Source organism: Misgurnus anguillicaudatus, chromosome 4 (assembly GCF_027580225.2).
Source record: "Misgurnus anguillicaudatus chromosome 4, ASM2758022v2, whole genome shotgun sequence".
In the NCBI taxonomy this organism is placed as follows: domain Eukaryota; kingdom Metazoa; phylum Chordata; class Actinopteri; order Cypriniformes; family Cobitidae; genus Misgurnus; species Misgurnus anguillicaudatus.
Genome location: NC_073340.2, coordinates 8,057,359 through 8,634,074, shown reverse-complemented (window position 1 = coordinate 8,634,074; position 576,716 = coordinate 8,057,359). Strand labels below are relative to the sequence as shown.

The window sequence follows — 576,716 nt, the reverse complement described above, 5'->3', positions numbered from 1 at the left end:
AATATAAAGTAGAAACATATATGTACATATATGTACAACCATATATATGACACCTATTCGAAAATGGAACAATTTCATATATTGACATATATGTCTATCCCATACAAATATATGTCTATGTGTGCAAAAACCATACATAGACATATATGTCATCTATATAATTATTTATATATGTGACATACATGACTTCACATATATGGCTAATATATGTTGCATACATATACTTATCATATATCATAAAATAATTAAATTTGAACTGTGGTTTTTATCTACTTTTTGCATGTTTCAGACCACAGATAGGACATACAACCCATTCACACAACTTAACACACAAACTCAATTTATTATTTGAAATGTACCTGATGAGTCTAGTCGGGCCTCGAACCCGGGTCCTCACGTTGAAAGTCGCCTCCACTATCCACTGATCCACCCAGCCGTTGGATGGGAGGAGCTAACAACTTAAGCTATTTGTGTGTTACTGAAGTAGGCGCTGTTTAGCTTGTATTTTACAGTGTTCGTTTTATTATTCCTCCTGTTTTTATTTTATGCAGGGGTACACAGTGCAAATTTAACCCTTTGTGCATTGTTCAAATTTAATACATCCACTAAATTAAACATCTGTAAAAATGTATCAGATTATTTTTTCACTTTTTTGCATAAATTTGTTAGTCAGTACTGATCAAAACTATCAAATTTTTACAAATTTTACATGATTTTAACTCTTTAATTGCCAAGTTCATAAGTGGATTTGGGGAAAATCTAAATGACAAATTTTCAATACAAAAAGTGATTGTAGACTGGATTTTTTTAACCTTTTTCGCAGTCTTGGGCATGTCAAATATAAAGTAAAAACATTGGCTTTTGATTATTGTTTTCTTCCTCATTTATTGTTAGTGGCTGTTTTTGCCCCATTGACTTCCATTATAACCACATTTTTTGATTGCAGAGCAATGACACCTTGTTATCATGCATTTTTGAATGTTGGTGGTTTTTACTTTTGCAAAGAGGTCAAATTTGTCATTTTTACTGTTGATCACCATGTGGCACCATTAACCCTTTAGTAGACCTGTGCTGTGCAGAGCTTAATTTCTAGCTTGTACATTGAGTAATATGGGGGCTGTTTCCCGGACAGGGATTATCTTAATCCAGGAGGCCTTAGTTTAATTAGGAAATATAACTAGTTTTAACAAACATGCCTTACTAAAAACATTACCTGTATGCATTTTGAGGCAAAACAAAGGGCCCTGATGTATTTTAAGATATGTCAGTTTTAAGTTGTTTTCAGTTTGGACAGCTCTTAAAAATGTTTTAGTCTAGGACTAGTCTAATCCCTGTCCGGGAAACCGCCCCATGGAGTATAACTCCATAATAAAAGTATAGTATTGTGTGTGTATTTGTGTACATACGTGCATGTGAGTGTGTTTTAAAATCATCCTGATCCAGTAATAGGCTACTTTATGACTTTATGATCTGGTAAATTGACACAATCACATGAATTTTTGCAGTGTTTATCGCATATTAAGACAGAAAAGAGACTGCTTTCATCTCTAATGAATGTAACCATATAATAACCATGTTTTCTGCAGGTTGATTTAGCCTAAATATTATAACTAAAACTATAGTGCACAATAGTAGGCCAATGTAGTATAGTATGGTTAAAAATAAGTTTGAAAAGTTTAGCATACTATAGTATAAAGCATATAGTGGGGATTGTCAGTGGAATGTATACACACTCAGAAAAAAGTACAAATGCCACTGAGGTGGTTTTTAAAAAAGTAACTTACACCCTATTTGTGCGTGGTATTAGTATAATTAAATGTACATATTAGTACTATACCACATGAACCAACATGTATTCATATCTGTACCTAGTGACAGCTTTTCTTCTGAGACTGCAGTTTACTAAATAGTATTTTTTCACATGGTTTATTATATTTTGATTATAGTGAGACAATGATACATTTGTGGTTAATATGGTTTAACTACAAAACCCTGTGTATTCATAATCTGACATTTCACACTGTGCATTCCTAAACCCTACCCCTACGATCACTAACCATGGTTTTACTACAGTTAAAACCAAAAAACCATGGTTCCTGTATTAAAACCATGGTTCTCTCTAAACCCCACTTTTAACCCTAGGTTAAGGAGCATTTCACACTTGTAATTTAGAAGCAGGGTTATCCCTGAAATTAACCCAGGGTTATGAAACACTCCTCGGAAGCACGGTTAGCCCTGTTTTTGTGGGATTAACCCCGCATTGCAGTGGCAAATGCATGCAGTTTGAAACTAGGCAGGGTTATAGGGGCGGTTTCCCGGACAGGGATTAGACTAGTCCTAGACTTAAACACTTTTAAAAGCTGTCCAAACTGAAAACAACTTGCTCTGACATATCTTAAAATACACCAGTGCCCCTTGTTTTACCTCAAAATGCACAAAAGTAATGTTTTTAGTAAGGCATGTTTGTTAAAACTAGTTATATTTCCTAATTAAACTAAGGCCTAGTCTTGGATTAAGCTAATCCTGGTCCGGGAAACCACCCCATAATGTTATGACCCTAATAATTTTTAAACAATATATTTACAGACCTATATAGGCTATGTTGTTTTAGAAATCTAGACATAAAACATATTGATATCATATGGTTGGTGCATACAGTATCATGTAAAAATCCATCTTATATGGTTGTAAAATACAAACCCATATAAGAATTCATACATACATATTTTAAATATATGTATTTAAATACATTTTAATATGAGTATTCCATATAGGTTTAAAACATATATCTTCATATATCAAGAGTATCTATATATGTTATATTATTATATGTATTTATTAAAATGTATATATGAGTATTTCATATAGGTTTAAAACATATATCTCATATATCAAGAGTATTTATATATGTGATATTCATATATGTATTTATATACAATTTAATATGAGTATTTCATATAGGTTTAAAACATATTTCTTCATATATCAAGAGTATCTATATATGTGACATTAATATATGTATTTATATACATTTTAATATGAGTATTTCATATATGTTTTAAACCTATATATTCATATATCCAGAGGATCTATATATGTGATATTAATATATTGCATATATATGTAACATATATGCCAAGATCGGTTTTGATATAGGGACATATATGTCATATATTACATTTCCGTATGGGAACAGGTAAAGAGCTGTCGTTCAAACCACACAAGTTTGCGATGCAACTTGCGAATGTTCGTTTGAACTATGGTTTTGGGAAACACCAAATCGTTGAACTTTGTCAGTAACAACGAAACTTACGACAGTAGTTGGCTAACAATGCTTTTGGGAAATGCACCCCAGGACTAAACTGACTTTACTTGACTATGACAACGACTATAACAATGTCAACGACGACTATGATAACGACTATGATGACTATGACTATTCCGACTATAACTATGACTATGACGACTATGACTATGACGACTATGACTATGATGACTATTACTATGACTATGACGACTATGACTATGACCATGACTATGATAATGACTTAGACGACGACTATGATGACAACTATGACAACGACTATGACGATGACTATGACGACGACTTTGACTATGATGACTATAACTATGATGACTATGACTATGATGACTATTACTATGACTATGATGACTATAACTATGATGACTATGACTATGATGACTATTACTATGACGAATATGACTATGACCATGACTATGATAACGACTTAGACGACAACTATGATGACGACTATGACAACGACTATGACGATGACTATGACGACGACTTTGACTATGATGACTATAACTATGATGACTATGACTATGATGACTATGACTATGACGACTTTGACAATTATTACTACTATCAATACAATCAAACATAGCAAACAAACCAAAACGATTCAACACAGGACAAAACACACTTGGGTCTTAAATAGATAATAAACAAGTGTGACGAGCAGGGTATCACGAGTATCCCACTGAGGAGTCCAGAAGTAAAAATGTAGGAACGACAACGGTGGAGGACGAGCGAGGACCAGGCCTGGACATTGTTTTATAATGTGTTTGATGTTTTGTTTGAGATACGGCTCTTGACTGCCATGCTCGTCACAACAAGATAACGAGGGAAGGTAATAATGAATAATTAACACGGAAACAAGGGGGCGGGGCAGAGACAAGACACAGCAGCACGTTACCCAAACAAAATGCCACGTCCTACCACACAAAACATGGGTACCACCATGATCCTGCCACATGAACTATAAATTACTGTGACAGGCTGGCAGGATCATGACACAAACTGCCAAGTCAAAAAAAACCCACAATAACAAATCCAGTGACAAAATAACAGGTCAGAAAACAAATAACAAATCAGAAAACAAAATGACATATCTACAAACCAGTGAAGGTAGGAATTTTGTGCGAATGGAATGGTTCTGCTGATTGGACTGATTGTATTTTATTACAGGGAGCGCATTCAAAGGCAGCAATTATTCAGAGTATCAATAATGAAAGATTTATAATTATGTAAATGATATTCTGGCATTTATAATTGAATGAATGTGGGTATAATCAACAGGTTAACATGTGCACTTATCTTCTAGTTCCTTAATGCAAGCACACAAAAACAGTTTTCACATATAGTCATCATTCTGCAAGCTTACTTGTAAGGTGCATAACATTTGATTAAGGCATGGGGCACAGTGGACTATTCTTATATCTTAAACCATTTTAAATCCATGGGAGACCACAGACATAGGGACAGTGTCAAACAATTTTTAAAAGTATAATCCTCAGAATGCACAAACTGGATGAATCAACCAGACCGCAAAACCACACACGTAATGACTGTAGTTATGATTTCAAAGTGACACGATATCTCACAGAAATGCGAGATCAAACGTGACTTTAGAATAACATGTCCTGGTAGTTCTTGCATGACACATTATAAAAGCACTTGTACTGTTGCCAGCCTTAGATTGATCACAGATCATTCCACTGTATTAGACAAGTATTTTACAAGACGAATGAGAAAGCACACATCCACCATTAAAGCGTTAAAAGCACTTGCTTACTCTACAAAATCTCTTTTATAGCGCCAAGAGACACATTTCCACCCAGAGGCATTTGTCAGTGTGTGACATCTTTGATCAATCAATGGAAATTTCCCATCCATGCACCAGGGAAGAAATAAGGGACGACGTTTATGTTTAAAATCTGCTGGTGCGCTTAGAATCATCGTAGCGGAAAAGTGTGGGTTCGACCTTGTGTTTTGACCCCATTACTTTACAGACCTTCAAAATTATGGGTCTGACAGCAGGAGGCTCGTCTTCTCTGGGTTTCATACTGCTCTGTCCTACCAAGATATACTTGCAAAATTGATGGAAACTCCATCTATAAACTCCATCAATCTCTCTGCTGGACTTTTTGCACTTGAATGCTTCTCGAAATGCTTTAAAGTTAGGGGATACTTTAGATTTTCTAACTGAACCTATGAATCCAAATGAATATGTCTCCACTGTGAAGATTTGAAAAACAGTGTTGCATTTTAATCTTCTTAATAACTTTCTTTACACATGAATACCAACACAGGGAGGCTTTATTCTCCCGAACACAGAAAATAGAAAGCTATTCTCATCTCTGCATTTCCTGATACCTTTCTCATAGCTTGTGTCCCAGGTGTCTTATCAAAAGCATTGTGAAGGCGGCACTCAATCCCAGCAGTGGACAGTTGATGTAACAGGACAAGGCTGACACATTGAATTATTAATGCTCTTGAGCTGGTGTCTTATGGTAAGCCAGCAGAGAGAGTTTGGAGACCTGTAGTCTATACAGGTAACTCATAAGAAGACTGGACCAATGGATGACATTAGCATTCCATTGGCACATCAAGACTTTAGGCACGGTCTACACCAGAGGAATTTTCTCCTGTTTTTCCATTTACCTGCATGAAACATTTATTAGGATACTGATGCCTAAATCATGGCAACCAACAAACTGGAAATGTTGTCCTGAGGCCTTTGCTGAAGAATTTTGTTGAAAACACTAAAACGTATCTCTATAAACAAATCTGTGGTATTATCTCTCAGTAAAATTTTAGGAATATAGTGGACTGTAATAGAAAATGTCAAATCTTGTTGAACAGGTGTAAATAGATTGAACTGGGGCAGCTTAATTAATGGAGCGATCCTATGTGACATCTACAGTAATTGGTTTCTAGGACACACAATTGAATTACTCACCACAGGTCTGAATCTAATCCACATATATCCTTTAAAATCTTTATTTTACCCACATAATTTATCTAAAAAATATTTGGGGTCAAACTGTATCCAAAACCGGAACCGCATACTTTCCTAGGCGAGAAACAGCTACAGTATGAGACAAAAGAATTAGGCAGATTCCGAAACCGCATACTGCCATACTATATAGTATGCAAAAAACAGTAGGCGAACGAAAAGTATGTCCGAAACCTCAGTATACGTAAAATGGGTAGGCGAGAATTACCGGGATATTGGACTATTTGTCGCGGATTCAGAGAGACGTGTACTAAAATATTGTCCGAAACCGCTTACTGAAAATGTAGTAGGGGAAACAGTACGTGAACAGAGTAGTATGTCCGAATCCTCAGTATTCATAAAATCACTAGTAGAAAAATCCCCGGATGCCCTACTGAGTCTGCCCAGATTTTGAAGCAAGCATCGGATGGACACTTCTACCCCAGCTTCCCCATGATGCCACGGGAAAGCAAAGCAATAGACATATTGACCGGAGACCGGCCAATCAGGTGATTTCGATACGTTACACAGGGCTGTTCCTCAGCACCCTTCACGCACAGACCCAGGATATACCACAAAGTGCTCAGCTGATTTATTAGCTATATAGAATTGTCACAGCTGTGTTGAGATGGCAGTAAGTATGTGATAGTTTGTTAGAAAAATACATTTAAATAAAGTTTTGTTTCAAGTTACTGATGCAATCAGCTGTTAGTGCACGTGTCCCTCGCATACTAACGCATACGTTTTCACGCCTGTTATTCGGTTTGTTCGAGTTCATGCACCGCTGCAAGAACCAACAGGTGGATGACATCAAAGTACCGTGAGAGCAATTTCTGAAATTATATGGAGATTGTGGTGGTATTTTGTCTACTACGTTATAGGTCACATGATAACATCAACATGGCGGATGCTGTCCATACTAACGCAAACGTACATACTGTCTTAGCGCTCGTTAAGTAGGTACTCAGTGAAATTCAGTACATACTCAGTCAGTATGCAAAGAACCAATCTTTAGTCGATTGAAACTGTTGATTCTCTGGAGAGGGGTTATCTATAAAGTTTTGTGGGGCGCTTACCAAAAGCTGCGCATGTGCAGTAATTGAACCAACGTTAAAAATTTGTCTTTTAGTGCAATTTAAGCTTACAAAATAGTAGTAAGTAGATAGGACTTTAGTCTTGCATGACTGAAATAAGTTTTTTTTTTGCAGTTTGCAGTGCAACTCCTAAATACATTCTCATGACCCATCTAAAAAAAATGACTTTCTAACTTAGTATTTTTGTCTTGTTTCCGTAAAAATATCTAAAAATGTATGTATCTTCTTGATGAGCAAAATGACCTAAGAAAATAAGTCTAGTTTTTTGACAAAAATATAAACTTTTAAGTAAATTAATGCTTAAAACAATACAAAAAATCTGCCAATGGAATAAGAAAAATTGTCTTTTTATAAAATAAGTTTACTTTTTTTCATAAACACTTGATTCAATACATTTTTTCTTATTCCATTGGCAGATTTCTTTTGCTTGTTTTAAGCACAAATTTGCTACAATTTTATATTTTTGTCTAAAACCTAAACTTATTTTCCTAGGTCATTTCGCTCATCAAGAAAATACATCTTAATTTAAGAATTTAGATATTTTACTGAAAACAAGACAAAAATATTAAGTAAGAAGTCATTTTTCAAGTGCACAAACTCAAAATTTGCGTTTGGAGTGTCGTGTGTGGCTCGTCATGTCAAAATATGTGTTCAGTGCATTATATAAACCTATGTGTCATGGTCCTGTCAGACATCCGTGCTAGATGTAGGTCTGAGTGCATCTGACAGGACCGTGGCAGTATCATGTTCCGTGTGGGGACATGTGGGATCACATTCTGTGTGTGGCTGCCACATGTTCCCGGTGTCTTGTTGCTGTCGTGATCTTGCCAGACCTTAGTATAGATCAGGTCTATGTTCTGTGGGCAAGGTCAGGGCAGCAGTGTGTGTACGTGGGAACACGTGTGTTCACATCATATCTGTGTGACACGTGTTCCCAGTGTTTTGTGGCTGTCATGGTCTTGCCTGACCTTGGTTATTATCCAGGGGGCAGGACCAGGGCAGTATTGTTTTATGTGGGAATACGTGTTGTTTCACATCATGTATGTGTAACACGTGTTCCCAGTGTCTTGTCACTTTTACCCTACTCCCTTATGTAATCATGTCTTAAGTGATTAATTATGTTCACCTGTTCCCCATTGATGTGCTGTCTATATAAGGCCCTTGTGTTCCCTGTGTGGTGTGCGTGCGTTGTGGTAGATTCTGTGTTCATGTATCCTGTGACATGTTCATATATTCCCAGTTTATTTGTGTTTCATCACATTGTTGATTATTCCTTGTTTTACCCCATCGTGGGTGTTTTGTTTCTGTTTTGTAAATAAATAGTTATATTTTTGTACGTTGAGTCTGCGTTTGAGTTCTCCTTTTATTTTCTACTATCCGGTTTACACGTACCGTAACAGAACGCACGCACCAGAACTGAACTCAGCGGACCCGAGGATGCAATGTGCATCAGACCCGGAATGGTGGTCCTCCATTTCGGACCAGACGCTCTCCGGGGGTAGCCCCTTCCCACCACAGAGGGAACTCCCCCTCAGAGACTATGCTTTGGCGGTGGAGAAGAGTAGGGGGAGTTACCCGGAGTTTCTGGCCAGCGCCTACCTGGTGGCTGGCATGAGGGATCCTCCGCCAGTGCAGGAGAGAGGGAGTTTGTTGGGGCTGCCCTACTGGGAGTTGGTGGACTGTCTCGCGCTTCGGCAACGACCAGAGAGATCAGCGGAGTCTGCCGGAGTCCGCGCAGCTCCGTCCAGCCCGAGGGGTATTGGGACCGGGGCTGTCAGGATGGGAGGGTCGACTCTCGTTTCCTCGACGCTGGGGACTACTCACGCGACCAGTCGCTACCCTGATCTCCCTGTATCCGGACGAAGGAGGAGGAGAACAAGGAGAGTCTCGCAGCCGGCACAGCCGGGGACACGTCACCCGCCGGTGCAGCCGGAGACACGTCACCCGCCGGTGCAGCCGGAGACACGTCATCCGCCGGTGCAGCCGGAGACACGTCACCCGCCGGTGCAGCCGGAGACACGTCACCCGCCGGTGCAGCCGGAGACACGTCACCCGCCGGTGCAGCCGGAGACACGTCACCCGCCGGTGCAGCCGGAGACACGTCACCCGCCGGTGCAGCCGGAGACACGTCACCCGCCGGTGCAGCCGGAGACACGTCACTCGCCGGTGCAGCCGGAGACACGTCATCCGCCGGTGCAGCCGGAGACACGTCACCCGCCGGTGCAGCCGGAGACACGTCACCCGCCGGTGCAGCCGGAGACACGTCACCCGCCGGTGCAGCCGGAGACACGTCATCCGCCGGTGCAGCCGGAGACACGTCATCCGCCGGTGCAGCCGGAGACACGTCACCCGCCGGCGCAGCCGGAGACACGTCACCCGCCGACGCAGCCGGGGACAAGTCACCAGTCGGCTTCTCAGCCGCAGGACTTTATGACTCAGGTTCCCCATGGACATTTTGTTTCCCCTGTTTTTGCCCCACCACCCCTTCATCATATATTGTTTTTGTTACATCACCCCAACCCGTTTGTCACGTATGTCTGTTTACCTTTGTTGTTTGTTGTAATGTTGTCGTGGTTGTCTTCTGTTGTGCAGTCTTTCGTTCCTCGTGTTTAATGTTTTTGTTTGTTTTTGTTTGTGACGTCTTGTATCCGTCTTTTAAGTGGGGGGTACTGTCACGGTCCTGTCAGACATCCGTGCTAGATGTAGGTCTGAGTGCATCTGACAGGACCGTGGCAGCATCATGTTCCGTGTGGGGACATGTGGGACCACATTCTGTGTGTGGCTGCCACATGTTCCCGGTGTCTTGTTGCTGTCGTGATCTTGCCAGACCTTAGTATAGATCAGGTCTATGTTCTGTGGGCAAGGTCAGGGCAGCAGTGTGTGTACGTGGGAACACGTGTGTTCACATCATATCTGTGTGACACGTGTTCCCAGTGTTTTGTGGCTGTCATGGTCTTGCCTGACCTTGGTTATTATCCAGGGGGCAGGACCAGGGCAGTATTGTTTTATGTGGGAATACGTGTTGTTTCACATCATGTATGTGTAACACGTGTTCCCAGTGTCTTGTCACTTTTACCCTACTCCCTTATGTAATCATGTCTTAAGTGATTAATTATGTTCACCTGTTCCCCATTGATGTGCTGTCTATATAAGGCCCTTGTGTTCCCTGTGTGGTGTGCGTGCGTTGTGGTAGATTCTGTGTTCATGTATCCTGTGACATGTTCATATATTCCCAGTTTATTTGTGTTTCATCACATTGTTGATTATTCCTTGTTTTACCCCATCGTGGGTGTTTTGTTTCTGTTTTGTAAATAAATAGTTATATTTTTGTACGTTGAGTCTGCGTTTGAGTTCTCCTTTTATTTTCTACTATCCGGTTTACACGTACCGTAACACTATGTGCATCATGCGTTATGTCAAAATACGTGCCTGCTGCATATGCGTTGAAAGGGTTTATGTTAAAAGACACGATCACGTTCACAAAATACTCACAAGGCACTAACTTAACACCAAACTCTGGCAAACGTTAGCGTTGTATCATAAACTCCTTCGAAGTGTTTGCGGCAGGCACGTATTTTCACCCGACATAGGTTCACATATTGCGCCGAACACATATTTTGACATGACGAGCCACACATATGATGGGCTAAATACATGCATTCACAAGCTTTGCATTGTGCACCCTCCATAAAGAAGTCACTGGCCGCCATTCACTGTATCAATGATTTGTTTGTATCTGTCCGACATGATAAAAAAACTTGAAATACTGAATTCTACACTTTGAATTCCAATGTGATGTTGTATGGAGGCATCAAAATTGGGTCATTTTTTAAACATGTCTTTCTTCCAGCATCCCAGAAATGGCAAAATATTGATTTCTTGTTTTGGATTGTCTGTGGCACTTAGTACCCTGCTGTTATCCTCAATTTAAATCAGGCCCTGTCACGGCAAACAAAACCTTTGTGGAACAGTTGTAGTAAAAATGGTTTGGCTTGCAAACATGCTGTGCTGCTCACTTTTGACTTTCAGGAAAGGATGCGACTCTCTGCTAGGTCAGAAAATACATCAGAGAGCCCCTATGGATGATTAGCTCAGAAATTGGTTAACTCGCATCCTTTTGGTAAAAGATCAAGCTGGCAGTCTCTCTCATTAGCAGAGAAGCTGTGATGCAGCACACAGGCAGAGCAGGACCTCTCTAATCCTGATGTGACTTTGAGTTAATGTGGATGCTCAGAGCTCAGAGCTGTTTTTTCCATTATCATGCAGTTGTTCGTCATTAGTCAGACCTGTCTCGTGTTTGAAACCATCCCATTTATAGTTCAAACAACATGGGTGAATGCGCAGCTGTAGCTTGCCAGGATTAGAAATTTCATAAAGCAATTTTACACTGATGATGCTGTGATAGTGTTTATGTAATTCAGTGTTAGAAGCGTAAAAGGTTGTGTGTTCAATCCCAGGGAACACACATACTGATATAATGTATGCCTTGTAATGCCCTGTGTTGCTTTAGATTAAAGTGCTTTCCAAAATGGATGAATGCAATGAAATATAAAATAATAGAGAATAAAAGCTTATTCCTTGGAAATGTTTTCGTTCAGAGTAATTATTTAACATTTATACCACAGGTCTGATGAATGCTTTATTCTGATTAGCTTAGAAATGTGCCATGGGTGTTGATACTTTTCTGTAAAATGCACATCTAACCTGTCAAATGTCTTAAAAAATAACCACCAAAGCAATGTCTGTGGTAACTTTGGTATAAGAGGAATAATTGACTCCTTTTAATTATTTAAAATAAAGCTTCGCATCACCACCTTGGGTGTGCATTATTTTCGAATAACTCAACAGCCCGTCGTCAATTATTATTTATGAATATCAGCTGACGTCACTCACATCTCAAACTTGTCTTCCGCCATTTTGAGTACCTGAAGTTGTCGCAAAAGAACTAGAAGCTATGCCTTCAATATGTTGTGAGCATCAAAATCGCAATTTTTACAGCACTAAGAAGGCGCGACACAACATGATAGTTTGCTCGAAGCTTCACCTGTGTCTCTACACGTGAACTCGAGCATTGAGAACATTGTTTATGTACACAGAGTTTACTAAAAAGAAAGGTTTTAAGCTTTAAGACTTTGTCTGTTTTGGTGTCCACTCGCCGCCATCTTGTCAGTCAAGACGTATCGATCTCCGAATGTGACGTAAGGAGGAAGGAGAGTAAAGATGAATAGCTCATTAAGCATTGTTCCATATAAATGCACAGATAATTCGTTGTGAAAACAATATTGACCTTCTAGTTGAAAAAGGAGCCTTATATGAGATTCATTCATTCACATTCGGAATTCAATTCTTTATGTCTGGCAAAGATGGCGAGCGGACAACAAAACAGCCAAAGTCAGTTGTTCAAAACCTTCTTTTTAGTAAACTCTGTTTACACAAACAATGTTTTTAATGCTCACATTCATGTGTAGAAATCCAGGTGATACTTCGAACAAAGTTTAATGTTGTGTCGTGCATTCTTAGTGTTGTAAAAATAGTGGTAGTTCGGTAGCAGCGGACAACGGCTGAAAGAACGCATCAGGAATTGAGTAGGCATCACACCCTAAACAAGATATATTTTTAAAGTAGCGTTTCTTTTCATGACAGTCGAGGTGCGAAATGTTCTCTTTCGTAGCTATTTCTCGTATCCGTAAAAATCATAGACAGTAAAAGAAATCGGTAAATCATAGCCAATCTCAGAAAATGTCAATCACATAAAATGTCCACATAAATAATGTCTAGAGCAGTGGGAATCTTGCTTGTTCACTGTTGAACTGGAAGCTATAATGAAACTACTGCCAGAGAAAGAAACAGACAGACCTCTGGCTAACACTATTAGAAAATCAGCAGGGTCTTCAGTGTAATTCCCACAGTCAGGTAAGTTTGGATCTATGCTATATCCCAACTAAGTGGACTTTGTCTCGCCTCTCTAGTGGACTCAATCATCTCAATAGTGCTCTGATTGTGACCATTCCTCTATCTGCAGACCAGATGTGCGGCATGAACAATGTTACATTTAAACCAGAGAAATAAAGGCAGCTACTTTGCCCTGCTGAAAAAACCAGCATACCAGCAAGACCAGCATATGTTATGTTTTGGTGCTGGTTTGCTAGTGAACACCAGCTAAACCAGCATCAGCACCAGCATTAGCACCAGCTAAACCAGCACCAAACCAGCATTAGCACCAGCTAAAGCAGCACCAAATCAACATTAGCACCAGCATCCCATGCTGGTCATACAGTACCAGCAAGACCAGCATATGTTGTGTTTTGGTGCTGGTATGCTGGTGACCACCAGCTAAACCAGCATCAAACCAGCATAGACCAGCATAATTCCCATGCTGGTCCATGCTGTTTTTTTTCAGCAGGGTGTTTAAAAATGAGGCATACTGTTCCATACAGTTCAGTTCAGTGCAGCTTTGTGTGTATTGATTATGTAAATCTGACACCCAGTATCCTAAAAGTTTGGACGGGGTGGTGAAATTTTTTCCCTTACCGAGACCTAAAACCCCAAAGGGAGAAATGCTGGATGTGGATGAAGTATCAAGTGTGAAAAAACATCATTCACAACTTAATGTCGACAGTATTAACAAAACACCTACAATGCGTCCGAAACCACCTACTTCCATACTATTTAGTAGGCGAAGTAGTGCTTTTCGCCTATAGTATGGAAGTAAGCGGTTTCAGACGCAACGCTACGTTTGCTTAATGATAGCTAGCTAGCTAATTCATCATTGCACATCATTGTTTGGAAATAATAATGGTTCTTTGTTCATAATGCATATATTTGAACATAAAATATGATTAAAGGCCAGACGGATGCTGACTGACATACTTAAAAACTTGTTTTTAGCATTTTGTTAAGCATTGCGTAACCCAATCCGATCGCGGCTCTCCCGGAGTTAGTTCTGTAAGCGGGAGAATGTTATCATTGCAAAGGTGGTCAGGCTAATGTCATGTGTTTATGTAAGGAATAATTGACAACGGGCCGTTGAATTATTAGCAAATAATGTGCATTTTTTTCAAATAATTCAAAGGACCGGAGTCAATTATTCCACTTTTACCACAGTTACCACAAACATTGCTCTGGTGGTTATTTTAAGACATTTGACAGGTTAACGGTGCAGTTTACAGAAAAAAAATCAACAACCATGGAACATTTCTCAGCCAATCAGAATAAAGCATTCAACAAGTTGTTTGATGTAGTATTATTAGATTATTTTTTACAAATTTCACTTACCCCGCTATGTATGAACAAATCTGTTCCTCAATTGGTTTGTTTCCCATTTGGATGGTCAGCTTATGAGGCAAATGCTGGTTGCGCTGGGACCTATAAGCTTTAGCTTTAATTTTGATTAAATTATTTTCTAATCAGTTGCATATTATGTTGTGGATATATCCCTTGAATGCATACTGCATTCCCTTTTGTCTTGCTCTTTCAGATACTTCAGATGTTCGCTAAAAATTATGAATGATCTCCTTGGGAATGTAGGACACCGGTGCATATACTGAAATAGATTTACCAGCGGCGAAAGCTTGACAGGTGTATTAACAGTAACTAAGGAGGGCAGGGCTTAGCGAAGAGTCAATTCCATTTTTTATTTATTTAAGCTCAAAAATGGTATGGTATATTATATTATAATATTATAAGAAATGACCTTCTCAGCAATGTTCCGGATTCAGACATACAGGTACTTGATTAGTTTAAGTCTAAAGACTCATCTCTTTATCCAAGCATTCACCTAATTCAGCTCCTAAACATACTTATGCCGCAATAGCTAGCTTGACTGAAACCGAGCACACACACATCCAATATATTGTATGAATGTATGTCTTTAAGGTCACAATGAAATTTAAATTAAAACTTAATTTTTTATGGAATATTGTGGGATTTTTTATAAATGACTTATAGAATCTGTAAGCTTCATCATTTAAAAAAAAAATTATGTGCCCTCAAAATCTTTAATCAAAAATGCTAATCTCCTTCCCTTCTCAAAATAATATTTCTTTACTTCCGATCACAATGAATGGCGTATGCCCAGGACAAGATCACAGTGATTAGCAAGTAGCAACATGAACCAACTTCAAACGATCCAATCAGTTTCTCATTTCAGAAGCCATTTCACTCGGATATACGTCACAACAAGGAAAATAAGGCAGTCATTACTGGTAAATCCATGCCAACTTTAACATTACATGTAATTGGCCTCTACGCTAATAGCACCTTGTTTTTGTTTCCCTGTCTCGTCCTCAGTTTAGCGTGGACCTCTGAGACAGACAGGCTCAGTTCCAGTTCGATGTGATGCTGATCCCACTACCGATCCTCCTAAAGCCCACCCTCATGCTGCCAAATTTATGACTGCCCAGCGACTTAAAGGGCACGTATAATTGCGCGTCGTCTATGAAATGACACTCCGTATTTATGAAAAATCAAGCCTCACAGGAGCATATAGGTTTCATATAGCAGTTTATTTCTCTTTAACTGGTTGAAAAAGTATAATGATATAGTATTATCCTTTGTTAATGTTTCATCAAAAGGTGAACCAACATTCTTTTCATTTTCAAGATCTTTTACTATTGCAATCTGTTCGCTGTAATTACAATATGTTGTACTGCAGTACCGCAAGTATGATTAAAAATTTATATTAGTGAGCGATGGGCCACTTTTACATCCTTCACAAAAAGTCTATTCTCTCCCATTTATGAAAAACAATTTGTTGCACTCCAGGTATTCTGAATCTTTTCCTCTGCCAGCCGAAGTGTTTCAGAGGCAATTTTGCATTAGTTTTTGGTTTTCCACAGGATGCCTGTTGTATGATTCATTCATACCCCAAATCCAATGATTTTACATATTTGCAGTTTAAGATTCAGACATTGCAGACATGAATAATGGATAAAGACACATTTGCACTGGATAGACCAATGTTTAATATAATACCATGTAGCGTTTTGAAAAGACATCTTGACACAAGAGGCCCATCTTTTTTGTAACCATACTGTTGTGGTAGGTGTTTGTTTAAAGGCTTTTGAAAGTAAAGTGAGTTTTTGTTTATAAAAAAATCATATGAGGATGAAAAGAGGCAATATATGGATTGGAGTGTATAAACAGTGTGTGAAGATGAATTCAAATGCTGACATGAAGGCCTATTAATAATGTACTTCTCCAGGATGGACAAGAAAGGTATGTACTTTTCTGAGGTGTACAGTGTAAGAGAAAGTGTTAGATATAAATTATTGAGCAAGTTTGGAGTAGCCTCTCAAATAATCTCATAGCTGTGGGAGCATATTTTATAAGGAGGGTTTTGGGGGCGATGCCATGATGGGGATTTTAAACAACCTCGATTAAACAGACCAAACAATCAAAAATGAACATACATCACAATAATACATTATTATTTGTGCAAATTTAATTCCCATAAGATACCACCCACAGCACTTCTGGAGCACTCAGTGTCCGAATTCACTCACTCATTTAAGTTGACTATAGCCTATACCATTTAAACTTATGTCCCTTGTGAGTACTTGGACCTGAATACAACCTGAATGTGGCAGTCACATGCATAACAATGGCCCTTAATGTGTAGTTTAGTTTCTTCATTTTTACATTCTGTCTTTCATTATTTGCAACGTATCTTCAGTGATTTTGCAATTGTCTTGTCCAAAAAAATGTTTTCAGATTTTCCCACAAAAAGCTTGTATGCACTTAGAGGGTTTTGCAAAGAAAGACAGTCAAATTTGTTAAATAACAATGAAGTGACTAAAGTGACATTTAAGGCATTAATAAGGCATTTCAATTACTAACCTTTTCATTGCCACTAAAGTAAAATTACTGTACCTTAACATAAAAGCCTGTTACAAGAAACATATCAGACACACGTCCATCTTTTGGTGTCATTTTATGTATTTGGTTTCTCAAACATCCTTACCCAAACCCCAAGCGACAACAGTATTATTATTTAATACTTTTATGTTTGTATGTATGAGTATGTAGGCATTGTCTGTGAAGCACCACAAGAGCTTGAACTAACTGCCCCACAGGGATTAATAAAGCTCTAAAGCAGGGGTCGGCAAGTAACTTTGGCCGCGGGCCAATATTTTTTTTAGCCAGTAGATGGCGGGCCAACTGTTGTTGGCACACTTACGTCTTATTTTGAATTAGCCTAGTATAGGCTATCTGATCTTTTGTCAAGAAACATTGTCTTTATTTCCTATTTAAAAGACGAAAGACGGCATTAAAAATTGCTAAAAACATGGTAATGGGTCTGTGTATCATTCGTTCAATCGTTTTTTTTTTCAAATTAAAAACAAAAATGAAAAAATTAACCACCACGGGTTTTCTGATAGTGTGCTCAGATAAAAAAATTAATTACGGGATTAGACATTTTTTTATTTAACTCCTTTATAGGCATAATATATCAATGAAATCATTTTAAACAGATCAAGTACTATAGTGGTAATATTACAGGCATTTATGCTCTCATGAAATACTCTTACAGTCCGACTTTTGAACTATTCCTTTTTTTATTAATATTTATCCGGGACACACACATACACACCTAAGGTTTAAGGAGGTCTCCGCTGGACTGTTTTTTGTCCAGCTCCGACAAGGTTCTATTCATACATTCATACACTTTGTGTTCACCCGCTTTATTTCCCGACCTGACGGGTCTGCAAAACTTAACGTCACGTTTCGTTTCCAGAATCTCACATTCAAATGTCTCTAACGAAAAGAGACAGATAATTTTAAATGTTATACAAAAATTGTGTTCGTGCCAATAAAAATATTATTTTAACATTGTATTCATTGTATTTATAATGAAATATAAATAATAAATTAAATAGGACAAAGCCTCTCACTCAAATTTCTCACCATCATAAACCGAGTTGGTTGCGGAGTTGCTGTTCAAATTGCTGAACATCCTCCTTTGCCAAATTTATAACGTTTTAAACGGAGGTAAAGATCAAAGAACTATGCGTTAGGAAAATTAATAATGGCTTTATTTTAATAGACATGTAAAACCATATTTTGGCGGATTACTTTCATTTTTTTAACGAATTTACCTGCCCATTTAGTCTTAATAATTAACGGTAAACGAACTTGACTTGCTGTTTTCGAAGGCAGGTCGAACCTTAGGTCGGGCTCGAGCCCAAAGTTCAAGTAGCAGAAAACAACAGTATTCCTTTCAAATCTACTTTAAAAGTGTATTAGTTAAAATATTATTGCAGTAAAAGAGTTTATTTTTATCATATTTTGTAGTGGTTTCTAAAAGCCAGCAATTACTTTTCAGTAATTTGCAATGTCACGGAGTTTAACGTCTTCACGCGTGATGAATTGACATGATTTACGAGGTAAATTTGCAAATGATTCATGAAGTCATACGGTACCTCTGCAATTATTTGATCGATTGTGTTTTAGAAGTATGCTCAAACTCTAATGACAGTTATGATCGCGGATGCGCTGGTAGAGAAAGAGAACGAGAAAAAGCGGCCCGTTAAGATAGCTATTATACGCATTTTTTTCAGGACATTCTTGCTATTTGTCAGTGTAGCAATAAATAATAATAATACTAATAATATACGCGAATAAATAATAATGAAAAAAGTTCAAAAGTCGGACTGTAAGCGAATGAGACTTACAGGAAAGCTTGCTATTCAAACCCTTATTAAAACCCTTATTAAAATGTAATCTGTTAGTACCTGATCTGTTTAAATTTATTTCATTGGTATATGTCTGCTAAGGTGTTCAATTAAAATTTGTCCGAACCCGTTTTCATTCATTTTTTTATTTTTGATCTGAGCGCACATTCAGAAAACGAGTCGTTTGATTTTAGTTCAGGAAATAAATAATAGAAAAACAAGTCGTTTTTCTTTATTTTCTTTTTGGTTTTGATTTGAAAAAACGAATGAAGGAATGATACACGGGGACATTTTTGTAAACTGTTATTGTAAAATAAAAAAGTCTGATTAAAAAAAAATAAAAAACGGACTTCAAATTAATCCGGCGGGCCAGAAAATATTGCTGGCGGGCCACTTTTGGCCCGCGGGCCGCCAGTTGCCGACCCCTGCTCTAAAGAATGATTTAAAAAATAGAAAAAACTGAGAAATCAATACCTAAAATGACATCCCCAAATCTTACCCCAACCCCAAGGGACAATGGTTTAAAAAATAGGGAGGGGAATGAGAAACCAATTAATACTGTAAAATTACATTGTACAGTAACCCAAGCCCCATAACTAACCCCAACCCAAGCAACAATGGTTTGAAAAATAGGGAAAAAAATTGAGAAACCAATACATAAAATTACATAATAGTCCAAGCCCCAAATCTAACCCCAAGCAACAATGGTTTAAATAAAAATGTGAGAAAACAACACATAAAATGATATCATAGCCCAAGCCCCAAATCTAACCCCAACCCAAGCAACAATGGTTTAAAAAAAAGGGGGGGGGGGAAACGAGAAACAAATATACAAAATGACATTGCATTCCAAGCTCCAAATCTAACCCCAACCCAAGCAATAATGGGCAACAATGGTTTAAAAAATAGGGAAAAAATTGAGAAACAAATATATAAAATGACATCATAACCCAAGCCCCAAATCTAACCCCAACCCAAGCAACAATAGTTTAAAAAATACAGGAAAAAATTGAGAAACAAATATATAAAATGACATCATACCCCAAGCCCCAAATCTAACCCCATCCCCAAGCGACAATAGTTTAAAAAAATGTGAGAAACCAATACATAAAATGACATCATAGCCCAAGCCCCAAATCTAACCCTAACCCAAGCAACAATGGTTTAAAAAATAGGGAAAAAATCGAGAAACAAATATATAAAATGACATCATAACCCAAGCCCCAAATCTAACCCCAACCCAAGCAACAATAGTTTAAAAAATACAGGAAAAAATTGAGAAACAAATATATAAAATGACATCATACCCCAAGCCCCAAATCTAACCCCAAGCGACAATAGTTTAAAAAAAATGTGAGAAACCAATACATAAAATGACATCATAGCCCAAGCCCCAAATCTAACCCTAACCCAAGCAACAATGGTTTAAAAAATAGGGAAAAAATCGAGAAACAAATATGCAAAATGACATTGTATCCCAAGCCCCAAATCTAACCCCAACCCAAGCAACAATGGGCAACAATGGTTTAAAAAAAGGGGGAAAAAACGAGAAACAAATATTCAAAATGACATCGTATCCCAAGCCCCAAATCTAACCCCATCCCAAGCAACAATAGTTTAAAAAATACGGGAAAAAATTGAGAAACAAATATATAAAATGACATCATATCCCAAGCCCCAAATCTAACCCCAACCCCAAGTGACAATAGTTTAAAAAATAGGGAAAAAATCGAGAAACAAATATATAAAATGACATCATAACCCAAGCCCCAAATCTAACCCCAACCCAAGCAACAATGGTATAAAAAATAGGGAAAAAATCGAGAAACAAATATATAAAATGACATCAAGCCCCAAGCCCCAAATCTAACCCCAACCCCAAGTGACAATAGTTTAAAAAATAGGGAAAAAATCGAGAAACAAATATATAAAATGACATCATAACCCAAGCCCCAAATCTAACCCCAACCCAAGCAACAATGGTATAAAAAATAGGGAAAAAATCGAGAAACAAATATATAAAATGACATCATAACTCAAGCCCCAAATCTAACCCCAACCCAAGCAACAATGGTTTAAAAAATAGGGAAAAAATCGAGAAACAAATATGCAAAATGACATTGTATCCCAAGCCCCAAATCTAACCCCAACCCAAGCAACAATGGGCAACAATGGTTTAAAAAAAGGGGGAAAAAACGAGAAACAAATATTCAAAATGACATCGTATCCCAAGCCCCAAATCTAACCCCATCCCAAGCAACAATAGTTTAAAAAATACGGGAAAAAATTGAGAAACAAATATATAAAATGACATCATATCCCAAGCCCCAAATCTAACCCCAACCCCAAGTGACAATAGTTTAAAAAATAGGGAAAAAATCGAGAAACAAATATATAAAATGACATCATAACCCAAGCCCCAAATCTAACCCCAACCCAAGCAACAATGGTATAAAAAATAGGGAAAAAATCGAGAAACAAATATATAAAATGACATCAAGCCCCAAGCCCCAAATCTAACCCCAACCCCAAGTGACAATAGTTTAAAAAAAATGTGAGAAACCAATACATAAAATGACATCATAGCCCAAGCCCCAAATCTAACCCTAACCCAAGCAACAATGGTTTAAAAAATAGGGAAAAAATCGAGAAACAAATATATAAAATGACATCATAACCCAAGCCCCAAATCTAACCCCAACCCAAGCAACAATGGTTTAAAAAATAGGGAAAAAATCGAGAAACAAATATATAAAATGACATCAAGCCCCAAGCCCCAAATCTAACCCCAACCCCAAGTGACAATAGTTTAAAAAAAATATGAGAAACCAATACATAAAATGACATCATAGCCCAAGCCCCAAATCTAACCCTAACCCAAGCAACAATGGTTTAAAAAATAGGGAAAAAAATCGAGAAACAAATATATAAAATGACATCAAGCCCCTAATCCCTAGCCCCAAATCTAACGCCAACCCCAAGCGACATTGGTTTAAAAAATAGAAACAATTTTGAAACCAATAAATAAAATGACATCATAACCCAATCCCCAAATCTAATGCCAACCCCAAACGACAATGGTTTAAAAAATAGAAACAATTTTGAAACCAATAAATAAAATGACATTGTAACCCAAGCCCCATATCGAACCCCAACCCCATGCGACAATATATTTAAAATTGAAAATTTTTAACATATAGTTAATTTGCTGGGTATGCTGGGTTGTTTAAACTCATGGTTGGGTAAAATATGGACTAGGTTATTTTCTAGGTTAATTTAAACCAGCTGCTCGGTTTGTCCAAATTTCCCCTAACCATAGGTTGAAACCCAGCGTTTGTCAAATGTGCACTCACAGAAAAGTTTTTCTTCATTCTTCTTTCTTTCAGGACTAATATGAAGTTGAGAACTCTTGCTGTTTGCAAACATTGTAAAGTTATGCAGACCAAGTAAATAAATGTTGCTATATCAAAGGCAGCAATTAATTCTTAGTGAATTCCCCCTGTGTGTCTCAAATGGAGAATTTTAATAAGGACATAAACACGACCGTACAGGCCACCGGCAAGATAACACAACAACTCTGTCCGTTAATTAAACTGACCGCACATGCCTCACATATTTAAATGCTAGTTTTATGCTCTTTAGCTCATTTGCTTTGATGGTTTTCAGTCAGATTCTCACTGGGTCTGGTTCAGCACACCATTAGCACACAGAGAGGGGAAACTGAGCTGTTGTTTGTTAGCTGATGGCAGTTAATTGCTGGAATGTGAAAGTCTTGTTTTTATAGTGCTGCTATTGCTAAGCCCTCCGAGGATGTAGTCTACAGTAAAGTCTCTCTTTGATGTAAATGGAAAACATTAAAACTCGGGAAAACTGGCCAAAAAACTATCTAAACTCCCACGAGAGCATGTGAATGTCTGAAATTACAAAATCCTGGAATGAAAGGTTTATATGTGAAAGCACTGCACATCATTTGGCTTAATAGTGTATATCACTGTAAAAACATTACAGGACAAAATGTAAAATACGGTTATTAGTTTACTCAAAAGAGGCATTGACATATATATTTAAATTCTGCAATATATTTAACAAAACGTTACATTTACGGTAAAAAAAGGTTTTTGAAAGTAAAAGGTGTGAATTACCATGTTTCATTGTGAAAATCTCTACAATATTTAATGAGATTATACAGTACATTTTTATAGTAAAATATTGTTAAGATTATGTTTTTATTTTTTTTTTAAGTTAAAAAGTTATCAGAAAATTAATGGAAAACTGTACAAGAACAATAAAAGTTTCACAGTTTTCTGCATGACTCTTCACATCTGATAATATTTCATTTAATGTTTCCTTGGATCTGAATTGTAGCAGTCTTCCCCCATGCAGTGTGTACCAAGCAGACGGTAAAGCGGGTGGGAAGTGGGTGGGGAATTGTTCTGTATTAAAATATTTTGAGTTGGAGTACATGCATATATATGTGTATTTGTTTGAAGTACACCAGATGGTATGCTCGCATAGTGGGCTAACTTTGCTTGCAAGTGTGCATATTGTGTGAGTATGTATGCACAGTACTTTACTAGGCAGGACACATATACCTTATTTTGTTTTATATGTATGCATAAAGAAATATGGAGGATCTTTTTTTTTAAAGATTATCTGTATGGTTTATATTTCTCTCTCTCTCTCAAAAAAAAAATAATAATAATAATAATAATGTTTCCACTTAAATTTCTTACCAGTTACGTACATTATGGTGTTTATGTTAAAGTTTGTTTAATTAATGTTTATAGCTTTATTTGAATGTCACGTGTGTTACCATCATGATGTTTTGTGTTTATGTAATTGACAATGTGCACTGTGGTGTGTTGTTGCATTTGCAACAATCTATAGAAAAGCCACTTGTGGTAAAACTTTAATTCAGGATTCATTTTACCACCCATGGGGGTTAGCTGTATGTTATTAAGTACAAAGCAGATTTATATTAGCAAACATACAGTATATATCAGTTTATAAGATACAGTACATGGTTAAAAATTGTAAAGTATACAAAACTTTGCCATGAAAAAAACACGTATTGTTCACTCACTGTTTTTAATTGTCAAATCATGTTAAGTTTTTTACACACTCTAAGAAATAAAGGTACAAAAGTTGTTACGTGGATACTACCTTTTAATAAGGTCCTAAAATGTACAATTTTGGTACACATATGTACCTTTGAGGTAGCAGTATGCACCTTTTGGGTATAAAAGTGTACTATTTAAAAAGGTACCGCCCCACTTTTATAACTTCTTGTAGCTTTTTTTCTGAGAGTGCATGTTTCCTGTATTTTTTATGAAAGTTTTCTGGCAACCAATGCATTTTTTACAGTGTACTTTTGCTTTGATAAAACATATTTGTGCTATCTGAATTTTCATGTTAATCTCATTAAAGGTAGGGTAACAGATCTGATCCTGAAACATTTTTAGTTATGCTGGTTAAAAGTCTCCTCACATCCTGATAGCAATCACTGTGTTAAGTTATTTAAATGTATTTGTAGAAATTTATGTCATCTGTGAAAGGCGTAGGACCAAAAAATGTTCAACCAATCATAGATTTCAGTCCGAACGGACGTTTCCATTTTTGTCCCTCATACGTAAGCGTAATTTGAATGCCCACCGCGCAGCGAGTCCACGCAGACACCATACGTCATCGGCGCGTTCATGTGCGCTCACCTCCTGCCTGTAAACAGCGAGAACAGCAAACTTTTCTGCTGAATTGACAACCTACACAGGAGGCACAAAACGAAAGACATCTTTTATAACAACAACAGCAAAAACTGCCTGGATCAGCTAAGAGCAAAAACCCAAATTAACAACATTAACTAATTCTGATGTAAACCAGTTGTTTATGTTGTAAATGTTGTACTGCAAAGTTTTCTCACTGGTGAATGAGGCATGATATGTGACCGTCTGATCTATGCGAAAGAGGCGTAACTTTGGATGGCGATTTGACTGGAGGATGGGATTTCATTGCTAGGCGGCTACCATTAGCATTTTTCAAAATGTGAAACCCTACCTTTAAATCATTTGTCCCATCACGGTAATGATGGCAAAAAAAACATGATGCCTTTGATCCTCTACTGATAATTGAATGCATAATGTAAAAGCTTTTTGTTGGAAATGAGGAATCTTCACTTCTTTGAGTTTTAAAATCATATACGAAAAAAAGAAATGTTATTCTACAGTAACTGTGTGACCTCAATAAACTGTTTAATAGTGTCTCTGTGTTATATTTTTAGCTAACATCCTGGAAACAGTTATATTGCGCACTGTAAACCTAATCAAAGCTTCAAAAACACAGAAAGAACGGGACCTTTAAATAATCTGCTCCCATAAATGGGAAACTCCTAGAAATGCATATGCAATAAGGTCGGTCGCAAAAATAACTAGACCACACGTTTTCAGCACTAATGATCCACTGTGCATCTTTAGTAAATCCTGACAGTCGTTATTTAATGACAAAATGATACTTTGCGCACGCGCAAGCGGTTAGTAGATCTGGCCCAAAGTCTCTTTGATGGAGATGATAAAAAGTTATCTAAATAGTCAGGTAAAACAAGAAGCTTAAAGGAACATTTCAATTGCCGTTTTTTCTCAACATCTAACCTTCTTTGTCTAGCAGGTCAAAAACAAACAGTAATGACCCACAGTAAACATAAGAAATTGTAAGGACACTCAGCATTGCCAAAGAGGATCAGATGTATTATAATAGCCATTGTGTTGTACTTTGCTGAGATCTCTATGACAACTAAGCAACACTGTGTCCACAATAGAATAAAGAAATCAAAAAAAAAGATTTCATAATAATAAAAAGGATTGAATGAAATTAATCTATTAAATAACAAAACATTAAACATCTCATAAGTTAAGTACTTACAGTGTAGAATATCGATCAAGTTGTTTACCATGTTGCGTTTTTAATTAACAATGCAAAACGTACAAGAAGGAAAATCCGAGCTAGTCAATGGAACAGATATCTTAAGATGATAAATGAGCTGTCACGTCCAATTTTTCCAGATCCTCGCTCTCTGTGACATCCGCTGCATCTCTTGAGTGCTGTGCCAACCGGTATGGGGTGAGAGGTCATCTGAACATGGGTATTTGGGAGGGACAGCAAGTGAACTCTTGCCCAAGGTGTTAAACAAATGTCTGATTAATGTCATTTTGTTTCCAAATGTGTTTCTGATTGTATTCACTCGACCCTATCGCTTACCATCTGTTTTATCTGGTGTATATATCTATATGTCTATCTGTGCATCTGTCTGTCTATAAAAGAGAAAGGTTTGGATGTTAAGGGTTTTTTATGGAACCGTACAGCAAGATAATTCTTTTAGGGCATCAATAAGCATCCTTATTTTTAAGAATCAGCTCCACTGAGAATACAGCAGACCACATGCAGACTACGCAGATTCCAGACATTATCTTTTAATGCTTTGCTTTATTACCAAGGCTGTATATCACTTCTTCAAAGCTTGACATTAAAATCAAGTTATTCCACTGTTGTAAACAGTAAAGTAGAATCGATCCTGAAAAGATGCCACGGCTGGGGGATTTTGTGCTTAACAGGGAATTACAGAACATGGCTTTGTAACACATCGCTGGATAGAGCTGTGTCAGATAATCCTCACAAACCGGATTCAGAGCTCACATTTAATAGCACAAAATGTTTTGATACTCCTGGAAATAACTCTCGATTTGACATTTTTGATATTTCTTGACATGAATTTAAAGTTAGCTTTTTGCTTAAATCACCTTAACTGGTTTCTTGAACATGACAATAATTTCAATGTACTACAACGGTCTTCACAGTCAACAGATCACAATCCAGTACAGTAGAGCACCTTTGGGATGGAGTGGAATGGGAGATTTGCATCATGAATGTGCAGCTGACAAATCTGCAGCAACTGCGTGATGCTATCATGTCAATATTAACTCAAATCTATAAGGAATGTTTTCAGCACCTTTTTGAATGAAGAACTAAGGAAGTTCTGATGGCAAAGGGGGTCCAACTTGGTACTAGCAAGCAAGTTACTTTTAAAAGTAATGCATTACAATATTTTATACCACGGGTCTGTTGAATGCTGTATTCTGATTGGCTGAGAAATGTTCCGTGGGTGTGCATTATTTTTTGATAACCGCACACTTAACTTGTCAAATGTCTTAAAAATAGGCACCAGACCAATAGTTGTGGTAACCGTGGTATAAGAGGAATAATTGACTCCGGTCTTTTGAATTATTTGAAAATAATGCACACCCACGGTGTAACGGCACTCCGCTTCGTGTCATGCCGCATTGCACCTTGGGTGTGCATTATTTTCTTATAATTCAATGGCCCGTCGTCAATTATTCCTTACAAATTACTCCCTAAAAAAGTAAGTAATGCTTACGTTACTTTTAAGTTACTTTTCCATTATTTTTTCATACTTGGCTAAGGTTTTATCTCTTTCAGGCTTTGCAGGTGTTTTTTATGACAGAGAAGTTCTGCATTCAGAAATTGAATATTTCAGTCGCAAAAATGTCAAGTTCTGGCTTGTCTCGGGTCGGGTTTTATATATATAAAAAGATGATTTATGGACGTTGTGTTTTGGGAAAAAGTGATTTGGGTCATTTCTTCAGACCCGAGAAGACCTCTAGTACAAAGGTGTACTTTTTGAAAAGGTACTGCCCCAGTGACAGCTTTCATACTTTTTTTTAGGGTTTCGAGCACGAAGTGCTGAAAACCTATTGTATTTGTCTGTTTTATTATTATTATTTTTCCGCCTTAAAACGCATCGCCCAGCCCAAACCGTAAGTCGTAGAAACTTGCCACTTGGTCAACTGGTTGTATATTAGCAGGCTACTCAGATACAGTGAATCAGCCAAATCGGCCCATAGGTGGCGCTATATCAATGCCCGACGCGTTGGGCATCATAACTCCTAAACCGGACATCAGACACTCAAGTGTTTGGTATCATTGTAATCCCTGGCTCAAAACTTAAAAAATGTATATCTCCGATTTCATTTCCGGTATGCAAATTTTTTCGCTAATTTGCATAATATGCATTTCAAGCCAAAATGAACTAGTCCTAGGTTTTTCGCCCGATCGGAATCGTTCCAATGCAGGAGAAATCTGTGGAGTGAGTAGGTAAATAATTATCGAACAGAATTTGAAATTCCGCTTCAGGGTCACTAGGGGGCGCCAAAACTTAATACAGGAAGTAGCCTATCGTCACTGAAATGGTTATAACTCGTGAACGGTTTGAGATATCTTAACGAGGTTTGGTACACATATGTACCAGCTCACTCCGGGATAACAGTAAAAAAGATGCGGATTTTGGCCACTAGGTGGCGCTGTAACAGGCTTGAGATCGGGAATGGCTATTACTACACAACCGTTAGCCCGATACACCTAATATTTTGTATGGTATGTCTTTGTGCAATGTACCATGAGGGTCTAGAAGGACATTGGTGTATCTTCAAAAACATGGCCGTCGTCGGCTACTGAAGGTTGAGGACTGATTTGACAGGGTTAACAAAGGTCGATCGGAACGAAACGCACTGTGCTTCTTCGTGTACTGCTCCTGAAGGCCTGTAAGAATTTTGGTGTCATTTGGCCACTAGGGGGCGTAATACCTTATTTCGGTGCCTGTATCACGTGACGTTTGACGTACACAAACAAACATGACATCATATGATAGATCGGCTCATGATGAAAAACTTTGCCTCTGGAAGCGTTGCTGTCAATCAAATGGTTTTTGAGTTATTGGCGATAACGTTCAAACCTACTTTTGCGAACTAGTCCCTGGTTTTTCGCCCGATCTGAACCTAACCAAGGTTGATTGATTCTGTGGAGTGTGACTATAAATAATTATCAAAAAAATTTTGAAATTTACATTCAATCACGCAAGGAGTGGCCAAAAACCAAATTGGGCGGAGCTTAAAACATTTAAACGGCCATAACTCGAGAGTCGTTTGAGATATCATCACGGGGCTTGAATCATATTTGTAGGCCATCGGTCTTAGGCCGTGATATAAAAAGCTTGCCGATCGGACACTAGATGGCGCTATAACGGGGAAAATGGCACTAAATACTGTGCTTATGCAATGGTTACAACTTTCACGCCTATAATTTTATCTGTGGTCAAGAGATTTTCATGGGAGTTGTTTTTTTTATCATCCTGAATTGTTTCCAAGTCCTACGATACCAAACATACCAGGTTTTGCCTTACGGTTAGTTCTGCATTGCAAAAACTGTGCTTACAAAACATGCGTGAATAACACCGCGAGGGTTATTCCGATCGACTCGAAAACACCATAGGAAGAAATTTACTTTACCTTCTGAACAAAAAACTCTATTGGCGTTATGTTAAAATTTCCATCAGAAATGGCCGAAAATTGCAAAAAACAAAAAATTACATTCATTTTTTGTGTTTTCTACACATAAATGGTTATAACTCCGCTATGAAATTAAATTTTTTTACCAGATTTGTTATGCTGATGTTTGAGCAGAGTCTGAGGCAATACAAAAAAATTTGTTTACCACTAGTTGGCCTCATAATTGAACAAAACCTTTGACATTGAGTGAGCCCAATGGTCATACAATTGTTTCTTCACTAAACTAAAGTGAATAGCCGTGATTCTAGCTACATGTAACACAGTCATGACCCGAGGTTGCATGCACGAGTTTGTCATAGCCCCACCTAGTGGTTATTTGTTATTTTCACTTAAAAATACTGCAACCTTACATCTAAAATCATGGGTCATCATAGATTGTGCCTTTCATGGCTTTGAGTATAATCATTGGTGGATTGCATTTCACTCCCTAGCAACCAATGAGAATACCCTAGCAACCATTTAGCAAGAGCTGTATCTCTGTATCAGAACATCTTAGAGACATGGGTTCGGCTATTTTGACTCATTAACACTATTTTTACATTCTGTGACCCGAGTTTTGCCACTGCAAGCACCACAAACATATCCTTCAGTGTTCTGTTTGTCAATGTTCCGTGAGAAGAGAGGGAGTCATTTCACTGAATGATAGCACCTTTTTTTGCTGACAACTATGAACACGTGTGTCTGGTAGCTTACTTTTCATCATTTATTTTGTACAATGCAGCAAATCTACACAGGCATGCCCTTAAAGCTCTTAAGGTCCCAAATCGCTTGAACCCAAGCGAATGACTTCACATTAAGGACATAACATGTTTGTCCTATAGGTGCACGTGTGTTTAAGCATACATAGTCTATATGAACTGTTTCTGACCATCTCTTTCGTTTTTGTGGATGCTGGATCAGCCTGGTTGACGACGTCTGACATCTTTAATGTGCTGTCCACTGTAGGTCTTTGCGGTCTCCTGCGCTGCTGTTTGTGTCGTATATGCACGCCCGCAGCCTGTTTGAACCATTGATGACCATACTACGACTCAATGGCCTTTTAGTTAAATAAACACAGCCATTTCTGAATTTTATGTTTTCGTATAAATCTGAATAACTAATTCTCGTTAACAAATTATCCTCATAATGTCACATTAAGGACATTACGTGTTTGTCTCATATGTGCACATGTGTGTAAGCATAAATAGTCTGTATTATCCGTTTTTGACCATCTCTTTCGTTTTTCTGGAGCGAGGTGGTCTATCATTCATTGTGTCTGTATTCGGGTGCAACTCCTCAGCCTGGTAAGCGACGTCTGATGTTTTTGACGTGCTTTAATGCTCGAAACCCGGCAATTGCTGCTTGCAGCTATATTTTATATTTACTTTTGTCTACATATCTGCAGTACCTAAAATACTTTGCTCCAGGTACCCATCTCTGCATCTTTCGATGGAATGTCCACTACCGGTATTGGAAGACATTAACTAAATACCTAACAGTTGGTTGAATATTATATTACCCAACCATGTGTTAAACCAACCCAATGTTTATTGAGTATGTATATGCACAAATTGCTTGTTACTCTTTGGTTTGTTGTTATAGCACATGTTGTCTCCTGTTTGTCAAGAACGTTTACTGCTGCACGGCTGACATTTTTAAGGCGAGTGTTAGTGTTTTGGCTAATACATCATGGCTGACTCTGTGGATATTTGGCATGAATATAAACAAGCTGTCGCTCCTGCCTTTATGCTTATGAGCTTGGTTTGTCAGATGAAAGAGCTTAAAGATCGCCTCACTGATTTCCAGTCTTGTATTTGCCTAAGTCTTGAAAGCCTTCAGTCAATGAGATTATGTTCAGCATTTCCCCTATGTCCAGGGTTAATCCTTCTTCAATTTTTGGAAGTCGTTCCTGACTGGACAGATCCACACTCCAACATTCTTTGTTTATTTTCTTTAATTACAGCAACATTGATAAACGGTAATCATTTAGGTGATGGGCAAGTTGTATATTGACATATTTTATGTTTGTTTGTTTTTACATAGACTGTAAAAAAAGATGGACGATACGACGCAGCTTCCTTCCGTTGCAATGAGCTGAACGTAAAATGTCCGACGATGGGCGCTGTAGTGTTGTAGTTCTCGAGACCGGTCTCAGTCTCAAGACCGGTCTCAAGACCACTTTTTAAAGGTCTTGGTCCTGTCTTGGAATCGACCACATTTTTACTCAGACAAAGAGGACTCTGAATTTTATTTCAAGACCGGTCAAGACCACAACTGATGGCACATCACAAATTTATTTTTTATCATTAATTTTATGCAGTTTATTCAGGTTTGGCATATGATGTTAGCATTGTTTAAGCATTGTTTAAGTTTTTCCCAATGACAATTTTTTTTATATATATAATTTTATTACTAAAAACACCTGCATTGTGTTAAGTGGATGGCAAGCCATGGAAAGACAGTTCAGAATAAATGGTTAAGTGGATTTCAGCTCTTTAGTGTTTGTTCACTTTTATTTGCTTATAAACAAAGATAAATCCCCACATATCTGTAATGCCTTTGATTATTTTATCAACTTCTCTGATGGCACACACACACACACACGCGCACACAAAGACAAGAAGTGCACAATCATATGCATATTCCACATTTTATCATCAGTATTTTAATGCAGTGACTTGCACTGGTCTTGGTCTTGACTTGGTCTCGGCCTGTCTTGGTCTTGACTTGGTCTCGACCATTTAAAGTCTTGGTCTTGTCTCGGTCTCGGCCTGTCTTGGTCTTGGTCATGACTTGGTCTCGGTTTAGGTGGTCTTGACTACAACACTAGGGCGCTGACATGTTACGCAAAAAAACGTCAGTTCGGAGCCAGGGTATGCGCAGAAGAAATCGTCCGTGGAGCCCGGAGATGGAGCGGCGTTATCAAACTTCCGCCCAACTGCTCGCGCATCCAGCTCTGACAGTCGCTCAGAGAAGCTGTCAATCACAATGTCAATCATAATGACACACCACATCTCTATTGCATCAAATTACTAACTAAAATGAAACTTTTCACAAAAATAAACAATTGAACATATATCAGCATGATAACACCTTAAAGGACCAAAATCATCTTTACATTTGCTAATTAATGTTAACTTAAATTTTGGCCAAGAAAGAAAGAACAATGTTCTGTTTACGTATAGCGTGTTATACTTACAGACAGGAATGATGTTTACAGTGCATATAGACAATCACATAAAGTCATGGGTGACCTTTTTCACAACAACATCCACCCTTTGTGGGAGGAAATGTCCTTTGATATGTGAATAGAGACCCTGTTGACTTTTGCTGTATAATCAAAGGTTGAGCTCCATCGGCAAGCATTTCTAATCAAAATAACAGCCTACCTGGCAGTCTGATAAATTCAGACAGTCTCATCAGATTCGCAATGTTATAAAAAAATGGTGCGTCACGTCTGTCTCAGAGTGCTTGACAGAGAAACAGTGAGTTGAGTGCATCTCTCATACCGACTGGACAACACCTTTAACAGTAATGAGCCTGTGTAAATGCAAAGGTGTCCTATTGATCACACAGCACACATGTAATCTGTGTCTAAATTAAGCTGCTCTTAGTACTCACGTGACTACAGTATGAATGTGCATATGAATACATTTGCCTTCATACAACATACATCATGTTTGCATTGGGGCAGTCGTGCCCTTGAGCAAGGCTCTAAAGCTGCTCACTGCTCCAGGTGTGTGTTCACTACTCACTGGGATGGATTAAATGGAGAGGTTACATTATAGATGGGTTATCATACTTGACAATCTCGTCACTTTTACTGTCATTGTTCTGTAAACTACCTGCTCTTCAAAATTGCAAATAATAATAATAAAGATTGTTTAAAACAATGTTCTTTACTAAATTAAAAAGATAAACTTTTATGCATTGAAAGGCATCATTGCTTTTCTCAATGACTCCCAAAGAATCTCCTAAACCTGTACCATTAAATTGCTTGATAATTTTTGTGTTTTTCTTACTAAAAAGTGTGTGACAGTAGGATTTTGTTGGACCCTGTTTAACATTTTTGAGAAGCCTATTTATCTATTATATAGCTTACATGACAAAAATGTATATATTGTAAGTAGTCTGCATGCTCGTGCGTGTGTGCTGTTAAATTTAATTTTGCATAAAAGTATTTTTATGTAATTACACTTGACCCTAAACCTGACCCCATCCCATATTTTTTCTTATGCAATACAGTAAAAGGGACCTAATATAAAGTGGGACCAGGTTTTGTATTGGCAGGAAAACCACCCAGGTAAAAAAGTAGTATACTTTAGTGTATTAGAAACATGATTGAAGTAATTGAAGTATAAAACAAGTATGCTTCTACTTGTTGTGCTTTATTTAAAGAGTATTTTTCAAAGTATACTTTTAGTGTATGCACAAAATGTACTTAATCACAACTATAATTTGCCCTGAAATGCCTTTTTAAGTGTATTTCCATCAGAAGCGGACACTACTTGAGTATTTTAAGTAAATTTTTCAAGCATCTATGCTTTATCAGAGTGTTTGTGGGAAAAAAATACTTAACAAAATTTTTTTTACTACATTTTAAAGCATAGAATCATACTGTGTATTCCTTTTAAATTGCATATTAAATTTGATTTATACCTAATTACATAAAAATTGTGTACAAAAGTACTTTTTACTTAAAGAATATTCCATTTTCTTAAAAGAAAAATCCAGATAATTTACTCACCACCATGTCATCCAAAATGTTGATGTCTTTCTTTGTTCAGTCGAGAAGAAATTATGTTTTTTGAGGAAAACATTTCAGGATTTTTCTCATTTTAATGGACTTTAATAGAGCCCAACATTTAATACTTAACACTTTTTTCAGAGTTTCAAAGGACTATAAACAATCCCAAACGAGGCACAAGGGTCCCATCTAGCAAAACGACTGTCATTCCTGACAAGAAAAACAAAAAACATCCACCTTTAATGCACAACTTCTCGTCTAGATACAGTCCTGAAAGCGTCAGCGTGACCCCACTCAATACGTCATGACGTCAAGAGGTCACAGAGGACGAACGCGAAACTCCGCCCCAGTGTTTACAAGTTTTGATAAAGAGGACCGTTCCTACATTGCTGTATGTCAACTGATACTAATTAATGGCTTTGTGTCAGTTTATTGTTTACAATGGTCAGCAAATGTGCGTTTTATATATGTGACACGTGACCTCCCTACGTCACTACGCATTTACGTTAGGTCGCGCTGGACCGGACCTAGACAAAAAGTTGAGGTTTAAAAGAGCATATTTTCCATTTTTCTTGTCAAAAATGACAATCGTTTTGCTAGATAAGACCCTTATGCCTCGTTTGGGATTGTTTATAGACCTTTGAAACTCCGTTGAAAAAAACTGTTAAGTGTTGAGTTAAGTATTAAATGTTGGGCTCTATTAAAGTCCATTAAAATGAGAAAAGTCCAGCAATGTTTTCCTCAAAAAACATGATTTCTTCTCGACTGAACAAAGAAAGACATCAACATTTTGGATGACATGGTGGTGAGTAAATTATCTGGATTTTTCTTTTAAGAAAATTGACTAATCCTTTAAGTAAAAGTAAAAAATTTACTAGGTGTTTAATGTACTTAAATATTAAATATAAACCAAAAGCTTGAAATTATGTGGAGTGTAGTGGAGTAAAAATTATGATATATGCTTTGGAATGTATGTTTTCCAAAGAAAAACACTGATAAAATACAAATACTTGAAAATTTACTTTTATGTAGAAAGTAAAAATACTTAAAGGTGCAGTGTGTAATTTTTAGAAGGATCTTTTGACAGAAGTGCAAAATAATATACAAAACTATATTATCAGGGGTGTATAAAGACCTTTCATAATGAACCATTATGTGTTTATTACCTTAGAACGAGACCTTTTTATCTACATAGACAGAGGGTCCCCTTACATGGAAGTCGCCATTTTGTGCTGCCATGTTTCTACAGAAGCCCTTAAAGGACAATTTTTGACAAAGTTGTCTCCGACGATGACCTGTTTGTCCGGCGGTGGCTACCGTAGCTTCTCTGTGTGTTTCAAAAGCGAGGGGTGAGAAGTGGACTGAGCCGTTGGTTGCAATTTGCAACCTCACCACTAGATGCCACTAAAATTTACACACTGCATCTTTAAGTAGTGTCCGCTTCTGATTTCCATTAGAATGGTAATACAATGCAATTGTACTGTAAGTGTGCTTAATTGCTCATGAATCCTGATTTTCAGTAGTGTATTTTAGTGCACTTGAAGTTTAAAAAAGTTGTTCCATTTTAGTATGCCATTTACACTTGAAATGTAGTCAAATAGATGTTAAGTTCAGTTAAGACATAATTGAATACACTTAACTATACTTGGATTTGACGAAAATAGTGCAAAATGTAGAAAATATACTTAGTACACTTTTTTTAAAGTATATTTTTAATACAATTATTTTTCACCTGGGAACCAAATAACACAATGAATTACAAATGACAAAAAGAGTGCCAGTGAATGTAATTGGAAGTATTTTTTAGTTTTTTATTGACTTATGTCATTAGTAATGTCTTTACCTAAAGCAACCTTTTTCTGAAGTCTGCAGTTGAATCGTGACATTCTTACATTACGTCTTTTTCGATGAGGTTGAGAATGAGGTGTCAAAGCTAATGATTTGTTGTGTCCCTTGACTCTGGAGCATTAAGCGGGTCATGGCTTTTTGACCTCAGGTAATGCTTAATGATGTCTGGTAAACTCATGAAATGACTCATCTTTGGTGTACAACAAAATTTTTTTCTCCAATGTCCTCAGTAACCCAGCAAAACAAAAGTTAAGCAGTAATTAGCCTACTGGTTCAACCTAAACATCATGGAGCGTGCGGTGGATCAGTCCATGATGTGATGCTGAATCCCTGCAGCATGGCTGGAGGTTGGAGAGCGGCAAATTAAAGGTCTCAGGCAATCATCCACACACAGACAGAGCCCTCAGGAATCCATTCCATTCCAGTGATGGAGTAACCAGGAGCTCCGCTGTGTGCTGCCAGATAGCAAACTGTGATGAAGTGGGTTTCACCAGGCCAACTGTGACCGCTTTTGCCCTCAGAGGCGAGGGTTCATAGCGCTCCGTGCTCCCACTTGTTGCAGCGAGACTTGTGGTTGACAGTTTTAATGTATCATAAGTTGTTACAGTTTCAGTTCCTGTAAGATTAATGTGTTCAAAGTCTCCATGGTGTCTTTGACATCATGTATTTCTTTATCTGTCTGAAGACACTTGATCTTGACCCATATAAAATTCTTTTTTTTTTTTTACAACTTTTACATACATTTTTCTCTGAGTTCTCATTTGGTTCCAGCCAATTCAATATGTGATATAAATCTAAGAAATTAAGCAAGATCCTCACTGAGGTTTAATACAAGTCACGTGCATTTAAATAGTTTCTGTTAGAAGCACCAGATATCCCTACAAACACCCCTGGTGACAGTGTACACACACACGCATAAAAGAGAAACACATTAAATGTACAGTATGACACTGTATAAAATCTGCTGTATTTAACTTATTTCTATTATTATGTACACAGACATGTTCTCCTAAACAATTTTGCGGTCGACAGAAAATAAATACTTTAAAGGTGCAGTGTGTAAATTTTAGTGGCATCTAGTGGTGAGGTTGCGAATTGCAACCAACGGCTTAGTCCACTGCTCATCTCTCGCTTTTGAAACACACATAGAAGCTACGGTAGCTGCCACCGGACAAACATGTCATCGCTGGAGACAACTGAGTAAAAAGTTGTCCGTTAAGGGCTTCTGAAGAAAAATGGCGGCACAAAATGGCGACTTCCATGTAAGGGGACCCTCAGTGTATGTAGATAAAAAGATCTCGTTCTAAGTTAATAAACACATAACGGTTCATTATGAAAGGTCTTTATACACCCCTGATAATATAGTTTTGTATATTATTTTGCATTTCTGTCAAGAGATCCTTCTAAAAATTAAACACTGCACCTTTAACAGCATACATTACGACATTAGGGGGAGTAAATAATTACAGAATTTTAATTTCTGGCTAAATTTTATTTAATCTGTAACATTTTCTTCATTCACAGCCACTGCAGACATGCTTATCTGGTGATCAGTCAGCTCCATTCATCCAACACTGCAAACATGCATTATTTATTTGCTCTTCCCAGTCCTCAATCCAGGATGACTTACATAGAGTATACATTTGCCAAAGGCTGATACCAAGGGTTTAACCCCTATTATTCATGAGTGGGGTTGTCATGACGGCACATTGCTGAATGATGCTGCACAGAATAACAATTTCATTGTTTACTATCTAGAGAAATCGTAAAAAGGGAAGCTATAGCATAATAAATAATGCTATAAATAAGGTATAGGATTTAGCTAACTAAATTATAGCATCATTTTTTATTTGAAACAGATATCATTGATCATTGCATTAAGCCTTGTGTTATGTAAGTAATTAATTTTGATCTCATGTAGATCGGCTTTAGTGAAAAACTCTAAATGTTCTTTAAAACATTTATGGATGCAATAAATTGAAATTTTATTTGTTTTAATCAGAGCACGACTTAAGAGCAACCCGTCTCTTGGGGAAAACAATGCAATTCCAATTTACCTAAAACAAGACTTATTTTCATCTGCACTACAAACTTCAAGATGAGGTTAGCCTTTGTTTAATGTTATTAGCTGAAGTTAAATTACTGGGGCAGTTTCCCAGACAGGGTTTAGATTAATCCAGGACTAGGCTTTGGATTTATTAGGACATTTAATACGTTTTTACAAACATACCTTACACAAAATGTACTTAAAGTGGTCATTTCACAAGACTTTTTTAAGATGTGAAATAAATCTTTGGTGTCCCAGTACGTATATGAAGATTTAGCTTAAAATACCATATAGATTATTTATTATAACATGTTAAAATTGCCACTTTGTAGGTGTGTGCAAAAATGTTTGTGGTAATGTTTTTGTGTGTCCTTTACAATACAAATGATCTGATCTCTACATTAAATACCAGTGCGGTTGTTGGATAGTGCAGATAAAGGGGCGGTATTATTATAATAAGATCCCCTTCTGACATCACAAGGGGAGCCAATTTTCTTCTTCAGTATTTCCTAAGATGTTCTTAAGATTATTTAAGTGTACTTACTTCTGCTGTTTTAAGACACTATGAATATGAACTAAAATGCGCTTTTAACATAAAAATTTGCTGTAAATTTCCAGCTGGTTGCCAGTAACTTACTGTAGAAGATAAAGTCTGAAAATGTTTCATGTTCTTTTAACTTTGAACAAAATGTTGCCAGTAAATAACATAAATGTAAAATCTACAGTAAGTGTTCTTAGATGTTCTTAAGATTATCTTAAAAAGTACTAAAGAAGAATTTTTAGTATATTAAGTTCAAAATTAGTGTGCGAAAGTAGAGCACTAAGTACATTAATGGCGCTTTTCCATTGCACAGTACCCCACGGTTTGGTTTAGGTTGGGTCGGGTCTGCTTACTTTTGTGAGCTTTTCCACTGGGTGCAGTACGTTGTACCCAATACTTTTTTAGTATCACCTTGGTCGGGGTTTAAAGCGACCCGAGCTGATACCACAACGTGACGCGAAAACACTGTAGATCACTATAATGTAAAAGATAAGCTTTACCTTCATGCTAGCTTGCACTGTCTCGAGTAAACCTGTTGTCATCTGTGCTTCGCTGTAAGTTTCCGAACTCCCTTTTAGCGATGAAAAACATCCACAGGTTGTGAATCAGGAACACCATAACAGGTTTTTTCTAGACTTGCAGTTTGTGACGGCACAGTCGCGCACCACACGTCCGCATATATGCTTAAAGGCGCTCTAAGCAAATTGAAGCGTTTTGGACCATAAAACATTTTTTGTTACATATCGGAAACATCTCCTCACTATCTGCTTGCTGCCTGTCCGCTGATCAAACTGTAAAAAAACGTGATCTCTGTAGACAGCCCAGGCTTCACAAACGGCAATATCAACATAGTGGCCAAACCTAGCATCACAAAACAAAACAAAGTATTCCAGCCAATAAACGACAAAAAGGATTTGGGGGTGGGGGTTGGGCGCGTTAATGAAAGCACGGAAGGGAGGGGGAGGAGTTAGCTACGCTCCGTCTGTTTGAAAACAGTTCAAACGTCAACAATAACTAACGTCTCGCAGATTCGCTTAGAGAGCCTTTAAATGCAACTTAAATGAGGCTCTGTGGAGCGCGCCGATCGACGCACAAAAACCCAGTCAAGTGATACAGAGGTAGTGATAAACATGATATGCAAACATCTATTTGTGTTGGTCAATATTAATTTTGTGGCGGCCTGAGAAATAAATGAGTGTACGGGAATGTACAACGCTCTCAACGACGCTCTCACATGATGTCACAGCAGTAGGCAGCGCAAATATAACGACACGCCTATAATCCCTCCCACCGCGAAGTGATACTAAACTCAATAGAAAAGCTAACCAAACCAAAGCAAGCGTGCCACACAAGCCCTGAAAAGTGAATCCAAAACGTCTCAATCGCCCCCCCCCCCAGTGACTGGTCCCAGTATAGGTCATAAACCCCACCTACCCATGTTATTCAATGGGACTTGAGACCAACTAAACAATTTAATTACACTTCAATTATCTTTTTTCAAAGCTGCTTCTGTCATTTACTGTAGTTTATATCATGCTGATCTAAATTCAAGTATTTGTTTTTAAAATAGGTTTGTTTTTAGTTAGTTATTTAATGCTATAAAAACAGTGGTGTCACGTCATGATTGACAGCTGTGATATGCGCATTCTGTCATGGCTTTACTTCCTGCTCACTACTGTGCAGGACTGGTCCCGAAATCGCTACTGCGCAGGCTTCACTTTTCACCAATGGAAGAGAGCGAACGGGCGACGTCCATCTTTTTTTACAGTCTATGAGCCAAAGTGAGGTGAGCTGACCCGACCTGACCCAAGCCGTGGGGTACTATGCGATGGAAAAGCACCATAAGAAAATGCACTTCTATTTCACCTGTGTAAAGTCGGACACTAACAAAACCCCGCCTTAATGATCTTCTCACCAACATTAAGAAAAGAGAGAGATGAGCTGTCCAAGCTAGACAGAATGGTGGCTACCTACCCTTACGAAAAAGAAGTTTATTGAAGTGTGCTATAAGTATTCTTCTTTTAAACTTAAAATAAGAAAGTATACTTTCAGTTTACTTTTTATGTACTTCTCTAAAATGTACTTTAGGTACTTCTTAGAAATATACTTAAATTGTACTAAAGTATACTTGACCTATACTGACCGAAATGTCTAAGTATATTTGGCCTATACTTGTTTACTGACATATACTTAAAAGTATAAAGTAAAAATGCAACAACGAAAGCTACATCAAGAAAGCTGCAAAAAGCCATATGAATAGCCCTGGTGAAAAATAAATATACTTTATTGTATTTCAAGTATATTTAACTTTGCAATAGTACATTACAAATATACTTAGAAAGAAATGTACCATATTTGAATATATTGAAAGTACTATGTTTACAACATATTTGCTTACAATTAAACTTTTAACATATTTCAAAATAATTATAATTTAGTATATTTTCTAAAAGTATACTTTAAAAAATATACTTGGAGTTAAAGTTCTGTGCAATTTTTAAATTATACTAATTTGAACTTATTTTAAGTTTATTTTAGGTTTACTTTATCTGTTAAAGTTATCATTATAATAATGCACTGACAGCATATGTATAAAATACATTATTTAGCATCCTTTAGAAACAGTATATTTTATTTAAATTTTGAAAGTATATGTAGTGTACAAATGTATATTATCTTTATGGAGAATCATTAGTGTTAGTAAACTAGTAAGTTATTAATTGTGTGCTGCAGGTATACTTGCAAGTTTTCTTTTACTATACTTTTAGTTAACTAGTAGTTTACTACTCAACTTTACTTTAAGTGAACTTAACATCATACTATAAATATTAATAAATTGCACTTAAAGTACAATACAATGTGTATTAATTTTTTTACTTGTACCTTTTAATTTGTGCTTGCAAAAGCACACTTATTGTTCTTCTTAAGTTTTATTATTCTTATTATTATTCCCGGGTAGATTTTTTGTGTCAGCTCTAGCGACCAGACCGTTTGACGCAGAGACACCGTTCAAACTTTAAAATGTTCGGGCAGTACCGGTGTAAGTTGCTTGAGAGGATGAAGTCACAGATCCATGTCGTTCGGCCGCCATATTGGAAAGAACACAAAACCTTAAAAAAGTTTCACAGGTCACAAATTTTGTCCAAACTTCATGAAATTCCACGTACGCGATCCTTGGACCGAGCCTCACAAAAGTTACTAGAAGGATTTTTGATTTTCGGAAGCGTTTGCGCGCCACAGCCCAAACTAAATGTGCGTCAACGCCGCCAAAACAGGAAGTAGTTCAAATCTCAATATGTCTGTAACATTTATTAACCAAAAATTTTATATGAACTCTTTACTCCAATGTGAAGATGCCCAAGATAAAAAAACATTGCAGTAACATGTCTATATTATGTTATTTTCACTTTAAAATGTCCAATTAAAACCTGTGTAAAAAATAAAAAATGTCATTAGCCTTTACCAGTAGAGGGCAGCCTTTACGTTCAAACGTGTTTTTTAGACAGAATGTAAAGATAGCGGCAGCCATCTTTAGAAGCTAAGCTAACAGGCTATTGCTCCGTGGAAAAGTTTGAATAACAATGGCGGGATGTAGTTTTAAGGTTTAAATGGCAAAATGGAATAGAGAAGAGCTGTTGAGAGAATCGAGTGTTCCTTTAAGAGCCATAATACAGCGAAGAGCTGAGGAAGAGAAAGCAGAGAAGCCCGGGGAAGAGGCGACAGCCTCAGACTCTGCTGCGAGCCCATGGAGGACTCGGTAACCTCGGCTGCCACCCAAGCTTCGTATCGTATATGGACAGATTCCTGGATACATATTTTTAGAATCGTAAACTTCATCTTATTCACTATACAGTATGCGGTTTCGGACGCAAAACTGCAAATGGATTTTATATTCTGAATGCTTGAATCAACGAGAGATCTCTGGAGAACGTGCATTTTTACATACAGGTAGGAATTATATGATTCAGACATATTTTAATCCCTTTCTTTTATTTCAGTGATATATGGCACGACAAGTTTAATTCCCTTTTTCATCAATGTAATACATTGTAAACGTATTAGTTTGTAAAGACGTCAGTTTCGCGTCCTCGCGTAACGTTAGCAGTGATCGTTTTTCATCGGCTCTATAACAGCTGCATGGTTTAAATGATTGTGAATTGACGCGAAAAAGTGTCACTTTACCTTAAATCATGCATGTTATGCCAAGTGTATTTAACAGTCATGACTTTGAGAAATGTATGACACATTAAAACACAGCTTGCCACAGCTAGAAGACTGCGTATATTTACATAATCTTCAGATAAGAAAGTTATATATCTAAATCGTATGCTTGACTAACGGGAACACGATCGATTGCATTATGCTGTCAATCATTATGCTGTCAATCACTCAGCGAAGCATTGATTTCACATGGAAAGCAAGAGGACAGGGTCGCAATCTTGATGCGCGTGCATATGTTGCATGAGATGCAGAGCGCGAGTCACCCCTTCACGTGTATTCGCGCTTTGGTCTGCCCGCGTCAAGATGCGAAGACTGACAGTGGTGCGTTAAGAGAACACGGACTCTATGGCTGTTTTAACTTTCTTTATTGTATTTCCAGCTTACAACAACTCCTCTTCCGACAGTTGTTGTCTGATATGTCGGCTCAATGATCACAATGACATTAGATGTCTTAATAAAGGAAACGATTTTTGTGAACTGGATAAAAGATCCTGGCGTTTCTCCGAAGTTCAAAGCAGACAAAGGCTCAAATATTATGCGAGTCATCGTTCTCAAACAAGAATGCAATTTAAACGAGTAAGTCAATCGCCCATCGCTCACAGCCCAGCACCTGCACCACTGCATGCGTATCGCGCTGACAAACATACACCTGATTTTACTGCCCTGACGAAATCTAAAAGTATAATTTCTCTTATTAGAAGCTAGCCTTATGTTTGCCAGTTATTAAGATGGCGGTTGTAGTTTAAATAGAGGTCGTGAAATAATTAGCATTGCCAAAAAACTGCATAAAACAATGTTATGTTCCATATTATAAACTTTTGGTTATGTGTACTTAAGTGAGTAAATAAGTTAAATTCTCAATGAGTGTGATATGGCTCTTATTTACCCCTTTAAATGAAGAATAAAGCTTACTCGGGTATCTTACAATGCACTTATGTTGTTATGCAGTTTTAAAATACAAAATACGAACGTCTGGATGTAGATAAAGCCTACTTGGTCATATTACAATGCACAAGTTTTGTTGTATGCAGTTTGAAAATACATGTTTGTAGAAAAAGTATATTGTACAATGCACTGATTTTGTTGTTATGCAGTTTCAAAATACAACATGAGAATGCTTAAATGTATATGTAGTCATCATCACTGATGTATCTCTGGCCCCCATGACAAACTAATTGAATAGCCCTGTCGTAGACGCTCAACACACAATCATATTCATAAATAGTAAAGAAATGAAATGATATTAGGCTATCAGTGCTGCTGTCGCTCTTTCCTATCGCTTATTTTAAAAATGAGCTTATGATCAATAAAATGCAGCTTACATCTGCTGCTTTTGGTGACGTGAACTCTGGCCTACATTAAGTCTCATGTTTTTAAGATTATCTTAAGTACTAAAGAAGAATTTTTGGTATATTATGTACAAAACTAGTGTGTGAAAATAGGACACTTTAAAGGGATTGTTCACCCAAAAATTAAAATTATTTAAATTACAATTCTAAAAAAATTTAATAAGAAAACACTGAACATGTGCAGCATAGCTGTTATAGTTGGTTCTAGGCTAGCTAGAGCGGGTTATCTAGGCTTGTGATCCCTGTATTTACATAAAATGGTCTGTGCTAAACCCCGGATGTCCTTCAATGCTGGAAACACCCCTGGTTACAAGCCTGTATACATTTCTGTGTGTGTGCGTGTGTGTGCGTGTGTGCGTGCGTGCGTGTGTGTGTGTGTGTGTGTCAGGAATGCTTTCACGTAGAGGTCGACCGATATGGCTTTTTCTCTGGCCAATGCCGATATTTAGAAATCAGGGCAGCTGATGGCCGATATGTTAGGCCGATTTTCTATATGTACATAATTATCAAAATGTTCTCATCATTAGCAGATATTTTAAATGTAAAAATGTCACTATTTAAGTCAAAGTCTTTTAAAAAAATTATGACTGGTCTTTCTGAAGAGTTTTACAACCTCCTCTGCACCATGCATTTATCAGACACAGATATTACCTGACACTCTTCTGTCATCATCTTTGATCAGTTTTTTACCATGGCTTTTATTGCTTTGTAGGATAAAATCCTTATTTGGTAGACCTGATAAAATATTTATTCATCATAAAGTTAACATAGTAATAAATGTCTATGTTTTTTAGTTGAGACTGTTATTTAGGGCAAATCTTTCTAAACAGATTTACATTCTCCTTTCTGAGGCGCTATAAGTGACTGATTGTGCTGACAGTGACGTCTTGTGAGTTTAGTGTTGGGACAGATCTGTTGTTTCAACCGTTCATTCAAACGAATCCTTTCAAAGGAGTCAGTTCGCGAATCGGACGCATTGTGTTGTAATCCAGGCTGAGCAGCGCAAAACTGTAAACAAAGTGTTACTGTAACAACACGAAAAACATTTCCTCGGTGGATATGATTTGGTCTTCCGACCTTTCGCCATCGAGTCAGTTTTGTTTTGAGTAATAAAAGCAGGGAGACAGTTTAAAGACAGAACTGTCTCCCTGCTCTCCAGTAACGCATAACTTATGTTGTTATGCAGTTTTAAAATTCAAAATACGAACATGTCTGGATGTAGCATTTTTTTGTGGAGGGAGGTGCCCTTTTTTTTAGGTTAGAGCAACTGCCCCTTAAAATTCCTGTGCACGTCCCTGATGCTTAGTTACTGTTGAACGGGAACACGATTGATTGCATTATGCTGTCAATCACTGAGTGAAATATTTTTTTTTATGGTAAATTTTAGAGAAACAGTTGTTACAAGTCTGTATACATTTCTGTGTGTGTGTGTGTGTGTGTGTGTGTGTGTGTGTGTGTGTGTGTGTGTGTGTGTGTGTGTGTGTGTGTGTGTTTAAAATGTTCGGGCAGTTCCGGTGTAAGTTGCTTGAGAAGATGAAGTCACAGATCCATGTCGTTCGTCCGCCATATTGGAAACCTTAAAGTTTCACAGGTCACAAATTTTGTCCAAACTTCACGAAATTCCACGTACACGATCCTTGGACCAAGCCTCACAAAAGTTACTAGAAGGATTTTTGATTTTCGGAAGCGTTTGCCCGTCACAGGCCAAACTAAATGTGCGTGGACGCCGCCAAAACAGGAAGTAGTTTATATCTCAGGAATGATTTCACGTATTGAAACCAAACTTTGTACATGAATTTCGGTCTCCAATGTGAGGATGCACAACATCAAAAGAACAATTTTTTTTCTAAAATTTTACGCTGCCAAACAGGAAGTAGTTTATATCTCAGGAACGCTTTTACGTATTGAAACCAAACTTTGTACATGAACTTGGGACTCCAATGTGAGGATGCACAAACTAAATCGGCGGCACCAGAGCAAGCACACTTTTGCAGTTCGTCCCGAAATGCGTACTTTCAATTTAAAGCTAAATCTTTTGTATGCTATCAGTGAGCTAATCAAACAAAAATAATAAATACAAAAATTATATATATATAATATATAATGGGACACTACAGTGGGACACTGTAGAAATTGTAAAAAAGGAATGGAATAATTTACAAATCTCATAAACTTATATTTTATTCACAATAGAATATAGACTATCTCTGCCCATCTTGACTTCTGAGAGACACTGCCACACTTTTTATACCCAATCATGTTGCCAATTAAGTTGCAAATTGGTCCTTTAGTTGTTCCTTATATGTACATTTAACTTTTATACTCTTATTGCTACCTGTCCCAACTTTTTGGGAATGTGTAGCTCTCATAAAACCCAAATTGAGCCAATATTTGGCATGACATTTCAAAATGTCTCACTTTCAACATTTGATATGTTATTTATATTCTATTGTGAATAAAATATAAGTTTATGAGATTTGTAAATTATTCCATTCCTTTTTTTACTCACAGTTTCTACAGTGTCCCAACTTTTTCTGATTTGAGGTTGTATATATATATACTGTATCTATATATATGGCTGAACCCCCTGAATATTAACTTTTGTTCTGGACTCCATTTCCTATAATCCCGCATGCCTGGGCTGATTAGTCTGCCACCTGAAACTCATTGGACAGCCTATATAAATTCTCTGGAAACATTCAGTCAGTGCAAAGTCTTGATTTGTACCGGCTGTCATTGCTGACCCTTTTGCCTGTTTTATGACTACGAGATTTGCTTGCCCTACATTGCTGTGTTTGCTGTTGTTTGACCTTGCCTGTTGGAATGTGAGTGTGTTTAATAAAAACCTGCAGATGGATCCTCAGTGTCAAAGTGCTTTGTTACACAAGCAGTATACAATAAGTAACCTACTAGTTTACTAAGAGTACACTAACAAAACACTTGCATGTACACTTTCAGTATATGACTAGTAAACAATCGTGGGGGCGTATTGCACTGAAAATTTGTTTCGGTGTAATCATCCTGAAAGACCTCTTCTGAAGAGATTTGTTCAGGACCCGCAAATCCAAAATCGGTCGTAACCCGCCGCCTTTCTTGGGAACTATGAAATACGGGCTGTAAAAACCCGATCTCATCTCGGTAAGAGGGATCGGCTCGATCGCGTCCTTCGCCAACAGGACCTCGACCTCTGCACGCAGTACATGTGCATCGGACGCTTTCACCGTGGTGAAACGTACGCCCGCAAATTTGGGAGTGTGCCGATTGAATTGAATTTCGTAACCGAGGCGGATCGTGCGTAAAACCCAACGAGACGGGTTGGGAAGCTGAAGCCAAGCTCCCAAGCACCGTACGAGAGGAATTAGCGGCACAACCGGTGAACCCGCGGCGGGGCAGCGAGGCGGGACAGGCGGGACTGCTGGTGCGTCTGCCGTGACAGCATAAGCATCTACAGTGTGTGTGTGTGTGACACTGACCTGAGCCCGCTGAGAGAGACGGTCGTCCGGTCTCCTCAGCGGAGGACGCAGACTCCGAAGGGTATGCTGGTGGTCCGGTCTCCGCAGTGGAGAACTCGAACTCGCCAGAACACCCGCTGGCGATAGAGGAGAGGGAGGAAGAGCATCTGACTGCCCGCTCACATCTCTCTCGATCCTCTGGAGACCTGGAGAAGGAATAGGAATGCACTCTTTTTGTGGTTTTGTGGGTGCCGGCTGAGAAGCCGGCGGAACAGAAACAAAACGAAACCAAAGATTCTCCACCCGGCCCTCTACCGGTGGAAGGAGTGGTGCCATCACCGTCTCCCGTAGAGTGATCCCATCCAAATCCAGGTCGCCCGTCTCAGGGCCGCTTCGACCTCCGTTTACCACGGGAAGCGGGTGGGGCGGGCGGGGCGGGCTGCCGACGGCTGGTCCCCCTTCGTGGCCTGGAAGATGTTCTAGCGGGGGGGGCGGAGGCAGCCGCCGGAGGGCGCCCTCGGCGAGGAGCAGAGGGGGCCGCCGGCGCTGGAGGGCGAGATGCAGGTCGCTTGCGCCGGGGCATGATCTGAGCGATCGCCTCCGTCTGCTTCTGGGCGGCGGAGAACTGCTGGGCGAAAGACTCCACCGACTCGCCGAAAAGACCCGCCTGGGACACGGGGGCATCCAAGAACTTGTTCTTCTCTGCCTCAGACATGTCCGCCAGACAGAGCCATAGATGGCGTTCTTGGACCACCATCGTGGACATCGCACGACCGATCGCCTGCGCTGTGACTTTCGTAGCACGAAGGGCCAGATCCGTCGCGGCCCGGAGCTCCAAAAGCACAGGCGAGTCGTGTCCTCCCTCATGCAGATCTCTCAAAGCTTTCGCCTGATGTACCTGCAGCAACGCCATAGCGTGCAGGGCTGAAGCCGCCTCTCCGCATGCCTGGTGGGCAGCCCCCGTTAAACCGGAAGACTGTCTGCAAGCACGGGAGGGTAGGGTTGGGCGGTCCTTCCAGGAGGGAGCGGTGGCCGGACACAATTGCATCGCGACCGCACGCTCTACAGGGGGGATCCCCGTATAACCCTTAGCAGCTCCATCGGTGAGGGAGGTGAGGGGGGAGGGCTGAAAAGACCGTAATCTAGTAGAAAACGGTGACTTCCAGGTCCTAGTCAGCTCCTCGTGCACCTCGGGGAAGAATGGTACCGGCGGAGAGGGTTGTGAAACCCGGGCAGCTCCAAAGAACCAATCATCCAGGCGGGACGGTTCGGGCTGTGGGGGGTGAACCCACTCCAACCCTACGGTCTCCGCCGCTCGAGAGAGCACGGCCACCATCTCTGGATCGAAATCCGGCGTCACGACCCGTCCGGAAGGGGGGAGGACATCCGGATCCTCAGAGGGAGAGGGCCCACCCTCGGATGCTGCGGTCTCCGTGGACCCGGAGGGAGGCACGACAGATCCTGCAGACATCGCAGAACACGACTCTGCAGTCTCCATGGGCACATCAACCGGCTGTGGATGAGGAGGCTGAGAGCCGGAGGACGAATCCCCCGACCGGCTCAGCACAGTGATGCGGAGATCATCCTTTGAGAGCCTCACGGCCGCTCCGTGGCGGCGTTCGGAACTCGCTGGACGTGGGTTGCGTTTTTCCCGGAGGAAAGACAACCGTCTCCGCAAATCCACAAGGGACATGTTCTCGCAGTGAGAACACTTACCCCCAGCGAACGCTGCCTCTGCGTGCTCGATGCCCAAACACGAAAGACAACGCTCGTGACCGTCCTTCGGACCCATATACTTCCCGCATCCAAGATCACACGGACGAAAAGCCATCCTGAAAAGGACGCTAATCGCCGGATATACGAGAGAGTGGCTGCCTTTAACAAGGCACAAAGCTCTCTCGTATCACTCTTTTAGGGAAATTCACTCAGATGCTCAGTTGATGATGCGCACAGGGAAAGGCAACGCACACACTAAACTCAAAACAAAAAGATGCAGAGCCTGTGGAATGCTGCGAAGCGTCCGCTGTGGTACTGCCAGTCCAACCAACTTCCGCAATCGATCCCAACAGAGTAAAGTAGCTTCTCAGTAGCAGATACTGCCGGCTTTCGAAGCGATAAAAAGCTGATTTCCTCATTTGCACGTGCGCCTTATATACGCACCTGGCGGGGCGGCGCCAGCATTATGCAAATATCTCAATGCCAAGTTCATTGGCGTTTTTTGTAGTATTCGAAGCAGATTGGTCTCTCTAAGCGAGTTCCCAATTCGTCGGTCACGACGTGACGTCGTAGTGACCGACTGAAAGGGAACTACTAGTTAACAAAAAGTTTATAAAAAGAACACTTGGAAGTATACCTGCAGCACAAAATTAGTAACCTACTAGTTTACTAATAGTAATCTAACAGAACATTTGCATGTACACTTGAAGTATAAGTCTAGAAAACTACTAGCATACTCATGAGTTCACTTGCAGTACAAATGAAGTACTAATTGTGCACTAGTTGTACACTTAAAGTTGACTACTCTTACACTTAGAGTACACTTAGAAGTATACTTTTATATACTAAAAGTGGGCCAATTTAGTCCCAAGCGGTATTCAAGCAGTACACTTACAGGTTTACTACTAGAACATAAATGTTAGTACACTTACTACATAAAGTATACTTAAAACTATACTCCAACATTACTTAAGTATACTTAATATAATGAACTTGAAGTATACTTCTTTTTCGTAAGGGTAATAAAACTGTAAACCCGATATGTCAATCTTTTGGAATCAGTGGTCTCTTTAAAATATGTTCCTGACATGATTAAACTGGGATGTTTCTGAAGCCTACTTAAATAATAGTTGTATGTACTAGGCTAACCAATATGGAACAAGATAACATTAAATGTTTGTGTTTAAAGAAATCAGTCTAAAAAGTCAAAACATGTGGTTTTCATTAATAAATTTCATTTGTTTGTTTTTTCTGTTGTTTATCTGACACATGATCACACACACATTTTCTGACTTTCCCTGTGATTTTTATTACATTCAGCACTTCATTGCACTCTGAGATAGCAAACACTTTTCATTCCCACTGGGATAATATCTGCGAAGTGATTGGGAAGTCTGTTCAGCCACCTGTGGCCCACTGAAACGTAACGTTTTTATCTTCAGCCTCCTTTCAATAGAGACTCATCCATTCAGACCTTAGGGGAGATGCTTTTAAAAACAACCTTTATTAGTCTAATGGTTATCTGTTGTGAGTCATAAATCTCTGCGAAATTAGTCACCTTAAACCATTAAGCCCGTGTGATGACGCAATAATAGCGTTTCATATTCAGCTCGGATTCGCAGTGTTCTCCAAAGCCATCTGGTAATTGTAACTCGCCATTTCTAAAAGATTGATGAATGACATTTTATTATAATGAGGTTCTATAATAGCGGGGACATAATAATGAGATCCATGGCTTGCTGTGAAGGAGACACAAAATGTCTCCATTATTGTCAAAGTTAACGAGTAAATAATGCACGATTGCCTTTAGGGGACTCAGTTAATCAGAACCGGTGTGAGATGATATTGCGGCAGAAGCAATAACAGAATACAGACTTTTAGTAATTCACTCCAAAAGCAATTATTTTGTTCCCAAACTAATCCGAGTATGGTATTCGGTTGTGATTTATCCCATACTTCCCCATGGAGTTCAAAAAATGCCCCCTCTTACCCTTCTTGTGTCCTTGAGCTAAACCGTAAGTTTTCCATCAGTATTACAGGTGTGTTGCACCTGCAGGAAGAAACTGTAATCGTCTCTAGCGACTGGGGTGGAGGCAGAAAGATGGATATGCAGCATAAAGACTTTATGACCCATACAAAATCCACCAGTATCAGGGGCAGAATTATATGTTGGTGCTGCCCAACACAATCTCATGTGCCTATTTGGTGAGGTGGATAATTTGTATACAATCTCTTCTATACAGTACTTTTAAATCTAATCTCTGTTTGCCCTTTAGGGGTATGGCATAACATTTCATTTGTGCTTTTTTGGATGCAAGATGAAACACCAACTGAAGCCAATAATGTGTTCATAACAACGGCCAGACAACAACAAGATGCATATATAGATGCTTGTTAAACCTGTGTCTTTGTGTCTTGTTAGAACACATTGTTTTTGGCTGCATTCCCAAAAGCATTCAAGGGGGTTTTTGAGATTTAGAGAGTTGCTTACTTTTTGAGCCTGAATGTAATATGAAGAATAAAAGGAGAGCAAATTTTGTTATCTCACAAAATTCTTTAATGCAACCCTCAAATACCCCGAGCGGTTTTAAAACACACACACATACACAAGCTCACTATGAAGAATAAAGTTGAGGTAAACCAAAATAATAAATAATCAAGATATTCAGAATAAACATACAGCACAGTATACCTGCTGAAAAAACAGCATATCAGCAAGATCAGCACATGATGTGTTTTGGTGATGGTTTTCTGGTGACCACCGGCTAAACCAGCAACAAACCAGCACCTGCATCAGCTAAACCAGCATCAGCACCAGCATCCCATACTGGTCATACCGGCAAGACCAGCATATGTTGTGTTTTGGTGCTGGTTTTCTGGTGACCACCGGCTAAACCAGCAACAAACCAGCACCGGCACCTGCACCAGCTAAACCAGCACTGAACCAGCACCAAACCAGCATAAGCACCAGCATCCTATGCTGGTCATACCAGCGAGACCAGCATATGTTGTGTTTTGGTGCTGGTTGTCTGGTGACCACCGGCTAAACCAGCAACAAACAGCACCTGCACCAGCTAAACCATCCTGAACCAGCACCAATCCAGCATCAAACCAGCATCAGCACCAGCATCCCATGCTGGTCATACCAGCAAGACCAGCATATGCTGGTGACCACCAATCATGCTGGTCTATGCTGTTTTTTTCAGCAGGGTAGTCTATTGCATTTTGTGAAGACTAAATTCAGAGGACAAGGAGACTGGATCTAAGTGCAGACCAAACGTTTAATAAATCTGAACATACACCATGATTGAAACTTAATCAGTAAAAAAAAACATGATAGCTCCAAGACAACATATAGCTCCAAGTACCAAACAATCAACAACAAACAACAATGGCAACAAAAGGGCTCCCTGACAGTAGCTGACTCTGTGCTGGATTTGCACTGGTGCTGCCGACTTTCGGTGCGGGTATATTGTATATGCTGACACTAATCATGAAAAACAAGACACACCTGTGTCCGAAATAGCTCACTATACCCTTGAATAGTGCAGTATTTGTGAGGACATTTGGTGTCTGAAATCATAGTGGACTTTATTGAGTGCATTCATTCAACCACAATGCGCCACAATAATGTTGTCTACTGGTCTACTGAGACTCACACTTAATGAATTGATGGTATCTGAATTCACTCACTCGTTTTGATTCACTTATTTGAGTGAACTATACAGTGAACGTCTCGGTTACATATGTAATCCTCGTTCCCTGAAGGAAGGGAATGGAGACGTCACATCGTGACCGACGAGAAACTTCTAAAATGCCAATGAACTTGGCATGCAGGTATTTGCATCTGCCGGCGTCGCCTCGCCGCGTGAGTATTTAACGAGAGGCAGGTGCGAATATCAAATCACTATTTTCGCTGAGAAAGCTGAGCATCAGAGCCCGGCCGGCTATCAGCAGTGGAAAAGCAAACTGTGGCGACGGGACGTGACGTCTCCGTTCCCTTCCTTCAGGGAACGAGGGTTACATATGTAACCGAGACGTTCCCTTTCAGTCGGTCACTATGACGTCATGTCGTGACTGACGAATTGGGAATCCCTACCAAAGCACCACTGAAGCTGACCCTTCCAGTGCCTGCGTAAACCCTCTGACCCTCCTTTTTAGGGAGACAGAAATGGGGTTGGAGCAGAGGCCAGTCACTACTTGTTCCTTAACCCACGATAGTGAACTAGGCGAACTGGAAAGCGAACTCGTCAGGCGGGACTAAGATCGCTGCGGAAAGAGTACCCTCTAGGGGTCAACCACTAAGGTGATGGTTTAAAGACATGTCAAAACCGTTCTATTTCATCATAAACAATCTGAAAAAAAGGCCTTAAGTGTAAAATACAGAACTTGTCCTTTAAAGGAACAGTATGTAAGAAATGTATATCAATTAATCATAAAATGGCCCTGACATATCACTAGACATTAAGAAATCATTTTCATTTAAAAATCCTTATGTCACTCACAACAGTGGTCTGGCCAGGATATTGTCATTTAAAAAGTGGAGTTGCAGCTCTCAACTGATGTTATGTTGTCATTTTGTGTATTGGCCACCAGTTGTGTGATTGCAGTACCAGTTTTAGCCACAAGTTTTGTGATTGCAATATCAGTTTTGGCCACAATCTTACATACTGTTCCTTTAAAAAAATGCAGAATGAAATTGCAGAAACTTGTAAATACTGCGGGAACTTGCAAAAATGATGTCACTTTATAATGTTACCATGGCTACAGGGGATATGGCTGCACTTTTTTTACTTTTTTTACTTTCTGCTAAGATATATATGACTTTTTGCTACGAAAATGTGGGGATTATGAAATCATGCAAGTCCCGCATATTTTGTGCATGAAAATCTGCAATTTATGTAGCAAAAGTGCGGCGTATTTGAAAAAAATGCGGCCCCCGCATAAATATGTGGACTTTGGCTGATTAGGCATTGAATCATGCAATTACATAATCATGTTTTTCTCGAGGGACTGTATTATTATATTTTTTATATATTTTAACTTTTATATGTTTGCTTATTAATAAACTATATACAGAAATATTTGCTCACTTCAGATGGTCATTCCCACCTTATTAATGAAAACATTACTCTCAGTTAATCTTCATGGCTGTCATAGTAGTTGATTATCGAGCCTTTTGGCTGTAACAGTCTTGATTCTGGTCACATTTTAATGCTTTGTAAATCATCTGGCTTTATTATTATACTGCATACATTTTATATACCGTACTTATAAAACTTTATCACATGCATTACTCTATCCATAAAGACTTTTGAGGTGTCCTTGATGATTTCCCAAGGGTGCGATAAACAGTAATCTAACTCGAATATTCTTCTTCCTGATAGCATTTAGGCCATTCGTACTTTTTTGGCCTTTGCGTTTATCATTAGGCAGCAGATACATTAACTTAATGATGGAAAGTCTAAAACACAATTATTTTCCAGCAACACAAGCTGACATTTGTATTCTACATATGGCAAGCAATTTGCTCACCAGGTACAGTGACCTAAATTGTTGCAAAATCCATTATGCATTCACAAATCACAAGCTACTGTCTGCCCCAAACCTCCATTAGATTATAAACAACAAAAATTCAGAAATATACTAGTATGGCATATTTAATAATACAAATGACATTCATTTTTTAACATTACTGTAATTACCGCAGTGACCCCATGTGATGAGTGTACGATAACAGTTTGAGTTAGTGACGCATCTTGTATGCATTATTGTAAGATTCTTGTCCAAGGACAAGGTCCACAGACGTAATGCTGACGTTATTCTCTAGAGACCTTATGCGATGGAGGTTGTTTCACATTCTTCAACACATTGCCACTAATATTGATCACCTTGCCTGACATATCCAGCAGAAAGAAAGAAATTATGAAGTTAATGAAGCTGTTTGCTTTCACAGTATGGTGTTAACAATTAACAGAAAACATCATTATTGATAAACAAACAGCATTTATAGTAATCAGTTTAACTATGTACAGTACATTGCTCAAATGACATTCAGGTCACACATAGGCATTCATTTAAAGTTGCTGTCATGTTTGATCAGAGATGTTTACTTTCATAATCATTGTATCGTGATCAAATTAGCATGTAATCTATAATGCCTCTAATGGCCTATATCTCCAATGCCCTGTTAAAAGGCATAGCACAGTGGTCTCCAACATGGTGTCCGCATATAGAGTCTGTGAGTTGCCCACCAAAGCATATTCTATTAATACCTTCAATTATATTTTTTACATATTTTTATATTATTTTAGCTTCTTTCAATGTATGTTAACATTTTAAACAATAATAAAAAATATTAACACATAAAACTAAATAGAAGAAATAGTAAAAGAAAAAGGTTTTGAGTAGACTATATCAAAAAGTAGCCCTCCAGATTGTTTTATCCCTTGCTCACAAAAAGGTTGGAGACCCCTGGATAACAGATGAAGATGCAATAACAGCATCATGTTGGTATTTCCAAAAGAAGAAGAGTTCATGGTACTGTAAATGATAGTGTATAGTGAAAGTATTTCCACTAATGTGTTCAGTAATGCCAGTGCAGTACTGTAACAAGGTGCAGACTTCCTTGTTTTCTTATAAAAATATGAGTGAATTACAGTAAAATCTGTCATTTTCAGATTTAGGTAACTTAGAATAATTAAAACATAGTAAAATAGGTGTAACGTAGTGCTTCCTGTGTCCCTGTGTTCTGTGATTCTTGTGTTTTGTTATACTTGTGTTTTGGATTTATATTATGTCTCTGTGTACCTGTGTTTAACCTGTGTTCATGTATACCCTTGTTCCTAGTTGTATCTCCCAGTGTTAATTAGTGTCTCCGCCCCCTTGTTTGTTACCATGGATATTCATTGTGATCATGCTTCTCCCCTTGTGTGTTGTCATAGTTACTCATTGTTTCTGCTCTGTCATTGGTCATTGTCTTGCATTTATACCCTGCCTGTTCATTCTTGTTTTGTCGTTCGTTGTTAGATGTCGCCAGTCCCTAGTGTGTTCCCTTGCTCTTGTTTTTGCTTATTTACTTGTATTTATATTGGAATAAACTGCATTTGGATCCGTATTTCGCCTCATCTTGTCTTACCTGGTTCTCACCCGTGACAGAACGAACGACCACTTCAGGATCCAGCAGCAATTCCTCATTCCCCGTGATTTCCCGAGTTCCCGGGTGTTTTCCCTGTGTCCTTATGCTCCGTCTCAGCAGTGTCCGAGTGCACGTTTCACCCCCCACCACGGAGGAAGAATGGTGGAACGCACTCGCCGACCTGACTTCCCTCCGACAACAGGGGCAACCTGTTCGCAGTTTTGCGCAAACTTTCTGGTCACTTTCGCGTGGCCTGGACCTCAGTGACTCTGAACTGAAGAATTATTTAAATGAATGTCTCGACGAACCCGTGCCGCAGCAAGAGGTGGACGGACTGCGAATACTGGATTTCTGGGGTTTCGTCGGTTACCTGCACAACCGTAACCGATGGAATTTGTGGGAGTTCCCCGCCGAAAGACCAGCAGAGACTGTAAGATCACTCGAGCCAGTCATCATGAAGCCAGCGCATTGCTCACATCAACGGCGGCGAAGGAAGAGACCCAAGGCCGAGCAATCCGCTGTTAGCACGGACGCTGTTCTCACCAGTTCTGTTTCCCCTGTGTCAGCGCCCGCGCACAAAATGGCCGCCACTTCATCCCACTCCATACCTCAGTTCGCTACTGTTAATCCATCCCCAGTTTTCGAGTTTGCCACATCCATACCAGCTCCGATTTATCAGAAAGCCACCATCATCACTGTACCAGTTGTTAAAGGTGCAGTAGTTCCACCTGCACCCGTTTTCAAGATGGCTCCCATACCCGAACCGTCTCACATAATGACTGCCATACCCACTCCTCTTCTCCAAACTGATTTAACAAACTCTCCAGCACTGCCACGGTTTCAATGTTTAATCACCAGTCTGATGGACAAACCATTAGTATCTGTACGGGTGGCTGGGGTCCCTCGTCCTGTGGTCTCCAGCTTCATAACACCCACTGAGTCATCTGAGTCATCTGAGTCATCTGAGTCATCTGAGTCATCTGAGTCATCTGAGTCATCTGAGTCATCTGAGTCTACTGAATCTTCTGAGTTTCCCGAGTCCCCTGAGTCTTCTGCGTTTCCCGAGTCCCCTGAGACTTCTGATTCCCTTGAGTCCCCTGAGTCTTCTGAGTTTCCCGAGTCCCCTGAGTTTTCTGCGTTTCCCGAGTCCCCTGAGTCTTCCGATTCCCCAGAGTACTCTGAGCCGAGTGAATCTCCCGAGTCCTCTGAGCCGAGTGAATCTCCCGAGTCCTCTGAGCCGAGTGAATCTCCCGAGTCCTCTGAGCCGAGTGAATCTCCCGAGTCCTCTGAGCCGAGTGAATCTCCCGAGTCCTCTGAGCCGAGTGAATCTCCCGAGTCCTCTGAGCCGAGTGAATCTCCCGAGTCCTCTGAGCCGAGTGAATCTCCCGAGTCCTCTGAGCCGAGTGAATCTCCCGAGTCCTCTGAGCCGAGTGAATCTCCCGAGTCCTCCGAGCCGAGTGAATCTCCCGAGTCCTCCGAGCCGAGTGAATCTCCCGAGTCCTCCGAGCCAAGTGAATCTCCTGAGTTTCCCGATTCCCATGAGTCTTCTGAGTTCCCCGATTCCCATGAGTCTTCTGAGTTCCTCGATTCCCATGAATCTTTTAAGTCCCCCGAGTCCCCTAAGTCTTCTGATTCCCCTGAGTCTTCTGATTCCCCTGAGTCTTCTGATTCCCCTGAGCCGAGTGAGTCTTCTGATTCCCCTGAGTCTTCTGATTCACCTGAGTCTTCTGATTCACCTGAGCCGAGTGAGTCTTCTGATTCCCCTGAGCCGAGTGAGTCTGCTGATTCCCCTGAGCCGAGTGAGTCTGCTGATTCCCCTGAGCCGAGTGAGTCTTCTGATTCCCCTGAGCCGAGTGAGTCTTCTGATTCCCCTGAGCCGAGTGAGTCTTCTGATTCCCCTGAGCCGAGTGAGTCTTCTGATTCCCCTGAGCCGAGTGAGTCTTCTGATTCCCCTGAGCCGAGTGAGTCTTCTGATTCCCCTGAGCCGAGTGAGTCTTCTGATTCCCCTGAGCCGAGTGAGTCTTCTGATTCCCCTGAGCCTAGTGAGTCATCAGTGCCGTTTGAGTCCCCTGCGCCTCATTGGTATGCTAGTGTGGTCACCCCAAAGCTCCAAAGACTTTCTATGGTCACCAAAACCATGGCCAGTTCTGAACTCTCCGTCTGTACCAAGATGGCTGTCCCCAAGCTCCTTGCCCTCACTGTTTGGTCCATGATGACTGTTATTGTACTCACTGCCCCGTCTAACCAGGCCCAGAGGGCCTCTCTCTGTTCTCCTCTACCCAGGTTCCTGGTACCACCAGCACCACCCTGGTATCCAGTCCCTCTCTGGGCTCCGCCCTGGGTTCCTGCTCTGCCGGCTCCGCCCTGGGTTTCTGACCTGCCCAGGCTTCCTGCCCTGCCGGCTCCACCCTGGGTTCCTGACCTACCCAGGCTTCCTGCCCTGCCGGCTCCACCCTGGGTTCCTGCTCTGCCGGCTCCACCCTGGGTTCCTGCTCTGCCGGCTCCGCCCTGGGTTCCTGACCTGCCCAGGCTTCCTGCCCTGCCGGCTCCACCCTGGGTTCCTCCTCTGCCGGCTCCGCCCTGGTTTCCTGCTCTGCCGGCTCCGCCCTGGTTGCCAGTTCTGTCGGCTCCTCCCAGGTCCCATTCTTCCCCTTTGGCTCCGCCTGCGGCTCCTCCCTGGTCCCTGTCTCCGCCTACGGCTCCTCCCTGGTCCCTGTCTCCGCCTTCGGCTCCTCCTTGGTCCCTGTCTCTGCCTGCGGCTCCGCCTTGGTCCCTGTCTCCGCCTGCGGCTCCGCCTTGGTCCCTGTCTCCGCCTGCGGCTCCGCCGTGGTCCCTGTTTCCGCCTGCGGCGCCGCCTTGGTCCCTGTTTCCGCCTGCGGCTCCGCCCTGGCCCTTAGACTTTCATGGGCTTGGCCCACCATCCCGCCCCCGGGTCCACCTCCATACCACCGCCCACCTGGACTTTTGTACTTTGGGGTTCTTGTTTCTGGTGGGCGTCTGGAAGCCGCCCTTTTGAGGGGGGGCTATGTAACGTAGTGGTTCCTGTGTCCCTGTGTTTTGTAATACTTGTGTTTTGTTATACTTGTGTTTTGGATTTATATTATGTCTCTGTGTACCTGTGTTTAACCTGTGTTCATGTATACCCTTGGTCCTAGTTGTATTTCCCGGTGTTAATTAGTGTCTCCGCCCCCTTGTTTGTAACCATGGATATTCATTGTGATCATGCTTCTCCCCTTGTGTGTTGTCATAGTTACTCTTTGTTTCTGCTCTGTCATTGGTCATTGTCTTGCATTTATACCCTGCCTGTTCATTCTTGTTTTGTCGTTCGTTGTTAGATGTCGCCAGTCCCTAGTGTGTTCCCTTGCTCTTGTTTTTGCTTATTTACTTATATATATATTGGAATAAACTGCATTTGGATCCGTATTTCGCCTCATCTTGTCTTACCTGGTTCTCACCCGTGACAATAGGCCAGGTTTCATATCAGCTCCTGAGACCTCTTCCTCTCTCCCAGATGCCCACCACTGTTATGTGTCACTTTAACAAATTACAAATGTTCAGAAACACACTTTACAGTATACAGTAAAAATTTGCAGAACTGTAACAAAAAAACATGTTAAGTATGCTCAAAGCTGGAGATGGAGGGTCTTGAGTCCGGGAGTGAATTTTAATAGGGGTGGAGTTCCAGTTCAAAGGATTTCCATCTTTTATCATTGTAATAGCCTCCAACCTCTATGCAAATTTCACTCATAAATATTGTGGGATTTTATGCATCTATGGCATAAAAATATAAAATATATCCGCAACTAGCATCCTTCCAGCTATTTCTACCACTGGTTATGCAAATTTTTTGCAGTGCTGAAATTTAAATTACCTTTGTTTATATATCATATTAACCGTATCAACTATTACACTGAGCTAATGTTACTGTGTAAAATTAGCTAGAGGTCTTTTCCATACGGCAAAAAAATATCTTTTAAAATATACAAAAAATATATTTGCTAAAATACATTTTGGAATATGTTTACAAAAAATATGTTTTTCACAGATCTTTTGGCCATTTTTGTATATTTTGAAATATATTTTTAAAATAAATTTTAAAGCATAAAAAATATATTTATATTCAATCTAAGGAAATATATTCACGTTGCATTGGAAGAAAAAATTGTGTTACGAACCTGTAAACATAACAGTTTTAATAAAGGTTAAAGTTAAATATATTTTCAATTTCAAAATAAGACCGTTTCAGCAGTAACAACATAAACAAGCGGCTGTCGCGGTCTGCACGTAACTTCCGATAAACTCCGCTAATAATAAATAACAACAAAGTACTTTAAACCTAGTTTATTTATATAACAAGCAAAAAACAACAACACATAGATTACCTAGGAAACCAAAACATTTGTTATTTTCGACGGGGCATTTGTTCAAGAGATCAGTTTAGCAACTAGTCAGACCATTAAATAAAAGGAAACCGGAAGTAAGGTTTGGATACAGACGTGTATCACGTGCGTCCGATGAAACTGTATTTGTTTGTATAACTGTATTATAAAATGTACTTGTATTCAGGGTGCGATTTGCCGGGGGGGATGCGTGGGATTTCCCCCTTTCTGGTCAATGTATCCCTGCCTCTGCTTAATTATTTTTATCCCCGGTGGGGATAAATTTATCCCACCCTCAAAGTGATCAGTGCTACTACACTAGTGGCGAGACGGATCACAAAACTTATCACGGATCGTTTGATTAAAGTCAATTTTGTTTTAAAATGCGCTACTTTGGCTGGCTCTGATATAGCTGCCGCGCAGCCTCTCTGTATTCACTACTCTGCAGACTTGCTCAATGTCCCGCCCGCGGCGCTATCTGATTGGTTACAGACCCGGTTACACCTCACGAGTAATAGCCTATCAACACTTGCGAGATGGTTATGGAGCTGTGTGTCGAAACGATGAAATGCAGCATATTCAGCCGCATATTAATAAAGCGGGAATAAACATCACAATCTGATTATCTGTTTATGATGACAAGCGGAGTTAGTGTCCCAGTCACACCACTGAGAATGGCCGAAGTTACACATGATAAATGCAGATAAGGCGTTTAGCGAGGCGCGGGCGCGTCCAGTTTGCGCAAATGAGGCTAAGTGACTAACACATAATGCATCTGACTTTTCTATCATTTCACTGTAGCTCAGCATCGCGGTGTAAAGTTAATGTTATTACTTTAAAAGCAGCATTAAAACTGTTTCTACTGTAATGGTTTAACTTTGCAATCAATACATTGTTCATATTTATGTTTAAGTTGACACTACGTTGTGCCATATAGTTTTGCCATTCAAGATTTAATTCTTGCGTGTTTTTTCGTTGTGCATGATCACAGTTCATATGTGTGGGGAAATATAAGCTATTAGAGTAAAAATATTGCGTTAGGCTGCTTCATGAGTTAATAAGAAAAAAGATTTTACAATTCCTGCAAATGCAGGACTGAGTTCATGTTCTCATGATTTATTTTTATGAATTAAAATGTTTTGAAATGTGTTGTGGACAGAGACGCATTATGTCAAGAATTATAAAAAATCTTCAATAAGCTCATAATTTGTGCTAAAATAGTATAAATGTTTAGTTTTAAAACCATTTTGAAAAGCTGGTTATATTTTTATGTTTCTGCGCAAGTTCAGCAGACAGTGAGGTTCGGGTTTGTTCCGATCAGAGCTCGTGAGCGGAGGGCGCATTTCTGAATATTAGAAATATTGTAATTAGAAATATATATTAAAAATAATAATATTATAATGGAATTTTGTTAGGTCGGCCAATGATTACCAAATTTCTCATATTGCTCTTCATAACCACTGAAAACAAACAAGTTAAAACTAGTGGTGGGTACAAAATGACTCATGACGAAATATGGTGGGTACCCACCGTCGCCGAAATCGACGCCTATGAAAACATCCCCCCCTCTGTTTTTTTCACAAATCGCACCCTGCTTGTATTTATCATATATTTAAAATATATTTAGGCAAAAATAAATGTTTGCTATATGGGATGTAAAATTAGAAATATATTTGCTTGCCCTTGAAATACATTTTGAAATATATGTTGATATGTAAGGGTTAAAACTAAATACATTTCCAAATTCAAAAATATATTCAACTAAGCATAACATTCTACAAATATATTTTTGGTCAGAGAAATGTATTTTTTGCCGTATGTGTTGCCTGGCTGCCAAACCTCTCCACACAATTGTGATCCATGCTTGTCGTCTCTCATCGTCTTTAGCAAACCAAAGCATTTTATTTTTGACAAGGTATTTGTTTCAGAGATCAGACGATAAATAAAAACAGACCAGAAGATCAGTTCAGGTGCATAACCGCCTATGAAACCGTCTATACAAAAACGTCTATACACTGTCAAAAATAAGGGGGCAGAATCCTTTCAAAAAGTACCCCTTTGCACCTGATGAGTTCATATTAGGTACATATTGGATCCAAAGAGAGTATATTTAATATGGGTATTAAATGTAAACATACAGTATCTGTACCTAAACGGTTCATATTAAGATCTTCTTAAGGGTACGGCCACACTGACAGCTTGGGACCATTTTTTTGACAATTTTTATGACAGTGTAGCACATTTAGTCAATATGATTTAGAACCCTTTAGAAAGTCCTAGACAAACTGTTCACATGCCTTTCTGGCACAAACTTAAACAATGCATGCATACCCATATACTTACCCTGCTGAAAAATCCAGCAAAGACCAGCATAAGCTGGTAGCTGGTTTAAGCTGGTTTAAGGTGGCAGTAGCTGGTCTAAGCTGGTCCACCCAGCCTGGCAAAGCTGGTCAAGCTGGTGGGTTGTCCCGGAGTGACTGTGAAAGGGTGGAACCAAAGATTAGTTCCGCCTGGACCATGATTCGCAAACACCGCCCACTTCCGGGAACGCCGGCCAACCTAAATCGGCGCTTTATTGGAAACAGGTGCATTGCTGAGCGTGGCGATTGCTTATTGGGCAATTCGGTGAAGATGAGACACATAAATAGGGCATCAGAAACACAGGAAAGGGTGTGTTTTTCCAGCAGTTATTGTGGGTGCAACAGAGCGGAGGAGGAAGTTATGGCGCTTTTCCATTGCATAGTACCCCACGGTTTAGTTTAGTTTGGGTCGGGTCAGCTCACCTCACTTTGGCGTAGTAAGCTTTTCCATCGAGTTTAGTATCACTTCGCAGTGGGAGGGATTTTAGGCGTGTCATTATATTTGCGCTGCCCACAGCTGTGACATCATACAAGTGAGAGGAGAGCGTTGTTGTACATCCCCATACATTTATTTATTTCTCAGTCCGCCACAAATTTAAAATTGGCCACCACAAATAGATGTTTGCACATCGCGTTTATCACTACCTCTGTATCACATGACAGTTTCAAACACCCGCGTCGTCAGCCGACGGCGCTCCGCTGAGCCTCACTGAAGTTGCATTTAAGCATATAATGCTGACGTGCTCGTCGCGAATGTTCCGCCACAAACTGCAAGTCTGGAAAAAACTGTTATGGTGTCCCTGATTCTCAACATGTGGATGTTTTTCGTCGCTAAAAGGGTGTTTGGGAACTTATAGCAGAGCACAGATGACAACATGTTTGCTCGAGGCAGCGCAAGCTAGCCTAGCACAGGTAAAGCTAGCGATGACGCTGTTAGTGACGTTTCTTTCAGACCAATCAGTGATCTACAGTGTTTTCGTGTCACGTTTGGTATCAGCTCGGGTCGCTTGGAACCCCAACCGAGGTGGTACGAAAAAAAGTATCGGGTACCACGTACTGCACCCAATGGAAAAGCTCCCAAAAGTAAGCTGACCCGACCCAAACTAAACCAAACCGTGGGGTACTATGCAATGGAAAAGCGCCATTAGAGAGAGTGTATGGTGTACTGTGGAGCTTGGGCAAAGAGAGATACACACACAGGGCTGAGTATACGATAACCTTTATTGGAGTGTTGTGTTTACATGCATTGTGTTTTGGGAAGCTAACACACATTGAAGATCTGCTAGGATTGCAGTGAAGGAGATTGTGTTGCCAGCCGTGTCCGACATCATATATCTGGAAGAGAAGCGGAAAGATTCAGTGTTAACGAAATCGTGAGTACACAGAAGTATTCATCGTGTCAAAAGTTACTTTGAAAGTGTGGAATATCCGTATACCTCTTGTGAGTTGTGACCAGTGTGTAAGCGGCCCCACTGTAAAAGGATTGGTGTGTGAGCCGGGAACAGCAAGGAAGGAGTCTGTTGCCTCGTCGTGGCTGTGACGTTTCATCTGGCCATCCGCTGCATCGGTGCCCCCACCGTCCAGGAACTATTCCCCGGCCCTAGGTGGTTCTGACCTTAATTCACTGTGAGTGTGTGGAGTGCAGTGGGTGAGTCCTTTCCTTTTGCTGTGTGTACACTTGGAGTCTGCAGTGTCGTGCTGTGTAATGTTGTCAGAAATCACCCTCTAGGCTGGGAGAGAAACCCTGTGGAGAAGAACGTGCACTGGTGTTGCGAGACGACTGCTTTTCATATACATGCCCGCTGGTGGCTCTGGACCCCTACTCCGCCGGGTGGTGACGTGTCAACAATAGCAAGTAAGGAACAGTGTGCATATTGTGGGGGACGTCGACAGAGGGAAGTATTGGCTGCTATATGAAAATCCAACTGTATAGCCCTTGTGTATGAATACCTGTTTGTGGAGTGATTTCAGAGGTTCGCCCCTGTCTAGATCTCCGGACTGTTGTCTGGAAGAGAGGAGAGGGAAGCGTTTGAGTCATTCCTGAGGTACATACCCAGTGGCACAAACCTACCTGAAGTCACCCAGCATGGTGACGCTAGCTGAGGTCGTGGTAGGCCCAACGCGCAGCAACTTCAATCTGCACTTTCCATCTACCCTTGTTTAAATCTGAGAAGTGGTGTGTCTTTCCCCCATTTATGAACTAAAGCTGAGTAAATTTGCAAAGGAATTCTGTCTGTTGTTACCAGTTCTACAGGTCGGAGTGTAAAGCTCTGTGTCGTCGAGGGAGTGTTTTCACGGTTGGAGGTGACTGTGTGGAGTGTTGGCCCGAGAAGTTGACCCCGGCGAAGAAGACTACAGGTGTCACAACGAATATACCCTCTCCAGTCCCCCGAGCTCTAAAGGGCTAAAGCCTGTCGTCCACCTCTTCGAGAGTCCGTGAGTTGTATCCATTCCATAGCCCTTGTATACTTACCTGGATGCCCGAAGTCCAACTCCAGTTGCCCTTGCATGCCCTTCTGTACGCCCACCACTAAGAGCCAGCGTATAGCCCTTGTGAACCTACTTGTATGCCCTTCTGTACGCCCGCAGCTAAGAGCCAGCGTATAGCCCTTGTAAACCTACCTGTATGCCCGAAGTCCAACTCCCGTTGCCCTTGTACGCCTTTCTATACGTCCACAGCTAAGATCCAGCACATAGCCCTTGTATACTTACCTGTACGCCCAGAGTGAAGCCCCAATGGTCCTCCTGTATCTTTTATCTGTACGCCCCGAGTGCAGTACTAGTGTATTGTCCTTGAAGATCCACCTGTGAACCTCACCTGTAAGACTTACTTGGACGAGTGAAGTTGCGATTGTGTGTCTTCTTTTTCGCATACTTACCCACACACCGAAGGCCAATACATCTGTCTGCACACTCACTGGTCGCCCTGCACATACTTACCTGTGGATCGTCTAAGTGTCCCCAACACCGGGCCCCGGATCACGTGGCGAACAGCGTCAGGTACGCCCCACACCTACCCAACAGTTTACTTACCCTTTTTCCTTCTGTACGTGCAGGAACGAGAAGAGCCCCATCGCCAGTTTTTCCATGCAGGACAAACACAAGATACACTACAGTGAATAACCTGGTTAAGTTACGTGAGGGACAGGATACAAATGGTCTAAAGACTTGCCTGGGAGCCCCGTGACAGAGTCAGAAGCAACTCGGATTGCCACTATCTGAACCAGAGAGATAGATTTAAGACTTCCCTTCCCCTCCCCTGAATACCTTTTAAATAATTTAAATGAAGTTTGTTTTAATTATACTTACCTTCTCTCGTGTGTCTGGTCATTGGGGAGTTTTTGGGACCTCCTCGAGGTGGAAACTAGTGAGGGGTGAGACTCACGACATCTGTGACAGGGTCAGCTGGTCTTCCAGCATGACCAGCTAATTCCAGCAAGACCAGCTTAAAAAGTGACCAAAACACAGCTAGACCAGCTTAAAAAGTGACCAAAACACAGCTAGACCAGCTTGCTAGACCAGCAATACAGCTAAAACCAGCTCACCAGCTTATGCTGGTCTTAGCTGGATTTTTCAGTAGGGTACAAGGCTACTTATGTTATGTACATCCATTTGCATACAGTAAGAAGTCAGTATAGCATCAAGAGCTGTGGGGATTGATTAAGCATTGCCTTTTGGACTTCCAAGTATTGGCACCTGACTACTTGCATTTTATGAATCACCAAGAACTACAAATCTAACATCTATTTACTGTTCTACTATAGAAACAATGTCACATTTATCTTAGATGGCCAGAGAGTGAATAAATTATTGATTTTTTTTAAAGTCAAACCTTTATAATGCAACCCCAACGCAACGTCACAGGGGCAAAAATGTACGAATGTGGTCGAATTAGCCACCTCGTATAATACGTAATTGCCATGAAATATCCTCGCACACTCACGTGGCGATTCTGAATTTCTGAATAACAATTATGCACGGTCCTTTTCAAATTAATAGATCCACTATTTTTTTTACAAATTTGACTTAAAATCTTGGCCACTATGATCTTACATTCATTTTTTTCTGACATGACATGACAAATGAAGCGCTCATTGTAAGTGAGGGAGTGAGAGACGGAGGATGCGAGAGCACAGCACACACGCCGCACGCACGCACACACAGTACATTTACCTCACGATTAGCCTACTGCGCAGAACTCAGTCAGCGCACAAACCTGCAGGACCTTTAAATGACAAACACGCTGTACAGATGTGAAAGGATATACAAAACACAGCACCTGGATTTAAACGACGATATCATTTCGGTGTGCTCATTACAATGGGGATGGATCGGAGGCGGAGAGCATCCCTGGCGCTCACCTTGAACTTCCTCGCGCTGATACTCGCCATCTCCGCACTGACTACCAGCTACTGGTGTGACGGCTACAGAAAAGTTGTAAAACCCGTGTGTACCGGCCCGGTGAGAGGAAAACAAACACATTGCATTAGATACAACAGCTCAAACATCAACGACAGCAAGCTGGTACAGTATATATGGGAGACCGGTGAGGATAAGTTTGTACTTAGGAAGTTTCACACCGGTATTTGGTTTTCCTGTGAGCAGAACGTCGACCTTGTCGGTAAGAATGACGCTTTGCTTGTTTTACTTTCTAACATTGCTCTGTCTACTGTATAACCAATGCTATCTCATGGCAATTTGTACGTATACAGCATATTTTACGAGGTGGCTCATTGAGATATTATTTATTCGGTGTTTTTTAATTCTTGCTTTGCTTTCACTAAATAAATAGTCTAAGGTCTTTTATTCTGTATTTTTCTGTATTTTCTATCAGAATTATTAAGACATTTGGCAATGCTGTTGACAGTTCACGAATGCTATACATCATAGTATCTTGACGCACAAACCTACTGACCTAATTTCTATTTACATGATTCAACAAAAAAAAAAAGAAGGTAAAACTTGTTTTTAGTTGTTTTAGGAGATGTTATTCCCTTACATTTAATTTTCTATAGTAATTTTTTTATATTTTTAGACTTAATTATTTATCTTAAAGGGATAGTTCACCCAAAAATGAAAATTCTGTCATCACTCGTGTGACGCCTCACTCTTATCTTGTTACAAACCTGTATGAATTTCTTTGTTTTGATAAACACGATGAAAGATATTTTGAGGAATTTTTGTAACCAAAACAATCATACATTCACTTCCATAGTGGAGAAAATAATACAATGGAAGTGAATGGTTTGGTAACAAACATTCCTCAAATATCTTTCTTCGTGTTTATCAGAACAAAGAAATTGATACATGTTGAGGTTTGTAACAACATGAGAGTGACAGAATTTGTATTTTTGGGTGAACTATCCCTTTAATTCACTGTCAATTTTTTTTTACATTTGCAGCTTTTCTGTCGATGCCCAACTGGCATTTTAAAGTCAAGGCAAGGTTGAATCGTGGAATAACCTTTGGATTTTGCTAATGGAATCAACGTTACAAACAACTAACATTATTTCAACCGAATTTCAACAGTGATTTTTAAGCATTTTATTAACCATTTGCAACCGTTTAGCATCAACTGTTGTATCAATGTTGTTTCAATGTTGAAATAAGAACTGACATTATTTCAACCATATTTCAATGTTAAAGGTCAGTCATATGCCTGCTGGGTGGGCTGGTATCCTCAAAGCTATGAGGGTACAGCACCTTTTGGGGGTACAATATTATACCCTGCAATTTTGTACCAATTAAATTTTAGGGGTGCAAAACAGTTACATTTAAAGGTACATAATAGATCCTTAAGTACAGTAATGTACCCCAAAATGTACAACATTGCATTATGTTATGTTTAACTGTAAAGGTACAGGAAATGTGCAGTTTTAAACCTTTTTTAAACCCTTCTGACAGTATGCCCCTGATTTTAGTACAATAAAAACACAAACATTACGGGCATGTAGACCATAAGATAAAATTATGAAACCAACCAAGAAGAAAATGTTATTGCTCAGTGGTTGCTCTTTCATAGCTCGGGAGATTGAGTTCTTGCTTGTGTTTACTTTAAGAGATAAAAGGATAGTTCACTCAAAAATAATTAATGTTTTGTTTACCCACCCTCATGTTTTTTTTTAAATATGTTCAATAGATTATAGATGGCACGCACACAGTTGACTTCCTACAAAGGAAGAAAGTGGGTACCGTCAACTGTGGGGTTACCATCATTAATCAAAATATCTTCTTTTGTGTTCAACATAACAAAGAACTCATACAGGTTTTAAACAATTGATGCCAGATCTTTCATTTTTGGGTGAACTATCCTTTTAAGAAAAATGTCTTTCTCCTAAAACTGCTTCCAATAAAATAAAAACAAATGAGCCCACTGTAAAAATACATTAGGGAGTATGGAACTGTAAATCTATGTGGATTGTACTGGTAAAATAATATGGGTTAGAGTAAATGTAATAATAATTGTTGAGTTCATTTTGAAAAATGTAGTAATGTTTACTTTTGAGTTTACTTGGCAAATCTGTGCTCAGTTAGTGAAATTGTCGAGGAGAGTTTCTCACTGATGTCTAGGAAAAATAAAAGAGATCTCATCTGCAAGGTTTTAGTTCATTCAAAGCATGTGTGTATAACATTTTGTTCAAAGTCCTTTTCAATTCAATTTATATAGCGCTTTTCACAATTGTTCATTGTACCAAAGCAGCTTTGCATGAAATAAAACCAAAGAAATCACAGGAAAGCAAAGAACAACAAAGAATGGAGTTTTACTCCATAGTTTAGAAGGGAATATTTGAACACTGTAAAAAATTAGCTGTAATTATGCAGCTGGTTGCCAGTAACTTACTGTAGATGAAAAAGACAGAAAATGTTTCATGTTCATTTAACTTTGAACAAACTGTTGCCAATAAATAACATAAATGTAAAATCTACAGTAAGTTACTGGCAGCTAGTTGCCAGTAATACCCAGTAATACTGTAATTTCTACAGACATTTTTTACAGTGAAGTTACGTTGATTTATTTCTTATTCAAATAATGTTTCATAAATGCTTTTACTGTTGCAGGTGAGAAATGCAGAAGTTTCATAAATGTCGCCCCTCCCCATGAGCAAGGTAAGATCTGTCATTTTTAATAGAGACGTCTGGAGGATTTATATTCCCCATGACGTTTTTACCTACAGTGGGTCATTGATTAATGCAAATCTCCTGGTGTCTGCTGCATTAGATATTGTGATGCCTATCTGCTGTCTGGAGGTCCAGTCAGTTCTGATTAAGCAAGATTTTTATCTTTGCACAAGCCATTCACCATCCTTATTTTCATTCAGGCATGTAAACATGTCAATAAAATTTCATTCTCCCAACAAACTTCACCAGCCTCTTTAGCACAACCAAGGATAATTGATGACTGTGTGGCCTCTGTGTCAGGCAAAAGATTCATCAGTTATAATGATAGTTAATCATGACAATAAATCTAAGTGGCCACAGGGTTACAAGTCACTCGTTTTTAGATGTTATATTCCAGGAAATTAAACACATGTATCAGTGTAATGATATTCGTGAAGATTAAAGCCAGAGTTTCATTAATGTGTGGTCCACCATTACACATGGTGCAAAATCAGATCTCATCTTCTTGAATAATAGGCCAGGGTTCCTCAATTAGTTTTCACCATGGGGAAACAAACACAACGCACAATGTGAAGGGCCACTGACCACAATGCTTGCTCTGCTATTACTGCTATTGAGTGCTGCTCATCTCCACACTGGATCGAGAGTCACCATTTAATAGTGCTTCAATGGATCACAAAGTCACTGTTTGGGTCATATAATGTTTTTCGTCCCCCACACATTGTCGTAGACCCATGAAAAAGGACTCGATCAACTGGCTTATTAAGGAGAGGGCTGCTATGATGTTTAGAGATCGGGTGCAGGAGGGCGAAAAACCATCCAAAAAATCCCATAGACTTAACATTGCACCACACTTTGATGGGTCATACTGTAGCTCCAACTGAGGATTTTAGAGAAACGTGTTGGTTACTACATTTAAATAGGCTGGCAGGCTCTGTAAGAACATATCTCAAAATGGCAAGGAAGTTTTACCTCTGGGGAGCAAATGCTGTCCGAAATCGGCCAATAGAAATACATGGTGAAGGAAAGGAAAGCAATGTGCTTTTCCTACTTTGATATCTAGGACGTACACAGTGCTTTTTTATTGAACATTTCTGCATCACAGTTTTCCAGAGACAAGTGAGTGGGCTCATTTTACTCTGGCATCCAATCAGTCTCTCAGAGTCATCATGAAGGTATCAAGCCACGTCCTAGCAACTACCGTATTTTCCGTACTATAAGTCGCTACGGAGTATAAGTCGCATCAGTCAAAAATGCGTCTTGAAAAGGAAAAAAAACATATATAAGTTGCACTGGACTATACGTCATGTTTATTTAGAAAATGATTTCACAAAATCCAAGCCAAAGAACAGACATTTAATCTGGAAAGGCAAGTTATTCAACTAAACAATAGCAGACAGAACATCAGGCTGAAAAGGTGTCCGTACATGTTAAAGTTACATACAGTAAACAGTTATTTACATGATACACAATAGCATACAGAACATACCTGGGAGGCTGAATAGGCGAAATTAATGCGACGAGCAAAATTAAGTTTAAAAGGTCCCGCAGTCATTCCACATCACTGAATCCATTGAATTATATAAATACAGGAGCAGCACAGAGCGGACTCTCGCGGCTGTAGACGGTAATGGTTTATCTTTTTTTAAATGATTTTGACGTTTAAGTCGCACCTGAACTTAAGTGCGAGGACCCACCAAACTATGAAAAAAGTGTCACTTATTGTCCGAAAAATACGGTATTTTGGGCACTCTAGCAACCGGTCCCATAGACTTGCATTATAAAATGCCCGGATGGATATCTTTGCAGTACAGTATTATAAAAAGCAAAAAACCTCTGCATCTAAACGTTGTAGAGACATGAGCATTGGATCACTTTACTTGTGGATGGAGTATAATCACTGGTGGATGCCATTTCACTCCCTAGCAACCAAACAGAGGTACCCTGGCAACCGATTAACAAAAGCCTATATCTCTGTATCAAAACATCTTAGAGATATTGAGGTTAGATTTTTTCACTTGTGGTTTGGAGTATAATCACTGGTGAATGCCAATTCACTCCCTAGCAACCAAATAGAGGTGCCCTAGCAACCGTTTAGCCTAGACCTATATCTCCAGCAGAGGGCTTGTTCGAAACATGGTAACATTATTGTACCTGTTTGTTTTCCGAATTTTGTCACAACGAGCACCACTTGACATTTTCTAGTTGTAGTTATTATTCAGACATAGCCCACTGTTACTGTCCACTGTTTTTAAAGGAAAACACCACAGTTTTTCAATATTTTACTATGTTCTTACCTCAACTTATATGAATTAATACATACCTATCTTTTTTTAATGCGTCCACTTTTAATCTTTGTACAGCGCTTCTTGAATGTGTTAGCATTTAGCCTAGCCCCATTCATTCCTATGGCTCCAAACAAACGTTTTATTTTGTGCCACCATACTTACTTGTGTAACTACTCATGTAAAAGTCTTTAAATAGAAAAACATGGAAGTGTTTTGTGGCTTCTAAATTCATCTTTGTTTGGATCCTAAGGAATGAATGGGGCTAGGCTAAATGCTAACACATTCACAACGGGCTGTACAAAGATTAAAGGGAAACTTCACCCATTTGCATTAAGCTTTGTACCGTTAGAACCCCAGTCATGTTTTTGAATGGTCGTGCACCATTCCCTCAGTTTCCCCTGAGAGGGGAGAAATACTGATTTCAGTGAGGCACTTCCTTCTTTCAATGATGTAAAAATCGTCATTTTGCGTCATTGAAAGAAGGAAATCCTGTATCTCTATTGAGTGTGAAAGACTACAGACACTCATTCCTCATTTTTCCAAGGTGGGGGCTATGGGTGGGACCCACTCACGCTTCAGACCAATTACAGATAAGTGGGTGGGACTTACGAAAATATACGAACACAGACCGAAAAAAAACGATCAGCCGCCATCTTTATGCTAAGCTAAGCTAAACAGAAGTTGTGGAGCGAGCCGAATTCATGTTACAATAACAGTGGAAGTTAATCAATATTACATGGAAGAGGGTGATTTTACAAGCGTGATGCTCTAATCCGCTGTTCATTGCACCTTTATGAGCCACAATACTGCAAAGAGCTCAGGCAGATGTAGGAACAGAAGCCCGAGGAGTAGGCCGGAGCCTGGGCGTCGGCTGGGTAGAGGAGCCTGGTGAAGACGCAGAAACCATCGGCCTCTGCTGCGTAGAGAAGCTTGGACAGACTACTGCCTGTATTCCCGCTGTGTGCTTGCTTTATTACATTTCTGCATCAGATAAGGATATGGGCGTTTGTTTGGTGAGGGTTTCTATGCAAGAGAGGAACTTTGCGCGCGTTTGGAACGTTTATTTCACGGACATGTTTCGGTTTACGAGCAGACGCGCCGCGGAGTATATAAGCTTGGACGGACTCGCGCCGTTTGCTTTCGGTTTAACATTTCTGGATCAGATAAGGATGTGAACGTTTGTTTTGTGAATGTTTCTGGTCGCGTGCTTATTTCAAAGACGTGTTTCGGTTTACGAGCACAAGCTCCAAGAGCTGAGGCAGCGCGTCTGTGGAGATATTATGCAGGGGACGCGTTTGTGTGGAGGATGCAGGGATAAACGGACGTCTGACTAAAGTGAGTGTTTATATTTTCTTTGTTATACTAACGTGGCATTTATGTACACAATAGCATATCTGAGCGGTGTTTTATATGTCTATATTGTGAAAGCAGTGAGGCCAATAATAACACAAATGTAATTACAGTAAACAAGAGACAAAAAAAAAATTGGTAAAACTAAATAAACATTTAAAATGCATACCCTTTTTTAACTAATTGAAAAGACATTTGTACTGCGGATCTGAAACTGCACGTTACTGTTTGAATAAGACTTTGCTACACACTAGGCCAGAGTGTTATTGTGTGTACCACAATGTAACATCACGTTTAAAAGTAAATCATGATTGGTGTCAGTCAGACACAGTGGTGGTGGCTATTTTCTTTGTTTTACTAACGTGGCATTTATGTACATAATAGCATGTCTGAGCCGTGTTCCGATTAATGGGAGTGGCTTGCAGAGCTGTGCATTGTGGTGCATAGTGGCAGTTGTAGTTTTTCATACAAATGTGCTCTAAAGTCACATTTTGTCTTTTCTCTGTCAAATAGGCACAAAATTCTACATTTATGTTACATTTTGACTACAAATATGACTCACTTTCCATAAAGATTAATGTTCCTATGGGTGAAATGGCCCTTTAAGTGCGCGCATTGAAAAAAAGATAGGTATGTATTCATTTTTCTAAGTTGAGGTATGAACATAGTAAAATATTGAAAAACAGTGATGTTTTCCTTGAATGTATTTACATTAAAGCAACACTATGTAGTTTCCATGTAAAATTGACTTACGGCTCCCCCATGTGGTTGAAAAGTGCAACAGTGCCTGGTATCAGACACTCTTCTGCAGGTAGGGGGAGGGGCTGTGTGCTCTACCCTCCACCTCGACTTTCAGAGTGTGCTTGTAGCAGCTAGGAGGCTGCTCAGGTTGCAGCAGCAGTAGAATTTGTCCAGTTAAGAGTAGTTCTATCACTGAAATAATTTTAGAGACATTATTTAAAGGTAAAAAAAACTACATAGTGTTGCTTTAAATGACAAGCATAGTATTAGTGTAAACATGTTCATTGTTTCATTTTGTTTTTTTCATTGTTGGTTCGTGATGTAACTGATGCATCAACTAAAGGGGATCGCACACCGGCGCGCAGCTCAGTGCCGTGTCGAGTCGCGTCCAGGACAACTCGGAGGTATTGTAAACCAGAAGTGCACATTAAATAGCGCGAGCTTCGTCAGATAGCATCTACTTCAAAATGCAAAATATACGTTAGCAGCCAATGTTAATCGTTAATGATTTGGGACAAATATGATGTTATTTAATGTTAAACTATGTGAGTGGTGCTCTGTGTCGCGACAGGGATTTGAGCAACTTTCTGAGTGAGTCACAGCTGGGCGGCACGGACAGGCGCCACCTAGCGGCGCCGGTGTGCGTATACTCATAGAAAACAATGTGTTTGATTTTTTTTAGAATGGCGCGGTGCTGAACAGTGCGGCTTGACCGGTGTGCGATCCCCTTAATGGTAACAAATTCTGTACCACCTTATTTTAAAGTGTGACCAAATATTTTAGATACTGCCCATGAGCAGTCTGTTTAGGGTTGGAAGCCGATTTGAATGAGCCCGAGTGGATCTGTTTGGTTCAGAATTGTCAGTGTTTATAAGCATCTGTGGCACCATGTCATCTTAATCAGGGGCTGATTCCCGACTCCTCCATCCTAATTTCCTCAGAGACCTGTTCACTATACCCCTGATACACAGTCCTCTCTTTCTCTTGCTTAAATACACAGGTGTCTTATGGCTGTGCATTGTGGCTGAGTGTCTCTACATCTTACTGTTGGCCACTGGAGGAATTCTGATGTCCATCGAGGTCTGCCATTTTGGAAACGTCATTGATGGATTGAAACTGAACGCCTTTGCTGCCATATTCACAGTCTTGTCAGGTATCTGACTGTCTTCTGTACTACTTTTGTTGTCAATCTGAAATTGGTTTGCTTGTCCTGCAGATTTCTTGTTTAGAAAATTATCAGTTTGTGAAAAAAGAAACTTAGTCATCATTCCATTATTACTGATTGAACAATTAATGTAAAACATATAGATCAAAATGAAAAAAAAATTAAATTGATTCGTCACTGCCCTTCCTTGAGAAGGCAACATCTTGCAAACCAACAGCTGCATGTGCAACACTTTATAACATAACACAAAAACCTCAATAGTGACAACAAACAGCAAGTAAAAAGTTAAGCTTTTAATATCACCACATAAAAAAATGAAACAACTGGCAACCAATAAACACTAACAACATAAACACAACATAGACAATAAGAGCAAACTAATAATATCCACACAATAAATTCATGCAGGAGTCTGCAAAGCTTTCAACAACACAATCTCATCCCTATTTGTACATATTTGTTTGTAATTGGCTAATTCGTATAAATTCACACAACCAACATACATTTTTCTATGATTTGCCTTCCCCCTGTGACATTGGGTTTAGGGGCGGGATGTGGTATCATTATTGTTTTTTTCTGAATTTTAGTGGGTAGATCAATAATGTGGTTATAGATTTACAGTAAAGACACGAACGGTATTTGATACTGTGTGCTGAATAAAATATTATTTATTTTTGCATTGTGATTATAATGTGGTGAAGCCGTCCCTTCTCGATGTATTTTTCTTGGACCCCATAAAGGTCACCAAACTCATTGTGATTTGGATGTAGGCTATTACATCCAACCTTTCAAGACAAATTATGAATCGTACTGTGTGATTTTTTTTTTTTCAAATTTATAAACAGGTCAAGCAAACATCCCTTCAATCCCAGCTATTTTTTGTAAGCCCATTGAAACGGTCCTTAAAGCGGTGGCATTATTGAAAGTATCTAGAGAGAACAGATTTAGATTTCTCTCCACCTGCAGGCTGCCCTTTGCCTGTCCTTTGTGGCAAATGCCTTTGCATTTATGTGGTATCACAGAGCACAGCCTATTCTCTAGATACATACAAAACATCAGGCTCAGCAACCCTTGTAAGCCTTAGAGTATTGATAAGCCAGAATTCCTGAATGTCATCCAGACTAATTTTGCCCTTTTACATGATTTAAGGGCTTATGATGACACGTGTAGAAAATTAAATCTACTCTTTTTTTATTTCAGTGTAGCATTGACGTTGTATCCAGGGAGATTTACAGTATAGTGTGAAATCTTATATTTATGTCTTCAAGATTATGGGCCCTATTTTAACGATCTAAGTGCATTGTCTAAAGCGCACGGTCTAAATGGGCGTGTCCGATTCCACTTTTGGTAATTAAACGATAGAAAAAATGTTTTGTGCACTGAGCGCATGGTCGAAAAGTGTTGTTCGTATTCTCCTAATGAGTAATGGGTGTGTTTTGGGCGTAACGTGCAATAAACCAGTTAGAGTGTTATCTCTCATCCCCTTTAAAAGCCAGTTGCGCTGGCGCTATGTCTAATCCCTATTTAGATGACGGACTTTGTAAACTGAAAAACTAAGGAGAGGAAGAAACCCCCAGTTTAAAAAATAATGTAAAAAAAATGTGTTGTTTTCATTTTTATTGAAATTATAATTTTTTGGATTAAAACCTTTAAAAAAACGTTTTTTTCAGTCATAGAAGTACAAATATCAGGCTTTTAATAGCTGTAAATGTATTGATAGCATACATAATCATTGTAATCTCATAAAATAATTTGAAAATATGCAAGAAAAGGTTTGTACTCTAAAAATACAAACAAGAGATAAAGAATTTACCAACGTGCGGAGAGCCAAAGCGTTTCAGCCCTCGGACAGCGCCATGTTTTTTTTAAAAGCATTACTTAAAATGTTTCTCATCATATTCACAGGTACAGAGTCATCATGTACAATAAATCCGTGAGGTAGCATTTAAAAAACATTTAAAAATAGATGCATTTGTTTAAAGCAAAGCATTTTACTTACCAGGCTGCAGGTAAAGCAACTCTTTGCGCCTCTAACGTCTCATAATTAGTCCTCATTTATGTCCAAGAGACTCAATAATAATCTTTTACATTCAATCTTTCATATTTAAAAGTGTTTTTGTGCTGCTGCGCATTTATGTATGTGATAAGCAAACCCGCGTTGTCGTCTCGTTTATAGGTGCATATTACTAACGCGCTCTTTAAATAACAAAAAACATATTGCGCCATTGACTTTAGACTTTAGAGCAGGTTTTAGTTGGTCAATGGCGTAGTCTATTTTAGTTGCCTCAAAATAGCAACGCGCCAACAATGTGCCTGAACACACCTCGTTTTCAGACCAGAACGCCCATGGGCACAAAATTGGGCACAAATGCATTTGCTATTTAAACAATGTGGCGCTAAACGTGAAAATGATAATTGCGTCGCGCATTGTGCTGCATTGAGCTGGGTGTATGATAGAGCCCTATATATAATGTACCTATATACGGTACATTAGGCCATTATATTGCCAAATTCTATGAATTTAGTTAGTTTTACAGTTATATGTGTAAACTGATACATGTTTGATTACATTGCATTAACTTTACCCCCCAAAAAATCTAAAGCCCCATTAGCTGTGTTTGCACTATCACGCTTCAAGCGGGCGTCCCAGTGCCTGCCGAGGCCTCTCGTGTTTTCATTGTCACTTCCGGGGCATGATTGTGCTTCGCTGGTCCTTCGTTGGGGCTTAAGGCCCGGCTTTTCTGGCCCGCCAAATACCTTGGGCCAGAGCAGGCCTCTCGGGGCTAGGGGAGTGGTAAAGGTCAAAGGCGGAGTTTATCTGAGTCTCTGGCAAGATGCGCATTTTTAAATCTGCAGTTTAATCTGCAGACAGATGACTTAAAAATAATCAGGATCACCAATTTACTGTTTACCGGAAGATGGCTGCTATGTTTTTTACTTCGGACTTAAGAAAAAGATCTGCATCTTTAAAAACAAAGACGCGTTACAACGTTGAACTCGTCATGCTAAGAATCCGGCGCACACCGCTACCGGTTCGGGAGAAGTTTATAAAGTTTCGGGCACAGAAAAAAGTGTTTAAAGTGCAACAGTGCTGAGAAATTAAAGATGTGTGTTGGATCATCATTTCATCGTCCATGTATTAAAGAAACGATCACTCGAGTCACGATGGAATCTACAGTCGGTGAGTATACATAACGTTTGCATACAAAACACTTAAAATACAATACAAATAACGATTGCATAAGTGTCTAACATGGGTGTTTATTTTGTTTTTTGTTTTTTTTGTATATTGTCATATCTGTTGAATTTTTTTAGTCAGTCCTTAGAAAAAGTAACCATGGTTGTATTATATTAGTCATAGCCATGCTTTCTGGTATTTTGGAGATTAATTTAACTCTGATATGAATGTAGCAAACTTTATATATGGGTATACTGTATGTGTATTTACAAACCCTTTATACAAAACGTCAAAGATGTGCTGCTTTATTCTTTTGTGTCCGTTTTACAGAAAAAATGCCAAAGCAAAGCTTTCAGTTTGTCATCCAGGAGTTTTTATTTGTATATGAGAGATGACACAGCAACAGATGCAGGAGATGAAACGAAGATGAAGATGATGATGAGACAACAGAAGCCATGGATGTTGAAATCCGACGGGAGGAGATGTCTTTAAATAAACTGTTTGTGCACGGATATAAATTTTATATGTAAATAAAGTACCGCGCTATTATTACTACGGTTTTTTTTGTCAGTTTACTATTATTGCTTAGTAAGGATCACATCCTAATGAAACACAGAAATTCTAAGATACAACAAAATGGTAAAAATAATCATCATTAACCACTGTAACATAGCTTTTTAAATACTTCACACTTCTTAGACAAACGTACTTATTGATTGACACATTATTTGAAATAGCTATTAGACAGTTACCTTGTGTTTCATGTGATGCTCAACTATTTACATTTTCATGATTAAAGATATCACACCTCTTATAATGTGTAAGTATGTTTACATCGCCATAGAACTATAATTACAAACCTAACGTTACATATTTACAATAACATGTGCATACCTGTATTTTTAACATAAAAAATAAGATTATTATGTGTCGTTATGTTCTTTTAAATATTGTGTATATAGTATAGGTAGATGAACGCATTGTGTGTAATTACTTCGTAAAGTTTACTGCTTATTTATCTGATATTTTCTCGTCGTGAGATCGCTCGTGTGCAGCCAACATAAACTTCAAGAGTAACACAGCGGATGGAGCAAACATCTCTATCTTCTCATCTTGGCTTTCACCGTGCAAACAGCCGCCTCAGTTATTTTCAAAATGTTTGTTGTATGATGACGCAATCTAACTACCGTCTCCTGTCAAATTGAAGTGACTTCCTCATGGTAAAACAGGCGGAGTTGTGTGACGTTAGATCCAGGTAGGCATATTAAGGGCGGGGTTTTCAGAAGCACTGCCGCGCTATTGGCCTGACAATGGAGGTCGGAGGCTATTGGCTCCATGAGGCCCGTTTGAAGCCCTGGCTCGCACAGGCGCGATAGTGCAAAAGCGGCTATTGACTTCTATAGTACAATTAAAGGACAACTGTGGATGTCAATGGGGCTTCTGGTTTCTCAAAATATCTTCCTTGGTTTTCATTAAAACAAAGGCATTTATATAGGTTTATAACAACATGAGAGTGAGTAAATGATGACATCATTTTTGGGTGAACTGTCCCTTTAAATGAGGCTTTGCAAAGGATGGACCAACCAGCGTATCTGTCAAACTCCTTATCTCAGAGAGTGGCATTGCAGACCTACTGTGGTCACATTTATAATGGTTGAGGGGTAAACTTATGGCCTTCTGTCATTTAGCTTTATAAGAGCTTATTCTTGAACGTGGTGCATTATGGGAAGGAAGCCCCAACCTCAATTAGCTCCTGTCTGCTTTTAACAGAATCAACATAGGAGAGATCTCTGCTGTACACTTTAACATATGAGACCATCCATTGAAGTACTGACTAGAGGATGCTTTGACTATTCAAGTGTACAAATATATTATATATAAATATATTAAATAATGTTTGTTAGGGTTAAAGTGTGGGTTAGGGTAAGGTTATAATTATTTTTAAGTAGTGTGTGTGCTTATGTGTCTACATAAAGGCACCTCACTGTTGTCATGGAGACATATGTGATGCTATCTAGGTATAGAGGATGCATGAAGGTGAATCAAGAGAGATTTAGATGGACATGATAGTATGTAAACAGGACAGAGAGGATTTACGTGCAAACTGCCTTTCCTATGGTGTAACGAAATCTCTTTTTGGTTTGGTTTGATTTTGGAGTAGCTAAGATTCTTGGTCTTAGTTAAGTAGACTTTTCAACAGCTTATTGGGGTGTATATAATCTGTAATCTTCCTTTGCCCTTGTTTTTTTTTTTGCTATGGGGTGACATTGGTTTTCCTGACTCATAGGCTGACTTGTGTTGATTGTGTTGTTTGCCATTCTGGACTCCTCCTCATTTTCACATTGTGGCAATATTAAGCAATAACCCTGACCTGCACCGCTGCTTTACACCTTTATACCTCTCATTAATAACTTTGGAAACATTGTCCATGGATTAGCCAGGGCTTAGTATGGGTATTTCTTTGACATTCAAAAGCCAAGAAAGATTACACTGAATTGTGCATCTAAGCTGGGTTACAATACATTTCCAATTAACCTTAACTAATAAATGGCCACGCTTCTTAAAGGATTTGTCTGCTCCTAACATACAGTGAACTTGTGATTACTAAGTCATTTAGTCATTTGTGATCACTTGATTTTGGGTGGCACACTCTCACCTGTCATTTGCAGTATCATCCGAGATTTAAAAGCTTGCACTCTAAAAAATAGTGCTAAATAAAAGCTTGTAATCATAGGGGAACCATTTTTAGTTCCATAAAGCACCTATGAAGAACCATCCGGGGGTGATATAGCACCACTATAGCGCCAGATGAGATTCTATATAGCAGGTGCTATTGCTGTATGGCACTTAAAATGGTTCCCATATGAACCAGTGAACCACTTTTAGTGCTATATTTAGCACTGTTTGTCTTTAGAGTGTTGATGGAAAATAAATAAAATCTTAATAAAGTCTTAATCTGTTTACATTTTCAAGATGCTTTTTGCCAAGCGTCAAATGACATGAAGTACAGAAGTACAAACGTTACATTTGAAATCAAAAGAATGAGACTAGCTTTGGCACAAACGTTTTAAAGCTTTAATGTTTCATGATAAAATTATGATTCACATTTTATTACACGGCTTGCTGGAATGCTTGATTCTGATTGGCCAGTCGTGACATTTGCAGGTTTGTATTCCCAGATACACTGCAAAAAAAATGACTTTCTTAGTATTTTTGTCATTTTCAGTTGTATTTTCAGTACTAATCAGTGGCGTAGCGTCTGGGCATGCAGGGTGTGCACGTGCAAATGTGCTCTGCATGGGCGAGGCTAGCCCCTTTTTAGGGGTGCTTCAGCACCCCTAAAAAGGAGCTCAGCACCCCTAAAACTTGGGGCAAGAAATTTAATTATTCTAAAATGTTCGTTCGTCTTTGACCCGGTTAAATTATGTCCAAAACATACTCCGTAGTTTGTGGTTTAAAATATATAATAAGGTAGAAAATGAAAACCTCCCCGCTTAGCAAATGGTGTCATCCTGTTCTACTTCTCTGTACCTGCATCGTTAGCCCGTCCGTCATTCAGCGTGAAACACACGCAGAGTGAGAATCAGATAGTGTTGTGATGCAACTTTTTTTGTTCAAATCTTACAAAATGTTTACGTTATGTTTATAATGAGCGAGTACACCACGAATCAATCTTTCAAGTCGTGTTTTTGTCTTATAATGAATCACCATGGTACACGTATAATAAGTGTTTATTTTCGGATTATTTAAGTCCGGCGGGTACCCGCGCGCTGCGGAGTAGCACAGTACCTGGGTGACTCGTCCATAGACTTAAACGGAGAGAAGTAGCGCCGGTTACAATGTTCTTCCGCAAGACGCATGCAGTGCGTCTCAGTGGGTAGTTGCATACGTGTGTCTCCGTTGTTAAAATTTATTGTATGATTTATCGTTAATTTGAGACTTATTTTAACAATCGGGAATCATGTAAACGTGACGTCACGTGCGTCTTTTCTGGTCAGTCGTCATGAAAACATGGCGTTTGGAAGAGAGTGAAAACAAACTACATATCACTGTATACCACCAGTACCGGTAAGTTATGTGTGAAATCACTAACTGTCTGACTATCAAACTAGACAATACATTTTTTAGATGTAGATTAATATGAAGGGGATAACGTTTTTAACCCTTAGTGCAGGAGTCACAAGTGTTTTGTTTTAGACATATAGTAAAGGTAATGGTTCAATTAAAAGGACTGTTAAAAGAAAAGCTGCAAATTAACAAACTATTAATAAACCTACCATATGTTGTAGGCATAAAAGTTATAAATTAGGAGATCTGTCATTTCGACAAAGGCAAACAATACACTGTATATTCACATAAAGCCATACCCACACTGCTGGTGTAGCCCACCTTTTGTCCTGAGACTTTAATATGGCATTAATGGCAAAAATGTGCTAGCTCACCATTAATTAGAAATAAAAAGGTTGGCAAAAAATGCATCTGAAAACTCACCAGATTGATGCTTTAAAATATGTAATTTTAAAAAAATTCTAAGGGGGAGCATGCTCCCGGACCCTAGGGGTAATATTCTTCTCATCTTTTTCACCCTGACCCATTTTCATGCCTGAAAGGTCTCCAAAAAATCTTTATTTTGGAGTTAGTTGAACCAATGTTAAAATGAAAGCTATTTTACAATATACATATTATTGGTTTCTGTAGGAAAAAAGAGCGGGTGGTGGCAGCGGAGCTCATTGGGTGCTCAGCACCCCTAAAGCTCTAACCCTAGAATCGCCTCTGGTGCTCTGGCCAATAGGGGGTCCGGCCCTGGGCCCGCCCCAGCTTTTAATACATTTTTTTTTTTTTTTCAATTTAATTTTTATTTGTGGCCTCAATAAATATATTTTTGTATGCATATCATGTATCTCCGTAATGTTTAATTTCTCCGTCATTTCTTGTTTGCGTTTAGAATATTTTTGCACTCCACGGCTGCCGTAGACTAATATGTCATAATTTTTTTACATGACGCATCGCCGTGCCAAAAAAAAAAGGAAACACAGTGTGAGAGGTTACTATAGCGGCTATCTACATGAACATTAATGATGGACAAATATAAACGTAAAAGTGGGGCCTTAAAGAGAAAAGAGAAGGCGGAGAAGTTAGTCACGAGTCAAAAACTACCCAAAACATTTAGTTTTTCTTTATTTAAATCTACCCTTCAAAGTAAAAAAACTAAAGTAAAAATATTTGACTACCTTATTAAAGTATATGTTGTTAACAGACCTGTGCGCCACAGTTAACAGTGCCAATGGGCAAGGTTGGGGGGGGGGCTTAGGCTTAAGGGGGCCGTAATTTTTTTGCATATGGGCCCGGGACTGACTTGCTACGCCACTGGTACTAATATCTAAAAAAAATGCATTTCCTTGATAAGCAAAATCAAGAAAATAAGTATAGTTTTTAACAAAAAATATAAAATTTAAGTGAATTTGTGCTTAAAACTAGCAAAAATAACTGCCAATGTGGCAAGAAAATTTTTCTCGAAGTGTTTAAGTAAAAAATAAACTTATATTAAGATTTTTTTTCTCACCCCATTGGCAGATTTTTTTGCTTGTTTTAAGTCATTTAAATTTTTTATTTTTTGTCTAAAAACTAGACTTATATTTTAGGTAATTTTGCTCATCAAGAAAATGCACTATCCCATACATAGCATATGCTGTCACAGATTTCTCAGGTGCAGAAAAATGTATATAGTATTATAACTATAATAAATAACTAATAAATAGTCCTGTGGTCTGACCTTTAAAATTGGCAGATATTCCTATTATAGAAGAATTTAAAGAGCATATAGTACAGTACAGAATGGTGACACCTTAACATAATTGTTGATATCTGATGTTGCTGGTATATTATTTTGTGCATGAACAGCTTTGTTGTAGTTCATCGCTGCCTCCTTGTGGTGAAAAACAAAAGCATCTCTTGCAACTCTCTAAATTTCATGACAACAGCGCCCTCTACAGTTAATGAACAGATTCTTGTTCTGATGCACTTTATTCAATGTGCAATATCTATATGCACAATATAATTATTAAATAAACTTTCATTTTGTTTAAAGGTCTTCTTGGTATGGTAGCACACATGATGTTCACAACAGCTTTCCAGTTAACTGTGAGTCTGGGCCCTGAAGACTGGAAACCACAAAACTGGGACTACAGCTGGTCTTATATGTAAGTTTACGTGTTTAAATCAAGTTACTTTAATGGATTTTGCAGTAATTTTATTTTTTAATATGTTCTTATACCGTTTCCAAAAGTCTTCAAAGCATAAATTGTACAAAGTAAATGTTAATCTTTTTTTTTCTGCACATTTGACATGAGCAATGGTTTTAACATAATTAAAATAATTAAAGAGCAGTTTCCCGGACTGGGTTTAGATTAATCCAGGACTAGGACTTAGTTATATAAAGAAATTTTTACAAACGAACCTTCAAAAAAAATTATTGAAACAAAACAATGACACTGATATATGTTAAGATGTGTCAATAAGCTCAAATGTGCATTGTAGTCTGGGACTAGGCTAACCCCTGTCTCGGAAACCACCCCTATGTTTTGTGAATCAAGAAATGTTTTTCAAAGGAAACATTTGAAATAATTAAAATGTTTGTTTGATGTCCTTCAGCTTGGCTTGGAGTTCGTTCACCGCATGCATGGCATCATCCGTAACAACTATAAACAGATACACCAAGACTATCCTTGAGTTCAAACACAAGCGTAAGAACATTGAGAAGAACCTGAAAATCAAGCAGAAGTTACTGGACCTGGAATCTCCAGAGCAGGTGTGGGACATGTACATCAGCTCTGTGCCCAGTACGGCTGAAGAGTTTCTGGACCTGTCAAGTTCTGGACGCAAGCTGTCCACCAATTCTGTCTTCCTGGATATCAATGACCTGCCATCTCCACAAGGAGAGGAATACTGTTAAAGCCAATACAGTACAGGACTTAATATATTATAAAGCATAATCAACTTTGGCTTTGTACTTGTGTGTTTGTGTGTGTATTTGATAGATTGAAACCTTCATCCAAGGCTCTTTAAGAACATGCATTAAGTTTTCATACCTGTGCTCTTGGGATCATGTTTTGTTTGATGTACTATGTTGGTTGATGTTAGGTGATGCTGTATGTTTTAGTTTGTTGTTAATGGTCGTATATATTTTATGATATGGAATGGATAAAAAATATTTATTTGTGGATATTTATTTCAGAGAGTCAAATGTGACACATTTTGTAATGACATTACAAACTACTTTTAGTGACAATTTAATTTAAGGAGTAATTTACACATGACACAATTTATCTTCTGTATCCTTTTTATCAGTTTTATTGAGATGAAACATACACTCACCTAAAGGATTATTAGGAACACTTGTTTAATTTCTCATTAATGCAATTGTCTAATCAACCAATCACATGGCAGTTGCTTCAATGCATTTAGGGGTGTGGTCCTGGTCAAGACAATCTCCTGAACTCCAAACTGAATGTCAGAATGGATAAGAAAGGTGATTTGAGCAATGTAGAGTTTGGCATGGCTGTTGGTGCCAGATGGGATGGTCTGAGTATTTCATAATCTGCTCAGTTACTGGGATTTTCACGCACAACCATTTCTAGGGTTTACAAAAAATTGTGTGAAAAGGGAAAAACATCTAGTATGTGGCAGTCCTGTGGGTGAAAATGCCTTGTTGATGCTAGAGGTCAGAGGAGAATGAGCCGACTGATTCAAGTTGATAGAAGAGCAACTTTGACTGAAATAACCACTCGTTACAACTGAGGTATGCAGCAAAGCATTTGTGAAGCCACAACACGCATAACCTTGAGACGGATGGGCTACAACAGCAGAAGACCCCAGCGGGTACCACTCATCTCCACTACAAATCAAAAAAAGAGGCTACAATTTGCACGAGCTCACCAAAATTGGACAGTTGAAGACTGGAAAAATGTTGCCTGGTCTGATGAGTCTCGATTTCTGTTGAGACATTCAGATGGTAGAGTCAACATTTGGCGTAAACAGAATGAGAACATGGATCCATCATGCCTTGTTACCACTGTGCAGGCTGGTGGTGGTGGTGTAATGGTGTGGGGGATGTTTTCTTGGCACACTTTAGGCCCCTTAGTACCAATTGGGCATCGTTTAAATACCACGACGTACCTGAGCATTGTTTCTGACCATGTCCATCTCTTTATGACCACCATGTACACATCCTCTGATGGCTACTTCCAGCAGGATAATGCACCATGTCATAAAGCTTGAATCATTTCAAATTAGTTTCTTGAACATGACAATGAGTTCACTGTACTAAAATGACCCCCACAGTCACCAGATCTCAACCCAATAGAGCATCTTTGGGATGTGGTGGAACGGGAGCTTCGTGACCTGGATGTGCATCCCACAAATCTCCATCAACTGCAAGATGCTATCCTATCAATATGGGCCGACATTTCTAAAGAATGCTTTCAGCACCTTGTTGAATCAATGCCATGTAGAAATAAGGCAGTTCTGAAGGCGAAAGGGGGTCAAACACAGTATTAGTATGGTGTTCCTAATAATCCTTTAGGTGAGTGTACATTGCTGAGTGCCTTTGTTTGTGGTTTTGATCTTCAACCACAGTCATGAAATCTGTTTATTTTAAACAGTACGTCTGTTTGTTTATCCAGAGTTAAATCCCATAATAATCCCATTTCATATCCAATATTTAAGGATTTCTCCATTGCCAAACGAACTATAGAGCGTATGTGACATATATATGTTCCAATTTAAAAATAAAAAAGAATAAACTGATATATTTTTAATGAAAACTTTAGCTTACTCTTAAATGTGTAGTTTTAAATTGTATATGAATTTTTTACTACGCATCAATCAATAATATTGTATTTAATATATAATTCCTAGATCGGTGTCCCTGTGTAACAATGCTCAAGCTGCAATTTAAAGAAAATTAAGTTTCAAAACGTAAAAGTTTGAAATAAAAGTGTGAGAAAATTGCAGAACTACAGGGGATGACTATGAAGGGCTGTATTATAGAATAAAAAAAACTTTTAGTAGATTTAAGTTTAGTATCTTCATACTGTAGCCCCTAAATTGGTCTGTATACTTTACATCCTTACAGGAAATACATCAAACTATACACAACATATTTATCAATGTATTGATTCATTTATCAGCTGCGCTATGAGTCTTTGTACTGCCAAGATGAATTGTTTACATTTTATGTGCAATAATAAATATATGTTTTTTTTTCAGTAATAATGCATACAGTAAAATACACAACAACTCTTTGAAACAGTATTGTAGACTTATGGTGTAAAATGCATGTTGGTTATATCAAAATGTTCATCTTTTACTGTGTTGTCCCCCTCTAATTACTGTATTTCTTGTTTTTTTGTGTGTAATGATTAACTTTGTTTATAACCTTATTGAACAATAGAATATAATAAAAATCTATTGAAGAATGAAATATAATAAAAAACCTTTATAACCTGAAATAATCTTACAATTATTTGTTGCATATTATTAAGCTTGATTTGCATATTATTAAACTTCAACGTCCTTTATTATTTAGCCTGAAGGTGGCGCCAGAGACAACACTATAATTTACCAACATGGTCGTATTGTTTTCTCACTTTTGGCATCATCAGTACAACAAATTCATCTTTATATCTTAAATCTATCTTTATCACAAATATTTGTTCTCATACAACAACAAAATAATTTTAAGTAACATTATTTGAAGTAATTTAATAATTTGATTATATGAAATACTTTTTGGATTCATGTGGTATGACTTTATACAGAATGTTTGAACAAATTAACAAAAATAAACAAACACGACTACACAAGACTTTAATTTTAGTGCTGGGCAAAGATTAATCGCATACAAAATAAATTTTTTTTTTTTTGCATTATATATGAGTGTATGCTGTTTGTAATTATTATGTATAGACAGTTTCATCGGACGCACGTGCGCTGACGCCACGTCTGGATCCGAACCTTACTTCCGGTTTTGTTTTTTTAATGGTCTGACTAGTTGCTAAACTGAGGTCTTGAACAAATGCATCGTCGAAAATAACAAATGTTTTGGTTTCCTAGGTAATCTATGTGTTGTTTTTTGCTTGTTATATAAATAAACTACGTTTAAAGAACTTTGTTGTTATTTATTCTTAGCGGAGTTTACCGGAAGTTACGTGCGGACCACGACAGCCGCTTGTTTATGTTGTTACTGCTAAACCATCTATATATAAATACACACACACACACACACACACACACACACACACACACACACACACACACACACACACACACACACACACACACACACACACACACACACATTCATGTATGTATTTAAAAAACATTTACATGGGGTTATATATTTATTAATATTTTATATATTCTATATTATATTATCAATAAAAATGTATATATGAATAGAAATGTTCAGAAATGTATATATGTGTGTGTGTGTGTGTGTGTGTGTGTGTGTGTGTGTGTGTGTGTTAAAATATATATCATAATTACATACAGTACTCACAGATATATTAGGGAAAAAATGCACTTTTATTTTGTATTTGATTAATCGCGATTAATCTTTGCCCTGCCTTTTAACCAGACACATTTCATACTAGTGCAAATTCATTATAAAATTATGTGTTTTTTTATATTGTAAATCCAAACCAATATCAGAAGAAAAAATCAAAACCATCTTTGGATGTGAATTAGATTGTAGACGGCCTCCTATAATGTACACATATATTGATAGCTCAGTTATAAACTGTTTTTATACATCATCCTTCATGTTCAGCATAAAACTGCAACAATAATAGAGGGGTTTTGCTATACAGTTTATTTAAATTATAACAGTTTGATGTATGTAATAATCTTGATCAATCAAAATGAAAAATATCAAAACATAAAAAATGGAAATTGCAGTAAAGTGCTGCTTGCAACAATAAATTAATCTCACTAGTTAAGTACATAATGTCAACAGTTTACACAACCTGACACACAAACAAGGTATAAAAGAATATTTATGACCTCCTCAAAACTTATGATACATTGATCTGATTAGCAATGGAGCCATCGACAAATCTACTGTATATGATAACATCTAATGATATCAGTTTACTGTACCTTCCAGCTTTCCTACTGATCAACTCTAGACCAATCTAGACAAACACCATTAGTAATCAGTTATTGTAAACACACAGGTATCTACCAACACCCACTGATATGTTTCTTATTATACAGAAACACTCATTGCCATCCAAAGTCCATGCCTGCCATTTGATAAAACTTAAGATTGTGCGGCTGGTAAAATTCCCTAAGTTTCCGAATGACCTCTGGGTCAATTTTGGGATGAGTTCTTCCTTTGGTTTTCCCCAAACAGTGGGGTTTGCTACTGCCTTCTGGCTTTTTGAGGCATGGAAAGCCCTTGGTCTTGTTGAAATAAAAGTGTTTGTCTGTAATGATCCTCTGCAAACCGAGGAAGTCTTGCACGCGTCCTAGCTCGCCCGCGGGGTCGCTTATCAGCCTTTCGCCGTGGACGAAATGGATCTGGGCGAGTGGAAAGTAGGCCAACCACCGCTCCAAGTGCTTGGCGTAGAGTCCGATGTACAGCGGGCTCCAAAGGGAGTCTATCTGACCCGTGGTTCTGTTCTTAAAAGTCAGCCTTTCGAAACTAGGAATGTCGGGGGTCTTGGAAATGATCTGGGTGTAGTCCGAAATGGCGCGGGTGATGGGATCTCGCACCACCACGATTAGCTTGATGTCTCGTGACATGGCATGGATGCGGGCCGGCGTCTCCGGGGTGACAAAATATCGGGGCGTCTTCTCCATTACGATTTGCCCCTCGAGTGCTTTGGGCATCATGCTCCTGAGAGAGATGAAGAAAAGTTAGGAAACTTATCAAAGAACGTACACTTACTTTTACTTTAAGGCATTAAGCAGATGCTTTTATCCGAAAATGAGGAAAACAGCTAAGCAATTTGTCATAGGGAAGCAATAGTATGAACTTACAAAGTTTCATTCTTTGGAGACACAACCTGTTTAGGGAATGAAAAAGTACTATAGACGTGCTTTTATTCTGCAATCAATCTTTCTTTAGCTTTTCCCAAGAACTGTTTTACTTAAGACCTGGATTACGCTTGCAACACAGTATTGATTGTCCAACTTACATCACGCCCCCAGTCCCAGCATTAGATGAGCTACTTTAACACAGCAAAACTGAGCTAATGAGGTGATGGCTTTTGTCCTCAAGCAGATAAACCCAAGCCACACGGTCCACTGTGTCTCTTATTGGCTGTAAATGAGAAGTCAGGCAGCTCCCAGAGTGCTCTAAATGTGCATCGGTAATGCAGCTTATCGTGCAGATGTGAAACCAGCATCAATCACGGAGGGTTACCAACATACATCGAAAAACAAATGGAATTCATGCATCTCTTTCTTACCGCTGGCAGATGGGACTCATTTGTTTTAAGAGGCTCACGGGCCCACCAGGTTTAATGGTCCACCTGCACCCCACCTGCCTTTACAGCATGACCACATCCAACGTTTTATGAAAGACTACAAGTCACAATATCCAGCTTTGAGATGATAAATAAGTTCCTGCTTCTGAAAATAGCAACTGCGTGTGTCCTGATCTCACAGGAATTTGTACGTATTTTACGAGTTGGCAATTTAAAAAAATATTTGTTCAAAGCTACACTGTGTAGTTTTTTTTAGTTAATTCTTAGCAAAAACCCATGTTTTCTTTCAAAAGTATGTGCTCATTCATGTGTAATTACTTCCACCTACTAATCAAAGTGTTCTCGTAAGTGTAGAATCTGCTATTTAGAATACATACGGGCGAGTTGCTCGATTAGCTGAATCCATGTTGTGCCTCCATCTTTGAAATACATTTGCAGACGAGGGACATTCCTGAAATTCAAGATCCGCCTTACACTCACGCTGGCCGAGGTTGCATGTGTAGGCGGTATACCTCGTCAAGACAGTCTTATTTCAGAATATTAACAATTATAAAGCTGACAATTATTCTTAGTTAATTATAAAGTGATGTAATATGCTTATAACTTGCGAATGTAATGCTCAGTTAACTTAAACAAACCAGGCTTGATGACGTATGCAGCCTGCATATGTGACCTGCGTAGATTGAAAGCCTTCGGATTGAGAAACAGCCGCACACTGTGATGATCCCGCGATCTAATGCTTTGATTTGAAAGCCTGTTGAAGACCTATTCTCGAGGACATTAAAACGAGTCACCAAGGAAGCGAAAATGAGATTTAAAACGACAACGCGACAGGAAAAACAATAAGACCAAAGTCAATCTTGAAGTAACGTTAGTTTTCCAAGATCATGAGGCTCAAGGGATGCCGAAGTTGCCTGCTTTCTATCTTCTCCACAGGTAATTCAGCATATTCGTTTACATCTACAGTATACAGTCTATGTTGTAAACTTGAAGTTTTATAGTTCCTTGGCTAACTATAGCATGGTTATACATAACACTACGACTTGTTAGTGTAAACACGCATGTGGTTTAATGTGTTCGAACAGCCACACGCCGTCTCTCCGTCCATTTATGTAATCTGAGGTACTGAGATCAATGTTTAACATCTTTTCTGACCTCTAGCACAAACACACAATGTACAGCGCTATTTTAGCCTTTCATTAATAAAACTAAAGCGGTTGATCTGCGTGTCTTTCGTTTCATTTTACAAGCGTGTGAAAGTTGAGCGATCTTATTTCAGCAATATCAGAGAAAGCTCTTACATATACAAGGACATGTAACATGTTTACTTAAAACATAAGCATTGGACTCTGACATAATATTAGTTTCGAGTCCATTTAAACCCGTCATTACTCCATCTCATGATTAAATGACAGGAGATGGACTCGTCCACAGACCATCTCCTCAGTAATCTGAAGAAAAGCGGTCGAAAGTGGACAAAAAGAGACGGATTTAAATTCCAGGTGTAAACGTGATGTGTCTCTCGTCCACTTGTGATCGACGAAAATACATCTTAATACCAAGTGTAACAGCCCCTGTGATATTTTTCCTCGCGTCGATGAAAAAGAGCTACGTTTATGGTTGCTTTTTGTATGTGATTTAAAGCGGACATATCATGAAAATCAGACTTTTTCCATGTTAAACATAAATCTGTGTGCTATGAAGGATCACAGGGAAAGGACACTGTAAATTGTAGTCATTTTTCATTGCTTTTGCTTTGGAAGCCATGTTAACTCTGGCATGAAACGGCCACCGCAGGAGCTCTGAATGGGGGGGGCTAGAAAGTAATATTCAGTTGGTTGTTATATAGAATTTCACCGCTAGATGGGAGTAGATCCTACACAGTGTAGCTTTAAATTAAATTGATTATTAGAAGAACAAAACAATAGTGATACCCCAACCCAAAGATCCGCCCCAAACCAACTACACAGGGGCAAAAGCAAGTACAAATCAGGTCATACGAATTCATATGAATTCTAGTCACCTCGTAAACATGTACAAATTACCATGAGATTGTGTTGGAGCAGATGGCAGTTAAAGCGATACTCCGGCCAAATATTAAAATTACCCCATGATGTACTCACCCTCAAGCAATCTAGATTACAAATACTTTGTTAATTTACTTACGTAGATATTTTGATGTATATACTATACTTTACTGGAGTAATCATTTTTCGACTTTTAACTTCTACTCCTTACATTTTTATGCAACTATCTGTACTTTCTACAACTTACATTGTTACTCCTATTTCATTTCGCCCTGTCTTCTTTCCAAAAAAAAAACCCTATTCAGATAAATCGTGCCATCCGGATAGTACATTTGATTGTGGTTGGATGAGAAGTATAAACATGATACCATTCCAACAACCTATTGGTTTGTACGCTATCTATCCTTTAATGCTGAGTAGTACATATGTATTTGCATTGTACGAAAATGCATTTATTTTCAATGACCATATATGCGGCTTAAACTGGTAGCCTAGTGCATGCCAAAACATTAACATTTTAAAATAACATTATAGTCACTATGGTCTTTAGAAAATGTTTTTTTTTTTTTTGAGGAGATGAGGTGCACAATAGGCCCCTGTGGCACGGCCTAAGCTTTTGTCCTTAAAAGTATTTTTTCCTTACATATTTTTTACATTACTTTTACTTTACTTTTGTCACGACCGGGAAACTGGAATCAGGAGTGAGGACGCAAGTGCAAAGTTCTGGTTGAATAAATAACATTTAGTAAAAATAGACAAGAAACAAAACACGAGAAACAAACAACGGTAGGTGAGTAAACACAGGATCACTAAAACTGAGAACAGGTACACACAAGGAATCAGAGACAATGAACCGGCAGTGAGTATTGCACAAACACAGGTATAAATACACACAGACTAAATGACAAACAGGTGGAATGAATCAGGTGATTAATCAATGAATGTCCAGGTGCGACGATCAGAACAGAAACAAAACATGACATGACATAACCTCCCCCTCAAAGAGTGGCTTCCAGACACCACTCTTACAGACTTTTTATGTTTATGTTTGGGTGGTGTCTGGAAGCCACTCTTTGAGGGGGAGGGATGGAGGGCTTGGAGACCACGGCGGAGCCGGCAGAAGCCGGAGCGAAGCCGGCAGTGCAGGGAGCCGTAATGAAGCCAGCAGTGCAGGGAGCCGGAATAAAGCCGGCAGGGCAGGAAGCCGGGACGAACCCGACAGGGCTGGAAGTTGGGACGTACCCAGCAGTGCAGGGAGCCGGGGTGAAACCGGCAGGGCAGGAAGCCGGGATGAAGCCGGAAAAACCGGAGCGACCATCTAGGGAACCGAGGCAGACGCTCGACCCTCTTGGGAATCAACGGGGATCCGATCCCCCCGGAAGTCAACTCCCACCATCTCGGGGAAACGGGCTCGCACACGGTGGCGACCGCCCCAGGGAAACCATCGGGCGCGTGGCATCCGTTCCGAGCCCCAAATTGAGCACAGCGGTGGACCTCCCAGGAATCAGAGCAGACGACTCGACCAGCAAGGGAACCAACTGGAACGATTCAACCCTCGCAGGAATGAGCTTGGGCGTGGCGACTGCTCGCTTGAGCCAGTCCTGGAGTTCCGAGCGATCCCTCTTAGTCAGCTCCAAGGGACATCGGGGCTTAGCAACTTGCGGCACCCGATGTCCACTACTCCCCCTCAAAAAAATATTAGGGGAAGCACTCCATGAACTTGCTGCGTCCTTGAATGGCCGGTTCATTCTGTCACGACTGGGAACAGGAGTAAGGAATGAGGACGCAAGTGCAAAGTTCTGGTTGAATAAATAACATTTAGTAAAAATAGACAAGAAACAAAACAAGAGAAACAAACAACGGCAGGTAAGTAAACACAGGAACACTAAAACTGAGAACAGGTACACACAAGGAATCAGAGACAATGAACCGGCAGTGAGTATTGCACAAACACAGGTATAAATACACACAGACTAAATGACAAACAGGTGGAATGAATCAGGTGATTAATCAATGAATGTCCAGGTGACGACGATCAGCTAAACATGATACGGACTAACCGTGACAACTTTACTTACATTACTTTTACTTTTATACTTTAACTAGTTTTGAAATCAGTACTTTTAACTTTTAAAAAGCTTGAATTGATACTTCAACTTCTACAGAAGTATTCTACAGAAAACCCTTGTATCTATACTTCTACCTGAGTAATGAATGTGAATACTTTTGACACCAGTGTCTGAGATACATGTCATCTTTTAGATAAACAGATTTGTAGTTATTTTAATAAATGTTCTTGTTCTTTTAAGTTTAATAATGATAGAAAATAGAAACAACTTCTGACTTTAAACACCCAAAAAGTGCATTCATCCTTCACAGAGGTAAACCACATGGTTTCAACTGGTTAATAACCAGTCTTTCTGTAGGTAATTGAAAAGATATTGCAAAAATTTTAAACTTTATAAACTATAATAACCAGCTTCCGGTAATGACGCCATCTTGGATCGCGTGAGTCCAAGATGGCGTCATTACTGGAAGCTACACTCTTAAAATGGCTGGGTTATTTTTAACCAAAAATGGGCAAACACTGGACATAACACACCGCCGGGCCAAAATTGACCCAATGTTGGGTTGTTTTAACCCAATTGCTGGGTACCTATGGTTGCATTTGGTCAATTTCAACCCAGCACGTGCTTGGCCAACATCCGCCCATTATAGGTCAAAAATAACCCAGCCATTTCCAGAGTGCAGTTATTATAGTTTATAAAGGTTTAAATAAGGATGTTTTCTTACACAATTGCATCAATTACTCCCAGAAGAAATGTATTAACCCCCTGGAGCCATGTGGATTACCTCTGTGAGGGATGGATGCACTTTTGAATGTTTAAAGTCAGAAATTGTTCCCTGATCCCTGTTTTCTCCCATCATAAACTTGAAAGCGCAAAAACATTTACTAAAACAACTTCAAATGTGCCTGTCTGAAAGACAATAGACATGTATCTCGGATTGCTAGAAGGTGAGTACATCAGGAGGTAATTTTGATATGGAGTATCCCTTTAAGCACAATACATATTGTGATAATAATTAATAAAATAATAAAAGAAATAATAAAATAACAATGACTGTGTCAAAAAATAATACTCAATAAATAAAGGGGTTAATATTATGAGAAATCGAAGCAGGTTCATTATGTTCCAATCCCATCCTCTCTCTCTCTCTCTCTCTCTCTCTCTCTCTCTCTCTCTCTGTCACTCTCTCTCTCTCTCTCTCTCTCTCTCACACACACACACAGACACACACACAATATAAGTAACCTTGGAATCCCATTTTTCCTTCCCAACCAATCAGACTTAAGAGCTCTTTAAAGACTCATCAAGGATGCACTATTTAAATGTAGAGATCCAACAAATCTGACTGTACATCACCAAAAGAAATGACAAAGACTTATCGTTCATCATGCTGTTCAGATGGGTCATAGAGGACAGACCATATGATGCCTCCAGTGTCCTCTGGCAGGAGACGGACTCACATTGCTGTGCCAGCCGTCCCTGCGACGCGCAAGCTCCTATCGATACAGGAGCACACCGACCGACTATGCCAATCCCCAGACCGCCCTGCATTATCAATGACTTCATCTGAGAAAGCACTTAGCTTAAAGACTTCACTGTTTACCTTCGCCTATTATGGGGCCAGCAAGTCTATTAGATCTCACCATTAATTATTCACTCGCTTATACTGATGTGACTTGTAGTGGACACTTTGTGTCTCTTCGATTTTGTCCTCTAGCTAATGCAAGGTGCTTTGTGATGTCCGCTGATTACAGTTACCAACTACAGAGGATTGTGCACAGTATTTACTGTAGATTTATAAACTCTTTATTACATAACAAACACTATCTGCTTTGTTGGTTGTATGATGCTGTCGAATTACAGTTTTTACAAAGTAAAAATCTTATTAAAGAATGAACACTTTTAAGTTTGCAATGCAGAGGCAGGTCTGGTTTCTAGTGGTCCTGGGTTTAGGTACGTCTTTGTTCGCCAAATGTCTCAGAACATAAAGATCAATCTAAGAAATATGGATTCTCTGTGAGCTTTGAAGCTACTTCATTGTTTCCACATTGCTCAGTATTGTCCAATCCCGAGAGCCCATAGGAGCCAGTGGATAGGTCTCCCCTAATTGAGGCTGCATTTGGCCGGGCCTCTCGGAGGTATACTGAATAAACCAAATGGTGCCCTGGGTATTGATCATGATGGGGGTATGGTAATTTGGGTCTCAGCTGGTGCGGGCGGGGGTGGCAGGTGGAGTTTGTAGATGGGCTGCTCTATGGCCTCATCAGCAGCTTGCTGTGCACAAACAGATGTGAAGCAATTACTCCGTCTCATGTCCAGGCATCGACTACAGAAATGGATGTGATAAGAATGTTTTCATTCCAATGAATCTGTGTAATACGATTATCCTTTACTTTTACTTTTAGAAAGAATTTACTTGCGCTGGAAGATTTTTTGGATTTCACTATTTATTTCCTACAATAAAACAATATAATCAGACTTTTCCTGTGAAAGTGACAGAAAAGCAAAAAGTCAATGTTTTAGTGATTGGTGTCCATTTTGTCTGAGATCCTGGACTTTAATTCATTACTTTAAATGAATTTTCTCCAGTTGATGTAACAGTTTTACATTTACATTTGGTAGATGCTTTCATTCAAATTAACTTACTGTGATTCAAGGTAACCATTTGTTTCAGTGTGGGTGTGTTCAATGGAAATTGAACCCACAACCTTTTGCATTGCTAAGTCTTCACACTGTAAATAAAGATTTGTTGGTTCAACTTAAAAAAAGTTAATATTTCTGGTTGCCTTTAAAATTGTAAGTTGATTTGAAAATATTAGTTGTCCCCTGATATGTCCCCTTTAAAGCTACGTAATGCACCTGTGCAATTGTTGTGCATTAAGGTACAAAAATAATATAATGTTTTCAAAACATTCCCGCTGTGTTCCTCACACTAATGTAAATTAAGTAAGCATTTAGTATCCAGAAATATACTTTAAAATCACAAGCTGTAAGAAAACCGGCATGATGAAGTATGTTTATGTGTGTGTGTGATTGAGCCCAACCATCCGTTTCTTTGCATACAGAGGCCATTAAGAAGCCAGTCAGTTGTAACTGTGCCCTGTCCACTTCCCAGAAACATCCATCATAGAGGGGCTCAGACGCCCTATCCCCATCCCTGCTCCCCTGAGGCCCCTAATGAGAGCTGAATTACCAATGGAGCATCTAATCCTAAAGTACAGTATACTTATGCCAATACAGACACACACTACTCACATCATACTTCTACAATCTTTATTTTAAGCATAGTCTCGGTTCTGACTTTTGTTTTGGTCCGATTTACATTTTTCTACATAAAATCATCCTATATAATGTAAAGAACATACAGTAAACTGAATAAAGCCATGTCAATGACTGAAATCAAACTTTGATGCTCCTTATCTTATTATTAGATTATAAGACTTTAATCTGGATTGTCAAAATTTATTGTCACATTTTATAACTTAAAAAGTAACTTTCATCTATTATAATCCTGTTAATATTTTGATGTCCGCACTCAAAATCTCCTTGTGAAGTAGATGCAGTGCTCATATTGACAGACAGCATTAATAATGACTTAGCATACAGTATGAATTGTTATAAAGGTTTGTTTTATGTCTGCATAACAAAGACAATGCAATGACTACTACAAACATATGCACACTAAAAAAGTCATCTCCTGCCAAGCAAGGTTTGGCTCAAACCAGGGGTATGAATTTAAATGATTTTAATGAGCTCTCAATGAATTGCAAATGAATTCACATAATGTGACGACATCAGATCCAACAACAGCAAATCAAATTACAGCTCACTCACAATGAGTGACACAGGATTACTGTCATATACCAAGCGAACAATTCCTGTTTTGCCGAATCGTTCCTGGAAATCAGGCGAGCGGTTTTACGTTCGGCTATACCCTGTAGTTCTCGATCAATATATCGATGCTTTTCTGTCGACTTCAAATGTACATCTAAAGCTATCCACAGGATACAGCGGATGATCGCTAATGTTGTAATATCTGTCATTTTAACCTCAAATAGCCTCCCCCATACACCGCTGACAGTTCTCTATTGCATTTAAATGATCTATCTCAGGAGGTATTGAGGGTGACTTACACCAAATAGATTTCTTTCAGGGGAAAGTGACAGCGTATAGGCGCCTGAAACATGAACTTGGAGTCTATGTGGTGATTATGGCAGGATGAAGCCTCTTGCTAATTGTAACTGAATCCGCGAATCCGCCAAACCGGTTTAACACAAGCGTGAACTCAAGGTCAAACATTGAGTCCAGTCGATTGAAGAAACACTTTTAAGACGAAACAATAATCTATCACCTCTCACCCATGCTTTAGATCTTATACCCACCGTCATTTATTTTCTCTTTGTTAAAGATCTGAATTGAGATTGTGAAACCAACATCCCTTCCCCCCGCATACGCCTACGGATTTAATCTACCATTGATAACAAGATTAATGACCGGTCCATTCCATTAGACCTGTGCAAGAGATTTGTGATTGGCCAGATATCTATAGGTCCTGCGACCATATGAAGTCCCTGGCACACATCATTATGTTCGGTGGAAAAAGTGACTCGGGTTAAAGATCAATTGACAGGTCTCGCAATAATGTCAAGTGGCCTGTCATGCTGTGAGGTCCATCTGCTCCCAGCAAGATGACAATCTGCCTCCTCTCTGTTCAAAGACTTCCTCTGAGGGTTTATGTGCCAACATCACACCCATGCATGCATGCACACAAAGCAATATCAAAGTGATATCTTTACAGGCAAATACTTCACAATTTAAATATTTTCAAGGTACTGACTATTTCACGTAGCTATGGACTGATTATATGGACTAAGAAGCAAGCCAATTGAGAATTGACAAAACAATCAATCACACTGCTTTAGGGGTAAGTAATTGAGTTTTGTCAACTCTCCCAACAGTTCGAAGGCAGCGTGACAAACCATAAAATTGAACGGTGTGACTTTATTGAAGATACTGACAGAATCTGTGATGGGCTTGTTGATCAACCTGTCACGTTTTTTTCTAGACATACAAACGAATATAGTATTGATCTGGACCACAACACATTAATGTCTAGCTCATCCCTCAGTAACACAATGTTAAAAGATGCATTGCCTATAAACTAAAACTATCTGTTCATTTTGGTTCAACCATGCCAGGATGTTTGAATCAAGTTGAAATCACAGAAGACATGCACACATTTAAAAATTAAAGGCGGAGTGCACAATGTTTGAAAGCCAGTGTTGATATTTGAAATCACCTAAACAATCACGCCCATACCCCAACAGAATCTGGACCTTCTTTTGATAGACCCGCTGCACACATACGCAACCCAGGCAACGATGTTGGTTAGTAGACACGCCCCTTACTGCTGATTGGCTACGAGTGTGTTTTGGTAGTCGGCCCGACTCCCTTTTCCAAAGCGTTTTTTCAGAAATTGTGCACTCCGCCTTTAAGGTGCTGGACGATACCGTAGAAGAACTATTTTTACCTGTATGGTTCCATAAAGAACCTTTATCACCCGAAGAACCTTTGTTATTTTTGTACTAAAGAAAGCTTCTTTAGAAAGGCATGACAGAAACGCTTCTTCTAAGCCCTTATTACGCTGCTACCCAGTCTCACGAGGTTTCATGAGTCACGTAATTTTTTATTATTTTTCGTGATATTATCACAAATTTTCCGGGTTTTTCGTGATCGTATAACGAATTCCTGTTTTCGTGTGATTATCACGTATTGGTTACTCTACTGCTTTTTTCTATTTTTAACATTATGTGTTGTTGGGGCCATTATGTGTTGTTGGAGCCATTTTTGGCCATTTTTGATATTTTTTAGTCTTAAATTGGCCACAACTTTCTCTGTGTTTCAGCAAATGGAATGATTTTTGGTGACAAATCTTATATTTACACATATTTTAAGAAAATGCTTTGAAATTTTTTAAAAACTTAACAATATACTGTGGGCAAATTTACTACTCTTTCGTGTTGTTAATGGCCAAAAATGGCCACTAAATTAAACTGCTGTAAAAATGTATCGGATGAATTTTTTCCAATTCTTTGCATAAATCTGTTAATCAACCTCAGTACTGATTGAAACTACCAAATGTTTACATAAATTCCATGATTGTAACTCTTTAATTGCCAAGTTTAAAAGTGGTGTCACTGATTGGGAAAAAACACACAAAATGACCGATTTTCAATATAAAAGTGATTGTGGACTGGATTTGTCTTGGGCATGCCAAAGATTAGTAAAAACATTGGCTTTGATGCATTTTTAGTTTTTGTGCAGCATCAGATTTTATTTATTCTCCCTCATTTATTGTTTGTGGCCATTTTGCCCCTTTGACTTCCATTATAGCAACATTTTTTTAATTGCAGAGCCATGACACCTTATTATCATGCATTTTTTATTCTTTGTTGTTTTACCTTTTCCAAAAAGGTAAAATGTGTAATTTTTACCTTTGATCACCATATGGCAACATTAACCCTTTAGTAGGCCTGTGCAAAAAACAGAGCTTAAATTTTGGCTTGTACATAAAGTTATATTTGAAAAAGGTAAAAAAAATCCAGTCCACAATCACTTTTTATATTGAAAATCAGTGATTTTTTTTTTCAAATCAGTGGCATCACTTATGAGCTTGGCAATTAAAGAGTTAAAGAGTTGGAAACATTTGGTAGTTTTGATCAGTACTGAGGTTGATTAACAGATTTATGCAAAAAAAATTAAAAAATATTAATCTGATACATTTTTAGAGCCGTTTAATTTAGTGGCCATTTTTGGCCGATAACAACACGAAAGGGTAGTCAATTGAAACAAGGCACAAGGGTTAAACCATTGTCGCTTCTGTTTAGGGTTAGATTTGGTGATTGCATTAGAATGACACTTTATGTATTGGTTTATACTATTTTTTTTATTAAATTATTTTTTTTAAATCGCCTGGCGTTAGGGTTAGAGTTGGGTTTCGGTAGGGATGTCATTTTATGTAAATCTTACCCTAAACCGAAGCGAAAATAGTAAGAAAATAGGACAAAACAATTAAGTAACCAATACGTGATAATCACACGAAAACAGGAATTCGTTATACGATCACACAAAAAACGTGGAAATTTGTGATAATATGTAACGAAATTTCCTGAGACTGGGCTGCTACTACGTTGCTAAAAGAACGTTGTGTATTTGGTTTAATACAGTGTATTTGTGTGGTTTATGGTGCAACATCATTGATGCTTCTTTATGCCTCGACTTTCTGAAAAAAAGTTGATTTGTACAAAGCTCATCGTTCTGAAAAGCGCAGTGTGCTCTGATTGGGCAGCTATCCAATGCATTGTGATTGGTCGAATACCGAGTGAGGTAAATGTGATGCTCCTTACCATATTTGGAAGATCAACCAATGGGGCTGGTGGCTTCTCTTTCGAGGGTGCATGATGCGAAGCTCGTCAAAACATATATTTAGCCCATCAGTGTGTTCGGCGCATCATGTGAACCTATGTGCATCACGCGTCATGTCAAAATACATGCCTGCTGCAGAGGCTTCAAATGGGTTTGTATTTTGCGAGTATTTGTGAACGTGAGCGTCTCTTTTATCGTAAACCCTTGCGATGTGTGTGCAGCAGGCAGGTATTTTGACATGACGCATGATGCACATAGGTTCACGTGACGCAATAAACACATATTTTGACATGATGAGCCACACACAACACTCCGAACACATATTTTGAATTCCCGCCCCTCGGAAGAGAAGTCACCAGCTGGTCCATATATTGCATCGCTGTGAAGAACCTTTATTTTAAGAGTGTATGCATTACTTTGTAGCAGCTTTATTTTAAGTTTAAGCATTTTACTGTGGTGTCTCAGACAGGAACAGCTGGGACAACTGAGACATACAGTGAGTGTTCTTCTCAATATAAAGGAACATCTGGCAACAGCTCCAAAGGTGATTAACATTGTCAACATCTAGTCCCACTTCAGTGGATTACAATGGCCAGATGGCATTATTTCTCTTATTCAAAGCTGTATGAATATTGTGATATTCCCTGTGTTCTACTGCATACCATGTATCACAAAAAATATGCTTAAGGATATTTCTGTGATTTTTAATGATTGAATTGCACTGAGGTTACGCATTGGTAAATTTACGCATTTTAAGACAGTGGGCACTGTACACAACTGAGGACATGATGCACGACCATTCAAAAACATGACTGGGGTTCTAACTATACAAAGCTTAATGCAAATGGGTGAAGTGTCCCTTTAAGCTTTTGTGTTAATCAGTATGGTTTAATAAGGAACCTTTAACAGTTCTGTTTGTAGTGCAAAAGGTACTTCAGACAATATAAAGATAAGACACAAATGGGTCTCTGAGGAATCTGAAAGGGTTCTTTAATGGCATTGCAAAACACTTCTAGGCACTTTTATCTTTAATAGTGTACAAACTCTGACCCATCTCACTTTAAAAACAAACGGTGCTAAACAGCATTAAAAGTTGTCCCCTGCTCGTAATCATGGGGGAATCATTTTAAGTGCTATATAGTACCTGTGTTGAACCATATTGTGCTGCTATAGTGTTGCGATAGTGTTACTCTCGGATGGTTCTTCATATGTGCTTTATAGCTCTAAAACTGGTTCCCCTATTACGAGCTTTTAGTGCTTTCTACACTGTAAAAAAATTCTTTGGAAATTACAGTGTTACTTGCAGCTGGGTTGCCGGTAACTTACCATAGGTTTAAATTTATGTTATTTACTGGCAAGAGTTTGTTCAAAGTTAAATAAATGTTAAATATTAACAAGTCTTTATCTTTACAGAATAAAAGTATACAATAACAGCCTCATGCAAAGCATTCTGGGAATCAGAAATCATTATTAACCTTTTTCCGTTTTTTGCTTCAGATTTTGTTTCCCAGAATGTTTTGCTTGATGCTGTTATTTTAGTTTTACTCTGTAAAGACAAAAACTTGTAAATGTTTAATGTTCATTTAACTATGAACAAAATGTATTAAATGTTGGGCTCTATTAAAGTCCATTAAAATGAGAAAAATCCTGCAATGTTTTCCTCAAAAAACATAATTTCTTCTCGACTGAACAAAAAAAGACATCAACATTTTGGATGACATGGTGGTGAGTAAATTATCTGAATTTTTCTTTTAAGAAAATGGAATATTCCTTTAAATACGCATTTCAAAAGTTTGTAAGGAAGAAACATTGTTAAAATGCAGGTTCCTTAAAGGTTCTTTGTTGGGCAGTATGGTTCCCTAAAAATAACCTTTCTGTTGCAAAAATGCTCCTCGCACTCTCAGATGAAAGGTACATGAATGCACCAAAGCTGTCACTGGGGTGGTACTTTTTCAAAAAGTACACTTTTGTGCCTAAAAGGTACATATTGGTTCCTCTCAGGTACATGCTGATACCATACTGGTACCTCAAAGGTATATCTGTACCTAAATTATACATATTAGGACCTTTTTAAAAGGCACTGTCCCAGTAACAAATAGGTACAACTTTTGTACCTTTTTTCTGAGTGTGTAAAAACTAATGAAATAAATGGTTCATTTAGAACCTTAAAAGTACTTTGGGGAATCAAAAAAGGATTCACTTTCAAAATGTTTAAAACATATCTGTCACTGGTGCTGTACGCTTTTTCAAAGTACAGTTCTGCACCTAAAGAGTTTATATTAGTACACTGATGTACATATTGTTACCAAAGAGAACTTATTAGTATCTCATAGGCTGTACCAAATGTATATAAGGACCTTTTTGAAGCGCGGCTGATCGATCAGTGGCAGCTGGGGTACATCTTTTGAAAAAAATTTCTTACAGTGGAATTGCCTTCATTTTTAAAGAAACAAAAAAGTGGTGAAGTGCCTGTCCACTGTGCGTTTATTACATATTACCTGTACCAGTTGAGTCCACGCGTGTAGTGTCTGTCAAAGAAGTGCGGTTCGGACCCGAGAGCTCGGATGTCCGGGTGAAGTCTCAGAAACTCGAGCAGCGCTCGCGTCCCTCCCTTCTTAACTCCGATGATGAGAGCCTGAGGAAGCCGTCGGGTTGCGGTCCAGTCTTTCCCGGAGCTGTTTGCATCCACACTCTCCTCCAGCACGTAACCGGGCGACTTTAATATTTCTCTTAACAAGGTTTTGTTGTTGCCATCGCGGTACCATTCAGTTAAAGTCCACGGCTGTGCGTTTTTCGAGCTGTCCGACTCGCAGCATCCCAGCAAAAGGTAGAGAAGAGATACGCATATCGCGCCAAATGAAAACATGATCACAAGTTTTTGCAAGAGTCTCCGGATGTCCAAGAGAGGGTTGTTAAAAGTTGCCATCCCTCTGAAAACAGCCTGTAGTCGGCCATTATACTTAAGACTTTATTCGTTTAACTTTGATAAAAACATAAGGCGCCTGTCCTGAAGAAGAAATCGCGGTCCCCATCTCTGTCAGTTTAGGGTGCGGCATTCCTAAATTGCATAAAGCGGCCAAATGTCATAGTTTGGGGTGTTTCATCGTCACAGAGAGACTCTTTAACTCGTGTTCCCATGCTTTGGACGGACAGCAGAAAGATCCTGATTGTAATATCAGTGCGGTGAGGTGACTCTCGTCCCCGGAGGATTGTTGTCTTCATTCATGAAAGTGCGCTCCGCATCCTGGCGCGTTTAAACGGCCTTTGATTGGAGGGTCGCGAATGAAGGCGGGTTTACCTCACAGAGTGAAGACGCACAAGATGAGCTGGAGGTGTTGGTATGGGGTGAAATATGGCATGCATTATTTTTCCATTATTTGGACATGGTAATATTTTATGAGGTCTCAACAGGCCCTTGCATGGCTTTGTTCCGTTTGTAATAAAGGTTTAGTTCAGCCGAAAATGAAAATTCGGTCACCATCAATCATTTACTAAACCTATGTTGTTCCTCTATGAACACAAAACCTGCAAATGAACACAAAAACCTGCATGAATACAAAACTCGGAATATTTTACGCTGCCCTCGCAATGCAAGTAAATGGCAACAGATGCAGTCAGGCTCTAAACATATATTTTGAAGGGTTATGGTGCATTACAAATAATTTTCATTAGTATTCCTGGGTACTAACCTTTTGCGCTGCTAATGCAATGCTCAACCACTAAGCTACACAGGAGCACTGTTAAAACAATTACAGTATTACTGGCAGCTGGTTGCCAGTAACTTACTGTAGATTTAAAATGTTGTTATTTACTGGCAACAGTTAAATAAACACAACACTGTTAGACTTAACTGTAATTTCTACAGTTACTTAGCACAAAATGCCCAGTAAAATACCATAATTTTATTTTACAGTTCATTACTGTAATATGCATTGCATTATGGCTATTAACATTTAATTTACAGTGATTTACTGTATGTTTTGAATTTGCGGCAGACTGCTGTAAAACAACAGCAGTAGTTGAATAAAACAGTGTTATAAACAGGGGCGTCGGACTGGGGGTAAAACCAGTTCTGATTACCAGGGCCCCAAAGGAAGAGAGGGCCCTTGAAAAGTCTGGAATATATTATGGGGTTGGGACATGGGGGCCCCTCAGGACTGCCTATGTATAGGGCCCGAGATCTTGTGCAACGCCCCTGGTTATAAAAGCATATAAAATGGAAAAATAAAATATATCTATGAAATGAATACATTTTAGCAGTGAAGCCAATTTCAAAATGTGAATTGTTTTTCAGCAGTGTAAATAATTTATTGAGAAAGGTAGAAAGGGATTATGGATAAATGCTTGACCGTCAGATTTGGATTTGACCTCAAGACTTTAAAACACTAGTGACACAAAGATTTCGCTCCTCGGAGTGCCGGGAGAGTGACAGAAGAGGCTACTGGTGGAGTGTAGTGAATAACTTTTATCAAGTGACTCTGTGGCACTGTGGTAGTGTTACAGACCTACAACACAGGTGACCTGTGTTTGATTCCCCTTCAAGGCAGTATATTTTTTAAAACTAGGTAACAGTAAGGGTATTATACTGTAAAATGGAACTGCGGTAAATGCATCATACTGTAAAAAAACATGTACAGTTATGGTACTGTAATGGGGCAGTAGTTACAGTAAAGTGAGTTACCGCATACATACAATAAAAAGTCTAACAGTGAAGGCTTTATCTTTACATGTAAAACTAAAATAACAGCCTAATGCAAAGCTTTCTGGAACCAAAATCTCAACAAACTGTTGCCAGTAAATAACATATATTTAAATCTACAGTAAGTTACTGGCAAACAGCTGCATAACTACCGCACATTTTTTCATTGTTAAAGACCACGTTCTTCCTGATCCCATTTTTAAACAGCCTTCTACTTCCTATTTTAATGGCGTCACTAGAACAGTTTTTGACTAAACTCCGCCCACAGGAATATGTCAGTCACCAGCAAAGCTATCGAATCACAACACACTACACAAACTACACTGTAAAAAATCAGTAGAAACCACAGTGTTACTTGCAGCTGGTTGCTGGTAACTTACTGTAGATTTAAATGTATGTTATTTACTGGCAACATTTTGTTCAAAGTTAAATGAACATTAAACATTAAACACAAGTCTTTGTCTTTACAGAGTAAAATTAAAATAACAGCATCAAGCAAAGCATTCTGGGAAACAAAATCTGTAGCAAAAAAAAAACAGAAAAAGGTTGATGATGATTTCTGGTTCCCAAAATGCTTTGCATTATAGTATACTTTTATTCTGTAAAGATAAAGACTTGTTAATATTTAAAATGTATTTAACTTTGAACAAACTCTTGGCAGTGAATAACATAAATTTAAATATACGGTAAGTTACCGGCAACCAGCTGCAAGTAACAGTGTAATTTATACGGAATTTTTGTTACAGTGCCACAATCAGCACTCATTACGTATTTCTGAAGGAGGGACATCATAGAACAAAGAAGACATCAGCCTGTTTTAAGAAAAGTGAACACAGCGGTATGGAAGTAAATTGTGTAAAAAAAAAAAAAATTACACGTGAAACATGAACACGTGTTATATTGCGCACTGTAAACACAATCAAAGCTTCAAAAACACAGAAAGAACAGGACCTCAAACAATAAAACATAACAAACACTGATTTTTGCATGACCTCTCACTCTTGCATTTGAGTAAAGGCCAAATTTCCTGTCTGAGACACTATAACTGTATGTATAGTATGTAGGGTGTTCCTGATCTCGTAATTGGTTTGGCAAGTCCATTTATCAGATAAGCACACTAAACCCGGGTGTTCGCATTGCTCTACACAGGCAAATGAGGACAGTGTTTACTCTATATATTTAACACTTTATCACCTTTGGTGTGAGGCAGAATCCTCATTACACATAATCCTGTTACTTGTATTATATTATTACTGTTCAGCTTCATATTTTTTCTTTCACCCTTTGGGACCAAGCGGCAGACAAAGTGCTGGCTAGAGCAGATTTAAATGGGATTTTATTACCCCCCAAAGAAAACCTATGGTCAGACTCCAGTAATGCTACATCAAAAAACACAGAGTGTTTCATAGGTTTACGTTTCTGATATTTATTGCGTTATACCTAATGATCCTTTCGCATCATGGCAACATCAGCGTAAATGCATTACATGGCCATTTTGTGGTGATTTGTCTGGTTTGCGTTGTGATTTATTTATTCCATCTTCCATGTGCAGATGTGACCAGGGTCAAGAGGTTAAATGTGCCCTCTCGTAAGAAGAACCAAATCAGAAGAACCCTACTTAGTCATTCTCCAAATTACGTCGGGCAGTTTTTCAATACTAATACAATGCAATAAACTACAAAAAATATACAACGCTATCTTATAGCAATTCGTACACTGTAAAAAAAATCCGTAGAAATTGCAGCTGGGTTGCCGGTAACTTACCGTAGATTTAAATTTATGTTTTTAACTGGCCACATTTTGTTCAAAGTTAAATGAACATTAAACATTTACAAGTCTTTGTCTTTACAGAGTAAAACTAAAAAAACAGCATCAAGCAAAACATTCTGGAAAACAAAATCTGAAGCAAAAAACAGAAAAAGGTTGATGATGCTTTCTGGTTCCCAGAATGCTTTGCATGAAGCTGTTATTGTATAGTTTTATTCTTTAAAGATAAAGACTTGTTAATATTTAAAATTTATTTAACTTTGAACAAACTCTTGCCAGTAAATAACATAAATTTAAATCTACGGTAAATTACCGGCAACCCAGCTGCAATGACTTTGTAATTTCTACGGAATTTTTTTACAGTGTACGTATTTTACGAGAAATTTTTACGCTACATTCATCCATTTTTGTAAAATGTAATTTTTCCACTGTGACGTTGGTGTAAGGGGTAGGGTTAGGGGTTTGTTATTATTTTATGACAATTGTATGTTTTTGTACGATTCACTTTGTATAAATGGATACGATGTAAATACCATGAATTCGAAGCGTAAAATACGTACAAATTCTCGTGAGATCAGGCTGAAATATATGATACAATACAATAAAATATAAACTTTTTATTGCAGATTTGCAATTTTTGCATAATCAAAATATCTAAACATATTTACATGGTAAAAAATACAATTGACAGGATAAACGATCAAAAACAATGTTATGATAAGGTAGCGACACTCTTTCTCGTGACTTGACACTTGAATGCACTTGTAAGGGGCATGATAATATATTTGTCTGAATTTACCTGTTTTTTATCAATTCAACTTGTTTTCAAGGATCAGAGAAAAGGTCACCCATGTCAGTGCGAGCAGTTGCACATCTTCTTTGTGCAGTCCAAGAACAGATTGCCAGATGATGAAGTAGCCATCTATAAAAATGTGACCCTTGGGTCAGGGCCGGTGAGGAGGAAGGCTGATTTATTTCCTTCAGGGAAGAAAACCGTGTTTTCATGAAAGTCTAACGAGGATCTGTGCTTTATTAAGTGTGCTGAGCCATACCTGGGTTGCCATTCTTAAAATGTTCAAATAAGAAATAATTGCTTTGCTTGCTGGCTGAGTTTCATTTTATGGTGTGTGTAGGCAACGCACGCCCAACAAAAATCTGTATCCCGGGTTGTTTTCCATGAGATATATGCTGTTGTTCTCATCAAGAGGCAGGAAGATTAAACTGCAGACAAAATCTTTAAATCTTTATAAGTGCCTGCCATGACTGCAAAGAGACCAGACTAAAATACTATTAAAATCTTCTGTTTCAACATTAAGACTTCTCAGTTGACAATTCCCAGTCTATGTTGCTGATGAAGATATCTGAGCACGTCAATCCACATTTTGAGGATGTCACAATGAATAAAGTAGGGTAATACCAAAATCAAATTGTGTTGGAATTTCCAAAATGACAAGATTCCCACTTGTTTGTGTCAAACTTAAAATTCCAAGTTGGAATCTAAGAAATTCTTAAAAATCCAGACTTCAGAAACACAATAGCAGGTGTTTAATGGTTGAAGGTAGTTATATAAACCTTTAGATACATTTCTGTTTGATATAGCCAGTGAGGCAACTTTTGCACTCTCAATAAAAGGTACAAGAAGGTACAAAAGTTATCAATAGGGTGGTATCTTTTCAAAAAATACACTTTTGTACCTAAAAGGTGCATATTGGTACCTCAAAGGTGCATATCTGTACCAAAATTATATGTGTGATTCGAGCTTTGTGACATGGTGCATTATCCTGCTGGAAGTAGCCATCAGAGCATGGGTACATGGTGGTCATTAAGGGATGGACATGGTCAGAAACAATGCTCAGGTAGGCCGTGGCATTTAAACGATGCCCAATTGGCACCAAGCGGCCTAAAGTGTGCCAAGAAAACATCCCCCACACCATTACACCACCAGCCTGCACAGTGATAACAAGGCATGTTGGATCCATGTTCTCATTCTGTTTACGCCAAATTCGGACTCTACCATCTGAATGTCTCAACAGAAATCGAGACTCATCAGACCAGGCAACATTTTTCCAGTCTTCAACTGTCCAATTTTGGAGAGCTCTTGCAAATTGTAGCCTTTTTTTCCTATTTGTAGTGGAGATGAGTGGTACCCGGTGGGGTCTTCTGCAGTTGTAGCCCATTCACTTCAAGGTTGTGTGTGTTGTGGCATCACAAATGCTTTGCTGCATACCTCGGTTGTAACGAGTGGTTATTTCCGTCAAAATTGCTCTTCTATCAGCTTGAATCAGTCGGCTCAATCTCCTCTGACCTCTAGCATCAACAAGGCATTTTCACCCACAGGACTGCTGCATACTGGATGTTTTTCCCTTTTCACACCATTCTTTGTAAACCCTAGAAATGGTTGTGTGTGAAAATCCCAGTAACTGTGCAGATTGTGAAATATTCAGACCGGCCCGTCTGGCACCAACAACCATGCCACGCTCAAAATTGCTTAAATCACCTTTCTTTCCCATTGTGACATTCAGTTTGTAGTTCAGGAGATTTGACCAGGACCACATCCCTAAATACATTGAAGCAACTGCCATGTGATTGGTTGATTAGATAATTGCATTAATGAGAAATTGAACAGATGTTCCCAATAATCCTTTTTGTGAGTGTATACAAAAAAAATGTATTTAATTTGTGTCTATACATTTGCCTTGGAACAAAAAATATGGGTCAACTTGTCCCGCGAACATCAAAATTGTAAAAACGTCATTATGTGCGTTATGCGTGTTTTCCGACAGCTTAAAAATCAAAACGGGTCAAATTGACCCAGAACATAATACAAGGGTTAAACTTACGAGTCATTTGAACTTACTATTATTTATCTTGGCTAGAGATGAGTTATTATAACTTATAAAAAATTGAAATAAGTCAACTTTATTTTTTAAGTTGTAGCAACTCATGTCTTAAAATGACTTATAAAGCCGACCTGATTAAACAAAAAAATTGAGGCAGCAAAGAATTTTATTTATTTTACATATATTTTATTATAATTTAAAGTGGTTTTACAAACAAACTTGCAGTCCTAAACAATACTTGCAGCTAAAACATCAAAGTTTTACTTTGAACTTAGAATGCACAGACATTTTCCACTTAAGTTTTAATCACAAAGTCATCTGAGAGATTTCCCTGCGACTGAAGTAAAGACAAGTGTACCATGAATTAACAAACGCACTGGCATCTCAAACTGGGCAACATGAAATATAGAAAAGCAGAAAAAAGCCCGAGCCAACAGCTTGTGCTCAATGATGAGCGTCTTCTTATGCTCCAGCATTCATTTTTTAGAACGGAAAACTTTGGCATCATACATTACTGAAACAGTTGCCACAAACTTTGTAGTCCCTTGTTGTGGTCTGGCACTGTTGGATCTTAAAGATTTGTCCACACAGACAGATTGCCAGATGACTTAGTTTGCTGTAAGCTGGAGTAAAAGGTATGAGGCAGATTACTGAAGACACTTAGAGGAATAAACTGCTTTTGTAGCTTAGTACATGCAGAAGATATATATATATATATATATATATATATATATATATATATATATATATATATATATAGTGGGTGGACAGCAGACTGCATGACACTTTTATATCTTCTGCTCTTGAAAAGAGATTTGTAAAGTTTTTCTTTTTTATGGCTGTGACGATGCATCGTGCTCCCCATTAAAAAGACCTGTCTGAAATCGATTCTGAATTGTAAGGCTCCGATTCTGTGTTTTATGCACAGCTTGTGCATGTACTATGGCTGCGTAATCAGTAGGAAGTCCTTATGAATCTAAAATCACTATATGAGTCGTTTATAACGTGCATTTAAAAAAGCAACACTCGTCAATCACAATCATTCAAAAAATTCTATATTATCATGAAAATACCTGAAACAATCTGAAGAACAGCGATATAAATATGCCTCTAGATATTTCCTGGAATAGAGTGTATGCATTGACGTCACTTTTCCACATGACCACGCGAGAGCTCGCTCGGTCGAGTGGCAAAACGTGCAACAAAATGGCTGGTTTTCATAGCGGCTGCTGCAAAAATGCTGGTAAAACTGACTTTTATCAGCTTAAATTGAATGTAGTTGGACTTGATAGCAGAGGTGGACAACTTAGTTACATTAGTTACATTTTCCAAGCATCTGTGCTTTATTAGGTTGTTTGTATTTGAAAAAATGTTACTTCATCACATTCTAAAGCATATAATCATACTGTGTATTCTTTAATATTGCATATGAAAATTTATTAAATACCTAATTACATTAAAATTGTGTACTTTTACTTGAGTAAAAGTGCATTAATGAACTTAAATATTTAATGTAAAACAAACACGTGTATTTATGAAATGTAATAGAATAAAAATTATGATAATATTAGGTATGTTGCTAACGTTCAACGAAACGTCTCGGTTACGTATGTAACCCTCGTTCCCTGAAGGAAGGGAACGGAGACGTCACGTCGTGACCGACGAATTGGGAACCGCTTCGCGGGTGACCTATCTACTTCGAGAACTATCAAAAACGCCAATGAACTTGGCATGCAGGTATTTGCATAATGCTGGCGCCGCCCCGCCAGGTGCGTATATAAGGCACAGGTGCATAATACCAAATCGGCTGTATTATTGCTGAGAAGCCGAGCAACAGTGCCCGGCCTGAACAGCAATGGAACAGCAAACTGTGGCGACGGGACGTGACGTCTCCGTTCCCTTCCTTCAGGGAACGAGGGTTACATACGTAACCGAGACGTTCCCTTTCAGTCGGTCACTACGACGTCACGTCGTGACCGACGAATTGGGAATCCCTACCAAAACGCCACTGCAGCTGAACCCTTCCAGTGCCTGCAAAAGCCCTCCGCCCTCCACATAAAGGGGCGGAACCTAAGGCAAAATGCAGAAGGCCGGTCACTACCTGTTCCTTAACCCACGATAGTGAAGCAGCGAACTGGGAGAAGCGTCTAAACTGAGCGGAGCTAGAACACTGCGGAAGCCATCCCCTAAGAAGGTTAAGTGGATGACATAAAAATATATGAAACAACCGACAGGTTGCTCAAATAAAGTCTCTGAACAATACATGGTATGTTGAGAGATGCAGAGCAGGCTCTGCAAGGAAAAAACGTGGAGGATTAGAACCCCACGGACTATACACACAAATGAACCCCACGTAGGGGACAAATGTGGACGCCTAGCCTACACAGGTTTACAGAGAATACATCAGTGATAGGTTGACAGCGGATGCTCCGCAACACCAGCTATCAGGGCGGTGGAGGAGAGGCAAAAACATTTTTTTAGACGTTTTTGCCCCGATGGCCTTCCATAATGGTGCAAATGTGCAGCACCAAAATAGAGGCTCCAAGCCGACACACGAGCCGACCCTCGGCATTCTTAACTAGTTAGTAGAAAGAACCCGAGTGGAAACCGGTTCGACACGAACACTATAGAATCTTGTGAACGTTTTAGGTGTCGCCCAGCCTGCAGCTCTACAAATATCTGTTAGCGAGGAACCGCGAGCCTGTGCCCAAGATGATGCCACACTGCGAGTAGAGTGGGCACGTAAATTAAATGGACAAGGCACATTCTGCTTTTGATATGCAAGGGCTATAGTATCCACAATCCAATGGGACATCCTCTGCTTGGTGACAGCTTTTCCTTTCTGCTGACCACCGTAACAAACAAAGAGCTGATCTGAGGTCCTAAAACTTTGCGTCCTGTCTATATACACACGTAGTGCACGAACAGGACATAACAAAGCCATGACTGGTTCTGCCTCCTCCAAAGGCAGTGCTTGGAGATTCACCACTTGATCTCTAAAAGGAGTGGTGGGAACTTTGGGCACAAAGCCGGGCCGGGGTCTCAGTGTTACGCTGGATGCAGCCGGCCCGAACTGAAGGCACGATTCATCGACCGAAAATGCATGAATATCCCCTATCCTCTTAACAGAAGCCAAAGCAAGGAGAGTTAAAGTTTTCATTGTAAGAAACTTAACACTCACACTATGCAGAGGCTCGAATGGGGCTTCCTGGAGTGATTTCAGCACCAAGGACAGGTCCCAAGGAGGAATAGAGGGGGGACGCGAAGGATTCAGTCTTCGAGCGCCTCTGAGAAATCTAATGACTAGGTCGTGCTGACCCACTGTTCTACCGTTTACGGGTGAATGGTGAGCTGATATCGCAGCGATATCGACTTTAATAGTGGATGGTGACAGCCTATTCTCCAAGCGACGCTGGAGATATAAAAGCACAACACTAATCGGGCATTCTCGGGGATTTTCACTTCGGGAAGAACACCAGTCGACAAACAGGTTCCATTTAAGCGCGTAAGCCTGTCTCGTAGACGGCGCTCGCGCAGCAGCAATAGTGTTAGATACCTCTTGCGGTAAATCACTCATATCCTCCGTGCCCCGTCCAGAGACCACACATGGAGGTTCCACAGGTCGGGGCGCGGGTGCCATAATGTGCCCTCTTGTTGAGAAAGAAGGTCCTTCCTCAGGGGAATCTTCCACGGAGGGGCTATCGCGAGGAGAGAGAGTTCTGGAAACCAACTCCTGGTTGTCCAATACGGTGCCACCAACAGCACGCTCTCCTCGTCCTCCCGGATTTTGCATAGGGTTTGCGCAATGAGGCTCACCGGAGGGAACGCGTATTTGCGCATGCTTCGCGGCCAGCTGTGTGCCAATGCATCCACGCCGAGCGAGTCGTCGGCTAGTGAATAGAACAGGCGACAATGGGTCGTCTCTGGGGAAGCAAACAGATCTATCTGCGCTTTGCCGAAACGTCTCCAAATTTGCTGAACCGCAATGGGGTGGAGTCGCCATTCGCCGGGACGCGCAGCCCGAGAGAGCGCATCCGCCTCTACATTGAGCGTGCCCGGGATGTAAATGGCACGAAGAGACCTCAAATTCTTCTGACTCCATGTGAGGAGGTGACGGGCGAGATGCGACAGGTGACGCGAGCGTAAACCGCCTTGACGATTGATGTACGCCACGGTCGCAGTGTTGTCTGTTCGAACTAATACATCTTTGCCCCGTAACTCGTTGCTGAAACGGACGAGCGCAAGATATACAGCCCACATTTCCCGGCAGTTTATGTGCCAATGCAGCTGGGGTGTCGTCCAGACCCCCGAAGCCGCAAGCCCATCGTACGTGGCCCCCCACGCCGTGTCTGACGCATCTGTGCATACTATCGCGTGCCTGGAGACCTGTCTCAGAGGCACACCGGCTCGGAGAAACGCACGGTCTGACCACGGAGTGAAAGTGCGACGACACGCAGGTGTAATGATAACACGGTGAATGCCGCGCAGCCACGCTCTCCTCGGGACTCGATCGTGAAGCCAACGCTGAAGCGGTCGCATATGAAGCAGTCCGAGCGGAGTTACAGCTGCGGCTGCTGCCATATGCCCCAAAAGCTTCTGAAACTGTTTCAGCGGGACCGCGCTCTTGCTCTTGAATGTATCCAGGCAAGTCAGAATCGACTGTACACGCGCCTCTGTTAGACGAGCTGTCAAATCGATCGAGTCCAGTTCCATACCGAGAAAAGAGATTCTCTGCACGGGGCAAAGCTTGCTCTTTTCCCAGTTGACCCGAAGACCCAAACGAGCGAGGTGTTTTAAAGTTAAATCTCTGTGATCGCACAGCGTCTGACGTGTTTGAGCTATTATTAGCCAATCGTCCAGATACGCGAGAATGCGCACACCTCTCTCTCTCAGGGGTTTTAAAGCCCCCTCCACTACTTTGGTGAATACACGGGGCGACAGAGAGAGCCCGAATGGGAGGACTTTGTACTGGTATGCTCGCCCCTCGAACGCAAAGCGGAGAAACGGCCTGTGTCGGGGGAGAATCGATACGTGAAAGTACGCGTCCTTCAGGTCGATAGAGGCGAACCAATCGTTTGGACGAATGCATGGAAATATGCGTTTGGGCGTCAGCATTTCGAACGGCATTCTGTGAAGTGCACGGTTCAGCGAACGCAGGTCCAAGATCGGTCGCAAGCCGCCGCTTTTCTTGGGTACAATAAAGTAAGGGCTGTAAAACCCCGACCTCATCTCGGCTGGAGGGACCGGCTGGATCGCGTCTTTCGCCAATAAGACAGCGATCTCCGCACGGAGGACGTGCGCATCGGCAGCTCTCACCGTAGTGAAACGAACGCCGGAGAATTTGGGGGGACGCCGGGCAAATTGGATCGCATAGCCGAGACGAATCGTGCATAAAAGCCAACGCGACGGGCTGGGAAGCTTTTTCTACGCCCCCAGATACCGTGCGAGAGGAACTAAAGGCACGATCGGCGTACCCGCGGCGGGCGCAACGGAGGTGATCGCCGGTGTGTGCGTAACGGCCGCACCGACAGCAGTGTTGTGTGTGATAACACTCACCTGAGTCCGTTGCTGGGTGGTTGAGTAAGGGAGGCTCTGCTGAAGACACCTCACACCACTCGATGCACCCTCTGGCGAAGGAGGAGGGAGACAATGGGTTATGAGCCCGTAGCTGTCTCCTACCGGCTGAGAGCGCGGTGGGGTTATGAGCCCGTGCGTCGCTCTCGTTCTCCTCTGATGAGCCGGAGAACGAGGGGGGGTTATGAGCCCGCTCGTGTCTCCGGCGCTCATCTGAAGACCTAGAGATGGAAGTGGAATTCGCTCTTTTTGTGGATTTGTGGGTGCCGACTGAAAAGTCGGCGGAACAGAAAAATGAAACAAAAGATTCCCCAACCGGCCCTCCTCCGGTGGGGGGAGTGGTGCCTTCACCATCTCCCGAAGAGCGATCCCCTCCATCTCTAGGTCGCCCGTCTCAGGGCCGCTTTGATCTTCTTTGACCACCCTTTGCCGCGGGCTGAGCGGGCGGGGCGGGCTGCTGACGACCGGGTCCTCGCGTCTTAGAAGAGCCCCGGGGAGGAACGGAGGCGGCCGCCGCAGGACGCCCTCGGCGAGGAGCAGGCTGAGGCGTCGACGTGGATGGGGCAGGCGCAGGATGCTTCCGACGTGGCATGATCTGAGCGATGGCCTCAGTCTGCTTCTTGGCCGCGGAGAATTGCTGGGCAAACTCCTCGACCGTCTCGCCGAACAGGCCGGTCTGGGAAACCGGAGCATTCAGGAGCCGGGTTTTATCAGCGTCCTTCATGTCCGCCAGACACAGCCAGAGATGGCGTTCCTGGACTACCAGGGTAGACATCGCACGCCCGACGGCGCGTGCGGTGACCTTGGTCGCACGAAGCGCCAGATCTGTAGCCGCACGTAGTTCAGAGAACTCCGCCGAGTCGTGACCTCCCGCGTGCAGATCCCTCAGAGCCTTAGCCTGATGAACCTGCAGCAATGCCATGGCATGCAGGGCAGAGGCTGCCTCCCCACAAGCCTTGTAAGCAGCACCGGACAGCGCCGAAGACTGCTTACAGGCCCGTGAGGGGAGAGTAGGCTGGTCCCGCCAGGAGGAAGCGACACCGGCCGGACACAACTGCATCGCGACCGGGCGCTCCACTGACGGGATACCAGTGTACCCCTTGGCATCTCCACCCTCGAGAGAGGTGAGAGGTGAAGGCTGATACGGCCGGTTCCGGGCGGAAAACGGGGTTTTCCACGACCGCGTCAGCTCTTCATGCACCTCGGGGAAGAAAGGCACCGGGGGCGAGGACTGAGAAGCCCTGGCACCCCCGAAGAACCAATCATCGAGGCGGGACGGTTCAGGTGGGGGAGGTTTAGTCCACTCCAAGCCGACCGCCTCCGCCGCCCGAGCGAGCATGGCTGCCATCTCAGGGTCGAACGCAGAAGCCGCAACCTGGCCCGAAGGCGGGAGCGGATCCGGATCGACGTCTGAGGCTGACAACCCCCCCTCCGACGTTACGATGGATATCGCGTCAGGTGGAGGCTCGACAGAGCGCGAGGACACCGTAGAACACGGGCCGCTCGTCTCCATCGGGACCTCCGCTGGCAACGGATCAGGGCGCTGGGAGCTACTGGACGAACCAGCAGACCGACCCAGCACCGTTATACGGAGGTCATCCTTCGCAAGTCTGGTAGCTGCGCCCTTAGCAGCACCAGACTGGGAAGGCGGGGGCCGTTGCCGGAGGAACGACACCCGTCTCCGCAAATCCGCCATAGTCATACCCTCACAGATGGGGCATGAGCTATCACGCAACGCTGCCTCTGCGTGCTGGAGCCCCAGACACGAAAGACAACGCTTGTGGCCATCCTGGGGGGCGATAAACACACCGCATCCAGAAACGGAGCACGGACGGAAATCCATCTTTAAAAAGACGACCCCGACCGTGACACGAATGAGTGGCTGTCTTTAAAAAGACACAAAGCTCAAACGTGCTGCTCTTTCAGGGAAATCACTCTTTTGTGCGAGCTGGTGAAACACACAGGGAGAGGCAAACGCACTCACTCGAACTCAAGTCCTAAATTAAGAGACAGAGAGAGAGAGAAAGGGTGGAGAAAACACTGCGAGCCTCCGCTGAGGTGTCTTTGCCCAACCAACTTCAGCAAGCTGAGATTTTTTTCTTCCCACAGAACAGGATCTACGAAGATCAGTTTCAAAATAGCTTCTCGTGAGCAGATGTCTGCCGGCTTCGAAGCAATAAAGCTGATTTGGTATTATGCACCTGTGCCTTATATACGCACCTGGCGGGGCGGCGCCAGCATTATGCAAATACCTGCATGCCAAGTTCATTGGCGTTTTTGATAGTTCTCGAAGTAGATAGGTCACCCGCGAAGCGGTTCCCAATTCGTCGGTCACGACGTGACGTCGTAGTGACCGACTGAAAGGGAACTCAAGATTTCCTCAGGCGGCACGCGGTGATGTGGAAAATAAAGGCTCTGTTGGTTTGTTGATGGCGAAATTTCTGAGTTTTTATTGTTAACATCACCAGAAGAACCATAGGTACCTTTTCGTTTTTAGTCACCACCTTTCAAGTTTAACTACTGGCCGTGCGAGCTCGCCAAAGTCTGTTGTTTCTAAAATCATCGTTGTTTTTGCTGAAGTTGAGTAAAGACATTCTTGAAATTGTAAAGACATTTAGTTTAATTGCTAAACTACAAGTGAACGAAATTTCAATAAATTTGAACGACTACCACAGGTGGTTTTAGCTCTACCAAAATCTACTTGAATGGTAAAGAATGGGAAGCAGCCGTATAGCCATGTAGTAGATGTCTGTATATAGACTGAATAAAGAGTGTTATTTGGTGTAATTAGTGGTTTGTTTTATTATATATCTGACTTTTCACAAGTAGAGTATGTAGAGGATATATCAAACAGCTTTTCCTGAAAGATTCAGGTCAATATCTTAAAAATTTAAAAAGTAATAGCAAAAAACTTCATATTTTCATGATTCGGTCACACATTTTCTTGAATTTTAATGGAAAACATGGGACAAAATAAAGTGATGATTTTCGAGTTTCAAATGGCCAGTATGTTGTTATTCTTGAACCCATAATATGATCTTGGTCTCATTTAAAAGCTTTTTTCAAGCTCTTTCTATCTGATCAACTACTTTTAGCATTTAACCATTTTGAAAATTTTAGCAACATACCTAATAATATGCTTTGGAATGTATGTTTTTCAAAGAAAAACACGGATAAAATACAAATATTTGAAAAATACGTTTAAGTAGAAAGTAAAATCTCTGCTTGATAGTGACCCTAGCAACTTATCAACCCACCTGTGGTCTGTGGACGTTGGAATGAACGATCTATTTACTTCTCCTTTCTGTGTTTTTTGGCAGTGTGTAAAACGATAGATCCGAATTCTTGTTAATCTGTTAGTACAGTCTATCGCACAACAGCTTTTTCCCATTTCAACGCGTTTTCACCGTGTTTTCGCCGATGTCACGCTGTACTCAAATGCTGCCGCTCTGTCTTTTGCCATTCAGTGGGCGTAACCACAGTCTCTCTCTCCGACAGTGACGTCATGTGCATACCCTCTATAGCGTTTGTAATGGTTCTTCTTCTGTGGCACAAATGGAGTTTCTGCACGAAAGCGCCCTCTGGCTTTTGAATGTGGCGCCATTTCACCGTAATTAATTACATTTCATTCATTGCGAAAACGCGCATTTGCACGATTAATCGTCACAGCCCTACTTTTATTGTCTCATTATTGCAATTATGAAAATAAAAGGAAATCTTCTCAAACACACTTTTCTGTCCAGTCTGACAGAGCTGAGATCTCAATAGGGATTAGCGCTATAGAGAATATACAAAAAAACTTTGATCAACTTTATTTTAAAATCTTACAACATTACGCTTCTCAAATATGTCTTGTTTTGAAGATGTTCAGATATGTCATTTGTTTATTTCTTACGCATCTATTTGGCTCAGCTGGAGCTTGAACCAGGGACCTTTTTTTTTGTAAGGCAACAATGCTACCGGCATTTTTTTAATTTTTGTATTACTTGTTTACTATCAGAAAAATTTTCACTGGGGCAGTACCCTTTACAAGGGTCCTAATATGTACCATTTAGGTACAGATGTGTATACATTTTGCATCAATATTTGCCTTTGAGATATTAATATGAGCTTTTTAGGTGCAAAGTTGTATTTTTTAAAAGGGTACTGCTCCAGTGACAGGATTATATTTTTCTGTCAGTGTGTATAAAGCTGAATAAAACTGAATTTCTCAATTCATTTTGTTTGTGTCTCTCAGCTGGCTATCTTTCTACATGATGAATTATTGGGCACTGGCTCGTGGGCGCTGGAGGTCCAAGGGACAGACTGCAGGTTAATTGTTTAACCCAGGTTAATCAGCTGTAAATGTAGTTGTTGGACAAGCTTCTCATGACAGCACCAGTATTCAAAGTTAATCACTTTACTTATCCTGTGATGGACCAAACCCTCTTAAAGTAAATGCCAGATTAGAGACAGGCACTTTACTTCAGTACTGAAGTTGCTTAGTTTATGGTGTCAGGAGATTGAAAGGTGGATGCAATGATTGTCTCTTCGACACACAAGAACATACTTTTTCTTTTAGTTGCAGGTGTATTTAAAATGTCTTATCACAAGTTTGTCTAGGATCAAACCCATGATAATAGTTACCACAAGGTGAGTTTTAGAAAATAAAATGTATCTGATCCTCTTTCGTTGTGGATTTTATACTTTGTTTTAATGAATGATAAGTGATGGCATGTTTCCTGAGATACAGTAACAGTTGACAGGATTTGTACCCAGACAAATAGAAGCAAATAAAAATCAACAAGTCATTATGATGATGCCATTTTAACTGATGGCATTATTAATTAAAACATATGCAAGATCATTTGAGCGCTTGAAAGTAATGTTTTCAATATTTTTTTCTAAATTCCGGTGTCGACTCCCGACATGGAAATGCTCTACTGAAACCGGACCTCAAGATCAATACACATAAACTATTTATTTTTACAAAACAGATCATGTTACAGTAAAATATTTGAGCAAATCTGAATTAAGTCTGTTTCATATCTCACCCAATCAGCACAAAAATATACATACTGACTATATTTTATCATAATTAGATTATGATACATTTGTATTTATAGTGATACTGTTAAAATGGTCATGAAATGGTCCCAAGCTGTACTGTACCTGGGGAAGAATCATTTAAAATGTCCTAATATTTAGGTGCAGATATACATTTGGTACCTGTACCTCTGAGGTTGGCTACTAAAATGAACTCTTCAGGTGTACTTTTTGTAAGGTTACTGCCCCAGCGACTACTGGGGACCATTTTTGGGGACCTACATGAGTTATTGAATGTTATTCTTTATGTGTGTGACTACATGGGTGATTCTCACGAAACCATTGAAACACCACGGCACTAATGATTTTAGCTTTAAAATGTGTAATATAGTAACATTAAAAAGCATCAGAATTAACACAATACTGTGTTCTACCTTGCACAATGTGTGATTTCAACATAAGAATTTATAATTGGAAATTTTATCTCATTTTCTGCTGAAATTCTCATTACCGCAATGTGCCCGGCTGTGTTTGAACATGCGTTATGTTGAAATTTAATCAAATGAACACAAAAATATTAAGAAAAAAAATAAATGGATGTTTTGCTAGACTATTTTAGATGACAGAAAAAATATTTACTGAATATTCATGTATAATAATAGTGAAGAAAAATTTGGAAAATGATGTGTCCATGCCTGATGTTCTCATCCTCCGCAACACTTTTTGAGAACAGTTTAAGCACACATACAGAATTTTAATAAAGTTTGATTTTGAGTGACCAAGCACATGGACCAGTTACTTCAAGATGGCTACAAGATCATTTTTTTACAGTTAATTTGAAATATTGTCTTGTCAGAATGCTTACACGACATTTTGATTATCATTACCGCAACAGATGCTTATTAAATGTTAATTTAATTAATAGAAGCATAATACTTTGATTTTAAATGCATGTGCAGAATCTCCAAATTATGTTCTTTCAGGTTTGTCATGTCATTTTGAAAATATATCAGTGTTGATGTTTTCTGACTGTTGCGGTAATGAGATTTTTTAGGACTAATTTTTAAAATTATGTTACAAAAAGTGTTAAATGATAAGCAAAAGTTTTTAAATTAATGTTCCCATTTACTCCAGACTTTGTTTTTCAATGTCTGGTGGGAAAAAAAGTAAATTTAAGCAATTTTTACATTTTCATGCTTGACATTTTTAAAACCAAGTTTTCGTGAGAATCACCCACATGCACTACAGTATGACTGGAACAATGTTTTGAGGAGGACACATGAATATTTGAGATGGTTCACATTTCATCCAAAATCACAGGTTTGTTTAATTGTCTGTCTCTAAGGCAGAAGGATAGAGAGAGAAACAGAAAGAGATTACTACCTGCTGCATGTCTGACCTGATTCTCTTTGATCCAGAACACATCTGGTATCATTGTTTAGTAGTAGTGTTGTAAATAGTGAGGATTACAGATTACTTTAGAGTGGGGGTAAAACATCATGGCACAATTGCTGTTATCCCTTATAAATCTGTCTGTATTTGTTCCTGAAAACTCTACTGGATTAATGGGTATTGAGTTATGGGCCGGTAATCTGGTTCGCTTTGGCGTCATCTTTTGTCCGGTGCAGGACTTCCCTTAATATCCTATTCTAGACCTCTTCCTGTGGTGTCCCATTTGAGGTCTCATTAGATTAAGTATTTAAGTGCGTTATTATTTTTTAATTATTTAGGAAAAAAACATTAAAAATGTTGTTTTGTGTGCTTTAGGTCATTGGACTGAATTAAGTCTAATCTGTTTTACTGTACTTAAGAGAAGTATATTATGAAGATTAATTCCAGCCATGGAATGTGAAGTTCATTAGGGCACACATATTTCCAAGTATCTCTAAATTGAAATGTAACTATAATTTTAGCCCTTACTTAATGTGCAACTTTCTTCTTTTTATAAATGTTTTAATATCTTTATTTTTTTAATAAAAAAATTGATGGGAGGGGGGCCCCAAACAAATTCTGCTTAGGACCCTGAAGAGGCTCGGGCCAGCACTGCCCACTGCAAAATTGAAAAATTACTTTCTTACTTTCTATTTTTGTCTTGTTTTCAGTAAAAATATGAAAAAATTCTTAAATTAAGATGTATTTTCTTGATAAGCAAAATGACCTAGGAAAATAAGTCTAGTTTTTCAAAAATAAATATAAACTTTAAGTAAATTAGTGCTTAAAACAAGCAAAAAAATCTGCCAATGGAATAAGAAAAAATTATTGAAATAAGTTTACTTTTTTCATAAACACTTACATTTTTCTTATTCCATTGGCAGATTTTTTTGCTTGTTTTAGGCACACATTCGCTTAAATTAAATATGTTTTGTCTAAAAACATGAATTCTTTTCTAGGTCATTTTGCTCTTCAAGAGAATACATGTTTATTTAAGAATTTTTAGATATTTTTATTGAAAACAAGACAAAAATACTAAGTAAGAAAGTCATTTTTTGAAGTGCCCTTTTATAAACTCTGGATCTGGATTCAGATGGCACCACATGACCTTGCTGTTTGTCAAAAAACAGTATGTAATTCTGCCGGGAATTTTTACATGGGTGGTCGAAGAAAAACACATTCTTGATTCGGACAACAATAAAATCACTGACTACCCCCTGTAAATGACGAAAATACTTACGTCCCCACGAGAAACAATTACTGTCTGAATAGGTCACAAATATTTTCAATAAGGGATTCAGTGGGAGCAACAGAGTACTGGCGTAAACTTTTAAAACTGCTGCAGATAAGTAAAACAGAAATGGAGTGCAGATGGGTGCGGTGACACCGTCATTTGTCACCCCAAAAATGGCTGCTCTGGCCTACAGTGATGCAAGAAATATATTTATATTATCATTATTGCTTATAATAGATCAATATTGGTCATTTTCATATCTTTACTTCTACAACATTCAGGCTATCCTAAAAATGTCTGTAACCCTGCATTAACCCTCTAACTGATGATTACAGAGCAAACTCGGTCCTGGAGGGTCGGTGTCCTGCAGAGATAAGCTCCAATTTGCCTCAACACACCTGACAGGATGCTTCTAGTATTCATATAAGGCTTTAATTAGTGTGTTTGGTTAGGGTTGGAAAAAAAGAGAAAACCCTTACAGAAACATCTTCATTTACAGTTTTTTTGGAGTATTTTATGGCAAACATCTTTGTGTTGTAAGAAATCAATCTGTCATTCAGCTCAGAAACTATTAAATAAACAATCAATATGTGACAGGTCTCAATGACACAACTCAAGTCTCAAGCTCAAGAAGGTCATCACTCATAATGGTGATGTTTAATTGCAGCTCTCCTTCATTGACCCATGACAACAGCAAGTAGATGAGGACTGATGATCTTCGTTTGGTCAGTCCTACGGGGCTTCCTGCTCATTATTCCCACTAGGAACTGATCAACACCCTGTTGTAACGTTAAAGGGATAGTTCACCCAAAAATGAAAATTCTTTACCTACTCTTATGTTGTTACAAACCTGTATAAATGTCTTTGTTCTGATGAACACAAAGGAAGTGCCCATATAAGGACTTCCACTGTACTTCCTGCACGGCATATGCAACAGATTCAGCAGTCATAAAAAACTTTTCAGAAAAAACTACAAACCCTGACGAAGTGCATTCGGCATAAAAATACTCTGTCATACATCCAAATGTTTCTTTGAACCTTTGCTCATGTTTAGCATGATAAATCTTTAACTATGTTAATAAGTCAGAATGCAAATATTTGAATTTTTTTTTAAATCTACTTTCTTAAAAGTGAATTTTTTCCCTTTTAAAATCAAACTTGATTACAGTTGCAATTACTTCATGTGATGTCAGTTCAAAATTTAATACAAATTCATTCATTTTTTAAAGTCAAGGCTTTCTCAATTATATCTTAAATCACAGCAATCCTGCTGTAAAGAACTTATGCTTCTGTTTCTACAGAACATTTTAACAGTGAAATAATACATTCATTCATTCATTCATATTAAATTGATTCACTATTCACATTATATGTGATGTCACTGTTTACTCAGATCAAATAACTTGATGCAACTATTTGTGTCAATCACAACTGTATATTATGTACACTCATACATAAATTGTATCACATGTGACTCTTCAAGCATGCTTTGATCTTTACCATCCACTTTCTTCTCATATATCTCTTTCAATACGTTAAAAATATTCCTGTAGAGCCAAAAGCTAATTGTGATCAGTATGTCTCCACAGAAGTATGTGTCCCTATGGAGAGCAGATGTAGACAGAATCCCCTCGGAGATCACAAACCATCTGACTGAGCCTGGGCATATGCTCCCCAATCCTAATGGACGTTAGACTACTGCCCATTACCCAAACACTATTGATAAACGATCTAGCAGTTATCCGATCCTCCCTCTGTGTAAGGTGTTTGGATTTCACCTCAATAGAAAAAATTAACCAAATCATTTTTAACTGAGTGAGATAACAAACTAATTATCACTGATAAATTGAGTAATAAATCCCAAGAAATTCTCCCTTTCACATAATTTTTTTTAATTAGGTAAATACATGTTGGGTTATAAATAAACCTATGCTGGGTTGAAACAACCCATTGCATTAAAACAACCTTCACAGGTTTATTTATTAACCCAACATGGGTGATTCTCACGAAATTAGACTTATGAGGTGTCAAAAAACATTTTGATAAAAAAGTAAATGCAAAGTAAGAGTATCAAAATAAGAAGCATACAGTTACAAACATCTCTTCATGTACTATTTTGCACATGATTTCAAATGACATCATATAAAACAATTTTGTTGTTTTTTCCACATTTAAGGGGAAATTTTTCATTACCGCTACATGTCCATGACTGGATTTGGGTTCTTTGACATGGAAATATTTAAAATTAAAAAATCTAAAAAATAAAAAGCTTCAGTGCATGTTATACTATAAACATTTACAGTAAAGAAACATGTGGTATTTGGTGATCATTGGTAAATGTAGAGACAATAATAAATGTGTCCAAGAAAAAATTTCTCATCCTCCGCAGCAATTTTCAATCATTGTTTAAGCCCTCAATGAACTTACTTTTTTTTTAAATGTTGGAAGGGACATAATTGACTGTGACACTCAAGATGGCTACCAGGTAAGCAGTTCTTATTTTTTCTCTCCAGATAAAAGTTGAAATTTTGTTTGTTGTAGTACCCAGACAACGTTTTAGTACTCATTACCATAACATGCGTTTGTAAATGCATATATTTAATGTAATATCATGTTGCGGTAATGATAATTTTTGATAATGATAATCTAAAAAAATTAAATAATTCTATAGGAAATATTTTTTAAATCCTCTAAAAATAATGATTATAGTAAGTTCAGACCAAAATCTTATATGTGCAAAAAAATTGTCTCCAAGGCCTTTAAAAAAAAATGCTGGACACTTTCTAAGTCTGGATTTCATAAGAATCACCCACATGTGTTCTGTCCAATATTTACAGTGCCCAGAATTGGGTTAAAAATAGTGAGCATGAGTAAAAAAGTCTTCAATGTAACTTTTATGCAAATCTGTGGTCATGTTTGGTCTGGTTTGCTGGTTTTAAAGGATTGGTCAGTATTGGTGATTGGGTAAACAAACCAGCTAAACAGACATGAGACCACCAAATGATCTAAAACTGAAGAAATGACCCATTGGGTGAACATGATTTTTACCAAGTAGGGTGTGATCCTGGATCAACACCATTGTTGGTCCTGGATCAAATTTTTATTAACCAATCAGATTGCAGGATTAGGATTAGGGTGTGTGCAGCCATGATCTCACGAGGAAACGTACATATTTTACGAGTTGGCTAATTCCTATCAGGTCATACGAAGTTAATTGTGCAAAATCGTACAATTTTCATGATAAACCAACAATGAAACGGAACCCCTAACCCCGCACCTAACCTCAAGGTCACATGGGTCAAGACAAATCGTACCAAAACTTATGAATGTGGTCGTATGAAGTAATACGAATTAGCCAACTAATACAAAATCTCGTGAGATAGCGTTGGTGTATGTTAGATTTAGATAAAGGTTGGGTTAGGGACTTGTTTATGAATATTAAAGCAATCCAGCATTTTTTTGGGTGGAGGCTGATTTAAGCTAATTTGTTTTGTTCAACAGGCATCTACAGTACAGTACATGCAGTTATATTTATATAATATTGTTTAATTCCTTCTCAGCATGCTTAATGCAACATCCCATAATTTTAACCTCTTTTGTCAGTACGAGTGTTTCTATTCAGGCTGGCATTCTTTTTTTTCTGTCTGAGTACACTTTACCAGTATTAGTGAGAGATGACAGCTTGTGTGCTCAAGCCTTTAGCGTAAGCCATACATGAATCCACGGGGCTTTTTGTTCTCTCTCTCTATGCCCAAATCTCCTTTTTATTCAGCAGCCACTAACAGGTCTCGGATCAGTGATCTTTAAAAGAATGTGCAAGCAACTGCCGTGTTTTCATTGTCAGGGAGCGCAGTTTGATACGCCATGTTAGCTTATTTTTAACATTTGAATAAAGGTTTGGCATGGCTGGTGTGAAATCTGAATTTACATTTTTCTTTTTAATTGACAACGTAAATGCAAAGGAAATTAAAACTGTAGATTTTTACTGATACAGTACAGTGGGGTGCAAAAGTCCACATTAAAAAGTTTAAAGGTGCAGTGTGTAAATTCTAGCGCCATCTAGTGGTGAGGTTGCAAATTGCAACCAACAGCTCAGTTCACATCTCACCCCTTGCTTTTGAAACGCATAGAGAAGCTACGGTAGCCGCCAAAGGACAAACATGTCATCATTTGAGTCAACTAAGTAAAAAAGTTTGTCCATTTAGAGCTTCTGTAAAAACATGGCGGGCAAAATGGCGACTTCCATGTAAGGGGACCCTCGGGATGTAGATAAAACGTCTCATTCTAAGATAATAAAAACATAGCGGTTCATTATGAAAGGTCTTTATACACCACTGATAATATAGTTTTGTATATTATTTTGCATTTCTGTCAAGAGATCCTACTAAAAATTAAACACTGCACCTTTAATACAAAGAAACATGTATTAGGTTAAAAGTAATTTTTTCATCATCCCACAAATTTATTGTAGCTATGTAGGCAAAAATCTGATGTTATAAACAGTGGCGACAGGTGACTTCTTTTTTCGAGGGCGACGATGCAAAGTTCGTCACAACATGTATCTAGTCCGTCGTGTGTGTGGTTCGTAATTTCAAAATATGTGTTGGCGCGTCGAGTGATCCTATGCGCATCATGTGTCTTGTCAAAATAAGTGCCTGCTGCAGACGCGTCTAAAGGGTTTATGATAAAAGAGACGCTTGTGTTTGCCAGATACTCACATAATCTCATGTATAATCAGAGTTTAGTGTTAAGGGAGTGCCTTGCGTATATTTTGTGAATGTGAGCGTCTCTTTTATCATAAACGGTGGTTTACATGACGCAACAAACACATATTTTGAAACACACATGACACTCCGAACACATTTTTTGAATTTGCGCCCCTCGGAAGAGCCGCCACTGGTTATAAAAGATGGAGTGCTATTCACCATAAACCACCCAAACACATTGTATTACACCAAAATTAAGATGTAATATGGGCTCTTTAAATGCACTGTATACTAGGATCAGCTATGTAGCTATTTCCTATAATAGCTCATTCTGTCGGGGCAATATAGCCTAACAGGTGATGAAAAGGTAGCTGTTTTTTATGTTTTGGTCATTCAGAGAGAGCCATAATGATGATTTATTTGAGATCTGTGAAAGTTCTCCAATTTAATGTCTGCTGTCTCAAGCTTGAAAACGCGACAACTTCATCACCGGGTCTGTGACTGCTTTGCTCCATTGGTTAATGACACTTTTTATCTTTACCAGGGGGATCATAAATGTCTCCCCATAGATGTGGTGTTTTCACTGTGTAATTACCCACCATATGGGGGATAGGCTCAAGAGAATGATTAAAGCCAGATAAAGTATATATTTTTATGATTCTAGTTTATACGTTTACATTTAATCACCATGCAGAGACTTTAACCCAAAACGAATGAGAAAAATTTAATGTGATCACTTTAATTCATAAAACAGGATAGAGAATTTAGCAGTATCACAACAAACGATTGCAAAAATAAACCACAAAAGCTAAAGAAGTGTAAAAAAAATAGGTGAAGACTTCAAATAGCTAAATAAATCAATAAAAATAATTTTTTTTGAATCAACTTCTAAGTCAACAGTGCATCATGATTTTTCTTTTTTGTCTAAAATAAATCAAATTTGTAACCAATTTGTAAGGCCTGATAATCAGATTAAGAAACATTCATAACTTGGTATTATCTTACCAAAAAATAATAACAATATGTGTCTCCCTTTGAACTGTGCATCATGGTTTTCCAGTCTTCAGCACTGGGTCAATAAGTTTTTGAATGGAACTACTGGTCATAAGAGACTATGGGGTCATCCAGAGGTCATCAAGACAATCATTCTTTATGAAGTCAATCATAGCATCCAACACGTAGCGCATGTCTCTGTGGGCTTTAAAATCAAGTGACGAAATGAGTTTCTCTCGATTCTCTAAATCACATAAAAATTCCATGATCCAAGACTGCCATCATGAAAATTCGATTTCTACTAAGCAATATTTTCCTGGTCTGATGTGATGAAAGGCACCAGTTGTCATTGTTTCTGCTGGCAATAACCAAAAATGAAAAAGCAAGCCTAGGAAACAACAGCAAAAACAATTTGACCTGTATAAAGGGAAATCTTGAAGATGTTTGTATTATGGAAGTGCGGTTGTTCCTATGGATTATTCCAAATATGCCTCCATAGCTCTTCCTCAGCACATGCTCAAGCGCTCTTTGTTTTATTACCAGCTCCTCCCTTTAGACATTACCACACGTAATTTCGGCTCAGGCGGAATGATTAGCCAACTCCTTGACATTCCAGGAGTCAAATCCGTTTTTATGGCCCTAAACGGCAACAGACCCAATGACCCCCTTTAATTACACAGAGTCAATGTTGTTGCATTCTAATCTCATTCCAATTACAATCAATAGCTCACAGCTATAAATTCATTCTCTGACAATGCATTGAAAATGTTGGACCACAGTGTAACCATTTCTGTAATGGTTTTAAATAAATGCTTATGAATTAAAGAAAGATATCATGCAAATAAATGTGGTTGTTTTAAGCCTTTGTATGTGCAAGTAAAGAAATTATCTTTTTTGCACAGAAAAGCAGTTTTGTATCCAATGATTTATGACCTTCCACGGCTGGAAAATGATTGTCTAATAAAAAGTGTTGTATTGAAGTTGAAACACTGTTGCTATATGGCATAGAGAGAGCATACAGTTCAATGATTCATAATGAGTGAACCAGTCGATAGGAGAAGACTCTGACTTTATTAACGTCTTTAATTAGACAAGGATCAATATTTACTGTGACATTCTGACAATGAAGGGGATCTGACACAGTGACACACAATGGCAGACAATCATTTGGCAGAATGAATATGAGGAGGTCTGATAAGTGGGGTTGACATGTTTTCTTTTGATCAGGGTCTTGTGTTTAGGTTAATTTCACTTTAATGACAAAGGAAAGGTTATATGTCAGTTAATAAAATGCCATTTTTACTTAATGTAATTTCTTCGGTTTTTAACTAATTTAAATGTCTTTCGCTGCAAACCCCTCTAAGTGCATGCACGCCTTTTTTGGCAAAAACCTCCACTTATATAAAAGAATTACTTCTCTGGACAAAACAGAGTAAACAATTGTAAAATTACTAACGATGCAACTTGAAACATGCAAATGATGAAAGTCAGAATGTAAAAAAAAATGAACCACACATTATAAGGCGCTGTGATGCATGTAACTGGCACATTGGTGTTGTATTCAGGGCCAAGCACTCATAAGGACACAAGTTTGAATGTGATCCAGTGTCTTTTTGAACGCCGTCATTCATCTAGGTTGTCTTCTGTGCACTTAGAGGACTTTGCTGAGAAATTGACGTGGCGTTTAGCAAATTCTGCCAAAGTGGTATTTCTCAATTATTAGGCTGGGATTAAGAGATTTTGAAGCAAAGTTATTTAAAGAAGGTAACTACTGAGAGCATCTGATCGCACAAATTTCCGTGCGATAGTCATAGAATTTTTTGCTAATTTTTCTCACGGATTGCTTACTCAACTGTTTTGTCCTATTTTCTTACCATTGTCGCTTCGCTTTATCGATTTGCATAAAATGACATCCTTACCCAAACCCAACTCTAACCCCAACGCCAGGAGACAATTGTTTAAAGTTTAGAAAATATAAAACAATAAAGCAGAAAAAATTGTATAAACCAATACTTAATACTAGCGCAAACACAAAATCTAACCCTAAACCGAAGCGACAATGGTTTGAAAATAAGAAAAAGCATTTGAGTAACCAATCCGTGAGAATGCCACGGAAAAAGGAGCAAAAAATTCTGTGACTATCCCACAGAACTTTGTGAGATCAGGTTGCAACATATGCATCTGAGCTCCTTATATCATATTTTATGAAACAAAACTGAGGATGAATGCTTAATGTTTACACACACACACACACACACACACACACACACACACACACACACACACACACAAAAGCATTGAAACAACCCAGCATTAGGTATTTTTAACCCAGCAGTGTGTTCTGTCCAATATTTACCCAGCATGAGTTAAACAACCCAGCATATTAAAATTGCAGGTAAATAAAATGTTACCTAGTGAAGGCCGTGGCTTATTCCTTAAGAGCCTAACAGTTTGTTTTAAGTGGTCAACATTACAGTTTTTTATGTTTTTTTTTGTTTTGTTCGCAACATATTGGGTTTTTGGTTGTATTTGTCTGTTGTTTGTATACAACATGTTCTGAGTAGTCTTGTAAGCAACTACAAAGGACAAAAGTCCTTGCAGTTATACATCATCCTCTTCTGACCTGTCATAATCACAATCGGATTCAATGTGGTTTTGGATTAATGGAGTGAAACACAAAAGCAAATCTCTTTTAACATTCTATCATCGGATTAACAGAGAATAGCATGAAGTAGATCCTCTAGGGAACAAACATTTTTGTTCTCAGCATATTAAATACGGGCCTGTTCTTGTGGATTTTCTGTAGATATGCTTAATAAACACAACAAGTATTTAAATCCATCGTATTGTCCTGTTAGAACAACTCATAAACGAGAAAGATTTAACATTTTGAGTACTGGGATGAAACGAAATTTATGTGCAATAATGAAATATGTAAGTACTAAAAATCTAAAAAAAATTGGGCACATGATGTACAGAATTTATAAGAAAAAAAAATCTGTATTGTTTTCTAAGTTTGCATTGCGTGTGTTTAAGGGTTAAAGTATTCATAAAATTAACTATAAAATTAATTAATGTCTTGGCAGAAAATTGCAGTATATTTTCTGATATTTTACTACATTGTAAAGAATTGAAAGATAATGCAATATCTTTAGTTTTGTAACAGAATGTGTGTATAAAAAGGGACATTTCACAAGACTTTTTTAAGATGTCAAATAAATATTTGTTGTCCAGAGAGTACATATGTGAAGTTCTAGCTCAAAATATCATATAGATAATTTATTATAGCATGTTAAAATTGACACTTTGTAGGTGTTCAAAAATTTGCAGTTTGGTGTGTGTCCTTTTAATTGCAAATGAGCTGCTCTGCACTAAATGGCAGTGCCGTGGTTGGATAGTGCAGATTAACGGTACGTTCACACGGGACATAAGCGGTAACGCTTCCCATTCACTTTCAATGGGTGACGTCATGCGTTGCCGGACTAAATTGTGGATCCATCGGCGCTGCGTCAGTACCGTTGCTCACGGCAGAAATTGAAAATTTTTCAACTTTCAAGCCGCAACGCGTGCGTCAGCAAATCAGATCGCCTTATGCAAATAACCTAGGCAGAGCCAGCCAGTTACGTTTATGGAAGACCGGAGCATGTGTTGCGGCCACTGTGATTGGCCATTGGCCACGCTTCAGACAAGCCTTCCGTCAAGCGTTAAAGCTTTCACCCTGTGTGAATGTACCATAAGGGGCGGTATTATCCCCTTCTGACATCACAAGGGGAGCCAAATTTCAATGACCTGTTTTTTCCACATGCTTGCAGCGAATGGTTTACCAAAGTCACTGGGTTGATCTTTTTCACATTTTCTTGGTTGATACAAGCACTGGGGACCCAATTATAGCACTTAACTCTTTCCCCGCCATTGACGATTTATCTCATCAAATAAGAGAAAACATTTGCATAAAAAAGTGTTTCTGAAAATTTTTATGTTCATCTGCAATACTGCGATAATCCACTAGATTGCGCTTGCCCAATTTATTAAAATACTGAAGCCAAAACGTTATTTACTATTTTAAACTCTGTGTATGTTTTGATAATCGTTCTGAATCTGATCTCTAACAAAATTCCTTCACAAAAATGCAATTATTTCAGCTTTTGCTAAACATAAATTTATATTTGAAAGAAAAATACCCATATTTAAGAGTTTATAAGCAGAGAAGAAAATATAGATGGAATGAAACGTTTTTCCCCATTTTGTTTGTTTATTGTTTGTTTGAAAGCAAAGGGTCTGTTCTTTTATTTTATATATTTGTATGTTTATATATTTTTAGAAGAACATTTTTCTGGAAGGCATTTGGTGAAACTTTTGTGAAAATCACAAAAAAATGCTGGCAGGAAACTTTTCAAAAAATGGCTGGTGAGTAATGAGTTAAAAATTAAAAAAGTAATATTTTCATAAAATGTCCCCTTTACATTCTTAATAATAAAGGTTTTCAAAAATGGTCTTTGTCTGGCTGTCCCTTTGTGTCTTTAGATTTTCTTTCAAATTGCTTTAATCTCTCTTTAAGCCTATTATAGGGTTAAAGAGATTCTTCACGATGCCGCATAGAGGAACCATTTTTGGTTCCTTGGTGAACTATTAAGTTAAAGATTTTTACCTTTTTATAATCTTTTTCAGTAAAAAGAACCATGTTTTGTGAAACAGAAAGGTTAAAATATTCTTTATTAAACCATTCAAACAGTTCTTCTATGGCAGAGATTTTTAATCTTTTTCAGGCCAAAGACCCCTCAATGGATATAGAGGAAGAGCAGGGATCAAATGCAGATTGAATTTGCATACTCTGTTACGATGGTAACGTTACAAATATATTAAAATATTTTGGGGCATATACTACATAACATTGTAATTTAACTGAATATATTTTATTATTTTATTTGTAATTTTGTTTTATTTAGCGCCTGATAAATAAGATTAAAAACTGATGAAGATAATTAGATTCCGTTTATCTGGATGAAGTGATTTAGCTTTCTGCCATTTGTGTCATAATATCTGCCAATTAGTGTAATTAATGCCACTAATTAGTAAACCATCATTAATACAAGACTAATGACATGTACACGAGCAACAAAGACTTCATTTATAGCATCTGCTGTCAATTCCATAGGCAACAATGGCTTACATCCAGGCCCATTATAAACACTTGAAATCATCATACAAAATGGGGTATTCATGTATAATATCATTAATTTGGGCTCAGCTGTCAGCGAATAAAAGACTTAAGAATTTTGTAATTACTGGTGTCTCATGCCTTACAGCTAAATTAAACACAGCAAAGCTTTTCAAATCTAGCCAAGTATCCTTTGTAGGAGAGTTTAATAAAAGATCCAATAGATTAAATTCTAATCTGGGATAAACAAGAAAGAACGTCCACAAGTCATGCAAGTCAAAAAACAATTCCAAAAAAACTCCAAGGAGTCTTAAGATGGCTTCTCTCCAGCATGCAATTGAACTGCTATTAATGAAAACTTCAAGTACAACCTAGACAATCTGAGAGGAAATCATATTTTAATTCAATCCACTTGAGGCCGGTGTGCAATCAGACAGTACACTTGATTTAAAGAGCTGGAATTGGCCGTCACTGCAGAGGATTCATTATGCCGCTCCCCACATCACCCCCGTAAATCAACGAGCTGTCAATAAATGTAGCCTTTAAATATTAATAAGAGGGGCTCCTTCCTTTATAAAAAAGAGTCTCTGGTGAAAGAACACATCCCTCCGGCGGTAGTTTCTGTATTAGTCATTTCTGCACAGCCCGACGCAATCATCTACTCAGCGTTTTTTTAGTAGGCCATTTACCACCAGTAAAGAATGACAGATAATACAGAAAACCTTGTCTTTTTTTATTGATGCGTGTGCGTTAAAAACGTGATGCCCTGTAGATGATAACAAAAATTGTATTTGGTGTTGTAACAAAATGGAAAAAGCTTATTAAAATAATTTTTAATTAGAATCAATAATATTAGACATTATAAAATGTTATTCAAGAAAATAATTATGTTTCACAAAAGGTTCCTCAGATCATAAAAATGTAATATTGTAATGTAATATAAAATATACTCATTTTCCAGCTCCCCTAGAGTTAAACATTTGATTTTTACCGTTTTGGAATCCATTCAGCTGATCTCCGGGTCTGGCGCTAGCACTTTTAGCATAGTTTAGCACAATCCATTGAATCTGATTAGACCATTAGCATCACGCTCAAAAATAACCAAAGAGTTTCAATATTTTTCCTATTTAAAATTTGACTCCTCTGTAGTTACATCGTGTACTAAGACCGACAAAAAAGTAGCAATTTTCTAGGCAGATATGGCTAGGAACTATACTCTCATTCCGGAGTAATAATCAGTGACTTTGCTGCTGTAACATGGCTGCAGTAGGCGCAATGATATTACGCACCGCTAGACACCAAATCATTGAACTTTGTCAGTAACAGTGAAACTTACGACAGTAATTGGCTAACGATGCTTTTGAAAAACGCCACCAGAATGAGAGTATAGTTCCTAGCCATATCTGCATAAAAAAATTTCGGGTCTTATGCTGCGTTTACACCAGCCGCGGTAGAGGCGGCAAGCGTGGGTGATTTACATGTTAAGTCAATGCAAAGACGCAATTAGGCATCCTGCGGCGCGATAGGCGTGGCGCGAATGGCGCGGCACGTGTGACTTGAACGTTGCCGCGGGAAACGCGCAAGTTGAAAAATTTGAACTTCGGCAGATTTCCGCGGCGCGTTAACCAATCAGGACCTTGCTGTATTAGTGACGTGATTACAGGAAGCGAGCGGAATCTCAGCAGAGTCGCAGGTTCCCCTCCCATGACGCAAATTTCCGCGTAAATGTCTCGAAAGACTAGAATTTCACGCATGGCTTTTACGCGCAAATAAAGCGAGTAAACTCAAACGTTCAAGCGTCCAACTACTATAGCGCGTTTTTGCCACCTCTACCGCGACTGGTGTAAACGCAGGACTAGTACACGATGTAACCACAGAGGAGTCAAGTTTTAAATTGGAAAAATTTCGAAATTCTTTGGTATTTTTTTAGCGCGATGCTATGGTCTAATAAGATTCAATGGATTGTGCTAAACTATGCTAAAAGTGGTAGCGCCAGACACGGAGATCGTCTGAATGGATTCAAAAACGGTAAACTCAAATGTTTTACTCTAAGGAAGCTGGAAAATGTGCAAATTTATAAAAAAAATTGCTGATGGCCAGTTTAATTTAAATGTTATTTATTCTGGAGCCTTTGGACCACATAAGGAATTGGCCAACAGTTCATCTAATGATGAAGATTTTTTCGCTTCTTTGAAACTGACAACACATGAAGCTAAGGAAGCTGGAAAATAGCAAATTTATAAAAAAAGTGGAGTGTCCCTTTAAAAATCCTTTGACTGAATGGTTTTTCAAAGAACCAAAAATGGTTCTTCTTAACAAATGAAGTTAAATAACTTAAAATAGGTTTAATTGACTTGCAAAACTATGTTGTTTTAACTTCTAGCTGCATTTGTGGGGTGGTACCCTCAAAGGTTCATTTTTGTACTTGAATGAGTATTGAAATGTTGTACCTTTTAAGGAACAATATTATACCCTAAGGACCCTTTTGTGTTATTTAAGGAACAATTTTGCACCAATTAAATTTAAGAGGTATACAAAACAGTGAACTACACCTTTTAAGGTACACAAGATTCTTAAGGTACAGTAATCTACCCAAAAAGGTACAACATTGTATTATGTTAAGTCTAAACCTGTAAAGGTACAAATCGAAACCTCAGGGTTCCACCCCAGTGACAGAAAGTAGTTTTGACTAGGTTCCCCTATATGGTATCTCTGGAAAAAGAACCTCATTATAACCTTTTAAGAGTGTACATCTTGTACTGTGTCTAATGCAAATTTTTACATATAAGATGTTGGTGAATTAGCATTATTCATTTGGCTGTCAGTTTTCAGTCTCGACAGAGCTGATGTGAATGAAGGGTCAAATCCCTGTGGGTGTGAGTGACCTGTCGGATAAAGACTCGCGGAGGCCAGCTGGACTTTAACTTGGTGTCACGGACCCTTCTTATTGTTGAATTTACATAACAACGTAACAGACTGTATTCATTAGAATCAAGCAGCCATGTGAGTGATGTGTACGCTGTCGGGCATCTGAACCCGAGGTAGTACCTGACCCCTGAAAAGTGATACGCTGACTGATTACACGTATCACTCAATATTAATATTTTGGTATTGTGTTTTAAAAGCTGTTGTGTTATAATAAACTCAGGTGTATAAAAGTCATCTTTCTAGTTCACTGTTCTCTTTAAATTGAAATATGAATATTGAACCGAAACATTATACAAAACATTAGTAACCATTTATAACTAAAAACATTGAAGTATCACCATCATGTACATTTTTGTGGGGCAATCGATAAAGCTTGGGCTACATGCAAGCTCCAGAAAGATTTTTTATACAGTGAATACTATCTCACACTGTAAGAAAAAATACAAATGGTCCCAAGCTGTGACTTGGGCAGTACCCGTTTAAGAGGTCCTAATATGTGACCCTGGACCATAAAACCAGTCATAAGTAGCATATATTTGTAGCAATAGCATTGTATGGGTCAAAGTTATGGATTTTTTTATGTCAAAAATAAATAAATATATATATATATATATATATATATATATATATATATATATATATATATATATATATATATATATATATATATCATGTTCCACAAAGATATTTAGTACTACTGTAAATATATCAAAAATTTGTTGCTGACAACTTCATTTAAACAACTTTAAAGGGACATTCCACTTTTTTGAAAATATGCTTATTTTTCCAGCTCCTCTAGAGTTAAACATTTGATTTTTACCGTTTTGGAATCCATTCAGCTGATCTCTGGGTCTGGCGCTAGCACTTTTAGCATAGCTTAGCATAATCCATTGAATCTAATTAGACCAAGTTACATCGTGTACTAAGACCGACAGAAAATTAAAAGTTGTGATTTTCTAGGCAGATATGGATCTATACTCACATTCTGGCATAATAATCAAGGACTTTGCTGCCGTAACATGCCTGCAGAAGGCGCAACGACACCACCCAGTGCCTGAAAAAGTCTCCTTAGTAACTTTCAATAGCAGGGGACTATTTTCGGCTGCTGCGCAGCATCATTGCGCCTGCCGCAGCCACGGCACGGCGGCAAAATCCTTGATTATTACGCCGGAATGAGAGTATAGCTCCTAGCCATATCGTCCCAGAAAATAGCAGCTTTAAATTTTCTTAGTAGGCCTACACGATGTAACTACAGAAGAGTCAAGTATCAAAAAAATATCAAAACCCTTTGGTTATTTTTTAGCGCAATGCTAATGGTCTAATCCATAGACTGTAAAAAAAGATGGACGACGCGACGTCGCCTCCCACCATTGTAATGAATTGAAGCCAAAAATGTCCGACCACGGTCGCCGCCATGTTACGTAAAAACGTCAGTTTGGAGCCGAGGCATGCGCAGAAGAAATCGTCCGTGAAGCCAGAGGCGGAGCCGCGGTATCAAACTTCCGCCCAAACGCTCGCGCGGCCAATTCAACCACTCCAATCATAACAACACGCCCCGTTTCTATAGCATCAAATTACAAGCTAAAATGAAACTTATCACAAAAATGAACACTTGAACATATATCAGCGTGATAACAACTACTTGAAAGGACCAAAACCATCTTTCGAAAACTTTTATTGGAAGTGTAAATATTTTTTTATTTAGAGCACAGTCCCATTCATTTGAATGGAGAGGGCGGGGTTATAACTTGTACTGCAGCCAGCCACCAGGGGGCGATCAAAGAGCCAGAGGCTTCACTTTTCAAGGCTTATGAGGCACACCCGGTCTAATCAGATTCAATGGATTATGCCAAGCTATGCTAAAGTGCTAGCGCCAGACCCGGTAAAAATCAAATGTTTAACTCTAAGGGAGCTGGAAAATTAGCCCTTTTTTGAAATGGAGTGTCCCTTTAATGGTAATTTTCTCAATACTTCGATTCTTTTGCACTTTCAGATTTTCTAAAAGTATTGTCCTCGGCTAAAAAAATGTACCCTTATGACTGGTTTTGTGGTCAAGGGTCACAAATGTACCATTTAGGTAAAGATTTGGTACCAATATCTATATCTTTGAAGTACTAATATGCACTCTTTGGTGCCAATGTGTACCTCTGAGATACACATACTAATATGAGGTATACTTATGCAATTGGCAGAATTGCATAAAGGCCGGTATATTAAATAACTTAAAACAGGAATTAATAGAAAATAGCCTGAAATGTTCTTGACATATTTGTTCACATTATAATGCGTGCAATTAACTGTTTATAATACACATAATTCAATAATATCCCATTTAAACCCTGTTTTGGTTTTTAAACCATGTTCTTATCTCACTTATAATAAAAATTTATAGTATCTTATCTTAATCACATGGCTTATATCAGACATAAATTAAATGTACTATTAATATGATATAGTCATTAGAAAAATCATTAAAGGTATGTGTCAACAATAATGTTTGCATTTAATGTATTTCTGTGTATGTTTCTGTAGGAGCAGAATGTTTTAGGCTTGCAATTAGCGCCATCTACAGGCATAATATTGCTTTACAGTAGGCCTAATGCCTGTATTAATCATATGTGGCCTATAGGTGTTGTTACTGAGCCACGTCTGATACGGTACATTTAGGGAATTGTCTATGAGTAATATCATTATATCAGTATATCATTGGGGGTTAATTTGTTGTCCGAAGTCATTGTTTTTTTTTTTCAGCTTTTCAAATAGTTTTTTTTTTATATTAATTGTTTTTTAATTAATAAGTTGGTTCTAACTGTCATGGGTCACAATGTGTTAGAGAAAGAGAGAGAGAGAGAGAGAGAGAGAGAGAGAGAGAGAGAGAGAGAGAGAGAGAGAGAGAGAGAGAGAGAGAGAGAGAGAGAGAGAGAGGTGTCTTGTATTCACCTTATTTTTCACGACAACAAGGGCGGCGCCATTTCGCTCATTTTGTCAACGGTCTTCCGGCCGTATAGACGATGAGCAGCTGAGGCAGTGACTGAAGGCGACGCGTTAAGCTTAAAAAGCTCACTCGAGCGCCTTTATGTTTCTTTCTTACCAATTTTAAGCCAACTGAGGAACACCCTTATCCCAAGTAATGGTTCGACTACGATGTTCCGGTAACTTTAAACCACGCCGGGTGTTGAAAAGGTGGCCAGTTTCAGGTAAGCTATCTTTAGCTTACTTTGTGCTCGTTCGCCTAAAGTTAGATTTGTGAAGTCCGTTCTACAAATACACTTAAGATCAGTAACGTTAGTTTATAAAATGCAACTATTTGAATGGTTTTAATTGTCCACATATATTTTTATATTTACGATAGTACAACGAGATATTATAGTACATTGCATTCTTACAGTAGCCCACGTGATTCCTACAAGTTACTGAGATTTCAGATGCTAGAATGTCAGTTTATTTCTCATTCAGATATTGATAATGACCTATTAAACAACGTATTATTTAACACTGAAGTTAAAGGTTGTGTGTATAATGTTACTGTCTCTTTTTAATGCATCTCTCTCTTACACACTGTTCTGTTTAAGTATGGGTGCCATTTATATATTAATTCTCATGATGCAAGTTTATTTTAAATACTAACATAAAACCGTTTATGGTTATATTGTTTTCACAGATGCATTGATGTGTAGTGATGCAGTGGACAACTGTGAGGATGATACAATCAACATGTTCCTAAACTGTGATGCAGAAACACAACAGGGAGGATCCATCCGTCTCTGACCACAACTACACTTTAAAATCACAACTCAACCTGAAGCAACCTACATCTGATATGGGAAAACAATGGTGCGGTTTCCCTGACAGGGCTTATGCTGGTCCCAGGCTAAAATGCATATTTAAGCTACAATAATTTAAAAACACCTTTTACTGACATACTTCAACATATATGAGTGCCATTGTTTTGTCACAAGATGCGCACCAGTCTTGTTTTTTTTTTTTTTTTGTAGGGTTTGTTTGTAAAAACTAAAATGTCCTAATATAATTAAATCCTAGTCCTGTAAACCCTGTCCGAGAAACTGCTTCAATGTGTTAAGCTGGCACAAATGTACATATCTCTGCTGAGAAACAACCATCTTTGGTTCAGCTTTATACAGGGTTGATATTGCATCCATTACACAGTCACCAAGCACTTTACCAGTACATACACCAACAGCTTCCAGATAAACACTTGGGATCAGCTCCTGATGACTCCGATAAAGCTGTGTCTTAATTTATTGCAGGGTGGTCTTGCTTTACCTGTTGTAAAGTTACATTAAACCTTCATATGTGATCAGATGTCATGCAGTGATATTAAACATTTACAGTGTGATCAGATGTTGTGCATTTATATTAAACCTTTACAATGTAATCAGATGTTGTGCAATTATATTAAACCGTTACAATGTGATCAGATGTTGTGCAGTTATGTTAAACCTTTACTATGTGCAGCTGTTACCTGTCATGCAGTTATATTAAACCTTTACAATGTGATCAGATGTAACCTGCCATGCAGTTATATAAACCTTTACAGTGTGATCAGATATTATCTGTAAGGAATTTCTTAAACCATATGTGAGCTTTGTAGATTCCACTTAAAAGGATTTAAGTCTCCTGATTTGAAGGAATAAGTGTTGGCAAGTTTGCAAATGAATTATATCATGCTACATTACCACATAAAAACGAAATAGTTATTGGACTGGCTAAGGTGCACATTTGCTTTAAAAAAGACGAAATCATTGTGTAAATATTGGTAGACATACTTTTAATAATTTTCAATGCTGCTCCATCAACTCCTGACAGGACGAGGTAATTAAATATGCCAGGTTACTTGCCGCGGCTGCTTCATATCGTCTAACCACGAGACGATTGATGGGACAATATAAGACTATCCGAGCGTCGTATGAAGTTTTAACCGTGCTCCTAATTTAAAACATTTACAGCAGTAGCAATATTTGTCATTTCACTAAAGTTACAGTGAACTACAAACAATCTTCTAACCACCAAACTAACCACCGAATGCACTGTGCCATATTAGCAGCGGAAGTCAGTTGACAAAATGCGGAACAGCGAAGAATTAAAAAGGGGCGTGGCGGAATAAGGTGAATAGATCAACTTGTGTGGACTAACAAGTTCTCACTATGAATATAACCATAGATGCTGCTTTACGAATAGACAAACAAAAATGACAAAAATAATCACAATTACACATTTAAAATGGGACATGCAAAAGCTTTATTGTTAACAGATTTCTCTGTATGACTACATTACAAGAATGTCACATTCCAGTAACTTAATGAATGTCCAAAAATAAAATTATTTTTATATCAGAACAGACTGGAAAGAGGGTTCAAAGCTTGTGAATCAACTAAAGGCAAGGTCATTCTTTCACTGGATTTTCTCTCTTTCTCTCTGTCTCTCTATCTCTCTTTCTCCCTCTATTTATTTCAGTTGCTCATCCATGTGTCCATCCTTCACCCCAGCAGCAACCACAGCAAAGAAGAAACTGGGAATCAGTGAGCGGGTATAGAGGGCCACCCAGGGGATGGGGTGAGCGAGGAGCACCTCTCTTCTGTGCCAGTTCACCGTTCTTACTATTTCGTGGGCCAGGGCATTGGGGCTCACTCCGTGAGTTTTCAGCTTGCTAGAGATGTCTGGTGGTAATGTAACACGCATAAAAGTCAAGAGTTTGTGTCAGTGGCTCTGTACAAAAATCATTGAGCAGAGAGCGGCAAAGCATTGAGCAGAGACATAAAGTGCTTTACTAGACGGTTTTAGCAGCAACAACATAAACAAACGGCTTTTGTGGAAAAATCGCAACTTCCGATAAACTTCCACATGGAATCAATAATGTAGCATTTCCCGAGTGATTTACATGCTAATGCTGAGTTTACACCAACCGCGTTTCAGGCGTCAAAATCGCGTCTACTGCGCCTAGTTTGCCGCTTGAACAGTTTGAATGCATTTGCGCGTGTAGAGCGAAGTAGACGCGCGGAAAAAGCAAGCATTTGTCGCGTGTCAGAGGCAAAATCCGCTTCTTGTGGGAGGGGCAAGTGCTATGCGGTTGTCTGTTTGCAAGATGGCTGATGTTGATTGTGCATTTATCGAGGGAGTTACCAGTTTGTATTTGGTCACCTTATTATAGGGGGAAAATAAACGGCGCGGGTCGATAAACATCACATGACTCAAAAGTGAAGTGTGTATTGCCCAATGCCCTCACTGACACTCTTCCAAATGAGGTCCTTTTTATTCCTGTCTCTATAGAAATAAGAACTTGTGTCGTATAACTCCGGGTGACAGCTCACGGAAAATATCAAGCGTTGGTTGAATAAGTGACTCCGGGCGGGGCTGCCACCACAGCAGCAAGCAGGCTCCTGATTGGTTAACGCGGCGCGAAATTCCACCAAACTTCAACATTTTCAACTTGGGCGTCAGCTGCAAATTTGCGTGAACCACAAAATGCACAAAAAGCACCAATCGCGCGCACCGCGTGTACTGCGCACAACGCTCAATTCGTGCCTTACGCGTGAGCTAGACAAGCGAATGAGGCGGAAACGCGTCTTCCGCGCCAAACGCCTCTTCCACGCCGCAGGACCTCCAGACGCGCGTCAACGCGTCTTCACATTGACTTAACGTTAAAATCACTTGCGCTTCACGCCTCTACCGCGTTTGGTGTAAACACAGCATTAATCAATGCAAAGACATGAATAGACATCCTGCTGCGCGAAAAACGCGAATAGCGCGGAACGAATGACACGCGAATGATTCGCCTTTCGTGCGTTCCGCGTCATTGAGTGTTGCCGCTTGATCTGCGGGAGTTGAAAAATCTGAACTTTGGCGGATATTCGCGGTGCGTTAACCAATCAGGAGCTTGCTCAAGTAGTGACATGATTACAGGAAGCGAGCGGAGGCAAAAGAAGCACGTGAATGTCTCATATTACTACAATTTCATGTGCGGCTTTCACGCGTGAATGAAGCGAGTAAAATAAAAATGTTCAAGCATTTTTGCCGCCTCTTCCGGGGCTGGTGTGAACACTACATAACAACAGAGTCCTTTTGCAGTAGTTTATTTCTGACTGTGCGATCACACCAGAGGAGTATTCCGTGCCATTCGCGCTTACCGCATCACTGGATGCCTTTTCGCGTCTTTGCATTGACTTAACATGTAAATCACTCGCGCTACATGATAACAAGGAAAATTAATGAGAAGTAAATGACCTTTGTCTATATATCATATCTAAAGCAAATCAACTATTATACTAACCTAATGTTATTGTGTAAAATGAATGTATACTATATTAGCTACAGGTCCTTGAATTCTTGCCAATTCTTGTCTTAATTTTCGATAAGGTACCTGTTTCAGCAATCAGTTTAGCAACTAGCCAGACTGACAAATAAATACAGACCAGAAGTTCACTTTGGTTCAGGCGCATGCATCTAAAGAAACCGTCTATAGGTCAAGTGCTTCAAAACTGCACACAAATGACAAGACTCTTATAAGCATATATTTCATCTGACGCACGTGCGCTGACGCGATACACATCTGGATCCGAACTTTACTTCCGGTTTCATTTTTTTATGGTCTGACTAGTTGCTAAACTGATATCTTGAACAAATGCTTCGTCGAAAATAACAAATGTTTTGGTTTCCTAGGTAATCTATGTGTTGTTTTTTTGCTTGTTATACAAATAAACTACCTTTAAAGAACTTTGTTGTTATTTATTCTTAGCGGAGTTTACCAGAAGTTACGTGCGGACCACGATAGCCTCTTGTTTATGTTGTTACTGCTGAAACCGTCATAGATATATTGGGGAAAAACTACTTATTCATTAGAAATATACATGAAATATACAGTATAAAGTTGTCTGCCATCTTGAAAAAATACTTTTCCAAGTGCATTTTGTTATTGCTTCACTTCTAAGTAGGCAATTCTACCAAAAATGAGGTATATAAAAGGGCTTAAAAAAGGATGAGTCGAGTCAGTAATGGATCTATAATTACCTTAAAATGCCACCTGGATAATGATGTGATCAGTAAGTCCTGACAACATATTTTTTCCTTTAATTTAACTGGATTTTAATTTTGAATAGCAACTTGGAACAGAAATATAAGATAGTTTAATCCTTCACCTTTCCGAAGGTTTCCAAATAGAAGAAAGGTGATTTATTTACTGGTTATTTTCAGCAAGGTGCAAGCAACGCACATCAGAAAACAGATGTATCCAAGGGTGTATGTCGACATTTTTCTTAAAAGTTGTAAAAAATTCTAACCACTAACTTGGTTACTTATTACATGTTGCTACTGCTACATGACAGTTGTTTAGTGACTGAATGGTTACTCACATGCCCATAGGGGATTGGTGGGCTGGGTTTTGGAGGGAGTGGTGCTCTCTGTTACTGCATTAATGAAGGTGTGACTGATCGTACTGACAGAGATCCCGTACTCCTCCACCTCTGCTCTCAGACAGTCAAAAAATGCCTGGACAGCGTGCTTGGAGGCAGCATCTTTAAAGTAACCACATCAAGAACATAATACATCAAATAATCTATGCAAAAATATGTAAAGTTTTAGCCATAGATTCTCTATGGACCTGCATGTCAATCTATTCTACATTGTGATGATTCACTCTTACAAGAGGTACGAAATGGGAGAGCCAGTTTCCCCTGGATGCTGTTGACCAAAACAAATTGGCCTGCCCTCCTAGTTATCATCAATGGCAGGAGACCTGTAGAAAGAAAGCAATTTTAACATCCTTTCTTCCAATAAACGGATTTATATTACTTTGTTACTGTATTTTAATCTACAACCTTCTACCTTTGGCCAAAGTAACAGGCCCAAAGTAGTTGACATCCATTATAGTTTTGTCCATATCCAGAGAAAGATTCTGAACCGGTGCTTTGACCTTCATGCTGCTGTTGCATATCAGGACATCTACACAGCCATAGGACTCCTCAATCTCTGTGATCACTTCTGATATGTTCTCCATATCGCTGAAGTCCAGCAGAACAAGCTTGGGTGAAAAAGTCTTAAACAGGAAAGTACAGTAATAAACATCAGAGGATCGGAGACAAAATCCTTTAAAAAAGGCACTGCACACACTGCGGCCACATTTGCAATGCATCTGGAGAGAATTATTTTAGTAATACAAGATAAAGAGTCCCATTTTAATGATCTAAGCGCATGGTCTTAAGCACACAGTCTAACAGGGGCTGTTTCGCAAATCCAAGAACGCAAAGAACGGACTTGCGTTCTCGTGAAGATCGGTCTTGCCAGGCGACCTTGGAAGAACAAACTCAGAAGTTCGCGAGAACACAGAACCCACTTGAGATGTGTGCGATCTTCCTGTTGGTCACCTGACCTCTGTCATTGTTTTGCCGCAATGACTTCTGGGGCGTAAAGCGATTTCAGCACGCAAGTCTGCACTCGATGTATCCTTGATATCAAGAGCACATCCGGGTTTTTGCATGCGTTCTCTGTACTTGCGTTCTTGAGAATTGGAATTGAACTTCGACGGTTAATGATGACGTAGAGCGAGAACACAAGGACGCAAGATCGCTGAAGAACGCATATTGAGAAACAGCCAGGGTGTGTAAGAATCCACTTTTGCTAATTTAACAACGGGGAAAATGGTTTGTGCGCCTAGCGCAGAGTCTAAGGGCATACACCCACTGCAATGCAGTGCAAATTGCGACACAAGTGTTAAACCTTAAAAAAAATTCCGGGGAACAACATTATAAATGCAACACTTTTGTTTTTGCTCCCATTTTTCATGAGCTGAAGTCATCTAAAGATCTAAGACTTTTTCTATGTTTTTTGCTAATTTCAACCCGGCGAGATTATCATTTTCACGTTTAGCGCCACGTTGTTTAAATAGCAAATGCATTTGCGCCATTTTGCATGTTTTGGTCTGAAAACAAGGTGTGTTCAGGCGCATTGTTGGTGCGTTCCTATTTTGAGACAATTAAAATAGACTACGCCATTGACCAACATTGTATTTGCATTTATTTCTATTGTACATTGTATAACATGTATTTAAACAACATGACACTGACCCTGAAAATTAAACTGCGCCGTGCGGAAACTAGCAATAAACACTTGTGGCGCGCATTGCGCCAGGTGTATGATAGGGCCCAAGTGTTTTTTACCTTAATGAGGGACGACCAAAATATCTAAAATCAGATATGAGGTCAAAAAGAAAAGAAAAATTTCGACCAACAATTAAACCATAAAAAAATTCCGGGGAACAACATTATAAATGCAACACTTTTGTTTTTGCTCCCATTTTTCATGAGCTGAACTCATCTAAAGATCTAAGACTTTTTCTATGTACACAAAATGCCTATTTCTCTCAAAGATTGTTAGCAAATCTGTCTAAATCTGTGTTAGGGGCCAGTCACACCAAAAGCGTTTATGGCAGTTGCAGGCGCCTTTTTTGAATGATATTCTATGGGCAGGGCGCGTTTGTGCGCTGTTTATGCGCGCCGAGCGCCTTGCGTTTTTTTGCCGCCTGCCGTGCATGTGTTTTTGAAGGAGCGCTGAGAGCGGAGAAGCGCCCAACATCATTCGCGTCTTTGCATTGTCCAGTCGAATGAGGGGAGAAGCAGGCCTTACGTTGTGGTGAGGGAAGTTTACAGCTGCTTTGAAGAACCGGACTCCATTCGCTCACTTTCTCCCTCAAACAAGGTTAGAGCAAGCGCCCTCTTTTTAAAGTTTCTGCTAATATGACAGTTAACAGCAAAAGAGCGCTCACGCTTCAATATTTGATTGACAAGACAGCTGACTCGGTGGTTGCTTAGCAATATGAAAGGCCGCGTCGCACTGCTCTTTTTTAAAAAAGGCAGTGCGTCGCGCCTTGCGTTTGCAAGCGTTTGAGGCGCTTTTGGTGTGACTGGCCCCTTAGTGAGCACTTCTCTTTTTTTCTCCATCCACCTCACATGTGTGGCATATCAAGATGGTGATTAGACAGCATGATTATTGCACAGATGTGCCTTAGGCCTAGTCCACACGGACACAGGTTTTTATAACCGTGACTTTTTTACACGGTTCAGCCATTCGTCCACAAAAACGCTGTATCAAGGCACTGAAACCGAAAATTTTTGAAAACCCCTGCCAGGGTGAGGTTTATAAGTAAAGCTGGTTGCAGAGTTGTCGTGTAGACAGTAAAATCTGGGTTTTTGCATTTCGATGTCACTTTTGTTAGGCTTCTGATTGTCCAAGGTGGCTTTACGATTTGGGTTATATCGCCGCCTGCTGGTGTGGCATGCTTTTGACAGCACTTGATAGCGTGGTTTTGCTTTTTCATGAGGACAGAGATTACTTTTAAACCGAGCATCTGTGGACGAGATTTTTTGGAGGAAAAACTCTGGTTATATAAATACCCGTGTCCGTGTGGACTATGCCTTACCGTGGGTTCCCACCAGCCGCATTTGAGGCATCAAATTCGCGTCTAGTTTGCTGCTTGAACATTTTGAGTTTACTCGCTTCATTCACGCATGAAACGCGAACGTGCAATTCTAGTCATTGAGACATTCACCCGGAAATTCGCGTCATGGGAGGGGCTTCTGCGACTCTGCTCGCATCCTGTTATCAAGTTACTACTAGAGTTTAACGTGGTGCGTTTTTCCGGCAAAGTTCAAATTTTTCAACTCACACGTTTGCCGCGGCAACCCTCAATTCATGCCATTTGCGCGAACTAGACACGCAAATGAAGTGGAATTGCGTCTACCGCGCTGTGCTAAAGCCTCGTTTGTGCCGCGAGACCTCCAGACGCACATCAACGCGTCTTCACATTGACTTAACATTGAAATCACTAACGCTTGACACCTCTTCCGCAGCTGGTGTGAACGCAGCATTAGGCTGGGCACAATAAAAGGCTACTTTAAATGGCCACTTTTAATATGTCCAGAAACTAGTTAGTATCTGGTGAGAGCACCATTTATTTATTTATAATTATTTATACATATTTACATATATATATATACTTAAGCTCACATCTTTGTCACTTTTTTCACCTCTGATGATTTTGGATCCCTGTATATAGTTATCTTTATAGTTATCATCCTTGGTGTCGCAATGTAAATGCTGTTACAATGGTCTGTTTTCAGAAGAAAAATTAAATGCTCTTGTAATCCTCTTGCTGTCTAGTGTAAATAACTAATATTAAAGAGATATATTTTGTTATTTTTTAGTCCTATGGGATTCTGAAATGAGATCTAAAAGAGATCCATGGACATTCAGCTGTCAGAGAGGATATCCTGCCATTGTATATAACAGAGGAAAAAACAGAGATACAATTTGAACTGTACAATTCATAAAACAGGCTTGTTGACGGATTCCTTCTTATACTCACTGTACTGGGGTCTGATCCGCTGCACAGGGAGTCATACAGAGATTCAAGCTTGTCCCAGCTCGGCCCGCACAAAACCAACCTTGCCCCACCTTCATGAAACAGTCTGGCACACTCTGGAAAAAGTGAGAGAAATTAAGCCAGCAAAAGAATCAGAGGACAATAATATTAGAAGAATGCATAACATTACATTAGTGGAAAGAATGGACAACCATGTGATTAAATGCAGTCTATCCTTAGTAAAACATGATAAAGTTGTTATCTGTTCTTTCCTTTCAGAATTGAATAGCTGTAAAGTTTTCTGATGACCTAATCACAAAAATGAGTCTGATGTGTGAAAGCATACAGTTTGCTCTTTATCAGTCCACTGCTTTATTTTGTGTGGCTGCTCTCTGCTAATCTTAAACTACTTTGTTTTAGACCGATACTATTTGTCCTCTATACTTACTATACTGTACACTATACATTCAGTGTACAGTATAATGTTAAACACTTTATAATAACTTTCCTGTTAACACTTTGGTTGTATAGTTAATGCATTAACTAACATGAACTAACAGTACTTTTAGTATTAGTCGTAGGATATGGTAGTTTCGCATTACTAATACATTTAAAAAAAATGTATTAGTCATAGTTCATGGTAATTTCGCATTACTAATACATTTAAAAAAAAATTAAGCATTGCATTAACTAACACAGTGAAGATTAATGCCACGTACACACACCAAACACGGGGCATCGCGTTACTCGCTCTAGAATACTCGCGGGATTTAACTTCGTATCATGCAAATTTTTCGCTCGAGTTGAATATTTTCAACTTGGGCGAAGACGCGTGAGGCGAATAGTGCGTGTTTTAGTGGCAAACACCCCACCCCTATAGCGTCATCCGAATCGCCCCACGTGAGGACACGTCTGATCGTGTCTTCGCATTGACTTTTTCTGTACTCTGCTTGCGCAACTCGTTGAACTCGCTCGCATCTGGTGTGAACCCACAGTAATGCTACGCACACACCAAACGCGCGGCATCGCGTGACTCGCTCTAGATTACTTGCGGGATTTAACTTCGTATCATGCAATTTTTTGCTCAAGTTGAATATTTTCAACTTGGGCGAAGACGCGTTTGAGGCGAATAGCGCGTGTTATCAAGGCAAACGCGCCGCCCATATCGTGTCATTTTCATCGCCCCACGCGAGGACGCGCCTGATCGCGTCTTTGCATTGACTTTGTATGTAATCTGCTCAACATGATCTCACAAAGTTCCGTGGGATAGTCACGGAATTTTGTGCTCATTTTTCCGTGGCATTCTCACGGATCTCCGCATTTTTCCGTGGCCCTGCTACGGACTGTCTTTTTCCGTGGCATTCTCACGGATTGGTTACTCAACTGCTTTTTCCTATTTTCAAACCATTTTCGCTTCGGTTTAGGGTAAGATTTGGTGTTTGCGTTAGTATGTCACTTTAAATATTGGTTTATACTATTTTTTCTGATTTATTCTTTTATATTTTCTAAACTTTAAACAATTGTTGCCTGGCGTTGGGGTTAGAGTTGGGTTTGGGAAGGGATGTCATTTCATGTAAATCTAACCCTAAACCGAAGCGAAAATGGTAAGAAAATAGGACAAAACAGTTGAGTAACCAATCCGTGAGAATGCCACGGGAAAAGACAGTCCGTAGCAGGGCCACGGAAAAATGCGGAGATCCGTGAGAATGCCACGGAAAAATGAACACAAAATTCCGTGACTATGCCACGGAAATTCGTGATCTGCTCGTGCAAATCGTTAAACTCGCATATTGTGTGAACCCACAGTAATACATTTTTTTTAAAATCTATATTGCTTGTTAGTTCAATGCATTTACTAATGTTAACAAATATGACCTTAGTAAAGTGTTACCACTTTCTTTAATACACTGTATAATATTTGCTGCCTTAAATTTATTTGTTTAATCATCTCAGATTTACAAGTCATTTCAACTTACATTTTCTTGACTAGAGATCAGTTGTTATAACTTATAAAACATAGTTGTTGAAATATGCCAACTTCATATTTTATTTTACAGTGTAATATTAGTAACTAGAATGACTGTATTTTATATAATGCAACAGATATAATAGTGTATGTTCAAATGGTGTGTATTCAAAAGTCACTTTGATTCATAAGTATTCTTTTAATTTGAATAATTACATAGCTTAACATTAGCCCGTTGTGGACGAAAAGCTAGAGATCACTTTATATAACTACTATGTATTTATTTGTTGTGCGTTTGATGGTTTGGCGAAGAAGTCACTTATACATCAAGCATTACCGCTTCCCATTCCAGATGCAGCGTCTGTGATCACCACCACTTTGTTCCGGACCATGGACTTGGACATGAATCGCATGACCTCATTGTAAACATAGTAAACTCCAGCAAAAACCACTATCAGCATAGGCAGAATCATAACAGATGGGATAGCCATCTTCTGGAAACCAAGAAAAACAGTAGTTAATAGACTGCTCGTCTTGTGAGGTATAAAACACCACTGTGTGTGAGGTCACAATGAATGATCCTGAAATCATGTAAACTTTCTAATCCTATCCCATGCTGGTTAGCCTGGAGATTTATGAAAGGTGTGTCAAGCTGTGAAGAACAAAGGCTTTCCTGTTATCATTAAGTTCATATTTTTGTCCGGACTATATATAAGGTGAAGTATGCAGACCCAGACAACTCTGGGCTGAATCCGCATCAGATCCACGCCGAAGTCACCAGCTCCGTGCTGATCCTGTGCGGATCTGGACCGGAGTAGTCTGCTGTCTGGGGATGCAGTTGTAGGTTGATTTCCCTGAAAACCTTGACTATAATAAAACATTTATTTGTTTAAACATCCACACATCAACCAATCTACTATTCATGTACCTCAATTTGTAGACCATTGTGCCCATTAGTAGCCTATAGGTTGTGTGTTTTATTCTCAGTACTGATTAAAAATAACACCCTGTGAGTCACTTTGGATACAAGCACCTGCCAAATGAATAAATGTCAAGTCTAACCATAGCTTTAAATCTGGACTATTTGTATAGCTGACCAATAGAAGACAATGGAGGTCATTATTTTTTGCAATTCTGTTCACTGTCTCTATTTTTTCAACAGAGCATTGGGTCAAAAAGGTACAAACCCAACCCATTGGGTTGTAATTTAACGTATTAGGGTTGTTTCAACCCAAAATGCTGGGTTGTTTTAACCCATTGTTGGGTCAAATATAAACATTTTCGGGGTTAATGTAACCTAACAGCTGGGTTCGTTCCTTTTTAACCCAAGGCTGGATTGACGATAACCCAGCATTTTTAGTGTGTATTCTGAAGTAATTTACAGTATATATGTCTACGTTATAACTGCTTATAAGAGAGCTATATATGCACTCTTCGGCCTTCATCTTAGGTGATTTTTACAGAAGAAAAATGTCATAAGGTGTGAGAGTTAGCTAATTTTTATAACCATTTTCACTCATTTGTCAACACTGTGATTTGTTTATAATGGGCACACAGAAGAGTTAATGAGCTGATATAAATACCACAGTAATGGTTTTCATTCAGCAAGTACCTCTAAACCGGAAACACTTTAGTAAACACAGATTAGTCATTGAATCATCAGATGTGTAAAATAATTGGAAAAAAGGTAACAAATATGCCCGCAGAACAGTTGTTAAATTGTTCTTTGAGCTATCTGTACACTGAAATATATCAACAAGCAAATAAACAAATTTCATTTGTCCCTACAGTAACGTTTGTACAGTAACATTTGTCTGCTGTCATTACTTCCATAAAAGTGAAGCTGAGAGCAAGTTCTAAATATACACCGTTAAGCTACTGCCCCTTTTGCCAAGTCACCTCCATGACACTGACATTAGATATACAATAAGGACATATTAAGACATTCATAAAGTGAATAAATGAGCCGGTCACTGCTCTAGCCAATAAAAGTTTTTGTAATTTTAACAAAATATTCCAAAGTCCAACACAAGCAAGTATCACAGATAGATTAATCTCTGGCTAATACTGATATGGAGCCAAAGAAACACACACACGTTGCAAGCGTCTAATCTGCTGTATTTTCAGTGTACTTACAGTGTGTCTAAAGAGTTAATCCAGATTTTAGTGGAAATGTAGTTTGTTTCTGGTTAGTTAACCAGATTGAACCCTGTCAGTTTCCTTGTTCATTCAGACCGACTCCCAGTGCAGCCGACACAACTTCAGTTGTCAGGATCATGGATCTTTTAATAGCATGTGGCCGAGTTAGTGACATGTCTTGTATGTTGTGCATAGTTTCGAGGGCATGTGGAGAAACTGTCTTCAGTTGATCTCAAGTCACACACTGTAGAGGGGGTTCTTTCTATATTGTTGTAAAGTATTACTGCTTGAGCTAATAATCCAGATTGTTAAAATGTCATATTATGTTATTTTACAAAGAATATTTATTAAGGTTACATTGTATTATACATGTACTTGACTATAAAAACAATAAATAAAAAATCTATAAAGATTTTCTTACATGACTGGATAAACAAACCATCAAACACATGTGCAAAGATCTTAAATGATTTAGGATATTTGTGATAATTAATGAATATTAATATAGAAACAATAATAATATAGTTTTGATATTTTATATAATAATTGAAACTAATTTTCTTTGCTTTTTAATTTAGGCAAAAAACAATACTAATACATTTAATAATTCTTAATTTTTCACATTAATTTTGAAGACCCACATAAAATGTCAAAAGTACTATTTTTACAAATAAAAAAGATCTAAACATTATAGAAGATACAAGAAGAGAGGTGTACAATAAATGCTTCATGCCATGCATTAATTTAATTTTTTTATGTTTTTAAAATAATTATTGATGGATAATTGATTCTAGCAATAATTTGCAAATGTCTTAATTGATTTAACGATATTTGTGATAATTAATTAATTAATAATATAGTAACAATAATTTTGATATTGTATCTAATAATATTGAAACCAATTTGCTTTGATTTTTTTTAATTTAGGTCATTTCAATGTAATACAATATCGATATACACAAGCCAACATTTAATAATTCTTATTTTTCACAATCAAACTACAACAAAAATTTGTACTATTCACTACACACATCTAAGTACTATTTTAAAGATCTATAATTGAAGAGTTTCGTTGCAAAACGAGATAACCACCGTTTTTTTAATTGTTCGGAAATTTCGTTTTTAGGTTGTGCATTCCAATTAATTTCAATTTAACTGCAGTTGGTTTGTTTTGATTTAAACCTTTATAACTTAAAAAATACGGCTAAGTAGCACCATAAAACAAAATAATAACATGATAACATAATATTAAACATGTTTTGACAAAAATGTAAAAAAAATGTATTCATCTCATTTTGCAACAAAACTCTTCAATTGTAAAGATCAGGTGTACAAGAAGAGGTGTACAATAAATGTTTCGTGTATGCAATCCATTAATTGCATTTTTTGATGTATTAAAAATAATTATTGAGAGACAATATATTCAGACCAACTATTTAGTGTTTTGATTAATGATATCTATTTATAGAGGTTTATTTAATTCACAAAGAAAATATTAAATTATTAAAAAACTAATTTATATTTAATACATTTATATGTATTTATTTATTTTAAACATAGAACTGCCAAAACACTTAGGATGTAGCCTAGAATTATGAGAAAAACTTAAAACAAATTATTTTTATATTTATAATTTGCCAAATTTATGATAGGTTTATCCTTACATTTGTTTAAATCTGTATGACTTTTTTATTTTTATTCTAAAGATTTTTACATGTTATTGGTGCTTTCAAAAACTCTGTTAGATAACTTTTTGTAACTTAAAAAAAACTGCACAAAACATTTAATATATAGAAGAGGAGGATACATTACAGATCTTCTGATTTCTAAATATTTTCACAAAGTTTTCAGAATGCATTACTCTTTCTTGATCGATGTTTGTAGATCTGCAGCTATTTTCTGTACAAGCTAAAGCAGTTATTCTAAAGATTTACTGCATGTGGTTGTTAATATCTGAATAAAAATTCCAGACAGTGGCCACAGGGTGGATATCTTTTCTTCAGGACCGTTCTTCACGAGAGCGGTCAAACTCTCGCGAGATATAATAAAATTCCAGCAGCAAATCTGTGAGCTCGCGACCTCCCTCCATTGGGAAGATCGGACCCAATTGAGGGGAGAGAAAACAGCCCCTCTTTAGCGCTGGAAAACCTCTTAAATTACGCGATTACACGAACCCATGGAGTCATAACGCTCGAGTTAAGAAATGTGCGTTACAGGCGGAGGCTAAAATGTCAGCTTTAGTGAACATTGGGATTTTTAAAGCCTCAGTAAACGAGCCGAAGGAGAGGCTTCATTAGCCAGCTAACTGACGCTAGCACAGCGAAGTGACTGAAAACTTCAAGCCTGCGAACATTTGCGATTGGGACAGAAAACCAGAATACCTCCCACTCTCGTCGTATTTTTCCCTCAACATTTAGGTTTTCTGCATCACGTCGGGCCGGCTCCAGCTTCATTTGATCGGAGGAACACGTGAAATAATCGCTTTGTTTACCGCTTGCACAATTCCAGCATTGATTCTCGCAGAAATGAGATTAGAGAGTCGCTTTGTGAGGGCAGGCCATGAACTCAACCACACCAGGCAAAACACAGAGCAGGCCTGTTAACTAGAAATCTGTTTATATAAACTACTCAAATTCTGCACTTAAACCTTCTGCTGTTGGACTTCATTGGGGCTTAGGGAAGAAGATTTGGACCTGCTATGTTTTACATGGCGTAGACGGTGTCAAGAGTCGAATGAAAGAGTGTCGGGAGTAACGTTATTGTTATCGTCTTTACAATTGTGGAATTTAAAACACGCAAAAACAGAGGATTAAGATGTCTAGCGCAAAAGAAAACTCTTGTAGGAAATTTCAAGCGAACATTTTCAACAAAAGCAAATGTCAGAACTGCTTCAAGCCTCGAGAGCTGCATCTGTTGACGGATCAGGATCTCAATCAGGTATGAGAGGTGCATTTTACGACTTTGTGTGGCAGATGATATTCATGTAATATCTAACCTGTCCATGTAAACAGACGCAGTGTTGTGTAAATATGTCAGTCCAGTTTTGTTTGTAGTAACCAAGAAGGTTGTGGTCCTGACAATTGATTTTCATTAGCTAACAGCCCTTTATCGATTAGATTGCATGCAAAAGCTTCTCGAGTTTAGAAAGGTTTTGTTTACTTGTCTTATAAAATTATATCTTTTATACACATATCTTAATAAATATATAAACATACACATCTGCACTGTAGGAGAGAAATATGTTCATGGTTATAACATGATACATGTCAGCTTTGTTTTCAAACGTGAGAAGTGTATTAGAAATATACTAAAATGCTTAATTTTGTAGGTAAGTATATGAATTGAACGTTTGTGGTCTTAAAAATCACAAAATTTCTGTTCAAAAAGTCTGCTTCAATACAAATGCTATTCGCCATTAACAGTGTTTTTGTTTTTTTAAGATGTTATTGGTTGGAGCTGTTTTATGTTTGTCACTTTGTAATAGCATATATTTGTTGAGAGCTTCCAGTTGATCATTCGTAAGTTCTTGGAAAGCATTATTTTCCTGCTGGAGGGCTTTAAAGGAAGCCTTTGATTATGCCAAGGTTTGTTTTAACCAGAACGTTTTTTTAAAACCTCCTCAAGATTATAGGTACTTTATGACTTTGCTGCTGGATTTAAAAATTGGCCTTCTCATCATCACGCGTGTCTGGTTTTGAGTGGGTTTTTGAGGCGAGCTCATGTAATCCCGTTCTGACTTTTTCTTGAATTAACTTATTCCATGAGAAACCAAAAATGAGTTTTGGTTGTTTGAATGTAGCATTTCATATCTTAAAAAGGCAGAAATGACAGAAGTTACAAACCATAAAGGCCTTTATAATTGATCCCATACCCTCAACCCAATGGTTAACAGGCCTTTTAACCCATTGAGCTACGTCAGCATCCTCCAGCATGTGTGTGTTGTGGGTTGAGTGAGATTACCAACGGTTAACCCTTTATCTGCAAGAGTCATGAGTCATTTAATGGATTACATCACACTAATGGCGTGAACATGGCCCGGTGGTGATATTACCTCAAGCTTTTGTGCTCTTGGCTCCACCGGTGTTGTATCAATATTTTTCATAGGGGTTGGGTTTATTTTAATTTATGAAACATGTGCATAAGTATCCTGTTGTTTAATTGTTTGTTTTGGCACCATCATATCCAAGGTTCAGTTTAGCATTTGTTAGACCAAGCACATTCGATTTTTTTTTATTATTTGTATAGAAAATGTTAATTAAAGGAGTCGATCACTAGGGATGCTCCGATCAGGATTTTTGCAGGCCGCTTACGATCACCGATTTGTTGTCTTCGTGATCGGCCGATACCGATTTTTCAAGCTGATATTTGAGCTCTTTGATGACTGTAACTGTTAACATTTTTTCGAGATAAAGTAATAGCACAGATGTTGCCTTTGTTATATTACTTGCAGTAATTAGGTATATTACTGTTTTAATAGAGAATCAAATAAATTAGCACAACAAATATTTCTTCTGCAAAGAGAAATTTAATATGCCTTTAAAAAGTCTTATGTCTGTTAAAAGTAATGAAAATAAAACACTTCAAAGTCTTTTCATGAATTACATATACACACATTCGTATGAAGTATAACAGTTATTTAGTGAAGAGCAGAGAGTGATTTTATAGCGAGATGAAATAGGTTACTGTAGCTTTAAGACTTGACAGAGATCGCTCTGTTCACGTGCACTGATGACAGGCTTCTGTGTGTGCGCGCGCCGGATGTACGCGGACGAGAGCAGCTGTGAGGAAAATGAAACTTTAAACGCTCAAAACTTTAAAACGCATGCAAATAATAAACGTTCGGCATGAGGATGCAATTGTCCGCGATATATGTGTTGTATACGCTGTTTGATAGGAATGTGAAGATGCGTTGCACTGTTAGGAACTAACCTCATAGAAAATAAACATATCTCTGTAAAGGCAAAGAGAGAAATACAAATCGGCACATCGCACATGATGCTCGCACTGCGTAAAAATTGTCTCTAACTGCAGCTGCATTCAGGAGCCTTATGATGACAAAAGTAAACAGAAAGATCGGTTCATGCGATCGGCAAATTTAGCGAGGACCGATTGAGTCTTTTAATGCCGTTATCGGACGATACCAATCCGCGGCCGATCGATCGGAGCATCTCTATCGATCACTGTAAAGTGCACTTTTAGGGGCAATTTACGTGACAATGATTTCCACCACAAACGGGAAGGTTTTTATACCGTTTAAGACTGAAGCGTAGTTCTGTTTTGTGTGTACGAGGGTTAGCGGACAGGGTGCATGACACAAATTAAGGCTGCGTCAAAAAGCTCTAAAATGCCGCCTTTGGAGGCAGCATTCCAAGGCATGAAGGCATCAAGTCGTGTCCGAATCCAATGTTTGGTTTATGTTCCTGTCTCCTGAGATACCTTTATTGTCCTGGCCCACAATTCTTTGCACGGGCGTAGATTGGGAATGTAATTGGTCGAGCCTGGTCGAGTTCGAAAAAATAATATAGGGGCCAAGGAAGAGGCTGGAGCACAAATTTAATGTAAATAAAGTTATATTTTTACTTTTTACATGTAAAGGTTTTAAAATTTTCTTTGTTTTCAATTCTAGCAAGAAATTGGTATTGTAGTTTTCAAATATGGGATTATGACAAAGGAGCTCTTTCTTTCAAACAGAATTCCGTAATGCTGTCTATGAAGTCTGTCCAAATGCATTTCTCGGAGCTGCCCTTATGTCTTCGGAGTCTTTGCCTCATGAGACAGCAAGTCAGCTGCCTAAGCTTTCGGACGCAGCCTTTGTAATCAGAATAGTACTCTTTACCCATCTCGCCAGATTTTTGTAAATCATGCATGCACGAACAGGAGCATGTAGTATCTAGGCCATGAGGGAAATTGAAATTTGTCGCAATGCGCATGCTTCCAACGTTTGTGTACGTTTATAATTCAAATAAACTTTGCTTCGCAATGCTTTGCATTCAACCATGCGTACACATGAAAAACAAACTATCTTGTTTTGGGGTCCTAAAAATGAAAGATTTTCAAACCAAGAATATATTATGGTGACTTCATGCCCATGAGTTAATTAAGGCATGCACAAGTACAACAATGGTGGCATGTTTGTGCTATTCAAGATACAGAGTTATTAACGCTTTTCCAACTAATTTTAATAAATTTTTGCGCTCTATAGAATTTTTGCGAATTCAGTCATATTCATGAATCCATGGAAAGTGGATCATTTTGGCAGTGTCGTCAAAAATTTCAGTTTTTCACTACATCATTGTTGTGTAAACATAGCTTTCTGTTGTTTAATTGTTTGCTTTGGCACCATTATTGTCAAGGTTCAGTTAAGAGTGTTAGAGCAAGCAAATTATTCAAGTTACAGGGTTTTTTCTTTTTTTTTGTGTACACCTGCAGCTTTTTGTTGTCTTTCTTCCCAAATGTTTTACTGTTTTATAAGAAACAGCAGTTCTCGCTTTGTTTTAAATGCACGCAATAATAGGTTTATTATGGATTGCTTACGGCAACGCAACATGCAGTCTTTTTTGTGCAACGCTACTTTAACTTCATGGCTCGCTTTTGCAGCAGTTTAGGTTAAGACAGTGGTTTTCAAACTGGGGGCCGCGAGATGGTGCCAGGGGGGCCCCAGTTTTATGACATTTTATGAAATACATTAATTTATCATGAATTCTGTGTAATTAAACCTAGAAAAAATAAGGTTACTAACCAAAAGCACACATTTTTTTGTATAATTTAATGTATTTTTTTTTTAATTAAAAAGTTGAGTTTTAGAACAGTTTTTTGTCACAAATTTTCATTGGGGGGCTGCGAAGGAATGCACCGTACACAAGGGGGGCCACGCTGAAAAAGTTTGGGAACCACTGGGTTAAGATATCTGCGTAATAATGCACTTTCATACTAAACTCATTGAGAGGAAAGGGAGAGAGCATGCTCTTAGGAAAGTTTTTTTTTTTCCAATTTCTGATTTTTCTGTATGTGTGACCTGCCAATGCAGATTTCCGCCATTTACGTCAAACTATTATTGTCAAACTATAATTGACAGCATATAGGCTACAAACAAAAATCCACTTTTCTTTAATAAAAAACTTTATTTGCATTTATAAAATAAATTATTAAACATTGCACCTTCACCTAAACTGTTCAATTACATGATCTTCTTTCATTTGAAAAAAGAATCTCAAAATAAAGTGATCTCAAACTCAGTCAGGCTCACTGACATTGTTAGATGTCCAAATATCAGTTGGACAGTTGTGGTTAGAAACATAGTTCCAAGTTAGTATGACATAAAGAATTTGATTGATCTTGCTTTTAAACAAAATAAGCAAGCCAACATGCAGTGCATTCTGTATCCGTCATTCTAAATATATACAAAGTCCATTTCATGTTTTTAGTTTGTAAACAGAATTAAAGTGCTGTTTGAAAACTGTGCATGTGCGCAGATAGTTCACCCAAAAATGAAAACTCTGCCATCGTCTACTCACTCTCATGTTGTTACAAACCCGCACAAATGTATTTTTTCTGATAAACACGAAGAAAGATATTTTGAAGAATGTTTGTAACCAAACCGTTCATGGACCCCATTTACTTCCATAATAGGAAAAAAGAATACTATGGAAGTAAATGCGTTCCACGAACAGTTTGGTTACAAAAATTTATCAAAATATCTTCTTTGGTGTTCATTAGTACAACAAAATGTATCTAGGTTTGTAACAACATGAGAGTGAGTACATGATGACAAAATTTTCATTTTTGGCTGGACTATCCCTTTAAGACCCTGGGGAATCGCTGGGATGAGTGCTGTAGAAGGAAACTTGCAAATGAAGGAAATATCTTGTCTTTAGATGCAATGTACGTTATTTACAGCGATAATCTGACATTAAATTGATCGGAACTGATTAATTAGTGCTCCACCCCCTAATTGACGTCAACTATATTGGTTCAAACGACGGATGTGCGACAAAGCTACTATGTTTTTGGGAAACAGTCGTGACAAGCTATTTAGTTTGTCCAACTGTGCATCATCCTATGGCAGTTCAGAAGTGAGTAATGTCGTTGTTGGGGAAACGCACCCCTACGCAGAGTCCTGTACACGGGAGAGTGAACTGGTGGAATAATTTCAACGTGTCATTTGCAGATGCAGGGCAGGAATCAATTTAGACACGGCCGGACTGCATGGGCGATTCGGGTTGCGGTCTTTATGTAAAACAGATCACGTTTCCGGGGGCAGAATTAAATTAATACAGTTTTGGATAACCGGTCAAGAGCTGCTTCAACTGCACGTGTATGTGTTATGACTTTATTGCTTGCGCATCTGGCATCAAAAGGACCGTCTCGAAATCGAAATGTCTATCTAACTGGCCGGATTAGTGTTGGCCGATATGCCCCATTTTGAGAACGTTCATCGTCAGCCTGTGAGATCGCCGATACACGATAGTATCTGGGGGCGGGGCAGTAGTTTACTAATTTATTTATTTGTTCAATTTAGTGTTGGGCGATATGCCCTATTTTGAGATCGTCAGCCTGTGAGATCGACGATACACGATAGTATCGGGGGGGCGGGGCAGTAGTTTACTCATTTTTTTATTAGTTAATTTTTTACTCATTATAACAAGTCACTTGATGGGTGGACAAAAAAGAACAAGAGCAACACCGCCATGACAGCAACCTTCTTAAAACTGATGCCATTAATGCCAGCCCGTCATTAAAACCCTAACCATTATTACTTAATAACTGTAAAAACATGCATCTGCGCAAACACACACACACACACACACACACACACGTGCGCGCACATCCAAACAATTCAGTGCATTTGTTTAGTGCTGTTGCAGAAGACTACACGTGTCAAGCAGTGCTCTCAGAGGTGCTTTTTTAAACGCATTGGTCCAGCGGAACGCGATCATATTTTAAACACAATCATATATTAAACACGAGGGATGTATTGCTACAACTCATTGAAATGCATATCATAAACAGGATTAATACCTATAGATCTGACTTCGGACAGAGCGCAGCTCTCTGCACGTACGCGAGAGTGAGAAAGGTGCCAATATGCAGCGGGTCATATTTTAAACATAAAGTAAAGTTTGCCTCAGCTCGCATGAAACGCATTAAACTGAACAAAGACATAAGGATTACTACTTTAGTTTATGTTTAGACTTCGGACAGACGTGAGAGCGTGTGCACATGAGACAGAGAGAAGCGCAGCTGACGCGGCGCGCTGGATTTAGTGCTAGAAGGAGTCCAAGCCGCGCGCATTAAGCGCAGGTACGTGCAAGAAGGAATTCTCTCTTTACAAGCTCTTCGCGTAAAGTGAAACCCACAAACCCTAATGCGAGGAAAAGCATGCATTGTGGATGTTAATGTAAAAGTATGATGATAATAATAATAATAATAATAATAATAATAATAACCATTCGGCAACTATCGCCATGAAAGCTTGCCATTGGCGATATGTCTGAAGATCGTCGATACACGATACAACCCTAGTTCAATTAATACTCCTTTATGACAAATCACTCGATGAATGGACAAAAAAAGGAGGTAATTTACTCTAACTGTACGTACACACCGCCGCAGAGTTGAGCTTTCAAAGTTACCGGAAGTCATTCATTTACAATGGAAGCTGGCTTCTCTCAGCTGCAAGGAGCGTCAAATCCATCAGCATCACGTTTTGGCCATCTGGAGCGACCAGAGCATCAATCAGAAAGTTGAAAGAAGCTCAACTTTATGGTAATGAGCTATGACGTTGTTCAGCGGCAAAACGGCAGCAACTAATCGGAATATAGCCTAGACACACAGTCCAAGACATGGACTATTGCGTGCATGGATTACTTCTCGCAAGTTCTACAAGCTCCCTCGCGCAAATTGAAGCCCCCAAACACTCTCATGTGAGAAAAAGCATGCAGCGTGCATGTTTATGTGAAACTATGATGATAATTAAAATAACAATCACCAACTATTGTCATGAAAGCCCGCTATCGGCAATATGTCTGACGATCGCCGTTACACAATACTATTATCGGAACAAGCCTAAGCAGGATCATGCGTAAAATCGGCCAGTTCCGGTCTTTGGTCGGTTGAACGGTGTAGTATTTGAAGGCAAATATAAAGTATTAAAGAATAATAGTCTCTGTAGTCAGGGTACCTATTAAGTTGTTGTTTTTCTGTGCATGTTAGTGAGTGATTAAATTGGGATGTCAGGATCTTTGCAATATAAACATTGTGTTAATAGTCACCTTTTTAATGCTCACTATAATTTTGCCAAGTGAATTTTTCTTCGTCTTTTTATTTGTTTTACTGTTATCTGATCTTCTATATAACTTGAAGACTGAGTGCAGTGTTGCAATTTTTGATCCAAACAACCCTTTAAGTGGATGTTGGCAACACACAGTCATTTATTTAGCTTTCATTTATATAAGACTTTCAAACTAAAGTTTTCGCTTCCTTCAAGGAGGTTCTTTATTTCTCTAAGGGCCTTTCAGATGAGCTGTATGGAATTGAAAAAGATGACCAAAAATGGGATTTATCTTATTTTAGGATTGCAGAATCGAATCTTAAGGTTTTTACTGTTGAAAGCAAGAGCATTCAAATCTGTCATCCTCAACACCCATTAAAGATATACGGGTAGAATAGAAAGATACAATCTACTGCCTAGCCTACCAAAAGAAAACAACAGCAAATCATACAGTTTCTACATAATGCAATTGTATTTTAATTTGACTTCCAGCCCACATTTTCAAGATAGAAAGTTGCGTCACGTCTCGGTGCAATTCTCATGCAGAAGGAGGTCCGCTACGACACGGCACTCAAGGGACGGGGGCTTGTGAAAGGAAGTGCGTGTTGGGAAAGTGGAGCAGAGTTTCCCAAAGGTCGCTCCCACTTCAGAAGCTGTGGTTCAGCATGGAGAGGAGGGGGTTGTTTAGGTGGGGGTAGAAGTTCAGAGCGAGTGCATCCAGGGGTGAGGGGGATGCAGGAATAAAGTAGACCATTGGGACCTGCCCACCCTCTGGTTTCAGCCTGGGAGGAAATTGGAAGTTAAACCTGATGCGGACAGTAGGGCCGTAGGGTTAGGTGTGAAGCTGGAGAGAGGAAGCAGGCCTTCAGCGTGTAGAGGAAAACGCAGGGGTGTGCCGTTGCTTTTTTGGCTTCGTGGCCCATCAGAGTTAAATGCTTTACTCGCAGCTGTGTTTTGTTTTAAATCCCCCTTCCTGAAAGAAGAAAAAAGCTAAATATGGTCCCCAGGTAATTTCTGTTGTTTTAAAGAGATATTTATGGATATGATCTGTGTACATTAGGGTCTGGAAGGGCAAAGGTTTTGTGAAGATGTTTACCCTGATATCCCTTCTCAGTGTGTTAAATCAAGATCATTAACATGTCATCTTTAAATAAGAGGTCACATTTTTGATTGCAGGTGAGACGCATCTTGATATCACATTCGTACCCTTGAAGGCAAAACATCTGCTTGCGTACACCATAGAGAAGCTATATTTACATGCCTAGTCCTGCTCGGCTCCATCTTTTCACGAACCAGTAGCCTACATGTTCAAAGTAGTCAAGCTTGTTTCATAAAACGATCAAATTTTCCAACAAGTCTGTGGTTTGCGCCCTACTCTTTCAAGATGTTCATTTATTTTGAAAGATGGAAAACATCAACACAGTCAAACGAAAAGTTGTTTCCCTCTGACTTCCTTACACATGTGCCATTGTTTATGTGTGATTTAATATAATGTTTTGGTTTCATTGCAGGCCAAACCAATATATGGTGGATGGCTTTGTTTGGCTCCAGAGGGGACGGACTTTGACAATCCAATGCAGAGATCCAGGGTAAGAGACGAGGTGTTATGAAGTAATTTGGGGGAAGGGATACTGTTTGCCAACTGTTTGGTTTAGTATTTGTAGACAAATGTAGTTTTTGATACACCTGATCGTATTTCGAGTTGAAATGAACTAATGTTGTTGGTAATATGGTAGTATTTAGCATTGATAAATAGGCACTTTTTATAGTTCACTGAATATGAACATGACATAAATTATCTCTCATTTTAACACAGAAATGGCAACGGCGATTCTTCGTGCTTTATGAACATGGCTGCTTGCGCTTTGCATTGGATGAATCGGTAAGTTTTACATCGCACAATTGTACATCAACTCTCTGTGTAGATTGTTTACCTAATCTCTTGTGTGCGAATCAAATCACTCTGTAAGGAATTTTCTTCGACCAGACAAATAAAACCCACTAACCTCATTGGAATCCTTTTCAATCAAAGGAAAATATAACCATATCAGTACAAAAATAATCCATGAAAGGTTTGTTGCTTCGAGAAAAAGAATGAGCAAGGGATGTCAACCAGCAGAACATGGTCCTGTGGTGAGAGCCCAAGCCAGCCTGTTTATTTCACAGGAATGTGACATGGGTGACCAAATTAGCTGCCTGATCTTGACGGAGATTACTGAGTTTGTATGTAAACAGTTGGGCCCACACACATGCTCTTCACTAGGAAGAGAACGCTTGAGCCCTCAGTGTGGTGTCCCTAAAGACCCTGCACCCCTTTTGCTTATACTCCATTGGCTGTATCACTTCCTATAGGATTGTCCACTTAACGCAGTGCAATTTATCATTTATGTATGTAAAGGGAGGCAAAAGAAGATTTTTCAGGCTGGAATCACAGCATTTCGTTAGATGTCGGAGAGAGGACATTGTTTTTATTTTACTTATTGTATGAGTGGTGAAGACAAAAGATGCTAATTCAGGGTACTACAGAGTTTCCTGCCATTGTTATGCTTTGAAAATGTTGTCAGCTCTGTTGTCTATAGCCTTTTATCTTTGTGGGGAGGTTTCAGGAAGTGCTGTCAGGTTATGTCAAGAAAATAGCCACTTCAGGCTATCAACTGCTTTTAAAACTGAAATCCTTAACTTCTGAAGAAAAAAAACTGTTAAAAATAAACAAAAGGCAGTTATTGAGCAAAACTTATTACATTTAACTTATTACGTCAACTTGATTTTTAAAGGTAAGCTTAAAAACTAGGGGTGTAAGAAAACTTTGAAACATGCGAGTATCATAATATTTTGTTTGGCAAAACTGTATCGAAAAAAGGGAAAAGCAATATCAATATTTTAAAAATAAAAATGGTAGTTGTTTCATTTGGATCATATCCTGACCACTAGAAAGCACTCTTCTTTTCTCTGAACTTAAACAGTGGCAGGAAGTACTTGCATAGGGGTGCGCCACAAATATTTTTGCTAGGGTTTGCCTATGGTGGTGTGTTCTCAAGCTTTCCTAAAATAAAATAAAATCCTATTATATCCTAAAATAAGAAATATCCGTTTATATTGGCTCGCTTTACAGTATCGCAAACCCTGTATCGTGATCCATATCATAACGCGAGATTCTTTCTGTTGGGTACAATTTCGTGGAAAATTTCTGTTATTTGACTTTGATCTACATAAAAATTATTAAGTTACCTGCAATTTTAAGTTTCAAAAAGATATCAATCCTAATTAGGACTGTCACAATGATAAAATAATCATCTCATTGTGATTGTTTGACCTCATCGCGATGATTTCAGATCACCGCAATGATTGCACATCTCTCTAAAAAACACAAAGGGGAGCTGCAGCGCCTGTATAAACTCTCGTTTATGTGATGGCGCTCCTTAACTGACAGTGTAACGCGATAAATTGCAAAGCCATAAAGAACGTGGTATTTTTCACACAATTTACTCATCTCAGTAGCGCTGTTTTTACTGTCCTCAAAACGTGCTGATGTATTCCTTGTTCTGTGAAGTCCCTTCTTCAGAAATACGTAACGAGTTCTGATTGTGTAGTTTGTTTGGTGTGTTGTGATTCGACAGCAGCTTAGCTTGCCGTTAGCTTAGCTGGTGATTGATCTATTCATGTGGACTTTGATTTTGAACTTTGAGCTTTATCATTTTACAGGTGTTATTTATGCTATTATACCAACATTAGCCACACTAACTAGGGTTTAAAAAATGGAATAAGAAAGAACATGACCTTTATAGAAATGCTGCATTTTTTTGCAGCCACTACAGACATGTGGTCTAGTACTAATACGACCTTAGTAGGATTTGCTAAAATATTATTTAGTGATGCACCGATGTATCGGCCACCGATATTTATCGGCCGATTTTAGATGAATTTGAAACCATCGGCATATCGGCAATAGCACGAGAAAGGCCGATACCGATTGTTTATTAATTAACTGCATAAAGAAATCCATTATATGTAAAAAATGAGTTGATGTTGTTAATAAAAAAAATGCTGAATAGCAAAAACCACCTTGGAAGGTTGTCATGCTGTCTTATTATATTTGTTTTAGCTTAATTTGTGCCTCTCTTATTATGTTGGTCAGCTGAATGTTAATTAGATCCAATCCATGTTCAGTAAAAAATAATTTGATGCAGAAATAAACTAGCTAATAGACCAACTGTATAGTATTATATACAAGTGTTTGATATCGGCATCGGTCAGAAGTTGTCTGTTTAAATCGGAATCGGTATCGGCCAAAAAAAAATACTATCGGTTCATCCCTAATATTATTATTTAGGGTCTGTTCTGGTATAGTCAATTTATTTTGATTGCATTTTTATTTTCAGTAATTTTTCAGAGACTTGTGTTTATTTCTTATAAAGAATTTAAAGTTTTTGAAAGATATATTCATTGAATAATGACTCTTAAATATTTGTTATGTGTATTAATATTTACTGCCAGGTAAACCATGCGAAATATTTAATTTAAATATTCACAACAATGTGTGAAAAATTATTTCATGAACAAACAAAAACGAACTATGAGAATTAAATGTCAAAGCCCAAAAGGAGGCAATTAATCGCCATGATCGTTAAAGCCCTTAAAAGGCAATTAATCGTCATAATCGGCAAAGCTCTAAACAGGCAATTTATCTTCATAATCGTCACAATTTATGAGACGTCAGCCAAATTTCATAATCGTGACAGCCCTAATCCTAATCTTACTGATTGAAGCTGTTTTTATTGTTAAATTGTTATTCTTATTAATGTTGCATCTCCAGTAAAAGAGAACAAGTGGTTGCATTACAGCTGTCAGGTTTATAGTAAAGCACATGACATGCTGAGGCTAAATGGATTTTCATGAATGCTCTATTTGATTTTGTCTTCCTTTTAAAAATCTTCTCATAGCGTGGTGGTTGCTTTTTACAGCTATATTGTTAGAACTTGTCAGGTTTTAATCCAAAGTGACTTACAGTGCATTACAAGGTATACATTATTTATCAGTACGCGTGTTCCCTGGGTGGGAACCCATGAGCTTTTGCACTGCTGATGCAATGGTCTACCACTGAGCTATACTTTAATGGCTAAAGTTTTTTTATGTTTTTCCATGAACATAAGTTGATCTGAAACGCTCTCCAGACTTGTTTTTCACTCCAGAAAAAGCGTAGTAAGTTAATGTTACCGAATCTAGATGCTTAAAACTACATTATCTTACTAAGCCTTATAAGCATGTTTCCATCACTTGTCAGTTACGTTATAAGAGCTTGCCTGTAAGTAGCTATTCATGTACTTTCAGTGGTGAATTTTATAAACATGACTTGAGTTCATCGACTGTCAGATGTTCCGACTCTAGGTTTAGGATTGCATTTCCCCCCAATATGCCCTTATTTGGAGAAACTAAAGATGACTGCTAGTGACGCTGCTATACTTTGAGAATGTAATACCCCCCAAAACCACATTGAAATGTAAAATATGCTTTGAGACTTAAATCCCGCAAATAGAGCCCTGACACAGTACCTATTTAGACAACAAGACCCTGGGTTTAGAAAGACCAAAGAAAATCATCTCATGACAGCTTAAAGTGGGATGTCTTTGGGGTATTTTTCTGATTCTTTGAACTTTAGTATGTGATGTGGTACGGTCCAGTATTTCTCCACTGGTATTGCTTCAGGACACAGATCTTACACTGGGCATCAGTTAGTGACTCCAACACAGTGCCAACATTTTGTGGGACAATACAGTAATAAGCCACAAGAACCTGAACATTACACAGGATTTTCCCTGGCTAAAAATAAGGCGGATGTGGTGCTATCCTGATCATGTGCATGCATGTATGCCTACTGTACCTTTTAAAGGTCCCGTTCTTTCTGTGTTTTTTAAGCTTTGATTGTGTTTATAGTGTGCAATATTATGTGTGTTCATGTTTCACGTGTAAAAAAAATGCGGTATTTTTCACACAATTTACTGTATATCTGTATAGCGCTGTTTTCACTGTTCTCAAAATGGGCTGATGTCTTCCTTGTTCTATGAAGTTTCTCCTTCAGAAATACGTATCGAGTTCTGATTGTGTAGCTGGTTTAGTGTGTTGTGATTCGATAGCAGCTTAGCTTAGCAGAGCTGTTTGAGCCAAAGCTGGTGACTGACGTATTCCTGTGGGTGGAGTTTAGTCAACGAACCTTTTTACTGATGTCATTAGAGCAGGAAATAGAGGGCTGTAGTCCTAACCGGCTAAAAAATATGAATTATATTAGAGAAAATATATCGCCTGGCAATGAACTTTGAGCTTTATCATTTTACAGGTATTATTTACACACTATTACACACTAACTAGGTTTTTAACAAATGGGATCAGGAAGAACGTGACCTTTAAGTGTCTCAACGCTTAACAAGCAGCAATTTTTAAAAATTTGTAATAATGACTGAGGAAAATTAAAATTGTGAATTTATTTTATAAAACATAAAGGGGCGGTTTCCCGGACAGGGATTAGACTAGTCCTAGACTTAAACACTTTTAAGAGCTCTCCAAACTGAAAACAACTTTCACTTACAGATCTTAAAATACATCAGGGCCCTTTGTTTTACTTCAAGATGCACACAGGTAATGTTTTTAGTAAGGCATGTTGTTTAAAACTAGTTATATTTCCTAATTAAACTAAGGCCTAGTCCTGGATTAAGCTAATCCTGGTCCGGGAAACCGCCTCAAAATGTATTATTAAGTACAAGCAGTCAATGTGTTTGTTTACAATTAACAATCAAAAAAATTAATTGGCCACTTTTTGCAGTTTTTTGCTATCTTTGCAAAGAAAACTATTTTTTACATCTTATTGCTTATTAGAATTCACAGTTTTCCTGAATTTTAGGTGTTTTCACACCTAGTTCGTTTGAGCCCTCCAAATGCTCTCAGATCAGTTCAGGGTGTATATGTGAACAAACCAAGTGATCTCAGACCCCCCTAAAAGGATCCAGAAGTGAGCCGAACTCGGACCGCGTCGGGAGGTGGTCTGGGTGCGGTTCGCGTTTGGGTTCTTTTGTGGTTCGATTTCTTTTTGATGTGTGGGGTCGGTGAGGTCCCGGTCCGCTTTGCGTGTCTTTTGGACATTGTATCAAAATCAACTGCTGCACAGAAAGCTGGGATCTGAGTTCTTATGAAGTTGTGATGTGAACAAGAAAAGGTCTGAGATCACTTCAGTTCTGAAGAGGACCAAAAAAAGAACTGGGTCCTCTTTTGAGTCCACTATATTGTGAACACCAAAAGGACTGAGGTCACATTCAGCTGGTTCCTTTTCTGGTTCACTTTAAGTGAACTGGGTTTGGTTCTTTTAAAATGAACTATATGTGAAAACACCATCTGATTATGGATGGATGAATTAAAGGATTGATAGATGGATAGTTTAAAATGAAGTTTTTGTTTGAGTTTCTTTGGAGGAGAAACAGAAAAAAAGAAAGGTAAAGAGGAAGGATGACAGTGTGATGTGTACATTGAAAGAGGGGAAGTTTCATCAGGTTTCATCAGCTGAGATCATACTCATGTTTTCAGAGGCATACCCATAGACCCTTTTACAGCCAAGGTGATCAAATAGCCTGTGCGTGCATTTGGGCAACAGAAGTCATGTTATTCCCCGTTGGTTCTAACGTGTTAGCAACTCTGAAAGTTTATTAAAACGATTTCCCAGCATCAAAATGTCTGGTTGTTGTGTTTGGTTGCACTAATATAATATACGTACATATGTATCCGGCAACTTTATTTTTGGCCATCTGCTAACGTCTTTAATCCACTCCACTAAAGACAAGTTTACGCGCCAAATCGCGGGAGGCGCCATTACTCTACACATATGCATTTCATTTCCGCCGGAAGTGGTTTGCGCAGCGTCTGCCGGTGTAAACAAAGCGATTTGGGGACACGGTTCTACTACTTTGACTGGAGATTGCGTTACTCTCCCCCACCCGAATTCATTTTCTGAACTTGCAGGATAACATGACGATGTGGCCCAGCATAATATACAGCAAGATTTGCTCCTACCTTACTTCATGCAATCCATGGCAATAGATGGAAAAAGCAATGGACAATCTGAAATCCTTCGAGGCATGAACTGGATCTGATATCATCACGAACCGAACACTTGTTTATTAATAAACAATGAAAATGTCTCATTGAAATATTTTACATATTCATTACTTTTGCTGGTTCTTTGAGACAGCTTTTAGGTGCTGTTTATATGAATGTGTCAACACTGCATCAGCACAGAAAAAATTGAGATGGAGAGAATAAGATTTGTTTGACTTATCGCGCTTATTGCGGTTTGGAAAGAAACATTTTAAATATAGTGATTTTTCATGAAACGTTGATGGAGCAGCAAAATGACACGACAAAGTCATTTTTTTAAAATGGTGTTTATTGCGTTTTGGAAAAGAGCTCTTCATATATAAAATGAACACACACATATAGAACATATTCCAATTCCCAAGATATTACATAAGCAAATAAACAGAGGCGGACACTACTTGAGTATTTTTACTTTCTACAAAAAAGCTAATTTTCATGTATTTGTATTTTATCAGTGTTTTTCTTTGGAAAACATACATTCCAAATCATCTTTTACTTAAAAAATGTGTACTTTTACTTTCTTATGTAATTAGGTATTAAATCAATTTTAATATGCAATATAAAAGGAATACACAGTATGATTAACGTTATATGCTTTAGAATGTAGTGAACATTTATTAGTAAAGTAAAGTAAATTTTTTCCCAAGACAAACACTCTGATAAAGCATAGATGTTTGGAAAATGTACTTAAAGTACTCAAGTAGTGTCCGCCTCTGCAAATAAATAATAAACTGTTTTTACTATATCTCTCTAGGTCCGAGTCGGTATCAGGCTTGCGAAAAAATGTAAACAATTGAGCGCATGGACATTGCCTTTTCGTAGCTGGTTTGTGGTCGTAGCACTCACTGTCTAACCACTCGTTCGGGTGCTTTCTCGAGTGTTTGCAACCAACTACCGCACACATCATTCCCGAACCACCTTTCTTCATGTTGTAATTGTTATATCCTCTTTGTCACTGTGATATCAGTGCTTTGTCAGCACAACAGAGCTAGCTAGCAAAACAAACCCAGCCCGCTAGAACGGAAGTGGGTTGCATCGATGGGAGGAGTTTAAGACGTAGAGCGGAAATGGCTCAAAAACTTGTCTATAGTACACGGATCTGGTAGTTGTGTTGAAAAAGTTGATAAAGTCGATAAAGTTCTCAGTCTGTGTTCCTTCACTGCTAATTCTTGCCATACTTCCGTTGCCAAACTGCGCGTGCATACGTTGCGTCATTGCCACATCATCATTGTTTACAAACAGTAAAAGGGTCTATTCATGGATACTAAGAGAAAGACAGGCAGCATGTGAAAGACAAATTAGAGAGAGAAGAAATGACATTAGAGAGATTGAAGAAGAAAGGGAGACGCACAGTCAGAAAAAGGAACCAATGGTAGTTCAAGAGGCATCTCAACCTACTACTACGCCAGTCAATGAAACCGAACCATTGGCAAAACCAGTGAGGGTTAACAGTGCTCATCCAACCTCGACTTTACAAGCAGATGTGAACAGTCCCCTGCCTTTAGTGGAAGAGCCAACAAGAGTGTACAGGACCTCTCAAGACCCACGATGATGTCAGACCCATGACATCGGTGGGAGAACCAGTGATGGTTAACAAAGCTCCTCAAACCTCAACTATGCCAGCTGCTTTGATCGAAATAATCAAACATGATCAAAATGTAAAAAAAAATCGAATTCCCCCTGCCAAGTTCATGCATATGCTGATGTAAAGCTACAGCCAGCTACCTCTGTGTTTGAGGGCGCATTTGCACTATCCAAACCATGACACAGCATGATTGTTCGTGCTCCCTACTACCCCAGAAGCACTCAATCACACTGTACTTTTATTGATCCGGACCCGGGCACGCTTTCATCATTAGGATGCGAATGTTTTGAAGAAAGCAGAAAAGCAAAGTGCTCTCTTAAAACTGGAGCCCATCGTAATGTAATAGTATGTGTTTTTTATTCTGAGTTGTTTGATGCGCGATGACACACAGCCCTCTCACATGAAGCTCGGACATTCACATAACCCTGCTGCACACATTTTTACGGAGGCAGATGAAGGTGGGTGGTTGCGCAGTTGACGTTCTCCTTTTGAACCGAGCTATTGCGTGATTCCCAATCACATGAGCCCAAGTAAATCATGCTCGAGCCCACCTCTGCAAGCCGGCCAGGGCACGGATGTGGTACAAAGCAACCGCACTAGTCAAACAAACCAGGCTGTGAGGGTCAAACGTGCCCAGGCACGGTTTGGATAGTGTGTGCGGGCCCTGACTCGCTTCACTTGATGGGCATTGATGTCGAAAATGAGTATGTGGAGCATCATCAACTGCTGGAGGCTGCGATGAAGCCAGAAAAGTTGGAAAATGACAGCAAGGTCCCTCAGGTCCAGATGGTTGAGGGTTTAAGCCTATACTGATGATAATGACTCAGCAGAAGAATTTGAAGAGTCCAAGAGAAATACAGATAATGGTGCTCCAAAAGCAAACGTATGATTTTTCAAGATTGTTCAATGTAAACCTTACCTGTCATCCCATGACCACATGTTATAATATTTTAAAGGCCACGAGACCTGAAAGGAAAGGAAAGCTCTACTTGATCTCCTCAACTGGGATAAGAAAACGGTCAGGAAATAGGTGAAGGAATAAAAGAGAATGAGAAAGAAAACACCAAAATCATCCAGAATTAAAACATTTGTGAATCAACAAGCACGACCACTTCTCTAAGTCCTCCTCTTAATCAGACTGGTGTCATTGATTAACTGTTTGACTGTCTATCTGCTGTAGTCACCTGACCTCTCACATCTAAATCTCGCAATAGTGTATTTGGTAATTATTTTAAAAGTTTTTGATCTCTACTTTTATTATAAAAAAAAAAACTACTGGATTTTACATCTACTGAACAGAGGGGGCTGCCCATTTCTAGGTGTTGCATAAAATGGTGCTGTTTCATAGACTAGAGATATTACTGATTTAAGGTAATATAGACGCCATGATTAAGACGCTTTTGTACTATGGAGGGGTTTTGGGTTTTTTAGAGTGGATTCTGCATGTTTGGGCACATAGGAGCTCAGATCAGAAATGCTACTCAAAAGTGAAATATCATGCAAAAGCATGTAAAAGAAAAACACAAGATTATGGTGTCACCCTTTAAAGCTTGTTCATCAGGATGTATTCGTATTTTCACTTGCCCTAATAAGCACACTGGAAACTTTGCATTATGTGCCGTTATGTTTGGCATAAGTGTGAATTAGTTTGATATGTCAAGGTATTGAAATCAGCTATACAGACTGTAAATTAATTTATCCAAAAAGTCACCATATTATCAGACTCATATCATTCTCAACTGGTATGCCTTTTCCCATGAAGCACAAGGAATTTTTTTTAAGCACCAGTTCATTGTAGCCACATCTGTCAAGCTCCACAATAAGTGGAATAAAACATTTTGTATTTTATGAAAGAAAAATGCTAATACAGGTGTATGCAAACATGAGGACAGAATTTTCCGTCTCGGAAAATTGCTTTAAAGGAATAGTCCATTTTCTTAAAAGAAAAATCCAGATAATTTACTCACCACCATGTCATCCAAAATGTTGATGTCTTTCTTTGTTCAGTTGAGAAGAAATTATGTTTTGTGAGGAAATTTCTCATTTTAATGGACTTTAATGGACACCAACACTTAACTCTTAACTCAACACTTAACAGTTTTTTTTGTTTCAAAGGACTATAACCGATCCCAAACGAGGCATAAGGGTCTTATCTAGTGAAACGATTGTCATTTTTGACAAGAAAAATAAAAAATCTACACTTTTAAACCACAACTTCTCGTCTAGATCCGGTCATGATGCACCAGCGTGACCCCACGCAATACGTCATGACGTCAAGAGGTCACAGAGGACGAACGCGAAACTCCGCCCCAGTGTTTACAAGTGTGTTGAAAGAGGACCGTTACTACGTTGTTGTATGTCAACTGATACTAATTAATGTCTTTGTGTCAGTTTATTGTTTACAATGGTCCGCAAATGTGCGTTTTATATATGTAACATGTGACCTCCCTACGTCACTATGCATTTACGTTAGGTCGCGCTGGACCGGACCTAGACGAAAAGTTATGGTTTAAAAGAGCATATTTTTTATTTTTCTTGTCAAAAATGACAATCGTTTCGCTAGATAAGACCCTTATGCCTCGTTTGGGATCGTTTAGAGTCCTTTGAAACTCTGTTGAAAAAAACTATTAAGTGTTGAGTTAAGTGTTGGTGTCTATTAAAGTCCATTAAAATGAGAAAAATCCTGCAATGTTTTCCTCAAAAAACATAATTTCTTCTCGACTAAACAAAGACAGACATCAATATTTTGGATAACATGATGGTGAGTAAATTATCTGGATTTTTCTTTTAAGAAAATGGAATATTCCTTTAATAAGATTGATATTAACCCTTGTTTAACAGTGTAGTATTCACTGAGGTCACGATGTACCACATATTTAACTGCGAATCTTGTTTCTTTGGCATTCGACTGCAGTTATACCCTTATTAGGATTCCTACGATGCAGTACAAGTTTTTTATTTAAATAGATCAATAAACTCTATGCATTGCCTTTATATTTTCTTCCATTATCTGTAGACCTCTTATAGGCTCCCACCCCCAAGTAAATCCAAAGACTTTAATAAACTGGTGTTGAACGTTGGAGCACATAGCTTTAATTATTTTCTGCGTTTCTGACTACTGGCCGTTTTACAGGAATTTATACAACAAGTTTAGTTCTCTTCTGGATAAAATAGTATGAAATTAGTTATGTGATACATCTAGATGATTCATGGTGGTACAAAAAGATCAAATTGTTTCATGTGTTCAGGGCCTCATAAGGAGTGACGTGAAAATCTTTGTTGTTTTTTCTGTTCTTACACCGCTGGTGTCTCATTACAGTTTTTTCCTCAGCAAGAGTAGTGAAACAGAAACGTTGTTGCAGTTTATAACTGTGAGACACTGTAATTGCCATATTTGGCATTCCCTGGAGTTTACTGGCAGCTTTTAATATAGCTAGATCACTTAAAATGGCCATAAAAGGAATCAGGAAAAGACAGCACCTGTTTTACATCTAGAGTCGGAAGAACGTCTGATAACAGCCAGGGCAGACATTACAAGATTGCTGAGCATGACTGTCAGGATCTAGATTCTGAAACAAAATCTTAATCTCAGTTTGGTGCTTTAAAGGGGACATATCATGAAGATCTGACTTTTCAGTGCTATAATTGTGTCCCCAGTGCTTCTATCAACCTAGATTATGTGAAGAAGATCAACCCAGTAACTTAGTTTTGGTAAACCTTTCTTTGCAAGCATGTGAAAAAATAGGTAATTGTCAGAAATGGAAAAATACTGCCCCTAAATCTGCACTATCCAACCACTGCAGTGCCATTTAGTGCAGAGATCTGCTCATTTGCATTTAAAAGAACACATCCAAAACGGATTTGTGTGATATAGCTCTATAACATCTCTATATCATCACAGCTGTGATTGCCTCTGGCCTAATCACAGCCGTGATGAGAGAGAGCTATATCACACTCCTACTTCAGCGATATTGCTTAAATAGCAGAGGCTGAGGCCTTTGTCCTTCTTGAGTTTTGTGCCGAACTGACCACCAATTTGAGTTTTGAGTGGTTGTAGTGGTGCCGTGACCCAAAGAAAGTGAAGTCTGTATGGGTGAGTGTAACGGCGGTGGTTTAGCTGGTTTTGTTGGTGTCAGGATTCCCAGACTAGATCACTCACTGGTCGAGTCCCAATGAGAAATTGTTGCAAAGATTAATTTCTTTTACTAAAACAGAATAAACATCTAGAACAAGTAAATGAGCTCTTTCATGTGGTGGCCAGGAATGAAACATAATGCGATAGTGTGGTAGCCATTATTTTTTTGGATTTCAGTGGACTTTTGGTATGTGGCCGGTGTTTAGTCTGGTGGTTTTAGCCATTTCCCTGTGATAGTGTCTCATGTCTTGTTTGTGGTGTACACCTCCATCACTGTGGTGGAATATTTGATGGTATGGTTACTTGTATGGCTGCACAGTCATTGGCCAGTAGCATGTAGGTAGTTGACACGAAATTTCAATCAGTTTCACATGTGAATTGTAAAACTATTTTAAACCTTTTTCTAGTTTAAACTAATTTGTCACATTGCATTGTCACATTTGAGTCAGAGCAAAAATGTTACAAGTATGTACATTTTAACCTAAAATTCAAAAACGGGTTTACTGATGTTTTGTCAACTACCAGTGTATAGTATGAGGGATGAGGGCGTAGCCCTGCAGGGCACTCTTTATAAGGGTAACAGAATTTGATGTCATGACATGGATTCAGCCTGTGTTCCAGTGACATTTTGATGATATTTGAGATATGATATTAGGGTTGTAATAATACATTTATATGGATTGATTTACAGATTATATCTCTAACGATACGATGCATTGACTAAAATATTGATATAAGGTACCTTGATTTTGACTAGGGATGTCCCGATCCGATATTCTGGATCGGTATCAGGGCCAATCCAGGTTTTTGCCTGGATCAGATATCAGATCGTTGGCCGAAAACATGACCAATTCCGATACTGTGCGTTAGCCGTGGTTGTTACTGACAAGCTATTAAAAGGACAAAGTATTATAAAAGCACCATAAACGTTTTATGCACTATATTCAAAGTCTTTTAATTCACTCAATAGCTTCACGTGAAGGAACAAATGCGCATTTAAAGATATTTTAGTTCACAGAAACACTGTAACCTACTCGCAAACTGGGTTAATCCACTGGTGAAGCGGACGGATGAAACGCGTCATTCACACAAGATAACTGTAGGCTATATTAAAGATCCGATTTTATAAAGTCTTAGTAAGCCGTTGGATGGATGCAATTCACTTTGTGCTGAGCACACGATGCATCTATTCTCTTTGTGTTTTAACAGTTATGAACTTTCCTTTGCGGAGCGAGGATTCCCATGAGAGGATGATTCAAGGGCATCAATTCTGCGCCCAGAAATACCATAAACGTAGTGTGTATATGACTTGCGCGCATCAATTTTGCACTCGGAATGTGCATAAAAAGTCTGGTCAAGCACATAATTCACAAAATAACCACCTGCACACAAAACTTTTTTCCTTTGAAAGTTTTACACAATTAAGGAAAAAATATTTAGCATACTTAATTGATCAAACGTACCTATTATATGTTCTCCTAAACACTGCCATGATTAATAATTACTAATCATTTTAAATGATTGATTTTTACATTTAAAATTATACTAGATGTAGCAGAAAGCACTATACACATTTTATTACAGTAGTATCGGGCAGATATCGTCTGACATTCGGAATTCTGGTATCGAATTGGAAATGAAAAAGTGGTATCGGGACATCCCTAATTTTGACACACTCCGCATCCTCATTCCTTGACGTAACGTCCATCTACGTGTTTCTGCCAAAGCATGCGTTTTCGTTTATTTTCATCTGCTAGTGGCAAGCAAGTGAATGCAATGCAGAAACAAAACAGTTGGTGCAGCAAAAACTAAACTAGACGAGCGTGTGTTTAGCATTGCAGGTGATATTGTCCATGCAAAACGCAGTGTCCTCTCTCCTCCTGAATATCAGAAAAATCTTTTAAAAGAGATCACAGCAGCACTTTTTTGACTGTTAGATCTGAAGTTATGTGACAAATCAAATGCTTAAGTTTAAAAGCTTTATTTTTATATTAATTTAGTTTTCAATTTAATTTATTAACTACCTCAGTGATTGTCAGTATTGCACATTTTGGCACAAAATACTGAAAGACTTTATTTGTTGCCATCATAAGCTTGTTTTATGTGATATTTTGCTCATCATTGTTTATTTTTCAGTTGGGACAAATATTGTGCCATATTCTCAGTGTTTAATTAAAAGTTCATGTTTTATATTTTGGTTGCATTTGTAAGTTATTAAAAATGTAACTGCTGTACTAGACATGTAATATAAAATATCGTAATTGCTTCGAAGAAGTATCACATTGTATATTTTATCACATTGTAATAAACTGTCCGACTTACATTCCTATATGAGATATTATATAATATATGATATATGATTGAAGTACTTAAAGGTTAGAGGGTTTGATCTGCTGGCGCAACCAAGGTCAATGAAACAGACTCTGTCGTTAATTGACAAGCATTCATTAAGTAGTTGGTCAAATGAAAGAATGTACAATTGTGAACACCTTAAAATCCCCTTAAAGGCAATCTTCAAAATGTTTTAAACACATTATAATAAGTAATGATCTTATTATTTGCCCAGTACTTCTCATATAATTCATGTCATTAGATACTTTTCAGGATCTTTGACTCTGATCATGAAAAAACATGCTTTTAAGCCAGTGCCTTGAGCTATGATACGATTAAGATGTTGCGCTTTTGGATGCTTCGAACCGTGTAGAAGTAATTTAGCCATTTTGCAGATATGTGAGGCATGAAAGGCCTTTGCTGATTTTAGGGTTCTTGTTGTTATTGCCCAGTTGCTCTGTAGCTGGTAAACACTGCTGTTTGCGACAAGGTCATGGGTTCAATCACAAGGGACAGTTTTATTTATTAAATGTATTCCCTAGTTGCACTCCAAGTTGCTTTGGTCATCCATCAAGATTAAAATTAGTTAAATTAAGCATTGAGTGTATGCTATGATTCAACAGACGGATAAAAGCATTATCCAAATCATTTTTTTCATCTGGTATCCCTTACAGCCAAGCACACTACCACAAGGAACTGTCAACATGAACCTCTGCACAGACGTAATAGATGCTGAACCCAGGACAGGACAGAAGAATGCACTGTGCATCATCACACCTGAGCAGGAGTACTACATTCGAGGAGACAATAAAGAGATCATCAATGGGTATGCAATGGTTTACACCACCAATTCATTGTCAAGATCAACCTGAATTTCCAAACTTGCTTTGAGTGTAAATGAAAGTTCATCAAATGTATTTACACCAGCTGGATTACATTTAAATGTATTTTCGGTTTAATTTATTTATATAGCATTTAATAATGACAAAGTCGACCAAAGTGCTACACAGAAAAATAATATTATACTATTAGCAATAAAATAAAACAATCACAAAGAGTATACAGCATTAAAATTGCACAAAAAACTGAATACAGTAGTTACTCCCCAGTCCATTTGCCTTTTTTAAAAGAGGCCTCTTGGTCTGAGTTAGGAGAAAAGATCTGATAAGTAGTTTGGAGCTGAACCATTCAGGGACTTATCTACAAAAATAATACCTTGAACTGGCTTCTATACTCAATAGGGAGCCAATGCAAACTAGCCAAAACAGGTGAAATATGTTCCCTCTTACTTGTCCCTGTTAAAAATCTGGCCGCAGCATTTTGGACCAGTTGCAGGCGAGACAAACATGATTGAGACCCCCAAATATAGTAAATTGCAGTAATCCAGGCCTGATGAAATGAATGCGTGGAAAATGGTTTCTAAGTCCCTGGATGAAAGAAAAGGTTTAATTTTGGCAATCATCCTGAGCTGGAAAAATGCTGATTTGACAAGTGAGTTCATTTGTGCTGGGTCAAAAATAACTCCCAAATTTCTCGCATAGGTACCTACAGTGTTAGTAATAGGACCCAAAGTATTTGAGAGGGTATTGGCTGAATCCAGACATGCAAAAACGAACACTTCAGTCTTGAATCGTTGAATCGTGCCATCCAACTTTTAACTCAAACATCATCTGCGTAACAATGATATGGAATCTGATGCTTGCGAAAAATATTTGTTAATGGAAGGAGATAGAGAGAAAACAATATAGGGCCAAAGACATAGCCCTGTGGAACACCACATGAATGTAGATGGAAATACTGAACCGCAAGTTGCATAGATATTATGTAAACTTTTTAATTCTTCTTATATTTATGGTTTGTAAGCTTGAGACAGTCATATGCAACAGTGCTGTAACCTCCTGTCTTTTGTCAGATGGAGTGAACAGCTAGTGGTTTATCCGAGAACCAACAAGCAAAACCAAAAGAAGAAGCGTAAAGTAGAACCAGCAACCTCACAGGTATTTGTTGTGACCTTTTGATTTTTAGCTTTGGTGGGTTTGATGTTTCTGTGGAAATAAACTGCATATGAAATGAAATTTTTTGATATGTTTGTTTGTAGGAGCCAGGCCCAGCGAAGGTAGCGGTGACTGGTTCAGGCATCCCTGATGCTGAGAAAACTCCAGATACCAGTTCTATCATATGGCAAGAGGAGCTGCAGAGCCGAGAGGCAGAAGTGTCCCAGACGTGGTCTGCTAGCGAAATGTCACCACTTGGTTCCCAACTGCATTCTACTGGTGTGGAAGTCCTTAAAAAATTTAAATGCCAATTTTTAAGCTTTGATGTCATCTGTATGCTAGTATATTCCTAGACCACTTAAATTTTTACTAGACGAAATGTATAGTCTGTCCAAAACAGACCATTTTTTTTTGGTCCAATACAGTTTTTTAGCCCTCAGCCTTCAACTAGTAATAGCAAATACTAAATCATGGTTCACGGCTGTGGCATGATGAGGGATGAGGGCTTCAATGTGTCCCACCCCGATATCCTGTTTCAATAGAAACACATCAACACAGGAAAGAAAACTGCACTTGTCAGGCCATTTAATGGGAACTTAAAGAGAAAATATACAAGGTCAAAATGTAACATATACAATAATAAGCATGGCCCATGCAGGACCACCAGTCTGAGAAAGCTTTGGGTTAGTTGACAGAACTGTTTCTTCCTAGTCTGACCAGTACTGTTAAACACTTGGCTATGGGCACTGCGGTTAAATGGTGTTTGGTTAAATATATTACCATGGTAACAGTACCTAGACTGATTTAGATAAGGTTTTGGAAAATAACTTTATTTGTTGCTTTCAATAGCAGTATATCATTGTGGCAGGGCCAGCAAAATACAATACGTACTCTCACGCTATTCTTTTATATTCCGTTCAATAGGCGAGGGGTCAATGCTGAGTCGGTGTTCAGATCAAAGCTCTGTAAACGGTGACGAGGTGGACCGAAGCGGGCTCTCCTTCCACTCTGCTGTTTCCCAGCCCTCTCACGATCCCCTGTCCCCCACAGGCAGCTCATCTAGCAGGCACAGCGGAGAGCTTGGAGGCATCCCCCGCTGCCTCTCTCCTGCTCCCAGTGACCCCTTCCCATCAGGCAGCAGTTTGCTGTCCAACGGTTCCCACATCAGCGGCTCTATGAGTTCTCTAGACTCGGAAGCCAGCGGAAGCACCGTCACCAGCAGCGACAGCCACCCAACTGAACCAATCGGGCGCCTCCATCGCGCTATGCCCCGCCGCAGTGACAGCGACGCCCACAAGGCAGAGAAACGCAGTCGTCTTCGCAGTCCTGAAAGACAGGACAAAGATTCTGTCTTCAGCCCTGAGAGAAGGTGAGCACAGGCTTTTCCTGTCACATGGCCTTTCTCTTTAGATTCTCTCTCTTTTTCTCCTTTTAAAGACATAAAGCATTTCAGCCAGTTACCCATAAAAGCCTTTTCTCTGGACCGCACTGAGACTCGAGAGAGTTGTGCGGCTGATAGCACCACACAGAAGATAAAACAACACTTGCCTTATTAGGCCAAATCAAGAGAACCAAATACAAGGCGTTTTGCAATATGGTCCTGTACATGCTTTTAATATGAAATGATGAGGATAATTATATCCACCCCCTGCTAATGTTGGCAGCACTTGTGACAGAAGCGAGCTGTCATTTAATGTAATTGCTACTGTTCGTTTTCATTTTTGGGAATCCTTTGTCAGAGGTCAGATATCAAACGTCTCAGAATGTTTCAAATAAAAAATCTTGATGTATTTGACGTTAAGGGAGCTCACTTTCCCCCAAGGAGGCCATTCACAGATGAGCAGGACTGAAGAATTCATAAACCTGTCCAAAAGGAAAAGTCTCCATTTTGGTTTAATTTGGGTTTGTGGGAGTTCTGCCACAATGTACCCATAAGCCAATGAGGCTGTGAGCAGTCACGTGACATAAATTCCTCACTTACTGGCTTTTTTGTTTCCTTTTAAGGAGGGCAGACAATGCTGCGCATATCCCAAAAATAGTCAACATTTTTGAAAGTCATTTCATATTTTCAGACATTTTTGTGAGCTGAGTTAGGAAATGGTAATGAAAGGTGCTACATTAATACGTAAAGAGACACATTTACTTGAACCCATTTGAACTGTTGATTAATAAATAAAATATTCATATTCAAGGTAATTGGGCACTGTGTAAATGAGTTCTCATTATATAACATATCAAACCAACAAGCACAATTTAAGACCTTAAAAAGGTTTCAAATGATGAAAATATACATTTTTCAAAAATGAGACATAAGTGTTCAGATGCCCTGGTTGTAATACATTAAAGAGGTCATATTATGAGATTTTTTTAAAGATGTTAAATAAGTCTCCAGAGTGCATATGTGAAGTTTAAGCTAAAAAAAGTATTATAGGATGTTAAAATCACTCATATGCCCGACGCATCAATAATTTTTGTCATCCATGTGCTCGGTTAATCTACATCGGTACGCAATGTCGCGTCAAGTAGAACACACCACAACTCAGTCAGAACCCCAGGAACGCGCACTTGCGTAGGATCATTAGACATTGTAGAGATGAGAGATAGAGATAAGAATAAAGGTTTTAGACATCTTGTGCCCAGGTCAGGAAAACTGAATAGAAGAATTGAAACATGTTTAAAGTGATTAATGTATGTACAGCCATGTAATTCATCTCATTACAATATGCAAACTGGATATAACTTATTGTATAGTTGAAAAATAATGTATTTTGATTTTACAACTCAATTACAACCTAACTATAGTGATTGTTTTACTAGCTGCTGACCAGCATAAGGAATCTCTATGGCTAATTTATAAAACATGTTGCTGATATGTTGTACCTTTCTTGTTAATTGAATCTTTTGGGGTATCTTATGCCTAGAATTAGGAGGTTGATTCTTATAACTTACTTCAAAGCTGAAACTTATGAAATCCAAAAATGGTCCAAAATGTCATTGAAACACACCAGTGGCTTTGCTTTGCTGTTATCAGTATTAAACATGCTACCCCCTCACCGAAAAAAAAAATCCCAATTTAACCCCTGTTTATATTTAATTTTTAAATTTTTTATATTTACATTTAATTTGTAATATTGAACTGTACCTGTCAAAATGATTTGCAGCATCCAGGTTACTTTGTGTTATTAATTTTGAGCTGTTGTTATCTGGGAATAACAATCCTGTAAATGTTGTGAATCGTAACTGGCCAATCAGAATCAAGCATCCCAACGAGCCGTGTAATAATCTGCTTTAAGAAACTTACAGCAACATTTATGCAACAAAAAACAGAACTTATTATGTTGGGCAGCGGACCCGCTTTTGCTCAATCCAGCCAAAGCTGCTGCTCGCAGTACAGAGCAGCAGGAGGATGAGACAAAATAACTCCATAACAAAGAAACGTTTGTTAATAAATGTAAATTTTTTCTGCACACTTTTGTCGCACCGTAAAGCAAAAAGCTGACACGTCTTTGTTTGTTCGCTTCTGGAGTGGCTAACTTGTGGGTAACGTCCTCATATTTAGGAGGAGTAAAGCGCTATGTATGTGGCTTCAACAACCAGATGCATTTACACTTGTTCAGTTTCGTCTGGAGTGACACTAAATACAGGTGTGAACGGGATATAAAACGTTCACTTTCGACCACATTCAGAGATGGTCAAAAATTTGGGCTGTCAATAGATTAAAATATTGAATCTAGATTAATCGCATGATTTCATGAGTTAACTCGGGATTAATCACAAATTAATCGCACATTTTTATCTGTTCTAAATTTACCTAAATTTAACACTTTTCAAGTTTTTTATGCTCTAATCAGCATGGATTTGGTCAATATATATGCTATATGCAAATGTATGTTTACAACAGCCTGTTTACATTTTCAACAGAACCATCAGTCATAGTTTTATATATGATTTTCCCTTTAGAAGACCTTGTTCTTTCACCATTTCTGTTTGCTGCTGCATCATTTGTGACCTGTGCTGGCAAATTGAGTTGGGAATTTATATTTGAACATTCTCTATTAAAAAACAATTGGAACAATTGTTGGAATCGGACAAAGCATGACAAAACTATACCCGTTTCGCAGAGCAAAAACAATATCAATATATGTTTTTCTTTTATTGTTTAATTTTGACATTGAGACAGACCACTTTAAGATACTGTTGGCTAATGCAAGAGATTAATATAATGATACACAACAGATAATTTTCCTCAACAGTTAACCAAACATTCACTTCAGATATAACAGATTATAGGTCATACCTGCGTGAATTTTTGTCAAAACAGATATTTTTAAAACTGTAATTTTGTGTAAGATGTCTATATATATCTGGGTCACGCACTCGTGTGTTTGTGTGCATGCTCTTCAGACGTCTGCGTCAGACATCACTTTTGAGTCTTGTCACTCTTAATAACTCTTTTAACATTAATCAGGACCCGAACTTTATCTCTCTTAATAATTATTTTAACATCAAGAAAGTCCTGCAGTCTATTTTCTATAAGTTCTGAGTGCTTAAAAAACGAAACCAAAAAGTGAAAGACGCTTCTTTGTATTTGGGAGAGGGTACACCTCTCAGGAAACGTGCAGATAAAGATAATTTTAGATGTTTAATGACCATTTACAACATTGGATTCGCTAGACGAGACCTTAATGTTCTTATTTTTATGAAAACATCCGACTCATCTAGACAGCGCGGGTCACTTGCTGCGTCTCAATTCATCCAGCTGTGGGTCAAACAGAAATTGTGTGTTGCGTTAATCGTGCGTTAATAAAATTAGTGCCATTTAAAATGAATTTGCTTTAACGCGCTAATTTTGACAGCCCTATCAAAAATACATTTGTCCGGTTGCTTCTACGGTAGCCGCCACAGGACAAACAAGATGACATCTGAGACAACATTGGGATGAAACATGCTTTGTTGAGCAGTTTGTCTGTTTAGAGCTACTATAGAAACATGGCGGCACAAAATTGTGACTTCCATGTAATGTGACTTGTAGTGTATCTATATAGAAATGGCCTTTCTACACCACTAAAAATATATATTATATTGCATTTCTGTCAATTGATCCTTTTAAAATGTGCAAACTGGTAACATACAATTCCACAAATATGACTAGAATCAGCTGAAGATAAGCCAACACAAAGAAAAAGAGGCAGGTTGTAGTTTAACTTGTTTTTTTTGACCAATCTACTAAACAATCTCTCATTCTGCATTCTTAGTGGGCGCTCAAATGTGATCGAGAAGCTGGAGGCGTTGGAGCTGGAGCATGCTGAGAGAATGGAGGTGGAAGAGACGAACCGCAGTGGAGTCAGACAGGGCCGAAGTGAAATGAGACGGTTCCAGCGGGAGGTAATGAATACTTACCGATGCCCCCAGTGTTCATACACACAGAGACTCTGATCGTTTTACCGCCAGCACTGTCATCACGCGCTTCCTGGAGAAACAGGCTGCTCACGCAAGCTAACCTACCTAGTTTCTTAAAGAAACAGTTCACCCAGAAACGTTCATTGTTTTCGTTTACTCACCGTTGTTTTGTTCCGGTTCCATATGACTTGCTTTCCTCTGTGAGACGTAAAAAGGGATGTTAGCGTGAATCACTCACTGTTGGTCTCTATTCACTTTCATTGTATGGAGAAAACGGCATCAACACTCACCACAAATATTGTCTGTAATACGCTCTTGTGTTTCACTGAATGATAAAATGATGGGTTTGTACATGAAGACATGGACTTTTTTGGTTAGAATTTTTTGGGAGCAAATTCAGCTTGTTGCTCTGAAGCTTTTATACACGTAACCTTTTTGTCTCAATGAATTTCCAGTTTCCATTATGAGTTTGCATTCCCTTGACAGTTTCTTTCCTGTTTCAGTCTCTTCTGTGCTTGGGGCTAAATAAATTTTCCCTTACAAAAGGAACAGTTGCCATATTTAAGTGCTTTTTGTCTTTACTGCTGGTTGGTTTACATAGTTGCAGTATCTTGTCAGTCTTGTTTTTCCTTTAATGCTACCCACCCAGACTCCGATCCTCTACATGCGCACATAAACGCACTGGATGAAAGTTTGTTCGCCTTTCCTTTTGTTTCTGTTTCCACTTACGCTGGTTCATTGCGAGGTTTGGTGGTTTCTCAACAATGTGAACGATGAAGATATCGATCAAGACTTTTGTTTTTACGGCGTTCTTTTGCGATAGCATCTTCTACTCTCTGCAAAGAATTTTGCATCCGTGTGATCATTGAAGGAGCTATTTGTTTTTGCAGACAAAGCTTCTCCGAAAAATAACAGGGATTGTTGTTGCAAACCAGCGCGTTTGTCAGTTTAACAAAAGGTTCAAGCTGAATCTAAAATGAGGCTAAAAGTTGCTCAGGCTAAAGTTTCTTATTGTTTTCACAGCTTTCAAGGTCATCACGGGGTTTTGATGCGATACAGGCAGAGTTACTGAAATGCAGCCATTTCCTGCTTCATTCTTAACTTTGTTGATAAACTGTTTATAAAGGTTCTAGTTATCCAGGTCAATTATCCATGCACCGTCAGTCAATGTTATTCTAGGGCATCTGGACCTGATTACAATTCTGTCCAAGGATGCTACTTGGTTGTGGGGCAGACATCAACACTGTTTTTACTTTAAGCTTGATCCTTATATTAAAGAAGTTCGAAATTTTTGAAAATGGGCCCAAGTGGGTACTAACTAAGGGTGTCACGAGTTTTTAAATTGAAATCGATCGAAATTAAGTCACAACCTCGAACTTTGAATAAAAAAATGGAATCATTGATGCTGCCACGCCCCTGTGTCATGTCTGATTGGCTTGCCAAGCAGAAAAAAAACATGTATTGAGTGCTGCGACAGTTAAAAGATAGCATGGCAGATGTAGGAGATACCACGCCAGCTGCTCTTTACATGGGAAACAAAAAAGTATGCGCCTCCCGTCTTCACGCGCGCGTGCACAGCAGAGCGGGGTCTGTGACAGGACCGGTTGTTTCTCTGAACTGAGATCTGTTTAAGTTTCACAAAAACGTATTTCAGTTGCTTAAGAGTTCTGAAAACTGCATTTAAACATGACTTATTGAGGTATAGTCTTGAAGTATAGTCAATATGCTGTGAGCATCAAAATCGCTATTTTTACAACACTAAGAAGGCTCAACACAACATGATATTTTGCTCGAAGTATCGCCTGTGTCTCTACACGTGAACTTGAGCATTGAGAACATTGTTTGTGAACACAGTGTTAACTAAAAATAAGGTTTTGAACAACCGACTTTGGATGATTTGGCGTCCGCTCGCCGCCTTCTTCCCAGTCAAGATGTATCGATCTCCAATTGCAACTTAAGGAGGGAGGGGAGTAAAGATTGATAGCTCCTAAAGCATAGTTCCATAAAAATGCACGGATAATTCGAGATGCGACATGTTGTCTTTCGTAGCCATTTACTGTATCCTTAAGAATCATAGACAGGAAAAGATAAGAAATCCGTAAATCGTAGCAAGCTAACCAATGCTTGTCAGTGGTTTGGTAGTACTCTGTAGGTCCTCAAGATGGCGGCATGACGTAAAAGGTCACATGACTGATTTCCATCTATATGATTAGTATGTTGTCCCGTTTTCAAAATAAAGTACAGCAATGAGATTTGAGAGTGTTTCTCCCTGTTCAGGAAAGTATCGAAAAAGTATCGGAATCGAAATCCTTGACATGGTATCGAAACAATAATTTTGGTATCGTGACAACACTAAAGTACACCCTAACTAGTCTCTATTACTACTTTTCTACTAGTGCTGGAGCTATAGGCGGTGCTCTGCTGCATTCATTCAGAATCACTTTGTCTTTTTGTTGACTTGGAAGCCAAAAGTTACGTAATCCAGTGCCACCAACAATGTGATTGGGTCGTTTGTTGTCTCCTATGTCAGCTAAAGACAAAATCATGTCCAAATGTGATTTCTAATTTTAACAACCTGATTTTTGACCACTTTACTCTGAGGAGTTCTGAAAAAATGCATTCTGTGATAGAAGCTCACTCACTTACAGCACAGGTTTCCTGGTTTAAGATCAGTAAAGTTTTAGGAATTTTGGTCTGTATAAAGCGTAGTGCAGTTTTGGCTTCAGCATCAGCCCCCTGTTGAAAATCTTTGTGATATTCTTGTCCTTAGATATGACTTCTTTAATGTAAGGGCCACAGGTGGCAACAACAAACTAAACGCATACACAAAAAAAAATCAAATAGAGGAATAATACAAATTACAGACTATACAAAGAATGTAATATCAAAAGTATTTCAAGTCATTTGTTATAATCGTTTTCATGTCCTGCATGAGCACAAAACAGTACAGGAAGAGTTATGAATCAAATGTAGCATGAGCAATAGTGTGCATCACTAGCTCCTAGGTGTATCTGTTAACATTTTCTTGCACATTTAACATTACAAGGCGTAAACCTAACATGTCATTTCATTAATCTGATGTAGGAGCAGAAGCTGGACTCAGGACAAAGTTTAGACTTTCATCACTCCACCCTGCCGCCACTGAGGAGAGCCAAATCACTGGACCGCAGGACCACCGAATCAGTCATGACAGTAAGCCAAATCCGTCTTTCTGTTTTCTCACAAAGACACTGGACAGCTTGCTATAAACTTGAAATGGTGTCCTGCTACTTCCAAGAAGTTTTCAGAGAGGAGCTTTGTAATCATCGAACATTGTGTACCAAGGGTGCGAGGTGAAATGCTTCCAAATCTTCCACAGTGCCTCTGTTGTTCTCTGGGGTTCAAAGGTTAAAGAGCGCAGCATGATTTGGCATGTTTTGAAGGAAAAGACGGACTACTGTTTTGGAAGATTTTAGTCAGCGTGATATAATTAACGTCTCGATTCACATAGACTTTCAAGCTGTAGCGTCAGGTGGAAATCATGCTGTCAGTTACTTGCCTCCTATTTATAACTATAAAGGTTGGATGTACATTGGCGTCCAGTAGCCTGAGACCATAATATCATATAAACATACAAAGCATAACAAGTAAATGTTGGCCTTTTGCCAAAACGTTGGACTCCACTGTCCGTATGCAGTTTTTTTAGGTAGTCAATATTGTATGTGGCACTATTTCTAATATATTTCCACTGCTGTGTCTACCCAAACTAATACTGGTTGCCATCTTGTTTTTCTGTGGTATTTGTGTACTGTATTGTTATAAGACCACGGACGTCCTTTTCCTCCCCCTGTTGCTGTTGGGTGTAGTGTACTGATCTCTTCTACCCAGGTCAATGTCCTCCCTGCATCCAGCTGTGCATTCCTGTCCTCTCACTTCCCATTTGTTCCTGTGTGAGCGTGTTTGATTAGAGAGTGTGCGTGTAGGCGTTTCTGTGTACTTTGTCACTGTAGCTTGTGTATGTTTTGTTCTAAGATCCAAGGTGTGTGTGTGTGTCTGTTTGGTTGAAGGGTTACTCCAGCCAAATATCAAAATTACCCCATGATGTACTCGCCCTCAAGCAATCCGAGATACATGTATCATCTTTCAGACAAACACATTTGGAGTTATTTTAGTTATTTATAATGTCTTCGCTCTTCCAAGCTTATAATGATAGAAAACAGGGATCAGGGAACAACTTCTGACATTAAACATCCAAAAGTGCATTCATCCTTCACAGATGTTATCCACATGGCTCTAAGGGGTTAATAAAGGGGTCTTCTGCGGGTAATCGATGCAAATGTTGTTGTCTTTTAAGAAAAATATCCATATATTTTAAGCTTTATAAACTATAATAACTAGCTTCTGAGAGTGAGTTTTAGCGTAGCGAGCGTTGGTTGCAATAGGAACATTAAGTTCAAGATGGCGTCATTACCGGAAGCTAGTTATTATAGTTTATGAAGTTTAAAATAAGGATATTTTTCTTAAAATATTGCATTGATTACCCACAAAAACCTTTATTAATTCCTTGGAGCGTTGTGGATTACTTCTGTGAAGGGTGGATGCACTTTTTGGGGTTTAAAAGTGAGAAGTTGTTCCCTGATCCCTGTTTTCTCCCATTAAAAGCTTGGAAAAGCAAGGACATTTACTAAAATAACTCCAAATGTGTTCATCTGAAAGGTGATGGACATATGTATTTCCAAGGCTTTGAACAGGTTCACTGAACAAAAGCCAGAAACTTTTGATGTTTTTCAAGGATCAGAAACAAAACCAGAACATTTAAAAAATATATATGTTCCGGAACAGAATCGTTTATTCAAAATAATGGTTACCGGTTAATACCGTTATTTTTTCTGTGCAGTATGACTTGGTGAAGTTCACTTCTGGTCGTCGTTGACTCATCGGAGAAATAAGAAACTTGCCACCAGCAAGTAGTCTACTCAAGCCCAAGTCTTTAATGCTCAATCATAACAGATAAATATTGTAGGCTATCAACGTATCTCAAGATGTTAGTTTTTTTAATACTAATTACTAGTGTAATCTCAATTGATACGTAATCCGTACAGATCATGACCCACAGTTCGCATTGCTTGTGATTCGCGGATTAATACGCAAATTTAAATATGGTAAAAGTTGATCATTTGCACATGTTTCAAAGGCTTGCAAATGTTAACACTTAAGTGATTTTAAACATTTTAACTGCAAAAGGCACTAAAGTGAGCAATTTTCTTTACGCACAGACACACAAACAGTTGTATGTGTCCGGTCCAACTCCAATCAAACGTGATTATCCCTATGCCCTTTAAAGATCAGAACTCTTGATGTATAAACTTGAGAGTTGCGCTACTGTGTCTCATACTATAATCCATTAAAATACATTTTACGGATAAAGCACAGATAATTTTTAGTTCATGTGGAGCGACTGTTTATGCTGCATCTTCTTCCCGAAGCGCCGTTTGGAATTCGTCCTACGTCTATGTGTGTGCGCGTGTTTAAATGCACTCAAAAGTGCATACACAGAGAAACGCATTTCAAAAAGCAAGCGAACAATCTTTCTGTTCTTGACAGGACACATACAAACTAAATTATCTCGAAATACCACACTATTCTTTTTCTAATAAAAACATTTGTTGGCAGAAATTGTCCTCGTCTTAATTTATGTATAATGCTGAAACAAATGTAGGCATGTCAGAATTACAGTTATGCTGCTTACATAATGTAGCCTTTTTTAATGTCCAATGACACGAAAAAATTATGTAGACTAATAATTTAGGTTTAATCTCCTAATGATCAGCCTCCTTATTTGTACGTTCCACAGCTGACATGGAACGTTATTAACCGGTTCGGGAACTTTATTTTTTTATCTCACCGGTTCAGGAACGTCAATTTTAGGGTTGAACCGAAAACCGGAAACGTTAAAATACTGTTTCTGTTCCAAACGAACCACTTGGGGAAAAAATTCTGGTTCAAAGCCGTGCGTATTTCGGATTGCTTGAGTGTGAGTAAATCATAGGGTCATTTTTATATTTGGCTGGAGTATCGCTTTAAGAACTCACGTTTTTAATGTGTCCGAGTGTGTTTGTTGCACTGTCTGCTACTCTTAACTAGAAATGGGCTTGTCAAGTAATTTTGTTAAATACTCTAGAACAAAAAGGTTATATAATAAAAAATAATTTACTCACCCTCAAGCCATCTGAGATGACAAACACAATCAAAGTTATATTATATAATTGTCAGTAGTAAACGAGGATGGGGATACAACTACTGACTTTAATCCCCAAAAAAGTGCATCCATCCTTCACTTGGCTCCAGTGGGTTAATAAAGGACATTTGATGGTAATCGATGCGATTTTGTAAGAAAAATATCCATATTTTAAACATTATAAAATCGAAAAACTACCTTCTGGTAACATCCAATATGCATTCACCAGATAGTAGTGTAGCGTCAGATCCAGTAAGAATTTGTTTTAGCTACAGATAGGGATAACTCAATATCCTCTTGTCTTATATCGAAATCCTCCGCCATTTTCTTTAAAATCCTTGGTTTACGTCGTCTTATCCGTGATTGCTGTTGCTTCCATCTCTTCTCTGTCTTTGTCTACACGTTCTTCACTACGCCCCTATGCGACGTCCTACCCTGGTGAATGTGCATTGGCTGCTAAAGGAAACTAGTTTTTATAGTTTATAACGTTTTAAATAATGGATATTTTTCTTTTTAAAATCGAATACATTACCCGCAGAAGTCTTTTATTAACCCCCTGGATTAAGTCTGTGAAGGATAGATGCATTTTTTTGGGCTTCAAAGTCAGAAGTTGTTCCCTCGTCCCTGTTTACTACCGTTATAAAGATTGGAAGAGCAAGCACTTTTTTATATAACTATAGTATAATAAATAACTATATAATGTACAGTGGGTGAAATAGGTATTGAACACGTCACTCTTTTTCTCAGTAAATATATTTCCGAAGGTGCTATTGACATGACATAGTTTTCAGCTTTCCATGCCTTTTTGCACTTTCCTTTCTTCATGTGTTCAATACTTTTTTCTTGTGTTATTTTACTTTATTATACATAACTTAATTTCTGATCTTATTTGTTATGGTTTCTTTGAATGTATGAATTGCTTGTGTTGTTAACAACATGTCAATATCACATATAGCACCATACTTATTTCACCTGCTGTAACTATAGTGGATATATACAAGTAGATATAGCGAGTCATGCTTTGCTTTCTTTTTTGTCATGAAAATTCGGAACTTGATCTTATGGGATGCTTGACTCAAAAGCACATCACCACCTCTTGTTAACTATCACCCAATGTATTTATTTGTAAAGATAATATTTAGATAAGGGATATAGTGCAAATGTCAGTTAAGTGGGAATGTAGTGCTTATGCTACAGTTTGTAATAAATGGTTTACTAAATAAATAAATACTTGACTAGTCCATTACTCAAGCATATCTCTACTCTTAACACCATATTATACATAATACGCAAATGCCTTTTGTGGTGTTTTATCTGTTTGGATCACTCGGCTGTAAAGTGGAAATACTCAGAACTGGCATGTGGATTGGTGTTGTTTGCCCTGTCACAACAATAGAAATCATCGAAAGTCTTGCAGTCCAGAAATACAAAAACTCACATCTTTTTCTGTTAAAAGAGATCAAAAAGCATAAAATACTTTGTGTGTAATATTTAGGATAGATTTTCGACTCCTGCTTCTAGGTTTCAGCTGAGTACATTTTCGTAAACTTTCCCACGCAGACCTTAGAGGCTGTATTTCACTTTGCTCAGATGCCACCTGGTATTTGTTTTAACTTATGCATGGAGACTTGTTTGAACTCACAAATATGTCTTCAGTACAGTTCATAAATACCTTGGTTATTACTGTTTACTTTAACGACTGTTCCCCTTTTGGATTACAGCCAGACTTGCTGAACTTCAAGAAAGGTTGGATGGTGAAACTTGATGAGCAAGGCCAGGTAGGCTCATATTTCTTTGTAAACAATAAGCTCTGGCTGTCTATATCTCAAAACACAATAGTGTCCCTAGTGTTCTAAATTTTTGTGAGACAAAAGTATTCAGACAGAAGTGCTGGGCATATACTAAGCATTTAAATGTGTAGACTTATTTTGCTGGAGATTAAACATTGTCAAAATGTTACAACACATTTTGTGTTGGGCCAATAGTTTTTCTGACATTCCCGGTTTATCTTGCATTGCAAATTTTACACCAAGAACTATAAAGATAAAGTTGAAAATGTGTTAATTTTAAGATCACAACTTTACTAATAAAGATACAGAGGAAATAGATCAGTTTTTTCCTTCTGTGAATGATAAAATATTGACAAGCATTTACATTTTAAGGACACTCGCATTTAAAATGTGTATTTGCAGTTCACAAGCTTAGAATAAACAAAACTTTATCATCCATTGGTGTGGAGAATAATATAGTTAGATATCTTTATAATTATAATTTAAAATCTTGATTTTTCGCAGGTTTTAATATATTTTATACATCAAAATATTGTAGTAAACGATATGGGGTGGTTTCTCGGACAGGGATTAGCTTAGGCCTTAGTTTAATTAGGAAATATAACTGGTTTTAACCATAGACTGTAGAAAAAGATGGACGATGCCCGTTCGCTCTTTTCCAATGGTGAAAAGAGTCCCGATACGGATCTTGGGTCTTAAGTCTGCGCAGTAGCGATTTCGTGACCAGTCCTGCGCAGTAGTGAGCAGAAAGTAAAGCCGCGAAATCAAGACCCCGCCCTCGCTCTTGCAGAATGCGCATATCACACGATATCAAAGCTGTCAATCATGACGTGACACGATCGTTTTTATAGCATAAAATAACTAACTAAAAACAAACTTATTTTAAAAACAAACATTTAAATTTACATCAGCGTGATAAAAACTACAATAAATGACAGAAACCTGCTTCAGAAAAAAGATAATTGAAGTGTAATTAAATTGGTTAGTTGGTCTCAAGTCCCATTGAATAACATGGGGAGTTGGGGTTTATGACCTTTACCTGGACCAGTCACTGGGGGTCAATCGAGACGTTTTGGCTTCACTTTTCGGGGCTTGTGCGGCACGCTTGGTTTTAACAAACATAACATTTATTCAATTTATTTTAGTCTAATCACTGTTAGGGAAACCGCCCCTAAAAGTATTTATAGTAGTGTACTTAAAAGGGACATATCATGAAAATCTTTTCCATGTTTAAGTGCTATAATTGGGTCCCTAGTGCTTGAATTAACCTAGAAAATGTGAAAACGGCAACAAAGTAACTTAGTTTTGATAAACCAGTCTCTGTAAGCATGTGAAAAAATAGGTCATTGAAATTTGGCTCCCCTTGTGATGTCAGAAGGGGACCTTATTATAATAATACTGCCCCTTAATCTGCACTATCCAACCACGGCACCGCCATTAAGTGCCGAGAGAGAGAGAGAGAGAGAGAGAGAAAATAATGAACACCACAATTGAGATTCAATTTCAACAAAGCACCATCATGGTGATCAGTGTTTGCATTTCATGAGCTCATGTGCATTTTAAAGGACACACCCCAAAACAGCACATTTTGCTCACACCTACAAAGTGGCAATTTTAACATGCTATAATTAATTATCTATATGGTATTTTGAGCTAAAACTTCACATATGTACTCTGGGGACACCAAAGATTTGTTTTACATCCTAAATGTCTCCTTTAATGCAATATCCCTTGGGTACGGTGCATCCCTTTGCGGCCCCCCAAAAGAAAAATGTATGACATAAAACATTCTTAAACCTAAACATTTAAATTAAACAAAACATATTAAATTATATACAACGTAGTGCTGTTGGTTAGTAGCCTTATTTTTCTGAGGTTTTATTACACAGAATTTATGATAAATTAATGTATTTTATAAAATGTCATAAAACTGGGGCCCCCAGTTTGAGAACCACTGCTTTAATGTATATGTAGATAATTGTATATTTGGTATAAGTTTATTGAATAACTCAATTTACTTCAAATTGAAAGCTGACATGAAAGTTTTCTGATACTCATCATCAAAGTTATTTGGCTCAAATGCTTGACCCTTTCCCTCAAAGCACGCACCGATGCTTTTTACAGGGCAGATTACACTTTGATTGTCGTACTTCAATAGGTCAAAGTTGAAAGGATATAGCCTCTCAACCTTTTCCCCGTGTTCTTTTAAAAAGGACAAATGACTTGGAAAACCTGTCTATACATCAAATAGGAGTTTGTGGATCCAAAGGCTCGGTGTAGTAATCTGATCGTTTCATTTTTATCATCTCCTTTGCTAGTGGAAGAAGTATTGGTTTGTGCTGACAGATCACAGCCTACGATACTACAAGGATTCCATTGCTGAAGAGGTAATTTACAAACATATAACTAATTTAACTAATAAATAACTAGATAAATATTAATAATTTTCATGTTTGTGATTTTTTTCTTTTTTATCAACAGGCATCTGATCTTGATGGAGAAATAGACCTCAGTACATGCTACAATGTTACTGAGTATCAAGCTCAGCGCAACTATGGTTTTCAGATTCATGTAAGATAATGTGCAAATGCTAATGCAGCATTGCTGATTTTTTTACTGTTTACTTAATAAGAGCTTCTGATGCTGTCTAATGAAATATCTCTTCTTGTTATCAAAGCCCTGCAGGGACAAATCCTGTTACTTTTATCTTTTAGTGTGCAAATAAATCAGCCTTTGTGCTCATTTCCAGGGGTTTGAAATATCATTCATTAATCTTCTGATCTCAATTTTGTTTACTTCAGACCCAGGAGGGGGTCCATACGCTCTCTGCCATGACGGCAGGGATTCGGCGCAACTGGATCCAAGCGGTTTTGAAAAACGTTCGGCCGTCCACCGCCCCAGATGTTGCTAGGTCTGTTAGTGTCCCAAACAAAAAATGTATCGTTTCCAAGAATCTTTCTCACACATATTGTTAAACAATTTTTGCATTCATAAAATATTCATTAACAGCCTGCCGGACGACCACGGTTCTTGTGGACCATTTGAAAGTCTAGCCCGGCCTGACATCACTCAGGATTCCCAGTCTTTTGAAGCATCCTCTGGAGAACGAGACAATGGAATCAAGAAGAGTCGGGCGAGGGAACGCAGACGTGAAGGAAGGTCCAAAACATTTGACTGGGCTGAATTTCGACCCATCGCCCAGGCTCTGGCCCAGCAAAGAGCGCAAGAGGCTGACACCTTACAAGCCGACCTTACAAATGCTGAGCGCATCAAAAGAAGAGAAGAAAGACGGCGGAGATATGAGAGCGTGACTGGCTCGTCTTTCGAACCTGGCTCGGATGTTCCAAAGATGGACTTGGAGAGTGAGGGCGTGGTCCAGGTAGATGCTCCGCCCCCTTCTGTTGAGTGCCAACAGAAAATGGAGGATGAGATAGAGCAGCGCTGGCAGCAGGTGGAGAAGACGCCCATCAGAGAGGAAAAGAGAGTGCCCTTGTCCTCATCACATCATACCAGAGACACGTCCGAGCTGGAGAAGCTTGTTGAGAGCTACAAAAAAGGGGTACGTGCCTGAAACACCCAATGTAAATTATTAAATATGAGCGCAAAGCATAATTGCTCTTCATTTTATGGACACTGTTAGGTTGAAGAGCTCAAGGCTCAGTTGGAGAGCTGCCACCAGCAACTGATGGACTCCAATCGGCACAAGCTAGAACTGGAGAGTCATCTCAAAGACGCCCTCGAGCGGGAACAGCAGATCCGCGCTGGTTACATTTCACCGGTAGGCTATACTTGCATCATTTAATTCATCTTCTTTACGATTTACATGATGCATTCAGTTTTGTCTATTAAACAGATGTTGTGTCATTATTAGGAAAGCACAAAAACACATGGCTTCCATCTTTACCATCAGAGCTGCAGACGCGTGCTTTGCATGTCTCGAGTCCGTTGCATGTACATGACAGATTCGTTTCTTGCGCTCTCTTTGCCTCTACTTGAGAGATTCCTGTTGCCGTTTTAGTGCAAAATGACACAAGTTTCATGCAAGCTGTATTGCATGTTTCTATATAGACATGAATAACATTACTGAGCATAAATTAATCAGTATGCAAAGATGGCATGAAAACATTTTCATAATTTTTACTGGTGCCCTCCAGATACATTCATACTCAATGATAACGCCATTATCTTAAACTACTTTGTTTAGTTTGCCTGAAATTGCGTATTTCAGCAATTTCTAATAGGGTAATGTTAACGAAGTAAAAAAAGTTTTTCTCAAACAGATTGAGTATTAGTATATCTCTAGGGTACTTCAAATAAATCTTTTGCATAAATGACTATGTTAACATTGACATATAAGAATATAATTGCATGATATTTTTATTCATATTTAACTATTAATTTGAACCATCTTTAACATTTTTCCTTGATCTTCATATATGCTATATAGGGCTGGGTATCGTTTCAGATGTTCCAGATCGATTCGATTTCGATTCACAAGCTATCAAATTAATTCCATTTTGATTCTCGGTTAGATTTCCGATTCTCGGAATGGTTTTATACTCTATTCTCGATTCAACTCAATTAATATAGATTTAAAAAAATACTATATTTATAAAAAAGAACAGTGAACATAAGTTTACAAAGGTAATTAATCAAAAGAAATTAAGAGCCACAAACCTGTATATGAAACTTTTATTAAACTTTTATTTTAGGTACACTTGGGTAATCGATTTGTGGCCTTTGAGAATCGATTTTAAATCGACCACGTAAAAAAAAACCCGATTAATTGAAAAATCGAATTTTTTGCCCAGCCCTAATGCTATAGAGTATTACAATCTGGCAGGACGTATTTGTATGTTCGTTTAATGTCCCTGTGTGTGTGTATTGTGTGTTTGTCGTCTTAGGGTTTGTTCATAATAATGTTTGCAATGCTTTAAGCATTTTTGGACTTCTGTATTTCAGACATACAGCCTTGTGTGGGATCATAGTCACACATAAAGGGTTTTTTGTTAATTTTTTTCTTAGTATGTTACCTTTTATTAGTAAAAGCAAATGTTTGGTGTTTCTATCTTACGTTTGTCACAGTTTTGTACACAAAACACTCCCCTAAGGCTTTGAAGATAATCTGTGTTGAATATATATTTCCAGGACATATTGTCATCTCCAAGTTTAGATTTAAACATTGTTGCTTTACATATTTATTCACTCTCAAATAGTAAATTTGAACAGACTTGAGTTGATTTTTTTCTCAAAAGTAGTTAAAAAAACAATAGTCTTATAGTTGTATGGCATGTAACTGTACTGGCATTTCTAGCTAGCACTAATTTTGCATTACTTACCCCCAAAAACAGCTCTCTAACCATGTAATATGCATGTATTATGATGATATACTAACCTTTGCCATTAATTTTTCTAGCGATCTAATTTGCATCATTCCATGAAAGACGCTGAATGCATTTACTCTCCCTTTAACCTTAACCGATTACACAGATCATGTAATTGAATATAATTTTGCCTCAAATCCTCAAAACGTATGGAAAATTGTTGATTATAATCTACAAATGAATGAGCATTATTCACCTATGCTGTTTGTTAACCAACTGTCTGGTCCCCTTTCCCAAGCTGGAGTCACCTTTGAGTCTTGAGACAGAGCCCCAGATGAAGAGGACAGAGCTGGTTAGTTCTCAAGCTCAGAGTTTAACAAAGAAGTACCAGGAAACCAAAGAGCTCCTGCAGCTTCAAGAACAGAAAAAGCGCAACATGCAGGCACAGCTTGGCCTTTCTCTCGCACACTGGCCCACAAAGGAACCTTGCCTTTCTGACACCAAACAAACTAGCACCTCGGAGGTCTTTCCCTCAAATTCCATTCAAAAAACTCTTAGTTTTACACTTCTGGATAGCGAGGGCAAGATTAGAGAGCTTGAGGACCTGATTGATGTCGGTAAGCCTCTGACGTTGAGGGAGCTGATAGAGCTCATGCACTCGCATAGCGAATTTGTTTGGGTACAGTCTACACGAGGACAGGAAAGAAAAGAGCACAGTAGGTCAGAGGAAATGACACAATGCCAGAAGCTGCTGGAAAGCCTTAAGAACCAACAGGAAATTGAGAACGAGACGATGAGGAAAAGCTTGGAAATGGCTGGAGATTGCATCCGGGATTACGAGGCCCGTTTGGTCACCATGGAGGAAATGTTGGGAAAAGTTCAAAGTCCGAAAATGGAGGGTCTAAAGAATCCTCACTCATCGGTTTGCTCTAGAGACGATTGTAGCAGAGATCTTTCGCAGCGAGTTGAATTGCTTGCGAATGAAAACGTAGCTTTAAACCAACGTTATCAAGAAATTGTTAACCAGCTGAGAGAAGCGGATAGAGAAATAGACAGGCTAAAAGCAGAGGTTTGTAGATTTCGACAGCATTCGCAAGGAAACGTGAACCAGGAAGTGACTGAGCAGGTGGATGAAGAGGCAACTTCCACAGGCAAAAATGTGTACGAGCGAGAACTCTGTGAAAAATCACAGCAGCTCCAACAGGCTCTTATTAAATTGGAGTTGCTTGGTAATAATTTGAAGGAGACAGAGAAAAGACTACAACTTAAAGAGGCCACTTTAAGGGGTCTTGGATTTCAGATGGCAGCAAATGACAGTCATGAGAAGTTGTCTCCGGAGACCGAAGACCTCAAACACCAGATTGAGGTCATTCAATCCACTCTTTCAGTAAAAGAGCAGATGCTTCATAATGCAGAGGAGATCTGCAGAGAACTTCAGTCCCAAAACACAGAGCTCATCACTAAAAATGAAGAAACCACAAGGATGTTTAGTCAAATGCTTGTAGATGCTCAGAAAGAAATAGGAATGTTAAAGGAGCAGGCAGGAGCGGATGTAATGTTTGGTATCGAAGCGGGAACAGAAAGTGGATGCCAGGAGTTGACCCAGAAAGAAGAAATACTTGCACGTGATGATATGATTGAGGAAGTAGTTGAAGAGTTTAACAGAAAGTCTAAGTCACTTAAGAATGTACTTGACTTGTTGGTTAGTGGCATTGAGAAAGTGAGGAAATGTGATTCATCTAGTGTTGACATTGAGACCAACATTTTGGATGGGGATAGGATAGAAATGATGAAGAAACTGTTGGAGGAAAAAATTCTACATGTAGTTTTAGGTGGGTTAGAGGAAGGTCATAAAGGCTCAGGGGGTGAGCAGCCCCTTGCAGCTATAAAAAGCGTTGTAGAGCGCATGTTAGTGGAAAACAAATTGCTGCTTTTTATGAATAAAATCTCAGAACCCACAAAAATGCAAAGTATTGTAACTTGCACAGAAGAAAGCACTGGAACCATGAAAACAAATACTTTCAGTCACTTGTTTGATGATGCCAAAAATTCTTGCATAATGAGAAATCTTGCAAATGTTATAGAAAGTAAAGTGGTCTTATTAAATCAGACCGCTTCAAGTATTAGCGAACCAACAAATGAGCAGCTCCGGTCTTCGGTGTTGACTCTTTCAAGTTGTAAAACTCAAGCGAGATGTTGGACTGAGTATGTTCGTGAAGCCATCTTGGATGTAATATGCACATACTTGGTAATTCAACAGAGTAAGGTGCTAGAAAGAGAGACGCGTCTAGATGTATCTGCCTGTGTGAATTGTTCTGATTTAAAAGCACAAAACATGAAGCTCAGATCTGAACTTGAACAAAAGGAGGTTAACGCAAGTTTCCAGAGCTCAGTCAGTGGAGACTCAATGGCAGAAACACGCATTCATATTGAAGGAGAACCAGTTGACTCTCTTGACAAGGCCATTCAGCTTCAGGACTTGGTGGCCAAGCATAAGAAGGAGCTGCGGGAATTAAAGGGGGCATACGAGCAAGAAGCAGAGATGTTAAGAGAGGAAGTGGCCAAGGCTGGTGAGACTCTGAGGTTGAGGTCAGAGGAGAATGTGAAAGAGATCGACTCGATGACTGTGTGCATGGAGAACCTTCAGAAGAAGCATGAGATGGAGTGTAGTAACTTACTAGCACAATTCAATCGAGAGATGGAAGAGCTTACAGACGCGGTGGGCCCTGATGTTGCCGAAATTGGAGACGATGACAAGCCAAAGTCGACTACCCTCAAACTACGAATCAAAAAGCTTGTGTCCCAGCTGTCTGAGGAAATGAATCGACGTGATCAAGGAGATGCGACATTGCTGCGCCTGAAATACGAGAAAGATCTGGAAAACCTTAAGGTCAAAACGTTCCGTGTCCTTGCTGTTCCCCGTTCATTATGACATGTGGCAATCTTAAACCCGACTCTTTCCCCTTCTTTTCTCACACTAACCCTGTTTTGTGACGCTTGGCCTAATAACTTTCACCAGTGATGCATGGCTGTTAACCTTGTGCATGATGAATTATAGTATGTAGACAGTGGATATGCTGACTGAGGAAGGGAAAATTCAATAAATGTCTAGGTACAATTACTTTAAATATCAGCAGTTATGCACAAATACAGTTTATTTCATGAGTGCATAAAGAATTTTAGAGTATTATTTCGTTACTTGACTTTTATCTGACTTAACCTCTTTGCCTGAATAACAGCTAATGCTTCATGCGAAATTTGTTATATGCATAAACTGCTGCTTATCTTTAACTGCAAAATGCCAGCTGCTGCTAAAGCTTACTTATTAATATTATACAACAATATAATGTATGGTAAAAAAAAATATATATATATATTCTTAACTATTTTAATATTTAATGTAAAATAAATTTTATTGTTTTATCTGAAACTAATATTGGTTGCATTGAATTGTAAATTACAGTTAAGTCCGTAGTATAGTCTGTTTTTTACGTGCAAAAGACGCAAAAGTTTATTTGACTCGTATGTGTACACAGAGGTTCGTCGCATATGCATTGCGACAAAATGCAACGCATCTCCTTAGCTACATACTACATTCTCCCGTAGACGCATGTGCGACCTTCACGTACAATGTACGTAGGGTTTCAAAATTCTGGCGGTGCGTGAACGATACACACGCACTCTTCGGATGACAAAAATTGCGTCACATGCACTAGTGTTGGCCGATATGCCCCATTTTAAGATCGTCCTATCGTCAGACTCTGAGATCGTGATACATGATAGTATCGGGGGACGGGGCAATCGTTTACTCATTTATTTATTTGTTTGTTCATTTTATACTCATTTATGAAAAGCCACTTGATTGGTGGACAAAAAAGAAGCTGATTTACTCTAAGGGCAACACTGTCATGACCACAACCTTTTTAAAACTGATGCCATTAATCCTGCGTGAAATTTCCAGTGTGCCAGGGAGCGGAAACAACATACTTCACTGGTTTTAAGCCCTTGCGCGCCTTAAAACTTCTCTATTGCAAGGAAATCCGCGTGTATGACAAGCTCATGTGCGAGGAAGAGTCTGATCATGCGCGTTTCAAGTTCATGTGCAAAAAGGAGTTCATGCCGTTCGCGTTCAGGTCCTATGAGAAACAGCATGCAAGACCAAGTGCGTGCGAGTCTGCGAGAAGGAATCTGTGCACATTACAAGCTCTCGTGCAAAATAACTATCGCCAACTATCGTTGTGAAGGCCGGAATCGGCAAAATGTCTGATTATTGTCGATTCACGATACTATTGTCTATCGCCACAACCCTAACGTGCGCTGTATGCGGATCAAAAAAATAGACTACAAAAGCTTAAAGTAATATGCAATATTTTTTGTTATATCCCTTTAATGACTATCATTTTGCAGTCAAACTGTGAACATGACTGTTACAAAGCCATTTTCAGTGATAAACTAATATGTGTGAGGTTAGGCTGATCAGCATTGGCATTTGTGTTCTTGTAGCTTGCATGTTTTTATTCATATTTTATGTCATTAAAATCCCAAATATTTAGCAAAAATAAGTTACAAATTAAAAACAATAGTTAGTTGGCATTCATGAGTTGCATTCAAGTTTAAGTTTTTCTTATAGTAAAAAATTTTCATATGTGACCCTGTCTGAAAAACCCAGCTAAAGTCTTTTTATTTCATTAACTATTTTCTACACAAACTCATCTTATATAATGTAAAGAACATTCTGTTAAAATATAACCTATCTTTAATATTGACTGATTCAGATCATGTAAAGATTGAAAACAGTGAAATTAATGGCTGAAATCAAACTTTGATGCTTGTTATCTCAGAATTTGAGACTTTGGTCTGGTTTTCACAGCCAAGGTCACATTTATATTGCGTATATTTATATTAAAATTAATTAAAGAAATGTATATTTTTTTACGAATTAATAGGCAGTTACGATAAAAGGAATTACACTTGGCTTATTAGACTTTGGACATTTTCTGAGACAAGAGGAAATTGGATTTTCCACCCAGAGAGTTGGTGTATAAACAAGTGCAGGTGTGGTTGTGATATGGGGACAGGAAGTTGATCTGCACTCAGCAGGAGATGACCTGCTGTAATGCAGTATTTCATGAGACAGACCCTATAAAAACAATTCGCTCATCTGATCAGGCCCACAGAATAGACAGCGGAAATGCGTTGCACAGTAGGAAAGGCCATTGAAATCCTCCTTGTGGAAACTTTTGAAATGAAACTCTCAGCCATGTTGGTGAATAGTTGCTTATTACTGAACTTGTCTTTGTATTTGTTAGGATGTCCTTTGTTGGCGTTTCTATGAACATAGAGAGTGTTTTTTATTGTTTTTTTTCTTTCACTGAATAACATTTACATGACATAAATATTATAAACTAAGCTTAGGGGCTGTTTACACAACAGTGTTCGTTAACAGGAACGTTTTTATACGGTTTGGCTGTTCGTTTACAGGACAACGGCATTTTGAGGTCCTAAAAACGCAAACTTTTGGAAGTGCACGTTTTTTAAAGTGCAAGTTTTTGAAAGCAAAGCCTTGTCGTCTGTGTAAACGCTCAAATTTTGTCTATAGACATGCGCGAGTATAATTAAAACAACAATGCCGCAGACTACAGGACTGTGTTTGACATACTAAGTTTGTTAACGCTTTTCCAAAAAAGTTTACAAAGTTTTGTCGTTTTATAGTCGGGAATAAACCTACCTAATTGGCCATCTAAACAAAATTGCTTGATGCTTTCACAGTCTTGATTGTTCGTATTTTTTCGCTATGTAGAAGAATTTGCATGTGCATAGATGTGCAGTGTTTTTTTACAAAGTAACATCGCCATCTACTGGCCTGGCACACGAAATACAGCTTTCAGTCAACTTTGTGGATCTGTGTAAACGTGGATTGTTTTAACAGCGATGTTATATGTACATTACGTTTATTTATCATTGTCATCAAAGATATTTAATATTAACCAATTGCGTTACTGGTATTGATATGATTGGGGGAGATCGCAACCGTCGGAATGGCCGCTCTAGTCCCGCCTCCCAGTAAAAATGAGCCAATCGGCAACCATTAAAGAATGGAAACCTCTGAGAGAGGGACTTCGCACATGCACAGTATCGGCATCGGTGGTCTTGTATCGGTCTTGGTGGTCTTGTTCCTAGAGGCGTTGCAAATATGCGCAGTGACGCAACTTTCTTAAAGGACTTTGTTGTTGTGTAAACGTGTCTCTGGGAAAAGGGTCCTCACAAAGTATGTATTGCCCCAAAAATTATTTGGACATGCAAGTTTAATATAAAAAATTTATTTCATTAGAATAGGAAAGAAGTACTAGTCGGATCAGAAATTTAACACTATGTGTGTCAACCAAAATATATCCATTGTTTTATCATTAAATAATGAATTAATTTAAAAGTTTCCATGGACTACCTTTCCTTAAATTGGTTTGACATTTAAGGCTAACACAGTGATATTCATACATGTGGCTCAAAAATTGTATATAGCCACTAAATAGGCAGTTGTAGTTGCATTTCGTGCTGCCACGATTGTGGGTGTGTGTGATCATATTACCTTTACAAAGCCATCTCTCACTGGCCTTTGTTGTCCCTTTTGTTCATCATAGGTTATTCATTTCTAGCTTTGCGTAGACACCGCTGTCTACACATCGCTAATCTATGTTGTCTGTGTAAGCGTTGTCCTTGTCTAACAAAATGTGAGTAGACTAGAATCAACCCAAACAACATGGACTAAACTCCTCCTTATCACCCGATTCCTTCCCACCCTTACAGGCCACATGCGAACGAGGTTTTGCTGCCATGGAGGTGTCCCATCAGAAAGTGATAGATGAGCTGCAGAAAAAGCACCAGCGGGAACTGGAGAAACTGCAGGATGAGAAGGAGAGACTGCTGGCAGAAGAGACGGCAGCCACCATAGCTGGTTCGTCAGGATTTAAAATACATCTAACATAAGTGTAACTGCACATTTAGGGTAAATGATGATTCATTTTTCAATCATTTTATTAGCTATCGAAGCGATGAAGAACGCACATCGGACAGAGCTCGAGAGGGAATTGGAGAAAACACGCAAAGCCAACAGCAACAATGAAAATGCGGACATTGAGGAAATCCGCAAGCAACACGAGTCAGTTGTTGTTCTTTTGTTATTCATTGCACAATAACAGATTGTGATGCAGTTAAATCTCCCTCAACCACACCTCTTCATTCCAATGCCCATTTCTCACACTATAGAAATAAACAACTTCAGATTTAATTGCATGAGTGTACTTGATGTTGCTTTGAGTTGTGGGTTCAATTCCCAGGAAAAAACACATACTGATGAATAAAATGCATGAAGCGAATGTACTGTAATATAGACACAAATGTCTCACACCAGCATAACCTTTATACTTCTCTATTTGTGCTTTCATAAGCAACACGTTTTTAAATTCAACATACTGTACCATATTAATTGAGGTGGATAAAGTGTTTAAGACTAATGCCTGGAGCTCAACTGCATAACTGCCTCTAGTTGCCAAATCCTTGGAAAACCCTGCAAAGTTGGTGATGCACTGCCAAATCAGGAGTGATTGCAGTTTTTTTCCAATGCATTGTTTGTCTACATGCCTATGATTTGCCCTTAGGCTCTTGGCTGTACTTCTGTCTAGACTTGTTCTTTTATCAATACTTAACACCTAAAAATGATTACGTATGTACATTGCAGGGAGGAGCTGATGTCGTACCAGAGGGAGATCGAGGTGTTATCTGAACAGTACTCCCAAAAGTGCTTGGAAAATGCTCATCTGGCTCAGGCACTTGAGGCTGAACGGCAAGCTCTCAGGCAGTGCCAACGGGAGAACCAGGAACTCAATGCACACAATCAGGTACATTGACCTGAGAGGTGAAGTGTGGAAATTGGCACTGAATGGAAATACAAAAATAATGACACAGTAAATGCTAAATTTTTCCACTTGCGTTGGATAAAATCTATGGAAGGTGGTTATTATACGATGGTTATTTCTGCCAATTTTAAATAAATTATTTAAATTATAAAATTGAAAACAGATTAAATTTTACTACGCAACATATCTGCCAAAATTGAAAATTAAATGAATTTATTTAACTTTTTTATCTATAATTTTCATTATACCCTGCCAAATTGAAAAATTAAATGCAATTGATGATTGCGACATTTCATTTTCACTAAAATCTCGAGGAAAGACGATATTAAAAGGCAAACATGAAAAAAGAAACCGCAAATACATTTTAACTCTTTCACCGCCAGCGTTTTTTTTAAAAGTTGCCAGCCAGCGCCAGCGTTTTTCATGATTTAATGCCTTCCAGAAAATGTTCTTCAAATATATAAACATACAATTTACCAAATGAAAGAACAGACCCTCTGCTTTTAAAAAAAAAAAACTTTTCATCCTACCTTCAGTAGTTCTTTTGTAATCAGATTTTGAATATGGGTAGGTTTCTGTAAAAACACCACATTTTGAGCAAAAAGCAGAGATAATTCCATTTTTGTGACGGATTTTTCATAGAGATCCTATTCAGAGCGATCTTTAAAACAGACACGGACATGCAGCAGCTTGTCATAGGGCAATACTTCCGGTTTTAAAAAGTTGTGGAAGTGGACCTAGTGAATAATAGCGGTATTGCGGAAAGACGGAAATACTCGTCATTGGCGGGGAAGCGTTTTCTCTTGATTGACGAGGTATCTCGTCAATAGCGGGGAAAGAGTTAAAAGGTTTTTAACTCTTTCCTCGCCATTGACGAGTTATCTCGTCAATTAAGAGAAAACTTTTGAATGAAAAAATGTGTTCCTGATAAGTTTTAATGGTTATCTGTAATACCGTGATTATCAACTAGAAAAAAATATTTATTAATTTTACACTTCGTGTATGTTTTGATAATTGTTCTGAATCTGATCTATAACTAAATTCCTTCACAAAAATGCAATTAGTTCAGCTTTTTGATAAAAATAATATTTTTGAAGGAAAAAACATTTAAGTTTATAAGCAGAGAAAAAAGTATAGATAGGATGAAATGTTTTTCCCCCTTTTTGTTTGTTTGTTTGATAGCAGATGGTCTGTTCTTTCATTATTGATTATTTGATATATTTGTATGTTTGTATACTTCTAAAAGAAAATTTTCCTGGAAATCACAAAAAATGCTGACTAGCAACTTTTTAAAAAAAGGCTGGCGGCGAATGAGTTAATGCTTACGCAATAATAGAGAGAAAATTCGAATTAAAATGTAAAGTTCAATTCATTTTATGTTATTCTTTTTTTTGGGTGGGGTTTACTTGCTCACGTAATGGATAGTGTTTGAGGCCTTGTCGGAGTGTCCAACTTTTGCTAGATTTAGCAACTTTTAGACCCCTTAACGGTGTTAAAATCATGCTAAATGTATATATGAGAGCTTTGTGGCACATGTTGCATTAAAGGTTAAATAAGACTAATAAAAATGTGACCTTGTTGGTGAAATGCTGGCTAAAGTCTCATAATCTAATTTATACGATTTCTAATTATAAGTTTAATTTCACTTTGTTTAAACAATAAAGATATTAAAGATATGAAGGTTATGTTTTCACAAAACATAACCTTCATGTCACTTGCAACAAAGCACAGATAACAACAGGCTTGCTCGACAGCGCACACACAAAGGTAAAGCTAATCTTTTACATTATAGCAGTAATTCTCAAAGTGTGGTCCGCGGACCACTAGTGGTCCACCAAACCCCCCCAGTGGTCCGCCAAAAGATGACCTAAACTAGGCAAGTGTTTATACAATCGTCACTTATTTAAGTAGATTTTTAATGCACTTGCAAAACTGTGATATTAGTTCTTGCCATTCTGTTTTAATAAGGTAAAAATGGAGGAGTCAAAAGAAAAGATCAAGCGTCAACTGAAAGCAGCTAAAATCCACAGATCTATTAGTTTTGTAATGTACTAGTTTTTGTTTCATGTGTAAAATCCCTGTATTTTTTTTCAGCATTTAATTGTTACCATAGTTACAACCATAGACTTCATATACCCACCACCTCAGTTTTAAACTAATGGCTCTTTGGAATGACCTTAAGTGGGACCTAGGCTGTTATAGTATGTTTAATGTGCAGTTTGTTGTTCATATTAAGCTGCAACTCATTTCAAATGTACTTTTTCAAATAAAATAAAATTCATATAATAATTTCTGAACATAGCATTGCATTTGTGTTAAAACAATTAGTTTTTGACTTGAAACAGTTGCATATTAAACTTACATTTAGCCTATCCTTCCTATTTTGTTGCTTTTGGGGGGCGTGTTAGAGTGAGATTTTGTTAGGTGGTCCTCAGAAAAAAAATTGGAAGATAAAGTGGTCCTTGGGCTAAAAAAGTTTGAGAAACACTGCATTATAGCGATGTCACGGTAGTGATTCTCTCCGACCAATTAGTGTTCTACAGTGTTTCCACGTCACGTTTTAGTATCAGCTCAGCCGCTTGGAACCTCAACCGAGGTGGTATTAACAAAGTATGGGGTACTTATACACAGTGGAAGAGCCCCCAAAAATAAGCTGACCCAAACATGCGGTACTATGCAATGGAAAAACGCCATCTGGATACAAAACTCTTATGCTTTATTTGTTGTTTTTGTTGTGAAGGAGCTAAACAACCGTCTGGCAGCTGAGATTACCAGGATGCGATCCATGACAAGCGAGGATGACACTGGCACTGGCATGCACGGCAAGGAATTGTATGAACTGGAGGTCAGTATCACCATCACATCTAATTGCTGAAGTATGGTCTGCATTGCATTTTGTCGCAAACGTCTGTGAACATGTACGAGTCAAATAAACTATACTTGCATTTGTCTATGCGCATACTTTTGCGTACACTTAAAAAACAGACTATACTGCAGGCTTAAGCCCTTTTTAAGGCATCCTGAAGAAGAAAGATTCATTGTTCTGCTTATGTTTACAGGTAATGTTGAGGGTGAAAGAGTCAGAAGTGCAGTACCTGAAGCAGGAGATAAACTCTTTAAAAGATGAACTCCAATCTGCCCAAAGAGTAAGTGGTATTTCCAATGCATCATGTTTTCATTTATGTCAACTATAAAAGAAATGAATGATAATACGACACATGACCTCTCCAACTTTGTGGTCATAGGATAAAAAATATGCAACAGATAAATACAAGGACATCTACACAGAGCTAAGCATCGTAAGGGCCAAAGCTGAGCGGGATGTAGGGCGACTTCGTGAACAGCTGCAACAAGCCCACGAGGCACTGGGGGAACCCTCACTGGAGGATGTGGAGCGCAGTGGTTACGGTACTGGCTTTGTAACTAAACGAACCGGCGTGCAGTAAACATAACCGCTTGTGTTAGGAGACAACGTCCGACTGTCACGTTATGTCTTTTAGATATCATGAAGTCAAAGAGCAATCCAGACATTTTAAAGATGGCGGCCGCTGCTGCAAAACGTTCAGAGCGTACCATGAGGTCAAAGGTGAGTTCTCAGTCCATTCTTATCATATCTACGCAGTTTGTCTGTTTCATAGTGAAATGTGTGATCATTTGCAATGTTTGATGATTTATTTAGTCCACACTGCCACCCTCAGGTCACTGGTTTATTTTCTTAAACTGTGGTATGGATTAAAGATTCAGTTAAATACTCTAGAATTTAGATTTCAGCTGTTTGTAAGCTGTATATTCTGTCCGACAGGAAAAAGCCTGATAGATGGTGGTAAGAAAAGTGTCTTTTGAACATTCCCCTTTCTAACACACAGTGGTGTGTGTTTGTTTTTCCTCCCTTTCCCTCTGTTCTCAGTCTGTGAATCGTGACATGCCATGGGACAGCTAAAGAGTTAACCATGAAGACCTTATGACTTTAGGTAAATGTCCTTGGAAAGGACAGTACATGTCAAACTCAAACCGCTATACATCCCTTGCATCAACAATTTGAATTGTTTTGTATTAAGAGGGATTTAAACATTTAATATCAACCACCTGTATTATTATATTTCCACACGTTGCTTTTTACCATTATGCATGCGACCCTGTTAAAATCTGTTAATGGTAGGGGTAGGCAGTTTGACCAAAATCATTATGGTATTTATAAGTGATTTTGTATCATCGTAATAACACACATACACGTTTATATATAAATATGTGTGTGAGTGATGGATGAGTGTACTACAAACATTTTTTTTGGTTCATTTACTAATTACTTACTACTACTTTACACTTCTTTGTATATATTCGTAAACCCATCAGAACTGTGACTGTAACTTTGGGACAACATGAACTTAAAATAAATCAAATGATTTTTATTTTGACTGCATTTTCTTAATTTAGCTGTATATGTCATCCATTTTAAATCATTAAAAAAGTTTCCAAAAATGCAATTATTTTGTAGGCACAATTATATTGTAATTTTTAAACATATAGGCATACCCCTTTATATTTAGTGAAACATTTTAGTCAAGTGACCCTCAACTTTTGATCAGTTGTGTGTGTACCGGAATGTGTGTATAACAGCATGATTCCTGTATCCTTGTAAACAAAATGGCTTAAATAACATACAAAATGGTAGGGCTGTGATGATTAATCGTGCAATGAATTACTGTGAAATCCTGGCACATGCAAAATCCACATGTGCAGAAACTTAAAGGATTAGTCCATTTTCTTAAAAAAATCCAGATAATTTATTCACCACCATGTCATCCAAAATGTTGATGTCTTTCTTTGTTCAGTCCAGAAGAAATTATGTTTTTTGAGGATTTTTCTCATTTTGGTGGACTTTAATGGACCCCAACACTTAACAGTTTTAATGCAGTTTAATATTGCAGTTTTAGGGGACTCTAGATGATCCCAGGCGAGGCGTGGGGGTCTTGTCTAGCGAAATGATTGTCATTTTTGACAAGAAAAATAAAAAATATGCACTGCTTGTCTATCTCCGGTCCTGTGACGCGCCAGCGTGACCTCACGCAATACGTCCTCACGTCAAGGTTGTGGTTTAAAAGTTTATTTTTTATTTTTCTTGTCAAAAATGACAGTCGTTTCGCTGGATGGGGCCCTTGTGCCTCGTTTGGGATCGTTTAGAGTCCTTTGAGACTCCGTTGAAACTGCAATTTTAAACTGTGTTGGGGTCCATTGAAGTCCATTAAAATGAGAAGAATCCTGGAATGTTTTCATCAAAAAACATAATTTCTTCTCAACTGAACAAAGAAAGACATCAACATTTTGGATTACATGGTGATGAGTAAATTATCTGGATTTTTTATTGGGAATATTGATTAATCCTTTAATTTGTGCCACAGAAGAAGTACCATTACAAGCACTATTCTAGAAAATGTCTATAAGAATATTTATATCGCTGTTCTTCAAATTGTTTCATGTATGTTCATGATAATAAGGAATAGTTTTAATAATTTTCTTTAACAAGTGTTGCTTTTTTAAATGCACATTATAAACGACTCAGATTCATTATGAACAAAACGCCGTAGTACACGCACAAGCTGTGCATTAAACACAGAATCGGAGCATTCAGTATCGATTTCAGACAGGTATTTTTAATGGGAAACACGATTAATCGTCACAGCCCTACAAAATGGAAATTGTGCATATATGAAAGAATGCCAAATGTTTTCTTCGGTTTAGGGGTTTGCGGTGGTTCTCAAACTAGGAGGCGGGGCCCCCTTGGGGGGCATGAGATACAACCGGTTGTATTACTTTTTTTTTAAGAGTACCTAGCGTCCGATTCACGATTTTACATTTCCTTTGGTTTGTAGGTGTGTATTAGTACATGATAACGATATGCAATAGTTACAAACCCCACAGTAAACAATGACGCGAGTTATCGTTTCCAGCGTAAATCTCTTTTTTTGACTACAACAAACACACGGATTGTAGGCAACAGTTTACTTCCTGGGATTGGTGATGTAGACAAGAACGACATTATCATAATTCCTCCCGCTTTGGACTCGCAGCCTGTAATTTAACTCCTGTCAGCATTGCATTGTGAGCAAATCTTTCAAACATGGTAAGGAGCGTCACATTTCCAGCTGACGTCAGAAGTGTTCAGGCCAATCACAACATACAGATTAGCTGGCCAATCAGAGACACAGCACTTTTCAAATCGATGAGTTTTCTACAAAATCGACACGTTTCAGGAAGAGAGTGAAATCTGGAGCTACAAAAATGTACGGTAAACCACGCGAACACATTGAATTATACCAAATACACAAAATAACGTTGTTTTTACCAATAAAATAGGTGTCCTTTAAATACATTAATTCATCAAAAATTGAGTGCAATTTCACCTCAGCAATTTAAAAAGTTTGAGAACCACTGGGTTAGGGGAAGAAGAAAACATATACAGTTGGTACAGTATAACAACCATTATGTTTATGGGGAGTTCATGTAAACCAAATATACAAGTGTGTGCAAGTATGCACACAACACATTTCAAGTTGTTATCATAACTAAGCTGTCACTGCATGCATCTTTCTGTGACATTGTAGACTGTAATTTGTTTGGTGATAGATGTTTTTGAGCTGCAGATATGCTGTGGTATGACCGGTATGTAAGATTCTCCACCGGTTGACAGATCTTTACATAGCATGCAATGGTAGTGTCATACCACCAAGCCTTAGTTAATGTTATGGTGAGTAGTTAATGATGGGCTCTTCACATCATCTCACTTGCTTCCCCCTTCCCTTCCTGTCACATGGGCACAAGTGCATTACCACACGCTGAATGACTTCAGAAGTGTGTCACTGTATCACTGGACACTCTTGTCAGCAGTACATTTTCATTATTTATATTGTAAACACAGGTGGACACTGTAGTTTCACTATTTAAAGCACGTTTAGGTGACGAGAGTTCGGGGATTTGCTGGTGGCACAACTGGATTCTAAAGGGTTACTTCACCCCAAAATGTTGTCATTTACAAACCCATATTGCTTTCTTCCCTGGAACACGAGGAGAAATTTGCAGTCATATTCAGTTGAGGTAAATGATGACCAGGGGCCTGTTACACCAGCTAGACGAAAAAAGTTGGGTGTAAGCACTACTTCAGGCTTAACTACGTCCGGATTTGTGAAAAATTTGTACACCTGTTGCACCATCTAATACTACGACCAGGCGCAGCTATGTTCAGCGTAGACGATGTGCATCCCCAAATTACTAGTGCGATTTAAATATCAATAAACGTGTACAAATCTTAATTGAACTAAACTCATTTGAAACCATATTGCGTAATAAACGCATGAAGCCAGTTTAATGCAGACTCTTGTCATTAGATTTTGTATCTTTACCTTAGACAGGCGTCTTGTTGCAGCGCTCCTGTAGTGTTTAACTTCAGCTGTGATGCACAGACCAATCAGTGTATGACATCAAAATATTGCGAGAAAGTTTAGAAACCAGGGCGTCATTTGAGCAACACACTGCCACCAACTGGACATCACTAGGAATTACATTTAGTCAAGTTGTATGGGCAATCTGCCAAAATGGCGTTCAGAATTTCCTTTTTCCTGTTTAAAAAAAAATTCCGTCAAAGACTTTTCGATGAACGCGACCGAACACACACAAAAAGTTGCCTTATCACAGGCTTGTACGTTTCTTTTTGCTTTTATAGCAATAGCACACGCACATTTTTTCCCTCACAACAGACTAACTTACTGTACAACAGTTAATTCTGCACGGTTCTTGAAGTTCTCTTAAACACAGTGGTTTTCTCGTGGGTGCTTTTTAAAACTCTAAACAACAAACTTGACCAAGCTATGTAATATACTGGATTATATGAGCTCACAGCTCACACAGACTGCAATTATTTGACTCCGTTGGTCAATCTGGTCCAAGCTTTATTCATCAATTAAATACCTTGTATAGGGTGATTTTGTAAGGATAAAATCATATTCTCCTTCATCTCAAAATATTTCACTTGCTTTCACTGATCAGTACTTCTGGAGCTAACACACTAATCTGCAACGCGGTTATGAGACTCTGAGAACGATCCAATCACATGAGCTCAAAGACATAAAAAACAATATTGATTCGCTTGCAACATAAGTGGGAGGGTTTGGGGCGCACAGTCCTGCGCCCCAGGGCGGATCCGAAACCAGCCAATTAGAGCTCAGCCTCAGGTCACATGTTTTTACCCTTTTTTACTGACCTACATAGACACTCATTAGGGGTGCGCCCCAGACACACAAACATGACACACACACGACGAACTCCGTTTTTATTTTTTTATAAATAAATTATAACATGACTAATAGTGAAATAGTACAGCTAAATGATTTTATTTTGTACTAATTTGCACTATATATTTAACTTTTTGTAACATGTTAAAGCAACACTATGTAGTTTTTCGATCTTTAAATAATGTCTCAAAAATTATTTCATTGATAGAACAACTCTTAAATGGATGAATTCTAGTGCTGCTGCAACCTGAGCAGCCTCCTAGCTGCTACAAGCACACTCTGAAAGTCGCATGGTCGGGTAGAGCACACAGCCCCTCCCCCTGCTTGCAGAAGAGTGTCTGATATCAGACACTGTTGCGCTTTTCAACCACATGGGAGAGCCAGAAGTCAATCTTACATGGAAAATACATAGTGTTGCTTTAAAGTAGCTTCCTCTCTGGCCAACTTTAAGGGGGCGGCACCCCCTTCTGACCAGCTGCCACTGGTGCAGTCTCTCAGTCAGTATGCATGAAATCCTAGTGTTCGTAAATGCATTAGACACACCAATGTCTCGTCAATTTAATCATTTCTATTTTGCCATAGAAACACGTCGACACTTTATTCTTACGGCTTCCTTTGACTAGACCTAATATTTAGTCTCGGACGTGTGCTACGCCTAGATGGTGCAACAGGTGAAAATTCTTCTTTGGACGTAAAGCGCATTTTACATCCAGACTAGTTTTACAACCAGGTGTACGTCCAGCTGGTGCAACCGGCCCCAGATGTCTGTCAGTCATTTACATAACTTTCATCTTCCACAAAAGAAATAAAGTCCCATGGGTTTAAAAAAAATTGACATTTAAATGTACAAATCCCTTTACATTTTGGCTTTACATTAGATTTTGGGCTGTCAAACGATTAATTGTGATTAATTACACACAAAATAAAGTTTGCATAATATAAATGTGTGTTTAAATATTATGTGTATAATAAATAAATACACAAACATTCACGTATATATTTAAGAAACATTTCCATATACATATACTTATTTTTATTTTTATATATATTTTTATACGGGTGCTCTGGGTGTGCATTACTTTCGAATAATTTAATGGCCCTTAATCAATTATTTCTTAGTTAATCGTTTGACAGCCAAACATGTTCATACATTTTTTCTTTACAATTTGTACAACAAACAAAGGTAGATTTTTTTAAATCTTCCATTATGAAAAACAGCAGATCATGAATCAAAAATTGTCACCGTTATGCATAAAAAAAATCTGGTTTAAATCTAAATGTATTTGTTTTCTCTTTCATTGTGTTCAGAGTCTCAAGGAAGGTTTGACGGCTGAGCAGAGACTTCACTTGTTTGACAACAAGGACACTAAGGACTTCTGACATTTGATGCATCAACCTGCCTCGCTGCATGTTAATAAGACTCACTATGTTTAACCCAGTAATTAATCACATAGAGACACACTGGTCACAGCATAAAGCATATATTAAACATGGTATGAAGATTGAATTTTATGTCTATAGTCTGCATTACATGCACTTCAGTTACTGTGACATTGTTTTTTTCCATTGCCATGTCTTAATGTAAATACGTAATGTAAATGTTTTTAATGAAGCATCTACCATGCATACACTAAACACGACTTGTGTAAGCTACTGTTTTAACTCTTTAGTTTGTGTGAATCACCAGTGGAAAAATTAACTATGTAATGACTTGAGACTACAGATTATTGGTGCATTATACGCCTTTAACAAAGAGTAGATATAATCACGCCTTCAGGCCTGCGTATTACGCTAGATGTGGTCAGTATGCACATTCCCTCCAGTTCTTTATTGTTTTAGTGAAACGGGATGAAAATCATTTCATTTAGACGGCTTCATTTAACTGCTGACCTTCAATGGCTCGACACTGCCCAGTGTTAAATGCCATCTCCGAATGTTTTTAAATAAAGGACCATTTCATATTATACAATAGAGACTGTTAGACATATAAGAAGAATACACCTGGAGGGGTTCAGGATGGTGTATATAAATGAATTTATATAAGATTTCATTATAAACTTATAATGATCCACTCAAGTTAAATGGGAGTTGTTTTTTGTTTTGTTTTTGGATAAAGTTTCCTCAAGCTCATGAGACGTAAAGTGTTGTTCAGTGGCAGTCCTTTGTATTTATTTAAATGTTACGGATTTTTGTCTCACATTTCCACTCCTCTATACATTATTGTAAATATACTGCAAATGTACACGAACTGACAACAGGTTTATTAGCAATAAATATTTTTGCACCCTCTTTTGGACTCATTTCTTGATTATTAATGCATGTATAAAGAAGCAAGGAATATGGTTATATGTAATGCAATTCACACAACTGAACCTGTTGTGCGATTCATATTTGGTCATTACCAAGTTTGGCGTACATCCACTGCACTGATTTCGCCCGGAGCTACAGTAAGTATGCAAGGAGATCATTCAAAATGCTTTGGTTTGAAGGAATACAATTTGTTTTAGATTGGACTCGCTACACTAAATCCCATAATCCTGCGCAGTGGCTCCATCATGACTCTTGACAGCTGTTGGCTTCCAGGTTTGGCCAAGCTTTATCTTACCACTGACATAGGACTCCAAAAGTATGAAAATATCCCATTTCATGCATTATTCACTTAAAACTCTACACACTATTGTAAGAGACGTGGTTGTACGTAAAAGAGTGTGCTTGCTGTCGGCGGGATGGAGTTTACACTGGAGTTTATGTTTCGTGATTAAATGCATCGGCTTCGCTGTGATCGGGTAAGTTTGCACGCGCTCTCTTTGTTTAGCGCAGTTAGCTCGCGATGCTAACGGCTATCTGCTAATGTTGTATGCTACGGTAACGTTACGTTGCTATGTGACTTTATCTCCGTAAAATAAGACTGTGGTCTTTTGTCACTAAAAGTCTTTGTGGGATGCGTTAAAATCTGTTGAGTTAGAAGGAATTGTGCGATTGTGAAAAGATGTTTTGTTTTTCCATGCTAGCGTACTTACGTCAGGAAAACATTAGCACATTCGAGGATGTGAAACTGCGTTAGTGACACTGGACAACTGAATAAACCAAGAACTAAAACCAAACAATTGTATAAGAGTACACGAACATAATATAAAATTGGTTTTGGGGATGCTTAAGTGTTAGCTTTAGCTAATTAACAGTGATATCCAGCTAGCCACATGTGTCAGAGTGTGACCTGATAACTCAACTTGATAAAGCTGGATATAATATAAGAAATTAAACAAAAGTTGGTCATGGTATTGAAAATCGTTTATTTATGAGAACACTGGTTTTCAGAAAGTGTCAAAGTGCCTCATTATGCAATTCACGTGTTAATAAGTTTTCCCTAAATCTGGTCGTTATTAAAAAAGGCCTTATCATGAATTCAGTTTGAAGAAGAAACACGTCAAAGAGCAAAATATTAATCAAAAAATGTTTATTCAGTGGTATTCTTTGTTGTACCATGGTATACTGTAGTATTTCCTACTGTAGTAAAATTACTATATACTACAGTGATTTTAAAACTTTCTATAGTAAACATTAAATGAACATTAAGTTATACGACTACAGTTTATCAACTCACTGTAAAAATACTGCAGTATACATTATCAAACTGTAGTAATTCGTATAATTTACTACGGTAGACCTTTACTACAATTTACCTTAGTAAATGTTAAAGAATATTCCAATATTTGCAACAGTTTATCAATTTACTATAGTTAATACTACAGTATAGGACTACATTTATGAAAGTATAGTAATTGGTAGCCTATAATATACTACAGTATACTACAGTGTATTTAAAGGTGCAGTGTGTATTTTTTTAGGAGGATCTCTTTACAGAAATGCAAAATAATATACAAAACTATATTATCAGTGGTGTATAAAGACCTTTCATAATGAACTGTATTGTTTTTATTACCTTAGAATGAGACGTTTTTATCTACATACACAGAGGGTCCCCTTACATGGAAGTCACCATTTTGTGGAGCCAGATTTCTACAGAATCTCTTAATGGACAAACTTTTTTACTAAGTTGTCTCAAATGATGACATGTTTGTCCTTTGGCGGCTACCGTTGCTTCTCTATGCGTTTCAAAAGCAAGGGGTGAGCTGTGATCTGAGCTGTTGGTTGCAATTTGCAACCTCACCACTAGATGCCGCTAAAATTTACACACTGCACCTTTAATTATGGCAATGTTAGTTAACATACAGTATAGGCCTAAATTTTTCAAAGTGTAATAATTAGTATAATATATATTATAGTGTACTACAATTTATTGCAGTTAATACTACAGTACAGTATCAATGCGCAAAGTGTAGTAATTAGTACAGTATACTACAATTTACTGTAGTTAATACTACAAAATACTAAAGTATACATTATCAGAGTCTAGTAATTAGTATAGTATATTATAATATACGAGAATTTATTGCAGTTAAAAACTACCGTATAAATGATCAAAGTTTAGTAATTAGTATAATATACAGTGAGTATATTACAATTTACTGTAATTAAAGGTACAATTTGTAAGAGATTTGCAGTAAAATATGCAAAAACCACTAGTCCAGTGTAATATATTTTATCCAGCTGATTACTAACAATATCTTTAATGTTTTCAACTACTTGTAAATTATAAGAAAATTGCCATTTCAAACAGTGACATGGGGCAGTGCAGTCGCCTGTCAATGACGTTAATATCCACGTTACCCTAGGGGTGGGCTATATGGGGAAAAAATAACATTATGATTGTTTTAGGCAAATTCACGATTTTATCACTTCTTTTTCATGTTTCATGTCTTTTTCAGACTATTTTGCCATTACTGAGCCTTAATACAGCAATACTAATGCCCCCATTTAAAAATGCAGTCCTACAAGGTGACAAAATATGTGCGGACAGTATGTGTACAACAGCGCATGCGCGTGAAAATATTGAGACAGGACACTCCACTACAAACAATTACACAAAGGAAATAGACAGCATTTGCACAAACACTATCGTTTTTTTTTTCTTTTATTTTCACTTCTTCCAAGAACACAGCTGTGGAGCATTTACGTCACCATAATGTTTGATTCCTGTTCTTTGTTTATTCTTGTTGTTTGTTCTTAACTTTGTTTGCAATTGTGGATCAGCTACTTTTCTTCACTTATCCTAAATGTTTTTATGTACTGTAAATGTCGCAATTCAGTCGCTGCCCTGACGGCCTGGTAGAGTAATAATTTGAATAAGAAATCATTTGTAAACCACATGACAACAGTGTCGGCGACAAATGCGGAAGTATGCGTTAGTGTATAGCGTCTGTCGGGCTATTTGTTTGTTTATGGTAAGTTATTGGACTAATACTGTAACTCTATGGGGTGGTTTCCCGGACAGGGATTAGACTAGTCCTAGACTAAAATAAATGTAAGAGATGTCCAAACTGAAAACAACTTGCACTGACATATATTAAAATACATCAGAGCTCTTTGTTTTGCCTCAAAATGCACACAAGTAATAATTTTAGTAAGGCATGCTTGTTAAAACTAGTTATATTTCCTAATTAAACTAAGGCCTAGTCCTGGCTTAAGCTGATCAATGTCCGGGAAACCACCCATATGACTAACAATTTAGACCAACGTCTATGACTAACAATTTAGTTTTCAACATTACGTTAACCTTACATAATGAAATAAAACGATGTCATCAAACGCAACATTTATAAAACTGGATTACTTTTACCTTATCCGTTAACATGATTTCTCGTTCCCGTGTGATTGATGGCCATCAGCGGTTGAGTTCAAGACTACAAATCATTTTTTGATGCTGCTTCAGAGTGTCATAAATCAATGTCATTGTTATTGTTTTCCGCCAAAGTTCAAACGGTAACGCCCAATTCGAGCGAACTTGAAGCGCGATTAAGCGGAATCGCGTCTACCGCGCCGCACTAAACGCCTCATTCATGCCGCGAGACCTCCAGACGCGCATCAACGGGTCTTCACATTAACTTAACATCACTCACGCTTGACACCTCTACCGCGGCTGGTGTGAACGCAGCATTAGAGTCTAGTAATTAGTATAATATACTACAGTATACTTTAATTTACTTTACTACAATTTACTGTAGTAATTGCAAAAGTATACTCCAGTTTTTACTACATTTTATAATTTCACTGTAGTTAATACTCCAGAATACTATTGTATATGTTATCAAATTATTGTAATCACTGTAAAACTACAGTACCCCACAATTTACTGTAAGAAACACTAAAGTATTTTCTCATGTGGGACAAAATATGATAGTCATGTTAACGTTGCGTCTCTTTCTGTCTTTCTGATCAAAGATGTTTGTACTATGAGCAAATGGCATGTCAACTACATCGGATCAGCATCACACGCGACACTGATATAAACGCAATTTTGTCTTAGCTTGTTTAAAGTTTAGAAACTTTACAACTATCAGCATTATGTGAGAGTCCTCTGCACACAAGAGTCAAGCTGCATGAGCACAGAGAAAGAGAGACCCGCGGTGGCGCTTATTATGAAATTACAGAAATGCATGAATACAAAAATCTAATTTTATTTTACGGTAACTGAATATACTATTATTCCGGCCAGCCTTACCATCCGATGCACAAAATGTGTTTAACCAATAGTGTTTTGTTTTTATTTCTAATTTCAGTTGATATGGAACAGCCTCCCAGCAGCTCAGATGGTTTACAGCCTCAGGATCTTTCCTCCACGTGCACCCTTCCAAATATCTTTGATCTGTCAAGGAACGGTGAAGAATGTCTGCTAAAAGCAAATCCTTTAGATGCCTTGCATGTCGTCCAGGCACCAGGCTGGTTTGTTAATCCCGGGACCAGTAACGGGTTGTTACTTCCAGAGAACGACTCCGATCCGTTGCCGCTTCCCACAGACCAGATCCAACCCGACAATGCGTTTTCCAACACGACTGTAACGCTGTCGTATGTTAGCAGGTCACATGTCTTCTCAAATCACGACACCCTTTCAGAGCATTCCCCAATTTATGGTGTTCCACCCTTAAGCAAGGCTTTTGTCCTACACCCATCTACGTACGATGCTAGCAAGCTGGCGACAGAAACGGGAGACGCAGCTCTGGAAATGGACCAACACTGCCTCCAACAGGTCTCCGTACCTGTAGGACTAACGGCCTGTGACCAATTTGAGTTTATGTCCCCGGCTCAGGTTGTTGAAAATGTAGCGGCTTTGTGCTACCTTCAACAGCCCCCCGATTTAAGTGGCTTGCAAGATGTTGAAAATATTTCTTTGGAAGCACTCAAATCCTTACAACAGACCAATCCCACCGAATGTAGGCTTCCTATAAATGTGGATGAACTTCAGAACGGAGCTGCTAATGGTTTATGGAACGTTGCACCTTTCGAGGAAGGCTTTTCAGAAACTCATGCTGCAAACATGGAGGGATTACACAGAAATGGCAACCCTGAAGTAGTCTTTCTGATCTCTAGATCTGAAGAGCCGATCATTCTACAGAACAACCAGGTGCCGTCAAGTTTTGCCATATCATTAAACCAAGACTTTATTAGTCCGTTAGATCCTGCTGCCTCAGCGGACGAGATCGAAAATGTTTTTTCTTTGCCGCCGGCTGCAAGTTCACCAAGTGGAGAAAATTCGTTTGGCGGAGAAACTGTTGAAGCTAAGTTTAATCATGTAGAAGAGACGGAAACGCCCCCTAACGCTGATTCTGTATCAGAATTTATCACCAGCATTAACCAGAAACCATCAGGGAATACTGACAAAGCATGCAACACAGAATCAGTACAGGTCAACGGCATATCTGCAGAAAATAAAGAAATGGATACATCCGAAACAACTGACAGTTTGCATACCACAAAGACAAAGACATTCGAGAGAAAACAACTGCCTCCAAGAATAAGTAGAGGGTTGCGGTTAGAAGCCATTGTTCAAAACATCCACCCCACCAGGTTCAAATCAAATCGCGTCACAAATATAAAAAAAGCTCAGGCAAGCAAGATTTCCCATCAGGGCTCCAACCAACACGTGTCACCCAACAAGAATAACCATCACTTGCCGGGAAGAGTATGCACTGCAAAGAAATCCGATGGGATGACGAGGTGTTTACAGGAAGAGCAAATGGACGTTAAAGCTTCAAACAGATGTAAAACCACAGTATCTACCTCATGTCCAAAAAACAGACCTGCGTTGGATTGCAAAGCTACAAAGACATTAGACGGACTATTTGGTTCCAAAAACAGATCAAAGAATCTACGGCAGAAAGTTTCCAAAAAGTCCTCAGCAAGTAAAGGACACCTCGACTCATTACCAATATTAAAAAGCCGACCCGCAAGGCTTCCTAAACCGGTTACGAGTCATAAAGGTTCAGCTGCTGCAAAGAAATCTCACGTCTCCAAACGGAAAAAGAAGAAACACAAAGTTGTCCAAGCTCCCTTTTTCTCACCCCAGGAACCAGAAATCAAACTGAAATGCCTAAACTACAAAGGTGAAAGAAAAGATGTGCGGGATGAGACCTTTGCCCCGTACGTGCGTGTGGATCCCAAAGCCAACCTGACCTGTACGGTTGTCAACTATCTTGAAGAAAGCTTCAGACTCAAGCAGGGAAAACAGCAGATCACCACTGGCTCGATGTCTGGCGTGGTTCCCACGTCGCCTTTTTTGCAGTTCGGACGAGTTTCCTTGAACGGCACCCGGCGAGATGCCCTAGTGTGCTGCATATGCGGAGGCTCCGCCAATGCTATGGATCTCGGTGACCTGCATGGGCCGTATTACCCAGAAGGGTTTAAATCTGCCTCAAAAACTCTTACTAATCCGCAGGAAGATGAGGAAGACTCGGATTCCTCTTTTTGTCCTAAAACAGGGAATTGGGTCGCTTCTGATCGAAGCAGTTGGACTTGTAAAACGTCTCTGATGGCCTGTCAGAGATGGAGCAGTGATAGTGAACTGTCTAGTAGTCCTACAGCAAAGCGATCCAGGATGGATGCTGTCACCGATTGGTACAGCCCTCCCGTGCTTCCTCTCCACAGTAGCGAGTATTGGCTTCATGCAGACTGTGGCATATGGTCAGCAGGTGTCTTTCTGGTGAAAGGAAAACTGTATGGGCTTGAAAATGCTGTCAAGTTGGCAAAGGAGTCGGTGAGATTTCATGTGCACAGATTTGCGCCTTTGCATTGTAATACAGTATCAACAGTGTTTGGCATTCATTCTTTCTTTTTTTTCTCCAGATTTGTTCAACCTGTCAAAATAAGGGGGCTACATTGGGTTGTGTTTTTAAAGGCTGCCCCAACAAGTATCACTACAGATGTGCAATGCAGTCAGGTAAGGATCTCAGCAGATGTTGAGTCTTTTATGATTCTTTGCGTGTTGTGCAACCAAAAACAGAAGGAGCTGATCCTCGCATTGCATTGACCATAATCTTGACAGCTGCTTTTGTGTCTGCGTTTAATAAACATGTTTAAGCTGGTGGTCAGACAAACATATACAACAAATTGCAAACAAGAGCTGGAAAATGATTTTGACCAATGTGCACTATTTGTAACTATCAGTGATAACTGGGTCATTATCACAAAACCAATGAAACATCAGAAGATGGCAGTAGATTTTAGATTAAGGCCTGGTTTCACAGACAAGGCAAATTAAGATGTTTAAAGGGGTCATATTATGAGATTTTTTTAAAGATGTAAAATAAGTCTTTGGTGTCCCTAGAGTGCTTTTGTGAAGTTTTAGCTCAAAATGCCCCACATATTAGCCTCTTTCACACAGTAATTCTGGTAAATTACCATGAATTTACCAGAATGAATTTACCAGTAAATACAAAAATGTGCTGTTCACACATGCAGTGACATTCCGTCTTTTTACCAGTAAGACATTAGTTGAGAAAGCGGAAGTACCTGTGGCGCGCGTTGAGCTCAGTGTTGTATTTGTAAACAATCCACGTCGTTCATATCCACGGTCCGTATTTTGTTGTTTTTACGTCTGTGGTAAACTCTGACAGTCGCGAAGTTGCTCATGACCAAACAACATTGCATGAGGCGACGTCAAACCGAAAATGCGTCTTAAACAACAGTACTGTTGGCACTTTAGGCTTCACAGAGAGCGTGCTAAGGACGTCGGCAATTCGGCAAGTATGTGGTAAGCTGTTTTAAACAACTTTGGTGAAGAAATGTGGACGTAAACTTCAGGTGTGCTCGACTTTCAAGCAGCGTGTGTGTGGAAACGTCCGTAAAACAGTGCGGGGGTAAACGCGTCATCTGTATTAAAACATTATGATTGGTCTGAAGCTGTCAGCGCAGTCTGACGTCGTCCGTTCTAAATGCCGGTATTCCTATATTTTTCGTTCACACATAGCGCTTACCGGTAAATTACTGGTAATTTTACAACCTGTCTTACTGGTAAATTGGGAGCACTAATTTACCGGAAAGGTTCTGTTCACACATGATCTGTTAACTGCAATTTACCAGTAAATTACCAGTAAAGACTGCATGTGTGAAAGGGACTATTGATTATAGCATGTTACAATTCCCATTTTTTTGTAGGTGTGAGCAAAAATGTGCCGTTTTCGGGTGTGTCCTTTAAAATGCAAATGAGCTGATGAAATGCAAACACTGATTGCAATGATGGTGGTTTGTTGCATGTGAAACTCAATTGTGCTGTCAAATATTTTTTCTCTCTCTTTCTTTCTCTCTGCACTAAATAGCAGAGCTGTGGTTGGATAGTACAGATTAAGGGGCGGCATTGTTGTAATTGGCCTTGCTACCTACATCACAAAATTGGTGAAATCAATTTTGTCACATGCTTGCAGAGAATGGTTTACCAAAACTAAGTTACTGGGTTGATTTTTTTCATATTTTCTAGGTTGATGGAGCACTGGGGACCCAATTATATCACTTAAACATGAAAAAAAGTCAGATTTTCACGCTATGACCCCTTTAAGCATCTCTTTTAATCACATTAAAAACACCTTACTGGTTATCTTTAGACAAATCAGTGGCAATGGTGTAATCTAAACCCTGTCTGGGAAACCGCCTCTAATTGTCTGCGAAACCAGGGGTATACGATTTAGATTTTAATTATAAAACATATAATTTGGTAACACAAAAATGACCATGACAAACACAATTGTGTAGTTTACCTTGCACAAAGAATAATTTTAACATAGGAGACATTGTTGACACTATATAGGCCTACAGAAATTTACATTAAGTTTGATTTTGTTTGAAGAAACACATCTGCCAGTACCTTGCAGACTACTTCATATTTTTCTAGTAAAAAGCATAATATTCTCTTGTCATGCTCTTGTACATGACTTTTTGATTCTTATTACAGGTATTTTTTTCATTAAAATATATTTAAATAATGTCTAATTATGTATAATAAAAATATGCTTAGGCATCATGACTTCTCTTTATTTTAGCAAAATGTGCTATTGACAATTTTAAAGCTCACGTAACACAATCTGGAGTATCTATAGAGTAGTATTACATCCTTTATATCTCCGAAGAGTCTTTAGTTTAATCAGATTTATAAAAGAAAGATTAGCTTTACCGAATCTTTCCGGTAACGTACGGAAAAATGGAGGAGTTACTACTGCGGGAGGAGCGAGTACGAGTCATGCAACACTATACAACACTGTTTAACTTATGATTCACTACATGTTCGTGTCATTTAAATAATATGCACGCGCCTATTTCCAACATAACACAGAAGTCTTACTTACCGCATGCAACTCGTGAACCAGTTGGGAAAATCCAGCGCATTAAACACACACGCATCAAACTCTGCTGCTACCCCGGATAATTAAGCAATATCGCTCGAGTAGGAGTGTGATATAGCTCTATATCATCACGGCTGTGATTAGGCCAGAGGCACGAGGCCGCAGGCCGAGTGCCGGAGGCAATCACAGCCGTGATGATATAGAGCTATATCACACGACTCCGAGAGCGATATTGCTTTTATACAACAGTTCGACGGCACACGTTTGAAAAACGAAAACTAGAAAACAACAACGGAGTTATTTTAAAAGCCTCTTTGTTTGAGAACTACTTCTTCGTTCACGGATTTGAGGGCGGCCAGAATGACAGGTAAAACTTTCGGCTGGTTTGAAGCTCATAACAACTCAATGGACGGAAAAGCCGTTACTTTATATTACCGTTTCTTGGTCACAAAGTGTAGTTTTAAGATTAGTTCAGTCGAGAATGTATCTGTATTATATTTAAATCTGCAGTCGATTAGTAAAGATAGCGCCTGTTTGAACGTTTGCTTAGTGAGATTCGGTACGAATGAGAACCAAAGCATGAGCGGACGTCAGTGTTCACTCGCCCCGCTGACCACCGCCCTCTCTGGGCTACATTTCTGAAAGGGATTCCCCGGCTCTCATGTTGGCCTTGTTTGTTTATGATCGTCAAAATGAGATCAAATCAGCAGTATTTGGTGTCATGATCAAACTAGTACTTGTTTTTTTATTCATATTTAGTGTCTTTTGTGTTTGTTATTGTTTTGGCGCGAGGTAAAAGTTAATAAAACTATACTTGTGTAACGTTACTATTGCTTTCTCATTTATTCTTAACGCGATACGAGCACTCGATTATTATTATTAAACTTTGTTCTTGTCAGTACTATACAAAACGGTTTTTTATAAGTGTCAGAGAGATGTTTTTGCATGCTGCTTATAAATATACCAGTGGCGATATCTCATAACATGTTTTAATAGTCACGTCACGATAAAGTAAATGATCAATGTCTACATTTAAAAGCTGCGGGGCTTACCTGCAGTTCCACGGTGTTTTCGCGTTCTGATAAAAGATATAGCTCCAGAAAAAAACAAGTGTTTATATTCCTCTTTCCAAGGGTTAATCGTCCACCCGATGTGAGAAGACATTTCTCCCATTAACTCCCGTAACATACAAGAGCGCTGATCTTTGACGGAATAATAACTTCTGAGGGGATTCACAGACTGATTTATGAGCTAGTAAACTAATGAGACACACGGAGAGTGATTCAAACAGCGCGTCTGTGTTTTTCCATTCAGAGATGAGCCTGCTTAGGACCTCCATTCACTAGGTGGCGGAATAATACGAAAGGTAAAGCGGTTACAGTGCCGTTATCAGTACAATATCGTATAGCTCTTAGCCAATCAGATTCGAGAACCAGAAAGAACTGTTGTATAATAAACTATATCCATTGTTTTCATAAGGCTGGATGTCTTCTCCTTACATCCAAAAACACACTTCTTCTTTCGTGCCATTGTTGAGTTTTGAAATTTAAAAAAGCTGTCGCGTGATGTGATGTTTGTAAGTTCTAGCATTTCCTGCTGATTGACGGGTGGGCGGGGTTTTCCGGGGGAAGTGTACATATAGAAACCCCTGAAACGTCAGCTGGACCCGTAATCGAAAAAACTTTTCGAAACTTGTATGAACCCTGGCAAAGTGCATTCGGTACAGAAATACTCTGTAACATGCCCAACTGCTTTTTGGACACTTTGCCTACGTTTAGCATGAGGAAACAACTCTATAACTGTGTTAATAAGTCAAAATGCTTGAAATACCATTGAACCCCCCCTTTAATGGTTACAGAATGAGTTTTTATGCCTTTTTTTAAAAGAAATGTTTAAAGTTGTGTTCAATTGTCAGTAAAATGTAAATGAATGCATTTAAACATATCAGACCTTGTTTTAATAAATAAAAAGAAAATATGTTTTTAAAATAAAATGAAGTTTGAAACAAAGATATTGTGAAATTCACCCAACATGTTTCTTTATCTTTTAAGGTTGTGTATTAAACGAAGATAATTTCTCAATGAAATGCAGAAAGCACAAGGTATGTGTGGAACGTTTAAATTCTACCTTTAAAGAACCATTTCTTTCTTACCTTTCAAAATCTGTACAACCACTTTAAGAACGTTTAATGAAACAGAAAGGTTTTGTGCATGTTATGGAACCATTCAGACAGATAAATAACCTTTATTTTAAAAGTGTATAATGAGATTTGTAGTTTGAATTTGATGTTGTATTAACAATAAATCTGGAGTTGCAGACTTAATAATGGGAGATGTTATATATTAATTGAGAATATATTTCTTATATATTATATTCAGCTTAAATATACAGTGGCAATGTATATTTCATTTTTTTCTGAATAATTTTGTCATAAAATGTGATCAGATCTTCATTAAAATAATGTGTCTACAAATAATAACATAGGAAATTTCAGATCTTTCATGTCTTTATTGAACACTCATTCAACATTCAAAATGTCAGCGGAAAAAGTAAGCGAATCCTTAGAATTAATAACTGGGTGACCAGCAGCAATAACTTCAACTAGGCGCTTCCTTTAGCTGTGGATCAGACCTGCACATCGTTGAGGAGGAATTTTAACTCGTTCTTCCTGCTTCAGAACTGCTTTAGCTCTGTCATATTCATGTATGGCCGTCTTCAAGTCAATTCATAGCATCTCTATTGAGTTGAGGTCTGGGCTCCGACTTGGCCACTCCAAAAGATGGATTATTCTGAAAACATGAAATTCTAAAAGGTTCACATACATTTTCCTGCCAATATTTGTTGTGTACCTTTTGCTTTAATGACAGCATGTACTGTAGTGATGGAAATTTAGATTCTTTTAAGATATTTATTTGTTTTCAGTTCGTTCATCAAAATGATTTGTTCAGATTCATTCACTGATTCATAAAGTAACCATTTCTTCAAATTACATATTAGCCAGCAGGGGGCGAAAAAGAGTCTTATGTGTTACGTCTTACAATGTAGTTCATTCAATTCGTTCATGAACGAGATTCTCTCTCTCTGTCTTTTCTCAGACTCAAAACAGTGACTCGGTTGTAATTTTAAAATCATGTCCAGCTATTGTGGTAACAATGTCAAATCACTAACCACTTTGGCGGGTTATCTTTTACAATTTATAGTCACTTTTTTTGCTGTCAAAGTTTAGCGGTCTGTGCAGACTCACTCTCGCAGAAGAACTGTGCTCCACTTCTTATATTTACCTCTTATTTATTTACGCATCACATGATTCATGTCACAGAAACATGCAATAGCAAGGCAACGGCAACATGCATTATTAAGGTAATGTACATTCTGCAGCGTTCATGTACTTACATAACATTACATAAAGCAATAAAGTAGCATCGAGCCTTTCGAAAAGTGTTTTCTTTACCTAAATCTGAAAACTTCTTAAGAACAACTTTCTCCGACTCAGCGTTTATTAGTTATTGGTATTTGGGCTGTTACACTACTACGGTACATCTGTAAGTAAATCATTTCCAATGCAGAAATATTATAAAAGTGCTTTGTTAGGTTACTGATGTTGCTCTGCTGTTGTGTCTTTCTCACCTTTTTCAACCCTGATGAGTTTGCACCCCTGATCCTTTTTGTTTTTATAGAGACAAAAAATCTGTCCCTTATGTACAAAGCAGTTAATATGATCACAGATTTGCTTATATTTGAATAGTAACTAAAACCTTTTGTTTTACATAATTATTTGGCTTTTAAATTCTGAATCTTAATTTTTCAGCTTTAAATTACATCTCAGATTTTCAAAGTCCCTCTTCTGGGAACATTTGGACCTCACTGTTCAAAAATTTAAGCTCACTAGACTGAAATGTTTCTTACAATCTTAAAAATCTAATAGTATAGACAGATGGTTTCAGCAGCAGGGTCATTCTACAGAAACGTCCACTGTCAAGATGTCTTAAAATTTATTTCTTTTTCTAACTGTAACAGAATTCAATGAATTTAAAATTATCATCATGTCACATGTGAAAGATTTTATTTAATGTGAAAGAAAAAAACACAGTAACACCAGTGACAATTTTCATGAAAACTGCATTTTATAAAATTACTGCTGAAAAGTATCAAACCACATGTTGTCATTCATTGTATACTCACTAAATTAAGTAGTTTAATCCATTTGTATTCTAGTTTTTTGCAATTCCCAAACAATAAAGGAGGTCATACCAGTGACTTAAACTAAAAGCTTCATATAAAATCATGAGATAACCGAAAAGATTTCTGGTAAAAGAGACAGTAGACTTATCATGGGCTTCTCTTCATAGATCTCCAGGAAAGTAAAAGAAGGAAGTCAAGTGATGTCATCAGTGTGATTTTTATATAAAAATAAGAGCTTTTTTTGTTAAACGGTAACACCAGTGACACAACTCCAGGGGACCACTACTTTCATTATATATTTTATAATATTTATTTAGCATTTTGTTTTTTTATGTAGTTTACATCATATATTTGATAGTTATGGACACATTATTGTATTTTAAATGGAAGAAAACACTTGTTTTTGATCTCAAAATAAAGCATTTTCCCTCTCCACATGACTGTGGGGACGAGCACATGTGGTGCTTGGAATTCTAATTAATTAATAAAAATCTAATATTGCTACATTGATGGCTCAAGAAGGTGTAATTGTTCAAATAACATATTGTTTCATTTTAAAATATAAAAAATGTAACACTAAGTGTTTTTTAAGTCTAATATTTCTGTAAAGGTTCGGGGCAGAAAAATTGACATTTCCGTAGAATGACCCAACAACAACATAAACAAACTAAATGCTGAAAAAATGCAAACTACTTTAAAGATGTTAAGATATAACATAGTTTAAAAATTTCTTAAACCTGTGACTGATAGTTTTTCCTCTTTATTTCATTCTAGAATAAGTCCATCAAAGGTTCATCACATCATCTACTCACCAGGTGACACAGGAGAAAGAGGATACTATGCAAGGTCTGCTCTTTGAGGTTTTCAACACGGAAGTCACCTTCACAAATCATTTATAACCGACTGAATACACCAGTGTTTGATTTGATAAGGCAGTTTTCCATTCCCTTCAGAGTAAAGTTGACCTCTTCATCTCTCCTGGTGTCTTCCTGCGACCAGTCATGAGACCTTCAGAATCTCTCTCTGTTGACAGAAAAGCCTCTTCAAAATGCCAACACCCATATACCTTAATAATATTTCTATTGCACTGCTCGTAACATCTGTCACATAAATGGCACTTTGTTCGACTCACACTTTTGATGTTGTTGTATTGCGAGGTGAGGAGTTTGGTAAAGTATTGCACATTTAGGGTCTCAGAGCAGAAGAAGAAAAATCCTCCAAACCGCAGCACAAAGTCATTGTCCTAGTTTTATTTGGTAGTGTAGTTTGTTTATTTATATTTTGGGAGCAAGATTTAGTATTTTATGTTGCAAATTATATTATTAATGGCTAATTTAAGTTATTCTACAAATTGAATTTTATTATGCAGTATATTAAATGACAAGTCCCTGGTGTCATAATAGCATCAACACAACAGAAACAGCACTTGATATTTATTAAATAGTGATTGAAGAACGTGAAGTGAAGGACAGAAAATGACAAAATAAAACAGAAATGATAAAAGTCAGTGTGTATTGGTACATCAAAGCACTTTGAGAGGGCACTTTTTTCTTCCTGCGGTTTTTTTCTTTCCCCAAAAATCTCTAGTTTTCCTGTTAGACGTGCCTGCTTATGTATCGCATAACCACATTTACACACCACTATCGAGTGTTATCATGTAAAGATTCATTTACATCAATTGTATAAAAACATGCAAGCATCTAGTTACATAGGAAGAACTAAAATGTAGTGTTATAGTTATGTAATATTTAATAAATTTTGATGTGGATTACAATACATATAACTTTATTTTCACCACACAGTGATGGTCATTTTATTGTTGGCTCTATGCACTTAAATTCAGTCTCTTATTAATCCAAATGGCAAGCTCAGATTAGATAATAAAAGCCAACTGGCTCTTTTATTTTTTACAGTAATAGCATATCACTTTAAGATAAGTTGCATTTGTGTATAAGTTGTGATAAACGAGGGTTTGGTTGTGATTAATTTGAAGACATTCAAGTTTAGCACTTTTGTATGAGCACTATTCTCCGGCTTATTTTAAGGAAGTATCTACTTTAATTGATTGTAGATCTTTTAAGTTTAGTAAACCTGAAAATTAAATTGCATTTAACAAAAAATTCTGTGATCAAAACTTCACAAAATGATAATTTATATGTTTCTTTCTTTTGTTGTTGCTGCCTTGCTAAGACAAATCATTATAATGCTTTGTTTCAATTGATGGACGACATAATAATCCCAAGATTCATTTTGTAAATGCTTTATATGTGTAGAGACTTTAAACATCATTTAAGATTGGAAATCTGTGCCATTTATAACCTGATAAAACTTTGGTTGCTGGTGTGTGTGTGTGTGGGACGGTCAGATCGTAATGTATGTCATGTAGTGTACCTTTGTGTGTGCCTTGTGATACTTTGTTCATGATTGTATCCGTTCAGATTTTGTGCAAATGTCATTTATTTTTGTCTAACGTGAATTGTCACGTATTACTGTCAAATCAAATGTACCAAAAAGTTGTTTGGTTTTGTTTCGATCAAATGTTATGTACTTCAAACGTTAATCTCAGGGCTGAGCAGGGTTTGTTTTGCATTGTTGTTGTTGTTGTTGACATTCTCACCCCCCAAAAAGGATTCAACCGACTAAACCCATCTGGTCAGTGTAATAAATTGGCTTCTTTTATTTTGCCTTGCAAATGGTCTCTTATTTGTGTTTGCTAAAATCACTGTTGTTGTTCTGCTTATAGTCCACCCAAAAAAGAAGTCTTTCTTGCTGCTCGTAAAGAATTAAAACATTGATAGGTGCTTTTTATATGTCAATTTCATATAGACATTGTTTAAATGCAGAGATTTTAAGCTAAATTTGCAATTTATAGGGGTGGTTTCCCAGACAGGGATTAGACTAGTCCTAGAATAAAATAAATATAAGAGCTGTCCAAACTGAAAACAACTTGCACTGACATATCTTAAAATAAATCAGTGCCCTTTGTTTTACCTCAAAATGCATTCAAGAAATGTTTTTAGTAAGGCATGTATGTTAAAACTAGTTATATTTCCTAATTAAACTAAGGTCTAGTGCTCGTTTAAGCCAATACCTGTCTGGAAAAACCATCCCATAGATTTCACATCTATATGCATGTTCATTTTATGATCTCACACATAAGATCAAATTTAGTACATTTTCTACTTAGCATTTTATAAATGAGGCCCAAGATGTCGCCATGTCTTTAAATAAAGTAAGTCATCCAGTTACACAAATGCTTTTACTTTGAAAATCTTTAATAGCAATCTTAAAAAAAGAAAAAAGAATTATTTTGAAAACATCTAATTTGAACACAGTTGAAACGCACAGATGACATCACAATCAATAATTGGATGAATTTAAGTGTGACAGATTACCTCACGCAGTGACATCACACTTTGTCACTTGTATGTATGACAACTAGCCCCATCTCCTCATATATGTGACCCTGGACCACAAAACCAGTCATAAGTTGCACGGGTATATTTGTAGCAATAGCCAACAATAAATTGTATGTATATTTCTTATACCGTAAATACATCAAAAATGTATTTATCCTTAGAAATGTGTTGCTAAGGACCTCTACTTAAAAGCGATTTTCTCAATATTAAGATTTTTTGCACCCTCAGATTTTCAAATAGTTATAGTTTAAAGGAACAGTATGTAAGAAATGTATATCAATTAATCATAAAATGACCCTGATATGTCACTAGACATTAAGAAATCATTTTCATTTCAAATACTTATATCACTGACAACAGTGGTCTGGCCAGGATATTGTCATTTAAAAAGTGGAGTTGCAGCCCTCAACTGATGTTTATGTTGTCGTTTTGTGTATTGGCCACCAGCTTTAGCCACAAGTTTTGTGATTGCAATACCAGTTTTGGCCACAATCCTACATTCTGTTCTTTTAAGTACAGTATAGGCTGGCAAAATATTGTCCTATCCTAACAAACCATACATCAATTGAAATTTAATTAATTGATGATGTATAAATCTGATTTTCAAAAAGTTCGCCCTTTATGTGGTTCAGGATCACATATTTTGTGAATATGTCTAGCAATACTTATGGTTCTTTAATAATAGCAGGTTTATATAATTGAGTTGTTTCCTTTATAGTTTTTTTGTAGTTTTTTGTAGCAAATTTCGATTAAAAAAATCCCTTGATTCGCAAAACAAAGTTTACACGCTCGCTTGAGGTGGTTTTTGATTAAGGCGAAAAAGAGTAAATGCGAAAAATGCATTTGCCGAATTAATTCTCACGTAGCGAACAAACCGCAGGAGTGACATATGGGGCTCGACGTCATTGCAGTGTCCTTGCTGCTAGTGGTATGCATTAGCAATGGGAGAAACAAAGCTTTTCGAAGCTTCGAATCAATTGAACCAATTGCTTCGCAAATTGATTCAGTTTTTCGAAGCGTTCATAACAGCATACACGCTGGCGACACCTGCTGGTCAAAATAGTGTAAAAGCAGCAAGATCTTTCCAAACGTTTTACATTTTCTACAAAATAATAGTAAGATTGTTCTAAGAATATGTTTTTAAGAAAAATTAATTATTTGATTTAATTAAGACATAATTAAAAGTGTATTCGGTGTTTTTTTTTTAGTTTTATTTATGGCAAAAAAAATCATTAAAACGAACCCCCTTTTTAATTATGCACATTTTGTCATTAAATCAGTCTATAAACAAAAAGTAGAGAAAATTGTAGTGTTATTTGTCAGAAGATGAATGTTTTATGAACTTTTATAATAAAACTGACCCGAGTTCACCTACACTGGTCATTTATGATTAACTCCCCCTAGTTGTGAATCGTCGGATTTTCGAAACAGTTATGACGTAATGAAGCATCGTTTGCTAAAATCACGTGACTTTGGCCAGTTTGAAACAAGCTCCGAACCAATGATTCAAAACAAAAGATTCGTAAATGTTTCGAAGCCTTATGAAGCAGAAGCAGCGCTTCGAAATCGCCCATCACTATGCATTCCTTCTATGCACAGCATTCACAGCAAATACATTAATTACTTGCCCTATTGTGACTACATGCAGTCCTGCCTCCATTTTACATTTATAAAACTTGATTACTTTACCTCATGTGTTAACATGATTTCTTATTGTCCCATCTGATTGATGGCCTTCAGCGGTTGAGTTACAGATAACAAATCTTATCATTCCACACTGCTTCAGAGCGTCATATATTATCTACGTCATTGTTATTGCTCTGATACTGCGCCCTCTAGTGGCAGATTCTACAAATTGTATCTTTAATGATGATTCATTTACATATGCCAATAAAGTAATCTTTTATAACATTACAGTAAAAAATGAGTAAAATTGTACACTCGTCAGATGTGATTCAATAATTCAACTCTTAAAGAAGCATACATTTTTGGTCAAGATTTATTTTCTGAATAAATCTGAAATTACAGGAAGACAGTTGTATTGCAAAGACAGAATTTGGATGAGTTTCAGAGTTTGTTTTTAGATGACTGATAAGTTATAACTAATCGAAATCATCACCAGAAACCAAGAACCTGCTGAACAAAGTTTGTTTGATCATAAAATCCTTGTCAAACTCTTTCATGTAACTAAAAACAATATAAATACTACTGTAGGCATTTAATGTCTATGCTTACTGACTATGTCAGATTAGATCAAATTCAGTAAGTTGCACAAAAAAATGTTTACTATGGATTTAATGCTCATTGCTTTACGTCTTGTACATATTAATGGCCCAAATTTGTTGCAAAGTGATACTGCTATATCTAACCAAATGTTCATGCAGACACATACACAAAATAAAACACGTAAACACAAAATACACCAATTCCAATAAAAACTACCATTATTGTTTCAAGCCAATAATAACTTCCATAGCATTTTCAATTTCTCATCAAGGCTAAAGTCTTCCCTCAACATTTCTTAAAATCTCCCCTGACTGTATTCATGAATAACTTTGCTCAGGTAGTTCTTGACCTAATAGAGAAATGAACACAACAACAGCACACAAACACGACACAACAAAACTAACAATTATTCATTTGGCTCGATGTTTAGCCCTAGAAGTCATCTACTACAATTTAACTCTGAAACATTATGCAAGAAATTGTAACAGCAAAAATTTCACATTACAACAGTTCTCACATATCTTAAATCACTTTTTTCAATAAATCAACGTTTTTCGTCATCATGCAGTTATTTGAATGGGATTGTGCACATCTTCAGTCTTCATAGTTTGTGTTTCAGTTTCAACCAATTTAGAAAAAATATAAAGACTTTAATAGACAATAAAGGGGAAGAAAATACTTTTCAACCTGTAAATCTTCAATTAGATGTGTTTACCAATACAACTACTACTACACAACATACATATCCCCGTTTCTCCATCTCACAATCAAGAAAAATGCAAACACACTTTCAGTTTTGTTCAAATTTTTTTCTAAGTGTTGGTAATGGTGTAGTTGACTATTCATCTGCTTGTAAGTCAAGCTACTATTGAGAGAAAAAACTACAAATGCTGCACTATGGAAAGCAAGTTTGTCTGTGTCAAGACTAAGAGTGTCAGCAAGTACCAAAATAAACTCAACAGAGAACATCATGAACTACTTTACAACTGAAAAAATATATTTCTGAATACTAACAAATCTGATAAATTAATTCAATTCAAAACAACAGTCTACGAGTCAGAAATATAAACGCTTTGAGTACATGCAATATCCGTGACATCATCAGCATCCCAAACCTCCGGAAAACCTTGAGATTTGTTGCATGTACTGAACTTAAATTAAATAAATTATATAACAAAGTACTCGATTTTTACACAAACTATCACGCACCTCTAATCATAAGTTCAGTTTTGTCTTTAGACCCGAATTGTTCCCTTTGCATGTTCACAAAAACGATTCTCCACTTGCGCTCCTTTCATTTTTTGCTTCATATATTGCTGTAGAGAGTTTTCCGGGAAGCCCTAGAACATCTTCCCAAATCATTTCCAGCTGGAACTTGATTCAAGCTTATAAATCTTCACATTTATTGGTTCATTGCTTTTCCACGAGTAACAAAGTACAACCTGCATGTCATAGTTTTGATGTACTGTCTCTACTAAATCTCGGTCAGGAATGTAAGCAAAATGTCCTGCTCCTACTTTAAAACTCACCGAATGCTGGAGAATCAAATACTGATCACTCATCTTTATGAACTACATTGTGTATATTTTTGCTTTTAGTTTAGGGCGTCCGCAAGTGTTAAAAAGTTGTAGTCACTTGCGAGTATGTTTGTACTGTTTTGATGGGAAGCTGTGAATTTACTTGTGCGTTATGAGCTACACGCAGATCTCTATAGGAGTGGTGACCAGTATGCGGCTACTTGGAGGGCTGTCTCTGGCCGAACGCTCGTAGCTATTGGTGGAAGACACGGAGCTGTTTGTAGACACGGAGGTGAAGTGATGAGCCGGGGCCGTCCCGGGCTCCGCCGCATTGCTCTTGGTCGCCGGAGACAACGTCTGCTGTTTCATACGGTCCACAAGCAGCTCCTCTTCCTCAGACGAAGAGTTCAGCGCAGCCTGGTGGTGGCTCCCTCCGCCCTGCGTGTCCAGCATCCAACGGTGCCCAAAATGAGCCAACACGTCTTTGACCGAACAGCGCCTTTCCTGCTCCAGAGACAAAAGCTTTCGGAACATTCGCAAGGCTTCGTCCGTGAAGCGGCGCCATTGTGACGGTACCGTACCCGTCCTCCTCCTCTGCCAGCGCACGAACTCCTCATAGAAGGTGTCGGAGGGCATGGCCTTCTCCCAGGGGAAGTTTCCGGTCAGCATGCAGAAGAGCAGAACTCCAAAGGCCCAAACGTCAGTGCTGTAATCTACGCAGAAGCCCTCGTGCTTGGACGTGTCGCAGAGCTCCGGGGCCGTGTAGGGAATCGTTCCGCTCACGCGTTTCACGGGTGAGCCGGCTCGCCTCGTCATGCCAAAGTCTGAGAGCTTGACCTTGCGGCACTCCTTATCAAAGATCAAGATGTTCTCGGGCTTGATGTCTCTGTGCACCAGCTTTTTCGAATGAAGATAGTCCAAAGCAATGGCCACCTGATGGACACAACGCTTAGCTACTGGTTCAGGAAGTCCGACCTAAAATTAAAATGTTGATAATCAGTTACTGATGCAACAGTATTATACAGTGCAAAAACTTGAGGGAAATGTTTCTTATAATCTTTTAATCTGATTGTGTACGAAAATAATAGTATTAAGTTTGCCTTATACTTCTGTGTAGCCTCTACGCATCAGTTTTCATTAATACTTTTGCGTCGTCGACATGCAATTAGCGAGTGTTCACACCAAAGCTCTTAAACGCCAGACAGACACCGACTGCCAGCTTTATTCATCTGAGCGCTTTGGTAGCTGTGATACTTCTGCCTTGTTTATCAGTCATTGTACGATGCACCGGTTGGTTGATGTAATATTTGTCCGGCTTCTCCTCCACTGTGATTGGACGGCCGTGTGAGAACTGACATTGACAAGCTTTTCACTCGAAGTTGAATATTTTTAATATATAAATACGAAGTAACTTTCAAATCCGAAGTTAAATCATTCACTGTCTTCCCTGTTGACTCGATGAGGTACGAGTAAATGTCCGGGTAAGACACCTCTGGCCAATGGGTAGCGTTGTTACACAAATTTGACACTGGGAGAATGAAAGGGACATGTTTTTAAATTGACCAAATTAAATTTGTTGATGTATCTTTCGCACTCTTTGGCACGCACGGTGGACATATAATTACTCAACATGTTTAATCGGAGTGAATTCTTAAGTTATTTATGCCTGTCGGGTAGAGGCTATTCACACCAAACGCATTTTAAACGCTTGGAAACGCAAGGCGCGACGCACTGCTTTTTAAAAAAAAATCGCTAGGCAACCACCGAGTCAGCTGTCTTGTCAATCAAATATTGAAGCGTGAGCGCTCTTTTGCTGTTAGCTGTCATATTAGCAAAAACTTCGGCGCTTGCTCTGACCGTGTTTGAGGGTGAGAGGTGCACAAACACGCAGGAGACAGTGAGTGGAGTCCGGTTGATCCAAACAACCGTAAACCTCCGTCACCACAACGAAAGGCCCGCCTCTCCCCTCATTTGATTGGACAATGGAAAGAACCGAATGACATTGGGCGCTTTTCTGCTCTCAGCGCTCCTTCATAAGTGCGTGCTGCGACTGGCGGCTAAAACCTCAAGGCGTTCGGCGCATACGCTCCCTGCCCATAGAATATCATTAAAAAAAGGAGCATGCAACTGCCATAAATGCTTTTGGTGTGATTGGCCCCTAAGAACGTTGCTTTGTTCCGCTATTTTGTATGGAAGTCTATGAGAAGTCTAGTTTGTTTTCCCCCAAAAAGGGGTGGAGATGAAATTGACAATCAAGTTTCCGGATGTGCCGGTAGTCTGTATCTTTATTTGTTCTCTTTTTATCATATCTTAAATATGGGTAGGTTTCTTCAAAAATACGAAATTTTGAGCAAAAAGCTGGATAGTAATTGCATTTTTGTGAAGGACTTTTGTTAAGAGATCAGATTAAGAGTTTTTACTATTGGCGTGAGTGGATGCTTCAGTGTTTTATAAGTTGTGTAAGAGCATCACCTGGTGGATAATAGCGGAAATATGGATTGCCGTAAAAACTCGTCGTTTTCTCTTCATTGATAAGATAACTCGTCAGTGGCAGGGAAAGGGTTAATATCACTGACTGATCTGTGAATATTTGTGCGCAATGCAATGGGGAATATCACTTTTCTGCTTTCCTACCATTTGAATGTTTAATATCAGCTGTATTCAATTTACAATTTTTTTTACAATATTTTACAATAAAAAAGTATTCAAAAATTGCAATATTGTGTTACACTTTTTACTTTACTTCACCTATTTTTTGTACTTACAGTGGAAAAATAAGTATTTAAACACCCTGCTATTTTCCAAGGTTTCCCACTTAGAAATCATGGAGGGGTCTGAAATTGTATTCGTAGATGCATGTCCACTGTGAGAGACATAATCTAAAAAATATCCAGAAATCACAATATATGATTTTTAACTATTTCTTTGTATGATACAGCTGCAAATAAGTATTTGAACACCTGTCTATCAGCTAGAATTCTGACCCTCAAAGACCTGTTAGTCTGCCTTTAAAATGTCCACCTCCACTCCATTTATTATCATAAATTAGATGCACCTGTTAGCTGCATAAAGACACCTGTCCACCCCATACAATCAGTAAGAATCCAACTACTAACATGGCCAAGACCAAAGAGATGTCCAAAGACACTAGAGACAAAATTCTACACCTCCACAAGGCTGGAAAGGGCTACGGGGAAATTGAAAGCAGCTTGGTGAAAAAATGTCCACTGTTGGAGCAATCATTAGAAAATGGAAGAAGCTAAACATAACTGTCAATCTCCCTCGGACTGGGGCTCCATGCAAGATCTCACCTCGTGGGCTCTCAATGATCCTAGGAAGGGTGAGAAAACAGCCCAGAACTACACGGGAGGAGCTGGTCAATGAACTGAAAAGAGCTGGGAACACCGTTTGCAAGGCTACTGTTGGTAATACACTAAGACGTCATGGTTTGAAATCATGCATGGCACGTAAAGTTACCCTGCTTAAACCAGCACATGTCCAGGCCCATCTTAAGTTTGCCATTGACCATTTGGATGATCCAGAGGAGTCATGGGAGAAAGTCATGTGTTCAGATGAGACCAAAATAAAACTTTTTGGTCGTAATTCCATTAAACGTGTTTGGAGGAAGAAGAATGATGAGTACCATCCCAAGAACACCATCCCTACTGTGAAGCATGGGGGTGGTAGCATCATGCTTAGGGGGTCTACACATGGGACAGGGCGACTGCACTGTATTAAGGAGAGGAGATTTTGGGGAACAACCTCTTTCCCTCAGTTGGAGCAGTGAAGATGGGTTGAGGATGGGTCATCCAACATGACAATGACCCGAAGCACACAACCAGGATAACCAAGTAGTGTCTCTGTAAGAAGCATATCAAGGTTCTGGTGGGGCCTAGTCAGTCTCCAGACCTAAACCAATAGAGGATCTTTGGCGGGAGCTTAAACTCCGTGTTTCTCAGCGACAGGCCAGAAACCTGACTGATCTAGAGAAGATCTGTGTGGAGGGGTGGGCCAAAATCGTAGGTGGACATGCACCTACAATGACAATTTCAGACCCCTCCATGATTTCTAAGTGGGAGAACTTGCAAAATAGCAGGGTGTTCAATTACTTATTTTCCTCACTGTACCTATTCTTGATTTTAATTACAATTACTACTATTTATAATCTTACTTTACAAAATTATATACTTTTTTAAAGCAATAAATGTGGCACAAATTTCAATAGTTTTAATAAAAAAAAATGATTACTATTATTTATTTTAATTTTAAACCTTATCCAAGTATGAAGAAAATCACCCAATAACAGCCCAGAACAGATGAAAATTCTTTCAAAAGCATGTCAATATGAGACCAAGAAGCTGCTTGTTAAAATGAAAAGAGTGCAATTTTGCTTAACTGTGAATATGTGAAAGATGCTAAAATATAATACATTTTTGATTTAATTTAGATGCTATTATTCACAACATCATAGTTTCATGTGTGCTAATCCATAGTTTTGATGAGTTTATTATTATACAAAAATATTAACTAAGGAACGTACAGTAGTGTGTATGAAGTATGCTTTATAATGTTAAACTTCAACATGTTTTTACCTGTGGAGGAATGATGTCAAATAGGTCACCAGATGGTGCATACTCCTGTGCAAATACATAGTACTCCTCTGTTTCAAATGCAATGCCAAACATGTTGATAATATAGGGACATGGAGACAGATAAAGCGAGATGCTGTATTCTCTTAAGAAACTCTTCAGCTTGGTGGTTTTCTTCTTTAGAAATTTCAGAGCCATTCTGTTGCCTATGAGTTGAGAAAAAACAACTGGTTTAGTTATACATTTAAACAATATTGGACGCACAAAACTTTTAAAAGAAATAATGAACACTTGGTATTAGTAACCAGGGGCTGTCAAACTCAAAAAAAAAAAAAAAGGAAAAACACCAAAGGACAAAGAAATGGTATCAAAAGCATAGTTCTTATGATTGTACCATATGACCAACTTTTATTTTTGGGTTAACTTTCCAACAAACTGGAGGAGAGCTGCGCCATACCTCTGATCTTGTGGATGACAAGGTCCACCTTCCCATAGGTGCCCTTGCCAAGCTCCCGTATGACTTCATAGTACTTGTTGACCTCGACTTTCTCCAGGTTTTTAGCGGCAAAGAGCTGCAGTTCCTCCAAGATGTCGACAGACACGCGCGAGACGACGGGAGAGGAGCTCATTCTTGCAGGGGAACAGGCGTGAACACAGCTGCCGACAATCGTTTGGCATTACTGTAATCATAAAAAACACATCGAGTCAGGGGAACGCATTTCAATTTCAAAACGGCCTTTCCCTATCGGGGATTGAACATTCATTGACCGGAACATTGCTACAGATTGCCTCGTGTCCTATTCCTGCCGCAGGGATTGTAATTATTCTGCAGATCTCTGAGGAGCCAGATTCATTTCTCCTTATCTAACCTACTAATCTCTTAATCGTTTCATGTCTCGGTACTAGACTCACTAACTTGCAGTGTTTGGGTGCAGCTGAGAATAATGTAATTTGTAAAACAACGCTCTGATCCATATATGGTCTTTCTCTGTCTCTAATGATTATCATTTATAATGCAAAACCCTTAACCAGTCAGAACCGTTCAGGAATTACGTAACTATACAAATGAAGAGTTTCGTTGCAAAACGAGATAAATCCATTTTTTAACATTTTTGTCAAAACATGTTTATTATTATGTTATCATGTTATTATTTTGTTTTATGGTGCTACTTAGCTGTATTTTTTTAAGTTATGAAGGTTTAAATCAAAACAAACCAACTGCAGTTGAATTGAAGTTAATATGAATGCACAACCAAAAAATGAGATTTCTGAACAATTAAAAAAACGGTGTTTATCTCGTTTTGCAACGAAATTCTTCAAATATTCCATTACAGACCTTCAAATCAAATGGTGCTTTAAATGAAAATGGATAATATTATAAACCATACATGGCCAAAACTACGTTGACACCTGGACCCTGGATCACAACACCAGTCCTAAGTCGCACGGGGATATTTGTAGCAACAGCCAACAATACATTGTATGGGTCAAATTTATAGATTTTTATGCCAAAAATCATCAGGATATCAAGTGCAAATCCTGTTCCATAAATATATTTTGTAAATTTCCAACTGTAAATATATATAAAAAATTGAACTTTAGTAATAAGTGTTGCTAAGGACTTCGTTTGGACAATGGTGAATTTCTCAATATTTCGTGTGATTTTTTTTGCACCTTCAGATTACAGATTGTTGTATCTCTCAGCCAAATATTGTCCTGACCTAACAAACCATACATCAATGGAAACAATTATTTATTTAATTTTAGATGATGTATAAATCTTAATTAAAAAAAATAGCACTTATGACTTTTTTAGGGGTTCAGGGTCTTAATGTGACCTTATCTATGAAAGATTAGGAGCATCAAAGGTTGATTTTACACATTGATTTTAATCTTTGGTCTAATTCAGTGTTTCCCAATCCTGGTCCTCGAGGCCCCCCTGCCAGAAAGTTTTAGATGTCTCCGTATTTAACACACCTGATTTAACTCATCAGCTCGTTAGGGAGACATGTTTACCATTTTTGAAGTAGGCTGATAAGTTAAATCAGGTGTTTTAAATAAGGAGACATCTAAAACTTTCTGTCAGGGGTGCCTCGAGGACCAGGATTGGGAAACACTGGTCTAAGTCAATATTGAAGATATAAAGAAAAGCTATTATTCATGTTGTGGCACAAATGTTCTTGGACATTAAGATTTCACACACAAAATTGAAGCCATCATTTATTTCTGCAGCTCAAGTGGTTGAGCATTGTATTAGTAACGCAAAGGTTGTGGGTTCCAACCTATACTTAAAAAAAAAGGTACAAAAGCTTTAACCGGGATTGTCACCCTTTATTAGTGATGGGAGAAACAACACTTTTCTAAGCTTCAAAATCAATTCAACCAATTGCTTCAAAAATTATTCACTGTTTCGAAGCACTCGAAACACCTAATTATGGCGCCCCCTGCTGGTGAAAACATCATAAAAGCAACAAGATTTAAATCCAAACATTTTTCGCTTTTTACAAAATAATTGCAAAGATTTTGCTAAAAATATGTTTTAAAGAAAATGAGTTATTTAAAGGTGCAGTGTGTAATTTTAGAAGAATCTCTTGACAGAAATGCAAAATAATATACAAAACTATATTATCAGGGGTGTATAGGGGTGGGCGATAAACCGGTAGACATAATTAACCGGTAGAAATTTGTCAACCGGTAGAGATTTTGGACTATCGTTTTTATCGAGGTTACGCGCCCACGTCACGCTCCTGTGCACGTGGTCGCGAAAACGTAACGTTTGTACACGTATTTAAGCACTGCAGTTTTAAAACACGTTATTTTAAGCCATTGAAAAACAGACAACAGATCTGTATGCGTGCGTTCTTTCTGTGTGTCAAGAGCGGACAAGTCGCGCAACCGCTGCTCTTTTTGTCTGTGAGAAGCGCGCAAGTCGGCGACCGCTGCTCATTAAGCTCGTGAGCATTTTTCCGCTTTATTGGCCTTAAAAAGACATATGCGTCAAAATTCCCGTCTTTGCATGCATCCTCATAAACACGACCAGTTAGGTCTGAAGGGAAAGTAAACAGCTAAAAGAGAAAGTGCATGTGTAACAGTGTATTGGATCCGGACTTTGGTCTTAAAGGGGAAGTTACCTAATTTTGCTCCTGTCTGTCACTCGTGTTAATCAAACAGCATTGAGAGAAAATCTCTCACTGCTCCTGATTAAATCACTTTTCTACCTTAAATAAAAATATATGTAGGCTTATACATACATGAATAATTATTTATTATCATTCTTATATCATTGACTGTTTATCTTCAGAGAGCTTAGGTTTTGTTTGTTTTTTATCTTCTTTCTATGCTTAGAAATTTTCATAATTCTCACAGAAAACATATACATGGTATTAAAGATTTAAACCTTATTAAAACATAAAAAACTCTACCGTGATACATATCGTTATCATGATATAAAATTAATCCTATCGTGATAGAAGATTTTGGTCATATCGCCCACCCCTAGGGGTGTATAAAGACTTTTCATAATGAACCGTTATGTTTTTATTACCTTAGAATGAGACGTTTTTATCTACATACACCGAGGGTCCCCTTACATGGAAGTTGCCATTTTGTGCCAGCATGTCTCTACAGTAAAAAAAGCTTGTCCATTAGGGGATCTAAGTTGTCTCCGATGATGACATGTTTGTCCGGTGGCGGCTACTGTAGCTTCTCTATGCATTTTAAAAGTGAGGGGTAAGCAGTAAACTGAGCCATTGGTTGCAATTTGCAACCTTACCACTAGATGCCGCTAAAATTTACACACTGCACCTTTAACTTAATTAAGCAATTAACTCTTTCCCTGACAGCGTTTTTTTTTTGCCAGCCAGCAAGTTGCCAGCCAGCACCAGCATTTTTCATGATTTTCAAAAAAGTTTCAGAATATGTTTTTCTTAAAATATATAAACATAAAATATATAAAATGAAAGAACAAACCCTCTGCTTAAACAAAAAAGTTTCATCCTACCTTCATCAAAACATACATGGAGTTTTTACTGTTTGGCTTTAGGGGATACTTACGGGTTTTATAAGTTGGGTAAGCAACCTGGTGGATAATAGTGTTATTGCGGAAAGCCGGAAATACTCGTCATTGGTAGCGAAGTGTTTTTTTCTTAATTGACAATGGCGGGGAAAGAGTTAAGTAAAAGTGTATTCTGTGTTTTTTGTTTTATTTAGTGCAAACAGATCATTAACACTCCACTTTTAATTACTTTTAGCTCCACTTTTAATGATGCACCCGTTTGTCATTAAATCGGTCTATAAACAAAAAGTAGGCAAAATAGTGTTATCAGTCTAAAGGATGAAAGATGTTTCGAGATCAGCCATCACTACTTTTATTGTCCTAATAATGTACCTTAGGGTTCCTCAAATCTTGGAGGGCTGGAGCATTGCAGATTTTAGCTCCAACCCTGATCAAACATACCTGAGCAAGCTAATTTAAGGTCTTCATGATCACTAGAAAATCAAGTTTGGGTAAGTTTGATTAGAGTTGATTAGGGTTGGACCTAAACTCTGTAGTGCTTTTGAGGAACCCTGCTGTACCATATAGGTACAGATATGTATAAATTTGGTACCGATATGTACTCAATAGGTGTACTTTTGGGGTATTGCCCCAGTGACAGCTAACGTACCTTTTTTCGAATAGTGTAGGCAACACACATACGGATAAATTGTATTGAATGTAAGTCACTAGAAGTTGCTTGGATAAAAGCATCTGAAAAGAGCCTAAATGTAAAATGTAAATGTGGTGCAGTATTACTCATCAGATCAAAAGCTGCTGGCTAGCTTATGATGCTTAAGAAACAGAGCTGCACATCTCTCTGTGATGTCATATCTCTGATATAGCACTTCCTTGTTAAAACAAAGCATGAAAACAAGCATTTTGTACTGTTTGTGCACTGTCAGGTCAAAAATGGACTCAAGCTATCACTGGGGCATCACCCTTTAAAAAGGTCCTAATATATGCAATTTAGGTACAGATTTGGTACCAATATGAACTCTTGCAAAGGTGTGCTTTTTAAATGCTACCACCACAGTGACAACTAGAGATCTGACAGTGTGCAGCACTGCATCAAAGCCCTGAATTGGATACAGGATTCAGGGTTTATTTGCTGTACATCTCCCCATCAACTCCTCAGGGCTAAAAACATTTGATAATACGCTGCCCATTATTTGTCATACGTTGATCGTTCAAGAGTAGCAGTCAACTGTACAGCTTTAATGAAAAACAGATTTTGACACTAGCTTTCCTTGTTTCCCGTCTTTACATAGCCATTTAAAATCATGAAACAGTAATGGCTCATTTATTTCAGGGTCCAAGCTATCATTCTGCAAGCTTCACAGTTATTCGAGTTACTATATAGCCAGAAAGTACAAATCTAGGATGAAAAAAAGATGGAAAGCCTTTAATCTCTGTTCTGCCAGCCCAGTTTACCACTAGAATATTCATGTCGTCCTGGCTCTGCACGTCTCAGCTGTGTGCTTGGAAAAACAGCAACACGTCCTCCCTGCAGACTATGCTTGTTTTCCTTACTAACCCCCTAAAAGACTTGTTATCCTTTCTAAGCTGGTAACTGGTTGTACCCTTTTGTCTACAAGTAGATGGTGAACATTTTCCAAAGAGGATCACAACACAATGTTAGCAATGTATTGCATATGTGACCCTGTGTGAAATAAAGCTTAAAGTCTCAATCTAATTATGAGATGAGGAGCATTTTATACTATATTGGTCGGAGAAACACATTATGCTATTATATCTGACTTAAATATTACTTTAAAGAAAATAACTCTTCATTTTGCTTTTAAATCACATTGCATAAGACGTCTCAAACAAATTTGAAGCGGGATAACGTATTTCCATCAAATACACGTGTGGTATGGTACTTTTGAATGTATTTTGATGTTCCACTATGGCAAACGTATAAACAATCACATTAGGGTATCATCATACAGCCTGCGTCTCGCTTTAGAGTATGCATTCGAAGGCATTTACACACATAAATGACGCACCCTTTTCTATATCATTCCCCACCAGCCTTTTTTTTAAAAAAGTTGCCCGCCAGCATTTTTTTTTTTTGTGTGATTTTCACAAACAATTTCAAGGATTCATTTGTAAAGAAGGCACAGAGAGACTGTGATTAAAAACCAATGCTGTTTCATCAATACTGGATCTGACAGGAATGGCACAGCAGTCATATGTGAGTAAAACATTTTAGTACTATGTGTCACTATTGCTTTAAGATCGCTTGATATGTCCTGATTGTTTGTAACATCCGTGTCTAAACAAGTATATGTTTGACTGTTTTAATTTGCTAAAATCATTGAACAATTACACTGCAAAATATTGACTTTCTAATTTAGTATTTTTGTCTTGTTTTCAGTAGAAATATCTAAAAACTTGATGAGCAAAATGACCTAAGAAAATAAGTCTAGTTTTTAAACAAAAAATATACAATTTAAGTGAACTAAATTCACTTAAATTGTATATTTTTTGTTTAAAAACTAAACTTATTTTGTGCTTTAAACAAGCAAAAATATCTGCCAATATATTTTGTGTTTCCTTTTTTGTCCATGTGTCCTACGAAGGATACAACCGGAGCATCCGGAGGACACAAAGTAGGGATGTAAAGATTACGGGTTTAATGGTTAACCACGATAAAAATGTCCAACGCTTAGTATAACCACGTCATTGCCACTGTCACGGCTCCAAAACATTAACCAATAAGCAATAACGTTAGACACACATTTATTCACATCTGCTCCCATGTGTTTGTAATGACAGTGCTTCACATTTAAATCCAAAACAATTTCACATTTAGGAAAATCTAGTTGTTGTGAGTGTGACCCATTTACTTTACAGATCCATCTTTTCTATTCTTTTTCCATTTAATGATGTGATCTGATGAGTTTAAAGCTCTGTTTGTTTCTTCATTTATAGCTGTGAGCGATGGTGTCGTGCAGCTTTAATTCTGGGTCCTAAAATACACCCGATTTCTCAAAACTTACCCAGACAGATGACTTGATGATTTGTTCTGTGTTTATTTGAAAATCTGATTTACTCACTTGTGTTTTATCTGAATAAGATGAACATTTATCTCACAACCTCAAATGTTCCATAATGTTATTTATTTGATGTTTATGTTAACATAAGTGCACTTACGTGTAAAATCAATTTTAAATTTGGTTTGCATCAGTACTTTTTTCTAGAAATTGTTCACAAAACCATGATTATATAGATAACCATGGTGATTTTGGTCAGTTAATAACCCTAATGCAACATTTTCATACCGCTTCATCTCTAACACAAAGAATGCAGCCTTCTGAAACAAGACACAGCTACTGTATCCAAAAACATAGCAAATACCATAGTACTTTTGTTAGTGTATGAATCAAAATGGGGTTTATGGTCAAATCAGATTGTAGAATAGACATGAAGCATCTTGGACACAAACGTCTGCTGCGTGGGACAACATTGTATATATTTGTTGATGCAGAAGAACATCAGGTCATGTGGTGCAGCTCATCACCTGAGTCATTAAATAAAAACCGTGACACTCTCACCTTGTGTTTAAACCACAGGGGTGTGAAAGGAAAACGTTGCTCACATGAGACACATGCAAACACATTCACACAACAGGAAAATGATTGAAGAACACAGTGCCAGTACGATTATAAAGCCAATAAATCCTTATGGCACATTGGCATTTATGTCTACTAGGGGTGTCACGATTTTCCAAATCCTGCCATGCTATCTTTTGACTGGCTGTAGCTAGCGAAGTTAGGTGAGGTTAACTCGCAGCACTCAACACGTGTTTTTTCAGCTTGGCAAGCCGACCGGACGTGACGTGGGAGCGTGGCAGGATTGACGATTCCATTTTTTAATTCGCAGTTCAAGGTTGTGACTTAATTTCAGTCGATTCCGATGTAAAATCGAAATCGGGACACCCTTAATGTCTACTGTATGTGTGAATGTGTGGATGATAAGTAAACTCTTAAAAAATCCAGGGTTATTTTCCACCCACCATTGGGTTTAATTAATCCAGAAAATGTTTATAAAGTGTTTATAAACACCCAACAATGGGTTAAAATAACACAGCATTGGTTAATTTATAACCCAATGGGTCGTTGAAAAAAACTATGTCTATGTAAACACATGAATGACCTACATCAGAAACTAAAGCATTGTAAACCCCTTGACATCTACAGATCAATACGACTCAGATCATATTCTTTCTTTAAAGCAATTACATGTTGCAATATGAATTGACAATGTGTATGTGTCTGAAATGTGTATAGTGAATGAATTAAAACAATATGCCCCTGTAGCTCAACTGGAGTTGCAAGAGCAGTGCAAAGGTTCAATTCCCAAAAAATGCACACACTGATAAATGTACACTTAAAGGGATACTTCACCGATTTAGCATTCAGCTTTGTATCTGTAGAAACCCGGCAGTATTACTGAATGACCATGTTTCCCTCCCTCATTTCCCCCTGAGAGGAGAGATATCTGCATTTTGGTTCTGCAAAAAAGTCCTCCGATGATGCAAAAATCGTCATATTACATCATCGGAGGACTTTTTTGCAGAACCAAAATGCAGATATCTCTCCTCTCAGGGAGAAATGAGGGAGGGAAACATGGTCATTCAGTAATACTGCCGGGTTTCTACAGATACAAAGCTGAATGCTAAATCGGTGAAGTATCCCTTTAAATGCACTTTAAAGGAAAAGTTCAGCACAAAATGAAAATTATTTTATTAGTTAGTCACCCTCAAGTTGTAACAAACTTTTAAGAAGATATTTTGAGCAGTGTTTATGAGCACCATTGACTTCCATAGTAGTTTTCGTCACTACTATGAAAGTGAATGGTGCTCCTGTTTCAAACTTGATTGCAAATATGTTCAGAAATTTATACAGGTTTGTAACAACTTAAGGGTTGGATTAAAACCCCTTGCTAGGGATGCACCGATATATCCATAGATATGTATATAAAGGCTAGATTGCTCGTCCGCGCTGCTGGCCAATTGAGTGCAACGTCCGCATTTTGGCGGTCATCTTACGACAGGGCGCTCGCTCACTCGTAGCATTGAGTTTTAATGATGCAGGTACTTTTAAATGACCATAACTTGCTTAATTTTTTACAGATTTTCAAACGGTTTGGTTTGTTATAAACGTCAAAGATGTACCTATGACACTGCATACCTATACTAAAAATAAAAAATAAATTCATGAAACATGTTAAAGCATCCAGAATTATAGCCACGTTAATAACGTTTGTAAAAACCCAAACCGTTTGAAAATCGGTAGAAAATTGAGCAAGTAATGGTCATTTAAAAGTACCTGCACCATTAAACTCAATGCTACGAGTGAGCGAGCACCCTGTCGTAAGATGGCCGCCAGGTGATGCCGTTAGGGACTCCGCCTTGAGCCATCTAGCCTTTATATACATATCTATGGATATATCAGCGATGTTGCTTGCTATGCTTCTTAAAAAATCCGCTACATCCAAAAGCCAGAGGGCGCTCTCGTGCAGAAACGCAATATGGGCCGCAGACGAAGAACCACACACGCAGCTTCAGGAAATGGCTTAAGGGTATATTTATATTGCTGTTTTGAAACCTTTTCAGGTATTTTCATGATAATAAAGAATACGTATAATGATTATGTTTGACGAGTGTTGCTTTTTCAAATGCATGTTATAAACGACTCAAACTAACAGTAATTTCAGATCGATAAAGACTTACTGATCAAAAGCCGTAGTACATGAAATAGCTGTGAATAATATCATCTGTGCGATTCAGAATAGTTATCGACCACGTATTATTAGTGTATATCGTCATTTATGCACACCTACCCTCAGCCAAATGCATAAATGTCAGTAGTCTGGGTTCAGTTTAAGCACAACAGCAGTTTGGGGATGATGCTGCTGATGATAATCTGTTTATCGCAAATAAAAAGCATTTGTTTGCTTAAAGGCATTTAGCAGCAGTGCACGTGGACAGTGAATGTAAATTGCACTGCATCCACTAGAGGCGATCAGCATCTTTTATTTCTTAAACCGGTCTGCACGGTCATTTGTCACGGGCTCTCTGACAGCATCCATTTAACGGTGTTGAGATCCGGGTGACCTGCGGATACCTGCAGACTCTCTCATCCCATCCCTAACTGAGAACAACAGCAAACAGACACATGACTGCAGTCTCTCTACAGCCGGAATACATTTACATTTTAAAAAGGACGAGTTTCAGTATGGATTAAAGTATTTATTTATTTATTAATTCATTTTTATGAATTAAACATCATCATTATTTTGCTTTTTATATATTTTAACTGTTTTATTGTTATTGTGGTATATGTGGGTCTATATTTGTTTGTTATTTTTCATTCTAGTGCTTGTTTTGCCTGTACAGCACTTTGAACTGCATTGATTTGTTTGTTAAAGTGCTCTGTAAATAAAATGTGATTGATTGATTGATTGACTGATTGCTGGGTTCAGAGTAACCGACTGGAAATTTCTTTAATGTATCAAACATGTAAGGAATAAATGAAATAATTTTAATTATCAGAAGTGTATTCCATTTTTGTATTTAATAGCAGTTTTATCTGCAGCGTTGTTTGGTCTGCTGGTGGCATTAATCTGATGTTATTCATACAAACACCGGGACAGCTCATTATTAACAAACAACCGTGAATTCTGCAATGCCACGTTAAAAACCATCACCTGCTGCAACGTTACAATAATACTGAACGATATACAGGGATTTACTCACCATGAAATCCGTCAACAACGCGAGGGCTCCCGTCTCTAGGCAGAAATACAGCTGGTCGCAGTGATGACAATCTGTTCTCATGGTATATTAGCGCTTCTCTTATGTGCATTTGCGATGCTGTTGCAAAATCCGACGGTCAGTCGCACCATAACTCATAACCCGGTACATTAAACTGCCCTGCGCCTTTCTATTGTGCGCTCATCTGCCACTGCTGCTGCTGGGGTAAAATCATAAGGCGTGCTCGACTTCATGCGGTGCTGCGCAGACGGATCGGGTATGACATCGGCGTATAACAGAACATCGCGAGAGCGACTCAAGAGTTAGCTTTCGGAAATCGCTCTCGCGATATTTAATGCCACACGCTGTTTATTCTGCGCAGCGCTGCATGAAGAAGACAACTCCGCCCACCCGAGACCGTCAGCCAATGGAAGCATAGATTCGCCTCGTCTGTTGTAAATACTCCGCCTACTGTGAGCTTTGGTCAATCATAACACAGGCAGCCCCCACATTTTAGCCAATAGCAGCAGAGCTGCATCAAAGCGGCTTTATATTATGGTGTAAATAATGTGAGTAAATCCATACATTGACTGATATCACGGAATTATTATCTGAGGAGACTGAGAGGTTTCTACGAAATGTTCATAGAAAATTAACACCAGTTGGCTGATTAAACACTTATAAGTTAATGTTTAAGTATATATTATATATAAGCTTTTATAAGCAAGTAATTGGACATAAAATATTCATTTGAAACATTTTAAGCTCATTTGTAAAACAGCGGAGTGATACATAAACACATAGTCTACTGTAAGTAGTACCAGTCAAAATGACTAGCAGTACCCGGATGTGAGCGGTGCGGTATTAGGCAGTTATTAGTGAGGATAATAGATCTCAGAATGTTTTCCAGAGTGCTGTGTTTATTTTTTATTAACTTTAAAAAAATTTATGTTAAAGTTGTTTGCGTTAAAATGTGTTATTTTATTTTTTTTTAATTGTTGGTGGGACTTAAATCCTATGTTGATAAACATAAATAAAATAGGAACTCACGGTAATAAGTTATAAGTAAATTACCATATCAAATAGGAAGAAAAAACGATCAGCTAACGTTAACTAAATTGTATTATAATAAAGAGATCTAAAAGATGGGAAAGGTCTATGAATCTAAAAACGGTATAAAACATAAAATATGTAAACTAAAAACATTGAAGTTATATACATATATATACAAGTAAGAAAACATAAGAAAAGTTATAGCTCAGATGCAAAACTCTCTAAATGCTTCTCAAATGTTTTCTTGTAAATAAGAATATTTTTTATCAGGCTCTTTTTAGGTCACGTAATTTCACTAAATGGCAATGAAAAGGTCTTATTTTCACAAATTTCACTTTAGTCACTTAATTGGTACTTTACAAATGTTAATGTCTTTCACTGCAAAATCCTCTAAGTACATGCAAAAATCTCCACTTGCCACTGTTCTTTCTGAATAAAGGTATAGCTAAAAAATTCGGTCAATATCATAATATATTCGGTAACCCTCATTTAACAACAACAAAAAAAAAAACTACGCACGCATTCGTTTATCCAATTCCTCTACCATGCACTTAGATGTCTTTGCTGAAAAATCATTGTGGGGTTAATTGGATTCTGCCAACAAACCAGTATTTCTGAAAGACGCGAGTGCAGGGTTAAGCAGATTTGAAACTAAAGTATTTATGCCGAGAGCGTTAAGTCAATATCATCTCATTTTTGACGGATATGTCGTTTAGCGGCTTTTGCATGTGAGCTCTTCATATATTTAGAGCAGGCACTTTCAAAGTGGTCAGAGAAATGTGCACAAACCAAACAAGAATTTGAATTATTTCACAATGAAATATATGGATTCATACTTCCTCTTTATTTCTACGTGATTTCCTAGCAACTTTACAGACAAAAATACCCACAATATACACTCACCTAAAGGATTATTAGAAATACCTGTTCAATTTCTCATTAATGCAATTATCTAATCAACCAATCACATGGCAGTTGCTTCAATGCATTTAGGGGTGTGGTCCTGGTCAAGACAATCTCCTGACCTACAAACTGAATGTCAGAATGGGAAAGAAAGGTGATTTAAGCAATTTTGAGTGTGGCATGGTTGTAGGTGCCAGACGGGCTGGTCTGAGTATTTCACAATCTGCTCAGTTACTGGGATTTTCACGCGCAACCATTTCTAGGGTTTACAAAGAATGGTGTGAAAAGGGAAAAACAACCAGTATGTGGCAGTCCTGTGGACGAAAATGCCTTGTTGATGCTAGAGGTCAGAGGAGAATGAGCCGACTGATTCAAGCTGATAGAAGAGCAACTTTGACTGAAATAACCACTTGTTACAACCAAGGTATGCAGCAAAGCATTTGTGAAGCCACAACACGCACAACCTTGAGGTTGATGGGCTACAACAGCAGAAGACCCTACTGGGTACCACTCATCTCCACTACAAATAGGAAAAGACTCTATAATTTGCATGAGCTCCCCAAAATTGGAGTTAAAGACTGGAAAAATGTTGCCTGGTCTGATGAGTCTCAATTTTTGTTGAGACATTCAGATGGTAGAGTCAGAAATTGGCGTAAACAGAATGAGAACATGGATCCATCCCTTGTTATCACTGTGCAGGCTGGTGGTGGTGGTGTAATGGTGTGGGGGATGTTTTCTTGGCACACTTTAGGTCCCTTAGTACCAATTGGGCATCGTTTAAATGCCACGGCCTACCTGAGCATTGTTTCTGACCATGTCCATCCCTTTATGACCACCATGTACTCATCCTCTAATGGCTACTTCCAGCAGGATAATGCACCATGTCAAAAAGCTCGAATCATTTGGTTTCTTGAACATGACAATGAGTTCACTGTACTAAAATGGCCCCTACAGTCACCAGATCTCAATGTGGATGTGCAAATCTCCATCAACTGCAAGATGCTATCCTATCAATATGGGCCAAAATTTCTAAAGAATGCTTTCAGCACCTTGTTGAATCAATGCCACGTAGAATTAAGGCAGTTCTGAAGGCAAAAGGGGTTCAAACACATTATTAGTATGGTGTTCCTAATAATCCTTTAGGTGAGTGTATATCCTGAGACAGATTGTGATCTTTATAGAAGACTTATCATGTGGCAGTATTTGACTGGAAAGAATAAAGTGAGACAGGCTCGTTCAGAAAGTTTTATTTATTGATGAACTTATAGTAACAATTTAAACTGAAAAAATAAATTTCTATAGCAATTAAAGGAGTGTTTCTAAAACAGAACAGATTTCAAGTCAATTCTACGCTAAAAAAGGGCACAGAGGATAAAACTTACATTAACTTTCAATAAAATTGTGCAATATGGCATATCAGTAAAAACATTAAGAAAGGTTACATAAAAATTACATTGAACAGTGTTCAGAATGTTATTTTCAGATTTTCAGGTAAGATATAAAGATGTCTACACAAATAAGAACAGCTCTATTGTTTTTGAATGCAGATGCTGGGCGAGGTTCTTAATGCGACACAGTCGAACATTCTGTGCATCTCCAGCGCTATAGACTCTATATATGTGATACCTCTCCTTCTCCTTCAGTGCAAAATCCAGCTCATTCGCAGACATGTGAATAAAGTTTCTTTCTCTCTTAACGGTTGTTTTGACCTCCACAAAGATCTCCGTAGTGGTGCCCGCTCTAGGCCCCGTGTTTGCGAAAGTTAGCTTGAAGTCACATGGTTGGCCGCTCTCGCCTTTTTCATTGAACCAGGTGATGTCAATGGGCCCAGACGAACCTCCGTTCTCTTTCCAGTGGGTGAGGAAGGAGAAAACCAGCTGCTCTCCCCACTGTCCAATACATGCTGTATCATCAAATTCTTTGGCGATCACCAGTGTTTGAGGCAGGGCGCAGTCCAGTGCCAGATCCTCCAGGAAAGCCTCTGGATCTATGGGTTTGGTCCACACAGCATTATCAAGCGTCAGAGGTGGCCGCTGTAGGGTTTCAACTCCCTGGAACTGGCTTAAAACCAACTCTGGTACCTGGGCACTAGAAAGAAAAGAATTTCAAAGTTAAGTGAAAATGCAAATAAAAACATGAATAGCAGAAACGCAGAAGTAAATACATACTGTAGAGGAGGTGTCTGAGATCCGTGTTGTTCAACTGCTGAAAGTGCTGGATTGGTTTGGTCCTCTGTCGTTTCAGGTTTTACTTCTGAAGAAGTGTTTGTATTCACAGGCTGTTGAGGGCCATCCTCAGACTTGATCTCCTGTATGATGGGCTCATTCTTTTTTTCTGCGACCAAACCAAGTTTAAATTGTTAAAATAACATAAACATGATTACAGGATTATTCCACTTTTATTAAAAAAAAAAATATTTCCTCTCCCCCATGTCATCCAAGAATTTAAGTTTTTTGAGAAAAACATTCCAGGATTTTTCTCCGTATAGTGGACCCCATTAGTTTACAGTTTCAATGCAGCTTCAAAGGGCTCTAAACGATCCCAACCAAGGCATAAGGGTCTTGTCTAGTCAAACGATCACCCAAAAAAATTTTAAAATAAAAATGTACTTTTAAACGACAACTTTTCATCTTGCACTAGCTGCGTGATGTGCCAGCGTGACCCTATGTATTACGTCATCACATGTTCAGATGTTGTTGTATGTGAAATGATACTAATTAAAGGTGGTCTCAGCGAATTCATGCGTTTCACATCTCCTCACTATCTGCTTGCTACCTGTCCGCTGATCAAACTGTAAAAAAATGCGATCTCTGTAGACAGCCCAGGCTCCACAAACTGCAATAAAAACAAAGTGGCTAAACCTATCACCAGAAACGATAACAAAGTGTTCCAGACAATAAACAACAAGAAGGATTTGGGGGTGGGGGTTGGGCGCGTTCATGAAAGCACGGAAGGGAGAGGAAGGGGAGGAGTTAGCTACACTCTGTTTGTTTGAAAACAGTTCAAACATCAACAAAAAGTGACGTCGCACAGATTCGCTTAGAGCGCCTTTAATGTCTTGGTGTCAGTTTATTGTTTAAAATGGTCCGCAAGTGTGCGTGATGTGACACGTGACTTTTCGACGTGATTACGTAATACATAAGGTCGTGGTGGCGCATCAGAAGGCTAGTGCAAGACGACAAGTTGTGCTTTAAACATACTTTTTTTTACAAAAAATTACGATCGTTTCGCTAGATAAAATCCTTACCGTGGGTTCACACCAGCCGCGTTTGAGGCATCAAATTTGCGTCTACCTTGTCTAGTTTGCCGCCTTAACGTTTTGAGTTTACTCACTTTATTCGCGCATGAAAGCAGCGTGTGAAATTCCTGGGAGGGGCTTCTGCCACCCCGCTCGCCCCCTGTAATCACATCACTACTAGAGCAAGCTCCTGATTGGTTAACGCGGCGCGTTTTTACACCAAAGTTCAAATTTTTCAACTCGCCACGACAACGTTCAATTCGCGCAAACTAGACACGCGAATGAGGCGGAATCGTGTCTACTGCGCCACGCTAAACGGCTCATTCACGCCGCGAGACCCTTAGACGTGCGTCTTTACATAGACTTAACATTGAAATCACTCGCGTTTGACGCCTCTACCGCGGCTTGGTCTGAACGCAGCATTAGGCCTCGGTTAGGATTGTTTAGAGCCTTTTAGAAGCTGCATTGAAACTGCAATTTTAAACTGCATTAAAACTGTAAACTGTTAGGGTCAATCAAGTCACTATATATAGAAAAATCCTGGAATGTTTTCCTCACAAAAATCGATTTCTTCTCGACTGAACAAAGAAAGACATAAAAATCTTGGATGACATGGGGGTGAGTAAATTATATAAAAAAAAATAATAAAAGTGGAATATTTCTTAAATAAGCTTTTTGGATAATACAAATTGAATGTTCAAAAATAAGAAGGCAAATTATGGGCACAATATCAAAATTGTTTTAAATCATGAAACTGTGCTGACCTGTGATGTGTGGGTTGCCTTCACTTGGCTTGGGACTCTGTACATGGTGATATCTTGGATCTACATGGGCTGGAGGTTCTCCAGTTCGTTCCTGGACCTTCATGTTGGATGAGCTTCTCTCAAATCCAGATCCTGATTGACCGGTCACCATCACATGAGCTGAAGAAAGAGGAGCTGGAGGCGGCCACATCTTCATCACCTGCTCCACAGCCTGGCTGCCTAAATCCACACAACACACATTCTTTATAAACCTCATAAACATTTGCAACACTGCCACGGTCAATTTGGAACATGGTCAGATGTCAAAGTACACTAACAACTGATATTAATATTAAATTTACAGCGTGAAAATTCACCGCTATTTTAAAGGGGACATTTCTTCTTTTTTAAGATGTCAGATAAATCTTTGGTGTCCCCAGAGTATGTATGTGAAGTTTTAGCTCAAAATATCATTTAGAATTTTTTTATAGCATGTTAAAATTGACACTTTGTAGGTGTGAGCACTGATACGTTTTTGGGTGTGTCCTTAAGATGCAAATGAGCTGATCTCTGTACTAAATAGCAGTGCCGTGGTTGGATAGTGCAGATTAAGGGGTGGTATTATCCCCTTCTGACATCACTAGGGGAGTCAAATTTCAATGACCTATTTTTTCACATGCTTGCAGAGAATGGTTTACCAAAAGTTACTGGGTTGATCTTTTTTTTTTTTTTACATTTTTTAGGTTGATAGAATCACTGGGGGCCCAATTATAGCACTTAAACATGGAAAAAGTCAGATCTTCATGATATGGCCACTTTAAAGAAATCGATGGTCAGACACTTGCATGTGCCATCACACAATTCAAACAACCATTTTTTATTTACCCATCCATTGAAAACATGCCAAGACGCTCCAAAATGTGAATGCCACTTTATTCACGATACATGCGGTTCATGGGAGTTATGACCCAAGCATGAGGATACATCTTACGAGGTTTACCCACAAATTCTTTTTAAAGCTTTTCATTGGTTAAATATCTGCAAAACCCACAGACAAACTACAAGGGTAAAGATTTATATAAAAAAACGAGGTTTCCACCAGACAACATATAAAGGATATTTTAATTAACTTTCAACAGCATAGTTCTGAATATATTAATTATTCTCCAGCGGCCATCTTTACCTGAACCTCCTCCTCCACCTGTTTTATTTAAAGAGGCTTTGGGTGGCCAACACACAAGCCTGTCCTCGTTATTTTGATCGTTCTGCATTTCCTCCACCTGCACAGCTCCTGATGGACGCGCTGCAAACAAGAAACACCATCATACTATAAACAAAACAAAACTAATACTTAAGATGTTGTTATTAATTGCTCCCTGGCTGACAGAGAGAGGGCGAGAGAGAGACAGAGAGAGAGAGGAACTTCTCCTTGCCCTGGCAACAGCTGTGCTTTCATGTCAGTGAGCAGAGCGGCAAACATACCCCAATTATCATACGTACACTATGTATGTGATCTGTGCGGTTTTGAGAAAAATGATGAAATGAGGGCAAGCAACGCAGATTAAAGTAGAAAATAAAATTTCAATGGATTAACACAGGGGTTTATTTCACAGCTGCAATATACATGAGATAAGCAAAAGTGTCAGACTCAGGGGCACCTATTGTCCCTTTCAGCTAATTTGAGAGACATATGCTGGGTGCTCACCGAAGGTTTCAGCTTTCACTTCCACTGGCAGGGGTGCGGGGACCTCCCATTGCTCCTCGTCTATAGGGAGTTCAGAAGCGTTCTCCCTGTCCAGGAACCTTTTTAAAGCTGCATGGTCCTGGTTTATACACAAGAAAAGTCACACAGACTGATTAAGAGGAAGTAACTTCTTGTTTTGGTTTTTACATAATGAAATACCCTATAATACACCAACACAAGCCATGTATAATGCCACACTCTTAAAAAATAAAGGTGCTACTAAACGGTCTTCTCAATTTTTAAAAAAAACAGAACTAGAAATATAATTCAGCTATTCTAAAGCTTTTACCCCTGGTTTCACAGACAATGCTTAAGGCTAGTCCTAGACTAAAACACACATTTGAGCTGTCTCAACTGAAAATAACTTGCACTGACAGATCTTAAAATATGGCATTGCCATTGGTTTGTCTCAAGAACACACCAGTCACGTCTTTTTCTAAGCAGGGTTCCCACACCTTAGTTATCTTTAAATTCAAGGACCTTTCAAGGACTTTCCAGGTCCAATACCCTCAAATTCAAGGACTAAATGTGGGGACACATTTCAAGTGAGTCAAGGTGTTAAGTTTTAAGATACATTGTTACAGTTCCCTTTCGAGGGAACTCGCGCTGCGTCACTGCGGTGACACTTTGAGGACCCCTCCAGAGGTAAGTGCGTCTGAATGTGTATATCAATTTCAACCAATGGTGAGGCTTAATGACAAAGACAGGGTGACGCAGGAGCCAGGAAGTATATCGCTATCTGAAATATTGCCAAAGAAGGCGTTACAGGGACGCCGGAAGTATAGCAAGGGAGATGCAGCGTCTCGTTCCCTTCTCAGGGAACAACAGTTACATACGTAACCCGAGACATTTTCTTGTGTCAAACATAACTATGCAAAAAAACATTTTGGTATGAATCAACATTCACATACAGAATATATAAGCATTTAAAGTGAACAGTTTAGCACGCGTGCTTAAAAGGCTAGAAATTATATGATATTATCCTACACTACACAGGGAATAATATGGATTTTTTTCCAGGAAACTTCTTGCATAAAATAGATTCAAGCACTTTCAGTGACCTGTATCTATGTATGTATATTTTCAAAAACTTTCCAGGGCCTTGAATTTTTTCCCCAGATTCACAAACTTTCAAGGATTTCAAGGACCGGTGGGATCCCTGAATTCACCAATAAGACAGAATTGAGTGTTTTGCTGCCATAAATTTTGAAAGCTCTGAATCTACATACTGTACTTATACTCACATTTATGCAGGAGACGAGACCCTGGAGAAAGCTTTCCAGCGCTTTTGCATAGGTCTTTTCTGTGGTGAACAATTTAACCAGCTCTCTGTAATAACACAAGTTGTCTGTGATAAATAATATTAACTCTTTATCTCTGTTACAAGCTTTTAATTTATATTACACAGTAAAAGGCAGACTATGTACCTGCAGATGTCCAGTTTGGCCGAGAGATGATCTTTGTGGATGTAAAGCTCTTTTTTGTCTTTCAGGAGACATATGATATCCTCACTTTCAAAGATCGGGTCCCCATCCGAGACCTCGAGTCGATAATGAATATACAACTTGCCGACCTGTCCAAAAACACAAAGTTTCCTTGTTTTCTCCTCTGAAAGAATATGATGCAATAGCCAGCAAGCTTTTCGCAGCCACAGAAATAATAGCAGAGCTGGGTCCTCATTAAATATAAAGCATGCGTATGCACAGATTTGATCTTAAAGTGTGCGTACACAAAAATCCACAGGTCTTTGAGGTGGAAAAGTGCTTAGTGACACGTCAGGGTCTGAGCAGACCTAAGCACTTTTGCTTGTGTCCGATTCCTGCAGGTTTTTGGAAATATAAGCCATTCTTGCTGCTCGAAATGTATTTGAACATTGACAGGTGCTCTTTTATATGTCGATGACATTAATTAGGCATCGTTTAAAAGGCTCAGCTGCACACAATTTCAAGCTTATTTGCGATTAAAGCAACACTATGTAGTTTTTTTACCTTTAAATAATGTCTCTAAAATTATTTCAGTGATAGAACAACTTTTAACTGGACAAATTGTACTGTTGCTGCAACCTGAGCAGCCTCCTAGCTGCTACAAGCACACTCTGAAAGTGGCGGTGGAGGGTAGAGCACACAGCCCCGCCCCTCCCCCTGCCTGCAGAAGAGTGTCTGATACCAGGCACTGTTGCGCTTTTCAACCATATGGGGGAGCTGTAAATCATTTTTACATGGAAACTACATAGTGTTGCTTTAATGCATTTCAAATCTGTAAGAAAGTGGTACGCGTATTTTCTGTGCATACTTTCATTCTATGAATCACACGTACGCATTTTTGAGAAATGATCGTGAGATCAAATTTAGGATGGTTTCTACGCAGCATTTTATAAATGAGGCTCCTAAGTTAAGGGTTTCCATTCTGCGTACCTGTCCAAAACTTAGCGAGGTAATCTGTTTAGCAATCCCGCTCTCTTTCAGCTCACTGTAAATATCTTCGTCATCCGAACGGTGGTAAAAGAACCTCTGGATGTAAGGGATAATCTGCCGCACCAGGGTCTGTACAGATGGGCAAGGTCTGTAGCTCTCAGTCTGTGCTTCAGTGGTCACACACTGCGAGAGTCTTTTCACCCCACAGATCTCCAGAAACAACTCTCGGTCTGCTTCACTGAAAGCCTCCTTCTCATGCAGTTTGCCTGGGAACAAATAAATGAAATTTAATTCTAAATAAATATGATTATGCATTAAAGAATTAACAGACATGTATAACTTGTATATCGTAATAAAGAAACCCTTGTGCTGCACCTATGTAATATCAATACTGCCCTAGACAACAACGGTTGTGACTAGGGATGGGCAATATAAACGATATGCAATATAAACGATACAAAATTGGCATACGATAGAGATTTTAATTCTATTGCACTATCGCGATAATGCATGTTGATGACGCTATCAACCCGTGAAATGTAGAGCCACGAGCTGCTGCCGGCTGCAACGAATAATCATATTCGTCATTTTGAATAAACATGGCTGAAAGCGTCAGCGACCAGTCAATCGCAAAGGCAATGCCGGTAGATCACACATAAGTTAACTGCTGCTTCACGCGCAAAATTGGCATTATGGACTTAAACACTTTTTCTAAGGGTCTTTATAACGTGTTCTGAAACGAGTCTATTAAAAGCATCATACCGCAATACATATCGCTATCGCAAGAGGCTGCAATGTATACCGCAAAATGGATTTTAGGGCATATCGCCCATCCCTAGTTGTGACTACATCTCAAGTGTGGGGACGATTTTTATCCCAAGGGATATTTAAAGGCACACTCCACTTTTTTTTAATATACTCATTTTGCAGCTCCCCTAGAGTAAAACATTTAATTTTTACCATTTTGGAATCCATTCAGCTGATCTCTGGGTCTGGCGCTCCCACTTTTAGCATAACTAGGGATAGTAGGGATAATTATGATATCATGCACATCTTGTTAGTAGAGCCGGTTCCTTAAGTAGTAGTAAATCACCATCAGCTGCTTTCAGCGGCATTTACTACACAAAGCGGTAGTTCACTGACAAGCTGGGCCATATCGCATACATATCGAAGGCGATACATCCGCGATAATTCATGCGAAATTGCCCCGATTGTCAGTAAACTACGGCTTTGTGTAGTAAATGCTGCTCCATCTGAAAGCAGCTGATGCCAACTTTTCTTAGAATCATGGAACAGGCTTCACTGACGAGATGCGCAATGACAATCACATGCAAATTATCACCCATCCCTTTAACTTAGTAGCCTGGGTTTCCCCATGCTGCCTTGCGCGCAAATTTATTCTATAAATGTACCCCCCCCCTGAAATAGGGAACCAATCACAGAATGGGGAGGGGGCAGCAAGATGATGACGACGTCTATACGACGCACCGAAGCAGTTTTGTTTATCCAACACGGCAACAGACGTGAAGTTACTTTTCAATGCAGCCTTAGATGGTATTCTAAGTAGTTTTGAACGCAAGTTTACTTAAAAAAAGAGCAACTTTTGGTTTTAAACTATTTTTATATCCAAGAAGGATGTTTGTATATGGCAAGACATGATAACCACAGAGTTTTATAGGACCAATTCCATTCGTCGACGAAGTACAATTAACTTATAAATGGTAAGTGGTACTTATTAATATCATATTGTCATTATGCCTGTAAGGTGGTTGTCACAGTCTCACTAAATTGTGTTGCTTTTCAATATCAACATACAGCTACTAGTTTAGTTGCATAGCTTTCAGCTGTGTGCACACGAACCGGATAAAAGTCATTTACATTTGAATTGATGTCGCTCTACATACATCATCTGGTATAATTGAAACGATTGGCTATGAGCTGCGTACAGACCCATTTGATAGACATTCGTATCGCCCAATAAACGGCTCTGGGCATTTGTAAACCACGCCTCAAATACGAGAAAATGAGCGTATGGTTCCCAGACCATGTCTCATTCTCTATGAGACTGGTCTGATGTTAGCCAGGCTATTAACTTAGCATAATGCACTCAATTTGATTAAACCATTTAGCATCATGCTTAAAAATGACCAAAGAGTTTTGATATTTTTCCTATTTAAAACTTGACTCTTCTGTAGTTACATCGTGTACTAAGACCGACGAAAATTAAAAGTTGCAATTTTCTAGGCTGATATGGCTAGGAACTATACTCTCATTCTGGTGTAATAATCAAAGACTTTGCCGCCGTAACGTGACTGCAGGAGGCGTAGTGATATTACGGAGCAGCTAATAATAGTCCCCTTAGTAACTTTCAATAGCAGGAGACTATTTTCGGGCACTGCGTAATATCATTGCCATGTTACGGCAGCAAAGTCCTTGATTATTACGCCGAAATGAGAATATAGTTCCTAGCCGTATCGGCCTAGAAAATCGCAACTTTTAATTTTCCGTCGGTCTTAGTACACATGTATTTACAGAAGAGTCAGGTTTTAAATAGGAACAAAAATCTAATCCAGGGTATCTAATCCAAATCTAATCCTAATTAGGCAGCCTGCCTAAGCTGGGAAACCCTACCGCCTTAACTAGGTCGTCCAAAAAAAATAAAATAAATAATAAATACATTTCGCTACACAAAATACCGTCAAGTGCATCTCTGAGAATAGCGCGGACACGCGCGCCACACGGCCAAAATGAAATAAAGACATGGTCTGTCATGTCTGGAGGATAGCCAGTTGATAAAAAGTGTGTCCGTGAGAACTGTAAGTGGACTTATGTTTTGGGTTTATTTAAGCCTGTTATTGTATTAGTCTATTGTTCTTGCAAATTTAAAGTTAGTTAGCTGGTGATTTTGTTGTTTGAGCAACCTGCTAGCTAGGTTTCACGTGCCTGTTGATAAGATATACTTGTGGAGCGCTCTTGCTCACTTTATTTATGTACATTATTTACATGCTACAGTAGTTACACTCCTTTAAGATAATGAAATTAATAGTGGGAAATAATCAGTTTTTACCATTTTTGCGCTATCTATAATCGTTCGCCAGACATTCTACAACATCTGCTTTAGTTTGTGTTTATTAACCCTATAGTTTCACTTCACCGCGCAGCTATTTCCGTTAGAGGTAAAAACATTTAATTCATTAATAATCTAGTATGTGTTCATTTTCTGTCATAGTTTCTTCAAAATTAAGTTTTGATTGCCACGCCCCGGACCCGCCCACCTCAACTAACAAATTTTCTGCTGGAAACCCTGTAACCCTTTGGTCATTTTTGAGCTTGATGCTAATGGTCTAATCAGATTCAGTGGACTATGCTAAGCTATGCTAAAAGTGGTACCGCCAGACCCGGAGATCGGCTGAATAGATTCCAAAATGGTAAGAATCAAATGTTTAACTCAAGAGGAGCTGGAAAATGAGCATATTTTCAAAAAAGTTGAGTATCCCTTTAAGCGTGACTCTCGAGTCAGGTGAGATTGATAGCAAAAATCTCTCATTTCTTCTCAGCCAAAGCCTACATGAATCCAGTGGCGGAACTAGAATTTTTTTAATGGGGTGGCCAGGGGGTGGCCAAAGCTACTTTAGGGGGTCCATAGTCCATAAAAGAAAATGACGTGTAACCATGTATCAAGAAAGCATAAATGAATCTTTTGATCGCATTAGATGTAAACATAATAAGGGTGAATTTTAAATCTTTCTACTGTATTTCTTACATCTGATTTACTGTCTGTTAAAGGGATTCACCCAAAAATGAACATTCTGTCGTCATTTACTCACCCTTGTGTTGTTCTAGACCTGTATTTTATTTTAATAAACACAAAAGAAGATATTTTGATAAATTATGGTAAGCACACAATCCATTGAATTCCATCATGTTGTTTTTATTCCTACTATGGAAGTCAATGGTTAACAGCTGTGTGCATACCATCAAAATATCTTCTTTTGTGTTCATCAGAAAAAAGACATTCGTACAGGTTTAGAACAACATAAAGATGTAAAAATGATGACAGAATTTTCATTTTGTGAACTATCCCTTTAATGAAGCAAAAGATCAGGAAATCTAAACTCCATGATAAACCTTAAACTTACTTCAAACAGCAGTGCTCAACACAAAGGATGTTTCGATTAATCTTAATTTACGAAGATATAGAAGATGCAAAAGTTTTCTTTTTTCTTTTGATATTTAATTAACTTTAATGACAGAGAGACTTCAACAGGTTAGGTTAAGACCGAATGCAATAAAATGTTTATTCGTTTAAGACGTACAGTTACCAAATGTTTAGTATGAAAATGACCTAGACAGCTATTTTGACATATGAGCATTTGTCCGTTTAAGCCAAAAAGACGCGAATATGAAGTCGTTTAAGCTCTGGCTGTGAACGCGCACTATCGGATATGCGCGTCGTGCTTTCAAGTTCAATGTGGTAATCCAGTCGAATTAACAATCATACAGTAGCCTATAAAGATCACGTCAAGAATGAAAACATGGTGCTGGGTTTTGTTGTAAAAAGAATTGGCAATCTTAGATTCAACCCACAAGACAATTACCACACTTCCAGCATATACGGTGTAAATAAATCATGTGGTATTAGCAAAATGTACGACTTCTCTTACATCATTTTAAAGATTCCAAGCATTATGTAGACATGACATTTATCTTCTGATGGTATAAAAAGTATTCGTTAAGTTACAGTAATTTTTCTGACGCGTTTTTGAAAAGACGTCACTGATGGAGAGATAACAGAACGCGCATTATGTATATTTTCTTAATTTTGTGAAAAGCACAACATTCAGTTTTATAGACACACAAAAAATGACACTTGAACGTTTTAAATGATGTATAAATCATATCTGTATGTCCAAAATCAGCAGAGTAATCCAAGTCTCTTTGCGCAGTGATTGAAAAATAAAGAGTTTGCGCCGCGACGGCAGGGAGGGTTAATATTCATAATGTTTGTTTTTAACAATGTGCTGCGCTGCCGCACGTCGAAAATAAACATAGCGATTAAGTGAAAGTAGCGCATTAAATTTGGGGTGGCACACGGGGTGGCCAGTGACATGTCAAGGGTGTCCAGTGCCACCCTGGACACCCCTCTGGCTCCGCCACTGCATGAATCTGGGAATGTGTTCTGACCTGGCAGCACATTGTGTTTAATCAGCTTTTAAAACATCCACTTGGGCAGTGAAAGGCCCATCTAGAGAAACATCCTACCACAGCTTGAAACATGATCTCACCAACCTCATTCAAAAGTACTCTGGTATCGTTTCAGATACCTTTAGAAGGCGTAATGAAGTCTCAGCTACCACAAGCGTCATGGGAATGAATTAATAAAGACATTTGAGTAAGCTGGTTTATCTCCATGCTGGACTTCACTAGAGCTTACATTACATTTGGCAGATACTTACAGTGCATTTTAAGTATACATTTTTATAATTATGCGACGCGTTTTACCTGGGAAGCTACAGGTACACTCACTACATCTCACATCCCATCCAACTCAACCACCAATTTATTCTTCATTTCAATTTAATGCACCCAAACATGTACCATTTTGAGGCAGTTTGCCTTTTCATTGATTGGTTGCCCTTTTTACTATCCAGACCCAAATATGTTATGGTCTAGCGGCTAGCCTATGAGAAGCAAATTTCCAAACCCTGAAGACGATGCTTATCTCCAAGCCAGTCCTGCATAGCCCCAACTTCACCAGCCTGTTTAAAGCTACAAAAACGTATCACGGCTAACATCAATAAACACAATTTAAACTCGGGCCACAGTTGTCCTTAACAGCCCTGACAAACAAATAAAAACATGAGTTTGTTTTTCATTGGGTCATTCATGCATTACCTTGATGTCTGAGTTTGTTGGCTGCTCTCTTGACAGCGGACGGCAGGTTAAGGAGAAAAACTTCACTGTGTGATTTGAAGATCTTCTCCAGGTTTGCGCTGTCTGGAATCATGGGCTTGCGAGCTAATGTGACCCAGGCATTATTCTTGGTGGGAAACACTTTCTTATGAGAAACCATTTCTTTAAGAGAAAAATCATTATTTTTATAGTCTTTATCTTAACTCTTTCCCCACCAGCGTTACCAGCCAGTCCCAGCATTTTATTTATGATTTTCACAAAGTTTAATGCCTTCCAGAAAATGTTCTTCTTTAAATATATAAACATACAATATATATCAAATAAAAGAACACACCCTCTGCTTTCAAAAAAAAAAGTTTTATCCTACCTTCATTTCTCTTTTTACCACATCTTAAATTTGGGTAAGTTTCTTCAAAAATACCAAATTTTGAGCAAAAAGCTGATATAATTGCATTTTTGTGAGGGACTTTTTATAGAGATCAGATTCAGAGCGATGATTAAAACATACACAGAGTTTGAGCTGTTTGCCTAAGGCAGTGGTTCCCAACCTTTTTAGCCCTAAGTACTCCCCACAACCCTATCAGTAAGGCCCCCTAAGTACCCCTTCATCAAACTAAACCAAAGTCGTGTTTTAAAGACAAATAATTAGTAATATTAATTAAAACATTAAAGTAAAAACCACTGACCGATGAAGCATGTTTATTTCAACAATTCACCATCATTGCGATCAGTGTTTGCATTTCATCAACTCCCAAAACTCCCAAAAACAGTACATTTTTGCTCAGGCCTACAAAATGGTAATTTTTACATGCTATAATTCATTATATGTGGTGTGTTTTAAGATAAAACTTCACATACAAACTCTGGGATCGGCAAAGACTTATTTTACATCTTTAAAAATTTCATCATATGACCCCTTTAAAGGCCATATTTACTATTAGTTTGCGCAAACCATCATTTTGATGTTAAATGATGACTGAACTTACTAAAGACACGCAGTAGATATTTAGCTCTGAAAAAGTGTTATTTTTGCAACCTTTTTGTAGAAGTTTTCCTTTCAGAAGCAAAATTAATTGGAGGAGAGTATTTAAATTTAGTTTGCCACAAGAATATACTTTTTTTTAAATATTGTTTGCCAAGCCATGCTATGTTTTATTTGCTGGAGAAAAGAGGAGGAGAAGTCGCAAGAAGTCGTCTAATCAGGTGTTTCAAAGCTTCTTTTAATCGTTCATCTTTCATCCTCCAGTTCTTCTTAGTGTAGCCTACTTTTACGTTTACACTCCGCAGTCCGCATTTTCATTGCGATGTCCTGCCGAGGTCTTTTATTTGTGACCCTGTACTAATTTGCGCTGCTCTTAGTAGATTGCAATGGTCATTATGGAAATGTGCTTATGTCATTATTGTGCCTGTGATAATTGATTTGCGCCTTTGTAGTAAATCACACACAGACTTTCCACTCACATCCCGCTAAAAATATTAATGATAAGATTAAAATTACATTTAAAGTAATCATTTTTACAATGCTTTCCTTACAAAAATCAATCTTGGTCAATGACTGGACAAACGATAGACATTTTTATTAAAAGTAAATGAGATCAAAGCAAAATAAAAAAATGTTCGCGTAACCCCTGGAACTCTTCACGTACCCCCGGTTGGGAATCACTGCCCTAAGAGGATACTTCTGGGTTTTATAAGTTGGGTAAGCTGTATTTCCCCTACACCTGCTGGATAATAGTGTAAATACAGATTGCCGGAAAAACTCGTCATTGGCCGGAAGGCGTTTTCTCTTAATTGACGAGTTAACTTGTCAATGGCGGGGAAATAGTTAATAGGTGTTTTCTAATATCATAGGTCAGTGTTTCCCAATCCTGGTCCTCGAGTAACCCCCTTTCAGAAAGTTTTAGATGTCTCCTCATTTAAAACACGTGATTCAACTAATCAGTCTCCTTCCAGAATGAATAACATGTCTCCCTAACAAGCTGTTGAGTAAAATCAAGTGTGTTAGATAAGGAGACATCTATAACTAAGGGGGTCCTCGAGGACCAGGATTGGGAAACACTGTCATGGGTGATATAAACAAATGGCTGTTTTTTAGTTGACCTCACCTTTAAGAGAGCTGCAATAGCTGGGGTTCAGTTGAGGATCTTGATCTTGTTCTCCATGAATGTGTATTTTACATTTATCCGCTTTTGTTGAGAGAGAGAGAGAGAGAGAGAGAGAGAGAGAGAGAGAGAGAAAGAGAGAGAGAGAAAGAGTGAGAGAGAGAGAGAGAGAGCAGGTCAGGTATATTAAAGAAAAAAATAATACAGTGTGCATTAGTATAAATAAGTATAATTCTTACCTAGTTTGGCAAAGATGACAGAAACATCTTGGACAACATCTCCTGTAGCAAGAGGTGAGGACTCACAAACAGCTTCCAAAAGCGCAACATACTGCTTCATAGAGGGATTGAGCTCCACATTGAGAGTCTACAATTAAAACAATAAATGACAACTGATTGGTATTGGTCGCTAAAAGCGATTGTTTCACACTAATGCTGCGTTTACACCAGCCGCAGTAGAGGCGTCAAGCGCGAGTGGTTTCAGTGTTAAATGTTCTTGCGGCGCGAATGAGGCGTTAAATGCGGCGCGGTAGACGTGATTCCGAATGGCGCGAATTGAGGGTTTCCGCAGCAAACACGCGAGTTGAAAATTTTGAACTTTGGCAGAAAAACACGCCATGTTAACTTGCTTTAGTAGTGACGTGATTACAGAAAGCAAGCGGAGTCGCAGAAGCCCATGACGCGAATTTCCGCGTGAATGTCTCGATGACTAGAATTTCACAAGCGGCTTTCACGCACGAATGAAGAGAGTACACTCAAACTGTTCAAGCGGCAAACTAGGCACGGTAGACGCGATTTTGACACCTCAAACGCGGCTGGTGTAAACGCAGCATAACAGACGATAATTTAAACACAGCTTATAGTCATGGTAGATATATCTTGTCAATAAAAAGAAAACAGGCAAACCCAATGACTTTGAGCTCTGTGTATAGAAAATGTAAAGAAACATCACTAGTTTAATGTTTAATATTAATGGCCTTACATAAATTAATAACTTCAGAAAATGTAATCTTCAGAATTTAGTTAATCGGCTAGCGGTATCAGTGGAAACATTTTTATATTGATGCGTCTCTAATTTAGAATAAATGTATTTGTGTATTAGTCACTTAACGTGCTATTAAGTGAGCCTAAAGTAACCAATCCTGATACCTACGTTGAACATGTTCTTCATGTCTTGTAAGTTGGAGTAAAATGGTGCCAGCAGTTTGGGCTCCTGTATCCCACTGTCAGGCTTTCGAATCAGCTCCTTGTATCTTTGAAACATGCCCGTGGGATCACTCCAGCAAACCTCTTTAAGATGGTAGAAGCGTCCAGAGCACCAACCATCATCCCTGTAGTAAACATTAGAAGAAACCATTGTAAAAATATAGACATATATGCAAATGGTAAAAGTAACTGCATTTCCATTACAGATATGCAAAAAACTTTAGCAATATTTTCTAAATGTCGACAGAAACTATTGCGAAATGATGACGTTTCCATTAACCAATGATATGGGACTAAAACATAGTTTTTCTTCTGGATTAATCATTAGATAAATTAGATAAAATCTTGGAACTGCTCATAATAAACTTGCATATTCCGTATGATGTTACTTTACTTTTGTTACATTTGGCAGGCAGCAAATCAAAGAAATTAAGTAGTTAATTAAATAATTTTTAAGTATCTGTACTTTATCAGAGTGTTTTTCTTTGTCAAACCTCTACGTCACCACATTTCAATTAATAATATTGTCCTTTAATACTTAAGCACATTAAAAATCTAGTAAAATCTATTTTAGTGCAGGAAGTACAGTGGAAGTCCTTATATGGGCACTCCCAACCGGATCATGTCTTTTTTTTGTTGCAATTGGCGCATAAAGTGCATATAATGTAAACCATTTTAATGTACTGACATTTTATAAAATACATGAATTTATCATAAATTCTGTGTAATTAACCCTTTAGAATATTAAAATAATGCTACTAAACAACAGTACTACATTGTATCATTAATGTTTTAATGATACATTTAATTTAAATGTTATGTTTTGGAATGTTTTATATTATACATTTTCTTTGGGGGGCCATGAAGGTATCCACCGTAAACAAGTTTGAGAACCACTGATGTACATGACACAAACATTTAGTGAATAAGTTATCCAGACATCCAGTTATCCACAGACCAGAGACAGACAGAGGCAGAATGACTCACACTGCAGCTACCGTGGGATAGGGTAAGGAGGGGGCAGCTTAAAAATACATGAAATCTTAATAAAGCATTGAACCTAAAGTCGACTAAAGTCACCCTGTAAACAAAACCCTCACACCACAGCTTTGATGTAAATATTGGCACTTTTCCATTGCATAGTACACCACGGGTCACTTCACTTTGGCTCGGTTAGCTTTTCCATTAAGTTTAGCACCACTTTGGCGTGGTAGGGATTACAGGTGTGTCGTTTAGGGATGTCAATTTATGCAATTCCTCATATTCAATGATAGTTTAAATTAACGATCAGTCAATCGAATAATCGTTAACTGTAATAGTGCAATAAGCCTTACTGCAGTGGCATAAAGACAATGACATAAAAGTGTGCATAAAAATGCCAGCTTCCTCACGCAAATTAAAAGATTTGATTTTGTCTAAATATAACATGCTAGTGGGATTGTAAAATGAGTCAATGTAGTTGGTGTTTTGATAAAATCATAAGATTGTAACGAAATATAATGACTAATAGACACTCTGGTAACAGTAGCATAAAAGTGTCAATTTAAAGGTTTCATTTTCATCAAGTGCTATTTTTAGTTGTTCATCTCGCTTTCCGAGTCGTTATACACTGTTTGTTTGGCACTTTTCCCGTTGTCACCTCCAGCTTGGAACTGCGGCGCACAAGATGTGCAAAGATGCTTATATTATGGATGTCAACCTTCGGTATTCTACTATTAGAAAACCTAAAACTTGGCTAGTGTGTAGCGCCTCAGCCAGTCAATATAATGATTAGTGATATCTGTTGCGAGTGTTCAGAGTGTTACGACTCTCAGTTACAGTTTACATTTAACAGTTTCTTGCCAGAATTTAAGATTACATTTTAATCAGTTCAAAATGGCCTCTGGTCTCCTTCCCTATGTACAGCAGCAATGCTATGCTAAGCTTGCAGGCTTCCCTGAAGAGAGTCTTTGGTTTCAGTATCGGACCCTATCAGATCCACTGCGGATGGCATTTAGTAGTGTTGGCAGCCAGCTTCGTCTCGCATGATGTTAAAAAGCCAGGTGTGTGCTTGCATCGAGCATCGGTGTAGTCATGGCTAGTTTAACTTCTGCGCGCTCATTTCATTTTTTTCTTCGGCTGTATGAGTTTTGCGCAGGCACCACATACACGTGCATGTCTTTGCTTTTTCGACAATCGTTAAGTTTTATCGATTTAATTATTATCGACAATTAATCAAAGGCATCCCTGGTGCATCCCTAGTGTTGTTAAAAGTGGGAGGGAGCAACAGAGGGAGCATTCTTGGAATGCAGGACCGGGTCATGAGTCGCAAACGGTACGTAAAACTGCATCAAATGTCTGTGTTTTGTTGGCAATTGGCGCGTAAGTGCATATAATGTAAACAACACAAACATGTAGTGAAACATAAGTTATCAAGGCATAGGGGGATACAGTTTTGAGCATGTTGCTTGTTCGTGAATAACTCTGCCCGCGGTATGTCTTATTCGGAAGGAATCGGTACAGCGGATCTGTGTTTAATAAAAAGTAATATTGTGCTTTAGAATAAGATGAAGTAAAAGAAAATCAGGGCTGCACATCAAAATATCAAGATTTTGGTAACTGAAATGTATTGCTTAATAGTTCAACCTAAATTATTACACCAAAGTGCACCAAATAACACAATGTCTGAGTTATGTATGTAATTTGTTTCTAACCTTTTATACTCGATAAAGACAGCAGGTGAGTGCTGAAACAGTCCTTTAAACTGTATGCTTGAACACTGGGCATACAGATAAAGATACACTGCATGTATGTGCTCTACTGTTGTGGTGAAGTCTGCTCCCTCGGACTCCGCTGAATGATTCTCCGAAACTTTAGTGCACCAACCCTTCAGATAGTCCATCATGTCCTCCACCTGCACAGTATGTCTCATACCTGCACAATCATTTAATGTCAATTAGAATAATAAATCAACAAAGTCAACATGAAAAACTGCTTAAATTCCTGGGTGATAAAGGACATTCAACAATGTAGGATGGGATTTTATTAATCCATTAAACAAGTGTTTAAAAGCAAGAGGTTAAAAATGACAAAAATTCAGTTATTACAGAGGCAAAGCATCTGGATGAACCATTTACAAAGAAAAACTATTATATGGAAGTCGCACCAGTCGCGTGCATCCATGTTTGCATCGCCTCTGGGTAGTTATCATGCAAGAATGAATCTCTATCTATAATCCCATACTGATGATTGGTTCTTTAAAGGTGCAATTTGTAAGATATTTGCAGTAAAATCTCCAAAAACCACTAGGCCAGTGTTATATATTTTGTCCAGCTGATTACTATCAATATCTGTAATGTTTTATACTATTTGTAAATCGTGAGAAATTTTCCATTCAAAACATTGACACGGGGCAGTGCAGTCTCCTGTCAATGACGTTAATATCCATGTGACCCTTTGTCACCGCCTTTACTGACGTAACCCACATGAGAACACTGGTCGAGCTCGAAAAAATAAAATGGCGGCCAAGGAAGCGGCTGGAGCACAAATTTAGTGAAAATAAACGTATATTTTCACTTTTTAAGCATTTTAATTTCATTTCTAGCGAGAAATTAGTATTGTAGTTTTCAAATATGTGATTAGTTATCACAAAGGCGCTCTCTGTTTTTATTTCAAACACGCTGCCTTTGAAGTGCGTCGGAAAGCCTTTCTCTGAGCGGGCTTCAGGCCTCCGAGTCCGAAGTCATGTCCTCATGAGGCAGCGAGGCCACAAGTCCTCACAGTCCTCACTGCCTTGAGGTTTCGGACGCAGCCAGTGTTGTGGACAAATGCGGAACTATGCGCTTGCTTATGAACTTATGGATATCTCTGTACCGTCTGCCGCTGGTTGTGTCAGCTCCTGTAAGCGGATGGGCCAACCAAACGACCCAAGAAGAGTTTGGAACAAAACGAGGGAGGATCAATTTGTTGTTGCATTATCTGGATGAAGAGAGCTTCATGACAACATTTAACTAGACCGAGATTCTGATCCTGCTTGTGTTTTACGCGATGGGTGAGTTGTTTTGATTCGTAACCCTTCAAAAAACGTATGCTATTATATTGATCACAACATAAGTGTGTAGACTGTAATCAGCGCGTCTTCCCGCGGACGATATGAACATCAAAAGGTATTGTACAGCAATATAAATGGTCATTTTAAGACACTTCACAATAAGATTTGTACTGTCAATACATTATGTGAAATATCAACATTGGCTTTCAGAGATCATGCACCCCGCCTTTAACTTTACCCAAAAACTGTTTTAAATGTGTCTGTTAGCATGTTGTAGCACTAATGCCTCATTAGACATGCTTTTCTTATTCTCTTGTTAATGTGATGTCACACTGATAACGCCCCACCCACAGCTAACTGGTTAACTTGACCCAAAGCTTTTCTGAATGTGCTTATTAGCACGTTGTAGCACTAATGCGGCTTAAAGGTGACATAGAATGATTGAACGGGATATTTATCCTTGTTCTGTGATGTGACATGTAGACAAAATTCTTTTTGTTTGGGTCTGTAATGCCTCAGAAGCTTCCTAAAAACCTCTCTCAGATAGCTCTATTAGGGTGGGGGATTTTAAACAAGTGGTTTTGAACCTATTTGGCTCCCCCTACTGGCTTAACTTGCATTCTCATTACTGATTGGCTGACTTTGCTGCCACTCAAAAAATGTAGCCAATTATTTTAATGTGGAGGGGCAGTGAGATGCCTGTGATGTCATAAGCATCCGTTTTTCAGATTGGACCGTTTTCTGGCTGACATTTCTAAAAGAGGAATTTCTATGAGACTGAGATGTTTAGCATGTCTAGCACTTTTTATATGTTCGTGAATGCGGGTAGACTACCATTTTTCAACAAAGACAAGGTAAATATGGTTTTTCATTCTCTGTCCCTTTAAGATAATATTGTTCCAGACTGTATTCACAGGAATCAGATCTATTTTCAACGAAAAGCAGTAGCTCATTTGCATTTAACTCTTTCCCCGCCAGTGTTTTTTTTAAAAGTTGCCTGCATTTTTCATGATTTTCAAGATAATGTTCTTCTTTAAATACATAAACATAAAATATATCAAATGAAAGAACAGACCCTCTGCTTTCAAGCAAAAAAAAGTTTCATCCTACCTTCATGAGTTCTATTTTTATCACCTAGAGAAATCTATGCGTAAGTTATGCGTAAGTTTCAAATATGCGTACGTTTCTTCAAAAACACAAAATTTTGAGCAAAAACCTGAGATAATTGCATTTTTGTGAAGGACTTTTGATAGAGATCAGATGCAGAGCAATCCTCAAAACTTACACGGACATACAGCTGTTTGCTCTAGGGCGAGATTTTCGGGTTTTATAAGTTGCGGAAGAGCGCCACCTGTTGGATAATAGCGGTATTGCTAAAAGCTGGAAATACTCGTCATTGGCTGGGAATCATTTTCTCGTCAATGGCAGAGAAAGAGTTAAAGATACACACTTTTTTACACAAAGGTGTACTTTTTTGTACACAAAGGTAAACAGGACTGTTTTGCTCCCGCCCAAACATGGTCATATTGGACATGCTATAACAAACAATCTGGATGTATTTTGGGCTGAAACTTCGCAGACACATTCTAATCACAGCTCAGACTTATACTACAGACTTGTAAAAATGGGCATAAATTTGGCCCTTTAACCAGAAAGCGGGACTTCCGTCACCAGAGCGGCCATTTTGAGAGTTGCACTGTCCCCTACTAATAGTAATAGCAGTGCTCAATCATGTTTTATCTAGTATCTTTGCAATAATCCAAGCGTATATTGAAATAAAAACACTTAACTCTTTCACCGCCATTGACGAGATATCTCGTCAATTAAGAGAAAAGGCTTCCCCGCCAATGACGAGATTTTCCGTCTTTCCGCAATACCGCTATTATCCACCAGGTGGCGCCCTTCCGCAACTTTTTAAACCCGGAAGTATTGCCCTATGGCAAGCGGCTGCATGTCCGTGTCTGTTTTAAATATCGCTCTGAATGGGATCTCTATGAAAAGTCCGTCACAAAAATGGAATTATCTCTGCTTTTTCCTCAAAATGTGGTGTTTTTGCAGAAACCTACCCATATTCAAAAGCTGATTACAAAAGAACCACTGAAGGTAGGATGAAACGGCTTTTTTTGTTTGAAAGCAGAGGGTCTGTTCTTTCATTTGGTATATTGTATGTTTATATATTTAAAGAAGAACATTTTCTGGAAGACATTAAACTTTGGTGAAAATCATGAAAAACGCTGGCGCTGGCTGGCAACTTTTTTAAAAAAACGCTGGCGGTGAAAGAGTTAATCACAGGTCTAAAAGCATCCTAAAGCCCAATTTGCTAAACACAAATGCCTTTAGCTGAGCATCCATTGACTGTACCTATAGTTCTGCTGAATTCGCTTGGTTCCATGTGCACATAATCAACATGTGATCCAAGCAGGCGATGCACTTCGGTGGAAAAGATGTATACGGATTTAGGCTGTAGGTAGGTTATGGGTCGTCTGTTTTCCCATGGTGGCCTCTGTGTTGGTACCCATGGTAGCTGGGTGAGATAGTGGTAGAAAGATGATTTGGTCTGTCTGATGGACCGTCCCTGGTTGTCCAAGACATCCACCCTGATGTACTGTGAGTATTTCTCTCTGGAACAAAACACGACAGGCTCTCGTAAAAAAATGAAGAGTGCAATTGTCTGGATGCATAACAGTAAAAGAAGTACATATGCTGTAAATGAATTGTTGGTTCAGCTGGTGGACATCTTTTTGCTTATTAATGCAAATGGAGCATAAAACAAGGTGCTGTGAGGCGATTCAGGCGAGGTCTACAGACGGGGGACAGACAGAGGCAGAATGACTCACACTGCAGCTAATGTGGGATTGGGTAAGGAGGGGGCAACCTCAGAAATACATTGAATTTTATAAAAGCATTTAAACCTAAAGTCGATTAAAGTCACCCTGTAAACAAACCCTCACACCTCAGCTTTGGTGTAAATAACACTATGCATTTCTCCGAGAGCTTTAGATAACAAGAATATGCCAAAGTTTTTATTAAATGTCCAAACAGGACCTGACCTGGCTATCAAACATTATTCCATTAAACAAAAGAGTCAAATGTCAAATATGGTGCATGCACTCCTAGAGAAATACCCAAACAAATCCCAATACTGTCTCTTTAAAGCCTATGGAATAGAAGGGATTAAATGATGATGACCTTGACTGATATCATGCAAATCCATTTCCTACACAAAACTTTGCAAGGATTAGCACATTGAAAGTGAATTTCTCCCCAACCAGCTGTGTGGGTCATGATACAGGATTATAATATTGCTTGCTGGCAGATGTGCTCCCAGCCACAGCACCGAGCTGAACAGACTGAAGCCATAGACTTAGGAGTAAAATGTTTACCCTGTGTCCCAGTTTGCGTCCAGCAGTTTTATAAGCGCTTGTCTTTGCTGTAGTTTGGTTTGGTCTGAGAGGTGATCGGCAGTAACCAGGGCATGAAACTCTGCACAGTGCTGATCTTCTATGATATACACCCCATCTGCAGTCTTAGACCACAGTTCACTCTCCATTGCCCACAAACTGGACGCCTGAGAAATATGAAGAGAGAGATAACGTAGAGTAGATCATTGAAATAAACAGAAGGAATAGACAGTGTTTGAATTGACTTGCTCTGTGTTTAGTACCTTTTCAATATACGCCACTATTCATGATCTTGTGACCCTGGACCACAAAACCAGTCTTAAGGGTAATTTTTTATTAAGATTCATACATCATATGAAAGGTAAATAAATAAGCTTAAATAAATATTTCTCTCAAATATTGTTCAAAAATCTCACATCCATCCACCTCACAGGTGTGGCACATCAAGATGCTGCAACAATCGGTTTGCATAACCAAAAAATCAACCAACAACCTGATCAACTCTATGCGAAGGAGATGTGTTGCACTGCATGAAACCAGATACTGACTGCTTTTCGGACTCCCAGGACCCTCCAATACAGTAAAACTACACTTTTTATAGTGGCCTATTATTTTGGCCAGCCTAAAGCACACCTGTGTAATAATCATGCTGTCTAATTAATTGCCATTATCATGCTGAAGATTATCCCGGCAAAGGAGAAGTGCTCACTAACACAGATTTAGACATATTTGAGAACAATATTCGAGAGAAATAGGAATTTTGTGTACACAGATAAAGTCTTAGATCTTTGGGTACAGCTCATGGAAAATAAGCCCATACAACGTATTGTCGTCTTTTGCTACAAATGAAGAGTTTGGTTCCAAAACGCGACAAACGCCATTTTTGAAAAAAATGAGTTACTGCCAAAATCAGTATTATATCAGGTCAGTAGTTAAAAGTAAATTCTTAATTTTACGCAAAATCCAATATCCGCCGTGTTATTCTGTCATCTTTTCTCCCTTTTTTCCCAAAATGCGATAAACGCCACTCCTCCTTTTTTACAGAACGCAATAAATCCATTTCTGATATTACAGCCCAGCAGTCACGCAATGTAAACAAACAATGGCGGACGCGCTGAGTACACGGAGTCCTAGTTTTCCTCATCTACTTTGTACTTCGTGATCAACAAACAAAACAAAATAATACTTTAATTGCATCGCTAAACCTGTGATGGTTTTCTGTGATGGGAAAGAAACGTAAGCCATCAGCATCTAATAATTTCCCTGAGAGGCACTCGGGAGACGGGTGCTTGTTCTCCCGACAACATCAAGCTTCTCATGCTAACACATTGACCCCAGAGGATCTTATGAAAAACTTTACATAAATTTACTCAAAGTCAACGAAAATCGAGCAGGACCAAAAACATTTTACAGCTGATCTCTGTGAAAGACGTTAAGGGACGACGTCAAGTAACCGCAATGACAGGGTTCTTAATATGACAAAGTAAGTGTTTTGATTAATGACATTAATGTTTATATTTTTAATTAGTGTGTACAACTAGTCAACTAAATGAATATAACATGGCAGACATGAATGCACATTTATATAGGCTATTGATTCAATAGATTTATAGCATTTTGAATAAAAACTTGTCATGGATTTATTGCATTTTGTGGAAAAAATTATCCGTTTTTATAATAAATCTTTGAAAATCAACTTATGGATTTGAATTTTTTATGTTTTTATAACCTAAAGATGCTATGTGAAAGTTTGTAACAGAAAATAGTTGTTTTCATCTTGTCACTTTCTTGGTATAGAAAACACGTTTTTACCAAAATTTGTCAAAATGGATTTATTGCGTTTTGGAACCAAACTCTTCAAATATACCTGTGCAATTAATATAAATGGATCAAACTAAAAGGCTATTTATTTAGCATTTTCTCTACTAAACAAATTAAACGGGTATATTCGTACAACTTGTTTGGGTGAAGAAAGTGTACTCTTTATATACACTTCCAAGCATTCAGAAACTGATGACATGCTGAATGGTTTAAGGCGGGCTATAGTCAGTCAGGCACATTAATGCCATTGAGCAATATAAAATGTGGTCAATGTTTTCCTCTGTTTCACAGTTACATAATGTGTTCTTGTGTCTGAAATTTGTTGGCTGTTCTCAATTTACTGAGGAATCTGAACAAGAAATTCAATACAAGAAATTCAAAAGTTTGATGGCTTCCTCTTTTTACTACGTCCAATTAGTGCCAATGAAGATCTGACACTTTCACTTGAATAAATGAGAGTTTTTACACCTGGTCACTCCATGCCTTTTCTCTAATATCCAATCATAAAAAGACCAAGTGTAAATGCTTTCCAAAACATTTTCGAGACGGATATAAATCCGATCACTCAAACCATTTCAGGAGGTGGTCTGGGATGCATTTCAGACGAAACTGGTTGATGAAGCCACATATGTCAGCGCTTTACTCCTCCCAAACATAAGCATGATACTCCCATGTTCAGTGCTGCCTTTTATTTTATAAGCTTCATTTTTTATATATATATACACATGTATAAGTATGTATACGTTTTTTTAAGGCAGAATAATGGATTGATATCCATTCAGCCAAGACACATTTATGTGGCCAAATGTAAATTAAACGGTTTTAATAAATCAGACCCTATTCGATCAGAGAAAACACATGAAGTGACCAGGTGTAAAAAGGACTAATAGCTTTTTTTATTGGGTGAAAAAGACAGCGTACATATACATATTGAGACTACAATATAGCTAAAGCCAGCAAATTGAGCATATTCGCATCTGAATTTCACGCGCGATTGACGCAAATTTCACGCGTGAATGAAATGTTCAAGCGTCTAACTACGCCCGAATAGCGCAATTTATCCTCTTCATTTGCATCAGGTGGGAAAGCACAGTTCGGCTTCTGGTGTTTTCTGTTACTCTGACCAGTTTTTCCTGTTGAGTCTCAAGTCATACAGCACCACCTTACCAGTTCAGAAACCATAAAGGTCCGTTTCTCCTTCCTGAAGATAAGAAGGTCTCTCACTCCCAGACTACTGAAGAGCTCTCTCCACCCGTCCAAATCACTGTCTGCCTGCAGATAGCAGGGGTCCAGTAGGACCCAATCCACACCTAGGAAAGGAAAATAATTGGTTGAGTCTGAGCGAAGCCAATTTGAGCTCAATGGATTCTGGGGTGCTGGGTCATTCCTATTTCCACTTCATCCAATTGCATAAGTCCCAGTGTTCCCCATTTCATGCTTTTGTAAGTTTCGACAAAGACCTCTAGTTGGGATGTTACATCATTTCTGATGCAAAATCTTTATTTGGGAAAAGCACGAACCAAAGCTTTCCCTAATGGTCTATCTAATGCAAACCATTACACATGCAAGAGCATTTAAAGTAAATAATCTATTAGAATTAAATCTATATGTTATTATTTTATTGTTTAATGAGAAACTGGCATTTTCATGTTATGATATTTCTTCATATTCCAGTTAAATAATAACTTCGTAAGCCATTCATATGTTGACTGAGAGTTTAACCTGTGGCTTTGTGTTGATTCATCATAAAACATGCTATCATATCTGAGTAGTAATATGCATTCTTTAAAGTCCCCCTGTGGTGAAAATCAAGTTTTTATTGTTGTTTATATGTCTATGTGGTGTTTATAATATGATTTAAAGGTGCAGTGTGTAAATTAGTGGTGAGGTTGTGAATTGCAACCAATGGCTCACCCCTCGCTTTTGAAACACATAGAAAGCTACTGTAGCCACCACCGGACAAACATGTCATCGTCGGAGACAACTTAGTAAAAAAAATTGTCCGTTAAGGGCTTTTGTAGAAACATGGCGGCCCAAAATGGCGACTTCCATGTAAGGGGACCCTCGATGTATGTAGATAAAAACATCTCATTATAAGGTAATAAAACATAACAGTTCATTATGAAAGGTCTTTATACACCCCTGATAATATAGTTTTGTATATTATTTTGCATTTCCGTCAAGAACCTTTAAGAAAAACCATGTTCAAATTCATCATTCAACACTATTGCAGAGTATTTTCTCAATAAAATTGAATTTTTTTTCCAAAGACATAACCACGGTTTAGGCTTACCAGGAAGCTTGCTGGGCAGGTCGATGTTGCCATACTCTTTAGAAAACTGGATCTTGCTCTCCGAAGCACAGAGGAAGCCCCTGCTGGTCAGCACAGGGATGGCCATCCCAAGATTTCTGTAATCCTGATTCTGAGAATGTAGTTTGATAAATACCAGGTAGCTGATGATAATGTCCTTGGGCTTTTTCTAAAAGGAGAGACAATTAAATAAGTATGCGAGACATATTCGTGATAGATGACAGCATATGATGCATTATACACGCTTGGTGCATATTCAAACATCCGGAATGGATATGAATCACCCAATGATGAGCATACTAAAAAGCCCTTATATTTCAACTATGCTATACTAATTTTAAAGTTACATAATAAGGTCAAAGAAACAAGAACTGATAGGAAATCTACTTTAAAATGCAGTAATATTTTTTAAAGGGACACTTCACCCATTTACATTAAGCTTTGTATAGTTAGAACCCCAGTCATGTTTTTGAATGTTCGTGCATCATTTCCTCAGTTGCCGCTGAGACAGGAGAAAAACAGATTTCAGTGTTGCACTTCCTTCATCCAAATCATCATTTTGCATCATTGAAAGCAGGAAGTCCAATATCTTTGTTAAGGGGGTGAGACTACAAACACCCATTTTCTCGGTCAAATAGGCACCAAATTCGAAATGTATGTTACATTTCGACTACAAATATGACACACTTTCAATAAAGATGAATGTTTCTATGGGTGAAATGCTCCTTTAACAACCTGTTACAATAACGCGTTATTTATGTCAAGGGACAGTCACTAGCTGTGTCCCAATTCAAAGGCTCTGACCTTCGAAGGCTGCATTCTAAGACCGATTACATCAAAGCAGTGCGACCGAAGGTCAGTAAGGCTGTCCCAATTCGAAGGATGCCTAAAATGAAACGTCAAAATGCGTCATTATGTCTCCACACTGCTAGGGATAGAACGAATGGATCCTTTACAGCCTAGGCTATATACGGCTAAATATAACGGCTGGATATTTTAAAATACACAACTAAAACCTTTATTAAATAAAAGTGTGTATTTAGCAGAATTGTGTCCTGCTGACAGGTGATGCAAATTATGGATCCTCCGAAGGCTAGAGCGTCTCATTTCAGTTCTCTTATGGCGCTTTCCATTGCATAGTACCCCACGGTTTGGTTTGGGTCAGGTCAGGTCACCTCACTTTGGCTTGTTAAGCTTTTCCATCGAGTTTAGTAACACTTCAGAGTTGGAAGAATTATAGGTGTGTTGTTATATTTGCGCTGCCTAATGCTGTGACATCACACAAATGAAAGCGTTGTTGGAATACATCCCCATACATTAATTTAACGTTATTGACCACCACAAATAGATGTTTTCACCTCGCGTTTATCACTACCTCTGTCTCACATGACAGTTTCTGTATAAACACCCATGGCGTTAGTCGATGCACTCTGCTGAGCCTTTGGTATCACGTTTGGTATCAGCTCGGGTCACTTGGAACCTCAACCGAGGTGGTACTAAAAAAAATCGGGTACTTCGTACTGCACCCAGTGGAAAAGCCCCCAAAAGTAAGCTGACCCGACCCAAACCTTGGGGTAATATGCAATGGAAAGCGCCATTAATGGACTTCGGAGGCTGCGACCTTCAAAGACTGAGTCCTCGCCTTCTGAGGTGCGTCCTTAGAAGGTCGCAGCTTTGAAATGGGACACAGCTATTCTGTCATAAGAAAGTTAACCACTGGAGTCACAAGCACTTTAAACACATTAAAAAGGTCTAATCTTCAGAAGCTTTACTACGAAGCTTTGTGTGACAAATTTGATCATTTTCTCCTAATCTCAATACAAAAATCTCATTATACCTCTCTGTCAATAAAAAAAATGGCAGGAGGGGGAGAATGCACCGTGACTGAGAGTATCGCGAGACTGTGGGTGAGATCCAACATGGCAGCGTGCTGAACACAAACACAAACAAACAAACATTGGATTACGACTTCATTTATCAAAACAACTTTCGCTATACTGGATAACCAACCTTGTCAAGACTCGGACAACCTGCTCAACTTCATCGACAGCTATTTCTACAATTTGGACACCATGTCAGAACCAAACAAGAAAATACGAAAACGGGACTCATCAACCGAAACAGACGAGGAAGTCACAGTCGAGGTCAGTGTACTCGCATCCATAAATTCCAAACTTGCCATACTCGAACTTCTGCATACAGACATCCGTGATCTGAAAGCTAGTCTCGAATTTTCTCAATCGCAAATCCAAACTTTAATGCGAGAAAACGCCGAACTAAAAGCAACTGTATCACATCTCACCACTCAAGTCACAAAACTCTCCAACGAAAATCTAATTATCCAAGAAACCATATTGGACATTCAGTGTCGCAGCATGCACGATAATTTGATATTTTCAGGAATAAACATACCTCCACAAAACACACCCGACGATCCAGAGAAGGCAATAAAACAATTCATGCACGACTCTCTTAAACTGCCTGCAGCAACAGTTGAGGAGATAACGTTTCACCGAGTTCACCGTCTACCGTCCAAAGACCCCAAAAAACCACCTTCAATAATTGCTAAATTTGAACACTACAAACACAAAGAACTCGTTAAAAGCAGAGGAAATCGACTGAAGAACACAACATATGCGATGTACGATCAGTTTCCCAAACAAATTCAAGACCGCAGACGAAAACTATTGCCGATAATGAAACAGTTCCGCGAAGAAGGAAAACGAGCTACATTATCGGTAGACAAACTGTACGTGAACGGGAAACTCTATCGCGATCCAAACATCACTACGTGGCTATAGTCTAACCAAATTATCACTGCTCATCTTCACACTGACTGTTCCATAATGCATTTTACATTACCTTATAGATAAAACCTGTTATAAATCTAATTATCCACGCCAATATTTATCAATGGACTCTTATTATGCACCCTGAGGTCTCCTTTATTTTTTTGTTGTTGTTGTTGCTATTTTTTCTCTCTTCTCTTCTTATTTACTGCTACAATGTTATATCTGCATCAAGCATCATATGCATTGTGTCACTATCTCTATGTATTTTTTGTTTCTTGTTTTGTTACTCTTTACTCGTTCTATTTTCCGCTGACATGGTCAGAATGTATAATTGTGTGTGGCATATGTAAATGTGTCCTGTCTGTCTATGTTCAGTGTAGTGTTTATATATCTATAATGTCCATCTGTGTTTTGCGTTTGTCTAATCCAGCCTGGGAAACCCCCCACCACCTCTATATATCATGGTTACCTACTTTAGGTAAAAATAGCACATTCTACACACTACTTACTTTTAGTCATGCAAACACTTAATCTAATAACATGGAATGTACGTGGCTTTCATACTACCTCTAAGAGAATTAAAGTAATCAACCACCTTGTTAAATTAAAGGCAGATATTTGCTTTTTACAAGAAACTCATTTAACAGATAAGGAACTACAATACATTCATTTCAAACAATTCGATAAAATGTTTTCATCCACATATAACAGTAAACAAAGAGGCGTTTCCATCTTGATAAACAAAAACATCAGCTTCACTCTCAATTCCTCAATCTCAGATCCAGAAGGAAGATTCATTATCATCAATATATCTATTAATCACTTAACTTTTACACTGGCAAACATATACGCTCCAAACACTGATGACCCACTTTTCTTTCATAACATTTTTTCTTTGCTATATAACACGACAAATCTCATAGTAGCTGGAGATTTTAATACTGTTCTCAATCCATCACTTGACCGTACACACAACCACAGCAACGCACGAACCGGTCACTCTACAGAAGTAATTAAACAATACATAATGGACTATGGCCTTAGCGACAGCTGGAGAGCAAGGAACCCACTACTAAGAGAATATTCCCATGTTTCTTCAGCACATCGCTCTTCCTCTAGAATAGACTTCTTTCTTGTTAGCAACTCACTAATTCAACAGATATCAGAAAACACTATTCATTCAATTATTATCAGCGACCACGCCCCTGTATCTTTAACATTAAACATCCCAGTACAGAAGAAAAACTCCACAAGATGGCGCTTCAACACCTCTCTCCTAGAAGACCCCAACTTTAACACCCTTATAAAAAGAGAGTGGGCATCCTTTCTGGAAATCAATGACTCATCAGAAATCTCACCATCAACACTTTGGGAATCAGGCAAAGCAGTCATGAGAGGCATCATTATATCATATTCATCGCACAAGAAAAAACAGCATCAACTATTGGAAAACACCATTGAGCAGAAAATTAAACAGCTAAGTAATCAACAATCTACCACCCCATCTGAAGAAGCACAAACTGAAATAAAGCAACTAAGGACCCAATTGGATAATATCATAAATAAAAAAACTCAGTTCTGTATACAACAACTCAAATATGATAAATTTCACCTTAGCAACAAAGCAGGTAAATATCTGGCAAATATGTTACAATACAAAAAAGACAAGTCACTCATCCCATCCATTCTGGACTCTACTGGTAAAACTACACAGGACCCACAAGAAATTAATAACATCTTTCGCCAGTTCTATAGCTGTTTGTATTCTCCGGACACTCAACCTCTACAGCCTGAAATTGAATCCTTTCTCAACACCCTGGACCTTCCCTCATTAACCACAGAAGAATCAAATTTTTTAGAACAACCCATCACCTCCGAAGAACTCCGCAAAGCATTACAAAGCATGCCAAATAACAAATCACCTGGACCCGATGGACTACCAGCAGAATTCTACAAACACTTTTGGGATATTTTATCACCAACTTTTAATAGATTACTCACCGAAATTCAAACTACATCTACCATTCCCACACATATGAATACAGCACTTATCACTGTCTTCCTGAAACCAAACAAAGACCCAATATATCCCTCTAGCTACCGTCCACTATCTTTAATTAATACCGACCTGAAAATTATTACAAAGACTCTAGCAACAAGGATTGAAACAGTTATGCATTCACTAATTCACCCAGACCAGACAGGCTTCATCAAGAACAGAAATGCAACAGATAATATTCGCAGACTTTTCAATCTTATCAACATTGCACAAAGACAGCCACAGAAAACCATAATTGCATCACTAGACGCAGAAAAAGCATTCGACAAGGTCAATTGGACATTCTTATTCACCACCCTCCGTAAATTTGGTTTTGGAAAGTCATTTATACAATGGATTACTACCCTATACACTTCCCCTAAGGCTACAGTCATCACAAATGGGATCACTTCACCAAGCTTCACCTTGCACCAAGGAACTAGACAAGGATGTCCACTCTCTCCATCTCTTTTTGCCCTATTCATAGAACCACTTGCAGTAGCAATACGCCAAAATAAAAAAATTAAAGGAATCCAAGTCCATAAATCTCAACACAAAATTAGTCTATATGCAGATGATTTATTGTTATACTTACAAACTCCATCCCAATCACTCAGCGAAACATTCAATGTCATTAATAAATTCTCCAAAGTCTCTCATTATACAATCAATTGGAACAAATCAACTATACTTCCGCTATCAGGAGATGGTGTGGACTCAGCAACTCATGATCCTTCCCTCCCCCTCAATATAGGCAACATTAAGTACTTAGGTATCTCAATCTCACCCAAGATGACAGAATTATACAACCTCAATTATGCACCACTACTCAAGAGAATAGAAGATGATTATAAACGATGGAACAGGCTCCCACTTACACTCATAGGCCGTATCGCAACAGTAAAAATGAAGACTCTCCCACAGATTAATTATCTATTCTCAATGATTCCGACTACTCCAACAGAACATTGGTTCAAAAAACTAGACTCTCTCACCACTCAATTCTATTGGAAAGATAAAAAACCGAGGATAGCACTTACAACACTCCAAAACTCAAAACAGTTAGGCGGACTTGAAGCACCAAATTTCTTGCACTACTTCCTGGCAAACCAACTACAGTACTTATACAAATGGACTCAACCACATACATACTCCAACGCATGGCTGGATCTTGAGCAACATCTGTGCTCCCCGAACTCAATCGCAGACCTCCCCTTCTTACCACAGTCAATCAAAAAACTAGAGCTTTATAATAACATTACAATATCAACAACTCTGGCAGCGTGGTGGAAAACCAATAAAATTACAAAATCACTATTAGCACCATGTAGATACACCCCAATTTGGCACAACCCTGACTTCCGTCTTCACAATGAACCGATCCACTTTCCTAAATGGCAGCAAAAGGGCATCACCCATCTTCACCACATATTTGAAAACCACAAATTTATGCCATTCACCTCAATTATCCAGAAATTCGAGATCGAGACAGACCAATTTCTCCATTACCAACAGCTTAAATCTTTACTCAAAAGCAAAATAACCTTAACTAATACTTTACAGCCATCTAGAACTAGTGAACAGTTAATGGAAATAGCCAACCACCCAAGAAAACTCATATCTAAACTTTACAGACTAATCACTTCATCTAATCCCACAATTAGCCTGCCTAAGGAAAAATGGAATAATGACCTCACGCTACCTTCAGACCCGGATTTATGGACACAGATCTGTGGAAACATCTTCAACATGACCACCAACACCAATCTACAACTCATACAATATAAAACCATCCACAGAACCCACATCACTCAGAGCAAACTATTTAAAATGAGACTATCTGACACAGATACCTGCTCACAGTGCACCTCTGGCAACACAGACACCTACCTCCATGCCATCTGGTTCTGCCAGCCTGTTCACTCCTTCTGGACTACAGTAACCAACACACTGTCTTCAATTCTGGACTGCAGAGTCCCACTGTCTCCTACACTCTGTCTTCTAGGAGTTATTTCTGATACACCCATCCCTCCCAAATATAAAACCCCAGTCCTTGTCTCTCTAACTGTCGCTAAGAAAATAGTCTTTCAAAACTGGAAATCTAAATCATCTTGTCATATCAACCATTGGACTAACCTAATCACAGAACTCATTTTGACTGAAGAAACCATAGCGCATAAAAACAATAATATATCTGCCTTTAAAGAAACCTGGAAACCTTTCATAGCTTTTCTACAAATTCATCAGTTAATGTGAACCAAGTACATTCCCATCAACCCCCATCCCACCCTTCACTCTAACCACCTCTATATTTATTCCCCAACAACACCTAATAGACACACGCAGTTATACCAATCCTACATGCATAAATCCTCGCCTGTTTGTCTGTATGTTTCTGTAAGTCTGTCTCTGTATGTTTGTCTATCTCTGCCTCTCTCTGCCTGTCTGTCTGTCTGTCTGTCTCTGTCTGTCTGTCTATCTATGTCTGTCTATGTCTGTCTGTCTGTCTGTAAATGTGTACCTAGCTGGTGTGTACCCCCCAAATTCCTATTTTTCGCTCCTCTTGTTTCTATATGTATATGACATTCGGAGTTGGTTTCTTTTTTTTCACCTGTGTTTTTTTTATTTTTTATTAAATCAATATATGTGTTTGTCAAACCTTCATAAGAATAAAAATAAAGTTGTCCTCCGAAGTCGGGGGGGTGGTGGGTGGCCAAAAAAAAAAAAAAAAAAAAAAAAAAAAAAAAAAAAAAAAAAAAAAAAAAAAAAAAAAAAAAAATGGCACTACTTGATTCATTGCATCAGGTTTGGCATCACAGAAGCCACATACCAATGCTTCTCTAATATCACATGGTTAACACAAGAAGACAATTTTGCAATATATATGAACTACTTTTACAGTACTTTTGTTGAGAGCCGCATAAATTACCATTTACTTTCACCATCTCATTTCAGTGCTTGGAAAGGAGCAGCTCAGAAATTCTGCCTAACATGTATTCACTTGTCCAACTAATCTCAAATGCCATAGGGAAATAACAAAAAAAAATCACACTAATATACACTCGTATCTTAATGCAAAACTACCAAAAACACCCAATCTTAATTTTTATCTCCACAGGCCCATGGGCCCCCTTAAAAAAACTGGTGCAAGACGCCCCTGGTCTGTGATTTCGTGAGCCTGGAGACTGCTGTGTACACTGTGAGTTTATAAAATTTGCTTAAATGTGTGATATGAATAAATAGAGCTCATAAACGGCTGTTTAAATAATATCCTCTATTGAAACTAGTGGATGCTTGGACACAGTATTCCTTACATAACGACTTAAAGGGGACATTTCACTTTTTAAGGATGTCAAATAAATCTTTGGTGTCCCCACAGTACGTATGTGAAGTTTTAGCTCAAAATACCATATACTGTAGATAATTTATTATAACATGTTGAAATCGCCACTTTGTAGGTGTGAGCAAAAATGTGCCAAACATTTTTGGCTGTTTCTCAATTCCAAGAACGCAAAGAACGGACTTGCGTCCTCGTGGAGATCGGTCTTGCCAGGCGACCTGGAAGAACGAACTCGGAAGTTTTGCCGCAATGACTTCTGGGGCGTAAAGCGATTTCAGCAAGTCTGCACTCGATGCATCCTCGATATCAAGAACACATCCGGGTATTTTCATGCGTCCTCTGTCCTTGCGTTCTTGAGAATTGGAATAAACTTCGACCGTTAATGATGACGTAGAGCGAGGACACGAGGACGCAAGATCGCTGAAGAACGCATATTGAGAAACAGCCTTTGTGTGTGTCCTTTTAAATGCAAATGAGCTGATCTCTGCACTAAATGGCAGTGCTGTGGTTGGATAGTGCAGATTAGGGGCGGTATTATCCCCTTCTGACATCACAGAGGAGCCAAATTTCAATTTCTATTTTTTCACATGCTTGTAGAGAATGGTTTACCAAAACTAAGTTACTGGGGTGACGTTTTTCAAATTTTCTGGGTTGATAGAAGCACTGAGGACCCAATTATAGCACTTAAACAGGAAAAAAGTCAGATTTTTTATGAAATGTCCCCTTTAACAAGCGGATTAAACTTAGGTTGCTCAAAATGGACCTTCTTGTAATTCCTATAAGTGCACTGTAAACTTTGTATAAGGGTGCAAGTTAAATAGATATCTGAAGACAAATCTGTTTCTAAGATAATAAAGCACATGGTCTCTAACCTCCCAGGCCTTGTTCCTCAGCATAGGATAGATGTGCTTGTGTAGAACCTCCTGAGGTTCAAGTTCATGGACATTGAGTTTTCGAAGCAGCTCCCGAACCTGTGAGTTCCCCAGTTCATCCAGACACATCAGCAGCTGCGGCTCCACAATACTCAGGTCTTGGTAGAGAGCGTTCAGATCTAGGGGGCCAAATAAACACAGATGCATGAGTGCACACGAGCGGCTGTATGACCCACTTTCTGTGGTGCCCGCTGTGACTGTTCGGGCTCAAATGCTGATGTTTAATTCATCACCACCCTGTTATGACAGCAGCAGAAGACGAACAGGTCTTCAAATATGATTGGAGGTAAATATATGCGTCATCTGGGTTTTATTCACAAAACCTCATTCTCTTTTTCATCTGCATTGACGCAAGTACTGACTCTGTGAGTCACTAGTTTTATGATTCAGGAAATAAGATGAAGATCATTCATTTTGCAGACAGGTCTACATAACTGTGTCTGCACAAGAGGACAGCTGTAAGCCGTGCGAGAAAAACAACTTCTGACTATTCATGAGCTGATGGAAGTGAGATGCATTGATGAGTTACCTTTCTGAGCTTGCGTCACATCACTGAGAGGGAAAAACACTCCCTCCGAACTTAGAGAAACCACATTGCCGTTGGCCAGAGGGATCATGGGAACGTCTTTAAGAGACTGGAGCAGGTGGTCCATATCGCCATACTCCAAATCCAGCGCACGGAAGTTACAAACTAACAGCTTGGCGAGCTTCTTCAGGTCTTGTTCTGAAAAGAGAACAACGAGTTATGAAAACAACGGATGATTACTTTATAATCGATTTAATGCATAAATACTGTATTGGGTTCGGACTGTAAACTCGACAAATAGACTTTCCTTCAAAGGCTACTAAACATTCTTTTGGTCCATATTCTCATATTTGTGTAATTTAATATGTAAATTGGCATCCAAACGGTGATCTTTATTGTCATCAAATTGCTATACTGAAATTCAAATTTTGTCTACTTAAAGCTTAAAAAACAAATGCTAAAGACAACAAAAGTATTAAAGAATACATAATAAAAACAAACAATAAAAACATAAACGGAAAAACATAGTGGCTACTAAGTTACACAGGCTACTTTACCTGGTCAGTGTTCACCGATTCCATCAGCTTAGTCAACAAATTCACGTGTACTACCTTGCCAACATAGCCATAGTTACATAGTGTTGCTTTAAAGCGATTTGTTTCATGTATGCGTGATTTTTTGCTTTCCCACAAAAATATTTTTGTCTCTTCTGACAGTCGTCAATCTGTCAGCATTAAATTTGTATTTACAGTATGTACTGTGGCAGAGTGACGTATAGCCCTAGTCGTTCATTGTTTAATGCTGGGAAAGTCTACGAACCAATTAAGGATTGTGCACACTAAAACTTTTAAACCCGGCTGAAAGCACCTAGAGGACACCGATTGCCAGCTGTTTTTTCAGCTGAGCCCCAGCTTTCTTCAGCCGAGCGCTTTGGTTGTTGTGATACTTGTCGTGCCTACAGACTGTAAAAAAAGATAGACGACGCCTGTTTGCTTTCTTCCATTGTGAAAAGTGAAGCCGCCAGTGTTCAGATACGGCGCTGACATCTTTGGTCTTGAGTCTACGCAGTAGCGATTTTGGGACCAGTCCTGCACAGTAGTGAGCTGAAAGTAAAGCCGCGAAATCAAGACCCCGCCCTCGCTCACCACCGTTGTAATATCATTAAATAACTAACTAAACACAAACTTATTTTACAAACAAACATTTGAATTTACATCAGCGTGATAAAAACTACAGTAAATGACAGAAACCAGCTTTGGAAATAAGATAATTGAGGTGTAATTAAATTGTCTACTTGGTCTCAAGTCCCATTGAATAACATGGTGGAGGCGGGGTTTATGACCTATACTGGGACCAGTCACTGGGGGGCGAGACGTTATGGCTTTACTTTTCAGGGCTTGTGCGGCACGCTTGGTCCCACCCCTCCTCCACTGTGATTGGACGGCCATGTGAGAACTGACATTGACGAGCGGAGCTTTTCACCCAAAGTTGAATCTCTTTCAATTCTCAATGCTCAGCGACAAGCGCAGAAATACCACCAAGCGGCGGTTTTCAGCGTGCAGAAAAAAACGCTAGCTGCTGGCTTATTTAAAAAAAACGGCGAGCTTCTATTGGAAACAATTAAAAACCTGCGCCGGCCGTGGGCGTAAAAGCTTTGGTGTGCACGCCCCCTTAGAGTACACTTCAGAGGGTATATAAGAGCTCTGAGCAGGATGCGTCATCCAGCAGTACCGCCCTGCGGACGCGAGTTTTGTGAATGAGGAGACAATGTCGGCTTTCTCATCGCTGTACATGGCGGTGTTTGCAACAGTTTAGATGAATCCCTCTTGGCAACATGTACGCCTTCAGGGTGTCTGTAACCTAATGGGGCGGATTGTATATCTTAATTACTTCATTTATAAAGTGCAGTGTTTAAAATGTCAATGCTTTTATGTGTATGACTCATTTTTAGTTAGGTTAAGTCAGTATGTGCAGTGTGTATCATGTGCAGTAACTTTGACAGGTAATGTTCACTTGCATTCTTACTACAGTACTTGAATATGTTCAGTGTTCCCACACCTTAGTTATTTACTTCATATTCAAGGACCTTTCAAGGACTTTCCAGGTCCAATACCCTCAAATTCAAAGACTAAATGTGGGACACATTTAAAGTGAGAGCAAGGTTACATCGTGTTATCTTTTAAGATACATTGTTACAGTTCCCTTTCGAAGGAACTCGCGCTGCGTCACTGCGGTGACACTTTGGGGACGCCTCCAGGGGAAGTGCGTCTGAATGTGTATATCAAATTCAACCAATGGTGAGGCTTAACGACAAAGACAGGGTGACACAGGAGCCAGGAAATATATATCGATATCTGAAATATTGCCAAAGACAGCGTTACAGGGACGCAGGAAGTATGGCAAGGGAGACGCAGCGTCTCGTTCCCTTCTCAGGGAACAACAGTTACATACGAAACCGAGACATTTTTCATGTGTCAAACACAATAAGGAAAAAAGGCCTTTTGGTATGAATCAACATTCACATACAGAAGATATAAGCTTTTAAAGCGAACAGTTTAGCACGTGTGCTTAAAAAGTCTAGAATTTTTATGATATTATCCTACACTACACAGGGAATAATATGGATTTTTTTTCAAGAAAATGTCTTGCATAAATTAGATTCAAGCACTTTCAATGACCTGTATCTATGTATGTATATTTTCAAAAACTTTCCAGGGCCTTGATTTTTTTCCCCCAGATTCACAAACTTTCAAGGATTTCAAGGACCCGTGGGAACCCTGATGTTCTTTAAAGAAAGGTTTGAGAATTTAACATTAATAATTAAATAAAGCTCTTAGCTACTAATAAGACAAAAACAGTGTATGAGGTTTGTACTGCATACCTGATTTAAGGTCACCATGTTGCACCAGCTCTTTGGCCATTGCACAGGTGACCGTGATGATTTCCGTGGCTCTGAGGCGATGAACGCCCAGCGCAGTAAGAAGAGAGCTGGAAAGGCTTGACTGTAGAGCAGGATGCAGGTATGAGAGACTCAGGCTTTTACACAGATCCACGCCTCCAATGACATCCTGAATCAAGCGGTCCTGACACACGGCTAGCTGAGACGGCTGTTTGAACTCCACTCTGCCCTCTGTGAGGAGATTCATTTCAGTAAGATTAAAAAACTGCTCTCCTTTATCGCACTGAAAACTGTAATAGCACCTAAATTCAAGGGATTTTATAAGGAGGTGTTAAATATTAATACTGGAAAGTGACTTGGAGCTCATAAGCACTACATAGCGTGTTATGGCGCTTTTCCATTGCATAGCACCCCACGGGTCAGGTCGTGCCAGCTCACCTTACTTTGGCTTGGTTAGCTTTTCCATTGAGTTTAGTATCACTTCAAAGTGGGAGGGATTATAGGCGTGTTGTTATATTTGCACTGCCTACTGCTGTGACATCATACAAATAGTGGGAGTGAACATCATTGGAATGCAGTGTTTCAAAACCATTCATTTATATGTGAGTCCATCACAAAATCAAAATTGAGATGTTTGCACATTGCGTTTATCTCTATAGCTCTGTCTCACATGACAGTTTCTGTACAAACACACGTGGGGGCAGTCAACGCGCTCTGCCAATTTGCAAAAATACCGTGCATAAGTTACATGCGGACGTGCGTCGCAAATGTGCTGTCACATACTGCAAGGAAAACAATGCTATTGTGTTCTTGATTGAAACAGCGCAAGGATCAATATGGTTCCGGCATTTGAAACGTGGAGGAATCTAGAGATTTTAAAGGGTTCAAGCTGGATGCAGAGCTTGCCACGTTTCTTCTGTACAGGTAATTGTGCTTTATCAACCATTGATTGTATTTCTGAGTGTTATGTAAGTACGTTGCCAAGTATGCGGTCACAATAATACTGGTGCACACGCACTGACAAGGACGAGCTCGAAGGGAGGTTGCTCGGTGTAGTGTGGGATGGGCATGAAAATTGTAAACATTCGAAATCATCCCAATCCTCCAAAGTTGCCGACCGCAGCTTTTACAATAAACTGCAACAAAGACATTAATTAATATAATTCCACATAAAACAACATCGGAACGGTTCTCTTTCTCCATCTTTCGACGTGATTACGTATTACGCAAGGTTGCGCTGGCGCGTCACATGGCTATTGCAAGACGAGAAGTTGTGGTTTTAAAGGGAATATTTTGTATTTTTCTTGTTGAAAATGTCAATCGTTTTGCTAGATAACACCCTTATGCCTTGTTTGGAATCATTTTGAGCCCTTTGAAACGGCAATTATAAACTGCATTGAAACTGTAAACTGTTGAGGTCCAATAAAGACTATTAAAATGGGAAAAAAACTGGAATGTTTTCTTAAAAAAAAAATTCTCCTCAACTGATGAAAGAAAGACATCAACATTTTTGATGACATGGGTGGTGAGTAAACTATCATGATTTCTTTTTTATGAAAGTGGAGCAATCCTTAAAGGTCATGGTTGTAACATAGAGGCTGTTTACACTTGGCATTAACATGTGTTTTCGTCGATCGGATCACAAGTGGACGACGTTAATGCCAGGTGTAAACGGTGTTCAAAACGTTTTGAGCTCGTCCACTTTCGACCACTTTCAACCACATCCAGAGGTGGTCGAAACCACTTTCGATCGGATCGCTTTGGAGTTGCGGAACGCACATGTGGTTGAATGACAGCAGAGAGACTCGCCCACCGTCTCACAGACCACCCCCTCATAGTATTCAGCACAGAAGCGGTCGAAAGTGGACAAAAGAGACGGATTTAAATACCAGGTGTAAACGTAATGTGTCTCTCTCGTCCACTTGTGATCCGATCGATGAAAACACATCTTAATACCAAGTGTAAACAGCCCCATAGATATCAACACTTACCAGTGTCCTCTTTTGCTGGGAGACATGCTTTGCCCTTAAGTAGCTGAATGATGTGATTGGCCACTGGGTTAAAGAAGTCCAGGATCTCACTTGGCTGAGGGATAAACTGCAGGAAGTAACACAGTCCTCCCATTCCACTGAACTCTGGGTGTTGCTGTGGGATCACACAAACACTCATTATGACTAATAACTAAAAAACGCCCACTTAAAACCTGTTTAAATAAGAGTTCAAATTGGGTTTGATTGCACTCCACTACTTTCTTACACTAAAGACATCCATGGCGTGAACAAACAGCTGTGGAATCTCTGATCGGAGCCACTGATTCCAAGAACTGTCCCTGTCCACATCCTCTCTGGAGGACGGAATGTCGAAATCACCTACAATATGGAAAAGAACACTTAAAGTGACATCCAATCCCATGACATCATCCGCTCCAGAAATAACTAGGAGTCATATACAATCCCAAACCTTGTATGATGAAACGGAAACCAAAGCTGCGAAGTGGAAGAAATGCGAAGACAGGCTGTTTCTGAGGTTTCACATCACAGGAAGACACATCGCTGAGCTGGAACGCCAGAGCCAATTCAGTCGACTCTACATCATCTTTAATCTGTTAAAAAACACAGATCAACAAGCTCAAAATCACTGAATCCATATCTTAAAATCACTGGTAAAACTAATAGATTTAGCACACACAAAGTCAAAAACAATATCTATAGGAAAAATACATGTTTTAAATTTTTCTTTCTTTTATTGTTTGATTGACATTGAGACAAACAGCTTTTATAGATCTACTGTAATGCAAGGATCTAATATAATTTTACACATCAGATATTTTTCCTTTAAGACATATCAGATTATATCTGTGTGAATTCTTGTCAAAACAGATATTTTTAAAACTGTAATTCTGTGTATGTATCGGGCGCTCGCAGAAAGTCTCTTAAGATCCAGAGCACATCAAATACAAACTTTCACTGCAGAAACTCAAAACAAAAGAAGCAAATTCACTGCACTTTTTAAATTTAGTTTCTTGCATGAAGTTTGAATGAGACAAGAGTGTAAAACACTTTTAGTCTCAGGGGTATAAAAAGCAGCAGAACATTTACGTAACACCCTGGGCATAAACATTGTGTTAAAAGCAGAGACTTGTGGGACGCCACGTCAAGGGAAAGGAACAGAGGCCAATTAGGGGAAGGTGAATCTGGTAAACAACAGTCACGTTTTACCCTCAAGGCCGTGACACAAACTGACATTAAAGGACTAGCGGCATCAAAAGCCAACAAAATGTCACAAAGCTAAAAACATCTTAGTGCTTTTCCAGCCTAGCTTTTGTATGCAAATTGTGGTGTAAATTGTTATATGTGTGTATGTGTGTGAAAGAACCATAACTTGCCTTTTTAGGGTAAAGCATTTTCTTGACCACTAGCCAACGCTCCACACCACCCGTATGCGCTACCTCCAGAATATTATGGCTCAAATCTCGTCGGGTCATCGACACTGAACGCTTCTCGATCTTTCAAAAATAAAATAAAACATCATACGTATTTTGTTATAATTTTGGTGGGAGCTGCATGAGGGCACATTCATTACCTCATTGACAATGGTGAGGGAACGAAGGCGATGGAGGAAAAGAAGAAGAGAGGGATGCACATCATGGAAAAGATTTTTCGTCTGGTGACTTTCTGATCGAAGAGGGAGGTGGATCTTTGTAGCCCATCTGCAATTAAATACAGATACCACAGAGATGTCAATCATAATTATATGCAAAACATCCACTATTTTCAACTAGATTTAATATGAAATAATACACAATGCTTGTTCATGCAAAACCATGCCAGAGTGTTATGGGTGATTGCCAGTGCATTGCTATGCTATGTGATTTGTAATGTGCTCCTGTGATGCTTTATGGTTGTTAAGTTGTTCTGGGTGAATGCTTAATGGCTAAACAGAGCCTCCAGGAGTCCGCCCTTCAATAAGTCTACAGAACATTTATTATTTACTGGGTAAAAATACTAATCTGGTTATTACAGCACAACACGATGCACAAGTATCTGAGGACCTCAGATGCAAAAGCTGCTAAACGCCACCTCAGTCAAAAATGAGATAATGATATTAGCTGAATGCTCTTGGTACATATTATACATTCATCAAATACATTCAATTCAAATCCGCTTAATCCTTAAGCCTCAAGCTATTCAGAAAAAACGCTTTGTTGCCAAAATCCATTAAGAGTCTGATGAAAAATCTTTAAGAAAACATGTCAGATGCACTTAGTAGGTTTTGCATCTAAGTTCTTTGTTTATTTCAGGAGCCCAAACATGCATTAAGTTTGATGCTTATCTTAGCGTTTTGCAAATTAAGTTAACTCTTTCGCAGCCAATGACAATGTCAATTAAGAGAAAACGCTTCACTGCCAAAGACGAGTTTTTACAGCAATCTATATTTCCGCTATTATCCACTAGGTGGCGCTCTTATCCAACTTATAAAACACTGAAGAATCCACTGATCCAAAAACTGTAACACTCAGCGTATGTTTTGATCATCGCTCTGAATCTGATCTCTAATGCTGCGTTCACACCAGCCGGGGTAGAGGCATCAAGGGCGAATGATTTCAATGTTAAGTCATTGTAAAGACGCGTTGATGCGCGTCTGGAGGTCTCGCGGCGCTAATGAGCTGTTTAGCGTGACGCGGTACACGCGATTCCGCCTCATTCGCCCGAATGCCGCAAATTGAGCGTTGCCGTGGGAAATGCGTGAGTTGAAAAATTAGAACTTTGGTGGAAAAACGCGCCATGTTAACCAATCAGGAGCTTTCTCTAGTAGTGATGTGATTACAGAAAGTGAGCCGAGTCGCAGAAGCCCCTCCCTTGACGCGAATTTCCGCATGAATGTCTCAATGACTAGAATTTCATGCGCGAATGAAGCGAGTAAATTTAAAATGTTCAACCAGCAAACTAGATGCGGTAGACGTGAATTTGACGCCCTCAAACGTAGCTGGTGTGAACCCACAGTAACAAAAGTCCTTTACGAAAATGCAATTATTTAAGGTTTTTGCTCATTTTTATTTTTTATGAAACCTACCCATATTTGAAAGGTGATAACAAGAGAACAAATGAAGATAGGATGAAACTTTTTAGGGTCTGTTCTTTCATTTGATACGGTTATACATTTAAAGAAGAAAATTTTCTGGAAGGCATTAATTTTTTTTGTGAAAATCATAAAAAATGCTGGCGCTGGCTGGCAACTTTGTTTAAAACACTGGCGGGGAAAAAAATTTATATAGCTTTTCATTTAATGGCTCACTGTAGCATGACTATAATATTAAAGATTTTAATTTTGTAGGAGTGTTGTGCTGATGATGTTGCTTCATTGCTGTTCATGGTATGATTGAAATCTTATATAATTAAATGCAAATTCTGTCATCATTTTCTCACTCTTAACCTGTATGAATTTCTTTGTTCTGATGAACACAAAGGAAGATATTTTGAGGTATGTTTGCAACCAAACTGATCACAAGCCCCATTCACTTCCATGATATTGAAGTGAATGCAGCGTGTAAACAGTTTGGTTACAAACATTTCTCAAAATATCTTTCTTTGTGTTCAACAGAACAAAGAAATTCATACAGGTTTATAACAACATGAGAGTGAGAAAATAATGGCAAGCATTTTTGAGTGAACTATCCCTTTAAGGGCCATTTCCATGTAAGATGATGTTAATATGATGGCTGATAGTCAAAGACCAAAAAACATTTTATTAGATTCTAATCTATTTATGAGGACAAATAAAATGTGCAATAACACTATATATTCTATTATTATAATATATATTGAATAATTTCCCAGTTTTGCTGTGTTTTTTTCTTTGTCTTTTTTGTAAAGCTGCTTTGATGCAAAAATGCTATACAAATCAATGTGACTTGACTGTGTGCCAAACATTACCATGAAGCACCAATAACAATATTCTCATTTTTGGAGGTTTTAAAGAACGTTTTTTTATAAATCTTATATTTTTACCGTTTCTCTGCGATCTCCTTGGCAACAGAGCTCACAGGTCTTTCCCGGTCAACCCAGTGAGGCAGAATGTATCCCATGGGACCGCTGGTCTTGTCGAATTTAATGTGGAAGCCATTGGAGTGGATCTCAGGATAGTCAGTGACTTTGAAAACCGATTTAAAGCCAATGCCCTTTTGCCCTGCATCACACACACAAAAATAGGTATTTGTAATACAAGCTGTAGGAGCACAGAGACGAAACTATAAAAAATCCTGATTCATTAAAGGATTAGTCCATTTTCTTACAAGAAAAATCCAGATAATTTACTTACCACCATGTCATCCAAAATGTTGAAGTCTTTCTTTGTTCAGTCGAGAAGAAATTATGTTTTTTTTTGAGGAAAACATTGCAGGATTTTTCTCCTTTTAATGGACTTTAATAGAGCCCAACATTTAATACTTAACTCAACACTTAATAGTTTTTTCAACGAAGTTTCAAAGGACTACAAACAATCCCAAACGAGGCACAAGCGAAACGATTGTCATTTTTGACAATAAAAATAACAAATATACACTTTTAAAGCACAACTTCTTGTCCAGATCCGGTTGTGATGCGCCAGCTGACCCCACGCAATACGTCATGACGTCAAGAGGTCACAGGAGACGAACGCGAAACTCCGCCCAAGTGTTTACAAGTGTTGAGAAAGAGGACCGTTCCGACGTTGTTGTATGTCAACTGATAGTAATTAATGTCTTTGTGTCAGTTTATTGTTTACGAGGGTCCACAAATGTGCATTTTATATATGTAACATGTGACCTCCCTAAGTCACTACGCATTTACGTTAGGTCGCGCTGGACCGGACCTAGACGAAAAGTTGTGGTTTAAAAGTACATATTTTTTATTTTTCTTGTCAAAAATGACAATCTTTTCGCTAGATAAGACCCTTATGCCTCGTTTGGGATTGTTTAGAGTCCTTTGAAACTCCGTTGAAAAAAACTGTTACGTGTTGAGTTAAGTATTAAATGTTGGTGTCTATTAAAGTCCATTTAAATTAAAAAAATTCTGCAATGTTTTCCTCAAAAAACATAATTTCTTCTTGACTGAACAAAGAAAGACATCAACATTTTGGATGACATGGTGGTTAGTAAATTATCTGTATTTTTCTTTTAAGAAAATGGACTAATCCTTTAATAACGTAGAACATTTTACCACATGCACAGTACTATAACATGATACTATAACCATACATGAGAACCAAAAAAGGCTTGTTTTAAGTACCGATGTAACCATATGTATGTTTTCCTTTCGTGCTCCTGCCGACATCACAGATGGCACGAATGTTTTTCTCCTCGAACCCACATTCGTTGTTCAAGATGGTGATGCAGTCTTTCTCCACCACGAAGGTCAGAGCTGGTTGCTCTCCTCCATCAGGATAGCTGTTATCATCAGCGTTCTGCACACAAAGTCAATTTATTTTATAAAAGCTATTACAATTTCTATTAGTTAAAGTGATGCGCTACTTTAAAAAATTTGATTGACCTGTATGAGCTCTAGGACAAAGTGTGTGTCTTTGCTATAGAGCTCAGTGGAGAGACGATGCAGGCTTCTTCCCAGTCTATCCTGCTGCTTTTTCATTAAGTTCTGACCCTCCTCGTTGAGCTCGACACCGATGCCAAACTCAGTTTTCCTACAAAAAAAAAAAAACGAGGACAGCAGTGGCGACAGCATTAGCACTGACCATAACTTTGTTAATGCATAAATCTATTTAGCTTGCAATAAAGCATGTGCACGCTGTAGCTAGTGAAGAGTCAAATAAACCTGATGTCCTCTATAATGGCTTTGTGCTCATTGCCATCTGCATCTTCCTCTGGTTGATCTGAAGATTTCTGATCTTCAGCCTGAACTTCTTTGTCTGCGTCGTCTTCCTCCACACTGCTGTCTGTGATATCACCAACCTCAGACACCAGTTCAAACATCTGCTCATCATCATCATCATCATCACCTTCATTGTCTGAATTGAAACAAGCATGGAAATGCATTAAAGGGGCCATATCATAGACTGCAAAAAATACGGATGTAATGTCCGTGACGTCACCCATAGGTTGTGAAGAGCTTTTTAAAAGCAATAGTTCGCAGAGCCTGCCGTCGCCATCTTGGTAGCGCATCACTGCGCATAACCAAAAATTGGTAAAGAGTTGGACGTGGGTGAAGCTGAGGTGGCTGGTTGCTGAAACCACGCCCACCTAGCTTGATTTAGCTCAATTATGCAGATCTTTAAGGCTTAATATAATTTAAATGGATGAGTTACAAAAAAATGATTGGTAAACATATTATTTTCTGCTGTAAAGTTGGCCATCTTAACATGGAGGTCTATGGGAATTGACAAGCAAGCAGCCAATAAGAGACCAGCAAAATTGGGAATTCCTACCACCGATTAAAAATAGGGATGCACCAAATATTCGGCCACCGCAAATTTTCGTCCGAAAATGGCCCAAAAGAGCATTTTCGATTTTCGTCCAAAAAGACTTTTATCACCGAAACAATGCGGCCGAAATGTTGTGATGATGCAAACAGAAACCGCGACCTGCACTTTTTTGTCTAAAGCAACATCTCAGTGTGTGTGCGCGCGTTTAAGGGCACTCAGTAGTGCATATGAGAGACGCGTTTCAAAAAGCAAGCGAACATAAAATCTTTCTGTTATTGACAGGACACATACAAACTAAATGATCTCCACAGTATTACTTTTCTAATAAAAACTTTTTTATGTCTTAAGTGTATGTATAGATTACAGTCAGAAACCAGTATGTGCTTATGTGGTCTTAAAGAGACAGTAACCTCAATTAACATCCTTAAGTCTGTGTCATTAATGTTAATCAAACAACCTAAGACAAAGAGAAAATCAGTTCTGTAGCTCTAAAAATAATAATAATTATATTTCATTTATACAACAAAGACAGTTATGACTCATTTTATTTGATTTCTGAACCTAATGCTACTTTCAGTTCTTACTTATTGTGCAACTTGGTTCTTTTTTATAAATGTTTGCAATTTCTTTATTTGTTATTAGATTTTTCCCCACCCCCTTTTTGCTGATCCGAAAAATAATCAGATCCATGCCTCAAAAACTGTAATGTGGTCCGAACCGTGAGTTTTGTGATCCGTCACACACCCCTAGTAAAGTTAGTACACAGTGATAGCCATAAATGCAATGGTACTAATAATTGGCATAATAATAGGCTTTGTGCCCAGCTGCACTACTTCCTGAAATTCAGCCAGCTCCTTGTTTCCTGTCTGCCATTATTGGACAAACTGATTAATCCAGGTGTGCCTGACCTCAGTAGTCACAACAACAATAATCAGACACACCTAGATTAATCAGTTTGTCCAATAATGGCAGACAGGAAACAAGGAGCTGGCTGAATTCCAGGAAGTAGTGCAGCTGGGCACAAAGCCAATTCCTCTCGGTGTTTCGGTCTTGGTTTCCACTTTTTCGGTTTCGTCCAAGAATTCTCATTTCGATGTATCACTATTTAAAAAGCATCCATCCAAGGGTGAATCCTCAAGAAGGTGCTTGATAAATGCCATGAGTAGCTACACTGAATATGCTACAAAATAATATATTATTTTTCTTACAACATAATTCCTCGAGTTATATTTGTATCATTCAATAGTTTTGATTTATTTGCAAATAAATCAGCCAAAGCAGTAGGGATTCCCCAGATGAGCTTTGGTTCCTCCCAATGTTTCTTCCTGATCTGCTTAATATCTTGGCACACTCGCCTTTGGCTCACTAAAATGAAGGCAGTACTCTTTCTAGACCTGCTATAAACAATATAAATTATGCTATACATATAACTTATATAATATAATTAAAAAGCTGAATTGATGCAATACACTTTTTATTTAAAGGGACAAAAAAAAAACTCAAATAATGATGCAAAGTTTACCGTGCTGATTGGCTCCTCTGGGGCTGCTAGAGGAAGTGCTGAGCACGATTTCCTCTTCATTGTCCACCAAATTCAGACTTAATACAGATGACATGTCACTCATTGAATCCTCCGCCACAGACTGCTGGAAATACAAAATGTGCCAAAATAAAACTCTAGCTCAAACATCAGGTACATGATTCAGTGTTTCCCATGTTAATAATTAATCTGCAAAAATATGAACTCATTTACAAGAAAACATGTCACACGCACTTAGAGGGTTTTGCATCTGATCTGCATTAACAAGCATTGCCCTAATTCATTGCCTTAACATGTTTATGCTGCAGTTAACCTTAGTACCAAAACCTACTAAAGCATTTATCATACTGTATAACTTCTACATTATATGTGAGCGCCCTCTATGCTAATATCATCTTGTTTTGTCTCTATGTCTCAACCAACTTGAGTTTGGCCTGACATTTATTCCAGCTGCGGCTCAACCAGATGCTTGCCCTTATGCCACCTATAGACTACAGCGGTAGCCTGCATTAGCCAGAAGCAATGGAAATAATATGAGACAGACTTCTTTAATGTATCTTGCACAGACATTAATCTTCATGTAGTTGCAGTAGTGTTATATTAATATGTTAGATGAGAACCGACCCTCGCGGTTGGGTCTGGTTTCTCATTTTTTTCCACTTATACAGCAACAAAGTTTTGGTTTCTTGCCACTGTCACCGTAGGGTTATGTTTACTGTTTGTTTTTTTTCTTTGCTAATATTGCTTTTAATATAACAATCCGAATGAAATATAGACCCTTTGTTCCTCAGTATTATGTATATAATAATTCTTGTTTTTATTTAATTTCCTCTTTTTGGACTAAGCTGGACTGGCATGTCTGGTTTACTATGGGTGTTTTCAGACCATATAGATCGATTGCTTTGTTCCGAAACCGGGGTTTAAATGGCTACAATGTTACAATTTCATGTTGGTTTGGTTCCCATATACAAGGCAATATTTCCAAACGAACCAGATTTTGTTAATACAAGTCATGTGCGAGTAAACTGTCCTTTAATTGGTCAGAGTGCATCAGTTTATTTTCTGTGATCCTGCTCAAGCAGCTTAGCGGGATTATTGTGTGTTTTTTTGTTTGTTATATTACTATATTTGTTATATTATATATTTTATTATATTACAAACAACATTCTTACCATGTACCTATTGCAGAGAAGAACAACTAGAAGACATTTTTTTAAAAACAGGTGCACTTTGGTTTTGCATGGCATTGATGTGCTCACCAGAATTCATCACCAAAGAGCTATCAAGGTGTGTGCATGGTTAAAAAAGCAATAAGATTTGTGGTTCGTTGGTCCATTGGGTCGGATTGCTTTCACACTTATACCGATTGCAACTGAGCCGAGACCACCTCATTCAGGCGGTCTTGGATCTAATGTTTTGGTGGGGATCAGAGCTTGAATATACATGCAACAATATATTGAAAAATAGTAGGGGTGTGACGAGATCTCGTGAGATTAAATATGTATCGCGAAATTAATTACCGGTATGTCACGAGATTTCTCGTGGAGGTGAAATGCTGGCCGTTTCTCAAACAAAAGGCTGCATCCTTTGGATGTCGCGTTTGTAGACTGCATACTTCAAAGACTGTCTTATTACAGATTATTAACAATTATAAAGTCTACTATTATATTAAGTTAATCGTAAATTGTTGTAATATGCGTATGTCTTAATGTTCAGTTAACTGAAAAAAACCAGTCTTGATGACGTATGCAGCCTGCACATGCGACCTCCGGAGGATGCAGCTTTCTGATTGAGAAACAGCCGCTGTCCTAATATCAGCATAAAGTTAAAGGTGCAGTATGTAATTTTTAGAAGGATCTTTTGACAGAAATGCAAAATAATATACAAAACTATATTATCAGGGGTGTACAAAGACCTTTCATAATGAACCGTTATGTGTTTATTACCTTAGAATGAGCTGTTTTTATCTACATACACAGAGGGTCCCCTTATGTGAAAAGTCGCCATTTTGTGCCGCCATGTTTCTACAGAAGCCCTTAACGGACAAACATTTTTTACTAAGATGTCTCCGACAATGACATATTTGTCCGGTGGCGTCTACTGTAGCTTCTCTATGTGTTTTAAAAGCGAGGGGTGAGCAGTGGATTAAGCCGTTGGTTGCCATTTGCAACGTCACCACTAGATGCCGCTTAAATTTATACACTGCACCTTTAAGTTTCTGGCTAAACCATTTGCAGTCCAGTGTGCATGCATTATAATTTGTCTTTTACTGCGTGTGCTTTTTTGTTTGGGTTTCCAATAATGTTCGTCTGAGACACGTTGTTATTGTCTGTGATCAGTGTCAGAAGAGAAGCATCTCATCAGATTAAACCCTTACTCTGAGTTTACATGATTGTATCTTTGCATGTTCTTGCTCAGGAATAACACAGTGGCTGTCTCATTTCTATTGAAAAGAATTGTACGAATATTAAAGATTTTAATGTATGTTAAACGTTGTTTGGCTAAAAGTAAGCTAAAGTGAAAGTATAAAAGTGGGTCTGTTAGCGCCCCCTGCAGGCATTTGTTATAATACATAATGCTGGTTTTTATTACAAAGGCTGTAATATGTTTACTTGATTTGATAGTATGAACCAATTATTATTGCATCGTCATTATTATGTCATTTTAAAGGTTATAGCTCACTTGGGTTTATTTTATTACCAAAAGAATCAAATTACTTCATTATCAATTAGCAAAATAATTGTTAGGGACAGTCCTTGATAGTTTAAACATTTTAAAATAATGTGATTTCAGATTCCCATTCATTTATTTTATCATTGAGGATTTCTTGAAAAAAAGTGTAAAAATCTCGTCTCGTTCTCGTGAACCCAATCTCGTGTCTCGCCTCGTGGATTAAGTGTCTCGTCACACCCCTAAAAAATAGCATTGCCACTCCACTCCCTTACAATTTGTGTAATATTTTAGTGATTTGTGCCTCTTGCAATCATATAGGAAACACTATGATTTAAAACCAGCATAAAATTCAAACCTGTATCGGTAAGGGCACTTCAGGAGTCACTGGCAGAACAAGTTTGTTGTTGAAGTCGGTTCGCCACTCGGTTATACCGAGCAAGAGCCCCATTTGATGAAGTTTGTTCAGGTAACGTGCATTTGATTGTGCAGCGTCCAGAAGGAGCGTTTTAGATTTGGCTTGACCAAGCACTTTAGAGAGGGGCTCTAAAAACACCTGCAAAATAATGTCAGAGTTTAATAATAGTATGCATCAAAAACGATAACACCAACATAATCTGCTTTTGCCTATTTTAAATAAGATAAACATACTGTACAATAAATTGATGTCCTAGGAGAAAGATAGATATATAAAATCCACTAGGGTATATAAGTACTAACCTCTCTTTGAACTTGGTAAAAATTGTTACATTATAAGGGGAATGAAGAAATAGCACTACAGACTAATGATCTGACAGAAGCGTGATCTTCTAACCCCCCGAAGAATGTGCCCCGCTATGTGACACTTGCCAATGGTCGTCATGACAACAACCTAGATATAGCACTTTTCCCCCTTATGACAGTGCCTTTGATACCCACCCACCTGCTACCAAGACATCATCTTGTGTCAGCGTACTTGTCTCCAGCAACAACTTTTCTATAGTATAGAGTCAAAATTGGGAAATTATATTTGCTTATTAATATTTGACTAATGCTATTAATCTTTCTCACAGGAGCGGTAGCGCTGGCCGAAAGCTGGTGGCTTTAAAAAAATTTGAGAGGAATGGGAAGACAGAAAAAAATACTAGAAATGGACAGCACTCCTTAGTACCTGCTGAAGAAGCTCCTTGCAAATTCTTGTAGGCATCAGTGTGATGCATTCTAGCACAAATTTAGCCACAGCGCTGTACGAGTAGCCGTCTTCCCCTGGTGTTATATCTGTTTTCAATGAAGAATGTAAACAAGACATTTGCTGGGATTATCATTCGTTATTAAACGGCTCAGATTAAAGTGTGAAGGACAGTGACTAAAGCTAGCAAAGACATGACAAAGTATTGTGACACTTGCTGAGCACCTCCTACCTTCCTGTGCAACTGCTATATTCAATGCACACTCCATGTGATTGGCCAAAAGCGCTGTGGGGGTGTTGGGTATCCCATCAGCCACCACGATGGAGACCAAGTGGCCAGCTGTGCCAACTGGATCCAGATCTTGAGCTGCCTTTGAGAAGTGTTTGTCACCTGTATCAGTAGTGACCCTCAGCAGTCGACCAGGAGACACCTCAAGAGCAAGCAGTTTTGTTTTACCTGCAAAAATAAAGGTGTGGCTGGTGATACAAGTGCATTTACTTGAACCAATTTGCACCAAAATAGCACCACAATGGTATCATAAAAGAAGTCAAAAATCTTGCAGCACAAGGAAAATTATTAGCAACTACTGACAAAAAAATCCAGAAAAGTATCCAACTAATGAAAAAGCGCATGAAGACATGAGCTTCTAAAACGTCTACTGAGGTGACCCACCACAGTACTTGTCAATGAAGTCTTTTAGTGGACCATGGTTGGGCTGAAACACCAGCTCCCAATGGCTCCATTCCTCCAGGTCCTGCAGCAGGGGGGCAGACAGCAGACTCGCCAGCGCTTGATCACGGCTCACCTCTCCCAGCAGACCCACTGTATCTGGCATACAACCTCTGAGAGCACACATTGGGTTTCATTTATTAAGCATGCGTACGCACAAATTTGAGCGTGAGATGTGCGTACGGATGTTTTCACGAACAAATCGTGATTCAACAAAAACTTTTGTATCCAAATTTCTTCTAAATGTACACAAAAAATCATGAAAAACTAAAACCACTCGTACACAATAATCACATACACTATAATCAAATACTGAGCTATAATTATAAGGTTTATAATAATGTTGATATATAAAATTTATAATTTATATTTTATATTATAATATTTTCTGTATTATACATGATCTATATTATTATTATATACATTATATTATACATTATTATAGCCTACTTATTTTTCTACACTATTTCTATTTTAACTACACATATAAAGAAGATGCACGTAATGACAAATCTTCACACTTTCCTTCCTCAATTTTTAAATCTCTATATGAAAGTGTCTGCTTAATGCCTAATGTAAACATCATGTAAATGTAACTGAGAAGTCCAAACATCAATCACTTGATCTCCTGTCTGTTTTATTTTAGATACAGATGCGCGTCTTTATCATATTAATTAAATGTCATATTTGTTAACGTGTTCAGTACTTATTTAATGTTAGTCTGGTTGGTGGACAGCACCAAATAAAAAATGCAAAGCAAAACAGAACTTTACTGATAATAAATATGATCATGGATTTCTTTTCGAGCTCTTTTGCTTCTATGACAAACTGCTCTAAAATTTTCTGTGGACCAGCGCTGCACTGCAAAAAAACCCAAATGTAGAACACTCCAAATTAACTAACGTAGGAACAACTATAAGAATAAATTCATGTAAGTGTTGTGTACTAGGCGAAAAGTTTTCGTGAGAAGTTCAAGTGTGCGTATAAATACGAAAAACGTAACAATTATTAGTGAATAAGACCCATTGTCTTTAGACTCAATCATAATTTGAACAAATTGAAGGCTTACAGATACTCTAAGGGGCGATTCACATTGCGCCCAAGTTCGTTATTTCCAATGTAGGCGCGCGAAATAACGGTCATAATAGAAGCGAAGCCCATGGTGTGACGCGCTTGTTTTTTTCAGGCGTGTCCGCGCCGCATCGAGTTAAAAACATCTCAACTTTTCAAATGCCCTGCAAGTGTACCGCAGGTCATGTGACAAGAACGAACCGACGGTCTCGTTTTCTGTGCGGTTTTAGACGCGAAATGTGAACCGCCCCTTAAACAAGCTGTGTTCTTACGTTGCTTTGAAATGTCAATGTGTCTTTTTATACTGTAACCTTAATGCGCATCACTTATATAAAAGTATGTTTCTGACCTAATGTTTCTTATGACGCAAAAGATATATGACTTGCTCAAATGACATTTTTTGGATATATGACTTTTTTAGAATGTACTTGTCATGTTGATGTATAATGACGGATGCGTTGTGTGGTTTTTGCCCCTGAAATAGGGAATCAATCACAGAATGGGGAGGGGGCAGCAAAACGATGACGACGTCTATGCGACACACGGAAGCAGTTTTGTTATTTGTTATAACACGGCAACAGACCCAAAGTTACTTTTCAATGCAGCCTAAAGGGCTCGTTATAGTGGTGCATAGGTCCTATGACAAACATAGGTCCTATGATAAACAGCAGCTACTCTTTTATTTATTTATGATATTTGTATATATTATCTGTTTTGAATATTAGCCTGTTTCTCATGTATTCCTAATTTCTCATGTTGTAAGCATGTTTACTTTTAAACTGATGTATTTTCTGTGTTTTGATGGCTGAATGATCAGCATCCCGGTACAAAACAATAGGGTCTGGAAGTCCATCCCTCACAGCCTCGTTTTGAAATCAACATGGCGACATAGAGGAGGTGTGGCTTCTACCTTAGGTTTAAGGTATTGTGATTTAATGTCATCTACCATGTTAACTACACAACCGTATGGAAAGTAATGTATTCGCCTCACCCAGAATCGATGGGGAGCAGAGGACACTCGTAGCGTACAACACTGCTGATGTCATCTCCACTAAGTTCTTTTTGCCGCTGGGTGCAATTTACAAGAAAACTTAAAGGCCCGTGACCAAGCTCCCGGCTGTCCTTTATCCGGTAATGACACCTCAGAGCAGCCTCCACAAATGCCATCTGATTCACAATAAGAAAGAAGAAACTTTAACAGAATGTCAAGACAATTCCCATGTCTACTGTAACACTGCGTCTAAAGTCTGTTTGTTATTCTGTGCATGTCAAATGTTTCTGCAAGCAGGAGGCCTTTCGACTGTCACGGAAATATTAATCAGAGACGTGATCTGTTTCACTGTGCAAAGACATTTTGACATGTAACATGCATCAAAAACTCACATCTCCCTCGCCGCACTGCTTTATGAATTCAAACACATCCTGTCTGCAAGGTCTGAAGCCATACAACCCAGGGTCCTGGTTGTCGATGGAGAGAGCGCCTCCTGCTGTCTCCTGTAAAGTCTGCAGAAGAAATAAAACAAGGAGACTTGTAACAGACAAACCTGATATACCTACAATGAAAATGAGAGGAAAATAGGAACACACACCTTTTTGTTTTTGACTATAAAATCCAAAAAAGTTCCTTGCTGTAGCTGACTAAAATCTTTGAATTTGAAGTGATCAACAATCTTCCTCTCCAGTGTGCGCAGGTAGGCCAGAGTAACAGTGTTTCTGAAGCTGGAGACACACTTCTCAAAGTAGCTCTTCATCTCAGCTGTGCAAAAATGTAAAAGAAAATAAATCAACACTTCTATTACAATACATACTTTATGCAAACAGTCATCCTCTGGTAAAAACTTTAATACTAACAAAAAAGTGTTACGGGCTAGGTGCACTAACAGTAGTGCAACAGAAAAGTCACTTTACTATTCGCGTGTTAAGTCCGACGTCATGCACCGCTTCCGGTTCCAACCGATCTCAAATGCCAAAGGGAAATAACAAACAAATCACGCTAATATACTCTAGTGCAAAACACACAATTTTAATTTTCATCTCCATAAAAAATCTGAGATGACCAGACATAGAATTTTATGAATAATTAATATTTTGCTATCTGTAATTTTGTGCCTGGAGACTGCAGTATACAATGTGAGATTATACAATTTTTGCTTAAAAGGACATTTCACAAGACTTTTTTAAGATGAAAAATAAATCTTTGGTGTCCCCAGAGTACATATGTGAAGTTTTAACTCAAAATACCCCACAAAAAATTAATTATAACATGTTAAAATTGCCACTTTGTAGCTGTGAGCCATTTTTGGGCGTGTCCTTTTAAATGCAAATAGTCTGATGAAATGCAAACACTGATCACCATAAAGGTGGTTTGTTGAAATTGAAACTTAATTGTTGGGTCAATTATTTCTCTCTCTCTCTCTCTCTCTCTCTCTCTCTCTCTACACTAAATTGCAGTCCCGTGGTTAGATAGTGCAGATAAGGGGCGGGAATATTACAATAAGATCCACTTTTGACATCACAAGGGGAGCCAAATTTCACTGAGGAACTGATAGAAGCACTGGGTAATAATAGCACTTAAACATGGGAAAAGTCGAATTTTCATGATATATCCCCTTTAAATGTGTAATATAAATAAGTAGTGCTCATAAACGGCTGTTTAAATAACATCCTCTATTGAAATGAGTGAAGTTTGGACCCGAAAACAGTATTCCTTACGTCATGACTAAATAAACCAATAGTGTAACCGGTAGTCATGGGTTCAATTCCCAAAAAACTTTACATGCCCAAAAACTATTAGACTGAATGCTGCTTCGAAAAAAATCATCTGCGGAAGATGTAAAGTGTCACAAATTGCAATTGAAATTACTACACCACCCTCTAAAATGCTTGATTCTGATTGGACAGTCATGACATTTTATGTTGCAGGTATGTTATGTAAGGAATAATTGACGACAGGCCGTGAATTATTCAAAAATAATGCACACCCAAGTTGATAATGCGTCATGACGCTAAGTGGAGGTTTGCATTTGTTAAAGGTGCAGTGTGTAATTTTTAGAAGGATCTCTTGAAAGAAATGCAAAACAATATACAAAACTATATTATCAGGGGTGCATAAAGACCTTTTCAAATGAACCGTTATGTTTTTATAACCTTAGAATGAGACTTTTTATCTACATACACAGAGGGTCCCCTTACATGGAAGTTGCCATTTTGTGCCGCCATATTTCTACAGAAGCCCTTGACGGACAAACTTTTTTACGACGTCTCCGACGATGACATGTTTGTCCTGTGGTGGCTACCGTATCTTCTTTATGCATTTCAAAAGTGAAGGTTGGGCAGTGGACTGAGCCATTGGTTGCAATTCGCAACCTCACCACTAGATGCCGCTAAAATTTACACACTGCACCTTTAATGAGCTAATAAAATATTTTAAATCAATATTCATTGTCACTAACCATACTTATAAGGTAAATAGCCATGTAATAAGCGGGAAAATGTACAAGCAGCAGGTTGTTATCGCAAAATAAGCACCTTCAGTGTGATTCAAGACTGATCAGACTGTCAGGGCTTATTTCTGCGATAACAACCTGCTGCCTATACAATATCCCTTACTTAAAAGTGTTGGTATACTAAAAATAATGTTGGTGTGGAAAATCTTGATATTTGTCTGTGACTGCGGTAAAAAAAGGTTTATGTTGAAGATAGAGAATAATAAGACAAAATCAGAAAACCTTCAGTGGGAAGAGACCCTGTGGTCCTTTCATCTGTAGCTTTCTTTGCTTCTGCTTTATTCTGAGGTTTCTCTTTAGCCACCAGGTCCTGGGGGGCCTCCAAGGAGCCACAGCATATGGCAAGCTGGAATAAGGCTCTTGCTAGTCTGTCTCTTTGTATACATGACAGGAACGTCTGAACAGTCTGAGGATAAAAATTGAGAAAAGCACAGAAGTACAATCAGTTTCTTGCTGAACTTTTGAAATGAAGGATTCAAATCAACAAAACAGAGGAGAAGGGGATTATTTTTTATTATATTTATTGATTCTTCCTAACCCCCAAATAGCTGGAAGAAATCTTGAAAAAAGACAAACCAAATCTCGGGTCTTAGGAGGCTAAAGGTGCAATGTGGGACTTTAAGAAGGTTGTCTTGACAGAACTGCATTAGGGCGCAGTCACACCAAAAGCACTTTAAACGCTTGCAAACGCAAGGCGCGACGCACTGCCTTTTTTAAAAAAGAGCAGTGCGGCGCAGCTTTTCATATTGCTAAGCAACCATCGAGTCAGCTGTCTTCTCAATCAAATATTGAAGCGTGAGCGCTCTTTTGCTGTTAACTGTCATATTAGCAGAAACTTTAAAAAGAGGGCGCTTGCTCTGACCTTGTTTGAGGGTGAGAGGTGCACAAACACGCAGGAGAGAGTGAGCGAGTGGAGTCCGGTTCTTCAAAGCAACTGTAAACTTCCCTCACCACAACGTAAGGCCCGCCTCTCCCCTCATTCGATTGGACAATGGAAGACGCGAATGACGTCATGCGCTTCTCCGCTCTCAGCGCTCCTTCAAAAACGCGTGCGCGGCAGAAAACCGCAAGGCGCTCGGCGCGCATAAACAGCGCGCAAACGCGCCCTGCCCATAGAATATCATTCAAAAAAGGCGCCTGCAACTGCCATAAACGCTTTTGGGGTGACTGCAGCCTTATGCTATATTAACAGTGGTGTATACTGCCCTACAAAGGCTAAGTGCAGTAACTACGCAAACACTGAAACCAAGAAAATGCCCTTAAAGTTTTTTACACCAGCCAGTCAAACATGTTACTGCAATTTTGGCACACATGTTTCTCTGAAATGGGACAAAATTGTACCAGGAGACACATCAGATCTCACAAAGCCCATTTTAACCCATTTCAATTTTCAACTCAATTTTGACCAAATGTGTAGTTACTGCGCTTTGGCTTTGTAGTAAACTGTATTGCTTTTATTACCTAGGAATGAGCCATTTTTATCAACATACACAGTGGTTCTACTTACATGAAAGTCGCTGGTATGTTTCTACAGTAGCCCTAAACGGACTGTTTTTTGTCTTTACGTTGTCTCAGACAATGACATGTTTGTCCTGTGGCAGCTACCGTAGCTTTTCTTTGCGTTTCGAAATCCAGGTTGGTTGTAATTCGCAATCTTATAGCTAGATGCCGCTAAAAACCCACATTACACCTTTAAAAAGAGCTTTAAAAGTCTAGTAAAGTTGACAGTTTGTTGTAGAAGTAGTAATGCAATAAGCCCCAAGAAGCAGTGGGTTACCAGTGCATTTTATAACAGCTAAGGAGCGTTGTTAGTCAAGAAACTAAGCAGAGTGCCTAAAACCCCCCTTAGTTGTTATAAAATGCACTGTAACACCACTGCTTCGCAGGGCTTATTTCTTTTATAAAACGGTTACTTCATATGCATAGCAGGATTTCATACAATAAAACACAAATAAGTTGTACTTATATTAGTACAAATATTACTCTTCCACCAAACAAAGTAGTTCCCCAGAATCAAGTGTGTCTGCAACAGAGCGCAGTTCCCAAGAAACACAGACGCAGCAAAGACACAATGAAAATATGATTAAAGACTGTGGAGTTGATTTTTATAAATCAGTATGCAGCAACAGTTGCGCAATGATATTTAAGATATGTAATGCGGTCTGAACCGGGGGATTACTGATGTTTTTTATCACAATATTAGAATGCTTTTCAACCAAACAGAATGAAGGACCAGAACCGCCTGTTTTATAAGAAGTGTTTTAGCACGTTGCTAGTGTGTTCTTGGTGGTTGCTTTGCTTTCCCAAGTCAAAACAGCCCACTAAAATATGGCCAAACTTCATATGTGACTGATACGAGAATTAAGAGGATTACCCTCCTCAAAAAGCCACACAATTTAAGGTATAATTTTTGTAAAAAAGCACAAAAAAGGCACGAGGAGTTTCATACTGTCAATAGCTTAGAAACAAACCAAAGACATCAAAACACAAAGAATCAGTCCTCAAACTGTTACAACGCATGAATTTAATGTTTTGAGTAGACTAAAACCATTCCTATTGAAATCTATGCCGCTTACCTTAGTCATACTATTACTGAAGATGCCTTCAGAATTGATGAAGACTTCCAGGACAGCATCAGAGGCGGTCAGATTAACATATTTTTTCCTGAGCTCATTGCTGCCTGTCTGTGAGAAGATCACTGGCCCTTGAGCTGGGTCCAGCAGGTTCTTCTTGATCTTAAACAGTTTGGTTTCAACCTCCTCCAGTATTTCTTTCTGAATAGTTTCTCTGGCCCTATCCATGCAGACATGCTCAGCAGCTGTTGTCTTATTTAATGTCTAAAAACATTAAAAAGAAAATTCAGAGAAATGGGAAATCTTTACATACCAGAATGGCAAACATCACCCTTATAATTTTTTATGAAATTCTTACCGCAATGGGCAGTCCAAGACTTTGGATCCTGATGCCGAGTTCATATGGCGACTCGCAGCTGTACTGATCCGCAAGGGACTTGAGAAAATCTGCAAGGTCGACTCTTTGTGCCCTGTTTGTTCTCCTGAACATCCGGAGACTCTACATCAAGCAGAAAGACATAGTTTATTTATTTATTTATTTTTTGACGTACAGTCGAATCCACAGTCGAATTTCAAAGCTTAAGCTGTGTCCCAATCAAATGCCAACCTTCTGATCTCTATCGTGAAGCCAACACGGAAGTGACTTAAACTGCGATTCATTGATTGGCCGTTAGAAGCTGGCTCCAAAAGATAGCCAATCCCATACACGCCCCCCCCCCATGTTAAAATGCCCAACTTTACAACAGAATTAACAGTGTTTTCAGTCTGGTACAAAAGGTGTTTTTGGTCTATATAGCTAATTTTGCCCTTCATGCCAACTGCGAGGGGGTGAATATTTTTGTAACTCATCTGTTTAAATTATATTAAGCCTTAAAGTTCTGCATAATTAAGGGCGTGGCCACTTGAGTGACGGTTGAACAGCCACTGTTGTCACTACTGTTGAGCTAGGCAAGCGTGGTTTCGGCAACCAGCCATCTCAGCTTAACCCACCTCCTTACCCATTTTCGGTTATCCACGAGTGATGCATGGTGACGCGATTCAAAGATGGCAACTGCAGGCCACACCAACTACTGGCTTCAAAAAAGCTCTTCACAAACCTATGGGTGACATCACAGACACTACGTCCATATAATTTACATAATCCATGGTCCCAATTCAAAGGCTGGTCCATTCTTTCAGCTTGGAAAAAGAAGAACGCATTCTGAGGTTGCATTTTAAGCAGCCTTTAAATTGGGACAGCCTTACTGACCTTCAGTCGCGCTGCTGTGAAGCAATCAGTCTAAAAATGCAGCCTTCGGACTGGGACACAACTATAGTTTATTTGATTCGAACGTGTACACTGACATTCAACCTCATGTGCATTGCGCCAAAATCCAATGCATCTCCTGAGCTACATACTACACTCTCTTGTAAGCGTGGCGCAAATTTGTCATCAGAATAGTGTGCATGTGAACTTTGCACTGTACACGGACTCTAGCGCATACGTAAAATTGAACTATACTTCTAGCTTAACTTGTGCCATACTCACTCACCCTAAGAATGTCCACAGTTTCAATCTGATGGATGTCATCGTCTTTAGTATTTGCATCTATTCTGAACATTCGGTGAATAAGAGGGATCTTGCAGAGAGGGCCCAGGTGAAGCTCTTCAAAACGCTTCTTGTTCTTCAGGTTGGCCAGAGCCTGACTCAGTTCGTACAGCGTGCACACCGAAGACACCGCCTCCACTGACTGATAAAAAAAATCACAGCAACAATCATTATTATCAGGATAAACAGAGTTATATTTTCTCGAAATAAAGGTGTATTCAGTACATACCGTTTTGTCCCGAATATAAGACGACATCCCTTCTTTTCAAAGTGTACCTTTTGGAAAAACTCTTGTCTTTTATAAAGAATATTCTTAATACTTTTCATAAATGAAAGTTTGGCCAGTTTGGTTCCTCACATTCTTCAGTACTTTTTCTATGGCATACCATGTATAACCTCCAGTTAATTTGGATTTAACACTTTCCTCACCATTGACAGTTATCTTGTTAATGAATTAAGGAATAATTGACGACGGGCTGTTGAATTATAAGAAAATAATACACACCCAAGGTGGTAATGCGGCACGATGCGATTATTTTCGAATAATACAAAGGACTGGAGTCAATTATTCCTCTTATACCACGGTTACCACAAACATTGTTCTGGTGTCTATTTTTAAGACAATTGACAGGTTAGGTGTGCGGTTTACTGAAAAATAATCAACACCAATAGAACGTTTCTCAGCCAATCAGAATAAAGTATTCAACAGACCCAGAGTATCCACCTTTTTCTCAAATGCGGAAGTAAGTGATGTGACGTATTTCCCTTCCTGTACAAGACTTTTGGTTCAATAGCCAGCCGGTAAAAAACAGTGTAGTGAGAGCACCCATTTACTACACTTGCCATGTATGAACCGGTGTGAGGATAAAATTAAAAAGTGGCTTGATAGATAGAAGATATATTCAATAATTTCGTGTTGTTGATCGGAGGTGACGGGTCTTCAATGCGCAAATATAAAAGCACAGATACATACCAGTGTCTATAAAATATATTGACACGTCGAGCTTCACGCGGTCTGTTACCGTCAGCAGTATCTTTCTCATTCAACACATTTTAAGTTATTTGAACAAACCATAATAAACATATTAAACTACTACATGTATTGAGTATTGTTTTCGTTTTATGAAAATATTACATCGCTTCTTACGCACAAGGTGGAGACATGAGCTTATGAAATTATTTGCTTACTTTTTAAAGTATTTGCTTTTTTCATTTAAAACATAACAAAAGTAAAAGCAAACACATTACGAACTATTATAAACATTAACTAAGCATATTATGTCATATATGTTCTGTACTGGAATCACATTTTTGTTATAATATATAGTAGCAGAATCAATAAATCAGCATTTTTTATCAGCACAATATTAGTTGTTTTTAAACAATTATTGTATTTATTGTTTACTGGCAGTGTCTTTGAGGTTTTGCTGGATGGATTTGTAAATACAGATCATGAGTGCATATGCACCACATACACATTCAGTTCTTGTGCATAGATTATGGTTAAAACAAATGTTTTGTAGAGATTTACTGAGTTTGTATCAGCTATTATGGCAACCCCTAACTGCACAAATTATGTCGGTGTAACTGGATTTAACAATAAACCTTAAACAGCCAGTCAAAACGGCACACTTGTGTCTTTCGCAACAGACTACCATTAGCTTTAGTAGCTCACCGGAAGTCATAAACAAGAAATCTCAAAGATGACGGTGCCCACATTTACGTCAAAAAACAGATGGATAAGAAAAAACTCTTCCCTGCCAATGACGAGTTTTACGGCAATCCATATTTCCGCTATTATCCACTAGGTGGTGGTCTTATGAAACACTGAAGCGCCTACGGATACAAAAGCAGTAAATACTGTTGTGTATTACTCTGAATCAGATTACTAACAAAAGTCCTTCACAAAAAATGCAATTATCTGCAATTATTAGTGTGTAATGTTGCTATAATAGCATAAATAATACCTGATAAATGATAAAGCTCAAAGTTCACTGCCAGGCGATATATTTTCTTTAACAGAATTCCCTGTTCAAAGCCTACAGTAAATAGCTGGTTTGGACTACAGTCCTCTACTTCCTGATTGAATGACGTCAATATTGGAGTTTTTGACTAAACTCCGCCCACAGGAATACGTCAGTCGCCAGCTAAGCTCAAACGGCTCTGCTAAGCTGCTGTTGAATCACAACACACTACACAAACTACACAATCAGAACTTGATACGTATTTCTGAATGAGGGACTTCATAGAACAAGGAAGACATCAGCACGTTTTGAGGACAGTGAAAACAGTGCTATACAGATAAGTCAATTGTGGAAAATAGGCAACCGCGTTTTTTACACGTGAAACATGAACACGTTATATTGCACACTGCGAACACAATCAAAGCTTCAAAAACACAATAAGAACGGGACCTTTAATAACAATTAAACTAGGCTGTACATCTCATTGTCAAAAAACACATATTCATATTTCATTAACGGTAGATATCTGCCTTACTGTAAACTGTAGTTTATCAGGTTGCTTCAGTCCAGGTAAACTTGTTTACCTGTATTTGGCACCACCTACTAAATGTTTGTGGGTGTACGGTATGATTGACATGTAATAGCTTGAATATAAGATGACGTTGTTTTTTTGAGAAGCATTTCCGTGAAGTCTTATATTCGGAACAATACGGCAAATCTCCTCCAGGATGTCTGTTTAACATCTCTTACCTTAATAAACATGTTGATCTCTTTGATGGTTCGCTGAAGTTCCCTCACTACAGGTAAATGACGAAAAGGATCGATCCTCAATTCGTCCAAGGACGACACTTGCGAAAGTAAACATACTCTGTTAATCACCTGAAAAACAAAAGATAATAATAACAAATCATGGCATGATTCAATGCATCTTTTAGGGGTGGGCGATATGACCAAAATCTTCTATCACGGTAGGATTCATTTTATATCACGATAACAATATGTATCACGGTAAAGTTTTTTTTATGTTTTAATAAGGTTTTTCTGTTATTAAAATCTTTAATTCCATAGAAATGTTTATAATTCTCACAAAAGCCTTATACAAGCATAAAAAGAAGATTTTATTTAAGGTAAAAAAAAGTGATTTCCTCAAGAGCAGTGAGAGATTTTCTCTTAATGCTGTTTCAATAAACATGAGTGACAGACAGGAACAAAATTAGGTAACTTCCCCTTTAAGACCAAAGACCTTTAGCTGTTCACTTTCTCTTAAGCCCGAAATGGTCGACGGGAATTTTGAAGCATATTTGTATTAAAGGCCAGTAAATCGGCAAAAATGCTCACAAGCTTAATGAGCAGCGGTTGCGCGACTTGGGCGCTCCTCACAGACAGAAAGAGCGCATGCATATAGATGTTTTAATGGCTTAAAATAACTTTTTTTTAAACTGCGGTGCTTAAATACGTGTACAAACGTCATGCTCATGTGCGCGTAACCTCGATAGAGACGATAGTCCAAAATCTCTACCGGTTGACAATTTTCTACCGGTTAATCATGTCTACCGGTTATCGCCCACCCCTAGCATCTTTAATGGTAATGTGGCAAGGATCTAGATCGTAATGACTTTTCGGCAGCACATCAAATGAACAAATCGGAAAACAGCTCTCATCGCTTCCACCCGTCGAGAAAATGTAAACAATAGAATGTACTGATGGCCATATCTATAAACTTTTTATGGTATTTAGCTAACCTAGCTAAATGTATTATTTGTTGTATTTATTCTGTTTTAATATCAGTGAGAAATAGAAACGTAATAAAACTTTAAAATATCAATCTGTATATGCAGCTTCTCTGAAGGCATCTTGAGTAAAACTTCTCTATATTTAATGAAGCACACGCTAAAGACCTAAGCTGGAAGTGTTGTGACCCGTTTTGCCGAATAGTTTGTTTCGCAAAACCCCCATTGTACAAAGCACAGACCTTGTCGATATTGACATGCTCTCCTTCGGTTGCAAGGGCTCTTATGGCATATTCTGCCAAACTGTTCACATCATCTGGTTTTGTGGCCCCTCTTCTTCGTCCAACACCACTTTTCTCTTCCTGCAAGGCTTCTGCTGCCCTCATGTTGGCACCATGTACCTCCCTCAACTGACTGTAGAAGGACTCATGGAAAACTGGCCCCTGACCTTCTTTCAACTTCTTCTCCTCAGCTTTGGACAGGTTTGAACCAAGAGCAGGGAAGTCCATGGTGGACAGATGACTAGGGGTTGCCATGAAGGGGACAGTCGTATTTTGAAATGGCAGCAATGGAGATCCTGTCTTGGATCGGACCACTTGTTCATTTACCACAATGGGCGTGGGTTTTGGTGGCACCATCTTGATATTTTCAGGTGGCTCTACAAGAGGAAAAAGTCAAAAAACACTTTTAAGACTTGAAAACATGCCATGGTGCATTACCCAAAAAAACCTTTTATTTCTTACCAAGGCGTTTGGCTTCTGGTTGTGTATTATTTACGACTGGACCAGAGAAAAGACCTGTTTTAACTGTATGGTTTTCATACAACGACATGTAGAGTTTTAATGGCAGCGTAGACCCAAATAGGAGAAAGAAGCCGTTCTTTAGTTGAGTAATGGAACGGCTGGCGGCTGGATACACTTTAATAACCTCTTTAACTTTCTTCAGAAGTTCCTCTTGCGTCATTTCCTCGCCGTTTAGAGAAGAATCAGCTCCAAAACAGACCGGAGGGGTTGTCGTGACTGTCCTCACAGGTGTATCTTCATCTGGCTCTTTTTTCACAAGTGCTGAGACTGCAATTGGTGGGCCTGCGGGTGCTTCTCTGTGTTTTTTGTGAATGATTTCCTTATGGTCTAGAAGCAGCTCATCTTCCAAAGACTGAATAAATGCAGCGACTGAAGTGAAACCAAGTTTTGAAACGGTTAGGTTTCGCCTGTACTTCTGGCTATAAAACATAGTCAACTTCTTGAGAGGAATGCCATTTGGATTCTCCTGAACGAGGTCCACAACCTCCTTAAAAACCTGACCCCTGGCCATGCGTTGAGACTTCTTGAGAGGAATGCCATTTGGATTCTCCTGAACAAACTCTACAACTTCCTTAAAAGCCCCACCGCTGGCCGTGGGTTGAGACTTCTTGAGAGGAATGCCATTTGGATTCTCCTGAACAAACTCTACAACTTCCTTAAAAGCCCCACCGCTGGCCGTGGGTTGAGACTTCTTCAGAGGAATGCCATTTGGATTCTCCTGAACGAAGTCCACATCCTCCTTAAAAAACCCACCGCTGGCCGTGGATGCTATGAAAAGCATAAGATGATGCATGAGGAAATTACGTAAATATGTGAATTTTTTCTAAATGTGATCCATGCAAGCTGACATGTACCTGTAGGGGTTGAAGTTTCAGACCTGGCACTCCTGTAGTAGATTTGCCCATTGTCTACATACAGCTGATTGCCGAGAGAGTCAATGAAATGTGCCACTGAGGAGAAGCCTAGTTGTTTCTTTTTCAAAGGCCTGTGGTATGTCTGTTTAAATAAAGCGGCTATTCTAGAAAGAGGAATGCCGTTTGGGTAGCATTTTACCAACTCCACAACATCCTCACATGTTTTTTCAAAGTCTGCCTCTGAAAAATATGAAAGCAATGTCAAAAAATGTTGGAAAATGTCACAAATAAAACAAGATATGTAATTACTTAAATATCCTAGAAATTATACAGTAAAACCTTGTTTATACTTTCGCATGGCTACTCAACGCAAGCCTCCACTGACTGGAGGCCCGAGATTAGGCATTTATAATTGACACGACTACCGTTGTACTACAAGACAGCAGGCGACTCTGAGTAATAAAGTCTAATGCTGCATTTACACCAGCCAGAGTAGAGGCGTCAAGCACGAGTGATTTCAATGTAAATTCAATGTGAAGACGCGTTGACGCACGTCTGGAGGTCTTGCGGCGCGAATGAGGATGATTTGCATCTACCGTGCCACAGCAGATGCTTCATTCGCGCCGCAAGACCTCCAGACGCGTGTCAACGCGTCTTCACATTGAATTTACATTGAAATCACTCGTGCTTGAAGCATCTACTATGGCTGGTATAAATGCAGCATTAGACTTTATTACTCAGAGCGTGTGTAGTTCACGCCAATGCCGCAAATTTAGCATCTGGCGCGGTACGCGCGAATGGTGGTTTTTGTGCATTTTGCGATTGACGTGAATTTGCGGCTGACGCCCGAATTGAAAAACTTAAACTTTGGCGGATTTTCGCACCACATTAACCAATCCGGAGCCTGCTTGCTGCTGTGGCGGCAGCCCTGCCCGGAGTCACTCATTCAACATGAAGGAACACTTGATATTGTCTGTGAGCAGTCACCCGGAGCTATATGACACAAGTTCTTATTTCTATATAGACAGGAATAAAAAGGACTTCGCTTGGAAGAGTGTCAGTGAGGACATCGGGCAACCTGGTAAGTTGTAATACACATTTCACTTTTGAGTCACGTGACATTAATTGACCGGCGTCGTTTATTTTCGTTTATTAGTAAGGTGACCAAATACAAACCGGTAACTGTCTCGATAAATGCATGATCAACATCAGTCATCTTGCAAACAGACAACCGCGTACACTTGACCCTCCCACAAGAAGCGGATTTTGCCTCTGACGTGAGTCAAATGCTTGTTTTCTGCGCGTGTAGAGTGAAGTGCATTCAAACTGTTAAAGCGGCAAACTACGCGCGGTAGACGCGATTTTGACGCCTCAAACGCGGTTGTTGTAAATGCAGCATAAAACCAACAAAAAGTGAACGGAAGTTTACTGGAATAATGCTTGCATTTGTTACATTAACACTAAATAAATTCATATGAGAACATGAATAAAACAAATCTCTTTATTACTTCTTTATTTTACATTAACAATTTTATTAGAGGTAGCCCAAATCATTTTTGCAGATTAATCGGCACCGATAGATGATTGGAAAAATCATCAAAAGTCAATGCAATGGTGTGGCTTTGCTTCATATCATTATAAAGTAATTAATTTGTGACTAGATGCTGCATTAGCAGAGAAACAACAGCAGGAACCTAAGTTTGTTGTCAAGGCTGACAGAATGCTAATATTAGTGGTACGGTTGCACAAAAAAACACGCAGATAAATTCAACCCAAATGCTTAATGTCATGATTATTACCATCTATATGCATTAGTTTATATCCAGCTGGCTACTTTTATCCATAATTTAGCCAGATAAGATGCGTATTTTAAGTTAATAACAAGAGATTGTGAACTTTATGCAGCTGTCGGCAACATTAACATATCAAACAAAATTTCTGTTCTTTTTTATTATCACTGCAATACATTTTTTGCTATTTTGATTAGATAATCATTAAGTGTAATTTAAATGTTAACAATGGGAGTATTTTACAGAAGTATTTACTTAAATACTTATTAATTATATTCATTAAGTTTTATGTATACATTTATTTCATTTAGCACATTTTCATGGTTTAGTATTGTTGTTTTGTTTTGTAATAAATTGATTTTGATTTTATTTCTCATCAAATGGTACAGCTGAGCTCATAAGTTAACATTCAACTGGCAAAATCTGAAAAATCTTCGCATTTAACAAAAAATTAAAGAAATCACACAAACTGCAGTTTGTTTTTAATTTAGTGCTGTCGTGAATTAGCTATTTTACATAACAGATGTTTACATACTACTTTAAATTTACATTTTCCTTGAGTGACTCAGTCCACCTACCAACATTTTCAAGTTCAATATGTTCCGTAGTCAACAGCCTTAGGTTAGGTTTAGTGCTAATGTTAAAGGAACAGTATGTAAAGTTGTGGCCAAAACTGGTATTTCAATAACAAAACTAGTGGCTAAAACTGGTACTGCAATCACACAACTGGTGGCCAATACACAAAATGACAACATAAACATCAGTTGAGGGCTGCACCTCCACTTTTTAAATGACAATATCCTGGCCAGACCACTGTTGTCACTGATATAAGTATTTGAAATGAAAATGATTTCTTAAAGCAACACTATGTAGTTTCCATGTAAAAATGACTTACAGCTCCCCCATGTGGTTGAAAAGTGCAACAGTGCCTGGTATCAGACACTCTTCTGCAGGCAGGGGGAGGGGCGGGGCTGTGTGCCCTACCCTCCACCGCCACTTTCAGAGTGTGCTTGTAGCAGCTAGGAGGCTGCTCGGGTTGCAGCAACAGTACAATTTGTTCAGTTAAAAGTTGTTCTATCACTGAAATAATTTTAGAGACATTTTTTAAAGTTAAAAAAAACGACATAGTATTGCTTTAATGCCTAGTGACATATCAGGGCCATTTTATGATTAATTGATATAAATTTCTTACATACTGCTCCTTTAAGGACCGGGCAGGTTATATACCATTCAACAGGACCAATAAAAATGCCTTACATGCCAGAACATGCAGTGATAAACTCCATATAAAATTGCAGTGATCTGGTAGCAAAAAAAAACTCTACGTCTGTTGTATGGCGGTATTTTGGATTTAGGATTACTGACACTGAGCAGTTGCTACATCACGTGGCAATTCTAAAGCATTTCTAGTTTTACAAATACACATTTTAGCATTATCACTAAACTGTGTGTGGATTTTCCTGAAAACCCATCAAGTTGACTCATGATACCATTTATTATAATCGCAACCGCACATCGCAATATTAGCAGCAATAACCGCAATGGGAAAAATTGTCTAAATCATGCAGCCCTAGTATTAAGTATTGTTTTCGTTTTATTAAGATATATTTACATCGCTTCTTACGCACTAGATGGAGTCATGTGTTTAGGAAATTATTTTTTTCTCATTTAAAACATATGATAAGTATGTGCAAATACTGTGATATCAGTACCTGCCAGAGGATTGTACATGTTAATCCTGTGAAAGACCCTGCCATCTTCCACATGCAGGCCCTTGAGAGACGTCACAAACGCTTCCATTGACGGGAATCCAAGTTCAGTTGGCGAAAGCTCCTGTTTATATTTCTGAGCAAAAATCTCTGCAATCTTACTAAGGCAAATTCCTTCAGATTGCTTCTTCACAGTCTTGATAACTCTCTTACCAATTCCTGTATTAGCAGCGTCACCCATTTTTATATCTGTAAACATACACAATACAAGTATTTGAAGTAAAAACTGTAATTTTTTTGTGATTTACTATTTTTCACATAAAAATTATCCTGCATAATATCAAGAACATTCTGTCAAATATAACCTTGATATCTTTAATATTGAATGAGTAAGGTCATCATTTCAAAGAGTGAAATCATACTTTGATTCTCCAACGCTGCATCCGAAACCACCTACTTCCATACTATCCCCCTTTATTTTTAAACACAGAAGTGAGTGATGCGATGTATTTCCTTGCTTTGTGCGAGAAGTCCGTTTCAATAGCCAGCCGGTAGAAACAGTGTAGTGGGAGCACGCATAAAACATGATTTAAACAGTTATGGTAAATATTGACTATACCTGCTGCCATGTATGAACCAGTGTGAAGGTGAAATTAAGAAGTGGCCTGATATATCATATGAAGATATGTTCAATTATTTTGTGTTGTTGCTCAGGGGTGATGGGTCTTCAATGCACAACAATAAAAGCACAGAGGCATACCAGTATCTTTACAATGGGAAAGTCAGTCGAGAGTTTGTACATGGGAAAAAAACAAGACTGTGTTTTTAACCTTTTCAGGCGATAGTTTAAAACGTCACAACTGTCCATCTGGTATTAGTTTTTTTTAAACGATAATTTTTAATCTACTTGTTTGAGATTTTATGGCGACACATCAAGCTTCACGCAGTCCGACAGTCTGCAGCATCTTTTTTCATTCAACACATTGTAAGTTATTTGAACAAACCATAATAAACATATTAAACTACTACATGTATTCAGTAGTGCTGCACAATTAATCTAGATGGAGTCATGTGTTTAGGAAATGATTTTTTTTTTCAATTAAAACATATGATAAGTATGTGCAAACACTTTAAGAACTATAATAAACATTAACTAATAAGCAGTTTATGTCATATATAATCTAATATTGTAATCGCAATTTTTGTAATAATATATAGTAGCAAAAAAATAAAGCATATTTTTTTCAGCATAATATTAGTTGTTTTTGAACAACTATTGTATTTATTGTTCACTGGCAGTGTCTATGAAAGGTTTTACTGGATGGATGTGTGGATACAGTTAATGGGTGCATGTGCGCCACATACATATTCGGCTCTTGTGGGTGTATTATGGTTAAAACAAATGTTTTGTAGAGATTTACTGTGTTTGTATTAGGTATTATGGCAACCCCTAACTGCACAAATATGCCGGTCTTCCTGGATTTCATAGTAAACATTAACTAGCCAGTCAAAACGGCATACTCATGTCCTTCGCAATAGACTACCATTAGCTTTAGTGGCTCACCGGAAGTCTTACACAAAGGACCACAAAGATGGCAATGCCCACATTTACATCATAAATAAGGTGGATAGAAAGGAAGCGAAAAGCAGTCGGCGAGGTTAGTAGTATGTCCAAATTCATAGTATTTGAAAAACAGTAGGCGAAAGGAACCAGATGATCTACTTCTGGCAAGATCCTAAAGTGTTCATTCGGTGGACACATTACTATCCCGTGAGCCCGGGATGTCGGAAAGTGGTAACGCAGCTCTATTGAAATGTAAATACATATATTAAACAGACATTGCGCTTGTTTAACGCCATTTCAGTTAATGACTAACTTGTTGTTTTAAAGGAAAACACCACCGTTTTTCAATATATTTTACTATGTTCTTACCTCAACAGGGATGAATTTAGAAGCCACCAAACACTTCCATGTTTTCCCTATTTAAAGTAAGTATTAAAGTAAGTTCCCTATTTTTACAGTAAGTATGGTGGCACAAAATTAAACTTTTGTTTGGATCCTAAGGAATGAATGGGGCTAGGCTAAATGCTAACACATTCACGAAGCGCTGTACAAAGATTAAGTGCACGCATTGGACAAAGACAGGGATGTATTAATTCATCCAGGCTGAGTTAAGAACATAGTAAAATATTGAAAAATGGTGGTGTTTTCTTTTAAAATAACAAGTTAGTTATTAACTGAAATGGCGTTAAACAAGCGCAATGTCTGTTTAATATATGTATTTACATTTGTATAGAGCTGCGTTCCCGACATTTTCCAACTTCTTCATTGGATAACTCCTCTTCCGGGGCTCACGGGATAGTAAAGTGTCCACCGAATGAACACTTTCCTTTAACAGTCGATGAGTAGGTACTTCATCTAATTCAGTACCCATTGTCCCAGTATGTGTTTTCGGACAGAGTGAATATCTCATAATTAGATTACGAGGTTAATTTTGTTGCATTGTGTTCTCAATGAATATCATTAACATAAATTATATATATTTAAATCTCTGTCTGTGATCACAATTTATAATTAACACACTACATATCACAATTGTGTTCAATACATATTAATCAAATCATCAATCATTCTTTACCTGTTTTACAAAATCATTACATATAAATGATCTGTTATTCATATGACTCTACTAATGCACTTTACTGTAACATGAACACTAAATGTACAGTACAGTGTGACTAAATAAATAAAACTACATACATACATAAATAAAACAATACACAACTCGAATAAACACATCTAATTAAAAGACAAAATGTAATTTATTTAAAATAAATACTACTGACCTTCCAAACCATCTTCACTGAATGATGACTGCCCAAAGCAACCAACCAATACCACTGTGTGCTATTTTATACTAGACTCCTCCCTTAACCATAATAAATATACACTGTACGATAAGAAAAGAAACTGAAACTGTCAGCTATAAGTCTCATTTCTAGAAAACGGGGAATCTTTCGCGGCCATAAACAAAGATTGGCTTAAAGTCAAAAGCATACCCTACCTGTCTGAACACAGAGTTAGAAATGCTTATAAATGCCAGACTTTATCAGATCATAGCAGCCGTGTCAACACGGGGAGTGGTGTATGTAGTGTGTTGTGTTTTGGTGAATGATAGAGGAGGGCATAAGTTACACCCTTAGGTTTCGTTTTCCTTCCCACTCTCTCAGTTGATCTACTGTAATGGTTTCTGTTGCTAGGGAAGTCATGTGACTCTGTTCAGCCTCTATCTGGTGACCGTGAGTAGATACTTGCGTTTACTGAAACATGATACTTCATAACCGCTGCTTGATCGGACTCATTATGCAACTGCTTATAAAACGAAACAGTCAGCTATATGGTCATATAGTAGCTGCTTTATCTAAAGCAACCTCCATAACAGATAGTGAAAAAACAACAGGGGATTTTAAGCACCAATGCCAATATCTAGAAAGCAGGGGAGCTGAAGGCTGACATAAAAATATTGTGTCTGTGTGTGGTTGGGGAGGGTGGTATATGTGGTTTACGGGGTAATGAATAGGTTATAATGACATGTTTATTTCTCAGGCATAGTCAAGTTGTTTGTAGAGCACCTATTGTCCGATTCACATTTTTACGTTTCCTTTGGTGTGTAAGTGTACAAAAGGTACAAACCCCAAAGTAAGCAATGACGCGAGTTATCCTCTCCAACATAAATCTCTTTTCTTGGACTACAACAAACACACGGATTGTAATCAACAGTTTACTACCTGGGATTGGGAATCTGTACGTTGTGATTGGCCTAAATACCTCTGACGTCAGCCGGAAATGTGACGCTCCTTACTATGTTTGAAAGATATGTTCACAATGCAATGCTAAGTAAGGGATAACGTAGAGGCAGCCTGTAGTTATCGCGAAATAAGCCCCGACAGTGTGATCAGGACCCGACGCGAAGCGAAGCCGCTTATTACACGGCTACTTGCCACATAAGGAAAAACTGGACATGAATATGAATTTGAAACATTTTATTGGCATATTTGTTTTAAATTAACATTTTTATCCTTCCGCGAAACTGAACAGATGCATAAAATGATCGTAATACCTTATTAAGATCCTCTGCTTCATACTTGTCTGTCTCCATTTTTTTCCTCTTTTAGCCAGTCTTTGAGAAGTTTTATTGCCCGTTCTGTATTTTTTGTGTGTTGACTTCGTAGCTGTCATGCTCTATTTTGTCAAGTTCAGTCTCAGTAAGCTCTCTGTGTCTTGTCGTTGTTTGTTCTTCGTAGTTCAATTTTCGTTTTTTTCGTCTTAATTGGGGAGCCATTTGAATCGTCCAAATCTATCCACTGTTTAAATGGTTTGTTTTTTCCGTACATGTTAAAATGAATGTCAAAATTTTCCATTGTTAATTGTGGTTGTCCAGTGTTTGTCACAAGATGGCGCCAAACGGTAATCTTTGTTGGTGCGGAGGGATTTTAAACATACAAGTAGTGGCGGCTATGCGTTATTACTTTGGAGCGGTTATAATTTGAAAAGAACGAACCTGCCAATGTCTCAACTGACCAATCAGAATCAAGCATTCCAGAGGGCCGTGTAATAACAGGAGTTAACTTACAGGCTGCGAGTCAAAGTGGGAGGAATTATGATAATGTCAGTCTTGTCTAGATCACCAATCTCAGGAAGTAAACTGTTGCCTACAATATTTGGTGCTCTTTCAATTTTACTTATTTGAGCTTATTTATGGTATATTGCTTATAGGCTGCTGATTATAACTTAAATATTTAAAATAAAGTTTACTGGGGTATTATTAACCATTTTGACATCTGATTCTTCAATGCAAAATGTTTTAAAATTTTGCAAAGTTCCAGTACATCTCTAATTTGTAAATCATGATAGTTTGCTATAAAGATTGTAAAAATTTTTTTGGGAAGATCACCTCCCCATTATGTGTATATGCATAATTACATATTTAATTAATTGTATAGATATTTAATTAGATATTGTCTCAGAATACAAATGTTTACGAAAAACTATTAAAACCAAATTGCTATGAGTAGATTTCTGAATGGCCACAAAGGGGATCCACCCACTGATCTATATAAATGACTGGATTGCGCATAGAACGCTTGACGTAACTGCGTGAGGTGAAGCCAGCACAGAGTTCGAGCCGCCATCTTGGTATACCCAACCGGCAGAGAGCGTCATTGACTTCCATTCAAAATCATGATCAAAATTTACACCCTTTACAGCATATCAGTTACACAAGGTTAATTTTTATGATATGTGTACGTTAATTATTTGTTAATTCTGGTGTTATTTGCAATGTTTATGCTTTAATCGGGCAGGATAATGGATTTATAAAAAAACGTTAATGTGAGTGTGTCTGTTGCATTTGTTAATGACACGGGTATAAATAAAGTTTTGTTTGACATTCAGCTACACTGTGACAGCGTTATTTATCTAAATTAGTTTAGGTAACTTGTAAGTTTAGATAACATAATTACAAAACTAGCAAATTATTGCATGCACATACGGTACAAAGCATGATTATTTATTTAGATTTCAGAATGAGCACGTTTATTGTCATTAATACTAAATATGCTGCGGTCTGTCTGCTGATCTGATACTGTAATTAAGATGAATGTATAATAACTGATTAAAACGCAAAATGTACAACTTTCAGTAAATAATTATGTACATGCTTAGGACGTTTGTGTTGTAATAATGTACAGGGTAACTTCACATATAAAAACGAAGACGAGTAAAGTGATGTTTTATCATTAAAATCTGATAACGTCCATTGATTTAATAGAACGTTTGGGTATACCAACATGGCGGCGCGGTGGCTTCACAAGTGTGACGTCATGCGCAATCCAGTCATTTATATAGATCAGTGGATCCACCTAAGAATGGGACAATTACCGGTTTCACGATTAACCACGATAAAATGTCCTGATGTTAGTTTTATCGGTTAAAATTTCATTATCATTACAACCGTGTTTGATTACCGTGATTTCCTGTCCAGCCAGAATCAGTTTGACCCCGGCACGCACATGCAACATACGTTTGCACAAGAAGGCACTTAAGGGATAATGTATTGTATTCATTCACTGTAAACTTATTAGACAGATTTATTTATTAAATAATTTATTACAGAAATAATTTCAGGGACATGAAATATTAAATTGTGATTTTCAAAAATAAAACGTGTTCAAATGTTTTTAGCATGTGTATCAGTTCTTTTTGAACATTTCCATCTCATTTTAACAAAACCATGATAATATTGATAACGTGATAACTTTGGTCACTATAATCATGATATGAAATTTTCATACCGTCCCATTCCTATAAACTACTGATGTAAAGTAGATGCATTACAGATGCTTATAATTCTTATATAAAATTTGTTTCAAAGACAATAAAATGTGAAATAAAACTGTGACATAATCTTTACCTGTTAAAAGCTGAAGTCATTTTCATAAACCAGGCCTAACTGGTGATTTTATTATACATTTTACTATGTTTAAACATTCAGAAATCTTTCTTTACTGAATACCTTTTACAAAATTTTCCTTAAGTGACTCGAGGTTGTGTCAGTACATCGTGTACACAGGTACAGGCACTGGTAAGGACCCTAGCACACTTCACATTGGGACACTGTGTACTTAGTTTCCTGTGACGTGACTGCACGTTGTGTTCATTCACAGCTGTTAATCATTAACAACCGGCAAAACCAACATCTCTCTGACTTAATTTTTAGACACCAACAATTAATACTTAACTCAACACGTAACAGTTTTTTTCAACGGAGTTTCAAAGGACTATAAACAATCCCAAACGAGGCATAAGTGTCTTATCCAACAAAACGATTGTCATTTTTGACAAGAAAAATAACAAATATACACTTTTAAACCACAACTTCTCGTCTAGATACAGTCCTGAAAGCGTCAGCATGACCCCACGCAATACGTCATGACGTCAAGAGGTCACAGAGGAAGAATGCGAAACTCCGCCCCAGTGTTTACAAGTGTGTTGAAAGAGGACCATTCTGACGTTGTTGTATGTCAACTGATACTAATTAATGTCTTTGTGTCAGTTTATTGTTTAAAATGGTCCGCAAATGTGCATTTTATATATGTAACACGTGACCTCCCTACGTCACCACGCATTTACGTTAGGTCGCGCTGGACCGGATCTAGACGAAAAGTTGTGGTCCAAAAGAGCATATTTGTTATTTGTATTGTCAAAAATGACAATCGTTTCGTTAGATAAGACCCTTGTGCCTCGTTTGGGATTGTTTGTGGTCCTTTGAGGCTCCGTTGAAAAAAACTGTTGAGTGTTGAGTTGAGTGTTGAGTGTTGGTGTCCATAAAAGTCCATTAAAATGAGAAAAATCCTGGAATGTTTTCCTCAAAAAACATAATTTCTTCTGGACTGAACAAAGAAAGACATCAACATTTTGGATGACATGGTGGTGAGTAAATAATCTGGATTTTTCTTTAAAGAAAATTGACTATTCCTGTAAAGACTGGGTTAGGGGCTTATATCCCATTGGTACATGACCAACAAAGATGCAAACCAAGAAACTTGTCTTACTTGGCAAAACCAGACATGCAGTGACTAAATCCATACTAAAATGATGCAATACCGTGACATCAGTACCTGATAGACGTGCAACTGTGTGACACCTGTGAAGGGCCTTGCCATCTTCCACCTGGAGGCCCTCAAGAGACGACACAAAAGCTTCCATTGATGGGAATCCAAATTCAGTTGGCAAAAGCTCCTGTTGAAACTTCTGAGCAAAAGTCTGCGCTAACTTTTTAAGGCAAATTCCTTCACGGTGCTTCCTCACAATTTTGATAACTCTCTTACAAATTGCTCTCTTAGGAGCGTCATCTGTAAACAAACACAAATCAGCATTTAGAATAGAAACGCTAGACATAATACACTAATATAACTTGCCAAGCCATTTATTTTAAGCGCTAAATAAAGAACAAAAAAATGTATGACCATACCTTCAACGGAGGGAAATGGCAGCTTTTGAACTTGTACTAGTGGTTTGATCATGTTTTTATTGTAGATCCTTTCCACACAGAGTTGGTCACCAAGGTCATCCAAGAGGCCCTGGATGCCTGCCAAACCGTAATTGGTCAAGGGTCCAAATCGTTTGCCATAGACCCTCCTGTACATACATGTCAATCTGGACACCTCAACCCCCTCTGGGAAAGATTGTATCAGGCTGACAACTTCCTGTTTTAGTACTTCCAGTGAGGTGCCTGATAAACCAATATTTCATTAGTAACATCAACATTTTTGCCTATGTACAAATGTAGATAAAATGCACAACAAAAAATACGTATTCACTCAACAAGCTATAATTAGAAAGAGAAATCAACATTTTATTACAAATACGAAAGTTTCAGAAGATATTGGCTGCGTCCGAAATCGCATACTGTGACAGTAGAAACTGAATTAGATGAAGTACCTACTCATCGACCATTAAAACAGTAGGTACAATATTATGAACATGGATAGTATGAATGAATTCGGATGCAATATCTGCCACGTTGATACATCAACGTTGTTACATACGCCATCTTAAAGGTGCTCTAAGCAAATTCAAGCGTTTTAGACTATAAAACATGTTTTGTTACATACAGCAAACATCTCCTCACGATCTGCTTGCTGCCTGTCCGCTAATCAAACTGTAACAGTTCAAACATCAACAAAAAGTAACGGCACACAGATTTGCCTTGAGCGCCTTTAACAACAAGTTAGTCGTTAACTGGAATGACGTTAAACCATCTCAATCTAACCACAAGGGACAGCTGTTTAATATATGTATTTGCATTTGAATAGAATAACAGGAAGAGAATAACAATCAACTTTATAATTAAGAGTTAATATTCTGATAGTCAATGACGTATGCAGCCTAGAAATGTGACCTCCGGAGGCTGCAGACCTCAGATGGAAAACCACTGAATACTTTGAGACCTTACTTTGAGTAGTAGATCATCCGGGTACTTTTTGCCTACTTTTTTGCCGTTTTTGAAATAATATGTATCTGGATATATTACTTGCCTCACCTACAGCTTTTTGCCTACTATGGAAGTAGGCAAATTCGGACGCAGCCATTGTTTTAAAAAGGACATATAATGAAAATCTGACTTTTCCTGCATGTTTAAGTGTTATAATTGGGTCCCCATTGCGTCTATTAACCTAGAAAATGTGATAAAGATCAACCCAGTAACTTAGTTTTGGTAAACCATTCTCTGCAAGAATGTGAAAAAATATTTCATCGAAATCTGGTTCCCCTTGTGATGTCAGAAGGAGATAATACCGCCCCTTAATCTGCACTATCCAACCACAGCACTGCCATTTAGTGCAGAGATCAGCTCATTTGCATTTAAAAGGAAATACCCAAAAATGCTAATTTTTGCTCACACCTACAAAGTGTCCATTTTAACTTGTTATAATAAATGATCTATATGATATCTTGAGCTAGAACTTCACATATGTACTCTGGGGACACCAAAGATTTATTTGACAGATTCAGAATGCAATGCATATTTTAATTTTTCAGCATTATACAATAATACAGTTTCTTAAAACTGAGTTTTAGGACGTGATAAAATTCCTATGGCATACACTTTAAACTGCATCAAAGGGTTACTTAACCAGAAGAAATAAAATGTACAATACTTTGATTTGTTCCTGAAGTCGAGGATATTTCTTCATCATCCTGGTCGGAGAAAGACCTCAGAGACCTTTGACCTCTTTCAGAGTCAATTCTCCTTCCAAATTTGTCTGCCATTGTCTTCTGTACTTTCTTTTCTCATGTAGATCAATGTTTTCTCCTGGTATAACGTTAGTGTATACTTCACTGTGAATTCAAAACAAAACGATATCAATGAAATGTGTCCTCGTGCTCTTTTTGCATCTCTAAACTGTACCTAATATGGTTTATTTTTAAACTGACTAACAATAGTATTTTTCATTTTCTTCATGATACAAATCAGTTTATTTGTATCAGACTGATGAAAATGTATCTTGCCATAAACTGCTTTCGTAATATGCCATATATGAAATATGCTGAAAGTGAGCAAAATATACGTAAAAAAAACACACAGACGAAATGGTTGGGGGGTTACAGCCAAAATAAGTACCACAGTAAATGTTATACATCTTGTCTGTTAAAATAAACATACTGTATAAAAACTTTTAAAGCACACAAGCTGAGATAAACCCTAACCAGTTGTAGTCGCTGTCTTTATTCTTCAGTGCATTGCAGTCAGTGTGTGAGCGCGCGGCGGGCAGAGCGCGTGTTGTTTTTAATCAGCTGGTTTGTCTTTGAAAGACTTCAGTATGAATTTAACATCTGAGAGGCATCATCGCCCCATAGCGGTGTGGAGTATATACTCCAAAATAAATAAACTGTTATAAAAGTCATTTTGACAGGAAAGTTTTCTAAGGCGCTTTGGAGCTTTTCTCAGATCAGAAATTACATTTTCAAAACATTTTGTTAAACGTCCACGTCATCAAGTCAGTTGTGCACAACATAAGAGCAAATTCTCATTGTTATGATGAACTAATTGCAAAAGCTTACACTCATACAGATGATACAATGGTCTGCTGTTTGCTACATTTTCAATTGCTTTTGCCATTTTCATCAAAATACATTATTCTGGTTGCTGTTGAATAGTCTTACACCTTTAGGAATTTGTTCATCGCATAAGTCATCATGACATGCAGAATGGTTGACCTTTTTGTCATAATCTGTTTTTCCATTTATTTATTTATTGTTTTATAGACTTTTGTAAATGTGAACTGAATTGATAAATTGCTAAAAGGGAATGAATGTGTGAATTGTTAGATGACTGTATAAGACATTCTGAGTGATTATTGCTACGTGGGAGGAAAGATTTCTGTTTTGATGTGGATGAGAATCTAGCCTACCTGACAGCCTTGGACAGCAGGATGTCCATCAGGAGAACATTCTGAGTTTTGATTTGATTTTTTTTTTACATTATACAGTGAACCTTTCTAGTTTTGCTTTTGTATTTGTACTGCAAAATATGATTTATTCAATACCACAATGTGTGTTACTCACTGTGTTTACAGAAAACGTAAAGGTGTAAATACGAATTCTGTCCATCTTCTTGCAAATAATATTTTACAACAATGAGTAACTTCATACTGTTGAAATTGTAAAAGCAGCCATGTGTCACACCACGGTCCGTCCAGCAGAGGGAGACGGAGAACACAAGGCCTTCCACCACTTCCCTTTGATTATGATTATCTTATTGATATCACCTGCTGTATCTAGTATTTGTGTGAGTTTATAAAAGACAAAGCTTTTGTATCTTTGCTCAGTCTTGAAATTCTTTTGTTTGCTGTAACTCTGGTCTAGGATTTTATTGAGAGACTTTTGGCAAATACCTTGTGACCTACTTGCTTGGAAACTCTTTGTTATTGGAGTAGTTTGTTACCTTTTGAGACCTGCGTTTTGAGTTTGTGTTTCAAGACCTCAAGTAAATACTGTCCATTCTCTTAAAGTCTTATTCTCGGATTCAAGCAAGGCCCGCCGCTGACACCATATTCATTTACAATTATCAGAAAATACTGACATCTATAATTGTCTAATCTTGTCATATTGACAACATGGCTAAACATTTTGACTGTCTTGTTCATACAATGTCAATTTGATAACACTGACATGTTAACTGATGTAAAAAAAAAAAATGCTGAAAAAGCTAAATAAAACATCTGTCACAAATGTAATTTTATTCTGTTTATGCACCCTGTTTACAAGTCTCCGGAAATTTAAAAGGATACATAGATGGATAATATTAAATCGATTGGTATTTAAACAAACATTTACAAAAATACATACATTTGTTTGGCTTACATAGATGGACATAAACTTAAAATATTAATAGTTTTCCCCACTACCTTATCGGTTCGCTTCATCAAGACATAACCTACTGGAGTCATTTGATGGATGTGCTTTTTGAATAAGTTGACCCAAATTTAAAAAGATTTTAATTAAAAAATATATATATGTTTATTCAACTGAAAAAGGAAGTCTCATACTTCTGGGATGGCATAAATCATCAAACAATCTTCATACTTGGATGAACTATTGCTTTAAAGCTAATGTCTGCAGTAATATATAAAATGAATTAAAGGGTTTAGCAGGTAAGAATAAATAGATTTATTTCAGTCCCACATAAATTTGAATTTCACATCTTTGATTTTGTCTTTGTACACAGCATTAAACCGCTGCTCTTGAGCCTCAGTGAAATGATTCTTCCAGTCACCTGCAATTCCTGATAGAAACAAAAACACAAGAAATGGTTTTGAAACAATCACAATATCTTTTCAATAATACATTTGTGGCAAGGGAGATGTATGTGTTATAAAATATTGCATATTTTACCCTTTCTCAAAAATTCAGTTTTCTTTTGATCCATGAACTCTTGTGGAACCAGAGAATAGTTGGACATCTTGTTTTGCTTCATGTTCTTGAAAACACACTTGTCAGCAATTTTCTCGATTACTTCTGCGCTCAGAGATTTTCCAAGAAACTTGGCGATTTTCTCCACAGATGCCTTCAGATCCTGTTAAAGGTTTAAAATTTTCAAGTTAGAAAACAAAAAGCAATCTTACGCTGATTTCAATGCAAAAGCGGCTCCATCCATCAATAAATAAGATAATAATATTAACCAAATGCTCTTGGCACCTATACGTTTATCAAATACTTCGCTTCAAATCCGCTTAATCCAAGCTTCAGCCTATTTAAATATTTTAAATGTACGTTAAACATCATAACAATTTTTGTACTTGGACACCTGCCATATAGATCACAGCACCCCCAAATGTGTGGTTAATTTTCTTAATTTTTTACCTTTTGACTTTTGTCATTTGCAATGTTTCGACTTTCGCTTTGCACGCGAAACTAAACTTAAACAAAATCCTGCACATGAAGGTTTTGTGTGAGCACATGAAACTAAACTTTTGATTTTATTACTCCAATGTCATCTTAGGGGCTCAGTACATCTTAAAGGGGACATTTCACAATACTTTTTTTTTTAAAGATGTCAAATAAATATTTGGTGTACCCAGAGTACATATGTGAAGTTTTAGATCAAAATACCCTACAGATAATTTATTATAAGATCTTAAAATTGTCACTTTGTGTATGTCCTTTTAAATGCAAATGAGCTGATCTCTGCACTAAATGGCAGTGCCGTGGTTGGATGGTGCAGATAAAGGTTTTATCCCCTTCTGACATCACAAGGGGAGCCAAATTTCAATGACCTGTTTTGCAGGAATGGTTTACCAAAACTAGGTTTCTGGGTTGATCTTTTTCACATTTTCAAGGTTGATAGAAGCATTAGGGACCCAATAATAGCACTTAAACATAGAAAAGCTCAGATTTTCATGATATATCCCCTTTCGGTGATTTTGCAACTGTTTACTTTTCATTTTTGAAAAGGAGGTTTTTGACAAAAAGAGCTTACATGCACTAAGAAAGACAAATGATAAAGTGACATTTGTGAAAAAAGGCATTTCCATTACTGACATTTCAACATTTTCAATAAAGTGACATTAATGAACCTAAACATAAGAGTCAGATAAAAATGCTCACTTACAGGAAAACGTGTCAGGGATTTGCATCTGAACTCTTCATTTGTATTTTCCCCCAAAAACTGTGTTATAAATAATAATAAAAAACGGACACTTGCACATTACTGTAGTTTGATTCCTGGTATACTTACAGCTATCATTTCTTCATAAAAAATGTGCAGTGTGGGTTCCTCAGCATTCAGCCACCCTTTTACATGATCGAACCAGGAACCAAACATGACTGGAAAAAGAAAAGCATGTCCCCAAATGTAAAATATTTGGTGTGATAATGTTTTTAAGTGCAAGGAAGACACTTTACATAATACTGATACATCAAGCATATTAATACATAAACATTAATTAATCCAAATGTAATGATGAGTTTCCATTTCTAACACAACTCTAATGTACATGAAATATTCAATTTGAAGACATGCAATGGATCTATGAAAAGATGCTCTACTAAAAGCAGAATAACTCTTCCATAATGTATGTCTTTATCACTTAGGTAATTGCATGTCTTTAGAGACACAGAGAGAACATGCCAACCCCACACAGATAGGACTGAATAAAGATCAAATTCATACTTTTTCCATCAAGGAATTTCTCCATGAACTCATCTTGGGTTCCTGGGTTCACCAGATATGAGGCCATCCCATAATAGTGGAATGAAGATGTGAACACGTCTTTGGGATTCCTCAAGACATGAAGAACCTGAAGTACATTTGAATGCATAAAGTACATTTATATTCTGGCATTTTGCAATGACCGTTGCTAAAAATGTAAATAACTTTTGTAAAAAATTTTACCCTTGGCTTTATTTTGAAGAAAGACTCGTTCATCATTTGCCGATGATAGTGAGTTGCAAAGATGCGAGGCGAGGGTCGTTCCTCTAGATTGAGCAACATCGCCCGATGTTCCTCCAGCCATGGGACTCTGTCCCAGTTTGGGACAGTCAGTACGGGAGTGAAATCTCCTTCACTAACTATCAGAGGCACGATCTCCTGCATCCATGTCGTACCTGCGACCAGGTAGAAACAATAAACTAATGACTCTTTCTGTTTGTAACATGAAAAAACATTCACCTGCAATGTTTTGACAATACAGACAACAAGGAAAGGTTTTGTATTGCTATGATGAGCATTAGACAACACTGCAGGACCAAATACTTACATAAATAAAACGTTTAAGAAATATTCTGCATTAAAATGTAAAGAATTCCTATAATGTTTTTTTTTTACATTTTTATCTTGTATACAAATGTTTGTGGTATTTTGGCAGAAACTTAAAGAGGACCAAAGTTAATCCTGTATGTGAAAGAACACTGTCTGATACATGTTGTTACATTTCAATAAAAATTTAACCATGAGTTTACTACAAATAAAAAAGTAACACTTTACAAAACAGTTATGTGTTAACAATTAGTTAATGCATTCACTAACATGAACAATAGCATTTATTAATCTTAATTCATGTTAATTCTTAGCATTTCCTAATTTTTTTTTTTTAATTAAAACTTGTATTTAACATTAATGAACTAACATAATTAACTGTATTGACATAAAGTAACAATAAGCAATATAGGTTTTCATGTGCTGGGCAAAGATAATCGCGATTAATTGCATACAAAATAAAAGTAATTTTTGGCATAATATAAGAGTGTGTGCTGTGTGTAATTATTATGTATATAAATACACACACATTCATGTATGTATTTAAGAAACATTTACACATGGAATATATATTATATATTATATATACATTAAAAATAATATATATATATATATATTTTTATTTATTTATATATTCTATAATAATTACGCACAGTACACACACACATATTATGCAAAAATGATTTTTTTCTATGCAATTAATCACAATTAATTTTTGACCAGCATAATGTTAACAAATATAGCCTTATCGTAAGTTGTGTAATATTTTTTTACAATGATATTGCTATACAGTAATTATAGTTTTATGGGTATTTACAACCATTACAAATGGTAATCAATATGCCAAAAACCATAGTCACTACACTTTCATTATTTGCTTAATGGCTAAGTCAAATAAACAGTGTTCAACCATACAAACTTACCAGATTTAGGATAAGTCACAATCAGGATGTCATCCGGGCGAAAAGTGAAGTCCTCATAGTATTTCAGACTTTCGGGAGGGTGCAAAGTTGTTGGGAGGTACATCCCTTTATATACAGTGTACAACTCTGCCTCTGTCATTTTCTAAACTACACAAGAAATAAACAAATGAATTGTTCATGTAAGACCTTGAACAAGAAGTCATTCAAATCTCAACCAGAGATTCGGGCGGAATAGTTTCTTTCTCTATGTGATAGCGAGTAACTCCTCCTCTGTTGTATTGGCACATCATCATATCTCTGAATCCAAAGTTCATGTAAGGCAACACAAATAACGACTCTCTCCAAAAAAGTCTAGAAAGCAGTTAAATAATCTAAACCCATAGATTAGACCCACAGTTATTATTTCAGAATAAAGTAACATAAACAGTAAAGCATTTTACTTTATAAAACCTTAAACATATATTTTAAAGTATGTTTATTTTAAAGACCTTATACAAAATAAGACACGAGGTTCCTCAAGACATGAAGAACCTAAAGTACATTTATATTTGGGCATTTTGCAATGTATACATTTTTGTCATAATAACTTAGCTATTATTTATAAACTATACGAAAAATAAACACTTCAAACAATTGGATTGTTCATGTAACACCGTGAACAAGAAACCATTTTACTTTGCTACTTTATAAAACCTTACTCATGTATATATTTTAGAGTATGTTTATTTTGTAAAAATGTGTATTCACTATATTCCAAAGCATAATATTGTATTTAACCCCATAAACACTAGTGCACACTTTTGTTTCTGTGAAAATAAAAGGTCAAAATATGTACCACAGCTGTTACTGGGGCTGTACCCTTTCAAAAAGTACACATTGGCACCTTATTAGTTACATATTAGTATAAAGGTGCATATTGGTACCGAAAATATAGATATCTGTATTACCTAATGGTAAATATTAGGCCTATTTAAAAGGGTACTCCCCAGTGACAGCTGGGGTAAATATTTATACCATTTTTTCTAACAGTGTGTAAATTTAAAAATAATTACTGAAGAACTAAACAGACTGAATTGAACTAAAGAGATTAAAAAGCAGGCTTTTAAATTAAATGTGTTTAGAAAGTGATCAGATTTGTTTGTAAATGGAACTAAATGTGATGTTATAACGTATTATTTCTGTCATTATCTTTAAATAATTAGTTTAATTATACAATAATGTTTTTAAAGTAAGCCTTAGCAAAGGTTAGTTTAACCCATCCTTGATCTATGAACTCATCCACCCCGTGAGAGAGTGGTGTATATAAGAACAAAAGTCAAGGTCAAGACGAATACAAATGCCAGGACGAAATCATAAAACAAAAAGTTAATGTTCAAGTTATTTGGACAGGGTTTAGATTAATCCAGGACTCAGCCTTGGTTATAGTTAAACAATGGTGTGCATTTTGAGACAAAACAATGGCACTGAGATGTTTACAGTTTTTTACAGACGCTATAGGACACATTTCTCAATACTTAGGTCACTTTTGCAAACTCTTCACACAGTGATCACAACAGAAGTCTACGTGGGCTAAACTAAGGATGAATTATCATTGCTTTGGCACAAAATGCATTCAATGACTACATCTGTCAAATTTCATGAATTCTTTTCTCACTCAGACACAACAACTGCCCCAACTCTTTGTACATAGAGGCCAATTTGCACATGCTTACATACTGTTTTCAAAACTGTTAAACTTATGTTCAAAACAATAACATAATACAAAACTGAATAAGACAGCAATTTGCTACATTTCAACAATAATATTTTAATGAAATATATTTTAAATCTTAAAATTAAATGCTATAAAAACAATTGGCCAAATGGAGAAGACAGAGTAGATTAGCATTACTATTGTATCTGTATCAGTGGATGGTGTGTATACAAATTCTTGTATTTTGGAATAAAAAAAATTAAAAATAAACTACAAAAAAATCTGAATCATGTCTGATTCATTCCAGTAACATATATTGCAGTGAATTATAAACAGAGAAAACATTGTATAATGCTACATGTTGTTAGTGTTTTTTAGGTCATTGTTTTGTGGGTGACAAAGTGTGTTTGTCGGCTGTCAACCTTTGCTAGTGTTCTGGAAGAATGAGTTGATTTGAGACCTGAATAAAGTGTTTTGGTAGTTGTAGTGCATTTTGAATGTGAAATGAACTGCTTTGCCAAGCTGAAAGTTGGTTAGGAGAACTGTGTGAAGAGTTTTAGTGACCCAAGTATTGAGAAATGTGTCCTAGCGTCTGTAAAAAAACCCTGTAAAATATGTTTTTAAATTAAGCCTTAGTGCACTTACTGTTATCAAAAGAGAGGAAGAAATTAATTGTTGAATGACAAAACAACTGATAGTGAAGGGGTAAACAAATGTGATGTTTTAATCATTCAATGTGAATTAATAAATAATAATACATTCTTATATAAAATATAACTGTAATCATTTCCAAACTTTAAAATACAGGCTAGATTTTACCACTATTAGTACATTTTTCCTTTAGACACATTTAAAATCAGTTCCAAAGTCTCTGGAAGCATACAGGTTCAGACCAAAGTTCAAATGACGAAAGGGCCTCAAATAAAATGTTATCAGACGAAACATAGCAAATAGCACCAGGTTGGGGTAAATGCGTCTGAGTTTACTTCTCAAAAATGTAACATTGTGCATTACTTTCTTATAATTCAATGGCCCATTGTCAATTATTCCTTACCTACAGTTTTTCTCAATTGCTTTGGCTCAATTCTCAAATGAAAATTTTATTTTCCAAAACAATAAGATCAGATCTCTAAACAATTAGCTTATTGTTCACATCAGATTGGAATTTCTTATTGATTTGAGCAAATTGCAAATGCTTTGGCACATGTGTGCAAACAATAAGTACAATCGTCTGCAGTTTGCCCAAAAACTAATTGCATATGGCTTGTTGATCAAAACTGATGAGTCAACTCTCACTTAAACTGTCAAACTCTTCACAACTTCTCAATCATTTGTCATCGTGTACGCCATCACATTCAAAACGATCCATTCACTTATCAAAAACTACTAAACATGCATGTACATTCCATAAATATCTGACATTGATATTGTTTGTAATGTCTGCTTCATTGGAGATTTTTTCCTTGGTGCATGGCATGGAAAACATAAGATGTGATGTGGATGAAAATCTTTGGCCTGACCAACAAGAGCGACAGGATGTCCAACAAGAATAATTAGTTTTTCATTGAGGTTATTTTGTAGTTATTTTCTATAATATTTTTTTGTAACATAGGAAATATGAAATGTACAGCAATTGGACAAGCAAGATTTCAGTTTAAATGTAATACACATACAAAAATAAATGAACGGAATAAATAGAAATGTTCATTTGCTTTTTTTCTATGTACTGTTGACTCTTCTCAATTATTACAATTTTTTTATGAAACCTTATTTTCTATGGTGGACTTTCATGGTGATAAAACAACTAAACATTTTGACCAGTGTTGCTCACACGATGACAAAAATACTTTATATTTTGGTGCCCTTGGCCAAATTACTGACAAGATAACTAGGTTTTGAAGCATGAATAAAATGTTTTGGGTGTGTAACTTCATTTTGCAGACATGCAATTAAGTTCTGAAGTTCCAGCAAACAGTTGTGACATTTGCACTCACAGTTTAGAGAATAATAAGACTGTTGCGAAAAATGTGCCAAAGCAATTGAGAAAAACTGTAATGCATTTGCTAATTAGCATTAGTGTTAGTTAATGTTAATACAGTTGCAATAATAATGTCAATAATCATCTGGCTATTAAGTTTTAAAGTAAGAGTGACTGAATGAATTTAGTTCAGTCCCACATTAATTTAAATTTCACATCTTTCATTTTGTCTTTGTACACAGCATTAAACCGCTGCTCTTGAGCCTCAGTGAAATGATTTTTCCAGTCACCAGCAACTCCTGATAAAAAACAAAAGACAACAATCACTTTATCAATACTGGATGCGCCCAAACGAGTTTCCAGTAAATCAATCCTCCCAATTTACCTTTTCTCAAAAATGCTGATTTCTTTTGGTCCATGAACTCTTCAGGAACCAGAGAATAGTTGGACATTTTGTTTTGCTTCATGTTCTTGAAGACACAGTGGTCAGCTATTTTCTCGATGATTTCTTGGCTAAGTGATTTTCCAAGATATGTTGCGATTTTTTCTACAGATCCTTTCAAATCCTGTTAAAGATTGTAATTAGCTCATATAATAAAACATGAAAAAAAAACTTTATAATGTAGCAAAAGGGCAAAAATTTTAGTTTGATTCCTGGTATACTTACAGCTATCATCTCTTCATAAAATACATGCAGTATGGGTTCCTCAGCATTCAGCCATCCTTTCACATGATCGAACCAAGAGCCAAAAAAAACTGGAAAAAGTGTTTGGTGTGATAACATTATTAAATCAAGAACAATACTTGATGTTGTAAATACAGATTAATAAAATAAATAAAAAATAATGGAGATTGCTATACTTATTGTCACTGCAGGTGACACAATAAGCTGTTCTATGGGATATTCAAACATTTACACCTTTAATTTTGAAGATAAAATAATCCATACCTTTCCCATCAAGGAATTTCTCCATGAACTCATCTTGTGTTCCTGGATTCGCCATGAACGCTGCTATACCATAGTAGTGGAAAGCAGATATGAACACATCTTTCGGGTTCCTCAAGACATAAATAACCTGCGGTTCAATGTATACAATAAGAATCCATTACACATTAAATTTACTGACAGTATTGCCAACTTAGCAATTTTGTTGCTAGATTTAGCAACTTTTCCCTAGCAACTTTTTTCCCAAAAGCACCTAGCATCAAATTTAGCATTTTTTATTTTTTATTTATTTGGCTACTTTTACCAACTTTTGAAAAGTGACTCAAATCTAAACAGCGTGTATAATTGTTGTTTATTTAGGTAAATTAACCACCAATACAGTGCTTTAATTATTGTTAATTGTTAATTTCACAAGTTAAAAAGAAAATAGACTACATAAATTGTGATTTATGAAGAGTGTAGCTGTTCAGTAAGCGCTATATTTAAAAATAAAATTATCTGTTCAAAAAGGTTTTGTGTTTTTATTACTTTTACTAATAGCCTACCATATATTTATGTATTTTTTCAAACAAATCTAAATTAACATAGCCTATTTTAAATAATGTTTTTGCTGAGATTGCATGTCAGTCTATTTTGTGCGTATTTACATAAAGATGCTGTTTTGCGTTGATATTACGAAATTACGTCATCCCGCAGTGCGTCACAGCGTCATTTAGCATAAACATGAGGCTTGTTCGACTTCATGCAGCGCCGCAAGATCCGACAGCCAAATGACGTCAAACTTCCGCGAGAGTGATTTTAAAGCAAACTCCTCCGTAGGATTTCGCGAATTGCTCTCGCGTTACTTTGACGTCACCCGGCAGTCGACTCTTGAGGCGCCTCACGAAGTCGAACAAGCCTATGGTCATTTAGCAACAAATCATTCCGCCTTTAGCAACTTCCTCTGAAAAAAGTTGTCAACAGTGGTTACTGTTGGCATGTCATTTATTAAATCCTATAAAATGGGGTTCAACATTGTGTTGTTGAGTGTTCACAATTATAATCTTTTAAACTAAGTTAATCATTTAGCAAATGAACGTTTCTTTATCAAAATAACATTTCTGAACATTTACCCTTGGCTTTATTTTGAAGAAAGACTCGTTCATCATTTGGTGATGCAAGTGAGTTGCAAAAATGCGGGGTGAGGGTCTTTGCTCTAGATTTAGAGCCATCGCTCGACGTTCCTCCAGCCATGGGACTCTGTCCCAATTTGGGACAGTCAGTACAGGAGTAAAATCTCCCTCACTCATTATAAGAGGCACGATCTCCTGTGTCCATGTCGTACCTGTGACAAAACTGATTACTTTAGTAAAGTTTAGTTTACATAATAGTGCATGTATAACAAAAAGAAAAAAAGATAATAGTGCATGTTTTCCAATAAATGATTTTTATCCTTTAACATGTAAAGTTTTGTTAAAACGCATGATGTTCAATTGTAAAAACTTACCAGATTTAGGATAGGTAACGATAAGGATGTCATCCGGGCGGAAAGTGAAGTCCTCGTGATATTTTAGACTTTCAGGAGTGTACAATTGGGCTGTGACGTACACCCCTTTATATACAGAGTAAATTTCGGCCTCTGTCATTTTCTAAACTACACAAACACTTAGAACAGAACTGAAACTTCTGTAAAACCGTGAATAGATCTCAGGTTATCTGATAATGATCGAGGCGTCTTCCTCTTGATAATAATTGCACATTCGCCACAACTTTAAGGGTTTCAAATTGAATTGTGTTGGTAAAACGAAACGCTAAACTAAACCACTGTCCACCAACATGGGTAAATGAACTGATCTGAGGTATGCGGGTAAAAGCCAGCATCCTGTACAACTACAAGAAACGCCCACACAGTACAAGACATTCCACGCCCACTCAAAAAATAAAAATAAGTAGTCAGTTTGGTTAAAATACCAGCGATTTTTATTCAAAAGTTATCGTTAATGAAAGCTATGTTTGTAAGAAAGACGTTTCATTAACATTAGCGAACCTTAATAGCCTTTTCGCTAGGTGGGGATAGTTATCAACAGCATAGAAATGCGTGTTTTGACTTCCTGCGTCGTAAGACATCAAAGTACCGCGAGAATCATTCGACAGTAAGCCGCTACGAATGCTATCTAATTACACACGAGGATCTTTGATGTCATGATTTGATCAGTTTGCGCAGCCCCGCAACACACTTAATAGGTTTGTTTGACTTCATGAGGCGCCGCAAGAATCGACAGCCGGATGACGCAAAAGCACCGCGAGAGCGATTCGCGAAATCATAAGGAGGAGTTTGCTTTTAAATAGCTCTCGCGGAACTTTGACGTCATACGGCTGTCGGTTCTTGAGGCGCCGCATGAAGTCGAACAACCCCAATGTAAAAAGTAAGCTACAGGCTGTGGTGAGGTTTTTGTTGAGGGCGTAACGTGTAGTACACAAGCATGCAGGTTCAGTCCAAAGGTCAAATTATGAAAGAGCTTCAAATAAAATGTTTTAGGACGAAGCAGCTTCAGAGCAAATCATATCAGATTCTCATAATGCGTCAGCAAGAGGCATACATGTAGATATAACTGCCTCATAGGCAAACTCGAAACTCGTATAATAATGTATATATAATGTCGTTAACACATCACGGTTTGCTTCTCAAATAATGTAACATGTGCAGAGTTTTAGACAAAAATGCTTCCTTTTGATAAACGAGACAAAACTTTACAATTTATGGATTTTTCTACAGACAGAAGTTAACTTTACAAAAAGGTTGTATTAATAAACATTAGTAAATGCATTTGCTATTTAGCATTAGCTTAGTTTTGGTTACAGTTACTCTAACTAATGTTAACATCTAACTTTAATATCTTCAAATGCACTAATAGTAAATGCTGAAATTAACTAAGATTAATAAAAGCTGTAAAAGTATTGTTCATTGATAGTTTGCATCATGTTTGCTAATGCATTACTATTAAATATTGTTAGCAAATACATCCTTATTTGAAAACTTACTAATTAAATGTTGTATTTAATGCTACCACAGTTTTATCTCATTACTGACAAGAACACTTATATATTGTCTCGTTGGACTGCATTACTGACAATACAGAATGCACTGCAGTTGTCAGTCTAAATTTTGGTCTAAAATGTGATTTGTCAGTCTCTCTCAGCTCAGTCTGTCACTAAAAATATTATAAGAGTCCCTTACAATGTCCTACAGTAAGTACTTTTCAGAGACCTTTGAGTTTTTACTGATAAAACATTGACTGCACAACAGCACAGCATGTGGTGACATATACAATATATGCTTTGTGCCAAAAAAGAATAAATAGATGAATTAGATAAATGTGATTTCATTATTTTTATTATACTTTCAGACAAACTGAAAGAAATGTGGAGAGCGCAGTAGTCTCACAGCAATAAGATGCCTGCTGCCTTTTTATGCGGAGTTTGGACGTTCTCTAAGAGTTGCCATAGGTTCTTTCGGGCACTGTAGACTATGTAAGGAATAATTGACCACGGGACGTTGAATTATAAGAAAATAATGCACACCCAAGGTGGTAATGCGTTACCCAGAGGGGGTGCATTATTTTCAAATAAAGTCAATTATTACGCTTATTCCGCGGTTACCACAAATATTGCTTTTTTACCATGGGGCTGTTCAATGCTTTATTCTGATTGTTTCATGGGTGTTGATTATTGTTCTGGAAAAACGCAGACGTAACTTGTCAAATGTCTGAAATAACCACCAGAGCAATGTTTGTGGTAACCGTGGTATAAGCGGAATAATTGACTCCGGTCCTTTGAATTATTTGAAAATAATGCACGCCCGCTGAGTAATGCATTATCACCCTGGGTGTGCATTACTGTCGAATAATTCAATGGCCCGTTGTCAATTTTTCCTTACACATTTGACAGGTTAGGTGTACATTTTACAGAAAAATAATCAACCCTGTTGAACATTTCTCAACCAGAATAAAGCATTTAACAGGCCCTTGGTATAAATTATATTAAAATATGACATTATATTAATGTATATGACAGTAGTAATAAAAGGCCTTACACAAATAATGTACCCATTTATGCAATAAAATGTGCAGTTTTCCTTTATATAACATAATCATTCACATTTATTAAATGTTTTAACACATCTGTCTATTGCAATGAAAAGTAATATGAAAGTGACTTATGCCAAACAGTTTCTGTCAGACATTTTATGAAGTTCATGTTGTCAAAAGATTTATGTTGTCACATATAATAAAAAAGTTCAAAGGCACCCCTGGTGGTTTAAATGTAACATGACACTCTAAATGGTTAACATTTTTAAAGGTCCCATTTTTCCTGTGGTTTTGATTGTGTTTACGGTGCGCAATATAATGTGTTAATTTTTCGTGTGTAAAAAAACGCTGTATTTTTCCACAGAATTGACTTAACTCTATAGCGCTGTTTTCACTTTCCTAAAAACAGGCTGATGTCTTCCTTGTTCTATGAAGTTCCTCCTTCAGAAATACGTAACGAGTTTTGATTATGTAGTTTGTTTAGTGTGTTGTGATTCGATAGCAGCTGAGCTTAGCAGAGCCGTTTGAGCCAAAGCTGGCGACTGAGGTATTCCTGTGGGCGGAGTTTAGTCAAAACTGTTTTATTGACATCATTCAATCGGGAAGTAGAGGGCTGAAACCCAAACCGGCCGTTCGCTGTAGGCTTTGAAAGGCGAATTCTGTTAAAGAAAATATATCTCCTGGCAGTGAACTTTGAGCTTTATGATTTTGCAGGTATTATTTATGCTATTATAGCAACATTACACACTAAAGTTTGAAAAACGTGACCTTTAAAAGTATATCACCACTGTAATAGATGTCAATAATCATCTGGCTATTAAGTTTTAAAGTAAGAGTGACTGAATGAATTTAGTTCAGTCCCACATAAATTTGAATTTCACATCTTTCATTTTGTCTTTGTACACAGCATTAAACCGCTGCTCTTGAGCCTCAGTGAAATGATTTTTCCAGTCACCAGCAATTCCTGACAGAAACAAAAACACAAGACAACAATCACTTTATCAATACTGGATGCGGCCAAATGAGTTTCCAGCAAAACAATCCTCACAATTTACCTTTTCTCAAAAATTCAGATTTCTTTTGGTCCATGAACTCTTCAGGAACCAGAGAATAGTTGGACATCTTGTTTTGCTTCATGTTCTTGAAGACACAGTGGTCAGCTATTTTCTCGATGATGTCTTGGCTCAATGATTTTCCAAGAAACTTTGCGATTTTTTCTACAGATCCTTTCAAATCCTGTTAAAGATTAATTGGCTCATATAATAAAACATGACAAATTAAACTTTCTGCTGTAGCACAAGATCCAAAATGCAATGTGCACATCACTGTAGTTTGATTCCTGGACTACTTACAGCTATCATCTCTTCATAAAATAGATGCAGTATGGGTTCCTCAGCATTCAGCCATCCTTTCACATGATCGAACCAAGAGCCAAACATGACTGTGGAAAAAGTGTTTGGTGTTATAACATTATTAAATCAAGAACAATACTTAATAATGTTAATACAGCAAGCAGATAAATAAAGGAATAAAGAATAATGGAGATTGACACGCTTTGAGTATTTATTTTACAACATTGCAAAGTAATGTTAAAAAAAGTATATATTTCAACTGAATGCTAGTATTTACTTCGATTAAATATTTGATAATAGACTGAATTTGATAATAATGTAATACTAAAGTCGAACAATAACCCTCTCATCAAGCTCCAAATCTGAGGAAACATGTGCTTTGGCAGGCAAATAAAACATACCATAGTACATTTATCTATAATCATAGTAGTGTTTAACTCATACTACACATAATGGCACATATGTGAGACATTGCTTCATACTTTTTCCATCAAGGAATTTCTCCATGAACTCATCTTGTGTTCCTGGTTTCACCAGATATGAAGCCATCCCATAGTAGTGAAATGAAGATGTGAACACGTCTTTCGGGTTTCTTAACACATAAAGAACCTGCAGGCATTAAAAGAAAACATTTACACATTTGATGTTACTTTTTTAAACAGCTGGCATGTCATTTAATAAATCCTAAATATTTAGCATTGTGTTGTTAAGTGTTCACAACTTTTTAAATGAATCATTTAGCAAATTTAAGTTTCTTTATCCAAATTAACATTTCTGAACATTTACCCTTGGCTTTATTTTGAAGAAAGACTCGTTCATCATCTGGTGATGAAAGTGAGTTGCAAAGATGCGGGGTGAGGGTCGTTCCTCTAGATTAAGAATTATCGCCCGATGTTCCTCCAGCCATGGGACTCTGTCCCAGTTTGGGACAGTTAGTACAGGAGTAAAATCTCCCTCATTCACTATTAGAGGCACGATCTCCTGCATCCATGTTGTACCTGTGACAAAAGTGATGACAAGATAATAGTGCATTATTTTTATTAAACAATCTTTCTGTCCCTTAAAGGAAAACATAACAGTTTTACAATATTTGACTATGTTCTTACCTCAACTTGGACGAATTAATACATAACTACCTTTTATTAATGCGTGCACTTAATCTTTGTACAGGGCGTCATGAGTGTGTTAGCATTAAGCTAGCCCCATTCATTCCTTAGGATCCAAACAGGGATGAATTTAGAAGCCACCAAACATTTCAATGTTTTCCCTATAGACGGTTTCATTGGACGCACGCGATACACGTGCTTGTTATATAAGTAAACTACGTTTAAAGTACTTTGTTGTTATTTATTATTAGCGGAGTTTACCGGAAGTTACGTGCGGACCGCGACAGCCACTTGTTTATGTTGTTACTGCTGAAACCGTCTATAGTTAAATGAGTAAGTATACACGATCAAGTATTAAAACTTTTGTGTCCATTATAATGAAAAAAATCCTGGAATGTTTTCCTCAAAAAACTGAATTTCTTCTCGACTGAACAAAGAAACACATCAACATTTTGTGGTGAATAAGTTATCTGGATTTTTTTTTTAAAGAAAATGGACTAATCCTTTAAGAGTTTGACTTTATGTTAAATTGTTAGTCATTACCTGTATTAGCAGTTTTTAAATAATGTTAATTATTTTAGCGTTGAAAGTGTAATAAAATGATAATAAAGTATTTTGATATATCGAACCGTTACAGTTTTTTATTTGATTTTTCATTTTGCACTTACTTCATGTTTTGTGCTGTTACAGATGAATGAACTGTTGAATATTAATGCTGAAAACTGATATTTACCGAACTGAAATTATGTTGGGGCCCCACATTAGCCCCACTCAGCTTCTATATCAAATTCATGTGAGCTAACCCTGCTGGAAATAGTGCTGGTAGCTGGTTTGAGCTGGTCCAAACTGGTCATTAGCTGGTCCAAGCTGGTCATTAGCTGGTCATCAGCTGGTCCAAGCTGGACATTAGCTGGTCCCCGCCAACTCAGCAAGCTGGTCCACCAGCTCGACCAGGTCCCCGCCAGCACACCCAAGCTGGTCCATGTCCCCACCATATATAATAGGTCGCCGAGATGTAAGATGTGATCCCGGATCAACATTTTTTGTTGATCCTGGATCAACGTTTTAATCAAAGATACCCCAAGCTACCCTTAACTCAAACCCTAAACATTTTTAAGCCCTCAAATTAGTGTAAAATAATAGTTTGAGGAGTATTTCTTAAAAGCCCCTAACCCAATCCTAAACCAAAATCTAACATGCACACTAATCTTATGCCTGCAATCTGAAAATGTTGATCGCCGTGATTCCACCAAGTAAGATGTGATCCCGGATTCAAAACATCAACAAAAGGAAAAAAGTTTTAAAAAGTCAAGAAAGCAACAAAAAATAAGTTTAATAATTCTGTTACTGTAACTTATTTCTGTTTGCTCTGCTACACTGTAAAACCCAACAGTGTAAGTCACTGTTACGTGCCCATCAAATAAAGTATGGACCAACATAACATATAAAAGACACAGAGATTCGATGACAGTTAAAGTAAATAATTTTAATTAAATAATATGCCTTGATGTAGGCAGAGCATGGTGGCAAGAATGAGCAATAAAAGAAACAGAGAAACCCTTAGCCACACTATTCTTCAAAGCAGATGAAACTTGCCTGCCTCCCGTTTAAAACAAAAGACAGAGTATTGTGTGAGTCTTCCGGGTCCTCTTTCTCCTGCTCTCCACTAATCTACACTAAATGTGCAAAACCCATCACCAGTTACCACCAGCTCTAAATAAATAGGATGAACAAAAGATAACAAACATACATTCCTTATCGGAAACATGCTTGTGAAAAAACAACCATAAATTAGGGTCTAAACAAATTCAAAAAGGAAAACAGCAGGTCGAGCCCGCATCAGAGCTAGAGGGCTCCGTCTGCCACCAGGAGCGGATGGGAAATGAGAGAGAGACTACGGTCTCCAAACTGGCGTCTTTAAAGCAGTTGCCCCGCCCACAATCACAGCCGACGGGCTCCATGTGATCTGTACAGGAAATAAAGAACAGGTGGAAACAACCGCACTCAGCAGCAGTTAACCAAGTTTAACCATAACCATTTAGCAACGTAACACCCCCACCCTTAAAGAACATAAATTGGGATTTAAATCACAATATAAAATATACAAACCATTTATATTCAACAGGGGGAAAAAAACCCTGCTTTACTAAAAAAAAATTAAAGTGCAATCAATAGTTTTTTTTTTCTTTCTTAAACACAATTTATGTACCATATTTCCATCAAGCACGGGACAATGCATCTGCAACTACATTGTCGCGTCCTCGGATGTGCTTAATTTGCAAGTTGTACCCTTGCAAAATCAAACTCCACCGCATTAAGCGCTGATTGGAATTTCGCATGCGATCGAGAAAAACCAATGGGTTGTGGTCAGTATATACCACAACCGGACATACGGCACCTCCGACATATACCTCAAAGTGCTGAATGGCAAGCACAAGAGCAAGGGCTTCTTTTTCTATAGTTGAATAAGCACGCTGATGTCGGTTAAACTTGCGCGAAAAAAAACAAACAGGATGTTCCAAACCCTCCTTGTCATTCTGCAAGAGAACAGCCCCCGCTCCCAGATCGCTCGCATCAACGGCGAGAGAAAAGGGCAGAGAAAAATCAGGAGCAGCCAGCACAGGGGCAGTAGTCAGCAATGCTTTAACAGACTCGAAAGCCGCTTGGCTCCGTGAAGTCCAATCGTAGGTCACTTTTGAACTAAGCAAATCAGTGAGGGGTGAGGCAAAAGCAGAAATTTTTTTACAGAATGACCGGTAGTAACCTACCATGCCCAAAAAACGGCGAAGTTCGCGACGAGTGGTTGGAGGAGGGTAATTCAAAATCGCCTCAACTTTTGACTGGACAGGACGCACCTGCCCACGGCCAACCACTTTACCCAAATACACCACGGTGGCTTGGCCAAACTCACATTTAGCTAAATTGATAGTTAAATTAGCTTCTGATAGCTTACGAAACACGGTAGAAAGATGGGCCATATGCGAAGGCCAAGTAGCACTATAAATGACTAGGTTATCTAAATAGGCCTCGCAATTAGGCACACCCTCAAGAACGCCATTGATAAGCCTTTGAAAGGTGGCGGGAGCGTTTCGAAGCCCGAAGGCCATGACGGTGTACTGCAGGAAGTGATCGGGTGTCACAAAAGCCGAGATCTCTTTAGCACGAAGTGTCAGCGGAACTTGCCAGTAACCCTTCAATAAATCGATTTTACTGACAAATACCGCTGAGCCCAAACGATCAACACAGTTGTCAATACGCGGTAATGGATAATTATCAGGTTTTGTAACGGCATTCACCCTCCTAAAATCCGTACAAAAACGCATAGAACCATCACTCTTTGGAACAAGCAAACAAGGCGAACTCCATGGGCTATAACTAGCTTCTGCAATGCCATTTTCCAGCATGAATTTTACCTCACTTTGAAACAACAACCTTTTGTGTGGATTTGTACGGTAAGGATGCTGTTTAACTGGACATGTAACCCCCACATCAATGTCATGTTCAATTGCCGTTGTTCGACGAGGCACATCAGGAAACAAACTCTCATTTTGTTTAATCAAGGAGATTAAATCACTGCGTTCTGATGTTGATAAATTAGACAAAAATAAATCTAAATCATTAAGAACTTCAGAATTCTTCATTCTCCCTTCAATAACCTCCATCGATGGAGTACGACCCTCATCTTCAAGAAAAGAACTCGCCACAGTACCGTGTTGTACTAACGGAGACACATTTTCTCCTTGTCCCACAACCGCTAGTGAAGAAACAACTTCAGCACCACACGACTTGGACAGCGCCAGTTTAGTTGCGCGAGCATCTTCACAAACAGTGGAAGTGCTAGGCGGGGTGAGTTCCGAGATTAAATCTTCTCCTCGATCACAGTACAGTTTTAACCACTGATCTATATAAATGACTGGATTGCGCATGACGTCACAACTGTGAAGCCACCGCGCCGCCATGTTGGTATACCCAAACGTTCTATTAAATCAATGGACGCGATCAGATTTTAATGATAAAACATCACTTTACTAGTCTTCGTTTTTATATCTGAAGTTACCCTGCACATTATTACAACACAAACGTCCTAAGCATGTACATAGTTATTTACTGAAAGTTGTACATTTTAGTTTTTAATCAGTTATATACATTCATCTTCATTACAGTAACAGATCAGCAGACAGACCGCAACATATTTAGTATTAATGACAAACGTGCTCATTCTGAAATCTAAATAAATAATCATACTTTGTACCGTATGTGCATGCAATAATTTGTTGGTTTTATGTTATCTAAACTTACAAGTTACCTAAACTTATTTAGAGAAATAACGCCGACCGTGTAGCTGAATGTAAAAAAAAACTTTATTTATACCCGTGTCATTAACAGAACACAGCAGACACACTCACCTTAACGGTTTTTTATAAATCCATTTTCCTGCCCGATTAAAGCATAAACATTGAAAATAACACCAGAATTAACAGTTAATTTACGTACAAATATCCTAAAAATAATCTTGCGTGACTGATACGCTGTAAAGCAGGTGAATTTAAAACATGATTTTGAATGGAAGTCAATGACGCTGTCTGCCGGTTGGGTATACCAAGATGGCGGCTCGAACTCTGCGCTGGCTTCACCTCACGCTGTTACGTTAAGCGTTCTATGCGCAATCCAGTCATTTATATAGATCAGTGGTTTTAACCGGTTAATGTGACACAGTGTAGTTTTTCTCCTTCGGTCCGGAGTAAAGATGACATAATTCAAATCATTCATTTTGCGAGCAACGCGATAAGGTCCGCTATAACGAGCATGTAAAGCGGAACCCATCCCCGGAATCAGCACAAGAACTTGATCACCAGGACTGAAACTTCGGGAAACAGCCTTCTGATCAAACCTCTGTTTCATTCTCTTCTGACAAAGACCCAAATTGTCCCTAGCCAACTGACATGCACGGTTGAGCCTGTTACGCATTTTGGACACGTAATCAGTCAAACTGGAAAACTCTTTAGGCTCGGCGAGCCACGACTCTTTCAGCAGCTTTAACCTCTTAAACCCTGAGGACCCAGTCCCTGGTACAAAATTTCGTATTTTGACTCAAATAAAATATTCTTTTAATCTTTAATGGTCCATCATGGACCCCAGTAACACATATGAGATACTGTTTGAAAGCTTAGACTCTCTACTTTCTCCAGATATGCATCACTTTGAGAAATCTTTTACTGTAAGAAAGTTATTTACACTTAATTTACACTATCACCCCCCCCCCATAATTTTTTATATGATTTAATATTCACATATTTCATATTTTTCAAGTATGACAAACATGGGCAAGTCTTATATCAAATGAAAGCTCTCATTCTCAGGAATAAGGCTACAGCATTGTTTTTGTTCTATTATCAACACATATCCAACAATAGTTGAATGAATAATAAGGTAAAAAATCGTCTTTTGTAAACATATGGGATAATTGAGTGTGGACTGCCTCAGATAGCACATATAGCCACAAATGATACACCATCTTTTCTCTTAGGTCCTACTCTAAAAAATGAGTCCATTCACAGCATTTTCTTTGGTTGTGTGCATGAATAATCCCTTGTTATTTATTATATGTCCAAAACAAAAAATTAATATTTATATGAAAAATGTATTTTCGGACACTTCAGTAAAATGAAAATAACTTTTGAATGCGACATGCTAAAGAGATCATTCTTTTTTTGGGTGTTTACTGTCTGCTGCTGGTAACAACCAGAACTGTCTGCAGTCTGCTAGAGCACCCAGAACCAGAGTTATACACTATCAGAGGCAGTATTTACAACATATAAAAAGAAAATTTGGTGTTTCATCATATGAAAAACCACATAAATAACAATATTTGTCACAAACAGCAGCTTTTTATGTAACTTCAAAGGGTTTTCTGCAAAATGATATAAAGATATTGCATTTATTCCACTGTATGTGGTTATGGGAGCACTTCAAATGTTTTTAGGCAGAAATTGTATACAAAAAGGGTATTATTCCTCCCATCAGTTGGAGTAAAATAACTTTTGCATAGATTATGATAGAGAAAAAAATCTTTTTTCCTCTGTAAGCTGGCAATTGCTGGAATCAAACAAAACTGTCTGCAGGGAGCTGAGGCACTCAGGGCCAGAGTTATACACTTTTAAATAAAAACTTTAGAAAAAAAACATCAAAAAGCGCCTATTTATTTTTGTGTTTATTAGAGGACTGACATCACATACAACCATGTTTAGCACTTTCAACAGTGTTTTATGTAATTTAAAAGGGTTTCCTGTAAAATGATACCAAACATTTGTATGTAAACCTCTGCATGTGGGTATGGGAAGCTTTTGAAATTGGGTAGGCCAAATCCAGGCGAAAATCCCCAAAATAGCTTCAGTGTGGAAGAAGTTAAAGGTCCACGAACCGTATGTCCGAAAACCAGCTCTGCGGGGCTAAAACCCAAACTCTCCTGCACCACCTCACGTACAGCAAAAAGAGCAAGCGGTACACCATCATCCCAATCACGCTGGAACTCGAGGCAAAAACACTTGAGTATACTTTTCAAAGTTTGATGGAACCTTTCAAGGGCACCTTGTGACTGTGGGTGATACGGGCTAGAGGTAACATGATGGACAGCGAGCTGACACATAGCTTGCGCAAACGCACGGGATGTGAAATTAGTACCGCGGTCAGTCTGAATGGTTTTCGGAAGGCCAAAAACAGAAAAAAAACCCATCAGGGCTTTAATGATGACAGGAGTTGTGATTTTACGGAGCGGTATTGCCTCTGGAAATCGAGTCAAGCTACACATTATGGTGAGTAACCACTGATTCCCAGACTTTGTTCGGGGCAATGGGCCAACACAGTCTAGTATAACATGTTCAAACGGCTCAGATGTAACCGGAATCGGCTGTAGAGGCGCCGGCGGAATCACCTGGTTCGGTTTACCAGTTACCTGACATAGATGACATGTTCGGCAGTATTTCACAACATCCCTTTTAATACCTGGCCAAAAAAAATGGCGTAAAACTCTGTCAGTAGTCTTATTTACGCCGAGATGACCTGCAAAGTGATGGTCATGAGCTATACTCAAAACTTTATCACGAAAAGAAATTGGGACAACAATTTGAAAAAGAACTCTCCACTCATCTTGCGCTGAGGCCGTAAGAGGTCTCCACTTGCGCATCAAGACACCATCTCGTAAAAAATAGCCGTGCGGCGAATACTCAATGTCTTCTTCAGATATAGCTTCTGACAAAAGAGAAGACAGAGACGGGTCGATTTTCTGTTCCTGAATAAGCTGCTCTCGACTCATAGATAAATTAGGAACAAAAGAAAACGACGGTGAAGCGGAATTGAAAGATAAATCACTATCGCTAGCGAGTGAAGGTCGAGCAATAAAGGTATCACTAAGATCAAGTTGTTCCTCAATTTCGTTTTTTTTTTTCGTTTTTCGCCATGGCACGAGTAACCACACTACACGAAAAAACCTCAGGGAATTTAATTGACAGGTCATCGATACATAATTTTGGAGATGCATGAGACACTAGTGGGCAAGGTAAAACTTTTCCACCACACACATCGTTACCAAGCAGCACAGCTACATTTTCAACAGGCAGGGAAGGGCGTACTCCCACGGTAACTTTGCCAGTGACTAAATCAGACTCAAGAGAAATCTCATGCAGGGGGACAGTAACATAACCCATTTCAAATCCACGTACAAGAATACTATCCCCAGTAAAAGTCTTCTCACAAAAAGGCAACACATCTTGTACGATAAAGCTCTGTGAAGCGCCAGTATCACGCAGAATTTTTACAGGAATTTTTGAGCGTTCACCGGGCAAAGAAACAAAGCCATCCATTATAAAAGGCGCAAAACTGTGGTGATCAGTAGCAGTATCGTCCCTACTCACAGGCAGGTTCGAAACGCACAACCCCACCTCTGATCTACCAGAAGCTGGTGGACTCGCTACCTTATTTTTACGTTTTAGAGAATAACACTCTGCCAGAACATGACCACGTTTCTTACAGTATGCGCAGGTCGGAGCTATAACAATAGACCCCGGCGGACGCCAGTCCGAAGGGCGGCCAGAAACCGGCACAGTTTCTCTAAAAACTTTGGGCACATTTGGATGACTAGAGACGTTTTGTGAACTTTTTGAATTAGAAGGAACACGCTTATGTGTGAGTACATACTCATCCGCAAGCACAGCCGCACGGGCCGGGGTCAGATTCTGATGCTCACTCACATGGGTAGCAACTATTTGAGGAAGACCGTTTTTAAAATCTTCAAGAATAATCAAATCACGAAGAGACTGAAAGGTTGTCACTTCTTGCGAACTAAGCCAGCGATCAATAGCATTTCTTTTTCTCTAACATACTCGACATGTGTAAGAGCTTCAGGTTTATGATAATTGCGAAATTTCTGTCGATACGCCTCCGGTACAAGAGCATAAATGCGTAAAACAGCATGTTTAACTTTCTCGTAATCTGCTGCATCTTCCAGAGTTAACGAGGAATAAGCTTCCTGCACTTTCCCAGTAAAAACACACTGTAACGTCATCGTCCAAATTTCTTTGGGCCACTTAAATGTTGTTGCTACGCGCTCGAAATGTGCAAAAAACTTATCAACTTCGCTCTCATTAAAAGGTGGAACAAGGCGAATGTTACGAGTTATGTCAAATTGATCTTGCCTAACTGAAACACCAGCCTCCCGAGCCTTCAGCTCGAGCTCTTTGATGCGTAATGCTTGCGCAAACTCAAGATCTTTCAATCTAAATTCATGTTCCCTCTTCTCCCGTTCTCGTACTGTCTGTCTATCAGCCTCTAATCTAGTTTTTTCACGTTCCCATTCAATTTCCTTCTCTCTTAACTGTAAACGTTTCAATTCTAGCGTTGCTTTACTAGGTGAAGGTGGAAGTTCAGTAGGGAAACGCTTACCATCAGGTAATGTAGCTGCATCCGAAGACACTTTCAAAAATACTACAAGTTCTCTTAAAGCTTCCAGAAGCCTATCCTGAAGTTCAGTCTTGGAAAGGTTACCACTCACCTCAAGTTTATAGTGGCCAGCAATTCTAACAAGATCATCATGCGTAGCAGTTAAGAAAATCTCCTGTGAAGGAGCGAGAATAAAGGCCTCTAAATTAAACATTGCGAAAAATACCAAATAAATCCACCCTAAACGAGAAAAAAAAATTAAATACACTAAAGACTATCACCGAAAATCCATGGCATAATTAACAAAAGGCGCTCACAACAAACTAATGCGCACTCACAGCGCGCAGTGCGACCACCACCGAAAAAGATTTTCACTAAATGAAAATCGGACTTCAAAAATGCCAAAAAAAATATTGACAAATATAGCTTGTTCAAAACCCGGCTAAACGAGCCCCCATTTATATGTTACGTGCCCATCAAATAAAGTATGGACCAACATAACATATAAAAGACACAGAGATTCGATGACAGTTAAAGTAAATAATGAGAGAGAGACTACGGTCTCCAAACTGGCGTCTTTAAAGCAGTTGCCCCGCCCACAATCACAGCCGACGGGCTCCATGTGATCTGTACAGGAAATAAAGAACAGGTGGAAACAACCGCACTCAGCAGCAGTTAACCAAGTTAACCATGACCATTTAGCAACGTAACAGTCACTAAATGAAATGAGTTTATTCAACTTATTGTTTTTTTAAAGTTAATTTCACTTAATGAAAACTGTCCACACGAAGCCGGTGCATTCCCTATCCGATCATTTTTTTTCCTTGCTCTAAAAAAATAATCCGTAAACACGAAACCACTGAAACCGACTGAAAGCGGTGTAGTATATATGCCGGACCAGTATGGGGCGCTGTAATTCTGCCACAGATATACACTATACACGGAGAAGAAGACTTTGAGCATGCGCATAACCAGCGTAAGGTGTTGTCCATTATCGCTTGTTAGTCACCACAATTGCATAGAAGCAATAGATTTTGCTGTAATAAAGCTAGTAGGCTTTAGTAGCTTCTGTAGCACGAACACAATCACGTAGTCCGCCGTTATTGTTGTTGCTGTTACGTGTGACGCTTCCGACACGTTACGTGATGACGTTTTCGCTTGACAAAATATACGGATTGGCTGTACAGACGAAACCGCAAGGGTGTCGGTTACAGATTTATCCACTTTAGGACCCGGTTTCAAAAAATAGCGGATTCAGTCTCCCAAAACTCCGGATCCGTGTGGATGAAACGCCAATACGATAACAAATTTATACGTATACGGTGATACGCGTCTCCGTGTGGACAGCCCCTTAAACTGAATACCAGAATCACACATTCTCCCTCTCTCACACACCTAAAGTAAATAATGTCTTTAATTTTGACAAGCGCCCCTCCCCCACATCTCTCACAGAGTTTCACAGAGCAACAGCAGCCAGGACACAGACAGCTAACATGTAAACTCTTTCAACTTTTTTAAAGCATCTTTAAACTTTAAAATCATGTTACCATGTTTATTCATTCATTTATTTGTTGAAAGTACACCACAGTTATGTAAGTGAAAATTTAATTCATATTTGTGTGTTTCTCTCTCAGTAAGGACTAACGTTAAAGTCGCAATGAAATTGAAATGAAAAACTATATATATATTTTTAATATTGTGGTATTATTAACAAATGACTTATCTGTGAGCTTCATTATTTCTTAAAAATTTGTGTGTGCTCATAATCTTTAATCAAAAATGTAAATCTCCTCCCCTCCTCAAAACGATCTCCCTTCACTTCCGGTCAAAAGTATGGCAGGTGGGCGGGGTCCGGGAGATGATCGCAGCGATTAGCAATTAGCAACACGACCCAACTTCAAACGATCCAATCAGATATCGATGGACAAATTCAAATCCAGCCCTGCCTTATTTCATCTCAACAGCTGTTTCATTCGGATATACGTCACCACGGGGAAAATAAGGCAATCGCTACTTCTGTTTCATGGCGACTTTAACTGTCTGTTCTCAACCAAACAATCATTCAAGACCTTTTAAAGCTAACATTACCACGTTTATTCATTCATTTATTTTGTTGTGATTGCACCACAGTTATGTAAGTGAAAAATTAATTCATATTTGTGTGTTTTCTCACAGGTAAGTACGAACGCGTCTTTACCATTGAGGAGGCTGACTGACTTTCATCTACCAACCGTCATTAACACAACAAAAACTAAAGAAATGTTACTACAAGTGGACCTATTTATTTACTCATCATGCTGTAAGTACACCACAGTTTTGTCAGTGAAAATATAATATTTGAGTTTTCTCACTGCTTGGCGTAGACAAATGTGACCATGTGTAACGTTAATTTGGAAAATACATGGAAAAAGTGTATGTCTTAATGTTTAAATGTTGTTTGGATTAAGGGACAGTACACTGATTTTGTTTAAAGATATTCCTGTTTGGACAGTCTATTAAAGTCGTAAAGGAATACTTGATATATTTCATAAGGACTGTGTAAATCTAATATTAGTTTTAATGTGAATTTGGACTGAACAGCTCATTTTTGTTTAATGTCTAAAAATGTTTGTAAAATAAATGATTGTTTAATAAACTGTAATAATTTCACCCTTTTCTGTCATTATTGTTTATACTAATGTTTTTCTGATCTTATGTAACTTAATTCATTTGAGTTAAATCAACTCAAACCATTTAAGGCAATCGGTTTCCTCAAACGGTTTAAGTTGAGTTAACTTATCGGGTTTTACAGTGTATGGGGCAAGTAGACATTTTAATGTTAGTATTAATACTGTCCACATCTCCCTTTCTTCCAAAAATGCATCTTATGTGTCACACATACATACATACATACATACATACATACATACATACATACATACATATATATATATATATGTGTAACACCCAAGATTCACTTTCAAAAGAAAAAAGATATAGACAATATTAATACTAACATTACAATGTTAGTTGTGTATAAATATATAATTTAGCTATATATATAGATTTCATTACCTTATACATCAAATAATTAATATATGTTAATTTATAAATAAATAAATTTCTCTTGAATGCATGTCCATGCTTCATTTTTTTATGATGTATGTTTTTTATGATGTTATGTTCCAAAACACAGCATGAGCTGGTCAAACTGGTTTTTCCAGCAGGGAACCCAGGTGGGGCAAACCCATATTGAAATGTTGGCTGAGGCAGGCTCACAATCGATGTTAAAAATGTGTTTTATTTATATAGCGTATTTTATATAAACATGTTTAGATGTAGAAACTTACCTGATTTAGGATAGGTAACGATAAGGATGTCATCCGGGCGGAAAGTAAAGTCCTCGTAGTATTTTAGACATTCAGGAGGGTGCAAATGAGTTGGGACGAACACCCCTTTATATACAGAGTACAATTCTGCCTCTGTCATTTTCTAAACTACACAAACACTTAGAACAGATCTGAAACGTAAAAATGTAAAATCTGTAATGTAAAACCGTGAACAAGATGTATGAAGATCTCGGTTTATCACATCTGATAGTGATCGAGTAAGGCGCCTTAATCCTCCTCAACTTTTAGAGGTGCAAATAAAAATGCTTTGGTAGTGTAAACCGCGTGGTCGACAGTTTGCCCAAATAAAACGACGCGTAACCTGAAGCACCATTCAGTCCTCCAACACGAAGGGTATGGAGAAGCCAGGGTGAGGGTCTGTTTGCGTCCTGGACGACTACAAGAAACGCCCCTATTAAATTCCAGGACTTTTCACGCCCCTCCAAAAGCACACGAAATTCGTTTGGTAAAAAAAGCGGTTTTTTTTATTAAAACTTTATATTTATGTTGAAAGTCTTGGGTTTGTAAAAAAACCCGTTAATATTAGCTAACATTAATCCTAACCGCTTTATCGATAAGTGGCTAGATTGATGCATACACTGCAAAAATATAAGTGTCGACTGCATGTGCCGTATGACATCAGAACTCCGCGAGAACGGTTCGAGAATATACTGCTCTGTATACTTTCGATTTGCTCTCGCGGTACATTGATGTCATGAGTGACCAGTTTGCGCATCCCTGCATGTAAGCAAAATACGTAATGTAAAAGTATGCGGTGAGGAATGTGCTGAGGGCAAGCCCGTTGAGGGTGTAATCTCCACTGTCACGTGACGTGATCCTTCAAATATGCCGATTTACTTCTGCGGAAAAACAGCTGTGTTGCTTCATAGTTTAGTGGGGATTTTTAGATAAATAAACATTTACATTGAACAGCGTTATTTGAAACAGAAATCTCTCCCTCTGACAAACAGTGGTGCAAGCTGCTATTCAAAGTTAGTGTCTATTAATAATGAATCATGACATAAAACAACTTAAATAACACTAAAATATTTATTAACACAACTGTTTCAACAGTGTTAATAATCGAAAAAGTTTATTGAGCAGCAAATCAGCATATAAAATGATCTTTGAAGGATCATGTGACACTGAAGACTGATGATGCTGAAACATTAACCACAGGAATAAATGACAGTTTACAATATTGAGACATGTAAAAAAATCTGAACGTGAACCTTTGAGCGGCAGTGTAAATTATAGTTATGATGGCCTGTTTCTCACACTTAATGATATTATTGCATATAGTTTGTTCCTTATCCTCAAATTATAGGGACAAATTTACAAAGGGATCCAGAAACAATCTGATGGTGACTGAACCAGATAATTTTTGCTAAATAAGGTCACAAAATTATTGGTAGTACCCAGGATGTCAAAGTCTCCAAAAGAAGGCAAAGAGTTTTTACATTTTACTCCGTAAGGGTGGATTCACTACAGTTATTCAAGCTGTAGAAATGACAAAATGACTGAAGAAACATTAACAGCAAGATGATGTAAAACTGTCAGTAACAACCAGTGTTGGGTGTAACTAGTTACTAAGTAATTAGTTACTGTAATTAAATTACTTTTCCCTTGAAAAAGTAAAGTAAGGGATTACTCTTATTTTTCTTGTAATCTAATTACAGTTACTTCTGATGTAACTAAATACTGTGTATGGACTCACTATTATGTTAACTGTAATACAAAGGTGGATTTAACATGGTTTAAGTTTAAAATTCTCACTATTAACTGGTTGATTATTAGCATTAATATTAATGAGATGCTGGCTGTTTATTAATGCTTAGCACATATCTGATTCTGCAAAACCTTATTCTACGTCCTAAACCCTCCCCATTTCTACCAATACTTAAAATTAACAACTTCTTTAGTATTAATAAGCAGTATTTGGAGTATATTGAGGCAAAAGTAGTTAATAGTTAGTTAATAGAGATGATTGGACCCTAAAGTGGGACCAGAATAATTGATGTACTTTTATATATTATTTTTTCAAGCCATTTCAAGCCTATCCTTGTATCATGTACTAAATAGGATTTAGAAAGTAATTAGTAATAAGTAATTAAATACTTTTTGGAGAGAGTAATTTGTAAAGTAATCTAATTACATGATTAAAGATGTAATTAGTAACTAGTAATTAATTACTTTTTTGAGTAACTTACCCAACACTGGTAACAACCAACGGCGGAAATAAGCGCAGTTATGATAGCAAAATATGTGGGAGTGCATTGCTAGAGTATAAATATATTGTATTGCAATAGGTAACATTAGGTATTAACATTAAATCAAACTAAACAAGAGATTTATAAATGAAAATGTTTAATAACAGTACTGACTTATGGTTACAATTGAAATTGTTTTGCTATAAATGCATCAAAATTTAAATAATACATGTACAATTTACTGTTTCCAATAGAGAACAGAGAAAGAAAGAAAGTTTAGAAGAAAGAGAGTCACCAGCATTGAACTAAAATCTTGGCTAAGAGGTTGTGTAAACCTAAACTTTTAAACGCCGAACACTTTTTAGCTGTGATACTTGAGCTGTGAGCCAGTTGGTTGTTGTGATACTTGTCCCCGCCCCTCCTCCACTGTGATTAGACGGCTGTGTGAGAACTGACATTGACGATCGGAGCTTTCCACCCAAAGTTGTATCTCTTTCAACTCTTGACACTCAGCGCGGAAAAACGCTGAGCGCCGGCTTATTTTAAAAACGCAGAGTTTCCATTAAATCAATTAAAAATCTGCGCCGGCCGCGGGCGTAAAACTTTGGTGTCCATGCCCCCTAAGGGGCTGGACACACCAAAACTTTTAAACGCGGCTGAAAACGCCTTGAGGACGCCGAATGCCAGCTGTTTTTCAGCTGAGTACCAGCTTTCTTCAGCTGAGCGCTTTGGTAGCTGTGATACGTCGGCTGCGAGCCGGTTGGTTGCTGTGGTAATGTCCCGCCCCTCCTCCACTGTGATTGGGCAGCCGTGTGAAAACTGACATTGACGAGCGGAGCTTTTCTTCCAAAGTTGAACATTTCTCAACTCTCTGCGCCGGTTTTCAGCGCGGAAAAAAACCGCTAGCGGCTGGCTTATTTGAAATACGCCGAGTTTCCATTGAAATGAATTGAAAACATGCGCCGGCCGCGGGCGTAAAAGCGTTGGTGTGCACGCCCCCTAAGGGGTTGTGCACACCAAAACTTTTAAACACGGCTGAAAACGCCTGGACAACGCCGAATGCCAGCTGTTTCTTCAGCTGAGCGCTTTGGTAGCTGTGATACTTTAGCTGTGAGTCGGTTGGTTGCGCCGAGAGTTGAAAAATGTTCAACTTTGGATGAAAAGCCCCGCTCGTCAATGTCAGTTCTTACACGGCCGTCCAATCACAGTGGAGGAAGGGTGGGGACAAGTATCACGGCAACCAACCGTCTCACAGCTGAAGTATCAGGTGGCGTGCACACCAACGCTTTTACGCCCGCGGCCGGCGCATGTTTTCAATTCATTTCAATGGAAACTCTGCGTTTTTCAAATAAGCCAGCAGCTAGCGGTTTTCTTCCGTGCTGAAAACCGGTGCCCGGCGGTTTTTACGCGCTCGGCGCTGAGCACAGAGAGTTGAAAAATGTTGACCTTTGGAAGAAAAGCTCCGCTCGTCAATGTCAGTTCTCACGCGGCCGTCCAATCACAGTGGAGGTGGGGCGGGACAAGTATCACAGCAACCAACCATCTCACAGCTGACGTATCAGAGCTACCAAAGCGCTTAGCTGAAGAAAGCTGGCACTCAGCTGAAAACAGCTGGCATTAGACGTTGTCCAGGCTTTTTCAGCCGCGTTTAAAAGTTTTGGTGTGCAGAACCCCTAAGCGCGGAAAAACTGCTAGCTGCTGGCTTGTTTGAAAAACACTGATCTTCCATAGGAAACAATTGAAAACATGCGCCGGCTGCGGGCGTAAAAGCTTTGGTGTGCACGCCCCCTTAATGGCAAGAAAAAGACCATAGAGAATGAACAGAAGAGCAGAGCTCATGGAGACCAGCCCAAAAATGGAAAAATGGAATGGAAAAGGCAGAAAGGCTGAGCATACCCTAACATTATCCCTTCCCTTGACCATGTGACCAAACCCAACATGATACATTCAAACTGACGATTAGAAGACCACCTTTAACCCCCACTGTACTTGACAAACAACTCTGCCAATAGTCAGTGAGCACAGGAATGCAGATGGTAGATCTGGGAATAGGGGTTGTGCCATTAATTCCTGTTTTCCCAGAGTGCACCCTTATTTTCAGCCTTACAACTCCGAAACTCTCCCAGTGTGAATCTAGAAAAAATCCTATCTTTTAGCCAAGCGTTCACATAAAACACCTCTTATTGTTCACTTCTCAAGTAATGAAAGTTAATTTTTTGCTTGAAATAATATGAACAGCAGCTCTGCTAACCCTTCTGCTTTTGCTTTCCTGTTTCTATATCGGGATACCCAATATAGGTTACAGAAGCACAAGTATGGATCCAGCCTCACATGTGAAGACTTCAGATGATGCCTACGCCCCCAAAGACTTCAGATGATGGCAACTATAGATGGACTTAAAAAACTGCCATATTGTAATCACTGCCTCATAGTTTTTACAATAAATAATAATATTTGAATGGACAACGTTTAAGCTTTTATATTCCCATTTGTTTGTCCACAATACTCTGCTGGACAATGCAAACTGGTGTGTTTTGCATCATCCAAATATTGTTAATTTACATATATTACAGACATTGTAACAATAGAAAGTGGGTTGAAAGTCTGTAAACTTACTCTATATAATAATAATTGTCTGTTTAACTGAGCATGACTTAAAACACATGACTTGTATTATCTTAGAGCTATTGCTTTATGAATGCATTTTGTTCCTTAATGAGATAAACGCTTACACCTGGTTTTAGAGACAATGCTTAAAGTGTAACTAAACCCCAAACCAACTTTTTTTAGTTAATGATCTGTAAGAATGGGGCTTTATTAGTGCTGTTCGTTGATTTTGATGTAAGTTTTTTGACATTTGGATATAAAGTGTTTCAATACTGCAATATATGGTGTAAAAACGTCTGAGTGCTTCAGGTTGAACGGTGGCTACACTCTTAAAAAAAATGGTTCTATATCGAACCAGAAATGGTTCTATCACCCGCTTCATATATGGAACCCCCAAATGGTTCAATATAGAACCACTTTAATGGGTTCATTAAAAAGAACCCCAAATGCTTCTTTGAATCAAAGTTGGTTCTATTTAGAACCATTAAAGGTTCTTTATTACTATGAGTAATTTATTATTGATAAGAAATTATAACCGATCTAGAAAATTATAAAAGTTTACTATTTATTAATTGTATTATACAGAAATATAAATCTATAAAAATTACTTAAAATCACATTTCTTTATTCTGTATTAGACAGCAAAACTTTAGTTTACATTTAAAATGTCTCATTACATTCAACCATTTAGTTATTTAATTATTTCCATTAAGCATTTTCACTTTTTAATAAACATACATACGTTTATATATAAATAATATATATAAATTGCATCTCTGTATTAAACAGCTAAACTCTTAATTACACTATACATTAAAAAATTTGTTCAAGTTATTTCCCTTACGCATAGATACTGTACAGTATATGCAGTACTAATTTTTAGTAACTTACATGTGTCTGAAATGATGAAAAGAAATCACGGTAACACTTTACAATGGGGTTCATTAGTTAACATTAGTTAGCTACATTAGTTAACATGAACTAATAATGAACTGCACTTATACAGCCTTTATTAATCTTTGTTAATGTTAATTTCAACAATTACTTTATTAAAATCTTGTTAACATTAGTTAATGCACTCTGAACTAACATGAACACGCAATTAAAGCTTAAATTTTTATTAACTAACATTAACAAAGATGAATAAATACTGTAACAAATGTATTGCTTATGGTTTGTTCAAGTTAGTTAATACATCAACCAATGTTAACTAATGAACTTTACTGTAAAGTGTTACCGAAATCACAATGCATTTAAAGACAATTCATAAACAATCTATTAAATAGAATGACAATTTACACAAGTTGATTGTACATTTGTTTTGTACAGGTATTAAAACTTAAGCATATATTTTATAAATTAAAGTCACTGTGTGCTTAATGGCAAAAGGGTATTGAACATTGAAGAAAAAAAAAACGCAAACAGTTGTCACGGAGTGACTATGCGGGGCGGGGCGAGAGTGAAGAGGTTCCGCCCGGACCGGTTTGTACAGACACCGGCACTTCCGGGTTCCCCGTGAATCCCCGCACTCGCTGAAACAAGGCACAGCTGTGTGAGTGACGTGGCGAGCGATGGTTGGGCGAGCCACGCCATGGAGGAGGATATAAAGAGAGAAGGTAGAAGTTACTGGAAGGGTCGATTTTCTGGCGAGTCAACTTCCGCCTTGGGCAGCACAACGAAGACCAGCCTCCGAAGAGTCCGCAGCCTCTGCTGATCCGGCGACCGCTAGGTAGCGGGCGGAAAGAGTGCGGGGCTGGTCCGGGCGAAAGGACGGCGTGGTTGTGTATAGGAAGTTACTTGTCAGAGTGAAGTTTGATCAGGTTGGATATACGCTGCAGATGCCAGCTGGGTTGTTAGTCCTTCGGGTGCTGAAATACGTAGTTCTGCTACGGCTAGGAGCTGTGGAGAGAGAAGAAACACTGTTCAACAGTCAAGTAAGAACCTCTTGAAACGGAAATACACAAAGCTTTCTTGAAGTGTTGTGCAGTGTCCTTGTCATCCGTACTCACCTTAGGAGGGTCTTGGACCTTTGTGGATGCCATCAGGGGCCGCCACGACGGTGTGTGCCCAACCCACCCAGACACGCTCTGTAGCGGTGTTCCACCTGGAGTCACGTGGAAACCCCTCCAACGTCCCTGGCCCCGTAATACTCCCCCTGAGGGCGAGAAGCGAGATTTTTAGATTCCCTTTCCCATCCCCCACTTTAGTTTTAAATAATTTAAATAAAGTTTCTATTTTTATATTTTACTTATCTCTGGTTTGTCTGGTCATTGGGGTGCTTTGGGACCTCCTCGAGGTGGAACTAGGAGGAGCGTGATCCACGACAGGGGTGGTCCGCTTCTCCGACCTGTGACACAGTCATTCCACAGCCTGTGATGTCAATGTCTTCCACATATTAAGTTCACATTGTCCATTATAAAGTTGATACTTTCAGATTTGAGAAGATCAGGAGAGCCGTTGAACACTATGGTTGGTGTGGGACCTTTGGGTTCCTGTAAAACAAACATTTCACCTTTTAAGTGCTTTTTACCAATTAACAGAAGCCATCAAATAGACTTAAAATTATCCCATAATAACACAAATAAAGTATGACAACTAGGCAAGCGACACTCACGAAAAAACAAGACTCATAATAATTGATGTGGAGCTGTATGCTATTTAAGGGTAAACAGAGTAATATTTTTATATTTGCATTGAATGTTACTTTAAATAAAGTGCCTCAAATGCTAACTAAATTACAGAAGACTATACCTACACTATTTACACAGTCAAGGAAGCTGGGATTTTCTTGAAATAATGCTTGCAATAACATAAGTGCAGCATTCCTCACCAGACCTACAAAGATACAAATTATTGTACATTAGGTACAGATATCAATTACAGGGATATTTTACTCAAAAAAGAAAACTCATTCACTCACTCGTTATATCAAACATTCACAGCTTTCTTTCTTCAGCAGAACACTAACACAAAAAAGATTTTGAAGAATGTCTGTAACCGAACAACTCTGCTAGCAATTTAATGGACACAAAACCAATGCAGGTCAATGGGCACCATTGTTGTTCGATTCCCATACTTTTTCAAAATTTCTTCTGTTGTGTTCTGCTGAAGAAAGTGACGACAAATTTTAAACTTTAACTCTTTCTCAGCCAGCGTCTCTTAATTAACAAGTTTACTCTTCAATGGCAAGGAAAAAGTTTATACTAACATTATTTTCATATTTTCACTTATACAATTTATAGGTGCTAGAACCTTTACATTGACTATGCAAATAAGGCTACTTTACACTGGACAAAGAACAAGCACCTTCTGTGGTTTCCTCTCCAATGAGATTGGCGTAGAGATGTTTTTTACTTCCTTCTTTTGCACTCCTGATGATGTTTGGGGCCATTTTATTAAGAGATGTTTCCATGTTCTTCACCAAGTCTGTTCCAAACCACATTGTCATTCCATGCAGCATCTTAAAACACAAAATCTTTATATATCCACTTTCAGACAAACAAGTTCCTTAAAGTCTACATTAACTTGAGGTTGCAATTGACTAGTGATGTATTTTTCAAAACACAATGTTCAATAAAAAAAATAGTGTGAAATATACAGAATTTAAATTAAATCCTCAAACACTTTACAGTCTTTAATGCTAAATTCTAAATGAAATACATACAGTAAGAATTATCATTAAAGCTACAAAACAGATTTCTTTTATTTTGCTCTTTGATGAACATTATTGACAGAAGTCAGGTTTACAAGGTCCTTTTAAGCACCTTACCTTTTTGCATCAATGGGGTTTATATTTTAAAGCCAGTGACGTGTCTGACCATTTATTAACCATGGTTATCTGTGAGGGAGAGGAAAAAGCATAAATTACACTTCACAAACCAAATACACATAAAAACCTGAACACGTTTGGTTTTTAAAACATTTGAATGTTAAATGTAAGTGTCTTAACAGCTACCATCACATTAATTAATTGTGTGCATCATAGAAAACATGCATATCTAGACGTGTTGCGGATACGAACGCTGCACTGCAATCGTGCATTTATAATACAGACCGGCGGAATGTTCTCAACTGTGGCCAGCAGTTTCCACTTTCCTTCCGAGTTTAGCTCCAACCCTGATAAAACACTCGTGAACAAGCGAAAAATACTCACGGAATGTGTGTAAAACTGCGACAAAAATTTACATATAATTTCCCTTCCACCGTCTTCCACCCGGTTCCTTTGACCACGCGCTTCATTGAAATAACACCCCTGTCTCGAATTTCGTCTCCTTACAACACAGCTGTCTTATTGTGATTGGCAATTTAATTTAAAATGACAAAGAAATAAAGCAGGACTGTAACGTAATTCATTAAAACCCGGAACAAAATGTATTTAACAGAGCTTTTATAACTGACGGTTGACGAAGCCCGTCAGTGCTCTAACGTTACCAGCAGTATTTTTAACTGAGGTAAATATTATAAATGTAGCTAGTATCACTATTTAGCACAATACCTACTCTAACAAAATAAATATTAACGAATTATACTAAATATTTCAGTAATATCGTTTCAAAAATGTAGAAAGTTTACTTACCTCAGGGTACAAACAAGCAGAAATGCCGGTCCGGAGTCCGAACTCCTCAGTTTGAAAAAATAACTGTCACGCCTCGAGGCTCATCTTCGCGTATGGTGGTGGTCTGGTCTCTCCACATCATCACCCCTCTGGTTTAATAAACAGAGGAATATAAACACACACACACATACATAATAACATGTTTAATATAATAAAGCTTGACGGTGAAAGATTTTATACCCTAAAATTGCCAAATTTCCCTCAGACACCACACGTAATTGAATTAAACACTATTGGGCGGTTTTCTCGGACAGGACTTATCACTGACTAAAATACTGACATCTCTTAACATATGAGTGCTATTGTTTTGTCTCAAAATGCACGCCAGTATTGTATTTTATAAGGTTTGTTTGTAAAAATGGCCCAATTATAATTAAGACGGAGTCCTAAACCCTGTCCGGTATTATCTTAACTAAAATAGCTCCACTTTAACTCGGACACATAACATAACACACACTTTAAGTCGGTCACATAACATAACACACCTTTATATAACTTATATGTTTACAAAAACGTCGAGTATTTGCGTCTTTGCCAATTAATATAGTCTAAAATTAACATTTATTTACAAACACTTACCTGACGTGACCTTGAGGAAACGGCTGATGACTTGTGTCGTTGTGGGAAACAGTGAGTGATTCCGGCTGTTACATGCGGAATGATCTCAGATGAAATGACCTGTGATTCAGATCCTTCCGAGTTAAGTTAAGACATTTTAAATTAAAAACTCACGCACATGCTGTACATGCACACGCGCGCGCGCACGCGGGTGCACACACGGGCATATTTGGAAGTTTTATTTGGGATTGTTGTGATGTTGGGACTGTTTGTCCGCCCGCTCCTTCGGCTCTGAGGTTCAGATTCGCATGCAGTCCGGTTGTGGCAGATGTGGAAGATATGAAACATCACTCAACAGCAATATCAATTGGGTGCAATCCTAGAATGTGATTTGAAACATAACCCTTTCATTATTAAGTATGAGAAATTAAAATGAAATATAGCTGCAAGCAGCGATGGCGGGCCCTCGCACGTTTTTTTACCGCTACACGGTGCCTCCGAGAAAATGATGCACGGTGGGCATGTGCATCAAGTGGGTAAATATCAGTGGAATATTTCATGTTGCTACTGATCCATTTTGGTACTGTAGGTAAAAGAAACCCCACATTTTAGACAAATGGAGGCGCTAGTGAGACACTAAATAGACACGCCTTTATCTGACGTTTTTGTCAACACTTAACAGCCGACAACTCTGATGTGTTTGCCAAATTTAAATTTAATCTAAGCACGCCAAGAGCCTTAAATATGCCTGAAATTAAAGTAAAGTTTGAAGCATTGCCATGGCAACAGCGTTCGAAATGTCAAAAATTCCTTCGCAATTTAGCATCTGCAAAGTCTCAGCATCATGTTAACCACTTTTGGTGTCAATCGCATAAACATTCTAGGAGGAGTATTTAAAAAAAAATCACATGGAACTGTCAAAAAAATCAACCTTTGTGACTGCAACACTTCCTGGCGCCTGGTGGTGGCGCTATACCCGAGACTCACAATAGGCACATCGATGCAATCAGAATCTTCAGACGAACAAACACCCCGTGTGTCATCACAATAAGACATTTTTTTACCTTAGATATTAGACACTTCCTGTTTCTCTGATTTCGCCATGAATTTGTCGCCTCGCCATGGCAGAACCGTTCGAGATATCAAAAATCCCTTCGCAATTTAGCAAGTACAATGTCTCGGCATCATGATCAGCACGTTTGGTGTCAATCCCATGAATCCCCTAGAAGGAGTATTCAAAAGTTCACCGTATGCATTTTTTAAACCATCCAAAATGGCCGACTTCCTGTGAGGCGGAGCTAATAGGTTTGATTGTGAAAGTTGTTCGGGTCGATGAGATCTATATACGTACCAACTTTCGTACATGTGCGTACATGTTTGCCCGATTTGTGCACCAATATTTTTTTTGCATTACAGGGGGCGCTACAGAGCCCTACTGCCACACCCGTGTTCCAGCGTTTGCCCAGTCCTAATGGCCGACGACTTTGAGGTCTGTGCCAAATTTCCGGTGTTTTCGAGCATGTTAAGGCACCCAAAGTGCATGCCAAGTGCTTAAATATCCCTGAAAATGAAAGTAAAGTTTGACGTGTTGCCATGGGAGCAGCATTCGAGATATCAAAAATCCCTTCGCAATTTATCATCTACAATGCCTCAGCATCATGTTGACCACTTTTGGTGTCAATCGCATGAAAATCCTAGGAGGAGAATTTAAAAGAACATTGCATGGAACTGTCAAAAAATCCACCTTTTGTGACTGCCACACTTCCTGGTGCCTGTTGGTGGCGCTATACCCGAGACTCACAATAGTCACATCGGAGAGATCGGAATCCTTGGCCGAACATACACACTGCGTTTCATCCCAATAAGACATTTTTTGCTTTAGATATTAGACACTTCCTGTTTCTCTGAATTCGCCATAAATTTGTCGCCTCGCCATGGCAACACCGTTCGAGATATCAAAAATCCCTTCACAATTTGGCAAGTCCTATGTCTCAGCATCTTGTTCTCCAGGTTTGGTGTCAATTGTATTCATTCCATAGGAGAATTATTTAAAAGTTCATGACTGACACACTTCCTGGCGCCTGGTGGTGGCGCTATACCCGAGACTTACAATAGGCACATCGATGCGATCGGAATCTTCAGACGAACAAACGCCCCGCGTGTCATCACTATAAGACATTTTTTGCCTTAGATATTAGACACTTCCTGTTTCTCTGATTTCGCCATGACTTTGCCGCTTCGCCATGGCAAGACCGTTCGAGATATCAAAAATCCCTTCGCAATTTAGCAAGTCCAATGTCTTGACATCATGATCACCACGTTTGGTGTCATTTGCATGAATCCCCTAGGAGGAGTATTCAAAAGTTCACCGCATGCATTTTTTAAACAATCCAAAATGGCGGACTTCCTGTTGGGCGGAGCTAAAATGTTAGAGGGCGAAAGTTGTTCGGGTCGATGAGATCTATATGTGTACCAACTTTCGTAAATGTGCGTACATGTTTGCCTGATCTGTGCACTCCTGTTTGTTTTTGCATTACAGGGGGCGCTACAGAGCCCCTGTGTCACGCCCGTGTTCCAGCCTTTGGCTTTCGGCGATCACGGACGACTCTGATGTCTGTGCCAAATTTCAAGAGTTTTCGAGTATGTTAAGGCCCCCAAAATGTCCAAAAGTGTTGAAAAAAAAAAAAAAAAAAAAAAAAAAAAAAATAAATATAGCTGCAAGCAGCAATGGCGGGCCCTCGCACGTTTATTTACCGCTACACGGTGCCTCCGAGAAAACGATGCACGGTGGGCAAGGGCATCAAGTGGGTAAATATTAGTGGGCTATTTAATGTTGTTTCTGAGCCATTTGGGGACTGTAGGTAAAAGAAACCCCACATTTTAGACAAACAGGGGCATTAGTGAGCCACTTAAGAGACACGCCTATGTCTGACCTTTTTGTCAACACTTAACAGCCGAAAACTCTGATGTGTGTGCCAAATTTAAAGTTCAACTAACCACGCCAAGAGCCTTAAACATGCCTGAAATTAAAGTAAAGTTTGACGCATTGCCATGGAAACAGCGTTCGAGATGTCAAAAATTCCTTCGCAATTTATCATCTAGAATGTCTCGGCATCATGTTGACCACTTCTGGTGTCAATCATATGAATCCCATACGAGGAGTATTTAAAGGTTCACAGCATGTAACTGTCAGCCTTAAATATGTGTAAAAATAAAAGTAAAGTTTGATGCATTGCCATGGTAACAGCGTTTGAGATATCAAAAATCCCTTCGCAATTTATCATCTACAATATCCCGGCATCATGTTGACCACTTTTGGTGTCAATCGCATGAAAATCCTAGAAGGAGTATTTAAAAGTGAACTGTATGCAACTGAAAGGCTTAAATATGCCTTTAAAATGAAAGTAAAGTTTGACAGGTTGCCATGGGAACAGCATTTGAGATATCAAAAATCCCTTCGCAATTTATCATCTACAATGTCTCTGCATCATGGTGACCACTTTTGGTGTCAATCGCATGAAAATCCTAGAAGGAGTATTTAAAAGAACATTGCATGGAACTTTCAAAAAAATCCAGCTTTGTGACTGACACACTTCCTGGCGCCTGGTGGTGGCGCTATACCCGAGACTCACAATAGGCACATCGATGCGATTGGAATCTTCAGATGAACAAACACCCCGCGTATCATTACAATAAGACATTTTTTGCCTTAGATATTAGACACTTCCTGTTTCTCTGATTTCGCCACAACTTTGTCGGCTCGCCATGGCAGAACCGTTCGAGATATCAAAAATCCCTTCGCAATTTAGCAAGTCCAATGTCTCGACATCATGTTCACCACTTTTGGTGTCAATCGCATGCATCCTCTAGGAGGAGTATTCAAAAGTTCAACGCATGCATTTTTTAAACAATTCAAAATAGCTGACTTCCTGTTGGGCGGAGCTTAAATGTTAGAGGGCGAAAGTTGTTCGGGTCGATGAGATCTATAAGCATACCAACTCTCGTACATGTGCGTACATGTTTGCACAATCTGTGCCCCAATGTTTGTTTTTGCATTGCAGGGGGCGCTACAGAGCTCCCTTGCCACGCCCGTGGTCCAGCCTTTGCCCGGACCTGATGGCCGACGACTCTGACGTGTGTGCCAAATTTCAAGAGTTTTCGAGTATGTTAAGGCACCCAAAATGCCCAAAACTGTTAAAAAAAAATAAAAATAAAAAAAAAAACAATAATAATCCTAAGGAAAACAATAGGGCTTCGCACCTTTCGGTGCAGGCCATTCTGGCCTGCTCCTCGGTGCTCGGGCCCGAAAAATAGCTGCAAGCAGCAAAGGCGGGGCCTCGCTTGTTTTTTTACCGCTAAACGGTGCGTCCGAGCAAACGATGCACGGTGGGCAAGGGCATCAAGTGGGTAAAATATCAGTGGGCTATTTAATGTTGTTTCTGAGCCATTTGGGGACTGTAGGTAAAAGAAAACCCACATTTTAGACAAACAGGTGCACTAGTGAGCCACTTAAGAGACACGCCTATGTCTGACCTTTTTGTCAACACTTAACAGCCGAAAACTCTGATGTGTGCAGAGATGTATAGTAACGAAGTAGAACTACTTCACTACTGTACTTAAGTACTAATAGGCAGTATCTGTACTCTACTGAAGTATTATTTTTTTCTCCTACTTCCACTTTTACTTCAGTGCATATTTTCGATGAGTTTAATACTTTTACTCCAATACATTTTTTATGTGCTGCATAGTTACTCGTTACACTCAAATGTTACGAATCATTCCAAACCTACATTATCACTGCCGGAGCGGTGATACACATTAGAAACACACACAGATTGTGGTCTAAACCAATAGGAGATAGTGAAGAGCGGACCCCTCCCTCCCTCTCACTCACAAATATGAGCCGCAGTTGTGGACAAATGTGAAGTGAAGAGAGAACCAAAGTGCACGAGAGAGACCGATAGAGAGAATTCGCGAGAAAGGGCGAGTGTGCGCGAAAGAAGGAAACCTAAATACATTGAAACATCTTGTACCTTTACCTATTACCATTACATCGACTAATATTTTATTAATTCTGAATTCTCTATTGCCATATTAGTTAAATTAATCTGAACATTCCTGTCCTTGTACTCCTGCTACAGCCAAAGCAATTGTGAGTGTCCTTTAGCTTAAACATTTGAAATAATATAAACAATATTATATTCAAACTTTTGACTGTTTTCTTTAATAACTACATTACACAATACTTGTACTTTTACTTTCAGTACTTGAGTAGTATATTTTAAAATAAACTACTTGCAATACTTAAGTACAAAACATGTTTAATACTTCAGTACTTCCACTTAAGTGGTGTGCTCACTTTTTTGATAGAGCACTTGTACTTTTACTCAAGTCTGGGTCCCTAGTACTTTATACATCTCTGGATGTGTGTGCCAAATTTAAAGTTCAACTAAGCACGCCAAGAGCCTTAAACATGCCTGAAATTAAAGTAAAGTTTGACACGTTGCCATGGGAACAGCGTTCGAGATGTCTAAAATTCCTTCGCAATTTATCATCTACAATGTCTCGGCATCATGTTGACCACTTCTCGTGTAAATCGCATGAAAATCCTAGAAGGAGTATTTAAAAGTTAACTGTATGGAACTGAAAGGCTTAAATATGCCTTTAAAATGAAAGTAAAGTTTGACGCGTTGCCATGGGAACAGCGTTTGAGATATCAAAAATCCCTTCGCAATTTATCATCTACAATGTCTCAGCATCATGGTGACCACTTTTGGTGTCAATCGCATGAAAATCCTAGAAGGAGTATTTAAAAGTTAACTGTATGAAAGGCTTAAATATGCCTTTAAAATGAAAGTAAAGTTTGACGCGTTGCCATGGGAACAGCGTTTGAGATATCAAAAATCCCTTCGCAATTTATCATCTACAATGTCTCGGCATCATGTTGACCACTTCTCGTGTAAATCGCATGAAAATCCTAGAAGGAGTATTTAAAAGTTAACTGTATGGAACTGAAAGGCTTAAATATGCCTTTAAAATGAAAGTAAAGTTTGACGCGTTGCCATGGGAACAGCGTTTGAGATATCAAAAATCCCTTCGCAATTTATCATCTACAATGTCTCGGCATCATGGTGACCACTTTTGGTGTCAATCGCATGAAAATCCTAGAAGGAGTATTTAAAAGAACATTGCATGGAACTTTCAAAAAAATCCAGCTTTGTGACTGACACACTTCCTGGCGCCTGGTGGTGGCACTATACCCGAGACTCACAATAGGCACATCGATGCGATCGGAATCTTCAGACGAACAAACACCCCGCGTGTCATTACAATAAGACATTTTTTGCCTTAGATATTAGACACTTCCTGTTTCTCTGATTACGCCACAACTTTGTCGGCTCGCCATGGCAGAACCGTTCGAGATATCAAAAATCCCTTCGCAATTTAGCAAGTCCAATGTCTCGACATCATGTTCACCACTTTTGGTGTCAATCGCATGCATCCTCTAGGAGGAGTATTCAAAAGTTCAACGCATGCATTTTTTAAACAATCCAAAATAGCTGACTTCCTGTTGGGCGGAGCTTAAATGTTAGAGGGCGAAAGTTGTTCGGGTCGATGAGATCTATATGCGTACCAACTCTCGTACATGTGCGTACATGTTTGCACGATCTGTGCATCAATGTTTTATTTTGCATTACAGGGGGCGCTACAGAGCCCCCGTGCCACGCCCGTGTTCCAGCCTTTGCCCGTTTGCAATGACGGACGACTCTGACGTCTGTGCCAAATTTCAAGAGTTTTCGAGTATGTTAAGGCACCCAAAATGCCCAAAAGTGTTAAAAAAAATAAAAAAAAAAAAAAAATAAAAACAAATATAGCTGCAAGCAGCAATGGCGGGCCCTCGCACGTTTTTTTTCCGCTACACGGTGCCTCCAAGAAAACGACGCAAAGTGGGCACGTGCATCAAGTGGGTAAATATCAGTGGACTATTTCATGTTGCTACTGACCAATTTGGGTACTGTAAATAAAAGAAACCCCACATTTAGACAAACGGGGCGCTAGTGAGCCACTAAATAGACACGCCTTTATCTGACCTTTTTGTCAAAACTTAACAGCTGACAACTCTCATGTGTGTGCCAAATTTAAAGTTAATCTAAGCACGCCAAGAGCCTTAAATATGCCTGAAATTAAAGTAAAGTTTGAAGCGTTGCCATGGGAACAGCATTCGAGATGTCAAAAATTCCTTCGCAATTTAGCATCTACAATGTCTCAGCATCATGTTGACCACTTTTGGTGTACATCGCATAAACATTCTAGGAGGAGTATTTAAAAGAACATCACATGGAACTGTCAAAAAAATCAACCTTTGTGACTGCAACACTTCCTGGCGCCTGGTGGTGGCGCTATACCCGGGAGTCACAATAGGCACATCGATGCGATCGGAATCTTCAGACGAACAAACACCCCGCGTGTCATCACAATAAGACATTTTTTGCCTTAGATATTAGACACTTCCTGTTTCTCTGATTTCGCCATGAATTTGTCGCCTCGCCATGACAAAACCGTTCGAGATATCAAAAATCCCTTCGCAATTTAGCAAGTACAATGTCTCAGCTTCATGATCACCACGTTTGGTGTCAATCCCATTAATCCACTAGGAGGAGTATTTAAAAGTTCACCGCATGCATTTTTTAAACAATCCAAAATGGCTGACTTCCTGTTGGGCGGAGCTAATATGTTAGAGTACGAAAGTTGTTCGGGTCGATGAGATCTATATGCGTACCAACTTTCGTACATGTGCGTACATGTTTGTCCGATCTGTGCACCAATGATTTTTTTTTCATTACAGGGGGCGCTACAGAGCCCCCCTGCCACGCCCGTGTTCCAGCCTTTGGTTTTCTGCGATGACGGACGACTCTGACGTCTGTGCCAAATTTCAAGAGTTTTCGAGTATGTTAAGGCACTCAAAATTCCCAAAAGTGTTGAAAAAAATAATAAAAAAAAAAAAAAAAAAAAAAAAAATAATAAAAATAATAATCCGAGCAAAATCAATAGGGCTTCGCACCTTTCGGTGCAGGCCATTCTGGCCTGCTCCTCGGTGCTCGGGCCCTAATAAATTCGAGCAAAACCAATAGGGCTTCGCACCTTTCGGTGCAGGCCATTCTGGCCTGCTCCTCGGTGCTCGGGCCCTAAATATAGCTGCAAGCAGCAATGGCGGGCCCTCGCACGTTTTTTTTCCGCTACACGGTGCCTCCAAGAAAACGACGCAAAGTGGGCACGTGCATCAAGTGGGTAAATATCAGTGGACTATTTCATGTTGCTACTGACCAATTTGGGTACTGTAAATAAAAGAAACCCCACATTTAGACAAACGGGGCGCTAGTGAGCCACTAAATAGACACGCCTTTATCTGACCTTTTTGTCAAAACTTAACAGCTGACAACTCTCATGTGTGTGCCAAATTTAAAGTTAATCTAAGCACGCCAAGAGCCTTAAATATGCCTGAAATTAAAGTAAAGTTTGAAGCGTTGCCATGGAAACAGCGTTCGAGATGTCAAAAATTCCTTCGCAATTTAGCATCTACAATGTCTCAGCATCATGTTGACCACTTTTGGTGTACATCGCATAAACATTCTAGGAGGAGTATTTAAAAGAACATCACATGGAACTGTCAAAAAAATCAACCTTTGTGACTGCAACACTTCCTGGCGCCTGGTGGTGGCGCTATACCCGGGAGTCACAATAGGCACATCGATGCGATCGGAATCTTCAGACGAACAAACACCCCGCGTGTCATCACAATAAGACATTTTTTGCCTTAGATATTAGACACTTCCTGTTTCTCTGATTTCGCCATGAATTTGTCGCCTCGCCATGACAAAACCGTTCGAGATATCAAAAATCCCTTCGCAATTTAGCAAGTACAATGTCTCAGCTTCATGATCACCACGTTTGGTGTCAATCCCATTAATCCACTAGGAGGAGTATTTAAAAGTTCACCGCATGCATTTTTTAAACAATCCAAAATGGCCGACTTCCTGTTGGGCGGAGCTAATATGTTAGAGTACGAAAGTTGTTCGGGTCGATGAGATCTATATGCGTACCAACTTTCGTACATGTGCGTACATGTTTGTCCGATCTGTGCACCAATGTTTTTTTTTTCATTACAGGGGGCGCTACAGAGCCCCCCTGCCACGCCCGTGTTCCAGCCTTTGGTTTTCTGCGATGACGGACGACTCTGACGTCTGTGCCAAATTTCAAGAGTTTTCGAGTATGTTAAGGCACTCAAAATTCCCAAAAGTGTTGAAAAAAATAATAAAAAAAAAAAAAAAAAAAAAAATACATAAAAAATATAGCTGCAAGCAGCGATGGCGGGCCCTCGCACGTTTGTTTACCGCTACACGGTGCCTCCGAGAAAACGATGCACGGTGGGCAAGTGCATCAAGTGGGTAAATATCATGCTGCTACTGACCCATTTAGGTACTGTAGGTAAAAGAAACCCCACATTTTAGACAAACGGGGGCGCTAGTGAGCCACTTAATAGACACGCCTTTATCTGACGTTTTTGTCAACACTTAACAGCCGACAAATCTGATGTGTGTGCCAAATTTAAAGTCAATCTAAGCACACCAAGAGCCTTAAATATGCCTGACATAAAAGTAAAGTTTGACACGTTGCCATGGGAACAGTGTTAGAGATGTCAAAAATTCCTTCGCAATTTAGCGTCTACAATGTCTCAGCATCATGTTGACAACTTCTGGTGTGAATTGCATTATTTCCCTAGAAGGAGTATTAAAAAGAACATTGCATGCGACTGTCAGGCTTAAATAAGCCTTTAAAATGAAAGTAAAAAGTTTGACGCGTTGCCATGGGAACAGCGTTTGAGATATCAAAAATCCCTTCACTATTTATCATCTCCAATGTCTCGGCATCATGTTGACCACGTTTGGTGTCAATCGCATGAATATCCTAGAAGGAGTATTGAAAAGTTTACTGCATGCAACTGAAGGGCTTAAATATGCCTTTAAAATGAAAGTAAAGTTTGACGCGTTGTCATGGGAACAACGTTTGAGATATCAAAAATCCCTTCGCAATTTATCATCTACTATGTCTTGGCATCATGTTGACCACTTTTGGTGTCAATCGCATAAACATTCTAGGAGGAGTATTTAAAAGAACATCACATGGAACTGTCAAAAAAATCAACCTTTGTGACTGCAACACTTCCTGGCGCCTGGTGGTGGCGCTATACCCGAGACTTACAATAGGCACATCGATGCGATTGGAATCTTCAGACGAACAAACACCCCACGTGTCATCACTATAAGACATTTTTTACATTAGATATTAGACACTTCCTGTTTCTCTGATTTCGCCATGACTTTGCCACTTCGCCATGGCAACACCGTTCGAGATATCAAAAATCCCTTCGCAATTTAGCAAGTCCAATGTCTTGACATCATGATCACCACATTTGGTGTCATTTGCATGAATCCCCTAGGAGGAGTATTCAAAAGTTCACCGCATGCATTTTTTAAACAATCCAAAATGGCGGACTTCCTGTTGGGCGGAGCTAAAATGTTAGAGGGCGAAAGTTGTTCGGGTCGATGAGATCTATATGTGTACCAACTTTCGTAAATGTGCGTACATGTTTGCCCGATCTGTGCACTCCTGTTTGTTTTTGCATTACAGGGGGCGCTACAGAGCCCCCGTGCCACGCCCGTGTTCCAGCCTTTGGCTTTCGGCGATCACGGACGACTCTGATGTCTGTGCCAAATTTCAAGAGTTTTCGAGTATGTTAAGGCCCCCAAAATGTCCAAAAGTGTTGAAAAAAATAAAAAAAAAAAAAAAAAATAAAAATAATAATCCGAGCAAAAACAATAGGGCTTCGCACCTTTCGGTGCAGGCCATTCTGGCCTGCTCCTCGGTGCTCGGGCCCTAATAATAATCCGAGCAAAATCAATAGGGCTTCGCACCTTTCGGTGCAGGCCATTCTGGCCTGCTCCTCGGTGCTCGGGCCCTAATAATCCGAGCAAAAACAATAGGGCTTCGCACCTTTCGGTGCAGGCCATTCTGGCCTGCTCCTCGGTGCTCGGGCCCTAATTAAATCGCATGTTTAAACGCCACAGAGATATCAGAGCCAGCAGTCGGTTTCTGATGGGCTTGCCGAGGCGAGGCTGCGCTGGGCGGGGTGTGAGAGCTCAATGTCTGTGATTTTCTGGAGCTCATATGGAGCTCATCTACGTCCGAAAGTGTCCGAGCACATTTTTAAATAGACGCTATCTTTATTAACCGACCGCATATTTAAACTTTAAGCACATACATTCACGCATGAACCACTCTTACAATTACATTTTGTGACCAAATAACAGTAATATTATGAGCATTTTGTTGTCAGGAAACATAGCTGTCATAAGTCCACATATTTACCTGATTTGTCTTAATTAGTTCAGTCAACACTAGCCATTCTGAATTTTGACTGGATTTGAAAATAACCATTCATTTAATTTTTTAAACACAGATCTTCTCAACTAGCTCAAACAAAAAAATTGGTTTAACTTATATATTTTTGCCCGTCCAACATTTCATTAGTTGGATTTTTTACAGTGTACACTAAATATTAGTAGCCTATTTGTTGACTCTCTCTTTATTTGACCACAACCTATTGACACAAAAAGGTTTGTGAATGAGTTGTGAAGGTTTGTAAATGAGTTGTGTAGGTCTGCAATTATTGTGTAATCTTTAGTTTACACTTCAGTCACAAAACGTGAATTATAGAACCATTTTAATAAAAATGGTTCTTTGCCTTCCAAGGGTTCTATATGGAACCCGTTTTTTGGTAAAAGGTTCTATTGGCCAAGTATAGAACCCCACGGTTCTATATAGAACCTCAAGGAACCTTTTTTTTTTAGAGTGTACTGCAGTTGAATTTTCCTATTGGATGGTGGGTCCAAAAAATTACTCGTGACGTAAGCAGGTTTAAGCTCACCACGCCCTTGTTACGATCTCACCACACACTTATTCGTCCCCTCTATCTCCTTGGGATTTGCCCACTTTTCTTGCATTTTTCAAATATTGCCAGTGGGTGGAGTCAGGCTCTGACCAGGGGTTTAGTTACGCTTTAAGCTGAGTCCTAGACTACGACACGTTTAGCTGTCCCAACTGAAAATAACTTGCACTGACAGATCTTAAAATATGCCAGCGTGTTTTAATTTGTTTCAAGATATACATGAGTAACATCTTTCTACAGGATGTTTATTAAAGATGCTTAAACATCTTAATTTAATTTAAATGCCTACACTGTAAAAAAATGCTGTAATTATGCAGCTGGTTGCCAGTAACTTACTGTAGAAAAAAAGTCTGAAGATGTTTCATGTTCATTTAACTTTGAGCAAACTGTTGCCAGTAAATAATATTAATGTAAAATCTACAGTAAGTTACTGGCAGCTAGTTGCCAGTAATACACAGTAATACTGTAATTTCTACAGACATTTTTTACAGTAGTTGTGTTTTTAGCTAAGCCTTGTCTATGAAATCAAGCTTTTATGTGGCTTAACGCATTAATTAAAATATTAAATTCTGTATACACTTTATTATTAAAACATACTATGCAAGAGCAAGCAGATTAGCCCAGAAAATAAACGCAATGCATTAAAATAACAGTTTGCTTAAAGGTGCAGTGTGTACATTTTAATGGCATCTAGTGGTGAGGTTGCAAATTCCAACCAACAGCTCAGTTCACAGCTCACCCCTTGCTTTTGAAACGCATAGAGAAGCTACAGTAGCCGACACTGGACAAACATGTCATTGTTGGAGACATCTTAATAAAAAGGTTTATCCATTAAGGGCTTCTGTAGAAACATGGCGCACAAAATGGTGTCTTCCATGTAAGGGGACCCTCGGTATGTAGATAAAAACATCTTATTATAAGGTAATAAAAACATAACAGTTCATTATGAAAGGTCTTTATACACCACTGATAATTTAGTTTTGTATATTATTTTGCATTTCTGTCAAGAGATCCTTCTAAAAATTACACACTGCACCTTTAAAGTATAACATTTTATTAATTAGGTGCATACTCAATTTTATCTTGCCATATCCATTAAGCGGTTTCTGTGGGAGAAAAATGCATTTAATTTAACGCATTGCTTTTATATTTTGGGCACGTCTGCTTGCCCTTACATGATTTAATTAAATTTTTTTAATTCAGCTGTTAAAAAACGTTAGTTCTTATTTAAGTTATCGCAAACACTTGATTGCAGTTGTTGCTGCTAAGGGTGGCCCAATAATATTCATTAAAAGCTGTTATGCTTTACTAAACTACATGTTTATAATTGCTGTTAACTATATGATATCACCTGTAGAGATATACCTATAGGCCTGTATACCAGCTGATATATGTGGTCTTAATTTTAAATTGAGCTAAATCAAGTAATATTATTTTAAATAAAGTCATTTTAGCATGCCCAAATAAACGTTAATCAAATAAAACATTGAGAAACCCTAAATAACTTTGGAAAACCACTAGCCACTGTGGCTGGTGAACAAAAAAGTTAATGTCAAGCCCTGTATATAATATAATTACTATTTCACTTTGCACCTGATCATCATGTTTTTTTTGTTTGTTTTTTCAATAACAACTGACTAGATGTACATTATCTCTTACTTATGTTTTCATATTTGCTCCAACACTCACTGACTACTCAGAATAGTTATGTGTGCTGTAATGTTATGAATGAAAGTGCTAAATTAATCCCACATTAATTTGAATTTCACATCCTTCGTTTTGTCTTTGTATACAGCATTAAATCGCTGCTCAAGGGCCTCAGTGAAATGATTCTTCAGTCACCAGCAACTCCCGATAAAGACAAAACCTAGAAAACTTTAATGAATTTTAATGGATACAGCAAAATCATATTCACTTAAAACAATACTTCAAATAGGCTTTTAAGCCAAAAATATGGGTTGTGTTACTGTCATAGTCTGGAATTAATCATTTAATTATTGTTTCATCATCATCATCTGTTCCTCATTTGTTTAACTATTGCTCCACATGTTCTTTGTTATCATCCATGTGTATTTAAGCGTTCTCCCTTTGTCGGATCTCGTGTTGTATACATCTTTGTTACATGTGAGTTTTTCCCCCGGCTGCCAGTTAGTTGTTGTATTATTATATTAAAGTTTATCATTTATCCTAATCTCCATCGTCCTTCCCCGGTCACATACCATGACAGTTACAATTTATATTTCACCTTTCCTCGGAAATTCAGATTTCTTTTAGTCTATGAGATTTGGAGCCAGAGAATAGTTGGACATCTTGTTTTGCTTCATGTTCTTGAAGACACACTGGTTAACTATTTTCTCAATCACTTCTCCACTTAGTGACTTTCCAAGAAACCAATTTTCTCCTACTGCACGAAAAGAGAGAAACCAAAAAAATGTGTTTGTATTAGCGAGAGTACAAACAATGACCATGTCCATGTAGTTTCTGGAGTACTTACAGCTATCATCTCTTCATAAAAATGTGCAGCATGGGTTCCTTAGCATTCAGCCATCCTTTCTCCCAGATATACTGCCATTTCTCATAAGTTCTTGCTTTATACTTTTAACCTCTGCCTTGCTGAGTTTAATCTCCACCTCCACACAATCATTATCTGCAGCAGCATATTTACTCATTCCCCTCCACCCCCTTGTGCGCTGAAACCCACAAGAAAGAACACTTAAAACCTGCCTTTTGCATTCCACTAGCCAGTTGTAAAATTTCAGATACTATAACTGCTTGTCTGTTACACTCCCAGCTATCTACCTATAATAGGGTAAACCATAGCCATAAGTTCTCCTGTGTAAACTGCCAAGCCATCTGTTAGCCTTTTTGCTATAGCCAAACCCAGTTCTGGTACCACATGTGCCACCCCCACCCTACTATCAGTTCTTTTGGATGCATCTCCTCTTCCTGGTTTTCCTCAAGCAGTCCTAAATCCACTTTAAGTTCTTCATCTGTCCAAGTGGGGACTACAGGTAGCACCACTGTAGGACTTATTTTCAGTAAACTTTTCATCTTCACTACCTTGTGGTTTTTTTGTCCATCCAAAGCACACTTGTGAACTTCAGGTGGATGCATGTGATATTGTGTGCGAGGGTGGATCTGTGGCATGTGCAGGAACTGTGATCAAAGAACTTATATTGACAAGAAGTGAAAACCAATAGAACGTACCACTGCAACACCAGCGCCCAGCAATATATAGGCTCCATACATATACACACATATCAGAATTGCTAGAAATGGATTATGTAATCTAAATAATCTCTGTCCAAAAGTGGCAATTAACAGACATAGCAATGCATCATGTTCTATAAGATTATCATGTTAAAATGGAATTACTCAATAAAGCAAGAAAAAAACTACCTCAAATGTGTATCTATTTAAAACATCAAAATCATCACACGCAAAAGTCGCTAGAGCAATAGACGGTTTCATCGGACGCACGTGATACACGTCTGGATCCGAACCTTACTTCCGGTTTCGTTTTTTTAATGGTCTGACTAGTTGCTAAACTGATCTCTTGAACAAATGCCTCGTCGAAAATAACAATAAAGTTGTATCCACGTGGACTCGCATTAAGGGTCCCTAAAGTCAACAACTACCTGAAAGTACCAAAACCACCTTTTGGAAACTTTTATTGGAAGTGTAAATACTTTTTTTATTTAGAGCAGAGTCCCATTAGTTTGAATGGAGAGGGCGGGGTTATGACTTGTACTGCAGCCAGCCACCAGGGGGCGATCACAGAGCCAGAGGCTTCCCTTTTCAAGGCTTATGAGCAGTGTTAGGAAAGTTCACTTTCTACATGAACTAGTTCAGTTCACAGTTCACAAATTTTAAAATGAACTAGTTCAGTTCATAGCTCGTATTTCCAAATTTTGAACTAGTTCACAGTTCCAAAAATGAACTAATTTACTTATAGTTCTTTTTCCCCATATTATTTAAAAAAATATATTGCCATATAGCCCATATAGAATCACAGACAGGAATGATTTTATCAGTTTTAACACTGAAGCTAAATGCATCAGATTTCATATTCATATCCAACTTTAAATCCTTATCCAACCAGGGTTTACGAGCATTGACTGTCTTTTAATTTTTGTATTTGCTTGCACATACCTTGAAAGGCTAGCCGGGTTCAAGGGGGTTTTCCGGGCGAGAAGCGCTGCGAGGCGTTGAGTGTATGACAACTCAGGTATTGCACACCGCACGTGCACGTTAAATAGCGTGATCTTGTCTATTTCAAGATCCAGAATATGTGTAAGAAGCCTTTGTTAATCGTTAACGATTTAGGACAAATATGATGTTATGTTAACTAATGTTAAACTATGCGAGTGGCGCAGCAGGGATTTGGATAGCAGCGTCCAGTCAGTGTTGTTTTGATGACGTATGCAGCCTGGTGGCAGTGTTGCCAGATTGGGTGTTTTTTTCCGCTACACATTAAGGCCTGTTTACAGTGTGTTTTAGACGGGTTTTCGCCTGGAAGACTCTATAGAAATCTGGCACCCTACTGAATGACGTTAAAGTGAGAGAACGTGCCGTTCACAAGCCCCAGAATGAACGAGTTCACCTTGCGTTCATCAGGCAGTAATACAGTACGTTCAGTTCACGTTCGCCCAAAATATGAAGTAGTTCAACACTGCTTATGAGGCACACCCGGACAGGACCTATAAGGTTGCTTAGTTGGCAAGGAACACAGTCACTGAGTTGGCAACACTGCTTCAGCCAATCCCCTTTTTTTAAGCAAGTAAGCCCCGCCCACTTATTAACATTGAATTTGCATACAAGTTGAAAATAAAAATGAACACGAAAATTAAAACGAAAATGAAAAAGAAAAACAGAACATAAAATTAAAACTGAACTTTACATTTTAATTTTGTCCCTATTATTGCTTGGGCATGAATAAAAAGCCTTTTAAAAAATGTATTTACAGATTCCTTTTCAAGCTTGCCTTTTAATTTTAATATTGTCAGTCTTGTCTCAAGGTTATATTGAAAATGAACTGTCAAATAATCAATTTAATTTAATTTTTCAATTTGGCCGGAATGATGCTTCATCACGTTAAAAATGAAAATGAAATAATTTAATATAATGTTTTAATTTTTATTTTAGCATTTCATTTTCAAATTTGGGACATATTTTGCGATTTTATTTTTTATTTTATAATTTAATTAATTATTTTATAATTTAATTAATTAATTTTAAAAAGTCCAAAACACCTTCCTTAGGTTTCCTCTATGGCCAGCTTAAGGGTGCGGCGTCCCAGCGCCCCCTAGTGACCAGCCGCTACTGGGTGTAAGGGGAAATCCCCTATATGGCGAGGCTGCAGACCGTCTCCATGGAAACGGAGTTGTACACTGACGTCATGGCTATATAAACCGAAGACTCTCCGCGAGCGCTCATTCCTTTGGTTAATCTGAACGACACAGGACGGATTAATTAGCGGTTGCTCTTAACAAAGCGAAAAACTCAAAACTCTACAGATACATTGTTCGAGGACAGAAAGTTTATTCAGTTCATTCAGTTTATTCTGTTTATTCTGTTTAGACCGAGTTTTCACAGTGTGTCTACAATCCACTTGATCGTGTCTTCATCACCGTCTTCTACAGACTTTGGTGGAGGTGTTGAAAAGGTGGATTTCCCCCTCCCTATCACCACTGTCAGCATCTCGACTTCATCGTTGTTCGCCAGGTGCATCGATGTAGAAGAAGCTGGAAAAGTGGATTTACCCCCAACTACCTTTCCGGTGAACTACTACTGTCCGCTGTGGGCTTTTTAGGAGGACACGCCGATGTGGTAATTGTTCCGAACGGTGAAACGTCTGTTCAGTACCCTGGACCGTTATCCTTATCAGACGACATAAGCAGCGTTTGGTTACAAACAGAAGGAGAAGAGGAGAGTGTTGTAGCTGCTGAAAACAACATAGCAGGTGAGTCTGAAGTGGACGATGTAACTTTATGCATATTATATAGGCTACACCGTACAGGACATGTTTTATTAATAATAATGATAATGATAACGGTTGATAATAATCCAAAGATGTGGTACATGAATGTGTATTTAAAAGCTAATTGCAAAGCACATATTTTAAGGTGGAACGTTAGAGTTGCTGACAGGAGCAGCGCGCACGTCTTAAATTAGGTCTGCTGTGTTTCCTCTGGGATTTTTCCAGCTTTGGCGGCAGTACATAATCATTTTTAAAACGTAGAATATATACGTGTATTTTATAATTTTCATGCTGTCGTTGGCTTTTCCTTATACTTATATCCTATGGATTATCTTTATTTGATTTAAAGTGGATTTTCTAAAAATACGTTTGCAGCTCAGTTCGCATCTTTATTGTGTAACGTTACAAGTTGTGTGTAGCGGAAACACTTGTCTCGTCTGTGTGTAGATTTTTTTTCTTCCAAACGCTGTTGTTGACTTCTGAGATCGTCCAGTCTTCATTCATGCAGTTTTAAAAGTAAAAGTAAATGAATTTAAGCATGAATGACATAACGGGGTGGTTTCCCAGACAGGGATTAGACTAGTTCTAGACTAAAATAAATGTAAGAGCTGCCCAAACTGAAAACAACTTGCACTGACATATCTTAAAATACATCAGTGCCCTTTGTTTTGCCTCAAAATGCATACCAGTGATGATTTTAGTAAGGCATGTTTGTTAAAACTAGTAATATTTCCTATTTAAAGGCCTAGTCCTGGCTTAAGCTAATCCTTGTCCGGGAAACCCCCCCAATCACATTGTTGATTCCAAAAGTACGATGTGCTTCCTTATACAACTTTTTATTTTACTCGGAAAATATCACATTCATGTGAAAAAATGGATAAAAGCTAAGCCAAAAAAGAAATTAAACATTAGACAAAATCAAGAACAAAAAGCAAGAAAGACCTATGAAGCATTTTGTTACTTTAAATTGTTGTAACTTGCCAATGGCATGAACATTTTTTATTTTACATTTTTATGTACGTTTATTTGTTTTCCACTTGTTGCGAGTTGTATATTTATGTATAAACATTTGTATAATTCTTGTATTTGTGTAATTAAAAAAAAAAAAAAAGGTTGCACTTGTTTTTAAGACACAGATTAATCTTTGCCAGGTTGTAAGTGCAGCCAACAGCAGCACGTGTTGTTCATCTGTTTTGTAATGATTTTTACAATTTTACAAATGATTTTTGAACAATTTACTGCTGTCATAATAAGCCATTTATCGTTACAGCACTAATTTACCCATAATTTATTTTTACAGCAATGGATTTTGTTCTTCCAAATGGTGTGTTGTCTTCTGAGATTGTTCAGCATCCTGGACCCTCCTCAGAAGCCATAAACAGTGTTTGTTTTGAAGAAGAAGGAGGAGACGAGAATGCTGAAAACATCTCATCAGGTGAGATTGAAGTGGACTGTGTAACTTTAACGCACACGCACAGTAATTGTGTGGATTTTTAGGCACCTGCAAATGTGATTAAAACCTTATTGACCTTCATTAAATGGTTATCAAGTAAAATTGGGTGATATTAAACCATTAAAGGGATAGTTCATAGAATAATTTTCTCATCCTCATGTTGTTCTAAACCTGTATAAATGTATTTTTTTCTGACCAACACAAAAGAAGATATTTTGAGAAATGATGGTAAGCGCACAGCTCATTACAGTAACCATTGACTTCCATTGTAGGAAAAAAAATGATGAACCCCATTCACTTCCATAATAGGAGAAAAGAATACTATAGAAGTGAATGGGGCTCATGAACGGTTTGGTTACACACATTTCTCAAAATATCTTTCTTCATGTTCATCAAAACAAAGACATTTAGACATGTTTGTAACAACAGCGAGAAAATGATGACAGAATTTTCATTTTTGGGTGAACTATCTCTTTAAATGATTCGCCCTTTGCAGGAGTTTAGATAAAGATATCTGCAATATAACGTGCTTTCATGCTAAACTCGTCTAGAGAGGATGAGAGAGAGCTTTTGAATGAACAATGAATCATTGTTTGTTTGTTTGTTTGTTTTTAGGGAAAAAAACAGCAAAATCCATTAAAAGAAGAATTGCAAAATTTTTCCGTACAATGGGGAAGAAGATCAAGAGCCCTTTTGTTCACTGCTTCGGTAGGAACAAAGTGGAATCTTTCGTACCCTCCCCAGAGCTGAATCCGGGGAAGGCCAGTGATGATCTGGTCAAATCAGAGATGAAGACCAGTTCCGGGATGAAGGCTGATGATGATATTGTCCATCCCGTGGCAAAGGCAGACTATGATCTGCTGAATACTACAAAGCCTGAGGATGTATCGTCTGCCCCCCAGCATTTCACTGGCACTTCTTCCGTCAGTATTCCTCAGTTTGTCATCCCGAGGGCAGATACCAGTCTGCATATTGTGGATTTTAGCGAAGACGATTCAGTCGATACTGTGCTGAATGCTCGCACCAATCCTGCCAATCCCAAGCCAAAGAAGCCAACCTCATCTACTAGCGGTGAGTCTACTGTCATTGTTTACCTTCCTGCTGTTGTAGTTTATTTAAATCAATCAAAGTTTTTGTGTTTTTCATGATCTGTGCTTTTTGATTATGATATTGATACAGATGAGGTGCTTGGGGCGATTGGCTTTACCAGCAGGATGTACCCAAAAAGCCACGAATCTGATGACAAACGGGTAACAAACTCAAATTATCATTGATGTGTAAATTGTAGAGCAGGGGTCTCCAACGGATAAAACATTTTGGTAACTCTTCTGGAGGGCTACTTTTTGATATAGTTTACTTAAAACTTTTTTGTTTATTTTATTTTACTTGTTGATAAAGGGTTTCATTAATCCATGTGAACCCAAGGAGAAGACGGACACCAACCCTGCCAATCTCAAGCCAAAGAAGCCAACCTCATCTACTAGCGGTGAGTCTACTGTCATTGTTCCCTTTCATGCTGTTGTAGTTTATTTAAATCAATCAAAGTTTTTGTGTTTTTCATGATTTGTGCTTTTTGATTATGATACTGATACAGATGAGATGCTTGGGACGAGTGGCTTTACCAGCAGGATGTACCCAAAAAGCCATGAATCTGATGGCAAACAGGTAACAAACTCAAATTATCATTGATGTGTAAATTCTAGAGCAGGGGTCTCCAACCTTTTTGTGGCAAGGGCTACCACAACGGATAAAACATTGTGTTAGCCCTTCTGAAGGGCTACTTTTTGATATAGTCTACTCAAAACTTTTTTTTATTTTACTTGTTAATAAAGGGTTTCATTAATCCATGTGAACCCAAGGAGAAGACGGACACCATCTCTGCCAATCCCAAGCCAAAGAAGCCAACCTCATCTACTAGCGGTGAGTCTACTGTCATTGTTTACCTTCCTGCTGTTGTTGTTTATTTAAATCAAAGTTTTTGTGTTTTTCATGACCTGTGCTTTCTGATTATAATATTAATACAGATGAGATGCTTGGGGCGATTGGCTTTACCAGCAAGGTGTACCAAGAAAGAGAAGACTCCGATGGCAAACAGGTAACAAACTCAAATTATCATTGATGTGTAAATTCTAGAGCAGGGGTCTCCAACCTTTTTGTGAGCAAGGGCTACCATAATGGATAAAACATCACAGACTATGTGCCCTTCAAGGGTGCATTGAAAATGCCCAGATTTTAGATTCTCAAAGCTTGAAAGTTATGTGTACAGTGTCGCAAGCATATTTTTCACGTTTTTTTTTTTTGTATTTGCAGGTCGCCATAAAGCAAGTTTGGGAATGGAAACATAATCCTTACACTGATATTGTAAGTTATCAAAACAAGTCTGTGAAAAGATAATTTCTTTATGTAATATTATTTATTTATGCATAAATGTGTTATAAATATATATATTTAGTTGATGAAGTGCTTATCGCTTTAAGATTGGTTGAAACTTGTAGACAGATGATATCTATTTTATCTTAATTTTATCAGAAGGTTAACAACAATTCAAATGATGCCAATTTTAAGACTGGCACCATTCCCAAGACAAAGGGTTTCATTGATCCATATGAACCCAAGGAGAAGACGGACACCAACCCTGCCAATCCCAAGCCAAAGAAGCCAACCTCATCTACTAGCGGTGAGTCTACTGTCATTGTTCCCTTTCATGCTGTTGGAGTTCATTTAAATCAAAAGTTTTTGTGTTTTTCATGATCTGTGCTTTCTGATTATAATATTGATTCAGATGAGGTGGTTGGGGCGATTGGCTTTACCAGCAAGGTGTACCAAGAAAGAGAAGACTCCGATGGCAAACAGGTAACAAACTCAAATTTCTTTCAGCAAACAGTGTGCTCTTTACATAAAGATTTATGTTTACTCAAAACATTAACCGAGTTAACCGATTGTAGATTCTCAAAGCTTGAAAGTTATGTGCAGAGTGTCAGGTGAGAAATAAACTCGCAAGCATATTTTTCATGTTTCTTTCTGTATTTGCAGGTCAACATCAAGCAAGTTTCAAAATGGACCCGTAACCCTTGCATTAATATTGTAAGTTATCAAAACAAGTTTGTGAAAAACATTGTTTTATGTAATTATATTATTTATTTATTTATTTAAATATAGTGCTTATTGCTTTAAATAGAAATGTGTGGATTGATATGTATTTTATCTTAATTTTATCAGAAGGCTGACAATAATCCAGGCAATGCCAAATTAAAGACTGGCACCATTCCCAAGGCAAAGGCTGGCACCGGTGTTGGCAATCCAGTTCGAAAACCTATTGCTATTCCCTGTGGTATCATGGTGAAGGCAGACCCCAAACCTGCCATCCCCAAAAAGACGGCTGTTTTTCATGAGCGTGATAAGAAGGTGAAGGCAGACCCCAAACCTGCCATCCCCAAAAAAACGGCTGTTTTTCATAATCGTGATAAGAAGGTGAAGGCAGACCCCAAACCTGCCATCCCCAAAAAGACGGCTGTTTTTCATAATCGTGATAAGAAGGTGAAGGCAGTAACCAAACCTGCCATTCCAAAGAAGACAGCTGATACCGAGGTGAAAGCATATAGCGAGGAGATCAATGCGGCACACAGTGAGTCTACTGTTATGATTACTCTAAATTGGTGGATCTTAATCGTTTTGATGGCCTCTTATTTTCCACAGAAATATTTGACGGATCCCCTACTCACCGTATAGAAATATACAGATATGTTTTAGCTTATTTCATTGCTTGTTTTATCTTGTTTTAAATCCTTTCAAGTCATCTTATGGCCCCTTTGGAAGTCTTTTGGGCCTGTCCTTTAGAAACAACGCTGTAAGGATGGGTTGCAATAACAAACCCCTGATTTGCTCTGAACTCTGCTTAACTTTATTCTTGTTGGTCAACTCATAAACATGAAATGTGGCATTGTTGCTGTTTGAGTTCTTATACTAAATCAAAGGTTCTAGCAACCGCATACATTTTCATGTTTTCTGTCTGTTTTTCAGGAACCTTGTGTCATGATTATTGTATTGATACAGATAATCCGCTTGGTAAAGGTAGCTTTGGCGCTGTGTTTCCGGGGACCAGTAAAGCCGATGGCAAACCGGTAGGGCACTCAAACTTATTTCAACAAACATTTTGCTCTGTACAGGTTTGATCAAAACATTTGTTAAATCAGTTAACAGATTGTAACTCAGTGGTTTTCTCTATTTGCAGGTTGCTATCAAGTTTGTGAAACGAAGGCAACCAAACCGTTACTTTATCATGGTAAGTTACAGTAGTTGTTTAAGTGCTTATTACTGTAATAATATAACTGTAGGTTACATGAAGCACAGTTTAACAGACACTAAAATGCTATAAGCACCAAATAATATTAAGATGGAAAGGCTTTATTGTTTATGTTTATAAATATAAAAGCAGTGGAAATTAAGCCTACTGTAGGTACAATACAAAAACAAAATGTTTTTGTCTAAAGAGCAACTTATTAACAACTAATGTTTTTCTTCAGCCTGGATCTGGACTGGTTCTCACAGAACTAGTAGTGTTGCACACATTAAAGGAGGATCCAAACCCTCATGTGATCAAACTTTATGACAGCTATGAGGATCCGGATTACTTCATACTCGTCATGGAGCGGCCTGATCCTTGCATGACCTTGAATGAGTTTATTAAACTTCAACGAGGTCTGCTGGAATCAACAGCACGCATCCTAATGCGTCAGGCAGTCATGGCTGTAAAACATTGCTTTAAGCATGAGACTTTTCATACTGACCTCCACGCTGGCAACTTCCTCGTGGATAAAAACAACATGCTGCTGAAGCTGATCGACTTTGGGTGCTGTGACCGATTAAGAGACACGGCCTATGCATATGAAGAGTATTTGGGTAAGTTTTTTTTCATACCATAGTGTAGTGAAGCAATCTGCTTGTAGTGACTTATTGATCATGTGACTCTATCACACAACAACTGTCTTGCTTACAGGGGCACCGGCTTATCGGCCACCTGAGGTCCGCAACAGGGGCAGATACCACGCCATGTCAAGCAGTGTCTGGTCTCTGGGAACTCTGCTCTATTATATGGTTAATGTAAACTTGCCCTTTCCCAAATATGGGCCAGTAACTGAAGGCATGATAAACCACGAGAATGACTATTTAACAAAGCGTAAGTAAACGGCACAAACACAATAGGTCAGTTAAGTCTCTGATCAAATGCACAGTATCTGTGAAAGACAGTCAGTAAACATTATCCGAGCATATGCAGGACTCAGTGCAAGGATTATCCCCCTGCCAAATTGTTTCAATATTTTTGCTTTCACTGCTAAAACAAACATCCTGTAATATACCAGCAGAAAGATGTGATTCATTACTACTTAGCAGTTAGTTAAACTGCCCATATTTTATAAAACTATCATGAGCATTGACCGGTCAGTTTAAAGTTCTGAAAAAAGGCTGGATAATATTTGAGCTATACTGAAGATGCATGTTGAGATATACATTATATTAAACATACATTATATTATTAAAGAAATCTGTAACCTTAAGTTCATGTGATCAGAGACTTTATATAGTCTTTTAATTTAAAATGATGACAATAATGTTTCCACATGCCATAACAGTTTATATGAAGATCATTTTCTTTTCACTACTCACATATCTTAGAAACTTTACTTTAGTGATCAACATTAGTGCTCTTGATTAACCAGATTTATCCTAAAACATGCACAGAGATTCAGGATCTGATTGAGAAGTGCCTGTCCATTGATCCAGCTAAACGACCAACTCTAGACCAGATGTTAGAACATCCCTGGTTTAAAATGGGTGAAGAAGGAGGGATGGTAGGCCATTTAGTCCAACATTATTATGAAATATGAGGTATTGCAGTGGTTCCCCTGTCTGTATTTGGTATAATAACACCTGCTAAATCTGCTTCTTCTAGTCAGCCGAATTCCGTCAGATCATGGATGAACTCACCGACAAAGCCAGTTAGACCATCAAGAAAGCCAGTTAGACCATCAAGAAAGTCAGTAAGACCATTTAGGAAGTCAGACAGACAAATTATCATTGTGTAAATTCTAGAACAGGGGTCTCCAACCTTTTTGTGAGCAAGGGCTACCACAATGGATAAAACATTTTGGTAGCCCTTCTGGGGGGCTAATTTTTGATATAGTCTACTCGAAACCTTTTATTTTATTTTTTATTTTACTTGTTGAGATGTTTTAATTCAATTCAATTTTATTTATGTAGTGCTTTTCTCAATTGTTAATTGTTTCAAGGCAGCTCTTATATATATATATATATATATATATATATATATATATATATATATATATATATATATAAATACTATCGGGGTATGTGAACGGGTATATGCTTTGTTTTGGACAAACTAACTATTGCGGGATAAGTACATTTACTGGACATTTTATGTGAATGCTTTGTTAAAGAAGAATGTCTTAAATTTAGATTTAAATTGATCTACTGGGTCTGATACTCGAACATTATTTGGTAAATCATTCCAGAGCTTAGGGACTAAGTAGGAAAAGGATCTACCACCTTTAGACATTTTTGATATTCTAGGGATAATTAAGTGGCCAGAATTTTGTGATCGCAGTTTACGTGGTGGATTGTATTCTGATAGTAGTTCTTTAATATACAAGGGCGCTAGGCCATTTAAGGCTTTGTAGGTGATTAGTGATATTTTAAATTGTATCTGATATTTAACTGGTAGCCAATGTAAAGATGCCAGAATTGGACTTATGTGGTCATACTTTTTAGATCGAGTAAGCACTCTTGCGACAGGGTTTTGAACCAGCTGTAACTTGTTTACCTGATTTGCGTGACATCCCCCGAGTAACGAGTTACAATAGTCTATTCTAGAGGTCATAAAAGCGTGGATAAGCTTTTCTGCATCTGATGCAGACATCATATGACGTATTTTTGAAATATTTCTAAGATGGAAGAATGCTGTGTGGCAGACGTTGGAGATATGACTATTGAAAGATAGATTGCTGTCGAACATCATGCCTAAGTTCTTAACCGTGGAAGATGGCCCCCACCGTGCAGCCATCTATGGGCAACTTGTAATCTGACATATTATGTTTGGAGCGATTTGGTTCAATATAAAGTATCTCTGTCTTATTGGAGTTTATTATAAGAAAGTTATGTGCCATCCAGTCACTAATATCGCTAATGCAGTCTGTTAGCTTAGAGAACTGGTGTGTTTCGCTAGGATGTGACGAGATAAAGTAAAGCTGGGTATCATCCGCATAGCAGTGAAAACTTATGTTTCCTGATAATGTCTCCTAGAGGTAACATATATAATAAGAATAGGATAGGACCTAAAACTGATCCCTGTGGTACGCCAAACTTAACCGGGGAGTGATATGACTCTTCCTCATTTACATAAACAAAGTGATAGCGATTGGTTAGATACGCTCTTAACCAGGCTAACGCCTGACCACTGATGGCAACATAGTTTTCTAGTCTATTGAGTAAGATTGTGTGATCTATTGTGTCAAAGGCTGCACTAAGGTCTAGTTATATAAGGATTGAGATTTCACAACGATCGGATGTTAAAAGGAGGTCATTTGTAACTCTAAGCAGTGCTGTCTCTGTGCTATGGTGGGGCCTGAATCCCGATTGGACCTTTTCATACATACTATTATTCACTAAAAATGCGCATAGCTGGCTTGCCACTACTTTTTCTAATATTTTAGATAGAAAAGGTAGATTTGAGATTGGTCTAAAGTTATTAAACTCTCCCTGATCAAGGTGTGTTTTTTTAATGAGCGGTCTAATAAATGCTAGTTTGAAAGCTGTTGGAACGTATCCTAATTCTAGCGATGAGTTAAAGATATTTAGTACTGGGTCTGACACTACATGAAATACCTCTTTAAGTAATTGTGTGGTGACGGAGTCTTACATACAGGACGATGATTTGGTTGAGAGCTCTTCTATTGTTGTAGCTTTAAATGACTCAAGATGTTCGTATGGTAATCTAGTGTTAAATGTAAAATCTGCGATATAATGTGCTTTCATGCTAAACTCATCAAGAGAGGATGAGAGAGAGATTTTGAATGAACAATGAATCATTGTTTGTTGGTTTGTTTGGTTTTAGGAAAAAACCCATCAAAATCCATTTAAAGAAAAATTACAACATTTTTCCAGACATTGGGGAAGAAGATAAAGAGCCCCTTTTGTTCACTGCTTCGGTAGGAACAAAGTGGTACCTTTCGTACCCTCCCCAGAGCTGAAACCGGGGAATCCGGGAAGGCCAATGATGATCTGGACAATTCAGAGATGAAGACCAGTTCCGGGATGAAGGCTAATGATGATATTTCTCATCCCGTGGCAAAGGCAGACTATGATCTGCTGAATACTACAAAGCCTGAGGATGTATCGTCCGCCCCCCAGCATTACACTGGCACTTCTTCCGTCAGTATTCCTCAGTTTGTCATCCCGAGGGCAGATACCAGTCTGCATATTGTGGATTTTAGCGAAGACGATTCAGTCGATACTGTGCTGAATGCTCGCACCAATCCTGCCAATCCCAAGCCAAAGAAGCCAACCTCATCTACTAGCGGTGAGTCTACTGTCATTGTTTACCTTCCTGCTGTTGGAGTTTATTTAAATTAATCAAAGTTTTTGTGTTTTTCATGATCTGTGCTTTTTGATTATGATATTGATACAGATGAGGTGCTTGGGGCGATTGGCTTTACCAGCAGGATGTACCCAAAAAGCCATGAATCTGATGGCAAACAGGTAACAAACTCAAATTATCATTGATGTGTAAATTCTAGAGCAGGGGTCTCCAACGGATAAAATATTTTGTTAACCCTTCTGGAGGGCTACTTTTTGATATAGTTTAAACTTTTTTGTTTATTTTATTTTACTTGTTGATAAAGGGTTTCATTAATCCATTGCCAATTTTAAGACTGGCACCATTCCCAAGACAAAGGGTTTTATTAATCCATATGAACCCAAGGAGAAGATGGACACCAACCCTGCCAATCCCAAGCCAAAGAAGCCAACCTCATCTACTAGCGGTGAGTCTACTGTCATTGTTCCCTTTCCTGCTGTTGTAGGTTATTTAAATCAACCAAAGTTTTTGTGTTTTTTATGACCTGTGCTTTCTGATCATAATATTGATACAGATGAGATGCTTGGGGCGATTGGCTTTACCAGCAAGGTGTACCAAGAAAGAGAAGACTCCGATGGCAAACAGGTAACAAACTCAAATTATCATTGATGTGTAAATTCTAGAGCAGGGGTCTCCAACCTTTTTGTGAGCAAGGGCTACCACAATAGATAAAACATCACAGACTATGTGCCATACCTTTCGCTAAGGGCCCTTCAAGGCTGTATGGAAAATGCCCAGATTTTAGATTCTCAAAGCTTGAAAGTTACGTGTACAGTGTCGCAAGCATATTTTTCATGTTTTTTTTTTTGTATTTGCAGGTCGCCATAAAGCAAGTTTGGGAATGGAAAGATAATCCTTACACTGATATTGTAAGTTATCAAAACAAGTCTGTGAAAAGATAATTTCTTTATGTAATATTATTTATTTATGCATAAATGTGTTATAAATATATATATTTAGTTGATTAAGCGCTTATCGCTGTAAGATTGATAGAAATTTGTAGACAGATATGATATCTATTTGATCTTAATTTTATCAGAAGACTTACAACAATTCAGATGATGCCAAATTTAATACTGGCACCATTCCCAAGACAAAGGGTTTCATTGATCCATATGAACCCAAGGAGAAGACGGACGCCAACCCTGCCAATCTCAAGCCAAAGAAGCCAACCTCATCTACTAGCGGTGAGTCTACTGTCATTGTTCCCTTTCCTGCTGTTGTAGTTTATTTAAATCAATCAAAGTTTTTGTGTTTTTCATGATCTGTGCTTTCTGATTATAATATCGATTCAGATGAGGTACTTGGTGCGATTGGCTTTACCAGCAGGATGTGCCAAAAAAGCCATGAATCTGATGGCAAACAGGTAACAAACTCAAATTATCATTGATGTGTAAATTCTAGAGCAGGAGTCTCCAACCTCTTAGTGAGCAAGGGCTACCACAATAGATAAAACATCACAGACTATGTGCCGTACCTTTCGCTAAGGGCCCTTCAAGGCTGTATGGAAAATGCCCAGATTTTATATTATCAAAGCTCTAAAGTTATGTGTAATGTCAGGTGAAAAAATAAACTCGCAAGCATATTTTTCATGGTTTTTTTTGTATTTGCAGGTCGCCATAAAGCAATTTTGGGAATGGAAACATAATCCTTACACTGATATTGTAAGTTATCAAAACAAGTTTGTGAAAAGATAATTTTTTAATGTAATATTATTTATTTATGCATTGATGCTTATCGCTGTAAGATTGGTTGAAATTTGTAGACAGATGATATCTATTTTATCTTAATTTTATCAGAAGGTTAACAACAATTCAAATGATGCCAATTTTAAGACTGGCACCATTCCCAAGACAAAGGGTTTTATTAATCCATATGAACCCAAGGAGAAGATGGACGCCAACCCTGCCAAACCCAAGCCAAAGAAGCCAACCTCATCTACTAGCGGTGAGTCTACTGTTATTGTTTCCTTTCCTGCTGTTGGATTTCATTTAAATCAATCAAAGTTTTTGTGTTTTTCATGATCTGTGCTTTTTGATTATGATATTGATTCAGATGAGGTGGTTGGGGCGATTGGCTTTACCAGCAAGGTGTACCAAGAAAGAGAAGACTCCGATGGCAAACAGGTAACAAACTCAAATTTCTTTCAGCAAACATTGTGCTCTTTACATAAAGATTTATGTTTACTCAAAACATTAACCGAGTTAACCGATTGTAGATTCTCAAAGCTTGAAAGTTATGTGCAGAGTGTCAGGTGAGAAATAAACTCGCTAGCATATTTTTCATGTTTCTTTCTGTATTTGCAGGTCAACATCAAGCAAGTTTCAAAATGGACCCGTAACCCTTGCATTAATATTGTAAGTTATCAAAACAAGTTTGTGAAAAACATTGTTTTATGTAATTTTTATTTATTTATTTTTTAAACATAGTGCTTATTGCTTTAAATAGAAATGTGTGGACATAATTGATATGTATTTTATCTTAATTTTATCAGAAGGCTGACAATAATCCAGGCAATGCCAAATTAAAGACTGGCACCATTCCCAAGGCAAAGGCTGGCACCAGTGTTGGCAATCCAGTTCGAAAACCTATTGCTATTCCCTGTGGTATCATGGTGAAGGCAGACCCCAAACCTGCCATCCCCAAAAAGACGGCTGTTTTTCATGAGCGTGATAAGAAGGTGAAGGCAGTAACCAAACCTGCCATTCCAAAGAAGACAGCTGATACCGAGGTGAAAGCAGATAGCGAGGAGATCGATCCGGCACACAGTGAGTCTACCGTTATGATTACTCTAAATTGGTGGATCTTAATCGTTTTGATGGCCTCTTATTTTCCACAGAAATATTTGACGGATCCCCTACTCACCATATAGAAATATACAGATATGTTTTAGCTTATTTCATTGCTTGTTTTAAATCCTTTCAAGTCATCTTATGGCCCCTTTGGAAGTCTTTTGGGCCTGTCCTTTAGAAACAACGCTGTAAGGATGGGTTGCAATAACAAACCCCTGATTTGCTCTGAACTCTGCTTAACTTTATTCTTGTTGGTCAACTCATAAACATGAAATGTGGCATTGTTGCTGTTTGAGTTCTTATACTAAATCAAAGGTTCTAGTAACCGCATACATTTTCATGTTTTCTGTCTGTTTTTCAGGAACCTTTTGTGATGATTATTGTATTGATACAGATAATCCGCTTGGTAAAGGTAGCTTTGGCGCTGTGTTTCCGGGGACCAGTAAAGCCGATGGCAAACCGGTAGGGCACTCAAACTTATTTCAACAAACATTTTGCTCTGTACAGGTTTGATCAAAACATTTGTTAAATCAGTTAACAGATTGTAACTCAGTGGTTTTCTCTATTTGCAGGTTGCTATCAAGTTTGTGAAACGAAGGCAACCAAACCGTTTCTTTATCATGGTAAGTTACAGTAGTTGTTTAAGTGCTTATTACTGTAATTAATATAACTGTAGGTTACATGAAGCACAGTTTAACAGACACTAAAATGCTATAAGCACCAAATAATATTAAGATGGAAAGGCTTTATTGTTTATGTTTACAAATATAAAAGCAGTGGAAATTAAGCCTACTGTAGGTACAATACAAAAACAAAATGTTTTTGTCTAAAGAGCAACTTATTAACAACTAATGTTTTTCTTCAGCCTGGATCTGGAATGGTTCTCACAGAACTAGTAGTGTTGCACACATTAAAGGAGGATCCAAACCCTCATGTGATCAAACTTTATGACAGCTATGAGGATCCGGATTACTTCATACTCGTCATGGAGCGGCCTGATCCTTGCATGACCTTGAATGAGTTTATTAAACTTCAACGAGGTCTGCTGGAATCAACAGCACGCATCCTAATGCGTCAGGCAGTCATGGCTGTAAAACATTGCTTTAAGCATGAGACTTTTCATACTGACCTCCACGCTGGCAACTTCCTCGTGGATAAAAACAACATGCTGCTGAAGCTGATCGACTTTGGGTGCTGTGACCGATTAAGAGACACGGCCTATGCATATGAAGAGTATTTGGGTGAGTTTTTTTTCATACTATAGCGTAGTGTGGCAATCTGCTTGTAGTGACTTATTGATCATGTGACTCTATCACACAACAACTGTCTTGCTTACAGGGGCACCGGCTTATCGGCCACCTGAGGTCCGCAACAGGGGCAGATACCACGCCATGTCAAGCAGTGTCTGGTCTCTGGGAACTCTGCTCTATTATATGGTTAATGGAAACTTGCCCTTTCCCAAATATGGGCCAGTAACTGAAGGCATGATAAACCACGAGAATGACTATTTAACAAAGCGTAAGTAAACGGCACAAACACAATAGGTCAGTTAAGTCTCTGATCAAATGCACAGTATCTGTGAAAGACAGTCAGTAAACATTATTCGAGCATATGCAGGACTCAGTGCAAGGATTATCCCCCTGCCAAATTGTTTCAATATTTTTGCTTTCACTGCTAAAACAAACATCCTGTAATATACCAGCAGAAAGATGTGATTCATTACTACTTAGCAGTTAGTTAAACTGACCGGTCAATGCTCATGATAGTTTTATAAAATATGGGCAGTTTAAAGTTCTGAAAATAGGCTGCATAATATTTGAGCTATACTGAAGATGCATGTTGAGATATACATTATATTAAACATACATTATATTATTAAAGAAATCTGTAACCTTAAGTTCATGTGATCAGAGACTTTATATAGTCTTTTAATTTAAAATGATCACAATAATGTTTCCACATGCCATAACAGTTTATATGAAGATCATTTTCTTTTCACTACTCACATATCTTAGAAACTTTACTTTAGTGATCAACATTAGTGCTCTTGATTAACCAGATTTATCCTAAAACATGCACAGAGATTCAGGATCTGATTGAGAAGTGCCTGTCCATTGATCCAGCTAAACGACCAACTCTAGACCAGATGTTAGAACATCCCTGGTTTAAAATGGGTGAAGAAGGAGGGATGGTAGGCCATTTAGTCCAACATTATTATGAAATATGAGGTATTGCAGTGGTTCCCCTGTCTGTATTTGGTATAATAACACCTGCTAAATCTGCTTCTTCTAGTCAGCCGAATTCCGTCAGATCATGGATGAACTCACCGACAAAGCCAGTTAGACCATCAAGAAAGCCAGTTAGACCATCAAGAAAGTCAGTAAGACCATTTAGGAAGTCAGACAGACAAATTATCATTGTGTAAATTCTAGAGCAGGGGTCTCCAACCTTTTTGTGAGCAAGGGCTACCACAATGGATAAAACATTGTGGTAGCCCTTCTGGGGGGCTACTTTTTGATATAGTCTACTCCAAACCTTTTATTTTATTTTATTTTACTTGTTGAGATGTTTTAATTCAATTCAATTTTATTTATATAGTGCTTTTCTCAATTGTTAATTGTTTCAAAGCAGCTCTTATATATATATATATATAAATACTATCGGGGTATGTGAACGGGTATATGCTTTGTTTTGGACAAACTAACTATTGCGGGATAAGTACATTTACTGGACATTTTATGTGAATGCTTTGTTAAAGAAGAATGTCTTAAGTTTAGATTTAAATTGATCTACTGGGTCTGATACTCGAACATTATTTGGTAAATCATTCCAGAGCTTAGGGACTAAGTAGGAAAAGGATCTACCACCTTTAGACACTTTTGATATTCTAGGGATAATTAAGTGGCCAGAATTTTGTGATCGCAGTTTACGTGGTGGATTGTATTCTGATAGTAGTTCTTTAATATACAAGGGCGCTAGGCCATTTAAGGCTTTGTAGGTGATTAGTGATATTTTAAATTGTATCTGATATTTAACTGGTAGCCAGTGTAAAGATTCCAGAATTGGACTTGTGTGGTCATACTTTTTAGATCGAGTAAGCACTCTTGCGACAGCGTTTTGTTTACCTGATTTGCGTGACATCCCCCGAGTAACGAGTTACAATAGTCTATTCTAGAGGTCATAAAAGCGTGGATAAGCTTTTCTGCATCTGATGCAGACATCATATGACGTATTTTTGAAATATTTCTAAGATGGAAGAATGCTGTGTGGCAGACGTTGGAGATATGACTATCGAAAGATAGATTGCTGTCGAACATCATGCCTAAGTTCTTAACCGTGAAAGATGGCCCCCACCGTGCAGCCATCTATGGGCAACTTGTAATCTGACATATTATGTTTGGAGCGATTTGGTTCAATATAAAGTATCTCTGTCTTATTGGAGTTTATTATAAGAAAGTTATGTGCCATCCAGTCACTAATATCGCTAATGCAGTCTGTTAGCTTAGAGAGCTGGTGTGTTTTGCTAGGATGTGACGAGATAAAGTAAAGCTGGGTATCATCCGCATAGCAGTGAAAACTTATGTTTCCTGATAATGTCTCCTAGAGGTAACATATATATAACAAGAATAGGATAGGACCTAAAACTGATCCCTGTGGTACGCCATACTTACCCGGGGAGTAGGGGTATAACGGTACGCAAAAATCACGGTTCGGTGCGAACCCCTGTTTTGAAGCCACGGTTCGGTTCATTTTCGGTACAGTAAGGGAGAAATGCAAACATTAAACTGCAGGTTGTTTATTACTTTAAACTTTTTTTTACAATTTGTTTACACTTTTTTAAACACTTTATTAAAATATAACTGATAAAATATATATAAAATGAAAAAATAATAAATAAAATACTACTGCAAAGTTCTTTTTTACATTATTTTATAACAGAAGGTAACTCTTATCTTAACATTCTCTTAAACTTTTTCTACTAAAACCTTGAACTAACAAATTCAATTCCTGAATACATTTATGAACTATTAGCCTACATTTTTGCCACTAAAAATTTTCTGTTTTGATTTATTTTGGATTGTTTAACTCACAGAATTGAATTGGCTATGTACCATCTCTGTATAAAAATAATATTACTGCTCTATGTGTAACTGCATAGCAAGCAACATGATGATATACTTAGTATACACTCATTTTGAGATTAGTGAGCTGCATACATAGCCATCTTTGATCTTTTGCACGTTTCTCCTAATCTTTGCTTGTGTCGTCAATGTAAGCTGTAACGAACCCCTCCGCAGCTGAGTGACAGCTGAGTAAACCCGGGTTACAGCTCTTCTCTGTCCCGACCAGCTGATCGCATTGTGACAATGATATGATTGACGTGATATGCAGATGAAAAATCTGATCACGCATTCCTTATTCTTGCTGTCACAGAAAGCGCGTCTCATAAATGCGTAGCAACGAAAGACGTGCATCCTCTCACGCACTTTTGAAAGAACAAAGCAGCGCGTTGACACGCGTTTAACATGCGCTTTTAGATACGAAACGTAAACGTTTACATCAATAATCAAACGGATATACAACTAAGTAAATAAAAATCTTTCTGCGGGCCGAATTATGTTATATGTTTGACAGAAGACTTGCGCTGAACGCGGAGACTTCCGCCACTTAATATGTTCTTGCGGAAACGCACGTATTATGTTCCGCACAGGCGCACACAAAATGCATTCGGCCTTTCGGTGCACGTGCACACCGTGCCGAAAGCCCTGAAACGAAACGGTCCGGTTCAAATACACGTACCGTTACACCCCTACCGGGGAGTGATATGACTCTTCCTCATTTACATAAACAAAGTGATAGCGATTGGTTAGATACGATCTTAACCAGGCTAACGCCTGACCACTGATGGCAACATAGTTTTCTAGTCTATTGAGTAAGATTGTGTGATCTATTGTGTCAAAGGCTGCACTAAGGTCTAGTTATATAAGGATTGAGATTTCACAACGATCGGATGTTAAAAGGAGGTAATTTGTAACTCTAAGCAGCGCTGTCTCTGTGCTATGGTGGGGCCTGAATCCCGATTGGACCTTTTCATACGTACTATTATTCACTAAAAATGCGCATAGCTGGCTTGCCACTACTTTTTCTAATATTTTAGATAGAAAAGGTAGATTTGAGATTGGTCTAAAGTTATTAAACTCTCCCTGATCAAGGTGTGTTTTTTTAATGAGCGGTCTAATAAATGCTAGTTTGAAAGCTGTTGGAACGTATCCTAATTCTAGCGATGAGTTAAAGATATTTAGTACTGGGTCTGACACTACATGAAATACCTCTTTAAGTAATTGTGTGGTGACGGAGTCTTACATACAGGACGATGATTTGGATGAGAGCTCTTCTATTGTTGTAGCTTTAAATGACTCAAGATGTTCGTATGGTAATCTAGTGTTAAATGTAAAATCTGCGATATAATGTGCTTTCATGCTAAAATCATCAAGAGAGGATGAGAGAGAGCTTTTGAATGAACAATGAATCATTGTTTGTTGGTTTGTTTGGTTTTAGGAAAAAAACCATCAAAATCCATTTAAAGAAAAATTACAACATTTTTCCAGACATTGGGGAAGAAGATAAAGAGCCCCTTTTGTTCACTGCTTCGGTAGGAACAAAGTGGTACCTTTCGTACCCTCCCCAGAGCTGAAACCGGGGAATCCGGGAAGGCCAATGATGATCTGGACAATTCAGAGATGAAGACCAGTTCCGGGATGAAGGCTAATGATGATATTTCTCATCCCGTGGCAAAGGCAGACTATGATCTGCTGAATACTACAAAGCCTGAGGATGTATCGTCCGCCCCCCAGCATTACACTGGCACTTCTTCCGTCAGTATTCCTCAGTTTGTCATCCCGAGGGCAGATACCAGTCTGAATATTGTGGATTTTAGCGAAGACGATTCAGTCGATACTGTGCTGAATGCTCGCACCAATCCTGCCAATCCCAAGCCAAAGAAGCCAACCTCATCTACTACCGGTGAGTCTACTGTCATTGTTTACCTTCCTGCTGTTGTAGTTTATTTAAATCAATCAAAGTTTTTGTGTTTTTCATGATTTGTGCTTTTTGATTATGATACTGATACAGATGAGATGCTTTTGGTGATTGGCTTTACCAGCAGGATGTACCCAAAAAGCCATGAATCTGATGGCAAACAGGTAACAAACTCAAATTATCATTGATGTGTAAATTCTAGAGCAGGGGTCTCCAACCTTTTTGTGAGCAAGGGCTACCACAATGGATAAAACATCACAGACTATGTTTCCTTCAAGGCTGTATGGAAAATGCCCAGATTTTAGATTCTCAAAGCTTGAAAGTTATGTGTACAGTGTCGCAAGCATATTTTTCATGGGGTTTTTTTGTATTTGGAGGTCGCCATAAAGCAAGTTTGGGAATGGAAACATAATCCTTACACTGATATTGTAAGTTATCAAAACAAGTCTGTGAAAAGATAATTTCTTTATGTAATATTATTTATTTATGCATAAATGTGTTATAAATATATATATTTAGTTGATTAAGTGCTTATCGCTGTAAGATTGATAGAAATTTGTAGACAGATATGATATCTATTTGATCTTAATTTTATCAGAAGACTTACAACAATTCAGATGATGCCAAATTTAATACTGGCACCATTCCCAAGACAAAGGGTTTCATTGATCCATATGAACCCAAGGAGAAGACGGATGCCAACCCTGCCAATCTCAAGCCAAAGAAGCCAACCTCATCTACTAGCGGTGAGTCTACTGTCATTGTTCCCTTTCCTGCTGTTGTAGTTTATTTAAATCAATCAAAGTTTTTGTGTTTTTTATGACCTGTGCTTTCTGATCATAATATTGATACAGATGAGATGCTTGGGGCGATTGGCTTTACCAGCAAGGTGTACCAAGAAAGAGAAGACTCCGATGGCAAACAGGTAACAAACTCAAATTATCATTGATGTGTAAATTCTAGAGCAGGAGTCTCCAACCTCTTAGTGAGCAAGGGCTACCACAATAGATAAAACATCACAGACTATGTGCCATACCTTTCGCTAAGGGCCCTTCAAGGGTGTATGGAAAATGCCCAGATTTTAGATTCTCAAAGCTTGAAAGTTATGTGTACAGTGTCGCAAGCATATTTTTCATGGGGTTTTTTTGTATTTGCAGGTCGCCATAAAGCAATTTTGGGAATGGAAACATAATCCTTACACTGATATTGTAAGTTATCAAAACAAGTTTGTGAAAAGATAATTTTTTAATGTAATATTATTTATTTATGCATTAATGCTTATTGCTGTAAGATTGGTTGAAATTTGTAGACAGATTATATCTATTTTATCTTAATTTTATCAGAAGGTTAACAACAATTCAAATGATGCCAATTTTAAGACTGGCACCATTCCCAAGACAAAGGGTTTTATTAATCCATATGAACCCAAGGAGAAGATGGACACCAACCCTGCCAAACCCAAGCCAAAGAAGCCAACCTCATCTACTAGCGGTGAGTCTACTGTCATTGTTTACCTTCCTGCTGTTGGAGTTTATTTAAATCAATCAAAGTTTTTGTGTTTTTCATGACCTGTGCTTTCTGATTATAATATTGATTCAGATGAGGTGGTTGGGGCGATTGGCTTTACCAGCAAGGTGTATCGAGAAAGAGAAGACTCCGATGGCAAACAGGTAACAAACTCAAATTTCTTTCAGCAAACATTGTGCTCTTTACATAAAGATTTATGTTTACTCAAAACATTAACCGAGTTAACCGATTGTAGATTCTCAAAGCTTGAAAGTTATGTGCAGAGTGTCAGGTGAGAAATAAACTCGCAAGCATATTTTTCATGTTTCTTTTTGTATTTGCAGGTCAACATCAAGCAAGTTTCAAAATGGACCCGTAACCCTTGCATTAATATTGCAAGTTATCAAAACAAGTTGGTGAAAAACATATTTTTTTATGTAATTATTTATTTATTTATTTAAATATAGTGCTTATTGCTTTAAATAGAAATGTGTAGACATATATGTATTTTATCTTAATTTTATCAGAAGTCTGACAATAATCCAGGCGATGCCAAATTAAAGACTGGCACCATTCCCAAGGCAAAGGCTGGCACCGGTGTTGGCAATCCAGTTCGAAAACCTATTTTTGTTCCATGTAGACAGACAACAAACCTGCAGTTCCCAAGAAGACGGCTTGTTTTCATCCACGTGATACCGAGGTGAAAGCAGATAGCGAGGAGGTCGATCCGGCACACAGTGAGTCTACTGTTATGATTACTCTAAATTGGTGGATCTTAATCGTTTTGATGGCCTCTTATTTTCCACAGAAATATTTGACAGCTCCTCTACTCACCATATAGAAATATACAGATATGTTTTAGCTTATTTCATTGCTTGTTTTATCTTGTTTGAGTTCTTATACTAAATCAAAGGTTCTAGCAACCGCATACATTTTCATGTTTTCTGTCTGTTTTTCAGGAACCTTGTGTGATGATTATTGTATTGATACAGATAATCCGCTTGGTAAAGGTAGCTTTGGCACTGTGTTTCCGGGGACCAGTAAAGCCGATGGCAAACCGGTAGGGCACTCAAACTTATTTCAGCAAACATTGTGCTCTGTACAGATTTAAAGAGCAACTTATTAACAACTAATGTTTTTCTTCAGCCTGGATCTGGATTGGTTCTTACAGAACTAGCAGTGTTGCTCAAGTTAAAGGAAAATCCAAACCCTTATGTGATCAAACTTTATGACAGCTACAGATGTGGCCTTTAAAAACGCGTGTTTTCTCCCGCGGCATTCGCCAATTCGTCTCACAGAGTCTCGCAGAATTCTGCAAGTGCTTTCGGGGGGGCTACTTTCCCTTTTCCCTTAATGTGTTTCGCTTCACAGAATAATCACCAGGTGGCGCATAAGTGTATGCTTTGTCATTGCGGTTGTTTCCAGAAGTTAATAAGGGCTTTGCTGAATATATAACATTGCTATTAAAACAGCAAAGTGACGTCAACCCCTTCTTGCCAGCATAACAGCGCATACAACTAATAAGACGTGCAATGCGCATTTATACTAAAGTGCAACAGAGACCCTTACGAAAATAAACCATGGGTTTATTGTGGTAAAAGTGTAGTAATCATGTTTTTTTTGGTGTATTGATTACTATCGGCAAAACTACGGGTTTACTACACTTACCATGGTTAAGCCTAAAAAGGTTTTTGTACACCATGGTTGTCAGAACCATAGTTATTTTGTGGTTACCATAATTTCACTACAGTTTTTTGTTTTTGTTTTTTTAAATTGTAGTAAAACCATGGTTAATTTTCGTGAGGGGAATTTAGTGTGAGCCTATTTACAATGAATAATTATAATTTTAATTAATTATAATTTTGATACAGTTTTGTTGTTTGTTCATAATATTTATAATTATGTTCGTTTTTCTTAAAGTATCAATATTTTAAAGAGATTAATGTGGTATAAAAAGACATGTTTTAAAGTTAAAAAAAATGTTGTACAAAATATATTAGCATTCTTATATATTAAGAATAACAATATGATACATTTATATTGCGCTAAAACGGAAAGAGGAATTCTTCTCAACCACCACCAATAAAGTTTAAACATTATTCTTTAGAAAAAAACGGCCTTTAAACCCGTGGAGCGAACAAGAAAACATATGCTTACATGCTCATTCGGCATGTGATATTTTTTTTATTTCGTTTTATAGTTTTAAAAGTGCCAAAAAAGATCTTAAAATCTAATGAATACTGTTCTCTGTAAAATATATATATAACTGCAGATGACAGCAGATTTGATTCAGTTCACCTACTAAGAAATTGGAGAAGTGATGATTTGTGATTGATTGGGGCTAATAGAATGACTGCCACACTCAAAATACACCAAACCAAATAAGCACTTAAACTAAAGCAAGTCATGACCATAACTTTATTGTGTATATAAATATATTATTGTTTATAGACGTCAAATATCAAACATCACGCAGGCTTCTACTACTTACAAACATGGACACGCGGGTGAAGGTTAATAAATCTGCCGTTTTCTGAGGGTATCTGCGTGCGTGGGATCCGGGCAGGTCTGCTTTTACTCCAGACCTTGACGCTTTGTGTGTTCGACTTTATACGGTGCGGTGCTGACTGATCGGCGTATGACATCAGAGTACCGCAAGAGCAAAGATAAAGTCGGACCATTTTGTAACATTTCGACTTGCTCTTGCGGTACTTTGATGTCTTCGCTGCCGAATTGTCTGCGCAGCGCCACATAGAAACGCCCTTTGACTATTTACAGCAAAGTACCAGCAACATGAGAAGTGGTGGCACGCAAAAGAAAGTGAAGGTACGCAAAAATATAAAGTGTCAGTACTGCGAGCACCAGTTTAGTTATTTACATCGTGTGTTGCTCTTCACCATTGTGCAGCCGCGCACTCCCTCTGTAGTTTGTAGCTCGCGCTCCGGCTTCTGTAAACAATGGCCGTTTCTCAATACCAAGTACGCCAAGTTCGGACTTGCGTCCTTCTTAGTTCGGACATGCAAGTAACTTAACTTTACCATCAGTTAAAAGGATAACAAATAACAGACTTCATATGAATAATAAAGATAAATAAATTGATGAGACAAAAAAATGCCTGATAGATAAGGAAATATTTTATGTTTGATCAGACACCAAAGGGCAGAGCTACGAAGCCCGCCTGGTCACCCCTTGGAAAAAAGAAAACAAGAACCTTAAGACATCAGAGTACCGCAAGAACGATTTAAAACCAACCTCCTCCGCTTTATTTCTTGTGGTAGTCTGATGTCACCTGCTTGTCGGCTCTTGCGGCGCTGCGTAAAGTTGACCACATCTAAAAAACGTACTGCTAAACTCGACGGAAATGCTCTGTGTAAGCATGCACCTCCTTTATTAATTGTATAGCAGGAAAAGTTATATATCTTACTTCTTAGCGTGAGAAATAGCTTACAAGGTTTGGCGTGTGAGCGTGTGAACTGACAGAAATACGTGTGTCTCATGTTCGGCGAATGCGTGGGACTTGAGAGCCCAGGTTATATCAACATATGTCAAATTAAGTAACCCGATATACACTTAATTTTATAAGTTATAAACATTCAATTGAAATAACTTACAGCATATGTAGTAGATTTGCTTAAATAGCATTTAAACAAAGGAACTGCAAGGGAAACCCCACACGCTGGTGAAAACTGGAAAAAACGGTTTTCTTTTGATTCCCTGAGAGAAGATCGACTGGCATTAGGGGGGGTGGCAAAGAATTGGCAGACCTGGGGGTTGGTGGTTTTTAATTTTTTGATTCTGTGTGAATGGTAGCTGCTAAAACTAGCAGCTTAACCATGTGCAATTAATTACATTTTGGAATTAACTTGCTTCATGTCGTTTTATTTATAAACTGTAAAAATATTTTTTGAATTTGTAAGAAAAGTTAGCATTAAATATCTTTTACAAACTCTTGGATGTTTGTAATTATCATCATTCAGAAAAGTGGTGCTTGTGTTTAGACTTGTGTTTGATGTGATTTAATCAGGAATATTACATTGGTTTCTTTTCAGTGTAGAACAGTTTGTCAACAAAATGCAAAAATATAGTATATTTATAAACATCACTAAAACAAAGTGAATTAAAATGAAAAAAGTAATAAAGTTAAAGCTGCTGATATTTTTGTTTACATTTACTAGCATTTGTGAAAATTGTTTCCTAGCTTTTTGTAAGTAGCCTAAATCCTACTCCAATTTATTTCAGTGTAGGTTTCTCATTTTTATCAACTTTCTTTTGCTTTTCAAAGGGCCGTCTATCTTTGCTACCGCCAGTGCTTTAAGTGGGCCGGTAGGCGCCAGTACTCAGTACCGTTACTTCCAAATAGCAGCTCTTAAGCGTACCACCACCTCAGCGTGCGCCCGAACGTGCTTTTAGCGTACCGGGACGCTCATTTGCACATCTGTTTAAATCAGATGTTTAATTTAATCATTTGGCTGCACTGCTGCTTTTCAAAGCGCCCTTCACAATGCACGCTTCCTAATTCGTCCCACCGAGAGCAGAGACTACATTACCCACACACCCTTGAGTTTTACTAGTTAAAAGCGCATGCGGCTTGTTCAACTTCATGCGGCTCCGCAAGAATCGACAGCAAGAATCACCAGCCGGATGACGTCAAAGTTTCGCGATAGCGAGACGAAATATGATTTCTTGAATCATTCTTGCGGTCCTTTGACGTCAACCGGCTGTCGGTTAGGTCGAACAAGCCTAGTGTTAACAACGTGGTCTGGAGAGGTGTGTGAAACGCGCAACCTAGCTGCTCGGTTAAAATGAAAATACTATGAACACTTAATATGCCCTCCTGGTTTATGACTCTGAGTAGTAAAAGAACAAGGTCAGAATCAGAGGACTCGCTGGCTGACATCCCACCAAAGAACAAAGAAAAGGGCCGCACTTTGCATATAAAACGTATTTTTTATTGGCACAGATGCGTTTCGGCTTTGCGCCTTCCTCAGTGTGCTTAAGTGAATTAAAATTCAAACTCATTCATATATTCCTACCCTTCCATATACCCACACAATCGACCAATGATAATGTAGTGTCATCCCATTCATTCAATCATTCAATTAAAACAATTAATACAAACATCATTTTTTGTTTTCTAACACATTGTACACAGAACTACAACAGAAATACACCAAAGTTACTCAGATCAAATGCACCAATAACTATTTTTTTTACAAGAAACAAGTCAATGACAATTCTTCATTCAGGCCATTAGGTGTGCATGTATTCAAATTAAAAATATACCACGCCTCCCTCTGTAGAAGGCGGTTCTCACGATCTCCTCCTCTAATAAGCCGACTAACTGTTTCTAAACCCATAAACCTAAGTGTGTTAGCATCATGTCCTGCGCTGTTAAAGTGTCTTGCTACTGGACCTTTCGTCATTCTTCCTGATGTTACACTTATGTTCACAAATTCTGGTTTTCAATTGGCGTTTAGTTTTGCCCACATACAATAACCCACATGGGCATGTCAGTAAATACACCACGAAGGAAGTTAAACAAGTGATTCTGCCTTTCACTCTGAACGTCCTGTTTGATTTTGGATGCGTAAAAGTTTTTTCAGTGAGCATGTAATTGCATGCCACACAATTAAAGCACTTAAAATTGCCGTCTGGGATTTTGAAAGAAAGAGGCAGCGGACTCGGCGCAGGCAAATACGATCGCACCAAACAATCTCTCAAATTAGATGCTCTTTTATAACAAAATCGCGGAGGGTCTTGGAAAGCATGACCGATTGTGGGGTCACTGCTTAAAACGTGCCAGTGTCGTTGAACGATATGTTTTAATGAATGAGATATGTGTCCATAAGTTGACACAAACGTAATTGGAGTATCTGTATGTGGCTTCCGCGCTCTGTCAGTCATTATGTTTGTGCGTTCGATGTTGCGTACCCGCTCAAGGCAATCTCGTAATAATGTATTATCATATCCCCTATTTGCGAACCTTTGACATAGCTCTCCTGCCTGTCTTTCAAAAGCCTCTTCACTGTCACAAATACGGCGTACCCTTAGTAACTGACTATACGGTAAACTGCGTTTCAGTGATGGTGGGTGGAAACTCTTGTAATCTAGAAACGCGTTCCGATCTGTATCTTTTCTGTAAATCTCAGTGTGTAGTACATTATCACATTTTTTAACCCATACATCCAAAAAAGCCATGGCATTGGAATCAGAGTTTAAGGTGAATTGAATGGACGGCAGTCTAGTGTTGACATAATCATGAAAAGCTTCCAACTCTTCCATCGTTCCTTTCCATATAAAAAACACATCATCAATATATCTGTACCATACCTTAAGATGTTTTTTGAATTCATTATCGGAATAAACAAAATCATGCTCAAATTTTCCCATAAACAAATTGGCATAATTGGGTGCCATTGGCGAACCCATCGCAGTTGCTTGTGTTTGTAGATAAAATTTATCCTGAAACATGAAATAGTTTTTGGTCAAGACATCATTAGCCAATGAGATTAAAAAGTCAGTGTGTTCCACATGATGGGTCTGCAGATAGTACTTTAAAGATGCTAAACCCGCTTTGTGTGGAATGTTCGTATACAAACTTGTCACATCCATTGTACATAATATATCAGATACATTCACTTCTCCTATACTAGATATTTTTTTCAAAAAATCAGTCGTATCCTTCAAAAAAGATGGCAGTTTATACACAAGATCCTTTATATGGTAATCAATGTATTGTGAAAGAGGCTCTGTTATAGATTGATTGTCATTTATACCCTTCCAAAAATTCACAAAAGGCTAAATGATCCACCTGGCCGTCCTATTGTGTCTGGCAATCAATCTATAACAGAGCCTCTTTCACAATACATTGATTACCATATAAAGGATCTTGTGTATAAACTGCCATCTTTTTTGAAGGATACGACTGATTTTTTGAAAAAAATATCTAGTATAGGAGAAGTGAATGTATCTGATATATTATGTACAATGGATGTGACAAGTTTGTATACGAACATTCCACACAAAGCGGGTTTAGCATCTTGAAAATACTATCTGCAGACCCATCATGTGGAACACACTGACTTTTTAATCTCATTGGCTAATGATGTCTTGACCAAAAACTATTTCATGTTTGAGGATAAATTTTATCTACAAACAAGGAACTGCGATGGGTTCGCCAATGGCACCCAATTATGCCAATTTGTTTATGGGAAAATTTGAGCATGATTTTGTTTATTCCGATAATGAATTCAAAAAACATCTTAAGGTATGGTACAGATATATTGATGATGTGTTTTTTATATGGAAAGGAACGATGGAAGAGTTGGAAGCTTTTCATGATTATGTCAACACTAGACTGCCGTCCATTCAATTCACCATAAACTCTGATTCCAATGCCATGGCTTTTTTGGATGTATGGGTTAAAAAATGTGATAATGTACTACACACTGAGATTTACAGAAAAGATACAGATCGGAACGCGTTTCTAGATTACAAGAGTTTCCACCCACCATCACTGAAACGCAGTTTACCGTATAGTCAGTTACTAAGGGTACGCCATATTTGTGACAGTGAAGAGGCTTTTGAAAGACAGGCAGGAGAGCTATGTCAAAGGTTCGCAAATAGGGGATATGATAATACATTATTACGAGATTGCCTTGAGCGGGTACGCAACATCGAACGCACAAACATAATGACTGACAGAGCGCGGAAGCCACATACAGATACTCCAATTACGTTTGTGTCAACTTATGGACACATATCTCATTCATTAAAACATATCGTTCAACGACACTGGCACGTTTTAAGCAGTGACCCCACAATCGGTCATGCTTTCCAAGACCCTCCGCGATTTTGTTATAAAAGAGCATCTAATTTGAGAGATTGTTTGGTGCGATCGTATTTGCCTGCGCCGAGTCCGCTGCCTCTTTCTTTCAAAATCCCAGACGGCAATTTTAAGTGCTTTAATTGTGTGGCATGCAATTACATGCTCACTGAAAAAACTTTTACGCATCCAAAATCAAACAGGACGTTTAGAGTGAAAGGCAGAATCACTTGTTTAACTTCGTTCGTGGTGTATTTACTGACATGCCCATGTGGGTTATTGTATGTGGGCAAAACTAAACGCCAATTGAAAACCAGAATTTGTGAACATAAGTGTAACATCAGGAAGAATGACGAAAGGTCCCCAGTACCAAGACACTTTAACAGCGCAGGACATGATGCTAACACACTTAGGTTTATGGGTTTAGAAACAGTTAGTCGGCTTATTAGAGGAGGAGATCGTGAGAACCGCCTTCTACAGAGGGAGGCGTGGTATATTTTTAATTTGAATACATGCACACCTAATGGCTTGAATGAAGAACTGCCATTGACTTGTTTCTTGTAAAAAAAATTGTTATTGGTTCATTTGATCTGAGTAACTTTGGTGTATTTCTGTTGTAGTTCTGTGTACAATGTGTTAGAAAACAAAAAATGATGATTGTATTAATTGTTTTAATTGAATGATTGAATGAATGGGATGACACTACATTATCATTGGTCGATTGTGTGGGTATATGGAAGGGTAGGAATATATGAATGAGTTTGGAATGTTCATTCACTTAAGCACACTGAGGAAGGCGCAAAGCCGAAACGCATCTGTGCCAATAAAAAATACGTTTTATATGCAAAGTGCGGCCCTTTTCTTTGTTCTTTGAGATTATTTATGAGTTTGGTCAAGCACTCTTATAATATATAATAAATTGAGTGAAGCCTGCTCCTACGGCACAATTGTTTGACATCCCACCAAACCATAATGATATCGCTGCAGGTCAGAAGCAAACTTTTTCCAATACCCTTTTTTGCGTGACAATCTCCGCTGTCGCGGCTGTCAGTTTGGTTCCCCTCGACGCAACTTCGGATTTCCTCACACGATGTACAGAGTAAAAACATTATTGAAATTGTAATATACATTTAGTTTAATTGCTAAACTACAAGTGAATTAAATTTCAAAGAATTTGAACGACGCGCACAACTTATAAAAGGATTTATTATTTTACAAGGTTGTCTGTTGACTGCTGTATATAAAACCCCTTCAATATAGGTGGAGTCGAGTCAGCAAAAATAAAAAAAATAATATAGTACCGGGCACCTCTTTTGGGCCACTTAAAGACTGGCTACCGCGGTCTCACTCGCTGTAAACAAGGGTTTTGTTTCAGATGCATTGAATGCGCTTGCCTGATTAAAAGCATTTTATGTGTAATTTAATCTATAGATTAAACTCGTTGCGTTTATATTTTGTGGGCATCTGTTTGCGCTTACATGATTTACTAATAATTGTATATTTTAATTGAACTGTCTTAATGGATTAAGCATACATATTTTTTCACGTTATTCCTCGAATATCCCAGGGGGCTAGAGGTTTTGCCAACAGTTTGACAATTTGTTAAATGTTCACAAAATTCATATGAAGGGTGATTAACAGTTGACTTCTGAAATTAAATAAAAATAACAAGATAAGAGGTTATCTTATAAGAGGTTATCTATGGAGAAATGAGTGCTTGCAGAATATGTACTTTTTTTTTGACGAATGCTTCATTCGAATCAGCATTACTTTTTTGTTTCTTCAACTTTAAAGATGAATATTAGAGATGGGCATTTTAGAGATTTTCAGCAATAGCACATTATGTTCAAATTTTTGATTATTTATATGCATTTAATAATAGGCTACCGTAAAATCATAATGTACACACCGTAAAAATGATTCAGTGGCTTTGTAAATATCTCTAAAATAAATGATTAAAGTAACTTTATTTCAGTTAATGTGATTTTTTTTTTGTTGGACAAACCAAAATAAATTACTAAAAATAGAACAGAAATTTTGAGTAAAATGTACATATTTTATTTGATGTATACCCCTTAATAATATAAGTATTACATTTACAGATTATTTTAATAAATATATAACTCTGACCTTCTTAAATATATTGAAGTTTTTAAAACTGTAATAATTGCACATTTCAAATTAACATTATTTCTATTTAACATCAACTTGTGTAAAAATGTGTAAGTTTTACGCCTAACTTGAAGTATGATTTACTTATATTTTTACATTGATATTATTTGAGTAAATGTAGACAAAAAAATAAATGAATAATAAGTAGAACAAATGTTAATTTAAAAAAATCCCATAGCCAACGGTTTTTAATCAGCAACAAAGAAACTGCGCCTTTTGCCGATGACAAACACCTCAGAAACTCCTCAAATTTATGAATATTTACACACACAATATGATTTTATTTCCTTACTACAAAAGTATAACATATTAGACAAATTCTCAGTGAAATGTATTTAACACCATTGCATACTTTTTATCGTGTTGCATACCATGTAAAGGGAAACATGATAATATAAAAAGTAGACTATGTACAGTAATGCAGAAAAGCGCATCACAACCATCTTAAAGCTATTAAAACGTTCAGATGCAAAAATGAACTAAATGTAAAATTAGATAAACTAGTTAATGATATTGCGTAAATGCTCTCTTCAAAGGTCTTCGCAAATTATTTTGTTATAAGACTCAGTTATCATACATCACGTCTCTTCTACTGTAAGTGCACGGAAAAAAATAAGACAAATGATGCGCGTTTGAGTCGGACTTTTATGAAGAATATGTGACTTTTATGTAACTGGCAAAAGAAAACTTCGCCAACGCAATGTATAGTAGCGGAGTGGCCATCGGGAGAGTCGGGACATTATCATCAAAAACTTTTATGACAAAAATTATATTTAAATGAAATATTCTTACAGTTATTAAAAGATGCACATATTATTCCATAGCCTATTACTCCCGTTTATGAGCACGATCATCTCTTGTCTCGCTCTGTTATGTTATAGCTGTTTGATAGCTGCGCATCTCCGTCTTTCAAACAGGTATCATTTTGTGTAGTTACTCATTTAGGAAAATTAGCCATGATTTAATGATTTTATTATTATTTTTTTATTTTTTTGTTGCAGATTACGATATGTATTACCCCAGTTTTACTACCAATACGAGACCGTTTTTTGTTTTTACCACGGAGGGCCGGTGGTATACGAAATTTCCCGGTAAATTTTTTGGTCCCACTCCACCCCTGGCAATGTTTGCCAAAAAGCCTGCATTTGTATGACATCAAAGTCTTTCGCCTAAACACTGATAATCCGTGTCATGTTACTTCAATATCATACAGTTTACGCTCAGCATGAAGTTGAGCGCACAAATTGCCGTCAGTATGGTCTACATGAAACACGACTGCCCTCTACAGGTTTTTTTATTTCCAGCGTCCCCCACCGAACACCCATTCTGCAGAATGCCGCAGAATTTCGGAAGTGCTCGCGGCATTCTGCTCTCAGAGACGCGCATTTTTAAAGGGCACATCTGTATGAGGATCCGGCTTACTTCATACTCGTCATGGAGCGGCCTGATCCTTGCATGACCTTGAATGAGTTTATTAAACTTCAACGAGGTCTGCTGGAATCAACAGCACGCACCCTAATGCGTCAGGCAGTCATGGCTGTAAAACATTGCTTTAAGCATTAGATTTTTCATACTGACCTCCACGCTGGCAACTTCCTGGTGGATAAAAACAACATGCTGCGGAAGCTGATCGACTTTGGGTGCTGTGACCGATTAAGAGACACGACCTATGCATATGAAGAGTATTTGGGTGAGTTTTTTTTCATACCATAGTGTAGTGAAGCAATCTGCTTGTAGTGACTTATTGATCATGTGACTCTATCACACAACAACTGTCTTGCTTACAGGGGCACCGGCTTATCGGCCACCTGAGGTCCGCAACAGGGACAGATACCACGCCATGTCAAGCAGTGTCTGGTCTCTGGGAACTCTGCTCTATTATATGGTTAATGGAAACTTGCCCTTTCCCAAATATGGGCCGGAAACTGAAGGCATGATAAACCACGAAAATGACTATTTAACAAATTGTAAGTAAACGGCACAAACACAATAGGTCAGTTAAGTCTCTGATCAAATGCACAGTATCTGTGGAAGTCAGTAAACATTATCTGAGCATATGCAGGACTCAGTGCAAGGATTATCTCCCTGCCAAATTGTTTCAATATTTTTACTTTCACTGCTAAAACAAACATCCTGTAATATACCAGCAGAAAGATGTGATTCATTACTACTTAGCAGTTAGTTAAACTGACCGGTCAATGCTCATGATAGTTTTATAAAATATGGGCATATTATTAAAGAAACTCTATAAAGTCTCTGATCACATGAACTTAAGGTTACATAGTCTTTTAATTTAAAATGTTGACAATAATGTTTCCACATGCCATAACAGTTTATATGAAGATTATTTTCTTTTCACTACTCACATATCTTAGAAACTTTACTTTAGTGATCAACATTAGTGCTCTTGATTAAACAGATTTATCCTAAAACATGCACAGAGATTCAGGATCTGATTGAGAAATGCCTGACCATTGATCCAGCTAAACGACCAACTCTAGACCAGATGTTAGAACATCCCTGGTTTAAAATGGGTGAAGAAGGAGGGATGGTAGGCCATTTAGTCCAACATTATTATGAAATATGAGGTATTGCAGTGGTTCCCCTGTCTGTATTTGGTATAATAACACCTGCTAAATCTGCTTCTTCTAGTCAGCCGAATTCCGTCAGATCAAGGATGAACTCAGGCAGAACACTGACAAACCCAGTTAGACCATCAAGAAAGACAGTTTCCAATAAGGAAGTCAGTAAGACCATTCAGGAAGTCAGTAAGACCATTTAGGAAGTCAGACAGACAAATTATCATTGATGTGTAAATTCTAGAGCAGTGGTCTCCAACCTTTTTGTGAGCAAGGGCTACCACAATGGATAAAACATTGTGTTGGCCCTTCTGGGGGGCTACTTTTTGTTATATTTAAGACTGGCATCACATCAGGTGAGATTGAAGTGGACTGTGTAACTTTAACGCACAGTAATTGTGTGGATTTTTGGCACCTGCAAATGTGATAACCATTTAATGAAGGTCAATAAGGTTTTAAAGTAAAATTGGGTGAATTTAAAGCATTAAAGGCGGAGTCCACAATGTTTGAAAAACGGTTTGGAAAAGGAGACGGGCCGACTACCAAAACACACTTATAGCCAATCAAATCAAATCAAATGCCGGGTTGCGTATGTGTGGGGCGGGTCTATCAACAGAAGGTCCAGATTCTATTGGGGTAGGGGCGTGTTTGTTTAGGTGATTTCAAATATCAACTTTTGCTTTCAAACATCATGGACTCCGCCTTTAAAGGGATAGTTCATCCAAAAATTAAAATTCTGTCATCATTTTCTCATCCTCATGTTGTTCTAAACCGGTATAGACGGTTTCAGCAGTAACAACATAAACACGCGGCTTTCGTGGTCATCACGTAACTAACGGTAAACTCTGCGAAGAATAAATAACAACAAAGTCCTTTTAAAGTAGTTTATTTATATAACAAACAAAATACACAACACATAGATTACATAGGAACCCAAAACATTTGTTATTTTCGACGAGGTATTTGTTTAAGAGTTCAGTTTCAGCAACTAGTCAGACCATTTAAGAAACAGAAATCGGAAGTAAAGTTCTGACCAGACGCTTATCGCGTCACCGCACGTGCAGTGTGTATTTTTTTCTGATATTTTGAGAAATGATGGTAAGCACACAGCTCATTACAGTTACCATTGACTTCCATTGTAGGGAAAAAACAATCATGAGCCCCATTCACTTCCATAATAGGAGAAAAGAATACTGTAGAAGTGAATGGGGCTCATGAACGGTTTGGTTACACACATTTCTCAAAATATCTTCCTTCATGTTAATCAGAACAAAGACATTTATACATGTTTGTAACAAAATGAGAGTGAGAAAATTATGGTAAACTATCCCTTTAAATGATTCTTAACTCGCCCTTTGCAGCAGTTTAGATTAAGATATCTGTGATATAATGCGCTGTCATGCTAAACTCATAGAGAGAGGATGAGAGAGAGCTTTGGAATGAACAATGAATCACTGTTTGTTTGTTTGTTTGTTTGTTTTTAGGGAAAAAACAGCAAAATCTGTTAAAAGACATTGGGGAAGAAGATAAAGAGCCCCTTTGTTCACTGCTTAGGGAGGAACAAAGTGGTACCTTTCATACCCTCCCAAGAGCTGAAACCGGGGAATCCGGGGAAGGCCAATGATGATCTGGACAAATCACAGATGAAGACCAGTTCCGGGATGAAAACTGATGAGGATATTGCCCATCCCGTGGCACTAATCACCTACAAAGCTTTAAATGGCCTAGCACCCTCAAATCTTGGAGAACTACTATCAACCTGCATTAACGACGACAGTGGGGCCTCCAGCCTTAGTCAAACGGGTTGGCACGTATGGTCGGGTTGCGATTTTGTCGCTTTCGTGTATCTTGCGAATATGCCATACAGACTAGAGGTCGACCGATATGCTTTTTCTCTGGCCGATGCCGATTTTTTAGAAATCAGGGCAGCCGATGGCCGATATGTTTGGCCGATTTTCTATATGTACATAATAATCAAAATGTTCTCATCATTATTAGCAGATATTTTAAATGCAAAAATGTCACTATTTAAGTCAAAGTATTTAAAAATACAGGGAGTGCAGAATTATTAGGCAAGTTGTATTTTTGAGGATTACTTTTGTTATTGTACAACTACAGTGCTCTTGGTCAATTCAAAATGTTAACAAACCCTCAAACCTGAACATTTAAGTAGTAAAAGTGAAATTTTGGCTTTCTTAAGAGAATATTTCTATGTACATCATTATTAGGCAACTATTAGTGTGCAGAATTATTAGGCAACTAAATGAAAAACAAAGATTTTACCATCTCACTTGTTTTTTTCACCTGTTAAAGTGAGAATAATAAACAAACTCTACATTTACAAAAAAAAAAACAATAAAAAAAAAATATAGACTCAGTGACCAATATAGCCACCCTTCTTTTCAATAACAGTCACAAGCCTTCCATTCACGGATTCAGTCAGTTTCTTGATCTGGTCTGAACCAACATTTTGTGCAGCCACAACTACAGCCTCCCAGACACTGTTCAGAGAGGTGTACGGTTTACCTTCACTGTAAATATCCTGCTTAAGAAGGGATCAAAAGGTCTCAATAGGGTTTAAGTCAGGTGAAGAAGGGGGCCATGGCATTAGTTTTTCACCTTTAAGGCCTTTACTGGCCAGCCATGCAGTGGAGTACTTTGATGCATGTGCTGAAGCGTTGTCTTGCATAAAAAAGTCTTCTTAAAAGATGCAGATTTTTTCCTGTACCACTGCTTGAAGAAAGTGTCTTCTAAAAATTGGCAGTAGGTCTGAGAGTTGTTTTTATTTCCATTTTCAACCCAAAAAGGTCCAACAAGCTCATGTTTAATAATACCTGTCTGTGCCTGCCTGCCTGTAATGTAGAAGACACTTTCTTCAAGCAGTGGTACAGGAAAAAGTTTGCATCTTTCAAGAAGACTGATTATTTTGTAAGACAACGCTCCATCACATGCATCAAAGTACTCCACTGCATGGCTGGCCTTAGAGATGAAAAACTAATGCCATGGCCCCCTTCTTCACCTGACTTAAACCCTATTGAGACCTTTTGATCCCTTCTTAAGCAGGATATTTACAGTGAAGGTAAACCGTACACCTCTCTGAACAGTGTCTGGGAGGCTGTGGTTGTGGTTGCACAAAATGTTGGTTCAGACCAGATCAAGAAACTGACTGAATCCGTGAATGGAAGGCTTGTGACTGTTATCGAAAAGAAGGGTGGCTATATTGGTCACTGAGTCTATACATATATATATTTTTTTATTGTTTTATTATTTTTTTTTTGTAAATGTAGAGTTTGTTTATTATTCTCACTTTAACAGTTGAAAAAAAAACAAGTGAGATGGGAAAATCTTTGTTTTTCATTTAGTTGCCTAATAATTCTGCACACTAATAGTTGCCTAATAATGATGTACATAGAAATATTCTCTTAATAAAGCCAAAATTTCACTTTTACTACTTAAATGTTCAGGTTTGAGGGTTTGTTAACATTTTGAATTGACCAAGAGCACTGTAGTTGTACAATAACAAAAGTAATCCTCAAAAATACAACTTGCCTTATAATTCTGCACTCCCTGTATATGACTGGTCTTTCTGAAGAGTTTTACAACCTCCTCTGCACCATGCATTTATCAGACACAGATATTACCTGACACTCTGCTGTCATCCTTTTTGATCAGTTTTTTACCATGGCTTTTATTGCTTTGTAGGATAAAATCCTTATTTGGTAGACCTGATAAAATATTTATTCATCATAAAGTTAACATAGAAATGAGAATGTAAATGTGTTTAGAAAGATTTACCCTAAATAACAGTCTCAACTAAAAACCATAGACATTTACTGAGACGCTATAAGTGACTGATTGTGCTGACAGTGACGTCTTGTGAGTTTAGTGTTGGGACAGATCTGTTGTTTCAACCGTTCATTCCAACGAATCCGTTCAAAGGAGTCAGTTCGTGAATCGGACGCGCTGTGTTCTAATCCAGGCTGAGCAGCGCAAAACTGTAAACAAAGTCTTACTGTAACAACACGAAAAACATTTCCTTTGTGGATATGATTTGGTCTTCCGACCTTTCGCCATCGAGTCAGTTTTGTTTTGAGTAATAAAAGCAGGGAGACAGAAAGCGTGCACGCGCGGCTCTTCTCTCTCTGTCACGCAAACAAAACTCATTATCACTCATTAATCACATGAAATGAGCCTAATCTTTGCACGGACAGTGCACCGCGAGACATAAGCCCGTCGCGCTGTTGTACTGGCTGCTTAATTCGCGCGATCCGCCATCATTTAGTAAAGCTGTTTGTGAACAAGGCATGGCTGCACACACACGAGACGGGAGCGGTCTGCTTGCAGCAAGAGGCAGCGTCACGAGTTCTACAACAGCGCTTAGGTGCCCGCAGATGCGCCTGCCTATTAATCGGCCTAATTTTGCAGCAAAATCGGCCAAAGCCGATTTTTTAAAATATGCCAAAAATCGGCCAATTAATCGGCTGGCCGATAAATCGGTCGACCTCTAATACAGACCCGTTTGCCACTGAACCTGCATTAACGACGACAGTGGGGCCTCCAGCCTTAGTCAAACGGGTTGGCACATATGGTCGGGTCGCGATTTTGGCGCTTTCGTGTATCTTGCGAATAGTATGCCATACAGACCCGTTTGCCACTGAACCTGCATTAACGACGACAGTGGGGCCTCCAGCCTTAGTCAAACGGGTTGGCACGTATGGTCGGGTCGCGATTTTGGCGCTTTCGTGTGTCTTGTGAATATGCCATACAGACCCGTTTGCCACTGAACCTGCATTAACGACGACAGTGGGGCCTCCAGCCTTAGTCAAACGGGTTGGCACATATGGTCGGATCGCGATTTTGGCGCTTTCGTGTATCTTGCGAATAGTATGCCTTACAGACCCGTTTGCCACTGAACCTGCATTAACGACGACAGTGGGGCCTCCAGCCTTAGTCAAACGGGTTGGCACGTATGGTCGGGTCGCGATTTTGGCGCTTTCGTGTGTCTTGTGAATATGCCATACAGACCCGTTTGCCACTGAACCTGCATTAACGACGACAGTGGGGCCTCCAGCCTTAGTCAAACGGGTTGGCACATATGGTCGGGTCGCGATTTTGGCGCTTTCGTGTATCTTGCGAATAGTATGCCTTACAGACCCGTTTGCCACTGAACCTGCATTAACGACGACAGTGGGGCCTCCAGCCTTAGTCAAACGGGTTGGCACGTATGGTCGGGTCGCGATTTTGGCACTTTCGTATGTCTTGTGAATATGCCATACAGACCCGTTCGCCACTGAACCTGCATTAACGACGACAGTGGGGCCTCCAGCCTTAGTCAAACGGGTTGGCACATATGGTCGGGTCGCGATTTTGGCGCTTTCGTGTATCTTGCGAATAGTATGCCATACAGACCCGTTTGCCACTGAACCTGCATTAACGACGACAGTGGGGCCTCCAGCCTTAGTCAAACGGGTTGGCACGTATGGTCGGGTCGCGATTTTGGCGCTTTCGTGTGTCTTGTGAATATGCCATACAGACCCGTTTGCCACTGAACCTGCATTAACGACGACAGTGGGGCCTCCAGCCTTAGTCAAACGGGTTGGCACATATGGTCGGATCGCGATTTTGGCGCTTTCGTGTATCTTGCGAATAGTATGCCTTACAGACCCGTTTGCCACTGAACCTGCATTAACGACGACAGTGGGGCCTCCAGCCTTAGTCAAACGGGTTGGCACGTATGGTCGGGTCGCGATTTTGGCGCTTTCGTGTGTCTTGTGAATATGCCATACAGACCCGTTTGCCACTGAACCTGCATTAACGACGACAGTAGGGCCTCCAGCCTTAGTCAAACGGGTTGGCACATATGGTCGGGTCGCGATTTTGGCGCTTTCGTGTATCTTGCGAATAGTATGCCTTACAGACCCGTTTGCCACTGAACCTGCATTAACGACGACAGTGGGGCCTCCAGCCTTAGTCAAACGGGTTGGCACGTATGGTCGGGTCGTGATTTTGGCGCTTTCGTGTGTCTTGTGAATATGCCATACAGACCCGTTTGCCACTGAACCTGCATTAACGACGACAGTGGGGCCTCCAGCCTTAGTCAAACGGGTTGGCACATATGGTCGGGTCGCGATTTTGGCGCTTTCGTGTATCTTGCGAATAGTATGCCTTACAGACCCGTTTGCCACTGAACCTGCATTAACACTCTGGGGTCGACGGTGGCGCGGGCGCCGCAAACTCTTTATTTTTCAATCACTCCGCAAAGAGAGTTAGATAACTCTGCTGATTTTGGTCATACAGATATGATTTATACATCATTTAAAACGTTAAAGTGTCTAGTTTTTTTTCTGTCCACTCCCAATCAAAACAGAATGTTGTGCTTTTCGCAAAATTAAGAAAATAAACATGATGCGTGTTTTGTTCTCTCTCCCTCAGTGAAGTCCTTTCAGAAACACGTCAGAAAAATTAACTGTAACTTAAGGAATTCTTGTCATATAAACAAAAGATACATATCTACATAATGCTTGGAATGTCTGCTTTTGGAAGATGTAAGTGAAATCGAAATCAAATATTGTAATTCGTTGTTAACTGTGTTAGAAGAGGGAGATGTACCGTCTTTCTCGTGTTCCTGTATTGTCTATAATGAGCCACGCCCCGCTCCATTGAAGAGAAGAGCAGAGATCATCCATATTCATTAGTCAACCCCAGTCAATGGAGACTCCGTCTCTGTAGCCATTCAGTCAGTGGCAGTGCTGTGTAGAGTTTTAATCCAAGTGTTGGTGACATGACATCTACTTGTTTACTCAGACTGTAACTTAAGTTATCTCCAGACGCGAGTGTGTGTGCTTCATCAAACAGACGCGATCGACGTCCAAACGCACACACAAATACCTCATATTTGACGCGCTTTGTGGTATCATTATAAGATATGCGATTGTAAACATCACATCAACTTGTTTACTTGCGCCTAAAGTTATCTCCAAACAGACGCGAGTGCGTGTGCTTCGTCAGTGACGCGATGTCCAAACGCACACACAAACACGATGCCTCATTTTGACGCGCTTTGTGGTATTCTTATAAAAGGTGTCATTGCAAACATCACATCTACTTGTTTACTCGCGCATAAAGTTATCTCCAAAAAGACGCGAGTGTGTGCTTCGTCAGTGTGACGGGATCGAGGTCCAAACGCACACAAAAACACAAGATGCCTCATATTTGACGTGCTTTGTGGTAAAATTATAAAGTATGCTCTCTCGCCTGTAAATACAAGTCATCTCCAGGCGCTTATGTTTTCTTTGTGCTTCCGTCAGACGCGGTTGATGGCCAAACGCACACACAATGCCTCATATTTGACGCACTTTTGTATTAAGACGGATCTAAACACATCTAAAACCCTGTTTGTTCGCGTATATCTCTGCACGGTAAGTCTATTTAACGCAGGATTACGCATGGGAAGGCATTTCTTTTGTGTTGCTTTCACAAACAAACACGTAACAAGGCGTCGTCTTACTGCCTAAAGGCTCATTAGCCTATGCAGCTCATTATGCAAGTGTTTTGTTCTTCAGCTGTCAATCACAGACTATTCAAGAGCTTCCAGCCTCCTTGCATATTGCCTTCCTAACCAAAAAGTGACTTTGAAATTGTAAATCAATATTATTGTCTTATGTAAATGAGTAAGCAGAATGATTTTCACATCATTTTAAAGAAAAAACTCTAGACTACTAGATCCTATTTTGAAAAGTCTTGGGAAAACATGTTTAGTATGAGTTTTTTTTACTTATATCAGTCACTTAAAAATTTAGCTTTTTCAAAAACCACGCATAAACATTTTTCTCTTAAAAATACAAACATGTACATACATGTTGATCATATAATATAGTAGCCCAGTTTGTGCTGAACACAGTGTTATAAGACTTTTGCCATTATTATGTTTTTAAGCAACTGAAAAAAGCACAAATGTCAGTGCATGTCAAAACTTCTCCAGGGCCCTAAAAACCCCTTAGACCCCAGAGGGTTAACAACGACTGTGGGGCCTCCAGCCTTAGTCAAACGGGTTGGCACGTATGGTCGGGTTGCGATTTTGGCGCTTTCGTGTATCTTGCGAATAGTATGCCATACAGACCCGTTTGCCACTGAACCTGCATTAACGACGACAGTGTGGCCTCCAGCCTTAGTCAAACGTGTTGTCACGTATGGTCGGGTTGCGATTTTGGCGCTTTCGTGTGTCTTGTGAATACTATGCCATAAAGACCCGTTTGCCACTGAACCTGCATTAACGACGACAGAGGGGCCTCCAGCCTTAGTCAAACGGGTTGGCACGTATGGTCGGGTTGCGATTTTGGCGCTTTCGTGTATCTTGCGAATATGCCATACAGACCCGTTTGCCACTGAACCTGCATTAACGACGACAGAGGGGCCTCCAGCCTTAGTCAAACGGGTTGGCACATATGGTCGGGTTGCGATTTTGGCGCTTTCGTGTGTCTTGTGAATACTATGCCATAAAGACCCGTTTGCCACTGAACCTGCATTAACGACGACAGAGGGGCCTCCAGCCTTAGTCAAACGGGTTGGCACGTATGGTCGGGTTGCGATTTTGGCGCTTTCGTGTATCTTGCGAATATGCCATACAGACCCGTTTGCCACTGAACCTGCATTAACGACGACAGTGGGGCCTCCAGCCTTAGTCAAACGGGTTGGCACGTATGGTCGGGTTGCAATTTTGGCGCTTTCGTGTATCTTGCGAATATGCCATACAGACCCGTTTGCCACTGAACCTGCATTAACAACGACAGTGGGGCTTTCGGCCTTAGTCAAACGGGTTGGCACGTATGGTCTGGTCGCGATTTTGGCGCTTTCGTGTATCTTGCGAATAGTATGCTATACAGACCCGTTTGCCACTGAACCTGCATTAACAACGACAGTGGGGCCTCCAGCCTTAGTCAAACGGGTTGGCACGTATGGTCGGGTCGTGATTTTGGCGCTTTCGTGTATCTTGCAAATATATGCCATACGAACCCGTTTGCCACTAAACCTGCATTAACGACGACAGTGGGGCCTCCAGCCTTAGTCAAACGGGTTGGCACGTATGGTCGGGTTGCGATTTTGCCGCTTTCGTGTGTCTTGTGAATACTATGCCATAATGACCCATTTGCCACTGAACCTGCATTAACGACGACAGTGGGGCTTCAAGCCTTAGTCAAACGGGTCGACAAGTTTCATTATCTCTTAAAGAATGAATGGTGAACCTTAGTTACCATATATACCTTCGCATTGGGCCCCTAATTTGCTAAATCCTCGTCTGTTGATAACATAATTATGCCGCAATAGTTATCCTGTCTGGAACTAAGCCGATTTAAACCACAACACTGTGTGACACTTGCATTACATGTGAACGGCCCCTACGCTAATATGATTTTGTTTTTCCCTCCCTGTCTCGTCCTCGACCCCGAGGACAGTGAGACAAACAGACCCAGTTCCGGTAAATGTGAAAGTCGGCACACCTCTGATCTACTGGCTGTCCTTCAACGTGATGCCCAGCTGATGCCGGACCAACGATCACCGGCAGAACCCGCTTAATCTCCGCTTAATCTCCTTATCCGTTTATATGTCTGTATATATATATATATATATATATATCTCCCAAGGGTTTATTCCTCCTAGGACTTTTTTTTATTTCCCCGGCTAAAAAGCCTGGGTTTTTTTCTCCTAGGGTTTTTTTAAAGGGGGAGTTTAATGGTATTTCAAGCATTCTGACTTATTAACACAGTTATAGAGTTGTTTCCTCATGCTAAACGTAGGCAAAGTGTCAAAACCGCAGTTGGGCGTGTTTCAGAGTATTTCTGTGCCGAATGCACTTCGCCAGGGTTCGTACAAGTTTCGGCTAGTTTTTTTCGATTACAGTTCGAACTGACGTTTCAGGGGTTTTCGAAACGTATCACTTCTTTATATGGGCTTCCGGCGGAAAACTTCCCCCGGAAAACCCCGCCCAGCCGTCGGTCAGCGGGAGACGCTAGAGCTTGCTAACAGCTTATCACGCCACTCAGCTTTGTTTAATTTCAAAAGTCAACAATGGCACAACAAGAAGTGTGTTTTTGGATATAAGGAGAAGACATCCAGCCTTATGGAAACAATGGATATAGTTTATTATCCGGATTAGCAGCGGAGTTTTGCGTGTGTGTTTGATGCTGTGGATTTTCAGAACCGGGTCATGATGAGTTACACGTGGTAAGTAAGACTTCTGTCTTATGTTGGAAATAGGCGCGTGTATATTATATAAATGACACGAACATGTAGTGAATCATAAGTTAAAACAGTGTTGTATAGTGTTGCATGACTCGTACTCGCTCCTCCTGCGGTAGTAACTCCTCCTTCTTCATTTTTTCGTACGTTATCGGAAAGATTCGGTAAAGCTAATCTTTCTTTTATAAATCTGATTAAACTGAAGACTCTTCAGAGATATAAAGGATGTCATACTACTCTATAGGTACTCCAGATTAACATCAGAAATGCAGAAACAGCGTGTGTTACGTGAGCTTTAACCCGGGGAGGCAGCCTTTTTGGGCTTAACTTAGCTTCCTCTTCTAGACGTTACATTAGTAATACGCTCGCTTATAATGTTGAGTCATAGCCGCAGCAAATTTAAAGGCATTCCATGCAGTTTGACGTTTTTGTCAAACAGCGACCCCTAGAGTCACTGGGGAAAACTTGCAACTGTCGTAATTTCGCACGCCCACTCTGTACGTACCTGTAAGGATAGTGTTGGGCGTGAGATGGACTCCGAAGATAATGACCAGGGAATGTTTCACAATTTCATACAAATATTAGGCTACTGCATGTCTACTAAACTACAGATGATTGAAATAGGATAATAAGAAGTTTATGCCAAGTGTAGAGTAGGCATTTAATAATAAAGTAGCCTACCGCGTTTGCTGGCTTATTACGTTTTTACAAGATTGCAGCTTAATCACAAGTTAACAGTCTATAGTCTAACTTTATGTGTACTGTATAATTGTATTTGTTTTTTAATTGTAATGTAAACATTACAAAATGCATTGACAAAGTTAATTGTATACGTTGCATTATTTCATAACATTGGCCGTTATTCGTTGGCCATAAGAAATCGAAATTAGACAAATGACTACGTACACATCACAACACAACACTTGAGTTTAGATGGCCAAAAAAAAACATGTAAGAGAAACAAGTTTTGTTAGCAGGTCTGCTAAATGCTCTTATGATCGTAAGCTAGCTAGACCCTTGTTGAAGTTATTTTACTGGTGTAATTATCAACACTGGATGAATGAACAGCTTAGTAAAAAAATACACACTACAAGCAAGCGCAACCACATACAACATAAACCGCAAACAAATTTACAAATAAGAGATTTACTTACTTGTCCATCAACAAGATCGCCAGATCAGCATCCCTTTTGCATCCAGGGCTGTCTATTAGCTCACGCCAACGAGTAAAAACATGACCGAGTGGGACTCTTGTCCGGTTCCTAACTCGGTCAGATTCTCTTTTTCGCTTTCTACTCTCTTCCGAACGGGTTTTCTTAGCTGTTTCCCTCATCGAGCATCACGTCTCAAATGCGCGCGTGCAGTTGTTGTTACAGGCTTGTTTGACTTCATGCAGCGCTGCAGGAACCGACAGCCGGATGACATCAAAGTGCCGTCTCGGATCATTCTCGCGGTACTTTTACGTCATCCGACTGCCGGTTCTTGCAGCGCTGCACGAAGTCGAACAAGCCTAACATGTGTGACGTCGTTGCCGTAAAGCAAGTCGTGATTCTCGCGAGATTTGTCAGGGGCGGTTCTCTCAAGCTTGCATTGCTGGTTCTGGTAGCGGCGTCCTTCCCGAGCTTCAACAGGGGGATGATTCGCCATACTATGACGTCGTTTACCATCGAAATGACTTTGAAGCTGTTATATTAAGGTAAAATAACTGCATGGTGTGTCTTTAACTGCTTGTGCTATCGTGTATTATGTTTTGCTATCTGTCGTTTTTATGTGCTTTTCACTGCTTCTATTAATGTGAAGCTACTTTGAAACAATTAACTATTGTGGAAAGCGCTATATAAATAAAATTGAATTGAATTGAAAAGCAGACAGTGATCTGCCGAATACTACAAAGACTGATGATGTCTCAGACGCCCCTCAGCATTACACTGGCACTTATTCCGTCTGTAATGGACTTAAGGCTACCGATGACCAAGCCTTAACCAAGCTGGGGGCAGAGAAACGTCTGACCAATTTCGTCTTGAACTTTGATGCCAGTTCAGCCGAGCCTCAGATGACTGCCATTTATTTGGTCAGCGACGGACAAAAGGTTGATGAAACAGGTGAGTCTACTGTCATTGTTTTCTTTCCTGTGGTTGGAGTTCATTTAATCAATCACAGATTCTAACAGTCAAAGTTTTTGTGTTTTTCATGATCTGTGCTTTTTGATTATAATATTAATACAGATGAGGTGCTTGGGGTGAGTGGCTTTACCAGCAGGATGTGCCAAAAAGCCATGAATCTGATGACAAACAGGTAACAAACTTAAATTATCATTGATGTGTAAATTCTAGAGCAGGAGTCTCCAACCTCTTTGTGAGCAAGGGCTACCACAATGGACATAGTGTTAGCCTTTCTGGAGGACTACTTTTTGATATAGTCTACTCAAAACTTTTTTGTTTATTTTATTTGACTTGTTGATATGTTTTAGTATTGTTTAAAATATTAACATGCGTAAACCAAGACAAGCTAATATTAAAATATCCACCATATTGGAGCTCTAGAAGTAGTTGCGCAATTATGTCTCATACTGTTTCAGATTAAAACACGCTTGGCGAACAGAATAATGAAAAAAGGGTCATTATATCTTTATCTGGAGCGACAGTTTATGTGCCGTACCCTTCACTAAGGGCCCTTCAAGGGTGTATGAAAAATGGCCAGATTTTAGATTCTCAAAGCTTGAAAGTTATGTGTAGAATGTCAGGTGAAAAAATAAACTGATATTGTAAGTTATCAAAACAAGTTTGTGCAAAGAACATTTGATGTTATATTACTTATTTATGCATTAATGTGTTATAAATTCATATATATATATATATATATATATATATATATATATATATATATATATATATATATATATATATATATATATATATATATATATTTAGTTGATTAAGCGTAAGATTGATCGCTGTAAGATTGATAGAAATTTGTAGATATGATTGTCACGGCTAGTCCGTGTCATGTTTTGTGTATTGCACTGATCCGTCTCACCTGGACACTCATTGACTCATTACGCCAATACACTACACCTGTCTTATGTTTAATTGTCTTTGTATTTATATGCCTTGTTTCTGTCACACCGGTTGCTGGATCATTGTCATTGATACCCTGTCTGTTCCTGTGTTAAGGTTCCTGTGTTCCTGCCTTCACCATGTCTGCCCTCGTGTTTTTATTATTAAATGTTATTTATTTTGAACCTTGCGTTTGCGTCCTGTCCTTACAACCCTTCCGTGTTGTGACAATGATATCTATTTGATCTTAATTTCATCAGAAGGCTAACAACAATTCAGATGATGTCAAATTTAAGACTGGCACCATTCCCAAGACAAAGAGTTTCATTAATCCATATGAACCCAAGGAGAAGACGGACCCCAACCATGCCAATCCCAAGCCAAAGAAGCCAACCTCATCTACTAGCGGTGAGTCTACTGTCATTGTTCTCTTTCCTGTGGTTGGAGTTCATTTAAATCAATCACAGATTCTAACAGTCAAAGTTTGTGTTTTTTTCATGATATGTGCTTTCTGATTATAATATTAATACAGATAAGGTGCCCGGGGCGATTGGCTTTACCAGCAGGATGTACCAAGAAAGAGAAGAAACAGGTAACAAACTCAATATTGTGCTCTTTACATGAAGATTTATGTTTACTCAGAACATATGTTAAAAGAGTTAACTGATTGTAGATTCTCAAAGCTTGAAAGTTATGTGCAGAGTGTCAGGTGAGAAATAAACTAATATTTTTCATGTTTCTTTCTGTATTTGCAGGTCACCATCAACCAAGTTTCAAAATAAACGTGTAATCTTTGCATTATTATTGTACTATTGGATACATCTCAGGGTTTCCTGCATAAAATTTGTTAGTTAAGGTGGTAGGGTTGGGCAAGTGGGCGGGCCAGAGGGCGTGACAATCAAATAGGCGGGGCGTATGCGTCATGATGAGAATTAAAATATTTTTATTTAAAACACTCAAATAAAACTCAATTTCGAAGAAACTATGACAGAAAATGAACACATACTAGATTACTAATGAATTAAATGTTTTAAACAGATACCTCTAATAGGAATAGCTGCGTAATGAAGTGAAACTAAAGGGTTAATCAACACAAACTAAAGCAGATGTTGTAGAACGTCAGGCGAACAATGATAGATAGCGCAAAAATGGTAAAAACGGATTATTTCCTACTATTAATAACATTATCTTAAATGAGTGTAACTACTGTAGCATGTAAATATTTGCGCATAAATAAAGTGAGCAAGAGCGCTCAACAATTATATCTAATCAACAGGCACGTGAAACCCAGCTAGCAGGTTGCTCAAACAACAAAATCACCAGCTAACTTACTTTAAATTTGCAAGAACTATAGACTAATACAATAACAGGCTTAAATAAACCCAAAACATAAGTCCTCTTACAGTTCTCACGGACACGCGTTTTATCAACTGGCCATCCTCCAGACATGACGGACCACGTCTTTATCTCATTTCGGCCGCGTGGCACACGTTCACGCTCGCGGTGTGAAGCGCGTCCGCGCTATTCTCCGAGATGTTTTATCAACTGGCTAGTTATCCTCCAGACAGTGACGGTCCGGACCACATCTTTCTCATTTCGGCCGTGTGGCACGCGTACACTCTGAGATGCACTTGACGGCCTTTTGTGCTACAAATGTATTATTTTTTATGGACAACCTAGTTAAGGCGGTAGGGTTTCCAAGCTTAGGCGGGCCTTGCGAACCTTGCATCTATACTGATGCTATTTAACTCAGTCACTGACTGTAGTGCATGACTGTAGCTTTCAGCCAGGAGAAGATGTCATCAGGTGGAGTCCAACTTTCACGGGGTGTTTCGACCCTGAACCACAACACCCTCCAGTTGGCGGGTCTGCAGTGGTGGCCAGTCACTGCCCATCTCCTCCTGGCCCCTAGCTAAACTCCCCCCTCCTACTCCAGAGCCAGCACAATGCTCTTTCTGCTGCCTCACCCAACCAACGGACAGCTGCCTTCCTCTCCCTTCCTGCTATACCCAGAGCTGTGAGCGTCTTCCACACACACCGTGCCGGCAAACCCCTACACCCGACGTCGACCGGGAATAGCCAGTGCACTAAGAACCTTGTCATGATGCCACCTGTATCTTCCTTGGCTAAGAGCTGTCTTGCATCCTGCCAGTGTGTGCGCCATTGTTCCCCTCCCTCTGCATAACCTACACAATGGGTCCTCCCTCATTCCCCATCTGTGGAGGTTTGTTGGGGATGGAAGAGTGTCGTACACTAAACAGAGCAGGAAAGAAATGCGAAAGGGCTCCAGTCTCTAGATCTCAGGCCACGTGATCTTCCGCTTCGACAGGTCCCACTTTGTCCAGGCACCTTGCGCTCCAAGCTCGACAGCCCTAGACCTGCCCCTTCTTCCTCCAGGTGTCGGACCTCGGCTTGGATCATGTCCCTCCTCTGCCTTGGGTCTGCTTTTCCCCACTGCTGGAAGTGGTTGGATCCGAGTCCATGTCTCCCTACGCATGGGTTCCCGATGATGTCCTTCAGCTTCAATGCACTTTCAGCTTGCGCCACTGATGTGTCATTTCCACACACTTAATTGGGTTTTCCTCAAGTGATGGATTCGTCTGCCCCTGTACGCGCAACTGGAACTTGCTGGTCACTTTCCCACTTCTGATCACCATGCTTCTTGATTTCCTTGGCTTGAACTTCATCCGGGCCCATGTTGCCACGTCATCAAGAACCTTCAGGATCCATCTTGCTTGCACATGGGTTAAAGTTGTTATAGTAAGGTCATCCATAAAGCCTCTTATTAGAGGTTGGCTGATGCCAGACTCCATTAGTGGCCCTCTGGATTCCTTTCCTGCAGCTGTTATGAGCAGGTTCATTCCCATGACAAACAGGATGGGGAGATGTTGCAGCCTGTCACAATTCCTTTTTCAAGGTCCTGCCACCGAGTTGTGAAGTGGGCAGTTTTGTATGTTATCAAAACAAGTTTGTGAAAAACATTAATTTATGTAATCTTTTATTTATTTAAATATAGTGCTTATTGCTGTAATTAGAAATTTGTAGACATATATGATATGTATTTTATCTTAATTTTATCAGAAGGCTGACAATAATCCAGGCGATGCCAAATTAAAGACTGGCACCATTCCCAAGGCAAAGGCTGGCACCGGTGTTGGCAATCCAGTTCAAAAACCTATTGTTATTCCATGTAGTATCATAGTGAAGACCTGCGGTTCCCAAGAAGACGGCTCGTTTTCATCCACCTGATACCAAGGTGAAGGCAGACCCCAAACCTGCCATCCCTAAGAAGATGCCTGTTTTTTATCAGCGTGATACCAAGGTGAAGGCAGTAACCAAACCTGCCATTCCCAAGAAGACAGCTGTAGGTAATCCACATGATACAGAGGTGAAAGCAGATAGCGAGTAGGTCGATCCGGCACACAGTGCGTCTACTGTTATGATTACTCTAAATTGGTGGATCTTAATGATGTGTTGATGCCCTCTAATGAATATTATTATATTAATAAATAAAATAGAAATATTATTAAATAAAACACCTTTATTATATTTACATTACTTTGTCTCCTGCTTGCTGTTTTTCCATTCATCTCTGTATCTGACTCATGGTTGATTTCAAGTATTACCTCACTACAAAGTTAATATTAGAGTATAGATTTAGTCATTTCCTTCATTTCCTGATGGGGAGAGACATCTAATGACATCTGGACTCTAATTGGATCTATAAGATAGTTAGGATATGACTGTAATATGCTGCGATATTAAAGAGAAAGCAGACAGACACACTCATTGCAGGGTTACTTAGTTTACTTCCGGGTGTGCGTGGAAACCCCATACATAAACAAGTGGGCGTGGCTTAACGTGCCCATCACTCAGCACATCTATTACATTCCTTCACCTTAAGAATTAAACATCTTTTGTGGGACAAAATCCCTCCTGCAGTGTGTGCAAACCTCTGTAACTGCAAACAAAGGCTACTGTACCAAATATTAACATTGATTTTCTCAGGTGTTCAAATACTTATTGTCCTCACTGTATATAAATATGCAAATAGTCCCAGTCTCCACTCTTTCGCACCACCTCAGACAATCCAGCCAAATCAAATGGCAAAAAGTGAAAAATTTATTTTCTGGGATGCACATTGACAAATAATTAACACTTAAAGAATAAAACAAATTATTGTAGAAACTTTGGTCTACGCAATAAGGATGCAGCATTTAAAAAAAAAAAGGGTTTACTTAGTTGGTCAAGGCAATGAGGCCATTTGTATAAGACATACATTAACAAATGTTTTATCATTTCAAAAAAACATTGATACATTTAATCTCAAAATTCAATTAATGAAACACACACACACACACACACACACACACACATAACACGTATAACAATAAAATAAAAGACATATACACATAAAAGCATTTGGTAAAAAATGTAGAAAAGTTGTTTTGTGGGAGGAATGTTATGCTTCTCTTGTATTTCTGTCAGATTTGGCAACTAGTAATCGGGGTCTGTCTCCTGATGTCTGAATGAGCTCCCTGCCACTGCAAACACACAAACAAAATACATTACAGTGATTTTATTGACACAGAAAATATAACAATAGTGCTTTATAAATGACTAAGAGTTACAATAATACTTATTAACAAATTGTCAAATCCTAATGCATCACTTGTGCTTTCCTGGTAGAGCATTACACACTGTCAGAAATTAAGGTAAAAAACTGTACCTGGCTCAATCTATTTGTAATTTTACTCACGTTTGGTAGTCCACCCCAACCAGACTGAGTCCATTCACTGCTAAAATACGATCCCCTGGTCTCAGCCGCTGGGACAAAGCAGCATGAGATTCCGGCATTACGGATTTGATGTATATTCCATTGACTTTAAATGGTGTTTCCTGTTTAAATAAAGATTACTGTATAATATTTATATAATATTATGACATGCCCACCAAAAATACAGTACTAAACAACGAGACAGTAAGAATTTGTTACATATTCATTACCACATATTGTCACTTTTAGTGTTTGATTTCCATAAGCAGTTTTTTGGATAAGACTGATGCAAACTTTTAGACATAATATCCTAAAATGGCCAAGTATTTATTGATTCCAATTTATTTTGCTATTAGTCAATAACACAAAACAACTGAAAGTGTATTTTAAAAATATTGCATATAGAGGGATGATGCAAACATTGCCTACTGATCCACTGACCTGTCCATCTACCAATGCCAGACCCAAACCACATGATCCTCTCTGCAACTCCAGCACAAACACATCTTCCTCATCACCCTCACCTTCAAAAACATATTATACAGACCAAACACGTGTCACCATTTTAGCATCTTGACCTCATAATGGTTTTTTACATTCGGTGTATTTAAAAAACAATGAAGACAAAATCCTGCTACCTTCTTGTTTGATATCAGTAAGGTATTTGGAGGTCTGATGGTGTGATATCGTCTCCTGCTGGTCTGTTTCAGGATCCATCAGCTCAAGGTTTTGCAGTGGGTTTGGTGGTGTAAGTAAAAATGGGGCCGAGCGCTCCACACTGCTGGGATGCAACCCTTTCATCTGTAACTCGAGATTTTGAAGCTTCTTTGTTAAAATAGTTTCACAAGAGCTCAAATCATTTGTTCCAGCCCAAGGAAAAACTTTCTCCGTGTGCCCAAGTTCAAGATGAGCTGTTGGATGAGCTTCCAGTTTAGTAAGTTTGGCTTCTGTTGGTACAGCGGAGACGAACTGTAAAAACACAGAAATAGGCAAATTTATTATTCTGTCATTTACCATAAAGTTTTTGGCTGTGTACAAAATAGCCCCATTTACTCTCATTCACTACTCCCTAGTACATTACTTCACGAATGTTGTGCACTTAAAGTAGTGAATTTACACATCGAAAGGAACGTTTACAGGACTCCAAGTAATAAAATGGCATCTTTTGGCTGTTCATATACATTTTGGGGCTTTCAAAGTGCATGTTTTTTAAAACTAAACCATTATCATCTCCATATAAACTACAAAAGGTGCATTTGTGAAATTGGTGACTTCATGCGTATTACGTGTTCAAACATCGCCAACTACAGGCCTGGTATGGGTAATACAACATGCTCATTTTTGTTGATCCATGTGAACAGGACTGTTTTGAAAGTTAGCCATGAATTTTTTTCTTCAAGACTGATCATAATTGTTTTAAGTGTGTTACATAGAAAGGTGGATTTGTCTAATTTAAATCCAAATAATAAGACTGATTAGCCCTAACTAATTGCTAGTTAGTCAGAATCATTCTTAAGACGCAGTCTTAACGTCACGGCCATGTTTATGCAACCGGCCACTGGTTTCAGCTAAGACTTGTCTGTGAAATCAGGCCTATATGTTTTTGGTCTTTTTCGAGGGCGCATGATGCAAAGCTCATAAAAACATATATTGAGCCCATCATGTGTGTGGCTCGTCCTATCAAAATATGAGTTTGGCGCGTCATGTGAACCTATGAGCATTAGGGGTGTCCTCGACTAAGGATTTACATATTCGAATCAGAATTGTCGAATCTTTCCATAGTCGAATCATATCTATGTGTGTGCATGGGTTGGGAGGGGGCCAGACAAGGTACAAATTGGTAACTTTTATTTTCTTTCACAAGCAGCACACATAAACAACTTTCTGTTAAAGTGACCAAAACTGTCTTTCAAGTGATGAACGAAGACAAAACTGACGATGCATTTATATATTTATTTTTTTTAAGGTAAAATATATAAGGCAACATTTGCTTATTTATTCCTCATAACATTTTAAAGCCACGATCTACAGAACATCACACAAAAATACATTTTGATAACTAAACCTAAAACAATTTATTAAACGTTAATTTATAACATGAAAAACACTGAAATTAATGATTTTATAGACACTATGCGTTATTATTTAGCACAGAAATACCTGCTTGCTTGCTCTGACTTTGATAATCTCTGTATTCACTTTAGATACAGAAAGACCGGATGATATTATTTATTTCAGGAATCTATTTGCTATCATTTAAAAGTGAACACCAACCAATATTAAATCACAAGAAAGACATTCGTGTCAGGCAGAAATAGGTTCGGTGCAGATAGTTTCCGTTTCATCACCGAAATTTTAAAAAACGGCTTACCTGTTATGTAGTTTAACTTTTGACAAGATAACCAAAATGTATGATAAATACATTTTAAAAACTTATACCCGTCGAAAAACATCCGTTTTTTAATGTTTAGTTTGATAAACTCCTAAATATGAGACGCAGAGCACCTAGCCCGTTCGGCTAAATTACATACGCAAGCATGGCCAGCACGCAATAGCGCAACATCGATACAACGAAAAGCTATCCAAAATGTACAGACTTAAATTAGATCAGAATGTACGTTTATAATAGATACATTTTTTTAATAAAATAAGGTCAGAAGTAACAAAGTGCAGAACAAATGTGCAAAATGCCTCAAGTGCACGAAAACAAAACACAAGCCAAATAGATACATCAGATAACCCAGAGTGATTTATAAATAAAATAAAATAAATTATTAAAAGAATAGAAAAGTATAGCCATAATATAATTGCCAGCTTTGTCTTTTAAATGTAGAAACAAAGAGGCAATGGTTTATTAACGAAGAAACCTCCAGGTGGGGCAAACCCATATTGAAATGTTGGCTGGGGCAGGCTCACCATAGATGTTAAAAATGTGTTTTATTTATATAGCGTATTTTATATAAACATGTTTAGATGTAGAAACTTACCTGATTTAGGATAGGTAACGCCGTAACGATAAGGATGTCATCCGGGCGGAAAGTAAAGTCCTCGTAGTATTTTAGACATTCAGGAGGGTGCAAGTGAGTTGGGACGAACACCCCTTTATATACAGAGTACAATTCTGCCTCTGTCATTTTCTAAACTACACAAACACTTAGAACAGATCTGAAACGTAAAAATGTAAAATCTGTAATGTAAAACCGTGAACAAGATGTAACGAAGATCTCGGTTTATCACATCTGATAGTGATCGAGTAAGGCGCCTTAATCCTCCTCAACTTTTAGAGGTGCAAATAAAAATGTTTTGGTAGTGTAAACCGCGTGGTCGACAGGTTGCCCAAATAAAACGACGCGTAACCTGAAGCACCATTCAGTTCTCCAACACGAAGGGTCAACTGATTTAAGGTATGTGGATAAAGAAGCCAGGGTGAGGGTCTGTCTGCGTCCTGGACGACTACAAGAAATTAAATTCCAGGACTTTCCACGCCCCTCCAAAAAGCACACGAAATTCATCTGTTTGGTAAAAAAAAGTTTTTTTTTTTTAAATTAAAACTTTATATTTTTGTTGAAAGTCTTGGGTTTGTAAAAAAAACCGTTAATATTAGCTAACATTAATCCTAACCGCTTTATCGATAAGTGGCTAGATTGATGCATACACTGCAAAAATATAAGTGTCGACTGCATGTGCCGTATGACATCAGAACTCCGCGAGAACGGTTCGAGAATATACTGCTCTGTATACTTTCGATTTGCTCTCGCGGTACATTGATGTCATGAGTGACCAGTTTGCGCATCCCTGCATGTAAGCAAAATACGTAATGTAAAAGTATGCGGTGAGGAATGTGCTGAGGGCAAGCCCGTTCAGGGTGTAATCTCCACTGTCACGTGACGTGATCCTTCAAATATGCCGATTTACTTCTGCGGAAAAACAGCTGTGTTGCTTCATAGTTTAGTGGGGATTTTTAGATAAATAAACATTTACATTGAACAGCGTTATTTGAAACAGAAATCTCTCCCTCTGACAAACAGTGGTGCAAGTTACTATTCAAAGTTAGTGTCTATTAATAATGAATCATGACATAAAACAACTTAAATAACACTAAAATATTTATTAACACAACTGTTTCAACAGTGTTAATAATCGAAAAAGTTTATTGAGCAGCAAATCAGCATATAAAATGATCTTTGAAGGATCATGTGACACTGAAGACTGATGATGCTGAAACATTAACCACAGGAATAAATGACAGTTTACAATATTGAGACACGTAAAAAAATCTGAACGTGAACCTTTGAACGGCAGTGTAAATTATAGTTATGATGGCCTGTTTCTCACACTTAATGATATTTTTGCATTTAGTTTGTTCCTTATCCTCAAATTATAGGGACAAATTTACAAAGGGATCCAGAAACAATCTGATGGTGACTGAACCAGATAATTTTTGCTAAATAAGGTCACAAAATTATTGGTAGTACCCAGGATGTCGAAGTCTCCAAAAGAAGGCAAAGAGTTTTTACATTTTACTCCGTAAGGGTGGATTCACTACAGTTATTCAAGCTGTAGAAATGACAAAATGACTGAAGAAACATTAACAGCAAGATAATGTAAAACTGTCAGTAACAACCAACGGCGGAAATAAGCGCAGTTATGATAGCAAAATATGTGGGAGTGTGTCACAGGTCGGAGCGGACCCAGATGCTATTGAGTCACGCCCCTTCCTAGTTTCCACCTCGAGGATGTTCCCAAAGCCACCCCAATGACCAGACACACAAGGTACAAGTAAAATTAAAATAGACTTTATTAAATTATTTAAAATAGTATTCAGGGAAGGGGGATTTAAAAACAAGGTTTTTTCTGGCTTCCAGGCAGAGGGGACGGGACTCTGGACTGTCCTTCTTGAACCCGTGGCGCCCTCCGCTTCTCCCGGAGGCGGAGTTTAAGAGGGGAAAGACTGCAGTCATGGATTAAAGTGAAAAAAAAAATCTTCTGAGTGAAATTTTTTTCAGGCCAAGTCATATTCCTTGTAAACAGGCGAGACCAATAGCATTCTAAGGGGAGATGTTTTTTGCCATTAATGCCATATTGAAGTCTACTGTGGCATTTATAGGTTTGACAACTGTCACTATGAAATACAGCAGCAGTGCGAGTATGTTTTTTTGTGAATTAACACTTAATTACAACATATGATAGGTTTATTAATAGTTTGTTAATTTACAGCTTTACTTTCCTTTAATTGAACCATTACCTTTAATATATGTCTAAAACAAAACACTTGTGACTCCTGCACTAAGGGTTAAAAACGTTATCCCGTCATGTTAATCTACTTGTGACAAACTAAAAAAAATGATTCTGTAAGATGTAGTTTGCAGGGCATTTCAGATTAAGGTGAAACAGCTAAATAACTCACTATATAAAAAGAAATACTAATATCACCACCTTTAATGAATCTTAATTATTTATTAATTGTAAATCTTATTAATTTTGGCATTTACTTATACATTTTTTTAAATCAAGGTTGAAACTGTTAACATTAGTTAATGCACCATGAACTAACATCAATTACTTTAAGGACATAAACATAGAGAGCTGAGGTGCTTTTTATGCGCAATGTTATGCACTTAAAACAACGCATTGTGCGCAACTTGTGTATATTACACAAGAACAAAATTCAAGCTCACTAAGGATAAACAGTCAGTGATGAAATAAGGATAATAAACAATATTTTAGTAAAGGTAAAAAATGTAACTTACCCTTTTTTCTGCTGTTTACTTTCTCCTAAGCCCTAAATGGTCGTGTTTGAGGATACTTGCAAAGACGGGATTTTTGACGCATAACCTTATGTGTATTTAAGGCCAATAAAGCGGCAAAAATACTCACAAGCTCAAAGAGAAGCGAATGCGCGACTGGCTTATTCCCCTCACACAGAAACAGCGCGCACATAAAGACTGTTGTTATTGTTTCAATTTAAAATCACTTGTTTTTGAATGCGGATACATGTACAAACATCAAGATTTCCTGACCACGCGCACATGCAACTGCAAGAACTGACAGGTGGGTGACATCAAAGTACTGCGAGAGCATTTCGGAAGCAGTCTCGTCTAATGAGTTCTCGGTTCACTCTCACGGGATTCTGATGTCATCTGACTGCCTCTTGGTTCTTGTGGCGCCACGTGAAGTTTACCCATGAGTTTAACAAACTCGTTGTATTAGCCACTGGTTAGATCAGCGTAGCAGTCAAAAACGATCACGTATGAGACAAATTAATTACCCCCAAAATACAGGACCCTAGGCTTACTGTGCAAAGACACGTAAATTACCTGGCTGTTTGATTTTCTTAGCCCACGAACTGAAAGGCTTGCCAATCTTCCTCATTTCGTTAAGCCAAGTTAATCTCCATTGGTCTTATACACCTTTATCGATGTCCAAAACATCGGATCCTTCCTGCATTACAAGTATGTCCATGCTAGCAGAAATTAAGTTTTACCTCAGCTTAACGTGAGATACAGCCAGAAAACCCGGAGTGGATCTTGTGCGTAGTGATTACAGAACGCTTACAGTGGACTGTGGCGAGAGGAACGTGATTTCGTTCCACTCCAGGCTTTGATCACATTCCACTTAACAAGGTGAATACACGGCGTCTTTATGAAAAGTTAATTTAATAATTTTGCAACTGACGGAAATCCGTCGCTACGACGGAGAACTTTAATCCATGTGCAGTAGGTATTTCTCAGATAACTGACTCGTCGTCTCCTTGTTCACCGGGTACGTACTGTAACACAAGATCACACGTGCACTGTTAACTACGACTTTTCCTCTCTTACAGATGGCTGGTAGCAGTGGATGTAGCCGGTATTTCTCAGGTATCTGTCTCGTGGCCTCCTTCTTCCCAGGGTACGTACTGTAACACAAGATCAGCACTTGCACCGTTAATTATGACTTTTCTTCTCTTACAGATGGCTGGTAGCGGTGGATACGGTAGGTACTTCTCAGGTAACTGACTTGTGGTCTCCTTCTTTAGAAGGCTCGTAGCTGAAACACAGAATCAACACTTTCACAACTCACTGTGACTTTTCTCTCTTACAGGTGGCTGGTAGCAGTGGATACGGTAGGTACTTCTCAGGTAACTGACTTGTGGTCTCCTTCTTTAGAAGGCTCGTAGCTGAAACACAGAATCAACACTTTCACAACTCACTGTGGCTTTTCTCTCTTACAGGTGGCTGGTAGCAGTGGATACGGTAGGTATTTCTCAGGTAACTGACTTGTGGTCTCCTTCTTTAGAAGGCTCGTAGCTGAAACACAGAATCAACACTTTCACAACTCACTGTGACTTTTCTCTCTTACAGGTGGCTGGTAGCAGTGGATACGGTAGGTATTTCTCAGGTAACTGACTTGTGGTCTCCTTCTTTAGAAGGCTCGTAGCTGAAACACAGAATCAACACTTTCACAACTCACTGTGGCTTTTCTCTCTTACAGGTGGCTGGTAGCAGTGGATACGGTAGGTATTTCTCAGGTAACTGACTTGTGGTCTCCTTCTTTAGAAGGCTCGTAGCTGAAACACAGAATCAACACTTTCACAACTCACTGTGACTTTTCTCTCTTACAGGTGGCTGGTAGCAGTGGATACGGTAGGTATTTCTCAGGTAACTGACTTGTGGTCTCCTTCTTTAGAAGACTCGTAGCTGGAACACAGAATCAACACTTTCACAACTCACTGTGACTTTTCTCTCTTACAGGTGGCTGGTAGCAGTGGATACGGTAGGTATTTCTCAGGTAACTGACTTGTGGTCTCCTTCTTTAGAAGACTCGTAGCTGGAACACAGAATCAACACTTTCACAACTCACTGTGACTTTTCTCTCTTACAGGTGGCTGGTAGCAGTGGATACGGTAGGTATTTCTCAGGTAACTGACTTGTGGTCTCCTTCTTTAGAAGACTCGTAGCTGGAACACAGAATCAACACTTTCACAACTCACTGTGGCTTTTTTCTCTTACAGGTGGCTGGTAGCAGTGGATACGGTAGGTATTTCTCAGGTAACTGACTCGTGGTCTTCTTCTTTAGAAGGCTCGTAGCTGAAACACAGAATCAACACTTTCACAACTCACTGTGACTTTTCTCTCTTACAGGTGGCTGGTAGCAGTGGATACGGTAGGTATTTCTCAGGTAACTGACTTGTGGTCTCCTTCTTTAGAAGACTCGTAGCTGGAACACAGAATCAACACTTTCACAACTCACTGTGGCTTTTTTCTCTTACAGGTGGCTGGTAGCAGTGGATACGGTAGGTATTTCTCAGGTAACTGACTCATGGTCTCCTTCTTTAGAAGGCTCGTGGCTATATGTGGCTTTTGGTGGCCTAACGTGTACACAGTAGGTGGGTTTACTCACAGACCTCCCGTGGTAAGATGTTTACTCGTGGTCTTTGCCTCCAAGGCCTCTGTTACGACCGGGGGATTCAGTAGTGTCACCGTCGAGCCGAACGCTGCCCTCTCCTCTCCGTACGTGTAGCTCCAGAGATCTGGACAGGGGCGCACCTTTGAAGAGGCTCTGTGACAGGCAAGTTACTACACACTAGGCTTCCACAACAGTGTACTTGTTCCTCACATATGCACTAGCACTCTGAAATTCTACTCACGCAAAGGTCTGGGTCTTCTGTGCAATCCACCACCGGCTCCACACTGTATCGTTGCACAGCATATAATTTTAAAAGCACTTCACCCACCGCACGGCGTCTTCTCTCACGACCGACTCTCTATAATGGCTCCTGACAACAGATACACAGCACTGCACTGCAAGACATCAAGTGTACACACACACTCAGCAAAGTCAAGACTCACCCACGACACACTTCAACTGACACAAAGTAAGGTCAGGCCATGATCTTCCCGGAGCCGGCTGAGAACCTGCGGGGCGTTGTAGTAGGGGAAAGCTGATGGTTAAATGTAGCTGTCGCAAAGATCTTCCTTCCTGGCAATGCTACGCCGCCGGCTCACCCACCACTCTGCTCCGTGATAGGGCCGCTATCCTAGTTCGCTGGGGGCTCACACACACATTGAACAATACGTTTGCAATAAACACATCCAGCTGTATATTCCTTGTACTCACGGTAAGTTATCACACTTCCTCTCTTTATCTCCGCGATATCCACACTAGCTGGTTTCCTTTACACTGCACGTAATCCAGTCGTACTCATCCGACTATCACACTGAAGATATGCATGTCAATACTCTCACAATATCAAAGACTTCCAATATACTCAGCCACGCTATTATCCTCTTCCTCCGTTTCCAACCAGCGTCTCGTATAGTCCTCCGTTTCCACGCCACAGCAGCACAATATCCACTTCACCACCGGAACTCACGTACCGACTGCAACCAAACAACAACAACCCCTACTGGCTGGTTTTCGTGTCCTCTTTATACTCCTTCGCTTCCTTAAGTTCTCCAATCCTTGATCGCTGCGTTTATTTGCCACACCTGTGTTCAATCGGCTTGATTTTGCTCGCGGCGTTTTCCCAGAAGTTCCTGTATTTCTGCTTATCCCGCCGGGTGGAACTCAACCCCGGGCGGAACCAATCTGAGCGCCGGCTTATTTTAAAAACGCAGAGTTTCCATTAAATCAATTAAAAATCTGCGCCGGCCGCGGGCGTAAAACTTTGGTGTCCATGCCCCCTAAGGGGTTGTGCACACCAAAACTTTTAAACACGGCTGAAAACGCCTGGACAACGCCGAATGCCAGCTGTTTCTTTAGCTGAGCGCTTTGGTAGCTGTGATACTTTAGCTGTGAGTCGGTTGGTTGCTGTTGTAATGCCCCGCGCTTCCTCCACTGTAATCGGACAGCCGTGTGAGAACTGCCAATGATGAGTGGAGCTTTTCACCCAAAGTTGAATGTTTTTCAACTGTCGGAGCTCAGCGCTAAGGGGGCGTGCACACCAAAGCTTTTACGCATGGAAGCTCAACGTTTTTCAAATAAGCCAGCAGCTAGCGGTTTTCTTCCGCGCTGAAAAACTGGTGCCCGGCGGTTTTTCCACGCTCAGCGCTGAGTGCCGAGAGTTGAAAAATGTTCAACTTTGGATGAAAAGCCCCGCTCGTCAATGTCAGTTCTTACACGGCCGTCCAATCATAGTGGAGGAGGGGTGGGGACAAGTATCACAGCAACCAACCGTCTCACAGCTGAAGTATCAGGGGGCGTGCACACCAATGCTTTTACGCCCGTGGCCGGCGCATGTTTTCAATTCATTTCAATGAAAACTCTGCGTTTTTCAAATAAGCCAACAGCTAGGTTTTCTTCCGCGCTGAAAACCGGCGCCCAGCGGTTTTTCCGCGCTCAGCACCGAGAGTTGAAAAATGTTCAACTTTGGAAGAAAAGCTCCGCTCGTCAATGTCAGTTCTCACGCGGCCGTCAAATCACAGTGGAGGTGGGGCGGGACAAGTATCACAGCAACCAACCGTCTCACAGCTGACGTATCAGAGCTACCAAAGCGCTTAGCTGAAGAAAGCTAGCACTCAGCTGAAAAACAGCTGGCATTAGACGTTGTCCAGGCTTTTTCACCCGCGTTTAAAAGTTTTGGTGTGCTGAATCCCTAAGCGCGGAAAAACTGCTAGCTGCTGGCTTATTTGAAAAACATGGAGCTTCCATTGGAAACAATTGAAAACATGCGCCGGCTGTGGGCGTAAAAGCTTTGGTGTGCACGCCCCCTTAATGGCAAGAAAAAGACCATAGAGAATGAACAGAAGAGCAGAGCTCATGGAGACCAGCCCAAAAATGGAAAAATGGAATGGAAAAAGCAGAAAGGCTGAGCATACCCTAACATTATCCCTTCCCTTGACCATGTGACCAAACCCAACATGATACATTCAAACTGACGATTAAAAGACCACCTTTAACCCCCACTGTACTTGACAAACAACTCTGCCAATAGTCAGTGAGCACAGGAATGCAGATGGTAGATCTGGGAATAGGGGTTGTGCCATTAATTCCTGTTTTCCCAGAGTGCACCCTTATTTTCAGCCTTACAACTCTTAAACTCTCCCAGTGTGAATCTAGAAAAAATCCTATCTTTTAGCCAAGCGTTCACATAAAACACCTCTTATTGTTCACTTCTCAAGTAATGAAAGTTAATTTTTTGCTTGAAATAATATGAACAGCAGCTCTGCTAACCCTTCTGCTTTTGCTTTCCTTTTTCTATATCGGGATACCCAATATAGGTTACAGAAGCACAAGTATGGATCCAGCCTCACATGTGAAGACTTCAGATGATGCCAATGCCCCCAAAGACTTCATATGATGGCAACTATAGATGGACTTAAAAAACTGCCATATTGTAATCACTGCCTCATAGTTTTTACAATAAATAATAATATTTGAATGGACAACGTTTACGCTTTTATATTCCCATTTGTTTGTCCACAATACTCTGCTGGACAATGCAAACTGGTGTGTTTTGCATCATCCAAATATTGTTAATTTACATATATTACAGACATTGTAACAATAGAAAGTGGGTTGAAAGTCTGTAAACTTATGCGGCTTTCACATAGGATGCGGTGTGCGCTGCGCTCGCCGCTGGGTTCCGCGCAGCCAAGCGATTTGTGCTCTGATGGCCAGACCACAGTAGGCGGGGTTTTCAATAAATTACTACAGTGTTTATATTTGCGTTAAATAGTCGATGAGGAATACAGAGACTGTTGCTCGTCTCCATTTCACGTAACTTTAAGCCTACCTACAACAATGCTGCTTGACTTAAAGGGGACATTCCATGAAAATCAGACTTTTTCCATGTTTAAGTGCTATAATCAGGTCCCCAGTGCTTCTACCAACCCAGAAAACATGAAAAATAGCAACCCTGTAACTTTGTTTTGGTAAGGCTCTCTCTGCAAGCATGTAAATAAATAGGTCATACGGATTTCGCTCCTATAGTAGTTTTTGTTGGGTAAATTACTGATCATATGCTGTATTAATATTATATTAGGCCTAAGGCCTGTTGTTTCTACACAAGGCTATAAGACACCCAGTTAAACTTTCGTTTTCTCAGTTAACTTTCGTTTCCTAATTAAAAGAGTCCAGGTGCGATCCTGCGACTATACCCCAATTTTTCTCGCCACGATTAGTTTGAGAAACAAGGTCGACATAAGCGATAAAGAAGAGGACGCCATTTCAGAATAGTTATCTTTCGTTTTCTCAGTTTCCTAATTAAAAGAGACCAGGTGCTATCCTGCGACTATACCCCGATTGTTCTCGCCACGATTAGTTTGAGAAACAAGGTCAAACAACCAATAAACAAGAGTACGTCATTTTAGATTAGAGAATTCGTCCGGCTGTACTTTGCTACATTAACAAAAAGTTGGTTATGTCAAGGAAAGCCAAGGCCAATCGAAATAATAAACAGAGAACGTCACTTTAAGATTTAAGAAGTCCAGCTGTCATTTTAGATATGAAGAAGGATTCAGCTGCACATAAAACAAACAGATTAATTGTGGCAGACTGAGACCAATGAGAAGAACATACGTCATCTCAGATAAGAAGTGTTTGATCTTACTGTATAAAAATGGAGTCAGATGTTGGGAGGGCAGATGATCTTTGTGCACCTCTTTGAGGGGTATTGATTGTCTCACTTTGTTGGCTCGAGCGAATAAAGTAATTTTTGTTTGGCACCTGGAACCTTTGTCTCCTGAGTATTTTTTCTTATGAAGATTCAAGCTAAGACTTTTAGCCACAACATAACTTGGTGACCCCGACGTGATTGGACAGAGGCTACGGAGTGGAGGGCCGCAGACGGGCAGAGGTCGGCCAGGTCACACAAGGGCGCGCCACTATAGAGGTGAGCATAAATTTACTTGCTTATTCTGTATGGTGCTTGTGTGGTCTGCCGAAGGTAAGCCCTGAGCGGTGTTGATACTCCAGGTCTCTCCAAATTGAACACAGCAATTTGATACTTATAATATAAATTATTTGCTTCCATTAAGATAATGATAAAATACTGAATTGAAAAAGCAAAAAGGGTTCCAGATTCTAAACAGGTGTGCGTGTGAGTGCGGGTGTCGAGCTTCGTGCTCGAAAAAACCCTGCTTGGGCAGGTCACGCGAGAGGCGTGTCGGGCCTTGGGGTCCGGAGCTTGGTGCTCGAAAAAACCCTGCTTGGGCAGGTCGGGCCTTGGGGTCCGGAGCTTGGTGCTCGAAAAAACCCTGCTTGGGCAGGTCGGGCCTTGGGGTCCGGAGCTTGGTGCTCGAAAAAACCCTGCTTGGGCAGGTCGGGCCTTGGGGTCCGGAGCTTGGTGCTCGAAAAAACCCTGCTTGGGCAGGTCGGGCCTTGGGGTCCGGAGCTTGGTGCTCGAAAAAAACCCTCCTTGGGCAGGTCGGGCCTTGGGGTCCGGAGCTTGGTGCTCGAAAAAACCCTGCTTGGGCAGGTCGGGCCTTGGGGTCCGGAGCTTGGTGCTCGAAAAAACCCTGCTTGGGCAGGTCTGGCCTTGGGGTCCGGAGCTTGGTGCTCGTAAAAAACCATGCTTGGGCAGGTCGGGCGTTGGGGTCCGGAGCTTGGTGCTCGAAAAAACCCTGCTTGGGCAGGTCGGGCCTTGGGGTCCGGAGCTTGGTGCTCGAAAAAACCCTGCTTGGGCAGGTCGGGCCTTGGGGTCCGGAGCTTGGTGCTCGAAAAAACCCTGCTTGGGCAGGTCGGGCCTTGGGGTCCGGAGCTTGGTGCTCGAAAAAACCCTGCTTGGGCAGGTCGGGCATTGGGGTCCGGAGCTTGGTGCTCGAAAAAACCCTGCTTGGGCAGGTCGGGCCTTGGGGTCCGGAGCTTGGTGCTCGAAAAAAAACCCTGCTTGGGCAGGTCACGTGAGAGGCGTGTCGGGCCTTGGGGTCCGGAGCTTGGTGCTCGAAAAAACCCTGCTTGGGCAGGTCGGGCCATGGGGTCCGGATCTTGGTGCTCGGAAAAAATATATAATTATTACACGGTGAGATTTAGATGCTCAAATCCTGTAGGTCAGGTGGTTGTAGGCACGGTCTATGTGTTATTTGTCTTGTTGCTTTGTGTTGTTTTTGTCAGTTATTGTAGCATTAAGTTGGTGAACTGTGTTAAAACTGCAATCAGTTTGTGTGTTATATATGAAGGTTGGGCTGATGAGAGAGTGTTCTTCTATGGCTGTGTCTTATTCAGCGTGGGAAAATGTTTGCCTGCTAGAACTGTGTGTGTGAAAAGATAAGAACTAAAAGAGCAGAGGAAGGAGGGGCTCATGGTGCATGAGAAAGAGAGAGAGATTTTTGTGAATAAAAAACTGTTTTGAGTGAGAGCATATGAGAGATCAGTGTGTGTGTCTATATGTGTGTGTTAGTGAAGATAAAGTGAGGCCTCTGTAAATATAAACTGTAAATATGAGTGATTTTATCTTTAAAAACATAGCTTTTGATCTTATTTTTCATTTTCTCATTTTCTTTTTGCCTTAATATACCTGATGAAGTAATTATGGATGATAATAACTTAAAATATAAGAAACGTGTATTTATAGCAGCTAGGGATGTTCATATTGTATATAATAATAATTGTTAATGCATGGTGACTCAAAGTAGGCCCCTAAATGACACAAATTATTAAAACCAAAACTTTTTGAAATGCATCCTGCTTTAGAAATGACCTCTGTGGTAGATGCAATCTGCCCTTTTTAGATATTAATCATCTGGACTGATCACGTTTTCTTTGATGAGGTAATGTTGCCTGAATATCTGATAATGTACTGTATGAATCTTGATTCTGTTGTTGATCTGTCGCTGCTGTTTGCACGTTTAAATGAGATAAAATGTTTTGTTTTTTATCAGGTCACAGACAACCGTCAACTATTTTTACTCAATGACAATTTAATATTAAAATCTTATAAGTTAATGGTTAATATTCAGTTAATAAGATGCGGTTGTCGGTTGTGAAAATTAACTGATATGAACATCCCTATTAGCAGCAGAAAGAGTGTGAAATGCTTAAATTCAAATTGAAATAAGAGATATTAACAATAACTTCTGGAAAAGCATTTAGCAAATATTTAGCAGTAATATAAATAAACAGACTGATATCTGAGATAATTAGTGGAAGTACAAAAGTTACCAGAAGTAGAGAAAAAGTGGCCATAGATAACCTGGCAAGTAATAATTAGAATCCTGGAATGTCATGTTGATAGAATATTTAGATGAGGTTTGCTCATACAACCTTCAGAGATCAAGTAGGCCACATACGCCTGAAACTGGAAATAATAAAATTTTGGAAATATTATTTATGAGTGAAGTTGTCTATTTATTCATTGGTCACCCCTTTTTCCAAATTGACCTATGTAATTAATTCTAATTATGGTGAAGTGTGTTTACAGACATGGCATCCATATCATTGGAAAGGCTGAAGTCCAGACATCCTATCAGCACGGATTTGATTACAAGAACTTCCAAACAAATGGACCAAACAAATGGACCAAACATACCAAACACTTGAGGACAAAATGGCCAGAGGATGGGACATTTGAGGTAACAGTGTGTGAGGACGTGGAAAATTTGTAGAAATTACAAACCCTAAGAGCGAAATATGAGAAGAGATGAGAAAATAGTAATAATAATAATGATGATAATAATAAAATAATAGTTTTTAATTTATTTAAAAAAGGAGGGACTTAACTTTTTAAAATTTAGAGTAAATAGATTTAGAATAAAGAGATTCTAAAAGAAGATGATAAAAAGTTGTAGACAAAGGAAAAAGGTCTCCTCTAGGGATGAGGGATTTAAAAACCAATTACCAATAATTACAGGTGACATACAATTTGAGGACAGAATAGAATTGGAGCCAGACCAATCACAGGCTAGAGCACAACCCCTTTTACAAACCCCTAAACTCATCACAAACACAGATGAGCCCACAAGCCCAATAAAAAAAAAAAAAAAAACAGACAGCAAACCAAGGCCAGAACCCAGTTCTTAACCCAGTTCCGATGCAACCAAAACATTAGGAAAGATGTTAACACCCCCTGAGATACATAAGGCATATGATAGTGTAGCCACAGCCCTACATCAGATAACACCCCTAGACGTATGCAGAACAGAAAGGCTTAAGTTAAGGATGGACAAATTTAGGAATGACATTTTAGAAAAAGTAAATGATACAACACCGACAGGAAGTGTAGAGTAGGGACCAGGCAGGCTGGAGAAACCAGAGCAGTAAAAGCTACAAGCAAGAGGAAAATTCAAGCAAGCAGCCGGTATCTCAAGGATGGAGAGAGAGGGTGCAAGGATTTAAAGTTTGAGACTGGACGCTGGGTAAACGTTGGACAAGAACAGCAAGCTGCATGGATTTATGCCAAGAGACAATGTTTATGTTGATGAACCCAGAAATACATCAATGTGCCTGATTTTGATAAACGGACAACAAGGACAATGTAAACCCTGGGCCACTCAGGATTTTGATGGACTAGCTGCACGCCTTCCAGAAATACATGAAGGAGCCGGAAAATGGATACAAACTTTTGAGCAAAAGACAGCAGGGTGTGTCTCGGCCATAGGAGATATTCAATTCAATTCAATTCAATTTTATTTATATAGCGCTTTTCACAATACTCAATTGTTTCAAAGCAGCTTTACATTAATAGAAGCAGTAAAAGCACAGAAAAATGACAGATAGCACAACATAATACACAATAGCATAAGCTGTCAAATTTGCTGAGGCTATGACTCGACATTATGAACGAGCGTATTACTAATGTAACGTCTAGGAGAAGATGCTAAATTAAGCCCAAGCAGGCTACCTCCCCGGGGTAAAAAACCCCCTAGGAGAAAAAAAACAAAAACCCTGGGTTGTTGAGCCGAGGAAAAAAAAAAAAAAAGTCCTAGGAGGGAAAAACCCTTGGGAGATATATATGTATATAAACACATATAGACGGATAAGGAGATTAAGCGGGGATTAAGCGGGGTTTAAGCGGGTTCTGCCGGTGGTCGTTGGTCAGGCATCAGCTGGGCATCACAGTGATGGACGACCAGTAGATCAGAGGTGAGTCGACTTTCACATCTACCGGAACTGTGTCTGTTTGTCCCATTGTCCTCAGGGTCGAGGACAGGACAGGGAGAGAAAAACAAAATCATATTAGCGTAGGGGCCGTTCACATGTAATGCAAGTGTCACACAGTGATGTGGTTTAATCAGCTTAGTTTAAAATGTTTAAAATGGGCCTACACAACACCAATATTTGTTCACAATGCACTTTAGGTAGGATAGATGACTATTTACACGCCATGTGGCAATGCCAACCAGTTCAATTATTTTGGGTTACAGTCACCGAGACATTATCCACCGTCCTGAGTCACAGAATCCCATTATCTCCAACACCCTGTCTCATTGGCGACATTTCTGAAATCAATATCCCCCAAAAATACAGGAATCCATTGCTCGTCTCTCTAGCTGTCGCTAAGAAAGTAGTTCTCCAAAACTGGAAATCAAAGAAATCTTGCAACATCAATCATTGGATAAATTTAATTTCTGAACACATTTCAATAGAGAAATATAATGCACGCAGATGGAAGCAGATATCAGCCTTTGAAGACATCTGGTCCCCATTTCTATCATTTCTTAACACAAAAACATAGCTACAAGCCGTGTACATTACCAATCACACATCTCTCCCTTCTATTATGTAATTTTATTTATTTTATCTCTATAGGCACACACTATTTAAACTCATGCATAACATGTTTTTCCAACCCTTTTTAAACCCATTTCCGCTTAAATACTCTAACTGTGACTAACGAACGTGAACCTCAAGATCATTCTATTCAACCAGCAATAATAATGTCTCACTGCAACTGTATTGTCCTTTTGTAATTTGTCTGTTATTTTGTTGTATGTATGTTATGTGCTACACTTTTACGTGGTGCTTAATCCCCCTCCCCTTATGTGCACTGTAAAGAAGTATTTCTATTTTCCGTACTGTAAAAAAATGTACTTTATATAAAAAAAAAAAAAAAAAAAAAAAGTTGTCCTCCGAAGAGGGGGGGTGGTGACGGGCCAAAAAAAAAAAAAACTTAGTTTCAGACAGACTAACTATTGCGGCATAATTATATTATCCACAGTTGAGGATTTTGCAAATTGGGGGCCCACTGCGACGGTATATATGGTAACTAAGGGTCACCTTCTGATTTTTAAGAGAAAGAGAAAATGAAACCTGTCGACCCGTTTGACTAAGGCCTGTAACCCCACTGTCGTCGTTAATGCAGGTTCAGTGGCAAACGGGTCTATATTGCATGCTATTTACAAGATCATGAGAAAACGCCAACATCGCAACCTGACCATACGTGCCAACCCGTTTGACTAAGGCTGGAGGCCCCACTGTCGTCGTTAATGCAGGTTCAGTGGCAAACGGGTCTGTATGGTATACTATTCACAAGACACAAAAAAGCGCCAAAATCGCAACCCGACCATACGTGCCAACCCGTTTGACTAAGGCTGGAAGCCCCACTGTCGTCGTTAATGCAGGTTCAGTGGCAAACGGGTCTGTATGGCATAGTATTCGCAATATAAAGAAAGCGCCAAAAGCCCAACCCAACCATACGTGCCAACCCGTTTGACTAAGGCTGGATGCCCCACTGACGCCGTTAATGCACGATCAGTGGCAAACGGGTTTGTATGGCATACTATTCACAAGAACACGAAAGTTCCAAAATCGCAATCCGACTATACGTTAAGATAAGGTTTTTATTTATTTATTTGGTTGGTCTGTTTTATGACCGCGAGTGCTTTGTTCGGTACAAATAACTATTTCGAGTTAAGTACTTTTACTAGACAAATTATGCGAATGCTTTGTTGAAGAGAAAAGTTTTAAGTCTAGATTTAAAATTATCGACTGTGTCTGATTCTCGGACATTGGTTGGTAAATCATTCCAGAGCTTAGGGGCTAAGTAGGAAAATGACCTTCCACTTTTAGACACTTTTGATAGTCTAGGGATAATCAAGAGACCAGAATTTTGTGACCGTAGTGTGCGTGATGGATTGTATTCTGATAGTAATTCTCTAAGGTATGAGGGTGCTAGGCCATTTAAAGCTTTGTAGGTGAGTAGTGATATTTTAAATTGTATGCGATATTTAACTGGTAGCCAGTGTAAAGATGCCAGAATTGGGCTTATGTGGTCGTACTTTTTAGATCGAGTAAGTACCCTTGCGGAAGCGTTTTGAACTAGCTGAAGCTTGTTTACTTGATTTGCATGGCATCCCCCGAGTAGCGAGTTACAATAGTCTATTCTAGAGGTCATAAAAGCATGGATAAGCTTCTCTGCGTCAGATGTAGACAGTATAGGGCGTATTTTCGAGATATTTCTAAGGTGGAAGAAAGCTGTACGGCAGACGTTGGCGATATGACTATCGAAGGATAAGTTGCTGTCGAACATCACACCTAAGTTCCTTACCGTGGAAGATGGCACCACAGTGCAGCCATCTATGTGCAACGTGTAATCTGACATATTATGTTTGTAGCGATTCGGTTCAATAATAAGTATCTCTGTCTTATTGGAGTTCAGCTTAAGAAAGTTATGTGCCATCCAGTCACTAACATCGCTAAGGCAGTCTGTTAGCTTAGAAAACGTGTGTGTTTCGCTGGGATGTGAGGAGATGTAAAGCTGGGTATCATCCGCATAGCAGTGAAAACTTATGTTATGTTTCCTGATAATGTCTCCTAGAGGTAACATGTATAACGAGAACAGGATAGGACCTAAAACCGATCCCTGCGGTACACCGTATTTAACCAGGGAGTGATATGACTCTTCCTCGTTTACATAAACAAAGTGATAGCGATTGGTTAGATACGACCTAAACCATGCTAGCGCCTGACCACTGATACCAACATAGTTTTCTAGTCTATTGAGTAAGATTGTATGATCTATTGTGTCAAAGGCTGCACTAAGGTCTAATAATATAAGAATTGAGATTTCACCACGATCGGATGTTAATAGGAGGTCATTTGTAACTCTAAGCAACGCTGTCTCTGTGCTATGGTGGGGCCTGAATCCTGATTGGAACTTTTCATATGTACTATTATTTGTCAAAAATGTGCGTAACTGGCTTGCCACTACCTTTTCTAATATTTTCGAAAGAAAAGGGAGATTTGAGATTGGTCTAAAGTTATTAAGCTCTCCCTGATCAAGCTGTGGTTTTTTAATCAGCGGTTTAATAACTGCTAGTTTGAAAGATGTTGGAACGTATCCTATTTCTAGCGATGAGTTAAAGATATTTAGAACCGGGGTTGACACTACAGGAAATACCTCTTTAAGTAGTTTTGTGGGAACGGGGTCTAATATACAGGACGATGATTTGGATGACGTTACTAGTTTAGAGAGCTCTTCTATTGTAGTAGGTTTAAATGAATCAAGATGTTCGTGTGGTAGTCTAGTGTTAAGTGAACTAACGGGTAGAGTGGTGGCTGCCTGTGTAGCTACGATGTTTTCCCTTATAGCCGTAATTTTGTTAGAAAAGAAGTTCATGAAGTCGTTACTATTGTGTTGGAGTTTACTATTGGTTTCTGTTTGTTCTTTGTTTCTAGTCAGTTTTGCAACGGTGCCAAAGAGGAAACGAGGGTTATTATGATTCTCATTTATAAGCTTGCTAAGATAGGTAGATCTGGCGGTTTTAATAGCCTGTCTGTAGTGTTTAACACTATCTTTCCATGCTGCACGCCATACTTCTAATTTTGTGCTTCTATAATTTCTTTCCATTTTCCTAGTTGCCTTTTTAAGAGCTGCGGTGTGATGATCATACCATGGAGCTGGCGGCTTTTCTTTGATTCTCTTTTTTCGAATGGGAGCAACGGCATCCAATGTGTTAGAACAGACATTGTTTAGGTTTTCTATTACAATATCTAGATCATCACAGTTATCTGCATGTTTAATTTGGGACAGGTCTGGAAGAGTGCTAATAAAGCTATCTTTAGTGGTGGAAATTATTGTTCTGGCTAATCTGTAGCATGTTGTGGATTGAGTGATCCTATCTAGAAGTACAGTGTATGACACAAGGTAATGGTCAGAAACTGCATCACTCTGAGGTGATATTTTGATTTCATTAATATTAAGCCCGAGTGACAGAATTAAGTCTAATGTGTGCTTACGAGTATGCGTTGGCCCTGTCACGTTTTGTCTAATATTGAGAGAATTTAGAACATCCATAAACGCACGTCCTAAAGCATCTTTATGGTTATCCACATGAATATTAAAATCACCAACGATAAGAGCTTTATCTACAGTGACTACAAGCTCAGACAGAAAATCTGCTATTTCTTTAAGGAAATCTGCATGGTGGCCCGGAGGTCTATAGATTGTAGCTAAGGCAAAAGAGAGCTGTTTGTGGTTACGATCAGTTATTTCCATATTTAACAACATTAGTTCAAATGATTTAAATTTTAGTTCAGATTTTTGGTTTACTTTAAAAATGTTGTTGTATATTGTAGCTACACCACCCCCTCTCCCCTTTAACCTAGGTTCGTGTTTATAATAATAGTCTTGTGGGGTGGATTCGTTTAAACTAATGTAGTCGTCTGCTTTAAGCCAGGTTTCTGTTAAACAGAGTGCATCTAAGTTTTGGTCATTAATTATTTCATTAACAATAGGTTCTTTATTGGTAAGCGATCTAATGTTAAGAAGGCCGGATTTTAACATTCGAGGTTCATCTTGTAATGTATTGTTTTCTAATTTTATGTTGGTCAAATTTGTACGTGATGTGGCAAGCGGTGCTCTGTATTTGCTTGTTCGGGGAACAGATACAGTTGAAATGTGTTGATATTCTGGTAAGATCGACTCGAAGTTCTGGGATATATGTGATCTAGACATATCATGCCAGCTAACAGACGGACAGTTAAGCTGATCCGTCTGTTTCCTGACCTGGGCCCTGGATAGTCATACTATATCAGAATTAAGAATATTAATCAGATTTCTGGTGAGTATAGCACTTCCTTCTGATGTCGGATGAAGGCCATCTCGGGTTAGGGGAAATGGTCTACCCCAGAAATGCTTCCAATTGTCTATAAACCCTACATTATGCTGAGGGCACCACTTTGACATCCAGCCATTTAGAGACTCTAATCTACTATGTGTTTCATCTCCCCGGTAGGCGGGGAGGGGACCAGAGCATATTACATTGTCTGACATTGTTTTTGCAATTTCACACATCTCCTTAATATTATCTTTGGTGATTTCCGACTGTCGGAGTCTGGTGTCATTTGTTCCGGCGTGAATAACAATCTTAGAAAACTTCCGTTTAGCATTAGCCAGCACTTTAAGTTTGGATCTAATGTCAGACGTTCTGGCTCCCGGTATACAGTCGACTAGGGTGTTTGGTGCCTCAATGTTAGTGTTCCTGAGTATAGAATCTCCAATGACCAGGGCACTTTTAACAGGTGTTTCAGCTAGTGTATTCCTTAGGGGATCGAATCTGTTAGAAAGTACCGTAACGTTATGGGTCTTAGATGGACGCCGTATATGACTATGCCGCCTGACAGTCACCCAGTTAGACCGCCGACTTGACTCTGATGTCGGAACCGAGCCATGTGTATTATGATAAACACTATGCGCGCTCGATACAGTATTTATAATGTTTACATTAGCATCTGATGTCGGAACACTATGTGCGCTCGATACATTGTTTGTAATGTTTACATTAGCATCTGATGTCGGAACCGAGCCATTAGTCTTTTCGCTCGATACAGTATTTACAACAGTAACGTTAGCGGTTTTGCTATCCTCAACTAGCGTTCGGATGCGCGATTCTAGTTCAGCAACCTTCTCAGTTAATCTTAATACTTCAATACACTTAGTGCATGTAAACCCATCTATGCTAACGGCAGAAGCTAAACTATACATGTAGCAAGTAGTACATGTTACAATAACAAGCGGAGTCTTACCGCTTTCATGCTGGGCGATGGCGTCTTTGTTTACCCGAACGCGCTCCGCGGAGCTGCATCGCGTTGGGGGTTTGGTTGTGGTACGCCTCAGTCGCCTGCGAACGTCTGGGTCCAGGGTGATGTTGGTCATGCTGAATCTGCTAAGGCCGGGCAGCGGCTCCTCCACAGCTTCCCGATCGCTTTCATGTTGGGCAATGGCGTCTCCGTTCACCCGCTTACGGTCCGTAAAGCTGCATCGCGTGGAGTACTCGTTTGTCGCATTCCTCGGTCGCTTGTGGACGTCCGGAGACATGGTGAAGTGGGCGCTGTAGCTCGCGTTGGATCTGCTCAAACCGATCAACTCCTTCGTAGCTTCCCGCTCAGGCGAGGACAGGTCAGAAAAGCATATATCAGATGAATCCGCCATTAGATCGGAAAATGCTAGCTTCAGTCGGCAGCGTTTGTTGAAGCTAGCGGGCTATATGCTAACACTGTGGGTGTTTATTAGTGATAAATAGTTTCACGTGGTAGTACTGCTCAATAATCCTCACGGTAAAGTATTCCTAGGTAGAACTTAATATATAAATAGGAATAAGATAGTAAAAAAAAGGCTTTTAGATGAAGAACTCGACGGAGCTCCGATGCACGATCTGATGCACGATCTGTTCAGCGTGAAACCGGAAACCGGAAACCAATCTGTGTTAATCTCAAGATATCAAGGCCCTGTTGGCAAAGTGTGTCGGTGGAACAAAGTTGAATGAACTTTTGAATAATGCTGGACTGAGAATTGCAATTGACAACATCAGAAGAGATAAAATGACCTTTGCCCCCCTTCAGGAAGAGAACGTGGACAACAATACACAGAGAATACCCCATGCAGATTGACCCGAAGATGCTGAGAGGTGATCCGATTGGTGAAACAGAAAATCCAACAGAATATATACAAGAACAGCTGAAACGGTGATGTGGAGAACTAGAAAAAGACCCGGAAGAAGACTTTGTTTTAGCTGCACTGTTCAGAAAAGCAATAGTGGAAGCTGTGCCACCACCGGTTAAAACCAAACTCGAAGATGTAGTCGAACTGAACTCCAAATCACACAAGGAGTTCTGTGATCATGTATTACATGCAGTCAAGCAGCACCAAAAGAATGAGCTGAAGGCAACAACAACAGAGAGAGAGAGGGAGAGAGAGATGCAGAGGGGGCTGGCAAAGTTACAGCGGAACGACTTTGTGAGCAAAACTAAGAAAAAAGCACAAGCTGTTCTGAAGGAGAAACAACCAGCTTTAATGGTGCTCATCAACACACCTGCCCCCACCATCCAGCAAACACAGATAGCAACACCAGCCCAACCCACTCCGGGAAATGCTCAACAGCAAGCCACTCTCATTGTTATCTGTGCAAAGCCAAAACAGCAAAACAGCAGTAATGGACAAAAACAGCAAGGAGGCAGAGGACAAGACAGAACAAAAAGATCACGTGATAGATGCTGGGGCTGTGAAGATGCTGGGGCAGCATGGACACTTCAGAAGCGAATGTCCGAATAACCCATCTAATTAAGATCAACAAAACTGACAGCAGAATTAACAAGACGGACGGTTGAACCAACAAGACTGGCAGCCAAACCAGAGACAGTAAGGCCCACCCAGAGCAGCAGCAGAAGTCACAACAACAATCACAGTGTGGTCCAGTGAATCTGTGGTGTGGGCCAGACCAAAGCTACTAAGGTTGCCCAGAGGATTCTAACGGGAGGGGCCAACATCCAATGATAACTGACAATGCTGACGACAGATTATTGACTCTGCAGGTTGAAGTTGAAGGCAAGTCTGAACCTATGATGACTGACACTGAAGCAAATTACACATGCGTAAGTCCAAATTATACCACACACCTCCACCTGTCTGAAAATTTTGAAAAACAAGCAGGATTTTAAGGAAAAAACCCAGCTGACACCTCTGACTGCTCCAGTCTGTCTGTAAGCAAAAGTCAAACAAGTCACTTTAGCACACCCATTAATTATTAGAAATAGATGCCCTATGTAGATTAAAATAGCAGATATCTTGTTCCCCTGATGGAATTTATATTAACAGTAAGGCAGTTAGAAAAATTACAATGATGACACCACAAGTAAACTTATGTTGGATAGGAAAATTTAGAATAGAATATATACATGATAATTACAAAATGGAAAAAGTTTGTGAAAGAGCAAATTAATGAACATAGAAGGTACAGTCTGAATTTTTACTGTATTATGATGTATGACCCCTTATGCAGAACAGATCTAGAAAAAGAGTGAATAAATAGGAAGAAAGGATAGAAAGTTCCCCTGATTTCCCCACATATAGAATAGCACCCCAAGTTACAGCTTCACAGATAGACACTTGATTGAAAAAAAAAATAAATAGAAGGATTTTTGACTCTACAGCACATGTAACTATTTTGCAGGCAAATAAATTAAGTATTAAGATCTTAGCCATATGATGAAAAATAAAATAGGGAACGCAGTAAAATTCTATACTGCTCATTTTGGAAGAGAGGAGAAACAAGAAAGTTGTGTGCACCATGGTTCTGCCAGTAGTTGCAACTGATAAGATAGAGATGCTTTGGCAGTCATCCCAGAAATACAGGCAGGCCTATCAGAAATAGAGCAGCTGATTCAAACTAATTTCTGGACAAGCTAAAACATATGTAAGTTTAACAAAAATTAGCAAAATACCCATTGTGACAGGAAACAAGAAAATGTTAGAAGCACTATTGAGGCATTAGGAGTTTTTAGTAGAAACAACAAGCTATTGTAAAACACCAATATTTTCTGTAGCTAAAGCTTTATTTTTATACATGATTGGAGAAATATAAATGATGAATTTGAAGATTGGCCAGCACACAGTAAGTTCCGGATCCACACACACTGTTAACTAGTATCCCTCCTGAAGTTAAATATTTCAATGAAATTGACTTATGCTCTGCTTTCTTCAGTATTTAACTGGACAAGAAATGCAGAAACTTTTACCTACAAAGGTAAACAACTCACTTATTCTATATTACTGAAAAATGTCCTCATTTACTTTGCATTTTCAATTAATTAATTATTAAAAACAGATTTGAAAAGATCTAGTGTTGGACAATGCGCTGTTCCAATATGTGGATGACCTATTAATTTACTATATCAAGAAAAAACAAAGAACGGCACACTGCTACTATGGCTCTCAATATTTATTATTTAAAAGACAACGTTTCGACCAAAAAGGTCTTTGTCAAGTCAAACACAGTTTGACACAGTTTTTTCTTGATTTAGTGTTTTTTTGATCGAGCACCTGTCTCAAAATATTTTTGGATGTGCACACATTCTACTCCTTATTCTATTAATTTACTATCCCACACTTGACCCATGCTAGCCTGACGTTGTCATACTCAATTCTAGTCCCCGTTTTTCAAATTGTGGTGGGTGGGGCTAAGATCGGCTGGCACCCAGGCTAGACCCATGCTGTAAAGATTATAAAACTTTTGAATAAATTATCTGAGGGGGGAGGCACAAAGCCTCTAGAGCTAAATAACAACATTGTTAAACATAAGTTAAATATTTGATAAGATTAATTGCAACTATATGCAACTAAAATTACATCAATTGGTTTTGTAATATAGTAGTAAATGTTTCTTTTGTGAATTCTTCATTGACACAATTATTCAACCCCTTAAAGAACTACCACTCTGAAGAACAGAGGTTCATTGAAGTGTTTTCAATCAGGTATTGAAAACACCTATGGATGTCAGGGAACAGCAATAAAGCCTAATAAGCACCAATTAGGCAGCTTTAAAATGACTGTGATACTCAACTCCTTCTAAACATTTACTGGTGTGGTTACAAACATGGTGAAGTCAAAAGAATGGTCCAGGAAGACAAGAGAAGAGGTGATTAATCTTCACAGGAAGGGCAATGGCTATAAGAAGATTGCAAAGATGTCAAACATACCAAGAGACACCATAGGAAGCATCATTGCAAATTCAAGGCAAAGGGCACTGTTGAAACGCTTCCTGGTCGTGGCAGAAAAAAGATGCTAACTGCGACTGCTGTGCGCTATCTGAAATGTAGAGTGGAAAAAAGTCCCCGTGTGACTGCTGAGGAACTGAGAAAAGATTTGTCACATGTGGGTACTGAAGTTTCTGCTCAGACAATACGGCGCACCCTGCGTACTGAATGCCTCCATGCCAGAACTCCCAGGCGCACCCCCTTGCTGTCTCCAAAGAATAAGAAGAGTCGACTGCAGTATGCCAAAAGTCATGTGGACAAACCACAGAAGTTTTGGGATAGTGTTCTGTGGAAAATTAGAACTGTTTGGGCCCATGGATCAACCCTATGTTTGGAGGAGGAAAAACAAGGCCTATGAAGAAAAGAACACCTTGCCTACTGTGAAGCATGGTGGGGGGTCAATCATGCTTTGGGGCTGTTTTGCTTCTGCAGGTACAGGGAAACTTCAGCGTGTGCAAGGTACCATGAATTCTCTTCAGTACCAGGAGATATTGGATGACAATGTGTTGCAGTCCGTCACAAACCTGAGGCTTGGGAGACGTTGGACCTTTCAACAGGACAATGATCCCAAGCACACCTCCAAATCCACTAGAGCATGGTTGCAGAAAAAAGGCTGGAACATTTTGAAGTGGCCATCGCAGTCACCAGACTTAAATCCGATTGAGAACCTCTGGTGGGACTTAAAGAAATCAGTTGCAGTGCGCAAGCCTAAGAATGTGACTGAACTGGAGGCTTTTGCCCATGATGAATGGGCGAAGATACCCGTACAGGGCTCGACATTAAGGCTTGTCCGCTTGTCCGGGACAAGTGGATTTTTTGTAGGACAAGTGTAAGAGAAAAGTAGTTGTCCGACTGGACAAGTTAAATTTCAATTAACGTTACTTCACGTTATGTGCCATTAACGACGCAGAACGCGCAGCGCAAACACCGAGCGGAATATTGAACAGAGAGCGCGGCACGCCGACACACACGTTTACATGTAGGCTACTGTTATTGTTACTAAACAAGCTGTGCGCGCATTAAACCTGATCGCCGAACACGGAGGGGCGGGAGTCGCGGGACGGCATGGAGTGGAGTGGAGAGTGATGTTTCTTCAGGCTCCGGCGTGAATATAAATTACTTCACTGTGTGTCAAAAAAGCTGATTTAAGTCCGTATTTTTTCTCTTCTAACGTTCGGTAAAAACACATAATGGGCTTAAAATCTTGTTTAAGAATCTGTTTTATAACGAGAATCTCTCTTTAGCGCGCCTATGTGTGTGCTGCGCGACAGCTGATTTGAATCTGACAGAGTTCGTCACTGTACATTAAAAATCCCACACGAACATTACAGCATAAATGCTAGGTTTAAGATTGATTTGATATGTAACAAATAATCTAGATACATTTATTCTAATACGTTTTTTAAAACATGGTAATGTTTTAATGTTTTGCAATCATTGAAAAATCATCTATTATTTTCCTTTAATTGCTAGTCTGGGTTTGGTTGAAGGCTACAGTTTGTCGGTTTAAACAAGTATGTCTCACTCAAATCGTTGACTTTATTAAATGTGCATAGATGTGTGGTTAGTATAATGCACGCACACGCACAGTCCACAAAACCTCCTTTGATTTGAATCAATCCTGCTTATTTAAACTATAACTATTTACACTATTCAGCCGATCTCCTTTCCCGTTATCATTCACCTGCTCTATTCTCCGACACTGCGCAGACTCTAGCGGAAAGTTTGGAACAGTCCATTTCGCACTTATTAACAGGGGTGACCGGATTAGTCAATTTATTAAAGGTGACACTTTTCTACAATCATTGAAATGTGGGGAAAATGAAGAGAAAGGCAGCAGATATAGCATCATTCTTCAAAAAGAGTAGCAAGAAGCAGCCAAATGAATCTTAGTAAAATACATTTCAGTGCCCTACAAAATTCATGTGATTTTCTGGTCTCTATATTTTCAGCAATGGGAGATAGAAATCCTGGTTTCAAAGTAAATTTCAAAAGTTTTATTTGATTAAATAGTTTAAAAAAAACATGAGGTTGAATTATGACTATAAATTGTATGTTAATCTCAATTCATTTTAATTAAATTTCAAGTATTGTAGCAATTGTATGTTACACATTATTCTGATTAACACACATATAATACTTAAAAGTATTTTAAGGTTGGATGATAGAGATTATATATGCCACCCCAGAGTAACTGCTGGCCCCTGCCTGGCCACCCCTATGAGAAATCCCTTGCTCCGCCACTGATTAGCAAAACACAAAAATACATTATATTATAAATCTTTACCCGGACAAGTGACTTTTGTGCATGGACAAGTGAAACACAAATTTACTTGTCCAAAGGACAAGTTGCTCAAAAAGTTAATGTCAAGCCCTGCCCGTAGATCGCTGCAAGACACTGTGTCAAGCTATGCTTCACGTTTAAAAGCTGTTTTAACTGTAAAAGGATGTTGTACTAAGTACTAATATTGAATGTCACTTGGGGGTTGAATAAAACTGAAAATGATGTGAGCACAGAAAAGACATTTGTGGTTATTTCATTATAAATTTTATGTTATATTTGTCTGACCTACACATGCCTCTTTGATGTAAATTGTAAGCAGGATGACTGAATGATCAAAATCAATGTCAAACCGGCCAAAACAATCAATTTCAGTTGGGGTTGAATAATTTTGAACACAACTGTATAGGCTCCATACATATACACACATATCAGAATTGCTAGAAATGGATTATGTAATCTAAATAATCTCTGTCCAAAAGTGGCAATTAACAGACATAGCAATGCATCATGTTCTATAAGATTATCATGTTAAAATGGAATTACTCAATAAAGCAAGAAAAAAACTACCTCAAATGTGTATCTATTTAAAACATCAAAATCATCACACGCAAAAAGTCGCTAGAGCAATAGACGGTTTCATCGGATGCACGTGATACACGTCTGGATCCGAACCTTACTTCCGGTTTCGTTTTTTTAATGGTCTGACTAGTTGCTGAACTGATCTCTTGAACAAATGCCTCGTCGAAAATAACAATAAAGTTGTGTCCACGTGGACTCGCATTAAGGGTCCCTAAAGTCTGGACTACGTGATGTCATCAAAGTGTGGACTCTGAGGAGGACCACAAGTCCGGAGTGTGCCATTTGGGACAGGACCATAGACTGTAAAAAAAGATGGATGACGCGATGTCGCCTCCCACCATTGTAATGAATTGAAGCCAAAAATGTCCGACCATGGTCACCGCCATGTTACGTAAAAACGTCAGTTTGGAGCCAAGGCATGCGCAGAAGGAATCGTCCGTGGAGCCAGAGCCACGTTATCAAACTTCCGCCTAAACGCTCGCTCGACCAATTCAACCACGCCACTCATAACGACACGCCCCGTTTCTATAGCATCAAATTACTAGCTAAAATGAAACTTACCACAATAAGGAAAACACTTTTACATATATACGCGTGAAAACAACTACCTGAAAGTACCAAAACCACCTTTTGGAAACTTTTATTGGAAGTGTAAATACTTTTTTTTATTTAGAGCAGAGTCCCATTAGTTTGAATGGAGAGGGCGGGGTTATGACTTGTACTGCAGCCAGCCACCAGGGGGCGATCACAGAGCCAGAGGCTTCACTTTTCAAGGCTTATGAGCAGTGTTAGGAAAGTTCACTTTCTACATGAACTAGTTCAGTTCACAGTTCACAAATTTTAAAATGAACTAGTTCAGTTCATAGCTCATATTTCCAAATTTTGAACTAGTTCACAGTTCCAAAAATGAACTAATTTATTTATAGTTCTTTTTCCCCATATTATTTAAAAAAAATATATTGCCATATAGCCCATATAGAACCACAGACAGGAATGATTTTATCAGTTTTAACACTGAAGCTAAATGCATCAGATTTCATATTCATATCCAACTTTAAATCCTTATCCAACCAGGGTTTACGAGCATTGACTGTCTTTTAATTTTTGTATTTGCTTGCACATACCTTGAAAGGGTAGCCGGGTGCTTCAAGGGGGTTTTCCGGGCGAGAAGCGCTGCGAGGCGTTGAGTGTATGACAACTCAGGTATTGCACACCGCACGTGCACGTTAAATAGCGTGAGCTTGTCTATTTCAAGATCCAGAATATGTGTAAGCAGCCTTTGTTAATCGTTAACGATTTAGGACAAATATGATGTTATGTTATCTAATGTTAAACTATGCGAGTGGCGCAGCAGGGATTTGGATAGCAGCGTCCAGTCAGTGTTGTTTTGATGACGTATGCAGCCTGGTGGCAGTGTTGCCAGATTGGGTGTTTTTTTCCGCTACACATTAAGGCCTGTTTACAGTGTGTTTTAGACGGGTTTTCGCCTGGAAGACTCTATAGAAATCTGGCACCCTACTGAATGACGTTAAAGTGAGAGAACGTGCCGTTCACAAGCCCCAGAATGAACGAGTTCACCTTGCGTTCATCAGGCAGTAATACAGTACGTTCAGTTCACGTTCGCCCAAAATATGAAGTAGTTCAACACTGCTTATGAGGCACACCCGGACAGGACCTATAAGGTTGCTTAGTTGGCAAGGAACACAGTCACTGAGTTGGCAACACTGCTTCAGCCAATCCCCTTTTTTTAAGCAAGTAAGCCCCGCCCACTTATTAACATTGAATTTGCATACAAGTTGAAAATAAAAATGAACACGAAAATTAAAACGAAAATGAAAAAGAAAAACAGAACATAAAATTAAAACTGAACTTTACATTTTAATTTTGTCCCTATTATTGCTTGGGCATGAATAAAAAGCCTTTTAAAAAATGTATTTACAGATTCCTTTTCAAGCTTGCCTTTTAATTTTAATATTGTCAGTCTTGTCTCAAGGTTATATTGAAAATGAACTGTCAAATAATCAATTTAATTTAATTTTTCAATTTGGCCGGAATGATGCTTCATCACGTTAAAAATGAAAATGAAATAATTTAATATAATGTTTTAATTTTTATTTTAGCATTTCATTTTCAAATTTGGGACATATTTTGCGATTTTATTTTTTATTTTATAATTTAATTAATTATTTTATAATTTAATTAATTAATTTTAAAAAGTCCAAAACACCTTCCTTAGGTTTCCTCTATGGCCAGCTTAAGGGTGCGGCGTCCCAGCGCCCCCTAGTGACCAGCCGCTACTGGGTGTAAGGGGAAATCCCCTATATGGCGAGGCTGCAGACCGTCTCCATGGAAACGGAGTTGTACACTGACGTCATGGCTATATAAACCGAAGACTCTCCGCGAGCGCTCATTCCTTTGGTTAATCTGAACGACACAGGACCGATTAATTAGCGGTTGCTCTTAACAAAGCGAAAAACTCAAAACTCTACAGATACATTGTTCGAGGACAGAAAGTTTATTCAGTTCATTCAGTTTATTCTGTTTATTCTGTTTAGACCGAGTTTTCACAGTGTGTCTACAATCCACTTGATCGTGTCTTCATCACCGTCTTCTACAGACTTTGGTGGAGGTGTTGAAAAGGTGGATTTCCCCCTCCCTATCACCACTGTCAGCATCTCGACTTCATCGTTGTTCGCCAGGTGCATCGATGTAGAAGAAGCTGGAAAAGTGGATTTACCCCCAACTACCTTTCCGGTGAACTACTACTGTCCGCTGTGGGCTTTTTAGGAGGACACGCCGATGTGGTAATTGTTCCGAACGCTGAAACGTCTGTTCAGTACCCTGGACCGTTATCCTTATCAGACGACATAAGCAGCGTTTGGTTACAAACAGAAGGAGAAGAGGAGAGTGTTGTAGCTGCTGAAAACAACATAGCAGCAGGTGAGTCTGAAGTGGACGATGTAACTTTATGCATATTATATAGGCTACACCGTACAGGACATGTTTTATTAATAATAATGATAATGATAACGGTTGATAATAATCCAAAGATGTGGTACATGAATGTGTATTTAAAAGCTAATTGCAAAGCACATATTTTAAGGTGGAACGTTAGAGTTGCTGACAGGAGCAGCGCGCACGTCTTAAATTAGGTCTGCTGTGTTTCCTCTGGGATTTTTCCAGCTTTGGCGGCAGTACATAATCATTTTTAAAACGTTGAATATAAACGTGTATTTTATTATTTTCATGCTGTCGTTGGCTTTTCCTTATACTTATATCCTATGGATTATCTATATTTGATTTAAAATGGATTTTCTTAAAATACGTTTGCAGCTCAGTTCGCATCTTTATTGTGTAACGTTACAAGTTGTGTGTAGCGGAAACACTTGTCTCGTCTGTGTGTAGATTTTTTTTCTTCCAAACGCTGTTGTTGACTTCTGAGATCGTCCAGTCTTCATTCATGCAGTTTTAAAAGTAAAAGTAAATGAATTTAAGCATGAATGACATAACGGGGTGGTTTCCCAGACAGGGATTAGACTAGTTCTAGACTAAAATAAATGTAAGAGCTGCCCAAACTGAAAACAACTTGCACTGACATATCTTAAAATACATCAGTGCCCTTTGTTTTGCCTCAAAATGCATACCAGTGATGATTTTAGTAAGGCATGTTTGTTAAAACTAGTAATATTTTCTATTTAAAGGCCTAGTCCTGGCTTAAGCTAAACCTTGTCCGGGAAACCCCCCCCCCTAACATTGTTTAAACTAGAAATGTATATTGTTTATAATAAATACATATATTATATACACATGTAAATGTTTCTATACATTCATGAATGTGTGTATACATGATAATTACACACAGCACACACACATATATTATGCCAAAAATCACTTTTATTGTGTATGCGATTAATCGTTTCCCAGCCATTAATAATGTGTTTAATGAGAAAGAAATTGAAAAAGAAGTCTCGCACAAAAAATGGGAAATGCGTCACATCACTTAACTTCTGCGTTAGAAATAAGGTGGATAATTTTTTGTACAAGACATTGTTGATTCCAAAAGTACGATGTGCTTCCTTATACAACTTTTTATTTTACTCGGAAAATATCACATTCATGTGAAAAAATGGATAAAAGCTAAGCCAAAAAAGAAATTAAACATTAGACAAAATCAAGAACAAAAAGCAAGAAAGACCTATGAAGCATTTTGTTACTTTAAATTGTTGTAACTTGCCAATGGCACGAACATTTTTATTTTACATTTTTATGTACGTTTATTTGTTTTCCACTTGTTGCGAGTTGTATATTTATGTATAAACATTTGTATAATTCTTGCATTTGTGTAATTAAAAAAAAAATAAGGTATCACTTGTTTTTAAGACACAGATTAATCTTTGCCAAGGTTGTAAGTGCAGCCAACAGCAGCACGTGTTGTTCATCTGTTTTGTAATGATTTTTACAATTTTACAAATGATTTTTGAACAATTTACTGCTGTCATAATAAGCCATTTATCGTTACAGCACTAATTTACCCATAATTTATTTTTACAGCAATGGATTTTGTTCTTCCAAATGGTGTGTTGTCTTCTGAGATTGTTCAGCATCCTGGACCCTCCTCAGAAGCCATAAACAGTGTTTGTTTTGAAGAAGAAGGAGGAGACGAGAATGCTGAAAACATCTCATCAGGTGAGATTGAAGTGGACTGTGTAACTTTAACGCACACGCACAGTAATTGTGTGGATTTTTAGGCACCTGCAAATGTGATGATAGCCATTTAATGAAGGTCAATAAGGTTTTAAAGTAAAATTGGGTGATATTAAACCATTAAAGGGATAGTTCATAGAATAATTTTCTCATCCTCATGTTGTTCTAAACCTGTATAAATGTATTTTTTTCTGACCAACACAAAAGAAGATATTTTGAGAAATGATGGTAAGCACACAGCTCATTACAGTAACCATTGACTTCCATTGTAGGAAAAAAAATGATGAACCCCATTCACTTCCATAATAGGAGAAAAGAATACTATAGAAGTGAATGGGGCTCATGAACGGTTTGGTTACACACATTTCTCAAAATATCTTTCTTCATGTTCATCAAAACAAAGACATTTAGACATGTTTGTAACAACAGCGAGAAAATGATGACAGAATTTTCATTTTTGGGTGAACTATCTCTTTAAATGATTCGCCCTTTGCAGGAGTTTAGATAAAGATATCTGCAATATAACGTGCTTTCATGTTATACTCGTCTAGAGAGGATGAGAGAGAGCTTTGGAATGAACAATGAATCACTGTTTGTTTGTTTGTTTGTTTGTTTGTTTGTTTGTTTGTTTGTTTTTAGGGAAAAAAACAGCAAAATCCATTAAAAGAAGAATTGCAAAATTTTTCCGTACAATGGGGAAGAAGATCAAGAGCCCTTTTGTTCACTGCTTCGGTAGGAACAAAGTGGTATCTTTCGTACCCTCCCCAGAGCTGAATCCGGGGAAGGCCAGTGATGATCTGGTCAAATCAGAGATGAAGTCCAGTTCCGGGATGAAGGCTGATGATGATATTTCTCATCCCGTGGCAAAGGCAGACTATGATCTGCTGAATACTACAAAGCCTGAGGATGTATCGTCTGCCCCCCAGCATTTCACTGGTACTTCTTCCGTCAGTATTCCTCAGTTTGTCATCCCGAGGGCAGATACCAGTCTGCATATTGTGGATTTTAGCGAAGACGATTCAGTCGATACTGTGCTGAATGCTCGCACCAATCCTGCCAATCCCAAGCCAAAGAAGCCAACCTCATCTACTAGCGGTGAGTCTACTGTCATTGTTTACCTTCCTGCTGTTGTAGTTTATTTAAATCAATCAAAGTTTTTGTGTTTTTCATGATTTGTGCTTTTTGATTATGATACTGATACAGATGAGATGCTTGGGACGAGTGGCTTTACCAGCAGGATGTACCCAAAAAGCCATGAATCTGATGGCAAACAGGTAACAAACTCAAATTATCATTGATGTGTAAATTGTAGAGCAGGGGTCTCCAACGGATAAAACATTTTGGTAACCCTTCTGGAGGGCTACTTTTTGATATAGTTTACTTAAAACTTTTTTGTTTATTTTATTTTACTTGTTGATTAAGGGTTTCATTAATCCATGTGAACCCAAGGAGAAGACGGACACCAACCCTGCGAATCCCAAGCCAAAGAAGCCAACCTCATCTACTAGCGGTGAGTCTACTGTCATTGTTCCCTTTCATGCTGTTGTAGTTTATTTAAATCAATCAAAGTTTTTGTGTTTTTCATGATTTGTGCTTTTTGATTATGATACTGATACAGATGAGATGCTTGGGACGAGTGGCTTTACCAGCAGGATGTACCCAAAAAGCCATGAATCTGATGGCAAACAGGTAACAAACTCAAATTATCATTGATGTGTAAATTCTAGAGCAGGGGTCTCCAACCTTTTTGTGGCAAGGGCTACCACAACGGATAAAACATTGTGTTAGCCCTTCTGAAGGGCTACTTTTTGATATAGTCTACTCAAAACTTTTTTTTATTTTACTTGTTAATAAAGGGTTTCATTAATCCATGTGAACCCAAGGAGAAGACGGACACCATCTCTGCCAATCCCAAGCCAAAGAAGCCAACCTCATCTACTAGCGGTGAGTCTACTGTCATTGTTTACCTTCCTGCTGTTGTTGTTTATTTAAATCAAAGTTTTTGTGTTTTTCATGACCTGTGCTTTCTGATCATAATATTAATACAGATGAGATGCTTGGGGCGATTGGCTTTACCAGCAAGGTGTACCAAGAAAGAGAAGACTCCGATGGCAAACAGGTAACAAACTCAAATTATCATTGATGTGTAAATTCTAGAGCAGGGGTCTCCAACCTTTTTGTAAGCAAGGGCTACCATAATGGATAAAACATCACAGACTATGTGCCCTTCAAGGGTGCATTGAAAATGCCCAGATTTTAGAATCTCAAAGCTTGAAAGTTATGTGTACAGTGTCGCAAGCATATTTTTCATGTTTTTTTTTTTTTTTGTATTTGCAGGTCGCCATAAAGCAAGTTTGGGAATGGAAACATAATCCTTACACTGATATTGTAAGTTATCAAAACAAGTCTGTGAAAAGATAATTTCTTTATGTAATATTATTTATTTATGCATAAATGTGTTATAAATATATATATTTAGTTGATGAAGTGCTTATCGCTTTAAGATTGGTTGAAACTTGTAGACAGATGATATCTATTTTATCTTAATTTTATCAGAAGGTTAACAACAATTCAAATGATGCCAATTTTAAGACTGGCACCATTCCCAATACAAAGGGTTTTATTAATCCATATGAACTTAAGGAGAAGATGGACGCCAACCCTGCCAAACCCAAGCCAAAGAAGCCAACCTCATCTACTAGCGGTGAGTCTACTGTCATTGTTCCCTTTCATGCTGTTGGAGTTCATTTAAATCAAAGTTTTTGTGTTTTTTCATGACCTGTGCTTTCTGATTATAATATTGATTCAGATGAGGTGGTTGGGGCGATTGGCTTTACCAGCAAGGTGTACCAAGAAAGAGAGGACTCCGATGGCAAACAGGTAACAAACTCAAATTTCTTTCAGCAAACAGTGTGCTCTTTACATAAAGATTTATGTTTACTCAAAACATTAACCGAGTTAACCGATTGTAGATTCTCAAAGCTTGAAAGTTATGTGGAGAGTGTCAGGTGAGAAATAAACTCGCAAGCATATTTTTCATGTTTCTTTCTGTATTTGCAGGTCAACATCAAGCAAGTTTCAAAATGGACCCGTAACCCTTGCATTAATATTGTAAGTTATCAAAACAAGTTTGTGAAAAACATTGTTTTATGTAATTATATTATTTATTTATTTAAATATAGTGCTTATTGCTTTAAATAGAAATGTGTGGACATAATTGATATGTATTTTATCTTAATTTTATCAGAAGGCTGACAATAATCCAGGCAATGCCAAATTAAAGACTGGCACCATTCCCAAGGCAAAGGCTGGCACCGTTGTTGGCAATCCAGTTCGAAAACCTATTGCTATTCCCTGTGGTATCATGGTGAAGGCAGACCCCAAACCTGCCATCCCCAAAAAGACGGCTGTTTTTCATGAGCGTGATAAGAAGGTGAAGGCAGACCCCAAACCTGCCATCCCCAAAAAACCGGCTGTTTTTCATAATTGTGATAAGAAGGTGAAGGCAGACCCCAAACCTGCCATCCCCAAAAAGACGGCTGTTTTTCATAATCGTGATAAGAAGGTGAAGGCAGTAACCAAACCTGCCATTCCAAAGAAGACAGCTGATACCGAGGTGAAAGCATATAGCGAGGAGATCAATGCGGCACACAGTGAGTCTACTGTTATGATTACTCTAAATTGGTGGATCTTAATCGTTTTGATGGCCTCTTATTTTCCACAGAAATATTTGACGGATCCCCTACTCACCATATAGAAATATACAGATATGTTTTAGCTTATTTCATTGCTTGTTTTATCTTGTTTTAAATCCTTTCAAGTCATCTTACAGACCTGCCAACCTTTACGCATTTTGCGTAACAGATACGCATTTAGACATCAAACTACGCTGCTACGATTTGTCACTTCAAAATACGCGAAAAGCCTTTGGTGGCTTTGAGTTTTAAACTGTCTGTGCATTTGCGCACTAGGCAACTCGTCTATCTGTGTAACCGCATTGGGCAGCAACCTGTTGGTAAAAGACGACGTCGACCAATCATAGCGCTAGTTTTAAACTCTTCAAAGCGGAGAGCGGGGAGCCGTCGGAGCGAATAACGAAAATAACGAAATTGTTTTTCATCCCGGTCCATCTTCATACTGTGACTTGTTTTACAAGGTAGGATGGTTCTAAACACCGTTTTTAAAGGTAAATGGGCAGGGTATGGGAATTGTGAATTGGATCCACTGTAATAAGCCTGCCAACCAGGGGCGTCTAGACGCCTTACTGTTGTACGTGCCCTAGTGTAAATCTGTTGTACCCAGTGTCCTATGTTGTGCCTCAAGTTTAAGTTTTTACTTTATTTGCCAGTATATTCATTTAAATTGTTAATCGCGCCAAAAAAACTGATCTATATGAACCGTAATTCACTCTTTTAAAAACGTTGAATTCCCTAAATAAATACTTGCGCGAGCACGAATAAATCTATGTCCGCGAGCTGATCCTCTGTGTTTACTTTTTGTAGCTCTCTGCAGCCGATCACTCAGAGCATGTGATGTGAGGCACGCGAGAAAACATGACAAAACAAAAGTACGCTTCTGAATTTAAATCAATCTTATTCTTACTCGATTGTTACTGGCTCCTGTCGATGTACATCAGATTTTTTTGTGCAGAGCAGGGAAATAGAAGCAGAAAGTATAGATGATGAGGGAGGTATATGAACTATATGCTCAGCCAGTCAAAACCAAGTATAGAGGTTTGCATTATTGCTGAGAAAATCAATGTTTGTGTACTGTTCTGTATTGTCAGATATGACATTACTGTTTAGTTCACTAGATCTACTTTAGAACACTACATAAACAGTTGGCATCACTGCTGAAAAAAAAAGCAGTATACCAGCAAGACCAGCATATGTTGTGTTTTGTTGCTGGTTTGCTGGTGACCAGCATAGACCAGCTTAATTCTCATGATGATTTGGTGCTGGTTTAGCTGGTGGTCATCATCAGCATACCAGCACCACCAAGACCATGTTGTGTTTTGCTGCTGTATGCTGGTGTCCACCAGCTAAACCAGCATGGGAATTATGCTGGTTTATGCTGTTTTTTCAGCAGGTTTAAACACTATGCTGATAAAATACACAAAAGGATCATCCACATATGTTTTTTATTGTAGTAGCAGCTAAGTAATGTTATTGTAAATTTGTGTAAAAGACTCATTATCATCAGTACTGTAGAATGCACATTTGCTAACATGGCATTTATGCATTAAAACATATTAATACTGTTCATGTTAGGTATGTTAAAGAAAAAGTAGTGGTAGGCCTGCTGTGCCCCATTAGAGGTTCATGTCAACGTGCCTGCTGGAATATAAAGCAAGGACATAGCATGCTATTTGTTGATTCTTTGTTATTTATAATGTCCCATGTATTTAAGACATATGCCATAAGCATATTGTTTAATAGGCATATTTTTGGAGGTTGCCTTTTCATTAACCTGATAACCTGCGCGAGGGCGTGGAAGAGTTCTTCATAGCCTACTTGTATGTTGAAAGACTAGATATGGTGGTGAGTGGGAACAATTTGCTTAGTAATAAGTTGTAGTAATAAGTCATAAGTAAGCATGTGAACTCAATCACTACTGATCAGCAAATGTGCCTGACCTCGCGCCGCGCCGCTGCGGTAAGTTGCTACTCAAAAAATTTTTCCAAGGTTGGCAGGTCTGCATCTTATGGCCCCTTTGGAAGTCTTTTGGGCCTGTCCTTTAGAAACATCGCTGTAAGGATGGGTTGCAATAACAAACCCCTGATTTGCTCTAAACTCTGCTTAACTTTATTCTTGTTGGTCAACTCATAAACATGAAATGTGGCATTGTTGCTGTTTGAGTTCTTATTCTAAATCAAAGGTTCTAGCAACCGCATACATTTTCATGTTTTCTGTCTGTTTTTCAGGAACCTTGTGTCATGATTATTGTATTGATACAGATAATCCGCTTGGTAAAGGTAGCTTTGGCGCTGTGTTTCCGGGGACCAGTAAAGCCGATGGCAAACCGGTAGGGCACTCAAACTTATTTCAACAAACATTTTGCTCTGTACAGGTTTGATCAAAACATTTGTTAAATCAGTTAACAGATTGTAACTCAGTGGTTTTCTCTATTTGCAGGTTGCTATCAAGTTTGTGAAACGAAGGCAACCAAACCGTTACTTTATCATGGTAAGTTACAGTAGTTGTTTAAGTGCTTATTACTGTAATAATATAACTGTAGGTTACATGAAGCACAGTTTAACAGACACTAAAATGCTATAAGCACCAAATAATATTAAGATGGAAAGGCTTTATTGTTTATGTTTATAAATATAAAAGCAGTGGAAATTAAGCCTACTGTAGGTACAATACAAAAACAAAATGTTTTTGTCTAAAGAGCAACTTATTAACAACTAATGTTTTTCTTCAGCCTGGATCTGGAATGGTTCTCACAGAACTAGTAGTGTTGCACACATTAAAGGAGGATCCAAACCCTCATGTGATCAAACTTTATGACAGCTATGAGGATCCGGATTACTTCATACTCGTCATGGAGCGGCCTGATCCTTGCATGACCTTGAATGAGTTTATTAAACTTCAACGAGGTCTGCTGGAATCAACAGCACGCATCCTAATGCGTCAGGCAGTCATGGCTGTAAAACATTGCTTTAAGCATGAGACTTTTCATACTGACCTCCACGCTGGCAACTTCCTCGTGGATAAAAACAACATGCTGCTGAAGCTGATCGACTTTGGGTGCTGTGACCGATTAAGAGACACGGCCTATGCATATGAAGAGTATTTGGGTGAGTTTTTTTTCATACCATAGTGTAGTGAAGCAATCTGCTTGTAGTGACTTATTGATCATGTGACTCTATCACACAACAACTGTCTTGCTTACAGGGGCACCGGCTTATCGGCCACCTGAGGTCCGCAACAGGGGCAGATACCACGCCATGTCAAGCAGTGTCTGGTCTCTGGGAACTCTGCTCTATTATATGGTTAATGTAAACTTGCCCTTTCCCAAATATGGGCCAGTAACTGAAGGCATGATAAACCATGAGAACGACTATTTAACAAAGCGTAAGTAAACGGCACAAACACAATAGGTCAGTTAAGTCTCTGATCAAATGCACAGTATCTGTGAAAGACAGTCAGTAAACATTATCCGAGCATATGCAGGACTCAGTGCAAGGATTATCCCCCTGCCAAATTGTTTCAATATTTTTGCTTTCACTGCTAAAACAAACATCCTGTAATATACCAGCAGAAAGATGTGATTCATTACTACTTAGCAGTTAGTTAAACTGCCCATATTTTATAAAACTATCATGAGCATTGACCGGTCAGTTTAAAGTTCTGAAAATAGGCTGGATAATATTTGAGCTATACTGAAGATGCATGTTGAGATATACATTATATTAAACATACATTATATTATTAAAGAAATCTGTAACCTTAAGTTCATGTGATCAGAGACTTTATATAGTCTTTTATTTTAAAATGATGACAATAATGTTTCCACATGCCATAACAGTTTATATGAACATTATTTTCTTTTCACTACTCACATATCTTAGAAACTTTACTTTAGTGATCAACATTAGTGCTCTTGATTAACCAGATTTATCCTAAAACATGCACAGAGATTCAGGATCTGATTGAGAAGTGCCTGTCCATTGATCCAGCTAAACGACCAACGCTAGACCAGATGTTAGAACATCCCTGGTTTAAAATGGGTGAAGAAGGAGGGATGGTAGGCCATTTAGTCCAACATTATTATGAAATATGAGGTATTGCAGTGGTTCCCCTGTCTGTATTTGGTATAATAACACCTGCTAAATCTGCTTCTTCTAGTCAGCCGAATTCCGTCAGATCATGGATGAACTCACCGACAAAGCCAGTTAGACCATCAAAAAAGCCAGTTAGACCATCAAGAAAGTCAGTAAGACCATTTAGGAAGTCAGACAGACAAATTATCATTGTGTAAATTCTAGAACAGGGGTCTCCAACCTTTTTGTGAGCAAGGGCTACCACAATGGATAAAACATTGTGGTAGCCCTTCTGGGGGGCTACTTTTTGATATAGTCTACTCGAAACCTTTTATTTTATTTTACTTGTTGAGATGTTTTAATTCAATTTTATTTATATAGTGCTTTCTCAATTGTTAATTGTTTCAATGCAGCTCTTATATATATATATATATATACTATCGGGGTATGTGAACGGGTATATGCTTTGTTTTGGACAAACTAACTATTGCGGGATAAGTTCATTTACTGGACATTTTATGTGAATGCTTTGTTAAAGAAGAATGTCTTAAGTTTAGATTTAAATTGATCGACTGGGTCTGATAGTCAAACATTATTTGGTAAATCATTCCAGAGCTTAGGGACTAAGTAGGAAAAGGATCTACCACCTTTAGACACTTTTGATATTCTAGGGATAATTAAGTGGCCAGAATTTTGTGATCGCAGTTTACGTGGTGGATTGTATTCTGATTCTTTAATATACAAGGGCGCTAGGCCATTTAAGGCTTTGTAGGTGATTAGTGATATTTTAAATTGTATCTGATATTTAACTGGTAGCCAGTGTAAAGATTCCAGAATTGGACTTATGTGGTCATACTTTTTAGATCGAGTAAGCACTCTTGCGACAGCGTTTTGAACCAGCTGTAACTTGTTTACCTGATTTGCGTGACATCCCCCGAGTAACGAGTTACAATAGTCTATTCTAGAGGTCATAAAAGCGTGGATAAGCTTTTCTGCATCTGATGCAGACATCAAATGACGTATTTTTGAAATATTTCTAAGATGGAAGAATGCTGTGTGGCAGACGTTGGAGATATGACTATCGAAAGATAGATTGCTGTCGAACATCATGCCTAAGTTCTTAACCGTGGAAGATGGCCCCACCGTGCAGCCATCTATGGGCAACTTGTAATCTGACATATTATGTTTGGAGCGATTTGGTTCAATATAAAGTATCTCTGTCTTATTGGAGTTTATTATAAGAAAGTTATGTGCCATCCAGTCACTAATATCGCTAATGCAGTCTGTTAGCTTAGAGAGCTGGTGTGTTTCGCTAGGATGTGACGAGATAAAGTAAAGCTGGGTATCATCCGCATAGCAGTGAAAACTTATGTTTCCTGATAATGTCTCCTAGAGGTAACATATATAACAAGAATAGGATAGGACCTAAAACTGATCCCTGTGGTACACCATACCTAACCGGGGAGTGATATGACTCTTCCTCATTTACATAAACAAAGTGATAGCGATTGGTTAGATACGATCTTAACCAGGCTAACGCCTGACCACTGATGGCAACATAGTTTTCTAGTCTATTGAGTAAGATTGTGTGATCTATTGTGTCAAAGGCTGCACTAAGGTCTAGTTATATAAGGATTGAGATTTCACAACGATCGGATGTTAAAAGGAGGTCATTTGTAACTCTAAGCAGTGCTGTCTCTGTGCTATGGTGGGGCCTGAATCCCGATTGGACCTTTTCATACGTACTATTATTCACTAAAAATGCGCATAGCTGGCTTGCCACTACTTTTTCTAATATTTTAGATAGAAAAGGTAGATTTGAGATTGGTCTAAAGTTATTAAACTCTCCCTGATCAAGGTGTGTTTTTTTAATGAGCGGTCTAATAAATGCTAGTTTGAAAGCTGTTGGAACGTATCCTAATTCTAGCGATGAGTTAAAGATATTTAGTACTGGGTCTGACACTACATGAAATACCTCTTTAAGTAATTGTGTGGTGACGGAGTCTTACATACAGGACGATGATTTGGATGAAAACTCTTCTATTGTTGTAGCTTTAAATGACTCAAGATGTTCGTATGGTAATCTAGTGTTAAATGTAAAATCTGCGATATAATGTGCTTTCATGCTAAACTCATCAAGAGAGGATGAGAGAGAGCTTTTGAATGAACAATGAATCATTGTTTGTTTGTTTGTTTGGTTTTAGGAAAAAACCCATCAAAATCCATTTAAAGAAAAATTACAAAATTATTCCAGACATTGGGGAAGAAGATAAAGAGCCCCTTTGTTCACTGCTTCGGTAGGAACAAAGTGGTACCTTTCGTACCCTCCCCAGAGCTGAAACGGGGAATCCGGGAAGGCCAATGATGATCTGGACAATTCAGAGATGAAGACCAGTTCCGGGATGAAGGCTGATGATGATATTTCTCATCCCGTGGCAAAGGCAGACTATGATCTGCTGAATACTACAAAGCCTGAGGATGTATCGTCCGCCCCCCAGCATTACACTGGCACTTCTTCCGTCAGTATTCCTCAGTTTGTCATCCTGAGGGCAGATACCAGTCTGCATATTGTGGATTTTAGCGAAGACGATTCAGTCGATACTGTGCTGAATGCTCGCACCAATCCTGCCAATCCCAAGCCAAAGAAGCCAACATCATCTACTAGCGGTGAGTCTACTGTCATTGTTTACCTTCCTGCTGTTGTAGTTTATTTAAATCAATCAAAGTTTTTGTGTTTTTCATGATCTGTGCTTTTTGATTATGATATTGATACAGATGAGCTGCTTGGGGCGATTGGCTTTACCAGCAGGATGTACCCAAAAAGCCATGAATCTGATGGCAAACAGGTAACAAACTCAAATTATCATTGATGTGTAAATTCTAGAGCAGGGGTCTCCAACGGATAAAACATTTTGTTAACCCTTCTGGAGGGCTACTTTTTGATATAGTTTAAACTTTTTTGTTTATTTTATTTTACTTGTTGATAAAGGGTTTCATTAATCCATTGCCAATTTTAAGACTGGCACCATTCCCAAGACAAAGGGTTTTATTAATCCATATGAACCCAAGGAGAAGATGGACGCCAACCCTGCCAATCCCAAGCCAAAGAAGCCAACCTCATCTACTAGCGGTGAGTCTACTGTCATTGTTCCCTTTCATGCTGTTGTAGTTTATTTAAATCAATCAAAGTTTTTGTGTTTTTCATGATCTGTGCTTTCTGATTATATTATCGATTCAGATGAGGTACTTGGTGCGATTTGCTTTACCAGCAGGATGTGCCAAAAAAGCCATGAATCTGATGGCAAACAGGTAACAAACTCAAATTATCATTGATGTGTAAAGTCTAGAGCAGGAGTCTCCAACCTCTTAGTGAGCAAGGGCTACCACAATAGATAAAACATCACAGACTATGTGCCGTACCTTTCGCTAAGGGCCCTTCAAGGGTGTATGGAAAATGCCCAGATTTTAGATTATCAAAGCTTGAAAGTTATGTGTAGAATGTCAGGTGAAAAAATAAACTCGCAAGCATATTTTTCATGTTTTTTTTGTATTTGCAGGTCGCCATAAAGCAATTTTGGGAATGGAAACATAATCCTTACACTGATATTGTAAGTTATCAAAACAAGTTTGTGAAAAGAGAATTTTTTAATGTAATATTATTTATTTATGCATTGATGCTTATCGCTGTAAGATTGGTTGAAATTTGTAGACAGATGATATCTATTTTATCTTAATTTTATCAGAAGGTTAACAACAATTCAAATGATGCCAATTTTAAGACTGGCACCATTCCCAAGACAAAGGGTTTCATTGATCCATATGAACCCAAGGAGAAGACGGACGCCAACCCTGCCAATCCCAAGCCAAAGAAGCCAACCTCATCTACTAGCGGTGAGTCTACTGTCATTGTTCCCTTTCATGCTGTTGGAGTTCATTTAAATCAATCAAAGTTTTTGTGTTTTTCATGATCTGTGCTTTCTGATTATAATATTGATTCAGATGAGGTGGTTGGGGCGATTGGCTTTACCAGCAAGGTGTATCGAGAAAGAGAAGACTCCGATGGCAAACAGGTAACAAACTCAAATTTCTTTCAGCAAACATTGTGCTCTTTACATAAAGATTTATGTTTACTCAAAACATTAACCGAGTTAACCGATTGTAGATTCTCAAAGCTTGAAAGTTATGTGCAGAGTGTCAGGTGAGAAATAAACTCGCAAGCATATTTTTCATGTTTCTTTCTGTATTTGCAGGTCAACATCAAGCAAGTTTCAAAATGGACCCGTAACCCTTGCATTAATATTGTAAGTTATCAAAACAAGTTTGTGAAAAACATTGTCTTATGTAATTTTTTATTTAAATATAGTGCTTATTGCTTTAAATAGAAATGTGTGGACATAATTGATATGTATTTTATCTTAATTTTATCAGAAGGCTGACAATAATCCAGGCAATGCCAAATTAAAGACTGGCACCATTCCTAAGGCAAAGGCTGGCACCGGTGTTGGCAATCCAGTTCGAAAACCTATTGCTATTCCCTGTGGTATCATGGTGAAGGCAGACCCCAAACCTGCCATCCCCAAAAAGACGGCTGTTTTTCATAATCGTGATAAGAAGGTGAAGGCAGTAACCAAACCTGCCATTCCAAAGAAGACAGCTGATACCGAGGTGAAAGCATATAGCGAGGAGATCGATACGGCACACAGTAAGTCTACTGTTATGATTACTCTAAATTGGTGGATCTTAATCGTTTTGATGGCCTCTTATTTTCCACAGAAATATTTGACGGATCCCCTACTCACCATATAGAAATATACAGATATGTTTTAGCTTATTTCATTGCTTGTTTTAAATCCTTTTAAATCTGACATATTATGTTTGGAGTGATTTGGTTCAATAAAAAGTATCTCTGTCTTATTGGAGTTTATTATAAGTAAGTTATGTGCCATCCAGTCACTAATATCACTAATGCAGTCTGTTAGCTTAGAGAGCTGGTGTGTTTTGCTAGGATGTGACGAGATAAAGTAAAGCTGGATATCATTCGCATAGCAGTGAAAGCTTATGTTATGTTTCCTGATAATGTCTCCTATAGGTAACATATATAACAAGAATAGGATAGGACCTAAAACTGATCCCTGTGGTACGCCATACTTAACCGGGGAGTGATATGACTCTTCCTCATTTACATAAACAAAGTGATAGCGATTGGTTAGATACGATCTATACCAGGCTAACGCCTGACCACTGATGGCAACATAGTTTTCTAGTCTATTGAGTAAGATTGTGTGATCTATTGTGTCAAAGGCTGCACTAAGGTCTAGTTATATAAGGATTGAGATTTCACAACGATCGGATGTTAAAAGGAGGTAATTTGTAACTCTAAGCAGTGCTGTCTCTGTGCTATGGTGGGGCCTGAATCCTGATTGGAGCTTTTCATATGTATTATTATTTTCTACGAATGTGCGTAGCTGGCTTGCCACTACTTTTTCTAATATTTTAGATAGAAAAGGTAGATTTAAGATTGGTCTAAAGTTATTAAGATCTCCCTGATCAAGGTGTGTTTTTTTAATGAGCGGTCTAATAACTGCCTGGAGTCTTACATACAGGACGATGATTGGATGAGAGCTCTTCTATTGTTGTAGCTTTAAATGACTCAAGATGTTTGTATGGTAATCTAGTGTTAAATGTAAAATCTGCGATATAATGTGCTTTCATGCTAAACTCATCAAGAGAGGATGAGAGAGAGATTTTGAATGAACAATGAATCATTGTTTGTTGGTTTGTTTGTTTGTTTTTAGGAAAAAAAACCATCAAAATCTATTAAAAGAAAAATTACAACATTTTTCCAGACATTGGGGAAGAAGATAAAGAGCCCCTTTGTTCACTGCTTCGGGAGGAACAAAGTGGTACCCGTCATACCCAACCTAGAGCTGAAACCGAGGAATTCGGGGAAGGCCAATGATGATCTGGACAAATCAGAGATGAAGATCAGTTCCAGGATGAAGGCTGATGACGATATTGCCCATCCCCTGGCAAAGGCAGACTATGATCTGCCGAATACTACAAAGACTAATGATGTATCGTCCAACCCCCAGCATTACACTGGCACTTTTTTCACCGGTGATGGACTTGGGGCGCACTCACATTATCCAAACCAAACCATGCCCCAGCGCGATTGTCACGCCTCCCTACTCCCCCAGGTGCACGCACTCACACTGTACTTTTTATCGTTCCGAGTCCGGGCGTGCTTTCGTCATTTAAGATGCGATTGTTTTGAAAAAAGGAGGAAGTAAAGCTCTCTCTTAACCCTGGAACCCACCGTAATGATAAGTCTGTTCGTTTGGTGTCGTTTGTCGTTTGGTGCGCGATTACAGACAGCCCTCTCAAATGTCATCATATTGCTTAGTTGATCTGTCACATGCGCAGCGCGTACATTCACGTAACCCCGCTGCGCGCATCAAAAGGTTTGTACGGAGGCAGATGAAGGTGAGTGGTCGCGCAAGTGACGTCTTCACCTTTTGAAAATGAGCCCAAGTGAACCGCACTCTGGCCCACCTCTGCAACCCGGCCGCGGCGCGATTAACCAATCCGCGCCCGGGCGCGGAACAGAGCGATCACACTAGTCAAACAAACCAGGCTTTGGGTGTCAAACGCGCCCGAGCGCGGTTTGGTTTGGATAGTGTGAGTGCGCCCTTAAGGCTACCGATGACCAAACCTTAATGAAGCTGGGGACAGAGAAACGTCTGACCAATTTCGGCTTGAACTCTGATCCCAGTTCAGCCGAGCCTCAGATGACTGCCATTTATTTGGTCAGCGACGAAACAACCTTTACTATCTTGAGGGCAGACACCAGTCTGCATATTTTGGATTTTTGCGAAGACGATTCGGTCAATACTGTGCTGAATGCTCGCACCAACCCTGCCAATCCCAAGCCAAAGAAGCCAACCTCATCTACTAGCGGTGAGTCTACTGTCATTGTTTACCTTCCTGCTTTTGGAGTTCATTTAAATCAATCAAAGTTTTTGTGTTTTTCATGACCTGTGCTTTCTGATTATGATATTGATACAGATGAGGTGCTTGGGGCGATTGGCTTTACCAGGAGGATGTTCCAAGAAAGAGAAGACTCCGATGGCAAACAGGTAACAAAATCAAATTTCTTTCAGCAAACATTGTGTTCTTTACATAAAGATTTATGTTTATTAAAAACATTAACCGAGTTAACCGATTGTATGAATTTATCAGGTAGATCTTGTCAGCTTTATCATTTTAAAAGTAGATTTAATGTTTATGCTTAAAAAAGTGCATATAGCTGCTAATTGTATTTGTTGTTTGCTGATTTTCAATAATAAAACTTGTTAAAATGTTTTCAGTGTGTGTATCAGTTCTTTTTGAACATTTCCATTTCAATTTCAGAAAACCATGATAATATTGATAACCGTAATAACTTTGGTCACTATAATCATGATATGAAATTTTCTAACCGTCCCATCCCTACTTGCAAGTATATTTTTCATGTTTCTTTCTGTATTTGCAGGTCACCATCAAGCAAGTTTCAAAATGGACCCGTAACCCTTGCATTGATATTGTAAGTTATCAAAACAAGTTGGTGAAAAACATTATTTTATGTAATTATTTATTTATTTAAATATAGTGCTTATTGCTTTAAATAGAAATGTGTAGACATAAATGTATTTTATCTTAATTTTATCAGAAGTCTGACAATAATCCAGGCGATGCCAAATTAAAGACTGGCACCATTCCCAAGGCAAAGGCTGGCACCGGTGTTGGCAATCCAGTTCGAAAACCTATTGTTGTTCCATGTAGACAGACAACAAACCTGCAGTTCCCAAGAAGACGGCTTGTTTTCATCCACGTGATACCGAGGTGAAAGCAGATAGCGAGGAGGTCGATCCGGCACACAGTGAGTCTACTGTTATGATTACTCTAAATTGGTGGATCTTAATCGTTTTGATGCCCTCTTATTTTCCACAGAAATATTTGACGGATCCCCTACTCACCATATAGAAATATACAGATATGTTTTAGCTTATTTCATTGCTTGTTTTATCTTGTTTTAAATCCTTTCAAGTCATCTTATGGCCCCTTTGGAAGTCTTTTGGGCCTGTCCTTTAGAAACAACGCTGTAAGGATGGGTTGCAATAACAAACCCCTGATTTGCTCTAAACTCTGCTTAACTTTATTCTTGTTGGTCAACTCATAAACATGAAATGTGGCATTGTTGCTGTTTGAGTTCTTATACTAAATCAAAGGTTCTAGCAACCGCATACATTTTCATGTTTTCTGTCTGTTTTTCAGGAACCTTTTGTGATGATTATTGTATTGATACAGATAATCCGCTTGGTAAAGGTAGCTTTGGCACTGTGTTTCCGGGGACCAGTAAAGCCGATGGCAAACTGGTAGGGCACTCAAACTTATTTCAACAAACATTGTGCTCTGTACAGGTTTAAAGAGCAACTTATTAACAACTAATGTTTTTCTTCAGCCTGGATCTGGATTGGTTCTTACAGAACTAGCAGTGTTGCTCAAGTTAAAGGAAAATCCAAACCCTTATGTGATCAAACTTTATGACAGCTACAGATGTGGCCTTTAAAAACGCGTGTTTTCTCCCGCGGCATTCGCCAATTCGTCTCACGGAGTCTCGCAGAATTCTGCAAGTGCTTTCGGGGGGGCTACTTTCCCTTTTCCCTTAATGTGTTTCGCTTCACAGAATATCCACCAGGTGGCGCATAAAAGTGTATGCTTTGTCATTGCGGTTGTTTCCAGAAGTTAATAACGTCTTTGCTGAATATATAACATTGCTATTAAAACAGCAAAGTGACGTCAACCCCTTCTTGCCAGCATAACAGCGCATACAACTAATAAGACGTGCAATGCGCATTTATACTAAAGTGCAACAGAGACCCTTACGAAAATAAACCATGGGTTTATTGTGGTAAAAGTGTAGTAATCATGTTTTTTTTGGTGTATTGATTACTATCGGCAAAACTACGGGTTTACTACACTTACCATGGTTAAGCCTAATAAGGTTTTTGCACACCATGGTTGTCAGAACCATAGTTATTTTGTGGTTACCATAATTTCACTACAGTAACCATGTTTTTGGTTTTTGTTTTTTTACATTGTAGTAAAACCATGGTTAATTTTCGTGAGGGGAATTTAGTGTGAGCCTATTTACAATGAATATCTTAATTATAATTTTGATACAGTTTCGTTGTTTGTTCATAATATTTATAATTATGTTTTTCTTAAAGTATCAATATTTTAAAGAGATTAATGTGGTATAAAAAGACATGGTTTAAAGTTAAAAAAAATGTTGTACAAAATATATTAGTATTCTTATATATTAAGAATAACAATATGATACATTTATATTGCGCTAAAATGGAAAGAGGAATTCTTCTCAACCACAACCAATAAAGTTATTCTTTAGAAAAACGGCATTTAAACCCGACCGAACAAGAAAACATATACTGTACAGTAGGCATATGATATCTTTATTTAGTTTTGCATTTTTATATTTATAATACTTTTTTATAATACCTTTCTTGCGCATATATAGGCAGCGGTGTTATGACTGTTTTAATCCTTTCATAACTGTAAAAAATATTCAGTGGCTTTGAAAATATCAGTAAAATAATTGATTAAAGTTATATTTATTAAATTAAATGACTAGAAATAGAACAGATATTTTTATTTAAAATGTACAGATATTATAGGCGTATACTACATCTAATAGCGAACAGAGAAACTGCCTTTAACGAACGAAACACTCCGAAGTTTATGAATATTGCACTTACAATATGTACTTTGTGAAATGTGTGTGTAAAATAATCAATTTAATAACATGTGGCAAACATGTGGCAAACAAGCCGCGTCTCCTTCCAGATATCTTATATCAGACGTTCGCATTCAACTTATTTATATAAAATCTGATTTATAAATTAAAAGTTTTGAGTTAAGACAATAACAAATATGTTTATCTTTATATACTAAAAACGTAGAAAATGTTATTATGGGTAGTTGATGCAAATAAAGTATAAATGTGCAGTAGCCTATACAAACAATGCAAACAAACGATTTAAATAGCTTTTAACTCTTTCACCGCCAGCATTTATTTTCCTAGCCCCAGTTTTGCTGATCCGAAAATTATTTGATCTATGATTTAAAAAACGCAATGTAATCCATTTAACTACTACTAGTAAAAATATGTAATTTGAGAGTAGGCATTGAGGTCCACCCTATTTCACCCCTATTCTGTTTAAAATTTCTGGCCTTGCAGGGGGTCACACTAATTTGAGGGGTAAAAACCGTTTATGGTTTGAGTTAAGGGTAATTTGGGGTTTCTTTGATTAAAACCAGGATCAGATGATTGTTGATCCAGGATCACATCTTACTTTTTGTCAAATCACAGCGACCATATAATGAGGGGGGTGGGGCTTGGCCAGGGGGTGGGGCATAAGTAGGGGACCCCCCATAAGCTTTGACATAATTCGAACACTGCCAGTAACTGAAAAAGTTGGTAGCGCAAGTGCCACCAGTGGAAAAGGTTAGTGTAGTTCCCTGTGTCATATCCACCACACGTCAATCATATCATTGCCACCATGCAATCAGTTAATCTTGTCGGGACTTTGGAGTTTTCGTCTAGAGAAGATCTGTTACTCTGTCTGTGGGGTTACTCAGCTGTTACTCAAAGAGCTGCGCGGGGTTAGTTCACGCCAAGTCACAGCTTCAATGGCAACACCTCATATACTGTAGAGATGGAGATGTAACACATACTAAACCACGGATTAAAAATAGAGTCATCAGTGCCCATGTTAAGAAAAGAGGAAAGATGAGGAAAAAATGTGCAAAAGATTAAAGACTGTATGCTATGGAGCATACTCATCTCAATATAAGAATTGTATGAAGTAGCCTATATATCATTATGTTGCTTGCTGTGTCTGTGCTTAAGTTACTCAGAGCAGTAGCCTTATTTATTTTTACAGAGATTGAACATAACCAAGTCAAGTCTGTAACTTAAAAAATCCTAAATAAATCAAAACATAAACACTACCTGGTTGCAGAAAATGTGTAATAATTAATTAATTCATATTCTGGATTTAAATTTGTTAGTTAAGTACAAGGTTTTTAATATAAACTTATATAAGATAAGGTTAAGAAAATGTTAATACTGTTAAATATACAGTGCAATATAAATAGAAATAATAGAAAAATATGTAATTTACATAAATATTGTGTATTTTATGTAGGGCTGTCAATAGATTCAAATATTTAATCGTGATTAATCGCATGATTTCATGAGTTAACTCGCGATTAATCGCAAATTAATTGCAAATTTTTATCTTTTCTAAATTTACCTAAATGTAACACTTTTCAAGTTTTTAATGCTCTAATCAGCATGGATTTGGATAATATATATGCTATATGCAAATGTATGTCTACAACAGCCTGTTTACATTTTCAACAGAACCATCAGCAGGGCTCTAGAGTGCGACCTAATTTCTCAATGGTGCGACTTAAAAAAATATCAGGTCCAGTGTTTCCCACAGAATTTTGAGGAGACTGCGGTGGTGATGACATCACCCGCTAATTAGCATATATGTGATGTCATCATGTCGTGTTTGCGTTTGATCTAGTGTTGGCACCTGAAATATGTTTCATTCACTCCTACTCTTTGATCTGTATCTGTATTTGGTCTCTATTATACATCAAATTATATTTTAAGACGAATTAAGCCGTTTTAAATAGTGAAATAAAAATGTAAACGGAAATCATGAAAATTCTATTTGTGGGGGCCAGTGTTGATTCTGTGGTGGGCCACCACAAATAAATCAATGTATGGGAAACACTGAGGCCGCACTGGTGCGACCAGGAGTTCGAGGGAAAAAGCCATGGTCCAGATCTACGTGTGTGTACGTTTAAAAATGCGTGTGCGCTCCAGTCAGAGAGAGAGAGAGAGAGGTGAGTCCGTCAGATAAACAGAGTGGATGTAGCCGCAGATGATTAGAGAAGAGGAAAAGAACGATTGATAACTTTTTTGTTAATGTTAAGTTAATGCCTGATCCGTCCGAAGATCATAAACAATGCTCTCTGACATCAACCTCCCGTCACATCAGGTCCGAACCCGAAGACGGAATTAGGTAATGAGCCTCTTACAATCGAGTCAGAGCCAAAGCATAATTCTTTTGAAGAAAATTATTTGAACGTAACCCTGAACAGCAATGTCGAGTGCCGTGCGCCAAATTTATAGAAAAAAGCCGGGAGTCAGGACCGCTGTTTTCTTCATAATCTTACTTCCAAATCTAATCCTATAAACTTTTCGGTGTTTGCTGTATCGCTATCACCGCCCTGCCAGACTGTCTTAAATAGAGAAATAAGTTCATTCCTTGATTTGCGTTGTTGATTCATTTATAAATAATTCCCCCAAGGGTTTAGTTTATGTGCAAAAAGCATTAAAATGAATAGAACATAATGATTACATCTTTCTTTTGTGAAAAAATAATAAAATAAATAAGCCTACATGAAATGTGTTTAACTTAAATATTAGCAAATTAACAAAACGAATTCAAAAGTAGCCTATATGAGTTTATTTATTGTGTGACGCGCTCCAAATCCGATGCAGCACAAAAATTTTTTTTATGCAATCTCATCACGCGTTTCATGCCATCACCGGTGCGCGTTTACACAGGGCAGCGAGAAAAATACATTAAACTTTAAACATTTAACATTCTACTTGAGTTTTTTTGGACATCCCTTTGGAATCACTGCAATCATATCATCAATTTAAAAGGTATAAATATAAGCGCAAATTTATGAGTGTTCAAACACTGCTGACCGCTCAGCTGTCAATCTGCCGACCCTCACAAAGTTTCACATTAAATGTTAATATATTTGTCCAGTCATGGTCCTGTGCTTATTTCTGTCAATGTTCTGCATGAAGATCTTTAAAGTTTTCTGCTTACTTCACGATTTGCGGTGCGGCCGGTCGCAGTCTTTATGTAAAACGGGCGGGTATGAAATAAATTGATGCTGGATAAATTGATGTCGGATAACGGGTCAAGTGTTATTTTAATCGCGCAGATGCGGTTATCAAACAGGACTGCCCGCATAGCAATGTTGTTCCGGCCCAGCTCCGGCCCACACAACCAGTTTTCCTCGGCCCACATACAACGAAGAATGACGGCCCTTCAATGGCCAGCTCTGAATTACAGACAATAGCACATAACTGGCCCAGACCTGGGCCAGAACAGGCCCTACAAACAAGCCTACGATGGCCCTTGCATGGGCAGCCCTTACTTACCCCCAGGAAGCCCTCATGCAGCAAAATCCCCAGAGTTAAATAAACACTGCTGGATGTATATATTGTCCTAATCTTACAGAGTGTTAAAAAGTAACACTGAAGGAGAATTAAAAGCTCTGTTATCCTCTCTCTCACCATCTCTGTCTGAAACCTAAAATTGCATTTTACATCTTACTTGTAGAGTCATGTTCATACTTTAGGTTCAGATTTTGTTCCATTTAAAGTCACCCTTATTGTGATCAGTATTTGTTTTAGTTGGACTTGACTCTTCCATTATTTAGTTTTTTGACTGCTTTAACTCTGTGTTTTAAGACATGTTGTTTACAGCAGGGAAAAGACAATAGAGCGCTTCTTTGATGGTGGTTAGCACAGTTAATAAAGTCTAAACATCATCATCTAGAAAATGTATGTATTAATTTAATGTTTGAACAATTATCAGAAGCATCTTTCTCTGACAATAATGTGATACTACAGTATGAGATCCAGCTCTCTCATAGCAGTTTGTTATTCTGAAGAATTTTGAAACACTGACACTTAAAATTAACTGGTTTGTTATGTAGACACACAAACATCAAGGATCAGTGTTTGAATCACAATGATGGTGACAATAAAATGAAAAACTTCATGCTGCAATGCATGCTGGGTATTAACAAATTACAAATCTAATCCAGGACTCCCATCATGCACTGCAGCATGGATGAATAATGAACTTTGTACTATTTTCTTTGTCACCATGGTTGAGATTCATACTCTGATTGTTGATGTTTGTGTGTCTACATAACAAACCAGTTAAATCTAAGTGTCAGTGTTTCAAAATTCTTCAGAATAACAAACTGCTATGAGAGAGCTGGATCTCATACTGTAGTATCACATTATTGTCAGAGAAAGATGCTTCTGATAAGTGTTCAAACATTAACTTAATACATACATTTTCTAGATGATGATGTTTAGACTTTATTAACTGTGCTAATCACAATCAAAGAATTGCTCTATTGTCTTTTTCCTGCTGTAAACAACATGTCTTAAAACACAGAGTTAAAGCAGTCAAAAAACTAAATAAGGGAAGAGTCAAGTTCAACTAAAACAGACACTAATCACAATAAGGGTGACTTTAAATGGAACAAAATCTGAACCTAAAGTATGAAAATGACTCTACAAGTAAGATGTAAAATGCAATTTTAGGTTTCAGACAGAGATGGTGAGAGAGAGGATAACAGAGCTTTTAATTCTCCTTCAGTGTTACTTTTTAACACTCTGTAAGATTGGGACAATATATACATCCAGCAGTGTTTATTTAACTCTGGGGATTTTGCTGTATGAGGATTTCCTTGGGGCTAAGTGAGGGCTGCCTATGCAAGGGCCATCGTAGGCTTGTTTGTAGGGCCTGTTCTGGCCCAGGTCTGGGCCAGTTATGTGCTATTGTCTGTAATCCAGAACTGGGCCATTGTAGGGTCGTCATTCTTCGTTGTATGTGGGCCGAGGAAAACTGGTTGTGTGGGCCGGAACAACATTGCTATGTGGGTGTGCATGACTCGTATAAGGAAAATTATAAAATAGCCTACATGTTTATATTCTGTATTAAACCACCATGGGCGCTAAACCCAAAAATGACAATTCTGTCATCATTAACTCTCCCTCATTTTGTTACAAACCTGTATAAATTTATTTGTTCTGATAAACACGAAGCAAGATATTTTGAGGAATGTTAATAACCAAACCAAGCATGAGCCCCATTCACTTCTAGGGAAAAAAAATACTATGGAAGTGAATGGGGCTCATGAATGGTTTGGTTACAAACATTCCTCAAAATATTTTCATTCATGTTTACCAGAACAAAGACATTTATACAGGTTTGTAACAACATGAGAGTGAGTAAATTATGACAGAATTATCATTTTTGGGTGAACTATAAATCCGATGCAGTCAAAAATTAGGGTGCACCTAACTTTTGTGCTAGTGCACCTAAGAAAAAATGTTAGGCGCACCAGTGCAACCAGTGCAAAAAGTTAGTCTAGAGCCCTGATCAGTCATAGTTAAATGTTTTTGCCTTTAGAAGACCTTGTTCTTTCTCCATTTCTGTTTGCTGCTGCATCATTTGTGATCTGTGCTGGCAAATTGAGTTGGGATGAGCAAATTTTAAAAAATGTGTCATTTATATTTTAACATTCTCTATTAAAAAACTTCAAAACAATTGTTGGAATCTGACAAAGCATGACAGAACTATACCTGTTAATGCAGAGCAAAAACAATATCAATATATGTTACATATATGTTTTTCTTTTATTGTTTAATTTTGATATTGAGACAGACCACTTTAAGATACTGTAGGATAATACAAGGGTTTAATATAATGACACAACAGATACTTTTCCTTAACAGTTAACCAAACATTCACTTCAGATATAACAGATTATAGGTCATACCTGCGTGAATTCTTGTCAAAACAGATATTTTTAAAACTGTAATTTTGTGTTAGATGTCTATATCGGGGTCACGCACTCGTGTGTTTGTGTGCATGCGCTTCAGACGTCTGCGTCAGACATCGCTTTTGAGTCTTGTCACTCTTAATAACTCTTTTAACATCAATCAGATCCCGAACTTTATTTCTCTTAATAATTATTTTAACATCAAGAAAGTCCTGCAGTCTATTTTCTATCATTTCTGAATGCTTTAAAAACGAAACTAAAAAGTGAAAGAAGACGCATCTTTGCTTTATATGGATTTGGGACGGTACACCTCACAGAAAACGTGCAGCTAAATATCATTTTAGACGTTTAATGACCATTTACAGCATTGGATTTGCTAGACAAGAGCTTAATGTTCTTATTTTTATGAAAAGATCCGACTCATCTAGACAGCGCCAGTCACTTGCTGCGTCTCAATTCATCCAGCTGTGGGTCAAACAGAAATTGTGTGTTGCGTTAATCGCGCGTTAATACAATTAGTGCCGTTAAAATTAATTTGCGTTAACGCGTTATTTACGCATTTATTTTGACAGCCCTAATTTTATGTTAAAATAGCTTTGCAGCCCTGCAACGAGATGTCAATCTTGGGTTTGAGTTTGAGATCCAGGAACATATCCTGGATGAAATTTTTATTTATCCTGGATGAACAGAGGTGGAAAGTAACGAATTACATTTACTCACGTTACTGTAATTGAGTAGTTTTTTTGTGTATTTTTACTTTTTTGAGTTTTTAAAATCTGTACTTTTACTTTTACTTAAGTATGTTTTATTTTAAGTATTGTACTTCGCTACATTTTAAATCATATCCGTTACTGAGTAAAAAATATTTTAAAAAGCAAAGTGATAAAGACGCGAAACGGATGTAAATGGGCGGGGCTCGGGGGAACGCGCAAAAAGAACCATGGAGACGGACGAGACAGGCGCGCGCTAATGCAGACCCGCCTCAGTTCAAATCTTATGAAAGAAACCCCTGGTCATATTTAAGCGACCACTTTCCACTGACGCGAAGCAAGTGTTTCATTTCTATGAAAGGTAGGATTCATGCTCTTAAGTACGAAATTGCACGACGCGTTTTTAATACCATGCGCATTATCTTCCGAGGTCTAGCAGCTTCGCGTCAAGTCAAACAGAACTTCAAACGTCCTCGAGAATGCGCAGGTCATTAGACATTGCACAGAGAGAGAGAGAGAGACAGAGAGAGCGCGCGCGAGAGAGAGAGAGAGAGAGAGAGAGAGAGAGAGAGAAGAATAAAGGTCATCAGGTACCCAGGTCAGGGAAGTAAGAAGATAATAAACGTGTCAAATGTATATAGACATGGCACTCATCTCATTATATGCTCATTTAAACTAGATATATAGTTTAATAAAATAATGTATGTTACCAGCAATACATCAATTACAACCTTACTATAGTGATTGTATTTACAAGCTGCTGACCACCTTCAAAAGTGCATAACTCACATGTAAAAATCATTAAACAATTCCATAATTGTTTCTTACTTTAAAAAAGCTTTTTATTTTATTAACTTTTTGTTATTGCACTTTAATTGTAAAGATGTTCCTACAATTAAAAACAACTAGTTTGAGATTTATATTACCTTGTCGTTTTTTAACTATACTAGAATCCTCCACCTCTCCCCGCTGTAAAAAAAGTAACTTTTACTCTGAGTAAAGTTAAAATGACTTACTTTTTACTTTTACTTGAGTAGATTTTAGAAAAGTAACTTTACTTTTACTTAAGTAAAATATTATTAAAGTAACTTTACTTTTACTTGAGTACAATATTTTAGTACTTTTTCCACCTCTGTGGATGAATTAAGAGATGAGTGTGAAAGGGGAAAAATATGACATTAAAAAGAAATCCAACAAGAGAAATTAAGATGTATATTAAAGAGAGAACAGTTGTGGATAAAATAAAGGAACAATGAATTAAGTGGAGAGTAAAAAAAGAGCCAATATGTAAAAAAAAACTGTTGCCCCCCTTTGACTTACATTAGTCAAAGTCATGGGGGAGTAGTGTTAGGGTTACCAATATTTTTCAAAATATATTATTTTGTGTTCTGCAAAAGTCATACAAGTTTAAAATAACAAGTAGTGGAGTAAAAGATTACAGAATTTTCATTTTTAGGTGAAAAACTACTTTGATATCAGTGTAAAGTGTTCTCAGTTTAACTAAGTAGAACATTGTTATTTTAATGAGCACTATTAAAAAGTTAATCTGGCAAAAATAATACCACTTATTACATAAATGTTTATCATGTTTTAGCTATTAAGTGTATTTTTGACACATGCTTGGGTGTCTTTGGGCTAAGCCCCGGATATCCACTGACCCTAGAACCGCCCCTGTTCTCAACCACCACCAATAAAGTTTAAACATTATTCTTTAGAAAAAAACGGCGTTTAAACCCGTGGAGCGAACAAGAAAACATATGCTTACATGCTCATTCGGCATGTGATATCTTTTTTATTTAGTTTTACAGTTTTAAAAGTGGCAAAAAAGATCTTAAAATCTAATGAATACTGTTCTCTGTAAAATATATATAACTGCAGATGACAGCAGATTTGATTCAGTTCACCTACTAAGAAATTGGAGAAGTGATGATTTGTGATTGATTGGGGCTAATAGAATGACTGCCACACTCAAAATACACCAAACCAAATAAGCACTTAAACTAAAGCAAGTCATGACCATAACTTTATTGTGTATATAAATATATTATTGTTTATAGTTTATAGTTAAATATCAAACATCACGCAGGCTTCTACTACTTACAAACATGGACACGCGGGTGAAGGTTAATAAATCTGCCGTTTTCTGAGGGTATCTGCGTGCGTGGGATCCGGGCAGGTCTGCTTTTACTCCAGACCTTGACGCTTTGTGTGTTCGACTTTATACGGTGCGGTGCTGACTGATCGGCGTATGACATCAGAGTACCGCGAGAGCAAAGATAAAGTCGGACAATTTTGTAACATTTCGACTTGCTCTTGCGGTACTTTGATGTCTTCGCTGCCGAACTGTCTGCGCAGCGCCACATAGAAATGCCCTTTGACTCTTTACAGCAAAGTACCAGCATGAGAAGTGGTGGCACGCAAAAGAAAGTGAAGGTACGCAAAAATATAAAGTGTCAGTACTGCGAGCACCTGTTTAGTTATTTACATCGTGTGTTGCTCTTCACCATTGTGCAGCCGCGCACTCCCTCTGTAGTTGTAGCTCGCGCTCCGGCTTCTGTAAACAATGGCCGTTTCTCAATACCAAGTACGCCAAGTTCGGGCTTGCATCCTTCTTAGTTCGGACATGCAAGTAACTTAACTTTACCATCAGTTAAAAGGATAACAAATAACAGACTTCATATGAATAATAAAGATAAATAAATTGATGAGACAAAAAAATGCCTGATAGATAAGGAAATATTTTATGTTTGATCAGACACCAAAGGGCAGAGCTACGAAGCCCGCCTGGTCACCCCTTGGAAAAAAGAAAACAAGAACCTTAAGACATCAGAGTACCGTGAGAACGATTTAAAACCAACCTCCTCCGCTTTATTTCTCGTGGTAGTCTGATGTCACCTGCTTGTCGGCTCTTGCGGCGCTGCGTAAAGTTGACCACATCTAAAAAACTTACTGCTAAACTCGACGGAAATGCTCTGTGTAAGCATGCACCTCCTTTATTAATTGTATAGCAGGAAAAGTTATATATCTTACTTCTTAGCGTGAGAAATAGCTTACAAGGTTTGGCGTGTGAGCGTGTGAACTGACAGAAATGCGTGTGTCTCATGTTCGGCGAATGCGTGGGACTTGAGAGCCCAGGTTATATCAACATATGTCAAATTAAGTAACCCGATATACACTTAATTTTATAAGTTATAAACATTCAATTGAAATAACTTACAGCATATGTAGTAGATTTGCTTAAATAGCATTTAAACAAAGGAACGTCTCGGTTACGGATGTAACCCTCGTTCCCTGAAGGAGGGAACGGAGACGTCACGTCGTGACCGACGAATTGGGAACTCGCTTAGAGAGACCAATCTGCTTCGTATACTACTAAAACGCCAATGAACTTGGCATTGAGATATTTGCATAATGCTGGCGCCGCCCCGCCAGGTGCGTATATAAGGCGCACGTGCAAATAGGGAAATCAGCTTCTGTTCGCTAAGAAAGCCGGAAGGTGACCGGCCTAAACAGCAGGTGGCAGCACCTGTGGCGACGGGACGTGACGTCTCCGTTCCCTCCTTCAGGGAACGAGGGTTACATCCGTAACCGAGACGTTCCCTTTCAGTTGGTCACTACGACGTCACGTCGTGACCGACGAATTGGGAATCCCTACCAAAACGCCACTAGGGGCTGACCTCTTCCAGTGTCTGCGTAAAGCCCTCCGGTTCCACTTAAGGATAAGGAGAATTAGGTTTTAAGGCAGAAGGCCGGGCACTAGATGTTCCTTTAACCCACAGTAGTGCCAGCGACTGGGAAGCGCCCTATCTGAGCGGTATAGGGACGCTGCGGAAGCCACCGCCCCGTTAAGGGCTATTGGTGGGCGAAAGTCAACCGTAGTTGAGGTCTAAATGACAGCCGTGGCTGTGTAAGCAAAGCAGTGCTCTGCTAAGGGAAACGTGGGCTGGTAGGATTAACCCCACGGAATAATACTCACAAAGGAACCCGTTGGGACACAATGTGGGGCCCTGGCCAAACACGTAGGTTCGTAAGAATACAGCTAGTGAAAGGCTGACAGCCAATGCTCCGCAACAAAGGCTGTCAAGGCAGTGGAGAGAGCAAATCAAACCATTACGCATTTTTGCTCTGTTAGCCTTCCATACTGAAACTCAATTTGGAGCCTCAGTCGGAGGCTGGAAGCCGACTTGCGAGTCTGCCCTCCGTGTCCTCCCTGGTGAGGACAGAACACGAGAGGATACAGGCTCGATACGAACATTGTAAAATCTAATGAACGTATTAGGTGTCGCCCAACCAGCAGCTCTACAGATGTCTGTCAGCGAGGAACCACGAGCTAATGCCCAAGATGAGGCAACACTCCGAGTGGAGTGCGCTCTCAAATTAAGAGGCAAGGAATGCCCTGCAAATTATAAACCAGGGCGATAGTATCAACTATCCAATGAGACATCCTCTGCTTAGTGACAGCTTTCCCTTTCTGCTGGCCACCATAACAAACAAAGAGCTGGTCTGAGGTCCTGAAGCTTTGCGTGCGGACCACGTAGAATCGCAGTGCGCGTACGGGGCACAACAAAGCCTCGGTTGGGTTTGCCTGCTCCAAAGGCAACGCTTGCAAGCTCACCACCTTATCTCTGAAGGGAGTGGTGGGAACTTTGGGCACGTAGCCTGGTCTGGGTCTTCAGTGAGACAGCAGGACCAAACTAAAGGCACGAATCGTCAACAGAGAATGCATGTAAATCTCCTACTCTCTTCATGGAGGCCAATGCTAGCAGGGTCAGAGTTTTCATTGATAAAAACTTCAGACTCGCAAACTGCAAAGGCTAAATCGGAGACCTGAAGGCTTCAGCACCATGGACAGGTCTCAGGAAAAAAGAGGGAGGGCGCGAGGGGTTTAGCCTGCGAGCGCCTCTTTAAAATGTAATAATTAAATCATGCTGGCCAACTGATCTGCCGTAGATAAGTGAGTGATGAGCAGAAATAGCGGCGATATCAATTTTAATGGCGGAGGGACAGCCTACCATCTAACCTATGTTAAAGATATAAAAGCATAATGTTAAAGGGCATTCTCTGGGGTCCTCGCGTTGCAAAGAGCACCGGGTGACGAAAAGGTTTCATTAAGCGCGTAAGCCCGTCCTGTGGACGGTGCTCGAACCGCGTCGATGGTGTTAGATACCGCTTGCGATAAATCACCTAAACCTTGCGCGCGCTCAACGACCGTACATGGATATCCACAGGTCGGGGCGCGAGTGCCAAATGTGCCCCTTCCTAAGAAAGAAAGTCCTTCCTCAGGGGAATCCGCCAGGGAGGGCTGTCGCGAGGAGCATTAACTATGAAAACCAATTCTTGGTCGTCCAGTACGGACGATTAATAAAAGGCTCTCCTCGTCCTGCCTGACTTTGCACAGTGTCTGCGCAATAAAGCTCACTGGAAGGAATGCGTATTTACGCACCCCCCGCGGTCAGCTGTGTGCCAACGCATCCACGCCGAGGCTGCCCTCGGTTAGTGAATAAAATAGGCGACAGTGGGTATCGTCCGGCGACGCAAACAGATCTATCTACGCACAACCGAACTTCTTCCAAATTAGCTGGACCGTCTGGGGGTGGAGTCGCCATTCGCCGGGGCGCAGCTCGGAAGCGCGTACCGCTGTATTGAGCGATCCCGGGATGTAAATGGCACGAAGGGACCTCAGATGCTTCTGACTCCAAAGGAGGAGATGACGAGCGAGATGCGACAGGTGACGAGAGCGCAAAACCGCCTTAACGGTAAATAACGCAACAGTCGCAAAGTTATCGGTGTCGACAAATACATCCTTCCCTCGCATCTCCATAGCGGAGCGTACAAGTCCCAGATATACAGCGCACCGCTCGTGGCAGTTGGGGTGCTATGCACACCCCAGACTGCAGGCCCGTCATACGTGGCTGAACATCCCGTGCTTAGGGCATCGCATGCTACAGAATGCCAGGAGACCCCTCAGAGGCATATCTTGCTATCAGAAATGCTGGGTCTACTACGGGGAAATTTAAATGACACGCAGGTGTAGTGTTTACACAATGTATGCCGGTGCGCCACGCTCTCCTCGAGACTCGATCGTAAAGCCAACGCTGAAGCGGTCTCATATGACGCAGCTCGAGCAGTGTCACGGCTGCAGCATGCTGTCATATGTCCAGGAGCTTCTGAAATTGTATCAGAGGGACCGCGTACTTCCCTCGAATTAAACCGAGGCAAGTCAGAACTGACTCGTTGCGCGCTCTTGTAAAACACGCCAATTAGTTGATCGAGTCTAATTCCATACTGAGAATAAGGATCCTCTGCACGGGGCAAAGTTGCTCTTTCCCAGTCGATCTGATGACTTAAACGAGCGAGATGCCGAAGCATTAACTCTCTGTGTTCGCGCACGTCTGCCAAGAACGGGCTATTATAAGTCAACGTAAATAAAGCAGAATGCGAACAACGCTCTCTCTCTGATATTTTAATGCCGTGACTAGCACTTTCATGGAGACACGGAGAGAGAGAGACAGCTCGAATGGTGTACTTAATATTAATATGCCCACCCCATGACGCAGAGCGAAAAAACGGTCTAAGGCGAGGGGAGATGGACACAAAAGTACACGTCTTACAGGTCTAAAGCTGCAACCGATCTGAATATTGAAATACGAGCCTCGGCGTTATCATCCAAAAAAAGACCACCTCCGTAGAGCCGGGCGTAAATCAAATCGATCGTAACCCACCGCGTATTTTGGGTACTATGAGATAAAGGCTGGAAACCCTATCATCATCTCGGTAAGAGGGACCGGCTCGATAATCCTTCGCCAGCAGGACATCGACTTATGCACGCAGTACATGTGCATCGGATACTTTCACTATAGTGAAACGAAAGCCCGAGAATTTTGGGGTTGTGCCGGTAATTGTATTTCGTAACCGAGGCGGATCGTGCGTAAAACCCAACAAACGGGCTGGGAACTGAAGCCAAGCACCCAGGCACCGTACGAGGAGAATTAACGACACTACCGGTGTACCCGCGGCGGGGCAGCGAGGCGGGACAGGCGGGACTGCCGGTGCGTCTGCCGTGACAGCATAAGCATCTACAGTATGTGTGTGTGTGACACTGACCTGAGCCCGCTGAGGGAAACGGTCGTCTGGTCTCCTCAGCTGAGGACGCAGACTCCGACGGGTTTGCTGGTGGTCCGGTCTCCTGAGTGGAGGGCTCGGACTCCTCAGAACACCCGCTGGCGATAGAGGAGAGGTAGGGTGAGCTGGTGTGTGCCCGCTCACGGCTCTCTCGATCCTCTGGAGACCTGAAGAGGGAAGAGGAATGCACTCTGTGTGTGGTTAGTGGGCACCGGCTAAACAGCCGGTGGAACATATGCAAACCAAGAATTTTCCACCCGACCCTCTATCGGGGGAAGGAGCGAATCACCGTCTCCTGAAGAGTGATCCTCTGCCAATCCGGGCGGGGCGAGCTGCTGACGACCGGTTCCCCCGCGCTGCCGAGATGGGGTCCGAAGAGGGGAACGGAGGTGGTCGCCGCAGGACGCCGACGGCGAGAGGCAGACTGAGGAACCGGCGTGGTGGTTTTTACCAAGGGCAGCTCTCCTTCGCCGGGGCATGACCACAGAGATCGCCTCAGTCTGCGCAGCGGAGCTGTACGACTCCACGGCCTCGCCGAAGAGGCCGGTCTGTGAGACAGGAGCATTCAAGAAGTTGTTCTCGCCTGCGTCCGTCAGCCAGACACAGCCAAAGGTGGCGATCTTGAACCACTGTCGTGAACATCGCACGACTGAAGGTCGCGGCCTCCCTCGTAAATCCTTGGTGAACCCGTAGCAACGTTATTGCGTGCAGGGCTGAAGCCGCCTCTCCGCATGCCTGACGGACAGCGCCCGTAACCGGACGACTATCTATAAACACGGGAGGGAAGGGTTGGGTGGTCCCTCCAGGAACGCAGCTGCATCGCAACCCCCCGCTCCACTGAAGGGTCCCTGCCCTTAGCGGCTCCATTGGTGAGGGAGGTGAGGGGTGAAAGCTGAAGCTGAACGGCCGGATGGCCGCAAACCACGTCAGCTCTTCGTGCCGTCGGGAAGAAAGGCACAGGAGCAGAGGACCGAGAGGCCCGAGCAGCTCCGAAATACCAATCACGTGGGCGGTACGGTTCGGGCGGAGAGGGGTTAACCCCTCCAACTCTACCGTTACCGCCGCTTGAGCGGGCACGGCCGCCATCTCCGGAACGACTCCACTTCGGAGGAAAATTGGACACCCCTCTGATGCTGCAGAAGTGAACGGGACCAGAAGGAGGTCCAATGGATTCGGCAGACATCGTAGAACACGACTCTGCCGTCTCCACCGGAACCTCAACCGGCTGAGGATGAAAGGCCGGTAGGTGGAAGACGCATCCTCCGTCCTCCTCAGCGTAGTGATGCGAAGAGCGTCATGCGAGCGCTTGACAGTCGCACCATGGCGGTGTCAGCACTGCAAAGACGCGGACAGCATTCCCGTAGAAACGTCAGTCGTCTCCGCAATCCAGGAGGGTTATGCTCTCACAGAGAGAACAAAAACTCTCCACGAGCGCAGCCTCAGAGTGCTTGATGCCCAAGCATGAAGACAGCGCTCGTGACCGTAACTGGAACCCTTATACCTCTCACATCCAAGATCGCACGGACGAAAAGCAATCCTGAAAGGACGCTGATCTCCGAATATACGAGAGAGTGGCTGTCTTTAAAAAGACACAGAGCTCTCACGTATCACTCTTTTAGGGAAATCACTCTTTAGGTGCTCAGCTGATGATGCGCACAGGGAAAGGCAACGCACACACTAAACTCAAAACAAAAAATATGCAGAGCAGTGGAATACTGCGAGCGTCCGCTGTGTTAGTACTGCTTGTCAATCAACTTCAGCAACCGTTCCCAGAAGAGCAGATAGTAGCTTCTCAGTCAGATAAAGCCGGCTTTCGAAGCGAAAAAGCTGATTTCCCTATTTGCACGTGCGCCTTATATACGCACCTGGCGGGGCGGCGCCAGCATTATGCAAATATCTCAATGCCAAGTTCATTGGCGTTTTAGTAGTATTCGAAGCAGATTGGTCTCTCTAAGCGAGTTCCCAATTCGTCGGTCACGACGTGACGTCGTAGTGACCGACTGAAAGGGAACTGCAAGGGAAACCCCACACGCTGGTGAAAACTGGAAAAAAATGTTTTCTTTTGATTCCCTGAGAGAAGATCGATTAGCATTGGGGGGTGGCAAAGAATTGGCAGACCTGGGGGTTGGTGGTTTTTAATTTTTTGATTCTGTGTGAATGGTAGCTGCTAAAACTAGCAGCTTAACCATGTGCAATTAATTACATTTTGGAATTAACTTGCTTCATGTTGTTTTATTTATAAACTGTAAAAATATTTTTTGAATTTGTAAGAAAAGTTAGCATTAAATATCTTTTACAAACTCTTGGATGTTTGTAATTATCATCTTTCAGAAAAGTGGTGCTTGTATTTAGACTTGTGTTTGACGTGATTTAATCAGGAATATTACATTGGTTTCTTTTCAGTGTAGAACAGTTTGTCAACAAAATGCAAAAATATAGTATATTTATAAACATCACTAAAACAAAGTGAATTAAAATGAAAAAAGTAATAAAGTTAAAGCTGCTGATATTTTTGTTTACATTTACTAGCATTTGTGAAAATTGTTTCCTAGCTTTTCTTAAGTAGCCTAAATCCTACTCCAATTTATTTCAGTGTAGGTTTCTCATTTTTATCAGCTTTCTTTTGCTTTTCAAAGGGCCGTCTATCTTTGCTACCGCCAGTGCTTTAAGTGGGCCGGTAGGCGCCAGTACTCAGTACCGTTACTTCCAAATAGCAGCTCTTAAGCGTACCACCACCTCAGCGTGCGCCCGAACGTGCTTTTAGCGTACCGGGACGCTCATTTGCACATCTGTTTAAATCCGATGTTTAATTTAATCATTTGGCTGCACTGCTGCTTTTCAAAGCGCCCTTCACAATGCACGCTTCCTAATTCGTCCCACCGAGAGCAGAGACTACATTACCCATACACCCTTGAGTTTTACTAGTTAAAAGCGCATGCGGCTTGTTCAACTTCATGCGGCTCCGCAAGAATCGACAGCAAGAATCACCAGCCGGATGACGTCAAAGTTTCGCGATAGCGAGACGAAATATGATTTCTTGAATCATTCTTGCGGTCCTTTGACGTCAACCGGCTGTCGGTTAAGTCGAACAAGCCTAGTGTTAACAACGTGGTCTGGAGAGGTGTGTGAAACGCGCAACCTAGCTGCTCGGTTAAAATGAAAATACTATGAACACTTAATATGCCCTCCTGGTTTTAGACTCTGAGTAGTAAAAGAACAAGGTCAGAATCAGAGGACTCGCTGGCTGACATCCCACCAAACCATAATGATATCGCTGCAGGTCAGAAGCAAACTTTTTCCAATACCCTTTTTTGCGTGACAATCTCCGCTGTCGCAGCTGTCAGTTTGGTTCCTCTCGACGCAACTTCGGATTTCCTCACACGATGTACAGAGTAAAAACATTATTGAAATTGTAATATACATTTAGTTTAATTGCTAAACTACAAGTGAATTAAATTTCAATGAATTTGAACGACGCGCACAACTTATAAAAGGATTTATTATTTTACAAGGTTGTCTGTTGACTGCTGTATATAAAACCCCTTCAATATAGGTGGAGTCGAGTCAGCAAAAATAAAAAAATTAATATAGTACCGGGCACCTCTTTTGGGCCACTTAAAGACTGGCTACCGCGGTCTCACTCGCTGTAAACAAGGGTTTTATTTCAGATGCATTGAATGCGCTTGCTCGATTAAAAGCATTTTATGTGTAATTTAATCTATAGATTAAACTCGTTGCGTTTATATTTTGGGTGCATCTGTTTGCGCTTACATGATTTACTAATAATTGTATATTTTAATTGAACTGTCTTAATGGATTAAGCATACATATTTTTTCACGTTATTCCTCGAATATCCCAGGGGGCTAGATGTTTTGCCAACAGTTTGACAATTTGTTAAATGTGCACAAAATACATATGAAGGGTGATTAACAGTTGACTTCTGAAATTAAATAAAAATAACAAGATAAGAGTTTATCTTATAAGAGGTTATCTATGGAGAAATGAGTGCTTGCAGAATATGTCATCTTTTTTTGACGAATGCTTCATTCGAATCAGCATTACTTTTTTGTTTCTTCAGCTTTAAAGATGAATATTCTCCTTTAGAGATGGGCATTTTAGAGATTTTCAGCAATAGCACATTATGTTCAAATTTTTGATTATTTATATGCATTTAATAATAGGCTACCGTTAGATCATAATGTACACACCGTAAAAATGATTCAGTGGCTCTGTAAATATCTCTAAAATAAATGATTAAAGTAACTTTATTTCAGTTAATGTGATTTTTTTTTTTGTTGGACAAACCAAAATAAATTACTAAAAATAGAACAGATATTTTGAGTAAAATGTACATATTTTATTTGATGTATACCCCTAAATAATAAAAGTATTACATTTACAGATTATTTTAATCAATATATTTAAGTTTTTAAAACTGTAATAATTGCACATTTCAAATTAATATTATTTCTATTTAACATCAACTTGTGTAAAAATGTGTAAGTTTTACGCCTAACTTGAAGTATGATTTACTTATATTTTTACATTGATATTATTTGAGTAAATGTAGACAAAAAAAATAAATGAATAAAAAGTAGAACAAATGTTAATTTAAAAAAATCCCATAGCCAACGGTTTTTAATCAGCAACAAAGAAACTGCGCCTTTTGCCGATGACAAACACCTCAGAAACTCCTCAAATTTATGAATATTTACACACACAATATGATTTTATTTCCTTACTACAAAAGTATAACATATTGGACAAATTCTCAGTGAAATTTATTTAACACCATTGCATACTTTTTATCGTGTTGCATACCATGTAAAGGGAAACATGATAATATAAAAAGTAGACTATGTACAGTAATGCAGAAAAGCGCATCACAACCATCTTAAAGCTATTAAAACGTTCAGATGCAAAAATGAACTAAATGTAAAATTAGATAAACTAGTTAATGATATTGCGTAAATGCTCTCTTCAAAGGTCTTCGTGAATTATTTTGTTATAAGACTCAGTTATCATACATCACGTCTCTTCTACTGTAAGTGCACGGAAAAAAATAAGACAAATGATGCGCGTTTGAGTCGGACTTTTATGAAGAATATGTGACTTTTATGTAACTGGCAAAAGAAAACTTCGCCAACGCAATGTATAGTAGCGGAGTGGCCATCGGGAGAGTCGGGACATTATCATCAAAAACTTTTATGACAAAAATTATATTTAAATGAAATATTCTTACAGTTATTAAAAGATGCACATATTATTCCATAGCCTATTACTCCCGTTTATGAGCACGATCATCTCTTGTCTCGCTCTGTTATGTTATAGCTGTTTGATAGCTGCGCATCTCCGTCTTTCAAACAGGTATCATTTTGTGTAGTTACTCATTTAGGAAAATTAGCCATGATTTAATGATTTTATTATTATTATTTTTTTTTTTTTTGCAGATTACGATATGTATTACCCCAGTTTTACTACCAATACGAGACCGTTTTTTGTTTTTACCACGGAGGGCCGGTGGTATACGAAATTTCCCGGTAAATTTTTTGGTCCCACTCCACCCCTGGCAATGTTTGCCAAAAAGCCTGCATTTGTATGACATCAAAGTCTTTCGCCTAAACACTGATAATCCGTGTCATGTTACTTCAATATCATACAGTTTACGCTCAGCATGAAGTTGAGCGCACAAATTGCCGTCAGTATGGTCTACATGAAACACGACTGCCCTCTACAGGTTTTTTTATTTCCAGCGTCCCCCACCGAACACCCATTCTGCAGAATGCCGCAGAATTTCGGAAGTGCTCGCGGCATTCTGCTCTCAGAGACGCGCATTTTTAAAGGGCACATCTGTATGAGGATCCGGCTTACTTCATAGTCGTCATGGAGCGGCCTGATCCTTGCATGACCTTGCATGAGTTTATTAAACTTCAACGAGGTCTGCTGGAATCAACAGCACGCACCCTAATGCGTCAGGCAGTCATGGCTGTAAAACATTGCTTTAAGCATTAGATTTTTCATACTGACCTCCACGCTGGCAACTTCCTGGTGGATAAAAACAACATGCTGCTGAAGCTGATCGACTTTGGGTGCTGTGACCGATTAAGAGACACGGCCTATGCATATGAAGAGTATTTGGGTGAGTTTTTTTTCATACCATAGTGTAGTGAAGCAATCTGCTTGTAGTGACTTATTGATCATGTGACTCTATCACACAACAACTGTCTTGCTTACAGGGGCACCGGCTTATCGGCCACCTGAGGTCCGCAACAGGGGCAGATACCACGCCATGTCAAGCAGTGTCTGGTCTCTGGGAACTCTGCTCTATTATATGGTTAATGGAAACTTGCCCTTTCCCAAATATGGGCCAGTAACTGAAGGCATGATAAACCACGAGAATTACTATTTAACAAAGCGTAAGTAAACGGCACAAACACAATAGGTCAGTTAAGTCTCTGATCAAATGCACAGTATCTGTGAAAGACAGTCAGTAAACATTATCCGAGCATATGCAGGACTCAGTGCAAGGATTATCCCCCTGCCAAATTGTTTCAATATTTTTACTTTCATTGCCAAAACAAACATCCTGTAATATACCAGCAGAAAGATGTGATTCATTACTACTTAGCAGTTAGTTAAACTGACCAGTCAATGGTCATGATAGTTTTATAAAATATGGGCATATTATTAAAGAAACTCTATAAAGTCTCTGATCACATGAACTTAAGGTTACATAGTCTTTTAATTTAAAATGATCACAATAATGTTTCCACATGCCATAACAGTTTATATGAAGATCATCTTCTTTTCACTACTCACATATCTTAGAAACTTAACTTTAGTGATCAACATTAGTGCTCTTGATTAACCAGATTTATCCTAAAACATGCACAGAGATTCAGGATCTGATTGAGAAATGCCTGACCATTGATCCAGCTAAACGACCAACGCTAGACCAGATGTTAGAACATCCCTGGTTTAAAATGGGTGAAGAAGGAGGGATGGTAGGCCATTTAGTCCAACATTACTATGAAATATGAGGTATTGCAGTGGTTCCCCTGTCTGTATTTGGTATAATAACACCTGCTAAATCTGCTTCTTCTAGTCAGCCGAATTCCGTCAGATCATGGATGAACTCAGGCAGAACACTGACAAACCCAGTTAGACCATCAAGAAAGCCAGTTTCCAATAAGGAAGTCAGTAAGACCATTTAGGAAGTCAGTAAGACCATTTAGGAGGTCAGACAGACAAATTATCATTGATGTGTAAATTCTAGAGCAGTGGTCTCCAACCTTTTTGTGAGCAAGGGCTACCACAATGGATAAAACATTGTGTTGGCCCTTCTGGGGGGCTACTTTTTGTTATATTTAAGACTGGCATCACATCAGGTGAGATTGAAGTGGACTGTGTAACTTTAACGCACAGTAATTGTGTGGATTTTTGGCACCTGCAAATGTGATAACCATTTAATGAAGGTCAATAAGGTTTTAAAGTAAAATTGGGTGAATTTTAAGCATTAAAGGCGGAGTCCACAATGTTTGAAAAACGGTTTGGAAAAGGAGACGGGCCGACTACCAAAACACACTTACAGCCAATCTAATCAAATCAAATGCCGGGTTGCGTATGTGTGGGGCGGGTCTATCAACAGAAGTTCCAGATTCTATTGGGGTGGGGGGTGTTTGTTTAGGTGATTTCAAATATCAACATTTGCTTTCAAACATCATGGACTCCGCCTTTAAAGGGCTAGTTCATCCAAAAATGAAAATTCTGTCATCATTTTCTCCTCCTCATGTTGTTCTAAACCTGTATAGACGGTTTCAGCAGTAACAACATAAACACGCGGCTTTCGTGGTCATCACGTAACTAACGGTAAACTCTGCGAAGAATAAATAACAACAAAGTCCTTTTAAAGTAGTTTATTTATATAACAAACAAAATACATTATTTTCGACGAGGTATTTGTTTAAGAGTTCAGTTTCAGCAACTAGTCAGACCATTTAAGAAACAGAAATCGGAAGTAAAGTTCTGACCAGACGCTTATCGCGTCACCGCACGTGCAGTGTGTATTTTTTTCTGATATTTTGAGAAATGATGGTAAGCACACAGCTCATTACAGTAACCATTGACTTCCATTGTAGGGAAAAAACAATCATGAGCCCCATTCACTTCCATAATAGGAGAAAAGAATACTGTAGAAGTGAATGTGGCTCATGAACGGTTTAGTTACACACATTTCTCAAAATATATTCCTTTATGTTAATCAGAACAAAGACATTTATACATGTTTGTAACAAAATGAGAGTGAGAAAATGATGGTAAACTATCCCTTTAAATGATTCTTAACTCGCCCTTTGCAGCAGTTTAGATTAAGATATCTGTGATATAATGCGCTGTCATGCTAAACTCATAGAGAGAGGATGAGAGAGAGCTTTGGAATGAACAATGAATCACTGTTTGTTTGTTTGTTTGTTTGTTTGTTTTTAGGGAAAAAACAGCCAAATCTGTTAAAAGACATTGGGGAAGAAGATAAAGAGCCCCTTTGTTCACTGCTTAGGGAGGAACAAAGTGGTACCTTTCATACCCTCCCCAGAGCTGAAACCGGGGAATCCAGGGAAGGCCAATGATGATCTGGACAAATCACAGATGAAGACCAGTTCCGGGATGAAGACTGATGGTGATATTGCCCATCCCGTGGCACTAATCACCTACAAAGCTTTAAATGGCCTAGCACCCTCAAATCTTGGAGAACTACTATCAACCTGCATTAACGACGACAGTGGGGCCTCCAGCCTTAGTCAAACGGGTTGGCACGTATGGTCGGGTTGTGATTTTGGCACTTTCATGTGTCTTGTGAATACTATGCCATACAGACCCGTTTGCCACTGAACCTGCATTAACGACGACAGTGGGGCCTCCAGCCTTAGTCAAACGGGTTGGCACGTATGGTCGGGTTGCGATTTTGGCACTTTCCTGTGTCTTGTGAATACTATGCCATACAGACCCGATTGCCACTGAACCTGCATTAACGACGACAGAGGGGCCTCCAGCCTTAGTCAAACGGGTTGGCAATATGGTCGGGTTGCAATTTTGGCGCTTTCGTGTTTCTTGCGAATAGTATGCCATACAGACCCGTTTGCCACTGAACCTGCATTAACGACGACAGTGGGGCCTCCAGCCTTAGTCAAACGGGTTGGCAATATGGTCGGGTTGCAATTTTGGCGCTTTCGTGTTTCTTGCGAATAGTATGCCATACAGACCTGTTTGCCACTGAACCTGCATTAACGACGACAGTGGGGCCTCCAGCCTTAGTCAAACGGGTTGGCACGTATGGTCGGGTTGCAATTTTGGCGCTTTCGTGTATCTTGCGAATAGTATGCCATACAGACCCGTTTGCCACTGAACCTGCATTAACGACGACAGTGGGGCCTCCAGCCTTAGTCAAACGGGTTGGCAATATGGTCGGGTTGCAATTTTGGCGCTTTCGTGTTTCTTGCGAATAGTATGCCATACAGACCTGTTTGCCACTGAACCTGCATTAACGACGACAGTGGGGCCTCCAGCCTTAGTCAAACGGGTTGGCACGTATGGTCGGGTTGCGATTTTGGCGCTTTCGTGTGTCTTGTGAATATGCCATACAGACCTGTTTGCCAGTGAACCTGCATTAACGACGACAGAGGGGCCTCCAGCCTTAGTCAAACGGGTTGGCACGTATGGTCGGGTTGCGATTTTGGCGCTTTCGTGTATCTTGCGAATAGTATGCCATACAGACCCGTTTGCCACTGAACCTACATTAACGACGACAGTGGGGCCTCCAGCCTTAGTCAAACGGGTTGGCACGTATGGTCGGGTTGCGATTTTGCCGCTTTCGTGTATCTTGCGAATAGTATGCCATACAGACCCGTTTGCCAGTGAACCTGCATTAACGACGACAGTGGGGCCTCCAGCCTTAGTCAAACGGGTTGGCACGTATGGTCGGGTTGCGATTTTGGCGCTTTCGTGTATCTTGCGAATAGTGTGCCATACAGACCCGTTTGTCACTGAACCTGCATTAACGACGACAGTGGGGCCTCCAGCCTTAGTCAAACGGGTTGGCACGTATGGTCGGGTTGCGATTTTGGCGCTTTCGTGTATCTTGCGAATAGTATGCCATACAGACCCGTTTGCCACTGAACCTGCATTAACGACGACAGAGGGGCCTCCAGCCTTAGTCAAACGGGTTGGCACGTATGGTCGGGTTGCGATTTTGGCGCTTTCGTGTATCTTGCGAATAGTATGCCATACAGACCCGTTTGCCACTGAACCTGCATTAACGACGACAGAGGGGCCTCCAGCCTTAGTCAAACGGGTTGGCACGTATGGTCGGATTGCGATTTTGGCGCTTTTGTGTATCTTGCGAATAGTATGCCATACAGACCCGTTTGCCACTGAACCTGCATTAACGACGACAGAGGGGCTCCAGCCTTAGTCAAACGGGTTGGCACGTATGGTCGGGTTGTGATTTTGGCACTTTCATGTGTCTTGTGAATACTATGCCATACAGAACCGTTTGCCACTGAACCTGCATTAACGACGACAGTGGGGCCTCCAGCCTTAGTCAAACGGGTTGGCACATATGGTCGGGTCGCGATTTTGGCGCTTTCGTGTATCTTGCGAATAGTATGCCATACAGACCCGTTTGCCACTGAACCTGCATTAACGACGACAGTGGGGCCTCCAGCTTCAGTCAAACGGGTTGGCACGTATGGTCGGGTTGCGATTATGGCACTTTCATGTGTCTTGTGAATACTATGCCATACAGACCCGTTTGCCAGTGAACCTGCATTAAGGAACGACAGAGGGGCCTCCAGCCTTAGTCAAACGGGTTGGCACGTATGGTCGGGTTGCGATTTTGGCGCTTTCGTGTATCTTGCGAATAGTATGCCATACAGACCCGTTTGCCAGTGAACCTGCATTAACGACGACAGTGGGGCCTCCAGCCTTAGTCAAACGGGTTGGCAATATGGTCGGGTTGCAATTTTGGCGCTTTCGTGTTTCTTGCGAATAGTATGCCATACAGACCCGTTTGCCACCGAACCTGCATTAACGACGACAGTGGGGCCTCCAGCCTTAGTCAAACGGGTTGGCACGTATGGTCGGGTTGCGATTTTGGCGCTTTCGTGTATCTTGCGAATAGTATGCCATACAGACCCGTTTGCCACTGAACCTGCATTAACGACGACAGAGGGGCCTCCAGCCTTAGTCAAACGGGTTGGCACGTATGGTCGGGTTGCGATTTTGGCGCTTTTGTGTATCTTGCGAATAGTATGCCATACAGACCCGTTTGCCACTGAACCTGCATTAACGACGACAGAGGGGCCTCCAGCCTTAGTCAAACGGGTTGGCACGTATGGTCGGGTTGCGATTTTGGTGCTTTCGTGTATCTTGCGAATAGTATGCCATACAGACCCGTTTGCCACTGAACCTGCATTAACGATGACAGTGGGGCCTCCAGCCTTAGTCAAACGGGTTGGCACGTATGGTCGGGTCGCGATTTTGGCGCTTTCGTGTATCTTGCAAATAGTATGCCTTACAGACCCGTTTGCCACTGAACCTGCATTAACGACGACTGTGGGGCCTCCAGCCTTAGTCAAACGGGTTGGCACATATGGTCGGGTCGCGATTTTGGCGCTTTCGTGTATATTGCGAATAGTATGCCATACAGCCCCGTTTGCCACTGAACCTGCATTAACGACGACAGTGGGGCCTCCAGCCTTAGTCAAACGGGTTGGCACGTATGGTCGGGTTGCGATTTTGGCGCTTTCATGTGTCTTGTGAATATGCCATACAGACCCGTTTTCCACTGAACCTGCATTAACGACGACAGAGGGGCCTCCAGCCTTAGTCAAACGGGTTGGCACGTATGGTTGGGTTGCGATTTTGGCGCTTTCGTGTATCTTGCGAATAGTATGCCATACAGACCCGTTTGCCACTGAACCTGCATTAACGACGACAGAGGGGCCTCCAGCCTTAGTCAAACGGGTTGGCACGTATGGTCGGGTTGCGATTTTGGCGCTTTCGTGTGTCTTGTGAATACTATGCCATAAAGACCCGTTTGCCACTGAACCTGCATTAACGACGACAGAGGGGCCTCCAGCCTTAGTCAAACGGGTTGGCACGTATGGTCGGATTGCGATTTTGGCGCTTTTGTGTATCTTGCGAATAGTATGCCATACAGACCCGTTTGCCACTGAACCTGCATTAACGACGACAGAGGGGCCTCCAGCCTTAGTCAAACGGGTTGGCACGTATGGTCGGGTTGTGATTTTGGCACTTTCATGTGTCTTGTGAATACTATGCCATACAGAACCGTTTGCCACTGAACCTGCATTAACGACGACAGTGGGGCCTCCAGCCTTAGTCAAACGGGTTGGCACGTATGGTCGGGTTGCGATTTTGGCGCTTTCGTGTATCTTGCGAATAGTATGCCATACAGACCCGTTTGCCAGTGAACCTGCATTAACGACGACAGTGGGGCCTCCAGCCTTAGTCAAACGGGTTGGCAATATGGTCGGGTTGCAATTTTGGCGCTTTCGTGTTTCTTGCGAATAGTATGCCATACAGACCCGTTTGCCACTGAACCTGCATTAACGACGACAGTGGGGCCTCCAGCCTTAGTCAAACGGGTTGGCACGTATGGTCGGGTTGCGATTTTGGCGCTTTCGTGTATCTTGCGAATAGTATGCCATACAGACCCGTTTGCCACTGAACCTGCATTAACGACGACAGAGGGGCCTCCAGCCTTAGTCAAACGGGTTGGCACGTATGGTCGGGTTGCGATTTTGGCGCTTTTGTGTATCTTGCGAATAGTATGCCATACAGACCCGTTTGCCACTGAACCTGCATTAACGACGACAGAGGGGCCTCCAGCCTTAGTCAAACGGGTTGGCACGTATGGTCGGGTTGCGATTTTGGTGCTTTCGTGTATCTTGCGAATAGTATGCCATACAGACCCGTTTGCCACTGAACCTGCATTAACGATGACAGTGGGGCCTCCAGCCTTAGTCAAACGGGTTGGCACGTATGGTCGGGTCGCGATTTTGGCGCTTTCGTGTATCTTGCGAATAGTATGCCTTACAGACCCGTTTGCCACTGAACCTGCATTAACGACGACTGTGGGGCCTCCAGCCTTAGTCAAACGGGTTGGCACATATGGTCGGGTCGCGATTTTGGCGCTTTCGTGTATATTGCGAATAGTATGCCATACAGCCCCGTTTGCCACTGAACCTGCATTAACAACGACAGTGGGGCCTCCAGCCTTAGTCAAACGGGTTGGCACGTATGGTCGGGTTGCGATTTTGGCGCTTTCATGTGTCTTGTGAATATGCCATACAGACCCGTTTTACACTGAACCTGCATTAAAGACGACAGACGGGCCTCCAGCCTTAGTCAAACGGGTTGGCACGTATGGTCGGGTTGCGATTTTGGCGCTTTCGTGTATCTTGCGAATAGTATGCCATACAGACCCGTTTGCCACTGAACCTGCATTAAAGACGACAGAGGGGGCTCCATCCTTACTCAAACAGGTTGGGACGTATGGTCGGGTTGCGTTTTTTGGCGCTTTCGTGTGTCTTGTGAATACTATGCCATACAGACCCGTTTTCCACTGAACCTGCATTAACGACGACAGAGGGGCTTCCAGCCTTAGTCAAACGGGTTGGCACGTATGGTCGGGTTGCGATTTTGGCGCTTTCGTGTATCTTGCGAATATGCCATACAGACCCGTTTGCCACTGAACCTGCATTAACGATGACAGTGGGGCCTCCAGCCTTAATCAAACGAGTTGGCACGTATGGTCGGGTTGCGATTTTGGCGCTTTCGTGTGTCTTGTGAATACTATGCCATAAAGACCCGTTTGCCACTGAACCTGCATTAACGACGACAGAGGGGCCTCCAGCCTTAGTCAAACGGGTTGGCACGTATGGTCGGGTTGCGATTTTGGCGCTTTCGTGTATCTTGCGAATATGCCATACAGACCCGTTTGCCACTGAACCTGCATTAACAACGACAGTGGGGCCTCCAGCCTTAGTCAAACGGGTTGGCACGTATGGTCGGGTCGTGATTTTGGCGCTTTCGTGTATCTTGCGAATAGTATGCCATACAGACCCGTTTGCCACTGAACCTGCATTAACGACGACAGTGGGGCCTCCAGCCTTAGTCAAACGGGTTGGCACGTATGGTCGGGTTGCGATTTTGCCGCTTTCGTGTGTCTTGTGAATACTATGCCATAATGACCCATTTGCCACTGAACCTGCATTAACGACGACAGTGGGGCCTCCAGCCTTAGTCAAACAGGTTGGCACTTATGGTCTGGTTGCGATTTTGGCGCTTTCGTGTATCTTGCGAATATGCCATACAGACCCGTTTGCCACTGAACCTGCATTAACAACGACAGTGGGGCTTTCGGCCTTAATCAAACGGGTTGGCACGTATGGTCGGGTCGCGATTTTGGCGCTTTCGTGTATCTTGCGAATAGTATGCTATACAGACCCGTTTGCCACTGAACCTGCATTAACAACGACAGTGGGGCCTCCAGCCTTAGTCAAACGGGTTGGCACGTATGGTCGGGTCGTGATTTTGGTGCTTTCGTGTATCTTGCGAATAGTATGCCATACAAACCCGTTTGCCACTAAACCTGCATTAACGACGACAGTGGGGCCTCCAGCCTTAGTCAAACGGATGGCACATATGGTCGGGTTGCGATTTTGGCGCTTTCGTGTATCTTGCGAATAGTATGCCATACAGACCCGTTTGCCACTAAACCTGCATTAACGACGACAGTGGGGCCTCCAGCCTTAGTCAAACGGGTTGGCACGTATGGTCGGGTTGCGATTTTGCCGCTTTCGTGTGTCTTGTGAATACTATGCCATAATGACCCATTTGCCACTGAACCTGCATTAACGACGACAGTGGGGCTTCAAGCCTTAGTCAAACGGGTCGACAAGTTTCATTATCTCTTAAAGAATGGAAGGTGAACCTTAGTTGCCATATATACCTTCGCATTGGGCCCCTAATTTGCTAAATCCTCGTCTGTTGATAACATAATTATGCCGCAATAGTTATCCTGTCTGGAACGACGACAGTGGGGCCTCCAGCCTTAGTCAAACGGGTTGGCACGTATGGTCGGGTTGCGATTTTGCCGCTTTCGTGTGTCTTGTGAATACTATGCCATAATGACCCATTTGCCACTGAACCTGCATTAACGACGACAGTGGGGCCTCCAGCCTTAGTCAAACAGGTTGGCACTTATGGTCTGGTTGCGATTTTGGCGCTTTCGTGTATCTTGCGAATATGCCATACAGACCCGTTTGCCACTGAACCTGCATTAACAACGACAGTGGGGCTTTCGGCCTTAATCAAACGGGTTGGCACGTATGGTCGGGTCGCGATTTTGGCGCTTTCGTGTATCTTGCGAATAGTATGCTATACAGACCCGTTTGCCACTAAACCTGCATTAACGACGACAGTGGGGCCTCCAGCCTTAGTCAAACGGGTTGGCACGTATGGTCGGGTTGCGATTTTGCCGCTTTCGTGTGTCTTGTGAATACTATGCCATAATGACCCATTTGCCACTGAACCTGCATTAACGACGACAGTGGGGCTTCAAGCCTTAGTCAAACGGGTCGACAAGTTTCATTATCTCTTAAAGAATGGAAGGTGAACCTTAGTTGCCATATATACCTTCGCATTGGGCCCCTAATTTGCTAAATCCTCGTCTGTTGATAACATAATTATGCCGCAATAGTTATCCTGTCTGGAACTAAGCTGATTTAAACCACAACACTGTGTGACACTTGCATTACATGTGAACGGCCCCTACGCTAATATGATTTTGTTTTTCCCTCCCTGTCTCGTCCTCGACCCCGAGGACAGTGAGACAAACAGACCCAGTTCCGGTAAATGTGAAAGTCGGCACACCTCTGATCTACTGGCCGTCCTTCAACGTGATGCCCAGCTGATGCCGGACCAACGATCACCGGCAGAACCCGCTTAATCTCCGCTTAATCTCCTTATCCGTTTATATGTCTGTATATATATATATATATATATCTCCCAAGGGTTTATTCCTCCTAGGACTTTTTTTTATTTCCCCGGCTAAAAAGCCTGGGTTTTTTTTCTCCTAGGGTTTTTTTTAAAGGGGGGGTTTAATGGTATTTCAAGCATTCTGACTTATTAACACAGTTATAGAGTTGTTTCCTCATGCTAAACGTAGGCAAAGTGTCAAAACCGCAGTTGGGCGTGTTTCAGAGTATTTCTGTGCCGAATGCACTTCGCCAGGGTTCGTACAAGTTTCGGCTAGTTTTTTTCGATTACAGTTCAAACTGACGTTTCAGGGGTTTTCGAAACGTATCACTTCTTTATATGGGCTTCCGGCGGAAAACTTCCCACGGAAAACCCCGCCCAGCCGTCGGTCAGCGGGAGACGCTAGAGCTTGCTAACAGCTTATCACGCCACTCAGCTTTGTTTAATTTCAAAAGTCAACAATGGCACAACAAGAAGTGTGTTTTTGGATATAAGGAGAAGACATCCAGCCTTATGGAAACAATGGATATAGTTTATTATCCGGATTAGCAGCGGAGTTTTGCGTGTGTGTTTGATGCTGTGGATTTTCAGAACCGGGTCATGACGAGTTACACGTGGTAAGTAAGACTTCTGTCTTATGTTGGAAATAGGCGGGTGTATATTATATAAATGACACAAACATGTAGTGAATCATAAGTTAAACAGTGTTGTATAGTGTTGCATGACTCGTACTCGCTCCTCCTGCGGTAGTAACTCCTCCTTCTTCATTTTTTCGTACGTTATCGGAAAGATTCGGTAAAGCTAATCTTTCTTTTATAAATCTGATTAAACTAAAGACTCTTCAGAGATATAAAGGATGTCATACTACTCTATAGGTACTCCAGATTAACATCAGAAATGCAGAAACAGCGTGTGTTACGTGAGCTTTAACCCGGGGAGGCAGCCTTTTTGGGCTTAACTTAGCTTCCTCTTCTAGACGTTACATTAGTAATACGCTCGTTTATAATGTTGAGTCATAGCCGCAGCAAATTTCGTCTTGAACTCTGATGCCAGTTCAGCCGAGCCTCAGATGACTGCCATTTATTTGGTCAGCGACGGACAAAAGGTTGATGAAACAGGTGCGTCTACTGTCATTGTTTTCTTTCCTGTGGTTGGAGTTCATTTAATCAATCACAGATTCTAACAGTCAAAGTTTTTGTGTTTTTCATGATCTGTGCTTTTTGATTATAATATTAAAACAGATGAGATGCTTGGGACGAGTGGCTTTACCAGCAGGATGTGCCAAAAAGCCATGAATCTGATGACAAACAGGTAACAAACTTAAATTATCATTGATGTGTAAATTCTAGAGCAGGAGTCTCCAACCTCTTTGTGAGCAAGGGCTACCACAATGGACATAGTGTTAGCCTTTCTGGAGGGCTACTTTTTGATATAGTCTACTCAAAACTTTTTTGTTTATTTTATTTGACTTGTTGATATGTTTTAGTATTGTTTAAAATATTAACATGCGTAAACCAAGACAAGCTAATATTAAAATATCCACCATGTTGGAGCTCTAGAAGTAGTTGCGCAATTATGTCTTATACTGTTTCAGATTAAAACACGCTTGGCGAACAGAATAATGAAAAAAGGGTCATTATATCTTTATCTGGAGCGACAGTTTATGTGCCGTACCCTTCGCTAAGGGCCCTTCAAGGGTGTATGAAAAATGGCCAGATTTTAGATTCTCAAAGCTTGAAAGTTATGTGTAGAATGTCAGGTGAAAAAATAAACTGATATTGTAAGTTATCAAAAATGTTTGTGAAAAGAACATTTGATGTTATATTATTTATTTATGCATTAATGTGTTATAAATATAGATATTTAGTTGATTAAGTGGTTATCGCTGTAAGATTGATAGAAATTTGTAGATATAATATCTATTTGATCTTAATTTCATCAGAAGGCTAACAACAATTCAGATGATGCCAAATTTAAGACTGGCACCATTCCCAAGACAAAGTTTCATTAATCCATATGAACCCAAGGAGAAGACGGACCCCAACCCTGCCAATCCCAAGCCAAAGAAGCCAACCTCATCTACTAGCGGTGAGTCTACTGTCATTGTTCCCTTTCCTGCTGTTGGAGTTCATTTAAATCAATCACAGATTCTAACAGTCAAAGTTTTTGTGTTTTTCATGATCTGTGCTTTCTGATTATAATATTAATACAGATAAGGTGCCCGGGGCGATTGGCTTTACCAGCAGGATGTACCAAAAAAGAGAAGAAACGGGTAACAAACTCAACATTGTGCTCTTTACATAAAAATTTATGTTTACTCAGAACATATGTTAAAAGGGTTAACTGATTGTAGATTCTCAAAGCTTGAAAGTTATGTGCATAGTGTCAGGTGAGAAATAAACTAATATTTTTCATGTTTCTTTCTGTATTTGCAGGTCACCATCAACCAAGTTTCAAAATAAACGTGTAATCTTTGCATTATTATTGTACTATTGGATACATCTCAGAGTTTCCTGCATAACATTTGTTAGTTAAGGTGGTAGGGTTGGGCAAGTGGGCGGGCCAGAGGGCGTGACAATCAAATAGGCGGGGCGTATGCGTCATGATGAGAATTAAAATATTTTTATTTAAAACACTCAAATAAAACTCAATTTCGAAGAAACTATGACAGAAAATGAACACATACTAGATTATTAATGAATTAAATGTTTTAAACAGATACCTCTAATAGGAATAGCTGCGTAATGAAGTGAAACTAAAGGGTTAATCAACACAAACTAAAGCAGATGTTGTAGAATGTCAGGCGAACAATGATAGATGGCGCAAAAATGGTAAAAACTGATTATTTCCTACTATTAATAACATTATCTTAAAGGAGTGTAACTACTGTAGCATCTAAATATTTGCGCATAAATAAAGTGAGCAAGAGCGCTCAACAATTATATCTAATCAACAGGCACGTGAAACCCAGCTAGCAGGTTGCTCAAACAACAAAATCACCAGCTAACTTGCTTTAAATTTGCAAGAACTATAGACTAATACAATAACAGGCTTAAATAAACCCAAAACATAAGTCCTCTTACAGTTCTCACAGACACGCGTTTTATCAACTGGCCATCCTCCAGACATGACGGACCACGTCTTTATCTCATTTCGGCCGCGTGGCACACGTTCACGCTCGCGGTGTGAAGCGCGTCCGCGCTATTCTCCGAGATGTTTTATCAACTGGCTAGTTATCCTCCAGACAGTGACGGTCCGGACCACATCTTTCTCATTTCGTCCGTGTGGCAGGCGTCCCCGCTTGCGTGTATGCGCTATTCTCTGAGATGCACTTGACGGCCTTTTGTGCTGCGAATTTATTATTTTTTATGGACAACCTAGTTAAGGCGGTAGGGTTTCCAAGCTTAGGCGGGCCGCCTGAACTGAAATGTGCTGCGGGAAACCTTGCATCTATACTGATGCTATTTAACTCAGTCACTGACTGTAGTGCATGACTGTAGCTTTTAGCCAGGAGAAGATGTCATCAGGTGGAGTCCAACTTTCACGGGGTGTTTCGACCCTGAACCACAACACCCTCCAGTTGGCGGGTCTGCAGTGGTGGCCAGTCACTGCCCATCTCCTCCTGGCCCCCAGCTCAACTCCTCCCTCCTACTCCAGAGCCAGCACAATGCTCTTTCTGCTGCCTCACCCAACCAACGGACAGCTGCCTTCCTCTCCCTTCCTGCTATACCCAGAGCTGTGAGCGTCTTCCACACAGACCGTGCCGGCAAACCCCTACACCCGACGTCGACCGGGAATAGCCAGGTCTGCCGACCTTTGGCTCATAGGCCTCCTCGCACCCGTCTTCCCATGGGACCATCAGTTCAATCATAATTATCTTACTTGCCTCTTCAGAACATAAGACCATTGTAGCTCCCTGGTTTAATAAATACTGACTCTTCAACTGATGATCCTCAAGCTTTATTCACATGTTCATCATAAATGCCGTGAGATTACTGAAGATCACCGTAAGAGCTTAGACAAAGGGAAAATCAAACAAACACTTGAATAAGTAAACCTTGAAATAAACATACATCAAAACCAAAACTACAAACACAGCAATAACTTAAACATACCCAAATAACAAGCGAATACTTATATCACAATGAAAAATAAATTAAAACATTAACAACAGGTAGCAAGTTACAATACCTTGTTCTCCACTTAAACCATAAGCCTTTGTAAACCGTAAACCTTCGAGGCCACAACCGTTTGCATCTGGGTCTCGTTTCACTCTGAATTGATTAGCACATACTCGTGCTATATGCGGTCATGACCATACATTTCAAAATAAAAGCCTTCCTTTACCATGACAAAAATACAAGTAAATAATGCATCAAAAACATAAATTATACACAAAAAAAACTCAAATTCTTTACAACCATGTCTGGCCTCAGCGGTGTTTGCACAACCTGGGGGAAGACTAGTCTCCTTCCAAGGTCCACCCTCATCTCACAGGATTGTGCTGCTTGCAAGAGGCTCTTTTTACTCGTCTTGGGGTATGGTGGTTTCTCCCCTTCCCTGATGAACTGAATGGATCTCGCTTGCCTTGTACTGGGCTGGTGCTTTTTCTGCCTCTCCCGCTCCAAGATGCCAGCCAGTGCACTAAGAACCTTGTCATGATGCCACCTGTATCTTCCTTGGCTAAGAGCTGTCTTGCATCCTGCCAGTATGTGCGCCATTGTTCCCCTCCCTCTGCATAACCTACACAATGGGTCCTTCCTCATTCCCCATCTGTGGAGGTTTGTTGGGGATGGAAGAGTGTCGTACACTAAACGGAGCAGGAAAGAAATGCGAAAGGGCTCCAGTCTCTAGATCTCAGGCCACGTGATCTTCCGCTTCGACAGGTCCCACTTTGTCAAGGCACCTTGCGCTCCAAGCTCGACAGCCCTAGACCTGCCCCTTCTTCCTCCAGGTGTCGGACCTCGGCTTGGATCATGTCCCTCCTCTGCCTTGGGTCTGCTTTTCCCCACTGCTGGAAGTGGTTGAATCCGAGTCCATGTCTCCCTACACATGGGTTCCCGATGATGTCCTTCAGCTTCAATGCACTTTCAGCTTGCGCCACTGATGTGTCATTTCCACACACTTAATTGGGTTTTCCTCAAGTGATGGATTCGTCTGCCCCTGTACGCGCAACTGGAACTTGCTGGTCACTTTCCCACTTCTGATCACCATGCTTCTTGATTTCCTTGGCTTGAACTTCATCCGGGCCCATGTTGCCACGTCATCAAGAACCTTCAGGATCCATCTTGCTTGCACATGGGTTAAAGTTGTTATAGTAAGGTCATCCATAAAGCCTCTTATTAGAGGTTGGCTGGTGCCAGACTCCATTAGTGGCCCTCTGGATTCCTTTCCTGCAGCTGTTATGAGCAGGTTCATTCCCATGACAAACAGGATGGGGAGATGTTGCAGCCTGTCACAATTCCTTTTTCAAGGTCCTGCCACTGAGTTGTGAAGTGGGCAGTTTTGTATGTTATCAAAACAAGTTTGTGAAAAACATTAATTTATGTAATCTTTTATTTATTTAAATATAGTGCTTATTGCTGTAATTAGAAATTTGTAGACATATATGATATGTATTTTATCTTAATTTTATCAGAAGGCTGACAATAATCCAGGCGATGCCAAATTAAAGACTGGCACCATTCCCAAGGCAAAGGCTGGCACCGGTGTTGGCAATCCAGTTCAAAAACCTATTGTTATTCCATGTAGTATCATAGTGAAGACCTGCGGTTCCCAAGAAGACGGCTCGTTTTCATCCACCTGATACCAAGGTGAAGGCAGACCCCAAACCTGCCATCCCTAAGAAGACAGCTGTAGGTAATCCACATGATACAATGGTGAAAGCAGATAGCGAGTAGGTCGATCCGGCACACAGTGCGTCTACTGTTATGATTACTCTAAATTGGTGGATCTTAATGATGTGTTGATGCCCTCTAATGAATATTATTATATTAATAAATAAAATAGAAATATTATTAAATAAAACACCTTTATTATATTTACATTACTTTGTCTCCTGCTTGCTGTTTTTCCCTTCATCTCTGTATCTGACTCATGGTTGATTTGAAGTATTACCTCACTACAAAGTTAATATTAGAGTATAGATTTAGTCATTTCCTGATGGGGAGAGACATCTAATGACATCTGGACTCTAATTGGATCTATAAGATAGTTAGGATATGAATGTAATATGCTGCGATATTAAAGAGAAAGCAGACAGACACACTCATTGCAGGGTTACTTAGTTTACAGCTAACTTCTGGGTGTGCGTGGAAACCCCATACATAAACAAGTGGGCGTGGCTTAACGTGCCCATCACTCAGCACATCTATTACATTCCTTCACCTTAAGAATTAAACATAATCCCTCCTGCAGTGTGTGCAAACCTCTGTAACTGCAAACAAAGCCTTCTGTACCAAATATTAACATTGATTTTCTCAGGTGTTCAAATACTTATTGTCCTCACTGTATATAAATATGCAAATAGTCCCAGCCTCCATTCTTTCGCACCACCTCAGACAATCCAGCCAAATCAAATGGCAAAAAGTGAAAAATTTATTTTCTGGGATGCACATTGACAAACAATTAACACTTAAAGAATAAAACAACAAACAAATTATTGTAGAAACTTTGGTCTACTCTATATAATAAGGATGCAGCATTAAAAAAAAAAAAAGGTTTTACTTGAAAAGGTTGGTCAAGGCAATGAGGCCATTTTTATAAGACATAAATTAAAAAATTTTTTATAATTTAAAAAAAAAAACGATAAATTTAATATAAAAATTCAATTAATGAAACACACACACACGTATAACAATAAAATAAAAGACATATACACATAAAAGCATTTGGTAAAAAATGTAGAAAAGTTGTTTTGTGGGAGGAATGTTATGCTTCTCTTGTATTTCTGTCAGATTTGGCAACTAGTAATCGGGGTCTGTCTCCTGATGTCTGAATGAGCTCCCTGCCACTGCAAACACACAAACAAAATACATTACAGTGATTTTATTGACACAGAAAATATAACAAAAGTGCTTTATAAATGACTAAGAGTTACAATAATACTTATTAACAAATTGTCAAATCCTAATGCATCACTTGTGCTTTCCTGGTAGAGCATTACACACTGTCAGAAATTAAGGTACAAAACTGTACCTGGCTCAATCTATTTGTAATTTTACTCACGTTTGGTAATCCACCCCAACCAGACTGAGTCCATTCACTGCTAGAATACGATCCCCTGGTCTCAGCCGCTGGGACAAAGCAGCAGGAGATTCCGGCATTACGGATTTGATGTATATTCCATTGACTTTAAATGGTGTTTCCTGTTTAAATAAAGATTACTGTATAATATTTATATAATATTATGACATGCCCACCAAAAATACAATACTAAACAACGAGACATTACCACATATTGTCACTTTTAGTGTTTGATTTCCATAAGCAGTTTTTTGGATGCAAACTTTTAGACATAATATCCTAAAATTGCAAAGTATTTATTGATTCCAATTTATTTTGCTATTAGTCAATAACACAAAACATCTGAAAGTGTATTTTAAAAATATTGCATATAGAGGGATGATGCAAACATTGCCTACTGATCCACTGACCTGTCCATCTACCAATGCCAGACCCAAACCACATGATCCTCTCTGCAACTCCAGCACAAACACATCTTCCTCATCACCCTCACCTTCAAAAACATATTATACACACCAAACACGTGTCACCATTTTAGCATCTTGACCTCATAATGGTTATTTACATTAGATGTATTTAAAAACAATGAAGACAAAATCCTGCTACCTTCTTGTTTGATATCAGTAAGGTATTTGGAGGTCTGATGGTGTGATATCGTCTCCTGCTGGTCTGTTTCAGGATCCATCAGCTCATGGTTTTGCAGTGGGTTTGATGGTGTAAGTAAAAATGGGGCCGAGCGCTCCACACTGCTGGGATGCAACCAGGCCCGGATTGGCCATAGGGAGAACCGGGAGGATTCCCGGTGGGCCGGTCTGTTTTTTTTGGCCACAAGGGCCGGTGTTGTCATGCCACCGGGATGACGCGTATTTGCGGGTGAGAGATGTCCCCGCCGCTTTATGCACAAGTTGATTGTGTCCCGAGTCCCGACCACTTATTGGAAGAATTCTTGCATTAGGGTTCATTGACTTCTAAAACGCATGGGAAACGCAGGACGTGCCGCTGTCTTCTGGTTTTCAAAGCGCTTACTTGAACACGAGTTTTGTTTCAGACGCGTCTATATTGATTGCGCTTGCCGGCCGCGCGTCTATATTTAAAATAAGCTTGAGCGCGTCTTTTGAGTGCGCTTGCCGGCCGCGCGTCTATTATATTTTAAATAAACTTGAGCGCTTGTTTTGTGTGCGCTTGCCGGCCGCTCGTATATATTTTAAATAATCTTGAGCGCGTCTTTTGAGTGCGCTTGCCGGCCGAGCGTCTATTATATTTTAAATAAACTTGAGCGCGTCTTAATACAAACGGGCTGGCCTCTAAACGTATTTTTTTATCCAAGTCATAGATGAATTCTCTATGAATAGTCATTATTCATCGTTTATTGCAAGAGGAACAAAAATCTATTTGATGCAAAACTCATTAGTTTCAAAAGTATATCCATGATGTTTTCTTTTTTTTAACACAATGTAGGCCTACGTTATTTAGCAATAGACATGATCTAAGTACTAAAAAAAAGATACAGATTAGTTCCATTTGTTTCCAATGCATACTTGATAAATCTTGCTTGTGTATTGTATATCAGGGGTTTCCAAACGTTATCAACCCAACAGTTAATCTCAAGACTCACCATTTTTTAGAAATAGAAATATAGAGGAAAATACAAACACATTTGTTTCCTTTAGTTTTTGAATAAGTTTACTTTAGTAATAGTATGGTCTTATGGTAGGGCTGCATAATTATGGCAAAAATTATAATTGTTTACTGCATTTGCACGGAATATGAAATTATATATTTGAAAAATACAGTGAATTGCAAGGCTGCAGAGAACAGTGCACTACTGCAGACTTATACTACTGAGGGTTTAAAGATATTATTTTAATAGTCAGTCGTGAACTAAAGTGGGCCGGTCTAAGGCATGAAACTCCAGGGCTGAAAATGAGTCCCACTCCGGCCCTGGATGCAACCCTTTCATCTGTAACTCGAGATTTTGAAGCTTCTTTGTTAAAATAGTTTCACAAGAGCTCAAATCATTTGTTCCAGCCCAAGGAAAAACTTTCTCCGTGTGCCCAAGTTCAAGATGAGCTGTTGGATGAGCTTCCAGTTTAGTAAATTTGGCTTCTGTTGGTACAGCGGAGACGAACTGTAAAAACACAGAAATAGGCAAATTTATTATTCTGTCATTTACCATAAAGTTTTTGGCTGTGTACAAAATAGCCCCCTTTACTCTCATTCACTACTCCCTAGTACATTACTTCACGAATGTTGTGCACTTAAAGTAGTGAATTTAGACATCGAAACGTTTACAGGACTCCAAGTAATAAAATGGCATCTTTTGGCTGTTCATAACTTCATATACATTTTGGGGCTTTCAAAGTGCATGTTTTTTTAAAACGAAACCATTATCATCTCCATATAAACTTCAAAAGGTGCATTTGTGAAATTGGTGACTTCATGCGTATTACGTGTTCAAACATCGCCAACTACAGGCCTGGTATGGGTAATACAACATGCTCATTTCATGTGAACAGGACTGTTTTGACAGCTTGTACTTCAAACAGTACGCGAAACAAACATTTTATCCACCAGTTTCACAGACAATGCCAGTTCCATTGATTTGTCTCAAGATACACACCAGTAATGTGTTTTTCTAAGGGATGTTTATAAAAGATGCTTAAATATCTTAATTTAACTAAGGCCTAGTCCTGTGGCCGGTTGCATAAAACTTTAAGACTAGTCTTAAAAGTTAGCCATGAATTTTTTTCTTCAAGACTGATCATAATTGTTTTAAGTGTGTTACATAGAAAGGTATTGGTCTAATTTAAATCCAAATAATAAGACTGATTAGCCCTAACTAATTGCTAGTTAGTCAGAATCATTCTTAAGACGCAGTCTTAACGTCACGGCCATGTTTATGCAACCGGCCACTGGTTTCAGCTAAGCCTTGTCTGTGAAATCAGGCCTATATGTTTTTGGTCTTTTTCGAGGGCGCATGATGCAAAGCTCATAAAAACATATATTGAGCCCATCATGTGTGTGGCTCGTCCTATCAAAATATGAGTTTGGCGCGTCATGTGAACCTATGCGCATTAGGGGTGTCCTCGACTAAGGATTTACATTTTCGAATCAGAATTGTCGAATCTTTCCATAGTCGACCGATAGTCGAATCATATCTATGTGTGTGCATGGGTTGGGAGGGGGCCAGACAAGGTACAAATTGGTAACTTTTAATTTCTTTCACAAGCAGCACACATAAACAACTTTCTGTTAAAGTGACCAAAACTGTCTTTCAAGTGATGAACGAAGACAAAACTGACGATGCATTTATATATTTATTTTAAGGTAAAATATATAAGGCAACATTTGCTTATTTATTCCTCATAACATTTTAAAGCCACGATCTACAGAACATCACACAAAAATACATTTTGATAACTAAACCTAAAACAATTCATTAAACGTTATTATAAAACGGGCAGTTCTGGTTCTTCATTCTGATTGGTTGAAACGCGTTCTAAGCCGTGATAAAATACACCGGTAACCTCACGGTTCAGACCACATTACATAAGTATCCCTGCGCCACTGTTGCTGCGTACTGATTTATGAGTATAAACACAACAGTCTTTAATCGTATTTTTAATTTGTCTACAATTGCACAATTAATGGCGATATCCAAATAAATGCCAATAAATACTGTTGAGTCATCTAGTCAATAAAGAGAAAACGTTGTCTGAGGAGTTTATAACTGAAGTTCATACGCCCGCTATTATCCACTGGGTGGCGATCTTTCCCAACTTAAACACTGACGCATTCACTGAAAACACCGTGTAGTAGGGGAGACCGGGGCTGGTTGTCTCATGGGTTGGTTGTCACACTGCTTATTCCAGACATACTACATGGCGCTGTTGTACAATTTTGATATCAATTTGTTAGCCTTTAATAGCTTACTCATTTGCACTTGAAAATTTGCTGAGCAGACAGAAAACATTGAGGTTAGGAGACATTTTTTTATTTTTATGGGTCAGAGTAAATTTTCATGTTGGTGTTGTTTTTGTGTTGAGATCTTGTAGGATATTAGTCATTCAAAAACAAAACACTCATTAAAAAGCCAAAAGTATTAGCTTTATTTTGAGTCATATTTTAGCTATCAAGTTAAAGCCGTGTGGCAGCTAGCTTAGCATGTTTGTCAAGAAGTCGGTTGGGGATGGTTGTCACATAGCTTGCGGGGTTGGTTGTCACATGTGAGTATTGGACATGTAGACCTTTTAAGACTCTTGGTCTGTTTGTTTCTTTTTGTTTGCTGTTAAAATAAAAGAAATAAAGCATGAAATAAAGAGGTTTTAACACTAAAAATTATTTAATTTTATTTCTCAACAAAGTAGACAATAGGCTTTATGCCCAGCTGCACTACTTCCTGAACTTCAGCCAGCTTCCTGTTTCCTGGCTGTCATTATTGGACAAACTGATTAATCCAGGTGTGCAAACTGATCAATCCAGGTGTGCCCGACCCCAGCAGTCACAACAACAATAATCAGACACACCTGGATTAATCAGCCCGTCCAACAATGGCAGACAGGAAACAAGAAGCCGGCCGAAGCTCATAGTGCAGCTGGGTATAAAGCCTATTCAAGTAACTGATCACCCACTTTAATCCCATTGTTTAAACATTATGGGCATTAATAACAACTATCATAGGGGTGGTATTCATATTAAAACATATTTGCAGTTTCTAGCTTAAAAAAAAAATACACATTATCTTTTCAGATCCCAATTTATCACTGAAATCCTATTGAATCACTATAGGGACAACCAACCCCATACCCTGTGACAACCAACCCCATGATGGGGTTGGTTGTCACATTGTGTCAGAGTGTCTTTGATGGTTAATTACTTCCTGATACAATACATTCGAAAAGTAAAGTGTATACACATTTATAGCCAAGACTCCAAAGTTTCATTTCATGTAGGAATTACTGCCGAAAGATTTTTTGAAGATGAGCAATTCATGCATTAGTAAAAATTGTGACAACCAACCACGGTCTCCCCTACTCTTCATGTCTGAATCTGATGATTTCTTACTAAAGTTCTTCACAAAAATGGAATTATCTCCGCTTTTAGCTGAAAATTTGAGAGGTGATAACTGATAAGAGAACAAATTAAGGTAGGATGAAACTTGTTGTTGTTGTTGTTGTTTGAAAGCGGATGGTCTGTTCTTTCATTTTATATTTATGTTTATTTAAAGAAGATAATTTTTCTGTAAGCCATTCAACTAAAACCGGGTGGCAACTTAAAAAAAAACGCTGACGGGGAAAGAGTTCAGCATGCTTACAAGCATATTTGATCATCACTTCAACAGCACAATATAAATGTTAATGTATAAATTAGATGAATGGTGATTTATAAAATAAACACCACCGTCTTTAATCATATTTTCATTGTATCTTTGCTGCGTCTGTGTTGTTTGTGAACTGCGCTCTGTTTCAGTCACACTTGATTCTGAGGAACTACTTTGTTTGGCGGAAGAGTAATATTTATACTAATATAATTACAACTTATTTGTGTTTTATTTTATAAAATCCCGCTAACTTTATGCATATGAAGTAACCGTTTTATAAACGCAATAAGCCCCTCGAAGCGTTGGGTTACCAGTGCATTTTATAACAGCTAAGGGGGTTTAGGCACTCCGCTTCGCGTCGTGCCTAACAACGCCCCTTAGCTGTTATAAAATGCACTGGTAACCCACTGCTTCTTGGGGTTTATTGCTTTAATTTATAACATGAAAAACACTAAAATTAATGATTTTATAGACACTATGCGTTATTATTTAGCACAGAAATACTTGCTTGCTTGCTCTGACTTTGATAATCTCTGTATTCACTTTAGATACAGAAAGACCGGATGATATTATTTATTTCAGGAATCTATTTGCTATCATTTAAAAGTGAACACCAACCAATATTAAATCACAAGAAAGACATTCGTGTCAGGCAGAAATATAGGTTCGGTGCAGATAGTTTCCGTTTCATCACCGAAATTTTAAAAAACGGCTTACCTGTTATGTAGTTTAACTTTTGACAAGATAACCAAAATGTATGATAAATACATTTTAAAAACTTATACCCGTCGAAAAACATCCGTTTTTTAATGTTTAGTTTGATGAACTCCTAAATATGAGACACAGAGCACCTAGCCCGTTCGGCTAAATTACATACGCAAGCATGGCCAGCACGCAATAGCGCAACATCGATACAACGAAAAGCTATCCAAAATGTACAGACTTAAATTAGATCAAAATGTACGTTTATAATAGATACATTTTTTTAATAAAATAAGGTCAGAAGTAACAAAGTGCAGAACAAATGTGCAAAATGCCTCAAGTGCACGAAAACAAAACACAAGCCAAATAGATACATCAGATAACCCAGAGTGATTTATAAATAAAATAAAATAAATTATTAAAAGAATAGAAAAGTATAGCCATAATATAATTGCCAGCTTTGTCTTTTAAATGTAGAAACAAAGAGGCAATGGTTTATTAACGAAGAAACCTCCAGGTGGGGCAAACCCATATTGAAATGTTGGCTGGGGCAGGCTCACCATAGATGTTAAAAATGTGTTTTATTTATATAGCGTATTTTATATAAACATGTTTAGATGTAGAAACTTACCTGATTTAGGATAGGTAACGACAGGGCCGCCTTAACCTAATGTGAGGCCCCGGGGCTAAGAGGTTTTGTAGGCCCCTCTTCCCCTTGATTTATGGTCTATTTTTTGTAAGTGTAATATCTAGGTAATCTACATATCAAAATGCATTAGTTTCTTTCGAGACATACAACAGTGAGTTTTCCCTCTTTGAGCCAGAAAACACCATAATATTGTTAACATATCACTGAGCCCACTTGAGCATAAACACAAGACACTCTATTTAACAACCACACACAGCAACTTGTGGTGATAATAAAACCAAAATGTGTGAAAGTATATATGTTTATAAGCTTTATATTTATATAGTTTTTGGAATATACAAATTTGCAGAAAATTGCACTCACTAACTAAATGCTCACCACAGTTTTAAAAATATAATAAGTTAAAGTTAGTTTTAAAGTGAAAATGCATTAATGATAACAAAAGATAAGTCTTTATAGACAGAATCTTGTTAAATGCATTAATGATAACAAAAGATAAGTCTTTATAGACAGAATCTTGTTAAATGCATTAATGATAACAAAAGATAAGTCTTTATAGACAGAATCTTGTTTTTTAATCATTTATTTATTTTGTAGGCTATTGAAGATATAGTATGCATTGTATTTAGTATTTATGCATAAATAAGCATGTAAAACGAGCAAGTATGAATATGCACAAGACAGACAGGGAACATACCTGTATATAAGATCTTTAGATAATGAGATTATAAATATGAATGGTGCTATCAGGGGATGATCATTTGAGATGGTCTTGTCGCTCTTTACTTTCTAAGACTTGCACCTTTACCGTTGCGTGCGTCTCTTTCTCGTCTTTCTGAAATCAACAGATGTGTGTAATGTGAGCTAACGTCGCGTCAAACTACATCGCTCCAGCTGCGCACGCGTCACTGATATAAACGCGAGTAAACTTAAACTTTATAACAACTAACAGCATTATGTGCGGGAACTCCTTTCTTAATTTAGCGGCACAGTTTCTTGGGCACGTTTGGAGAGACTTCTGCATGCCAGAGACTCAGCTGAACCAGCACAGAGAGCGAACGAGCGAGCGCGCGCACGAAAGAGAGAGAGAGACCTGCACCTCACTAATGCTTATTATGAAATTTCAGAAATTACTCTTTCATTTGTTGGTGGATTATTTCCCGTTTATCTGTCACACTCAGTCTAACGTGCAGGAATGTCAAGTTGACAACGCGCACTTAATTACATTACGCGGAATAAAAAATATGTTACGTCTAACATTTTATTTCACGTTAAGTTACAACGGACCAATCAGCAGCCATGAAACGTGCAATTAGAGTGATTGACAGAAAACCTGACAAGTTACAAAACAATATGACCTTTTCAGCTCATCATGAACGCAAACTTGGGAGGCCCTTGAACTTGGGAGGCCCCTGGGCTTCAGCCCAGGTACGCCCGTGCATTAAGGCGGCCTTGGGTAACGATAAGGATGTCATCCGGGCGGAAAGTAAAGTCCTCGTAGTATTTTAGACATTCAGGAGGGTGCAAGTGAGTTGGGACGAACACCCCTTTATATACAGAGTACAATTCTGCCTCTGTCATTTTCTAAACTACACAAACACTTAGAACAGATCTGAAACGTAAAAATGTAAAATCTGTAATGTAAAACCGTGAACAAGATGTATGAAGATCTCGGTTTATCACATCTGATAGTGATCGAGTAAGGCGCCTTAATCCTCCTCAACTTTTAGAGGTGCAAATAAAAATGCTTTGGTAGTGTAAACCGCGTGGTCGACAGTTTGCCCAAATAAAACGACGCGTAACCTGAAGCACCATTCAGTCCTCCAACACGAGGGTCAACTGATTTAAGGTATGTGCATGAAGAAGCCAGGGTGAGGGTCTGTCTGCGTCCTGGACGACTACAAGAAACGCCCCTATTAAATTCCAGGACTTTCCACGCCCCTCCAAAAAGCACACGAAATTCGTCTGTTTGGTAAAAAAAAGCGTTTTTTTTTTAATTAAAACTTTATATTTATGTTGAAAGTCTTGGGTTTGTAAAAAAAAACCCGTTAATATTAGCTAACATTAATCCTAACTGCTTTATCGATAAGTGGCTAGATTGATGCATACACTGCAAAAATATAAGTGTCGACTGCATGTGCCGTATGACATCAGAACTCCGCGAGAACGGTTCCAGAATATACTGCTCTGTATACTTTCGATTTGCTCTCGCGGTACATTGATGTCATGAGTGACCAGTTTGCGCATCCCTGCATGTAAGCAAAATACGTAATGTAAAAGTATGCGGTGAGGAATGTGCTGAGGGCAAGCCCGTTGAGGGTGTAATCTCCACTGTCACGTGATCCTTCAAATATGCCGATTTACTTCTGCGGAAAAACAGCTGTGTTGCTTCATAGTTTAGTGGGGATTTTTTTAGATAAATAAACATTTACATTGAACAGCGTTATTTGAAACAGAAATCTCTCCCTCTGACAAACAGTGGTGCAAGTTACTATTCAAAGTTAGTGTCTATTAATAATGAATCATGACATAAAACAACTTAAATAACACTAAAATATTTATTAACACAACTGTTTCAACAGTGTTAATAATCGAAAAAGTTTATTGAGCAGCAAATCAGCATATAAAATGATCTTTGAAGGATCATGTGACACTGAAGACTGATGATGCTGAAACATTCACAGGAATAAATGACAGTTTACAATATTGAGACACGTAAAAAAATCTGAACGTGAACCTTTGAACGGCAGTGTAAATTATAGTTATGATGGCCTGTTTCTCACACTTAATGATATTATTGCATATAGTTTGTTCCTTATCCTCAAATTATAGGGACAAATTTACAAAGGGATCCAGAAACAATCTGATGGTGACTGAACCAGATAATTTTTGCTAAATAAGGTCACAAAATTCTTGGTAGTACCCAGGATGTCAAAGTCTCCAAAAGAAGGCAAAGAGTTTTTACATTTTACTCCGTAAGGGTGGATTCACTACAGTTATTCAAGCTGTAGGAATGACAAAATGACTGAAGAAACATTAACAGCAAGATAATGTAAAACTGTCAGTAACAACCAACGGCGGAAATAAGCGCAGTTATGATAGCAAAATATGTGGGAGTGTGTCACAGGTCGGAGCGGACCCAGATGCTATTGAGTCACGCCCCTTCCTAGTTTCCACCTCGAGGATGTTCCCAAAGCCACCCCAATGACCAGACACACAAGGTACAAGTAAAATAGACTTTATTAAATTATTTAAAATAGTATTCAGGGAAGGGGGATTTAAAAACAAGGTTTCTTCTGGCTTCCAGGCAGAGGGGACGGGACTCTGGACTGTCCTTCTTGAACCCGTGGCACCCTCCGCTTCTCCCGGAGGCGGAGTTTAAGAGGGGAAAGACTGCAGTCATGGATTAAAGTGAAAAAAATTCTTCTGAGTGAAATTTTTTTCAGGCCAAGTCATATTCCTTGTAAACAGGCGAGACCAATAGCATTCTAAGGGGAGATGTTTTTTGCCATTAATGCCATATTGAAGTCTACTATGGCATTTATAGGTTTGACAAAATACAGCAGCAGTGCGAGTATGTTTTTTTGTGAATTAACACTTAATTACAACATATGATAGGTTTATTAATAGTTTGTTAATTTACAGCTTTACTTTCCTTTAATTGAACCATTACCTTTAATATATGTCTAAAACAAAACACTTGTGACTTCTGCACTAAGGGTTAAAAACGTTATCCCGTCATGTTAATCTACTTGTGACAAACTAAAAAAATTGATTCTGTAAGATGTAGTTTGCAGGGCATTTCAGATTAAGGTGAAACAGCTAAATAACTCACTATATAAAAAGAAATACTAATATCACCACCTTTAATGAATCTTAATTATTTATTAATTGTAAATCTTATTAATTTTGGCATTTACTTATACATTTTTTTAAATCAAGGTTGAAACTGTTAACATTAGTTAATGCACCATGAACTAACATCAATTACTTTAAGGACATAAACATGAATTAATAAATGCTTATATACTCTATATTTTTCATAGTTTGTTCATGTTATATAATGCATTTAGTAATGTGAACAAATACAACTTTTTTTAAAAGTGGTACAGAAATGTTTATATCATATTATTCAGTGCACATAAACGAAAAATCCAGGGTCTGTACTGCTCACACAACAGCTTACAGTCACAGCTCTAATACAATAACTTTATGTATGAATATAAACCCTGAACGAGCAACTCGAATAAAACTCGTGTACAATTCACACAGGATGCCTGTAATCATAGTGACAGTTGTACATTAAATGACTGTACCCTTTATCAACAAATTATTATTTTACAATAGAGGCAGGGCTGAGGTGCTTTTTATGCGCAATGTTATGCACTTAAAACAACGCATTGTGCGCAACTTGTGTATATTACACAAGAACAAAATTCAAGCTCACTAAGGATAAACAGTCAGTGATGAAATAAGGATAATAAACAATATTTTAGTAAAGGTAAAAAATGTAACTTACCCTTTTTTCTGCTGTTTACTTTCTCCTAAGCCCTAAATGGTCGTGTTTGAGGATACTTGCAAAGACGGGATTTTTGACGCATAACCTTATGTGTATTTAAGGCCAATAAAGCGGCAAAAATACTCACAAGCTCAAAGAGAAGCGAATGCGCGACTGGCTTATTCCCCTCACACAGAAACAGCGCGCACATAAAGACTGTTGTTATTGTTTCAATTTAAAATCACTTGTTTTTGAATGCGGATACATGTACAAACATCAAGATTTCCTGACCACGCGCACATGCAACTGCAAGAACTGACAGGTGGGTGACATCAAAGTACTGCGAGAGCATTTCGGAAGCAGTCTCGTCTAATGAGTTCTCGGTTCACTCTCACGGGATTCTGATGTCATCTGACTGCCTCTTGGTTCTTGTGGCGCCACGTGAAGTTTACCCATGAGTTTAACAAACTCGATGTATTAGCCACTGGTTAGATCAGCGTAGCAGTCAAAAACGATCACGTATGAGACAAATTAATTACCCCCAAAATACAGGACCCTAGGCTTACTGTGCAAAGACACGTAAATTACCTGGCTGTTTGATTTTCTTAGCCCACGAACTGAAAGGCTTGCCAATCTTCCTCATTTCGCTAAGCCAAGTTAATCTCCATTGGTCTTATACACCTTTATCGATGTCCAAAACATCGGATCCTTCCTGCATTACAAGTATGTCCATGCTAGCAGAAATTAAGTTTTACCTCAGCTTAACGTGAGATACAGCCAGAAAACCCGGAGTGGATCTCGTGCGTAGTGATTACAGAACGCTTACAGTGGACTGTGGAGAGAGGAACGTGATTTCGTTCCACTCCAGGCTTTGATCACATTCCACTTAACAAGGTGAATACACAGCGTCTTTATGAAAAGTTAATTTAATAATTTTGCAACTGACGGAAATCCGTCGTAGACTCGCTGCAATCGACGGAAATCCGTCGCTACGACGGAGAACTTTAATCCATGTGCAGTAGGTATTTCTCAGATAACTGACTCGTCGTCTCCTTGTTCACCGGGTACGTACTGTAACACAAGATCACACGTGCACTGTTAACTACGACTTTTCCTCTCTTACAGATGGCTGGTAGCAGTGGATACGGTAGGTACTTCTCAGGTAACTGACTTGTGGTCTCCTTCTTTAGAAGGCTCGTAGCTGAAACACAGAATCAACACTTTCACAACTCACTGTGGCTTTTCTCTCTTACAGGTGGCTGGTAGCAGTGGATACGGTAGGTATTTCTCAGGTAACTGACTCGTGGTCTCCTTCTTTAGAAGGCTCGTAGCTGAAACACAGAATCAACACTTTCACAACTCACTGTGACTTTTCTCTCTTACAGGTGGCTGGTAGCAGTGGATACGGTAGGTATTTCTCAGGTAACTGACTTGTGGTCTCCTTCTTTAGAAGACTCGTAGCTGGAACACAGAATCAACACTTTCACAACTCACTGTGGCTTTTCTCTCTTACAGGTGGCTGGTAGCAGTGGATACGGTAGGTATTTCTCAGGTAACTGACTCGTGGTCTCCTTCTTTAGAAGGCTCGTGGCTATATGTGGCTTTTGGTGGCCTAACGTGTACACAGTAGGTGGGTTTACTCACAGACCTCCCGTGGTAAGATGTTTACTCGTGGTCTTTGCCTCCAAGGCCTCTGTTACGACCGGGGGATTCAGTACTGTCACCGTCGAGCCGAACGCTGCCCTTTCCTCTCCGTACGTGTAGCTCCAGAGATCTGGACAGGGGCGCACCTTTGAAGAGGCTCTGCGACAGGCAAGTTACTACACACTAGGCTTCCACAACAGTGTACTTGTTCCTCACATATGCACTAGCACTCTGAAATTCTACTCACGCAAAGGTCTGGGTCTTCTGTGCAATCCACCACCGGCTCCACACTGTATCGTTGCACAGCATATAATTTTAAAAGCACTTCACCCACCGCACGGCGTCTTCTCTCACGACCGACTCTCTATAATGGCTCCTGACAACAGATACACAGCACTGCACTGCAAGACATCAAGTGTACACACACACTCAGCAAAGTCAAGACTCACCCACGACACACTTCAAGTGACACAAAGTAAGGTCAGGCCATGATCTTCCCGGAGCCGGCTGAGAACCTGCGGGGCGTTGTAGTAGGGGAAAGCTGATGGTTAAATGTAGCTGTCGCAAAGATCTTCCTTCCTGGCAATGCTACGCCGCCGGCTCACCCACCACTCTGCTCCGTGATAGGGCCGCTATCCTAGTTCGCTGGGGGCTCACACACACATTGAACAATACGTTTGCAATAAACACATCCAGCTGTATATTCCTTGTACTCACGGTAAGTTATCACACTTCCTCTCTTTATCTCCGCGATATCCACACTAGCTGGTTTCCTTTACACTGCACGTAATCCAGTCGTACTCATCCGACTATCACACTGAAGATATGCATGTCAATACTCTCACAATATCAAAGACTTCCAATATACTCAGCCACGCTATTATCCTCTTCCTCCGTTTCCAACCAGCGTCTCGTATAGTCCTCCGTTTCCACGCCACAGCAGCACAATATCCACTTCACCACCGGAACTCACGTACCGACTGCAACCAAACAACAACAACCCCTACTGGCTGGTTTTCATGTCCTCTTTATACTCCTTCGCTTCCTTAAGTTCTCCAATCCTTGATCGCTGCGTTTATTTGCCACACCTGTGTTCAATCGGCTTGATTTTGCTCGCGGCGTTTTCCCGGAAGTTCCTGTATTTCTGCTTATCCCGCCGGGTGGAACTCAACCCCGGGCGGAACCAATCTTCTAGAGTTTTGGTTCCGCCCCATGTAATCGTCACCGTGTGACAAGTGCATTGCTAGAATATAAATATATTGTATTGCAATAGGTAACATTAGGTATTAACATTAAATCAAACTAAACAAGAGATTTATAAATGAAAATGTTTAATAACAGTACTGACTTATGGTTACAATTGAAATTGTTTTGGTATAAATGCATCAAAATTTAAATAATACATGTACAATTTACTGTTTCCAATAGAGAACAGAGAAAGAAAGAAAGTTTAGAAGAAAGAGAGTCACCAGCATTGAACTAAAATCTTGGCTAAGGGGTTGTGTAAACCTAAACTTTTAAACGCCGAGCACTTTTTAGCTGTGATACTTGAGCTGTGAGCCAGTTGGTTGTTGTGATACTTGTCCCCGCCCCTCCTCCACTGTGATTAGACGGCTGTGTGAGAACTGACATTGACGATCGGAGCTTTCCACCCAAAGTTGAATCTCTTTCAACTCTTGACGCTCAGCGTCAGCGCGGAAAAACGCTGAGCGCCGGCTTATTTTAAAAACGCAGAGTTTCCATTAAATCAATTAAAAATCTGCGCCGGCCGCGGGCGTAAAACTTTGGTGTCCATGCCCCCTAAGGGGTTGTGCACACCAAAACTTTTAAACACGGCTGAAAACGCCTGGACAACGCCGAATGCCAGCTGTTTCTTTAGCTGAGCGCTTTGGTACCTGTGATACTTTAGCTGTGAGTCGGTTGGTTGCTGTTGTAATGCCCCGCGCCTCCTTTACTGTAATCGGACAGCCGTGTGAGAACTGCCAATGATGAGTGGAGCTTTTCACCCAAAGTTGAATATTTTTCAACTCTCAGAGCTCAGCGCTAAGGGGGCGTGCACACCAAAGCTTTAACGCCTTTTACGCATGGAAGCTCAGCGTTTTTCAAATAAGCCAGCAGCTAGCGGTTTTCTTCCGCGCTGAAAAACTGGTGCCCGGCGGTTTTTCCACGCTCAGCGCTGAGCGCCGAGAGTTGAAAAATGTTCAACTTTGGATGAAAAGCCCCGCTCGTCAATGTCAGTTCTTACACGGCCGTCCAATCACAGTGGAGGAGGGGTGGGGACAAGTATCACAGCAACCAACCGTCTCACAGCTGAAGTATCAGGGGGCGTGCACACCAACGCTTTTACGCCCGCGGCCGGCGCATGTTTTCAATTCATTTCAATGAAAACTCTGCGTTTTTCAAATAAGCCAACAGCTAGTGGGTTTCTTCCGCGCTCAGCACCGAGAGTTGAAAAATGTTCAACTTTGGAAGAAAAGCTCCGCTCGTCAATGTCAGTTCTCACGTGGCCGTCAAATCACAGTGGAGGTGGGGCGGGACAAGTATCACAGCAACCAACTGTCTCACAGCTGACGTATCAGAGCTACCAAAGCGCTTAGCTGAAGAAAGCTTGCACTCAGCTGAAAAACAGCTGGCATTAGACGTTGTCCAGGCTTTTTCAGCCGCGTTTAAAAGCTTTGGTGTGCACGCCCCCTTAATGGCAAGAAAAAGACCATAGAGAATGAACAGAAGAGCAGAGCTCATGGAGACCAGCCCAAAAATGGAAAAATGGAATGGAAAAGGCAGAAAGGCTGAGCATACCCTAACATTATCCCTTCCCTTGACCATGTGACCAAACCCAACATGATACATTCAAACTGACGATTAGAAGACCACCTTTAACCCCCACTGTACTTGACAAACAACTCTGCCAATAGTCAGTGAGCACAGGAATGCAGATGGTAGATTTGGGAATAGGGGTTGTGCCATTAATTCCTGTTTTCCCAGAGTGCACCCTTATTTTCAGCCTTACAACTCTTAAACTCTCCCAGTGTGAATCTAGAAAAAATCCTATCTTTTAGCCAAGCGTTCACATAAAACACCTCTTATTGTTCACTTCTCAAGTAATGAAAGTTAATTTTTTGCTTGAAATAATATGAACAGCAGCTCTGCTAACCCTTCTGCTTTTGCTTTCCTGTTTCTATATCGGGATACCCAATACAGGTTACAGAAGCACAAGTATGGATCCAGCCTCACATGTGAAGACTTCAGATGATGCCAACGCCCCCAAAGACTTCAGATGATGGCAACTATAGATGGACTTAAAAAACTGCCATATTGTAATCACTGCCTCATAGTTTTTATAATAAATAATAATATTTGAATGGACAACGTTTACGCTTTTATATTCCCATTTGTTTGTCCACAATACTCTGCTGGACAATGCAAACTGGTGTGTTTTGCATCATCCAAATATTGTTAATTTACATATATTACAGACATTGTAACAATAGAAAGTGGGTTGAAAGTCTGTAAACTTACTCTATATAATAATAATTGTCTGTTTAACTGAGCATGACTTAAAACACATGACTTGTATTATCTTAGAGCTATTGCTTTATGAATGCATTTTGTTCCTTAATGAGATAAACGCTTACACCTGGTTTTAGAGACAATGCTTAAAGTGTAACTAAACCCCAAACCAACTTTTTTTAGTTAATGATCTGTAAGAATGGGGCTTTATTAGTGCTGTTCGTTGATTTTGATATAAGTTTTTTTTGACATTTGGATATAAAGTGTTTCAATACTGCAATATATGGTGTAAAAACGTCTGAGTGCTTCAGGTTGAACGGTGGCTACTGCAGTTGAATTTTCCTATTGGATGGTGGGTCCAAAAATTGACTCGTGACGTAAGCAGGTTTAAGCTCACCACGCCCTTGTTACGATCTCACCACACACTTATTCGTCCCCTCTATCTCCTTGGGATTTGCCCCCTTTTCTTGCATTTTTCAAATATTGCCAGTGGGTGGAGTCAGGCTCTGACCAGGGGTTTAGTTATGCTTTAAGCTGAGTCCTAGACTACGACACGTTTAGCTGTCCCAACTGAAAATAACTTGCACTGACAGATCTTAAAATGTGCCAGCGTGTTTTAATTTGTTTCAAGATATACACGAGTAACATCTTTCTACGGGATGTTTATTAAAGATGCTTAAACATCTTAATTTAATTTAAATGCCTACACTGTAAAAAAAATGCTGTAATTATGCAGCTGGTTGCCAGTAACTTACTGTAGAAAAAAAGTCTGAAGATGTTTCATGTTCATTTAACTTTGAGCAAACTGTTGCCAGTAATACACAGTAATACTGTAATTTCTAAAGACATTTTTTACAGTAGTTGTGTTTTTAGCTAAGCCTTGTCTATGAAATCAAGCTTTTATGTGGCTTAACACATTAATTAAAATATTAAATTCTGTACACACTTTATTATTAAAACATACTATGCAAGAGCAAGCAGATTAGCCCAGAAAATAAACGCAATGCATTAAAATAACAGTTTGCTTAAAGGTGCAGTGTGTACATTTTAATGGCACCTAGTGGTGAGGTTGCAAATTGCACCCAACAGCTCAGTTCACAGCTCACCCCTTGCTTTTGAAACGCATAGAGAAGCTACAGTAGCCGACACTGGACAAACATGTCATTGTTGGAGACATCTTAATAAAAAGGTTTATCCATTAAGGGCTTCTGTAGAAACATGGCGGCACAAAATGGTGTCTTCCATGTAAGGGGACCCTCTGTGTATGTAGATAAAAACATCTCATTTTAAGATAATAAACACATAACAGTTCATTATGAAAGGTCTTTATACACCACTGATAATATAGTTTTGTATATTATTTTGCATTTCTGTCAAAAGATCTTTCTAAAAATTACACACTGCACCTTTAAAGTATAACATTTTATTAATTAGGTGCATACTCAATTTTATCTTGCCATATCCATTAAGCGGTTTCTGTGGGAGAAAAATGCATTTAATTTAACGCATTGCTTTTATATTTTGGGCACGTCTGCTTGCCCTTACATGATTTAATTACATTTTTTTAATTCAGCTGTTAAAAAAGTTAGTTCTTATTTAAGTTATCGCAAACACTTGATTGCAGTTGTTGCTGCTAAAGGTGGCCCAATAATATTCATTAAAAGCTGTTATGCTTTACTAAACTACATGTTTATAATTGCTGTTAACTATATGATATGACCTGTAGAGATATACCTATAGGCCTGTATACCAGCTGATATATGTGGTCTTAATTTTAAATTGAGCTAAATCAAGTAATATTATTTTAAATAAAGTCATTTTAGCATGCCCAAATAAACGTTAATCAAATAAAACATTGAGAAAACCTAAATAACTTTGGAAAACCACTAGCCACTGTGGCTGGTGAACAAAAAAGTTAATGTCAAGCCCTGTATATAATATAATTACTATTTCACTGTGCACCTGATCATCATGTTTTCTTTGTTTGTTTTTTTCAATAACAACTGACTAGATGTACATTATCTCTTACTTATGTTTTCATATTTGCTCCAACACTCACTGACCCCTCAAAATAGTTATGTGTGCTGTAATGTTATGAATGAAAGTGCTAAATCCCACATTAATTTGAATTTCACATCTTTCGTTTTGTCTTTGTATCCAGCATTAAATCGCTGCTCAAGGGCCTCAGTGAAATGATTCTTCAGTCACCAGCAACTCCCGATAAAGACAAAACCTAGAAAACTTTAATGAATTTTAATGGATACAGCAAAATCATATTCACTTAAAACAATACTTCAAATAGGCTTTTAAGCCAAAAATATGGGTTGTGTTACTGTCATAGTCTGGAATTAATCATTTAATTATTGTTTCATCATCATCATCTGTTCCTCATTTGTTTAACTATTGCTCCACATGTTCTTTGTTATCATCCATGTGTATTTAAGCGTTCTCCCTTTGTCGGATCTCGTGTTGTATACATCTTTGTTACATGTGAGTTTTTCCCCCGGCTGCCAGTTAGTTGTTGTATTATTATATTAAAGTTTATCATTTATCCTAATCTCCATCGTCCTTCCCCGGTCACATACCATGATAGTTACAATTTATATTTCACCTTTCCTCAGAAATTCAGATTTCTTTTGGTCTATGAGATTTGGAGCCAGAGAATAGTTGGACATCTTGTTTTGCTTCATGTTCTTGAAGACACACTGGTTAACTATTTTCTCAATCACTTCTCCGCTTAGTGACTTTCCAAGAAACCAATTTTCTCCTACTGCACGAAAAGAGAGAAACCAAAAAAAATGTGTTTGTATTAGCGAGAGTACAAACAATGACCATGTCCATGTAGTTTCTGGAGTACTTACAGCTATCATCTCTTCATAAAAATTTGCAGCATGGGTTCCTTAGCATTCAGCCATCCTTTCACCCAGATATACTGCCATTTCTCATAAGTTCTTGCTTTATACTTTTAACCTCTGCCTTGCTGAGTTTAATCTCCACCTCCACACAATCATTATCTGCAGCAGCATATTTACTCATTCCCCTCCACCCCCTTGTGCGCTGAAACCCACAAGAAAGAACACTTAAAACCTGCCTTTTGCATTCCACTAGCCAGTTGTAAAATTTCAGATACTATAACTGCCTGTCTGTTACACTCCCAGCTATCTACCTATAATAGGGTAAACCATAGCCATAAGTTCTCCTGTGTAAACTGCCAAGCCATCTGTTAGCCTTTTTGCTATAGCCAAACCCAGTTCTGGTACCACATGTGCCACCCCCACCCTACTATCAGTTCTTTTGGATGCATCTGTAAACATAGTCATACTCTGACTATACTTTTCTGAAATATAACTGTGCACTCTCCATTTGTCTATCTCCTCTTCCTGTTTTTCCTCAAGCAGTCCTAAATCCACTTTAAGTTCTTCATCTGTCTAAGTGGGGACTACAGGTAGCACCACTGTAGGACTTATTTTCAGTGAACTTAATCTCATCTTCACTACCTTGTGTTTTTTTTGTCCATCCAAAGCACACTTGTGAACTTCAGGTGGATGCATGTGATATTGTGTGCGAGGGTGGATCTGTGGCATGTGCAGGAACTGTGATCAAAGAACTTATATTGACAAGAAGTGAAAACCAATAGAACGTACCACTGCAACACCAGCGCCCAGCAATATATAGGCTCCATACATATACACACATATCAGAATTGCTAGAAATGGATTATGTAATCTAAATAATCTCTGTCCAAAAGTGGCAATTAACAGACATGCATCATGTTCTATAAGATTATCATGTTAAAATGGAATTACTCAATAAAGCAAGAAAAAAACTACCTCAAATGTGTATCTATTTAAAACATCAAAATCATCACACGCAAAAAGTCGCTAGAGCAATAGACGGTTTCATCGGATGCACGTGATACACGTCTGGATCCGAACCTTACTTCCGGTTTCGTTTTTTTAATGGTCTGACTAGTTGCTAAACTGATCTCTTGAACAAATGCCTCGTCGAAAATAACAATAAAGTTGTATCCACGTGGACTCGCATTAAGGGTCCCTAAAGTCTGGACTACGTGATGTCATCAAAGTGTGGACTCTGAGGAGGACCACAAGTCCGGAGTGTGCCATTTGGGACAGGACCATAGACTTTAAAAAAAGATGGACAACGCAATGTCGCCTCCCACCATTGTACGCCCTGTCCCAAATGGCACACTCCGGACTTGTGGTCCTCCTCAGAGTCCACACTTTGATGACATCACGTAGTCCAGACTTTAGGGACCCTTGATGCGAGTCCACGTGGGTGCATCGGAGTCGTATTTTGGGACAGACTCGAGCATCACACCGGAAATAGGTAGAGAAGTTGCCCGTCAGTGTGAACTCCTCCCTTCCGTCGTCTGATTGGTCTGATTGCCCTTTCGCAAGGACTTCTGGGTTGGCAAAGTGCGCGAAGCCTGCTGCAGTGCGGGCTTCGCTGAAGATCGCATCAAGGGGGCAAAGGAGGCGCTGATGAGCACACTTCAAAGCGTAAAAATGACAGATGGGACACCCTACGGACTCGTAGACTAAGCGAGAACGCGCAATTTAAGGCCATGAGACCGAAAGTCCACATGAAGTGCGCCATTTGGGACAGGGCCGTAATGAATTGAAGCCAAAAATGTCCGACCACGGTCGCCGCCATGTTAAGTAAAAACGTCAGTTTGGAGCCAAGGCATGCGCAGAAGGAATCGTCCGTGGAGCCAGAGGCGGAGCCACGTTATCAAACTTCCGCCTAAACGCTCGCTCGACCAATTCAACCACGCCACTCATAACAGAAAGCCCCGTTTCTATAGCATCAAATTACTAGCTAAAATGAAACTTACCACAATAAGGAAAACACTTGAACATATATCCGCGTGAAAACAACTACCTGAAAGTACCAAAACCACCTTTTGGAAACTTTTATTGGAAGTGTAAATACTTTTTTTTATTTAGAGCAGAGTCCCATTAGTTTGAATGGAGAGGGCGGGGTTATGACTTGTACTGCAGCCAGCCACCAGGGGGCGATCACAGAGCCAGAGGCTTCACTTTTCAAGGCTTATGAGCAGTGTTGGGAAAGTTCACTTTCTACATGAACTAGTTCAGTTCACAGTTCACAAATTTTAAAATGAACTAGTTCAGTTCATAGCTCATATTTCCAAATTTTGAACTAGTTCACAGTTCCAAAAATGAACTAATTTATTTATAGTTCTTTTTCCCCATATTATTTAAAAAATATATATTGCCATATAGCCCATATAGAACCACAGACAGGAATTATTTTATCAGTTTTAACACTGAAGCTAAATGCATCAGATTTCATATTCATATCCAACTTTAAATCCTTATCCAACCAGGGTTTACGAGCATTGACTGTCTTTTAATTTTTGTATTTGCTTGCACATACCTTGAAAGGCTAGCCGGGTGCTTCAAGGGGGTTTTCCGGGCGAGAAGCGCTGCGAGGCGTTGAGTGTATGACAACTCAGGTATTGCACACCGCACGTGCACGTTAAATAGCGTGAGCTTGTCTATTTCAAGATCCAGAATATGTGTAAGCAGCCTTTGTTAATCGTTAACGATTTAGGACAAATATGATGTTATCTAATGTTAAACTATGCGAGTGGCGCAGCAGGGATTTGGATAGCAGCGTCCAGTCAGTGTTGTTTTGATGACGTATGCAGCCTGGTGGCAGTGTTGCCAGATTGGGTGTTTTTCCGCTACACATTAAGGCCTGTTTACAGTGTGTTTTAGACGCGTTTTCGCCTGGAAGACTCTATAGAAATCTGGCACCCTACTGAATGACGTTAAACTGAGAGAACGTGCCGTTCACAAGCCCCAGAATGAACGAGTTCACCTTGCGTTCATCAGGCAGTAATACAGTACGTTCAGTTCACGTTCGCCCAAAATATGAAGTAGTTCAACACGGCTTATGAGGCACACCCGGACAGGACCTATAAGGTTGCTTAGTTGGCAAGCAACACAGTCACTGAGTTGGCAACACTGCTTCAGCCAATCCCCTTTTTTTAAGCAAGTAAGCCCCGCCCACTTATTAACATTGAATTTGCATACAAGTTGAAAATAAAAATGAACACGAAAATTAAAACGAGAATGAAAAAGAAAAACAGAACATAAAATTAAAACTGAACTTTACATTTTAATTTTGTCCCTATTATTGCTTGGGCATGAATAAAAATCCTTTTAAAAAATGTATTTACAGATTCCTTTTCAAGCTTGTCTTTTAATTTTAATATTGTCAGTCTTGTCTCAAGGTTATATTAAAAATGAACTGTCAAATAATCAATTTAATTTAATTTTTCAATTTGGCCTGAATGATGATTCATCACGTTAAAAATGAAAATGAAATAATTTAATATAATTTTTAAATTTTTATTTTAGCATTTCATTTTCAAATTTGGGACATATTTTGCGATTTTATTTTTTATTTTATAATTTAATTAATTATTTTATAATTTAATTAATTAATTTAAAAAAGTCCAAAACACCTTCCTTAGGTTTCCTCTATGGCCAGCTTAAGGGTGCGGCGCCCCAGCGCCCCCTAGTGACCAGCCGCTACTGGGTGTAAGGGGAAATCCCCTATATGGGGAGGCTGCAGACCGTCTCCATGGAAACGGAGTTGTACACTGACGTCATGGCTATATAAACCGAAGACTCTCGGCGAGCGCTCATTCCTTTGGTTGATCTGAACGACACAGGACGGATTAATTAGCGGTTGCTCTTAACAAAGCGAAAAACTCAAAACTCTACAGATACATTGTTCGAGGACAGAAAGTTTATTCAGTTCATTCAGTTTATTCTGTTTATTCTGTTAAGACCGAGTTTTCACAGTGTGTCTACAATCCACTTGATCGTGTCTTCATCACCGTCTTCTACAGACTTTGGTGGAGGCGTTGAAAAGGTGGATTTCCCCCTACCTATCACCACTGTCAGCATCTCGACTTCATCGTTGTTCGCCAGGTGCATCGATGTAGAAGAAGCTGGAAAAGTGGATTTACCCCCAACTACCTTTCCGGTGAACTACTACTGTCCGCTGTGGGCTTTTTAGGAGGACACGCCGATGTGGTAATTGTTCCGAACGCTGAAACGTCTGTTCAGTACCCTGGACCGTTATCCTTATCAGACGACATAAGCAGCGTTTGGTTACAAACAGAAGGAGAAGAGGAGAGTGTTGTAGCTGCTGAAAACAACATAGCAGGTGAGTCTGAAGTGGACGATGTAACTTTATGCATATTATATAGGCTACACCGTACAGGACATGTTTTATTAATGATAATGATAATGATAACGGTTGATAATAATCCAAAGATGTGGTACATGGATGTGTATTTAAAAGCTAATTGCAAAGCACATATTTTAAGGTGGAACGTTAGAGTTGCTGACAGGAGCAGCGCGCACGTCTTAAATTAGGTCTGCTGTGTTTCCTCTGGGATTTTTCCAGCTTTGGCGGCAGTACATAATCATTTTTAAAACGTAGAATATATACGTGTATTTTATAATTTTCATGCTGTCGTTGGCTTTTCCTTATACTTATACTTATATCCTATGGATTATCTATATTTGATTTAAAATGGATTTTCTAAAAATACGTCCGCATCTTTATTGTGTAACGTTACAAGTTGTGTGTAGCGGAAACACTTGTCTCGTCTGTGTGTAGATTTTTTTTCTTCCAAACGCTGTTGTTGACTTCTGAGATCGTCCAGTCTTCATTCATGCAGTTTTAAAAGTAAAAGTAAATGAATTTAAGCATGAATGACATAACGGGGTGGTTTCCCAGACAGGGATTAGACTAGTTCTAGACTAAAATAAATGTAAGAGCTGCCCAAACTGAAAACAACTTGCACTGACATATCTAAAAATACATCAGTGCCCTTTGTTTTGCCTCAAAATGCATACCAGTGATGATTTTAGTAAGGCATGTTTGTTAAAACTAGTAATATTTCCTATTTAAAGGCCTAGTCCTGGCTTAAGCTAATCCTTGTCCGGGAAACCCCCCCAACATTGTTTAAACTAGAAATGTATATTGTTTATAATAAATACATATATTATATACACATGTAAATGTTTCTATACATTCATGAATGTGTGTATACATGATAATTACACACAGCACACACACATATATTATGCCAAAAATCACTTTTATTGTGTATGCGATTAATCGTGATTAATCGTTTCCCAGCCATTAATAATGTGTTTAATGAGAAAGAAATTGAAAAAGAAGTCTCGCACAAAAAATGGGAAATGCGTCACATCACTTAACTTCTGCGTTAGAAATAAGGTGGATAATTTTTTGTACAAGACATTGTTGATTCCAAAAGTACGATGTGCTTCCTTATACAACTTTTTATTTTACTCGGAAAATATCACATTCATGTGAAAAAATGGATAAAAGCTAAGCCAAAAAAGAAATTAAACATTAGACAAAATCAAGAACAAAAAGCAAGAAAGACCTATGAAGCATTTTGTTACTTTGAATTGTTGTAACTTGCCAATGGCATGAACATTTTTTATTTTACATTTTTATGTACGTTTATTTGTTTTCCACTTGTTGCGAGTTGTATATTTATGTATAAACATTTGTATAATTCTTGCATTTGTGTAATTAAAAAAAAAAAAAGGTAGCACTTGTTTTTAAGACACAGATTAATCTTTGCCAAGGTTGTAAGTGCAGCCAACAGCAGCACGTATTGTTAATCTGTTTTGTAATGATTTTTACAATTTTACAAATGATTTTTGAACAATTTACTGCTGTCATAATAAGCCATTTATCGTTACAGCACTAATTTACCCATAATTTATTTTTACAGCAATGGATTTTGTTCTTCCAAATGGTGTGTTGTCTTCTGAGATTGTTCAGCATCCTGGACCCTCCTCAGAAGCCATAAACAGTGTTTGTTTTGAAGAAGAAGGAGGAGACGAGAACGCTGAAAACATCTCATCAGGTGAGATTGAAGTGGACTGTGTAACTTTAACGCACACGCACAGTAATTGTGTGGATTTTTAGGCACCTGCAAATGTGATGATAACCATTTAATGAAGGTCAATAAGGTTTTAAAGTAAAATTGGGTGATATTAAACAATTAAAGGGATAGTTCATAGAATAATTTTCTCATCCTCATGTTGTTCTAAACCTGTATAAATGTATTTTTTTCTGACCAACACAAAAGAAGATATTTTGAGAAATGATGGTAAGCGCACAGCTCATTACAGTAACCATTGACTTCCATTGTAGGAAAAACAATGATGAGCCCCATTCACTTCCATAATAGGAGAAAAGAATACTATAGAAGTGAATGGGGCTCATGAACGGTTTGGTTACACACATTTCTCAAAATATCTTTCTTCATGTTCATCAAAACAAAGACATTTAGACATGTTTGTAACAACAGCGAGAAAATGATGACAGAATTTTCATTTTTGGGTGAACTATCCCTTTAAATGATTCGCCCTTTGCAGGAGTTTAGATAAAGATATCTGCAATATAACGTGCTTTCTTGCTAAACTCGTCTAGAGAGGATGAGAGAGAGCTTTGGAATGAACAATGAATCACTGTTTGTTTGTTTGTTTGTTTGTTTTTAGGGAAAAAAACAGCAAAATCCATTAAAAGAAGAATTGCAAAATTTTTCCGTACAATGGGGAAGAAGATCAAGAGCCCTTTTGTTCACTGCTTCGGTAGGAACAAAGTGGTATCTTTCGTACCCTCCCCAGAGCTGAATCCGGGGAAGGCCAGTGATGATCTGGTCAAATCAGAGATGAAGACCAGTTCCGGGATGAAGGCTGATGATGATATTGTCCATCCCGTGGCAAAGGCAGACTATGATCTGCTGAATACTACAAAGCCTGAGGATGTATCGTCTGCCCCCCAGCATTTCACTGGTACTTCTTCCGTCAGTATTCCTCAGTTTGTCATCCCGAGGGCAGATACCAGTCTGCATATTGTGGATTTTAGCGAAGACGATTCAGTCGATACTGTGCTGAATGCTCGCACCAATCCTGCCAATCCCAAGCCAAAGAAGCCAACCTCATCTACTACCGGTGAGTCTACTGTCATTGTTTACCTTCCTGCTGTTGTAGTTTATTTAAATCAATCAAAGTTTTTGTGTTTTTCATGATCTGTGCTTTTTGATTATGATACTGATACAGATGAGGTGCTTGGGGCGATTGGCTTTACCAGCAGGATGTACCCAAAAAGCCACGAATCTGATGACAAACGGGTAACAAACTCAAATTATCATTGATGTGTAAATTGTAGAGCAGGGGTCTCCAACGGATAAAACATTTTGGTAACCCTTCTGGAGGGCTACTTTTTGATATAGTTTACTTAAAACTTTTTTGTTTATTTTATTTTACTTGTTGATAAAGGGTTTCATTAATCCATGTGAACCCAAGGAGAAGACGGACACCAACCCTGCCAATCTCAAGCCAAAGAAGCCAACCTCATCTACTAGCGGTGAGTCTACTGTCATTGTTCCCTTTCATGCTGTTGTAGTTTATTTAAATCAATCAAAGTTTTTGTGTTTTTCATGATTTGTGCTTTTTGATTATGATACTGATACAGATGAGATGCTTGGGACGAGTGGCTTTACCAGCAGGATGTACCCAAAAAGCCATGAATCTGATGGCAAACAGGTAACAAACTCAAATTATCATTGATGTGTAAATTCTAGAGCAGGAGTCTCCAACCTTTTTGTGGCAAGGGCTACCACAACGGATAAAACATTGTGTTAGCCCTTCTGAAGGGCTACTTTTTGATATAGTCTACTCAAAACTTTTTTTTATTTTACTTGTTAATAAAGGGTTTCATTAATCCATGTGAACCCAAGGAGAAGACGGACACCATCTCTGCCAATCCCAAGCCAAAGAAGCTAACCTCATCTACTAGCGGTGAGTCTACTGTCATTGTTTACCTTCCTGCTGTTGTTGTTTATTTAAATCAAAGTTTTTGTGTTTTTCATGACCTGTGCTTTCTGATTATAATATTGATTCAGATGAGATGCTTGGGGCGATTGGCTTTACCAGCAAGGTGTACCAAGAAAGAGAAGACTCCGATGGCAAACAGGTAACAAACTCAAATTATCATTGATGTGTAAATTCTAGAGCAGGGGTCTCCAACCTTTTTGTGAGCAAGGGCTACCATAATGGATAAAACATCACAGACTATGTGCCCTTCAAGGGTGCATTGAAAATGCCCAGATTTTAGATTCTCAAAGCTTGAAAGTTATGTGTACAGTGTCGCAAGCATATTTTTCATGTTTTTTTTTTTTGTATTTGCAGGTCGCCATAAAGCAAGTTTGGGAATGGAAACATAATCCTTACACTGATATTGTAAGTTATCAAAACAAGTCTGTGAAAAGATAATTTCTTTATGTAATATTATTTATTTATGCATAAATGTGTTATAAATATATATATTTAGTTGATGAAGTGCTTATCGCTTTAAGATTGGTTGAAACTTGTAGACAGATGATATCTATTTTATCTTAATTTTATCAGAAGGTTAACAACAATTCAAATGATGCCAATTTTAAGACTGGCACCATTCCCAAGACAAAGGGTTTCATTGATCCATATGAACCCAAGGAGAAGATGGACGCCAACCCTGCCAAACCCAAGCCAAAGAAGCCAACCTCATCTACTAGCGGTGAGTCTACTGTCATTGTTCCCTTTCATGCTGTTGGAGTTCATTTAAATTAGGGATCGACCGATATGGATTTTTCAGTGCCGATGCCGATACCGATTTTTGTTTCATCAGCCTTAGCCGATGACCGATACAGGCTGCCGATTTTCTTGAGCCGATATTTGGAGCCGATACTGATTTTGCTCACTCAATTTACATTATAAAAATTATGTAAAAAATGGCATGTTGTTAAAAAGAGATGTTATTAGTTTGCACAGTTCTTACATTTATTGTAGTCTAGGACTAGTCTAATCCCTGTCCAGGAAACCGCCCCATAGAGATGAAAAAAACCCACTTTGTTCAGCTATGATCAGCTGTTAAGCCGAGCTTTCAATGTTGTCGTGAAAAGGTTGGTTGTTCTTAGTCACATGACCTGCAACGCTTGCGGGTTCCAGCACTCTGTCTGTAAATTATACCGGAAAAATCGGCAAACACGGCAGCCATGTATCGGCCGATGCCGATACACATAAAACTCGCAAATATCGGCCCGATATATCGGCCGGCCGATATATCGGTCTATCACTAATTTCAATCAAAAGTTTTTGTGTTTTTCATGATCTGTGCTTTCTGATTATAATATTGATTCAGATGAGGTGGTTGGGGCGATTGGCTTTACCAGCAAGGTGTACCAAGAAAGAGAGGACTCCGATGGCAAACAGGTAACAAACTCAAATTTCTTTCAGCAAACAGTGTGCTCTCTACATAAAGATTTATGTTTACTCAAAACATTAACCGAGTTAACCGATTGTAGATTCTCAAAGCTTGAAAGTTATGTGCAGAGTGTCAGGTGAGAAATAAACTCGCAAGCATATTTTTCATGTTTCTTTCTGTATTTGCAGGTCAACATCAAGCAAGTTTCAAAATGGACCCGTAACCCTTGCATTAATATTGTAAGTTATCAAAACAAGTTTGTGAAAAACATTGTTTTATGTAATTATATTATTTATTTATTTATTTAAATATAGTGCTTATTGCTTTAAATAGAAATGTGTGGACATAATTGATATGTATTTTATCTTAATTTTATCAGAAGGCTGACAATAATCCAGGCAATGCCAAATTAAAGACTGGCACCATTCCCAAGGCAAAGGCTGGCACCGGTGTTGGCAATCCAGTTCGAAAACCTATTGCTATTCCCTGTGGTATCATGGTGAAGGCAGACCCCAAACCTGCCATCCCCAAAAAGACGGCTGTTTTTCATGAGCGTGATAAGAAGGTGAAGGCAGACCCCAAACCTGCCATCCCCAAAAAACCGGCTGTTTTTCATAATCGTGATAAGAAGGTGAAGGCAGACCCCAAACCTGCCATCCCCAAAAAGACGGCTGTTTTTCATAATCGTGATAAGAAGGTGAAGGCAGTAACCAAACCTGCCATTCCAAAGAAGACAGCTGATACCGAGGTGAAAGCATATAGCGAGGAGATCAATGCGGCACACAGTGAGTCTACTGTTATGATTACTCTAAATTGGTGGATCTTAATCGTTTTGATGGCCTCTTATTTTCCACAGAAATATTTGACGGATCCCCTACTCACCATATAGAAATATACAGATGTGTTTTAGCTTATTTCATTGCTTGTTTTATCTTGTTTTAAATCCTTTCAAGTCATCTTATGGCCCCTTTGGAAGTCTTTTGGGCCTGTCCTTTAGAAACAACGCTGTAAGGATGGGTTGCAATAACAAACCCCTGATTTGCTCTGAACTCTGCTTAACTTTATTCTTGTTGGTCAACTCATAAACATGAAATGTGGCATTGTTGCTGTTTGAGTTCTTATACTAAATCAAAGGTTCTAGCAACCGCATACATTTTCATGTTTTCTGTCTGTTTTTCAGGAACCTTGTGTCATGATTATTGTATTGATACAGATAATCCGCTTGGTAAAGGTAGCTTTGGCGCTGTGTTTCCGGGGACCAGTAAAGCCGATGGCAAACCGGTAGGGCACTCAAACTTATTTCAACAAACATTTTGCTCTGTACAGGTTTGATCAAAACATTTGTTAAATCAGTTAACAGATTGTAACTCAGTGGTTTTCTCTATTTGCAGGTTGCTATCAAGTTTGTGAAACGAAGGCAACCAAACCGTTACTTTATCATGGTAAGTTACAGTAGTTGTTTAAGTGCTTATTACTGTAATTAATATAACTGTAGGTTACATGAAGCACAGTTTAACAGACACTAAAATGCTATAAGCACCAAATAATATTAAGATGGAAAGGCTTTATTGTTTATGTTTACAAATATAAAAGCAGTGGAAATTAAGCCTACTGTAGGTACAATACAAAAACAAAATGTTTTTGTCTAAAGAGCAACTTATTAACAACTAATGTTTTTCTTCAGCCTGGATCTGGAATGGTTCTCACAGAACTAGTAGTGTTGCACACATTAAAGGAGGATCCAAACCCTCATGTGATCAAACTTTATGACAGCTATGAGGATCCGGATTACTTCATACTCGTCATGGAGCGGCCTGATCCTTGCATGACCTTGAATGAGTTTATTAAACTTCAACGAGGTCTGCTGGAATCAACAGCACGCATCCTAATGCGTCAGGCAGTCATGGCTGTAAAACATTGCTTTAAGCATGAGACTTTTCATACTGACCTCCACGCTGGCAACTTCCTCGTGGATAAAAACAACATGCTGCTGAAGCTGATCGACTTTGGGTGCTGTGACCGATTAAGAGACACGGCCTATGCATATGAAGAGTATTTGGGTGAGTTTTTTTTCATACCATAGTGTAGTGAAGCAATCTGCTTGTAGTGACTTATTGATCATGTGACTCTATCACACAACAACTGTCTTGCTTACAGGGGCACCGGCTTATCGGCCACCTGAGGTCCGCAACAGGGGCAGATACCACGCCATGTCAAGCAGTGTCTGGTCTCTGGGAACTCTGCTCTATTATATGGTTAATGTAAACTTGCCCTTTCCCAAATATGGGCTAGTAACTGAAGGCATGATAAACCACGAGAATGACTATTTAACAAAAGGTAAGTAAACGGCACAAACACAATAGGTCAGTTAAGTCTCTGATCAAATGCACAGTATCTGTGGAAGTCAGTCAGTAAACATTATCCGAGCATATGCAGGACTCAGTGCAAGGATTATCCCCCTGCCAAATTGTTTCAATATTTTTGCTTTCACTGCTAAAACAAACATCCTGTAATATACCAGCAGAAAGATGTGATTCATTACTACTTAGCAGTTAGTTAAACTGCCCATATTTTATAAAACTATCATGAGCATTGACCGGTCAGTTTAAAGTTCTAAAAAAAGGCTGGATAATATTTGAGCTATACTGAAGATGCATGTTAAGATATACATTATATTAAACATACATTATATTATTAAAGAAATCTGTAACCTTAAGTTCATGTGATCAGAGACTTTATATAGTCTTTTAATTTAAAATGATGACAATAATGTTTCCACATGCCATAACAGTTTATATGAAGATTATTTTCTTTTCACTACTCACATATCTTAGAAGCTTAACTTTAGTGATCAACATTAGTGCTCTTGATTAACCAGATTTATCCTAAAACATGCACAGAGATTCAGGATCTGATTGAGAAGTGCCTGTCCATTGATCCAGCTAAACGACCAACTCTAGACCAGATGTTAGAACATCCCTGGTTTAAAATGGGTGAAGAAGGAGGGATGGTAGGCCATTTAGTCCAACATTATTATGAAATATGAGGTATTGCAGTGGTTCCCCTGTCTGTATTTGGTATAATAACACCTGCTAAATCTGCTTCTTCTAGTCAGCCGAATTCCGTCAGATCATGGATGAACTCACCGACAAAGCCAGTTAGACCATCAAGAAAGCCAGTTAGACCATCAAGAAAGTCAGTAAGACCATTTAGGAAGTCAGACAGACAAATTATCATTGTGTAAATTCTAGAGCAGGGGTCTCCAACCTTTTTGTGAGCAAGAAGGGCTACCACAATGTTTTATCCATTGTGGTAGCCCTTCTGGGGGGCTACTTTTTGATATAGTCTACTCAAAACCTTTTTTTAATTTTATTTTACTTGTTGAGATGTTTTAATTCAATTCAATTTTATTTATATAGTGCTTTCTCAATTGTTAATTGTTTCAATGCAGCTCTTATATATATATATATATATAAATACTATCGGGGTATGTGAACGGGTATATGCTTTGTTTTGGACAAACTAACTATTGCGGGATAAGTACATTTACTGGACATTTTATGTGAATGCTTTGTTAAAGAAGAATGTCTTAAGTTTAGATTTAAATTGATCTACTGGGTCTGATACTCGAACATTATTTGGTAAATCATTCCAGAGCTTAGGGACTAAGTAGGAAAAGGATCTACCACCTTTAGACACTTTTGATATTCTAGGGATAATTAAGTGGCCAGAATTTTGTGATCGCAGTTTACGTGGTGGATTGTATTCTGATTCTTTAATATACAAGGGCGCTAGGCCATTTAAGGCTTTGTAGGTGATTAGTGATATTTTAAATTGTATCTGATATTTGACTGGTAGCCAGTGTAAAGATTCCAGAATTGGACTTATGTGGTCATACTTTTTAGATCGAGTAAGCACTCTTGCGACAGCGTTTTGAACCAGCTGTAACTTGTTTACCTGATTTGCGTGACATCCCCCGAGTAACGAGTTACAATAGTCTATTCTAGAGGTCATAAAAGCGTGGATAAGCTTTTCTGCATCTGATGCAGACATCATATGACGTATTTTTGAAATATTTCTAAGATGGAAGAATGCTGTGTGGCAGACGTTGGAGATATGACTATCGAAAGAGGCATGATGTTCGACAGCAATCTATAAGTTCTTAACCGTGGAAGATGGCCCCACCGTGCAGCCATCTATGGGCAACTTGTAATCTGACATATTATGTTTGGAGCGATTTGGTTCAATATAAAGTATCTCTGTCTTATTGGAGTTTATTATAAGAAAGTTATGTGCCATCCAGTCACTAATATCGCTAATGCAGTCTGTTAGCTTAGAGAGCTGGTGTGTTTCGCTAGGATGTGACGAGATAAAGTAAAGCTGGGTATCATCGGCATAGCAGTGAAAACTTATGTTTCCTGATAATGTCTCCTAGAGGTAACATATATAACAAGAATAGGATAGGACCTAAAACTGATCCCTGTGGTACGCCATACTTAACCGGGGAGTGATATGACTCTTCCTCATTTACATAAACAAAGTGATAGCGATTGGTTAGATACGATCTTAACCAGGCTAACGCCTGACCACTGATGCCAACATAGTTTTCTAGTCTATTGAGTAAGATTGTGTGATCTATTGTGTCAAAGGCTGCACTAAGGTCTAGTTATATAAGGATTGAGATTTCACAACGATCGGATGTTAAAAGGAGGTCATTTGTAACTCTAAGCAGTGCTGTCTCTGTGCTATGGTGGGGCCTGAATCCCGATTGGACCTTTTCATACGTACTATTATTCACTAAAAATGCGCATAGCTGGCTTGCCACTACTTTTTCTAATATTTTAGATAGAAAAGGTAGATTTGAGATTGGTCTAAAGTTATTAAACTCTCCCTGATCAAGGTGTGTTTTTTTAATGAGCGGTCTAATAAATGCTAGTTTGAAAGCTGTTGGAACGTATCCTAATTCTAGCGATGAGTTAAAGATATTTAGTACTGGGTCTGAAACTACATGAAATACCTCTTTAAGTAATTGTGTGGTGACGGAGTCTTACATACAGGACGATGATTTGGATGAGAGCTCTTCTATTGTTGTAGCTTTAAATGACTCAAGATGTTCGTATGGTAATCTAGTGTTAAATGTAAAATCTGCGATATAATGTGCTTTCATGCTAAACTCATCAAGAGAGGATGAGAGAGAGCTTTTGAATGAACAATGAATCATTGTTTGTTTGTTTGTTTGTTTGGTTTTAGGAAAAAACCCATCAAAATCCATTTAAAGAAAAATTACAAAATTTTTCCAGACATTGGGGAAGAAGATAAAGAGCCCCTTTTGTTCACTGCTTCGGTAGGAACAAAGTGGTATCTTTCGTACCCTCCCCAGAGCTGAATCCGGGGAAGGCCAGTGATGATCTGGTCAATTCAGAGATGAAGACCAGTTCCGGGATGAAGGCTGATGATGATATTTCTCATCCCGTGGCAAAGGCAGACTATGATCTGCTGAATACTACAAAGCCTGAGGATGTATCGTCCACCCCCCAGCATTACACTGGCACTTCTTCCGTCAGTATTCCTCAGTTTGTCATCCTGAGGGCAGATACCAGTCTGAATATTGTGGATTTTAGCGAAGACGATTCAGTCGATACTGTGCTGAATGCTCGCACCAATCCTGCCAATCCCAAGCCAAAGAAGCCAACCTCATCTACTAGCGGTAAGTCTACTGTCATTGTTTACCTTCCTGCTGTTGGAGTTTATTTAAATCAATCAAAGTTTTTGTGTTTTTCATGATCTGTGCTTTTTGATTATGATATTGATACAGATGAGCTGTTTGGGGCGATTGGCTTTACCAGCAGGATGTACCCAAAAAGCCATGAATCTGATGGCAAACAGGTAACAAACTCAAATTATCATTGATGTGTAAATTCTAGAGCAGGGGTCTCCAACGGATAAAACATTTTGTTAACCCTTCTGGAGGGCTACTTTTTGATATAGTTTAAACTTTTTTTGTTTATTTTATTTTACTTGTTGATAAAGGGTTTCATTAATCCATTGCCATTTTAAGACTGGCACCATTCCCAAGACAAAGGGTTTTATTAATCCATATGAACCCAAGGAGAAGATGGACACCAACCCTGCCAATCCCAAGCCAAAGAAGCCAACCTCATCTACTAGCAGTGAGTCTACTGTCATTGTTCCCTTTCCTGCTGTTGTAGTTTATTTAAATCAATCAAAGTTTTTGTGTTTTTCATGATCTGTGCTTTCTGATCATAATATTGATACAGATGAGATGCTTGGGGCGATTGGCTTTACCAGCAAGGTGTACCAAGAAAGAGAAGACTCCGATGGCAAACAGGTAACAAACTCAAATTATCATTGATGTGTAAATTCTAGAGCAGGAGTCTCCAACCTCTTAGTGAGCAAGGGCTACCACAATAGATAAAACATCACAGACTATGTGCCGTACCTTTCGCTAAGGGCCCTTCAAGGCTGTATGGAAAATGCCCAGATTTTAGATTCTCAAAGCTTGAAAGTTATGTGTACAGTGTCGCAAGCATATTTTTCATGGGTTTTTTTTGTATTTGCAGGTCGCCATAAAGCAATTTTGGGAATGGAAACATAATCCTTACACTGATATTGTAAGTTATCAAAACAAGTTTGTGAAAAGATAATTTTTTAATGTAATATTATTTATTTATGCATTAATGCTTATCGCTGTAAGATTGGTTGAAATTTGTAGACAGATGATATCTATTTTATCTTAATTTTATCAGAAGGTTAACAACAATTCAAATGATGCCAATTTTAAGACTGGCACCATTCCCAAGACAAAGGGTTTTATTAATCCATATGAACCCAAGGAGAAGATGGACACCAACCCTGCCAATCCCAAGCCAAAGAAGCCAACCTCATCTACTAGCGGTGAGTCTACTGTCATTGTTTACCTTCCTGCTGTTGGAGTTTATTTAAATCAATCAAAGTTTTTGTGTTTTTCATAGGGCTGTCAAAATTAACGCGTTAATAACGCGTTAACGCAAATTCATTTTAACGCCACTAATTTTATTAACGGAGATTAACGCAACGCACAATTTCTGTTTGACCCTTGGTCCAGCCCATAGTTGAATGAACAGAGACGCAGACAAATGTGACTCTCTCTAAATGAGTAAAAGGTTTTCATAGAAATAAGAACATTAAGCAAATCGTCTACCAAATCCAATGCTCTAAATGCTCGTTGGACATCTGATATGATCTTTATTTATACGTCTGAGGTGTAACGTTACCGTCCTCCTAATGCTTAATCTAATACAAAAATGCGTCTCAATTCATTTTGGTTTCGCTTTTATGCATGACTTAGAAAATAGACTGCAGGACTTGCTTGATGTTAAAAGAGTCATTAAG

The 576,716-nt window shown here is 38.8% G+C and overlaps 13 protein-coding genes and 4 long non-coding RNA genes across 30 annotated transcripts; 8 read left to right on the top strand and 9 right to left on the bottom strand.

Moving 5' to 3' along the window:
• The first annotated feature begins 56,098 nt into the window (after positions 1-56,098).
• On the top strand, positions 56,099-58,891 carry LOC141363753 (uncharacterized). Its single transcript, XM_073867323.1, has 2 exons — positions 56,099-58,287; positions 58,764-58,891. Exons 1-2 carry the CDS (start codon positions 56,619-56,621, stop codon positions 58,889-58,891), a joined length of 1,797 nt encoding a protein of 598 aa, XP_073723424.1. The 5' UTR covers positions 56,099-56,618.
• An 8,480-nt stretch (positions 58,892-67,371) lies between these two features.
• Positions 67,372-86,094, top strand: gsg1l2b (gsg1-like 2b). The gene is made up of 5 exons (XM_055176874.2): positions 67,372-67,875; positions 70,314-70,361; positions 75,753-75,905; positions 85,184-85,295; positions 85,747-86,094. Exons 1-5 carry the CDS (start codon positions 67,575-67,577, stop codon positions 86,045-86,047), a joined length of 915 nt encoding a protein of 304 aa, XP_055032849.1. The 5' UTR covers positions 67,372-67,574; the 3' UTR covers positions 86,048-86,094.
• Positions 86,095-89,944: 3,850 nt separating this feature from the next.
• Positions 89,945-106,439, bottom strand: hs3st3l (heparan sulfate (glucosamine) 3-O-sulfotransferase 3-like). Its single transcript, XM_055175523.2, has 2 exons — positions 105,606-106,439; positions 89,945-90,994 (listed from the first exon to the last, which is right to left on the bottom strand). The coding sequence occupies exons 1-2, from the start codon at positions 106,031-106,033 to the stop codon at positions 90,376-90,378; spliced, it is 1,047 nt and encodes a 348-aa protein (XP_055031498.2). The 5' UTR covers positions 106,034-106,439; the 3' UTR covers positions 89,945-90,375.
• Positions 106,440-142,399: 35,960 nt separating this feature from the next.
• Positions 142,400-143,822, top strand: LOC141363631 (uncharacterized). Its single transcript, XR_012369110.1, has 2 exons — positions 142,400-142,659; positions 143,124-143,822. It is a non-coding gene; the product is annotated as an uncharacterized lncRNA (long non-coding RNA).
• Positions 143,823-144,697: 875 nt separating this feature from the next.
• On the bottom strand, positions 144,698-156,105 carry dhrs7cb (dehydrogenase/reductase (SDR family) member 7Cb). Of its 2 annotated transcripts, none has more exons than XM_055175521.2 (7): positions 155,935-156,105; positions 154,136-154,289; positions 151,836-151,948; positions 148,301-148,511; positions 148,119-148,211; positions 147,829-147,990; positions 144,698-145,140 (listed from the first exon to the last, which is right to left on the bottom strand). In XM_055175521.2, exons 2-7 carry the CDS (start codon positions 154,287-154,289, stop codon positions 144,929-144,931), a joined length of 945 nt encoding a protein of 314 aa, XP_055031496.1. In that variant the 5' UTR covers positions 155,935-156,105; the 3' UTR covers positions 144,698-144,928. The 2 variants fall into 2 exon arrangements, with proteins under 2 accessions (XP_055031496.1, XP_055031495.1); XM_055175520.2 differs by having other exon boundaries at positions 154,136-154,292; positions 155,935-156,103.
• A 1,894-nt stretch (positions 156,106-157,999) lies between these two features.
• Positions 158,000-221,606, top strand: mprip (myosin phosphatase Rho interacting protein). 7 transcript variants are annotated; one of them, XR_012369210.1, is made up of 26 exons: positions 158,729-158,874; positions 167,719-167,796; positions 168,024-168,089; positions 183,069-183,220; positions 184,307-184,391; positions 184,493-184,667; positions 185,313-185,757; positions 189,644-189,773; positions 192,873-192,980; positions 197,727-197,783; positions 200,114-200,182; positions 200,277-200,366; positions 200,597-200,706; positions 200,805-201,354; positions 201,436-201,573; positions 203,418-206,009; positions 209,924-210,071; positions 210,158-210,275; positions 210,855-211,014; positions 213,773-213,877; positions 214,092-214,178; positions 214,278-214,440; positions 214,533-214,618; positions 214,940-215,003; positions 217,657-217,692; positions 220,626-221,606. XR_012369210.1 is itself a non-coding variant. In XM_073866622.1 (26 exons), the coding sequence occupies exons 1-24, from the start codon at positions 158,752-158,754 to the stop codon at positions 214,844-214,846; spliced, it is 5,847 nt and encodes a 1,948-aa protein (XP_073722723.1). In that variant the 5' UTR covers positions 158,729-158,751; the 3' UTR covers positions 214,847-214,855; positions 217,657-217,692; positions 220,626-221,606. The 7 variants fall into 7 exon arrangements, 6 of the variants coding, with proteins under 6 accessions (XP_055031490.2, XP_073722724.1, XP_073722725.1 ...); XM_073866622.1 differs by lacking the exon at positions 214,940-215,003 and adding an exon at positions 214,835-214,855; XM_073866620.1 differs by lacking the exon at positions 217,657-217,692.
• Positions 221,607-221,641: 35 nt separating this feature from the next.
• Positions 221,642-237,907, top strand: LOC129420563 (uncharacterized). 4 transcript variants are annotated; one of them, XM_055175517.2, is made up of 6 exons: positions 221,791-221,900; positions 225,998-228,468; positions 228,558-228,651; positions 233,098-233,147; positions 236,003-236,074; positions 236,182-237,907. In XM_055175517.2, exons 1-5 carry the CDS (start codon positions 221,873-221,875, stop codon positions 236,045-236,047), a joined length of 2,688 nt encoding a protein of 895 aa, XP_055031492.2. In that variant the 5' UTR covers positions 221,791-221,872; the 3' UTR covers positions 236,048-236,074; positions 236,182-237,907. The 4 variants fall into 4 exon arrangements, with proteins under 4 accessions (XP_055031494.2, XP_055031492.2, XP_055031491.2 ...); XM_055175519.2 differs by lacking the exon at positions 221,791-221,900 and adding an exon at positions 221,642-221,764 and having other exon boundaries at positions 236,003-237,907; XM_055175516.2 differs by having other exon boundaries at positions 236,003-237,907.
• Positions 237,908-240,630: 2,723 nt separating this feature from the next.
• On the bottom strand, positions 240,631-258,020 carry bsk146 (brain specific kinase 146). Its single transcript, XM_055175514.2, has 4 exons — positions 257,779-258,020; positions 247,437-247,659; positions 246,983-247,185; positions 240,631-243,365 (listed from the first exon to the last, which is right to left on the bottom strand). The coding sequence occupies exons 2-4, from the start codon at positions 247,606-247,608 to the stop codon at positions 242,568-242,570; spliced, it is 1,173 nt and encodes a 390-aa protein (XP_055031489.1). The 5' UTR covers positions 247,609-247,659; positions 257,779-258,020; the 3' UTR covers positions 240,631-242,567.
• A 2,943-nt stretch (positions 258,021-260,963) lies between these two features.
• Positions 260,964-343,679, bottom strand: LOC129420559 (uncharacterized). 4 transcript variants are annotated; one of them, XM_073866615.1, is made up of 50 exons: positions 343,559-343,679; positions 343,009-343,189; positions 341,322-341,582; positions 340,969-341,202; positions 333,292-333,537; positions 329,790-330,029; positions 328,876-329,703; positions 328,375-328,790; positions 327,153-327,281; positions 324,383-324,580; positions 323,209-323,349; positions 322,854-323,114; positions 320,500-320,683; positions 318,361-318,527; positions 318,155-318,274; positions 317,763-317,938; positions 315,644-315,813; positions 315,203-315,427; positions 314,953-315,059; positions 314,161-314,358; positions 311,115-311,238; positions 308,986-309,178; positions 308,707-308,854; positions 308,446-308,620; positions 307,189-307,366; positions 304,763-304,889; positions 304,566-304,685; positions 303,641-303,782; positions 303,437-303,549; positions 303,172-303,325; positions 301,163-301,411; positions 298,285-298,479; positions 297,696-297,874; positions 288,636-288,822; positions 287,510-287,652; positions 284,504-284,688; positions 283,482-283,741; positions 279,784-280,003; positions 277,038-277,215; positions 276,125-276,251; positions 275,889-275,969; positions 273,766-273,945; positions 267,871-268,136; positions 266,884-267,029; positions 266,701-266,785; positions 265,418-265,535; positions 264,896-265,015; positions 263,734-263,952; positions 261,900-262,065; positions 260,964-261,819 (listed from the first exon to the last, which is right to left on the bottom strand). In XM_073866615.1, the coding sequence occupies exons 2-50, from the start codon at positions 343,118-343,120 to the stop codon at positions 261,240-261,242; spliced, it is 9,771 nt and encodes a 3,256-aa protein (XP_073722716.1). In that variant the 5' UTR covers positions 343,121-343,189; positions 343,559-343,679; the 3' UTR covers positions 260,964-261,239. The 4 variants fall into 4 exon arrangements, with proteins under 4 accessions (XP_073722716.1, XP_073722717.1, XP_073722719.1 ...); XM_073866616.1 differs by having other exon boundaries at positions 311,115-311,235; XM_073866618.1 differs by lacking the exons at positions 340,969-341,202; positions 341,322-341,582; positions 343,009-343,189; positions 343,559-343,679 and adding an exon at positions 336,354-336,376.
• A 1,817-nt stretch (positions 343,680-345,496) lies between these two features.
• On the bottom strand, positions 345,497-349,283 carry LOC129420554 (sulfotransferase 2B1). The gene is made up of 6 exons (XM_055175506.2): positions 349,031-349,283; positions 347,745-347,956; positions 347,523-347,649; positions 347,088-347,176; positions 345,746-345,926; positions 345,497-345,635 (listed from the first exon to the last, which is right to left on the bottom strand). The coding sequence occupies exons 1-6, from the start codon at positions 349,167-349,169 to the stop codon at positions 345,526-345,528; spliced, it is 858 nt and encodes a 285-aa protein (XP_055031481.1). The 5' UTR covers positions 349,170-349,283; the 3' UTR covers positions 345,497-345,525.
• Positions 349,284-351,420: 2,137 nt separating this feature from the next.
• On the bottom strand, positions 351,421-355,492 carry LOC129420556 (sulfotransferase 2B1). The gene is made up of 6 exons (XM_055175507.2): positions 355,134-355,492; positions 354,760-354,971; positions 353,651-353,777; positions 353,369-353,457; positions 353,087-353,267; positions 351,421-353,000 (listed from the first exon to the last, which is right to left on the bottom strand). Exons 1-6 carry the CDS (start codon positions 355,270-355,272, stop codon positions 352,891-352,893), a joined length of 858 nt encoding a protein of 285 aa, XP_055031482.2. The 5' UTR covers positions 355,273-355,492; the 3' UTR covers positions 351,421-352,890.
• Positions 355,493-357,746: 2,254 nt separating this feature from the next.
• Positions 357,747-372,934, bottom strand: LOC129420557 (sulfotransferase 2B1). The gene is made up of 6 exons (XM_055175508.2): positions 372,436-372,934; positions 359,853-360,064; positions 359,549-359,675; positions 359,067-359,155; positions 358,770-358,950; positions 357,747-358,678 (listed from the first exon to the last, which is right to left on the bottom strand). Exons 1-6 carry the CDS (start codon positions 372,572-372,574, stop codon positions 358,569-358,571), a joined length of 858 nt encoding a protein of 285 aa, XP_055031483.1. The 5' UTR covers positions 372,575-372,934; the 3' UTR covers positions 357,747-358,568.
• Positions 372,935-399,890: 26,956 nt separating this feature from the next.
• Positions 399,891-401,887, top strand: LOC141363693 (uncharacterized). Its single transcript, XR_012369209.1, has 2 exons — positions 399,891-400,433; positions 401,752-401,887. It is a non-coding gene; the product is annotated as an uncharacterized lncRNA (long non-coding RNA).
• A 45,399-nt stretch (positions 401,888-447,286) lies between these two features.
• LOC141363692 (uncharacterized) lies at positions 447,287-447,563 on the top strand. Its single transcript, XR_012369208.1, has 2 exons — positions 447,287-447,354; positions 447,518-447,563. It is a non-coding gene; the product is annotated as an uncharacterized lncRNA (long non-coding RNA).
• A 3,402-nt stretch (positions 447,564-450,965) lies between these two features.
• On the bottom strand, positions 450,966-454,981 carry LOC129420522 (disks large homolog 2-like). The gene is made up of 5 exons (XM_073866614.1): positions 454,527-454,981; positions 452,178-452,508; positions 451,981-452,063; positions 451,522-451,661; positions 450,966-451,306 (listed from the first exon to the last, which is right to left on the bottom strand). The coding sequence occupies exons 1-5, from the start codon at positions 454,671-454,673 to the stop codon at positions 451,225-451,227; spliced, it is 783 nt and encodes a 260-aa protein (XP_073722715.1). The 5' UTR covers positions 454,674-454,981; the 3' UTR covers positions 450,966-451,224.
• An 85,232-nt stretch (positions 454,982-540,213) lies between these two features.
• LOC141363630 (ras-associating and dilute domain-containing protein-like) lies at positions 540,214-541,329 on the bottom strand. The gene is made up of 4 exons (XM_073866486.1): positions 541,251-541,329; positions 541,055-541,137; positions 540,627-540,766; positions 540,214-540,411 (listed from the first exon to the last, which is right to left on the bottom strand). The coding sequence occupies exons 1-4, from the start codon at positions 541,327-541,329 to the stop codon at positions 540,330-540,332; spliced, it is 384 nt and encodes a 127-aa protein (XP_073722587.1). The 3' UTR covers positions 540,214-540,329.
• Positions 541,330-563,918: 22,589 nt separating this feature from the next.
• Positions 563,919-565,942, top strand: LOC141363629 (uncharacterized). Its single transcript, XR_012369109.1, has 2 exons — positions 563,919-564,191; positions 565,804-565,942. It is a non-coding gene; the product is annotated as an uncharacterized lncRNA (long non-coding RNA).
• Positions 565,943-576,716: the final 10,774 nt, after the last annotated feature.

Excerpts from the sequence above, each read along its gene's own strand:
- dhrs7cb (XM_055175521.2), bottom strand. The coding sequence starts at position 154,289 with ATGGCTATCCCATCTGTTATGATTCTGCCTATGCTGATAGTGGTTTTT. Across the intron at positions 148,212-148,300 it reads GCCTGTTACTTTGGCCAAAG|GTCTCCTGCCATTGATGATA; the intron begins GTAGAAGGTTGT and ends TTCTTTCTACAG. Across the intron at positions 145,141-147,828 it reads CACCAATCCCCTATGGGCAT|ACATCTCTAGCAAGCTGAAA; the intron begins GTGAGTAACCAT and ends CATTACCACCAG.
- bsk146 (XM_055175514.2), bottom strand. The coding sequence starts at position 247,608 with ATGAGCTCCTCTCCCGTCGTCTCGCGCGTGTCTGTCGACATCTTGGAG. Across the intron at positions 247,186-247,436 it reads TGTCATCCACAAGATCAGAG|GCAACAGAATGGCTCTGAAA; the intron begins GTATGGCGCAGC and ends CTCAACTCATAG. Across the intron at positions 243,366-246,982 it reads TTGACATCATTCCTCCACAG|GTCGGACTTCCTGAACCAGT; the intron begins GTAAAAACATGT and ends TTTTAATTTTAG.
- LOC129420559 (XM_073866615.1), bottom strand. The coding sequence starts at position 343,120 with ATGGCAGACAAATTTGGAAGGAGAATTGACTCTGAAAGAGGTCAAAGG. Across the intron at positions 287,653-288,635 it reads CCTGCCCAGCAAGCTTCCTG|GTGTGGATTGGGTCCTACTG; the intron begins GTAAGCCTAAAC and ends TTCCTTTCCTAG. Across the intron at positions 273,946-275,888 it reads CTATTGCAGCTCTCTTAAAG|AAATGGTTTCTCATAAGAAA; the intron begins GTGAGGTCAACT and ends TTTCTCTTAAAG.
- mprip (XM_055175515.2), top strand. The coding sequence starts at position 158,752 with ATGTCTAGCGCAAAAGAAAACTCTTGTAGGAAATTTCAAGCGAACATT. Across the intron at positions 185,758-189,643 it reads GTCTTCAGCCCTGAGAGAAG|TGGGCGCTCAAATGTGATCG; the intron begins GTGAGCACAGGC and ends CTGCATTCTTAG. Across the intron at positions 189,774-192,872 it reads TGAGACGGTTCCAGCGGGAG|GAGCAGAAGCTGGACTCAGG; the intron begins GTAATGAATACT and ends AATCTGATGTAG.
- LOC129420556 (XM_055175507.2), bottom strand. The coding sequence starts at position 355,272 with ATGACAGAGGCCGAAATTTACTCTGTATATAAAGGGGTGTACGTCACA. Across the intron at positions 354,972-355,133 it reads CGTTACCTATCCTAAATCTG|GTACGACATGGACACAGGAG; the intron begins GTAAGTTTTTAC and ends GTTTTGTCACAG. Across the intron at positions 353,001-353,086 it reads ATCAGCATTTTTGAGAAAAG|GAGTTGCTGGTGACTGGAAA; the intron begins GTAAATTGGGAG and ends GTTTTTTATCAG.
- LOC129420522 (XM_073866614.1), bottom strand. The coding sequence starts at position 454,673 with ATGACAGAGGCAGAATTGTACTCTGTATATAAAGGGGTGTTCGTCCCA. Across the intron at positions 452,064-452,177 it reads TACTGATATCAAACAAGAAG|GTGAGGGTGATGAGGAAGAT; the intron begins GTAGCAGGATTT and ends ATGTTTTTGAAG. Across the intron at positions 451,307-451,521 it reads GTTGGGGTGGACTACCAAAC|TGGCAGGGAGCTCATTCAGA; the intron begins GTGAGTAAAATT and ends GTGTGTTTGCAG.
- LOC141363753 (XM_073867323.1), top strand. The coding sequence starts at position 56,619 with ATGCTCCGTCTCAGCAGTGTCCGAGTGCACGTTTCACCCCCCACCACG. Across the intron at positions 58,288-58,763 it reads TTCTGATTCCCCTGAGCCGA|GCCCAGAGGGCCTCTCTCTG; the intron begins GTGAGTCTGCTG and ends CCGTCTAACCAG.
- LOC129420563 (XM_055175517.2), top strand. The coding sequence starts at position 221,873 with ATGACTCTTGACAGCTGTTGGCTTCCAG. Across the intron at positions 228,652-233,097 it reads CAGATGTGCAATGCAGTCAG|GTTGTGTATTAAACGAAGAT; the intron begins GTAAGGATCTCA and ends TTATCTTTTAAG. Across the intron at positions 233,148-236,002 it reads TGAAATGCAGAAAGCACAAG|AATAAGTCCATCAAAGGTTC; the intron begins GTATGTGTGGAA and ends ATTTCATTCTAG.
- hs3st3l (XM_055175523.2), bottom strand. The coding sequence starts at position 106,033 with ATGGCAACTTTTAACAACCCTCTCTTGGACATCCGGAGACTCTTGCAA. Across the intron at positions 90,995-105,605 it reads CGTGGACTCAACTGGTACAG|GAGCATGATGCCCAAAGCAC; the intron begins GTAATATGTAAT and ends CATCTCTCTCAG.
- LOC141363630 (XM_073866486.1), bottom strand. The coding sequence starts at position 541,329 with ATGGATCCTGAAACAGACCAGCAGGAGACGATATCACACCATCAGACC. Across the intron at positions 540,767-541,054 it reads TGGCATTGGTAGATGGACAG|GAAACACCATTTAAAGTCAA; the intron begins GTCAGTGGATCA and ends TTATTTAAACAG. Across the intron at positions 540,412-540,626 it reads GTTGGGGTGGATTACCAAAC|TGGCAGGGAGCTCATTCAGA; the intron begins GTGAGTAAAATT and ends GTGTGTTTGCAG.
- LOC129420557 (XM_055175508.2), bottom strand. The coding sequence starts at position 372,574 with ATGACAGAGGCAGAATTGTACTCTGTATATAAAGGGGTGTTCGTCCCA. Across the intron at positions 358,951-359,066 it reads TTTATGAAGAGATGATAGCT|GATTTGAAAGGATCTGTAGA; the intron begins GTAAGTAGTCCA and ends AATCTTTAACAG. Across the intron at positions 358,679-358,769 it reads ATCTGAATTTTTGAGAAAAG|GAATTGCTGGTGACTGGAAA; the intron begins GTAAATTGTGAG and ends TGTTTCTGTCAG.
- LOC129420554 (XM_055175506.2), bottom strand. The coding sequence starts at position 349,169 with ATGACAGAGGCAGAGTTGTACACTGTATATAAAGGGATGTACCTCCCA. Across the intron at positions 347,957-349,030 it reads TGTGACTTATCCTAAATCTG|GTACGACATGGATGCAGGAG; the intron begins GTAAGTTTGTAT and ends ACCTGGTCGCAG. Across the intron at positions 345,636-345,745 it reads AACTGAATTTTTGAGAAAGG|GAATTGCAGGTGACTGGAAG; the intron begins GTAAAATATGCA and ends TGTTTCTATCAG.
- gsg1l2b (XM_055176874.2), top strand. The coding sequence starts at position 67,575 with ATGGGGATGGATCGGAGGCGGAGAGCATCCCTGGCGCTCACCTTGAAC. Across the intron at positions 70,362-75,752 it reads CGCCCCTCCCCATGAGCAAG|GTGTCTTATGGCTGTGCATT; the intron begins GTAAGATCTGTC and ends TTAAATACACAG. Across the intron at positions 75,906-85,183 it reads CATATTCACAGTCTTGTCAG|GTCTTCTTGGTATGGTAGCA; the intron begins GTATCTGACTGT and ends TTTTGTTTAAAG.